The sequence below is a fragment of the Lissotriton vulgaris genome, chromosome 6, assembly GCF_964263255.1.
Source record: "Lissotriton vulgaris chromosome 6, aLisVul1.2, whole genome shotgun sequence".
NCBI classification, from domain to species: domain Eukaryota; kingdom Metazoa; phylum Chordata; class Amphibia; order Caudata; family Salamandridae; genus Lissotriton; species Lissotriton vulgaris.
The window spans coordinates 599552951-600129666 of record NC_141694.1 but is presented as its reverse complement, the minus strand read 5'-3'; the positions used below and the strand labels follow the sequence as shown (position 1 = coordinate 600129666).

General features: G+C 45.5%; 3 protein-coding genes across 3 annotated transcripts in view; 1 reads left to right on the top strand and 2 right to left on the bottom strand.

The window, feature by feature from the left end:
• USP45 (ubiquitin specific peptidase 45) overlaps positions 1–3341 on the bottom strand; it is a 2087971-nt gene extending 2084630 nt beyond the window's left edge. Inside the window, exon 1 of the mRNA XM_086926622.1 lies at positions 3281–3341. The gene's annotated coding sequence lies outside the window, so the exon portion shown is untranslated. The remainder of the gene's footprint in view (positions 1–3280) is intronic.
• A 135491-nt stretch (positions 3342–138832) lies between these two features.
• LOC147707769 (thiosulfate sulfurtransferase/rhodanese-like domain-containing protein 3) lies at positions 138833–177756 on the top strand. Its single transcript, XM_086926621.1, has 4 exons — positions 138833–139260; positions 161055–161228; positions 167664–167823; positions 176203–177756. The coding sequence occupies exons 1-4, from the start codon at positions 139110–139112 to the stop codon at positions 176264–176266; spliced, it is 549 nt and encodes a 182-aa protein (XP_086782747.1). The 5' UTR covers positions 138833–139109; the 3' UTR covers positions 176267–177756.
• Positions 177757–223999: 46243 nt separating this feature from the next.
• CCNC (cyclin C) lies at positions 224000–468463 on the bottom strand. Its single transcript, XM_086926620.1, has 13 exons — positions 468122–468463; positions 393578–393684; positions 392715–392799; positions 392513–392582; positions 344711–344762; positions 342778–342833; positions 326333–326368; positions 325571–325662; positions 311631–311698; positions 309806–309885; positions 285399–285517; positions 284897–284946; positions 224000–225508 (listed from the first exon to the last, which is right to left on the bottom strand). The coding sequence occupies exons 1-12, from the start codon at positions 468151–468153 to the stop codon at positions 284940–284942; spliced, it is 804 nt and encodes a 267-aa protein (XP_086782746.1). The 5' UTR covers positions 468154–468463; the 3' UTR covers positions 224000–225508; positions 284897–284939.
• Positions 468464–576716: the final 108253 nt, after the last annotated feature.

Below are 576716 nucleotides of genomic sequence, written 5' to 3'. Positions count from 1 at the left end.
GGGATGTGACAAGAGTTTTTATCTCTTTTATCAGGGAGGAAAGGGAGAATTTTTTTGATTAGCTTCAGCTTATAAAAAGCTGAGGAGGTAATCTGGTTGGCATGTGGATGGAACGTGAGTCGGTCATCAAAGATGACTCCCAGATTCCTTACTTTGCTGACAGGCTCAGGGGGGGGCCTTAGAGCTGCGGCGGAATAGCCGCAGCAGCGAAGGTGTTATTATGGCTGCACAGGAAGAAGAAATAGTGCTGTTTGTGATACAGCTCAGCATTTTGTATCGGAGGAGTGCACTGCAAACCAGGTTCTTTATGAGTGAAGTGGGGGTGAGGGGTGATTACTCTTAGCCTCCCCTGTGAGTACAGACCTTAAAGGCACAGTTGTTACATCGAGCCGCCAGGTCAGCCTTCAGTGGTTGCTTCCGTTCCAAGTCACGGCAAAGATGCGCCTGATCACTGCCAGAAGACACTTTGAAATGACTGTGACTAACCCATGCCTCACAAGTCATTCTTATAGCTTTGGGAGTCTATAATACTATGAATTGTCACACTTGTAAGAATGTGATGGTTAGTAGCGGTCTTTCTACTGTCATTGGCAGGTGGGAGAGGCAATGTGTGGTGCAAGCTGCAGTGGTCTCCCAACCGGCACTGCCCAAAACACAGGTACAGGCACCAACTCAATACTACGTATTTACATGAACACACACATACCTGCATAGCTGGCAAGGCTCTCAATTGTGACACGTTGACAACATTCCATATACTGGGATTATTTAAGCAAATCCTAGTAGTGATAGAATCAAAACTGTTAACCCCAGGCCACAAGGGCCGGATTGGCAACTGAGTTCTTGGATAAATTAGCACATCTCTGGATGGATGAAAAAGTAAAAATCATACAGTTTGTGTTACAGACGTGCTTTGTTTTGTGATGCCTTTCACTCAGAAAAAATCCCACAGATGGTTCTACTCACGCGATTTATAACAAGCATTGAAAATGCAATAGGTCTCGCCTTTGATTAAGTTAAAGCCATTACCTTTGCTAATTGTATTGTATAGCAAAGCAAATGGTAAGGTAATAACTTTATTGCATGATTAATTAAAACCTTCCCAAACAAGTAAAACATTAGTTCACAAAATGCAGCTTTTCCTTTAAAAGATGCTAAAAGATTACGAATATGTTGTGGTTCAATAAAATTACAAAGGAATAAAAAACTTGTAGGTAAAATAGTTCTTCATAGATAAAACGATAAATCAGCATAATGCTTGTTCTCGTGGGTGAATACACCCCAAAAAATGATGTTTGTGGAGAATACAAGTCAATGAGCTCGGAGCCAGGTCGTGCTGACTACTATGTACTTGGCAGCCAAGGAGGTGTTCATAGGATTTAGTCACAGCACTAGTAGAGACATTTGTTGACCTTGACTCATAAGCACGCAGGGGTAGGATAAAGACCAATAACTTGAGGGTCATCCCAACTTAACTTTACATTTGCTTCCCTCATAAATTGAACAAGGCTGCAAGACAGGCGGATGTTGCTGCCCTCGAAACAGGCCTTTACCGCCTCCCTATAAGATCGAACCTGACTTACAATCAGGAGCTGTTTTAGGAGCGGTCTCCTTTCCGCTCTCAAGCCGTTGCAGATGCATAGTAGATGTATTATATCTTTGTTTAAATTTCCGCACAGTCTGCAGGGATTGGAGCAGGTTGTACGTTTCCAGGGCGGAAGGTAGGGCTTTGCTGGTAAGATTCCCAGCCTCAGATAAAGGAACCGTTCTTTTGCTTTTTCTTGCAAAGCCTGTTCCTAGGTATAATTGGGGCTTTGTTGACACGTAGCTCTGAATTACGAACCAGCCGTGGGCCCTCCTATTAAGGGTAGCTTTATCTTCTGCGAGAGAAACAATCTTTACTGATTTATTTACCAGGACCTTAAAGGTTTTCTGGGGTAAGCATGAGTCCCATAGGTCCTGTAAAGCTAACAGCTTGATTGCCGATTCAAGGTAACTCATCGCTGGGCTATCAGTTCTCTTTGAGATTTCTAACCACAGATATGAGTTCAATGTGCCCGGCACGGCCCCCTTTATTTTGAACCAGCAATTGGCGTAGGCTCCTCTCCGTGAAAGTTCCTGCTTTAACAATCAATCCAAATTCTAATCTTATTTGCGCCGGCGAGGTAAATTGCGGAAGATTGAATATTATTCTTAGGGCCTTGGCAACCACAATGTCCAGGGTCACTTCGTCTCTACCTCTCATTGCTTCACTTCCGTACGCGATGGAGGGAAGGAGCCGTGCTCGAAGCACTTCTAGCAAAGGGAGAAGGCTAGGGCCAGTTATTTTTTGCTTGATGTTTTTTAAAGCCATTTGCTTTGATTTACAATACCATTAGCAAAGCAAATGGCTTTAAGTTAATGAAAGGCGAGACCTATTGTATTTTAATGCTGGTTTGTCTAGAGCTGTGCCTTAATCCCTTCGATGCTCATGACGGAACGGTTTCGTCATGAGCGTCGGTTGGCCTGTGCTCATGACGGAACCGTTCCGTCATGAGCCCGTTGGCTCATTAGAACCTTCAGCTCAGCGCGAGAACTCGCGCCGCGCTGAAGGTGTTAAAGGCAGCATTTTATGCAATTCAAAATTACTACTTTTTAACCCTCCCTAAAAAAACTTAGGACATTTATAACTTGCCCCAAAATAATCTAGGACTGGAGTTAAAGCAGTAAATAAGCCTCCTGTAAAATTTTGGGGAAAGTTACTCTTTCCCCAAATATTTCTAGTTCTAGAGTCAGAATAGTAAATTTGACGTTCCGGTATTGCCACGCCCACTGCTGTCCTGAGAGCCCAGTTCGAGCAAGAAACGAGAGCGGAATACAAAAGAAACCACTTGCGTAGGGGAGACAGCGTGATTAGAGCTAAAATTAATGAGTGCACCACAACTGTAAAACTAAGTACCTGAATTTAATGTACATACATCGCATACGGTATACGAAAACTAATTGTATACCCTATTTTTCATTTATGTGTAAATTAATAAAACAGTGCTGACGTTTTCGTACGTGAGGTGGGGATCATATAAACTGTTCCCAAGGACTGCCAATACAACTACACTGTAAACACGGAATTCGCACTACCAGAAACGCATGGTCTGGAGCCTGCCAGGCGGTGACCAAGACGCAGCTTTTCGGAGAGAGACGTATAACTTAATAAGTGCAATACCGTGGCTTCTCAGCGTAGTCCTCCACGTGGTCTAAAAAAACCTACAGCACAGTGTAAACACACGTCGCAGTTCCATACCTAATCCAGAGGAACCGCACTTCTAGATTGCTCCCAAATCGACAGCTGGCCGCACATGGGAGGCGGAAGTTGTCACAAAGCTAATCTACCAATCAGAGGACAGGGAGGGTGGGTGCTAAAACCTGACCCGTCAATCATAGGATGTTGTAATCTGTACCGCGAGCAAAAGAACGCTGTACTCTTCAATCAGTCTCAGAATCACCGTCTTTGAACAGGAATTTATAAGCAATCTTAATAACGAATACAAAATAAAAATTATTCGTATGAGTCTGTCATGTATATTACATGTAACAGCTAACTTTCATAATGTTGTCCGCTTGTATTGTAGGCAGGGCTTTAAGTGCAATGAAAAAACGGGAGGGTCTCTCAAAGGGGCGTGGCAATGTAATTAAGGGCGTGCCTTAAAACAATTTAAACTAAAAATCTGTGCCAGTAGTGTGCCAGCCGACTTGTATTTTGCTGTTTCTGTCATTGCATCCAGATAGATATATGATACAACAAGTAACATCATATCTACAGCAAGTCCGGACTTTTGTCAACGGTTGTTAGTTTTACAAGATAAATAAGCAGCAACTATGGCTTGTATATAATATTGAAAAAGCTTCCACTTAAGGCTCTGATGACACCACAACAATGTTGCTGCTCCTGAGTTTCAAAAAGAGAAGGGAAACCCAGAGAGAAAATGACTCTCGTTAAATGATTTCCTTTACCCTACAACGCTCACCTGGCATGCATCATGCCGTAACTTCACCACTAGTGAGAAGTGAGCACGCGCACATCGATGTGCCTGCTGTTACTGCATTGCGGAAAAAAAGACCGCCTGTGCCAGGGCACAAAACAGAGCCCGATAGAGACCCATTTCGAGGCACCCTTAAAACAAGCATTTACAATGCAATGGTCTCGGCAATATTATAGGTAGAGCTATTGGTATTGCTCATTATTTTTGTATCTTTTTTGTATCCCTAAATAAATGGCATTGTTATTTGTATTGGCATTAGCTTTGTTTTTTGCATATGTGATAACTATTGCATTAGCAGAGAGAGAGAGTGAGGTAGTGAGATAGAGAGAGCGAGTGAGGTATTGAAATAGAGAGTGAGGTAGTGGAGAGTGAGGTAGTGAGATAGAGAGTGAGGTAGTAAAGAGTGAGGTAGTTAGGGAGAGGGATGTTGTGAGGTAGTGAGATATAAGCATAGAGTGATGTGATGTAGTGAGATAGAGAAAGACGTGAAAGAGAGTGAAAGTGAGTTAGTGAGACAGAAAGAGTGAGGTAGTGAGATAGAGAGTGAATGAGATAGTGAGTTAGAGAAAGAGAGTGAAGTTGTGAGCTAGAGAGTGAGGTAGAGAGAGAGTGAGGTAGTGATGGTTTGAGAGAGAAATTGTGAGATAGTGAGGTAGTGAGATAGAGTGGAGTAGTGAGGTAGAGAGTTATGTAGTGAGAGATAGGTAGATAGAGAGAGAGGTAGTGAGAGAGAGAAAGTGAGGTAGTGATGAGTGATGTAGAGGGATGTTCTGAGGTAGTGAGTTACAAACAGTGAGTGAGTTTGTGAGGTAGTGAGATAGAGAGAGTGAGGTAGAGAGTGAAAGTGACTTAGTGAGATAGAAAGAGAGAGTGAGGTAGTGAGAGAGAGTGAGGTAGATAGAGTGAGGTAGTGAGACAGAGTGAGGTAGTGAAAGAGTGAGTTAGTGATGGAGAGTGATTTGTGGTGGTAGTGAGATAGAAACAATGAGTGATGTTGTGACGTAGTGAGATAGAGAAGGATTGAGGTAGTGTAAGAGAGAGTGAAAGTGACTTAGTGAGGTAGAAAGAGAGAGTTAGTGAGATAGAGAGTGACGTAGTGAGTTGGAGAGTGAGAGTGAACTTGTGAGCTAGTGAGATAGAGAGTGAGTCAGCGAGAGAGTGTTGTAGTTATTTTTTGAGTGAGTGACTTGTGTTATAGTTATTCTATAGTTTTGGTAGAGCGCGACAGCTGCCCCAGCAATGAGGTGTCCCGGCGCTAGGAACCCAGATCCTAGTCTGAGCGAGGAGACAGGACAGAGGGAGGGTTACATGCGAGGGAATAGAAACGTTTTCACAGCTTTCCGGAATGCTGGTAGGCTGTCTATCGAACGAATATGTTGTGGCAGGTCGTTCCACATCTTGGCTCCGAGGAACCTAAAGGAGCGGCCGCCCATGCGGCAGAGTTTTATGCGAGGAACGCATAAAAGATTTTGGTTGGAGGATCTTAGGTTCCGTGACGGCGCGTAGGGAGTGAGAAGGGGTCGAAGCAGAGGGGGGGTGTTGAGTTTGAGGATTTTGAAGGACATAATGAGGGTCTTGAATTTGATTCTAGAATCAACGGGTAGCCAGTGTAGTTTTTTGATGGTCGCTCTGGCTGAGCATCTGCGGGGGAGGCCGACCAGAGTTCTAGCCGCAGAGTTCTGCACACGTTGGAGTCGTGCTATCTCACATTTGTTGGCACCAAGAAGGAGCACATTGGCGTAGTCTAGACGCGAGAGGATGGTGGCTTGGATAATGAGTTGGTGGGTTTTGGCGTCGAAAAAGCCTAGTATGTGGCTGAGGCTTCTCAACAGGCCAGTGCAGATGCCGGCAACTTTCTTGGTGAGGGCCCGAAAGTTGAGTGAGTCATCCATCCAAACGCCCAGGTTTTTCACTAGGGTTTTGGGGGGGGGGATGGTGCCCAGGGAAGACGGCCACCAATGTTCATTCCAGAGGCTGGTGTTTTTGCCCAGGAGAAGTACCTCTGTCTTTCCGCCGTTAAGTTGTAGACAGTTCATTGTCATCCATTGGGCAACCGCAGAGAGTCCGTTTTTGAAATTAGAGGATAAGTTGGAAGGACCTTCTGAGAGAGCGATGGCCAGCTGTGTATCATCGGCGTATGATACTAATGTTAATCCCCACTCTTTGGCCACTGCCGCCAAAGGCTGGACGTAGAGATTAAAAAGGGATGGGCTCAGCGCAGAGCCCTGCGGAACTCCCTGTGCAATGGGGTGGGGTTTGGATAAGAAGGGGGGGGCAGAAACTCGAAAGGACCTATTTTCGAGGAAAGATCTGAACCAGTCCAAGGCATGACCAGCTACTCCAAAGGTCTCCAAACGGTTGAGAAGGATGACATGGGATACCGTGTCAAAGGCCGCGCTAAGATCCAGAAGGATTAGCGCAGCACTTTGACCGGCATCTAAGATCGCTCGGAGGTGCTCTGTGGTGGCTAAGAGAGCAGACTCAGTACTATGGCCTGGTCTAAACCCGTTTTGTGATGGGTCAAGGATGTTGTTTTTGACCATGTGCTGGGATAGAGTGCTGTTGACATGCGCTTCAGCGAGTTTAGACAACCATGGGAGCAGGGAGATTGGGTGAAAATTCTCCGGTTTAGATGGGTCTAGGGTGGGTTTCTTGATGATAGGCGAGACCCACGCTTGCTTCCAGGCAGATGGTACACACGCTGAAGTGAAGGAGAGGTTCAGGATGGCGGTAAGTGCTGGTAGGAAGAAGTTGAGTGACTCTAAGAATTGAGCCGGGCGCATAGGGTCCGCGGGGGAACCAGATTTGACCTTTTTGCATAGTCTGATGAGGATATCATCGGTGATTTCTGGGATGTAAGTCATGTTCGAGTAGCTGGGGGAAGAGGAGGGATTGCTGGTAGTGCTAGGGGCGTGCTGAGGGAAGGAGGTGTAAATTTTCCGTACCTTGTCGACGAAAAACCTGGCAAGGTCTTCGCATTGCTGCTCGGAGGAGATGGTAGGGAGGGGAGCTTTACTGCTCTGCAGTTCTTGTACGAGTTTGAAGATTTCTTTAGCAGGGGTGGGACTGGATTCGATCTTGTCGGCGTAGAAGGCGGTCCGTGCAGCACGGATGGCTTTGTGGTACGTTTTCTGTAGAAGTAGATATTTTGATTTATCTTCTTTGTTGTAATCCCTACGCCAGAGGCGTTCTGCCTTTTTGCACTCTTTGCGTAAGTTTTTGAGGGTATCGTTGTACCAGGGATTGGATGGGGAATTACGACCTTTAGCCCATTTAGCTGGAATGAGACTGTCTAGGCCGCCCGTGATCCACTCATGAAACGCGCTGTAGTTAGCGTTGATGTCAGAGTTGGTGTCAAGGTGGAAGTCCCCTAAGGTCGTATGTAGGTCGTTATGAGATAGTTTATGCCATGGTCTTTTTAAGCGGCGGGTCGATGCCGTATTGTGTTTGCTTTTATTGACCGGAATGGCCAGTTTAATAAGGGAGTGATCCGTCCATCCCATTGGTAAGGGTGACTCTGAGGTAAGTTTCTCTAGGTTTGAGAAAACTGGGTCTAGGATGTGACCAGCTAAATGAGTTGGAGTGGAAATGAAGGAGTTGAGTTGCAGTGCGGAGAGATCTGCAAGGAGCGTTTTGATCGTAGGGTCATTTAGCAGATCAAAATGAAGATTAAGATCTCCCAGAATTGTGAAGTTAGAGCTTTTAGTTATTAAGGAAGTTGTTGTCTCAAGGAGGGCCTCAATGAATTTTGAAGTGGGGCCAGGTGGGCGATAGATGTAGAGACCCGACACCGTGAAGTTAGGATTTATGATGATTTTAAAGTGGGCGCTTTCACAGTCTGGCAGTTCTTCCTTAACAAATGCACAAGAGAATATTTTTTTATAGATTATAGCGATGCCGCCTCCTCTTCCATCTCTGTTAATGGTCGACATCAGATAGTCGTCTGGTAGCGTGAGGTTGGAAATGGTGGAGGTACCATCCCGTAACCATGTTTCACAGAGGAAGAGGATGTCTGGATTTTCATCCAGGATGAGGGTATTAACCTCAAGGTGATGTTTGGCAAGCGATCTCACGTTGAGGTGAAGGATCGTAATGGAGGTGGTTTTTTCCGGAGCTAGAAGCTGTCAAATGGAGTGGGGTTTAGTAGTTATAAAATTGCAGGTTTGACATTGTAGGCAGGTAAAACCGGGCCTACCTGTAATGTTAGCACAAGACCGTCCAGGGTTCAAGCTATGTAGTAGCTCTCTGTCATAGGAAAGGGGTGGTGACGGAGTTAGGCCAGGGGGACTGGCGAGAGGCGATGACTTGGCGATGACGGGCGCAGACGGGCTTGCCTTAGGCGCGCAAACGGCGCTCCCGCTGCGCTCGTCTGCTGCGCGTCCTGTACAGGCACATATCAAGGTGAGGAAGGGGGTGTGGCCTGAAAGGGGGCGGAGTCAGCGCGCACGCCTGGGATGATGGCGGCAGCTGAGAAAGCACGAGGTAGGGCGCGGCAGCTCTAAGATCAGCTGTGCGCTGAAGGCAGAGGAAGCGCTTGGGTGAGTGTTGTTTTTAAAAGCACAAAAAACAGTGACACCACACAGAAATAGAGGAATAGCAGTTTGTTTACAGTTTTAAAATCAATCAATCGAGTACCTCCAGCTCCCGGCTTCCGCCTCAGGACTGGGTCATGGGTTATCTGTTGCCGCTAGGAGTCAGCGGTTTAAATACAGCCAGCAGGGGGCGTGGCCTGAAAGGGGGCGGAGTCAGCGCGCACGCCTGGGATGATGGCGGCAGCTGAGAAAGCGTGAGGTAGGGCGCGGCAGCTCTAAGATCAGCTGTGCGCTGAAGGCAGAGGAAGCGCTTGGGTGAGTGTTGTTTTTAAAAGCACAAAAAACAGTGACACCACACAGAAATAGAGGAATAGCAGTTTGTTTACAGTTTTAAAATCAATCAATCGAGTACCTCCAGCTCCCGGCTTCCGCCTCAGGACTGGGTCATGGGTTATCTGTTGCCGCTAGGAGTCAGCGGTTTAAATACAGCCAGCAGGGGTAGTGAGAGTGATATCGAAATAGATAGAGTGATGTTATGGAGAGAGTTAGTGAGAGAGTGAGATAGTGTTATAGATATAATTTGAGTAGTGATGTAGTTATTTTTGTTTTGTGGGAGAGTGAAGTAGATATAGAGTGAGATAGTGAGAGATAGAGAGAGTGAGGTAGTGAAAGAATGAGGTAGTGAGGGTGAGAGTTGTTGTGCTGTATTGAGATAGAAACAGAGCGATGTTGTGAAGTAGTGAGCTAGAGAGAGAGTGAGGTAGTGTATGAGAGAGTGAAAGTGAGTTAGTGTATTTGAGAGAGAGAGAGAGTGCGGTAGTGAGATAGAGAGAGAGAGTGAAGTAGTGCGTTAGAGAGAGAGTGAAGTTGTGTGGTAGTGAGAGAGTGATGTAGTGAATTTTAGAGAGTGTGTCGTGATATAGTGAGAGAGATAGTGAGATAGAAATAGAGTGAGGTAGTATATAGAGAGAGTGAGGTAGTGAGAGTGAAGCAGTGAGTTAGAGAGAGTGAAGTTGTGAGGTAGTGAGAGTGTTGTAGTGAATTTGAGAGAGTGTGTCGTGATATAGTGGGGCAGTGAGAGTGAGATAGTGAGATAGTAATAGATAGAGTGAGGTAGTGATGTAGAGAGAGTGAGGTAGTGAGATAGAGAGAGTGAAGTTGTGAAGTAGTGTGTTAGAGAGATAGTTACTGTGGTAGAGATATTGTGATGCTGTGAGAAAGAGAGTTGAGTAGTGAGGTAGAGATTGAGGTAGAGAGAGAGAGTGAATGAGAGATAGTGTAGTAGTGTGAGAGATAGTGAGGTAGTGAGAGATAGTGAGTTAGTGAAAGAGAGAGTGGGGTAGTGAGAGAAAGTGAGGTAGTGAGAGAGAGTGAGGTAGTGAGAGAGAGTTCGAAGGGACGGTATAGTGGAGCTGAGGAGAGAGTGAAGGGATGGTGCAGTGAGAGGCTGAGGAGAGTGCAGCAGTGAAGGGACGGTGCAGTGGGGATGAGGAGTGAGTGCAGCAGCGAAGTTACGGTGCAGTGAGAGGCTGAGGAGAGTGCAGCAGTGAAGGGACGGTGCAAGGAGAGGCTAAGGAGAGAGTGCAGCAATAAAGGGACGGTGCAGGGAGAGGCTGAGGAGAAAGTGCATCAGTGAAGGGCCGGTGCAGGGAGAGGCTGAGGAGAGAGTGCATCAGTGAAGGGCCAGTGCAGGGAGAGGCTGAGGAGAGAGTGCATCAGTGAAGGGATGGTGCAGGGAGAGGCTGAGGAGAGAGTGCATCAGTGAAGGGACAGTGCAGGGAGAGGCTGAGCAGAGTGCAGCAGTGAAGGGATGGTGCAGGGAGAGGCTGAGGAGAGTGCAGCAGTAAAAGGACGGTGCTGTGGGGGGCTGAGCAGAGTGCAGCAGTGAAGGGACGGTGCAGTGGGGATGAGGAGTGAGTGCAGCAGTGAAGGGACGGTGCATTGGGGATGAGGAGTGAGTGCAGCTGTGAAGTGACGGTGCAGTGAGAGGCGGAGGAGAGTACAGCAGTGAAGGGACGGTGCAAGGAGAGGCTAAGGAGAGAGTGCAGCAATAAAGGGACGATGCAGGGAGAGGCTGAGGAGAGAGTGCAGCAGTGAAAGGATGGTGCAGTGACAGACTAAGGAGAGTGCAACAGTGAAGAGACGGTATAGTGGAGCTGAGGAGAGAGTGAAGGGATGGTGCAGTAAGAGGCTGAGGAGAGTGCATCAGTGAAGCGATGGTACCGTGAGAGACTGAGGAGAGAGTGTAGCAGTGAGTGATGGTGCAGTGGAGGAGTGAGGGCTGCAGCCTGGAATGGGGGGGGGGGGCCGAGCAGCGAGTGGAGCAGTGAAGCCATGGCGCAGGGAGAGGCTGAGGAGAGAGTGCAGCAGTAAAAGGACAGTGCAGTGTAAAAATAAAAATATGCCTTACCTCTAACATAAACTAAAATCAACATACATACCTGTCTGAACAACTCCGTGCACAGCGGTGCACATGGCTGAAGGGAATCACCACGGGCTATGTTGAAGCTAGAAAAGAGAGAATAAACATAAGATTAGAAAAAAAAATGGCTTACCTCTGAACGAAAACAACAACAACATACATACCGGTCTAAAGAACTTGAAATATAAAACAAGTTACCCCGACCTGTAGTTCGCAGCACAGACAATGAAGTCTAGAGTCAACTAAAGATATCGCTACATGGAATTGAAATGTAAAATGTGCGCAGTCATATTAAATGCAAAACATTACTATCTCCTAAACACTTTTGTCCTGAGGAATCAATTAAAAATACAGCTAAACAATATCTATATATCTGAAAGAAACAAATAGCAATTATCTACTATCGATAAAATACAATGTCTAAAAAAAATACGCCATATGGCATTGTCATTTGTAATAGCTTTGTTTTTTGCATATGTGATACCTATTTCATTAGCAGAGAGAGAGTGAGGTAGTGAGATAGAGAGAGCGAGTGAAGTATTGAAATAGAGAGAGTGAGGTAGTGAGAGAGTGAGGTAGATAGAGACTGAGGTAGTAAAGAGTGAGATAGTAAAGAGTGAGGGAGAGGGATGTTGTGAGGTAGTGAGATATAAGCACAGAGTGATGTTGTGATGTAGTGAGATAGAGAAAGAGAGAGTGAAAGTGAGTTAGTGAGATAAAAAGAGTGAGGTAGTGAGATAGAGAGTGATTGAGGTAGTGAGTTAGAGAAAGAGAGTGAAGTTGTGAGGTTGTGAGCTAGAGAGTGAGGTAGTCACGCAGCTCTCACAGCCCAAGCAGCTCTCACAGCCCACGCAGCTCTCACAGCCCACGCAGCTCTCACAGCCCACGCAGCTCTCACAGCCCACGCAGCTCTCACAGCCCACGCAGCTCTCACAGCCCACGCAGCTCTCACAGCCCACACAGCTCTCACAGCCCACACAGCTCTCACAGCCTACACAGCTCTCACAGCCCACACAGCTCTCACAGCCCACGCAGCTCTCACAGCCCACGCAGCTCTCACAGCCCTCACAGAGTTCCAATCCCACCCAGGCACTCTCCCACAGTGGCCGGAAGTGAGCCCCCCCCCCCAATGGGATGCTGGCAAGGCGTTAGAGGCCAGGCTCACCGGAGGGTCCTGGGGAGCAGCGTCTGGAGACTTTTGTCTACCTTAACTCCTGCAGTTTCTTTGCATCGCACTTAAAGCATATTGCTGTAAAGCAAGACACTTCCCCCAGAGCCCTGACCCTGGCCTCCAGCGTCACTGCTCTTCTCGAGGACGAAACGCAGTATTCTACGAGACACAGGAAGAAGTATTGGGTGCCAGAGACACAATCACAATAGAAGAGTTGGTTCCTGCGGCCAAATTCTTACACCGCTAGGGCTACTTAACATCTGGACTATAGGAACGCCAACCCGGGAGGGGGAGCCACGCGGCACTCGCTGCCCTTCCAGCGGAGAATCCGGTGTTAGCCCTAATACCAATGTGGAAGAGCACTACCGTAATGCTGGCATTACCGACAGAGCACCGGGTACGCCCAAACCACAGGCCCCGCAAAATAACATTTCAACGTTACAATTACAAAAGGACATGCACCTAGCAATGACCACAGATGGACTCTTCTCTCTCGGGGTTTCCCCGGCGAATCAAAGGTAGGAAACCCAACTCTGCCTAAGTCACTGCCTCCGATGCAACCAGAAAGAAACCCACCTTTCAGCCCTATACAACTAAACCTAGGAACGAGTCCGCCTCACACGAACATGCTCATGTCCTGAGCCGACGGGAGGCTCAACCCGCCCTCCCAGCTCAAAAATCGGCAGCTCCCGCCACGCCACCACCTCATGCGCATCCTCCACATGCACAAATTACAATAGCACGGCCACCGAGCTCCTGTGGGGCAGCTATACGTTGCACCAGCCCAGAAAGGTGCACTCAAAGGGGGCACCTGAATACAGTCCAACCCACAGGAAGGGGCCATCACCGCCAATGCTTTCCACGACGGGCAGACGATCTTTCAAAGGCACCCCGGGCAACAAACAAGCAGCTCTAATTGTTACCGGCCACCTGCCGACTGCAGACACCCTCGACAAAGTGCAGCAGCACCATGCTGACCAACCCCATCGTTACTTCGATGGTGCTTGGCACCAAGGGGCCTGGAGACATGGTCGGCAGTCCCTGAAACAAGGGGGGGGGGGGGTAAGCGGGCGCCCGGAGGCCATCTATTTCCCTACCTGTGTGCATAGCAGGCCGGTTGTGCCTGTTTCCCCTCAGGCTGGTACCAGTGCAGTTTCTCCTTGAAACATACCGCGTGCATTAATACCATTAATCGAGTTGTAACTACCTCTGCCCCGTAAAACTGGCACTAAAGCTCCAACTCACCAAAGGTCATACTCGCAAGCAACAAGGGAAAGCTGACCCGATTCCAAACCCTATGCTTTGGAGCACCGCAACAGCGGGGGCTTAAAGCTTTCCCCGCTGGCGGAACCGGACCCGCGACCCCAGTCCCCCATGCCGCCCGCCAGCCCTCGACACAATGGGCCCACTAAAACTCGCTCCCCCAACCACTAACTGGCAGCCGGACGACTGATAAAATTAACACAGCGAGGATTCAATAGGGAAAAACCTTCGTACCCTTTCAGTCCGCACAAACTCACTCCACGACCCTCCCGACCATGAGCCCGCACGTAGAAAGGTCCCCGGTCCTGCTGGCGGCGAGAGAGGCTCTGGGGCCTGGTGGGAAAGAAGGCACAAAAGAACAGCAAAAATACACGGAGAGCGGGAGGGGGGCGGGAAACAGACAGGGGGAGACGCAGAGACGCCCACGAAACAGACAGGGAAAAAAAAGGCACAAACGAACAGCAAAAATACACGGAGAGCGGGAGGGGGGCGGGGAACAGCAAAAATACACGGAGAGCGGGAGGGGGGCGGGGAACAGCAAAAATACACGGAGAGCGGGAGGGGGGCGGGAAACAGACAGGGGGAAAGCAACAAGGGAAAGCTGACCCGATTCCAAACCCTATGCTTTGGAGCACCGCAACAGCGGGGGCTTAAAGCTTTCCCCCCTGGCGGAACCGGACCCGTGACCCCAGTCCCCCATGCCGCCCGCCAGCCCTCGACACAATGGGCCCACTAAAACTCGCTCCCCCAACCACTAACTGGCAGCCCGGACGACTGATAAAATTAACACAGCGAGGATTCAATGGGGAAAAACCTTCGTACCCTTTCAGGCCGCACAAACTCACTCCACGACCCTCCCGACCATGAGCCCGCACGTAGAAAGGTCCCTGGTCCTGCTGGCGGCGAGAGAGGCTCTGGGGCCTGGTGGGAAAGAAGGCACAAAAGAACAGCAAAAATACACGGAGACCGGAAGAGCGGGAGGGGGGCGGGGAACAGCAAAAATACACGGAGAGCGGGAGAGCGGGAACACAGCGAGGATTCAATGGGGAAAAACCTTCGTACCCTTTAAGGCCGCACAAACTCACTCCACGACCCTCCCGACCATGAGCCCGCACGTAGAAAGGTCCCCGGTCCTGCTGGCGGCGAGAGAGGCTCTGGGGCCTGGTGGGAAAGAAGGCAAAAAAGAACAGCAAAAATACACGGAGAGCGGGAGGGGGGCGGGAAACAGACAGGGGGAGACGCAGAGACGCCCACGAAACAGACAGGGAAAAAAAAGGCACAAACGAACAGCAAAAATACACGGAGAGCGGGAGGGGGGAGGGGAACAGCAAAAATACACAGAGAGCGGGGAACAGCAAAAATACACGGAGAGCGGGAGAGCGGGAGGGGGGGGAAACAGACAGGGGGAAGAAGGCATGGAGGGAAACAGACACGATCTTACCTTCACTGCGAAGGATCCAAAATGGCAGACACAAGCTTCCGGATTTTTCGGATTTGTGGGCGTGGTTTTGATGTTCTGAGTGACAGACAACGTCACTGTCTAAAGAACATCAAAAATTACGCCCCCAAATCCGAAAAGGACGGGGCTACATCGGAGTGACTGATCTCTCCTCCAATGGCTGGCCTCTGTTTAGGAAGCCAGCCAATGAAGGAGAGACAGGGTAGGGAGGCGGGACCTTCTGCGCTACTAAGAGTCATTAAATCTCCGGCCTAAGACTGCGCAAGCGCAGCCTTTTAGGCCTTCGACCTAAAAACAGCAGGTGATCAGCTCCAGTGAGACCCAGCCCACTTAAAGGCCTATTTGTAGGTAAAAATGGCCTGTGTAAGAGTAGATTAACTCTCTCTGTACCTTCAGGGGCCCGATATATTGTGTTGTACCATTTGTATACTGCCTACTACCTCTATGTCAATGCTGAGAAGCTTAACAACACAGTTATTTCAATACACCCCATCACTGTGAAGTTACCTTTTTTTTTTTTTAACAGATTTTATTTGGTTATTTCGGTGATATTTAGGCATAAGCCCTACAAGTACATGTAAGAGAACATGAGTGGACACACACCTACTCTGCCTGTGACTGGGTCGGATTGCCGCTTGACCCCAACAGCCGTTTTTCCTGTGGATTTCTTGTAGCTGCTAGCGGAACCCGCTTCGCGGGTCCCGCGTCGCCCTAGGACTTGGGCAGAAGCATTTTTGTGGCCGTGGACTGGGACAGAGGGCTGCGAGCGACGGGGTGTGGACTCCGTTTCCCAGGAGCCCAAGGGAAACCCCGCGCCCATTATACCTGGGCTGCTCTCCCTCATCGTCCCGCCCCCTGCCTCTTGGTTCGAGATAAAGTGCCCCGCTTGGCTTACAAACGCGGGACACACACCTACTCTGCCTGTGACTGGGTCGGATTGCCGCTTGACCCCAACAGCCGTTTTTCCTGTGGATTTCTTGTAGCTGCTAGCGGAACCCGCTTCGCGGGTCCCGCGTCGCCCTAGGACTTGGGCTGAAGCATTTTTGTGGCCGTGGACTGGGACAGAGGGCTGCGAGCGACGGGGTGTGGACTCCGTTTCCCAGGAGCCCAAGGGAAACCCCCCGCCCATTACACCTGGGCTGCTCTCCCTCATCGTCCCGCCCCTTCACCTAATTGGAGGAATCGCCCTATAAGAATTGTAGTGCCCAGCTGCGCGGGAGCGCCCGGGGCTAAGCCCGGGCAAAGGGCGGGCCCTCTGTGGCCCTCGTAGGCCAGAGGAGGCCGGGCTGGGCCATCTCTTTAACATCTGTAATTTTGTGTTCCTTGCCCTGCCACTCGCTGGACATGATGACAGAGGAGGAAACCCCAGGCAAAAAAGGTAGATTACGAAATGGGTCATTGGAGAACTATTTTCCTAAGAAGAGTGAGGGTGAAAAGGATTCTATTCTAGCAGAACGTAGGGCAGAGCGGCGTCGCTCAGTTGAGAGTATGAAGCATAGACCCCTCACGGATAGTTCCCTGCTTGTATTGACCCGGGAGGGAGGTTCTGTTGACTTGAGTGAGGATAACGCTAGTCAAGAAGGCGTTCCCCTATTGTTCCAGGACTTTGTATCCACACCCTGCCTACCTCTGGATAACATCACAATAGTTTCTTCTACCCCTAATCCAAGTTGCATTATGGTTAAATCTAAACCTAGGAAACAGAAACCCAAGCCCTTACCTGCTGCTCAGATTCACCGCCCTCCACCTAGTAAAAAAAGGAGGAAACAAAGGGTGGCTCCAGGTAAAGCCAAAACCCCGCATACTGAGTTTGGTAAAAGGGCAAAACCCCCCATTTTAACTGAGATTATCCCAGCAGAGATTCATGACTCTACACCAGCAGTAACACTACCATTGGTTTATAGTTCATCGGAAGTAGCTAAAAAGACGGTGGCTCCTGATAGTGATGGTAATAGTAGAGATACAGCAGCTGATTCTTCAGTTCCCCCCACATTGATACGGAACTTTGAGTTTTTGTTGAGATCTCTCCTTGTGCCAATCAATGAGTCCATTAAAAAGGTAGAAATCAGACTGACCATACTGGAAGCCGCCATAACCAGTATGGCCACCCTGACTAAAACCCAGGGGAGTGGGGTGGCGCATCCTACATCCGCGAGAAGGCCCCCTCCCACCTCTGTTCACAAGAACCCATCTGCCCCAGCTCAGCCGGCCAAGCAAACCTTACAGGCCCAGGGTAGAGTTGACATTCGCTCCCAAAATCCATTGCCTACACAACACGTAAAGTCATCAGCAACCGATTCAGGTGACGCCCCAAATAAATCAATCTTAAAGGCCCCGGCAAGTAATAACCAGGACGCCATAGGGGAAGGTAAAAATAATAGAATACCTCATAAAAAGGTGCCACAAGTAGAGATTCCCCCTGAAGCAGTGCCCTTTGTGGTGGTCTTGACTGGGGTCCCTCAGTTAGCAGAAAATAAGAAGGAGGGATATGCTGACCTCAAGAATAAAATTATTCATTGGTTGAGGACGCATAGGCCGATAGCGCCCAATATTGATGGAGATATAGTCCATGTTAGACGGATTAACTGGCTAGGGAGAACCACTAAAAATATGGAGGGGGATCTAGTGGTAGTCAACTTTAGAGACCCTCGGGCGGTTGATTATATCTTAAACTGGGCAACGGGGGAACTTGCATCATCCCACGGGCCCTAACATATTTTTATCCCAGGTCAGAGGATACTCCATTTAAATATCCAAACAAATCTCAATCCTATAGACCACCTCTTACCTTGCCCTACAATAACAATTATTCCCATTTTGGACAATACTTTGCCTTGATGCCTGACCAGCGTTCTGCTTGGTCTACGGTGCCCTATAGACACACAATGAACCATGGCACCAGGATGAATCATCTGAGACCATTTACCCCACTGGACACTTACAATCGGTTCTCTCAGCTTTCTGGGTTGGAAGATTGCGATTGAAGTTCAGTCCCAGGGGGGGAGGTAAGGGAATTTCAAGGGGAGGAGGCCCCAGGATGACTATGTGGGAATACAGATGCAGGGGAAGGTAGTTCTATGCCAGCTCAAATTGTTGTTACTAACAACAATACTGAGGCTTCTATCTTAGTTGAGCTTAGGACTCGCATGGTTGATTGCCCCATAACCCCTACTCCCCTGGCACAGGAGGGGGGGAGCTGTAAGCCCATGGCGGATAATGAGGGTGTGAAAGGGGGAGGTTACACCATAGTGCCTAAAGGACGGCGGGTAGTAAACCTCCTTTCTTGGAACATTGCGGGATTAAGAAAGAAGTTAGAAATCCCAGAGTGGCACACGTTCATTGAGAGGTTTGATGTTTGCCTGTTTCAGGAAACTTGGAGTCTATTACCATTATACAAATCGGGGTATGCCACCCACTTTTTGTCAGCAGTAAGCAAGGGAAAGGGTAGACCAGCGGGTGGCCTCTTGGTCTGGAGTGTAATGATCTACTCCACCTCTCCGCTAGAGGAAAGGCGGAGGGTAGAAGGGTTGACCTTTTCAATGTTTACGCTAGAGGGTCACCTGGGGACTCATCCTCTCTGACCTTAACAGCTCTGGATTCTGCCCTAGCTAATTGCCCTTCATCAGCAAAAATCATTGTGAGGGGTGATTTTAATTGTACGTTTGAACCCCTCCTCGGAGATGACCCCTTGGGTATTGAAGAGGAGGATTCAAAATGGTCCATTCCAACCTTATCCTTGCCCCCCATTAGGAAATGGTCAGCTAGGGCAATACAAATCAATGCACTGACTAGGGACCACAAGTTAAGAGCTCTTAATGGCAGAACTATATCCGACCAAGCAGGGGCACTGACCTTCAACAGACTTATTGGGCCGTCCCGAATTGACTACATCCTAATGGATGTTAGCTTTTGGGCAGACCTTATTGATATGGAAGTCCTCCCAAGTCAGGACAGTGACCACAACCCCCTGTGTTGCAAGTTTAATTGGGGTACCCCCAAAGACAGGAGGGTGAATGTCATCTTAAAAACATCTAAAGAGATAATCCCATATAACAACAACCGTAGATTGAAATGGGATAAGGCTAATCTAAAGGAGGAAGATATAGGGGCCATAAAATCATTGGTTGAGGGCTTGTCTTCTGATTTGGAGACTTGGGTTGGTGAAAAGCAGTTCAGCGGGTCCCCACAACCCTCCCTTGACTCAGCTTATAAAACCACAATAGATCTTGTTGGTCAATTCTTTACCTCGAAAGGGAAAAGCAATAGGGATACTGTTAAACCCCCCTCTTCCAATAAACCTTGGTATACAGTCCAGTGTAAGGGCAAAAGAAAAAACCTGACAAAAGCCCTGATTTCTGGGGATCCTTTACTGGTTAGAGCGGCCAGAAAGGAATACCTAAAAGCATTATCACTGGCCAAACGTGAGTGGGAGGAACAGCATTGGCAGGACCTATCCAATGCTGTGAGCAGTAGGAACCCGAACCTCTTTTGGGATCTGATCAATAGAACAAGGCAGAAGAAATCGCAACCATTGGCTGCACACATAACCTGTCAGCAATGGTTTGATCATTTCTCATCCCTATATGGAGGCAATGAGGAAACAGCCAGCCCTGCAGTAGATAGTTTGGGTGATGGAGATTTCTTAGGGGAAGTCGATCCCCCATTTACAACCGTAGAAGTAGTGACGGCGATCAGACATCTAACCCCAAAGAAAGCAGCTGGGCAAGATGGGATTCCTGGAGACCTGTTGATAGCGGAGCCGCGGGCATGGGCCAAATTAATCGCCGCCATAATGAACTTGATTACCAGGGGTCACCAGGTGCCAGACTCTTGGAAGGGGCAGAGGTAGTAACCGTGTTCAAGAAGGGTGCAAGAGATGACCCTGCGAACTACAGACCTATCAGTCTGATAGACATAATTCAGAAAGTGGTCGGCAGAGTCATCATCTCAAGAGTAGGAGACTGGATGGAGGAGGCCAGTATTCTTTCCCACCTACAAGCGGGGTTCAGAAGAAAGGTAGGCACGATGGACCAGGTCTTTCGCTTTTTTGTTATCTATTGGAAGGCAGTCACCATCATGAAAGGCAGCTTATACATGGCCTTCATAGATCTCAAAACGGCTTTCGACCTGGTCCCCCGCGCAAAATTATGGGAGATCCTAGGAGAGATGGGATTCCCCGGTGGCCTCCTGAACCTAATCGTAAAGCTCCATGAGGGGAATTACGCGAGGGTCAGATGGGGAACCCAGGGACAGTTAACAGATAGGGTCCCTGTGAGGAGAGGAGTACGCCAAGGCTGTGTTATGGCTCCGACCCTTTTCTCCCTATTCGTGAATGGAGTGGTGGACCATCTGAAGGGGGAGGAGACGGATGCCCCATCCCTGGCGGGGGAAAGAATCCCCACTTTACTCTTCGCCGACGACACCATATTAATCTCCAAATCCCCAGTAGGCCTACAAAAACTCTTGAACCGGTTTAGCTCCTTTTGTACCATTCGAGGCTTAACCATCAATACCTCAAAAACTAAACTGATGGCACTCTCCCCCTCTAAAAGATTTAAAAATAATTTTCTGCTTAATGGTGTTCCCTTGGAGTTGGTCGAGTCTTTTGACTACCTTGGTGTCCGGATAAACAGTCGAATGTCCTGGAAGGACCACCTGGCCAAAATGCTACTCAACCACCAAAGAGTTTCGGGGATGATTTTGAGGGAACTCCGTGAATCTTGCAGTAAACCTGTCTCCCCGGCTATGGCCATCTACGAGGGTCAGATCCTACCAGCGGCATTATACGGCTCTGAACTCTGGGGGTTCGAAAATGTTTTAGATCTTTCGATAGCGGAAAACAATTTCTTAAGGAAGGTGGTGGCTCTTCCTGCTTCCACCCCACTAATCCCCCTGAGATTAGATCTGGGCAGAAGAGCACTAAAGGACCTAGTACGGTTACGCCCGCTGCTCTTTTGGACTCGTCTAAGAAGGACTGAGGAGCTTGCAAAGTATGGCGAGGGGTTGGATGAGCTTCTTCAACTGGATACGGGTAAAAAAATAGGATGGTTGAATAAACTGAAAGACCTGGTTTTTAAGTTAGGTCTAAGGGACGCTTGGGAGTCACAATTGCCGCCACCCAAGGAGGTGATCAAAAAGTTATATTGGGACTGGGTCCAGAGTAATGCACTGAGGGCTACAGAGGGGGGCTCACTCACGGATCAATTTTTGTTAGTTAAATATGTGAGAAAATTGGAGCCCTTCCTCGACCTGATAACCAAACCCCTAGACCGAGCACTATATCTAAAACTGCGATATGGGACGCTTCCGGTGCATGACTTCACGGGGAGGTGGTCAAACTCTGGTGCCCCCATGCGTTCATGCCCAGGCTGTGTAGCACCTAAAGAGTCTGTGGCCCATCTATTTTTTGCCTGTCCAGCTTACAAAGGGGCGCGGAAACTCTGGCTGAAACCTGTTTGCAGAGAACTGGGGTTGAGGTGCCATAGCCAGGCACTCCGTGTACTCTCTACGGACTCTTCATCTCCCTTCATGATATGTGGGGTGGCAAAGTTCTTGGGTAGTGCATGGACGACGCGCTCCCGTTTATTGAAATTGCATTCGGGGGGGACCAACGGGTTAAGGGTATAACCGCTGGTAGCAATCTAGTGACTGTGGTGTACCTCCCTTCTTTTATTCGTATTTTAATAATTTTATGGGAGTATTGCAAATGTATTTTATATGTATTCTTTTATGGTGATCAAGTTGCCGAATAAAGATATTTCACACACATGAGTGGACAGGAATACCTTCATGTGAAGTTATCTGTTTTGAGCCTATTAGTAGGTTTTTCCATGTTATGTCAGAAATAAAATACATGCCAGCATTTTTACCCTACAACGCTCACCTGGCATGCATCATGCCGTAACTTCACCACTAGTGAAAAGTGAGCACGCGCACATCGATGTGCCTGCTGTTACTGCATTGCGGAAAAAAAGACTGCCTGTGCCAGGGCACAAAACAGAGCCCGCTAGAGACCCATTTCGAGGCACCCTTAAAAGAACAGCAGGTGATCAGCTCCAGTGAGACCCGGCCCACTTAAAGGCCTATTTGTAGGTAAAAACGGCCTGTGTAAGAGTGGATTAACTCTCTCTGTAGCTTCAGGGGGCCGATATATTGTGTTGTACCATTTGTATACTGCCTACTACCTCTATGTCAATGCTGAGAAGCTTAACAACACAGTTATTTCGATACACCAAATCACTGTGAAGTTAACTTTTTTTTTTTTACAGATTTTATTTGGTTATTTCGGTGATATTTAGGCATAAGCCCTACTAGTACCTGTAAGAGAACATGAGTGGACAGGAATACCATCATGTGAAGTTATCTGTTTTGAGCCTATTAGTAGGTTTTTCCATGTTATGTCAGAAATAAAATACATGCCAGCATTTTAAAAGTGATAGTGGGAGATAAAAAAAAAGAATCAGGAGGATAAATTTCATCTATTGATTTCTATTGAAGCACAGGCAGTTTCAGGTGGGAGGCAGCCAAAATAAAGCAATTATTGGCTTAGACAAGCATTGGTAAATGCATTAGGTTTCGCCTATGTGATTAATAATAAGCTGTTTTTTGTTGTAAATTGTAGTTTGCTGAGTAGTTGTATAATATAACTTACAGAAAGTAAAGTGTTATGACTTGTTTATGTACAAAAAGGAAATATATTGTGCTGTTATTAGTGTTTTAGTGCGGGTAAGTAATAGCAACATTTTGAAAAATTAAATGAAAGACGAAAATAATAGAATTGATGTAATAGCAATAAAATATGTTTAGAGAAGTTCTGACAACTTTTGGGCCCGGTGCCTCTGCACCTGCTGCACCATTCACACCATGCCCATCGTGCCTGCAAGATAACTGCTTTGGCAACTGTCTTTTTAGCAGTAAAATATAGCAATAGTTGATGTTTAGAGGAGTTATGACAACTTTTGGCCCCACCATCACTGCTCCTGCTGCACCATTCAAATCATGACCCTATTGCCTGTAAGGTAACTGCTCTTGTGACTGCCTGTCTAGGAGTAACATTTTGCAATATTTGCTGCTTATAGGGGTTCCTAGATCTTTTGGGCCTGGTGTCACTGCACCTGCTGCATACTGAAATCATGACCCTAGTCGCCTACAAGGTAACTGCACTTGTGATTTTTTATTCGGTAGTTAAATATAGCAATATTTGATGTTTAGAGGAATTCTGACAACTTTTTCACCTGGTAACACTGCAGCACCATCAAAATGCCCCTAGTGCCTGCTAGACTTGTAACTGCCTGTTTACTAGTACAATTCAGCAATATTCTATGTTTAGTGGAGTCTCTAGAGCTTTTGGCCCCGCACCTGTTGCAGCCCTTTTTAACTGCAAGATAACTGCAATTGGGACTGCCTGTTTAGTGGTATAGCAAAATTAGGTGTTTAGAGAAGGTCGGACAACTTTTAAGCAGGAAAAATATAGGAAGGTGCCCCTATTTATTATGCAGGGAGGGGGTCAGTAGACAAAACAAAAGGACAGACCCTGTTGGGTTCTCTTACTATATCAAAGACAACCCCAAAACACATACTTCTAGGAAAAACACACTTGTAAAGATCGGTCTCTAAATTGAGGGGGACACACAATGTTGTAGTTTGAAACGGCACAAAACTGTTGCAAGATTAAACAACAATGCGTAGATAAGGATATTAAATTAAAAAATGTATTCTTTACATAAAAAATAGCTTAAAAATGCCTCCCTGAGGGTTACAATCTAATTTCTATACAGCTTATATCTCTTTTAGGAGACAAATCTTAAAAACAGTCATTAAGAAACAATTAAAAACAGTAGACGCAGCGTTTTGGTGTACAGTTGATATTAGCACCTTCTTCAGGACCAAAATGTTTCTTTATCACAATATCTACATGTAAGAGACAAAAGAATATTTTTAGAAATCTAGCAACATTGTGTACCCCTATTTTATTTACCTAAACACTCTGTTTACGGGCTTAATCTATCGCACCGTTAATCACTAATTTATTCACCTCCTTCTGTGCATAATGCATCAAAAGAACAGCATTTATTTTGCACTTTCTTTACCTTAAAGGTATCGATGGATACTTGATAGTCTTTCATTGCTGTGCTGAGCACAATATTCTTTGGTTTCTTTAAAGAAAGAGATATAGATGAGTACTCATTCTACTAGGGAGTAACCTAAGTGGCTTGGGTAATTTTATCTTCTTTTACCTTATAGTATCATTTCCTTATATTTTCTTGTTTGTCATTAAAGCATAATAATACACTCAGATGCTCTCATGTATTGCTGGAGCCGTTGAGAATAAGGCTGTAATTTATAAAACATTTTATTACTTTTTCTACACGTCTTCAATGGGATTTCTACTACACGCTGAAAACACATGCGTCGCTTACCGTCAATTTGCAATAAACGCTGTTCTTGGGTTAATTTTAGAACTGGTCCCACATTTTCAATTTTGGGCCTCTCGAACTGTAAATCAAATGAGATACAGTGTTGCTACTGCTTATTACTTATTCTTTGATCAAATTATATGCACACAGGGCTTCTTGTACCGTAGCCTTTCATTTCAGATCTACTGCGTGAGCCAGGACTAATACCCAGGTTCATATATTTATATATATAGAAGAAAATCTCCTGTTTCTAAATACCATGCTCCCGAGTGTCAGAACATCTTGTGCATGTTTATTTGCGCAATATGCGGCATGGCCAAACACGGATACCTCTGTCGTGAATTTATCGTTTTGTATATCTATATAGAAATGTTCCTGTCTCTGAGGCCTATGCTACTGCACATTGTGTCATCTCGTGCATCTATGTGACGTATTCGTGTCAAAAAATAAATCTATCTATATTGCATTAGTATTAAAATGGCGAGGAATACCATGGGGGGCAAGATGGCGGACGCATCGCGTCCGTGTGAACAGCAGTGAGTCAGGGCTCGTGTCCGGCTCTATTCTCTTCATTACAGAAGCACGACAGACGCTGAACAGATGCAATTAGGAATCAAAAACTGAGAAAACTTACGAGGTGCTTAAAGACCGGCTTATACACGGCTGGTATGCGGCTTGATCTCTGGAAAAGTTACCAACGGTCGCTCCGCTTGGCGTGGTTACAGCCGACTCTGCCTCCTCTCTCACCCTCGCTGAGCGCACCTGACACGGATCAACTGAGCTCGCGCTCGGATTCCCGAGAGCTGCAGAAACACCCGGAGAAGTCACAGTGCAGAGTACAGCAAACGTGCTCCCGCTCGGATTCCTGAGAGCTGCAGAAACGCCCTGAGAAGCCACAGCGGAGTGTACAGCAAACGCAATTGGAATTAGATTTGCCCCGAGTTCAGAGGACGAGCTGTTTTACAGCTGTAACATCTGTCATGGGGCCAAAAAACCCGACTACTGGGGCACCACCTCGACAGACAAAACCGAAGACCAGGGCAGTCACCACCACTATTCAAGACCCAGTTCAGACCAGGGGAGTTTCAGCTGAGAGTGAAAATGTGAGTACCACAAAAACAGTAAACTTGGCAAATACTCCTGCTGCTGTGGTCGAAAATATCCCTCCAGCCTCCCCTATACCCCCTGCTACATCTCCTGCTGTGTCTAATGATTTACTTTCAGAAAGTACGAACATGCTGAATTCTGGGGAAAGTAGGCTTGGTGTTATACCTAAAATTCCAGGGATGTTTATTAAAAAGAACTCAGCACCTCCTGTAATCTCGAAAAATGTAAATGACCAAACTAATATGCAAGATAAGCAACCACAACTGTCTAACTCTCCTGTGGACGGTCAAACTGCGGTGAAATGGATTTAATAAATCCAGTCTTGGATAAATTGCAGAGGATTCCCGAGTACCCATCGACATCGACCTTAAAGGAAGAGACAGAATCTATTGACTCAGCTGGTAATTTCTATTCGATGACAGACTTGTCTCAAGCATTAGATTCTGATGGTGCTGAGCTAGATAAAGATTTGAATGATTCTGAAAAATCTCTCTCTGATCCTGGGCAAGATTATCTGAGCAATGCGGAGGACTCAGATCCTGAAGAATCTCCAAATTGACCGGACTGGGGTGAGGAGGAGACTTCAAATATTACTGTGCAAGGCAGCAATGTATACCCTGCATCTTGCACATCAATGTTACCTGAAACATCTAAACCAGCCTCAGAGGGATCAGAGACTCCTGTGATTACACCAGATGTATTACATCAGGTTATGCTCCATCACAGAGAAGAAACAAGAGCAGAAAATCTTCGTACACCGGGAGCAGTTCGAAAGCTACAAAATAATCTAAGAAAAGTGATGAAGGCATCTAATGAAACTATTGCAAGAGTAACAGAGACAGAAAGCAGGATTTCAACAATCGAAGATACTATGGTTCAGCAAAAGCACCAAATATTAGCAATGGAAGGGTTAAAGGAAGAGCTTAATTGGAAGCTCGTGGATTTGGAGAACAGATCACGTTGGAGTAATCTTTGTGTTTTGGGAATACCAGAAGGGAAGGAGGGGTCAAATCCTCGACAATTTATAACTGAATTATTCACAGAGGCTTTCCCAGATCTAGTCCACTGGAAATGGGAGAGTGAAGTACAGAGAGCCCATAGATTCCCATTTCAAAAAAATCCTCGACAAGACTTGGTCTTAAAGCCTCGTGCGATTTTGATCTCTTTAAACAATTTTCTGGCCAGGGAGGCCCTTTATGATCTAGCTAGGCCTATTAGGAAACGTAAGGGAAAAGGCGTAGAATTTTTTGTGCGTCCTGACTATTGTCATGCTACTGTTTAGCTACGTTGGCCGTTGCGTCAGTTTATACCCTTACTTCAAGCGAAGGGTGCACAAGCTTTTCTCTAAACCCTGCCAAACTCAAAATAATACATAAAGAACGTTCTTATTTTCTAACTTCAGAGGCGGCAGTTAAAGAGTTGTTAGCTTCGATCTGATATGCCTCTTGGCCAGATATTCACTAGCTCGTTTTTTTATTTTTACCTGAAGGGGAAATGAGGAAAAAAAAGAGAGAGGAAAAGTGTGCTTTTTCTATTTTTTTAAGTGTGCTTTAATCATATCAGTCCAACCAGTATTTCTAAGTAACTGAAGAGCTGATTTTCTTTTTTTTCTTCTCCCTTAATTTGCTTACTTACTTACTTACTTACCGATGAGATGGAATCTCTTTTTTTTCTCCTCTATTGTACACTGATTATTGGTATAGAATAGACAATTGAAGATTGTAGAATAGAGCCACACGACACGTGCCACCCAGTGCTTTCATAACATTAATGTTAGGGACTGGTAAGTCCCTTTGCCCTGGTTGGGTGGGGTTGCTGGGAGGGGTGGTTGGCTCGGGTTGAGCCTGGGGTGGAGTGGGTTTGGAAGGGGGGTTGCAAACAAATTCAGAAAAAGTATTATCTTGATTTCAATTATTTCTTGCTTTCTTTTATGTTCTCTCGTTATACAGCATTTCTTGTTATACATTAATCAATGTTTGAGGATAGTGATTTATCGAACTCTCAACTTTATCTCTCATATAATTTTAAAAATTCTTCTGACGGATATGCATGCTATAAGGATAATAATTGTCTAGATGGAGAAATTACGAATATGTTCTTGGAACATTTGCGGGTTAAATAATAAAAAAAAGGGGGGGATTGCTGCACAAATTATCCTGACTATGAAAATTGATATTTTATGTATTCAAGAATCACATATTACCTGGAATGATAGACATCTGTATAAGGATCTGGGACTAAATTTAGTAGTATGCACACGCCAAGGAACAACTACAAAAGGAGTGGCAATCTTAATTAGGAGAGGCTTAGGAAATTCTATTCGGAGTAAAGCGGATCATTATGGTAGATGGGCAGTTTTGAAATTAGAATTAAAAATAAAATATGGACTATATGCTCAGTATACGCCCCAAACGTAGATGATCCAAATATCCTAAACTTCCTAAACTTAGAATTAGCTGACTGGTTTTCATCTTTAATACTATGCAGAGATCGAAATTTGAATATAGAACCCAATATGAATATACGTCATGACGTTATCTATCAAGGTGGGAAAAAAAATCGTTCAAAGCTCTCCGCTCCATGATATTGGATTATGGTTTATTTGATGTTGCCTATGAAAAAAATCCTCAGGCACGTGGGTTTACATTCTTTTCTTCGCCACATAGGAAGTTTGTGCGCTTAGACTACTTTTTTATCAAAAGAACATTACTTGATGATATTAAATTTGAGTCATACCCACGTATAATTTCGGATCATAATCCAATAATGATTGAAATTAAAACTAATATGCTTTCCAAACCCCAAGTCAGAAGCTGGACATTTGATCGTAAATTATTAGTTGATCCTGACTATTTAAAATTAATGGCAGAATGGATAAAATAATTTTTTGATATTAACAGGGGAACGGCTTCTGTACAGAACGTTTGGGACGCATTTAAAGCAGGGATAAGTGGAGAATCACTATCATACGTTATTAAGAAGCAAAAAATTATTCGACAAAAAGTGGATCTCAGTTATAAAAATGTTCTGGATTGGGAGAAGAAATTGGCTACAGCAATCGCCTTAACACAACCAACGAATGACATAGAAAATAATCTAGCCATCCACAAAGCGAAGCTATATGAAACCTTTGCAATTAAATTGGCGGAACAGATGGCAACTTTTCGTTCTCAGATCTATGAGATAGGTGAGAACTCAGGAAAAATTCTTCATAAGAGAATTAGACAGAAAGAAGTTTTTAATACCATAAATTCAATACAGGATAATACTGGGCAAATACATAATAAACCTGAATCAATTTTAGCAGTTTTTCGACAATTCTATCTAAAACTCTATCAATATAACAATGTATCGTACTCCTCAGACCTCCTTATGAATTATGGAAGCTCTAATTTTTTACCGTTACTTTCTAGTGAACAGAAGTTAGCTTTAGAAGCAGAAATTACGTGGTAGGAAATTGAAAAAGCAATAATTTCATTAGCAATAGGGAAGGCTATGGGACCTGATGGTATTCCATTAGAACTTTACAGGACTTTCAGGAATTGTATAAAACTAGACATGCTCACTACCTTTCACGAGGCTCAAAAGGGTATACCACCAGCCACCTGGGCATATTCTGTGATCATGACCTTTCTTAAAAAGGATAAAGATCCCCTTAATCCTGCATCTTACAGACCAATATCATTAATAAATGCTGATAGTAAGATATACTCTAAAATACGTGCCTCTCGACTCTCAAAAATAATATCCACAACTGTTTCCCGTTGGCAGCACGGATTCATTCCAAATAGAGATACTGCAGATCACGTTCATAGAATTATTGCTTTGATGGATTGGACCGAAGGCACGAATACATCAATAGGGATCACCCTATTGGATGCCGAAAAGGCATTCGATAGGGTGGCCTGGCCTTATCTTTGGGACTTCAAGTTCAAGTTCAGTAATTTGTATAGCACACTACTCACCCAGAAGGTCTCAAGGCGCTTGGGGAGGGTGGGTGCATTACTTATCAAATAGCCAGGTTTTTAGCTGCTTTCTAAAGGAGAGGTGGTTCTGTGTACGGCGGAGGTGAGTGGGGAGGGAATTCCAGCTTTTGGCCGCTAAGTAGGAGAAAGATCTTCCTCCCGTGGTGGATCTATTGATGCGTGGAATTGCGGCGAGGGCTTGATTAGATGAGCGTAGTTGGCGGGTGGGTGTGTAGAAGGACAGTCGTTTGTTGAGGCATTCTGGTCCTAGGTCATAGAGGGCCTTGTGTGCGTGAGTGAGGAGACGGAACGTTACTCTCTTGTTGACGGGAAGCCAGCGGAGGTCTTTTAGGTGACTGGAAATGTGGGCTTGACGGGGGATGTCCAGTATGAGTCTGGCTGAGGCGTTTTGGATGCGTTGGAGTTTTTTCTGTAGTTTGGCTGTGGTTCCGGCGTAAAGGGTGTTTCCATAATCTAGTCGGCTAGTGACTAGTGCGTGGGTGACTGTTTTTCTTGTTTCGGTGGGGATCCAGCGGAAGATTTTTTTGAGCATGCGTAGGATGTTGAAGCATGATGATGAGACGGCGTTGACTTGTCTGGTCATCGAGAGGGAGGAGTCTAGGATGAAGCCCAGGTTACGGGCGTGGTCCGTTGGTATGGGTGCTGTGCCCAGGGCCGGTGGCCACCATGAGTCGTCCCATGCAGAGGGGGACGGTCCTAAGATGAGGACTTCCGTTTTGTCAGAATTTAGTTTTAAACGGCTGTTCTTCATCCATTCGGCTACTTCTTTCATTCCTTCGTGTAGATTGGTTTTGGCGGTGTTGGGGTCTTTGGTGAGGGAGAGGATTAGTTGGGTGTCGTCTGCGTAGGAGAAGATGTTGAGGTTGTGTTGTCGCGCGATGGTTGCGAGGGGACTCATGTACACGTTGAAGAGGGTGGGACTGAGTGATGATCCTTGTGGTACGCCCAGATGACTTCGGTGGCCTCTGATTTGAATGGGGGGAGTGTCATGGCTGGATTTTCTGATTAGATGGGATCAGCCCCTAGGGGCCCCTCCAACCCAGCCAGAACGTAACCACATCCCTCCTCAGGACCATCTATCCAGGCACCTGGGTACCTACCTGAGGATGGGGAACTCGCAATATACAAGCTCATATTATCAGAAACACCACTAAATCTATAGGGATACTAAGAATACTCACTAATTACCAAGGATATCCATACCCTACACCACACTCATACATCAGTTAGTCTCGCGGCCACTCAGACCCAGACTGATCTACCCCAGGGCAGACATGACACACAATCCGGTGCGTCTACACATGGGCCTGCAGAACCCAATGCTCTCTTTTCCAAACGGTTCGCAATCCGGCAAACCTACACGCCAGTCATCCCCCCTGACGCTCTCACTTACACACGGGCCGCAATCCGGCAGCCCTCCACGCTGGTAATCCTCCCCAGCGTTCTCACTAACGCCGTATATCAACGACAACCACATTCCTATGAACACCTTCAGCTCTCTGTCTATTCACTAAGGGTCTGCTACTACAATAATATTATGGGATGGCCGAATTACTTAGTGTCAACAATTCCCTAGCTCAAGGGCTCCCTGTTCTCCCTATTCATTCAGACTTACCGGATCAGGGGCAGCATCTGTTCTGGCTATAACATCTGACTAGGAGAAAAAGGTTACCTATGCTTTGGAACAGAAGACGCTGTTTACAGGATTATGGGAGGGTGTACTAACGTGGTCCCTTAGTTGCAGGTCTCCTCTCTCCCTCACTATTACTTACCTGATCAGGGGTAGCATCTGTTCAAACAGTAATACTACGAGGAAAGGATATTACCCTCACTGTATGGGGACAAAGATATACACACTATGTGATTGAGTTATTCCTTGATTTAAGCGCTCCTACTCCCTTCTGATCCATCAGTGGCTCAACGGCAACTGGCTAGAAGCTAAGATAGCTTTATCATAAAAAAACTCATGCACACTAATTCACTAATTAAATGGGGTCATTTATTGTAACAATAATAAAGTACACATACACAAAACTATGGGGTCTCTATAACTAGCAGTAACTTTAACACCCCACTGAAAGAAAAGGATTAGATATACAATTTATAACACACCGCTGAAAGGGAAAAGATTAGACATACAATAGCCTAGGGAATAAGAACAAGATTAAGATGCAAGTGTAAAGTAAACTAATGTGATGAAATGGATATCACCTGATTAGTGTGAAGTCTTGTTCTAGCTGTCATCTGGGTTCCTCTCTCGTCTGTGCCTTGGCTCATCTCAGACTCTCTCTCTCTCCTGCACTCTTGGATACACCTCTGCGCTGATCACTTTGCACTGGACTCCTCTCCCCCACGAACTGTCTCCACCTTCCAGCTTCAATCTAATGGTTCCTGCCGCTCTAATGCTTTTCATTCCACTAGCTTGTTCACTCTGTCTCTGCGCCAATGTCCAATTAACTCCATCTGCTCCCACAGGTTAGTCCACGATCTCTCCTCCGTCTCTTCTAAAAGGCATTACTTCAGACTCCAGCTATTCACACCTCCTCCTGATAAGTAACTGCTTCTGACTGCTTCTTTCAGTTCCAGCTCACTATTCAACTCAGCTCTCTCCAGCTTGAACCCTCTCTCTCTGCCAACTCCACTCGACTGCTTACCACTCCTCCACCTCAACACGACTGACTGGCTCCGCCACCTCCACTCGACTCACTAACTCCGCCTCTGCACTTCACTGATATAGAATGCTGTTTCCTCATGGAAAGTTCCAGCCAGCAGCTTCCTCCCACCAATCCCATGCACCAGGCTCCTTGCGCTAGACGCTCCCACAGTGACCAGTCTGCTTGTTTCGTCTAGAGACCTGAGCCCGGGAACAATTCCTGATTAGATTCAGCTCTGGCCGGTTCTCTCCGGTTCGCTTAGGGCGAACAACAGCTATAACTATAAACTTTACCTTTACCCTGAAAAGCCTCTCAGCTCCATCAAGATGGAGTCCCTCTAGCTCTAGGCCTGTAGGCCTGAAAGGGATGAAATGCCCCTTAGCTCTGCCAGAATACCTACATAAACCATACCAATGTGTCAAGTATGTCAAAGCCAATAGGCAATAGACAGGTTAGAGTCAAGAATAAGGGATCTATCATCATATTAAGCAGCTATCCTCTTCAGGTCTGGAAGAAAGGGCTTAAAAGGGCCAACACAGGCTAAGAATACCTATCCTAGATGTGAGCAAGACTAAGATCTATATCACTGCTAAATAGAGCCAAGAACTCTGCCATTACATTCCACCCTTAGATCCTTATCTTGCGAACATCTATAAACAACATCCATATAAACAAACATCAACACAATCTATCAACAAATCAAAAACTAAAAAACTCTCTAAAATGAATGACAACTTAAGGAAATTCCACCTGAAACTCAATTGTAGGGAATACAAATCTAACAACCAACTGAAAACAAATCAAAGCACCCTTGACTTGAATGCTGAAACATATCTGAGATTGGATCTGATAACAACAGAAACTAACCAAAGCATCCTCAAACTAAATGTGCCTCAACTTCTAGTAACAACTGGTGAAGTCTAGTGATGTAGGGACTTATGTGTTGAATGAAAACAGCAAGGGGCCTAAATGGGGCCTACTGTGAAAGTTGAAGAAATTGATGTACATAGACAGCATTCATTCCCCTTCTTCTCCCACTCCTCTCCCTGTGAGCACCATGAATACCGTAAACTATTGACCGTATCACTCTGCCAGTAAAAGCCCCTACCCCTGTGCATATGTGCAGCCAGTTTAGGCACCATGGCCTTTTTACCCATTAGGATCTCTGGTTTCCCTCCTGCGCGTATCTTAACCCCCCCCCCCCCTCTCTCATGCATAAACCATGAAGCCCTCTCCCTCTGCGCGACCCCGCTGTGAAAGGCAACTCTCCCCCTTGACTCGCACAAAACCCCCCTATTCCTTCTTGGAGAGGCATCCTTCGCCTTAGCTGACGTAGCCCTCCCCAGCTGCACCTGACTGCCCCCGCTCTCTCATATACGGGTCATAAGATCTCTCGCTCTCTGTGTGACTCTACCCTTGTGTCCACCCTGGCTACCCCTCCCTTCTCCTCACGTGGGCAAGTCATAAACCTTCTTCTTCTGCAAGACCCAGTCCTTGAGAGTCACGGCCGCGCCTGACCAACACCTCCTACCCTTCCATGAATGCCCCTCTGTTGACAAGCCTTCCCTCTGCGCTCGATTGTCCACACGGCATGAATACCACTCCTTTGATGACCCTTTTCCCCGAGTCCGGCTGACCACACATGTCCGAGGCCATCGCCTGGGCCAGGAGATACCATTTACTGCCCTTATTGTATGAAGTCACTCCTCTTCAAAGGATCCTCTATTGGTGTTAGCCACCCCACCCCCTGGGCTATGATCAGGCGTACACATCCTACGAAACACTCAGCTGCGTGATTGCCCTCCCCTCTTATCAGCAGGTCAAGGGTCCCCATTGTGAATGTATGTGGGTAGGATCACCACGAGGATTATAGGAATGTCTTTCTTTTGCGTCATACAGTCCTGATTGTGTTATCAAGTGTTCTGTAGGGTATAAAAGCAAGAGTCTCAGCTCACTTGTTAGAGCACCTCCCGAAAGACACTGTGTTTCGTGTCCGAAATGACTGGCTCTCCTCATGAGAAATAAACTCTGTTCTTGATTCCTGCTTCCAGCGCCCGTCTCTTTATTTTGGTAACTATTCAAAATGGGAACTAAGAGGCGGTTTGCGCCAGCGGCCTGGGCATCGATAGGATTATGGGCTCGTTTTCAACACTACCTACTTCGGACAACTTAAGAACTAAATGTGTTTCAACTTCTAATGAAAAAACAACAAAGGGCCTAAATGAGGCCTACCTACTATGGTCAACTTAAGCTAATGATGACTCATAAAATCTATTGGTGTAGGGGCTTGTTTGTGGGATGAAAATAACAATGGGCCTAAATGAGGCCTACCTACTATTGTCAATTTAAGGAAACATTTTGGTGAAATCTGAGAAATAGACATGACAAATTATTTTCAAGGTCTGGGCAAACATTAATACATAATCATACTAAAAGACACACCTCCCAGGACAACCTAAAGTCTAGGGTAACCACCCTTTGATCAATCAAGGTGAAAATGTAATAACAGTAAAAGACAACCCCATTTCTACAAGATAGCTGGTGTATATATATAACACCTAGTTTCTTCACACTGTGGAACACATGTGTGCACCACCATTCAAAAACAAAAGTCCTTCATTGGCAAAAACTGTTTTGAAGAAAACAGGAAAACTATAATAGGTGACATGTTTTTTTTTTTTTAAAAGTGGGGCCTGCTCGTAGTGATTGCAAAGAAAAAACATGGGAATAATGCAGGCCAAGGAATTAAAAAAAAAAAATTATAAGTCCAATGTCAATTTTGGGACATCAGTGTAGGTCACCACCCGGCATCTTCGGTATCCGGACACTTCCTCCGATGCGGCCATCCACCACCCTTCCGGTCTGGTCTGGTCTGGATCCATCTTCCAAAAATAACAAACTAACATAAAAACATGAAAGTAAAAAACTAAAATAAGAAAGGAAGTGGGGGGGGGGGGGGCCGACCCACGCACCAACACCACAACCCAGCAATCCTAGGACAAGAAAACAAGTATCATTATTCTTGCAAAATAAAATTTTCTATTAAAAAAGCACCCCGGGTGCCTTTCATTATTGAAAAGAAAATATCCTAATTAATTAAAAACATTATCAAAATCTAATTTTAAAGGACATTTAGAAGGGCCTAACATACCCTAATCCTCTGTGAGACAGCCCCTCCCTTCAGAATACGCAGGAGCCAGGCTACAGTGTGAAGCAATTTGAATCACTGCCAAGTGATGATCTCACAGCAGGAGCAGGGCGCTGCAAGCCTCCCATTCCCTGATCAGAGAAGCCCGCCCAGGCCTACTGTATCTAACTAACTCCAAGGGCCAAGAGTCTGCAAGAATCCCTTATCAGCAGGCAATGAAGCTGCCCGCGCTGACAGCCAGGAAGAGCGAGTTCACCCCACCCTTACATAAACATGCCGTCCGCGGAACAAAATTGGATTATGGCCAATCATAACAGGACAGGCTGCAGTCGAAGCCTGCAGAGGAAAAAACCCGTCTTCACAAACCAGCTGGTCTGCCAAGGTCGACAAACAAATTCCTTTGGAAACTGTTCCCAGGCTTAATTTCTCTAACTAACGAAAGCTAGCATTTAAAAAAAAAAAACAATTCTGTTACAATGTACTGCTACTTAAAAGCTCCACTTTCTAAAAAGACTTTTGTCTAACTAATTCAGCTAAAGGGCAGCATAATTGAAACACGGTCACATATTTAGAAAGGGGCAACTTAACTTCTGCACACAAGATTATACAGACTGCATTTAAAAAAAAAAACGAATTAACATGGACTATTGGGTTTAATATTTCTCTGCACATATATCTATCAAGCAGCATGTTTATCGTGTAAGGTATTAAAAACATATATTGTCAGCCGTTGAAAGAGAAATAATTTTAAAAGAACATAAAATGCAGACACATTTCACCATTGTATTTTGTTCAACCAGGGACAACATGTAAATTTTACATTACAGTGTAATTTATAGCGCAAACTTTTCAATTCAACCTAATAAAAGGGCCACATTCATATATTACCAAGCAGCCATTTATTTTCTAACTGAGTTGGTTAACTTACCAATGCCGGTTTTGCTGCATACAGTCACATTAAAAAAAAGAATTCAGTTTGCATTTGGGAAAATAATAATGAGAACACATTTTTTGTAAAAGCACACGGTTGCCTTTCACTAATTAAAAGCACATGTCGGGCAAGATTGATTATTCTCAACCTGTGATCATTGCAAAACATCGGCCAGCACATTCCTTTCTAGATGGAAAACCCTCAAAGAAATAATTAATGAAAACAGCCCCGTAGCGCGCGCACACCAACTGGGCCATCTTCTAATATTTCACACATTTAAAACCATGCATTCAAAAATAATTCTCCACACGTCTGTGGATACATATTAAGAAAGCACATTTAAAAGAACACAGCTCTCTCCGTGCAAACCCTTATCTCAATCCGACTGGTTGATTTATAACTTAGCGACCCCTAAGAGTCAGACACATGAAGTCATCAGTTCCAAGGCAAACCCACACAAATTCGTAGACGCATTTAACAGAGCCCTTCGCAAAGCACAAGATGTTACCTTTCCGTCAAGAAGCTGACAAAGCACGTAGGCAGACCCAGGAACCAGTAAAAGTCAAAATCAAACCACAAATAATCCACTGACTTTTATAGTCAGGTCAGATAACCATGCAAGGTAAAACAGCATGTTAAAAATAAAGACTGCCATCTCAATTCAAGATATTAACCCTTTGGCAGCTCAAGCACAATCAATTCCCAATGACTGCAGATACATGGGAAAATCATGAACTCATCTCTCCACGTTCACAGATAACACAAAACAATTTCTCCAAGCATTTGAAAGAGAACCAGCTCTCTCCTACCTAACGCAACAATAACATGCTCTATCCAAGTCATGACCACATGGCGCTATTCACAAGCCATATTTACAAGACAAGCTCTTCACAAACAATATATCCAAGGCGCAATGCACAAGGAACACAGCAGATCAACATGAGAACATGCACCTCACAAGCCACAATAACATGGCGCTATTCACAAGCCATATGTACAAGGAGCAATATGTAAAGAACTCCACAGATCATATAACAATGAACACATTTCACATTGCACAGCATAAGCAGATGCAGCAAGCAATTTAATGGACAATTTAAAAGCATTTTTTACACACATTTATACAATTGGACCATCACAAAGATGTAACTGGCTCCCTCATGTAATGCCATCCTTCAACCCTGACAGTTTAAACACCAAGATGAAAACCATTCCTTCCACCCTGAATAAATCAAATGCAATGATGTAATGCAATCTCCTCACGCTGCAACTGTTCAAGCCCATAGGTCACACAGGCTACATAAACTGCAACTTACGCCAGATGGAACCGGCGCTCAGGGCACTCCCTCACAACACATGGGAAACTCTCTAAGCACATGGCCAGGACACACAGTATTCGAAAGCAGTTCGTGACGCCAGATGTCATGGCTGGATTTTCTGATTAGATGGGATCAGCCCCTAGGGGCCCCTCCAACCCAGCCAGAACGTAACCACATCCCTCCTCAGGACCATCTATCCAGGCACCTGGGTACCTACCTGAGGATGGGGAACTCGCAATATACAAGCTCATATTATCAGAAACACCACTAAATCTATAGGGATACTTAGAATACTCACTAATTACCAAGGATATCCATACCCTACACCACACTCATACATCAGTTAGTCTCGCGGCCACTCAGACCCAGACTGATCTACCCCAGGGCAGACATGACACACAATCCGGTGCGTCTACACATGGGCCTGCAGAACCCAATGCTCTCTTTTCCAAACGGTTCGCAATCCGGCAAACCTACATGCCAGTCATCCCCCCTGACGATCTCACTTACACACGGGCCGCAATCCGGCAGCCCTCCACGCTGGTAATCCTCCCCAGCGTTCTCACTAACGCCGTATATCAACGACGACCACATTCCTATGAACACCTTCAGCTCTCTGTCTATTCACTAAGGGTCTGCTACTACAATAATATTATGGGATGGTCGAATTACTTAGTGTCAACAATTCCCTAGCTCAAGGGCTCCCTGTTCTCCCTATTCATTCAGACTTACCGGATCAGGGGCAGCCTCTGTTCTGGCTATAACATCTGACTAGGAGAAAAAGGTTACCTATGCTTTGGAACAGAAGACGCTGTTTACAGGATTATGGAAGGGTGTACTAACGTGGTCCTTTAGTTGCAGGTCTCCTCTCTCCCTCACTATTACTTACCTGATCAGGGGTAGCATCTGTTCAAACAGTAATACTACTAGGAAAGGGGATTACCCTCACTGTATGGGGACAAAGATATACACACTATGTGATTGAGTTATTCCTTGATTTAAGCGCTCCTACTCCCTTCTGATCCATCAGTGGCTCAACGGCAACTGGCTAGAAGCTAAGATAGCTTTATCATAAAAAAACTCATGCACACTAATTCACTAATTAAATGGGGTCATTTATTGTAACAATAATAAAGTACACATACACAAAACTATGGGGTCTCTATAACTAGCAGTAACTTTAACACCCCACTGAAAGAAAAGGATTAGATATACAATTTATAACACACCTCTGAAAGGGAAAAGATTAGACATACAATAGCCTAGGGAATAAGAACAAGATTAAGATGCAAGTGTAAAGTAAACTAATGTGATGAAATGGATATCACCTGATTAGTGTGAAGTCTTGTTCTAGCTGTCATCTGGGTTCCTCTCTCGTCTGTGCCTTGGCTCATCTCAGACTCTCTCTCTCTCCTGCACTCTTGGATACACCTCTGCGCTGATCACTTTGCACTGGACTCCTCTCCCCCACGAACTGTCTCCACCTTCCAGCTTCAATCTAATGGTTCCTGCCGCTCTAATGCTTTTCATTCCACTAGCTTGTTCACTCTGTCTCTGCGCCAATGTCCAATTAACTCCATCTGCTCCCACAGGTTAGTCCACGATCTCTCCTCCGTCTCTTCTAAAAGGCATTACTTCAGACTCCAGCTACTCACACCTCCTCCTGATAGACCTGAGAGACCTGAGCCCGGGAACAATTCCTGATTAGATTCAGCTCTGGCCGGTTCTCTCCGGTTCACTTAGGGCGAACAACAGCTATAACTATAAACTTTACCTTTACCCTGAAAAGCCTCTCAGCTCCATCAAGATGGAGTCCCTCTAGCTCTAGGCCTGTAGGCCTGAAAGGGATGAAATGCCCCTTAGCTCTGCCAGAATACCTACATAAACCATACCAATGTGTCAAGTATGTCAAAGCCAATAGGCAATAGACAGGTTAGAGTCAAGAATAAGGGATCTATCATCATATTAAGCAGCTATCCTCTTCTAGGTCTGGAAGAAAGGGCTTAAAAGGGCCAACACAGGCTAAGAATACCTATCCTAGATGTGAGCAAGACTAAGATCTATATCACTGCTAAATAGAGCCAAGAACTCTGCCATTACAGGGAGGCGGACTCTCTGAGTTCTTCCGGCGAGGAACGAGATGATCCAGTCCAACGTTTTTCCTTGTATTCCGACGTTGCTGAGGCGTTGTATGAGGGTGTTATGACAGACTGTGTCGAAGGCGGCGGAGAGGTCAAGTAGGATGAGGGCAACTGATCCTCCGCAGTCCAGTAGCGTTCGGATGTCATCCGTAGCAGCGATGAGTGCGGTCTCGTGCTGTGTTTGACTCGGAAGCCGGACTGTGAGGGGTCGAGTGAATTGTTGGATTCAAGGAAGGCGGCGAGCTGGCTATTGATGGCTTTCTCGATGACTTTGGCCGGGAAGGGGAGGAGAGAGATGGGGCGGTAGTTCTTAAGCTCAGAGGGGTCCGTTGTGGGTTTCTTCAGAAGGCGCTGAGTGCGGCATGTTTCCAGCTATCTGGGAAGGTAGCGGAATTGAGGGAGCAGTTGATGACATCGCGGAGATGGGGTGCGATGATGGAGTTTGCTTTGTTGAAGATGTGGGGGGGCAAGGGTCAGTTGGTGATCCTGAGTGTATGGAGTTCATCAGTCGGATGGTGTCTTCAGTGGTGATTGGGTTCCAGGCGCAAAGGTTGTGAGAGTGCTGTTTTAGTTCTGAGGTGGGTGGAGTGGGTTGTTCTTCGGACAGGTTTTTAAAGCTGTTATGGATGTCGGCGATTTTGTTGTGGAAGAAAGAGGATAGAGAGTCCCCGAGGTCTTGGGAGGGAGTGATGTCGTTGGTGCCGGCGGTGGGGTTGGTGAATTCTTTGACGATGTTGAATAGTTCCTTGCTGTTTTGGGCATTGTTTTCGAGACGATCTTTGAATGCTGATTTCTTGGTGGATCGGATCAATTGGTGGTGTTTGCGGGTTGCGTCTTTGAAGGTGGTCAGGTTGTCAGTGGTTGGGTTTTTTCTCCAGGTTTTCTCGAGGGTACGACATAACTTCTTGGATTTCTTAAGGTCATCGTTGAATTAGGGGGCCTTTTTTTTACCTTGTTTGATCAGGTGGTTTTTCAAGGGTGCTAATTCGTCAGCGCTGTGGGTGATCCATTGTGTGAATATGGTGGCAGCTTGGTTTGGGTTCGATGATAAGGTGGGGGGGTTTTGGTTAAGCGATGTGAAGAGCTGGTCGGTGGTGATTTTGTTCCAGTTTCTTCGAGGAATAGGTTGTGGTGGGATGTGGGTCGTGGTCTTTTTGTAGCTGAAGTGAATGCAGCTGTGGTCAGTCCAATGGAGAGCTGTGGTGTGATCAAAGGAGATGTATTTGCTGGATGTGAAGATAGGGTCGAGCGTGTGTCCGGCTAAGTGGGTGGGGGTGTCGACAAGTTGTTTGAGTCCGAGATTGGCCATGTTGTCCAGAAGGGTGGTGGTGTTGCTGTCGTTATTCTTTTCCAGGTGGAAGTTGAGGTCTCCCAGTAAAATGTAGTTCTCGGAGGTAAGGGCATGTGGGCTGACGAAGTCAGTGAAGTCTTCGTTGAATTGTGTGCGGGTACCTGGTGGTCTGTAGATGAGGAGCAGACGCAATACACATGTTCTGTTCATGTACTAAACTATCTAATATATTATCAGAAATCCAGAAATTTATCCAGACCATACTAGGGAGAACAATAAACCTCACTCCGGATCTGATTTTATTCGGACTATCAACAGACTCCATAGAAAAAGAATATATCTCTTTGATCTTTATAATGATGGCTAAAGTTTGTGCATGTATTACCCAGGAATGGATCAGTCCCGAACCACCTACCTTGTGGAGAGCTCTCCTACTAGCCAAATTTAATCTCAAACTTGCAATTTATTCAACAAAAGGACGAAAAAGGAAACAATTAGGGATGAAAATCTGGGCTCCGATACAACAATGGACTCAAGGGGAATTAAAGTGATAATGATTCTTTCTTTATTCAATAATTATGTCAAAGATTATTCTTTTCTCTTGTTTTATGATTTTCTTAAATTTCTTCATACTGACGATTCTTTTTCTATTGGAGAATTTGATTTCATGTTTCCATATTTTTTCTTGAATTTCATGATGTATAATGAAATACTCTGATTTGTTTGCAAAAAAATCAATAAAAGAAAAAAAAAAGTATTAAAACGGCGAGTAGCTCACATCATGGATCATTCGCCCAATATTAAGAACCATGATCTAGTCCATACCATTGACTACCTCTACATCTGCTAGTCCCGTTACCCAAAACATGGTGCTAAAGTATCGCATGTACCAGGTGGTTTTAAGAACATGCCGTCACATACCGTTCAGTGATATACACAGAGCCTATCTCATTAGGTGGCTAGCTGTTTAGTGTTGGGCCATGCCTAGCTACAAACATCCCAATGCAAACAGAGTATTATGAGCGTCATGTGCCGATCGACAATTTCTTACGGTTCCGCTAATTCGGTATCTCATACCTGTTAATGTCGCTCCTCGCGTGTTGGCGTGTAGATCTCCGGAAGTGCAAAGGTTATTTTGCTTCCGGGATCGTCACTTCTTTATACCGGTCCTCCTCTTTGACCCCGAAAATACTAAGGCATGCAATCTTAAATAGTCAAAACCGCGCATGATTTAAAAACGCAAAATATATATAAAGAGAATTGCTGCAGTTTATTAAATATTAAGCATTCTTCTAGCTTATATTTCATTTGTGCAACATATCGGATAGGGTATTTTGAATTTTATACCGTCCCGTGTAACCTCAAGATATTAGGCGCCATCTTGGACTAGTCATCAAGTGGATATCGGAATGGCATTTTTTATTCTAATAATCGGGCGTTTTTATCATTTTCCCATTATAAGTCCTTCACCTCATTAATTGTCTTCTGAAGTCAGACCATCACAATATAAGATCTGTAACCTGAACAAAAATGTCTGTACCTAGTACAGCGGTACTATCGATCATGGCGGCCATATTTTGGTAGTTAGTAACAAGATATTGATAGATTTGTGCCAGTTTTAACAAGTTACTATCACGTATTGTTTGCCTATGATTCATTACATTAAAACTCACGTCTAATGTGGAGTATCACATTTCTAAGTACAGTGGAATATCGTGAGAAATACGGTATGCAAGTTATCATTTAACATAATTTGATTGTCTAATAACGCAGTGTTTTTCGAATTTGTGCTCATTTTGACAAAACAATGTCACATACAATTCGCATATATTTCATTGTATTCAAACTCCCATCTCATATTACACATTACGTTTCTAAGTGCAACAAAATATCATGAACACTACGGTACTCAGGTCATCTTTTTATAGTTATTGTCTTAATTCAATAATAAAAATTGCACTTAAGCGTTTATATTAAGAACGAATCATGAAAGACATTTCTGCACACATATAACGATAATTTTGTCCATCTATATAAAAGATTGTTGTGACTTTGTCCATTTGTTTAATATGAAAACAGCTTACCAAATAGTACTTATAAAACAGTGATGATCAAACTGCTGTTAGGACGGTAATTGGGCAAAAGAGGGTGGGACATACATATAGTTATTGCTGACTACAGGGCAATCTATGATGTTAAATCTTTCATTGAATCAGTCTTTCCCACTCCTTTTTGTTATTAAGACTAGTCCTGTATGTGTTAAAGTAGGACATGAAAAATTGTTCGCGTTTTTTCCTCTTTATTACATTATTGCCACCTCTTGCACTATGTTGGATCAGCTCGAGTCCACACCACTTCAGATCCTCTATTGTGTGTTTTTGGGTGATCCAATGTTCTGCCAAGGGGGCTGTCAGTTTTTTGTTCTTATAGCTGACTTATGTTCAGTTATGCAAATTTTTATTTCACATGAAGTTTCTCCTATATACCCTTTTTCACAAGGACACTTTATCATATAGATTAGATAATTGGATTTACAATTAATAAATCTCTTTATCTTGTGTCTTTTCTCATTATACACAACTTCCTCCCCTTTCATTATACTGTCACAGTTTTTGCCCATGCAGCAAGCAAAGTTACCTACTGGGAGAGGAGCATTATTAATACTTTACTGTTTTGTTATCCTATCTTCCCTATTTGTGTGCACCAGTCTGTTTCGGATTGTGCGGTTCCGTCCAAAACTGAACATTGGTCTGGGAAGCTATACATCTCCTTTTGTGTTCAGAAACTGCCAGTTCCTGTTTATAATATTCTTTATCTTATTGCTTACGCAATTAAAATTAGTCAAAAAAATCAATTGACGTTCTGTTTTATTGCAATTATTAGGTTTCTCAGTAAATAGGGAATCTCTATCGTAATACTTTGCGCGCTTGTAGGCTTGTCTGACTAATCTCCTTGGATAGCCTCTACTGATAAGTTTATTAGTAAGTACATCAGCATGTTGATTAAAATCATTAATATCTGTACAATTGCGGCGAATTCTCAGGTATTGCCCAAATGGAATGTTGTTTTTTTGACACTCGGGATGATTACTACGGTAGTGCAGCATTGTGTTACGATCGGTTGGTTTTGTATATAATTCTACATGTAATTCACCTGCCCCGTGTTTGATTTTAATGTCTAATAAATCTACACTTTCTTTTGCAAAATTAGAGGTAAATCTTAAATTTGTGTCCCCTAAATTGAGCCAGTCTATAAATTCCTCTAAAGTCTCCGAGGTGTCTGTCCATAAGAAGAAAACGTCATCGATATACCGTGACTAGCTTGTAATGTTTTCAAAAAAGGGTGCAGCGGAATTGAAAATATGTTTATCCTTGAAAGCAGCCACGTACAGGCAGGCCAAGCTCGGTGCACAGGTGGCCCCCATGCTGGTGCCCTTGACCTGCCTGTAGTAGTCGTTCTTGAACAAGTAAATACTATTTTTAAGTATGATTTCCACGCATTCAGTTATAAAAGTTGCGTGGGTTGAAAAATCTTAGCAATTGACACTAAGGAGCCCCTCTAACATGGAGATGGTATCGTCCTGGGGGATATTGGTGTAGAGGGCCTCTATGTCCAACGTCACCAGCCACTGGGTTTTTGAATCATATGGTAGATGTTCAATTCTCTCAATCATACTGGTGGTATCCTTGATGTATGCCTTTTGGCAAATGACTAACGGTTGGAGAAATCTGTCCACGTACTTGCTCAGTGGCTCAGTTATAGAATCAATACTGGAGACAATGGGTCTTATCGGGGGATTTGTGAGGTCTTTGTGCACTTTTGGTAGGCCGTATATTGCTGGGATAATGGGGTTCAAATTTTTAAGAAATTTATATTCATCAGAACATAAAATCTCGTTTTCTTTAGCGAAGTCGAGAAGTCTGCTTACTTTCTGTATAAGATTGTTCCATTCAGATCTATTTGATTTCTGATAATGCAAAGGATTGTTAAGTAAGGTAACCATTCTTATATCATAGTCGTCAGTATCCATTATAACGATACTGCCCCCTTTACCTCCGGGTTTGATCGGAAGATCATTTTTACTTTCTAATCCTTTTAGTGCCTCCCTTTCTCCTATAATTAGATTGTTTTGCCAGTGATGTTGTTGTGCTAGCATATCTTCTATGTTCTCATCTACAACCTTTTCGAACAATTCGATGTGTTTATTGACCATATTTAAAGGAGGAGTCCACTGGGATTTTGGTTTAAGGCCTGATTTATTAGCTACATGTTTATCCTGACTGTTTTTATCCTTAAAAAAATCTTGTAGTCTAATTTTTCTAAAGAAAACTTGTAGGTCTCTTTCTAAGTTAAATTTATCTATTTGTGAGCACAGAGCATAACCTAATCCTATTTCTAAAACCATGGTCTCCTCAGTAGTCAGAGTTATGCTTGAAAGATTTATAATGGCTGCTTTTCTTTCTAATCCCACATGGCCTGACTCCTTGTTCTCATGTATGGGCGTTTTTGTTGCGGGATCTGGGAGTAAAAACCCCCTCTCCTCCATCCTCTTCCCCGGTTTTGATTGGTGTTGGTCGGACGATGATCTAAAAAAGAGAGTGATTCTCTACTAGGTCCTGGTGTGGAATCATTTGTTTTTTTGTTATTTTCTGCTGTATTCTCGCTTTCTGATTCTGTGCTCGTATAGGAGGTATCCAGAAACGTAACTCGTTTCTTAGGGAAATGCCTCCTTGGTTATTGCCAGGTGTTACGATTGTAATTATATGTCTGCTCTCTTGGACGATCACAGAAGTCTTTCTGTGTATAGGGATATACATACTCTAAATTATAACTGGCTACGTCTTTTCTAAACTTGTTAGCTTTTTTATTTAACAGATACTCTTTATACCCGGTTCTGTAATTTTGAATGTCCTTTAATTTTTTCTTAGGGTCATCTAAGGCCATACTGTCTCTTAATTTCTCTTCAAGATCTTCTATTTCTTTCCTCTCTATAATCAGGATCTCGTTAGCTGTCTCTATAATAAGCAACATCCAATCCCGACTGCAGCGGTTGGCTATTAAGGTCTAGTTTTCAATGATTTTAGCATGTCTGATGAATATCCCGGGTTCATTTTTGACTTGCAGACCCTTAGGGATAATTCCTTTCTTACAATAAGCTATTACAAAAATCTACATGGAGTTCTGTTCTTATTGCTTTTTTCTTGTTGTTCCAAAGTTCCCTCCATTTTTCTTCATAACAATTTGTGGTTGACATAGAGGAACAGCTTTTTGATGTGCCATTTATAATTTTATTAAACTGCTCTTCTGAAAAAACATATGTCTTGAGTGTGTCCATTATTAATTAGGAAAACTCGATTTTTAATTTAGGACAATGCCCAATCTTATATAGTCTAGAAAATTTCCCAGCTCACAAGCTGTACCCATACGCAGGAAAAATATAGGAAGGTGCCCCTATTTATTATGCAGGGAGGGGGTCAATAGGCAAAACAAAAGGACATACCCTGTTGGGTTGTCTTATTATATCAAAGACAACCCCAAACACATACTTCTAGGAAAAACACTTGTAAAGATCAGTCTCTAAATTGAGGGGGACACATAATGTTGTAGTTTGAAAAGGCACAAAAGTGTTGCAAGATTAATCAACAATGTGTAGATAAGGATATTAAATTAAAACAATTTATTCTTTACATAAAAAATAGTTTACGAATGCCTCCCTGAGGGTTACAATCTAATTTCTATACAGCTTATATCTCTTTTAGGAGACAAATCTTAAAAACAGTCATTAAGAAACAATTAAAACAGTTGACGTGGCGTTTCGGTGTACAGTTGATATTAGCACCTTCTTCAGGACCAAAATGTTTCTTTATCACAATATCTACATGTAAGAGACAAAAGAATATTTTTAGAAATCTAGCAACATTGTGTACCCCTATTTTATTTACCTAAACACTCTGTTTACGGGCTTAATCTATCGCACAGTTAATCACTAATTTATTCACCTCATTCTGTGCATAATGCATCAAAATTACAGCACTTTTGCACTTTCTTTACCTTAAAGGTATCGATGGATACTTGATAGTCTTTCATTGCTGTGCTGATCACAATATTCTTTGGTTTCTTTAAAGAAAGAGATATAGATAAGTGCTCATTCTACTAGGGAATGACCTAAGTGGCTTGGGTAATTTTATCTTCTTTTACCTTATATTATCATTTCCTTATATTTTCATGTTTGTCATTACAGCATAATAATACACTCAGATGCTCTCACGAGTTGCTGGAGCCGTCGAGAATAAGGCTGTAATTTATAAAACGTTTTATTACTTGTTCTACACGTCTTCAAAGGGATTTCTACTACAAGTCTGGAAAAACATGCTTCGCTTACCGTCAATTTGCAATAAACACTGTTCTTGTTTTCATTTTAGAACTGGTCCCACTTTTTCAATTTTGGGTTTTCTCGAATTGTAAAAAAACGAAATATAGTGTTGCTACTGCTTATTACTTTTACTTTGATGAAATTATATGCACATAGGGCTTCTTGTACCGTAGCCTTTCATTTCAGATCTACTGCATGAGCCAGGACTAATACCCTGTTCATATATTTATATATATATATAGAAGAAAATCTCCTGTTTCTAAATACCATGCTCCCGAGTGTCAGAACATCTTGTGCATGTTTATTTGCGCAATATGCGGCATGGCCAAACACGAATACCTCTGTTGTGTACTTATCGTTTTGTATATATATATATATATATATATATATATATATATATATATATATATATATAAATGTTCCTGTCTCTGAGGCCCATGCTACTGCGCATTGTGTCATCTCGTGCATCTATGTGGCGTATTCGCGTCAAAAAATAAATCTATCTATATTGCATTAGTATTAAAACGGCGAGTAGCTCACATCATGGATCATTCGCCTAATATTAAAAACCATGATCTAGTCCATACCATTGACTACCTTTACATCTGCTAGTCCAGTTACCCAAAACATGGTGCTAAAGTATCGCATGTACCAGGTGGTTTTAAGAACATGCCGTCACATACCGTTCAGTGATATACACAGAGCCTATCTCATTAGGTGGCTAGCTGTTTAGTGTTGGGCCATGCCTAGCTACAAACATCCCAATATAAACAGAGTGTTATGAGCGTCATGTGCCGATCGACAATTTCCTACGGTCCCGCTTATTCGATATCTCGTACCTGTTAATGGCGCTCCTCTCGGGTTGGAGTGTAGATCTCGGGAAATGCAAAGGTTATTTTGCTTCAGGGATCGTCACTTCTTTATACCGGTCCTCCTCTTTGACCCCGGAAATGCAATCTTAAATAGTCAAAACCGCGCATGATATAAAAGCGCAAAATATCTATAAAGAGATTTGCTGCAGTTTATTAAATATTAAGCATTCTTCTAGCTTATATTTAATTTGTGCAACATATTGGGTAGGTTATTTTGAATTTTATACCGTCCCGTGTAACCTCATGATATTAGGCTCCATCTTGGACTAGTCATCAAGTGGATATCAGAATGGCATTTTTTATTCTAATAATCAGGCGTTTTTATCATTTTCCCATTATAAGTCCCTCACCTCATTAATCGTCTTCTGAAGTCAGACCATCACAATATAAGATCTGAAACCTGAACAAACATATCTGTACCTAGAACTGCGGTACAATCGGTCATGGTGGCCATATTTTGGTAGATAGTAACAAGATATAGATAGATTTGTGCCAGTTTTAACAAGTTAGTAACACGTTTTGTTTGCCTATGATTCATTACATTAAAACACACGTCTAATGTTCAGTATCACATTTCTAAGTACAGTGGAATATCGTGAGAAAAACGGTATGCAAGTGATCCAGTGCTCCAACTAAAATTCTGCATAAATGATGTCACTATCTACCACCATACTTACCAATCAATACCAGGCCCATAAGAATAACAGAGCAGCTGAATCATGAGGCGAATGGATCTAATATGTTGTTGATAAAACTATACAATAAACAAGACCAGCTTGTCATTTTAAAAGTTTATTTAAACATATTCAGGAAAACTTAGGTTTGGAACTTTATTAAGCAAGCATTTTAGAAAGTCATAAGAAAGTTTAATTCAGCATTTATAAAGAGAGAGCTTAATTCAAGAAAATATTATTAATTAGCAGAAATAAGTGAAAAGAGCATTTCCAAATCCTAACTAACTCTCTGTCTCTACCCTCATCGCCTGAAAACAAAGTCTTTAAAATGTCACCTTTCCTCACGTGTAATCATCGGACAGCAGAACACGTCCTTCTGGAATCAAGAAGCGTAAGCCAAAAATCTGCTGCTAGAGCCTATTCTTATACCCTAAAACTATGGTTAAACTAACTAATTTCACATTCCAACAGCTGAATTCTGACTCCTCATTGGCTAAACCACCTCACGCCACAGTAAACTGTGACATCTTCCACCACGAGACCAGGCTTTTACACAAAGCCATTGTTCATGTACAGAGTCCTGGCAGCACTTCCTTAGGCTGCTACATTTTGTAGCAAAAGATCGTTCATGTAGTACACAAAAATGCCGCGACTCACATCCTGGCCTTGAGCCTGTCCGTTCTGAGCTTCTCGTGGCACATTAGCAAACCTCTCCACAGAGTGCCTTTTGCAGTTCTTTTCAAACCTTTTCACAATAAAAGTTCATAGGCTTTTCATCCTTTTCAAAAGAATTTTTTCTCATGTGGCTTTCAACAACAGCAGGCCTTTTTTCAGAAAGCGTCAATTTTCTGTACCACTTTTGCTTGCGTGTCTGCGCCACTTTTAGCTCACGTCACTTTCCAGAAAACTATTATTTAAACAAACACAAAACAATAATTAATTCAGGGACTGAAAGTCATTCTGTTTCCAACCTACATAGCTAATGTTAACCCATTAGTACAGAGGTCTTCAAACTTTTGGTTGCCGAGACCCCCCGGTCAACATTTTCTAGCATAAGGACCCCCTCCTGACAAAAATTTCTAAACCTCTAGGTTATGAGAAAAGTGAGGACCAAATTATGCGACAGGCTTCACTAAATTGTGTGAGTAGAAAATGTAAATAATGTTCTGTGATGCTGCGTATTTTGGGGTAGCATTGCTTTATTATTTAGAATTTTTTAACACAGTAATACTGAGGAAAGATTTCACCCCATCAGTACCAGTTTATAACCAAAATACAGCAATTAACATTAGAAAGATGTCTAGTCAACCTCTGTGAAGGGCCTCCCAATCTGCAGGAATACGCGCTGCCACATTAGAAGCTCACCAGGCCATGGCCGGGAGCAGCAAGGGTGCATTCAAACCGTGGTGGTCTTGTGCAGAGTTAAGCAATTTACCCATGCCCCTTTCCTCTCACCCCCTTCCTACCATCCCTCTCTTCTCTCCTCTCCCAACCCCGGATCCCTCTCTCACATTACAGGCAGATGGTTATTAGCCCCAGGACTCCTCTTGATAACAGAAGCGCACTACAAATGTAAATAATAGGCAGAAACAGGGCATCCACTAGACCCGAACTTCGGGTGGGGGGTGTTAACACCCCCAGCCAGGGATTGTCCAAGCACTGGTCGCACACAGTGCAACAGTCTTCCCACCTTCTCCATGAATTCCCTCACTACCACTCACCAACAATACACCTCATCTCTATAGCACCTGTCTGACAAACATTTCATTTTTTTATAGCGCTACTCATAGTTTACTCACACTCAGTTCTCTGATGTGCATGGTACATCTTCTTTGTACCAGGCACTTTAACCTTCTGCACTGTGTGGGTGACAAGAGTGCCCATGTGACTGCACGGTGAGCAATGCAACAGTGTGAGAGTATGGTAAAAGGAGTGACTGCAGGGTGAGTGAGGTGACCATATGAATTTGGGTTCGGCTGTAAGTGCAGAGTGGGACAAATTAGTGCATGGTTAGTGATGGCCTTGTTTGAGTGAGCTACAGATTGAGCAGTAAGGGGGACAGGTGAGTGGAGTGTCACATGAGTGCAGGGTGAGAAGTGTGCTTGTGTGACTGCAGGGTGAGGTACTGAGTGAACAATGCAAGCAAATGTTTAGTGCAGAGTGATCACTGTGAGAGCAGGGTGAGCGGGTAAATGTTGTGAGTGCATGGTGATCAGTGTGAGTACATGGTGATCAGTGTGAGTGCATGGTGATCAGTGTGAGTGCATGGTGATCAGTGTGAGTGCATGGTGATCAGTGTGAGTGCAGGGTGAGTGGGTGAATAGTGTGAGTGCATGGTGATCAGTGTGAGTGCATGGTGATCAGTGTGAGTGCATTGTGATCACTGTGAGTGGCGGGTGAATGGTATGAGTGCATTGTGATCAGTGTGAGTGCATTGTGATCAGTGTGAGTGCATTGTGATCAGTGTGAGTGCATGGTGATCATTATGAGTGCATGGTGATCAGTGTGAGTGCATGGTGATCAGTGTGAGTGCATGGTGATCAGTGTGAGTGCATTGTGATCGCTGTGAGTGCAGGGTGAGCAGGTGAATGTTGTGACTGCATTGTGATCAGTGTGAGTGCATTGTGATCGCTATGAGTGCATGGTGATCGCTATGAGTGCATGGTGATCAGTGTGAGTGCATGGTGATCAGTGCGAGTGCATGGTGATCAGTGGGTGTGCATTGTGATCGCTGGGAGTGCAGGGTGAACGTGAAAGTGAAGGTGAGAATGAGAAGTGAGTAGTTTGAAAGCAGGGTGCATTCCCAGAAACTTGAAGCGTAGGGTTCAACTATTGCTATAATGGCATTAACCAGGGTTCGAGGGTGGAGAAAATAAATAATGTGCTGATCCTGCAACAAACTTCCAGTCTAAGGATTAGAGTTACCAGCTCATTATCACCTACAGCTGTATTTTTGGCACTCATCTGTGAATACTTAGAACAGCAAATATAAATAGAAAGCACTTTTAATTGTGTTCTAGGGATGCCTCAATGATCCATGACTAATAATTAAAGAACATAAAGACAGAAAAGTCACATCACTAATTTATACATACTCTTTTATTTATAACTCAATTTAGTGTCAAGAGCAGGTCTCTGCAGGATCTTTAAACAACACATAGCAGTCATGTTTCTTTTTGCAACCCAACTTTATATTTCTTTACATTAAATGCATTCTCACTCTACAGCAGTAAGTGTAAAAATACAAATGTAAGGATCAGGCAGAGTGGGAGCCCAGGGGGTATTGGAACCATAAAAAACAAAGCTTTGGTAATCAGTTAACAAAGGCATGTAAATATGCTAACAGTCTTTAATGACCTGTGAAAAACTCGGCCGGAGATAAGACTCCAGACACTGTCCAGCCAAGGCCCCAGGAGCGCGAGCTGCACTGCAGCAGCCCGGGCTGAGACACAGGATGGGGGAGGAGGGGGGCTGAAGCCCTGGAGGCCAGGGCAGAGGTAACACTATGAAGGCGCGACCCCCTTTGCATCGCTCCACGGCCCCCTTGGGGGTCGCGCCCCACAGTTTGAAGACCCCTGCATTAGTATAAGTCACCTAGCAGAAGCACACAGAAAAAGCAGCACATTTAAAATCTACCATTCTTCACAATGTCCAGCAGGTTTCTTCATAAATCTGAAAGAGTAAAAAGATGATAAAATAATACACAGACAGACAATCACAACATAGGACAAACATGTAAGCACATATAATAAAGCACATGCCATGAATGATCAGCCGCATATTAATAGTGACAAAGACAATAGGACAAACATGACAAACAAAACAATATTAGTTATGTGTTACAAAACAGACCTGTAAATGCAACATAAAGCACATTAGTCCTGTATAATGATGTGGAATCTTACTCTAAATTGGTTTAATTATAACAAATCATGCAAACACTCATTAATATATTATTTCAAGTTATGAGAGTATGACATCACGAGCCAGAATAAAATCATTTCTAAAGCTCGCTCCATCACAAGTCATCATTTCACATAATTTGGATGTCTAATAATGCAGTGCTTTTCTAATTTGTGCTCATTTTGAAAAAACAATGTCACATATAATTCACATATATTTAATTGTATTCAAACTCCCACCTCATATTACACATTACGTTTCTAAGTGCAACAAAATATTGTGAACACTACGATACTCAGGTCATCTTTTTTATAGTTAATCTTATTCAATAATACAAATTGCACGTAAGCGTTTATATTACGAACGAATAGTGAAAGACATTTCTGCACACATATTACGATAATTTTGTCCATCTATATAAAAGATTGTTGCGACTTTGTCAATTTGTTTATTATGAAAACAGCTTACCAAATAGTACTTATAAAACAGTGATGATCAAACTGCTGTTAGGACGGTGATTGGGAAAAAGAGGGTGGGACATACATAGAGTTATTGCTGACTGCAGGGCAATCTATGTTTTTAAATCTTTCATTGAATTAGTCTTTCCCACTTCTCTTTGTTATTAAGACCAGTCCTGTATGTGTTAAAGTAGGAAATGAAAAATTGTTTGCGTCTTTTCCTCTTTAGTACATTATTGCCACCTCTTGCACTATGTTGGATCACCTCGAGTCCACACCACTTCAGATCCTCTATTGTGTGTTTTTGGGTGATCCAATGTTCTACCAAGGGGGCTGTCAGTTTTTTTCTTCTTATAGCTGACTTATGTTCAGTTATGCGAATTTTGATTTCACGTGAAGTTTCTCCTATATAACCTTTTTCACAAGGACACTTTATCATATAGATTAGATCTTTGGATTTACAATTAATAAATCTCTTTATCTTGTGTCTTTTCTCATTATACACAACTTCCTCCCCTTTCATTATGCTGTCACAGTTTTTGCACATGCAGCAAGCAAAGTTACCTACTGGGAGAGGAGCATTATTAATACTTGACTGTTTTGTTATCCTATCTTCCCTATATGTGTACACCAGTGTGTTTCGGATTGTGCGGTTCCGTCTAAGACTGAACATTGGTCTGGGAAGTTCTACATTTCCTTTTGTGTTCAGTAACCGCCAGTTCCTGTTTATAATATTCTTTATCTTATTGCTTGCGTAATTAAAATTAGTCACAAAAATCAATTGATGATCTGTTTTATTGCAATTCTTAGGTTTCTCAGTAAATAGGAAATCTCTATCGTAATACTTTGCGCGCTTGTAGGCTTGTCTGACTAATCTCCTTGGATAGCCTCTACTGATAAGTTTATTAGTAAGTACGTCAGCATGTTGATTAAAATCATTAATATCTGTACAATTGCGGCGAATCCTCAGGTATTGCCCAAATGGAATGTTGTTTTTTTGACACTCGGGATGATTACTACGGTAGTGCAGCATTGTGTTACAATCGGTTGGTTTTGTATATAATTCTACCTGTAATTCACCTGCCACGTGTTTGATTTTAATGACTAAAAAATCTACACTTTTTTTTGAAAAATTAGAGGTAAATCTTAAATTTGTGTCCCCTAAATTGAGCCAGTCTATAAATTCCTCTAAAGTCTCCGAGGTGCCTGTCCATAAGAAGAAAACGTCATCGATATACAGTGACCAGCTTGTAATGTTTTCAAAAAAGGGTGCAGCGGAATTGAAAATATGTTTATCCTTGAAAGCAGCCACGTACAGGCAGGCCAAGCTCTGTGCACAGGTGGCCCCCATGCTGGTGCCCTTGACCTGCCTGTAGTAGTCGCTCTTGAACAAGAAAATTTTATTCTTAAGTATGATTTCCACGCATTCAGTTATAAAAGTTGCGTGGGTTTAAAAATCTTCGCCATTGACACTAAGTAGGCCCTCTAACATGGAGATGGTACCGTCCTAACGGTTGGAGAAATCTGTCCACGTACTTGCTCAGTGGCTCAGTTATAGAATCAATACTGGAGACAATGGGTCTCATCGGGGGATTTGTGAGGTGTTTGTGCACTTTTGGTAAGCCGTATATTGCTGGGATAATGGGGTTCAAATTTGTAAGAAATTTATATTCATCAGAACATAAAATCTCGTCTTCTTTAGCGACGTCAAGAAGTCTGCTTACTTTCTGTATAAGATTGCTCCATTCAGATCTATTCGATTTTTGATAATGCAAAGGATTGTTAAGTAAGGTAAGCATTCTTTTATCATAGTCGTCAGTATCCATTATCCATTATAACGATACTGCCCCCTTTATCTCCGGGTTTGATCGTAAGATCATTATTACTTTCTAATCCTTTTAGTGCCTCCCTTTCTCCTATACTTAGATTGTTTTGCCAGTGATGTTGTTGTGCTGGCATATCTTCTATTTTCTCATCTACAACCTTTTCGAACAATTCAATGTGTTTATTGACCATATTTAAAGGAGGAGTCCACTGGGATTTTGGTTTAAGGCCTGATTTATTAGCTACATGTGTATCCTGACTGTTTTAATCCTTAAAAAAATCTTGTAGTATCATTTTTCTAAAGAAACCTTGTAGGTCTCTTTCTAAGTTAAATTTATCTATTTGTGAGCACAGAGCATAACCTAATCCTTTTTCTAAAACAATGGTCTTCTCAGTAGTCAGAGTTATGCTTGAAAGATTTATAATGGCTGCTTTTCTTTCTAATCCCACATGGCCTGACTCCTTGTTCTCATGTATGGGCGTTTTTGTTGCGGGATCTGGGAGTAAAAACCCCCTCTCCCCCGTCCTCTTCCCCGGTTTTGATTGGTGTTGGTCGGACGATGATCTTAAAAAGAGAGTGATTCTCTACTAGGTCCTGGTGTGGAATCATTTGTTTTTTTGTTATTTTCTGCTGTATTCTCGCTTTTTGATTCTGTGCTTGTATAGGAGGTATCCAGAAACGTAACTCGTTTCTTAGGGAAATTCCTCCTTGGTTGTTGCCAGGTGTTACGGTTATAATTATATGTCTGCTCTCTTGGACGATCATAGAAGTCTTTCTGTATATAGGGATATACATACTCTAAATTCTAACTGGCTACGTCTTTTCTAAACTTGTTAGCTTTGTTTTTTAACAGATACTCTTTATACCCGGTTCTGTAATTTTGAATGTCCTCTAATTTTTTCTTAGCGTCATCTAAGGCCATACTATCTCTTAATTTCTCTTCAAGATCTTCTATTTCTTTCCTCTCTATAATCAGGATCTCGTTAGCTGTCTCTATAATAAGCAACATCCAATCCCGACTGCAGCAGTTGGCTATTAAGGTCCAGTTTTCAATGATTTTAGCATGCCTGATTTTTTTTTTGTAAGACGTTTATTAGTATTTTATAGAGCAGTACATATAGCAGTGCCTACAACCCGGGGGGCCGGCTGCAACAGTACGGTGCAACGTGAGAGTAAGGGAGCATGGGGTAAGGTGTACCGTTCCATATGATTTTAGCATGCCTGATGAATATCCCGGGTTCATTTTTGACTTGCAAACCCTTAGGGATAATTCCTTTCTTACAATAAGCTATTAAAAATCTGCATGGAGTTCTGTTTTGTGGTTGACATAGAGGAATAGCTTTTTGATGTGCCATTTATAATTTTATTAAACTGCTCTTCTGAAAAACCATATGTCTTGAGTGTATCCACTATTAATTAGGACCACTCGATTTTTAATTTAGGACAATGCCCAATCTTATATAGTTTAGAAAACTTCCCAGCACACAAGCTGTACCCATACGCAGGAAAAATATAGGAAGGTGCCCCTATTTATTATGCAGGGAGGGGGTCAGTAGGCAAAACAAAAGGACAGACCCTGTTGGGTTGTCTTACTATATCAAAGACAACCCCAAACACATACTTCTAGGAAAAACACACTTGTAAAGATCGGTCTCTAAATTGAGGGGGACACACAATGTTGTAGTTTGAAAAGGCAAAAAAGTGTTGCAAGATTAATCTACAATGTGTAGATAAGGATATTAAATTAAAACAATTTATTCTTTACATAAAAAATAGCTTTAAAATGCCTTCCTGAGGGTTACAATCTAATTTCTATACAGCTTATATCTCTTTTAGGAGACAAATCTTAAAAACAGTCATTAAGAAACAATTAAAAACAGTTGACGTGGCGTTTCGGTGTACAGTTGATATTAGCACCTTCTTCAGGACCAAAATATTTCTTTATCACAATATCTACATGTAAGAGACAAAAGAATATTTTTAGAAATCTAGCAACATTGGGTATCCCTATTTTATTTACCTAAACACTCTGTTTACGGGCTTAATCTATCGCACAGTTAATCACTAATTTATTCACCTCCTTCTGTGCATAATGAATCAAAAGTACAGCACTTATTGTGCACTTTCTTTACCTTAAAGGTATCGATGGATACTTGATAGTCTTTCATTGCTGTGCTGATCACAATATTCTTTGGTTTCTTTAAAGAAAGAGATATAGATGAGTGCTCATTCTACTAGGGAATGACCTAAGTGGCTTGGGTCATTTTATCTTCTTTTACCTTATAGTATCATTTCCTTATATTTTCATGTTTGTCATTACAGCATAATAATACACTCAGATGCTCTCTCTGAGTTTCGGGAGCCGTCGAGAATAAGGCTGTAATTTATAAAACGTTTTATTAATTTTTCTACACGTCTTCAATGGGATTTCTACTACAAGTCTGGAAAAACATGCTTCGCTTACCGTCAATTTGCAATAAACGCTGTTCTTGTGTTAATTTTAGAACTGGTCCCACTTTTTCAATTTTGGGCCTCTCGAACTGTAAAAAAAACGAGTTATAGTGTTGCTACTGCTTATTACTTATACTTTGATCAAATTATATGCACACAGGGCTTCTTGTACCGTAGCCTTTCATTTCAGATCTACTGCGTGAGCCAGGACTAATACCCTGGTGCATATATTTATATATACATAGAAGAAAATCTCCTGTTTCTAAATACCATGCTCCCGAGTGTCAGAACATCTTGTGCATGTTTATTTGCGCAATATGCGGCATGGCCAAACACGAATACCTCTGTCGTGTATTTATCGTTTTGTGTATATATATATTCAATGAAAAAACCATTGGTTATAGACCATATATAGTTAGGGATTAGCCTTTTCAAAACCTTATTTTACTCGCATAAAACCATTGAAATTCCATATATAGTTAGTTGCACTAACTATATATCGCGGACCCGCAATCCACTGCTAATGATCTCACATATTACATCATTCATGACATGGTCAGTGACATCACTGATGACATCACTGATGACATCTCAAATGACATCACTGATGACCACTGATGACAACACCCAGTGACTGTATGTTTCTGTAAAGTTAAAATATGTCTTACATATTGAAGAATGAGTGGATGTATAAGTGTCTGGATGAAGGATTTAGTAGGTGCATGACTGACTGTATGAGAGAATGATTAAATGTGTCTCACTGAGTGCATGGGTTAGTGACTAAAGTGTCTTAATTTGGCAATCATTATATATGTTGTTCTGTAAATTGCTGCATGTGTAAATCAGTAGCTATATGAGTAACTATATGGGTTATTGAATGGTTGCCCAAGTATTTGTATGGGAGACTGAGTATGTGTGTGGGTGGCTGGGAGGTGTATGCCTCTGTGCATAGATGTGTGAACAGTTAATTCCCTAGGTGTATGGGTTCAAAAGTGCATGTAGAAACAGCTGTATGGACAGTTGACTGTGTGCATGAGTGTATTGGTTAGTGAATGGATATCTCAGTGCTACATGTCAAAGTAAGTACATATGTAAAACACAGTCCATGTGAGAATTGACATATATAAATAACTGAACATAAGAGCCACTTAATGTGAGAGTGGCTGTATGGATCATTGTGATCTTGTATCAGGGATTGTATAAGAGAGTAAATATGTGTTAGTATATGTTTGAATAAGTAAGGTGTGTATAACTGTATAGTTGAGGAAATGGAGGTGTGATTGATTCTTTGCATGACTGACTAGGTGTGTGAGTAACTCCATGGATGTGTGACAGTCTGTGAGTGTCTGTTTACACTGAGTGTATCTAAGGTTATATTACAGTCTGAAGATGTTCATTGTATTATCACATAAATTATATCATCAGTGATGTGATCAATAATGTCAAATGAGATGTCAGTGATGTCATCAGTGATGTCATTTGAGATGTCATCAGTGATGTCATCAGTGATGTCATTTGAGATGTCATCAGTGATGTCATCAGTGATGTCACTGACCATGTCATGAATGATGTAATATGTGACATCATTAGCAGTGGATTGCGGGTCCGCGATATATAGTTAGTGCAACTAACTATATATGGAATTTCAATGGTTTTATGCGAGTAAAATAAGGTTTTGAAAAGGCTAATCCCTAACTATATATGGTCTATAACCAATGGTTTTTTCATTGAATTTTCAAGGTTTTGTAAATGCAAATTCCTAACTATATATGGACTATAACCTATGGTTTTTTCTGTGAATTTCAACGTTTTTTTAATAGCAAATATCAAAAGCTGTCAAATGTCAAGAACGTGATAGGTAAAAACGTTTTCGTGTTTATGCACGCTGATGTGCTTTGAACGCTGCCCCCCCTCCCCTCTTTACTCTTAGTAGTACTCTCTCTTTGCAGATAGTGAAGGGTAGTTAACGCAGACCTTTAACCCCGTTGTAATCCATCGTGCCTGCTTGTCTCTCCATTTGATTGATTGTTATCCAAGCATTTACTGTTTTAGAATTGGTTCTCTTTGGTTCATTCTCTATTTACAAACAAGCACAAAGTCGCAATACTCTGTTTAGTCTTTGCAGATACTGAAAAATCGTGTAAAAAAATAAAAGTAATCGAGCAAAATCAGTAGGCCACTAATTGGATCTCTTTTTGACGTCGCTAAAATAGAAACATTAGGAACAACCCTTCATGAGAAATACGAAAATAGTGAGATGAATTGAGCTCCACACCATGAGGGCTGCAAGACAGCTCGGCTCCGTCACCCACCCCGCCCAAAATAACGACAAACCCTATGCAAATATTAAAAATATATACAACACACCAGCAAAGTAACAGGGAAAAACATTTTATTAAATAACTATTTACATAACTATTTTGTACTTTTTGTTGCCCGATCCGGCTAGCTCAATCGATCGAGCATGAAACTCATGCACTCTGATAGCAAGCGTTGCTGCTGATGCTATGCAGACCAAAACTGGTTTTCAGTTTGTACATTTTTCTAGATTTTTCCATCCGAGGTTGGTTGAGTTTGTAGAACGATGGCTTCGGATTTTCCACATACGGTGTGGTGGCGCGGACTGGGAGGGGGCGCTTCGCTCCTGCCCCCTCCCCAAGTAAGATTTTCATACGTGAAAGTACGTTAATGGTTTTGGTCCCTGAGTTGCTTCGATGTCACTGCCATTCTCAAATGGCATAAGTTCTGGATGTTGGGTGCCATAGTTCAGAGTTCTGAGGAGCGCTTGTAACACTGTCTGAAGCTGATTTCCACCTACTGCAGCTTCACTATTCTCAAAGTAAGTGAGGGTCGTTTGTGGACCTGACTGCATTTGAAAACAATGTGATATAGTACCTCCCTAAACCGCTTGACGGAGGCCCCCGAGGGGCGGTGTGATGGCACGGACTCGGAGAAGACGCTTGGCTCCGACCCCCTCCCCAAGTCTTATAGCACTGGTGTAGCCTGAGATCGCCCCCGACATAGGCGGCCGGCTCCCGGGGTCCGGCGGAACTTTTTGCCTTTTGATGACTCTTCTATTCTGGACCTTGTCCCACAATCCGTTTGACCTGAAGACACGCTGTAGTGGGGCGCCCCTTTACCGTTTTAGTTGCCATTCCGCCCGCTTTTGCTACACTGTGCCTCTTCCGCCATTCAGCTGTTTACCGCCCGCTCTTGCGACTACAGCGTCTCGCTCACCATGTAGTTGAGTTGCTCCCGCTCTTGCGATGCAACGATAAGCGGCTGCCACAGGACTCTCAAAATGGCGGCCGGCTCTTCAGATTTGGGCGTGGTCCACTAAAATGGCCCTGGGACACCTTGGAACTCGGACGCTTCCCTGATAGGGCTTGGGTCCCATTCTCGAAAGCGTCCCCTCAGCCGTGAAGATTCTACAAAAGTCTTGGGGGCCCCCGACTCCCGCAGGCTTCTGGTGGGGAGCCTCTGCCATGTTTGCTCGTGGAATGGCCACGACGGAGCTACGAGATGGTGGTGCTCTCATGCTGACGCCAGCTTTAGTCTGAAACATCCAGAAACACTGTAGACTACCAATTCGATCAGTTCCGGTAGCGCCCCAACATGACCCGGTAGAAAAGAACTTGCCCTCCCCTCTTTGACTGATGGTTCTTGTTGCCTGTCCCCTCTGTTGTCATTTAACAGAACTTTTTGGACTGCTGAAAGGGGTTGTGTTCCGAACGCTGGTTGGTGGAGACATTTTGACTATATTCTTGACCTACGTTGTCGCGTAATGCGTTATATGACACGCCGCGTTAGCGCACCCGGAAGTGATCCGGGGCGCGGCGCGCAGCGCGTAACGTAAGCATAACAGGTCATGTGACTTGTTAATAAAACTTTTCATTGGTTCATTTTACTTTTGTTATTTTAATGATGAAAAGCTTGGTCATATGACCTAAAAATTACGCTTTTTATTGGTTTCGAACATTATTTTTTTTTAAACATATATGTTGTAATGTTCCAGGCTAATGTACTTTCCCGGAAAATTTACAACTGTCCTGCAAGTAAAATATATTCCTTTTTCGAGAAAAAGGGCGTTTCTTCGTCCCATGACGGGGCCGTTGAGTAAAAGAGGCTCGGCCTGCTGTCTTACACGCCGATACGCCTGATTATCAGATTCTTATCGATCACTTTATGTTGCAGGAGTGGAAAACACAACTGCCCTTGACCATTTATCTTTACTGCGTTCCTACGTATTATACCTTTTATCCGTCATGTAATTGGACTGCTTTATTTCACTTGCCTTTTACTGATTCGAAAACAGTGACTAAAAGTAAAAACTTTACCAATGTAAATACTACTACCATGTTTTGTTTTAAAAACCTTTATTGTGAAAATGTCAGTATACAAATACGGGCCTATAACCACGTGGGCCGGCCACTGAGCAAACTGGAAACGTATATGATGAGGAGACATTTACACTGTAGAGGAACGTAACGAGCGGGCCATTAGGTTGCAAGAACTAAGGTGTCTAACAGTTGCGGAATCGGTGGACGTACATTTTGTAATTAAAATACGACAAAGCCACTTACAAAAAAATCATCTAGATATACATTTGCGGGCAAGTACCATGGGTGACGTTAATTCGAACTTTCAATAGTACAGTAATCAATAACACATCAGAACTTAATATCAATAGGGATGTCGAAATATTCAATCAATTCTCGTCCCCGCCCGCCATGACCATCAACACTACATTCATATCTCGTGATATCAAGGTTGTTCAACCAGTACACAACAAGGAGTTTATACCGGCGCCATTTTGGGCGAGGCCGGGCAGGTCCAAGATATAGTCAAAATGTCTCCACCAACCATCGGCCAGACCAGAACCCCTTTCGGCCCTTTATGCTACAAGATGGTGTCTTCCATTTAGAAAATATTGTTGGCAGCATTTTGAAAGGAAAGATAAACAGCCGTTCTCCTAGTGAGTCTCACATTGTTACATTTAGGAAGAATGTTGAAGAGTAGTATGTTGAAAATCTGAAGCCATTGTTCTACAAACTCTCAACCAGCCTTGGATGGAAAAAAAAATCCTGAAGAATGTACAAACTGAAAACCAATTTTTGTCTGTATAGCATCAACAGCAACGCTTGAGTCAGCTTTGTGTGAAGCCGCCATTTTGATTCAATCAATAGCGTCCCCCTGCACACATTCAGGGACCTGGTCGTGTCTTCAGGTCAAACGGATTGTGGGACAAGATGCAGAATGGAAAAGGGAAAAAGTTCCGCCGGACCCCGGGAGCCGGCCGCCTATGTCATGGGCGATCTTTGGCCACACCAGGACAATAGTGAAGCTGCAGCAGGTGCAAATAAGCTTCAGACAGTGTTACAAACACTGCTCAGAACTCTCAACGATGGCACTCAACATCCAGGACTTGCCATCCGGATCTTGGCGCCTTGTGCTGGTTCCGACCTATTCACACATCGGTCCACTACTGACATCACCTCATAAGCCAACGGGGCACCCCACACCGACTTTCGGCGCAGCATTGTAGGATGGCCACACCAGTGCGGCAACTTGCTGGACACAACCTCGGTGCCATCCGAATCTCGGCGCGTTCGAGTCACTGTACCGCAAGAGTGACCGGAACTCAGCTGGACACGCCGTCTTTCGGCGCAGCATTGTAGGATGGCCACACCTGTGCGGCAATTTGCTGGACACCACCTCGGGCAATAGTGAAGCTGCAGCAGGTGCAAATAAGCTTCAGATAGTCTTACAAGCACTGCTCAGAACTCTCAACTATGGCACTCAACATCCAGGACTTGCCATCCGGATCTTGGCGCCTTGTGCTGGTTCCGACCTATTCACACATCGGTCCACTACTGACATCACCTCATAAGCCAACGGGGCACCCCACGCCGACTTTCGGCGCAGCATTGTAGGATGGCCACACCAGTGTGGCAACTTGCTGGACACCACCTCGGTGCCATCCGGATCTCGGCGCGCTGTGATGCCTTCGGCCTACTGTAGCCGCAAGTGCGGACGCAACTCAGTTGGACGGCGAGTGAAAAGATAAGGGGCGCCGCACTGCAGCCGAGGAGCCTCCATCTTGGGGGAGACGCACAGCCCCCACTGACTGACGCGACCTCACAGGCCAACGGGGCGCCCCACGCCGACTTTCGGCGCAGCATTGTAGGATAGCCACACCAGTGCAGCAACTTGCTGGACACCAACACGGTGCCATCCGGATCTCGGCGCGTTGTGCTGCCTTCGGCCTATTCGCACATCGGTCCGCTACTGACGCCGCCTCACGTGCCAACGGATTTTCTACGCTTTTTGTAGCCCTATGCCGCATAACAGGTCATGTGACTTGTTTATAAAACTTTTCATTGGTTCATTTTACTTTTGGTTTCCTAAAGATGGAAGGCTTGGTCATATGACCTAAAAATAACACTTTTCATTGGTTTAGAAATTTTTTTTTCCCAAACGATGAAAGCCCCACCTTGTTTCTGGATGTTTCAGACTGAAGCTGGCGTCAGCATGAGAGCACCACCATCTCGTGGCTCCGTCGTGGTCATTCCGCGAGCAATCATGGCAGCCGCTCCCAACCGGAAGCCTGCAGGAGTCGAGGGCCCCCAAGACTTTTGTAGAATCTTCACGGCTGAGGGGACGCTTTCGAGGATGGAGCCCAAGCCCTAGCAGGCAACCGTACGAGTTCCAAGGTGTCCCAGGGCCATTTTAGTGGACCAGGCCCAAATCCGAAGAGCCGTCCGCCATTTTAAGAATCCAATGGCAGCCGCCTATCGCTGCACCGCAAGAGTGGGCGCAACTCAACTACATGGTGAGCGAGACGCTGTAGCCGCAAGAGCGGGCGATAAACAGCTGAATGGAGGACGAGGCACAGTGTAGCAAAAGCGGGCGGAATGGCAACTGAAACGGTAAAGGGGCGCCCCAGTACAGCAGATGAGCTTCCACCTGGGGACGCCCGTTCACGCCGCCTCCCCCACGCCCCCCCCCCCCGGGGCGCCCCACGCCGTTTTTCGGAGCAGCATTGTAGGATACCAAAACCAGTGCGGCAAGTTACTGGACATCACCTGGGTGCCATCCACATCTCAGCGCGTTCTGCTGCCTTGGGACTATTCGCACAACAGACCGCTACTGACGAGGCCTCCCCGTGCACCACCCGGGACGCCCCACGCCGTTTTTCAGAGCTGCATTGTAGGAAACCAAAAACCAGTGCGGCACCCAGGTAACATCACCTGGGTGCCGTCCAGAACTCAGCAGGTTGTGCTGCCTTGGGACTATTCGCACAAAAGACAGCTACTGACCATTGTTGCTTCTTTTTGCCAAAAAATGTTTAAATGTATTTACAGTTTTTGTTGCGTTCGATATATTTATAAAGTTAATAAAGTTTTATTATCCTACTTTGTTGGAGTACTATATATTTTTAAAAAATCGGGTGAATGGGGCCTTGAATCGGGTTATTGTCATGTATGGGGTAGTGAATAGGGTGAAAGGGAGGTGTCGGGCGGGCACAGGGTGTGATTCTCAGGGAAGAGCAGCGCAGATGGGGGGAAGTTTATGGCCCATGCATGAGAGGGAGAGCGGGGGTGACCAGTGCGTGGGGGAGATGCTTGCGAGGGTGGGGAGCCGTGCTGAGGATCGGCGGCGTGCAGAGAGTGGGTCTGGTCAAGGCATCTAAAATGGCTGCCGTGCACGACAAAATTGTGGCATTGGAAAAAAGGCAAGATGGCGCAGACAATGTTTATCAATAAGGATTCATTTATAACAAAATATTTTATCGCAGTGACAAATTGGCGGTCAACACTTCCTGATTTCCATCGAATCGAACGTTAACAGACGTCACGCAGCAAAAAAAAAAAAACGCTCACGCACAGCCGCTGGAAGACATGTATCAACATATATGAGCCTCCTCAGCCACCCTCAGAAAACATAAGGGATCAGGATACGTCTCCCGCACCCCCTTATACCTAGTAATTTAATTAAAACGAAACACAAAACGGCGAATTCCCGTTTCGCTACCAGTTTGCGGCCCAGTTCGCAGCCTGAGAAGCACTTCTACCGTGAAAAATCAATTTTTTTTTATTTTCCCCACGGGACCCTTTAATAACCCCAACATCATTCCTAGGGGGTCAAGAGGGGTCTACCTTGCCTCCTTTCATTAAATTCCCCGTTCGTTTTTCACCTCTTCTTCTCTCTCGATCCTACCGAGAGACAAGATGGCGGCCGCACAGCCGCTGGAAGACATATATCAACATATATGAGCCTCCTCAGCCACCCTTAGGAAACGCCAGTAGGTAATATATATATATATATATATATATATATATATATATAGAAATGTTCCTGTCTCTGAGGCCCATGCTACTGCGCATTGTGTCATCTCGTGCATCTATGTGGTGTATTTGTGTCAAAAAATAAATCTATCTATATTGCATTAGTATTAAAACGGCGAGTAGCTCACATCATGGATCATTCACCTAATATTAAAGCCCATGATATAGTCCATACCATTGACTACCTCTACATGTGCTAGTCCAGTTACCCAAAACATTGTGCTAAAGTATTGCATGTACCAGGTGGTTTTAAGAACATGCTGTCACATACCGTTCAGTGATGTACACAGAGCCTATCTCATTAGATGGCTAGCTGTTTAGTGTTGGGCCATGCCTAGGTACAAACATCCCAATGCAAACAGAGTATTATGAGCGTCATTTGCCGATCGACAATTTCCTACGGTCCCGCTAATTCGGAATCTCGTACCTGTTAATGGTGCTTCTCTCGTGTTTGCGTGTAGATCTCCGGAAGCGCAAAGGTTTTTTTGCTTCCGGGATCGTCACTTCTTTATACCAATCCTCCTCTTTGACCCCGGAAATACCAAGGCATGCAATCTTAAATAGTCAAAACCGCGCATGATTTTAAAGCGCAAAACTTATGAACTTTCTCTAGTACCCATGCAATAGATACCAACGGTACCATTTCCTAGGTACTTACAGAAGTACTAAAGGTCTTGCCAATTGGGGAACAATTGAACAGTTACCTTGTTTTAGGGAATGAGACCTGGCACAGGGACCCAATGCACTTGTCAAAATTGCATCAGATACCATGCAAAAGTGGGGGTGACCATGTCAAAAAGGGGCGCTTTCCTACAGTCAGTAAATGCTTGCAGTGGGAACGTAAAGGGGACGTGTTTTGGTAAAGGCTGCCCGTGTGAATGTAAAGGGAACAGGTTTTGGTGTTTTTGCGATGTTAACAGCAGTGGGTGATAGGTGATGTCATATGTCTGCCTGCAGAATCACCCACTGTAAGGAAATAAGTTATTGGTTGGGCAGAATGTCCAAGTTCAGGGTACTAAAATCTCAAACACACAGTTTTTATAATTTAAAGTTGGCCTGAATCCCTGGTAGTTATGGCGCAGAGAAGACATGCTTAACTTAGGAAAATGTGTACAATATTCAGCAACGCTAAAACATTCAAAAAGTCAAAAAGCAACACACTTAAAATCCCAAAACCAATTTCTACAAGTTCAGAAATACTTAATAGGAACAATGACACTACAACAACAAAAATCAAATAAGGGGGACAGAAAATGTGAGTTTTTTAAATTTTATGTCAAAAAGCACCAGGACAAAGTAAAGGGCCAATCAGAAATTACTGTTCATGCTTGACTGGTACCTGGGTGCAATTTCTGTTTGAATGTGATGGAGAGGAGGTCAGATATATCAAGCAGGTCCTCCTAGACAAAATTGTACCTTCTAACTTTGTCTTTTTGGGTCAAGCCTGTCTCTTTGAGACATGCTGTATATACTTCGAGGGATTGCAGTCCACCTACTGTTTTTCATTTGTTTATGTCAGTGTCCTTTAAAAATCCTTTCTTCTAAGTGGCTAATCTTTCCAATTTGGTTCTCCTTTTCCTCGGTTGTTCACTCCCACAGAGCAGCAACCCGTCACTTGTAGGCTTCCATTTGTGTACTTAAGGCTTGTTTCTGCACACAATGTATTTCTTTTCTTTCTGCATGGCAGCATGGGGAGTCTCTTTTCGCACAGATGCTCCACATGCCTTTCGATTTCGAGCACAATTGAAAACAGGTTTGTAAATATTGTTGCCCTTCTTTTATCAGCACACAATTTATTTATTTTCTTTCTGCATGGCAGCATGGAGATTCTCTTTTCGTACAGATGCTCGCCATGCCTTGCGATTTCGAGCACAATTGAAAACAGGTTTGGAACTATTTTTGCCCTTCTTTTATCAGCACAGTGCACGCTTTCAAGTTTCAGTTTTACACGCCTTTTATTTTATCTGCAAGGCACCCCACAGCTGGTAATCGGCACTGCAAGGACTCCAGTATGTAAAGCCCCGGCAGCCTACGCACACATGCCTCTTGTGGGTTTTTTTCCCTCTGTTGTTGGCGGCTTTGATGTTTCCCATCCTCTCCTTACGCTTTTAATGTTTTTTATGGTGTGGGTAAGTTAGTGGTAGAGGGGCTGAAGAGGTAATCTGCACATCTTTGAGAGTGCTACTGCAATTTCCTGTTATTTGGAGTAGTTGTGATCTACCTATGCTGGGGGCAGGGTGTAATTTCTCTCCTGGTGTGCCCAAATCCTGCCTCCTGGCTGCTAGATGCTGCCTCTGCCGCACGGCGGCTTGTTCTGAGGTGAGAGGCGGGCACACTTTAGGTCTCCCACCGGCTGCTGTGTCTGCCCTCAGATCGCAAGGAACACTCCCTTCCTCCATTTTGCCAAGTGAAGCTGCTATGCCAGCTGCCAGGCAAAGACAGGCCCTCCTAAAACAAACAATCTGACCATGGCATGGTGGCTTACAGCACAGAATTATTTGAAACATAAACAAATTATTGTTGTTTACCTTGAAATCCACAGTGAAAGTGAGTGTCCTTTTCAGGTAATGTTCACATCTCGTTACAATAGCACAACATCCCGTGATGAACGTTAACAGGATAGTCTTTCCTGCTGTTTTGTAAGAACCTTTTAAAGGGACAAAGGCTTTCAATACCTCCCAACTTTTCATGTGTGCTTGCCTTTTTTGAAGCAGGGGAAGGGTCTTGTGTGCTTTTGTTTGCTAAGGGTTTTGAGTTTCACTTGCAAAGTGAACCCATCCCTACCACATTTTTGATAACCCTTTCATGACCCCTTTCACCGGCTGGCTTCTATGTCGAGTGAATATCTAGTGCGCAGGCGCACCCAACTAGTGTCCTAGAAGAGCGCATGCCTTCCCGGCCCAGTTCATACAAAAAAGCGCAGGGCGTCAGTAGCGCATGCGCATTACGGACAAAACGCAACAAGCATGCGCGGAACAGAACAGTACCGCGAAACCGCGCAGGCATATTAGGTGCTTTAACGAGAACGATACGAGCCGTTTTACTCTCCGACAGCGGCGGTATCTTATTGGTTAATTGATTAATGACATCTTATTCACCAATCAGCAACAGTATAAGAGAGGACTCCTGGCCTTCCTCGGTACCTCCCACATTGCTCGCAGACCGCGACGAGGTACCGACGGATAGGTAAGTCCTAAGTTCTGTTGCTCTAAAGGAATTACAGCCTGGTGTTTTGTTTCCTTCTTTCTAGCCAGTTTTAGTAAAGGGTCAACTTTTTCTGACTGCCCTCCATTCGCCCCTTTTGGGCATGGAAGCTACATTTAGCATGACTATGTTCAGCAGAGTATACCACTCTTCTATTCAATGTATTATGACCAACACCTTTAACTAATACGATGATTTTTTAGCTGGTCATTATCATTATTATTATTTGTAATTATTTAGATAGCTTGATCTTTTTCCAGAAAGCAATACTGCATGAACTTTTCTGGTTAGGATGACAGCTATCTTTCTATGCCTACTTTTGATGGTAATCACAGAGTTTGGCACAATAATATCTTGGTCAGATTAAAAGCAACTCCTTCAGTGGGGGTCAGGTGGGTCCGCCTTTTCGATTAACACGATCTGTGGGCACACAAGATAAAGGTTTTTGTGAGTTTTCTAGGGGTATACAAGTTAGATTATGTAATCACTTGTTGTTTCCCCTGTTTTTCCTTTTACCACTAGAGCGGGGCCTCATACGCCGAGCAATTACCGGGTGAGGTGAGGCTTACCCCCACAAAAAGCTGGGTGAGTACTTTCCGTTTATTAAAATTACAATCTCCACCACCAGCACTTTATGGCTAATGGGACCAGTCGTGTACAATGTACGAACGACTATGTGACAGATAGAACCTCCCTGTTTTGGGCACTTGTTACTGTTCACCTCCTCAAGTTGAGTAGCATTATCCTAGATAATATTCTTTTTTTGTTTCAGGGATGAGGAAGTAACTTTGGAACCCCACACATATGGGATATATGTCTGGTAGGGTGGTTAATACCACTGATTCATTTCCTTTGTTGAAATATATTCTTATTTTTGTTCCCACGTATTTGCAGAAGCACACACTATTCATTAGGTCCTGAAGAAAGCCGGGTCATTAACCCTCTCGGCTGACATATGTTGACCTCACTCCTAGCCAAATGATAGTAAAAATGTTCCCAAACTATCAGGCGGTTTTTATTATATGGCATTAGGACAATCCCCAATAAACATATTTTTTGTCCTTCTAGTCATTTTTATCACACTTGCACTTATCACTTGCACTGCACTCCACCAGTACTTATATACCTTGGACAAACATGGAGGCTGAGTCATTCAGAGAGTAGGAGGTCCAGTACTTTTGTACATTTAGCCTGTATACTATCTTGGCTTTATGTGACCCTTCTCTCCTGGTTCTCCAGATGACGAAGTTCCGCCAAATGGGTGGGCTGATGTAAACCTTACTCTAGTCTGGAATTGGACAAGTTATGTACAACTTGTGAACTGTAAGTGCTCAAACATAGGTAACTTCTGTCACACTCTTCAGACCGTTGTTCTCCCTTCAGTCAGTTAGGTTCGTACTTAGGGGTATGGAGCACAACCGGTCTCTAAACATTGTCCCCTAAACCCTCCCCCACCTTTCTTGTTGTTGGCTTCTATGTCGCCTTTTGGGAATGTATGTCTAAAACGTGTGTTGATAGGGATGGAATAGCAATTTGTTGGCTCTTTAGTAGGTCTGTATGACTACTTATGTTTAGCTTTCTTGCTAGTATCTCTCCTTGTGACCCGAGTATGACCCCTTCAGAGCGCCGTGCACCCTGGAGTGGGATTGGGGACTCAGTGAAGCCAGGAACCTACTTCCACTCAAACCTCACTTCCTCCTATCGCCATTCCCTGTTCTCCCCTGGTCAGCTGTGCTACCCGGGGCTTGTTAACTTCTTCTTTCCAATGTACTTGGTATTTCTTTGTACATTCCTGCCGCCCCTCCCCACCCCCACAGGGCAACCATGATCCATTTGAGTATTTGTAAGGGGCAGGCATAGCTGATTATCAATGGGCCTCTGAGACAGACCAGCTCAACCCAGGATTATTGGACAACTTCTGCATTGAACCCCTCTACTTGTTACTACTGCCATGGAAGTGGAGACACATGGACATCTGTGCTGTGTAAACAAATACTGCTCCTGCTAATTTCCACTCATTTTGCGTCTTGGTGTCAATGCTGCCTGGCTAATGGTACACAAGACAAGGCCATCCTCTACACGGTATTGTAGTATTTGTTCACGTGTACCCTGTTAGCCAGTTTCAATGCCTTCTCTCCTCTCTCCCTCTATGGTCTGCAGGGACTATGCTTATTGTGTTGCCTGCCTCTATAGACACACCTATCCTGAGAGTTCTCTCTGTCATTTGGGTATTTTATATGTTGTGAAGGCATGTTGGACAGGTCAGGTGTTATCACTGTGCTTTCACACTCTGTGTACAGTCCCTAGCCTTTTACTGTTGGTGCTTCACCCGATACCCATTCCATGTCCTCATGCATATTAGAGGTACTGCCTGCTCCTTAAGGGCATGTATCCCAAGTTACTGCATGTCCGTATGCAGAGGATGGGGCGTAATGGCTAGCTGTGCTGACTATGAAGCTGGTGAACCAGCTTCAAGTCTTGGCATGCGCTCAACAACCGTGAGATTTTCGTGCAAATCCCTTAATTTCCATGTGCCTTTAAAAACGAGGTTTTGCCTTGTGTACTGTAACTGGTGGTCATGTAAAGCACTCCAATACCTTTGGGTCGAGTTTGCGCTACATAGAACTGCAGGGAAAAAAAATAAAACAACATTGACAAAGCCAATATATTTTACTTAGGCAAAATCTTTTTGCTTTGGCAATGCTTATTTCTTCCGAGGTAAAACCCAAGAAAAATATCTCCACTTAGCCCCTCATCAGTGGTAGTAGGTGCTACATAAATACAAGCACCTATGTGCAAGATTTTATCCCAAGGGGCAGAACTAACAGCCTTGCTCAGCGCTGACAGATTTGAATTGTCCTTATGGATGACAGTAGACGTAACGTCTGAAAATAAAGATCAGCAAACCAAAGATTATGGTGTCTGATACAAAACAAAAGACAAAAAACCTCTGCTGAAAGATAAATGATGTTCGTGTTGTTAAGGTCATGAAATGTTACAACTATTTGGCTGTCAAAATGTTGACTGGTCTTCAAATTGGGCTTTAAAGCTTGAGTGTGCATAGACTGAGGGCAGCATAAAATGATAAATGCCCCACATGGAGCAGCCTCTTGCTTTCATGTGAAGTGTTTGAGTGCAACATGGACTTAGTTCCCTTATACTGCACGGCTACTTAAGATGAACTTGTCTCATTACTTCTGTAATTGATATAATTGAAGGTCCACCTTCTTGACTTAATAGGCTTTTATCTTTTTATCCCTTCTGTAATGTATATTTACTGCTTTTTAAGATATTTTTATATCGAAATAAAGCCAATTTGACTGACTGACTGACTTAATAGGAGTTGCTTATTTTTTTTTAGGACTAATGTAATTTTCACTGTGAACCTTTTTTATTAAATAACTAATTATAACAGCAGCAATAGTTTGCAATTAGCCTCTGATGTCAGTGCTGCAGGACTTGCTTACCTGACAGGGATGGGCTTTTCCTCGCAAGGTGGTATATCTATTAATCACTGAGATGCACTTGGGAGGTCAGCTATCACATTCCTCAGCTCTCCTTGTCACCTCAGCCCTGGGAGGAGCAGTGTGCCCCAGGGAGAAAGCCTTGCTGGTACCTGACAGTAGTGATTGCCACCTGAGCAGCAGACCTTGTCTTTATGCGCCCAAGTGACAACTTTCCCCTCTTCTGTTTAAGTGTTTTTCATCCTTAAAGAGTTATTCAGGCCATCCCTGGTTAACCTCCCCTTCCCACTACACTTCCACCATGTCTGTTGTTATGCAGTTTTTTCCTCCCATATTCACGTCAATGCAAGATGTAGGTAAAGTAGATTCCCATCCACGGGAACTACTGATAGTCACTGAAATAAAAGGGCAACTTTCTATAGTTTCTAGCCCAGTGCATCTCGGCTTTTTCGTTGCCTAATCGCAGTCCTACGCCACTCTTGCACACGGCGTTAATCTTTTTAGCCAGACCGTCCAGTTGCCTTTAATTGACACCTTCTAGCACCAACCATCACTCTGTGAATTTTAATCTTTAGTTACCTAGTTTATATTTTCCTGTATTTCTTCTTTCCCCACATTACTTTTTAGGTTTTAGAGGCTTGCAACTAATTAGGCACTTATCAAATTTCCTGATGATGATCCCTTTGAATTATAAGTGGGATCGAAACGCCGTCGACAAATTCATGTGCCTTATACAGTGTGTATAATATGTACTATGTTGATGTAAAGGCGCATCTTGCAATATTTGTTCATATTATGATTTAGAGAACAATTTAAGCTTTTTGCCTAAAAGCCCTTTCCTGTTCACTTTGAGTGTACTAAAGTGTTTGTGTTTAATTGAGGTACAGGCTTGTGCCCCACAACGTGAGATTGTCAAAGTATATTCTCCAAGTATTTTTGCTAAAAGTAAACACATCTAGACTACTGTCCGGCTGGACAAGTCACTTAATACAGAATCGACTGTGTCTGTATTCATTTGTATGCTTTATTCTTTGTTGCATGGGACCATTGTTGTTTCTACAAAATTGCTCCCTGAGGTCCTGTGCTGACTAGCTTGGGGTCCCTTGTTGTTTTAAAACACACAATGCAAGATGTAGGGCCATATGTATCAAGATTACATTTTGCAAGTCTATATTAGCGAAATTTACTGATTCGCTATTATAGATTTTCAAAATGCAATGTGTGTAGGTTTTTGCAAACATTTTGCAAATCCTACATATTCTTTATTAGCGAATCACAAATTGCGATCCGCTATTAAGGAATGCCTTTACATTCCTAGAGGCTCATAGGAATGAATGGGAAGATATTCGCAATTTGTAAGTACCAAATAGGTACTCGCAAACTGCGAATGCATTTTGAATGGTGATAGGGGGGTCCAAAAAGGCCACCCTGATGCACACCCAAAAAAGGAAAGTGTGCAACTGAAGTTGGTGGTAATTTACGATTTTCTGATTTGCGATATCTACAAGAATTGCATTTAGGGAATCGCAAATTGCGATTCCCTAACTGCATTCACAATTTAGGTAATTACAAATATTTGCGATTACCCATATTTCAAATTACAAATGTTTGATACATTCCAAAACACATTTTTGCGATTGCAAACCGGCCGATTCTGGGAATCGGCCCAAAGTGTCTTCGTCAATGTCCTTTAGACATGCAGTTGCACAGCAGCAACCATGCTGCTATGCAAAGTGTCTGAAAGTAAAAAAAATACTGTCAACACTGGCCGCATCATAGTGCTATTATTTTCTTTCCTTTAAGCCATGCGGCACAGCAGCCCACGTTGCTGCGCAACATGTCAAAAAGGACATTGGCAAAGCCAGTAGTTCTCACATAGGCGAAACCTATTTGCTTTGCCAATGATTGCTAAGTGGTGTTGCGGTATATCAGGGAAATTAAAAACTGAAAATGGAGTAGTAAGCACGCTTATTTTCCCCAACAAAACATCTGCCTTTTCATTGTACCCTGTAGTTTTGGGACCTAAATCCAAACCTATGCTTTACTTGCTCAGGAATTGTTGTTAAGTGAGGTGTCAAGATTACAGCTGCACACAAAATACATTTTGTTACTTTCTGTGTTGCACACTGACACAAACATCTTAAAAGACTGGTTGCTTCACATAATTCCGTTGTGTAAACTTTTTCTTGACAGTATGATTGAAATTTAAACTCCTGGTATTTAGGTTTCTGCACATCCACGCGCATTATCAAATGTTAGCTGCTTTACCACCAGAATCTGTGCCTTTCAAACAATATTTAATGGACCTGCTAAACTAAAATGTCAAAATATTTCAGGGCAGGATGACTTATTAAATGATAACCTATCATATACAAGCAAATTGCCTAACTCTGCCCACATATTAACACCTCCAAAGGTTTTAGATTATGCCCTTACTTTGTTCATGCCACAAGACATACACTTTACATACTTCACACATAATCTCAATCATTCAAATTCAAATTCAAATTCCTTTATTCGGTTTCCAGAATTTCATAGAAAACCATAAAAGTACACCTAAAAACACATACAATCAATATATTTAAAACTTCACATTATAATGTTCCAAAAATATTTAAAATTGGCGACATTAAAATACAATAAAAAGATCTAGACAGATACGTTGTAAAACAGTGCTAGGTTGTTAAGAAAATTTGACCAGGTATGGGTTTAACCAAGGTTTGATCGATGGTTAACACAAAACATTAGGAAACAGGCAATATTTTTTGCATAAGTTTCTGCTTCCAGAAATTGGAGGACCAGAAAAGCAGGGCGACAGCTACGCAGTCCCAACATTTTTAAAATTGGTATAATCCAATATTTCCTAGGCTCTTTGTAAAATTTACAAAATAAAACTATATGAATCATAGATTGAAAAGATGCATCGTCACAGGGACAGACAGAGAGGTTCTTAGACCAATCATTTGGTTCTGGAAAAGTCACCAAACGATGGAAGATATTAAACATAAAACGGGTCAGTAGGAATTTCTCATAGGAGTTCAGCTTATAAATTAGATAGGGCTGCATCTTAAAGTGGTCTGGCTAGATAAAATATGCTGTACTGAGCATTTTCCAACCTCACTAGTTAGTCGTAGCTGCTCTAAATGTGACATACATAGCTTTTTAAATTCTTTTCTTGATATCTCCGATATAGTTAACAGGGAATAATAATATTTTTCCAGGCCTAGGTCATAAAAGAATTTTTTAACATAAGCAAGCCAACTAATCTTATGCACATTTTCAAGCGAAAGGCAATCGCTCAGAAGGCTTTGGGGTAATTCACTCTGTGCAGATGACCAGACACGGTGCCATAAGAGGATTGGTTGGAGTTTAATAGTGTCTGATATATATACCATCCCCAGTTCTAAATGGCAACAGTAGGTTGAGGAGCTCTGTGGGACAGCCAGCAGATATCTCAAAAAGCTATTCTCGACTTTCTGAAGGGTGTCCACGTTTCCGTGGCCCCAAGCCCCATCTCAATCATTCATCAAACTTTTATCATACTCAGTCAGCCGGACACTGTGACAATCATTTAAAAATGTGTCCACTACATCACACTTTCTCAAATACTTACTCAGATAACCCACTCAGATAGTCTCTTACATAGTGAATGGTTGCAACACTTATAATTAGTTACATATACCTTCACACTGGCACTATATAATCTTGTTACCGGAACTCGTATGTGCTCACTTCCCATCACACACCCACTCTCTCACTCGATGCTCACACAGTCACTTACACATTAACTCACCCACCATTTCAATAGTACATCTGTTGTACTGTTGAAATGTAAGTTTCTAAATAAACAGCTATTGATTGTAGTAACTGTGTTTTATTGGCCAGCCCCCCAAAAAAGCATTTCAAGATGGCCACCATCTCGGATTGTACTATCTAAGCAATTATTAAACCTATTTCAAGATGGCTTCCTGTTTGTGTGTGTAAGCATGGCAACTATCTGGGAAAGAAAAAACACTGGCAAAGCCACTAAGCTTAAGCTCAGGTGTGACAGGCGAGACCTATTTCCTTTGCAAATGCTTGTTTTTTTATGGGATTCAAAATTATTCCGCTGTGAAGGTTGAATGCCATATTAGAGGAGGACCTCTCAAAGCTGGATAGCTGCTGGATGTCGAGCTGAAGCCGTTGGTTTAGGCCAGAAAAGCATAAATAATGGGGATGACCAGATAAATAGGGTCAAGTTCTCACACCCACTATTTTTGGATTCAAAACTGATATAAGAGTGAAGTCTAATTGAGAAGAAGGATTTGTGACTCTGTTCACTAGGAGTTGTTTTCTATAGGATTTTAAGACTGTTTGGGAGGGTATTTTTGTGCTGGTAAGGGTTTATGACTGTGTTTCTTGGGGGACAGTACATATTTTATGTTAGCATTTTTGGATTTTGTAGTTTAGGCATCATTTGATAGACATTATGTCCACCTCTTGGGTTCTTTTCCCAGAATTTTCCATTGACATTACTGCCATTAAGGTACAAAGTTATTTTTGGATCAGATCCTGGATTATATGCCTCTTTAACAACTACACTCTTCTCCTTTGAGATTCTCCTTGGCAGTTGCGATGAAAACAAAACAAATCTTTGATTTCCTCTCATTCAAACCTGTGGTCCTGTTTTCAATAGATATCATCCTGTTGTAACTGAGACGTTTTGGTCTTCTTGTGATGATCGCTCCTCCAAGAGCTTCAAATGACAATACCCATATACTTTGATGCCTCTTTTAGTGCTCTTTTGGGTTCTGCTCCATTGGATAATGCTGAACAAGGTAAATCTTGAGTTTAAAAGGGTACAAGAAAGCTCAGTTTGGTGAGTTGATGCTACAACTGCATTGAGTGATTAGATCATGTATTTTTCAATACAGTGGTAAATCTATTTTTTTTAGAAGTTTCTTGAAGGCAGAGAATAAGGGGGCCTTTCTTATGTACTCAGGTAGGTTGGTCGGAAAGCTATGGCTTGAAAAGTATCTGTGGAGATTACTTTTCTTTTTGATACTAGGTGTTGTGCATAACTTTGTGTCTGTCTCTATGAAGTATGGAACCACCTAAATATTTTCATTTCTTTGTTACGGTGTAGCACACAGTTTAAGCGGTGTGGCCCGCCCGCTTAATTTTTTTATTTTTATTTTTAGTATTTTTTTATTGAGAGTTCAAGAAAGTACAATAATACAGTACTACAGTGTAAAGTGCATAGTGCAAAACTTTTAGAGTATAGGTACTCAAAATATCTTAAAATTAACCATGTTGCATAGAAAAAACATTCAATTTCTGAGAAGATCCATAAAGAGTAATAGATTGGCTAGATGCAAGAGGTGCACAAAATAAGAATAACAGAGTGCATAAGCACGTCACATAGAATAGCATTGGTTTCGTGGTTTAACCTGAAAAATCAATCTTTCCAGGGTTTACCTATTCTGTTAAAAAAACACAATCCCCTCTCCAATTTTATACCGTCTACTAACAGTCTTTCTCTCTAGATCCCGGACTAATTACCTATGGAGCTCTAAGGTTTCTCAAACTTCCTTGATGTCCCTGAACTTAATGCATATCTTATCTCAAATTCTTTTACTAAGTTTCACTCTTCATGCTTGCAAGGAAGGTATCTTATTACTTCACCAGTTCTGTAGGATTAAGGTTCTTGCTACTAATGCCGCTATATATAAGCACTCTTCTTGTGTATTACTTAACATCATATTAGGCGAGCAAACCAATATTGCAATAAATCTATTGATGGAAATAGAGAGATCTCGCAAATTTCTGAAAATAAGGGACTTTTTATATAAGAAAGCCGGAGGTGCTGCAGGCTTCGCATGGGTCCCTTTAATGGAACTACTAATGAAGGATGAGATTCCCTCAATCTCTCAGTTATATAGTTGTTTACTGGAAGAGTCCCCGGATAATCTGGATAAAAACAGCTTGAAGTAGCAGGTTAGGCTAGAGTGATCGGACACCTCGTTTCGTAAATCATTAGCAATGGGGGGCTCAATATTATGTTCTGCTAACTTACAGTCATAGCATTATAAAACCATGTTCGATCTGTAGATAACACCCTCAAAAATCGTAAAATGGGAGGGAGTAGAGGGGACCTGGTGCTTTAGATGCAGGGCGGAAGGAGCGGAAATGGTTCATATATTTTCCACATGCCCTTGCCTTGAATCAACAGCCAGGGAAATAATAGGCCTTCTGCAAGACATATTTAAAATAGATATTTCACTCTCTCCTCAGATTATGTTATTAGGAATAGACGAACAAGCTAGGGCTGAATCAGCTTCCACTGACCTTCCAGCAATGGAGAGGACGGTTTCTGAACATCTATAAGCTCGAGACCAGTCTGAGGCGCACACATTACGGAAAAAATGGAGGTGAACCATCTTTTCCACTATGTACTCTGCCTTCTCCAGGGGGGCCACGATATGGGTGCGATACGGTACCCCTTTCGTGGAACTGGAGAGGAGGGTGGATGAACAAGGGCGCTACATACTGCTAAAGGGCACACTAGACGGTACAATGATGGTCTTGGGTAGCATCTATGCCCCGAAGTTTGATCAGGACAGAGTCCTCACAACCGTGGGCCGGGCCTTGGCAGACTGGATAGACATCCCCTGGATCCTAGGGGGTGACTGGAACATGATACTAGATGTGGACCTGGACAGATCACACCCTCCCCTCCAGGCGACAGGGGTACATAAACTGTCTGACTCATTTGGAACATGGCTTCAGGGATGGGGAATGACAGATGTATGGCGTGCGCTACACCCAACACACAAAGAATATTCATACTACTCCCCACTGCATAACCTACATACATACCCGCCTAGACAGATTCATCTGCACCAACTCCTTAATGACAAAGTGTACGTCCTCAGACTACCTTGCCAAAACATTTTCGGACCATAGGCCACTAACACTTGACCTACACTGGAGAAAGATACCATCACCAGTACCCACCTGGAGACTCAACCCCTCACTACTTGAAGACGGCCCGTTCCGCACACACCTTGCCGACACATTAACCAATTACTTCAGGGAAAATTGGGACTCCAGGTCCTCGAACTTGGTAGTATGGGATGCAATGAAGGTTGTGATAAGGGGAGCTGCGATAGGTCGATTGGTGGGAGCCAGACAAGAAATTCACAGAAAACTCTGTGAAGTGGAGAACCGCCTGAAGGAGCTTGAGACTGAGGTAGGAATAGACCTAGAGCGCAAAGGCGACTTACAATTGTGTAACATTGAGTATGCAGAAATCCTGGAAACCTTAAGGGTTATGGACTATGGGGACTATCTGAGACGACAGCAGGCGGAGGCGGATAGATCCGGTGCACTGCTAGCTCGTTTGATCCGAGATACCCCTGAGATCCCAGTAATTACGAGCATCTGGGATGAAACAGGCAGACAGGTAAACACACAACTAGAAATTAACACTGTGTTCAAGACCCATCTAGTGAGACTCTATGCTCCTCCCCCAGCAGATACTAGGGATGACATGACAGACTTCCTAGGAGAATTGACAATTCCAACCCTGACCCAAGAGATTCACACGGCCCTAGCCAGACCCATAACGCAACAGGAAATAAAAGTAGCTATCCACACACTTAACAGGGGTAAGACTCCGGGTATGGATGGACTGCCTGGGGAGTTTTACCAAACTTACTCCGAAATACTGGCACCCGTCTTGGAAAAAATTTACAAAACTGCTTATGAGGTCGGCCATCTACCAGTCATGGCTATGCAGGCCTTGGTAATATCCATTCCGAAACCCGGCAGAGACACCCTTGACGTGAGCAACTATAGACCCCTCTCCATGCTCTCCTCGGAGTATAAAATCCTTAGCAAAGCTATCGCCTTACGAATACAAGCCCATCTCCCTGGCCTGATCCACACTGACCAATGTGGCTTTCTCCCAGAGAGGAGCACTTCTCAGAATACGCGGCGACTCCGCGCCCTCATGACGACCACCCCACAAGAACTGCCGGACGCTGGCTGCATAGCCCTGGATCTCTGACAAGCGTTTGATTCCCTGACATGGGGCTTAATGTTTGAAGCTCTAAGCCGCTTTGGCTTCCCGGATGCCCTGATAAAATGGATTTGTCTGCTATACAAAAATCCAACGGCTAGAGCACGCACAGGCAGGCACACCTCGGACAGTTATGACGTCCACAGGGGTACCCGACAGGGATGCCCGCTGTCGCCATTGCTGTTCGTACTTACACTAGAACCCTTAGCGATTGCACTCCGAACTAGGGCAGCGGAGACGGGCATCCCGGTTGGGGATATCCATAACTTGATCTCCATATATGCCGACGATATAATGGTGTTCCTCCGTAATTTGCAGGATGATCATTCACACCTAGCGACCATCTTTGACCGATTTGAGAAAATCTCTGGCCTGGCCATAAACCCAGGAAAATCCCTGGGCTTCTTTTTCCGAGACGGACAGCGGCCTACCCATATACAGTTTGGTACCTATGAGATCCAGGTAGCACCAACCACGTTCAAATACCTTGGTATTAACGTATATCGGAGTCCGGAGGACCAGATTGAGGGTAATGTACGGAGGGCAATTAATTGCCTTCGGGGTAGCGTGAACTTTTGGACGTCCCTGCCCCTATCTGTAATGGGCCGGGTGGCGATCTCAAAGATGGTCCTACTTCCCCGGATACTGTACTACTTCGTAAACTTACCAGTGCTACTTCCACAACAAATTTTTACCACACTAAACACACTATTAATCAATCTCATATGGGGGTCGGGAAGACGGCGAATAAGCCTCAAGAAATTACAACTGAATACCAGACAGGGAGGCCTAGGAGTACCAGACCTACAAAGCTACTATTACGCAAGCCAACTCCAATGGCTAACACGCTTGGTTGCGGGTAGAAAACTACATGAGATTGCTTTTACAGCAGACAAACTGGCACGCGGAGACCTACACTCCCTTCTACTGCCTGCTGCCAAGATCCCCAGAGACTGCCACCCCCTACTACTCGTAGCTCTGAGATGTTTGCGAAAAGCACTGTCGTACACGGCAGGGACCATTCCCTACGCAGACAACATCCCCCTCCTAGGAGTCCCAATGCCACAAGGGAACCTGACACAACGCAGATTATAACCCTGAACGGCGGCTGGGGTGGACAGAGTAGGAGACCTGTTTGGGGACGACACTCTACTAGATCATGCCTCCTTCGCACAATCCACAGGTGCCCCGCAATGAATGTACTTCCTGCATGCCTCGGTGACCCACTATGTAAGACGCACTTGGGCTCCACAACGCACCAAGCCAGACCAACACGCATTGGTTCATCTCCTCCACTATATGAGGACGGGTGGACATCTAGTAAAGTGGCTCTATGTGGGCATTAGAGAACATGCAGCTTTGCCCCTCACCACACTCAGGGAGATTTGGGCTACGGATACAGGGGAGGCCATAACAGACGGGGAATGGAAAATCATCCTAGGTCACCATAGGAGGGTGTCCAGAAATGTTAAATTCAAATTTATACAAGCTATGGTTTTACATAGGTCATATCTCACCCCCAAAGGCTCCACAGGATGTTCCCTGCTACCCCCCACAACTGCCCTAGATGTCAGGAGGATGAAGCAAGCATCCTCCACATGTTGTGGACATGCCAGAGAATACGCAAGTACTGGGTGACGGTCAGAAACATACTATACACTTTAACAGCCCTGCAGATCCCTGAGGGGGCACTACCCTGCCTGATAGGACACAGGAAGAGAACCAAGACCTGTAAGGCACAACTGAAAATTTTGGATTTAGCCCTCTTGTTGGCACTTAGAGTTCTCACTATGAGGTGGAAGTCGCCCAGACCCACAAATGCAGAAATATGGCGATCTGACCTGTTGAAATGGGGCAAAGCGGAAACTGCGGCGCTGCGTAGAGAGGAAGAGAAGGGCCTACGTAAATATCCTATTGCGCAAGAATGGGAACGAATGTTGATAGAGTTGGAAGACGTAGACCTAGAGATGATACAGTGACATACCATCTGACTGTATATAAGATATGTGGAATGCCAGCACATATGGTTACTTAGACAAGATGCATTGGTTAACCAAGCCTAACGACTGAAATACTCTCTGGAAAGACTAAAAGCTAATATATCCAAATTACAAAGTGTGTACAAAGAAATAGCCGGGAGACAGGGTGGGGGAGGGAAGTGGTTGAGGGACAGTTCATATACAGGCGATATTGTAATTTGAATGCTAATGATATATGTTGTAATGGAATAATACCCGGAGAAATGTAAGATGTGACGAAAAGTTGGATACGGAGATTAATACGCCAAAGTTGAGTTACAGAAAAAGGAAAAGACTGATGGAATGTACAATGATTAAATGTAACTTGTAATAACTGTCACAGTCACGAATAAAAAGTTAAAAAAATATATATATATAAGCTCGGGACAACACTGTATGATCGAAGAGGCAGGAAGGGGAAGATTAAGGGGAAAAGATCTGGGGGCCACTCACAGCCTGGATATCCCGGCAGACCTGAATTAGGTCTGCTTTAAGGCTCAGTGTCTGTGATCGGTCTTTTTAAGGGAAACGGCGTATTCCTGTATGTGGTAGCTAGGATCTGAAGATCTCCTTATCGGAATAGCTTTTTTGTTTTTGTTTTTTGTTTATGTTGGCTTATAAATTGCTATGACTGTATTTTTATTATCAAATGTGGTTTAATATCTACTATTCGTAATGTATTTATTTATGTCTATGAATTATCTTTTCTATATTGCTGTAACTTGTCTTTGCTCAGTGAAAATACAAATTATTTTAAAAAAAGGAAATAGAGAGATCTATGGTGGCTCTAAGATAGTTTTCAACTTCTTCCCATAGATTGCTGATTTTGGGACAATCCCAAACAATATGTGACCAGGTGCCACCACTCTCTCTAGCGCAGCGAAAACACCGATCTTCAATTTGTGGATAACTATTATGTAAAAAGGAAGGTGTCATATAAATTAACCATTTTGTATAAAATTGCATACGTTTAAAATGTGTGCCTCTTAATACTGTAGCATTTAGTTTGTTGATTGTATTCCAAGTTATTTTTGGGAGCTGTAACCCTTCGAGTTCTTCATTTGTGAATTCTTCTAACAGTTCTTCTCTAAATTCCCAATTTAGGTGGGGGACTGGCAGATTAGGAAGGAAGCCTGTAATAAAATCAGAGGACGTATGATGATCTAATTGGTAGATTCCCTTGTAGTGCATAAAAAAAGCTTAGCCTATATTCTCAGTTCTAGTTAGTCGTGTTTTAGCTAGCTCATCCCATATACGTTCAATTCTATTTCGAGCTAAAAGCTTCCCTGTGTATTCACTCTCTTCATACACTGTCTGAAGATAAATCTTACTTACTACATCTCCTAGTTGATAATAGTACTCTCTCATTTGTATTTTTGCCTGGAATAGCCCTTGTTTAGTGTTCGGATTGCTATCCTTAGTGTACTCCTGGTTCGCCTGGGCAAGTCTTACCTCGATCTTTAGTCTTTCCTCTTTTTTTGCCCTTTGTTGCGTGATTTCTTTCGAGGTGATTATGCCTCTTAGCGTAGCCTTAAATGCGTTCCAAATTACATTAGTTGGAGCTGAGTCTTTATTTATATAAAAAAAGGTGCTAATCTCATTGGTTATTTCTGTGCACTGGAGCTCATTTTCCAGATTACATTTATTAAAATACCATCTTCTCTGCACTTTTGCCTCACAGTTTCCAACAACAATTTCCATTTTAATTAGGGCATGGTCATAAAAGTAATTTAAATATGATCATACGTATTGACAGTAAGGTCGTATAAAGTCAGGAAGAAATCTATTCTAGATGCTAAATCATGTTTTGCCGAAAAGCATGAATAATCGCGCTTTCCTGGATTTTGAAGGCGCCATCTATCGACAATGTCTAGATCATTTTTGCAACTAGAAAGAGCAATGGAGACCTGAGGTTTATTTTGTGTTCGGTCTTTCTTTGTGGAATCAACTTAAGGATCCTGCAGGAAGTTAAAATCATCCCCCCATATAATGGGTCCAGGAATACATGATAGGGCCTGTTTAAGCTGTAAGTGAGGGAGCAGGTTATCGAAAACAGGTGCGTAGATTGTGGCCAAGGTGAGATTTAACTGATTTAGTTTTCCATGGACAAATGTCCATCTTCCCCCGGATCCGACTGCGTAGTTTTTACTTGAAATTGCACATGCTTATCTACATAAATGCCCACACCCCTCTGTGCACTTCTTGCATTAGATGAGCAATGAAAACCTGCCTAATTCTAAAAAATGTTGCTAGCATCTGGAATAATCCAAAAGTGTGTCTATTGTAAGAAGATAGCATAAGGATTATACCCTCTGAGCCAGCTTTCAATTTGGTATTGAGACCATTGGCATTAACCCCTTCGATGCTTGTGACAAGGTCAACTCGTCATGGGTGTTACCTGCGCTGTGCTTATGACGAGTTGACCTTGTCACATAACAAGGGATTTTTAAAATTGCAGCACAGCACGGGAATGTGCTGTAGCAATGATGCGGTTAACAGAAAGTATTGTTAGGTTATTCCTACTCATAATTATGCTTTCTTACCAGCTGCTCAGATGAAATCCCCCATACCCCCAACACTTCAGGGCTCTAATGCTTGTGTAAACATATTTAAATGGTCTAAATATATATCCTGATGCACAGGGTAGGTCTCTAAAATGGTAGTAGCCATGGAAACATATCAGTACCTGGGATATTTAAAGTGACTTGCGCTAGCATAAAACAAAGCCTAAAGCGTAGTGATAAATTATTCAATTGAATAAGTAGCAGCTAAAGATCTGATAAGGTCTACATTTGTAAATCCAGTACTTATGATAATAAAGGTGCCACATACAAGCATACAATCGTACTACTTCGACTCTGTAAAAAGTGCCTCGTACTTGATAACATACCATCATTAAGAACCTCCAGGAGTGCACCCTAGAAGATAGCCATCTTTTGTGCAATTTTAGCATTGAGCAGTTAGATTTCATAACAGCTAAAGTACAAAGTGCAATAGAGCATAAATACCTAAAGTGCATTATATGAATGGAGTACATAAAGTGCTTAAGAGATATATACAGTACTTATAATAACAAGCAACCATCCTATTTGACATTTCACCGTAGTACCTGTACAGACCCTGAAAAGTTAAATCTTCACAAAAGAACTCTCTTTTTTCTAAATGCTTAACCCCCTCCACCACCCACACTTTGAGGACGGAATTACCCACTATTCCCTCCTTCCCCACTCTTTACTGGATGCCATCTTGTTGCATCCCTTTGTGCCTTCAGGTTCACCCCATGCCCACCCTTAATCTAAAAAATCATACATTGGTTCGACTTTTTATCCATTGCTACCACAGCCTATTTTATATCTCAAATAGGACTTTTTCTCAGATAACACACAGTTCTTCCAAAAGAGATTGAGCTTCATGGATGTCCATAAAAATAAAAATAAATCCTTGTGCCAAAACTTTCAACTTAGACTGTTGGACAATTGTTGCTTGTGCTCCTTTTCCCTTGAAGGAATCGATCATCTTGATGAAATCTTTCCACCTACGTGCTGAAGCTGCGGATATGTCAGATACAATTTTTTTAAATGTTGAATATCTGTAGTGGAGAATGATCTTTTTGCTATTGCTGTGCTTAATATTCTCTCCTTCATTCTATAGTCTGCAAAGTTTTTTTTTTTTTTTTGTTTTTTTTTAAAACTCTTTATTCGTGACTGTTACAGGATGCCTTACATTTCTGTACATTTTCTTATCGTAACATACATCAGTCTTTTCCGTTTTCAAACCCAGAAACTTGTGGGATCAGTGCATTTCAGTTTCAAATTGCTTATCAGAGCATCCCCAGGATGATTCCCATATGTACTCCGTACCCTCCAGGATTGTGTCCGTCATAAGTAGCATACCCCAACTGTCCCTTCCTCCCCAACCGCCCGCCCACCCGCTGTCTCCTGGTCGTCCTCACTCGTACACTCCACATCCCGGGTCAAGGTGGCACTATGTATGTCTGAAGTGGTAAAAGCCGTAGGTCTGGTCTAGCCCATGTGAGTCACATTGGTGCCCTGTAGGCCTCGTCCCCCTCCCGCCATCTTTGCGAGTTCATCCCACCGGGCCTCCCGAGCAGTCCAGGTCTATCTCCTCCAGGTCTATCATCATTAAGTCCCATTCCTGAGCTATAGGATATTTGCGCAGGCCCTTGCTCTCCTCGTCTCGCAGCGCCGCGGATTCTGCCTTGCCCCACTTCAGCAAGTCGCTGCGCCACGTTTCTATCTGCGGGGCCCTGGGTGACTTCCATCTCATGGTGAGCACCCTGATCGCCAGCACCAGTGCCAGGTCCGTAAACCTCAGCTGTGCCTTGCATGTCTTGGGCCGCTTTCTATTCCCCAACAGGCATGGTAACGCTCCCTCAGGGATTCGGAGTGTTGTTATGGAGTGTAGTGTATGTTTGATCGTTCCCCAGTAAGAGTGTAACTTCGGGCATGTCCACAGCATGTGGAGAATATGTGCCTCATCCTGGTAACATCTCGGGCAGCAATGTGCGGTGGCAGGGAACATCCGATGCAGCCTCTGGGGTGTAAGGTAAGCTCTGTGGAGAACCATGGCCTGTATGAACTGAAACTTAACATTCCTAGACACCCGTCTATGATGGCCTAAAATAATTTTCCACTCCCCGTCTGTAATGTTTTCCCCTGAGTCTGCAGTCCAGGACTCCCTGAGTGTAGCAATCGGTGAAGGTACATGTTCCCTGATGCCAGTGTATAGCCATTTCACTAGGTGTCTCCCCGCTCCCATGTAGTGTAAGAGATGTACTAATTCATGCTGTTCCGGTTTCGTCCTTTGCGGGGCCCAAGCCCGTCTGACATAGTGCGTCACCGAGGCGTGTAGTAGGTAGAAGCGTGAAGGTGCTCCCGTGGCCTGCACAAATGAGTCATGGTCCAGCAAGGTGTCATCGCCGAACAGGTCTCCCACCCTGTCCACTCCTGTCTCCGCCCAGGGTCGCAATCTGCGCCGTGTTAAGGTCCCCTGCGGTGTCGGGAGTCCCAGTAGTGGTATATTGTCTGCATATGGGGGGGTCCCATTCGAGTACGACAGCGCTTTCTTCCAGCAGGTCAAGGCCACGTGCAGGAGGGGGTGGCAGTCCCCAGGAATTCTAGCATTGGGCAAGAGGAGGGAGTGCAGGTCTCCCCGCGCCAGTTTGTCCTCCGTGTAAGCGATCTCATGCAAGTCCCTGCCCCCCACCCATCGGGTCAGCCATTGGAGTTGGCTGGCATAGTAGTAACTGCGCAGGTCCGGCACTCCCAGTCCGCCCTGCCTAGTATTTAGTTGCAGGTTTTTAAGGCTGATCCGCCTCCTCCCCGAGCCCCAGATAAGGGTGATCAATAATGTATTCAGTGAGGTAAATATCTGACGCGGCAGCAGAACCGGTAGGTTCACAAAATAATACAGAATGCGGGGAAGGAGGACCATCTTCGAGACCGCCACTCGTCCCATTACCGATAGGGGCAAGGATGTCCAGAAGCCCACGCTACCTCGTATGCCAGTAATGGCCTTACGGATATTACCGTCAATCTGGGCCTCCGGGTCCCGGTAGACCTGTATTCCGAGATACTTGAACGTGGTCGGTGCCACTTGTATGTCGTAGGTCCCGAACTGTATGAGGGGAGGTCGTTGGCCATCTCGAAAGAAGAAGCCCAGGGATTTCCCTGGATTTATAGCCAGCCCAGATATGTCCTCAAATCGCCTGAAGATATCCGCCAGAGACGAGTGGTCTCCTCGCAGGTTTCGGAGGAACACCAGGATGTCGTCGGCATATATTGAAGTCATGTGGTCGGTGCCCCCCACCGGTATGCCGTCCTCCGCAGCTCTGTTGCGAAGCGCAATAGCCAGGGGCTCCAGCGTCAACACAAACAGTAGTGGCGACAATGGGCAGCCCTGACGGGTGCCCCTGTGGACTCCATAACTGTCCGAAGTGTGCCTTCCTGTGCGCGCCCTGGCCGTCGGACCCGTATATAATAAACGGATCCATTTGATCAGGGCTTCCGGGAAACCAAAGCGGTGTAAGACTTCGAACATGAAATTCCACGTCAAAGAGTCAAACGCCTGACGGAGGTCTAGGGCTATGCAGCCCGCGTGTGGCAGATTGTGGGGTGTAGTTGTCATGAGGGCGTGGAGTCGCCTCGAGTTTTGGGAGGTACTCCTCTCTGGGAGGAAGCCGCATTGATCGGTATGGATCAGGCCAGGGAGGTGATGTTGGATCCTCAAGGCAATAGCTTTACTGAGAATCTTATACTCCGTGGAGAGCATAGAGAGGGGCCTGTAGTTACCTACATCCTGAGGGTCCCTACCGGGTTTCGGGATCGAAATCACCAAGGCCTGCATGGTGGTAGCCGGGAGATGGCCAGCCTCGTACGCAGTGAGGTATATTTTCTCCAGAACAGGGGCCAACACATCAGTATATGATTGATAAAATTCCCCTGGTAGGCCATCCATACCCGGGGTTTTACCCCGGTTAAGTGAGTGGATCGCTACCTTTATTTCCTGCTGTGTTATAGGCCCGGCTAGAGCCGCCTGGACTCCCGGGGCCAGCACTGGGAGCGTCAAGTCATCCAGGAATTCCGTCATTTCGTCCCTGTCCTCGACAGAGGGGGGAGCATAGAGGGTCTCCAGGTGTGTCTTAAACACAGTATTAATACCCATTTGAGTGTGTATCAGATCACCTGCCGCGTTCCGGATAGACGTTATTGTAGGGCTCTCAGGGGCATCCCGGACCAGCCGGGCGAGCAGAGCACCGGACCTATCTGCCTCTGACTGTTGCCGTTTCAAATAGGCTCCGTAGTCCATCACCCTCAGGGTCTCCAGTAGTTCAGCATGTTCGATATTACACTGCTGCAGATCCGGTCGGCGGTCAGGGTCCTGCCCCACCGCATTTTCCAGGTCACTTAACCGCGTCTCTACCTCGCACAGTTTACTATGGATCTCCTGTCTGGCTCCCACCAGGCGGCCTATAGCAGCCCCCCGAATTACGGTTTTCATTGCGTCCCACACCACTAAGTTCGAGGACGCAGAGTCCCAGTTTGTATCGAAGTAGCCAGTTAAGGCCTCAGCTATATATGAGTGAAACGGGCCATCCGCAAGCAACGCAGGGTTAAGCCTCCAGGTAGGGACAGGCGAGGGTATTCTACCCCAGTGTAAGTCGAGTGTCAACGGCCGGTGGTCCGAGAACGTTTTAGCCAGATAATCTGCTGCGTCGCATCTGGCCGCGAGAGAGCTGGAGCATACAAATCTGTCCAGTCTGGTGTGCAGGTTGTGTACAGGGGAGTAGTATGAATATTCTTTATGTGTCGGGTGCAATGTGCGCCAGGTGTCAACCAATCCCCAGCCCCGAAGCCATGTTCCAAACAATTCAGATAGTTTATGTGTTCCCGCTGCCTGAAGGGGGGGGTGTGACCTATCAAGGGTCACATCTAAGACCATGTTCCAGTCACCTCCCAGGATCCAGGGGACGTCCGCCCAGTCCGCCAGAGCCCGGCCCATCTTAGCTAAAAACTTATCTTGGTCGAAATTCGGGGCGTAGATGCTGCCCAGCACTACCACTTCCCCGTCTAGGGTACCTCTCACTAGTACGTAGCGTCCTTGGTCGTCAGTCCGCCTCTCCAGTTCCACAAAAGGAGTACCATGACGTACCCATATCGTGGCCCCTCTGGAGAATGCAGAGTACGTGGTAGAGAATACAGTGCCTCTCCATTTCTTCCGCAGCAGGAGTGCTTCGGAGTGTGTCAAGTGTGACTCCTGTAAGAACACTATATGTGCCTTTTGTCGCAGCAGGAAAGCATGCACCCTGTGTCTCTTCTGCACTGCCCCCAGCCCTCTCACATTCCAGGTGACCAGCCTATACCTACCCTGTACGTCAGCCATAACCCCGTGTAGGTGTCGCAATGAGTGTTCCCATATGTCCCAGTGAGTGACTCGCCCGTGTCAACCAGGAGACAGTACCCACCCTATCCCAAACCCCAACTGTGGAGGCGCAGCCTCTGAACTCCGCTGTGCCGAACAATAAACTGTGTAACATAATAAAACAGATAACGTTGCATACGCTAGTGGGGGGTCGGCCAAGCTCTGGCCGTGTCCTTAGTGCCATGCCCGATCAAGCCGCCGGCTCAACGGCGCCGCTGGGAGAGTTCCATCAGAATTATTCGACAAGTGTAGCCACATCTCGTGGAAGGGGGGGGAAAGAGGAAGGGGGCAGGGGGGGGGGGGGGGGAAATACAGGGGTGGCCCCATACTGGTGCAGCCAGTGAACAGCTGCCAAGCGCCACAGGATCATAGGAGATACAGGGTTCATATCTCGCAGTCTTCACACCCGAGGCTCCCACCCCACCCAAGGGTGGGGCACGTAGTGTCCGCCATCAGAGAAGGGCCACACATATTGCCAGAGCAAACACAGTCCACCTCTCTCCCCCTCCCCCCACCGCCCCCCCCAATCTACACATAAAAGGATATTGTGGTGTACTCAAGCTTTTTAGGTCTAGTCCACAGGAGGTATTACTCTTGGGCATTGTCCATGAGGTCGTCCGCGGTTCTAGGTGTCACCGTCGGGAACAGGACCATACTATTGTCCGAGTCCGAGTGGACTGTGCTATCTTCGGTATCCGTATGAATTGCCTCCCGGTCCTCCCTGAAGGTGCCCACCGCTGCCACTGCCTCCATCTGTCCCTGCTTTTGCTGATGGGCAGTCGGTTTACGCTGTCTTGGGTGAGTGCGTCGGGCGCCGTCCCCGTTGTCTTCCTGATTCTGGCCATCTTTGGACCCAGCATCCGTAGAATCCTGTGTCGGGTCCAGCCGTTCCTCAATGTCCATCACCTCCATCCACTCTTCCACATCTGTGGGACTTTCGAAAAAGTGAGTTTTCTTGTCATGGATCACCTTCAGGCGCGCAGGGAACAGTAAGGCATACCGTAACTTCGCCTTTTGGAGTTTCTGTTTCACCTCATAGTATGATGACCGTTGTTTTTGCACTTGAGTGGTGTAGTCTGGGTATAATGATATTCTTTTATTCTCCCACGGTATGACCGATTTTATTCTGGCCTGGTTCAACAGCATGTCTCTGTCCCGGTAATTCAGGATCCGGACAATGAGCGGTCTTGGCGGTTGGCCCGGTTTAGGTTGTCCTGTTGGGATCCTATGGGCTCTCTCGACACAAAAGAACGGTGAAAGGCCTTCAGGGGCGACGTTATCTTGGAACCATTGTTCCATGAACTCCGCCGGACGGGATCCCTCGCTTCGTTCCGGCAGGCCAATAACGCGGATGTTATTGCGTCGATTACGCCCTTCCGCATCCTCCACGCGTTCCATCAGGGTCTTGACTTGACGCTGAATCAGCTGGATGGAGTCCGTGTGCTCCGCCACCGCCGGGGCAATTTCAGCCAGCGACAGACCATGATCCTCAACTTTGTCCGCTAATTTCTCATGGTCCGCCTTAAGCAAGGAGAGATTAGTGGTGAGGGTACCCATCTGCGTCTCCATCACAGCTCTGGAGTCCCTGATCTCTTTAAGTATAAGGTCCAGCTTATCACCTTGCTGACTCTCTGAAAGGGTGGAAGCCAGCGTCAGCGGCGCAGAGCTCCCGGGGTTCACATCTGGAGCAGGGCCCACGCCTGGCCCCTCCTTGCCCTCCGCGTTCTTCAAGCCTTTGCGCCCCATGTTAAGCGCCCGGTGTCCAGACGGCGGTAGGGTCGCGTCCGCAGGCGATCACCAGCCGTCCGAGGTTCGTCTGTTGCCCCCCTGCAGGTCGCCCCCAGCATCCACTACCTGGGGTAGCCGGCGAAGGCCGCCTTGGCCCTGCTAAGGGGGGGGGGGGCCGCTCAGCTAATAGGGGCGTCGGGGCCCACCGTAGCGCCGCTCACCCTGAGGCGCTATCTCTTTCTCTCTCCTGCCAGTTCACAGCAAGGGCCCAAGAACAGCAGCAGGATCTAGTGGGTGCCACCCCGTCCGAATCAGCCACACCGGTCCGGTGCCTCGTGACTAGGGCCCAGCCGGCAATGGAGTAGTTATGTCGCTCCGGGGGTAGGATCAGCTCCCCTCCAGGCGTCCCGGTCTCCAGCTCGCCCCAGGGGGAGGCCCAGACACCACCTCGCTGCAGCCGGGCTATCAGGGCGTCCCGGCCGGACCCGTTCCTCAGTCCAGGGGTCCCTGCCGAATGTAGTCCGCCCTCAGCTAGATGTGGGGCAGCAGCGCCACACCTGGCCCCTCCGCACCTCCCCGGACCTCTCACCTTCGGCCCTCGCGGGCAGGGGGTAGCTCAGCCGGCGGGAACACACGGATCACAGCACTCCGGCGCCTCAGTCCGCCGCTCAAGGCCGTCCGCAGTCTCCGTCTTTTCCCCCGGCACCCGGGGTCGCAGGGTGTCGCCTGCCCTTCTCGGCTGTCGCGGGGTCGGGGTTCCCGATCCAGGGGTGCACTTCCGGTCACGGGGCCCCCGGCGCGCCGCCACCTTCCAGCCCTCGTCCTCCGGGCACCGCTGCTACTCGAGTCCCCCGGTCCGCAGCGTGACACCAGGCCTCACCCCCGACCACGGCGTAACTCCGAGGCACCAGCCGCCAGAGCCCCAGGATTTTCAGCGAGGCAGGCGGGGTGCAGGATCTGTAGGACACAGCTGCACTCGGACGGAATCGGCCCCTCGGCGTGGGCGACAGGATCGTTTCTCCCCCAGCGGCATCGGAGCACTAGCAAACTCCGTCCGCCATGTTGGCCAGCTAGCCACGCCCCCCTAGTCTGCAAAGTTCATTAAGATTGTAAGCGGGTATTTTGCATTTTGATGTTTCTGTGCTGGGACTCTGTGTCTCTAGGTCTCCTTGAAGCTCTGGAATTACTTTCCTCAGGAGTGACCTAGTCCACTCTACCATTTCAGCACTTTCGGAGCCTTCCAGTACTCCGACGATGCGCAGATTGGATTGTCTATTGTAATACGTCCTGGAGTTTTAACTCCATCTGATTCTTGTTTTTATTTAGAACTTGTATGTCTTTCTGCATGGCTGAAATATTATCCTCTAGGTCTGAGACACGACTTTTAGCTTCTGCAAGTCTTTTTGTAATATTAAATATACTCTCCTCTTGTTTGGTTAGTCTTTCATGCATCTGTGCATTCTTGAGTGCCTGAGATACTTTAAGATCCCTGATCTCTTTTAAAATAGTTGCTAGCATTTTTTTATCGAGTCATCTCGATTTATCTCACCACTTGAGGACACTGGTTCTGGATCGGATTCAGACTCAGACTCCAACTCTTCAGAGAAGTCTTGACTGCCACTTACTACACCTTGCAAGGTCTGTATAGCTGCTTGCTCACTTTGAATAGGAGGGGGACTAACATAATCTGATCGTAGAGAGTTTGTCTCTTTTTGAGTGAGAGACTGTGGCTGAGTTGGTTGAGCTAGCTGGGCAGACTGGTCTGGTTGGGCTGGTTGGACTGGGGCTATTGTCCCCTCATGACTAGACTGCGTCGCTTCTTTTGACTTACTCTGAAGTAACAAATGCTTATCAAAGAGAGGGTATTGCTTAGAACTAAGCAAAATATCTCTGTTGAAGTCTTTGATCTCTCCACCTGTGGCTTGATCTGGGCAGCTCTGCTCTGATACCTGATCAGGTATATACTCATCATCATCTGAAATACCATTCACTGTATTTTGCTCAGTCTGCTTTTCCTTCTCGGCCAATGCCTTAGCCTTCAATTCCATTCTCTGCTGGGCATTCCTCTGGCCCCTTCGCACCCCTCTTGGGGCCGGAGAAGGTGTTGTTGTTGTTGTTTGCCCAGAAATTTCTGAAATTTCTTTCCCCTCACCTATCTTACTCTGTTTTCTGCGCATCTCCGATTTTTAGACGGATGGAGTAGAGAGACAGGCGAGTGGAAAAGTATATCAGAAATAGCACACACACTGGGATTGATACAGACTGATTATCTGAGCAGCGGTTTAAGGAGGACTCACCCTAACTCAGGCTTGTCGAGGCTGGTTAAAACTAAACACCACACTACTCAATAGCCAAATCAAATACACCAGCTTAATTAATGCTTGATGCTTGATGTTTAACACTTGAGCTGTGCTTCCATAAAGTCTTGATATCCTACAGACATTATCCAGCACTCAACTCTCAGCTCCAGTGCCAAAAAATAAACAAAACCCCCATGGATCCATCCACAGTGGAGCAGTAGAACTTCAAGTGAAAATACTGAATACGGAAGTGTTTTCCGCTGCTGCAGCCTTTGTTCGCTTCCAAATTGCTCTCTCCTCCCTTGCTCAGTCTGACCCAGCCCAGCCCAATCCAGAGTGGAAAGTAGGATATAGAAGGGCCGCCTGGGTCTTACCGGTGCCAGTATCAGTGACAGCTTTAAGCGTTGACTACAGCGCTGTAACATACTCCTCGGCCACAATGGGAGCACTACAGCCACAGCGTGTCTCAGCGCGTCTTCGCGTCCCAGCTTAGGCAGGGTTCTGCATGAGGAACATTGTTTTCACCAAGCATCCAAGGCACGTCATAATCCTCAAGTGACCTCCGGCAGGAGAGAACGTAGTTCCCGGTGCCGGCCTTCTGTCGAGAGAACATAGGGCGGTTTTTCAGTTCTGTATCCCTGTGTCTTAATCCCGCAGACAAGGTGGAGAGGCAGCCATTCTACCTCCACGAACCGCCGTAGAGAAACCGGAGCCGGCAACAGAAAGTGGGCGGAGCATCTGGTGAATCGAGCGGCGCTTAGTGGCTACGTGAGTGGGTCACGTCTGCCGCCATCTCCAGACGGTGTAGCACACTGTAAGCTACATAGGCTGGTTTGAATGAGCACACTCCCTTCATGGGCAGCCACCAGAGAACTCTGAGGGCTGGGTTAAGATGTTCGGATCTTTTTGTGTTTTTCAGGAAGAGGGTTGCTGGATGGAGGACCACATTTCACAGGGCACAGCAAGTCTTTGGAGGGCCAGTGAGTAGCACAAATCTCTAATCTAGACTAGATACGTTATGTTTGATAGCACATGCTTGAGATTTGTAAACACTTTTTTATCTAATCTTGCTAATTTTACCATGGCTGCATGTTGTCTTTAAAGAGAAGGTGCTCCTCACGTACGAAAGCCAGGAGTTTGCTGAGTTTGTAGTTTTTTATGCCTGACACCAGTATCTTTTTTTCTACCAATGTATCAAGTGTTTACAATGATTGTGAGACATGAGGAGGAATTCAGTCTTGAATGTATGTATTTTAAGGTATCCTTGTTCTATACATGGACACAGTACAGTTGGGATTTAATGTTTGTGACCAGAGTCCGGTAGGTAAATCTTTAAAATATAGCTGGGTATCTCAGACGCATCCTAATCTCAAGTTCAGCTAGAAGTTCTCTGTGGAGTTAAAAAAATGTAGCACCATTAGATTACTTGGGTTTACTACAGTGTTGTGTGAGGTTGTTAGCTAGGAGAAATGATGTAAGTTCAGAGACAGTGGTATGTTAAGTGTTTGTTTACTTGTAAGTTTTGCTAAAATCTTTAATGAAAGCTGAGTTTACAGATGACAGAAAGAGGGATGTGAGAACTTCATTGCTGTCACTTGCAAAGGGATACTTTTTCCCTGGAGAGTGATATAAAGTGAAAATATAGAGGATGGCGAGGTTGAGATTTCAATTTTGTAGAGGATAAAATGCTTAGAATGGCTTTGTGGTGATGGTAGATCATGAGGATTTTCTTCTGTAGATAATGTAGATCTCACCCACAAGTCTAACTTGGCAATCTTGGCTTAGCATGAATTAGTTTGGTGGTAGAAGAAAGTTAATGAGGGGTTTTGAGCTTTGATTCAGCCATGTCTCCACAATAACCAGAAAGTTGAAGCTATAATATACAATGGCAGCATAAATATTTGTGCGGTTTACATTATGATATTGAGTTTTTTTTCCAAACATATTTTTATAGGCTTCTGATTTATCTGCAGTTAGGAATTTGACTTATACATTACACAGATCGCATTGTAACATTCAGCATAACAGTATCACACATAAGCCTAAGTGTCCTATCAGCTATTTAGTAGTACCCAACTCCAATAGCTATTAATCATAATATTAGCAAAAATCCCGGGGCTCTTGTGTACTTCTCTTCACACACCAATATAGTAATTAAGCATTATTCTCTATGTGAAACTGGAATGTAGAACGTTGTGTTTAGTATACTACCATGTATAAAAAAGAAGAAGGGAAGGAAGCCTCTAAAGGAAAACTACTCCCATTTTATAAAACAAGAAAATCAAATGCATTCATTAACCAACCGTGTACGTAAGATCCAATTTAATCAATAGTGTCGTATGGGCATATATTGGTGGGCTGAGAGATGTGGTGTTGCCCTCTTAAAGGAGAGGGAAGGGGGGACATGGGGGGGGAGGGCAATCCGCTGACCTCCCCTACTGGCTGCCTAGTTGCCTGTTAATACAACAGCTCTCCTGGTCTGTGGGCAGGCGGAAACGTGGGTTCCACCTGGGAAGTCTTTCGGGTTGCAGGCTAGCCACTCGCATGTTAGTGCACTAATCACCTATTTAGACCTCAGTCTGTGACTATGGCATTATTCCTATCAGGGTTCTCAGCCAACAGGTTAAGTTCTCTATCAGATTGGGCTCTCTCACCACCTCCTACGCTTTCACCCCCCTTACTTGCTGGGTTTTCCCACGCTTCCAGGACCTCCCTCCAGAGCCCTGCTATAGGGCGCTGCCTCAGCCCTTTCAGTTCTTCCCTGGCCAGGCCCCTGCCCTGGCCCCTGCCCTCTGACCCATTCCAGTGTGTTACATCCCGGTTCCATGCTTCAACCATGGCCCCCGTTATGGTCTTCCTGGACATTGCGATCTTCCTTCTTGCTAGGACTAAGGCGAAGTCTAAAAATCTATTTGCCACCTTATGCTTAGGTGGCCGGGGGAAGAGACCTAGCAAGCAGACCTCAATTGTGGGTTCCAACATGTGACCCCCTGCCGCCCCCACCAAGTCCAGCACTTCCGTCCAAAACCCTTGCAGCAAGGGACAGCCGAAGTCATATGGACGAAGTCCGTGTCCTCATGATTACATCTCAGACATTCATGCATTTCGCTGCCGTAGGTGAATTTAAGCTGTGTGGTGTCATATAAATCATATGGATATAGTTGAACTGCGTATATTTTAGTCTGGTATTGCAAAAGACTTTTTGAGGAGAAGAAAGAACCCTACCCCATTCTGGGTCTAATAATTCCCTATTTAGAATGGACTCCCAGCGTTCACGGAGTTTTGATAGGGGGTCGCGAGACATCTCCGACAAGTCATAAAACCATTTTATAAGGATACAATTCAAAACTGCATGTGTTTTAGGTTCTTCCCATCTCTCGCCCCATAACTCCCTAAACGTTCGCACCACAGCTTCATAGAGCAAGAACTGACCAGTTGGGGTTGAAATTCTCAATTAGTTAATCAAAGGGGGCCAGAGTAGCTTGCTGGTAGCAGTCATCCACCGTGTCCAGTACCACCTCACTCCAGTCTTTCATTTGTTCAAGAGAGAACTTTGTCTTGGGATTACCATGTGGCAAGCCATCCAGAGGCATGACGAGGGTATACAAAGGGGCACTTGCCATTTTAACCCTATAGCGTTTCCACCATTGTAGTGCAGTAGGCTGTAATAGAGATTGTTGGGGATGACCAAGAGCAAACCTGTGTGGGCTCCGGAGTTCGTCTTATCCATTCCCTCTGGTCTCACTCCTTCCAGCCTCTGCACCAACCACTGCAGCTTGGAGGCCAGGAAATAGAGTTCAAAGTTCGGCACCCCCAAGCCGCCTTCGGTCACAGGACGTTGCAATGTTTTAAAGGACACCCTCCTTCTATCAGTTGCAGCGGCAGCATGCCTATTTTAGATAGGGAGATCTGGGCCATAATTGGTAGCCTAAGGGACCACTAGAAGGGGACACACGACCGAAGCAATCTGAGAGTCCTACCGATATTTCCCTCGTGTAAGTTATCTAAGGAGTGGAAGACGTGAATCCCCAGTTATCTAAAGGTAGGGAGGGCCCAGTTGAGACCCACAGGGGGACCCAGGGGGCAGGGCAGGTCCACTGTCCTAGGACACAAATAAGTCTCAGTCCTGTTGACTTTAAGTCCGGATAAGTGTTTGAATCGTCCCAGAAAATCTAGTGCAGTTATAGATCCTGCCACTGCGTCGCTAAGGTATATCAAGAGGTCATCTACATGTAGGGAGATAATATGAGTTTGTCCCCCCACAGTTACACCTATCCCCTGTCCTCCCTGTCTAAACAATGCCGCCAGTGGCTTGACCGGTAAGGCGAACAGGAGAGGCGACAGTGGGTATTGCTACCTCGTACCACGAAAGACCCCCTATTGTGTTGATACTGTTTTCCCGGTCTTAACACGTGCTGTAGGTTTTTCATGTAGCATTGTCACCCATTTCAACCAGCCATCCCCAAGAGCCATATGTCTAATGGTTTCAATCAGGTAGTACCATCGTACTGTATCAAAGGCCTTTCCCGGTCTGTCAAGAGAAGAGCTGCCTGTGGTTTAAGCCATACGTTTGGATGATATAACACAGAGTACAACCTCCGTAGGTTCTACAATGTATTCTGGGATGGGATAAACCCATTCTGATCTGCATGGATCAGAGTGGTCATGTTTGGGAGTAAGTGGAGGGTCAAAGCATTGCTGAAATCCATGTTAGGCATGAATAGTGGTCGAAAATCCACAACCTGTGCCCTCGCAGCTGTTGTCTTGAGAAGTGGAATCACTAAGGCATCCCGTGTAGATTCTGGGGGGTGGCCAAACCTCAGAGACTCTGAATACAGAGTCTCCAAGCGAGGGGCCAATCTTGAAGCATATAGTGAATAGAATTTTGCAGGAAGGCCATCTGGGCCTGGATTTTTTCCAGTAGCCATGCTACCTATGGCCATCTGAATATCCTGTTCCGTCACTGGACCCCCTTCCTGTTGATCTAGCGCTCGGAGTCTCATTGGGGTCAGGAATTCCTTCTGTTCCTCCGAAAAGGCGGGCAGGGGTGCCTTGTAAGAGTTACAAAGAATTCCCCAAAAGAGTTATTGATTGCTTCTTGGTCATGGACAGAGTTTCCTGCGTCAGTCCGGACATGTGTGATGGGGGAGCCCCGGGATTCTGGTCTAATCAAATCAAATCAAATAAACTTTATTCGGTTTCATAGAAATAAAACCATAATACATTAAAACAACTATTCATTAAATAGCACACCTTTTTAAATATTAAGAGAACCAATTGCAAAACCTCCCAGTACGATGTACAACAGTTAAAAACATAGTACCACAAGAGCATCTCCGTTAGTTAGATTTGCCCTGCAAAGATAAGCTGGTCCTCCTCAATCTCTAAGATCTTTAATAATTTATGAACCCAATGGCTACATATCCAAGCAGCCCCTGGTTTTCACTGTAGATTTTAGATAACCCACAATAAAAAAAAATACAATCCTCCTTCAACCTTTGAAGATACAGGAGGGCAGGACGAGCCTGGGTAAAATTAATCCTTTTTAAAATAGGGACTCAAAAATATCTCAGAGGGATGGCAAAAAATGTACAAAAAAGCATAAAGTGTAGTAGATCCTGTTGAGACTGTCCGTCACAGCCACAGGGTGCTAACACTTTACCTCTGCTGCATCCTTTAGGCCTAACTAGCAAGAGGTGAAAAAGATTCATGCGAAAACTCGTCAATAAAAAACGCTCATGTAGAGATAAAGACCCCAGGAGATAAGGCTCGGTATAAGGAGTTGTTATTAGCATTAAAAAAGTGTGAACTCTCAGTTTGAGAAGTTCCCGCTCGTCCCTTTCCATTTTATTTCCCCCAAATGCCCCACCCTGCCTCCCTGCTCGGCGGAACAAAAACCTCCCACATCCCAAACTAGCAAAGTGCCTGTCGCCCACCCTTCCAAAAACCTACGGGGTTGTGCAACTAAACCGAGCACCCTACATTTAGAAATGTTGTTGTATCACTAATAGCATTTATAGCCTAACATATTTATACTAAGTGCATCGGCAGGGGTCTAATATCCTCCCAACATCACCCACAGATTAGCAGGGGAGCAGACAAGGTTCGAGGGAATCAGTCCAACAAAGATTCCTGTGAAATTCTGACCCAAGCCCACTACAGCTTGGCACATATGTCGGAGACAATTCCATCCGCACAGCTCTCCGTCCATCTGGAATCATTCCACCACCCAAAACGAAACATACAGACCAGTTATTCGGCACCACCCGTCTCCTCAGTCAGGTCCTGCTGTGACGAGCCGCCTCCAGAAGCCCGGGTGTCACCATCGCTACTCTCACCCGAGCTTGGTTATGGCAGCGGCCCGCCGTACGCCACCCCTCCAGCCAGTCCCAGGTCTCTTCCGGGGTGTTGAAGAACCACGATTTCCCCTCTGATTCCACCCTCAGTATGGCCGGAAACATCATTGCATATTTCAAGTTCTTATCGTGGAGCACCTTCTTCACTTCCAGGAAGCTTCGTCGTTGTCGTTGAACCTTGAGGGTGAAGTCTGGGAAGAAAGTGATGTAGCTGTTCTGGAACTCCACTGGGGGGCAGATATGGCACACTGCAGGATAACATCCCTGTCGCGAAAATTGAAAATCCTGGCAAGGAGTGGTTGTGGAGGGGCCCCAAGCTGCGGCCGGCCTCCAGGCAACCCGGTGCGCCCGCTCCACCGAGAAGAAATTGGAGAGTCCCTGTGGCTTGAGGTAAGTAGTGATCAGGTCTTCTACGAAAAGGTCCACAGATGGCCCTTCCGCATGTTCCGGCACCCCAATTATATGTACGTTGTTTCGCCTGGAGCGCCCTTCATAGTCATCTAACTGCTCTTCCAGCTTTGCAGCGTGCGTTTGCAGATCTTCCACCTTTTTCTGCAACTCTTTTTTTAAAAAATGTTTTATTTAACGATCTTTATTAATTTTTTACACTATTGAAGCAACCCATCCCACCACCCCCCACCCCACCCAGATACAGGCATTACAATTAAACAAATATAGACATTCGTCAGAATAAACACATAATCGTACAGGGTTTAAGTCTGAAGGAATTAAAATATAAAACATACTTTGCGATCTTAATTAAGCAGCCTGTTCCATCCATTGCATAAAGGGATGCCAAATTTCTAATCCTTTCTTTTTCTTCTTCCGACCCTTCCGACTGTATATAGCTATTTCCAAACTATAAGTTGCTAGTATTCGTGCTTGCCATTGTTGAAATGTGGGTGGGTGTGGGTCGAGCCAAGCTGATGCTAGACATATTCTAAGTATTGCCATTGCTACAAATATCAGTCCCCTTATTTGGATCGGTCGAGTATCTCCGTCCGCCCCCAAGATTATTTCAACGGTAGTTATCTCTATGTTTGTTTTCAAAATTCTAGAAAGAAAAGTAGAAATTTCCCGTTTGATGATAAAGAGTTCCTTACAAGTGGAAAACATATTAATTATATCTACTTCAGGCAGCGCACATCTCGGACATTGCGTCCCCTTGCCTGTACTCCACTTGGCTATTCTTTTAGGAGTATAATATAATTGAAAGAAGGTCTTATAATATTGTGATTGTAATTTGGTTGATATTAGGAGTGATTGGGACTAATCAAATGCCATCTGGATAGAAGTTTCTGGTATTTCTAATTGGTTCTGCCATATTTGAATATGTTTGTCTAAGTCGTCAGGCAGCGTGGTAGTCAAATTATTGTATATTTCCCCAATTTTGATTGTATTATTTTGAGTAATCATTTCAATTAACTGTATTTTCTGAAATGCCGCGCTGGCGCCTCCCTTTTTCATTATAAAATCTCTAATTTGCAAGTATTTAAAGAAATCGCGATGATCTAAGCCAAATTTCTTTTTTAATGATTCAAATGTGCTGAACCCTTTTAAGTTGTAAAATGTGCCAAGTTTAGTGATACCCAACCTAACCCACCGTTCCATACATGAGTCAGAAAAGATCTCAGGGAGATTTAGGTTTCTATAAATGGTCGTATAATGCGAAAATCTACTAATCCCCAACATTTTGCATGCATTGCCCCAGGCAGTATATATTCCTTTTAAGGTTTTAAAACAAACCTTTTTAAAATGACAATCATAGGTCAAGCACCAGAGATGATTTCCTGTCTCTTCCCCAAGAATAAGTTCCTGTGGGGTCGGGACCCCCTCACTTGATCTTGATACGAGCGTGGAATTAAAAGTGCTCTGCCGTAGTTGAGAATGGTCGCCCACCAATAAACTTTAAAGTTTGGTAAGGTAAGTCCTCCTCTATTAGGTAGGTTGATAAATGTTATGGCTCTACGCGATCTGCTGTACCCCCAGATAAAGCGAGAAAATATACCATCAATTTCTTTAAAAAGCTGTTGGTCGAAGATTAGGCAAATAGTTCTGAAAAATATAAGAACTTGGGGAAAAATACCATTTTAATTAGATTGCATCTACCAATGATGGCTAAGTGTAGATTATGCAATCTCTTCAATGCTTGGTCCGTTTGTTTCAAGAGTGGATACAGGTTGAGCTTTTCTGCAACTCTGACGTGTCTTTGACCAGGGAGGTCGTCTTGATTTTGACATCTTTTAATCGCGAGTTCATTGAGCGCATATCCTCTCTGATAAGGGACACCTCGGTGGACACTGTGTCGATACACGACTCCAAGGAGGTGCGGATGGAGGTTATGGCTTCCAGAATATCCTGCAATGTTGGCTCCTTCTGTTTCCCACCATGCTCCGATTTATCAGGTGAAGCTAGCCCTCCTTTGGGGCTCGCGCGGGGCCTCCCTCCCATGCGTATTTTGTCAATTTGACCTGGAGGGCTGCCTTGGAGCTGTGGCCCCCACCATGACATATATAGATCTGTCAGCTCAGGCTTACGAGCGGTTAGTTTGGAGTATGGCGAGTTGCGGCCAACAGCAGGGGTCACCAATGTCTGCCCTCCAGTGCAATACCATCCGTCAATGGCTGACGTGGGGCCTCCGTTATCACCCTCCTTGGAGCCCCAGGGCGTTATCAGATGCTTGCCAAAGCCGCCCCTTGCACACGTCTTAGCTGTAACCCTGAGTCAGCGCTAGGGGAGGGAACATATGTTCCGCAGAGGGCCAGCAGCAGTGATCTGTATGCGCTTATGCAACGACTAATTCGACCAACCGATCTGTGCGGCAGTATGGTATCTCCAGGCAACCGCGGGGGGTCACCACATCATCCGGCTACTAAGTCCACCTCATAACATGCCTTGGGTCAAAAAGCAGTACAGAACCCTAATGGGCGATGGTGAAGGGACAAAGTTACAAGAATGCAGCAGTATGTGAATTTGGAAAGCTCAGCAGCACCACGGTCCTGGCCCCACACTGTCTTCAATGCATAGGGCCTCATGGAGTCCTCCCAGCAGGCCAAGCAGTTGCCCAACTCCTTTCTTCTCACTCGGCCGGCACAGGGTCTCCACACCACACCAGCCCCTCCACCAGGTCAATAAGCTGCGATGGGGGCCCACACCGGTGCGACCGCCACACCTGCGTGTCCTCCGGGTCCGGTTCACAGGATATCAGCAGCCTCGGTCTGATGGGCCAAATATAGACGACTCCACCTGTCTATTAAAAGTGCAGTCCAACTTGGCGGAAGTTACCTCTCCCATGATTGTAGGGGGGGACATTAACGTTCTCCTTGACCCGAGACAGGATCGTTCTAACCATAGTCAGTATGTTTCGGCCCCAAGATCACGTCGTGCTATGGTGAACATGATGCACGAGATAGGCCTGATTGATGCCTGGAATGCCAAGAAGGGGACAGCCCCGGGCTTTACATATTTTAGTAAAAAGCATGGGCATGTGTAAACCCTGGGTACCTCGGGATTGAGCTCTGAGGGACGAGGACCTGAAGGAAACAAGAATCCGTGGCTGTGATGCAAACGAGGTTTATTAGCAGGACACTTATTACAGGGTGAATGTCTTGCTTTGCTTGATTATTGTTAACGTCCCCTGCACAAATGCCGGTCCTGGCATTCACCAACAGAGGACACAGAAAACGTAGTGGCCGACAATACCACTTGAATAAACAAAAGAAATAAGGATTAGCTTCTTGGCTCGTCCTCCGCAATAGTGTCGGTCCTGACACTTTCCAACGGAGGGCAATAGACACAGACTAGTGTGTTCTCTCTCTCTGCGGTTAATTCCAAGGTCTCTTACACTTGCAAACGCTAACGTGAAGGTCCGCAGGTATGGCGCTCTGTAGCGCGAGTCTCTGAGCTCATGAAATCCTCGAGCGGGGATTAGGGTTATAGCGCTAAGCAGCGCGAGTCTCAATGCTCTTAAACCCTCGAACGGGGACTGGTTTCACAGCGCTATGCAGCGCTAAACGGTGTGCTCGTAAATACCCTCGAGCGGGGACTGGGTTCAACGCGCAATGCAGCGCTGGTCTTCTTGCTCGAAAACCCTCGAGCGGGGACTGGGTCCAAAGCGCTAGCAGCGCTAGACTGTTTGCTCAAAAAACCCTCGAGCGGGGACAGGGGTTGGAGAACAGTGTTTCTCCACGGAAGTTCCTCTCAGAACACTGCGTCGGCACTAACAAGCATCAAAGGCTCACCTTGCTGAATCTTCGAGTCTCCGATACGAGCGGCAATATCCGACGTCTTCTCCTGCTCCCTTTGGCGGTTTTATGCCGGTTTGAAAATGCACTGTTACCGGCTCGGCATTCTGGGAGTTGTAGTTCTGGGGCTAGCGGTTCTGGATGTTGTAGTTCCCTTGACGGTCTTGCGGCGCTGTGGTCCCGTTCTGTGTCTTAACAGTACATCCCCCCTCCCCCGCAGAAGACAACCCCGGACCGGGCTTGTCCGGATGTTTCCTATGGTAGGCCGCCACCAACCTCGGGGCGTGAATCCCAGACACCGGCTCCCACGACTCCTCCTCCGGGCCATATCCCTTCCACGCAATCAGGTACCAGAGCTTACCCCTGCTCCACTTGGAATCCCTGATGCCCGCGACTTCATAGTCTCTTTCCGCCTCCACCTCAACCCCAGAACAGGGGGCATGCCCTGCCGCATTCGCCGGTTTGAGCAGCGACACGTGGAACACCGGATGGATTCTCATGCTGCCCGGCAATGCCAACCGCATATTCACAGGGCTCACACACTCCTTGATGCGGTATGGGCCAATGAAACGCGGGTGAAACACGCTGTGTTTGCGGAAACGTAAGTTCCTTGAAGAAACCCATACATAATCACCTGTTTTGTAGAGAGGCCCCATCCGCCTTCTCCGATCCGCGTATGTCTTGTACACCACCTTGGCATCCTCTAAGCACTTCTTGGCTTGTAGAATTGTGGTTTTGATATGGGCCACTCTAGCACGTGTGGAAGGTAATCCAGCCATAGCCCTAGGACTGACCAAAGGGAGGAATCTGGGATGATGACCGCAGTTGTTATAAAATGGCGACATCTTGGTGGAACTATGCTTGGCGTTGTTGTACGCGACTTCCGCAAGCCACAACTTGTCCACCCATTCCTCCTTGCCTTGATTCACGAAACAACGGAGATACTGTTTTAAGGTTTGGTTGAGGCGTTCCGTCTGGCCATCCGTTTGCGGGTGGTAGCTGGTGGACAAGGCCGTGGTAACATGGAGAGCTGAACACCAGTTTTTCCAGAACCTGGCTGTGAATTGTGACCCCCTGTCCGACACAATCACGCTGGGCAGGCCGTGGATCCGCACCACCTCCTTGAGGAGTAGTATTGCCAACTGCCCTGCTGTGGGCATACTCTTGCAGGCGATGAAATGGCCCATCTTGGTCAGGTAATCAACCACCACAAGAATGACTGTATACCCCTGGTCCTTTGGCATGCCCACGATGAAATCCAAGGAGATGCGCTCCCATGGCTTCTCCGGCGTGGGCAGTGGACGCAGGAGTCCCTGCGGACGGCCGTGACTAGATTTCATGGATGCACATATCGAGCAGGATGTGATCCAACCATTCACATCTTTCCTCACAGACGGCCACCAGAACTGTCTTAGCACGTAGTCCACAGTTTTGTCCAACCCTAGATGACCAGCGCTTGGTGATTCATGACACCATCTGAACGCTTGCTTCCTTAGTCGCAGCGTGGGAACCAAGATGCACCCCCTATGTACAGGTATACCATCCTTCAGCTTCCATTCCTCATGTCTACGAAGCCATGACTTCCACTCGAAAGAACAAACCCCTTTTTGAATGCCACGGAGGAAAGTTCCCGGCTGAAGGGCTCCGACCACCGCACCCGGAGAAACGATGGACTGGATGGTGGGTGCAGGTTTCACCGAGTCGCTGGACTGCCTTGACAGCGCGTCAGCCTTCTGATTCTTCGATCCCGGTCTGTAGGTGATGGTGAAATTGAAACCAGAGAAGAACAGCATCCACCGCATCTGACGAGGGGAGAGCTGTCTGGCCGCTGTCATGAATTGAAGGTTGCGATGGTCAGTGAACACCGCCACCACTTGCCTGGCACCCATTAACAAATGTCTCCATTCACCGAAGGCATCCTTGATGGCCAGAAGCTCCTTTTCGGCAACATGGTAATTCCTCTCCGCCTCATTTAGCTTCCTGGACATGAAGGCCACTGGATGCAGCACTCCTGACACCGGATTTCTCTGAGACAAGATTGCCCCAACTGCCATGTCCGAGGCGTCCGCCTCCACAACGTACTGTAGATCAGGGTCTGGATGAGCCAACACCGGTGCTTCCGTGAATGATTTCTTCAAGGCCTCGAAGGCCTTCTGTGCTTCCTGTGACCATAAGAAAGAAGACGATTTTCTTAGGAGGTGTGTGATGGGAGCAACCACACCCGAGAATCCCTCAATGAACCTCCGGTAGAAATTGGCAAAGCCAAGGAAGCTCTGCACCTCCTTAACACTGGTAGGGGTTGGCCAGGCTACCACTGCTTTCACTTTTCTTTCGGCCATTGTTTGTCCTTCCGGGCTTAGCATTACTCCCAAGAATTCCACGGAGGTGACGTGGAAGTCGCACTTACTGAGCTTACAGTATAAAGAGTTCTCCCTCAGTATCCTTAAGACCGAAGACACATGCCTCACGTGTTCCTCTTCGCTGTCGGAATACACCAGTATGTCGTCGATGTAAACCACAACGTACACATCCAGTATGTCTTTGAGCACGTCGTTCAGAAAATACTGGAACGCTGCAGGAGCGTTGCACAGTCCGAAGGGCATGACTCGATATTCGTATAAACCGAATCTTGTTTTAAACGCCGTCTTCCATTCGTCACCACCCCTCATGCGAACAAGGTGGTAAGCGCCCTTTAGATCCAGCTTTGTGTATACTTTCGCGCTTTTGACTTGTTCCAATAGTACATTTATGAGTGGTAATGGGTATCCGTTCTTCACCGTGATGGCGTTAAGCGCCCTAAAGTCCACACAAGCGCGAAGTTCCCCGTTGGCTTTCGGAATAAAGAAAAGGGGGGAGGCCGCCGGTGACTTTGAGGGCCTGATGAACCCCAGCCGCAGCATCGTGTCCAGATAAGAACGTAGGTGGAGGTTCTCCGGCTCAGACAACGCATATATTCTCCCACTCGGTATGTTGGCTCCTGGAAACAAATCGATCTGGCAGTCATAAACCCGGTGGGGCGGAAGGGTCTCCGCTTGTTTGTCATCAAAGACGTCACGGTATTCGCTATAATCGAGGGGAAGGCTCACCTCCTTCTCTGCTGCCGTGGCCACCGTGTACCCAGTCGTCCTCTCTGCTGGTAGATTTTCCGGAGTGCATCCGCAGAACTGCGAACAATAGAGGGAGTTCATTCTTATGGTCATTGATTCCCAGTCTATGGAAGGGTTGTATTTTTTCAGCCACGGTAATCCCAGTATGATACCGTATTGCGGAGCACATATAACGTTGAAGTCCATCAACTCCTGATGACGGGCTCCATAGTGCACCTCCATATCACCAGTATGTTGGCTAATTGGCCCTGAAACCAGCCTGCGTCCATCCACCGCGTATACTTCTTCTGGTCTGGGACACTGCAGAAGTGTAAGCCCCATACGACAGGCTTCTTTTTTGTCCATAAACAACCCAGTGGCCCCAGAGTCTATCATGGCATCAGCTGAGACCCATTGATTCTGCACCCTTAACCGCAGCGGAATAAACATGTGGTTGGACCCATTCAATGCGCTCTGTTGAATAGAAGGGATGTATCCGTGACTCCAAGAATTCCCTTCAATGTTCCGGGAGTCCACTAGTTTTCCGCCTCCTTTTCCACCGAGGCTGTTACCATTCGGCTGGATCGAGAACGGCCTGTCTTGGGTTTCACAGGGCACTCACGGACGTAGTGCCCCTTTTTTCCACAGTACAAACAAAGGCCTTGTTTCCTGCGGGATTCCTTCTCAGTTGCTGTTAGGCTGGCTCTCACTGCCCCAATATCCATAGGCTCGTTCCGCGTGGTTGTAGGAGTGTCAGTGGACCCCTGATGACCGGTATTGGACGTGGCCTTCTTATTTCCCCCTCCCTTCCGTTCGCTCAACCTGTGTTCAAGGCGAAGGGTAAGACTGATTAGGTCTTCGCAGAGCACTGGTTGTGGGTCGATCTGTGCTATGACGTCTTTCAGCTCGTCACTTAATCCTTGATGGAAGATCGCCGTTTGTTTAGCTGGTGGCCACTTGGTTTCGGCGATGAGACGCCTGAAAGCGTTTAAGTATTTCACGAGCCCCGTAGTTCCCTGCTTCAACTCCAGGAGTTCACGGTCGGCCGTGTAAGAGTCTGCTCTCCTGTCAAACACCTTGACGAATTCCTCCTGGAATGCTTCCCAGTCATACAAGAGCGGGTCATCCCTGCTCACCAAAGGCACTGCCCACTGAGCTGCATTCCCCGCCAAATAGGATATCATAAAGGCTACTCTTGCTTGGTTTGTGGGAAAGGATTTCGGTTTGCACGAGAAATGAAGGGCCACTTGCGTGATGAAGACTTGTACCGTGGAGGGGTCACCACTATACCTTTCAGGTGTGGCCAATGGTATGGCCACCGGCATCTCTACAGTGACAGCCGTTTGTTGACCTCCGGTGTGCGCTCCAGCGTTAAAAGGGTTCCTCTGCAGGTGATCTACTCGGGTCCTCAAATCAGCTGTTTCCTGTCTGGACGCTGTTAACTCATTCCGTACATCAAGCAACGCAGCCAACACGTCCTCTATAGATGCCATGTTCTCTCTCTCAACCGGGAGGTTGTTTGGAGTTTGTAGAGGTCGGATATTATGTAAACCCTGGGTACCTCGGGATTGAGCTCTGAGGGACGAGGACCTGAAGGAAACAAGAATCCGTGGCTGTGATGCAAACGAGGTTTATTAGCAGGACACTTATTACAGGGTGAATGTCTTGCTTTGCTTGATTATTGTTAACGTCCCCTGCACAAATGCCGGTCCTGGCATTCACCAACAGAGGACACAGAAAACGTAGTGGCCGACAATACCACTTGAATAAACAAAAGAAATAAGGATTAGCTTCTTGGCTCGTCCTCCGCAATAGTGTCGGTCCTGACACTTTCCAACGGAGGGCAATAGACACAGACTAGTGTGTTCTCTCTCTCTGCGGTTAATTCCAAGGTCTCTTACACTTGCAAACGCTAACGTGAAGGTCCGCAGGTATGGCGCTCTGTAGCGCGAGTCTCTGAGCTCATGAAATCCTCGAGCGGGGATTAGGGTTATAGCGCTAAGCAGCGCGAGTCTCAATGCTCTTAAACCCTCGAACGGGGACTGGTTTCACAGCGCTATGCAGCGCTAAACGGTGTGCTCGAAAATACCCTCGAGCGGGGACTGGGTTCAACGCGCAATGCAGCGCTGGTCTTCTTGCTCGAAAACCCTCGAGCGGGGACTGGGTCCAAAGCGCTAGCAGCGCTAGACTGTTTGCTCAAAAAACCCTCGAGCGGGGACAGGGGTTGGAGAACAGTGTTTCTCCACGGAAGTTCCTCTCAGAACACTGCGTCGGCACTAACAAGCATCAAAGGCTCACCTTGCTGAATCTTCGAGTCTCCGATACGAGCGGCAATATCCGACGTCTTCTCCTGCTCCCTTTGGCGGTTTTATGCCGGTTTGAAAATGCACTGTTACCGGCTCGGCATTCTGGGAGTTGTAGTTCTGGGGCTAGCGGTTCTGGATGTTGTAGTTCCCTTGACGGTCTTGCGGCGCTGTGGTCCCGTTCTGTGTCTTAACAGCATGCTTCTAGATTAGATTACATTCTTCTAGATAGACTAGGTTTTGAGGCCCTGGTTGATATAGAGATTCTCCCAAGCATCTTGTCTGATCACGCCCCTGTTGTGTTTGCTCTTTTAGTGGGCAGGGTCAGGGGCACAACAATCCCCCGGTGGACTTTAAAAAGGGCCGTTCTAAATAATCAAGGCATAGTTTCCACTGTGGGCACTTCCATTACTAATTTGTTTCTCTGATAACATTGGTTCAGCCCCACTTGAATATGTCTGGGATGCATATAAGGCCCACGCTAGAGGCCAATTCCACAGTCTGACTAGCTCATGTAACAGGGAGGAGGCGAAGAAGTTAAAAAAATTGGAAGATAATATTTCATTATTAGAGGCCTCAAGAGTGAACAGCCAGGCAGACAATTTAGTACAGATCTCACTGGAAATAGATCGCCTCCGCTCAGAATATCGAGGTATGTTAGATCTGAAAATTAAGGCACAGTGGGCCGTTCACTCTATGGAGAATTATGAGTATGGCGAAAGAGCCGGGGCAGTATTGGCCAGTAAGATCAGAGCAGATCGAGTCAGGAACAATATAAATAAACTGATTATTGATGATCAGGGTACCATTTCCTGCCATCAGGAAGAGATGGAAAAGCGCTTACTCTCCCTTTTTTCTAAACTATATGAGGAGGAATCCTCTCCCAGCTCTGAAAATACTCTGCGCTGGCTGGAGAATAAGGCTTTGCCGAGTCTGACGGAGGAAGGTCGGGGTATGCTCAATAGCCCTTTCACGGAGGAAGAAATAAGACTTCATATAAAAAAAATAAAAAACAACAAAGCCGCAGGGCCGGATGCCCTTCCTGGTGAAGTGTACAAGGTGTTCCAAGATATTATGGCACCAAGACTTTGTGAACTATTTAACTACATCTATAGCTCAGAGGGAAGGGCCCCGCCATCTTGGAAGGAGTCCACAATTGTGCTTGTATTGAAACCAGGGAAAGATCCTCTTAAAGCAGACTCCTTCAGGCCTATCTCCCTGCTAAACGCAGACTATAAGATCTTTACTAGTATTTTGGCAGGGAGATTGGCTAAGCTGGCCCCTCTACTCATCAATCCAGATCAAAGGGGTTTTATACCTGGTAGATTCATTCAAAAGCTGACCCTGCAATTAATAGGAAGCATAGATCTGGCGGTGGCACGGTCGGAGCCCTTGGCGGTGGCAGCATATGATGCCGCCAAGGCCTTTGACCGTGTTAATTGGGGCTTCCTCTGGGATCTTTTGAGTACCATGGGGTTCGGTACAATCTTTATCCAGGCGCTGAGAGGGTGCTATGAGGGGGCTACAGCTGTGATCCTAGTGAATGGGTTTCTGACTACTCGCTTCAGTATAGGGAGGGGAACTAGGCAGGGGTGCCCTCTGTCGCCCCTCCTGTTTGACATCTATATAGAGCCTCTGGCGCAGGCATTGAGGATAGATGAACTGATTACACCTTTTACAGTTAAGGAATATAGTTGCCAGCTGGCGTTATATGCAGATGATCTGCTGGTCTACACTAGCAATCCAGCTGTGGTGTTTCCCAGAGTAGAGGAAATTATGAGTGACTATGGTCAGTATTCTGGGTATCTGATTAATGCCTCGAAAACTGAAACAATGAGCTGGGGAGTAGATAATTGGGGTGCTGCGCAAAATACCCAGTTCAGATACTTAGGCATAATAATAACGTCAGACCTAAACAAATTTAGTGCAGATAAACGTAAAAAGGGTAGATACGGACATAGATCATCTCTTTCTGCGGTGGCAGAACCTCCCTCTTACAATCTATTGCCGTGTCAACCTGGTCAAGATGGTTATTTTGCCTAAATTGACGTACCTATTCAATACGATACCCCTGATTTTCTCCGATAAAATCTTGGGGAAAATTCAGGGGAAAATAGGTAGTTTCATATGGGCAAACAAAACGTCCAGAATATCATGGAAAAACTCAAAAGGAAATTGTTAAAGGGGGGTCTTGCGCTCCCAGATGTCCTCTGGTATGCCTTTGCGTTTCAGTTAAAAAATATTCGAAGCCTCCTTACTAGTCCCGATAATTCTAATTGGGGACAGATTCTGAACACAATGGTGGATCTAGAGGGGGGTGGGCCCGGTTTCCTGTATAAATTCAGCTCACCCAGTGTGGAAGGGGTACGCCACTCACCTCAACCGGGCGACACCCGAGTGGGGATACCACGACCTCTAACCCTCCTGCGTCTCTGACGACCAGTAATCCTTCTCTCTTTTTCCCCATACAGGAACCCGACCAGGTGACTGGACAAAGACCCTACCCGGAAGCGGAGAATACAGAGCACCAAGAACCCGGAAGTGCCGAACCGGAAACAGCCTGTCGGGAAACCGGAAGTCCCGCCCCCTACCCCGGACAGAGAACAATAAAAGCCGGCGACGAAGAGAGGAGAGCGTTCCAGATAGCCGACTCGCGGCAGGAGACAGCGCGCAGTGAACCAGAGAAGGAGAGCGGACGGGGTGAGAGGACCGAAGGCGGAGAGTTGGCGGACGTCTGGACCGAGGAGTGGTGGAGTCCTCTGGAGGTGGCTGGAGAGCGGCCGTAACTCGCTGGAGAGTTACGGCGGGGCACGTGAGTACCTTGTTACCGTCTCCGTGTCCCCTTGTAAATAACTGTAAATACTTGTATAGAGATAGAAAGCACTGATAGCACACCCTTGCACTGTATATAGAGTTATTAGAGACACTGCACCTATAACGTGTACCATAGTCCTTACACCCCGGCCACTCACGAGAGCACGTCTCTTCTACCCCTTCCCACACCTCTTCCCCCTCCGTCGAAACCCCCTGTCCCTTCCCCTCCTCACGGTCATATCTGTTCCCTCACGACCCTGGTGTTGGTACTGGTACTCCGAAAGTCCGAGCTGGAAAGGACTAAACCCCTGCTTCTCTGTTTCCCTCCGAGGTTATTCCGACGCCTCCCCGGAAGACGTGAAGACCTCCGGAAGATCCATCGGCCAGCGGATACCTGGGAACAGACTACAGCTTCACACCCTGAACTCTGTACTTACTTCATTTTTGTCACTCAGAACAATAAAAACAGCTACCATAGCCAAGTATATACGGCCTCCACGCCTGTTATTCCGGTCCGCAGCAACCCCCAGTCCACACCTGGTGTCAGAAGTGGGATCCGGAAGCATGGAGGCCGCTGTGAAGCAACTCGCAGAAAGCCAGGAACTCCTCGGGAAGATGATGGAGCGCTTTCTCAAAACGGCCGAGGACGATCGAGGCCAGCTGCATGATGTCCTAAAAGACCAGGGCACCGCTCAAGACCGAGCCCTTGGAAAACTAGTCGACGTCATGGGTCAATCGAGGCCAGTGACTGCATTGCCCTCTGTGGTCTTACAGAAATATGTTCCGGGAGAAGACCCGGACTTCTTTTTTACGAACTTCGAGCGCCTGGCTCAGGCAGCTGCTTGGCCGGTTGATCGCTGGAGCCACTACCTGGGGCCTCTGCTGACGGGCGAACTCCAGGCGGCATTTCAACAGGCCAATATACAAGGGCAGACCCTGTATCAGGACATCAAAACCTGTATCCTCGAGAGGCTTGGGATTGACGACGAGACCTACAGAGTACGGCTGCGACAGGCCCGTGAAGGACCTCAAGAAACTCCCCGGGCATTGTCATTCCGCATCCAAGACCTAACCAACCTCTGGTTGAAGCCTGCCACGTCCACCAAAGATGAGATCCTGTCCAAGATCTACTTGGAACAATTCCTAGCCTCCCTACACCCCGCCACCCAGAAATGGGTCCGTCAGTACTCCCGACTCACACTAGACACTGCTGTCGAGATCGCAAGTGCCTTCAACCGTGCTCAAGACTTTCAGAAGAAGGACGAACATCCTGCACGGATAACCCATGGAAGTCATCCTCGCTCCCCGAGGCCGGTAGTTCCTCGAAAACCTGAACCTGTCCCTTTTGTTCCGTTTCCAGTGACCCCAAGACCAAGTCTTCCCGGTCCTCAGTGCTACCACTGTGGAGGATATGGACATATAGCACGGTTCTGTCCCCAGAAGGAGGAACCAATGGAGGTCGGACTGGCTCGGAACTATGTGTGTCTCACCACGGATGCCAGTCCTCCTCCCTTCCGGTGTCCGGTGAAGATCGATGGACATCCTATGATGGCCCTAGCCGATTCCGGTTGCCGACAAAGCGTATTAAGGCCGCAGGAAATGCCCAGACCGATGGGGCCTATGACTGGCACCGTGGATATCCAGTGTGTACACAGTGATACCAAGAGATATCCCACCACCCGTGTACAGGTACAACAAACCTCAGGAGAAAGAAGCCCCCTTAATGTCGGCCTAGTACCCAACCTGCCGGAACAGGTTATCCTGGGTAGCGATTATAATGGGCTGCCCCGATTGTTACATGAGGCTACTAACTCTTTGGAAAGATGGTGGTCCGAGGCTCCCTTTTCCCGAAACCCTCCTCCCGTGGAACCAACAAACAAAGTCCAGAAGACAAGAGGGCAAAAGAAGAAAGAAAAAAGGACACACACCACAGCCTATCCTGTTCAGGTGGATCCACATCCATGGGAAACTGATTGGGAGTTCCGTGCGGCCCAACAAGAGGACCCAGTACTACAAGACGCCTGGGGGCGGGCCCTGGAGAACGAGGATCCCTTGCACGTATGTCCTTATTTCTTTAAACGGAACGGTCTGTTGTATAGGAAAAGGCGGACCCCAACAAGAACCGCAGTTACTCGTTCCCGGTCCTTTTCGCGAGAAAGTACTGTTCCTGGCCCATAGTCATTTGTTAGGGGGGCATTTCGGAGATGACAAAACTGGACAAACTATACTGGATAAGTTCTATTGGCCTGGTGTATACAAATAAGTGAGCCAATACGGCAAAGAGTGTCCTATATGTCAAAAGAACAGTTGATACCGACCCCCAAGGGCACCCCTTCAGCCGCTCCCTCTTATTGATGTCCCTTTCAGTAGGGTTGGGATGGACCTGATAGGCCCCATGTTACCCTCAAAGACTGGATGTCGGTATGCTCTCGTTCTGGTGGACTACGCCACCCGGTTTCCTGAGGCCGTTCCATTAAAACACCCAACCACACAGAACATAGCGAGAGCCCTTGTAACCATCTTCACCCGGGTGGGTTTTCCCCGTGAGATATTAACGGACCAGGGTACCCCGTTTGTTTCTTCTCTTATGTGTCAGGTGTGTTCCCAACTGGGCATTAAACAAATTAGGACCTCTGCCTACCACCCCCAGACCGACGGACTTGTGGAGCGTTATAACGCTACCCTGAAGACCACCCTCAAGAAATTGTTGGGTCTAGAAAGCCGTCGCTGGGAGGAAATGCTTCCTTTGGCTCTCTTTGCTATCCGTTGTAAAGTCCAGAGCAGTACCGGGTATTCTCCCTATGAACTCCTCTACGGAAGGGCCCCTAGAACACTCCTGGATATGGCCCGTGAGGCTTGGGAAGCCCAGCCTGATCGTACACGACCTCTGCCTGAATATGTTGCCAACCTCAAGACTCACCTGGGTCAAATCAGAGAAATAGTGAGGCAAAATCTGTTGACCGCCCAGGCTACGCAAAAACGCCAATACGACCGAGGAGCCAAACCCAGAACCTTCGTTCCCGGAGACCTAGTACTGCTTCTCATACCCTCTTCTGACCACAAACTTCTAGGACAATGGCAAGGGCCGTATCCAGTAACAAGACAGGTGACCCCTGTCACATATGAAATTGAATTGGACCACACCCGTAACCAGAGAGAAATCTACCACGTAAATCTGCTAAAGAAATGGGAGGGCCCCCAACCAGTATTATCCAGCGTCACAGACCCAAAGACCCCACTCTTCGAAGATTGTGTGGACCCGGAACTATCCTCGAATAAACGACAAGACTTCAGGACAGTCCTGTCCCCCTTGCAGATGGTGTTTTCCACTTCACCTGGACACACCACGGTCATCGAACATGCAATACATACAGACCCGGGAAAGATCGTGAGACAACGCCCCTATCGGATCCCAGAAGCACGCCGTAAAGTCATTCAAGAGGAAACCAAACAAATGTTGCAAATGGGCATCATCGAGCCGTCGATCAGTTGCTGGAACTCGCCCATCGTTCTTGTCCCCAAACCCGATGGCTCCACAAGATTTTGTATCGACCTTCGTGAAGTCAATAAAGTCTCGAGTTTTGACACTTATCCGTTGCCAAGAGTTGACGAGATGATAGATCGCATAGGACGAGCTCGCTACATTAGCACGCTGGATCTCTGCAAGGGATACTGGCAGATCCCCCTGAAGAGCGAAGATAAAAAGAAAACAGCGTTTTCCACACCCGACGGACTGTTCCAATTCAGAGTCATGCCCTTCGGGCTCCACGGGGCCCCAGCGACCTTTCAACAGGCTATGAACATTGTCCTACAACCTCATGCCCAGTACGCAGGAGCATACCTTGACGATATAGTCATTTATAGCAATGACTGGCCAGAGCACCTATCCCACCTAAAACGAGTGATCACCTCTCTGGGAGAATACGGGTTCACTATTAACCCCGCTAAAACCACTCTAGCTGCACAGTCAGTAAAATACCTAGGTTACCTCCTTGGGAAGGGTGTCATCCGACCTCAAGATAACAAAATAAAGGCCATCCAGTCGATTCCCTTCCCCCAAACCAAAAAGGACCTCCGTGCCTTCCTTGGGCTCTTAGGATATTATCGGAGGTTCATCCCCAATTTTTCTCAAATTGCAGTACCCCTGACAGATCTCTTAAAGAAAAACTCTCGAACAGAGTCCCTGTTACAACATCCCTCCCCGCAGATGTGGAAGGCCTTTCAGGACCTCAAACAAGCACTAGTGTCAGAGCCAGTTCTGATCAGCCCCGATTATACGCAACCCTTTATCCTCCAAACTGACGCCTCGGAACAGGGATTGGGAGCGGTCCTCTCCCAAAAAGACCAGGCAGGCATTGAGAGGCCTATCCTATATCTCAGCAGGAAACTCTTCCCTCGTGAAATGAATTACGCGGTAGTCGAGAAGGAAGCCCTAGCCATAAAATGGGCCGTAGAGAGCCTGCGTTATTATCTAGAGGGGCAGGAATTTCTTCTATACACGGATCACGCTCCCCTAGAATGGATGGCACGCAATAGGGGTCATAATGATAGGGTACTTCGGTGGTTTCTCTCCTTGCAGCCTTACAGATTCCAAACTTTACATAGGAAGGGGGTTGAGCAGGGCAACGCAGACTATTTGTCTAGATATCCCCCACCGACCTCCCCCACAAGAAAGACAGCTAGGGAAAGGGGATGTGGAAGGGGAACGCCACTCACCTCAACCGGGCGACACCCGAGTGGGGATACCACGACCTCTAACCCTCCTGCGTCTCTGACGACCAGGAATCCTTCTCTCTTTTTCCCCCTACAGGAACCCGACCAGGTGACTGGACAAAGACCCTACCCGGAAGCGGAGAATCCAGAGCACCAAGAACCCGGAAGTGCCGAACCGGAAACAGCCTGCCGGGAAACCGGAAGTCCCGCCCCCTACCCCGGACAGAGAACTATAAAAGCCGGCGACGAAGAGAGGAGAGCGTTCCAGATAGCCGACTCGTGGCAGGAGACAGCGCGCAGTGAACCAGAGAAGGAGAGCGGACGGGGTGAGAGGATCGAAGACGGAGAGTTGGAGGACGTCTGGACCGAGGAGTGGTGGAGTCCTCTGGAGGTGGCTGGAGAGCGGCCGCAACTCGCTGGAGAGTTACGGCGGCGCACGTGAGTACCTTGTTACCGTCTCCGTGTCCCCTTGTAAATAACTGTAAATACTTGTATAGAGATAGAAAGCACTGATAGCACACCCTTGCACTGTATATAGAGTTATTAGAGACACTGCACCTATAACGTGTACCATAGTCCTTACACCCCGGCCACTCACGAGAGCACGTCTCTTCTACCCCTTCGCACACCTCTTCCCCCTCCGTCTAAACCCCCTGTCCCTTCCCCTCCTCACGGTCATATCTGTTCCCTCACGACCCTGGTGTTGGTACTGGTACTCCGAAAGTCCGAGCTGGAAAGGACTAAACCCCTGCTTCTCTGTTTCCCTCCGAGGTTATTCCGACGCCTCCCCGTAAGACGTGAAGACCTCCGGAAGATCCATCGGCCGGCGGATACCTGGGAACAGACTACAGCTTCACACCCTGAACTCTGTTCTTACTTCATTTTTGTCACTCAGAACAATAAAAACAGCTACCATAGCCAAGTATATACGGCCTCCATGCCTGTTATTCCGGTCCGCAGCAACCCCCAGTCCACACCCAGATACTACAAAAAGGTGCGCCTTAAGGTTTTAAAACTCGCCTTTTCAGTATGGAGGAGAGCAAAAGTAAAATGGGGCATAAAATACTACTCTGATTTTGCCCCAATCTGGGAGTCGCCGGGACTGCCACTCTGTCTAAGGGACGGTCTGTCCCTTCCCATCAGGAGAGCTGGAATAACAATCTGGTCGGATCTGATAACATCAGAGGGGGTTCTCCCGTGGGAGGTGTTGAGATCTAAGATGGGGGACTCCCTTTCCAAATTTAAATATATTCAACTTTGCTCATGGTACGCTGCTGAGAAGGATAACATTGGCGGTAATTGGGATATTGAGCTCGCCCTTCAAGCTCCTGGGTGTAAAAAGAAGGAAGTGGGTTTCTGGTACAAAAAAACCCTAGAGGCAGAGGAGACCCATGCCCAGCCACTCTATCTGGTTTGGAGCTTGTCATCTTTGGAGGCCGCCTCAGTCACCCTGTATGATACATCTCTCCAATATTTGTATAAATATGTTCGATCTGCCTCACTTAAGAAGAACCATTTTTTATGTAATCAATAGGCTATATTACACGCCCAAAAAATTGCGAAATTTGTTAGCCCGCCCCCGGGGTGCCCAAGATGTGGTTTAATCGAGGCAGATGACATCCATGTCTTTTATGACTGCCCAATCTTGGGCCCCTACTGGTTAAGTGTGGAGAAGGCAATGGAGAGTATTTTCAAGATAAGACTTACCTTAAATACAGTTAGAGTGATGTTCTGTTTAGACGCTGATCTTATTTGTGTACTAAGGGTGGCACAGGTGACTTTCTTTTTTAATTGTATTATAATTGCATGTAGGGAGATATGTAAGGTATGGACGGATACTAATCCTCCCCTGTATGAAATTCGGCTTCAAGCTGCACTCAGATTAGCACGATTTGAATCCGTCATGGCACTCAATGTAAATAGTATTGTTTGGGCACCCTTAATGGAATGGGGAAAAGAAATGAGGCTGATTGATATGATGTCTTAAACTGTCCTATGATTACACCATGCCTCGGAACAAAGGGGGCAGCGTTGGTCGGCCCAGGTAAAGCAAGAACTTCACCCCTGGGCGCCCAGGAAGGTATGGGGATGCTAGTGTTCATTTGCACTCACCTTGGTGAAATGAGGACAAAAACAAAAATAAAAAAAAACAATCAGGTCTGATGTCACAGAACGCGCCGCAGGCTCGCTGCAACTCCCTCAAGGCCACCTGGGACATCAATCTGTTCTGCAACCCTTCCAGCTTCAGATGACAGTATTGTGGCTCCGATGTAAGCACTTCTGACCGGATAATTTAACAGAGTTTGTGCCCGGTCGGCGGAGCCATCTTGTCACCCGCTTGGCCAGCCCCCCTTCCATATTCCTGAGTGTGAGGAAGGATTCCCAGATTAGCTCCAAGTCCTTTTTAACAATAGTTTCTGGGTTAGATTATAAATCAGCACGCCCAAGCCCTTCAAAGTCACTTCTAATATAGTTAAGTCATGGTATACGAGATGCGTTATCTAGGGACATACACTTTTAAAATGAGATGATTATGTGTTAACTCCTGATTCAACTAACAATTCAACCAAAACACAAGTGGGCATAGTACCAGGGTATCGCTTAAAAATGGGACCCCCAATTCCCTCATGGGTTACCAGATTGGACAGCCCACGCGGCACACACTACAAGCGCTTCCAAAAACTATTCTTAGTCACCTGAAACATATCCCCAAATTTCACTTCCATAACTAGCCATGGCCACACTTTTCTCTTGGTAAACCTTCAGGAAAGATGCAATTGGTCTCTTCCGTAGTTTAGATGCAAAGTTAAAAATAGCTGCATTCACCCGGGCCAAGTCCCCCCTTTTCCTAGAAATTAGAGGTCCCCATTTAATTTGTTCAGCCAAAAGGATCCCAAGATAAGAGAAACGATTCGTGCGAGGGTCTCTAGTGGGGCCAAGTCGAAATTCAAAACTTTTTTTGGGTCGCTACCCCACCTGCATTATATATGATTTCGAGTTGTTGATTGATAGATCCCGATCCGCCATAAAGTTAGAAAATGCATCTAGCAAGGATTGCAGGCCGATAGCAGTTCTTGATAGAAGGACGGCATCGTCCACATAAAGTAGGACGGGAAGGTCACGCGCCTTACAAATGGAAAGTCTACCCCGGTAGCTCTTAAGACTCTGTCCAATTTATTAATATAGAAATTAAACAAGAATGGAGCCAGGATACAGCCATGCCGTACTCCCTTCTTTATCTCAAAATCCCTAGAAACACGAAGGTCCTGTGAGAATCTAACGCTGGCCTTGGTTGACTTATGAAGGTCCCTAGAAAATTAACAATGTTATTCTCTACCCCATTACCCCCATGGACTGCCCCAGTTTAACCTATTCACCCAGTCGAATGCGGAAGACAAGTCAAGGAAGGCAAGATAGATGGTACCTGGGCGCGCAACAGTGTATTTACTCATTAACATGGTTAGATTGAGACATTGGGCCATGGTTGATCGCCCTGGGCAAAATCCAAACTGCACGTCAGACAAGATCTTTTGCTCCTCTGCCCAGGAGGATAATCTTTCTAGGAGAATACGGCCCACAACCTTGACCACTGAGTCAAGAAGGGAGATTGCCCTATAGCAATAGGTGCTATTCCGATCACCCTTCTTGAAAACAGGCACTATAGTAGAGGTGGCACAGAACTCAGGACAATCGTTCGAGGCAGCTGCATTAAACACAGCCATAGGACCGGAGCCCAAAAGAATGGATCCAACTTAAACGAGTCCGAGGGATACCATCTGGTCCAGGAGCTTTGTTACTGGTTTACCCTGCAAAACCAGCCTCGACCTCACCCTGTTCACAAATCACTACAGATGTGTTAAGATCACGTCATGGATGAACTAATTGCTCTGTAGGACTTTCAAATATTGATTTAAAATGAAGCACCCATTCCTCCTCAGTAATATGCAAATCTAGAGCCCCCCATTTATTAACAATGCTCCAAAACCTGGAGCTATTCCTTAAGGTACTTGACACGAGTAGCTCCCGCCAAGCCTCCTCTTTCAGAGCGCCCTTCCGTTTGGCCATGGTTAGTTTATATTCTTTGCGGCACACGCAAACCTGGGAATGATTTCTCTGCTTAGCTGACAGGGCTACTCTCAACCTTTTCGCAGCCTGGGAGCATGCGGAATCAAACCATCTGAGAGTTGAGGTTGCTACTATACTGGCGGGAGCACTTAAGAGATCACCAACTTTAATAGAAATAGCTTTATAGGCGCTGATAACTTCGCTAGAGGATGTGCCTACAGAGGTACACAAAGCTAACTCAAAAGCACAGGATTCTCTTACTGCATAGTAAAAATCATCTGGAGAAATCTGGGACCATTTAAGCCGACGTGTACCATCAGTTGGTCTAAGCATACCCTTAGTTGCCATGTTGCTAATTTGCGCTAAAAGCGGACCACACAGAGCGGGTTATGGTCACTGTAGACACTCTCCACAATGTTGAAACCACAGAATAAAGTATGGAAAGAAAAAGAAATTAAAATATAATCAATAAAAGACCCCCTACCTCTCCCTTTAAAGGTGGGGACGAAAAATGTACTGTGCGTGTCGGATAAAGACATTAAAGACACCATATTGAGTTCATTTAATAGATTATTTAGTAATACCCCTTGAGCAAGATGTTCAAAGTGAATCCCCCTCATCTGTGGGCAGCCTAAATCAGAAATGAAAGTTGACCGTGGGTCTCCGCAAGGGTGGATGTTAAAATCACCAAGGACCAAATGGTTATGTAAAATAGACCCATAGGACTGCTCCGGGATTCTGGTCTATTCAACCATGCCTTCCCTCCTCCTCTTGCACTTTACTAAGATACTCTTTATAATAGTGGCATTGCAACCATTCATGGGATTGGTGATAGCGTGCTTGTGACTTTTGTAGAGCATCTTGGACACCTGGACCCGTTCCCTGCGCATTATCCAGCACATGTAAGCTATTCTCCAGGTCCTTCAATGCCTGATGGAGCTCCATCATAGTTAAAGTCTCCCCCTATGATTATACCTGTCCCCGCCAACTCTGCCATAGGGGCAGAAATCTCCCGGAGGAATGACTGTTGCTTATTAGGGGCTTAGATGCTATCCAATATAACCTCACGCCCAAATAGTTTACCCTGTAACAGTACGTTTCTACCCTCTTTATCTATTAGGATTTGCAGGCTTTCAAAGGATATTCCAGCTCTTATCCACATTAACACTCCCCGGGCGTAAGCAGATTAGGAAGTCATAAATATTTGCCCTCTCCATCTTCTGCACAATTTTACCACTTCACTGGTAGTTAAATGTGTCTCCTGCAACAAGGCTACCTGAACTCCCTTCCTTTGCAAGTATCTATGGATGTTGTGTCTTTTGGCAGCGGAGCCCAGCCCCCTGATTTTCCATGTAAGGAATTTCAATGAATCACATGTGGGTTCCTTCATCAAACGTCTTGATGAACAGAACTATGTCTCTACCACTTCCTCACAGCTCACCCCTGTATAATGAACAAGGACCTCTCCTGCAATTATAACATAAACGGGTCAACAAAACCCTGACACACCAAAACTCGCTTTACCCCAGAGCTGATAACGACCAGCCACCCAAACTGCAAACAACATATCTTGGTCAACTGGAGGCTCCAACTTCTGGGGACAGGATGTAGCCTAACGGCTAGGGCAGTCAACCTCAAATCTGGGGAACCGGATTCAAGTCTTGGCAATGACACTCAACATCCTGTTATTCCGGGGAAATCACTTAATCTCCCCATGCCTAACAAAAAGGAATGTGTCCCTATGTAACGCAACTGGTGCTCATTTAAAGTGCACTGATACCCGATACCTTCGGGTCAATTTCACGCTATATAAAACTCAGAGAAAAAAAAACTATAAGGTATGGCCCTCCACAGTGGGGGTGGCTACAATACGTATATCGTCAGGTAGGAACCTGTTTGCTCAGGCCCGATTAGTAGAGCCCCCAGCCTGGCCAGGGTGAATAGTAACAAAATGTTCAGTGGCTTATCTGAGAGTACCACCGCCCAGGAGGCATCAACAGTTCATAGATCGTCCGCTGTTCTCCAAGTGATTTCAGGCAGCTGGGTGCTATCAGTGCGTGAAACATCTGAATCCAACTTGGAATCTTTGGTCTCTTTAGCGGAACATGAAGCAGTCTCCGAGGGCAGCTCAATGGTTTTCATGATTTCATTCACTGCCTGTAATGCTGCGGTTCTCTCTCTTTTTGGGTGGTCTCTGATTGGGCTTGTTTCTTGTCCTCTTTCTAAACAGTGGGCCTCTTATTGTAGAGTTAGTTTCCCACTTTCGAGGCGTTCCCCTGCCTTTGTAGGGTTCAAGCCATTCCCAGGCCGCATAAGGGTCCTTGCAGAAGTGAGCCTTCCTCTCTACAAGTATGCAGAGCTTGGCCAGGAACATTAAGAAGTATTGTAGGTTTGCTTCACGCAGGGCTTTTTTTACTTCAGGGAAAGAGGTCCTTCGCCTTTGTACTTCTGCAGTATGATCTGGGAAGGTAGAAACCTTGCTGTTGTCTATAACGAACGGGCCATCTAAGTGTGCTCTTCGTAGGAGGGCATCACAATCTTTATAACGAAGATGTCTTGGCACCACAGGCCATGGTGGGCGGCCTGGTGCAGGAGTACGAGCTGGGACTCTGTGCCCTTTCAGTGTAGAATGTCGAGAGGCCAGTGGGCGCTACAGCGGTGCGTAGCCAATGTTCTAAAAAGGCGATCATATTGCCACCATCTGTACCTTCAGGTATTCTGACCACCCTGATATTGTTCCTTTTGCTACCACCCTTCAGCTGCTTTGGTTTTGCGTTCCAGTGCGCAGATACGATCAGTAAGTTCCATAACTTGGTGCATCAGTGTTCGTTGCGCAGGGGTAAATTCTTCAATTGAGGCTTCTGTGACTGCAACCCTTTCCGCCAACTTGCGGTGTTCAGCCCTGAGCAACCCCAGACCCACTGACACAGTACGGATGTCTTAACCCCTTCCAGGCTCATGACGAGCTGGGCTCGTCATGGTGTAGCCTCCTCGCACGCTGATGACGAGCCCAGCTCGTCATGAATACGGGGCTTTTAGAAATCTCAGCATAGAAGGAGAATTCAACTAGCGCGGATGTGGTTAATGGAGGGTGGCCTTGGTGTCTCCAATAGCTTACAGAGTTTTAGTCAGCTGTTGCTGTAACGGTTCGCCAGAGTCACCAATCCTGGCGGCTCCTGTTGCTGCTCAATGGCATCCTAGTCTGAGGATATTCCCGCCGTCTTCGCCTTGGCTTTCCCTATCCTGACCAGGTAGTTATCTGCAGGGGCACAGTCTGTGGTTAGAAAAAGTCAACGATCTCAGCACAGTGCTCCTGCCAGGAGAAGGGAGAGAAGTCCAGCATTCACCCCACCTAGGTGTCCAGGCGCATCACGTTTCACCTGTTATAATCTGACCTGGCAAGTCCTCAACAGGCACAGCATAGGGCCAATTTTTTTCTCGGTGGGCCCACTCTCCTATTCAGGCCCAGGTATAGAATTACCTGCACAGTGCGAGAGCAGGAGGGCAGCCATCAGTTCATAGCCAGTATAGGGGTGCAACGTTCAGTCCCACTACATGTCCTAGCTAACTCTATCCATGCAGGGCACTCCTCCTTGGTCCTAACACATTATAATGTGTCCAGGCCTATACTAGGCCAACCGTCACCTTACTTGCCCCAGGTCCACACTGAATGTCCACTGCAGGCCTCAGGACCCAGTCTAGGCGCTGCAGTCAAAGAGGAGAGACCTCTGGCGCTCTCGCAGTGGCCCCGCCAACCAAGAGTTGCCTCTGAAAACTAGTCCGGGCTGTGCACCATAGCAAGACCCCAGGATCCTAACCAGCGGCAATCAAAGCTTCCTCCTTGTCAGGCTGGGCATATCTTCCATCCACGGCACTCACCCCACAAGTCCCACCGGGGGGTCAGCGATCATCCTGCGACCGCCGCCAGTATCGGTATGGTTTGTGCACCTCCCCCCACATGCAATTGAATCAGACCAGCAGCAGGCATTCGGGGGAGCCATGAGTTCGCCTACCCGTCCCTTCAATCTGTGCTGAGGTGCCGCGGCCGCACCCAGTTACTTTCCGCAGTCTCTCCTACATTCGCAGGCAGTAGGTACAGGCCTCGCCTTCGGGAGCTGGCCACTCTGTCTTCTGTGTCTTTGGGTTGCCTGGTGCTCTAACTCCCTCCACGGCAGATGGGGCTCCAGGTCCCTCCTTTTCAGGTCTAATTCAAGGAGCCAGCGCCCCTGGGTCTGCTCACACCGTCGCATTCGCATCCGGACCAGGTCAGCAACAGGCAGTTGTGGGGAGCCGCAAGCTCACCTACCCATCTCTTCAATCTGTGCCGGGGCACCACTGCCGGATCCAGTCCCTTCCTGCAGTCTCTGGTGTGCTCACAGGTTGTCGTTTCAGGCCTCTTCAGGCATGGGCCACACCTTTGGCTGTTTTTTCAGTGGCGGATGTTAGAACGCCCTCTGCCAACGAGGAGGTTAAAGGCCCCTCCTGATCTGTTCCAGTTCAAGGAGCTAGGGGAGCCATCTTGGAGCTCAGCCCTTATTCAGGATCGTCTACACCCAGGGTCTTCAACCAGTCGATCGAGAGCTACTGGTAGCTCGCGGAGACCCCGGGAGTAGCTCGTCTAGCCCTTCATGAGCTATTTACTTTTCCGGCTCCATTTGCCCGCCCTCACCTAAACCAGCCGCTCAGATTGGAGCTAAGTTGGGGGTGGGGGCGGGCAAAGAGGATGACGCTCCTCTCCTGGAGCTGCAGACTCTTCTCGTGAGAGTCTGACTCCTGTGACGTCATTGTTAGCTGAAAACACGCTGAAACAGAGGGCAGTACGGAGCAGAGACGTGACTTCGACCGCAGGTAAGCTCAATGGATGAGCAGATAGATAGTTTAGTGACGTTGGATTCTGTTTTTTAATGAATGTGATAGTGAATAATTCCCGGTGCTACACTGACACGCAACGCACAGGCACAAAAAACACGTGGAACAGAGGGCAGAAGGGCACAAAAAACAAGTGGAAAACGAGTGAAACAGAGGGCAGAAGGGCACAAAAAACAAGTGGAAAACGAGTGAAACAGAGGGCAGAAGGGCACAAAAAACAAGGGGAAAACAAGTGAAACAGAGGGCAGAAGGGCACAAAAAACAAGGGGAAAACAAGTGAAACAGAGGGCAGAAGGGCACAAAAACAAGGGGGAAACGAGTGAAACAGAGGGCAGAAAGGCACAAAAAACAAGGGGAAAACAAGTGAAACAGAGGGCAGAAAGGCACAAAAAACAAGGGGAAAACGAGTGGCACAGAGGGCAGAAAGGCACAAAAAACAAGGGGAAAACGAGTGGCACAGAGGGCAGAAGGCCACAAAAAGCAATTGGAAAACGGGTGAAACAGAGGGCAGAAGGCCACAAGAAATGAGGGAAACAGAGGGCAGAAGGCCACAAGAAACGAGGGAAACAGAGGGCAGAAGGGCACAAAAAACAAGGGGAAATCGAGTGAAACAGAGGGCAGAAGGGCACAAAAAACGAGTGAAACAGAGGGCAGAGGGGCGCAAAAAACAAGGGGAAAACGAGTGAAACAGAGGGCAGAAGGGCACAAAAAAAAGGGGGAAACGAGTGAAACAGAGGGCAGAAAGGCACAAAAAACAAGGGGAAAACAAGTGAAACAGAGGGCAGAAAGGCACAAAAAACAAGGGGAAAACAAGTGAAATAGAGGGCAGAAAGGTACAAAAAACAAGGGGAAAACGAGTGGCACAGAGGGCAGAAGGCCACAAAAAACAAGGGAAAAACGAGTGAAACAGAGGGCAGAAGGCTACAAGAAATGAGGGAAACAGAGGGCAGAAGGCCATAAGAAACGAGGGAAACAGAGGGCAGAAGGGCACAAAAAACAAGTGGAAAATGAGTGAAACAGAGGGCAGAAGGCCACAAAAAACAAGGGGAAAACAAGTGAAACAGAGGACAGAAGGCCACAAAAAACAAGGGGAAAACGAGTGAAACAGGGCAGAAGGCCACAAAAAACTAGGGAAACGGAGGGCAGAAGGGCACAAAAAACAAGGGGAAACCGAGCGAAACAGAGGGCAGGAGGGCACAAAAAACAAGGGGAAAACGAGTGGAACAGAGGGCAGAAAGGCACAAAAAACGAGGGAAACAGAGGGCAGAAGGGCACAATAAACCAGTGAAACAGAGGGCAGAAGGGCACAAAAACAAGGGGAAAACAAGTGAAACAGAGGGCACAAGGGCACAAAAAACAAGGGGAAAACGAGTGAAACAGAGGGCAAAATGGCACAAAAAACAAGGGGAAAATGAGTGAAACAGAGGGCAGAAGGGCACAAAAACAAGGGGAAAGCGAGTGAAACAGAGGGCACAAGGGCACAAACAACAAGGGGAAAATAAGTGAAACAGAGGGCAGAAGGCCACAAAAAACAAGGGGAAAACGAGTGAAACAGGGCAAAAGGCCACAAAAAACGAGGGAAACAGAGGGCAGAAGGGCACAAAAAACAAGGGGAAAACGAGTGAAACAGAGGGCAGGAGGGCACAAAGAACAAGGGGAAAACGAGTAGAACAGGGGGCACAAAGGCACAAAAAACAAGGAAAACAGTGGGCAGTAGGGCACAAAAAACAAGGGGAAAACGAGTGAAACATAGCAGAAGGCCACAAAAAACAAGGGGAAAACGAGTGAAACAGAGGGCAGAAAAGCACAGAAAACTAGGGGAAAACGAGTCAAACAGAGGGCAGAAAGGCACAGTATGGTCTCTGATGAGATATAGGCTTAAAGTCAATGAAACTGGGCGTTGGAGGTCTCTCGGAAAAATGCGCGAGTTGCTTCGGGTTCAGTAGCTGACGAAGATTTTCACTGGCCAGAAGTAGCTCTGACTATACAAAAGGTTGGAGACCCCTGGTCTACACCATTGTGCTTGCATTGGTGCCACACGGGCCTCCAATTAGTGGAATCTCAACACCCAGAACGTCTCTGGGGCCATGCCACCCACCCTACAGTAGATCAGGCATGTAGGGCTGTTTGTTATCAGGATTCAATTCGGGTCGGTGCGGAGCAACAGGGTCACGCATCCGACATCAGTGGCTTCCAAGCCAAGCCCCCCCATTATGATATACAGGTACAGGCATCATTGGGGCCATTTGCGATTCCTTATTTGCGAAAATTAAGGAATCGCAATTAAGGAATCGCAAACGGCAATGCATCAAGAAATCGCAAAAGTTTTAGCGATTTCTTAATATTCCTTATTTGCGATTCCTTAATTGCGAATCGCAAATAAGGAATCGCAAATAAGGCCCATAGGAATCAATAGGAAGGCATTTTCATTTTGCGAATTCGCAATTAAGGAATCGCAAAATGAGAATGCAATTTCAAGGGTGCAGGGGGGTCCAAAGGACCCCTCCCTGCACCCCTGGAATGTCACGTAAGTACATTTTACTCACACACATGTCCCAAGGGCATGTGTGTGTGTACCATGTAAGTGTCAAATATGCATTTATTTGCATTTTTTACACTTTTCGCAAAATTACCAAGAAGGTGTACTTCATGGTAATTTTTCCCTACAAAATTGCGAATTCGCAAAATAAAATTAATCATGTATGGCATTTAAGAAATCGCTAATTTTGCGATTTCTTAAATGCTATCGCAATTTGAGAAATCGCAAAATATTGCGATTTCTTAAATTGCGATACATGAAAAATAAATGATGCATCCCAATAAGTGATTTTGGAATCTTAAAGGGACGATTTTTGCGATTCGCACCGTTTGTGATTCCAAAATAGCTTGATGCATGCGCCTGATAGAGTTTTAAGGATAAGTGTAATTCTTTCTTCTGCTGGGTAGATTGGGATGTGCTTGTATTGTTCAATAAAATAAGGTTTAATTGGCAGAGTCGTCTTCTAGCTACTGTAGTGATACGTGTGAGATATGGGATATATGACTGCAATATGAAATTATACCCTTTGGGAGCGGGTGAGATTTGGAATCAGTGTTTGCTTTGGACCATGTATGTTTATGGATTGAGGATCATTGGTGGGTCTTGTTTTGTCTGTGTGTTGTTTGTGTTTGTTTATTTTCTACTTGGTGGCAACACAGAGTCTTCAGGTTGTCCGTGTGAGTTACCCATCCAGTCTTATGTTTTTCTTTGCATTTTGGTAGTTTTAATTTCACTTTTATAAAAGCAAAAATAAATGCACATATCATAAAGTTCCATGATAACCCCAGGCATGGAAAAACTACACACAATGGATCTGGGGCACCTTTTGATTTCTGTTATTTATGTGTAACCCTTGCATCACTAGCCTACTTGTATGTGATTCTATCTCTCTTTTGTGTGACATCACCTCTGCATTGTACATGTTGGGTTGCATTCTTCTCGTATTTCTGGTCATAGATTTATTCTTGCTCGAGGACCAGTTGTCTAAAGAAATATCATGGAACCATCGTATCGTCTATGTCGTGGTCTGTAACTGGGGGTTCTTTGGGCAAAAAACCCACCAGTTACAGACCACGACATAGACGATACGATGGTTCCATGATATTTCTTTAGACAACTGGTCCTCGAGCAAGAATAAATCTATGACCAGAAATACGAGAAGAATCTATAACGGAAAGGCCGCTCGCTTAATAAAGTGCCCGACTTGGCCCTTACCTAACCTCTGGAATTAAAGATAATATAAGCTTATCTCCTCACTCAGATGTTAATACACCTGTGGCAATTGGTTTCCTTTTAAAATCCCCTATGTGGTAGAACTTGGATTCATCTGGATCAATTTGAATAGAAATTGAAGAACTCCCCGTTTTTTAATCCATGTATTCATGTGTTTGTCTTATTTGTTAGCCTTATACCTTGGCCCTGAAGAAGGTGATCTAATTACCAATTATCACCGAAACGTACGTAGGCCGTACACACCAAAGACCATGACAATGTACAATAGACTGTAAAACAATGTACAGATCAGTTTAAGATTAAGTGGTAGGACCTATCTCTCTTACACCTATAGTGGTCCACCACACATACTCTTGTGTTAATCTTATGAAAGGTTTTGTCTAATTGTTTATATCTGTCCTTTTAGAAAAGGTAGTGAATGTAGTGGTATGCATGAGAGAATGAATGGTAATAGGATAAGATGATCTGTTAGGGGTGTTTTTGCTTAAATTGCACATTATGAAATCTACACTTTTTTGAAAGTTTGTTATTTATGATTATGTTTTCATGTAACAAAATAAATTGTATCTATGCATAAACAGCTAACCTGAAAAAACAAAAAACAGAAAAGAAAAATAATAAAATAATGTTTTGAAATGATTACAGTTTTTCTTCTCTTTCTATAGCATCCAGTCTTAAAATACTTTAGATAGATTCTATTGATAAAGCAATATAGGTCTTATCAGAGGTACTCTCTTCATTCAGTATAATGATTCTACCACCAGCATCATACTCATGGTCTTAAGTTTTGCAAATGCATAGCGCCCCTCCTTGTCCACCCAGGTTTTTTGGACTTTGTATTGCACTTATATTTTCTGTAGAAGAGTGACCCCATGCTTTTTAGGGAGTTTGTGTGGATCATGCGTACCAGCTGTGGCAAGTGTCTCACCCACTTAACTTGCACTGATGACCCTCCTACTAAGTCCAGTGTCAATTTGTAAGATTCCAGTTGTGAGAGGTGAGTCTCTGGTACGAAAGAAATATCAGGAGATTTTCTGGCCATATAGGCCAATACCTTTTTGCGTTCAACAAAACTGGTAAGTCTGTTCACATTAAACAACAGTAGGTAAAGTGTCTTGGGCCTAGTAGGAGCCATCTATCTTCTAAGAAAAATGACACCACTTACAGCATGAATCTGCTGTCAAGGCAACAGAAGGGGTAGGAAGACGGGATGGCTTTGTGAATGAGAGAACCAGTGGTCCTGAAGCTACAGGAGATTGACTTAAGTATGAAGGAGATAACAAGAACTGGGGAAAGAGAGTTGGAGTAGCATGGCAAGGTCTTTCTAGTCAAGTCACTCTGATGTATTATATTCTGTTCCTCAAGGAGGGGCTATGGTAGTGGGCCGCTACAGCAGCGCGTAGAAGGCTAATATATCAATATACGTCCTAAGGACACAGTAGGTCTTACCTCATTTTAGTTTCAGCCTCACCACATAGGGATGACCTCAGGGAATATTTATCTGGACTGTCAAAGAGAAGGTTCACCGAACTACTGCAAAAAAGATTCGAAAAATACAAACAAATGAAACTGAGGCTAATGCTAGAACAGAGTAAAGCGACAGTCTGTGATACCAGAGCTATCTATGTCAAGCACTCCCTCGTTACCCAACTTTGAACAGGTAGGTTTCTTTCCAACTGAGGTCCCCCCAAGCGCCCTTACACCTCGTACACATATCACACTAAGTATTCCCAAAAACATGAAAACTCCCCAGGTGACCACATGAAAAGAAGGAAAAGAGGCAGTGACGAATAGGCACAGTCAGATTGGAGACCTGGACATCCTTAAGGGACAAAAGTCCCAGTGATACTTCCCTGTGCCCTCCCTAGGTCCCTCCCACTGTGTAACATTTTGGGTCTTCACTGCAATAATGGTGGAAGGTAGGCAACAGTATCCAGTCCACCTGCAGCTCCCTCCTGGATTAAGCCACCCACATGCACTCTTAAGTCGTTAGGAGGGGCTGGATTTTTTTCTGCTTCTACCTACAGCAGCAGGAGAAACTTTGTTGTCCTCCTACTCCCATTGCTGGAGAGCTGACTCCAGTTGACAACATTCTGTCCCATATGGTTCATGCTCCCCTGTGTTGGACAAAGCATCCGAGCTTCTGGTCGATGTAGAGGCCGATGCAAAGCTGAATGTGTCCATCTCAGTAATATCCAGCTGGTCCAGAAATTGTTCAAGTTCATCCGGCTCTGTGAACTCCCTGTGAGTACTGTTGATTAATCACCATAGTAGCTGCCTCCAGAAGGCCATACCTCATGTCTAATTTACAAAGATATAGTCGCTGGACCAGGAATTATATCCACTGGAGTATATTTTTCAGTGCTTAAACTTGAATATGCCATTGTTGAGTTTTGCTGCTGTAGGAAGGTGGATACCTGACTATGGTTGCCCCCAACTTTTTGCCTGGTGTTTTGCTGGTTTTCCGACTTAGTTGACCTGGGACCCTGCTATTCAGGGCCCCAGGCCTACTGCTTTCTCTGTAAAATGGATTCCATGTACCTTAGGTACATATCTAATTGGTACTGGGCCACCTTATCAGACCCTGTAACTCAGGGCATAGGTGTACCCAGGGCCTACCAGGGGCTGCAGCATGTATTATGCCACCCCTGGCTGGCCATCTAAATCTGACACAACTGGCTGCACGACAGCTGGGGCAAAGTGGTGTAATCACCCTTTGCTGTAGATATAGTATACCTATATCTAACCCTAAAATGGTCACATGTATTTCTATCAGCCACTCCTATGGCAGGCCTTGACAATCCTGAAGGCAGAGTGCTTGGAATTATGTGAGATGGTGCTCTGGCATGAGCTGATAACGCGTACCATATACTCTTAAGTGCATTATAATCCTCGTGGTTATATGCCAACTCTGGTATCGCTTTATCAAAACATGTCGAGTAAGGTGTCATACGAATTGGAATACTAACCCCTCGCCAATTCTGGCGACGGGGTTAGCATTCCACCCTTCTAGAGGGTACACAACATGTATGTAACTGTGAACCCCGGTTAAAGTTAACTCAAGCCTCAGCATCACAAAATGGATGCTGCCACCACAGACACAAGTCTGACCTCCTGCTGCTGGGAGTCCTTCCAGCGAGGAGAGCTTGGACAAAGGGTTTCCTGTCAGGGGCGGAGCTAGCACCATCCCAGACAGGGTTTTGTGTATCCTGGGTAGGCAGGGCTTTAGAGGAAGGTGACTGCAAGTGGCACCCCGGTGCTCACTATGCATAGGCCGGCTTGAACCAGTTCCAGGGGCACACCAGCCCCTGAGATGGGGAAAGTCCGGCATGGGAGAGGGGTGTAACCACCCCCCTTCCTGGTCCCACCCATGGTCAGGACCTAGTCGCGTACCAGCCCCTTTCTTTAGAATAAAGGTAGGAGCGGGGACCCTTCCAAATTAGATCATCTTTGAATCCTGAAACTACTTTCTACGAAAGGAACTCAAGACTTCTTCTTAAGATTTCTCCCTTGTGACTAAGGAGTAGTCACCCTGCACCCGCAGGCACCATCCAAGCATCGCGGTTTGCTGTAAGTCTCTCCTCCAGATCAAGACTGCCCAGCTCGACGAGAACCGGCTTCACTGGCACCTCTGACCTCTACCTGCATCATCAGCCCAGCTGAGATTCGTGGGTGTGACGAGACCTCGAGGGACCGGCCATCTTCAAGACTGCACGACGCTTGCCCAGCACGACCGCCGAGGGATCCTCGAGTGAGTGCTTTGGGGTTTGAGAAGCCCTAACCCTGAGCAGCTCCAGCACCGAAGTCCAGCCCCCCAGCGTCCACGAGATCTGCGTGGGGCCCTTCTGCTCTTTGCTGCTCACCGCGTTGTCCGGCTACTTGCCTGCTGGCTTGTGGCCCTCCTGACGACGCACCACGACGACAACACTGCTGGTCTGGTTGCTCCAGACTAGCCCTTGCTCCCCTCCAACAGAAGAGCCCCCCGGACCCTCCTGGTCCACTCCAGATGCCATTTTGAGTCCACCGCGTGGGCTTGCATTTGGCAAGAGTTGTTGCCCCAATCCTGGGTCCAGCGACATCGACAGCAGATACCTTCGTGGGACAGCTCGCACCTCCATCTTGGTCGCCGACAACGCCTCCTGGTCCGAGAGACTGCAGAGCCCAGCGTCGCCCACTCACCTGGTCGAGGTGACTTCGTCCGGTGCCATCCTGGTGCCCATCTAATCACTGGCTAGTGATTCAGAACTTGGTCCCCTCTGCTTACAGGTATCCTTCTTCACCGATCCAGGCTTGGATCCCATCGAACTTCATCACTGGTCGCCTGCCAGCAACTTCTTCTTTCAGGCTCCATAGACTGCAACAAGGATTCCCGACGTCTTTTCAGACCTATGCAGCCGCAGCCCCTGGGCTAGGTAACCTGAGCATTTTGGTGCTCCAGCATAGCTTAACTATCTAAGTGTCCAGATCCTTTTTCGTTTCAGCTCTACCTAGTCGGATTCGTCCGATAACACTAACTTTACGAAATCTAGCATCCATAGACTTTGTCCCACATCCCGCGTGAGAGTGCACACTCTGCACCCGATCCCCCTAGGCCTCCTGCTAGTAATCTGAAGGTTCAGTAGTACAGTCCTAGCGATCCCAAAGCCTTTGAGACTAGTTACTTACCTGCTAGTATTTCACATTCCACTTTTAGAGTATATGGTTTTTCGTGCCCCTCGGGCATTTGTGTAAATTGTGCGACTTTCAGTATTTCTTTAAGAGCTTTGTATTGTGCTTAGCACCCTGTCCTCATAAAGAGTCCAGGGTTGTTGTGTTCTAAATAAATATCCTTTTATTTTCATAACAGCTTGTGTGGTGTCCTTTCACTTGGTGTTCAAGGGGTATATGTGATGGTATAACAGCTGGCTTAACACGCCCTCTAGAGTTTAGCCTAAAGACTGCTCTTGTCCATGCTACTAGGATAGCTGGTCTATAAGGTTGACTTACAACCAATCATCAGTATGGGTTGTTTGGACTGATACAAAGTGCTCACTAGAATAGTGAACATTATATATCAGGCCAACTTCTCACAGCTGCTGTTCTAAGGTGTTGAACCTCTTTGTGAGGAAGCGGACAGGCAATGATGAGCCGCGGAGTAAGAACAGGTCTGGCAACACATGAGTGGATCCTGCGGATCTTCTGATATTCCAAAGGAGGGGAGAAAGTCGGGCCAGCAACTTTTGAAAGAAAGGATACCAAAAAGCTTTCTTAGTTCTTGCTCTCTAGACCCTCCGGTATTCCCAGGACATGCACATTATTGCAGTGACAGTGATCCTCCAGGTCCATCAGCTTCTGCCATAGATGACACGATTCCTGACCCATATCCAGCTCCTTTTCCAGATCGACAAATGGTCATCCAGTGCAGGGACTTTCCAGTCCATCATCTCTTTTGCCTGAGTTTTAAATGCGCCCTTATAGTCTTGAGTTCGGTGGACGTCGACCTTGTATCATCTCTAACCAAATCCTTTGTAGTTTTTAGAGCAGGAAGTTCTCTCATTATGGTCTGTGGTGTGATTTCAGCCATGTCGACTCAGGTAGCTACCCCTTGGAAATCTATGTACAGTGCAAGTCCTAGTCCAACATTAGGAGACCGTCAGGAGAGTGAGGGTAGTGGATGGAGGCCCTAGCAGAAGATGCTGGTGAGCAGCCAATGCTGCAGCACACAAGGGATGATGAGGGAATAATCTAGTTAGCTAAACACAAGGGCAAGCCAATGCCCAGGCCAAGCCGAAGGAGTTTAAAGCAGGCCAGTCGATGGTCAGAGGTCCAAGGCCCAAGGTACATAAACTCCACCAGGATTAGCCAACTGATATCTCCGATGACAGGAACGTCTGGTTGTAGCCATTGGAGCCGCTCAGGCCTCAGTACATGCTGAGGGAGCTGGGGCAATTGGGACATTTAGCAGATGCAAGCCATTTTAATTGGGGTCAGGCAGTCCCCACCCCAACTCCTCTTCTTAAACATCTGCAGAAACAACAAATCTTGTCAGAAGGGAACTATTATTTGTTGCGCAAGCAATAATTTTAGCACTTGACTCTAACTCAGGATTTGCAATTCATGGGGTGCATTTGAGAACTGATTTAGGGAAGGTGTTTCTGACTGTGACCAGGGAATAAAAACTGGTATCCATTCTCTCTTCTCTTCTGGTTAAGAGTAGCATGCCAGCGAGGGAATGGTTGAGGGTCCAGCGGTTGATGGCCTTATCATTAGAGACCCTTCCTTGAGACAGATGACATCTATAACTTTAGTAAACGATCCTCTGAGGTTTTGGGATCCCAATTCATAACAGTACAAGCAGAAGGTACCTATAACACTAGAAATCTCTTGGCCACTACAGTGAGGACTGAATCAGGAATATTTAGCCAGAAGATTGCTTCTGGAGGTTCCCCGACCCAAGAAACTCCTGCTTTTTGCCTTTCTCCCTTCCCCTCCTCTCCCTTCAATAGTGAAGGTATTGCACAAATTGCAGTCTCATCAGCAGTTTCCCTCTTCTCCTCCAACTAGCAGAGAGGGCGCAGTGGACAATACCACTGTTTCCTTCCTCTCTGAGGGGCATTCCTCTACAGCATACACCTCTAGTCTGTCTCCAGCTACCTCTAGCACTTAACATGATGCATTTACAGGCAATGAGGTGTTCTCCTGAGGTGGTGGCATTTATTCAGCAATTCAAACGTCAATAAAAGTTAAAATCCTTTTCCCGAAACTGGCAAAGCTTTGAGGAGTGGTGTGCAGCTAGGAATGTGACCGCTACTTCTGGGGATCCTTCATTTGTGGTGGATTTTGTTGAGAGATGGCTTTCTACCGGAGCTCACAGTTGCCACAGGGCGGTTTAGTGGGCAGCGATTAGAGCTTTTAGGAGTTCACAACTGGAGTCTATAGTTCCCTTAATGGTAAAGCTATTAAGAAACTTTTTTTCCAAATAAACCAGTTATTAATTGCTCAGTTTCTTCTTTGGGCCTTCCCTGGTCTTACACACTTCAGAGAGCTCCATTTGAAGTGTTGAATTCTGCAGATCTGAAGTTGTTGTTGTACAAGGTTTCATGTTTAGTGGCAATCAGATAAAGTGGTGTTGAGGCCAAGTCCTGATTTTGTTCTGACGATTACTTCTGCTTTTCAATGTGTGAGTAATTCAGTTTTGCCAGTTTGTGTGCCCTCACTACCTCCCCCTGAAGAGAAGTCATTGCACATCCTTGATGTACAGAGGGCATTGGACATTATCTAGTCAGGACAGAACCATTTAGAAAGGTTGAATTTCTGTTTACTACATTTCGTGAGTCGGGTCAGGGGATACATCTCATAGTAGCGACTCTGAGTAGAATGCTGAAGGAAGCTATAGTGATGGTTTACAAGAAGCAATGAGAGCCCCTCTAAACTCAAGGGAGGTAGTGTAGGGGAGCTGCTGCTTACTTAGTGGAATTAAATAGAGCTTTGATGTTTAATATTTGCAATGCTTCCACATGGTCTACTCCCCAAATGTTTATGAGACACCACAGACTACAGTTTGGGGTAGTATCTCATCTGCTTTTAGTTCTTATGTTCGGGATGCAGCTTTGGACAATAATGGAGTGAATGAACTTCAAACTGGAGTACTTTTTAAGTTAGAAGTTTTTGTAAATAGTTGAGTTGAAGCCCAATGTTTTGGATTCGATATCAGCTTTCTATGTAAGGACTGGTACGAGGAAGACGGACAATGATGATTGCTGGTTTTGTAACCTGGTCAACAGTTGCAACAAGTAGAAGTAACTTATGACCATTGGCGTAGCAAGGGAGTCTCTTTTCACAAGGGTGGCCAATCAAGGAACATGCTCCCATCCTCTAGGTTTGGTAGTAAAAACACCCACAATTGGGGTGCAGTGGGACGCTTACATCATTGAGCTCTGGTGCCACTGCACCTGCTGAACGACTGATAACTGCGCCTCTGCTTTTGACATTTACCAACACCTTTGTGAATCAGTACTCCTGTCTCTGTATGCCAAATACAGTCACTGTATATCATTGTTATCACGTTGTGTACATATAGGGTTGAAACATTAACCTGACAAACTATCAAGTTTCAACTTTCAGTCCTCTAGACGCTACCCACACTGTGTCCTCTTTCATGGAAGTAGCCAATCTCCGCTCTCGAAAACATTCCTCGTTTGGTACACACGCCAATCTCTTTGATGCCCTCGAAAGGGGACAGGAGTGCTTGCACTGAAAGGACATTTTCAACTTTTCCTTATTTGTTTCACGTCCAACACGGTGTGCTCCCTCCCTCCAATAAAGTTTGACTTGGAGGCCCAGGCAGGCGCGTTGGAGGCGGGCCAGCCCACTGCTCAGGGTCAGGTTGGGGAGGAGAGCTACGTGCTTCCTGTGCCCTCCACGGAAGATGTCTGTCTTGTTGCTGCGCCTGGCTGGAGCCGCCGCCCGGTCCGGAGGGAGGCTCGGCTGGAGTCGTGGAGCGGCGGCGGTGGTGGCTGTTGCAAGCAGACCGCTATCTTCGGTCACAGGAACTTCTGAACAGCGCCGAAACTGTGCGGGTGAGAACCGTGCGTTTCCGGTTAGGAGGGGTATGGAGGAGACAGGCAGCAGGGAGAGGATTGTTGACCCCAGGCTCGACCGTGGGAACCGGTGGCTTAGACACGGCAGTAGCAGGCAAAATTGAAAAACACTGCTCTGTAACAAACAGTAATGTGAAACATGCCGTATAATCTAATTCCTTGGCTGCTTTCGAGCCTCAACGTAGGTTATCCCGTATTTTCGGTAAAAGCAAGTTATTATTTTCCTTGTAATATAAGTTCTAAGGTGTATAGGATTACCTTATAAACCTAAAACTTGGTTTTAAAACGAATGAAAAAGGCAGTTTCACAAACCGCACGCGTCTTAGCTTAACAATACGTAACTTTGCAACCTCTTATGTAAATTTTTAAACAACGTTGTCTGTTGGAAGAAAGCACTAATATTAATGTGCATCACTGCGAGTTGCGCCATACCGCTTCAGGGCTGACTCTTAAGCCGATTTCTATGGGTTGCACGGCACCTCTCTGGACTCCCAAGTCGCGGTGGTGACACACCTTCACTTTTGGGCTGCCAAAAAAGGCGAAGGATGTCTGGTACCCGGCGATAGACCCATTAGTATGTCAGGGCACAAGTCCTTAAAAAAAAGAAGTGGGGGGACGCTGTCACCGGAAGTGACTCACGAAAGGTTGCTTGCATCCTCGGGCTTATTGCCTCCCCTCGCTTATTGCATCTACGTTGGCAGCGTGTGTGCAGTGCTCTGTGAGCTCCGATCTCGTCCCAGAGAGGCCAAAGAGTGAAGTCCAGCTGTTTAGCAGGGGGACGGCGTCCACTCGGTAAAATAAGCGGGGGGATGCCGTCCACTCCCGTGGGACCCCGACTCGAGCCCTATATTTTTTAATATCTACACATACTATTGTGTAGATATTAAAAAATATATGGTTTGTGATACGTTCCCCTATGGCACTGAAGCTGTTTTCTCATCAAACTGGGGTGTAAAGCATACAAAGCTTCCATGAGTCCACTGAGGGCGCTACGGCTGTGTAGTGAGACCAGAACCTCCATGTATAAGTTTGCATGTTTTGTATTCACTCACGTAGAGGACCCAGCGGAATAAAGTTGGGGGTTAAAATTAGACATTGTGCCAGGCACAGATTCCAGGAAGCACAGCCAGGCTCCACTGACCAATCATAATGCTGCAATACCGCATTGTGATTGGTCTGAGCGCCGTGGTTCGGCGCTCAGCCAGGGACTGAGGTGCTGGGCATGTTCTCCATGAAGGCTGTAATACAGCCGGCATGGAGAACAGATGTGTATATAGAAGGATCTAGAATGTGCATTTTATGAAAAGAATAATTGATTTTATGTATGTATATTTTTTTCTAATATTTGAAATAATTTATAAGAAAAAAAGAAGTGAAATAAAAAAGAAAAATATATTTATTAAATAACAGTAGTATTGGTTTCATAATTCAATCACTGGTCTAAGGTCTAATTGCTACACAGTCTATTATTGTGCACTGTGCCTGGTGCAAATTTAATTTCCAAAAAAGAACAGGGAAAGTGCGCCAGATTGTTTTGGACAGCTCAAGAGACCCGACCAAACAGTCATTGTGAACTTAGAGGGTCTACCACTCCTCCCTGGCTGCTCTGCAGCCCCACTTGTCACGCAAAGCTACCACAGCAGGAAGACAAAATAAATACAATGATAACGTAATATAATTTTATTTCTCCCTTTTTTTATTGCTTCAAGGCAGTAGGGCGATGCTCCCTGCCAGGCACCCAACACTTAAATCTTTATGATGTGTAGATGTAAAAAATATATGATTGTGGTATGTTTCCAGGGTCGGCCTTTGCTCACATAGCTCTCCGGGCAAAAGCATACTTGCACCCTGCCTGATCATCTGCGCCTAAGTAGAATGAACATGTTCTGGAAAATGTTATGTTAAAAACGTGACAAGCATAATTTCCCTAGCAATTTTCCGACCGTAACTTTTTTTTTTATGGAATCATTACCACATTTTTTTAACAGACTTGCCCACAAACAAGTGATCAGGGTTGAGCGACATCAGGGTTGCCCTTGAGCATATAAAAGGGAGTCTGCAAGGGAGCGCTCCAAGGAAACCAGACAATGTAACAGCATCTGTCTGTGGCAAAACACGTAGATCCACTCCGTGCCTCAATTTGTCAAAGTAAAGTCAAATATGTCTGCAGGTTTTATGGACTGATAAATGCATGTGAAGTTGTGTTGTTTTAATTAGGCTGAAAGTTCCCACTCAAGAAGAGTTGCACAACAGACAGTCTGAGAGTAATCCCCTTCGTTTTTAGGTCGAGCGTAGCGATGGACCTCTTGTATACTTTAGTATACCTATTTGCTTACTTGAATATGTGGACACGAGTCGGACGCGCGCTTTTTTAGTCTCGGATTTGTCCTCGTGAGCGCGCTTTGCTGCTGGCTGTTTGCTGTGAATGTGTGCGAGCGCGACTCTGCCATGCGCCTTGGAAACCGAAACCTAAGAGCCGCGCGACGTGAGCTGTCTATGGTAGAAGCTCACGCGCGCAGCTCTTAGGTTTCGTTTTGACTTGTTTTATGTAGGTATAACTTTGGGATCGTGTATCCATTATCTGTCGGCGTTCAACCCTATTGGACAGCTCCGACGACTGCACTAAAGCACCCCCACCCCCCGAAGTACAGACGAACCTCGGAGCTGTCGCCCTCGGCGTGGGTTCGCAGAAGCTTTATCGCTTGGAGCTCGGTGCTGCTGTCATGACCCCTATCACTGCCCTGAACAGGACTTCCAGGATGAATATCATGAAAACACTGAACGGGCTCGGTTTGATTACTGAGCCTCCGCACTGACTAAAAGCACCGATGGTCGCATGTCGAGAACTATATTTGTGCTCCTTTTCACAAACTCCAGATACTGAGAGATGATCAATAAGAGCCTTTATCCTATATTCATTCCCCCGAGTCAGCTTGGCGAAAACGCACACACATCGACTCGGGGCACATTCATTAGACAGTCTTCGGTGCCGAAAGTCATTTGCATAAAGCCCCAGCTTTCTTAATTAGAACTTCATTTTTCCCTTGACGTATTTTGGAGGCTAAATTCACTATTTCTCACCTGCTCAGAAACGTTTGAGGGTCTTGTTAGCATTGCAAACCACACTTACGACTTCAAAGCGCTGCAACAAAAGATGTTACAGTCAACCAACGCAATCCCCTGCAGACCAGGTCTGCCCCGAGATTACATTTTCCAGACGGTGATACCAGAGCCTTTGACTCCACCGGCTACAGAAGGAGCCTTTAACGTAGCCAGCTGGAGAGATGCGGGGATCGCTCTATCTGATTGGACGAGAGACGGGCGCAGAACTCCAACTCAGTATTGTGGTTTGTGAAGCCGCTTAATTAACCCCAATCCCGTACAAATTGATGTAGGCCAGGTACAGAATCAAGCCCTGCGTGCCCCGTCCAGGAACAACCAGAGGGCAGGGCGGGAGTGCTCTGTGCAGCTGACGGTGCCAGAGTAAACTTACAACTGTTTCTTCTAGGGTAGTTAAAGTTGTGTCACTATGCATGTAATTTCGATTTATAAGGTATGCACCGGAGATGGACTGTTCGATTGGTAAATACGTGCATACACACATCATCATAGACCCACCGCTTCATAAATGTCCGGGTGGCAGGATAAGGTTGAACCCCATTGGTTTGGCATACTTTATTTATTATTTATTTATACTACAGCGCAGTGGTTTCACGCACTGGCTGAGATCTGCAACCCACAGTTCCGGAAGCTTCACCCCGGGAGGCTGGCGGTGAGGATAATACCCGCTGGCAGCAGGGAATAGCGCCCACCGACGCCAGTCAGCGCTAGGATGAACACTGCACGGTGCCATGGGTATCCCGCGGTATGTCCTCTCTCCAGCAGCCCGGGCAGAAAGCGCCATTACCAGACCACACTCATCACAGGCTCCCTGGAGCCGAGCCGCGGTTTATGGCTCTGAGGAGACAAAGTGCCTTCTGTGATTTTTTTACTCCGCTCCACACTTACACAATTCACTAACATGTGCGATAGTGGACAGATCACTACATTTCCTTGTGCCTCGTGTCCACTACCTGTGAAAAATCGATGCGGTTCGAAGCACTCCTACGCCACTGTTAAGCACCATATCAAATAACTGTCGGACAGGACTTGTTCTTCCTGTAGCGCTCTCTTGTTGGCTCTTAGTATGTCTCTCTCTGTCTCTTTCTTCATATTTCTCCCGTCTTGGCTCTGTCTTTCTTAGTATCTCTTTATTTTGCTTTCTCTCTTTCTATGCTTCTCTGCCTCCCTTTCTCTCCTCATCTTTCTCTAGCCATCTGTCCTTCTGACGCTCTCTCCTTGTCTCTCCGCCTCTCTTTCTCTGCTACTTCCTGTCTGTCTTCTTTTTCCCTCTCTCTGTATCTTTGTGTATCCTTGTCTCTGACTTTCTATTTTCTCCCTATCTTTGACTTTCGTCCTGCTCTGTCTGTCTCATTTATCTCTCTCTCTCTCTCTCTCTCTCTCTACATCTCCCTCCCCTCCGTTTTATTTCTCTCTCTCTCTCTCTACATCTCCCTCCCCTCCCTTTTTATTTCTCTCTCTCTCTCTCTCTCTACATCTCCCTCCCCTCCGTTTTATTTCTCTCTCTCTCTCTCTCTCTCTCTCTCTCTCTCTCTCTCTCTCTCTCTCTCTCTCTCTCTCTCTCTCTCTCTCTCTACATCTCCCTCCCCTCCGTTTTATTTCTCTCTCTTCCATGCACCGAGCTATGGGTGTTCTTATAGTCCTGGACAAACTACAAATGTTTGGTGCTAAGTGTTATTTTTATGGTGCACGTATAATGAACAAGCATTTGCAATGCAATAGGTCTCGCATTTGCGAGAGTTGAAGCTATTAGCATTGTAAATTGCAATGCCTTTTATTCATTTGTTTTGAAAACCTGCAAGCGGTGCATAAACACGCACTTTGTACCTATAATCCTTGATTACGAGAAGCAAGGCTGTAAGTAAAAGACTGCCAGCTTTGCTTCTCATAAGCAAGGACTATAAGTACAAAGTGCGTCTTTACGCACAGCTAGCAGGTTTTCAAATGCATAAATTGAAGGCATTGTCATTTACAATGCCAATAGCTCAAACTCTCGCAAATGCGAGACCTATTACATTGCAAATGCTTGTTTAAATTATGGCATCACAAACAGACTAATAAAATAGTAATTGTCCTGAATTGGATGACCGGTTTATCTTTTTGTTTGTTTTAACACTCAGGCCTCCACAATTACTTGAGTTGCCACATATCATTTTAATATATGTGTCAGATAAACCTTCTGGGATTGATTCACAAACTGCACGTTGTAGTGTTTTTGTGGTACTCCAGCAGTACTACAAAGCTTGCTACAAAGTGTTTTTCACAAACATCACTTTTGCAGTAGCTTGCACTTTTGAGTACATTTACTACTTTTCGGGATTCCCAAATTGTACTTTTGTTGTAACTTTCACTTCTGTAGTAAGTCACAACTTTGTAGAAAGTCCCTACCTCCATTATTTTCTGTAGGCAGTGTTGCAGTACAAGTCGTTGGCCATGTGTATTGCTGAACGTACTACAGAAGTAACAAGTTGCTAACCAGGAGAGGACATGAGCAGGGTAGGATGCTTTATTCTCTCATAGAGGTCAATCCACTGTCATAATTGAACATAACTGGTTACGCTAAGAGTAGACAAGGGTTGTATTTCTAAAACATAGTGCGTTTGGTTCTGCATTTATTTTCCCAAATGAGAAGGAGTTAGTTGGATGGATGTTTAATCGGTTATAGATGGAGGAGAATCCCTGTAGTGAAAGGGATACCACACCCCAGCTAGTGAGTAGGTTATATGTTGGTGATAAACCTGCAGGAAGGGGTAGTGTTTTCGGTGAGATCACGTTTACTGGACCGCACATCACAACCATACCACTCCTTCTTTCCGGACCACAGAGACTTGCAACGCTGCCTGTCTACAACTATATTAGCGAGAAGACAGGCTACGCTGATTAGGACTTTGAACGGACCGCTATAGCTATTGAGTGTTTACACCTATGTACAATGAATTTGATGACCATTGTTCTTGATTGCTTTATATATTAGCCTTGAAAAAGTCCCTGGCCCGCACACTGCTCAAGGGGCGAAACACATGTTGACTGGATTATCAATTTTGAAATCATGCTAAATAAATTTCAACCTTCCACACTATAAGTGTCATTGACCAGAGAATTACTTTAATAATTATCATTGGCCAAAACTGTCTAACCTGCATATATTTTACTGTATATATGTTGATTATAGAAAGTAGTGTAGTCTGGCTCTTTTGAGTTTTGTTTCCCACAATACTGCAGGACTCCTAACAGTGTGGAAAGAAAATAAAACACAGATTTGTTGATTAATTCTATTTTTGTATACTGCATGATTAAGTAAAAATATTTATAAATGCTTCTGCAATCTTTAATTTAGTGTGTAACTGAAGTGCACTGTACACAATTTCTGAAAAACAAAGAATTTGAGTAATACACTTAGAACTTCCTTGTCAGCTACACTGGTGTGAGGTATATTGACTGTGCCCTCAAATGGTTTACAATAGAATTGCAGTTTGTGCTGTATTTTGTTTACCCCTGTAGCTAATATATAGTCACATTCAAAGTAACAGGGGTCATTGTTTCAAGCATGTATCCCCACATGATTTTATTATGGTTAGTCTGAATTGATGGGTATTAAAGGATGCGGTCATCTATACATGAAATTGGAGGGAGGACCAATCTTCCCAGTCTCTCTCCTGTGAGTTAGTAGGGACCATAACACTTATGTGGTAGCATCCACACTTCCTGGAATCTACGCCAGTGAAATACACGTACAACTATGTTGAGAAAGCATCTAAAGGAGTTATCAGCTGGCTTTATTTTGACAACATTTATTATTTTGATTTCCACTTACAAAGATCAGGATTTAGGGCCTGATAATGATGACAGTGGGACCACCACCTCGTCGGTGGGTGTCCCACCTCCATTGTGATACTGTTTACAGCCACATTAGGATGCGGATGTCTGGCGGTCGGAGAGATTGGCTGCCACGCATCCGAGGAGCCCATTTGTGCATCGGAGAGAGTTATATCCCTGCAACAGTGGCGGTGCCTGCTCAGGCACCGCTGTAGGGATTACAATGTCCATTCCGCCGGCCGTTTCATGGCGGTTAACCTGCCATGAACAGGCTGGTGGAAAGGAAATTTGGGGGCCCGTAGCGGGACTCCCTTTCCCCCTGGACCTCCAATATGGGCCCTGGGGGGCACCTATGGTGCCCCCCTACATATCCCTGCACCATGTGGCAGGCACTATGCGGTGAAGGCCACATAGTGCAGAAATATGTACAGAGTGTATTTTTTTGTACTGCAGCATGTGCTGCAGGCTGCAGCATATGCCACAATACAAATGATACACTTTGTGACTGCCTTGAAGGCGGTTGCATCGTGATTCCGGGTGCATAACCGCCGACGGCTAGTTGGGCGGTCCCATTTCCGAAGGGATGGCGACCAGACGTAAGTCCGACCTCCATCCTAATCCGGCCTTAAATGTGGTAGAACAATAAGAAGTTGATGGAGAAATACAGAAAGGCAATCTGAGATGCTCTTAAAATAAGTTAAATGTGAAATGAAACACCTGAACCTTGATTATGGTTTGAGATGCTCTTTTGAAAATCGTAGAAATGAATCAAAATATTCAAACTGATATTTGATGGATAATAATACAGAAAAAAAGTTTAAAACAATTATGTATTACATTCTCTTTTATGTAATTCTTTAGTGAAGAAAAATAAATTAACTAAAATATATGTATTACAAAGTTAGTTGTCGCTGGACAAAATGCAGTAGACACATATCAGTAGAGAACTCTAAATTAAATTTGGATTAACAGGAGATTGAGGCTAGTTGCCAGTCTCATCCACACTAACATTTGGTATTTTGGATAATCTGAAAAGGGACTCACTTAGTTCTTAACCTTTTAACTTCTGTGAACCTTCACTTAATCATTATCGGAATCCGAGGCCTTGCACTGAATCATTACTGGAATCTGGAGACTCCCGCTGAATCATTTTTTGGAGAAAGGGCCCTCAGTTTCAGCAATTTCTAGGATTTACACCTCCAAAACAATACACAAATATAAAACAAGCATTCATTAAAAAAAATACACACATTATGAACTCTTTAAAAAAAAAAAAAATAATAATTCACACACATAAACACATTTTTTTAACTGGGAAATTAGGAGTTTATTGTAAATTGAATTGAGGCCAGCCCTCGCACACACAACATTCTGTGTGATTCACTTGCACTGCTCCCACGAATCAATCCGAGGATACCAACTTAATTTTTACCCTCCAACTTACATTTTCTTTACGTTTGCACAATGTTTTAACATTTTCAGTTTTGCTTCTTTACTTATATACACTTTACTAATCTGCTAATGTTATTTAATTTTGTGAGCAGTTGCAGACTTTCTGAGTTGGCATCCCAGACCCTAAGGGTTCCCAGACAAAATGGTAAGAACCACAGGACTATCTAGTTTAGGTGTTAGCTGGGCACCCTTGGTGGTACTCTACTTGAATGGCATAGTGGATAGGTTCCAACTTAAATTTTAGCAGCATTTAGTGAAATCCTGTAAATACCGGCCAGCTTGATAAATCCCCCGTCGCGCGCTCAAGCAAGTAGTCAGGAGGTTTGTTCAGTAGTGAATGCTGAAAAGGAGTGTGGTGCTTTAAAGACTTTGATACAGCAGGACAAAGTAGTCAGGAAGTTGGATCACTAGCCTCCATTCTTGGACACTAAAGATCATTAGTTTTTGTTTATTTTCTTCACATACCAGCCTATTGACCAACATAAAATAAAGTGTTTGAGAGCTGCATTTTGGATATTCTATTCCCCTTGTATTCAAAGCTCATAATCATGCTCTTGTATCAAGTCACTGTGCTATCAAGATCTACGACAGATGCTTAGTTAATTCCCAGTCCTTAAGGTGACTCACAGATTTCCCCACCAGGGTCGAAATATCAACACTGCACAAGTGAATAATCCAATCTCTAAGACCATTTATTGGTTTCTGTGATTGTCAAGCGTAATTGCTCTTGTATGCGCAATGTCCATTTCCCACCACTTGTAAATACTCTTACTTGTCCAGTCATGATTTTTCACGCTTCATGATTGAGCACTTTATTTTGATTTCCGTGACCCTTCTTACTACTGAAAATCCATACTTTGATTAAATTGTCTTGTAATTTTGATATTCTTAACATTCTGTGCTTTAGAATGAAGACAGCCTGTTTACTCTTACACTCTTGCCTACATTATGTGTTGAAAATATTTATATGCAAAGTTGTCTGGACTTTACTTAAATGTCAACATTTTTTCCACATTAGGTGTTCACTGGATACACATAATTATACTTAACTCTGTTAATAATTTCTGTTATTAACTGACTGAACCTCTGCATTTCCATTTTCGATATTGAAGTGAGGATCCCTTTATGGAATCCAATCAATTGTTACAGGTCTTTCGGTAGATTACTATTCCAAAGTGGTATCTACAGAGTGACAACTACAGACCACCCCAGCCTCCCCACACTAATTTCCCTTGCTCTGATCACTGTCTAGGTAATTTCAGATAGCCCTTTTGGTATTTGGCACCCACATATCTCTCATGGGCAACCCCTCTGGCCTAAAGAATGCCTATTTAGTGTTATACATGTGTTTCCCCCTGAGAGAACACCCAATTGTTTTTTTTTTATCACTGGTGAGATGCACAAAAATATTAACTCGGATCTGGTAGTTCTACTGCCACATCGTAAACACTCCTGCACAAAAGCCTACAAGTTTGAATAAATATTGTTAAAGGTCAAGATGTTACTTCATTTTGGTGTCTTCTTTTTGAGATATCTGGAGGCATCGCAAAAACACAGCCACACTACCAAGGGAGTAGCCAGAAAATTAAATAGCCCCCACTTTAAACCGTACATTTAAGGCACCCACTTTAAACCGTACATTTAAGGCATCGAGGGCCAAATGTACTTAAGAATGTTTTTATTGTAAAACCTGCCATTCGCAAAATTACTGGGTCTGCGATTGCAAAATTCCTATTTGTTATGTAAAAAAAAAACAATTGATGGGTCTGAAAAGTTTGTAAAAGGGTTTTGTAGCACATATTGAATTGCAATTTGGAGGGGCTTGTAAGGGCCATTCTTTCAAAATTGCAATTCAGTAGTCTATATATCAATGATTTGTGACCACTGACCAGTTACTGGCTCATCGAAGGAGCTGGTTAATGGTTGCAAAGCTGAAGGGGTCCTCATGGAACCCTTTCTCATTTTGGAATCTGGTTAATCCTTTCAGGGGAGCAGGTAGTGGACCAAAGGACTACTACTTGCTCCTTCTGAAGTTTTCCTAAATGAAAACATTTTTTTAAATTAAAGCAGCATCATTCTTTTTACAAACTCGGACTGCTTTAAAAATTTTTTTTAAAATATTGCCTCCCATTTGGAATCCAAACACAAGAATGGTGTTCTACTGTCCCCTGTAGGCCACCATCCCTATGTTTTCAGCCAATCGCAGGTTGTCCCAAATTGCGACCTGCCTAATCATAAATAATATTGCAAAATCAGATTCCATTAAAAAAAAAGTCCGTGTGCAGTTTGCAACCTCTTTTTATGGATGGAATCTTAGTAGATCAGGCCCTCAGTGAGCAAAGAGAGCGAGTCTGCCCATCCATATAAGTGTTTAGGATGAGGTTGTTGGAGTCGAGGAGGTGCTTTCCTAGGAATTTTTTTTTTTTTTTTACCTTCGAGACAACTTTAGGTATACATGCCAGACTATTGTTCTTGTTATATATTTTTAAACATGCATAGTACACATACATACCGGTGTTTAAATAGTACTTTTATAATTTGCCTGCACCCTTCACAGCATACAGCATGGGGCGGTTGGACAGTCTACTTCACCCATTGGCTCCCTTTACTGCAAGAGACTTCACAAAGACTGTGCACATTGTTCACGTGCACCTAATAAGATATTTTCTCTCTTCAGTGACAAATCTAGCTCAAAGATTGTTTTATTTCAATTTATTTTTCATATTAACTTTTAAGTATTGGCAAATTGTTGTGCCTAAGCTTCGGGAGTACATCTCGATGGCTATTTACTTTCTTTCTCTTTAACTGGTGTTGTCACACTGTAGCTGCCTTTAATTTTAGAGTTTGAAAGGTGATGTTTGATTTGTTTGTCCTTCACTAATAATAAGAAAATGCATGGCACAACTGAAAGGTTATATATTTAAAAAAACATTGTTAGTAAAACAGCTACATCAGTGAATGTTTTACGTTTTTACTACATGTTTGTGGCAGCCAATTACAGGTGGCTGTTCATTTTCTTTTTATTGCTGTGTCTTGTGTTGTTTTAAATTGTGGGCCAAATGGTACGTTTTATAGCACAACTGTTTGTGAATTTTTTGTGAAATGTCTTCAAGGCGCTTCTGAAAGGGCACTCATGCAAACCCTACTATGCCATCAGGCCCAGTGGCGGTCCTTATACCCTCTCCCAGCCCCGCTTTAGGAGCTGAAGTACCAGAGTGCCATACTTATCTATGCTCAATTGTTATCAAACACTCCCCTTAACAAAAGCCAGACTGTTTGCCAATGCTTGCTTTTCATTAGTGCAAGGTGAGAAATGTAGAAAACTGTACTTGCACAACATACGTACTATTTATACGTTTTCTAACTCACATAATTGTATAGCCTGTATTATTGGTTTCAAGGTTATTTATTTATGATCTTTTGTCTTGCTATAATGTCCCTTTGTGGATACTCCTGAATTCCTGTCAATACCTAGAGCACTGCTGTGCTTGATCAGCAGTAGCGGCTCTAGTCTGCAGAAGTCAAACGCAGTTATGCCGTGTGCAGTGCACACTGCTGATTGCGACAGCAAGAAATGTGACCTGAACTGTAGTGTTCAAACTGGAACTTTTTACAGCAAAGCAAGTCAGAGCGTGCTCATGGGTTCTATATTGTTAAGGTTGAAGATGAGCAGAACTCTGTGTAAGGATGCTTGATCTTTAGGTAAAGTCTAATCAACCAGACGCAGAAATCAGTGCACATCACAAGTTAGAGCTTGATGTTACCATGAGGGTCGAGAGGCCCCTTTTTGTTGTGAGAGTGAATACTGTATTGTAATTACATTTATAAAGTGCTTACAGCTCCGATGAGGCATTGAGGCTCTTTAGGTGAGTAGCATGTTACTACAGAATCTAAGGTTAGTGGTTAATCCAGTGGTATTATTGGTTGTGTAGCAGCGTTTTAAAATGATTTAGAAACGTCGTAGTTAATGTGCAAAGCTAATGAGTCTTTGTCGTAATGAAGACGGACATCAAGTAAGTTCTTAATCAGTTTATTCCATGTTAAGCTGGACTACCAAGCAGAGACACAACATCATGTCATGTCCAGGAGCAACCGCCTTCAGTAGAACCAGTAGAACCTTCCTACAGAACATAACTCCCACATAGAACACACTCACTATAAGATTCTAGTCATGTAACCTTGCAACAAGCATAGGTAAGTACAACCATAGAATACTACATAGGGTTTCCCTTTAGAAAAGTAAAAGCTGGAAGGAAATAAAACAAAAGTAAAAAGAGAAGGATGAGAAAAGCAAAAATAAAAAAATAAAACTAGAAGAGTAAAATAAGAAAGAAGAACTCTTTTAGCAACAATGATCAAAAGAATAGTATACAGTCCTAAAACACAACACTGCAGAGAAATAGGCTTTGCACAATTTGAACAAAATAGAACATATGACTAAAATAGAACATTAGTCTCTATACCGATGAGGAATTTTTCGATCTCGAACACTACGCCTCAGGACAAATTGTCCCGCACAATCTTCATCACTTTTACCCGTATTTCTGTAAATTATCAGAATGAAAACTTTTCACTAAACAGCTCTTGTTCCACTATTTCCCATTGATGAGTTTAACAGCATTTCCTCTTACATCTGTGACTTTAATTGGTAAACTGAATTTGGAAGTTCCTTTCTTCACGTGAGTAGGTTTCTTAATGGAAACCTAATCAATAGAATTTATAACCACATCGTTAACACATTTCTTGGAATCAAAATAGACTTTCTGTTTATTCTGAACACATTCTACCTGATTACTGACATCCTTATCATTCCATTGTTTACCTTTGATCCACTTACTCAAACAACCTGGACAAGACATAGTGGAAGCCCTTCAACCGCGCAATAGTTCAAAAGGTGAAATGTCTGTTGTTGAGTGAGGAGTAGTTCGGTAGAACCAAAGCATGCTCCTCACTGAATTGGTCACAACACATTTGTTCGATAGAGCCCATTGTATGCACTCTCCAAATACTCTGTGTATTCGTTCAACCAAACCATTGGTCTCAGGGTGATACAACAAGCTTCTGAGATGTTTAACATCACGCATACGTAGATATTCCTCAACTTCTGAAACAACGAACTGTGTCCCATTATCAGTCACTAAAAATTCTGGGAACCCCTCCTTCAAGAATACGTGGCTGAGGAACTCAACAACTGTTCTAGCACTCACCTCTCTCACAAAATTAATTCAGGCCATTTTGAATAGTAATACATAAGGACCAAAGCAAACTTAGACGAGGAATCAAGAGCATGGAAAGGCCCCACAATGTCTAACCCTAATTTAACCCAAGGCGCTGAAGGCAATTCTATAGGTGATAAGGGTGGAGTGTGCAACTTTGCAATCTAATCGCAGCTGGAGCAAATTACACATGATTTGATAGTCATCAATTTCTCTGTCCATTGAAGGCCACCAGAACGAAAGCCGGACTCTTTTTTTTTTTTTTTTTTTTTTTGTTTGTTAACGTGGCACCTAAATGTTCCTCGTGCATATTTTACCGAATTGGCTCTTAACACAAGAGGAGGTACCAGCCTGTCGCCTCTCAACACTACTCCATCTTCAATGGTAAGATTATCTGCCACTTGAAGGTATGTCTTAAATTCAAAATTCAAATTCCTCTCCTTAGGCCAACCTTCCTTGATACATTTCATGACATTACCTAAAGATACATCATTTAAAAGAGCTTGACGCCATTCATTTTCTGACACAGCACACAACTGAAGAAGGTCTACAGCTGCAAAAAGAAACTCTTCTTTATCTTCCTCTTCCATATTTGACTTGTGCTCAACAATATCAGAAGAACTAGATTAGAAATCTGCACACCCATTTTTGCTTCCTGGAATATACTCCGCAGAAAAATCAAACTGCAACAATTTTGAAGATAAGCGTGCATTCCTGGGTGTGAAACTTCTTACATTCTTTCCACTGAGGATGAAAACCAATGGTTTATGGTCAGTTTTGAGGCAGAATTTCCTTCCCCAAAGAAAATTCCTGAACTTCATAATAGCCCACCAGCATGCCAACAATTCCCTCTCAATGACTGAGTACTTCATCTCAGCAGGAGATAAGACTCTGGAGGCAAACCCAATGGTTTTGGACTCGCCATCTTTTTTTTGAGAGAGAACTGCACCAAGTCCAACATTGCTGGCATCTACCGTAAGGGTGTACATAAGAGCGGGATCATAATGCTTCAAAATCATTGGAGAACTGAGATGTTGTTTCATCTAGTCAAAAACATCCTGACATTCTTTGCTCCATTCAAACACAACCCCCTTCATGAGCATACATGATAAGGGTCTTAATTTACTAGCAAAGTTTTGAATAAACCTCGAGTAGAATTCACATAACCCAAGGAACAATTTGAGGGTGCTTTTTTCAGAAGGCGCTTATGCTTTAACAATGGAATCAACCAGACCAGACTTTGGAAGAATACCTTTTACCTTTTTCATTGACTAAATGGCTTAAATAGTCTACTTCTTTAGTCTCAAAAACACACTTGTCCCTGCGCAAAACAACCCCATTGGTCTGGAATCTTGATAACACTTCCTTCAGTATGACAACATGTGAAGCTCTATCAAGAGCAAAAATAAGGACATTGTCCTGAAAAACAGACAAACCATCAATCCCCTTCAACATTTTAGACATGAGGCGTTGGAAAACGGCCGCCGCCGAGGCAAGCCCAAGCGGCATATGTACGTATGGGAAAGTTTCAAATGGGGAAACAAATGCAGTAAAAGGTCTGGACTCCGGTGCCACTTCTACCTGGTGGTAGGCAGATGCTAAGTCCAGCTTATTGAACACTTTAGCATCTTTCAAACTTGTCAGTAACTCTTTTATGTTTGGAAGAGGATGTGAGTCAACCCATTATTCTTTATTAAGACAACGAAGGTCAACACAAACCCTGGGTTCCCAATTCTGTTTCCTCGCTACGTCTAAAAGGGACAACCACAGGGATGACTCCACTGGTTTAATTATACCCTTAGTGCACAAGGAATGAAGTTCTTTTTCAAGGTCTTGTCTAACACTGAAAGGAACATTCCTGAGTTTGTTTATTGGACAAGCACCATCATTTACAATAATCTTGTGTTGAAAGACTCTGATTTTCCCCAATTCACCAGTGAACATGGGTGGATAATCATTAACTGAACTTTCAAGATCAGGACTATCTCTTACAGTTAGCACCTGATCTTTGGTTCCAGGCCTGAGTACCATCCCAAATAATCCCTGGTGAAACCAGCCTAAGATGTTGAGCCCTTTATGTGCCACATAAATCTTCCCAAAATGTTTCCTTCCCTTGAATTACATGGTCTCTTCTATGTACCCTGAAAGATTTATCTCGCATCCCTCATAAGAGACAGCTTTCCTGTCTGGAGGAAGAAGAGGTCTGTTAGGCCAAGTTGTTTGATAAAGTTCCAAAGTAATCATGGAGATGCGTGCTCCAGATCCAACAAGAAGATTCGACACACGATCCCCTACTTGGATCTCTACATAAGGATCAACACACAAATTTGGATCCCCGGACGTTTGTTGCCTGGAGCGTGTGGTCTATACCCACACCTGTAACAGATGTCAGTTTTTGAAAAGAAAGAATTCTGTCTTTCAGAAAAACGTTGTCCATCAGATGTTTTCTTGGAAGTTACTTTGGTATCTTTCACTTTTACAGCAACAACAGCTTCACTTTTTTCATCTAGTTCTTTCACAGATAACTGCGATGTCTCAATACTCTTTGCCACTCTAATAGTCTCCTCTAAAGTTGGATTTCCCATTGATAATAACTTTTGTTTGATGGCTTTATCTGTGCAGTGAGATATAAATTGGTCTCAAACAAGTTGCTCTGCAAAATTTTCAAAACTGACAGTCCGACACAAGACTTCTTAAAGCAGTAATGTAACTCTCAACATCTTCACCTTTGTTCTGTGTACGGAAGAAAAACATGTGACTAAGTACTACCAAGCTGGGTTGTACGTCAAACCTTGTCTGTAATTTCTTTACTGTTTCCTGATACTCATCAAGAGGATCACCTTCAACTTGCACTAGATTGGGAAGATGTTTTAAAATGTCCCTGCTTTCGTAGCCTAAAGAGTGTAGTAAGATATACTTTTTGCGTTCTGCTCAAAATCTCATGGCACCAATTGCACCATGGTGCGTCTCAAAACCATCAAACCACTTTCTCCATTTGATGGGCGGGTCACCTGGTGTTTCCAAAAACGGTGGGGTTGGAGAAACTGCCTGCATAGCCATAATAATTTAGTTAAACAGAGTATATGAAGATTACAAGAGTAAAGTCACCCCTACAGTAACATATAATTTTCTAATAACTAATGTAAGTTACACGAAGCAAAAGTTGAAATGTTACACACAACACTTACAATGGGATAAAACAAGAGTAAACTGTAAATGCAATATAGTTGTTAGCTATTAACATTAGTACAGTCTTGATGTTTGCCTGTAAAAAGATTCTAGTTAATAAAATGTGCCTTGTAACTTCGCTAGAATAGACAAATTTGCTCTTAATAAAGTTATTTTAAAGTAAAGTAGTGTGAAACTTTATATTGCCGCTCCCTTTGTTTAACTACGACGTGCTGGCCAAGTTAATTTTTCAATGTGAGTCTTCGACAATGGTCTTTATGACGTTATAGTTATGGAAACCATGAAACTCTATATTCTTCTTTGGAGATCCTTTCACAATGGTCTCTATTGTCCTGGAAATCGTACCGAAATTCCACGTGATAAGTCTATGTGACGTAAGTGAATTGGAACTTTCTTCCGCTTTCCAATAATGAAACTCAAACGTACTTGCGTAGCGCGTGGCCAAAAGTACATCACAAGACATCCGTTTTTCAGTTGCTGGAACACACATCCATGTTGTGCGTTCCAGTGGCACTAACCTTGCCTTCCGTTGTGCTCCGCTCACCCAAAAACTGCTCATGCGCTTACTCTCACTAGACGGCGTTGAGGAGAAGCTTTGTGCAGCTTACAGCTTGATGAGGTTTCAAACTCTTAGTGTTTCATCATCCTTCCGACACACTAGTGTTGAGGCTCTCATGCACTAGTCAACGCGCAGCAGTCACTCGTTGTTTCTGGAAGCCTGCAGCTTAGCTGCATATCGCCAACACTTTTCCGTGGAGGATGACCGCTTTTGAGGAACCTCGACTTCCGACCAGCTCTTCTTTTTTAAGATCCAATTTTCTTCATAAGTGCTTCGTGGGTTCATGTGGGCAGTCCAGCACCCGTCATAATGAAGACGGACATCAAGTAAGTTCTTAATCAGTTTATTCCATGTTAAGCTGGACTACCAAGCAGAGACACTTCATGTCATGTCCAGGAGCAACCACCTTCAGTAGAACCTTCTTACAGAACAGAACTCCCACATAGAACACACTCACTATAAGATTCTAGTCTTGTAACCTTGCAACAAGCATAGGTAAGTACAACCATAGAATACTACAGTCTTAAAGCACAATTTATTTATTTTTTGGAATAAATGTTATTGATTTTATAGAGATTCCAAATGTACAAATAACAGATCAAGTCTGCAATATATGTTCAGGGTAATGACAATCTACTTTTTTTCTTTGAACCCTTCAATACAAACAAAAATAACAATATACAGTAACCCTGGTGTAAACCAATAACATGCAGTGCCTGTTTAAAATCACATTTACAATTGTATTCCACCTCACTGCTGTTGTCGTATTAAAATGTGCTATTATTCTGACTTCACATATCTCCTAGTTGTCTCACCCTTCGACATGCCATCTGCGACTTCGTATATTTTCAGAGGGATACCCCTAAAGGTGGCCCACCAACTCCAGATTTTCATGTGCTTTTGTGGACAGCCCCATGCCACGAAGACTGGAAATTCTAGGTCCATTGCGCTGCCCATAACGGCCTTCCAGTGAGACACTCGATGAGATCCCTCTGCTTTCCATTGTTGGGCAATATCACTTTTAGCCATTGTAAGGCAGAGTAAAAGACGGTGCCTTTTGTATCTGTTTTCTCCTACCCCATCTGTGCTGTGTAGCATTGTAAACTTGGGGGATCTTGGAAGTGTCCAAGCTAAAACCTCCTCCAGGCATGTCAGTACCCCTCTCCAGAAGCGATCCAAAAGGGGACATTTCGAGACCGTATGCATAAATGTGGCTACCTCTGCCTGACACCGAAGACAATGCAGTGTCGTAATCAATCCTGCCCTCTAAAGACTCTGCCTGGTAAAGAACACCCTGTGTAGATATTTGAACTGAATGTATCGTAGTCTGGTTGAGATTGCTGCTGCCCCCTGCGGGAATTTTAAAACACAAATTTATTTCCACAATTGCTCCAGACAATCATACTTAGACAAACTAGGCCTAATATCCTGAGACACTGCCATCTATCTTAACAGGGCTCGACAAATCATAAAAAATGCTCTAGACCTGCAGGTCTAGTAAACTACAAAATCTCCTCGACCTAACTTAAATGAACTTGACCTCAAACTCTGAAAACTGAGCAAATGTGACAAGTTAACAAGATTTAAAAGCATTTTTATTGCTCATTTACTTTGTGTGCAATAAAGATGCCTTTAAATCTTCCTATCTTGTCACATTTCCTCTGCTTTCAGAGGCAGAGGTCAAGTGTCAAGTTTGTATTCCCACTCGCCAGAAAGGGCGAGTAGGACCTAAAAATAGCTCGTCCTTTATCAATCTCACTCGCAAATGCGAGCGGTCGAGTGAATTTGTCGAGCCCTGCTTAAGGTTAACCAGAGCTAAGAAACTTTAAATTCAGCCTTTAAACTTGATCTTGACCTTTTTAAACTGACTTTTCTCAAGGAATGGTTGCTGTGCAAAATGTTTTCTATTCATTATATAGATGTTTCAACTTCTACATAGACCATTGTTCGCTAATAAATACACTTTCTATATTAGAAGGATAGAATTGTAGTTTATACGTGGGAAAGTAGACTTGAATGGGAGAATGTCTCGTGAAACTTAGAAATTATAAAAATGAGTTGCAAACTTCGAAATTGCTGAAAGAATACTGTGTTCCTCTGAGAAGATGGGGAGTGAATGTGTTCCCAATAGAGCATCTAAAGCTGACTCATTGCGAAAGAAAAAGTAACATGAAGATTGCAGCAATGTTTACGTTGGTCTATAATAGTGTGTGTTCCTAGAGTAAGTTACGTCACCACTACCCTTATTGCTGATTTGCAGCTGCTACTGCTGTTGTTGCTACTTATCCTATGCATATTCATTTATACCTTAAGCTACAATACTCTGAAACTCTACTGAATTTCTTGAACCTTTCTTTATGAGAAGGTCTGTTTTGATTGATGATTTTTTTAACTGATTTTAATGCTGAAGCTTTATGCTTTTACTCTCACTCTCTCGATCTAGAACTCTTGATAGGTTCTGACTGACGCCATTTTCTCTCTCCATTCCTGGAATAGTGGTTATTTCCTGATCTTGTGGCATCTCTAAGGAGACCTGGTACTGCGACCTAGAGATTTAAGACTAGACTGCTTTGCTTTTCCTTATGTTACCCAGAGGTACCCACCGAGATCATACAATTGCTTACCTCAACTCAGAGGGATTTGTATACCTCGAGGCTAGATGCAGCGGAATCCAGCAAGGTGTGATTTTTGTGCAGATCACACCCATGGGGAATTGGGAGAACATTTTTTTTCACTCGACATTTGACAGTTTAGGGCAATATTATTAAGGAGCACTTCCATAATGCACACAAGCCACAACCTTTTAGATTTTATTGGATCTCTAGTTTCCAAAAATGAGCCTCGTATTTTTTTTCTGGGTTCCAGGTAAACTTGTTCCACATGCCATATCTCAATGATAAATGGCGCACCAATGGATGCAGTTTTTACTGTTTAGCTTCAATGCAGAATTTCCACACTCAGTCGTGGATACTAGGCCACAGTTGACAACTCCAGTAAATTGCTCAGTTTCAGAAAATTCGTAATGTTCCTAGGCTCCTTTATTGTGTAGGATGGTTAAGTTTTCCCATCTGCTCTGCCTGTGGAGCTGAAATGCAAATGGCAAATAGATGTTGGGGAGAGGCACGCTTTAGGCAATGGCATAAATTTTGGGACCCCCTCTATGGTTGAATTAATGACCGGGGAAAAGAGAGGACAACATCTAAGAAAAAATACTGAAATTCCCCCGTGGTCAGTTTATACTTTCCTATGTGGCATGGCTCATACAGTCAATCAGTTAGCCTTCATATTAACACAGGTACAACAAAATTAGTTCTCTCATTTTAATTATTTTATTAGTTTTATTCTTTTTCTGTAGTGTATCAAAAATATTTTTTCTTCTTTTTAAGTCTTTTTCCTTTATGTATTCATCAATTCATAAACATAGGTTATAATCAGATCAACATTAAAATACAGTGAGAAATATATTTCTCACTGTATTTTAATGTTGATCAGGTAGAATTGACACCGGAGTCCAGACCTTTTACTGCATTTGTTTCCCCATTTGGAACTTTCCAGTATGTATAAACTGACCACGGGGGAATTTCAGTATTTTTTCTGAGAGGCACGCTTTATGCATGAAAGCCTGACGGCTCACTTTGTATTTTTTTCATTTTAAGAAAAATTATCTCTGGTATCGAGTGGAGATTTCAGTTCCTCTTAGAGAAGTCGATCGGATGGTACCACTGCCATCTTCTTCTCAGAGAGGAAAGTTTGGATAAAGAGGTGGATAGAGGCCAGACGTAGGCTCACCTTGTGCCAGGAAGCATAGCTCCTGACTATTTTCTCACTTGACAAAAAACATTATCCTGACTGTACAGGGGCCTTTTCATGTCTCTCTTAGTAGGTGAAATGCAGATGTAGGGTAGAGGGTAGGACCACAATTCCCCAAAACGTTTCCATCTTTCTTCTCCATAAAAAACGTGATCCCTGGTGTGAAGGGATCCCCCTTTCCAACACTGTCGCGCCCAACAGAATATTTCAGAGGTCTGTTTGTACCTAAAAGACTTCAGAGACTGGGGTCGAGTCCTAAAGGTTCCTTTCATGTCAATTTTTAAGGTCAAACTCTACACCTTAATTCTGGAAGTACTATTGAAAGCAATGTTCTGGCTAGGTATGACTAAGCTTTGCTGGTCATTGCTACCTACTGTAATCTATGTTACTTCTGTCGGCATGGGAGTAGTGTTTGCAAATTAGACGTATACTATAGAAAGTAAATTATAAAAAGATAAGATAATTTAGAATTTTACCATTATGTGCAACCTTTTGCTAAGGTTTGGTCATTTAGTAAATATAGCAATTACAATGATTTCTAGGGCTGCTAAGTGCAGCGTTTATAGATCGATCTTTTTACAAAAATGTTTTTTTAATTATTTTTAATACAGGTGTGGAAGTAAGAAATGCTACATTCCGAAGTTTTTGCACTGCACCTTCTCCCACTATTTCATACGAACAACTGAAGGAATTGATTGGCTCACAAAGCATTGTCTTAATTGATGTCCGTGAACCATGGGAAATTAAGGAGTATGGAAAGATTCCAAGTTCCATCAACATACCTGGTACGTAAGAATATAATGGTAAAAGGTAGAAGGTGTGCAGTTTCTATGAACATCATTTGTATTGTTTATGCCAAATGATTTTTTGTTTGTTTTCGTGGTGGGATACGTTCTGTTCCCCCACAAACGCTGGCTTGGAACTCTATTATTGGAAGCCTCCTCGTATTATTTTTGTAGGTAGGAAATCCCCTTTTCCCTTCATTCACAATATACCAAGTGGTTCTGCAGCACAAGTACATCTTCTTTCCCAACTCCTATCCTCTAAGGTAGTGGTCTTCAAACGTTTTGATGCTGGCACCCCCCCAGCAAAATATTTTAGGCATAAGGACCCTCTCTTGAAAAAAAAAAAAGGCTAGAATCTAGTACTCCTTATCATTAACAACCATAAATGTTCTCCAGAGAAACGGTCAATCTGTGGCTGCACCTCATTAGTACCAGTTTAACACCCAAATATAGCAATAAGCAACAAAAAGGTAACCAGTACAGCTTTACATAGCAGCAACACCTGTTGCTGCTTTTTAGTAATTTTTTTACCTTTTGAGTAATTAATTTTTTTGATAAATTTAGCAGATTATGCGGCAGATGATGGATTATGTGGCAAATGTGGCAAATCTATAATTATGCTAAAAGCGATGTAGCCCCACAATCACATAATTACAGTGGACCTTGGTATAATAGCTGTAATGCATGGGCTGCAACTTTATTGCACGGCATTAGAGGAAAATCATACTAGATTTCATGGGATGCTGGTAGCTTGGCATTTACAGCTGCATGTAACTGGAGGTAGCTGAACATCATTCTTTATAATTAAAACATACGTTCATTTTTCAGGTCTCTCACTGTTAGGCAGCTACATATATAATATTGGGCTGCTTTAGTGAATAATAAATACATGCACTATAATAAATTATGAAACCTCTATGCAAAAGTCTGTGTGAAACCAGAGAGACACATAATTACATTGTGGTTGGTGCAGTGGAGAATAGTGACTTGTGTATTTGCAGTGCTATGAAGCAACTGCCTGTGACAGAAAGCACTGTGAATATGTAAGTCTTTATTTTATTCTTGCATTATACACAGTATAAGATAGACCACTACAAAATTAGCAAACTGTTTTATGATAAAATGACGCTTCCAAAATATACAGGCTGCTTCCAAAACATAGGGGCTTATTTATAAGCCCCTTGCGCTGCCGGTGTGTCATTTTTTATGATGCTCTGGTTGCGCAAAGTGCAGACTCATATCTACAAGGCCACGCAAAGTCACTTTGCATGGCTTTTCAAGGCCTCCTAGATATAGCGTGAAGCAACGCAGCACAAGGTCGATGTGTTACACTGGGTAAAGAGGGTTTTCCATGGGTTTTGACACATTCCCAGATTTACAGTGAATCTGTAAACCTGCGGATGCACCAAAACTGTACGCTGCCCCAGGGGATGCGTAACAAGTAGAAATATCTTTATTTCTCCTCAATTGTTTTCAAAAGCCTCCATGGGTTGTTTATGTGCAGGAAGGCGTTCCTTCTTGCAAAAAAGACATCCTACCAATAATGAAGACACCCTGCAAGGCTGTCTGCGTTGGTGCTAGGCACCACATTGTGTGTCAGCAGAAAGGACAGGAGTGCACGGTACTTTTTAATACATTCTATTAGTGCTCTTTCGAATTGGCGTATGGCAGTGCAGCAAAAAATACTTTCCGGAACTGCCCTACACCATTTCATTGTAAATGAGGCCCATAGATTTTAATAATATTCAGGCCCTATGTAATGCAATTTTTTTACATAACTGTCGCTTCAACACATTCTCAGGGATAGTAAGCGCTATGTAAAAACGACAATCACAATCTCCCCATGCCCAACAATAAAAAAAATTATGAATGTGTCCTCATGTAATGCAACTGGTGTTATGTAAAGCGCTTTGATACCCGATTCGGGTCAAGTTTGTGCTATCTAAAACTCTATAAAATAAATAAAAATTAAAAACAAGCCCTTCACAACTCAGTTAACTCTGCACTACCACTCAAAAACGTCAAGTGATTTCATCAGTTGAATGCAACTGCACTCTCCTGAGAAATCAAAGCCAGGCAGACATCTGAACACACTTTTCTGACAGTGTGCTGCTGGCCTGAAAGAAATGCAAATGTTCACAATCAGTTAATCTGCAAATTCTTTACATTTGCAGATTAACTCATTGCACACATTTGTATTTCTTTCACAGGCCAGCAACACACTGGTAGAAAGGCGTCTTTAGCTGACTACGATGTCCCAGCACAGGAGACTCCGTCTGGGATGTTTTATTTTATCAATTGAAGAGCGCGACCCCCTTCACATGCCTCCACGGCCCCCCTGGGGGTCTCGCCCCACAGATTGAAGACCACTGCTCTAAGGTGTGCCTGACCTACCACATGACTTATTAAGACATGAGCCTAGAAGGAGCCCATAAAGATCCCATTGAACCAGTCCGGCTCCGGGATGATGCATGGTGTCACCTTGTCTGATCCAGCATTAAGGGCTGGCATGCTTCCACTGCCAGGGAACGTAATACCTCAGTTTCGGAAGCCCAATATGTTAAAAAATGCACCAAAAACATTAACAATTTTTCACATTTTTTCGGAGTTTCTTAGATACTGGTGATCACAAAAAGCTGCCTCCCCCAGCATGGACTATATTACTCATGAATGGATGTACTGCAGACGGAATATTGGAAACCACTTTCATTGTCTACTAGCGCTTGTCTCAATGTCTGTTGACCAAAGTTACAGGCAAAACTTCTAAAGGAGCTGGTGGGGCCAGGGGAGTTTACTTGCGTTAAACTGGTGACAATTGAAGATGGATGGTCTCATTCACAATTGTGTTGCGTTATTGCATTTGGATAGAGCTTCATGACCCATTTTGGGCGCCCAAGTACGCTATTGAATGTGTAGCATGCCACACCATGGGAAGTGCTTGGCTGGAAGAGTGTTATATTTGTTGTGGACCTTTGTGTGAAGTATTTTAGTGTCATGTGTGAGTGACTAGAGATGGGCTATTGACTTGTAACAAAGTGGAAAGTAGCGTGATGGGAGATGAAATGTGTGAGACATATGAAGGTTCAAAATTAAGGTGTGGCGTGGCTGGCAAGAAGATGGATAATGTGAAGTAAAGCCTGATGGCCTAAGACAGATTATCCAGATCAAAATCTAACCTTCATGAAAATGGTGATTTCAGCGGATTTGAACCTGGGAAGAAGAAACCAATAATAAAACACACCTTCTATGAATGTAGACGTCACCGGTGCTTAGAAAAGTTGGTACATAAGCAGGGCATCTTGGGCCAGAGCCAGGAGAAAATGGTGGCCGCGGGGCGGCAGACCCTAGTATAGTCTCCCAGAAGAAAAGGACAAGTTAAAGAGGCCTGGACGATGGAGCCAGCAATTGAATGGGCGTAATTCCAGTCATACTTTATAATTTGATTAAGGACTATAACATTTTCAGGACCTGTAGGGATGGACTAAACTTGAGTCCACCAACGTGGCAGCTATGCATTGAAGAGCTCTTCAGCAACCTGTCCATTTTGCTATTTAGTGAATAGTTTGAGTGGACCAATAGTGTTTCTCATTGTATAGCATATCCTACAGCATTATCAGCTGTTATGAGAACTTTATCTGGCCTGCCAGAGTGGATATTGCCAAATTTATACAGCCTGGAATGATTACAGTCAGCTGTCCATTTCGGTAGGCTGGTATTTGTGAACACGGATGTGGAGAATTTTCTGAGGCTGGACACAGTAAAGATCTATTAGAACCAGCAAAGTTTGCCTAAAAATTAGGCAGACCTATCCCAATTCCTTAACAGTCATAGAAAAACGAGTATTGTAGGAATGGCTGCTGTTGGCTGAGGTGATTGAATAGCTATATTACTGGTAAAAATGTATTACAGTCTCCTTGTTTGATAGTCGTTCCTGTGCCCACCTCCAGCTTGGCAAAAATAGGGAGAACAAAGCGGGGAGGTTTGAGATTGTGTTTTCATTGATGATCTAGGGAAGTACTTATTTGCTACTTGGTATAGGTTTCAAGGTAGATCCAGATTACTGGGATTGTCTGCTAAACTGACCAAGGAGCGACTGTCCAATGTCCGAAGAATTTGTCTGTGGACTAAACCCTTGAGCGATATTCCAACTGTGCTCCTGTAGTTTGAATGGTAGACTCCAGCCTACTGGGATTGTTTAGTGGGGTGCACCTGGACATGACTATCTAGATTGAGTATATTTTTAATCTAATTTATTTTATATGAGGCACCACATGGGTGGAGTTCCTTAACTTTCTGAAGAGTAGCTGGTGATTGAAAGTAGGGTTTCTGGTCCTAGGTCCTTTCCAGGCCTGACAGGCGCAAACATGGAAGACACCCTTATTCTGTTGCTTCGTAATTGGTTGTCCATTCTTTATACCCTAGGAAGATAGGTTGAATACAGTGGGCAAGCCAAAGGGACAGTCCACGATGTGACAAGGGGCATCACTTCATCCTCCCACGACTTCGCACTCCCAACCTAGGATTCGGAGAGGGTATGCGTTGGCAAGTACACTTGTGGCCAATTAAGGCTTGGGATTAGATGCCAGGAAGGACTACCACAAAACACTAACCTCACTCACATCAAAGAAACTGAGTTCTGCTTCTTTCCCTACTGTGGGTATTTTTTGTAATAACATTTATATAAAAAGGTACCCATTTTGGAGCCACTAACACGGATTTTCCACTTGTAAGCATTTTCAAATCTTGCTTTTGTTAAGATATCTACATAAATTAACATTTGGTACTGCCTCTGAATGTGACTTAATCTAGAAAAGGCATGTTAAAGTAAACATAGAGGTGTCTCAATTTAACTGTCAGAGAAAGGCATACGTTTTCAAGTGAAAGCCTGGGCTTTACATTTGAGGACAGAAATGCCTCTTGCTGTGAAAGGGGTACTGGAGATTTTTTTATTTCTTCTATTATGTGTCCCATACACAGAATGGGTTTTGTATACCCCAGTCCAAGTTTGCAAAGACAGTGTGGCCAAAAAGTGAACAAGAAAGAGTAATTATCCATATTCTGACTAATATCAGTAAAAACTGCACTGATGTTTTAGTTAGTGGTCATAGCTGGATTACTGTGTTTTTATTAATTTAATTTCCAAGCCAATCACAAAATCGTCCTCATTATCTGGTTTCTGTTTCTTAAAGTGCAAGGGGTAACTTGCATATACGGTTAACTTCAGTAGCTTAACCCACCCAACAGTAGAACAAAAATAAAGTAAAGACCGGTCTCTAAGCAATCCACCCTTTAGGGTCCTGTAACTGCATGCAACAGAGTGAGCAGATGCCGGTCTCCTCTCTAAGGGGCATATTATCAAGAAACGGCATTAAAATTATCGCCGCTTTAGTGGCCGGAAACTGCAGCTAAAGTGGCGATAATGGGCTTGATAATATGCCCTTGTGAATTCCCATAGAAGCCCATGTTCTGGTGTGAACCTGGCCTCTATGGGAATTCACAAGGGCATACTATCCAGATCCTTATCGCCGCTTTAGCAGCAGTTTCCTGCCACTAAAGCGGCGATAATTTTATCGCCGTCCTTGATAATATGGCCCTAAATGTCGTGCATGATGTAGATATTACACCTACCTTATCCTTCTCTCAGAAGAGCTTTCTCCTGGACCCCTGCTGCCAAGTGAAGTCATTTAAAAAGCAAAGGCTAGTCAGAAATAAGTCTATGAGAGCAATTAGCACGATATGACAATTGTGTCCTAATAATCCCACACACTTTTACATAGTCTAATTAAGGCTGCTACTGTCATGTTTTTGGGACTGCTCCTGCCGATGTGCAAGGGAGTCTTCCCTATGATCTGTTTTGTTCTTATACTTGAAAAATAGAAGGGGGGCGAGTTCTGTTTTTCGTATGGCCTAAATAATTGAATAATTACTTAATTTATTTTTGTTCACTACTGTTATTTAGACTTGCATAATAGGATAACCTCCAAATATGTGGACAAGGAATTATTTGCCTATCATTCTTGAACTATTAATGAAATCTTTGGAGTTTAGCTTGCGAGACCCATACAGCTTCCGATGACTATCTGTTAGCTGTTTCTGGATTCTCTTCAGTCCCAGTCAGCACAGTTCTTAAACTGGATTTTGTATGGTATGGTTAGTAGTGCTTGGATCCTGTAAGTCAACTCGTTATATAACTACGTACCAAACCAGTGTTGCTACTGTTCTGTAGACAGGACAGAGAGGAAATTCTGTATCATTATGGAAAGGCAATATGAAGTATAAAGTGTATATCATTTTCTTTGATCAACACCACCTGTCATGAGATGATGTCATGTTTTGGGTTGGGACTTTTAGAGAATCATTTTAATAAATGGACTTAGGTAAACTGCTCAAGCTGTGTAGTGTTTGCAAGTTTTAAAGATGTTTCTTTCATTGCAGTTGGTGAGGTAGGGGCAGCGCTCCAGATGAAGCCTGAGAAGTTTAAAGAGAAATACAACCGAAACATACCAGCCAAATCTGAAGGCCTGGTGTTCACCTGCCTGGCAGGAGTGAGGAGCCTGAAAGCTTTGGACGTTGCTGTGTCATTAGGATACATCAGGTGAGTCGGTGATTTGTATTATTGTAAGACTATGGAATACTATACATTTGGTGAACAGTTTAGTGCAATCACTTTAAAGGGCACCACAGATGCGGGGCTTCGGAAACCTAACAATTACTGCCTAAGAGTATTAATTTATGACTTCAAAACTAAATTGTCCAGTTAATGTTAATTGCATTCCACAACTGCATGTTGGGCCGCCATATGACAGAAAATAAATACACATAAACACTGGGGGTATTTGCCACTTTGCTGCTAAAGGTGAACTTTCACTGCCTTCCACCTTCGGTAAAGAGAAAGCACTTGTGTTGTGGACCTCCGTACTAGTTCAGTACAGTAATGTTAATAAAGAATTCCATGTCATCAAGGTCACCATATTCCAGTCCTGGGCTTTCATTTAGCAATCTATTCTGGGAGTTGCAGTCTTTCTTCATTCCAACTGAGCTAACATTTAATATGACATTTGTAAAAGTAATAACTGGAGCTGGATGTCTGGCAGTGTCTTTTCTGGCAAGCTTAACCTTCATGACTTGTCGAAAATTTCCTTGCATTTGTAACATTAATCCTCAGCCTCCTGGTATGAGCACGGTTCCTCCAGTGGATAAAGCACCACTCAGAAAAAGGTGTTATCTGCCTCGAGTCCCCTCTCCTCTTGCACCAAGTAGTCTGTGACTGGCTTAAAGATTTTTTAAATGCCGATGTGTGTGTACTTATGTGGCCTTTCTAAGGGACTCAATGTTGAAAAACAGCTCTCCTTTTGCTGGGTACAATATTTAGTTAAAATAGGAGGAATTCTCATCGTTTTACTAGTTCCCGATGGCAGGTCTGTTTTGCATATTTTTTTTTATTTTTTAGATTTATATCGAGTAAACATTTTGGCTTGGCATCATTTGAGGATAAGCGGATTGAAAATAGATTCTACTTATAGTCTATACGCCTCAAACCCTTCCCCATTTCAATCCTCTCAGCGTTTTAACACTACATTCAAGGGTGGCGTGGCCTAGAGTCCAACAAAGTGACATAAGTTTTCACTGCGCTGCCTCCCAACAGCCTCAAGTGAAATGAATCCTGTAGTGGACAGTGCCATCTCACGACTCTTGTTCCCCTACACTTAGAGGAAGTGGGGTGGGGCTGGACGGGATAACTTGAATTACCTGAATGTCATACAAGAGGAAGGTATAAAAAGACACAAAACGAAGCCAATCTTACAGCAGCAAGCACAAGATGGCATCCATAGTTATCGCCCAGAAGGCATCCAGCCACGAGCCTACCAGTGTGGGTTAGAAGTGACTCAGACGGTACCACAACAATGACCCCTCTCTACGGACACCTGAAGAGGTGCAGCAAAGACACCTATGCTGACTATCATCACATTGTGCCAGTTGGCCTTTCCGATGGAATCAAGCAGAGATGTAAGTAGGATGAGAAACCATGGTGAGGGAACAAAATGCCTTTCCCTTGTGCCGTTGGAACTGGAAGAGGAGGGTGTGAAATCAACATGGCTGTCCAGCAACCCAGAGGAAAACCAGAGCTGTGCTGGTAGGAGCCAAGGACCGAAGAAGCCTAGCTGATACGTGAGGAATCCCGAGACTTTGGCCCACTAGCAGTAAAGCAGCTCAGGAGATGAGTGTGGTGTGACCCTGCACTGAGAAGGGGCAATCGAGTCCTGATGAGTGACCATTGCCATTGACTGTGGCCCTAGTCAATGAACATAGCTGAGAATACTCACTCCTGGAGTGGAGTGAGCCCCCCCACCCCACCACCACCCACCTGCTGCTGGTGAGGTGTGAGTGCTGATAATCTGGATGACATGGGATGAACTACGCGAGCAAGTGGTGACTGAGTTAAACCTCCCCTTCTCTTGCAAAGGAAATTAAATCCAAGTTCTCGTCACCAAAGGCCCATGCTGGATATTCAAAGGAACTCCTCAACACCCACACCAAATCATTGAAAAGTAAGAGAAACCTCATAGTTCCACACTGGAGCACACCTCACCAGGCTATAACATCTTGGAACGTAAGGTAGGCACAGTGGTAATCGATTAAGGGCAAACAAAAATATCTGTTTACATAAAAAGAGCTCATGCAACACTGATTACTCTTGAACCAGCAGCAGAGGATCTCAAAAAAGGTGTGAATTTCACATAATAGGTCAGCTACCTAGAATATAGGGCTGAGGAGTTAGCGGGCAGCACTAGAAGAAATAACACCTGGCTGGGATTCCTGAATAAGTGGAAGGCTCAAACATGGTGATCTTCTTGGAGAAATGGTTAGTCCAGAGAGCAGTGCCTGAAAAACTGTCCATATTCTTTGCAATGGGAAGAGTATATGGAGTACTAGAGAAACCGTTCTTGCCCAGAGTGCCTCCTAGTGCACTTGTGGCACAGCTGTGAAGGTTCTGGGACGTCAACCTGATTTTGCAAAAGGTGATAAAGGAGATTCATGATGAGATTGAAAATAGGGAAAGTGATCTCCCCAAATTTCCTGGCTGAGAGCTACCTTTATCCTGGTAAAATGGAAGCTCAGGGAATTGCATGTGAGACATTCCCCCTGATTCTGGCTAAATTGAAACAGGTGGTGGACAATGTCACACAGTTTTTCACAGACCTGCAAGACGGGTGGCATTCTATATATGTGATGTGGTTGGGAAAGCACCCTCTCGAGAGACCAAAAAGGCCCCGGTAAAAGAGAGCATACTCCAAATGATCAATATGTCAACATTTGCGCCCTCAGCAGGAGAGGGCATAAGAATTAGCTGCTGAGTTGAGCCTCTGTGACAAGAATGCACGCAAGATTCCATGGACACAACTGGGGACATTTTAACCTCCAAACTGCACCAGGGCTTCCCTTCAGAGGGCGAAAATGTTATCCCTGTCATGACACCTAGATCTGTAGATGAGTTAATATAGCCAGTAAGGCTAGGAATAGACATCCCCTGTCTAGATAGTACTACAGTGATGATAATCTTTCCATTTAGGAACTATGAACTACTGACTAGTCTAATTTGTATTGAATGGGGCTAGTGAGAGGTCAGTTGGGTCATGAGAATGAGAGATCTTTAGGTTCGCCCTCATTTCACATCAGTTCCAGATAGTGCATACTGGCGTTTCCAAATAAACTATTATACATTTGTTTATAGAACGAGGGCTTCGGCGTATTCCTACCTCATGGACTCTTAAGATTACTGAATCTACTGTCCGCGATGCAATACACGTGGGTTATTTAATTGGCAGTTGCCGTCAGGATGGGCCTCATTAATCTACTATAGATACTGGTTCTCTTTGCTTTCACAGCGTCTTAATAACCATTTTTAGTATGGACTGCTTTTGATCTCCTACTACGGACTGATTGAGTGACAACTACAGCTGTAACAACAAATGTCGATTTGATGGGACTCGCTTCTCATTCTCCAACGCAGTCTGGTGCATTCTCCCTTGTGACAGCGGCACCCTTAAACCAGGAGATTACAGAAACTTATGAGCAGTCCGGAAACAGTGTCTGGTACATTGCGGCACAACGAGCGCTGGCACCTTTTAAACAAATACACAGTGACTAGGGATTGGCTTACTGTAACATTTTCGCCCTGAGGAAGCTCTCCGCATGGGAGCGAAACCCGTTGGCTGATGAATGAAATGGAATGCTCTTAAAGTGAATTGATTTCTAATAAATAAGTGACTTTTTTCATCTACTTTGGCTTACTGAACTTTGTGAGCTGCGCACCCCCATTTCTTTTAAGGCGGTTGCCTTTCAGTTCTGGAGAGGGATTTGGATAGACATGAGCTGATAATTGATGGTATGCAAAATGTTGTCATGCAATAAGCACACTCCACACCGAGGTTCTCCAACCCAGTGGCTATCTTCAGTGGACAGATTCCGACACCTTAGATGGAAAACCCACACTTATGAGCATACTGTAGACCTTTACTTTTCTAACTTGGAATTTTAGCAGGATGAATAGCATTATAAACAGTACAAAGTTCAAACGTGTTCAAAGGAGGGGGCACATATTGCACATCTACAAGAAACACACTTAACACTGAAGGAGAGGATGATGTACAAAAATGCTGGAAAAGGCAGTTCTACTTTTCAAGCTTCTCAGCTTTTGGCCAGGGACTCCTTACATATGTTCGCTCAGGAGTACTGTTCCATGTAAACAAATTGATTGTGGACAAGGAGAGATGTGATGTGGAAATCTGGATGGAAGGGATGTGCTGAAGGTGATTATTTATGCCCGTAACTTTGATCAAGTGGTCTTCCTGGAAGAAATGTCTACTCTACTGGTGGAGCTCACATAATATCCTTCGGTGATGGGAGTGATTTCAACCATGCCTCCCCACTGATAGAGGCTTACATTAGTTGCTAGTAATGATCCCCACCTTGAAGCTGCATGTCATTGCATTGGAAGACCAGGGGTTTGTACTGATATAGAACATTACTTTTGAGAGAAACCAGTTTTCTCTATTTTGATTGAATGGGGCGTCTTCAAGGAGTTTCTACCTGGGCACTGCATCAAAACAAGTCTGAGTCAGACTTAAAATGTGCTGACCACTTGGCAAAAAAGGGTCAGTTTTGAGTGGAAAAATGTGATGTATTCATGTTGTGTTTTGGGCCATTTCCTGTCACAGGCAATAGGCCTACCCATGCAAGTGAGGTACCATTTTTATTGGGAGACTCTGGTTAACAATAGGTAGAAGGAAGTTTGTTTCTTCCCACAGATTCCAGAACTTTTCACACAAGTGAGGTACCATTTTTATTAGCAGACATGTGCAAGCATGGAATAGTAAAAGATTTATTATTACCAATCGGATTTTGCTGCATTTGTGCCTTCCAAATTTAAACCAGTGTGTGAGAAAAGACATTTTGAAAAATACCCTCTAAATCATATGCTAGTACTTGTACCCACAAATTCAGAAATGTACAAATAACCAGGGCTCCTTAACTCTACACCTGGTGCCCATTTCAGAAATTCATAGGTTTCCTTGATACCCATTTTTCACTCTAGCAGTTAAGGGACTAAAAAGGCTCAATTTTGGCTTTAAAGGGCCAAACCCTGGGTTCCTTTACAACCCCAATATGTGGAAAAAGAATATGCAGATCTAGCCTAGATATGTTTTGTGGAAAAAATGTTGTAGAGCCTTAAGTGTGGACTGCCCCAATTATATGAAAAAGGGCTGTGCTGTGGTAGGGGCAAGTTGGAGAAGCTTCAGCACTTGAAGAGGAAGATAGTAAACCAAATGCAGAATTACAGAGATGACTGTTATCATTCAAATTGGAAGCTGGTTGTACTGTGTGCAGATGCTCACAAATACCAACTTTTTACTCTAAGCTGGGAGGAAAACCATCAACAAAGGTTCTGTAGATGATCAGTCTGTGCACATTATAGTAGGTGTTTAAGGGAAATCACATTTACGATGCGGTCATTACCACCAAATAACTTTACCATGCATCCATTACCACACATATGCCTTTCCTACATGTCTCTACTGTACAAAGTTTTACCAGGCATACTTCTACAATGGGTAAAATATTTTAAAGGTTTAGGGTGGGTAAAGGTATTTGGGTGGCAAGGGTATTTTTAGGGTTTAGGGCAGGCTTCTCCAGCTACCTGTAAATAGCTCTTCTGTGTGCAGCCGAGCCTCCTAAATTAGAAGCGCTTGCTCCGTTATATTGATATATGTATACCAAAACCGGAAAACTTGCATTCAGGATGGAAATATGTGTCATTTAAGGATTTATAAACTGACATTTGGAGACACTGGTTGTATTGCCAAAATACATTTCTATCTGATATTTGAGTAATAAATTGTGTGGCATTGGTGAAACTTAGTACTCACATTATTATTTTGGTGCCAGGGGCATTGCAGCTATGAGTGTCATGTAGTGACCATGTAGAGGCATTTTCCAATTGGCAAAGCTTTTGTTCTTACATTGAAATTACATTCCAGCCAACCTGAGAAGGGAGGAAGTTTGCAGGCACTTTCAGTGACTGGCCAAAAAAGGGCATATTTGGATTTTTTTTAGTATAACATTTCTGTATTCGATTTTTATGTAACTTGACAAAAGACAAATTAGTAGTTGATACATTGAAATATTGTCATGCGAAATAGTTTGAGACAGGAAAAAGAAAATATTGCATGAAGCAGCACACATGAACGTGACAAAATGGAATTTCAGGATTGTTTATGTGCAGGAAGGGCACAATATTGCAAGGCGGGGCTGCGTCAGCGTTAAGTCTTGGCGCCATCGCAGGGGGAAACGCAAGGCTGCACTACATTCTTATAAATATGGTGCAGCCTTGCGTTTCAGTAGTGGCGGAGAGAGGAGTTAAGCCAGGAAGACTAACTCCACCCTCCGCCACTTACTTGTACATATGCCCCACAGTCTGGTGTTTTTAAGATTGGTTATGCAATCCCTACTGGTGTGAAGTAGATATTTAATAAGCGCAAGTTGGTGGGAAATCCAGTAATGTATTTGGGGTAAACGCAAGCCACCATATATAGTCGCTGTGTCTAATTTTGACATACATGGGCTTAAAGTGCCTTTATTTTTTTGTTTAGTACCCGTAGTAATTCATTTGGAACTCTTAATTGTTCCATGGGGAATATGTAATTAATTCAAGGGACTACATCTGCGTAAATGATTTGCACATTACCTTATAGTGAGAATTACATTTTATTCCACATGCCAAGAGTCAAAATCCGCTTTTCAATGAGGGGGTTTCATCATATATTTAACCACATTTTCCAAGCCCTTTTTGTGGTACAGCCCTAGCTTTTAGAGGGGAGTGGGTGGGATAGTGTTAGCATAATAACAATATATAATAATATTTTTGTTCTCCTGCTAGTGTAATTATGCTTCGAATTGGGTTGTTCTTTCTAATATCTATGTCAAACAATTCTAATGTTAATAACACTAGCGGGGACAAGAAGCACCCCTGGCTCGGGCCCTGCGTATTGGGATTTTGATGTTGGAGGCCTGGTGCTTCAGGTGGAGTTAAACAGTTATTGAGCAGTGGGCTATCCATGCAGCCAACTGGTTCTAGGCAGCGATAGCTCCATGGCAGATCTCAGGACCCAATGCGATGGGAACTTTTTAAAATTAAAACCGTGTTTTATTGATAAACTCCAATAAAAACAAACACAGTAGTAAACTCCCCAGGGTAAGGTTCACAGCAGTAGGTAATGATTATGCAATACATTAACTAGCTAGTTTTCACTGACACGTTTGTACCCTCTGATAGTAGGAGGCGCAGGAGCAGCCTCATAATCCGGCAGAGTACTGCTAATAGAGAATGTAAAAGCAATGAATGTAGGCACCCAGCAGATTGGAAACTTTAGGGGGCAAAGAGGGGGGGGGCACGAAGCCTGTTAGGGGTAGGCTGTGTATTGGGTTGTCTTGCATGCAGTGTGATTGGACCTTTAACGGGAAATTGCAGGAGGATGCCTCACAGACTGGGAAATTTAAATTGTCTTAACTATTATGATACAGGGAACCTATATCTTGTGCACTGTGCAATAGGTAATTGCCATTCGTACAGCTTGCTTTCTTTTTGCCTACCACACATAAGGACAACAATAGATATCAGTTTTGGGAGGCCGTAGAGCATATACCAACATGGCATGTAGGTACCTCTGAGATGCAAGTAATACAGCCTGTCTGCCTGCACAGATTTGTTATCTGGGCCGGACTGGCCATAGCGGGCACCAGGCCGGCTGAGCAGTTAGCCAGGGATGGTTTCTTTTCCCAGTCCGGCCCTGTTTGTCATCACCATCCGTTTCCCATCAGCCTGTGGAATGTCTGAAAAAAATGACGCGTGAGCGGTTCGGACGGTCCACGGCCGCCCTCCGCACACGCCCACTGTGACGTCGGATGGCCGTCCGACACATCGAAGAGGTTAAAAGGACCAAAGTCACCCTGGTCTTCGGGTTGTGGGACACTTTGGGTATACTCCTGGTACAGCAGAGTCTAGTTAGAGATGGGGGAACAACAAAAAAATACATGTGAAATATCTCCGCGGCCCTGAGGTACAAGCCAGATTTTGATCCTAACTAACAGGTATTATTTCGACTTGCGATAATTGTTCACTCCATGTTCTCTATACACAAGAAAGCAGCCCAGGGGTTCCGGTTTCGCATGTTTTTTAACCACACTGATAGGTTTGGTTTGTTTCACTGGGGAGAAAAAAATGTGCCATATCTCTAAACAACAGATGTAAACTGTGCCATATGAAGAGACATGCACACCCTTTCGAGCACTCTTCTGCTACCTTGTCCTCCTCTGGTCCATGCACTTGTTCCGTAAATGTAATCGTTTCACCACTGCTAAGAGTAAACGGATGCAATAAACAGTGTGTCACTGACTTCATTGTGCTTTCTTTCAGAGCTCAGCACTACCTGGGTGGCTTTGATGACTTTGTTCGACATGAACCTCCTGTGAAACAATGACCGTCCGTCGACTTGAATCGTGTTGTCCCAACTTTGTGAATCTTTATTTTCATTTACAGGGTGAATTTTTTAGTTTTACGAAACAGGAATTAAAACGTGCGTTTGATCAAAGCTGCTATAATGCCGAACACTTTCGAGTAAGTTGACAAATCACCGCCTTGATCTGGTAATTAACCTACTGCCCTGTGCCTTATGTAGTGAAGTTTGATCTGGTCTCCTGTGCACTGAAATGATCTTTGGTTACTCAAGGACACCTAACTTTTGTAATCATGTGGTGACATTTTAAATTGCCAAAGATAAGGACATTTACCTTTTTAAAAAGAAAAAAAAATACACGTAACCTCTTCACATAGAGTTGCTCACTTAAAATACTTGGAAAATTGTGAATAGTTAACTTTGCTTGAGGGTGGTAAAAGGCACACAGCTTTGAAGGCTATTTTACTTGAACTTTTTTTAGCACCGTAAAGAATACCAAAAAAACTTGAAGTTTATACCACGTTGATAAGATAGTGAGTGAAAGTAATTTGTGTGTTTGTACCTTGAAGATGCAAATGTTGGTACCTGGGTCTTCTAGCAAGGACCACTGCCTGCAGGATGCACATCTAAAACTGCGCCTGCACAAAAACCATGGTACATTCTTCCTCCTGTTCTACACAGCTCCCGCTGGCTCATTGTGCAGGATGACTTGCATTAAAGTGGCTTACTTTGCTTAAAGGCTTCTTTCATTGATTACCGATCAGGTTGTTTTGTCATACTCTTACTATTCCTCAGCTTATTGCTTCTTGGAAGCATTAATAATGGCCTGATATAAAATGGGTGGTGGTTGGCAGGTTTCTGCTTAAGTACCCAAGGGTTGCACATACCACCATTGGTTCTATGTATGAAAATCATGAACTATTCGCAAAACCTTGAAAAACGAACCTAAGTGGCTTTCCTGCTTCAGAAATGAAGAGAGACCGTCTGGTGGTACTAGATTCCCTTGGAGTAATCTGCACACACCCACACTCACCTTTTCTTCCCAGAGGATCTTCAAGCAGTCTTTCTTCTTTAAGCACCATCAGTGAATGCATTTGGGGTTGGGCAGGAATTCTCTAGGTAAAACTATACTCCCTGACTTATGTTCCTTAAGGTTTACTACACAGATTGCATTTGGAGAACAATTTGTTAATGTGCAGTACATGCGATTTATTTTAAGTAGTAAAAAAGGGCATTGTTTCTGACAATAAATGAGCAACTTCAAGCAGCAGGAGCATCAAAGGCTGAATAGAATTGTAATTATTTTACAAGATGTGTTCCTTTTCCACTACAGACAGTATCATAGGAAAGCTATGTGCCATTGTAATCGTAGGAAACTCAAATACTCACGATTGAGTTTTTGACAGTACCATGTAATAAATGTGTATGTTTCAAGACCGGGTCCCGCTAAAAGTATACATGAATTTATTGTCCTAAAATGTATGGTTTCTTTCTAAATAAATTACACAAATATCTGTAATGTGCATATATATGTATATATATATATATATATTTTCCACTTCTGCCAAGGTACGTGCATACTTCATAATATAATTTACAAAAATGCATTAGACTGAGCAAACATGAAACCGTATATTCAGAGTCATGAATGACCCAAGTGCAGAGATTTCAAATATATACACATTTTCATCTCGTACGTGATTGCCACAGTCACAGTGTGCCCCGAAGTTGACAAAAAATGTTATTCACCAAAAAAAGCCATATCTGTGACTGCAGCCAAACAGAGAAACCTCTATAATTCCATAATTCTGCACAGCCAAGCATATTTTTTTTGATTTATTGCAGATCTGCAGTCCTGAGTGACAGCAGGGAAATCTAATAACTGCATCAGAACAAGCTGCGACTTCCACCTACAGAAAGTTTCAACCTTGGACTTCTCACAGTGGGGATTGTGTAGCAAACGTCTCATAAGAAATCAGGCAATAAGTGGTAGTAAGGAATGCTCTCTTCTTGAACAGGATGTTCCCACTCTGCCCAGTGGTGTAACGCGAAAATGGTCGTCCCGCCCTGCACAATTGGATGAGAAGTGCTGGAGTATCCTGTATTTTACAGATTCCATTGGCCTTCAGTTTATTAGCGCCCTCTGGGATCTGCATTACACCCCTAGCTCATTCGCCTTTGTTTTTTTGCACTTTGTAAGCCCTAGAATGTGTTGTATGCAGTGTCAGCTGCTACTTAACAGGGCGGCAGGGGGAGATGAAGAAAAAGAAAATCACTTACCTGCAGGCCGGCTGCCACCTCTCCTCCATCCTTCTTCTGGCGCTGAAGCAAAAAGCACTTAGGCTCCCAACTCCCCTAGCCAATCACAACGCTGCTGTCACCAGCATGACAGCAGCGTCGTGATTGGACTGATCGCCATGGTTCATCGCTCAGACAGGGACTGGGAGCCTGTACATGTTCTCCACGCAGGCTGTGCAATACAGCCGGGTGGAGAACATGCTAAGAGCACTTCATGTGTCTAGATTGGCCGGGACTGCAGCATGCTGCCTAATTGCGCCTTGTGAACTTGCTCTGTGTTACCTTTCTGCATGTTATCTACCTGTCGCACATATCTTTGCTGTTTTGAGAGCTTCTGTGCATTGCCTACAATAATTGCTGGCACACAGGAAAAAGTAGATGTTTTGGGGCTTGGGCAACGGGGGAGATTTCGGCCAGGGGAGCCAATAAGTGCACAAGCAGGGCAACTCACCCTTTCAGGCTTCTGTGCGGGGGATTAGTGGTCACCATGGAGAAGGCAAAGGCTAAATTGCAGGGATCCCGCTTGGTTCACCCAGATTGACAGCAGGAGTTGTATGATCCTGAGATACCACCTGATCCCGCCCCACTCACCCTGCAGTGCACTCTGTACAAGATACTACAGGCCATTGAAGCTTCAGTGTCCACCCTTCAACAGGAAATAGGGAAGGTATCAGCTAAACTATGCCTGCTTCGTGCTGACCATCAGAAGTTGACAGCTAGAGTGAAAGATAACAAAACTGCCATCGAAGACCTGTATTCCTCATGCCATACCAATGAAAATGCAAATTTCTCATCTTACGCATAGAGTACAGCAACTGGAATATCAAGCAGAAGATGAGGAGGGGCGCAGTTGGCGGAATAATGTACAAATAATAGGCCTTCCTGAGGGAACTGAAGGGTATGACATGGTAGCAGACTTGGAGCCCTGGCTAAAGTCGGTGGTGGCCCCGGCTGGGCTCACACTCTTTTTCACCCTGGAAAGAGTGCACCAAGTGCCAGCCTGATCGTTGGTCCGCGTAGACCTATAATTGCAAAGCAGTTGCATTATAGAGACAGAGATACGCTATTGCGGCTGCCCTTTCCAAGTGGGGAATGATCAGGTCACGTTGTTCCCAGACTTTACTGCAGCAGTAGTGCAAGCCAAATAAGCCTCCTTAGAATTGAAGCGGATACTCTATGAGAAAGGGATTCCGTACTCTCTCATATTCCTTGCTAAGCTGAAAATAATACTGGGTGGTCACTCAGACTTCAGTCCAAAACCGGATGAGGCTTGGTCCTGGTTGGCAACGCACTGCTTGGGTTCTGTTAAAATAAAACACGTTCCTGAAGGTGAGGGGGCCCCCCCTTACACCATCGAAAGCGTCACAGGTCTAGAGGACACTTGTGAGCATGTCCTTTAACAAAACCCACCCAGTCCCAATCAGAGTTTGGGCAAGTGGCAGCATTGTTGCCGATTGAGGTAGTGACACCGACAAAGATAACAGTAGCTCAGGCCACCAAGACGATGCCTCAGATTCTGACTCACTTCAAATCAATAATGTTGAGCGTTCAGATGTGACTTTACAAACTGCAGATGAAATGATTTGATTAGTGCAACTATGTCTCCTTGTCACGCTGGTCACGTTAAGTGGGTTTTGGTATAATTACTGCTCGGGGCTATGCAGCTACATATTAGGAGACTCCCTTTCCCTACCCCCCATTGACACTTTATAGTTCTTGAAGCGGAGATACTATTTGTCTAACTTAAAATTCTGCATAGTTTGTGTATGGCCAGCCGTTGTTGGACTGCTCTGGGGTTGTGTTGGGTAGACTGTTTTTTGTTATTGCCCTATGCTGAATCTGGTGCTTTGGTGTAATATGTGGGGGTGATTAGTGAGGGATCCTTTGTCAGATTGCCACTTAGCTGGTCACAGAGCTCAGTTCCAGGTCATCACTTTGTAGTGGTTTAGTGTGTTAGCCATAGAGCTAAACGTCCTAATATTCTGAAGTCTTAAAAGGCGTGTTTTGCATGTTGCCCTGCTTTAGTAGTCACACCTCACATTGGCTGAAGCTGATCACTTTGGCCAGCTGGGTTAGCTTCATGCTACTACATACTAGGCCTTTGCAAAGGGGCACTCTGGGTGCAGACAGGAGTTTCTTTTGAGACAAATGCAATTGCTATCGATAAAGAGGGCCAACATGTCTTGGTAGAGGGGCAACTTTACAGAAAACCCCTGGTGCTGGGCAGTGTGTATGCGTCAAATCATGATCAGACTTATTTTCTTCATATCCTGTTGGGGACACTAGCTTATCTGACCGTTCCTCATCGGAGGCGATTTTAATTCTGTTTTAAGCACGTCTTTGGACCTCTCAGCTCTGCTGAACTCAGATGCAGCAGCCCATAGAGCAGCTGCTGGTTTGGCCTCTTGGATTAGATATTGGGATATGAGGAACCCTGCCGCACACAACATCCCCCACACAGGGATGACTCCTCTTTCTCGAACCTTTACTTGAGAATTAATCACTTTGTTCGCTCCAAGTCCCTTAATAGTTGGGGAATGATCAGGTCTCATTGTTCCGAGACTTTACAGCAGCAGTGTAAGCCAATCGAGCCTCCGTCTTAGAAGTTAACGGGATAGTCCGTGCTGACTATACTTCAAGGTCACTGCGACTTCAGTCCAAACTCGGATGAGACTTGGTCCTGGTTGGAGATGCACTGCTTGGGTTCTGTCAAAACACGCGTTCCTGAAGATGAGGCCTCCCCCCACACCATCTAAAGCGTCACAGGTCTAGGGGACACTTGCGAGCAGGTCCTTTAACAATGCCCACCCAATCAGAGTATGGGCAAGTGGCAGCATTGGTACCGATTGAGGTAGTGACATCCGACAAAGATTAACAGTAGCTCAGACCACCAGGATGATGACTCCAATTCTGACTCACTTCAAATCAATAATGCTGAGCTCACAAACTGCAGATGAAAAGACTTGATTAGCGCCACTCTTTCCCCTTGTCATGCTGGTCACGTTAAGGATGGTTCGGTTCATATAATTTCATTATTTGCAGATGACCTGCTTATTTTCCTTTGGGATGAGGCGAATGATAGTCTGCAGGTCCTGCAGAAACTTACGGAATTTTGAGGGTGCTCGGGTCTCCGAGTAATCCAGAGTATACTTGGGCATCAAGCTCGTCCACAACTTAGACGATCTCAGTGAGGGAAACCGGGGGTGCAATTTGGCCTCGGAAGTCCTGTGTCAGATTTTGGCATCCGCTTAACCTAGCAACTATGGAATGGCCATGCTCAAGAGGCTTCTTAACTTTTCATTAAACCTCCTGTTTCGGAAGCTTGAGGCCCTCCTGCAGAAACTGATTTGGGATGGCAGGCGCCAGAGAGTTGCACTAGCTAGGCTCTGTAACTCCACCCTCGCCCCTCCCCCTCCATTCTCCTCCAACCCCCCCACCCCCTGCCTGGGCATCCTTTTGTCCACTGCCCTGGGGTGACATTTGCTGTGGTGTACTGGTAGGTGACTCCCTATGCCCCTGAACTCTCGTTGCTGGGGCTCTCTAACTGCAACCCATTGGCTTTCTGTACTGCAGGACAATGGGACTCCTGGACGGAGGGGAGATTGGTGACCCTGGATAATTACTTTGTTGAATGTCTTATTGCCCTTTGGAGACATGGTGGAGCAGACCTACCAGTGGGACAATTTCGTATCTACAACTCGCTTACTCATGTCCTACGGGACCTGTAGGGTGCTGCGAGAGCAGAACCGCCCATGCATGCGGTCCTTCAGCTACTCCTGATGCTGGGTACGGGCTTTTGCCTAGTCTCGTGGTGATATAAGGCTTTAAATGGGCTGCTTAAGAAACCAAGGAGGACCTTCGGGCTGGCATGACCACTGACTTGGGCCGGGACATGACTGACACTAAATGGGGCAGAGTGCTTGCATATCCACAGAAAGTCTCTCACAATACGAATCTTAAAAACATACAATTCAATTACTCCGACAGGACATACTCTACTTCTCATTGGATACAGACTGACGGGAAGGCTAGAGGTTGCCCTCGCTTTGACACTGGATGCTAATTTTGGTCACATGACTTAGGGTTGCCTTGGGCTCACAGTGTTCGGGGGGGGGGAGGTAGTTTTGCTTCGGTCTAGGACACCCGCAAATACGCCTGCAGTTTATTGGGCCTTTTATGTAGGCCTAGCCCGAGAAGGTGGGGAACAGATTTGTGGACTTAGCCCTGGCTGAGGCCAAGCGACGAGAGGCCATTGTCATGAAATCACCCAGGAGGACTAGTGTGAAAACATGGGTGACCAACATCATTTTTGTTTTTTGGAAACTTTTTATTTGCAGGATAGAATTGCATAGTATAATACAGTACAATCAGGTCATATAGGTTGTGATGTAATGAAATGTTTACAGTACTGTACATGCTTATGGAACATTTTATTTTTTTTCCTTTTTGTTGCATTCCCAACTCATTCCACCCAACTCCCCCCAACTTATTCCCTCCCCAGGCACTCGTATATAGTCATATCAGTTGTTATATCTACATGGCGGTACTTCTCGTGACTGTCTTTTATGTAGGCCGGATCGTTGTCGTGACACCTTCCGGGGACATACAAAGCACATTCCAAATATATCTCGTCTACCTCTATGTAGAGTGCACCCGCGCCAACACTTGGGCTATTCCATCCGGGATGGCTGTGTGCTCGGGGAGTCTGAACATGTATCGTCCCGTAGCAATCAGCACATCTCAGTTGGCCACAGACCAAGTCTCAGACGCCTCCTCCCCACCAGACGTTTCAAAGGACAACATCAGGGCATTCCATTCTAACGATATAGGGGTCTTTCTCAGGCCTTTACGCTCCTCTAGCTGTAGTGCCAACCCGTCTGCCTTACCCCATCTCACCACTTCCGTCCTCCATACATTAGTGTCAGGTGGCCTACTCGACTTCCACCTCATGGTAATAGTGCGCTTAGCGAGCAGTATTGCAAGGTCGACGAACCGTGTGGCTACACTTTTCTTCCTTTCCGTAGGACCTAGGCCCAGTAAGCTAAAGACTATGGTGTCATATGGCCTATTAGGGGCTATCCTGCGCAGGGTATCGTGTATAGTCTTCCGAGTGGTCGCTCCCCAGTGTCTGTGACGACACCTGGTATCGTTGTGCAGCGCTTCCTATCACTGCCTCGTTATTATTGCCTGCAATCTGCCTCGGTAGCCGCTTTTTGCTCTGCTTTCATTTGAAATCGCCGCTTTAGCTCCGTTTTCATTATAATTTGCCAGTGTAACTGTGTCTGTGTTTCGTTGTGCAGCGCTTCCTATCACTGCCTCGTTATTATTGCCTGCAATCTGCCTCGCTAGCCGCTTTTTGCTCTGCTTTCATTTGAAATCGCCGCTTTAGCTCTGTTTTCATTATAATTTGCCAGTGTAACTGTGTCTGTGTTTGCGCGTTATCCCCCAGCGCTCCGCTGCCATTTTGTTTGTTGTTGTGGTCATAGTAAACCCGCCCCGCCTCCCAGCTGAGCCGCCCTCCCACAGACTACTTCCAGCGCTCCATTACCTCGAAGCGCTGTGACTCGCTCTTCGCTCTCGAGCCGAGTGGTCGCTCCCCAGCGTCTGTGACGACACCTGGTATCGTTGTGCAGCGCTTCCTATCACTGCCTCGTTATTATTGCCTGCAATCTGCCTCGCTAGCCGCTTTTTGCTCTGCTTTCATTTGAAATCGCCGCTTTAGCTCCGTTTTCATTATAATTTGCCAGTGTAACTGTGTCTGTGTTTCGTTGTGCAGCGCTTCCTATCACTGCCTCGTTATTATTGCCTGCAATCTGCCTCGCTAGCCGCTTTTTGCTCTGCTTTCATTTGAAATCGCCGCTTTAGCTCTGTTTTCATTATAATTTGCCAGTGTAACTGTGTCTGTGTTTGCGCGTTATCCCCCAGCGCTCCGCTGCCATTTTGTTTGTTGTTGTGGTCATAGTAAACCCGCCCCGCCTCCCAGCTGAGCCGCCCTCGCCCCTCCCCCTCCACTATCCATATATGACAGCTGTTCCCGCGCGCAGCGTTTACGCGCAGCGATCGCGCCCCAGTCGCGCCAAAGGTAAGCCCGTCTACGCCCGTCCGCGCCTGTACCGCGCCCAGCGCCAGACCCCCTGGCCCCCGCACCACCCACCCCTCCCGCATCACTTACAATGCCACCACCCTCCTAGCCCTTAACCCCGGCCGCTCCCCCAACTGCATCCATGCTGCTCCTGGACAAACCCACGGTCCTTTCTCATGCAACTCCTGCAAATTCTACGACACCGTCCACAACTCAGCTACGATCACACCACAGATACCCGACCCCAACAACCTACAATGCATCTTGCTCAACACCCGTTCGGTCCATAGGCACGCCATTGACCTATGGAATCTACTAGACACCATCTCTCCGGACGTCGCCTTCCTAACAGAAACATGGATGAACGCCTCTTCTGCCCCAGACATCACCATTGCCATCCCTGAAGATTATAAGATCATACGCAAGGACCGCACCGGCCACACAGGAGGAGGAATCGCTATCGTCCATAAGAAATCAATCCGCATCTCAACCAGCTCAGACTTCAATCTCGCCAACTCCGAACACCTCCACTTCCAGATCCACATCGACCCCAAGACCACACTCAGAGGCACCCTCCTTTACAGACCTCCAGGACCCCGCGTCCAATTTAGTGAGGACATCACGGACTTCATCACTCCACACGCGCTCCCCTCCAAAGATTACATCCTTCTGGGAGACCTCAACTTTCACCTTGAAAAGCACAACGACCGCAACTCCACCACCCTTTTGGACAACCTCGCCAACCTCAGACTTAAACAACTCGTCACTTCCCCCACCCACATCGCAGGTCATACACTCGACCCTATCTTCACCTCCAGCAATCATGTCTCCTTCAGTCACACCACGAATCTCCTTTGGACTGACCACAGCTGCGTCCACTTTACCTACAACAAACCCAAACCGAACAACCACCCCCAAACAACTCTGCAAAGAAACTGGAACAAAATCACCATCGACCAGATCTCCTCATCGCTTCTTCTTAACCCCCCTGCCCACTCCTCAAATCCCGATCAAGCCGCCTCCAACCTCACCCTATGGTTATCCAACAGCGCCAACATCCTAGCACCATTGAAAAAACGACAAAACAAACTCGGCAGCAAGAAGGCCTCTTGGTTCAACGATGATCTTAAGAAATCCAAGAAACTCTGCCGCTCCCTTGAGAAGGCCTGGAAAAAAGATCCAACCACCAGCACCAAGGTAGCCTTCAAAAACGCCACCCGCTCACACCACCAACTGATCCGAAAAGCCAAGAAAGCCGCTTTCAAGGACCGACTAGATAACAACGCCCACAACAGCAAAGAACTATTCAATATCGTCAAGGAATTTACCAATCCCACGGCCAACTCCAACGACATCACCCCCTCCCAAGCCCTCTGCGACTCCCTAGCCTCATTCTTCCACAACAAAATCGCAGACATCCACAACAGCTTCGACAACCAACCCGTAGACCAACCCACCCAACCCCTTGCAGGACCCCCACCTCCCTTGAACACCCTCAACGACTGGAACCCAATCTCCACTGAGGACACCATCCGCCTGATGAACTCCATCCACTCAGGATCCCCAACTGACCCATGCCCTCACCACATCTTCAACAAAGCAGACTCCATCATAGCACCACACCTCCGAGATGTCATCAACTGCTCGTTCAACTCCGCCACCTTCCCGGAAAGCTGGAAACATGCCGAACTTAGCGCCCTCCAGAAGAAACCCACAGCTAACCCCACCGAACTCAATAACTACCGCCCCATCTCGCTCCTTCCATTCCCGGCCAAAGTCATCGAGAAATCGGTCAACAACCAGCTCGCCGCCTTCCTTGAAACAAACAAATCCCTCGACTCCTCACAATCCGGCTTCCGAGCCAAACACAGCACTGAAACCGCCCTCATCGCAGCAACAGACGACATTCGAACCCTCCTGGACAATGGAGACACAGTCGCCCTCATCCTCCTTGACCTCTCCGCAGCCTTCGACACAGTCTGCCACAGCACCCTTCTACAGCGCCTCAAAAACATCGGATTACAAGGAAAAGCATTGGAATGGATCACCTCGTTCCTCACCGGAAGAACCCAGAGAGTCCGCCTTCCACCATTCATATCAGAGGCCACTGAAGTCATCTGCGGCGTACCCCAAGGATCCTCACTCAGTCCCACCCTCTTCAACGTATACATGAGCCCCCTCGCGGCCATCGCACGCCAACACAACCTCAACATCATCTCCTACGCGGATGACACTCAACTGATCCTTTCACTCACCAACGACCCTAGCACCGCCAAAACTAACCTTCACGAAGGAATGAAAGAAGTTGCCGAATGGATGAAACACAGCTGTCTGAAACTGAACTCAGACAAAACAGAAGTCCTTATCTTAGGCACCTCCCCCTCTGCCTGGGACGACTCTTGGTGGCCAGAAGCCCTTGGAAAAGCACCCATCCCGACGGACCACGCACGGAACTTGGGCGTCATCCTGGATTCCTCACTTTCAATGAATAGACAAGTCAACGCCGTCTCTTCATCCTGCGTCAACATTCTTCGCATGCTCAAAAAAACATTTCGTTGGATCCCCACCAAAACTAGGAAAACGGTCACCCACGCTCTGGTCACGAGCCGACTGGACTACGGAAACACCCTCTACGCCGGTACTTCCGCCAAACTCCAGAAAAAACTCCAACGAATCCAGAACGCTTCAGCCAGGCTCATATTAGACATCCCGCGCAAAGAACACATCTCTGGTCACCTGAAAAATCTCCACTGGCTCCCCGTCAATAAGAGGATCACTTTCCGGCTCCTAACCCACGCACACAAAGCACTCTACGAAATCAGACCAGAATGCCTCAACACACGACTGTCCTTCTACACCCCCTCACGCCAGCTACGATCATCCAACCAAGCCCTGGCCACTGTACCTCGCATCAACAAAACCACCATGGGAGGCAGATCCTTTTCCTACCTGGCAGCTAAAACCTGGAACTCACTTCCCACTCACCTTCGCCTTACTCAGAACCACCTAGCATTCAGAAAGCAACTCAAGACGTGGATATTTGACCAATAATTCCCCACCCCTCTTCAAGCGCCTTGAGACCCTCTGGGTATGTAGCGCGCTATATAAATTTTCTGACTTGACTTGACTTGAACATGTGTACTAGCCTCGCATCTTCTAAGCCACACCGGGGGCATGAGTCAGGTGTGTCTGGGAACATTACATGTAGTCCGTGTGGTGTGAGGTATGCACGGTGTAGGATCATGAGTTGTATGAACTTAAATTTCGGGTTCCGCGATACTTTCTTGGGGAATTTAAGGATACGTTCCCATTCCTTCTCTCGAATCTCCCGTCCCACGCCCTTTTCCCATGTTTCTCTCAGCGGAAGTAGCGAAATCGCTCTCCCTGCTCGTATACCATTCGTGATCCACTTCGTTAAATGACTACCCGATCCCATCAGGTACTGCATCGTGAGTAATGTGTTTATACCCGGTTCATCACCTTCTGGCGACCAAGTCTGTGTGACGTATCGGCGCACCCCCGCATGTAGCAGGAACGATCCCCCAGGGGCACGATGTGCCCTTCGGAAATCTTCAAAGGTCATCATAACACCCTCACCGAAAAAGTCACCCACCTGCGACACACCCGCATCGGCCCACACTGCGAGTTCCCGAGTGGATGATAGTCTCGTACCCAGTAGGATCCCCAGCAATGGTAAAGTTGGAGCATAGCAGGAGGCCGAGGATGTGTATCGTACAGCCCTTCTCCAGCAGGTAATGGCGATCTTGAGTAGGGGAGGAGACTGCCCGGGGATCACAGCTTTTGGGAGCAACAGAGTATGTATGGCACCGTTCTCCCTGTCAGTTTTGGATGTGTATCGTACAGCCCTTCTCCAGCAGGTAATGGCGATCTTGAGTAGGGGAGGAGACTGCCCGGGGATCACAGCTTTTGGGAGCAACAGAGTATGTATGGCACCGTTCTCCCTGTCAGTTTTCAGTCATATCTATTTCATGCAGGTTACGAACCGCAATCCAATAAGCCAGCCACTGCAGCTGACATGCATAATAATATGCCAATAGATCCGGGACTCCCATCCCACCTTCCGCTGTAGGTAGCTGCAGCTTGGCTAGGCTAATACGGCGGCTACCCTGCCCCCACACCAGCTCCGTCAACATTATGTTCAAGGTCCGAAATATAACAGCTGGCGCCAAGAAGGGTAAATTCGTGAAATAGTAAAGGAGCCTGGGGAGTACTACCATCTTGGAGATGGCCACCCTGCCCACCACCGACAAAGGTAACGTGGTCCAAAATTACACCTGCGCTTTCAGCGCTGTTACGGCTCTGCCCAGGTTGCCGTCAAGCATGTCTTTCGCTTCTCTATAAATCTGTATCCCTAGATAACGGAAGGCCGTCTCGGCCATCTCAAAATTATAGGGGGGGAAAGGCAAGGGGTCACGCGCCTCAAGAGAGGTGAAACAGTATCCGTACGACTTAGACTCACTGATCGTAAGGCCCGAAAGTGCGCTAAAGGCTTCGAAAAAACCCGGGATGGGATCTAGGTCAATAGTAAAGGAGCCTGGGGAGTACTACCATCTTAGAGATGGCAACCCTGCCAGCCACCGACAAAGGTAACGTGGTCCAAAATTACACCTGCGCTTTCAGCGCTGTTACGGCTCTGCCCAGGTTGCCGTCAAGCATGTCTTTCGCTTCTCTATAAATCTGTATCCCTAGATAACGGAAGGTCGTCTCGGCCATCTCAAAATTATAGGGGGGGAAAGGCAAGGGGTCACGCGCCTCAAGAGAGGTGAAACAGTACCCGTACGACTTAGACTCACTGATCGTAAGGCCCGAAAGTGCGCTAAAGGCCTCGAAAATACCCGGGATGGGATCTAGGTCACCCTGTAGGTCTTTCAAGTAAAGGATAATATCATCCGCGTATGCCGATACCACATGCGTCGTTCCGCCTCTCCTGATTCCTCTGTGCTGCGCTGTTTGCCGGAGTTTGCACAACAATGGTTCTAGTGCAAGTATGAACAAAAAGGGGGATAGCTGGCAGCCTTGCCTGGTTCCCCTCGCTATGGCCAGTTGTGGTGATATACATCTGTTTGTGCGGACCCGAGCCGTAGGGCGAGTGTATAATAATCGGATCCAAGCAACAAAATCAGCTGGGATCCCAAACCTCTTAAGCGCCGCAAACATATAATCCCACCGGAGTGAGTCGAATGCCTGACGTAAATCCAGGGAGATGCAGCCCTCAGCTGCAGTGGGTGAACGGTCATGGAGCATAAGTTGGCTGAGCCTCCTCAGGTTCATCACTGTGCTCCTGCCAGGCACAAAACCACATTGGTCTGGGTGGATTAATCTCGGGATATACTGAGCTAGTCTCGTCGCTAAGACCTTGCTCAGGATCTTGTGATCGGTATTTAACAAGGACAGAGGCCTGTAGTTAGCTAGGTGTAGACTATCCCTACCCGGTTTAGGCAGTGAAACAATTCGGGCCTGTAGTGAGGTCTGTGGCAGTCCCTGTGCTTTCTTCGCTTGGTTGAGCACCACGTGCAGACATGGAGCCAACAGGTCTATATATGCCCCCATAAAACTCCGCTGGCAGACCGTCGGTGCCAGGGGTCTTATTCCTCGGCAGAGCTCGTATAGCCTGTCGTATCTCTGCGACCGTGATGGGTCGTGCTAGTCCCTCACTCTGAGCCCCCTCCAGGCGCGGCATCTCAAGCCCAGTCATGAATTCCTCGAACGCGTCTTCCGACATACGTCGGTGTGGTCCATACAATGCTCCATAGTAGTCTCGAAAGGCAGTGTTTATATCAAATTGTGTCATGGCCAGCTTCCCAGTCTGGTCCTCAATCTCTAATATGGGAGTGGGAGCAGGGGCGTCTCTTATCAATCGAGCCAATAGGGGCCCTGATTTCTCTGCGTGTGCATGTTGTTTGCAAGTGTATTCTTTGTAATCCAGGACACGTAGTTCCTCTAGCAGCTCGGCGTGTTGTATGTGGGCCTCCTGTAACGGTGTAAAGGACAGATTCGTACCCGCCACTTCCCTCTCCAACATGGCCAGTCGGCCCTCTACCTCACTAAGTCTCTCCATTACCATGCGCCTCATGCCCATTCTTATGTTCATTGCCTCCCCCCTGATGGATACCTTAAAGGCATCCCATTCAATTTGTCGCGTGCTAGCCGTGTCAGTATTTATAAGGAAATATTGTGTGATTGCGTCTGCAAGGGTTGCCTTAAAGACAGTATCCTCAAGTAAGTCCGGGGACATGCGCCATGTTGGTATAGGCGTGGGCATTCTGCCCCACTGTACCGTGGTCTGAGAAGGTCTTACCCATGTGCTCCGACGTGGTCACCCCATCCAGCAGTGTTGTGGTGCAAAACATATGGTCAATTCTTGTGTGTAAGTTATGGGAAGGGGGAAAAAAGGTATACTCTTTATCCAGTGGGTGCATACGCCTGAGAATGTCAGCCAGCCCCCATTCTATTGCCCACTGTGAGAGTGCGTCCGCCTGTCTCCTACATTCAGTAGCCTGTAAAGGAGGGTGTGACCTATCTAGAGTTATGTCTAGCACTGTATTAAAGTCCCCTCCAATTATCCATGTGCATTCCGACCAGTCTGCTATTACCCTATTAAGCATTGCTAGAAATTCCAACTGGCCTGTATTCGGCGCATACACGCATCCAAACACCACAGGGGAACCATCCAGCAATTTTCTGACTAGCACATACCTGCCCTCTGGGTCGAGCTTCTCCTCCACCAGTTTAAAAGGAACCGAGTTCCTGAACCATATAGCCGCCCCCCGGGAGAACACAGAGTAAGTAGTAGCAAACAGTTGCCCCTTCCACTTCTTTAGCAATTTCGCACTTTCATCCTTGTTCAAATGTGTTTCCTGTAAGCATGCCACAGCGACACGCCGCCTGTTGAGTTGCACCTACACCCGGTGTCTCTTATGGATCGAGCCCATGCCCCGCACATTCCAGGTGCACATTTTGTATTCGCGAACAGTCCCCATGGTAGTCCGCGACAGACATAAACAGCATTTCCCGCCCTGTTCCAAGTATGCATATGAAGCAAGCCATGAGTGCCAAAAAAACAAGTAATCCCCAAACATCAAGGTCCCCACTTAAAAAAACATGAGGTCCAAACACGTGCACCCAACCGGGGTGACAAACAGACTGAACCATTGCTGCGCCCTGGGGGTGTGGTTCCGCTCTTCCTTGCCTGATACCCGCCAAAGTCATTACAGCGCGCCCTGGCAAGTATTCATACCCCCAACCCCATCTGTCCCACCCAAGGTCTTACATATATCCAGTACATTACCAGTCGGAGTCTTCTGTTGTCCCATTCAGAGTTCATTTGCCTCCTGTGCAGTTATTTTCGGGAAAAGTTGCAAGCTATCCGCAGAGCCCGACACCTCAGTTCGGACGTCAGAGGCACTATGTAAGGCCGGCTCGCCTCTGGCGTTGTGGGCAGCCAACGCAGCCTCCGTCAGTCGGGCCCCCTCCTGGGTCCTCCGCATCTCGGGCGTGGTCTCTGGGCTGAGCGCGTTGTCCTCCTCCTCGTGTCACCTCCATCCATTCTGCCGCCTCTTCAGGCGTATCAAAGAAGAGTGATTTGTTATGAATTATTTTCAGGCGGGCTGGGAACAGCAAAGCATATTTCAGATTTCTGGCTCTCAGTCGTCTTTTTACTCCCATGAACGTTGACCTGGTCCTTTGTACTGTCGGGGTGAAGTCTGGGTATATCGACACCGTCTTATCCTCAAATCGCAATGGTGCCTTTTCCCGTGCCACTCTCAGTACTATGTCTCTATCTTTATAATTCAGCAAACGTGCAATTAGAGGTCGTGGTGTCGCCCCCGGTCTTGGTGGTCTAGCCGGTATCCTGTGCGCTCTCTCCACACTATATAGGGGTGCGAGTTCCTGTGGTCCCGCAATTTTCCTCAGCCAGTCTTCTACAAACTGCGTTGGGTTCCTCCCCTCACTGCGCTCCGGAATACCTAAGATTCGCACATTATTGCGGTGTGCCCTCCCTTCCGCATCGTCCATCCTCTCCCAAATTAGCTTCAGCTGCTTCTCCATGTTTTCCATTTTTGTGGAGTGCTCTGTCTGTTGTGGTATTAGGTCATCTAGTGCTAGCTTGTGTTCCGTGACCCTCTCCGCAAGCTTGTTGTGATCAGCACGCAGTAGCGACATACCAGTTGCCATGTTATCCATTCGTGTTTCGAGCGCCTCTCTGGAAGCCCTGATCTCATTCAGGATAAAGTCCAGCTTAGCCTCTTGGGAGTCCCTGCCCGTTGGAGGCACCATTTCTACATTCGAGGAGGCCAGCGGGTCCTCAGAGCCAGTAAACTGTAGCACCAGACCGGCACCTCTCTCGGGCATCTTGGTCCTGTTTCTGCCCATAGTTCTCGCTGCCAGGTTGGCGGTGTTTATTCACCCCGGGTGAGCCCATTCCAGCCCACCGCAAATCGTCGTAGATGCCACACGCTCCCTAGTTCCAGCTGTTAGTGGCTCGTGGTCCCGCACGTGGATGGGCACAGCGTCGCACTGGTTGTCCGTTCCGGGCCCACCCCGGGTATCTCTCAGATCCAGCCAGGGGTCCGCCACGCCAGGAGCAGGGCCCAGCCGCTCGCCACACCGGAAGGCTTAGTGTGTAGTATCCTCCCCACCTCCGATATGTTCTATGCAATCCACTCAGCCACTTCGACGTCGCCTCTGGGTCATAGACGTGAGGAGTCGCCCTCCCTTGCAGTGGAACCACCAACCGTAGCGGGCAGCGATGGTAGTACTCAGCCCAGCGCCCGTGTGAACCAGCATTAGTGTCCGGCCCCCTCCACAATGTCCCGGTCACCACCTGGGATTCTGGCAGGCACCAGACGATGCTGTGTACAGTCTAGTGGTGCGCCCGGTGGAGTCACACGCACATACACTATGCCTGGCCCACGTGGCCTGCCAACGCAGATCGGCGCATTCGCTGTGGTACCTAATGTACAATGGAGCCTGCAGCGCCTAGTGAAGCCCCGAAAGGCCGCGAACGTCGTGTCAGATGTGCAACGGAACACCAGGGGTCCGGGCTGGTGGGTGCTCCGGCGTATGTGGCTTCCTCTCCTTTCCGCCGCCCCCAGCAGTAGCCTCCCCAACAGGGCTCGCCTCGCCTTGCACGCTACTGGAGATCGCGGCTCTTTCTGTTGCTCTCTCTCCGTTGAGCCCCGGTGGCAAGTTGCAGCAGTGAATGTCTTATGGTGGTGCAAGGCTCCAGATGTCAACGTCAGGAGTGCCCCGGCATAGGCGAGTCTCCCTTCACTCCGCTGCCCTCCGTGTCACCGTCCCCGGCAGGGCTCACCCCGCTCGGCCGTTCCCGTCACCGGAGACTGCGGCTGCGTTTCCGGTGGTAGGCCTTGTAGGAGAGTAGGGTCTGCAATCCTATGATCACCCAGATTTTTTGCTTTTGTTTCACTGGTTTACGACTTTCTCTGGCTGTGGGCCTGCCAATCAGACCCACAGCCTGGCTGTTCTCTTTCTAAATTACGATATGTACCCTAGGTGCATTTACCAATTGGTACTGGGCCACCTTATCAGACCCTGTAACTCAGGGCATAGGTGTACCCAGGGCCGCCAGGGGCTGCAGCATGTATTATGCCACCCCTGGCTGGCCTCCTAAATTTGACACAACTGGCTGCATGACAGCTGGGGCGAAGTCGTGTAATCACCCTTTGCTTTAGATGTAGTAGCTCTATATCTAACCATACAATGGACACCCGAGTCCCTATCAGTCACTCCTATGGCAGGCCTTGACAATCCTGAAGGCAGAGTGCATGGGCTCGCGTGAACTGTGTTCTGGCCCGAGCCGAGCCGGTTGCAGCTTGCGGAGAAAAGACCCAATGGCTGTTCCATGATAACGCGTGCCACATCGGTAACTTCGGTGTCGCGTTATCAAGACATGTCGAGTAAGGTGTCATACGAATCGGGATGCTGCCCTCTCACCAACTCTGGCGACGAGGTTAGCATTCCGCCCTTCTAGAGGGACACGACATGTACGTAACTGTGAACCCCGGTTAAAGTTAACGAAAGCCTCAGCTCCACAAAATGGATGCTGCCACCACAGACACGAGTCTGACCTCCTGCTGCTGGGAGTCCTTCCAGCGAGGAGCGCTTGGACAAAGGGTTTCCTGTCGAGGGCGGTGTTCGCACCGTCCCAGACAGGGTTTGTGTATTCTGGGTAGGTAGGGCTTTTGCGAGAAGGTGACTGCGGAGTGGCACCCCGGTGCTCACTACGCATCTGCCGGTTAGAACCAGTTCCAGGGGCGACAGCCCTGGCCTGGGGAAAGTCCGGCAGGGGAGAGGGGTGTAACTACCCCCCTTCCTGGTCCCACCCTTAGGGCAGGACCTAGTCATGTACCCACCCCTTTCTTTAGGATAAAGGCCGGAGCGGGGACCCTTCCAAATTAGATCATCTTTGAATCAAGAATACTTTCTACGAAAGGACTTCAAGACTCTTCTCAAGATTTCTCCCTTGTGGCTAAGGAGTAGTCACCCTGCATAAGCGGGCACCATCTAAGAACTCTGCGGTTTGCTGTAAGTCCTTCCTCAAGGAATCCGACGGCCCAGCTCGACGAGAACCGGCTTCCCTGGCACCTCTGACCTCTACCCCCGTCATCAGCTCAGCTGTGATCTGTGGGTGCGACGAGACCTCGAGGGACCGGCCATCATCAGAACCTGCACGCTCTTAAAAACCAGCACGACCATCGAGGTAACTCTCTGGTGAGTGCTCTGGGGTCCGAGAGGCCCCGACCCTGAGCCGCTCCAGCTCCGAAGTGCAGTCCCCCAGCATCTCCACGATCTGCGTGGGGCCCTTCTGCTCGCTGCTCAGCACGTTGTCTGGTCACTAGCCGCTGGCTTGTGTCCTTCTGTGACGACATCCGAGAATCATCACTGCCGGTCTGGTTGCTCCAGACTGGCCCTTGCTTCCATCTTTTCGAGAAGCACCCCGGACCCTCCTGGTCCACTCAAGACGCCGACAGCGTCATCCGTCGTGGGACAGCTCGCACCTCCACCGTGGTCGCCGACAACGCCTCCTGGTCCGTGAGACTGCAGAGCCTAGCGTCGCCCACTCACCTGGTCGAGGTGACGGCCAACTGGTGCCTTCCTGGTACCCTCTGACTACTGGCTAGTAGTACGAACTTGGTCCCCTCTGCTTTCAGGTTTCATCAATCTCCGATCCAGGCTTGGATCTCTACGAACTATTCATCACTGGTCGCCGGCCAGCAACTCCTTTTCTTCCGGCTCCTGGCTCGTCAGCGAAGACCCCGACGCCTGTAAGACTTGTGCAGCCGCAGCCCTCGTGGCTAGGTAACTCGGCATTTCAGTGCCTGCATAGCCTCCTTACTCTAGGGTCCCGAGTCCCTCGCTTCCGACTTGCCTTAACCTTTCCGTGTCCTCGGACACTTGTTTTAACTGTGCACTTAAAGTATTTGCTAAAGAGATTTGGTTTGTGCTAAGTACCCTGTCCTCATAAAGAGTACAGGGCTGTTGTGATTCTTAATAAATATACTGTTTATTTTCATAACACTTGTGTGGTGTCCTTTCACTGGGTGTTCAAGGGGTACATGTGTGGTAAACAGCTGGCTTAACGCGCCCTCTCGAGTCTTTAGCCTTAGACTGCTCGTATCCACGCTACTAGGATAGCTGGTCTATAGGTTGACTTACAACCAAACACCATAAGGGTCGTTGGAACGATACATAGCGGTCGCTAGAATAGCGAACGTTGCATATCGGGCCAACTTCTCACATTGGTGAGCAGCGGTTGGGATTTGAGCTTGCTGTTGTTTTACCACACGTATCCTAAGAATATCTTGTTGAAAGATCGCGCAAGTACTGTTAGTACATATAACTAAAGCTTAGAATACTCTGAGTTCTACTGAACCAGCTGTTGTAGCTCCTCAAGGCTTAGCACACCTTGGCTACAACTCTTAGCAAGGGATCAGTAGGAAAACACATAGTGTAGGTAGGTGCATCACTTACACCACACTAGAAACAGTATGTCGGGCCAAGGAGGAAACTCTGAGTCTCCCCTTGTGTCAGTTGACCCTCCACAGGTCATCCCTTCAGGATATACTGTGCTGAGCTTCAAGGAGTTAAGACGACTGTGTCACTCCCGGAAGATTCAGCAGGGGTCTAACCCCACAACGTCCTTTCTGATTGGTCTCTTGGAGACTTATGATGCCAGGAGAGCTGAGAAACTTCGTCGCTCTTCTAATCCAGAAGGAGACATGCCTCCCCTCGAGGGAACCCGAGATGATCCTGACCTCATCCACCTCGTAACTGAGAACGAAGAGGGAGAGGAGGATGAGGATCTCTCTGGGGACGAGGCAGATAAGGGACAGGTAGAAGTCGTCAGACTAACACGGTCCAACTTAAGCAGACACGATAGTGGTACTGGGGGAACCCCGGCGCTACTGTCGGTTCCGCTTAACCTGGGGAATGGACGAGCCCGATCTCTGTCAAGAGACTCTGGCAGATCCCTTCATACCAACGGCTCTCACAACTCTTCTCAAAGAGGGATGACGTCCCCTCAGAGGAGAGTGTACGAAGCGAAGGAAAGGGCAGCTAATCTGAGGATTGAAAGGGAAGAACTTGCCCTGGCCAAGGAAAAGCTTGCTTTCGCTAGAGAGCAACAGTTAAGTGGGGCAATCCCCACTGGTGGCAGCAATGTACCTAGTAATAGGGAAAAGAGTTTCGATACGAAACACCTTGGGAAGATAGTGCCCCCCTTTAAACAAGGGGACGACATCCACAAATGGATTACTGCTTTGGAGAGGGCCTGCACTGTGCAAGGTGTTCCCCAGAGTCAGTGGGCAGCTATCTTGTGGCTCTCCTTTGAAGGAAAAGGAAGAGACAAGCTCCTCACCACAAGGGTAGAGGACGCTAATAATTACCAAGTCTTGAAGAATACACTCGTTGAAGGGTTCGGCCTAACCACTGAGCAGTACAGGGTGCTGTTCAGGGATACCCAGAAAACGCAGGCTCAAGACTGGTCTGATTTTGTCGATTGTGCCACTAAGGCTTTTGAGGGCTGGTTGCTGGGCAGTAAGGTTACTGATTACAAAGGATTGTATAATTTGATGATGAGAGAACAAATTTTAAACAATTGTCAGAACCAGTTGTTGCATCAGCATCTTGTCGACTCGGATCTGACCTCTCCCCAAGAATTGGGACAGAAGGCAGACAAATGGGTTCGTACGAGAGTTAAACAGAACCAGGGCCAGAATCAAGGTGGTCAGAAGAAAGCAGACCAGAAGGGTAAAGATTCTAAAGGGGAACAAAATGACCAGAAGTCTTCGACAGGTCCCCAACAACCCAAAGAGGGTGGGGGTCAGGCTCCCCAAAAGAAGAAAGAAGGCCAATCCAAAAGATGGTGCCAGTACTGTAAAAGTAAATCTCACTGGTTTAGTGAGTGCACCAAGAAAGGAGGAGGGCAGACTCCTGCCACTGCAGCCCCTAAGGCACCTGTGCCCCCTAGTACAGTCAGCAGTGGTAGTGCGCCTCCCAAGGGTTTAGTAGGGTTAACCCTGGGTTCTGAGGGGCGTGACAACTTAGTTGGCACACTCACTCAGGCTGTCCTTGTCAGTACAGGGGACGCGGACGTGTCCCCTGACATAAGTCCCAATACTCTGGGCAAATACCGACAGACGCCTTTCATAAATGGAAAGATGGCTCAGGCCTATAGGGACACTTGTGCCAGCGTCACCATGGTGACGCCTAACTTTGTGGACCCTGGACAGATCATGCCAGGTACAGAATTCCTGGTGACCAATGCAAGCAATGTCACTACCAATCACAGTATGGCAATTGTAGCTTTCTCCTGGGGAGGGGTAACTGGCCAAAAGAAGGTTGTAGTTAGTCCAGACCTCCCAGTGGATTGTTTGTTGGGCAATGATTTGGAGTCGTCACAATGGTCAGAAGTGGAGCACCGGACTCACATGGAAATGTTAGGTTTGCCAGCACATGTGTTCGCTGTGACTAGGTCACAGGTCAGGAAATGCCCCACTGAACAGGTGCTGGATCCTGGAACAACGGACCAGACACCTCCCAAGAAAAAGAGCAGTAGGGTTAAGGCTGCGCCTTCCCCCTTGCCCCAGGTCGAGGATCAAGTCTCAGAGGAGGCTGACCTACAGGAATTGAGGGAAACTGAGCCTAGGGAGTTCGAACTTGATCAAGTTGAATTCTTGGGCTCAGGGGGACCCTCAAGGGAAGACCTGGGGAAGGACCAGTTAGACTGCCCTTCTCTTGAACCCCTCAGACAGCAGGCTGCTGCTGAGGCTGCTGGGAACGCCACAGGTACCCACAAGGTATACTGGGAAGATGGACTCCTGTACACTGAGTCAAGAGACCCCAAGCCTGGCATGACCAGGAGGCTGGTCGTACCCTTGTCTCAGCGTGGTTTCCTACTTACCTTGGCCCACGAGATTCCCTTAGCAGGTCACTTAGGCCAGACGAAAACGTGGGACCGGCTTGTCTCGCACTTTCACTGGCCTCACATGAATGAGGATACCAAGGAGTTTTGCCGCTCCTGTGTCACTTGCCAAGCCAGTGGTAAGTCAGGTGGCACGACAAAGGCCCCCCTTATACCAATGCCTGTGGTGGGGGTGCCCTTTGAACGGGTGGGGATCGACATCGTCGGTCCCATGGAACCACCGACAGCATCAGGGCACAAGTTTATACTGGTGGTAGTGGATCATGCCACCAGGTATCCTGAAGCTATTCCCCTTAGGACCACTACAGCACCTGTTGTGGCAAGAGCCCTAGTTGGAGTATTCTCCAGAGTGGGCTTCCCTAAGGAGGTCGTCTCCGACAGAGGTGCAAACTTTATGTCGAGCTATCTAACTGCTATGTGGAAGGAATGTGGTGTCAACTACAAGTTCACTACACCCTATCATCCACAATGCAATGGGCTTGTTGAGAGGTTCAACAGGACCCTAAAAGGGATGATTCATGGACTACCGGAAAAGCTTCGGCGAAGATGGGACGTCCTGATCCCCTGCCTCTTGTTCGCCTACAGAGAAGTCCCACAGAAGGGGGTTGGCTACAGCCCTTTTGAACTTTTGTACGGGCATCCTGTAAGAGGACCCCTGTGTTTGGTGAAGGAAGGATGGGAGAGACCTCTCAAAAAGCCGGCAACCAACATAGTGGACTATGTGCTCGGCCTCCGCTCGCGGATGGCTGAGTACATGGAAAAGGCATCTGAAAACCTTAAGGCCAGCCAAGAACTCCAAAAAGCTTGGCATGACCGAAAGGCTGTCTTGACTGTTTACCAGCCCGGACAGAAGGTGTGGGTGTTGGAGCCAGTGGCCCCAGCAGCACTCAAGGACAAATGGTCCGGGCCCCACACAATCCTGGAGAAAAAGGGAGAGGTCACCTACCTGGTCGACCTGGGAACTCCCCGGAGCCCCCACAGGGTGCTTCATGTCAACAGGCTAAAAGCATATGTCGACAGGAAGGACATGAGTTTGCTCATGGCCCTAGATGAGGGACAGGAAGAGGAGAGTGACCCTCTCCCCGACCTGCTCACTCAGAATCCTGACGATGGCTCGGTAGATGGTGTTGTCTTTTGTGGCAGCCTCTCCGAACATCAACAGAGCGACTGTAAACAGGTTCTTCAGTCGTTCCGACATCTGTTTTCTCTGACACCCAGTCAGACCGATTGGTGCACCCATGAGGTCGACACTGGTGACAGCTTGCCCGTAAAGAGTAAAATCTACAGGCAGCCTGATCACGTTAGAGACTGCATCAAAGGTGAAGTGCAGAAAATGTTGGAGCTGGGAGTCATTGAACCCTCGGATAGCCCTTGGGCTAGTCCCGTAGTTCTAGTGCCGAAACCTCACACCCAGGGTGGTAAGAGAGAGATGAGGTTCTGCGTAGACTACAGGGGTCTCAATGCAGTCACTAAGACTGACGCCCACCCAATACCAAGGGCAGACGAGCTTATTGATAGGCTGGCTTCGGCCAACTACTTAAGTACGTTTGACCTGACAGCTGGGTATTGGCAAATCAGGTTAGCTGAGGACGCCAAGCCTAAAACAGCATTTTCAACCCCTGGTGGGCATTATCAGTTCGTGGTGATGCCCTTTGGTCTGAAAAATGCACCTGCCACCTTCCAACGGTTGGTGAATCACGTCCTTACTGGGCTGGATGACTTCTGTGCGGCGTATCTTGACGATATTGCTGTCTTTAGCTCCACCTGGGAGGATCACCTGGTCCACCTGCGGAAGACATTGGAGGCGCTGCAAGCAGCAGGCCTCACTATCAAGGCCACCAAGTGCCAGATAGGGCAGACACAGGTTGTATACCTGGGCCACCTTGTAGGTGGAGGTCAGGTTCAGCCACTGGAGAGCAAGATACAGTCAATCAGGGACTGGGCTCCTCCAACCACCCAGACTCAGGTTCGAGCTTTCTTGGGCCTGACTGGTTACTATAGGAAGTTTGTCAGGAACTATGGTTCCATCGTGACACCATTAAATGAACTGACAAGTAAGAAAATGCCAAAAAAGGTTCAGTGGACAGCGAGCTGTCAAAAAGCATTCGATGACCTAAAGCAGGCCATGTGCACGGCGCCTATCCTCAAGAGTCCGGACTACTCCAAACCATTCATTGTCCAAACAGATGCTTCTGAGTTGGGTGTGGGAGCTGTTCTTTCTCAACTGAATTTTGATGGTCAAGACCAGCCCATTGCTTTTATAAGCAGAAGGCTGACCCCTAGAGAGAAGAATTGGTCAGCTATCGAGAGGGAGGCCTTTGCTGTGGTTTGGGCCCTGAAGAAGCTGAGGCCATACTTGTTTGGCACTCACTTCAAGATTCAGACCGACCATAAGCCCCTCTTGTGGCTAAATCAGATGAAGGGTGAAAACCCCAAACTGCTTAGGTGGTCCATTTCCCTACAGGGGATGGACTTCACAGTGGAACATAGACCTGGTACTGATCATGGCAATGCCGATGGGCTCTCCAGATATTTCCACTTAGAACAAGAAGACTCACCTGGTCAAGGTTAGCTAGTTGTTCCGACGTTTGGGGGGGGGTCATGTAGGAGAGTAGGGTCTGCAATCCTATGATCACCCAGATTTTTTGCTTTTGTTTCACTGGTTTACGACTTTCTCTGGCTGTGGGCCTGCCAATCAGACCCACAGCCTGGCTGTTCTCTTTCTAAATTACGATATGTACCCTAGGTGCATTTACCAATTGGTACTGGGCCACCTTATCAGACCCTGTAACTCAGGGCATAGGTGTACCCAGGGCCGCCAGGGGCTGCAGCATGTATTATGCCACCCCTGGCTGGCCTCCTAAATTTGACACAACTGGCTGCATGACAGCTGGGGCGAAGTCGTGTAATCACCCTTTGCTTTAGATGTAGTAGCTCTATATCTAACCATACAATGGACACCCGAGTCCCTATCAGTCACTCCTATGGCAGGCCTTGACAATCCTGAAGGCAGAGTGCATGGGCTCGCGTGAACTGTGTTCTGGCCCGAGCCGAGCCGGTTGCAGCTTGCGGAGAAAAGACCCAATGGCTGTTCCATGATAACGCGTGCCACATCGGTAACTTCGGTGTCGCGTTATCAAGACATGTCGAGTAAGGTGTCATACGAATCGGGATGCTGCCCTCTCACCAACTCTGGCGACGAGGTTAGCATTCCGCCCTTCTAGAGGGACACGACATGTACGTAACTGTGAACCCCGGTTAAAGTTAACGAAAGCCTCAGCTCCACAAAATGGATGCTGCCACCACAGACACGAGTCTGACCTCCTGCTGCTGGGAGTCCTTCCAGCGAGGAGCGCTTGGACAAAGGGTTTCCTGTCGAGGGCGGTGTTCGCACCGTCCCAGACAGGGTTTGTGTATTCTGGGTAGGTAGGGCTTTTGCGAGAAGGTGACTGCGGAGTGGCACCCCGGTGCTCACTACGCATCTGCCGGTTAGAACCAGTTCCAGGGGCGACAGCCCTGGCCTGGGGAAAGTCCGGCAGGGGAGAGGGGTGTAACTACCCCCCTTCCTGGTCCCACCCTTAGGGCAGGACCTAGTCATGTACCCACCCCTTTCTTTAGGATAAAGGCCGGAGCGGGGACCCTTCCAAATTAGATCATCTTTGAATCAAGAATACTTTCTACGAAAGGACTTCAAGACTCTTCTCAAGATTTCTCCCTTGTGGCTAAGGAGTAGTCACCCTGCATAAGCGGGCACCATCTAAGAACTCTGCGGTTTGCTGTAAGTCCTTCCTCAAGGAATCCGACGGCCCAGCTCGACGAGAACCGGCTTCCCTGGCACCTCTGACCTCTACCCCCGTCATCAGCTCAGCTGTGATCTGTGGGTGCGACGAGACCTCGAGGGACCGGCCATCATCAGAACCTGCACGCTCTTAAAAACCAGCACGACCATCGAGGTAACTCTCTGGTGAGTGCTCTGGGGTCCGAGAAGCCCCGACCCTGAGCCGCTCCAGCTCCGAAGTGCAGTCCCCCAGCATCTCCACGATCTGCGTGGGGCCCTTCTGCTCGCTGCTCAGCACGTTGTCTGGTCACTAGCCGCTGGCTTGTGTCCTTCTGTGACGACATCCGAGAATCATCACTGCCGGTCTGGTTGCTCCAGACTGGCCCTTGCTTCCATCTTTTCGAGAAGCACCCCGGACCCTCCTGGTCCACTCAAGACGCCGACAGCGTCATCCGTCGTGGGACAGCTCGCACCTCCACCGTGGTCGCCGACAACGCCTCCTGGTCCGTGAGACTGCAGAGCCTAGCGTCGCCCACTCACCTGGTCGAGGTGACGGCCAACTGGTGCCTTCCTGGTACCCTCTGACTACTGGCTAGTAGTACGAACTTGGTCCCCTCTGCTTTCAGGTTTCATCAATCTCCGATCCAGGCTTGGATCTCTACGAACTATTCATCACTGGTCGCCGGCCAGCAACTCCTTTTCTTCCGGCTCCTGGCTCGTCAGCGAAGACCCCGACGCCTGTAAGACTTGTGCAGCCGCAGCCCTCGTGGCTAGGTAACTCGGCATTTCAGTGCCTGCATAGCCTCCTTACTCTAGGGTCCCGAGTCCCTCGCTTCCGACTTGCCTTAACCTTTCCGTGTCCTCGGACACTTGTTTTAACTGTGCACTTAAAGTATTTGCTAAAGAGATTTGGTTTGTGCTAAGTACCCTGTCCTCATAAAGAGTACAGGGCTGTTGTGATTCTTAATAAATATACTGTTTATTTTCATAACACTTGTGTGGTGTCCTTTCACTGGGTGTTCAAGGGGTACATGTGTGGTAAACAGCTGGCTTAACGCGCCCTCTCGAGTCTTTAGCCTTAGACTGCTCGTATCCACGCTACTAGGATAGCTGGTCTATAGGTTGACTTACAACCAAACACCATAAGGGTCGTTGGAACGATACATAGCGGTCGCTAGAATAGCGAACGTTGCATATCGGGCCAACTTCTCACAGGCCTCACACACCTCGGGAGCTCAGACTGCCCGTATGGAATCTTGCAGGGCTTAAGGCTCCGATTGTGCCACTCTAGGGTCCCTCCGTTGTCACCGGACCTGGGTGGGATGTAGGGGCCGTCAGGGGTACAGGATATACAGCTTGTATTACCGGGCAGAGGATGGAGCTAACTCAAGAAGCGTCCGCCATGCTCGGCTCTCGGCCACGCCCCCCGGGTGACCAACATCATGCGCTGAGAAAAGGGCAATACAAAGGGAGGAAGCAAGGGGTGTCCATCACAGACCAATTAAACTACTCTGGAGGGAAGTGGTTGACGAATGGGAATCCCCTCGGACTGCAGTAGACTCTGAGAAGGGGCAGACTATGGGGTCAAGTCCTGGCTGTGAAAATGAGCCAAACCCTCATAGGACTGAGTTTACACGGGTCCAGGTGCTGCCATAGGCAGAAAGGATTGCTCTTCCTTGACCCCCTCCTCCGCAACTCATGTTCACACATCCTGCGACAAGACATACGCACATATGGGCACAGTTATAGTTGGTTTATTATATTAGTATTATTATCTTATGGCATCTAATTCTGAAAGTGCTACCATAACCCCATCCCATGTGGGTGTTCACATCCTCTTGTCTGCACAGCATGGACTAAAAACTGAAAACCTTTCTGATTCCGTGTTAACATTGTACTTTATAGCTGTATCATTTGAAATGCTAATAAACAAAATTATTAATAACAGATAGTAGTGGGCAGATGTTGCATTATACAAAAATATATATCAAAGTATTCTCTTAATGTATGCTAATCTTTGGTGTTATGTATGGTTTTGGCAATCACCATTGTAGAGATATGTAAAATAGGGGAAAGGGTCCTAAAATGTAGACCCAAGTTTACTTGTTTAGCATGGATTCTCACTCAAACAGCAGCTCTGATCAACTGTACAACACCAAACATATCTTACACTGAAAAGCCGACCAGAGAAAAACGTTACAGTATGCTAACACCCCCTATTTTTTTTTTTTTAAATCTGTTTATTAGCATAGTTTTGAGAGCAGTAACAGCATACAACTTCCTACATACAAGCTCAGTGTAAATTCCGTTGGTACATGTATGCGGTTGCTCAAAGCATATATAGAAACATAGTGAATTCGATTTTTCATTTTGTCGATGAACAAACTAACAAACCCCGTTCACATCCGGTCCCACCCTCCACCCCTACGAAATCCCACCCGTCACTCTCTAAGTAGGCACATAAATGAAATATCGACATGTGGGTCACACTCAATGTATTGATACAAAGTGCAAGGCTAACACACAGGTATGGTGGGGTAGTGTGAGCGATGCGTCGGGGCTACCCGTACCCCATCGCAGTGCACCTTAGGCAGTGGTGGTCGTGCATGGGAGGGTGAGTCGGGGCACAGTAATACCCCAAGCGGCTATTCACTAGCATCCTCTTCATCTTCTTCATTGCCAGCCTCAAAGACCCCCAAAGTGTCAAACCATTCCAGTGAGATCGGTGTTTTTCAGAGGCCCCTGTTCTCCTCCCTTTGTAGTGCTTCGCCCTCAGCGCACTACTTCCGCCCGCCACATGTCCGGGTTGGGCGGTCTAGACGATTTCCATCGCATCGTGATGGCACGCTTCGCCAGCAACAAGGCCAGATCCGAGAAGCGCGCCGCCACGGTCCTGGTGCGGGTCGATGGCCCCAGCCCTAGCAGTGTATGTTCCAGTGTAGGTGTTCGGGGCAGTGTACCAGCTTTCGCGAGTGAGTCATGGACAGTGTTCCAGAAATACCCTAATTTAGGGCATTGCCACAGCATATGTACCAGTGATGCGTCCGCATCGCATCGGGGGCAGTTGTTCCTGGACGCAGGGAACATCACATGTAGTCGGTGCGGTGTCAGGTAGGCTCTATGGAGTAACATCAGTTGGATGAACTTGTACTTGGGGTTCCTAGCTACCTTCCTGGGGAACTGGAGTATGCGCTCCCACTCCTTGTCTCGCAGTGGCCTTCCAATATCTACTTCCCATGTCGCTCGTAGTGGTGACAGTGTAAGTGCCCTCCCCGATTTAATGCTAGATGCGAGCCACTTGGTCAGATGGCCGCCCGTTCCCATTAGGTAGAGCATTGTGACAAGAGGGTTTGTAGCGGGTTCCCGCCCATCAGGCGACCATTTGCGTGAGATATAGTGTCGGAGTCCGGCGTGTAGGAGAAAGGAGCCGCTGGGGACGCCCTGTGAGGTTCTGAAGTCTTCGAAAGATAATAGGTGTCCCTCCGCAAACAGGTCCCCCACGTGTGTCACTCCTACGTCATGCCAGGGTTCCAGTAGGGTCGCCGTGAGCGTGCCCGAGCCTAGTGGTATGCCCAATAGTGGAATCGTGGGGGCATATGGTGTCCCGAGGGACGTGTACTTCAGTGCTTTCCGCCAGTATGTGATCGCCAGCTTGAGAAGTGGCGGGGCGTTTCTAGGTAGATCCGAGCCAGGTAGGAGCAAGATGTGCACTCTCCCCTTAGCATGGTCGTCCCTTGATATATTAATCTCATGAAGATTACGGCCCGCCACCCAGTAAGCTAGCCATTGCAGCTGACATGCATAATTATAAGCCCTGAGGTCCGGTAAGCCCATGCCTCCAGAGTCGGAGGGGAGCTGCAACTTGGCCAGACCTATGCGCCTGCGGCCATGTCCCCACACAAGTTCGGTTAGTAGCGAGTCGAGGGTCTTTAATGTCGCCGCTGGGATCTGGAATGGCAGGTTGGTGAAGTAGTAGATAAGCCGGGGGAGTATCACCATCTTGGAGATTGCCACCCTTCCGGGTATTGAGAGCGGCAATGTAAGCCAAAACTGAATTTGGGACTTCAGCGCCCTAATGGCCCTCCCTAGGTTGCCGTCTATCATCATGCTCGCCTCTCTGTATATCTGGATCCCCAGGTATCGGAAAGTGGTGTCAGCCGCTAACACCCCCTATTATCTTTGCAAAGGGGGCATATTACGACTGTAACAGCATAAATACTTGTAGGGTTTCAAACATAGCTAGAGCTAAAAGAGCATGACGTAGCTTTGTGTGAAGTCTTAGCACCAAATGAATCAAAAAGGACTGTAAATGAATCCTTCTAAAACGAGGTGCTGGCAGATAGAGTGGGTGTAGGAACCCACTCAAAGTTCTCTAAACTGCCAACCTCACTGTCAACTTAACCCTAACTACCAGGCTATCTGTGCTGTGGATCAAATTGAACAGACGAATTGTTTAAAAGTGTTCCCCCCCTATCTTCTGGTCAGTGGTTTGTGGTCTCTACCTTTGTAAAAATAAAAGAATTCCAGCACGATGCAACAAGATAAAGCAGAGTTTTGCAACTATTAGATCGGATGCTGTAAAATGAACATAAAAATAAACGTTATTTACAGCATGGATCTCTTGAAGTTGAGCTCACTGAAATGGTTAATCGCCCGTCCATTCTAAACTCTATGGGATGACTATTATGTAATTTTTTCCTCTGAAGCCTGCAAACTCTTCTGCAGGGTTCATCGCTCAACCCCACGATCTTCAACGTGTACATGATCCATCTGCCCAATAACATCCACACACACATTATCATCCTCTTCTAGGCAGACGACACACTCGCGAAACAAGACTCGCAACACAAGAAACAAGTTTACATCTGCATGTCCAAAGTTGTTAACTGGAGGAAAGCCAACTATCTCAAGCTCAGCATTGACACAACAGAAGAAGGGATCTTTGGCAAGAACACCACCCTGGGACTTCAAATAGTAGCCAGCTGAACAAGGACCGACACCAATGCCAGGAACCTCAGAATAATCATCAAGAGAAAACTGGACATGACCGCACAAGTAAACAATATGACTGCATCCGACTTCTAGACCCTGAAGATGCGGAGGAACATCTTGAATTAGCACCCAAGCAACACTAGAAAAACTATCACTCATGCCCTAGTCACCAGCAAGTTGGACTATAGGAAGACCCTCTACAAAGGAATCACTAAGGAACTTAATAGAAGACTACAAACCATCCAGAACTCAGCAGCCCAACTCCTCCTCAATCTCACACACAAAACACTCATCACACCACACCTCGGGAAACTACACCAGCTCCTAATGCACACATGCGCTCATTTCTACTCCTTACACACACATTTAAGGCCCTACACAACTCTGGCCCCATCCACCTGAATAGTTGCATCTCCTATTAACCAACTGGACACACCTACTCCGCAGTTCTCCTACTCGCACACGTCCCATGCATATACAGAACCAGATCAGGACAACAGGCATTCTATTACATCACTCCTAAAGGATGGAACAACTGCCCACCCCACATCAGAGCCTCCTCCTCTCTTCTCTAATTCCACAAGAAGCTGAAGCCCAGGCTTTTCAGTTAACCAACCTACTATAGGCAGGGCTCAGCACGCACGCCGGCTCAGTGCCAAGATACCCGAGTGGTTGATAGTGCACTTTAAAAATACACAGCGAAAAATGTGTGATTTCAAATTTAGGGCATGGACTAGAAGTACAAAATTTGGGCAGGTATGAAATGAAATAGATTTATAAGTTGCAAACAAAGGGCCAGAGGCATCAAGGCGCTACAGGGGTTAGTACTACAGAAGGAAAAGTGGCAGAACTAGAGATTCAAAGATCACAATGATCGAGAACCTCCATTAAAGAGTGAAAAGACAGTTTTTTTAAACACCTTTTGGAGTGTAGTGTTAGTCTGAAGGCTGGACATGGAACCGTTTGTTTACAGGTAGCCAATGGAGCTTGGACATCCCAGCTGAGACAGACTGATTTTAGGGTTATCAAGGACCAGTCTTGCCGCAGCATTTTGAACCAGCTGCAGCTTTGCTACTGCAGTCTTGTTAACATCCAAGTATAATGTCTTACAGTAGTCCAGCCTATAAGAAATCCATGCCAGAGCCACTTGCTAGTGCGCCAGGAGGGGGATGTAAGGAAACACCTTCCTGAGAGTCCTGATCATCCAAAAACAGGTTGAAATCATTTAATTGACCTGATGGTCAAATTACAGGTTTTTATCAACCAGAACTCCAATGTTTGAGTATGTGGGAGTGGGTAATGTACCCAGCATATCTGGCCACCAGGACTTGGTCCAAATGTATGGGACGAGTACCGAAGATCAAGACCTCCATCTTGTTTCCGTTGAGTCTTAGATAGTTTTTTCCCATCCAGATAGCCACTGCCTGCATGCAGTTCTTAAAGTTGGTGACAATCGCCTCCAAATCTTTGGCGATTGACACGATTATTTGCATGTCATCCGCATAAGATAAAGCCTGTTGCCTGAAAGCCCTAATGAGCTTAGCCAGCAGGGAAACGTAAAGATTAAATAATGTAGGGCTCAAGGAGGATCCCTCAGGACTTCCACATAGCAAGCTGATGGACACAGAGCAGAATTTATCCACCATTACCACCTGTGACCTATCACAGAGAAAAGATGTTAAGAGTTTCAATGCTAACTCTGACGCCTAGTTCCTGCAGCTGGCTCGTAAGCAGAGTTCGAGAGATGATTGTTGGTACAAGCTGAGACTAAGGAGCAATGTGTTACTACGAAGCAACTCTTCTTCCCTATGTAGTTTTCCATTGTTCAAGGGCATAGATAATACTTCGCACCCAGGTAACGCCATTTCTTTGGGCCCAGTTAACAAAGTTAGAAATCTGAAAGTCCAAAACTAAGTTTACTCTTAAATATATGATTTTCTAAGTATTTCCTTTTGTTCAGGCACAGGTCCTGGAAACATACACAATGTTTAGATTTCTAGAAGAATGCCTGGATACGCTAATGCTATGCCAGGTGGATCTGCCAATACAGAAAATGCACCACTTTAGGGTTTGTTCAAAAGTACGAAGTGCTTTATTATTTTACCTGTTAAGTCTTCACAGCAAAACAATTTTGTAGAAATGCCCAACTTGGTTTTTTTCTCACAGAAATCAGTGTTTTTTAGGTTTAAATGTCTGTTTGCATTATTCAATTCAATAAAAACGGACTCTGAGCATATGCCCTTTTCTTTGACTGCTTCTATTAGAGTATCTGCTGTCCCATCAGCCGGACAAAGTTTCACATCCAACTCTCCATGAGTGGAGGTTAATCAAAACCACCAAAGCAATTTCCGTCTTTGAAAGTGATGGATGCCATTCTGACTGCTCTCCTTCCGTTCTCTATATTCAGGCTGCTGGGCTAAATGTGTCGCTTGATGTGAAGGGAAGCACGCTGAACAGCTGAAGTAACAGAGACAACACTGGTTCCATTTCGTAGCAATCCTTTATTGATCTGAGGAGCGCAGGTGGACACTTCCACCTCTCAGTTAACGTCTGACCCAGAACATACACTTGAGTGTAAACATTCTGTCACTGTCTCAAGAGTGTCAGAGAGCTACCTGATTGCCAAGCAATACAACACTTCCTACTCTTTACACACACACAAAAAAAAATAAGGAAACTTACTAAAAAAAAGAGGAGTAGGAGGAACATCAAGAAATTACATATTACTAACATCAAAATCTTTAAGCAAAGCAGGGGCTTTTCTTTCACGGGAAAACTTCTGTTTGAGAGCAGGAGGTGTGGGGAGGGGGGTCACAAGACATGATACCCGAGCACTCCACCAAAGTTGGTCCAGCCGAAGCCACCCCATTCCCTTCCTTGACAACAAAAGGCTCAGCAGTAGAATCTGTTGTTGAGTCAGGGGAAACAGACGAGTGGAAACAGGATCCTCTAACCACTCCGAATTATAAAGATTACCACTGGCTCTCCTAGAATGGCCAGGTCTATCAATGGCAACTCTTTTTAGATTCCAGACTTCACCTTTTTAAGTCTCCCAGCATTTTGTAGAACCTCAACAACTCCTTCAGCATCAAAGAAGGCACACTCACCCTTGCTCATGAACACAGGTTTCTTTGCCCTAACCCAATCACCAACTTCAATGATGACAGGTTTGGTGAAATAATCTCTGCTCTTCTCATGAATACGTTGCATTTTTTTCCACACATCATCCTTAGACCAATGGACTGTGCCAGAAGAACATAACCAGCCAGGATTAAACTTAGATCTGGGTTTGCGACCACGCATAATAACAAAAGGAGGTAAACCAGTGGCATCAGTAGCAGTTACACGATAGGCCCATATAGTTTTACCAACTTGTGTGACCCAATCTTGAGAACCACTGGTAGCAAGTTGAATTATGCCTTTTAATACTCTGTTAAATCTTTCAATCATTCCATTTCCGTTAGAGTAATAAAGAGAAGTGGTTCTGTGGTTGATTCCAAGCTTTGCAAAGTAATTCTAAGCCCTGGTACACTCAATTTGGACCCCATTATCACTAATCAATGATGCTGGAATACCTTCTGAAGAGAACACTTCATCTAAGAACTCAAGAACAGCAAGTGTATCAGCCTTATCAACAACCTTAACAGCTGGCCAACGTGATAAGAGATCCACGAGTACAATAATATACTTTTGTGAATCACAACATTGATCACTTATAGGTCCCAAAATGTCAATGGCCACAGTATCCCAGGGTTCTTTTGAAACTACAATGTCACACATAGGAGGTTTGGGAGTCCTTAAGGACTTATCGAAATTACCTCACTCAGTACAATTTCTGACAACTCTTTCTGTTTTAGTATCCAAACCAGGCCACCAGTATAGTCTCCTCTGCACAGATTTGGTTCTAGTGATGCCTGAATGACCTTCATGACATAGTTTAATAAAGAAGGAACGGAGATTCAGAGGGGGTATAATTCTCTCTCCTCTCAACAAAAATCCATCACAAAAAGAGAGTTCAGACCTAACTTCCCAGAAAGGTTTGACTATCAGGTAAACTGTCTTTACGGGGCCAAGCGTTCAAAACACAAGACACTAATTTTGTCAGAGTTTCATCACTATGGAATTCGGTCTCCCACTCAGTCTTGTTTATAGCAGAATGACCTTGATCATTCCATTTGTCATCTTCCGTTTTTTAGAACATAACAGGCATTCTAGAAAGAAAATCAGCCACAAAGTTATCTTTGCCAGGAGTATAGACAATTCAGTAAATAAAATGTTGCATCCACATAGAGATTCCAGAGAGTCTGGAGGAAACATTTGATGAACCTTCGGTAGTCATAATTTTTACTAAACGCTTGTGGTCACATCTTAAGGTGCAAATTGTTCCCCATGTGAAAGATTTAAAGTGATCGAGACCCCAAACACACGCTGACTCTTTTTCGATGATGGGATATTTTTCCTCACATGGGGAGACAGACCTAGAGGCAAAAGCGATGATGTGTTCCTTGCCTTTACTATCGAGCTGGGACAATACAGTGCCCAAGACTTTATTGCTTGCGTCAGTAGTCACAACACTTTCTGCTGCAGGATGAAAGCTACTGAGACTAGTGGCGCCAGCAATTGCAGCCTTAATAGCTTTAAAATCCCTACCACATTCAGTAGACCACAAAAAATTCTAATTTTTCTTGAGTAGTTGGCGGATGTTATAGCATTTGTCAGCGAAGTTAGGAACATATTTGGCACAGAACTCTGCCATGCCTAAAAAGGATCTGACATCGTCCTTACTAGTAGGAGTAGGTGCATTTTCAATAGATGAAATTCCGGAAGGTTTTGGTCTAACACCATTGCGATCAATTACATGGCCTAAGTACGTTACACTTTCACATGCAAATTTCCATTTAGAGAATTCGATAGTAAGCCCTTTACTTTCCAAAATGCTTAATACCTTTATAAGTCTGGAATCATATTCCTGTTTAGCCTCACCAAAGATCAGAATATCGTCTTGAAAGAATGTTACTTGACCCTTCTTAGGCAGGTTGCTCCCCACGCCGCACAGCACCACCTGTGTGCCCGTGCTCTCAGCCGAGCTGCCACTGCTACTGACGAAGTGTGAGGCCCTCCTCCACCCACAGGCTACCACCTGCGCCTCATCCCTTATGGCCAGTGGTAGGCCTTGGTCTGTTCTGTTGTATTGCATTGCCCTGTGTTAATTGTATACTTTGTCTCTTTCCCCCCCTGTACTTTGTTATTTCTGTGCCTTTTGTTTCCCTCCTGTACTTAGTTATTTCTGTGCCTTTTTGTTTCCCTCACCATTCCAGCCCCCGTTATCCCCGCCTCTGCGTCCCCGCTCGCTTCACTTTTGCCTTAGCGTATTGTGCTGCCTGTTGACACTGTTATTTTGTCTGCATTTCATTCTCCACCCCCCCCCCCCCCCCCCCTTGTGCCATTCTGTGCCCAGGCCCTTTTGGCCTTCTGTACCCCTTGCCGTTCCTCACTCCCGTTTCCCGCCGCTGCGTCCCCTGCGGCCCGCCCCTACGCTCTCCCATTCGTCTGCTCCCACCTTCCAGCTGCTCCTCCCTCCCACCTCCCCTTATTATGGTGGCTACACCGCTTGCGCACCTAAGGCAAGCTGGTCTGCGCCCGGACCGTGCCCAGCACCAGAAACCCTGACCCCCGCAAATTCCATGACGCCCGTAGTTGCTATGATTCCAGCACCCTCCACGCACTCAACGCCAGATGATCAAGCGCCTGCTGCCTGGCCACCCCGAAGGCCCCTTCTCCTGCCGGAACTGCAACTTCACCAGCATCCGACAATCCAATCCACCGACCAGGAGAGAACCAAACTACCTCAGATGCACCCTTCTCAACACCCGCTTCGCCCGCAAACACGCGTTGAACTCTGGGACCTTCTCGACTCAACTTCCCCAGATGTCGCCTTCCTGACGGAGACCTGGCTGAACCCCTCCTCTGCACCCGACATTGCCATAGCCATCCCAGAATGCTACAAGATCACCCGCAGGGACCGCACCAACAGAGTAGTAGGAGGAATCGCCATCGTCCACAGGAACACTCTCAGCGTCACGACCAACACCGACGACACCCTCAGCACCGCCGAACACCTGCACTTCCAGATACACACCGACCCAAACACCACTCTCAGAGGAACTCTCGTCTACAGACCACCCCGGACCAAGATCACAGTTCAGCAACACCTCCACAGACTACATCCTCCTCGGGTACCTGAACTTCCACCTCGAGAACAACGACGACACCAACTCCACCACCCTGATCAACAACCTCACCAACCTAGGACTCAGAAAACTCATCACAACACCCACCCACTCCTCCAGCCTTATGCTTGACCCCATCTTCTCCGCAAGCCCCCACGTCTCCTTCATCCACACCACCGAACTCCACTGGACCGATCATCGCTGCATCCACTTCACCTTCCGGAAATCCACCACGCACCACCGCACCCAACAGATCCCTCGCCTCTGCTGGAGCAAAGTCACCGAAGACCAGACAACCACCACCCTCACCCGGAGCCCACCCACCGACCCAGACCCTCCCACTCGCAACCTCAGACAGTGGATCGACGACTGCGCCATCACCCTCGCCCACAAAAGAAACCCTCCAACAGCCACTCCAGCAAGAAAGCCAGCTGGTTCACTGAAGACGTCCAGGCCTCCACGCAAACCTGCCAAAAGCTAGAGAAGAACTTGCACCGGACAGCTACGCAGCTCACAAGAACACCACCCACAGACACCATCCGATCCGCCAAAAGGGCCTCCTTCAAAGACTGCCTAGACAACAACGCACACAACAGCAAAGAGCTCTTCAACTTCGTGAAGGAACTCTCCAACCCCAGCTCTAGGTCTAGAGTGCTCAAGTAGTGAAGAAGAAAGAACAAAACCTCCCTAAAACATGTTTTTGCTGTGAGATCTAACCACAGTCTCACAGTGAAACATGGTAGTAAAAGAGTGATCAAACAACCGATCGTGAATGTGATAAAAAGATACCATAGAAATGTGAACACAAATTAAAAATAGCACGTGCTCACAGTATACAAAACACAGTGAGTCACACGTGAATGCATCCGGAATAAATAAAAAGTGCTCTAGACGCTTATATTCCTTAAAACTCTTTCCTTGTTCTCTCATCATTGATGTTCCGGTGGTAACTCTTTTTTAAAAAACAACAACCGCTGTTGTATATGTAACATATCTATGAGGTCTTTTTCAATTATACTAAAGTATGTTCACATTGTATGCCATTACAGCCCTGAAGAAGCCCATGTTTTGGGCGAAACACATTGGCTGGTCTCATCCTCTGCATACCAATAACATCTGGAAATAAAAGACCCATAACGGCACAAAACTAATGTGTATACGTATCTTGTATTTATATGTTGCCTCATCTAACTAGCTCTTACCTTGCTCCACTTCCACTAACCTAGGGTTCATAATTTATTTATTTCCTTCCACGGATAGCACCATGTCTTCATTATTGTACGAACCGGCCTGAAGATATTTTATTGCCACCATCAGCAGGGATTCCACCTGAGAAAGCAACCTAGTACCCCTCCTGTATTAGGAAACTGGGGGAAATGTACCTACCTTTCATGTAGCGTATTGCAGCAGCCACAAAATCTGCGCTGCTTAAAAAAGAGAAGAGAGAACCCTATTCACTAAAATAATGCACTCTCCTCTCACTTCAAACCTTTTCCCTTTTTGTATGCGTGCTGTACAGTGCAGCACACATGTAAAGTCAGACAAGGAGAAATAAAAGCATTTCTTCTTTGAGTCTACTTGAATAGGGCACAGTTTTCTCACATTAAACCCAATCTACTTTACTTAGTAAATTGCGTTTAGCGTGAGAAACCTTTGGTGGTTGCATGGGAGTGCCCATGCTCCACCCTTGTCACGCACCCAAGCATGTTACTTTTCCGTTATTTCCAGCGCTAAAAAAGATTTTGTGCCGATTTGCCTCACTTTTGTGATACAAACAAGGCGCCAAAACCTAGTAAACCTCACCCTTGGTCTAAAGAAGTCTTCCCTCTTCACCTTATTCTTTTTGGGGAGCTTGAATGGGAGATACATAGTATTTGTTCGACAAAAGTAGTGGCAATCTGGGATGGACAGTTTTGCCTCACTACCTAGAACCAGCCTCAGAGAGGGATGAAGCCCTCCGCATCCAAATGGCGTAGGCAACACTCTCACCTTTAACTCAACAGCCAGCTTTGCTGTGGTATCATTCATGGATATTCAAGCTTCTGCACTGCAAGGTTAGACTATATGCATCAGTACTCCACAGTGATCTTATCTAAATAGCACCTCCTTGGACCTACTTCAGAGCCCCACATCACATCTGTTTCAGTCACAATCCGTCCCAGCAGCTCAAAGGTCTGGGCAGCAGGGGAAATGCAATCAACAACAAATTTCAGGATCAATAAATATATCACAAAGGTTACAAATATGGGATCAGTGTATCCAATGCTTTTCCCTCTGCGTTGCTGGTTTCAAATTCCTCTTCATTCAGATTTCAACTGAAGCAACAGCCCACAGGTATTTCCTAGCTACAGGTTGTCTAACATGGGCATCTGCATCATATCCTTACAGATGCTCAGCAGTAAGGCGATCCAGTTCTTCCACCTATATCATGTGGTGCCTTTGATAACCCCATCTGAACCACTACCACAGTCAAGCAACAGAAGTGAATGTGCTATGCATGTAAGACCAGTAATCCTTTCCATCAGTGGCACACCCCCGCTCCTGAGCACCACACCGTTGTGTCACACAATGCTCCTCACTACAAAGGATATTATTGGGGCTGGCAATTGAGAAGAATCTGTATTCCTCAATAGGAATCAATTAATCAATAAGGCAATTGTAAAGCGTGCTACTCACCCATGAGGGTCTCAAGGCGCAGGGGGGGCAGCTCTTGTCAGTCAAAGAGCCAGGTCTTGAGGGTTTTCCTGAAGGTGTGCAGCGTGGGGGCACGTCTGATGTAGATCGGGAGCCACTTCCAGGTCTTGGCTGCGATGTAGGAGAAGGTTCTTCCACCCGTTCTAACTCTGCGGATGCGCAGTTGTTTGGCAAATCTGAGGTTAATTTTGGGTACATGGAAGGAGATTCTGTTAAGATATTGGGGTCTAGTGTTGTGGAGGCATTTGTAGGGGTGGGTGAAAGTTACGATTTCCGCGACGGGGACACAGTGAAGATTTCGCAGGTGATGTTTTCTTGTCAAAGAATGCAGAGGACAAGTCTGGCTGCGGTGTTCTGTATGGTCTTGAGTTTGCGGAGCAGAGACTTGTTGATCTCGACGTAGAGGGTGTTTTCATAGTCCAGTCTGCTGGTTATGAGTGTGTGGGTTGATGGACTTCCATGATTCAGCAGGGATCCATTTGAAGGTCTTCCGGAGGATGCGGAGGGTTTTGAAGCAAGTGGAGGCGACTGTGTTGAACTGTTGGGTCATGGAAAAGGAAGAGTCAAGCACAATGCCCAGGTTTCGGGCGTGGTCCGTGGGAGTTTGGGGGGCTGCCGAGGGCGGTGGGCCACAAGGTGTTGTACCATGCAGAGGGAGAGGGACCGAGGATGAGGACCTCTGTATTTTACAAGTTGAGCTTCAAACAGCTGCTAATCATCCAGGATGCAACGTCCTTCATTCCTTCCTGGAAGTTGAATCTGGTGGTAATGGGGTCCTTGATGAGGGAGAGGATGAGCTGGGTGTCGTCGGCGTAGGATACTATGCTGAGTCCATGGTGTCAACAAAACAGGTGATGGACCGAATGTGGATCAATGTCACACATTCATCCCAGTCCAAAGATCTGGGCCCAAATCCATCGTGTTTTTGCACTCCACACCACCCTGGGTTAGACAATGGCAATATGCAAATCAGCTCTGACCCTGTGCCCCATGGGAACAGTCCAGTCCGAACTACAAAAGCCATGTCCTTCCCAGAACGGAATCAAGCATCCGAGGACCGGACCGGTTTAGAGGTAACACCTCTCATCAGCCCGGCTAGCTTGACTCCAGTGGTGTGGAGTGTCTGGGACCCACGTCTGAGCATCCCCAGCGCACTTATGGCGGAATTTGCAAACAAAACAGGTGATGGACCGAATGTGGATCAATGTCACACATTCATCCCAGTCCCAGGGTCCCAGGCACTCCACACCACTGGAGTCAAGCTAGCCGGGCTGATGAGGTGTTACCTCGAAACCGGTCCGGTCCTCGGATGCTTGATTCCGTTCTGGGAAGGACATGGCTTTTGTAGTTCGGACTGGACTGTTCCCATGGGGCACAGGGTCAGGGCTGATTTGCATATCGCCATTGTCTAACCCAGGGTGGTGTGGAGTGCAAAAAAACGATGGATTTGGGCCCAGATCTTTGGACTGGGGTGAGTGTGTGACATTGATCCACATTCGGTCCATCACCTGTTGTGTTTGCATATTCCGCCCTAAGTGCGCTGGGGATGCCCAGATGTGGGTCCCAGGCACTCCACACCACTGGAGTCAAGCTAGCCGGGCTGATGAGAGGTGTTACCTCGAAACCGGTCCGGTCCTCGGATGCTTGATTCCGTTCTGGGAAGGACATGGCTTTTGTAGTTCGGACTGGACTGTTCCCATGGGGCACAGGGTCAGAGCTGATTTGCATATCGCCATTGTCTAACCCAGGGTGGTGTGGAGTGCAAAAAAAACAATGGATTTGGGCCCAGATCTTTGGACTGGGGTGAGTGTGTGACATTGATCCACATTCGGTCCATCACCTGTTGTGTTTGCATATTCCGCCCTAAGTGCGCTGGGGATGCCCAGACGTGGGTCCCAGGCACTCCACACCACTGGAGTCAAGCTAGCCAGGCTGATGAGGTGTTACCTCGAAACCGGTCCGGTCCTCGGATGCTTGATTCCGTTCTGGGAAGGACATGGCTTTTGTAGTTCGGACTGGACTGTTCCCATGGGGCACAGGGTCAGAGCTGATTTGCATATCGCCATTGTCTAACCCAGGGTGGTGTGGAGTGCAAAAAAACGATGGATTTGGGCCCAGATCTTTGGACTGGGGTGAGTGTGTGACATTGATCCTCATTCGGTCCATCACCTGTTGTGTTTGCATATTCCGCCCTAAGTGCGCTGGGGATGCCCAGACGTGGGTCCCAGGCACTCCACACCACTGGAGTCAAGCTAGCCGGGCTGATGAGGTGTTACCTCGAAACCGGTCCGGTCCTCGGATGCTTGATTCCGTTCTGGGAAGGACATGGCTTTTGTAGTTCGGACTGGACTGTTCCCATGGGGCACAGGGTCAGAGCTGATTTGCATATCACCATTGTCTAACCCAGGGTGGTGTGGAGTGCAAAAAAACGATGGATTTGGGCCCAGATCTTTGGACTGGGGTGAGTGTGTGACATTGATCCACATTCGGTCCATCACCTGTTGTGTTTGCAGAGTCCATGGTGTCTGCCGATGTCGGTGAGGGGGCCATGTAGACGTTGAAGAGCGTGGGGCTGAGCGATGATCCTTGGGGTGCTCCGAAGTTAATCTCTGTGGGTTTGGAGATGAAGAGTGGAAGTCTGATTCTTTGGGTTCTACCAGAGAGGAAGGAGTGAAGCAAGTCTAGGGTGGTTCCTTGTATGCTGGCGTCATGGAGTGTTGCGGTGGGAGACTGTCAAAGGCTGCAGAGGTCGAGTAGGATCAGGGACGCGGTGTGCCCTTGGTCGAGGAGGGTGTGGATGTCGTCTGTAGCGGTGAGTAGAGAGGTCTCAGTGCTATGGTTGCTCTAGATTGGGAGGGGTCGAGGATGGAGTTCTCAGATGAATTTCATTAATTGGGCATTGACGGTCTTCTCAGTGAGTTTGGCCGCAAAGGGGAGAAGGGAGCTGGGTCGGTAGTTCTTGAGGTCTGTAGGATCTGCTGAGGACTTCTTGAGTAGGGGTCTGACTTCTGCACGTTTCCAGTTGTCGGGGAAAGTGCCGGTTTTGAAGGTGGTGTGTCGTAGTTCTGGTGCGATGGCTGCGGCGGCAGCTCTGTGAAAGATGTGCGGGTTGCAGGGGTCCATGGGGGCTCCTGAGTGAATGCCTTTCATGGTCGATGTGGTGTCTTCGGTAGTGACCCGTATCAAGGAGGAGATGGTGGGCTGGCTGGCGTTGCTGGAGGAGGGAGTGGTTTCAGAGTCAGGTGTTTGGTCATTGAAGTTGTTGTAGAGGCCCTGATACAATCAGAATTCTTTTATGCAGGGCAAAATAAATTTCACAGGTGAAGCAGACATGGTAAAATGTGACAATGACTTTTGTTGCATAATATGGGGGATACTTTTAAAACCCAACCAGTCATGTGAGAATATATGTGAACGCTCAAGCATTGCAAGAAGACCATTTTCACAATAATTTTGGTGAGGTATGAAACCATGACAAGCTGCAACAAAATTGAATATTAAAGCATAAAAAATGTGGGAATATTGGAAACTGCTGAAGGTCATACATTGATGATGTAAGAAATGTAATGATTTGGGGCAGTTGACTACCCACATCAAGGAACAATCATCAGGGTGAACCCACAAAGTTACCAAATTAACCTGAGCTCAAACCCCTCATAGGGATGTCAAAGAGCAAACTGGCTTAACTAAGGGCAATGTGTACAGTATTTATGCACTAACAAACCAGTAATAGCTCGAAATGCAAAACAACAAAAATCAAAACCAAATTAGAAATATAGAGTAAAATGTAATAAACACCATGACATACATTTCACAAGGGGAAGCAGAGATATAAATGTTTAAGTAGGGATAGCCCCAAGAAGCATGAAGTGAAAATTATAGTCAATGTTCATTGTAGACTGGGACCTGCGCGCAATTTGATGCGGACCGCAACGGAGTGCAGGTCAGATACACCAACAGGGTTTGGCCTGGTAAAGAAAAAAAAGTACCTTCTGACTTTATTCCTTTATGTCCCAATCCACCAATGGAGTATCCTTCTAAAGCCCCCACAGAACCTCTGGGGAGGCACCTAGCGACTGACAGGGTGTCAGACGGGGTGGGATCTAGTCCAGGTGCCTCAGATCAGCTGAGCAGTGGCAAAAAGGCATCTTGTAGTGTCCCTGTAGAACAGGTCCGCCTTATTACCCTTAGAGTCCTATTCCTTAGCATGGGTGCAAAAAAGGCCCAGGCCTTTAGGGCTCCTCTCAGGTCAACAACAGCAAGTCCAGTCCTTTTCTATTCTTCCTCAGGTTCTGAAGTGTTCTGAGATGGTTGCCTGGCGAGATCACATTTATGACTGGCAAAAGCTTGTGAATTAGAATGACTCCTAGTCACACCCTAACCAATATGTAGTGTCTTCGAGTATCCAGATGGTTCTAGAAGCTATTTTGCTCCGACATCACTATTGGAATGTTAGTATGATTACGGTGGAACGGTTGAGACAATTGGAAACAGCTGCTGTGCGAGCTAGTTGTACAATGCTCTCCTTCCTACAAATAAAAGGAATTTACCTTCATAGGTCTCCTGCTTCGTTCATCACTACACAATAAAGTAGAGGTTTTCGATCCCAACCCTAACACATTTAGAAATTTTCAAGATAGGGAAAGTCATTGGCCATATTGAACTTGGGCTTTTAGGGCTGGGGATGTGTGTTGCAGTGTACTATGGTAATGCTAGTATCCTCCCACATCGAACACTAAAATCCAGTATGAAGCAGCCACAGCAGCCCAAATAAATACAGACAAAAGTCTGGCAGAACAAAAGTAGAGTTTTCAGCAACCAGATGGTAGATACACAAGAATTGTTTATGCATCATGTTTCACTTTCTTTCAAGTGCCCCCCGAAGTGTAATATGTAAACCCAGCAGATCTGTCAACCCAGATTTAACACCAATTTGAAAAGGGATGCTCACAGCCCCAATTCCTGCAAATTCTGGAAGGTTCAGTAGAGTTACCTCTACCCATTCAGTTCACCCTATTGTTTAATCCAGGGATGCACTTCACACCTTTTTCACACTTATTCAAAATGCTTTTTACTGGTTGGCAGAAATGGGAGAACAAATTAAGCCTCCAGGAACTTCAAGCAGGGTAAAGGTGACTTTCTAAAAGTTACCTTTCTTTAATACTTATAAAAAAAACTGACTGACATTGTATTGGATTTTTATTAACTATTAAAGATAGTTGGTAACTTTTCTAGCTAGTCCCATTCTTGAGATACAGTATTAGGAGTTTAATCTGTACTCTGGTTTTCTACATAGGACAGCTAGGCCTGCCACAGTAAAATATAGCTTTGGGGTGCAAGTCACTGTAATGGACATGCTTACATTAAATGTCTACATGTCCTACTTTTAGAAAAGCATGCACCCTGCCTTGTGGGGGATATAGCCTACATAGGGGTAACTTGTTTTTATTTAAAAGGGAGGTTTTGACCAATCAACAGGTTTAGTTTGACAAGCCGAATTGCAGTTTTTACACTGCTACAGTTAGGCTAAACTGGTAGGCCTGAAGCCATGTATTCACCGCAACTGTAGTGGATGGCACAATAGGTGGTTCAGTTCATTGGGGGCATTTAACTTTCAAGCCCCGGGTACACCTTGTATCATATACTTGGGACTTATAGGTATAAATTAAATATACCAATTTATCCATGTTTTAAAGGTGGAACACAAGTACCTTATCATTGGTTAGAGTGCACAAAAATACATGGTCCATAAAAAGGCAAACAATATGGGGTGACCATGCAGAAAAGGTGGATTTCCTACAGATAGTACCAATTCTAAGGCTCGCTATTCAATATGCTTCCCCACCTCGGTTGTTTGAGTGAAACTTGGTGTATACATAACAGGGGGGATAGGAATAACAGGGGCAATAAATCATTCTTCTATGAATCTCTTGTCTAATGGAATTCCTGCCCTGCTTGATAATCTCTGAAGTCAAAAATGTTATAATACTAGATTTCTGTTGTATACCACACCTCCACCCCACAAAAGGATTTACTTAAAAGACAGAAGAAGCAGTATTACTACCCATGTCTTCACTGAGGAAAGCTCTAGTCTTTAGTGGATGGGAAGACCCTTGCTCTGCTGGCAAAAAGTTACCCAGAGGAACATTGCCCTGAAAGCCATAAAAAAACTTCTACTACTTGAGATCTGCCACCCCAACTCACAGTAACATTGGGTTGGGGGAGAATTAGCATGAGCTTTTAGTTAACTGTTCATTCCCAACCAACAACAGTTGAAACGCTTGTTTTCTGATAATTATTTGTGGCTACACTTAAGACATATTCCCGATTAGTGATGTGCTTTCCTATTTGATACTGCTCATAAAGAGTCGAAGGCATTTTACTTGTTGGCAGAATGCTCCAGACGAATGCAAAACATGGAGCCATTCACTACCAAATGAAATATTCTGATTCTGGCGACAGAATCATTCATGGTCTCTTCCTCAGTGTACATATCGTATCTCCTGTGAAAAGGCAACTGTCTTGGCCTACCCTGAGTTAGTCTAAAATGTCCCATTTGCGACTATTTTGGCAGCAGATGTAAAGGTCCACCACAACCCAAAAAGCAAAACACTAAGCATGAGAAGGTGACAATATATTTCCTAAATAAGGCTGAAATCTACTGGTCCTTGCCATGGTGAATCTGTGGTTGCAGAATCTATGGGTGGCCCAGAATTTCAGCATGCATAATGGGCTAAAAAGTGAAGCCGGAACTATGGGCTGGTCTTGGCCAAAGTGGAATTATAGGTTGGCTCAGAGCAGTGGTTTTAGAACTACGAAGAAGCACAGGCTCTGAAAACTCCCGCCTGTGCATAAAAAAATAAACCATAAACAGACACCGGGAAAAAAAAAAGCAAGAACCAAGGTCTCTAAGAAACATGGGTTAAATCCAGAAGCTCAGTAGAAAATGATTGACTATAAATTAATCTGAGAAACATGAGTGGGTCTGCTATGTTTCTTGGCTCCCATTTTTTGTAAAAAGTTTATGCTATGCAAAAGTGACCGAATCTCCTGTTCGGCCTCAGAAAATATACCCCTTTTTGTTTGGACTGACCTAAGGATAATAGCAACAAAACAAATTAATGCCTAGCACAATACAAAATGAGCACAAGAACGTGGATAGTCTTCAAAGGCATTTTTCCAAAGCCCTGTCCAGCAAAAATTGAGATCTTGTAAACAGTTTAGTATTTCACAGTCCTTTATTTCTATTTTTAAAATAAAGAATCGAGTCTTTGAACTTACAAGCATAAAATGCTGTAAGACATTTCAAGCATTGCGGGTTCTTGCGTGCACCAAAATTAGTCAAAAGGTCCTGTGCGCATTAGAATAAGTCAAATGAAAAATACTACAATTGCCTGAACGCACAGTACACTTTTAATTTCTGTATGGGCCCAAAATTGTTTGTCACTGCTATAATGAAACCAGTGGAGAATAACGTACGTACTCTATTGATGCAACCTGACATTAGTCCAAAATATTTGACCCAGCTATGGTATACACAGAAGAAAAGCCTTCTATCACATGGGCTAGCCAAGTTCAGACCAAACCATGTAGGAAGTCCTGAAAAAGGGCACATCCATAAAACTAAGGGTACTGATAAGAAGTGGATCAGAACTCCTCTCCATGCTGCATGTGGGGGGAGGGGAGAGAATACAGTAGTAGAGCAAAGGCGGCATATTTATTTTCCTAAATTTGCCCTTGGAAACCCGTTATTACCTTTACAATACCCCCTAAGAGCTGCAACAGAGGCGTTGACCGATAGTTTAATGGATAGAGGAGCAGCAATACAGTTTGATGAAAAATCATTCAGAAGTGTACATAACGTTTTCAAGCACCTTCAGAATTATTGCGTTCACTTACCGAAAGATATGTTAGCCCAGTAATAGATGCAGCATATAATAACGGTTGGTATGAACCATTGCAGGGTAAACAAGGTTGAGCAAGTTCATTACAGCTGAATTATTACCTAAATACCAACATTTTCTTTTTATAGTCCTTGATATTATGTCACTGGATAAACTGAAACATATTTTGAACCAACTTCTTTCATACACCATTGTACAGATATTAAAAGAAAATAACACTTTTTAGTGTGCCCTCAAATTAAATATGCTTCATGTTTGGCCTACACAACAGTAAAGGTAAGGATTATTAGCAGACTTGCTATTAGAAACTGTTGAAAGCAGGCTCAAAATTCCGAAAGCAGGAAATTAAGTGTTGTCACAAATAAAAATGTGCAATTGTAACCTAACAAAAAAAACATTTACTGGTACATTTTCTTAGGCTTTAAATGAAATACTAGAACTTAATTATCCATTTGGATAGAGTAATGACCAAAATATTTTCTGCAGGATTGATAGCTTGATGAGAAATTCTTTTCCTGGTGCACTGTTCTTTCTGTTCAGGGGCACTTCATAAGCTTGTCCACATTTTAGGAAATAATTGCACAGCGATGTGAACCTGGGCACTTTACGGAACTCTGAAGGCAGAGGGTTCAAACTGAATAACTTCCATGTCTTCGGCGGTGTCTCCGTTCCCTATCACTAAAACATTCTGAGCAGGTACTTGTGGGTTTTCAGCACGGTAAACATGTTTTCCTATTTGAAAGTGGTCCATTACAAAGTCTTTTGGAATGTCTCAAGACTGGCTGTATCCGGAGCTCTGGCTTCCATTTGGACCCTGTTCTTCACTATTTGAGAAAGAAAGGAGGCTGAGGTTATATGAAAGGTTATGATAATGCTTGGAAGTACTCAAAAGTATAGATTAGGCTTTATGTCAACTTCTCTTTTAACTACAGTAAACATACATCACTAAATTACACAAAATATATCAAAACATAGAAATAGGTAATTAATGGTAAAGGTTGATTACAAAGTAACTACCCACAAGGTGTTTCCCAAAATTATTTTACAGTAACTGCACCAATTATTTTATGAGCAGGATACGCATCTTATTCATTCCAGTACTCTGCCCAGCACTGAGCTCTTCAGCTAACCCAAAGTGGTATCCATCTTCCCTGATTGTGGAGAAAGGAAAACAAATCCGCTAATACTATCAAAACCCTCTGCATGTTTTGAGGGTTTTCACTCCAAGTAGGGTCTGGCCATCCCTGTAAGATGGTCCCACTTCGTCACCTCAGTTCTGACTATTTTGTGCTCGCCTGTATGCCCTCTAAGAAACGAAGTCGCCCAGATGAAAAAGAGATGCTCCTGAACGTTGGTGCCGTGAGAGGGCTTAATGAGTAAGTAGTAGACTTAATTTAAAATTAGTGTAGCTTAATTAATTCTTACCCGTCCACCAGACTTCTCTGCATTAACAACTAACCGTAGACTAAATATAAAAGAAATAATTATTCAGATGGCGAAATCTTAGGTCTAAATCAGGTTCCAAGCCAAAAACAGCTAACATGTATAAAGTATAAGCCATTGACAGGTAAATAGCCACAGGCAACAATGCTTTAAACGTCAGACACTGCACTGGTACTGGTCGGACGCATGGAAATATTCTGAGGAAAAGAAGACCTTATACTAGGCCTTGGCCGAGCTCGGCTACGCAGAAATCCTCAAAGTGCCAGAAAAACTCCACTGTGTTTGTGGAGTTCCACAAGCGGCGGAGTAAGTTAAGTTGCGCTGATTTTAGCACCGGGAGTTTGTCCCATGCTGTGACATCAGTAAGAACAGCACCACGCGTAGCACTAGGTGGCATTGCTTCTTTCTGCTGCTGGAGTAGATCTTCTACTCGTGCGGCAGCTTCAACGCGAGTGGCAGCGACCTGGCATGACCACCAGAGTTGAGAAATATCGCCGGGCGTAGTTCAGCATACAGATTTCCTCGCTTGCAAACTTCATGTTGGCGAGCCCAGTGAGAAGAAAAACTCCTCTCTGAGTTTTTTAGATCCCCACGCTCTATGGGGAGTGGGCAAAACGCCACAAACTCAGCGAGCGGAGCAGAATTTTATGCCCAGGCCCACCTTGTACCATAATACGCCATGACAATAACGTTTCTTCCAGCAGTTGGTCAAAGCCAAGAGCAAGTTGCTTTTTCTGGGTGATTTTGGACAGCTGCGCCAATGGCAACAGTATTACTTGTAGAAGGCAGGAAGCTAATAGCTTTGCAGAGTTCAGACCGCTGTTACAGTGCCCACGTTTGCTGCAGTGGCATCTCGTGTAGGACAATCTAAAATGGAACAGACCTGTTTTGGTACTTTTTAAATACATGATTATAGGCATTGTATGGTACTTGATTATAGGCATTTTTAGCACTCATAGGAGAACCAAGAGATAACGTTATTCTGATTGGTGACTTTGTGACAATCCATGTAGTGTTAGATGGCCCGTTTAGTAAGTAGGAAAGTCAGGAACCCACTGTGATGGGTTCAGAGACCTAGTTTGTGTGTATGGTTACTGCGTAATTCTGTCAGTGTCTACCATAAAGAGAAAGAAAAATTTCTTTCTAGAGTCCCCTCACTCACCGGGGTTTCCCCACGGTGATATGCTTCATCATTGGGGCCATCCCAGTTCTCTACGAAAAGGGGCGTGCTGCGACTAGCGGACTACGCAGGAACACTATATTTGTGAAAGGCTATGTGTGGTGTAGAGTGTTGTGGTGGTGGAGTGGTTGTGTGATTAAAAATACCGTGCTAGTGGGCCTCAACAATTTATTCTGCTCCTAGTTTGGTATACTAAAATGGGGTAACACTTATCTAACCTTGAATTTGGGCTAGATCGGTGTTCTGTGGTGGACATGTTTCAAGCTCCCCAAGCTTTTCATCAGGACCATACAGGGTCCAGCCCTGTATATACCACTCCTATATTTAAATAAATAGGATTGATTTTTATATTTTTCTTTGCGCTGTTAATTATTAAACATGCGTGTTTATACATACGATTTGTATCTTAATGGCGTATCTGTAAAAGAGAATGACACTTGATTAGTGGCAAACATCCCCCCTAAAGAGCAAGGGGATCACACATGCAGCTCACATTGTCTATGGCGTGAGTGTGCCTTATGCACCTTATCGGTGCGTGCAGGCTTTCAAATCCAGTGCAAACATAAAAAATAATGTGAAAAGAAGTGGTTTTGTGAATTCACACATATAAATAACACAGGACTTGATGTGACTATAGACATGACACACAACATATATACACACACAGTTTTGTCATGGCAAAGGGCATATTTACATGTATTTGTGCTAATTTGCACTTCATGGTTTCAGGCGAGGGCGGGATCACCTCGTGGAAACATTGCTGTAAGGTTTTCAAAGCTATAGTTAAATTCACGTTTCATCAGAAATTGCGCGTTTTCAATGAAGAGTCTAAACCCTCCGTAAGATCGATATACCAGTTTTATCTCCTGATGCTTCGATTCGCTGTACTTACTTCCTATCGGCAAAACCGCTCGGTATTACCTGCTCGATCCTCACCCGACCGCATATTGACGGTAATCGGGTAAACCGGTGTATTTGTTGTTACCGCGCTTCCGGGTTCTGAACGCTGAAAGCTAGACCGTCCCGTGTATGGCGGCCATATTGAGTGGATGCTAATGTGCTGGGAGCGAGTGTGTTTGTGAAAGTCCTCGCAGATGTCGTTTTCACTGAGATTTTTTAGAAAGAAAGTTTTTTCATGGGTGTCCCAATGATTTACTTCTTTTGTGTGATATTTAGAACACTTTCTTGAAAAACGAAGAAACATTAATTAATTTAAATGCTTGATCAGTGAAATGGTCGGATTAATAAAGATAGGGTTATTGGTGCACTTGGTTCTTTGATAGTAACTTAGTTTGGTGTACTTGCTTCATTTGTCACAACATGGACTCATAACTGTTTTTTAATGTTATCATACAGCCTGATGGAGTGTGTGAAAGGTCAGAAAGAGTTGTGAATAGATAATCATAGTTTCTGAGTGGTATGTTTTTGTCTTTTGTGGACCACATTAGTCTCTGAATGCGCCCCATGGAATTTCATCGTTCAACCCAAGGGTGTCTGTGTGTAATCTGAACACCCATCTTTGCTCACGTTCATGGAGAATCCGATCCAGGTTGTCTTTGTTTTTTACTGTTTCCAACACCACCCAAGAAAAATCGTTGGGTGTGTGGTTCTGCTCGATGAAGTGGTTCGTCATCTGGGTAGTGTCTTCATGAAGCAAGTACACCAAACGAAGTTACTATGAAAGAACCAAGTGCACCAATAACCCTATCTTTATTAATCCGACCATTTCACTGATCAAGCATTTGAATTAATTAACGTTTCTTCGTTTTTCAAGAAAGTGTTCTAAATATCACACAAAAGAAGTAAATCATTGGGACACCCATGAAAAAACTTTCTTTCTAAAAAATCTCCGTGAAAACGGCATCTGCGAGGACTTTCACAAACACACTCGCTCCCAGCACATTAGCATCCACTCAATATGGCCGCCATACACGGGACGGTCTAGCTTTCAGCGTTCAGAACCCGGAATCGCGGTAACAACAAATACACCGGTTTACCCGATTACCGTCAATATGCGGTCGGGTGAGGATCGAGCAGGTAATACCGAGCGGTTTCGCAGATAGGAAGTAAGTACAGCGAATCGAAGCATCAGGAGATAAAACTGGTATATCGATCTTACGGAGGGTTTAGACTCTTCATTGAAAACGCGCAGTTTCTGATGAAACGCGAATTTAACTATTGCTTTGAAAACCTTACAGCAATGTTTCCACGAGGTGATCCCGCCCTCGCCTGAGACCATGAAGTGCTAATTAGCACCAATACATGTAAATATGCCCTTTGCCAGGACAAAACTGTGTGTATATATATGTTGTGTGTCATGTCTATAGTCACATCAAGTCCTGTGTTATTTATTTGTGTGAATTCACAAAACCACTTCTTTTCACATTATTTTTTATCTTTGCACTGGATTTGAAAGCCTGCACGCACCGATAAGGTGCATAAGGCACACTCACGCCATAGACAATGTGAGCTGCATGTGTGATCCCCTTGCTCTTTAGGGGGGATGTTTGCCACTAATCAAGTGTCATTCTCTTTTACAGATACGCCATTAAGATACAAATCGTATGTATAAACACGCATGTTTAATAATTAACAGCGCAAAGAAAAATATAAAAATCAATCCTATTTATTTAAATATAGGAGTGGTATATACAGGGCTGGACCCTGTATGGTCCTGATGAAAAGCTTGGGGAGCTTGAAACATGTCGACCACAGAACACCGATCTAGCCCAAATTCAAGGTTAGATAACAGTGTTACCCCATTTTAGTATACCAAACTAGGAGCAGAATACATTGTTGAGGCCCACTAGCACGGTATTTTTAATCACACAACCACTCCACCACCACAACACTCTACACCACACATAGCCTTTCACAAATATAGTGCTCCTGCGTAGTCCGCTAGTCGCAGCACGCCCCTTTTCGTAGAGAACTGGGATGGCCCAAATGATGAAGCATATCACCATGGGGAAACCCCAGTGAGTGAGGGGACTCTAGAAAGAAATTTTTCTTTCTCTTTATGGTAGACACTGACAGAATTACGCAGTAACCATACACACAAACTAGGTCTCTGAACCCATCACAGTGGGTTCCTGACTTTCTTATATAGACTGGAGGCCGACCTAGTTTAGTTTATCCTCCTTCTCCCCCTATTTCTTGTTTCCGTTTAGTAAGTAAACATCTGGATTCTGCTAGTTTCAGGGACACAAACATCAAAACAATTGGTTAAAAGGCATCCCCATATATTTTAAAAACAGGTTAATCTTTTGAAATAAAGGTACCCATTAACAAGAGTAAGTTGAAAAAAAAACAGGCGGATTAAGAGAGCAGCGTGCTTTTTAAACGGTATTACCTTCTAGGATTTTTTGAGCAATACAGGACATGCGCAGTCATGTTCACGAAAGATAACGACATGGAAGTGTTATTTGTCGGATACAGAGGTAGCCATAAACATATGAGCAGGAAACAAGAATGCCAGCCAATACAAAAGTGCTCCAAAAGCGTTCTGCACTGTGTGAATGTTTGTCTGAGGAAACCTAGGGAATGAGCGTCCTTCACACCAGAGGGGGACAAGGGAACGAACAGAACAAACCAACCCCTGTAAAACAGCAACCACGACCGATGGGTGGCGTGGTATCCCAGACAGGGGGGAGGATTACAGAGCGAGGGTCTGGAACGACAGTTTAGATGAGGAAGTGTGGTGGTGTGCTTTTTGATGGGGGGGCAGTCATGCTAACCACAAACTACTCATTCACGGTGTGTATGTGTCACCCCTGGATTGTGCTAGAAAGGCAGCAAGCAATGCTTCCCCAACCCCGCAAAGGGGATGCTTTCTCAGCCCCTTGATTTCCTTGTGCCCGAGTGCCCCATGCTCGGCCTGACCACCACCAATTGACAGCAAGTTTGACGAACATGTTACTTACCTTCAGTAATGCCTTATCTGGTAGAGACAGTATAGCCACAGATTCCTTACCTTAGAACTCTCCCCAGGCACCAGAGTGCATCTGGAAACTTTTTCAACAGTACCCCTGCACTTCGGTCACTCTGTACCAACGTCGTCCAAATATGCAACATCACTAAAGTCCATGGGGGACGTGGCTTGGACGCTGATGGGTTCGGCTGCGTGAGCTCCGAGCTCCGCGCATAGTCCCCACTGTTATCCTGTTTAAATTGATTCTCTGACTCTCTTAGCAACATCGAGGGTATCGCGACCGAAGCAGGGCTGGGCTGGGCTGGAGCATATCTGGCACTTGGCTGACCCCCGAACGGGAGTTCTGCCTACTAAACCGGGCCGAGGGAGCTGCCGGCCAGAGACTCCAGAGGAGGCAGACGCGAAAAGCCTACCTTCCAGCGCTGAGTTAAGTGGAGGTCGGTGCGGCCGCAGCGGAAGTCCCGCAGCGGAGGGGCGTGTGACACCGGAGTAGAGGCACCCTCCCAGGGACCTGGACCGGAGCTACATGAACGGAGTCGGGAGACCAGCAGCGCCCATCTGAACGACGACCCGCCCTGGCATTTTCCCGGTGTGGGAGGAAATCGGGAGCGGCGGTTCAGACCGGTGAAACCTGGCCACATTGCAATAACTAGGAGGGCCTGGATGCGGCGCGGTTGTGCGGGCCGCTATAAAGAGGAGCGGACAAGTGGCAGCGCATGATTGACCCTGGGTAGGGGACGATTGACTTGCTGGGGAGCCCGGTGCTGTGAGGGAGGCAGCTGGAGCTCCCTGGAAGAAGGCGGCATGCAGGTGTGACGTACTGCGCACTCGGCTACGGAGGCAGGGCGATTTGCCGCACCACAGCATGCAACTACAGAACTCTGAGGCAGGCGACCTGGGAGGTGCAGCAAGATAGACCCAGGTGTCCCTGAAACTGTGTAAGGCAGAGGTCACGGGAACAGGGGGATATCGGAGAATTCAACAGTGCCTGCCTGGAGGACAGCCCCCCTGATCTTTCTAGCAGATGGAGGAACTTTGAACGAGAGCTCCGACCTGGACGGACCCGGCCTGTTCTGGGGGGGGGGGGGGGGGAGGGGTTGCTGGGACCTGGGGGCGGCAATCTGAGAGAGGCTACTAAGGTACTGTTCGAACAAGTAGAGGCATCTGCTCAGACCCTGGTAAGTGGTGGATGGCATGCCCTGGCGCCCGATGACAGCCCGGAGGCAGCGGGACGCCCTGGGAAGCTGTGGAAGACAAGAGTGAGAGGGTGCATGTGCGGCTGGAGAAACAGGACAAATCTCCACACTGCAGCGCTTTCCTAAGAACGTGTGCAGCATATGATCTGCAGGGCGCGGCAAGAGTGGCCCGGGGGCCCCCTGAGCTTGCACACAGAAGAATACGTGAGCGTGGAAGAGCGACAGAAGGGCCAGCCGAGGTAGGGGTGACTTACGGACGCAATGATTAGATGTGGCCCTGCTGGAGAACTGATGGGCCGTGGTGAAGGAGTGCTAGGAGGTGGACCTGGCCAGCTGTAGCACGCGGAACACTGCATACTGAACCTTGGAGTGGGGCCCAAGAGAGAATTGCGAGTCAGGTGGATATAACAACGGAGTTAACGTTGAGCGGCAGTAACCCAGGGTTGCACTACTCCAATGAAGACACAGCCGAATGCCAGGGGCTCCAGGACTATCATCATCCTAGCATGGTTGGGACCCTGCCCTTTGTGTGACCGACCTGCTATTCCTGAACACTGGCAGTGCATTGTGGATGGAGTAACGCGAGCTACTGGCTATAGATTAGCTTGGGCTGGAGTGCGGCAGGCCTTGCTGCTCAGCACTTGAATCTTCTGTCAGCGATTGCAGCATGGTGGGGAGCTGGTAACTAAAGGAGGTGAGCTAGAGGATCACATGATGGGGAAACCCAGGGGGAAGAAAGATGGTGCTCCCCAGTTATCGGATTCAGAGGCACCTTCACAGATGGAACAGGGGGCCCAGGAGGAGGCCCGAGACCAGGGATGCAGCAACAGTTTGACCGCATATTAACAGCCATAGCGGACTCTCGCACTGCTTTACAACAAGACATTGCACAAGTAGCGACGGGCTTGGGTCTCTTGCGGGCGGACCACTCGAAGCTCGTCGATCGAGTAAAGCAGGTGGAGGTAGTGCTCCAGGAAGTAGCGCCGGCTCAAACCGCGCTGGAAAACAAGGTGACGGATGTATTGGAACAAGTCCAAGCCCTGGAGAGGAGAGCCGAGGATGCTGAAAGCAGGAACCGCCATAATAACATCCGCGTAGTGGGCCTGCCTGAGAAAGAAGAGGGGTCTGATATGGTACAATATCTGGAGAACTAGTTGAAGACGGTAGTGGCCCCTGAGGGACTATCCTTCTTCTACACATTAGAGAGTGCACATAGAGTACCTGCGAGGCCACCGCCCCGCCCAGTGGTGGCTAGCCTGCTCCATTACAGAGACAGAGATCTATTGCTCCAAAAGGCACGTACGGAAGGCCCATATCAAGTTGGCAACGGCAAGGTGACATTATTCCCGGACTATACTGCTGGAAGCGGTATCGGCTCTGTCGGGAGATCAGCGAACAAACTCACGAGAGGACACGGATTCGGAGAAGGAAAAGGAGAACGAGAAATCAGACACCGAGATATCTGAAATGGACAGCATCCAGGAGCCGACGGTCACGCCGCTGACAGCAGATGGACTGCTAGATGAGTAGGGGCCAGTACATTGGGGGATGGCAGCAGGGGGGCTGGAACTATCTGGCAGGCTTGACAATATTGTTATATCCACCAGGAGCCGGAAATGGGTTGTCTAAGGAAGGGGGTTCAATTGGAGATGGCTCTGTAGCGCAGAGCTAGACACGGACAAGGGATTCCTTGAAAAATGGGCAGGAGGGAAGAGAACTTAGAGCTTTCATAGGGGATCAAGCGGGATGGGACCTGGAGTTCGCGTGGTCACCTGTTGGCACCGAGCACCCCCATCTGCCCATAAGGCATGCCCGCAGTGACTGCTGTTGGGCGTAGTTGTGTGCTATTTGTTGATATGGTTTGGATGGGGACTGGCAGTTTTGTACTAGGTCCTGTTCTTGGGGGGGGGGGGGGGGAGAATGGGGGAGTTGGGGTTCTGATTGGGATATGGGGGCCACTGGGGGGAGTGAACGTGTGTGGAGCGATTGGTGGACTTTGCACCGATGCGATGGGAACGCTACCTGAACTGCGGTGCATCACTTGGAATGTGCGGGGTCTGCACACTATGACAAGGCGCCATAAAGTCCATGCATATCTAGTCAGGAGGGGGGGTCAGCATAGCGTTGCTACAGGAAACCCATCTCACCAAAACAGAAGGTCAGGCATTGCAGTGCAGATGGAGGTCAGGTTTTCAGTACATCATACTCAGCATTTGCACAAGGGGCGTTGATCTGGGTACGAGCAGGGGTCCCTTTTCAGGTCAGGAAACAGTCATTAGACCCGGAGGGCAGATATGTGGCAGTGGAGGGGAGGTTGCACGGTAGGGACATAGCGTTGTGCAGTATATATGCACCAAACATAGATCAGGCACGCTTCCTTGATTGACTTTCAGGTATATTGGCACATTATTTAACAGGCCCTGTGATGTTAGGGGGGGACTTTAACTCCATTGCAGACATAATACTGGACAGGTCACACCCTCCGTTAGCGGATTCCCCGGTCCGTAGGTTAGCAAAGAGTGGGTTAGATTGGCATAACCACCACCTGAATGAACGGGACTACTCCTTTTCGGCGATGCATGAACTCCATGTTCGGTTAGATGCTAATCTATGTTAGACAACCATGGTGCCCATCGTAGTGCGTTCGGAGTATTTGGCTAGGACGCTGTCTGACCATAACCAGTTATTGGTTATCATGAACTGGACGTCAGTGAAATCTGCCATTCCTACTTGGAGATTACGTCCGGAAACATTAGAGGACACGGTTTTCCAGAGAGACATTGGGGAAGGTATAGAGCACTACTTTATTGAAAATGAAGGGACAGCCTCCACCAGAGCAATGAAATGGGACGCCTTTAAGGTGGTGATAAGGGGGCTATGTATTAGCAAGCATGTGGGAGTACGGAAGGTATTACTGCAAGATGTAGAAGAGGCGGAACTGAAGTTGAGGGCAGTGGAACGACCTAGGCCGGAGCAGCCGGAATTGCAAGTCGATGTGGTGGAGGCGAAGGAGGCAGTTGCGAGGGAAATAGAAAGACTGCAATGCTTTGATTTTAGGACGTATGTAATGAAAGCCCATGCATAAGGGGATAAGGCAGGAACATTATTAGCGTGGTTGGCTAATCCCACTTCGAGAGCCTCATCAATTATGTCGTTAGAAACACGGAATGGTAGCGTCATCTACACCCAGCGTGAGATTCTGGCGAGATTCTTTTTTTTTTTTTTAAATTTTTGAAAACCTTTATTGAAATCGGAACACACAGCTATTCAGCCTGACATCCCGGAGGCAAGGCAGCAGGAATAACAGGAGAGAAATAGTGTCAAACAATTAAGACATAGTCGTCGAAGGTTGATTTTATATTAAGATGAATACAACAACAAGGCGCCCGCGGGCGCGAAAGTGGCAGTGTGAATAGTGTGACGCTGGGTGTCGGGGATGGGTAGGGGAAAAAGGCAGGGAAACGTGCATCAAGGATAGGTTGCAGAATGGGAAGGAGGAGGGAGGGGGAAGGTGACAGGAGAATACAGTACAATAGAGCTCAGTTGGCGTCACAGGCTAGGGAGACATATTATCATGCAGGCTGATTGATTCAGGCGGTAAGCACACATCTCCCCTGTACTCATTCCATGCTCCCCAAATTTTAGTCCAAGTTCGAGGTCTCCCTCTGGCCACATAGACTGTCTTCTCCCTGAACATGCACCAGTCCATGTTGGCCTTCCACTGTACCAGCAGGGGGGCCTTGGCCGCACCCCACCTCTGGGCTATGTCCCTCTTAGCTACCATGTTCCCAAGGGTAACCCACCTAGTCTGCGCAACGTTGTGATCGGAAGGCTCCCATACGTTCAGAAGGCATCGACGGGCCTCAGCGTGAGCAGCCACGCCAGTCACCTCCTCCATAACGCGGTGCACTCTTCTCCAGTAGGAGGCGATCACCGGGCAGTCCCAAAGGATGTGCAAGAAAGTGGCAAGAGCTCCACAGCCCCTACGACAGAGACCGTCAGGCGAGAAACCCATGTGCATCAATCGGGGTCCTGTCATATACACCCGGTGCAGGATCTTAAATTGCACGAGGCGAAGACGGGAAGAAATGGCAACCTCCTTAGGGGAGGAAACTGCGCTCTGCCAATCCTCATCGTCCAATTCAAGGCCATCCGCCACCCACTGGTCTCTCAAACTAAGGAGGAGGTCCGTGCGCACATTGATTAATTTCTTATAGGAGAGGGAGATTGCGCTGTCCGGCATGTGCCCATCCAGTATCCTGTCTTCCAGAGGGGAACTCTCGGGAATGACGCCGTCCGGCGGAGAGGCCGAGAGCAGCGCGTGTCGCAGTTGAGCGTAGCGAAAAAACTCCGTCGCGCCCAGCTGGTATTCGGTTTGTAACTGGGGGAAGGTCTTAATTGAGCCCTTGGAGAGCATATCATCAACCCTGCTGATTCCGATAAGGTCCCACCTATCAAATCCCTTGGTGTGCCATAGTCTACCCAGGATGTCCGAATCAAAAAGGGGAGTGAACCTCGTGAGTCTGCTCTGCCACCCTTGTGCCTTATTAACCGCCCGCCAAGTGCGGACCGCCGTACGGGTGGGGCCCGTCAACCGTCGGTCAAAAGACTTCGAGTATAGGGCCCGATAATAGTTACCGTCGCCCATCAGCCATCGATCCATGGCATAGCCGGGGCTCTCCACTGGGCCATAGAAGCCGTGGTTGAGGGCAGCTAGTTGCGAAGACCAATAGTAACGGAGCACATCTGGGAGGGCGATGCCACCGTCGTACCAGGGGAGTGTGAGTTTGTGAAAGGCAACGCGGGGCCGGCCCTCCCAGAGGAGGGTCCGGAGAAAGCCTTCAAGATCACGAAAGTAGCGCGCCGGGACCGGGTCCTGAGCGTTTTGGAGCGCGTATAGGAACCTGGGCAGGGCCATCATCTTGAATAGAGCGGCACGGCCAAGAAGGGAGAGCGGCAGTTTACGCCAGCTGTCCACATCACGCCGTAACCGCTGAAGAGGAGGGAGTAGATTGTTGTCATGCCTCAATTTGGGATTACCAGAAATGTAGATGCCTAGGTACTTGAAGCCGCGCGTGGCAATCTGAATCCTGCAGCCTCTGGGGAGACTTGGAGTATCCCCCTTGAGGACATATAGGGAGGACTTGGCCCAGTTGATAATCAGGCCAGAGTACCTTCCGAAAAGTCTGAGCACATCACAGGCCACAATGAGGGACCTGCAGGGGGAAGTCAGATAAAGCAGGATATCATCGGCGTACAGGGAGACCCTGTCTTCGAAGCCAGGGGCCCATGTAATGCCTCGCAGGTCAGGATGCGCACGCAGTAAAGCTGCAAGCGGTTCAAGGGCCAAGGCAAACAGAAGGGGCGACAGGGGGCAACCCTGTCTAGTACCCCGACGTAGGGGGAATGGCGCCGACAGGCGACCGTTGACCGTGACATTAGCCATCGGGTCCGCATACAGGAGCTTCACCCAGCTCACAAAGACAGGTCCGAACCCGAGTTTGGTCAGCACTGCCCAGAGGTATGGCCATTCGAGCGAGTCGAAGGCCATAGTGGCGTCGAGAGACGCCAGGACAGCCGGCTCTTCGAGAGTGTGGGCCCTGGCCATGACACCATGGAGGCGACGCAAATTGAGGGCAGTGTTTCGGTGGGGGATGAATCCCGACTGGTCGGGGTGCACGAGGTCGCTAATGACGCCAATCAAGCGGTTGGCGAGCAGCTTGGCGAGGACCTTGGGCTCCACGTTAAGGAGAGAGATAGGACGGTACGATCGACAGACGTCCCGTGGCTTACCCTCCTTGTGGATGACCACGATGGTAGCTAGTCGTTGATCCAGGGGGAGACAGCCTCTCTCAAAGGACTCCAAGAACATTTTACGGAGGTGCGGGGAGATCGCGTCCGAGCGGATTTTATACAGTTCCACCGGTATGCCGTTAGGCCCGGAGGCCTTTCCGGTCCGCAGGGAGCGGATCGCAAGGTCAATCTCGTCAGCGGTGATGTCTCTATCCAGGTCCGCCCTCTCTTCCTCGGAAAGGCAGGGTAGGTCAATATCCGAGAGGAAGGCCGATGAGTCCGCCTCCGAAAAGTCCGAGGCAGACTCATAGACCCCCTGAAAGTAGCCAGCGAATGAGTCAACGATAGCACTAGGATCCGTAAGGACCACACCGTCATCTCCGAGGAGTTCGGGTACCACACGGCTGGCCATCTCCCTTCTGTCTAACCAAGCCAGCAACTTCCCGGCCTTATCGCCCACGTCGTAGATGCGGCCTCGCTGTTCCTTGGCCAGAGCGAGGGCGGCATTAGTGGCCAAGGCATGGTACTCCGCTTGTTTCAGCGAGAGGGTATGCAGGACAGAGGGGTCCGGCTCGGGCCCCAGCTGGGCCTCGAGTCGCAGGACCTCCTGCTCAACAACCAGCATGTCAGAATCTCTAGTCCGGCGGGTCTCAGCGATGAGCGCCTGGGCCTCGCCACGGAGCACCGTCTTGAAGGCTTCCCAGAGTGTAACGGCCGACCTCACCGAGCCCACGTTCTCGGAGAAGTAAAGATCAATGGCCTTGGCCAGGAGGGAGCGGGTTTTGAAATTCCGGAAATACCACGGATTGACCGCTGCCGGTCGTTCCGACAGGACCACCCCAAAGTCAAAGGAGACCCATAACGGGGAGTGATCAGACCTGCCCCGCGCCAGAAAGCGGGCTTCGGAAACGGCCAGTGCGTCCGAAGCCAGTGTGAGGACATAGTCGATGCGAGAAAGACTCCCGTGCGCACCCGATAGGAAGGAAAATTGACGGAGCGTGGGATGCAGAAGTCGCCACCCGTCTACCAGACCCATGGACTCGAGAAAGGATGGCAGCCACATCTGCGGGCTACGTAGGTCGCGGGGCGGTTGGCGATCAAGCAGACCAGAGCAAACTGAATTAAAGTCACCCCCCACTATCAACCGGCCAGCCGGCATAGACAAGATGGCACCACCAAGGTCCCGAAAGGTACTAGATTGGAGCCCCGGGGGGACGTACACAGAAAACAACGTGAGGGAACGCCCTTCCCATCTACCAGCCACGGCGGCGTACCGCCCCCTGTCATCAATCAAGGTGGTCTCTATCTCCAGGGGAAGGGACGCGCGCACAAGGATGCCCGCCCCCCGGGAGCCGGAAGAGAACCCCGAGTGTGCCACCATTTTGTAACCCTTACGATTCAGAGCTTTACAAGCGTTGCCCACCAAGTGCGTCTCCTGAAGAAGGACAATATCTGGCATGTGCCGTTTAATCAGTTGTATCACCACCCCTCTCTTGATTCGGTCACCCAACCCGTTAACATTCCAACTGAGAATTCTTAACATCCTACCCCCCATCCCCCCACTGCCCGCCCCACCCAAAGCCCAAAGACACCCGCATCAAAAACAGTTCAGGAGCACCAATGTCCCATTGCCACACAAGAGAAAGAAAGGAAAAAACAACACACAAAATAACCGTACCCAACAAACCCCCCACCCTGCACCCCTGCAGTAGACTAAAAAGCCCCCCCAACCAGCAGTGTGCCTGTCGCCCCATTAACTACTCTACGAAAGACCCAGAGGAGTAAGGAATCCCCGTGAAATCGTCCCGCCACCCACCATGTAAATGAAGGAGAGATCATTAAGTAACAAAACACCAGTCCGGCGGTCATTCGAGGCGGGGGTAGCATCAGCTCCTAGTTCAGTCTTGCCGCTCCGCTCCGCCCGAGGCGCCTCCAACTTCATCCTCTTGCTCGTCACGAGCAGGCGAAACAGTGTCCAGCCATTCACTGACATTTTCAGGATAGTCAAAAAAGAGGGCACGTCCCTTGTGTTCAACACGGAGTTTCGCAGGGAACATCATGGAGTACTTGAGACCCAAGTCTCTGAGGGGTCTCTTCACCCCCGCGTAGCTCAGGCGCTGACGCTGCACCATCCTGGTGAAGTCCGGATAAAAGTGCACCTCCGCATTTTGGTAGTGAAGTGGTCCATACGATCTGGATGCTTGGAGGATCGCTTCTCGGTCTCTGAAGTTGAGGAGGCGCGCCACAATCGGTCTCGGCGACGCTCCCGTTTTCGGCGGGCCCCCCGGTACACGGTGGGCACGCTCCACTGAGAAAAAATTACTCAGTCCAGAGGGCGCCAAATGAGTCTTAACCAAGTCCTCCACAAATAGGTCAGCTGCGTCATTCTCGGATCCCTCCGGTACCCCTACTATGCGGACGTTCTGCCGCCTGGCTCGCCCCTCAAAGTCCTCCAGCCGCCTTGAGAATAGATCAGCGGTCGTCCGCAGGTTGCGGACCTCAGTCTGTAGCTCGGAAACATCCGAGGTTAGGCTGGCGGTCTTGATGTCGAGAGCCTTCACACGCTCGTTGGTCTTGCCCAGGTCGGCCCTAATGAGGGTGATATCAACAGCCATGGAGTCCACTTTATGAGTCAGGGTCTCGTGCTGCTGCTGCATGTCGGCACGGAGGCTAGTAATGGCACCCATGATGTCCACGAGGGTGGGGTCCGATCCATCCGGCGGGCTAGTTGATGGGGTCCCTTTAGAGACGGCCCCAGATGTAGGTGGCGACTTGAGATTCACATACCGCTCCATGCGATTGTTCTGCGTTTGCGACTTGCCCCGACCACCTTTATTCGATGCCCTGTCCGGATCACCTCTGCCCGCCATGATGGGTACGTGAGAACAAAGGCGAGGTGGCAACAGATCTGGGTCCACAGCCGAGAGGCAGACGGATCAAGAAGGCAAGACCAGGGTGCCGAAGGCTCAAGCAGGAGCGCAGTTACTTCACCAACGAAGGCGGCAGGCGGGCACTACGCAGTCCGATCGTGCAAAGTGACAAAGTCCGGAGGGACAATGGCACCGTCACGGAGCGGAGTTCAGCTCGACGTAACTTTGCTCAGGATCCACCGATTCGGAAGCCGATTGCAGTCCCCACCTCAGTAGGCCACCAGCATTACAATTCCACCAATGTGGACCAGGATTTCAGGCAGGATAGTTGCGGTGGGTCGGACGGTCCACGGAGCTCCGAGCTTACGCGGCCATCTTGGTCGCCCGCGAAGCTCCTCCTCCTGGCGAGATTCTTAGATTATTATGAGACAATATATGAAAGCGACTTGGTGGCGGGAGCGAAGGAAATTGAAACCTATCTGGAGAGTGTACCCCTTCCGCAGTTAGAGGAGGAGCAGGCAGACTCCTTAGGCCAGAGCATTACCCTTGAAGAGATCAGGAGCGTGATTAAACACATGGTTCGAAATAAGACTCCGGGGGTGGATGGCCTGCTCATAGAATTCTATGCGCGCTATGTAGATCTGCTAGCCCCGCGGTTGCTAGAAGTTTATAAGGAAGCGCAGGAGTTGGGTTGCCTTCCTTTGTCCATGAGGGAAGCGCTTATTATCCCATTATTGAAAGCAGGGTGAGAGGGTACAGATGTGACTGCCTACAGGCCGTTGTCAATGCTGACCACGGATTATAAAATCGGCGGATATTGGCGACCCGTCTCTTGCAGCATATGACAACTCTAATACATGAAGATCAAGCTGGGTTTATCCAGACTAGGAACACGTCTACGAATATATGGCGATTGCTGAGGATTATGGGGGATGATCAGCAGAGCTTGCGTATGCCCACAATTTTATCAGAGAACATAGAAAAAACCTTCGATAGTCTGGACTGGCCGTACCTTTACAAAATGTTGGGACAATTCGGTTTGGGTGATGAATTTGTAGGATGGACTAAGGTGTTCTATTCTTCTGCGGTGGCGAGTGCGCAAGTGGGGGCATTGATTTCAACACAATACCAAGTAGCACATGGCAAGGTTGCTCACTGTCTCCGCTGTTATTTGCTCTCGCTATAGAACCTATGGCAGCCAAAGCTAGACTGGGACAGAGTTTTGAGGGTTTACGATTTAGAGAGGTACCGCAGTACATATCACTCTATGCGGATGACCTACTCATGTTTTTGGTGGACACTGAGGGAGCATTGCAGGGAGCAGCCGAATTGTTATCAAACTTTGGCGACATCTCGGGACTAAGGGTGAATTGGAACAAGACGTGCTTGTTCCCGACCTGGTGGGATCCTACCTGAGCTTTCTTGGAACGTGCGTTGGGAGCCGACATGCCTGACCTACCTGGGGGTTCGTATTTATCACGAACCAATGGATATGGTGGAGGGGAACATTGGGAGATGTGTGAGGGCTTTGAAGGGTAACATGGCGTTTTGGTGACGCTTCCATTGTCAGTGATGAGCAGGGTAGCATTGCTAAAAATGGTAGCCCTACCTCGGCTGCTTAATTCTTTTAGGACACTGCCTGTTTGGGTACCGCCCTCGGTGTTTAAATTATTGAAATCCATGATAGTGGGGTTCCTCTGGGGAACTGGAAGGCGGAGAGTGGCTCTAGCGACACTGATGAGACCGAAGGCTGAGGGTGGGCTAGCAGTCCCAGACTTTGAGCTCCATTATTTAGCTGCACAGCTCCAGGTTTTGACACAGGCAAGGGGCCCGGAAACCTGAGAGGCAGGGGGATACAAAGACACATATTGTAATTTATAATCCTGCAGCAGAAACTTCACCTTCGGGATCTCCAACTAGAAGAGAAAACGTTAGACTATGCTGGAATCGCAGCCAGTGTAGGGCTGGGGCACTACACCCCTATGCTCCGGAAATCCAGCTGGGAATGATAACAGCATTACCCCATGGTGGGGATTGGATGCCTCTGATGGAATGGGAACAGGGGGGAGTTCAGGTAATGGGGGACCTATATGAAGAAGAGGAGCTTCTGCCCTATCACGCATTACAGGGGAGATATGATTTACCGGGGGGCGGATTTTTGATCTATACGGCATTAGTTGCAGCAATTAGGAAACACTGGAGAGAGGGATCTGCGGAGCCTAAAACAACGATGGCATGTCAGAATGTGGTGATGGCGGCAGGGACTTTTCAGGCGGTCACATGCCTTTACTCCAGAATGCTAAATGAGGGACTGCAACCGCTGGACACTTTGCGACTTAATTGGGAGGGGGCATAGGGAAACCCAGACCTGAAACTACATGGGGACAACTCCTTCGCAGAGCATGGAAAGGGACTAGGAATGAACGGTTCCAGCTTGTACATTTCTTCATATTACACAGAGTATACTTAACACCGGGTAAGATCCGGAAATACTTTCACACACAAGATGCAGCATGTCCTAGATGTACAAGGGAAGGGGTGGAGCTGGAACACATGTTATGGGACTGTCCAAGTTTAGGGCGTTATTGGGGGGGAAGAGGGAGACCTACTGACTGCAGTCACGGACCGACAGAGTTTGATATAGCCACGAGCCTGCTGCATTGGTTCCCCCACACACCCAAGACGAAGGTGACCAGTACATTTTTAGACTTGGGGTTAATATTAGCGAAAAGAGAAATAACAATGCACTGGAAATCGAAAGAAGGCCCTTAACAGTAAGAGATAGCAGGCGGAGCTCCGTAAATGGGCCAGTAGTGAGAGTGCGGTTAGATTCTAACAGGCGCGACGCTCAACCAATGAGAAAGAACTAGAAACGGCAACGGCCTTGGAGATACTGGTACAAGCGCTGATTGCTTAGGGGATGGAAGATGAGGAATAGAGAGCGTTGTTAATAAAGAAGACCCTGTACATGACAGACTTGATAGCGCTTGGATTGCGGATGGGCTTTGAGAAATGGCTTTTATTCTGCGCATCATGGAACACACCAGTAGAGGGGGGAGGGAATAAGGCAGGGTTAGAAGTTGATAGTGAATGGTTAGATCTACACAGTGAGAAGAATGAGAAGCGTGAGCAGTTGATAGTGCCAATATTGAATTGAAGAACTGATGCAGTGGCTAAGTACCAATATGATGACGTAAAGTAAAGTCCTAGATAGTGACTTGTGATAGAATGGCGATGTTTTGCCCTGTAATGTGTGCTATGTTACAACGCAACCAATAAAAAAAATGTTTAAAAAAATCACTGAAGTCCATATAAGCCCCTACCCAGCACGCAGACGTAAGTTTCTTCTGTGACTATTTACCGCACCACACAGAGCCATCATTGAAACGGGCTATGGAAACAGTGTCCTTAAAAAGATACATTTCTTTAAATTAACAACTGTGAAGTTGAAATGCATTGTATGCGAGTACCAAGCAAGGGATCTTTTAGGTAAGATTGAAACAGTTCACAGAACGGGGAGGAGAGGTGGGTTGGTAAGAAATCTGCGGCTAGCCTATGTCTCTACCAGATAAGGCGTTACCAAAGGTAAGGAACATATTCATCTGAAACGTCTAGCTGTAGATTACATTCCTTAGAATAGATACCCAAGCAATACCATCCCTGGAGGAGAGTCAGCACCCCGATCATACTACAAATTCCAGAATAGAACTAGAGGTCTAATAAAGGACAGACAACACCATGCGCTCTTAGGAAGTTAGGTGTGCAAGAGCATACATTTCATCTTAATACCTGTGGCAATAACCACAGGCAAGCAAAATAAAGACGGTTAAAAGCATAGGAATAGAGTTACCCTTGGCAGATAAACAGAAAAGTGTCCCTAGACAATATTCAGTATAAATACAATACTAGGTCGCTCCCAAGGTGGGATCTTACCCATGGTTGGCAGTGACTTGGGAACCCAAAGGCAACAGCCAATGCTACTCAGCTAATAGGGCTTGACTTAGAGAAAACCATTGTGTCAGTCAAACATTCCACAAACATGGAGAAAATGGGCCCAAGAACCGAACCCATGGACAGCTGGGGCTCAGAGGGCCAAAGGCATAGGGAATGCATTAGAGGCAAACCTGTCCTGAGATGCACTGAAAAAGGAACCTTAGAATAGTTCCACGATGAAGGAGCATAGATTAATGCAACCACTGAAAAATCAATGCTTGCATTAAGAAAAAGTCCCAGAGATAGAATGACACTGATGGGATCATTCAACGTGTAGAACCCATAGAGGTGGGAAGAAGAGCTAGTGCAAACAGCAACTAAATGAAGATGAGACTGCAAGATAAGAATGAAGGGTACATCCATGTAAACTATACATAGGCCCTCACTTCGAAATGTAGCATAACACATATATAAAGATATACGCAATATATATGAACTGCTTAAAGTAAGCAAACTGCAGGGAATTCCCTGCTGCAAGTAGTCATCCTAGGACGCAAGTGGAGTATCCCTTATGGGAAGTTGCTTCGCTTGAAGAGGAACTATACTAGGGAAGCAGATTATGAGTCTCCTAGACAATTTGCGTGGTAATGAAACAAAGCATGAATTCAGGTTAATTACTGGCTATTCGAATGATGCTGGAGTTTTCAACAACATCATTTGAAAACATTGGTATATTTTGAGAACAGACCCTTTAATTGGAAAAGAAATAGAAAAACAGCCTAATATCACACATAGAAAGGGTAGATCCATAAAATATCATAAAGTCCAGTCATCTACCAATGAAAGACACAAAGACAAGCTGTAGCAGGATGGCAGGATTCTTCCCTTGCAGTAACTGCAAAGCATGCACCAATAGCAAAAGGGTACTAACGTATGAAGTACCAGGATGCGAAAAACCTAGAAAAATCATTACATTTATGAATTGTAATACCACCCACACAGTTTATTGTATCCTGTGCCCATGCCAACTAAAATATATTAGCAGCAGATAAAAAAAGTGATTATTTAACCTTCAAGGGCCATCGCTAAGAAAGATCAGTCATATCCCATCTGGAGACATTTTGAGACATCACGGGAGTAAAAGATCTATTACAATTTTTCTGTATAGATCATGTACCAAAGGACTCAAGGGGGGCGGACCAAGTGTTAAAACTTAGATGTCTAGAATCTTGTTATGTATTGGATCTACAAACAAAAGAGCTTGAATACTGAAGAAGAGTTGGCAGTGCACCTAGGGGTATAATTACTCTTCACTTATTTTCTGGGATGTTTCTCTTTTCTCCCAAACTTCTTTTTCTCTTCAAATCTTGTCTTTTTTTGTTGGTGATAAGGTGAGATAGGGCTCGAATACTATGAAAGTATAAAGAATGAATAAATTAGATCTTAGGAATCTAGTGATTCTTAGACTGATGAGAAGCAATAGTTTCTTAGTCTGAACCTGGCCCATGCAGGGGTCAATTCTGGGTTAGGTCCCAAAAATACAATTATTGACATTAAATTACAAGCAATCACACTAATTATGAGATGAGAAGAGTATATACCAACATGTTAAATAATCTGATATTTATAGTAAGATAGCATAAAACCACCATCCAAAAGACCTTTGGTCTATTGTAACAATAGGTCACACAATGATGTGTACTGTTGATAATGGTATGATTTCTATTGACAAATGAATTTCTGTACTTACAAATGTATCTATTTAAATATTGTCAAAGGTATTATTTATACAAAAGTAATATGGATTTTCATTGAAATTTATGATATTTAATCCATTACAAGTACCTAGTCACTTTAATACGGCCGCCGAAAGAGTTGAGAAAGTGGAGTAAATACGCTGCCCTCTTTCTATTGTTATGAACAATATTGGAGAATATCTATATTAACTAGTACGGCATGCAACTCACTGAACAAAGAAAAAGGCAACTGCCGAAACGCGTCCGTGTTACTTGTGCCAATAAACAAGTAGTAACGTATTCTTCCCCCAGGAGTGCTTTTTTCTTGTATTGAAGATTTGGAGCCAATTGTAACGTACATCCACCTTAACAACGAGAAAAAACCCATCTGCGAGTGCAGTGGTATGTGGTGGTTTGGAGTGACAAATATATAATATAGTTTTGCAAACTAACGCTTGCATAAGAGCTGGAGGCGGTACACCAGGATCGCAAGCAGACCCTCAGTTTAGGTGTACTGGATGCCACCGGAAGCAAAACGCCAATGCCAAACGCGCAGCAAGGAGGAGGTGCAACAAGCAACGCAGGCACGACAAACAAAATAAGAAAACAACGCAACCAGTGGAATCGCAGATGAATTCCACACTCAGTGAACCTATTGAACCACCTACCGTTATAAATCTCACTGACCTATCCCTGACTGACAAAGAAACTTCCCTATTGGCGTTAGGATTGTCTTATAGTGCAAAAAGCAATTTTGACTATGCCGATACCAAGATTGAACTTTTTAAATATGTAAGGAAACTGAAGTTACGAAAATACTTCTGTTTGCATAAAAAGGATAAACCCACAACTGGTGTGGCATCATGTCCTGAATCCGCTACTGTGCCATCACCTGATGATAGCTTGTTAACTGAGCTGGTGGACATGCAAAATTAATCATCTATGAGGCAGCCTAGTCCGGGCTGGACGCACAGATCTACAGTCACAGGATTCAAACCAAAATCTAAGTGTTGACCCCTCATGATAAAGGACAACATTGACCAATTCCATGACCAGGTGCCCCAGGAATTACGCGAACTGTTCCTAAAACAAAACAGTTTTTCTAAAAAGCATAATTACCGTGATTTTGAAAACTACCAACTAATAAGAAAATTGAAAAATAACAAACATCATTGTCAGACAAAGAGACAAAGGAGGGAATGTGGTGTTGTGGCCTCGTCAGATGTATCTAAGTGTAGCAATGGGGTAACTCAATGACCACACTTGTTATCGACGGACAGATGCCAAGGAGGTCCAACTTGCCAAGAACAACATTTATTCCAAACTCATTGCCTGGAGAAGTACCGGAGTGATAACTATGGACGAATTTAAGTTCATGAAAAATGACAATCCAATCACTCCGGTAATATACTTTATACCGAAGGTCCACAAAAAAAACTTGCTGCCGCCAGGGCGCCCAATTATATCTGCCAGCAACAGCATTTTAGAAAATATAGCAAATATGTGGACTTATTCCTCCAAAACTTGGTAAAATCCCTGCCCTCTTTTGTGTTAGATACTGGTGACTTTTTGTGAGGTGGAAACCTAGTTACCTATTGATTTCCCTTGATGTAACCGCATTATATACCAGTATACATCACACTGATGGTCTGAGAGCAGTGCAACACTTTCTAGACTCCCGACCAGATGGTCTAAAACAGCATTCACGCAGGATTGTCGACATGATTAGCGTATGTTTAGACCACAATTTATTTCTTTTTGGGAATCAGCTTTTTCAGCAAATTCGAGGAGTAGCGATGGGGGCCTACTTCTCTCCCAGTTATGTCCGTTTGCATATGGGGCACTGGGAGGAGCAGTTCCTGATGCACGAATTTGCAGACATGTCTACCAAAATAGTGAAATGGTGGAGGTTTATAGACGATCTCTTTGTTATTTGGGATAGCACAGCACTAGAGGCAGTTGAGTTTATTGATAATCTGAATGAAAATAGCTTAAACCTACAGTTCACTAGTAACATCAGTGATAAATCTGTCTACTTTTTAGATGTGGAAATCTTCGTGAGAGAGGACAAACTAGAAACCAAGCTGTATTGCAAATCAACAACAGGAAACAGTGTCCTCCATGCGGGCAGCCATCATCCCGCCCACTTAATCAGGAGCATACCTTACGGGGAGATGCTCCGGATAAGACGGATCTGTAGTTCAGAAAATTACTGTAGAGCAGCCCAATCATTGTGTAGAAGCAGATTCAGACAAAGAGGTTATAATGATGAGGTCATAGTAAAAGTTATGAATAGAGCAAATGCACAAGATAGGCAGTCTCTCTAATCTGTAGCATCTAGTGACCCAGTACCCCTTTTGTCCTTACCAGCTCAGAGTAAGAAAGTTAAGGCCCACACAGCAGAATGTGAAACTAGGCTTATTTTCACATTCAATAATCAAAATCGGACTATAAGAAATATAGTCAAGCGCAATTGGTCACTGATTACAAGTGACCCAGTGCTGGGAAGCATGATTGCAGGGGCACCCAGCATAGCCTATAAACGTGCCAGGTCTTTAGGAAATTGTCTAGTATTCAGCAGTCCAGAGATCAGTACCAAGAACTCGTGGTTAGACTCAAGCAGGGTTTTTTTTTAAATGCTCATCTTGCAAAGCATGCAGGAATGGAGTAAATAAAACAGAATATTCAACACCATTCAACTCCATCCCCACAACCATCAAGCAGAAATTGACGTGTCGTACCGAGTATGCAATGTACGTGCTGGAGTGTCCCTGTGGTCTACGCTATGTTGGTAGCACGAGACCACAGGTATACAAACGTATACTCCAGCACTTACGGGCCATCACCAATGGCGATACTGCATACCCGGTAGCCAGGCACTTCGGTGAAGTACACGACAAGAGAACAACAGATTTGAGGTACTTTGTCATTGATACGGTCCCACCGCAGAGGAGAGGACGTGACCGGGAACAACTACTAAGAAGGCTGGAAACACGTCACATAATCTTACTAGATACCAAGACTCCTAATGGGCTGAATGCTGGGGAAGATTGTCACACCTATCTCTAAAGTTATATGCAAATTGTTAACATCTTTGGTATATTCAGTAACATGGTAGCTGTCTCTTCCATATATAATGACAATTTTTTTAACTGAAACTTAGTTCACTTAATTTTTTACACTGGGTATCATAAAACTTCTTTCTTTCTTTTTTAGCCATTATTTATTTGCCGATTTTGCACAAGTGTCCACTCATTCGCACGGCCTACTGGGGTGCTTTATGAAAGGATTTAGGTCCATGACTATCTGCAAGTAGGAGACGGTCCCAAAAATAACACAGTAGTAACACTAGAAGTGAAGGGGAAGGTTTAGATTGAACTTAATTTGTAATTTTTTTTAAAGACATTTATTGAGAGTAACTGCAGAGGTGATAAATACAGTGCAGGGCCTACAACCCACCGGGCCGGCCGCTTCAGACATACTCGCCATAAAAATTGTTCGCTAGTACACAGCCTTATGGCCGACAACCCTGGGGTACGGCGGCGTACCATAAAATTGTATCCTATATATCACACTCCAATCCGCGTTTAACAGTTGTTAGGTCTATTTTATTTTTTCTGTGTTATGAACCATAACGCGAAACTGTGGTCAAGATGAACATTCACACTCATTAGCTATTTCCATGTCTGCTTCTTCCCACTGGTTAATGCCATTTGCGTATAGTGATGTAACAGAGAGCTGTGTCACAAGTGTGGTGCAACACTTAGTCCATCTTTTGAGCTATTCCACCCACCCACGCCCTCTAGACACCCTCCTCTTCTTCATCTGAGCACACATTGTCATCTTCCGGCAAGGGGTCACTTAACTCTCCTCTGTACACATTCCAGGTGGACCACACTTTGTTTCCATTTACGGGGGCAGGCCCTAAGCACATACACCGCCCTCTCCGTGAACATTAATAAGTCCATGTTCCTACTCCACATGGACACCGTGGGTAGCTCTGAGGCGCCCCACTTTTGTGCAATGTCTCTTTTGGCCACCATGACAGCCAATGTGGCCCATATGAGTCCATACCTAGTCAGATCGTTCGGTTCCCAAATATTTAAAAGGCACTTGCGTGGTTCAGGTAGGAGGGAAATTTGAAGTGTTTGTGAGACAGTGCGCATAACTTTCCGCCAAAATTCCATTATGTGGGGGCAGTCCCAAAGTGTATGGAACAGCGTACCCTCTTCCCCGCAGCCGCGAAGACAAAAGGGGTGTGGCCCTCTGTGTATCTTGTGGAGCATGCACCGTGTGTAATAAATGCGATGTAGGATTTTGAGTTGTACTAATCTAAATTTCGCCGAGATGCCCACTTCTTTCGGGGATGCCAGTGCCTCATTCCACTCTGAGTCGTCAATATCGCCTACATCTCCCACCCACTTCTCTCGCAACGCCAGCGTGGGGTCTGTCAGATTATTGAGCAATTTCTTGTATGTGAGTGAGGTTGCACCCTGCTGCATGTAATCAGTAAGCAGTCTGTCATTCCAGTGGTGAGGAATCTGGTACTTCGGTGCCTAACGGTATCGCCTGCAGTAGCGCATGTCTGAATTGAATGTACCTGTAGGTTTCGTTCAGGCCTAATCCATATTGTTGCGGAAGCTGGGCGAACGCGATCACAGTGTCTTTCTCCCACAGATCTCCCACCGTGGAGATACCAATACTATCCCACTGCGCAAATCCCTTACTGTGTCTCAGGCGCCCTAGGGCTTTCGTGTCCCAAAGAGGGGTTCGTTTGGTGATCTTTCCCTTCCATCCCAGCTTCACCTGTGCTGCGTGCCATAAAGTGTTTGTGTGTTTCGCGGGCCCTACCAGTCGCGAGATTTGTTGTTTATTGTACAGCATGCAGCATGCAGTCTGTTCCTAGCTGTGCCGAATCGGCTCTATATGCAGGGTCATCTCTCGGCGCGCGTATCCACTCGTTTACAATTTTGAGTTGCGCCGCCCAATAGTATAATTGTATGTCCGGTAAGGCGATACCCCCCTCGTACCAACTTCTGGTCAATTTGTCTTGTGCAATGTGTGCCGGACCATTACTCCACAGTAAAGTGGAGACTAACGCTTTGACTTGTTTAAAATAACGCGGCGCGATCAGGTATAGTGTATTTTCCAGTGCGTACAAAAATCATGGGAGCGCCATCATCTTGTATAGGGCAGCGCGTCCAAGGGTCAACGCCAGGGTCGCCCAGTGCTTCACGTCCGCTCGGAGATGTCCCAGGGGAGGCCTCAGGTTTTTTTCGAAGAAATCTGGGGCGTTATCGGTGATGTGGATGCCCAGACACTTAAAGGAGCCCGATGTCAGCGTGAGTGGGCAGTCCGGTGCCAGCACAGGCCTCGGCCCTCTCAACACGTAAATCACTGACTTAGACCAGTTCAATTTATAACCCGACGTCTTCCCGTATGCGTCACAGAGTGCTAAAAGTGCCGGGATGCCCCTTTCGGGATACGTTAAATAAATCAGCATGTCGTCAGCATAGAGGAGCACACAGTCCTCCCAGCCCTCCGCCCATCCAATTCCTCTCAGCAATGGTGTCGTTCTGATCAAGATTGCGTGCGGTTCCAATACTAAGGCAAAGAGCAAGGGGGACAGGGGGCAGCCCTGTCGAGTTCCCCGTGCCAGCGGGAATGTCTGCGAGATGTGACCGTTGGCGGTAACCTGAGCAACAGGATTAGTGTAGAGGAGCCGGATCCAACAAATGTATTTAGGGCCAAAGCCCATACGTGCCAGGACTGCAAATAAGTACTCCCATTCCACCAAATCAAACGCCATTTTGGCATCTAGGGAAAGGATCACTGCCGCCTCCGACAGGGAGTGGGCTAGTGCTATCACCCCGTCTACCCGCCTAAGATTAAGGGCCGTGCTCCTATGGGGCATGAAGCATGATTGATCCGGGTGGATCAACAGTTGCAGGTGGTTTATCAGTCTGTTAGCCAGTAGCTTCGCTAGAATTTTTGCTTCCACGTTAAGAAGGGATATGGGGCGATATGAGGAGCATTCCGCCGGTGGATTGCCCGGTTTCGGTATAGCCACAATAGTCGCGGTACGTTGGTCTAGCGGGAGTTCCGCCCTCGCCAGGCTCTCCATTTACATTGCCAATAGGGGCTTACTAAGGGCCTCAGACATGACTTTATACCACTCTATGGGTATCCCGTTGGGGCCCAGAGCCTTTCCGGATTGAATCGCCTGGATTGCTCGTTGTATTTCGTCTCCTGTCAGATCCGCCTCAAGTTCCTGTACAGCCTCCGGCGGAAGCGTGGGGATGTCTATGTTATTAAGGGAAGCCGTCGCTGCCTGTGCCGTGACCTCCTGTTCTGGAGTATATACGTCCTGAAAATGCCTTGCCAGGGTGTTTACTATATCCTCTGGGTGTGTCTGCAGCTGTCCCTCTCGGGTATGTGAACTTAATTTTTACATATAAAATATATTTTCATATCTGCTTTTATATATGTATATATAGACAATATTTTCTGTTTTTTTATATATATATACACATATATATACATATATATATATATATATATAGGTGTATTGATGTATTTAATTATATATTTATTACATGGTTTGCACATTCTCTCCCCCTTTTTTGCAATTGCTGCTTTGTTGGAACATGGAGAAAATTACTTGCATGTGTATTCGTATTCATACCAATGTATTTATTGATTGCATTATGCAAAAATTATTGAAAGTAATTAGTATACCATGGCACAATATGGACCCAAATCACATGTTGTATTAACGGTGGACAAATTATATTAGACTGCATTATGCAGTAAGGTAGACAAAACAGTAGTATGTTGTTTATGTCTATGACAATCGGCACTTTGGAAATGGCTTGTATCACTTTAAATAGAGCACAAATGCCCCAAGACGTTGTCCTGTGATCAAGGTACTTCGAGCACCGAAACGCATCGTGGTGGAGTGGTGAAGAGCATAATAAACTGCTGAGCACTATTACCGGGTTTGCCTCGTCTTTCTTTTGCTGCCAGACCGCTGCAAGGACGTCCTTTAGCCGAATATATATATATATATATATATATATATATATATATATATATATATATATATATATATATATATATATATATATATATATATTTATAAATATAGAAGATTTGGAGCCAATTGTAATGTGAATCTACCTTCACAAAGAGAACAACCCGTCCGTGAGTGCAATATCTAGTGGTTTATAGCGATATATATATGTATATAGATATATACCTATCTAGACAGACATCTAGCTATCTAGACAGACATCTATCTATCTAGACAGACATCTATCTATCTATTTAGACTTCTATCTATTTAGACATCTAGACATATATATATATATACATACATATATATATATATATATACAAGCACAATAAACTGCATGAATATAAATATATTGATGATAGAAGAAGCTCACCTCGCTGACATTGAGAAACTTTAGCACATGGGCTGAGTAATCAGCAACAGTACTAACCAAAAAATGGTGTTAAAGAAAAACACAACTGTAACTAGGTCCAGAAGCAGGCCAAGGTGAGAAAGGCTAACCCATGGAGGCCTAGAAAAGAGTCTCAAGCCGTATCATCCAATGGTAAGGCATATCAGACAGTGCAGAAGCCGACGGAAGATAGGAAGAAAGTAGAACACAGTCTCATGGGGACTAAATACCCACAAGGGGAACAGTTCAAGAATTGAACCAAGCAATGAAAACTAAGCAAACAAAGAGATACAAAGCTAAAGAAGAACAATTGCTGATTAGTGGATAAAATGTCTCAGAGGAAGTTGGGGTGCAGGGGTACACATCCAATTTACCGGAATTATAAGGGCAACACTCCTACATCCCTGATTATACCAAGGTACATGGGGTGAAGTAAACAAAGAATTGGGTTAAAATAGTGAAACACTATAGAGGGGGGTAGTATTTATGAAGGAAAAAACAAGCAATAAAAGATAATGCATAGGTGTAATGACTAACCCCTGAGGGTAGGATATTATGCACCATACAGAACAAAATAAAAAGGATGTACCGAAGGGGACAATCAAGCCAACAAGGAAATTAAGTCAGAGAGGACAGAACCATATTGTTTTGGAAACAGTTTCAAATAACCGGGAATCCACCAAAAGGTGGATGAACCATTTTCACACATAGAGAGACCACATAGCGACTTTGTAAGGATACAAATGTAGATGCCTTGATGCCACGTGTGTGTATGAACACTGAAAAAGGAGGTGTTTGTGGCAATAAGGGAAATTAGACTGCCTGGAGACAATAAGTGAGTATGACAGATGTCCTGACAGGAAAAGTCAGAGTAAGGACAGTGAGACCGGTGGTAAGAAAAAAAAAAAGTCGGCACACAAGTATTACCACACCCATAAAAAATGTTGAGAAAACAACAAATAAGACTATCAGAATCGCTGAAGAAGAAAAGACATTATAAAAAAATAAATAAAGATAAAACACCCTTGTGGAAATCACAATAAGTGAATGAAACGTGTGCACCAGAGTAGTCCATTAACAGTGCCCCCCGCTGAAGAAGAGTTAGAAGCTCGCTAAAGAAATGAACGACCCAGAGAAAAGAATGTCCTAGCCAGAAATAAAGGCCAGGCCAGTAACGTGGACAATAGAGTAGAGACTGTGGCATGGGTCCCACTGCTCCAGTGAAAATTTAGAGCCTTTGGTGAAACAACTATATAAGAAGGGTAGCAGAAAGGGTGCTTCCTGTATAGATCAAGGAGAAACGAGGGATTCACGAGAAACAGATCTCACTGAATAAGCTATATAGAAACGAAAGGTCCCTATGTGGGATAATAAACTTTACCAGCGTGCCAGCAGTTAGGATACGAGTCAGAGCTTGTAAACTTTAGACCACAAGTGGCTTTCATAAGTACTGCAGAACCATAACCAGTCATTGACAGTGTAAGAAGGAAAAGAATAATACCTGCAGAAAGCTGGAATACCACACCAGGTGTCACCAGTAGATGGGATAGACAACCATGGACACCGCCATAAAATGCTCAATCAAGAAAGAAATGAATGACCAACATCCCCCATACAAACTGAAATGGGTGGATTTAGAGAGACAGACAGGAGCAAGCGCAGAGCCAAGTTTCTGCCCAACTCAGACTGTCACGAAAACGCCTGAAAGCAGATTTGGCATGAGTCCCGAAAAGGTGTGTGCCATCAAAAGTCATGCTAAGCAAAGAGGTCTCAACAGCCTCTGAAAAAGCAGGGGTGCATACGACGTAGCGCCATTGAAGAAACCATGGTCCGACCTACCAAATAAGTGGTTATCCATTCCACATCGAAAGATTAATTTAGTTGCCTGTTGCCCATCTAAGATCAACTGGGTAAGCTTGCTCCAGGTGTTGTTCGGAGGCGATGGCAAACAGACATGTCAAGGAATCCCACAATGTATGGGAAAAGTGTCCAAGGATGCATTAATGGAACGCAAGTAGAACTTGTGGAGAAGATATGCCTGACATAAGCGTCCTGTCGCCTGGAATCTCTGTCAGACGGAAGATAAGGAAGAGAGTCTATATCATACGAGGCCGAAGCAGCCTGTACCACCAAACATTGAGGAGTTGGGTGCAGGAGGAAACAGGCCGGGTCACCAGGGGCCAGATGGTGTCTGAGATACAGATCAATCCACTGGGTAGCGGGATTAGCCCAGCTCCTGACAAAATGTCATACAGGGCATCACTGGGTCCACCCCTGTTTGGCCTTGATAGAGAACGCCAATTAGGGGATCAGTAGATATTTCTACAGAAGGAAGAGTTAAATCCAAAATTCGCCTTAGCATATAAGCTAAAGAGGAGCACGTCTCTGTAGCAAGACCAGAAGGTGTAAGAAGGCCCGAGGCTGGGGAAGAGACTAATCCAATAGATTCATTCAGTTCATTTAACTAGCTAACCTCCTCATGAGGCTGAGCAACATCAGATATGCGGTGCAGAAATCCCGACTTGCCCCCATCAGCTCCTAAACAGTGTTCCTCAGAAGGAAAAACATTGGAGGGCTCCACAGAAAGCGCAAGAAGGGTGTCCGAGATAGGTGCATCATTTTCTCCAAACTCGGCTGGTGCCGAGTTGGCAACACCTCAAATTCGGAAAGGGGAAATGGCACAGTGTTGATCGGTGTTACAGTCAGTCATCGGAATCGGCTGATTAGGTACAAGCGCTAAAGGTGGACACCCCAAAGGGCTGTGCACCAGTGCCGAGATGTAGTCGACCATCGAACCCGAGGGCCTAGATGAAGCAGAGGGCCTAATTGAAGCCTAGGGCGAACACACTGGGGTGGACACAGTTGAGGCACCTCTCATCTCCTTGGTATCCAAAGGCGCTCCGGTGGAAGGTGAAGATCCAAAGACAGTATGCAGAGAGCAATTATATGCTCGCATGTGGTTCAGAGTCACCCTGGTAGACAGGGAGGTGCAGGGCGAACCCGTGCACAGCGACCTCAGCCGGCAGGCGGGAGGATGCATGAAAGTTGCAATGTCTGCGCGGTGAAGTCTGGGGATGTCGCAACTTTGACCTCCTGCTTCAAGACTTACAGTGGAACGATGATGGAGAGTGACATTCACAAGAAATGCTCCTGGAGCAGGCCAGCGAACAGACCGCGCAGTGACTGCGAAAGCCGTACCAACAGGAGCTACCTCAGACATTCCCACAGAGTCGCACTCCTAAGAATCATGGTGCTCTCCCCAGCATCACATACAAATGGAGTGAGCGTCCGTAGACGACATTTGCCGTCCACAAGACCCACAAAGTTTGAACAGAAAAGCACACTGTTTCAACGATGAAAACATCAAAGTAGGGTAAAAAAGGGCCAAGGTAACCGCTTCTCCAGATCCATGGCGTATAGGCGGAAAAGAGAAACAGACGTCAGCATATCAGGGAGGGGCTTATATGGACTAAGGTGACATCGCATATGTGGAAAATGTCAGTACGAAGTCACACAGTGCCCTCTACCGACACACAGGGGATCCAGTTTGGCACCTGGGGAGAATTCAAATGTAAGGAATTTGCAACTCGACGTCTCTATCAGATTTCCGGCGCTTAGTCCGCATATGCTTTCCCAGCAGCAGTGCTAGATCTAGGAAAATGGATGAAAGTCGGTTCTTCAGCATATGCCAGAAAAGCCCCAGCGCACAAATCTTCCAGCAGCGATTGGCATCGACCAAGATGCGAGGGGGCCCCCCTGCTGCTTTAATGAGGTGCCTGCCGCGGCCCTAGACATTCAGTTACTGGAGAACCGCATTTTGGGACAGTTCATCTGATTCCATGCTCCAGTCCAATCAGAGTACTCGTGTCAGAGTGTTCTAGGTTAAAAAGTGACCATCTGGGACATCATATTGTTTGGTGATCTCTTCAAGAGGGAAGTGCACAGTGTCCTGAAAAGGTTACAAGACCCCACTCAATGACACAGGATCAGCGCCGCAAGAGCACATCTGCCCCTCGAAAGGCGGAGCGATGGCAGGTGCACAGGGATGGGCCCATGCTGCGAGATGCAGCCCTCTCAAGTTTGTAGCAATACTTTGTGAGTTCTTCTCCATCGTTGCCTCATGCTGCATTCCCTTGTTTCCCCAAGCGTTGGGTGGTGTTTCATTATTTCAGACTTATTACTGTATTTTATTTTGTTTCTACTACTTTTTGTAAAAAAAAAATTCTCCACGCACAATTTTTCTCTAAAAACAAAATCTTGACGTTATGGTAGCCACAATCATCATTTTTTAAGTTTCAGCAGGAAGGAATGAAACGAAAGGTTACTTACCAGTAGGTGTAGTGTTCAGCCTGAACAGTTTTCTGGATTCCCGTGCTGTGCATTTATTCCACCATCTAATGGTTGGGTTAGGATTCATTCTTCATTCCTCTGTTTTTTGTTTGTGAGCGTCTTCAACCACCATATGATGGTTGTGTGACGCCAGATGGGGTCCCAGATGTTCCTGTGCAATATTCCTAGTGATTTGCCCATAGCTGCACCCTCAGGGCAGCACTTTCTGCCACTCCAATTACTACTTTACAAACTTTTCTAAAAATACTTGGGGAATGTACAACTTTTCACAAACAATTACAGGACTGAAGTTGGAATACTAAAAAAGCCTCCTGGAATATTTGGAGGGAAAGTTCCTCTTTCACCAAATATTCCAGGAATGCACTTAAAAGAGTAATTTTGACCTTCCAATATCTGCCACGCCGACTGCTGCTCCGAGGGAGCAGTTCAGGGCAAGAACACAAAACAGCTTCCTGTGCACGGATGCCATTGATGAACCTTTGAATTGTTCTCCTAGCCTGCTTTCATCTCCCCCCTCCCCCCCCCCCCAATTTCCAGGAAGGCGGGAGGTTTGCAGGAGAGTCCAATAAACGTTTCAGCCTGCAAACCTACTAGTACTGATAAGTAAACATTTCATTTTGCAACATGAATCTTTTTCTGGATTCATATACTGTGCTTCGGATTACGTAGCAGGGTTTGGTTCCTTATGAAGGAGAGGTTGAAATGTGGATGAAAATGTCAAACCGGTGTCGCAACACTTTCTGTCCCACTTGTGCTTCCTTGTTCAAATGGATGTCCACACAGTAGTTTTTTTGTGAAGGAGTGTGAGGATGTCCGTGTTGTGGCCATTCAGATGTTGCCAATGGGTAAGTTTGCCAGGAACACTAGGGCTGTGCCCTTCTTCCGGGTTCAGTGCACCCTGGGGGGTGTTGATAAAAATGTCTCTGCCTTTCCATAGTATGTTAGGATAGGTTCCACTATCTATCGTGCAATATTCCTTTGGTTACCAGTGTACTTCTGCTTGTCCTGGCAAAGGAGACGAGGAGCTGGTTTCCCTTCCGAATTGCTCTTGTGTCCTGTAGGTAGCAAATGAGTGCCCTTTGTATGTCCACGGTATGAAGTGTCCTCTCTGCAATGTCTTTGGGTTCTGAAAGAAGGCCAGCAATTGGATGCTATGACTGATGTGAAAAGGTTATACTACCTTTGGTAGGAACCGCTGGTTCATTTGCAGAACCACCTTGTCCTTGTGAATTTGAAGGTATGTTTCTTGTATTACGAGTACTTACATCTCACTGACGCTGTGGAGTGACGTTATGGCTATTAGGAACACTTTCTTTAGGGTTAAAACACACTCCGTCTTGTGAATTGGTTCAAAGGGTTCTGTCATGAGCTCTGCGAGTACTGTGTTCAGGAACCACATGGGCATTGGTACTGCTCTTGGTGGCGTCACTCTCGTTGATCCTTCCAGGAATCTTTTTATTACTGATAATGGAAAAAAAGGCTGCTCTCTTTTGGTTCTCTGGTGTAAGCGAACATGACCACCAGGTGGACAGTTAGTAATGCATAGGTAAGGCCGCAGTGTAGTAGGCGAGTAAGGTATGTTGGCACCATACTGTGCTCTGTCCTTGCCTCTAGTCTATTTGATCTCTGCACCGGTTGATGCATCTGATCCACTGGGCCGTGTAGCACTTTCTAGTTCTTGGTTTCCTTGCCTCCTCCAGGTTTTTAATTTACTTGGGGGACAATTTAAGGTGCCCAAATTCTAGGTATTCTGGAGCCACACTGCTAGGTTGGATTCCTTGCCTCCCTCAGGTTTTTTGTGGTCTTGGGGGACAATGAAAGGTGCCCAAATTCTAGATATTCGGGATCTACTCTGGCAGGTTGTGTGTGGCTGGTTCTGGGTGACATGCTCCCCCATTCTGCATATTTAACAAGTCCTGAATTGCTTTGGTTGGTATAATTTGTCCTATGGACATCTCTAGAATAGCCGAATACTGTCTGGCCCACTGTAGGGCAATTAGAATGAGTGACGTCTGGTCTTGTAGAGTTTCTTTGGGTTCAGGGGAATCGGTGCAGAGGTGTAGGCAAAATTTCCCTGACCAGTCTATCGACAGGGCAGTGCCCTCGGACAGGTGGTGTGGAAACATGGAGGTGAAGTTTCATCATTTTATGTTTTCTGGAGCTGCGAACAGGTCTATGCTTGGCGTTCTCCACTGTCTGAACACGCTTTCCAGTACTATTTGCTTGCTCTCCAATTCGTGGAAGGCGTTCTCTTGGCTGCTCATCCTGTCAACTTCTGCGTTCTGCTTCCCGGCATGGTGTATTATCAGGGTCATGCTCCAGTGGATTGCCCACTTCCACATTCTTGTCCGTTTTGACAGTGGGAATTAATTTGTTCTCCCCCGCTTGTTGAGATTGAACATAGTTGTTGAGATTGAACATAGTTATTGTGATGTCACTCGGTAGAAGCATGGTCTGTCCTTTCACGAGCTCCTTGAATCCCTTCAGCGCTAGGAAGACCATCTTTAGTTCCAGATAGTTTGTGTTTCATGAATTAAGTGGGACTCCAGGTACCTCTGACCTTCAGATTCCCCATGTGTGCTCCCCAGTCCTTGTGGGACACATCCATTGTTATGGTCGGTGTGCAAGCTGGAAGCTTGAAGGTCTCTCCACATTCAGATTTGTATATCTTTTTCTGAACCCTTGAGGTGACAACCACTAGATCCTCCCAGCGCCCGAAGCTTATGACCATCCATTGCTGTAAGGGTCGCATGTGGTACGAGGGGACTGTAGGATGCCATCAAGCACATTTGCTCAGGACAGTCCTTACTGTCAAAGACTGCCCCTTCCGGTAGTTGAGAGTTTGCTCTGCTATTGCTGATGCCCCCAGGAACACCATCATCCACTCTGAGAGGGAGATTCCTTTCATGGTTTATGGTAAACTCAAGGTTTTTAAGTATTTTTTCATGTCTACTTGCATGCCTCGGTGGTATTTTAGTTTCGAGCCTTCCTTTACTAACTAGTCGTCCAGGAATGGGAAGACGCCTTGTCTTCTCAGGAGCGCTGCCACCGCTGCTAGATATTTTGTGAACACTCTTGGTGATCAAAGAGCAGCACTGAACTGATAGTGTACTACGTCCATCATGAATTCGAGGCACTTGCGGCTTTGGTTCATTAGTATGTGTAGGTAGGCGCCCTTTAGGTCCAACATGGCCATGCAGTCTCCCTTCATTAGGAGCAGGAGCAGTTTTTATAAAAATTTCACTATGAAATGCTGCGTTCGTATGAACTTGTTTAGGTATCTGAGGTCTAGGATTGGTTTCAATGTCAAGTCTTGTTTTGAGACCAAGAAGTATGTAGAGTAAACACATCCTGTTTTCCTTAGAGGGATGCACTCTGTGGCTCGCTTTTTGATGAGTTCTTTGACCTTTTCTCGCAACACTGTGAGCTCCCATTCCCTTAACATTCTGGTCTTTGGGAAACATGAAGCCATGGCCCGGTGAGTTCTATACAGTGACTGTGTCTTATTATGTCGAAGGGCTAATTTTCTGAGACAACTGACCTCCATTCCAGGAGGAAACCGCTTATTCTTCCCCGCGATGGTATGTGGCAGAGTTGTTGGTTGGTTAAGTCACTTGCTTATTTTCCCCCCTTGTGAGTGGTCCTCTGCTTCTGGACTATCCGCTAAAAAGCGGCCTCACCAGGTGTTGCCACTACTGCAGCTTATTGCCTGCAGTCCTGCTGCTGATAGTGTTGCTGGGTTGGTGAGAAACTAGCTTTGCCTGCTGGTCTTCTGTTGGAGGGTCTTCCAATCCTGAAGGACCCTCTGAACTGTAAGGTCTTTCATGGACTTGGCCGTTTCATTTTGCTTCTCAATTTGCTGAAGAGCTTCTTCCACTGCAGTCCCGAAGAGAGCCTCCCCTGTGAGCAGCATGTTTATCATGGATACCTGCGCTTCGGCCTTGAAGCGGGAGACCCCGAGCTATGTGTGACTCTGGTGCACATCGGCCTGCTAGGGCTATCTACTGAGCCCACAGGTGATTTGAGGCAGGAGTTGGCAATGTTTTTGCCCCCTCCTAGATGACAGCCTTCACTGTTTTTCAACTCCTCTGGAAGGTGCTGCACAAATCCATACATTTACTCCCGTTGTTGATGGCCGTATCTGTTAAAGACTGCGATGGAATTTGCAATCCTCTGTTGTGTCACAGCCTCCCTTTCCATCTTCTTAACCACCAGATCCACTTTTTTTTCTTTTCTTCTCTGGTGGTGGCCTGGTTGACATGGGGGCGTTATTCCTTTTTCTGGCTGCGGCCAGTATAATGGAGTCTTTTCCCTTTAATATACTGGGGATCGAACAGAATGATTTCTTTGGCCACGTTTTCATCCCTGCAGCTGGCGACGTATTTTATTCGTGCTGTTTGATGCGGGGTACCAGTGCACGTATAAATATTTACCCGTAAGGGGAATGCATACGTTCGTAACATGGCCATGTTAGGAGACTCCAACATCATTTAATTAATATACTAATCATCAGCTTTAAAGCCAATTAGATTTTGAACATTTTTATCTCTGTGTACAAGTGGCCGTGTACATATATTGCTGCAGTCGGAAGTACAACGTCCAGATAACTTTTTCTAGAATTTCTCCATCCATTTGACCATTATATAATTTCTGAAGGTGGCACTTACGAATCATCCCAGACATATTTTGGACGTCAAGTATTAGATATATTGCCGCGTTTAGCTGAAATGAACATGGCGTCTTAATTCATCCTGTGTGGTCAATAAGAATCCAGTTCCAGAGGTCATATTTCAGTGCAATAGACTGTTACCTGATGAAGGCACAAATGCCGAAACGAGCGTAGTTTACATCTGCCGCACTGCCTCCATCATCTCTACGTCTATCGTATTTACTTATGGAATTAATTCATTTGTTAATTTTTGTCAAATGTATCATGTGAAATTAATGAACTCTTTTTCAAAAAGATAATTTTTCATGAAACAAAAGAAAATCTGACAATGAACTGATAAAAAATAATAAAAACAAATATATTTTTCTAGATTTGTTATTGTTTGTATATTCTTTAGGTGAGTGGTTACAGTTTTCAGAGAGACGTAGAAATGTTGTTCCTCTGAACCTAACCTAGCTATAGACCTTTATTTAATGCATAATTTTCCCTATGTATAGCTTGTAGATTAGATATCGAAGTCCCCTGTTTTCTAAAGAGTTGGCCACATCTTCCTCAGCAACAGGCACCCCCCACTGGGATCGAGAGGGCGCTCTTCTTTTCTTACTCTTCTTTGCAGATTTTTCAAGATTCTTTGGAACTCCTCCGGTGTACTTCCAGACCCAACAGCAGAAAAAAAAGAATCTGAAGATGGTGTCCACACACAGGAGCTTTTGGGGCACCTTCTGACATCACTCAAGTGAAAGACTTACCACCAAATGTTAGTCATGACGCACCTCCACACACTACAAAAACCCCCCCAAAAAACAGAAGGACATAACCCGACTCCAGACCCAACCAAGGCTTTTGATGTTGCTCTAAGTTCAAGTGGGACTCCATGTCTGATGGTCAATATTGGGTTGTGCAAAATTTCTATTCTTTTGTTTGAGATTACTACTTCTGTTTTTGTCTCCATTCAACTTCAGCTGGTTGTTACTTATACAGTTGCAGATGTAACGCATAATTTGGAACTCATTCTGTGCAGCCACTGACCAGTGCAGGCACAGGAACCTTTCGGAGTCATCTGCATATTTATATAATTTGCAGCTTCTTGCTGTTAGCATCTTTATTAAAGGTCTGATATAGCTGTTGCCCAAATCAGGGAATATGGAGGATCCCAGATGGGACTTAATCTACATAAGAACTGTTGCTATTTGTAGGGTAAGCTGAACTGCTAAGACACGGTCTTCAAGAAACTTTTTTTTACCCAATTTAATGCTGTGTCCTGGAGCCCACGGTCCACAAAGATGTCGTGGTCCGCTGTAGTGAAGGTCACAGATAAATCCAGTAACATTTAAATTGAGACCAACTCCTGATCATCCATTACAGATAGAATCACCAACCCTGTATCATGGCCAGAATGGAAACCCACATGCAGTGGTTCAAGATAGTCTGAGGTTTGGAGATGCGTATAGATTTAATTGGCAACATCTGCTTCGATCATTTTGCTCGCCACAGGAGCAATGATATCGGGCAATAGTTTTTCAGGATGGTAAGATCTTCTCCATTAGTTTTTTTTATTAGTCGTATTATCACAGCATTCTTTAAATGCTTTAGATTAACTACATTGTATTATGGATTTGATCACCAGATTTATAAGTGGGGTCTCTAATGTGGTTACTAGGTTTTCATAGCTGTTTGAGGGCAAGGACCCAATGGTGAGGCTGATTTAACTTTAATCATTAATCCCGGGGCTTGTCTAATGGTTGAAATGGATAACTGAAATAAGTAGCTGTCTTCTTCTACTGATTATGACTCATCTAACTTTTCAACCATAATCTTTTATCAGTTTTATTTATATATATACATATGTAAAAAAAAAAATCATCTAATCGCAGAAGCCTTGGGATTGACAAACAACCACCATTTGTTTAAGAAGATGAAAGCTTGCTTCATCGTCTTAAACCGTTTTTTCTGTGCATTTGATGCTTCTATAGTTTTACTGGAGAAGCAAGTCATTTTTGTTTGTAATAGATTTGTTTATTATTCGGTCATATCTGCTTTGAATTTTATCTTACTCTTTATCAATCTTTGTGCTAGTTGCACTCTATCTGAAGTACCTTCACATCCATTCTTTCAACTCCACTGTAAACCAAGGGAATGGTTTCATTTGATTGCTTAGAAGGCATCTTCTCAACAGGAGAATGTAAATCAACTTCTTTTAACTAGCTCGAAAATACAATTTCTGCATTAATAATTCTCAGAGTCCGACTAGGTGTGCCCCCAGCCCCCAAGGTTTTTGACATGTCTTCAGGCACAATACGTTGCCAATTACAAATTAATTTATATTCTATGTGGCTTCTATTTTTTGTCCCTCTACAACAAAGTTGAAATTAATTAAACATTTATCCAACCACATGCAAGGAATATTGCCCAGATTGGATACTTTAATATTTGAAGTCCGGACCAGATCCAGTATGAGCCCTTTGGAATCAGAAGGTTTAGATATATGCAGGTGGAAAGTTAAAGAAGACATTAAAAAAATTATTGATTTATTAGGGCCAGATTTAGGATCATTTGCCCTATAGTTGAAATCACCAACTATCTGCAACTAATTAATCAATAATGAATACATCTAAAAAAAAGATTGGCAAAGGTGAACATCTATTTGGGGAGCTGATATCTTAATAGCAAATAGAGTTATTAACTTCTTAAATATTTAGCAGTAGTATATTGATTTCCAAAATAGGTCCCATCTGAAGAATACTACCCTGAAAGCGTCTAAGTACTATTGCTGTTCCTTTCCTTTAAAATCAGTTAATCTGTTGATATAAAGCATATAATAAATTTTTGGTAGGGTCGTTAAAATATCTGGTGTGGATTCTTCAAATAGCCAACTTTTTTATAGTAACAGAATGTCTACATTATCTTGATTTAGCTAGTTAAAATTTTGATTTTATGTTTGAAAATGAGTTTAAATAGATCACATTGATCTTATTACATGGCAATAGGGGCTCAGGGCTGTGCAGAAGCAGTTTCACTCACAGTGCATAATCAGTGTTGCCACTCAAGAACACAAGAGCCATTAAAGAAGGACAAATCGTCCAACAAGTTGTTTCTGGTAATGTTCAAAGCGCCTGTTGTATGTGCACTGCACACGATGATTGGAATTCTCCTCTACCCCAGGCCAAGGAGCATGCCAGCTTTCAGCAAGTTGCAATATTAATAGGTAATATAAGATTGGTTGGGTGTGGTAAGTTGCTCCTAATTTAGGGTCTGTAGGTACAGTGTAAACAAACATTTTGTTTCATCTACCGTAAGTTCAGAATTACTCATCCTGGTTGCTAACAAGTATTACGCACAGTGCTAGACTCCACTGGGCAAAGGAGAAGACATCCTTTCATACATAGAAGGATGCCCCATCAGCCAGCTATTTTCAAAAGGCAACTAGTCATACATTATATCTTTGGGCTCCCGGTTTTATGGTATGTATTTATTAGACATTTCCGAACGTATTATCCAGATTTATTTTTTGTCAACTTTATCTGTATTTATCATATTTATTATGGATTTTGTGAAAAAAATAAGCTGAAACTGGTATATTTCCACATTTATTTAACCAATAAATATGCTTGAATGCCTGCCAGGTTTCAGTGATATGAGCACCCGCAGAATATAAATCAATGCACTTATATGAAATATGCACATTTCAGTATTAGCTTTGTGCAGATCTACTGCTGTTTAAGCCTCTTTACTAAAATACCTTGCTTTTTTAACCCCTTACCTATCAATACACACAGTTATTGGCTGGGCAGGCATGGTAAAGTGTATTTAGAATCAATCAAAAAAGACCCAATATCAGTTTTTATCCCCATTTAAAAATAAATACAGACAAGAAAATACATGGTTTTCTGACTGTATTTATCTGTAAAAATCAGTAAAAACAGAAAACCGAGAGCCTTACGTTATATCTTAACATCTTGTATATAGATGGTGAAAATGGCTAACAAGGCAAACAAGGTGAGTACATGGGAGTGGTCACAGCTTTGTATCCTCCAAAGGTTCATAACAAGAGCACTAACATCTAATATTTAAAAGACTAAAGATAATTATATTTAGTATACTTGGACTCTTTTTAAAATCTTACATTAACAAATGTTCAGGCAGTCAAGACAAATTGCTAAATCTAAAGCCATTACTCAAAATAAAAATAGATTTTCTTTGAATTTCTGGACTCCAAAGTTTCAGTTTAAGTTCATCAATGAGAAGCATCATTCTCTCTTCCATAAGCCTGCGTGTCCTACCACAATCAGGGATGTTTATAACCAACCAGGATTTAGAGGATAAAAATAAACTACTAGGATTTATAAATTCTCGGATATTACAGATAACCAATTCCCCACCTACTTGTTGTTTGTTTTCCTTTAATGTTCTGAAATGGACAAAGGTACGTCTGAAGGATATTAATCTTTATATCTGCAATTTATTGAGGGATTCAATATTTGTAACTATGGAGACAGCAATTTTACCTGGTCCATAATAGGAAAAACCACCGTTATAATAAATAATCAACTAAACGTCTTTAGAAACCAAAGTAATATGGTAATGTTGGCACATGACACCCAAAATTGCTCACCATCTTTCAAATACCTGTGCACACATTCGCATGTGTTAGAGGTATGGATGGCAGGTCTACAAATCACTGCTCCAATTAACAGAACCCTCTGCATTGGGATATACAGAAACTCTGGCTGACTAAGAATTCTAGATTGAGGAGGATGCTGAAAGATCTACCCTTCATCCACTCCCCAGTCTTCACTGCACAACTTCTAATAACAGAGCTGCTTGAAATTGTGGAAAATATCTTAAGGACAATCCGATTTAGATAGAAAGATCTACTATTAGACATATTTCCTTTGGGATTCCTGTAGACTATAAAGTACAGGCCAATTTAGTTCGCCAGAATTTTATCCACTGCTCTTAGAAGCAATTGTTGAGTGACTTGGATCTATTTATAGAAAGAGGTAATACAATCTTCTTCCTACTGGGGATGCTCTTCCACGATCAACAGAATGCCCTCTAACTCTAAAGAGATGTCAATGTAAATTTGCAGAAGAATCTGGAGCTTGTGCAGAAGATGTAGAAGTTGATTTTGGAATAGGAGTAGAGGTCTAATTTTTTTGGGAAGCCCATTTACTTCACCTGAAAAACTTTAAAAGCTTGGGAGCACTGAAACTAAATTTGTCTCAGGTGAGTAGACGCAAGCCAACTGAAGGCGTAACTGTTACAATAACATTTTCTCCTACTTTATGCAGCTCATACGTTGATACTGAAATCAATGTCTGGAGATCCACCACTTTATCATATCTGAGAGTGTTAAGTACATTTGCTCTTAACTGCTAATTTTTAATTGCTGTTCCTTGTTCTTAAACTGTATCTCTATCTATTTTGCACACTACAATTTTAATTTAAAAAAAAAACTGCATTTCCGTTTACTTGCACACTAAAATTTTAATTCATATAGAACTTTGTTCTATAAATACATTTTCGCTTAAACTACTTGCGGTGCTTACTTTGGTCTAAACTGTACCTGTGTTGGTCTTTTGCCTGGTTTCCTTCGATTTTGCACTCTGTTGAATGGTCGTTCCTAACTCCCAGCCACTCTAGCCGCACTAACTCCTCTCGTTGGTAGGTACGCATCACCCAGAGTGACACTCTAGCCGCTCTCCCTGGCCCCTGGCTCTATTTCAGTGGCCAGATGCAAGCGAGCAGCTTGTGAGTGTTATGTACATTTGCTCTTAACTGCTGATTTTTAATTGCTGTTCCTTGTTTTTAAACTGTATCTCGGTCTATTTTCCACATTACAGTTTTCGTTTTTTTTTTCAAAACTGCATTTCTGCTTATTACACACAAAAATTTTAACTCATATAGAACTTTGTTCTATAAATACATTTTCGCTTAAACTACTTGCGGTGCTTACTTTGGTCTAAACTGTTCCTGTGTTGGTCTTTTGCCTGGTTTCCTTTGATTTTGCACTCTGTGGTATGGCCATTCCTAACTCCCAACCACTCTAGTCGCACTAACGCCTCTCGTTGGTAGGTAGGCGTCACCCAGAGCGACACTCTAGCCGCTCTCTCTGGTCTCTGGCTCTATTTCAGTGACCAGGATGCAAGCGCGCATTGTGCGTGCAGCAGGCGCGCCGATGGCGCACCGGAGGCAAGCCCGTCTGCGCCCGTCCAGCGGCAAGAAACTATGGCCAAAACGCGAATAAATGAAAGAAGAGAATTACATACACAGCTGCGCAATTTCATAAATACAGTAAATCCACCTCTTCTGAATGCACTGTATGTATTCCCCCATACCTTGGCTTTATTTGCTCCCAATGTAATTTTACACTGGGTCCCATGCGTTCTATAAAAACTATCACCAGAACTGGTCTTCAGGTCTGTCACAGCCCTGTACCTGCCAAGACGGCCTGTAGCCAGAATTTTCTTTTTCAGAGCCTCAATTGTCGCTCTTCGGCCAAAAACAAACATCATATTTTTGATCTTCTTAGCACGGAACTTCCATACGCATTATTCCTAACTGAAACCTTGCGTCCATGCAAGCTCAGGCCCAGATATCGCCACCGCCCTTCCACCTGAATATGTCATTGTTAGGAAAGACCGGGACACAGGCAAAGGCGGGGGTATTGCTATAATTTTTAAATCTATTTATTTCTGTAAATTTGAAGTCCTTTCAATCATAGATTGTGAAGCTGCCTTGTTCAAACTTTCTGTATCTCCTCAGTTGACCCTGTCTGGTATTTTAATCCATCACCCTCCCGGGAACCCAGGTCCCTGGGTTTCCACTTTTTCTGAGTTCATTGCACCTTTCATTTTGAAGGCAGCAAACTTTACAATTCTTGGTGATTTGGACCTCCACTTAGAGCACGATCAGAATAACATCTGCCGTACCTTTTTGTCTGAATTGGAGGTTTTAAGTTTACGGCTATGTAACCTGGGCACTTCTCACATCTTCTTGAACCAATTTTGTCTAATCTCAGGTATGATTGCAGTATTCCTGCGTCTCGGTTAGACTGGTCCGACCATTTTTAATCTCATTTAATTTGCAGTGTCCTACATCTAGGGTAGTAGCTTCTGTGACTAACTCAGGTAATTTCAGACTCTGGGATAAGCTGAACATGGAGTCTCTTAACACTCTCCTGGTCACTAGCATACCTGATACCACTTTATCCATGCTCTCATTAAATGCTTCTGTTTCGGACTGGCTAACCATGGCCATTGATACCCGTTTGCCCCTTGTGTCAAAACATAGTTTCACACATCATCCTCCTGCCCCATGGTTTACAAACGTCCTCAAAATCACCAAGTCTAAGTGTAAAGCTCTAGAGAGAAGAGGAAGGAGATTGTACTCTCCTACTCGCAAAGATGCTTATAAAGCTGCTCTCAAAAGTTATCACTTAGACTGCAAAACGGCACGCACCTCCTATGTTGCAAGTACAATCACTCCGGCATCAAACTATCCCTGGGCCTTATTTTATGCAGTAAAGAAGCTAGCTGGTTCCGATACCATCCCCCCTCCCCCTGTTCTTGAAGAAAGTCAATGAAATAATATCGCTGACTTCTTTATCCAGAAGGTTGAACTCATTCACAGGTCACTTTTGGCTTCTCCCTCCTTGTACAGTACGACTTCTCCATCTGACCTGATGAATTGCAGTACTTCCAATTTGACAGCTAAACTTTACTCCTGAGATCCTTTTGATGCGACGTCCTTTCAAAACTGCTTAAATAGCATCAAGTCTGGCTCTCCACTCAACCCTTTGCCTATTAATATCCTACGCCAGCTCTCTTTAACATTTAAAGGCGTTGTTATAGAACTTCTCAATGCCTCTATACGCCCCCCCCTCCCCCCCGAGTGGAAGCGGGCCATGGTCGTCCCTTTACTGAAAAAGGCTGGAGCAGAATCTTCTGTACTATCGAATTTCAGGCCTATATCTCTGCTCCCTATATTTTCCCAAATTTTGGAAAAACATATTTATACGCAACTGACTGAACACATAGAAAAAGTGGGTTATCTCCATTACTCTCAATCCGGGGTCAGAGCCAATTTCACAACCGAAACTGTTCTGCTTGGGGTCCCTGAGAAGTTGCGCCAACATCTTGACTGAGGGGAAACAGCAGCACTCATTCTATTAGACCTGAGTGCCGCATTCGATACCGTGTCACATAACATCTTGCTTAATGGCCTCAGGTCACTTGGGCTCGATAGCATCGCCTGATCTTGGTTTGCCTCATTTCTCAGTGGTCGCACCTTTCAGGTCTTTTCTGCCAAGTCATCATCTAAGATCTGCGCATCAGTACACAGAGTCCCACAGGGGTCTATTTTAAGCCCCTTGCTTTTTAACATCTACGTTAGACCCCTGGCTAAAATCATGGAGGAGGCAGGATCATCCCTCTATTCGTATGCTGATGATACGCAGATTGTTTTTTGATTGTCCACCACCAAAGACGCTTCAACATCTGCCTTTCAGTGCGGCCTATGGCAAGTGACAGAGTGGATGCGCCTCAATTCATTGAAGTTGAATGGGGACAAGACGGAGATTGTTATCCTAGGTAAGAATAAGGACCTATGGGGCCCTCACCATTGGCCTCACAAAATGGGTCCCTTTCCCGTTCCTGTCACTCATGTCCGCAATCTGGGCTTCATCACTGATGAAAATCTTTCCATGAGACAACAGGCGGCTAACGTGGCTGCCATCTGCTTTACGATCTTGAGATGGCTTCATAAGATCATCTGGATGCTCTCTCTATAATTAAGATGTGCAACCAACTGTGTGCCTATTCATTCAAACAGAACCACTGATAATTCAGGCATCTGCATGCATTGAGTCACCTCGTGTTTTACTGTTGTAAAGCTACTTTCCTTCCTTTCAACCAGAAAACATACTCCGCTGGAGTGTTTGGAGGTAGGTGTTAAAATTCTCACTCTTGCATAAATAGTGAGTAGCCATACTGGAAATGCATTAATTTGTTTAAGGGCAAAAAAGGAATTTTATTATATGTTTTCTGCCTTGGTACTCTTGTGCCTTAGCGGACTATCAGGAACAAATGTGCAGGAGGCTGTTAAAAATCAACTTCGAACGGTAACCACAGCAAGGTCTGGTGCAGATACAGGAATCAAGTTCAGCTTAATGGTCAAATCGTAACTAATTAATCAGAAAATATATAGGGTGTGGAAGATTCCATAATGAAGCTGTTTCTGATCTAAAGGAGATCGTAGCAGACATAGGACTACACATTACCACTGCACATAAATGGTCATGGGTTACAACAGAACAAACTCAATACCATTTGTCTGAATTTCTAAACAACTGCTTATAACACAGCTAGTATTCCAAGAACCTTTAGAAGAGCTTAAGAATTTACTCTAGAAAAGGCCCAGTGTTCAGATAATTGTAAAGGCTAATTCTTCATACTTGCTACTTAGGAGTGCTAAACAACCCCTGTGAAGGTACTGTAAAGAACCAAGATTCATCAATTCTTCACTAACTGAAGAGCTTATGGCCCTTTCTAGTCAGCTCAACTGCCCCTGCTAGTCTCTATTTTATTAACAGTGATACACAAAGTGATGCCTGCTTCCAAAAAAATCGTACTAGTGACCCCTTTTCCCTTTCTTACTCTTGTACAGTTCTTTCAAGACCTAATTAAAATTTCCCAACTAGTAATGGTAGATGGCGAAAGAATGACCACTGACAAATGGAAAATGCCAGACATATTGATCAGTGCATCCTAGGGGCAAGGTAGGAAAAACATGGAATCTGTAAGGCACAGGTAAGGAGTGGAGCAGACACATAAGGAGTTAAAGATGTGTATGAAGGGCTTCAAACTCTTTTGAATGTTAATGAGACCTTAATTTTTCCAAGTATAGTGCTCAGAAGATCATTACAATTGATTTTCAAAGTTTAGAGACAGCGCAAACTTTAAAACGATACAGAATGAGATGCTATGCTGAAGGAAGGACAATATGTGATTTCCCAGACTAAAAAACATACCTGGCACTAGTACTGTTGCTTTCGGCCCTTAAAGTAAAACAGCCTTGATAAACACAAAGAACATGACAGTCATTTTTTTCATGAGGACCAATTAAGTACTTTATGGAGATTTAGGAATGCCCTTTTAATGACATCCACCCCGTGTGAGCAATTGATTGGAGGGAGATAAATTCAGGCGACTGAATGAAATCCTTGCTCAAACTGGTAGTCTCCTAGTGGCTCCTTAAGACTCCACCACAAGATGCTGCCAAGAACCTCAGGAATTACTTCTATTGGGCACATTTTTGTGGGCAGCTGTGCTGGAAAAATTCTAGATTTTTCATAAGATACTGCGGACAGCAAACAAAATTCACCATCCTTCCTCCAAATGATTTACTTTTGGACTTACTGTTGGAGCATATGATTCCCTTTGCAAGTCTTGCTTACGGACAGCTTGTTGGTTTCTGATGTTAAGGCCCATTGACTACAAAACAGTACAAAACGAGCGGACTTTGGGTGAGCCCACTGCTGAGTGGATGGCTTTCTGGTCTCTCTGCTTCTGGTTTCTTATTTGACAGCCTTGCTCGCTATTCTTAAATCCTGCCTCTGACTGGAGCATTACATCTTTACAATGTTTCTGTCTGGTTGACTTACCCTTCGACTGATAACCTCAGGGAACTATTGTTTTTGTTTCAGCACTACACATGAAGGCATCACTTTCCTCACTCTTGTCCCTATACCGATGTGGGCAGTTTTATAATGTGACCCACTGATCTAGAGCAATCTGTTCTACTTTCTACTGATTTATACAGCTGGCATGTCTTACTGTGGCCATTATAGGCATGCTCATATGCTCAATCTAGGCACCTTACATTTCAGTCACTAAAACAGGCAGACTGCACACGTTTCGTGGACACATGAGAGTTACTGGAGCCCAAACATTTGATGGCAAATACCGTGCATTTCTGGGTTTGTGACAGTCTGTTGGATGCTTTCATGTTTTACATTGATATTTTTGATTAATGGGAATGAACATTAAGAGGAAATTTAAACTTCTTAGGCATTTCAGTTACAAATATATTGAATAATTCCTCTTGCACCTGTGCTTGACATTCATTTCTTGGCAAGCATTAAACAATGTTTTAGAAATAGGTTGATTCCTTTTAGTGTGCTGAAAAATGATCCTTTGTATCAATTTCTATGGTTAATATTTGTTCCTATGATTAAAAAAACCATACTGCTGTAAATCCGATCACAGCCCAAAGCGACCAACTTTATTACTACCACAACTGCTGGAATGTAAAGACAATAGTTTGCTTCTAAATAAAAGATCTGCTCACGTCTTGCACATGTAGTCATATTCTTGAGGCTCCCCCTAGCACTTACTGCCTTTAGACACCTTTCCCAACAATGACCAATATGTTCCCTTTCAAACCTGCAACACATGCCCATTGATCTGAAGTGAAAACATGGAAATGCAATCAGTCTTCAGAAACAGAACAATGACTAAAAATATAGCATGACACATACAGACAACAGAGCGAGGTGGAGCAAGGTGTGCACATAGAAAGACAATGTGGCGCGGCTAAAAGTAAAGATGTACAGAATACATTAATATGTGTAAAGAGCTCTGCATGAGACAGGCTGAAAGCATAAAAACAGTATTCAAACAGAATAAGGCACATATAAAGTTTAGAAAAGGTATGGAGAGGACACCAAATGAGGGACCAGAAAAAAGTGTGTTATCACACAAAAAGAGTGGGTTGTACACATGCAAATTGTAGAGAAAAACAAGGCATGTGTAGAAAGTATGACATCAGCTAAAATTAAAGAAAAGTATAAAGAAGGCAGAATGGGGTGTATTCGAAATCTAGGTAAAGTACACATTCAAGAGAATTAGGTTGTACTTTCTACTGAAGAACATACATATATATATAGTGGGGCTTAGGGGAGTATTTCAGGTGTTTCTTCCAAGGTGTTTTCTTAGTTGTTGGTTTAAAAAAACGCTTTTTGCTTACTGTGGCATCCTTTCATACAGTTTGAGTACTTAGCAAGAATCGAGTACCACTTAACCTGTACTGCTTGAGATCTGCTATCATCCTGTGATTTCAGCTCCCTCGAAATAGCCCAACTCAAAACCAAGTATGGGCTTTTTGCTGTAATGTACCTGCCCGTTATGCAAGCACCTTTCATTCTCTAGGGTCCTTCAATTCTAACTGTTTTCTGGAAGTCAGTAAGGTTAAGGGGTTCAATCCAAACAGCTGGAGTTCTTTTCCCCAAAACTGGTACCAAATATGCCCAAGGTCCTTCTTACTCAATCGTTCTCTCAAGCTCTTAAACATAAATTATTACACTGACTTAATGTTGCCTGAAAGGAAACCTTCTAAAAATTGAAAGCATATTATTCAGGCTTATCATTCATTGTTATCAGTGGGGTTAATGATGCTCATACATCTTTTAAATGTGTATTTATACGCACCAAACACAAAATACTTTCAAGTGAACCAAAAGAATTACCATTAAAATAAAGTTCAATTAAAAAAAAGTCAAATTACTATTTCCTTTGTTTCGATGCAACTGAAAACATAGCTGTGCCCCCATATCTCTTTTAAAGGCGGATGGCAAAACTTATTCAAAATTGTTGGCCTCTTGTCTGGCTACGGTAATATCGCCACTTGTGTCTATTAGACAACATGGCTTCATCCCTAAGCGTAGTACTACAAATCATGTTAGTAGAGTCATAGCATTATTAGATCACACCAATAGCACTGGAGACCCCCTGAGCCTTATTTTGTTAGATGCCGAGAAGGCTTTTGACCGAGTGTCATGGTGTTTTTTATGGGAAGTAATATAGTAGCAATACAAACGTTATACTGCCCACCTCTCGCTAGGATCTGTACCCTGGGCCTCGAGTCAAAAGCAGTGGTAATAGGGCGGGGCACTAGACAGGGTTGTCCCTGCTCCCCATTATTATTTTAGTTATATATAGAGCCTTTTTTGAAAATGCTCGAGCATAGTTCACAAATACAATCAGTAACTGTTCAGCAGCAACAATACCGGGTCCTGGCCTATGCAGATGATGTTGCGGTGCTTTCTGCTAAACCTGCAGCAGCAATACAGGCAATAGAACATCTTGCAGCAGAATACGGGTCTGTCTCCGGATACAAATTAAATACAGCCAAAACGCAAGTCTTGTGTCATAATGTTAGGGGTTTTAATGACCCAAGGGTTTTACACGAAGTAACATACTTAGGAGTGTTATTAAGGACCGCGGCATCAGCGTTGGTGGCTGCTAATGGGGGGAAGCTTCTACAAGGGGTGCGTAGACAGCTTGACTGGTGCAAATGTTTGCATCTGTCATTAGTTGGCAGGTGCAATGTGTTGAAAATGATGATTCTGCCAAAAATTCTGTATTTTTTTTAGATGTGTTCCACTAGAAGCCTCACGCACTCATTTGACACACCTACAATCAATTTGTATGAATTTCATATGGGCACGCGGGAAAGCCCGCAGAGCTGCACGATTTATGGTGCTACCTAGAGCAGTTGGGGGGGTGGTCAGTACCGGACTTTACATTCTACTACTATGCATGCATGCTCCAACATACGAGTATACTTTTTACTGGAATAGGGCCAAGGGAGGCTGTTGAATCTCCTTCGATATATCAGATGCTGCTGGGGTCACATGCAAAAAATTGTTTCTTTATTCGTTTAGACAGGAGCTACTACAAGCGCACAAGATTCAAGATTGTATTAGCTGCTTGGAAAGTTTGAAAAACTATCAAGAAAATGTTCATGCTAGAGAAAGTCTCCTGGTACACCCCATTAACAGCCATTACTTGTTTTCAGAGTGTATTTTGGGATAGGACAGTGCAGAATTGGAGGTGTAAGGGTATAAAAATAGTGGAGGATTTGTATATGGAGGGGGGTCTGAAATCATGTAATCAGATCATGGCGCAATATCACATACCCCGGGCAGAGTTTTTTAAATACTTACAAATCAGAGACTACCCGCTTACCGCCCGGTGGAATATTCGGACTAATCCTCTTATTGAAGCTAGCCGAAAGGCAGTAAGAATAGGGGGGCTATATAGTTGTATGTTACAAATGAAACCCAATGATTTGGAAGAACATAATTGTTAGTGGGAAAGTAGGTTAGGATGCTCAGATATCTGTTTGGAGACCTCCATTGAATTAGCTAGCCGATTATTTATGCCCGCTAATCTGTCTGCCCAACATTACAAAACTATTTTCTATTTATATCTGACACCTCACAAGATTGCCAAATGGGGTGGTGGTCAGGAGGGGAAATGCTTCCGTTGTGACGACCCTGATGCAGATGTGATGCACATTTTCTGTACGTGTCCACCATTAAAAGAATTATTAGAGCATGTTGATAAATTCTTAACAGCTATTCTGGATCACCTATAGATTTGTCGCCTACGCAGCTTTTGTTGGGTGTAGAGATGGAGGTTAATGCGGATAGAGTACCTAGGAATGCTATATATCTGATTTTTTTAGCTACAGCAGTTTTAAGGCTATGCATAGCTTCAAGCTGGTTACAAAGGGATCCCCCATCTTTTGATGCATGGAGGGCTAGGTTTTTGGAAAAATGTAATACGGAGTATAGTTTGTATGCATTAAAAGGTAAGCGTAAGCGAAAGCTGAGCTTACAAATTTGGGGCCCAGTTCTATCTTATTTAGATATGGAATCGTAATTTTGTTTTTTGTATTTAAATTTGAAGTACTAATGTTGGGTATTGCAGAAGAAGTCTATGTATTACGGAATTGTCTGATTGAAATATATAAGTTTAAATGTGGCATAAAGATTAAGACGCATGTACTAACTATACTTTATTTTGTTTGTACTTTTGTATGTTGAAAACTCATGTATTGCTAATAAAATAAATTATAAAAAAGAATAAAAAAAAAAGAATGTGGCTGTGCTGCATGTTTCGGTCACCTGGTAGAAAAAAACTAAAGTGAGTGCAGGCATGGCAACATGCTGAAGTTTTGCTTGTGGTTAGTTGGCGCCACCTATTCTTAAAGATAAAAAACATTTATTTTATTTAGACTGCAATCCTTTGTTCACCCAGCTATAAATATAGAGAAGCTGAAATGTTTATACTGTGCAAACAAACACTGAAACACAAAACACAACATAACACTTTGTTCATAAAGGACATTCTAGATTTAACATTTGAATTTCATGAAATCTGCTCTTCCAGTACTTTCTTTAATCTAGTAGTTAATTACCATTAAGCACGAGAAAACAAATGACAGCTCTATAAAACATCACCATCTCGCCGTTCCAGTCATTACTTCATTAGGATATAGCATAACATAAATGAGACTGTATCAACATAAAGCTACCTTATTCTGTGTAGTCAATGCTAGTGAGACACTGCCATACTAGTTTAAAACATGGTTTTTTATGCTAGGTTTAGGAAAGATGTACCAAATTTGTAGCAAGAAGTACGCCATGTCTAATTGACTGATTTCTCAAAGGACTGTTAGTGACATACCATCCTTCCTCTCACGAAGCACTACACGCAGAAAACAGGGCCAACATATCCCATATATTCACTTTGAAGGACTCTTCAATAATTGACTTAAATGAAGCTGTATTCTTTTTACGTAGGTCCAAACCGAATGAGGAATAAAGTCTATTTTCTTAAGGAACGACTAGTCTATATATGGACCCTGATTTTTAAGGCATCACAAACCGCATTCTTTAGATAACAACAAAATCTAAAATCTAATATCGACCCTGTAATTAAATAGATTACCCAAAATGTACAGCAGAAAAATTGTATTCAGAGGGAGTGAATCGAAAGAATTAGACTAGATCACGCTCACTGGCATTGGTGCAATATAAAACAGCACCACACACTTAATTTCAAGAGATGAACGAGACCAGGCTCTTAGGTCCAAGATAAACATCCAAAGATACTAGAAAATACGGTTATTTCTTTATAATAGTGGAGCGTTTAAGGTTTACAATATTTCTTTATACCTTTTAGACATCTGAAAGCACTTTGAATATAATCTCAATTTCACATGAGGGTTACAGCACGAAGGATAGTCACTAACTTCTACTTTAGATAACAAATAATATAAGTCAGTCATAAACACTGAAAATGTAGAACTGTGAAATAATGTATATTTATAATGCACTTGTCTTTCTTTACTCTATAAATAGTTTGATGTGAGCATTCCTGAATGATAACCTTTGTTTTTCAAACAGCAAAGGCAAACAAAACGTGTGCTCAAATAACAAGGGATGAAAGTGGTGAGTTGAAAAAAAACTTAATTGAAAACAATCGCAAGGCTTTATTAAGGTCTTCAATACGCAAGAACAAAATCTTGTCAAGACAATAAGCAACACGATTGCAATGGCACTCACTAACCATCAGATCATTTGGAACCAATCCTTAAGTAAGTGCTATATGAGGCTACAACAACGGACGCAAGCACCTTCCAATCTGATCTGCACAACACAGAAGAGGATACTAAATTTCCTAATAAGAGTTAAAGGAAGTCAGTGTTACAAGATAGAAGTTATCCAAGATTGACTTAAATGATGGTTTACAAACGCCTAACTTAAGACTTTTGAAGATGGGATGTGCGTGCACAAGAGATCAAGTTGGCCATTTACAACCTAGGTTATCACCACATTAAAATACTATTTCACTGACAGAGGAGAAAAAATTGGATATGGATGCCTGAAATGCTCATGAGTATGAAGAAATACCAGGGTAATTACAAAATGACAAGAGATGGATGAAAACACAGAAGATTAGGTAGATAATATTCTTAATAGCAGAGAGAGAATTCAAGAATTCAATCCTTTGTAAGTGGGGCACGTAACATTTAATCGATTTCAAAAAAGTTGGAACGTGCTACATCGTTTTTGCAGCAAAGGAATTGCATACTGAAAATTTCAGACTAAACTTTCTATCAAGAACATGAAAATTAACAAGTGCAAACTACAGACTTAATTACTAGGAGGAAGTCTTAGATTATGACAAGTGAACCAAAGCAACATTCAAAGTGCACTTTTAAATCAAGCAACGTTTTATGATTGGTTTGAATAACCCAGGAAGATATTAAATTATTTAAAATCAAATGGAATTATTTAAAGAAGAAAAACATGCTCCAAATTCAACTGAGATTAAGTAATCCAAAATGGTCAGGTCTTCTTGCGATTTACCTTAGCATTTGAGAAACAAAGTAATACAAGAAGGCTATGGAACATGATGGGTTTCAAGCAATGACACTAATTTGGCAATAGATAAAACATAATATTTAGAATCAGCCTTTTTACAAAGAAGAAAGAAATGAATGCCCTTTTAAACGTTCATGTAATTTGGTTTAACAAACTACAGATATGGAAACTATCTGTTTAACTGCATTCATATAATTGGGGTTTGATTGAGTTTTGCCAGCACAGCCTTCTAGTAAACTTGCCTACGCAATTAAATACCATATTATGGCTGAGCGGATTTTCCACTGACTGGGAAAACTATCAAGCTACTGTAGTGAATTTCATTTAAAGTGATTAAACACCTTAAAGTGTATTGTTGCTTACGAGGCCATTGTTCAATTACCTGTTTAAAGTCTAAATCGAGTGAAATATAACTTAAAAAAACAAAAATACTTCCATAAACCGACATCAGATTCTTCCATTATTTGAACATGGATCCTGTTCAGTGTGTATAATTCTTAAACTGCTAACAAGAAAATTTATTTTGCAAATGTTTTCATATGAACTCAAAATACATGTTCAGGCTTTGCCAACATTAACCATACAGAATGTTTGATAACATGTTCTCAAATGCCCAAACAAGATCACATCAGGCTCCACTTGTCATCTTCAAAGCAGGCTATTAGTGACATTTTTCCAAATTGTAGAATCAATTAGAGGTACAACATTAACGTACACATTTCAGACCTTAAATCTGGAAACTAGTGCAATAGCGGAGGCCTACAGGAAGGAGCCCACTGGCCGTCAGACCTAACCTCAATTGTTAACAATAGCTCTCACTGCCGATGAATACAACTATTTCTTTGCATAGAAATTGATAGAATATATCATATTATCAAACTTCAATCAATTATTTAGTTAGCATTGTAATAACCCCATTGTCAATCTAGATGGATGCAGGATACCTTGAGGCTTTGCGGCCATGGAACATAGCACCATACTTCTGGCAAAGTTTAAAACGGTATGGACTCATGCAATAAAATTTGAGGTATCCCGATTTCATTTTGCAAAAGAAGATAAGGCATACATGAGTACCGCCTCTAAATACAGGGCCAAGAAAATCCTATTTTTATGCCTTCACTGAAGCTCCGTCATCAGATGTCAGTAAAGGATTTTGCAAATTGTACGATTCAAGTGATAGCGGATAAGGGCATTTATGAGTGAGCCATCCGCATATCAAAAGATCCACAACAAAAGCAAAAACATTTTAGTAGAAGCTCTTCTACTTACCGGGGGACCTATGTAAACACCACACACGAGTGGCGTTTCCGTAGGTAACCCGGAGTGGATTACCTTTTGACGTGTTGGCAGGTGGTATACTGGTTTAAGTCATAGACCTCAACATACCCGTCCGTGATATACCTGCTGTCCTCTTGAATAAAGGTGAGAACCTTAGAACACTGAGGAATTTTTAGTTAATCTGGATCCCCTTCCTTTGTCCAGTAGTTTTATCTAAGAACTACCTCCTTCCTTAACAGTTTGAGGAGGTAGTCAGCTCTGGTGGTATTATCCCAACAAGGTGGAGAGAGGATATTGATGATGAAACATGACACTTATGTGTGAGAGGTTTCCTATTCCATAAAGGATGACTTTCCCTAGACAGGTGACAGAAGTCCTGTGATATGCGAATTTTGGATTCTCGAACTGTTCCAGGAATAGTAGGAGACAGTATATTTCTTGCATTCTCCTTCAATTTCCTTTATGCTTCCATACACATTTTTGTGATTATATAGACTTTCTGAAAGACATAAGGCGGCCTACCCTCCCCCTCTCTCTTGGTTGTGTTAGTGGTTATTATAGGATAGGCATTAAGGAGGGCACTTGGTAGTTAAAAAGGGAGGCAAGTACAAAACATGTGGCAGTATGCAGTGGAGTAGTCCATATGTGATGGCCCCTAGTGCAAGGAAGGAAGTAGACTCTGTGGGTCCTTTGTAAAATATAAATTGGTGCGTTAATTTGGGTCGCTTCTCAGTGTCCTGGTGATGCAGCCCCTGCTGCATGGCTGGAAAGTACTGCCATGGGAGTGCAGCTGCAAAGAGCCAGGGCCAAGTGAGAGAGGCGTAGTGAGCACTGAATGGGGATGAGGGGGTTGTGGTCTTAAAAACATTTGCATAGTTTTGAGGTGATCAAGCACAGAAGCACAAACATTTTTTAAAGTGCACAGGGGTTTAATTAGTGTGTCATTATACATTGGGAGGGCTTATATGAGAGTGCAAAGCGCACCTGTGGAGTGCTAAGGGGACATTGCGTGCAGAAAGGAAGTCAATTGGTGTGCCAAGCTGGTGAGGTAGTTGTAAAATATAAGTACCACGTAAGCCACCCTCAGCCCCCTAGCAGAAGAAACACTCTTCTCTGATGAATGGCAAACAGAAGAAACATGCAGTCCTGACTCATCAAGTATTTAACTCCTAAAATATTTGAAATTTAAGTAGCCTGCATTGAAAAATGACTGAACTGCAAGTAAATCATAACTGCTTCTGCCCAAGGAGCTGCGGGGAAAGTGGCGCAACACAGGAGTGTGTGAACTACACCTGCCCTATCCTGCTCAGCCTGTCATATTCTAGAGCAAGGTGGTGAAAATACGATATCTGCAGGAAAAAGACAATAACAAACTTATAAAATAAAGTCTATTATTACACAACTTAATGTCTCTCTTTTTGTGGACCTCGTAAAGGATGAATGACAGTCGGCTCCACGAGGCTTCAAAATTGCACCTGGCAGCTATGCATAGTTGTTTCATCCCTGCCTCGCATTGAAAAGCGCCAATAATATAAAACTAAATCGCCACAAAAATCAAAATTCACTGAGGCCAGTTTCAGTGAAGGCCCCCGAGGGCGTGGGAGGGGAACCTTGTTCTGAGCTGCTCGTGCACAGCAGCTGCCAGGGTCAGCTCCAGAGAGCTTTCTGTTACTCTTCGGAGCTAGGATGGGGACATGTTACCTAGGATAGACTTCTGGGGGAATAAAACACCACACATGTCCCTCTCTTGTGTGCACTAGGGCTGCACGAGCGATAGTGTGTCAAAACACAAATAAAGACCCCTGAAAGAAGCTGGAGCAACTGCACATCCACATAACGGCCATTCCAGCAGCGCTTCTCCACTTTAAAGCAATCACCAAAACTAACCCAGCCCTTAATATCCAACATTTGATTTTATTTAAAAAATAATAAACAAGAAGATAGATGAATGTTACTTGACCTTTCGTCCTACCCTGCATTGCACTCAGAGCCGGGCTGCACTTGTCTAGCACGGGGTTGTTGGAGCTGGAGTACAAGCTCTCAAACGCCAAAGCCACAGCAGACATAGATTACAAACAAGCCCAATTAAAGCCAGAGAGCGGCATCTGAAAATTCATAAAAAATGGATCGGAACATAAACTGATATAGCGTGAAAGCAAAACATACACGCCTTGGCAAAACGGGCAGGGTGAATGAGAGGGGGCATAGAAGAAATAGTACCTGCATCGCAGTGGATGGGAACTAATCAAGTAGAATTAATCTGTGCTTGGCCGGTGCTCCTCGGCTAGTAACGGAAGTAATATATAGGCTGTGCAAACCAATTAGGAGGCAGTAAAGAAGAGCGATACAGGGGTCAACTTGTAGTAAGCAGCAGGCGGGATCACAGTCCTTTTGCTGAATACAGCATGTCTCATAGGCAGTACATGCGCTGCCTAGGCTCGACCTAAAAGGGACCTGAAACACCTTAGAGTGGTTATAGAAACATGTGGACTTTACTCCGAAGTCTTGTAAGAAGATGTTCGTGTTATCGTGCAGTTAGGTGCTCTGAAACTACAAATTATTGATCCTTAAGAAAAGCAAATACATGTTATAGTCTCATAGTTAAGGTAATATTTATAGTATTTTTGTGATTAACCTAGAATAGTAGGAGTCTACTTCCAATAAAAGCAAAGCACTCATGGACTTAAGATGCATAATCGGTTTTAAGTCTAGTAAGCCGGATTGATTACAACGGTTAGTTTTCCATGTGCTGAGTGGAAATTGCAGCAGTACTTTAATAGTTTGTATAGCTTAAATAAATATTGTATACTTAGCAAAGTCCTTAATAGTATAAGAGACTTTGAAATAGAGAGAAACGTTGCAGAAGAGACCATTGCAGTAGATACAGTTATCTACATAAACATTTGAATGTTAACTTAATCCAGAAAATATCCCAGACTGGAGCCTGGAAAGACTGGATATGGACCGAATTAAAAGAAGCTCACAACCTTCAGACAGAAGAAGAGTGAAAAAAATATGGAATATGGCTGGCTGGTGACAGCAAACTATTTCAAGAGAAATTCCCCCAATCACAAATCACCAAGTCCTAGGTGTGGTTAGGACCAATTGTGACAAAAAGTAAAAATGTTTACCCCATTGGAGGAGGGATAGGCAGAAGAACGCCAGCCAGGAACATCAGCAGCTGCAACGACAAGAACAGAGAAGAACGTGACTTTAAATCCTAAAATTATACACAAGGCTGACATCTTATGCGACCTACTGATATGAAAATAATTTAGAAATAGGATACAACCACCACCACACAAAATACTCCTGTCAGTGTAAATCAGAAAACCACAGGCAACAGCTGCAGGGGAGGCAAAATAAAAACACCAAAGAGATCATTGGCCTTGTGATGGCAAGAGAACTAACTAATTTAAGAGATTTTTTTTTAGATATCCTAGACGTTAGTCTGCCAAGTGAGCAAACTTCTCATGAAGTAATGATTGAAGCGGCAAGATTAGTGGGTAAATACATTCCAACAGAGAACATATAAATTTAATTACATGAAATAAAGACCCTTACCATAAATAACAGAAAATTTAAGCAATTGTTTCCAAACATAAAAGAGCCCCCTGAAAGTGTACACAGTACCTGTTTGGAGGTGGTTTTGGTTTAGGCATCTTACTGAGAATAGCAGCCATTTCTTTTCGCTCATCAAAATTCTTCCACTGTTCATACAGTTTTAGAATAACCCTTATAATTTCTAAAATCTGCAAGGAGATAATTGTTTAGGATATTATCATTACTGAACAGTTAATACAGCAATACAAACTATGCATCCTCATTTCCTAGTTCAGGCCAAACAGCCTGATCTTCATAAAGGAGTTGACAGTACTTTCAGGTATCATCACATGCTTCTGTATTTGTTTGATGGTTCTTGAAATTAAGGGTTACTTTCTTTCAGGCTTTCATACTACAGTCCTGCTATTCTAAGCGAGCAGAGAGGATTGTTCTTTTCCCTCAGACAGCTTTTGGTAAGCAATAACATTAAAATAAACACTTCTATGGATCAATATACATTATCGTAACCCGGACTGCTGCAAACACAAAAACTTAGGGCTGGGCGTCAAAGTTTTGACATTCATTTCAATTAAACATTTCCGGCAAATTAAATACAGAACCAAATAAATTCATAACAGCTTTTGATGAATAAAAGCAAATTAGAGCATATTTTGTTTTAATCAGCTAAGTTCTGAAAGAATAGTTAAGCAGCAGAATCAAGTCAGGACTTTTCATAGGGTGGGTGACTACTTACTGTTGTTTTGAACCTCTTTGTGCATGTTTAATTGAATACAGATTGCATATACATTTTTTTAGCTTCAGTATTGGCCCTTGTAGAATTTCTGTGTTCACTTCTAAATCCAAAGCAGTTGGTTTATCATTCATATTTAAAAAATATTAAGTCTTTTCAAACAGAATGCCTAAAAGAAAGTTGATTTAGCACTAGTAGTAAAAATGTGTTTAATAGGTGCATATACTTGGTATATACCTTAGATCCCCCTCAGTACTATCGGCTCTCCTGGACAGACATTATGAAAAAATGCATTCCTCGGATTATAATATCAATGGTGAAAATAATTATTGTTCCTATAATTTATTTTAGTAAAACTAACAAGTCTCTTAAAAATACAGGACTGCACTTACAAAGCTATATTTTGAAAAGTTGGAAATCTACTTGTTTGTTGGTTCTCATAATTTTGGAGTAGAGCTTTGACTTCTATGGAACTGCAAGAAACACCAGACGAAGTATTCATGAAATTCCAATGAGTGAAGCTGAAATTGATGAGTTATGGGAATCAGAGAGCTCACTTGTACTGAAAGACAACATTAGTTGGAGTGCATTAGGATTATGGCTCCCGGTTTTATGGTATTTACATTTTTGTCATTTCTGTCTATGTATATAGATTTTTCCTGCGGCATATAACGCTTTTCTCAGGGGCCAGTTGAGTCACAGTGGAGTGAAATTAGAGGCAGCAATATTGTTGCTGGGGTCTGAAGTGGGGTTGTGTTTATGTAAAGCAGACTCTAGCTCTGACTTAATAATTTTCCGCCACGGTTGGGTTTTAATAACAATTCTGTTAGTGGAAGATGAATCCACCGTTGGGAGGGCCAATTTATAAAATGATGGCACTATTAGCTGTCCAAATATAGATATTGTATAAGACTTTCCATCGATATTCAGGCCAATATTCTTTGGGTTGGGTATCTCTAAGTTTTTGATCACACAGTTAAGGGAAATTTTGACTTTGATGAGCAAACCTTTGGATGGTTGCACAGTTTTAAATTGCAGTGTTTCAACACTATACGTCATGAAGCGCAGCCTGTACAAGGGTTCAATGGCCCAGCGCTCCTGGAACGTACACAAATTATGTACATCAATGAAACTGCCCAACTGGGTATTACAGTTTTTTATTTTTTTTAATTTTTTATTTAAAGACCTTTATTCACAGAGCAAAGAGCAAGTAGTACATGGCACATAACAGTATATAGTAGAACAGCGCATCACATCCTGTTCTTCCAGCTTAGAGATGTTAAACACAGCCATTCAGCCGGCATCCCGGGGGCCCGGCGGCACATAGTGCAGCAGACAACAGAATCAACAGTGCTTAGACTCATTTCAATTATAAAGTGCACATAACCGTAAGTGTTGCAAGTAACAGAGTGTAACACGTGCCCCAGAGCCTCATTGACGTGTGAAAGGTCTAGGAACTATCGAACAACCCCAACCTACCCTAACCCTCCCTCGTGTGCCAGCGAATATGTACCCAATGTAGTCTACCAACCAGTGTTGCCAACGTGTTCAGTCTGCACTGCCTACAGCTATCACCCCCGGAGACTTAAAACCTGACCCAGGAGACCCAGTGGGGACCACGCAGGTGCCATTGTTAAAATCCCCCCCCCCCCCCCCCCCCCTCGTCCACAGCCCTCCCCCGAGTGACCCACATCAACTATTCTACCTGTCCCCCCGGAGAATCCAGGATGTCCAATGTGTCGTCTACGTCCGAGTGCGCTTCCTCAGTCTGTTGTGCGTGTGCCTGGAAGAGATCCCAGATGTTTTTTGGCCTGCTCCTAGGAGGGAGTAACTCGCTGTAGAGTTCCGATTGGGTACAGCAAAAGAGCAAGTCGCCTGCCCATCTCTTCTTGGTGGGGAGTGGTCCCCTCATCCAGCACTGGGCAACTACCCTTCGGGCCACTAGCAGCGCCATATCTACAGGACGGCGCTGAGTGGTCGGAAGCAGCTTAGAGTATCCCAGTAGCGCCAGTGCGTGTCCGTTGGCCAATTCCAAGCCCAGGATCGTGTGGAGCTGTGAGAAGACTTCGGCCCAAAAACTCTGAATTCCAGGGCAGTACCATGCAACATGGATGAAATCTGCTATCGCCGCATGACAACGTTCACACTCTGCGGACTGTCTGAGTCCATAATGATGCAGCCTCTCCAGAGTGTAGTACACCCGTTGAAGAAACTTAAAGTGCACCAGCCTATGCCTACCATTAAGGGAGAGCTTTCTCGTGTTTGCGCAGCAGTACCTCCACATGTCGTCATCAATCTGCATTTGCAGATCTCTTTGCCACTCCTCCCTAGCTTTGGAGTACTGGAATTGCTGATGTGCGACTCCCAGTTTGTTCATATTGGAGATCAGTTTACGTGACGACACGGATTTAATGACATAAGTGAGCTCCGGAACCTCAGGGGGTTCCTCCATGTCCGGGCCCAGCACATCCTTGAGTGCGCTTCGGACTCTGTGAAACTGGAACCGCTGCAAGAGCGTAGATCCCGTTGTAACAGGGGAGAGTTGTTCCCAGGTTTTCGCGACCCCTGTAGTGAAAAGATCTTCCATTTTCGAGATGCCCAGTGCGCGCAGCGCTTCCGTAACTCCCTTTTCCCTAAGTGGACCCAGCCACAGAGCCCAGTCGATCTGCATATGCGGTGAGTACAGGAAACTATTGCCTCGTGCTCGGGACAGAGCATGCCATGCATGATTAGTAGATTTAAGAGAGTCTAATTGGCCAACAGTACGGTCTTCCGGGAGGCAGACTGTGGCCGGTAGGGGAAGGGGTTCCGCAAACAGGCGTTCCAAAGTCATGTGAGGTATACGCGAGTCCGCGTGGATCCACGAGTGCAGGTGGGCTGCCTGAGCAATACGGTAGTATCCTTCCATATCGGGGGCCCCCAGCCCTCCCTTTTCACAAGGAAGCATCAGGGTCGTCCACTTAACTCTAGGTTGTTTACCGCCCCACGCCAACCTGATGAGCACCAGCGTGAGCTGTTTGTAGAAGGCCTTTGACAGGACCACCGGTATGTTGTTAAATAGGAAGAGAAACCTAGGCAGCACTATCATTTTCATGAGAGCTATCCTGCCCATCAGGGAGAGTGGCAGTTTACACCAAGCGTCCACATCCTCCTCTAGCCTAGCGAAGGCCACGCCATAATTTTCTCTAATTAAAACCTCGGGGTCGGTATGTAGTTGTATGCCGAGATATCTAACCGGGTCAGTAGTCCATTTCAGGGGATACTCCATGTCAAAGGGCTGAGTTACGGGTGTCAGTGGGAAGGCAGTAGACTTATCCCAGTTCACTTTCAGCCCAGAGAGAGCGCCGAAGCGCACTACCTCACGCAGGACGGGTGAGAGATTTGTCTCCGGGTTACGGACATATAAGAGAGTATCATCAGCATACGTTGATATGCCTATTTTGTACGTCGGAAAGCTAATGCCTTCCAGGCTGTGATATTCCGTAATTGCACAGGCCAGGGGCTCCGCCACCAGCGCGTATAGAAGGGGCGATAGGGGGCAGCCCTGTCTAGTATCTCTGCTAATAGCGAACAAGTCCGTTACCCTGTCTCCTATCTTCAGTCTCGCTGTGGGTTGGTAATACAAAGCCCCTAACATCTGCAAGAAGGGCTCTCCCAGACCCAGCTTCCTGAGGACTCTGATCATGAAAGGCCACTCCACAGAGTCAAAGGCCTTTTCCATATCTAGAAAAACTGTCAAGGCAGTATTTTCTTGGCGCACGTGCTGCATTGTCCCAAGCACTGTGCGTATGTTGTATGTCAAGTTTCTGTTGGGAACGAAGCCCGCCTGCTCCGGGGCTACTAGGTCCGGTACTAGGAGCGCCAACCGCGTGGCCAACACCTTGGCAAAGATTTTTGCGTCAACGTTTAATAGCGAAAGCTGCCTGTAAGAACTGCAGCATTCCGGAGGTTTCCCGGGCTTTAAAATCGTGACAAGCAGTGCCTCCCTCATCAAAGGGGGCATACTTCCCTCTTCACAGATATCAAAGAGGGAAATCAGATGCGGGACCAGCTTATCCTTAAATGATTTATAAAAGCCAACCGTCAGACCGTCCGCTCCCGGGGCACTACCCGATCTCATGCTTGCCATCGCTTCTAGAATCTCGTCTTCCTGTATGGGAGATCTCAGGAACTCCCGGTCTGTGTCTGGCAAGAACGGCATGGCTATATGTTCAAGATAGTCATCTATCTCCTCCTCGACGTGCAGTGATCTAGACTTGTACAGCTCCGCATAGTACCGCCGAAACGTTTGGAGGATCTCCTCATCCTCGGAGATTACCTCACCCTCTGGCGTAAGCAGTTCATCCACAACCAGAGGTTTCCTGGTACTACGTACCATTCTAGCTAGCAACGCACCCGGCCTTTCACCTTCCCCGTACGTACGCGCCGTAGCGTATTTGCCCATGTGCTGCACTTCCCTGTCAGCTAGCTCATGATATTCCGTCAGTAGAAGTTTAATTTGGGAGTCAGCGTTAGTGTTCGGGCCCAGCCAGCAGATGACCTTCCATCTCGGACAGTCGGGATTCAAGTAGTTTCAAATCACGTCTAATGGAATTAAGCACACTTGAGTGCTTAGACATCGCCATGCCCCTGATGTAGGCCTTAAAAGCGTCCCACACAGTCTGAAAACTGTCAACTGAACCCACATTTGCTTAAAAAAACACGTCTATATCAGCAGCCAGCTCTCCGCGGAAAGCCTCATCCAGTAGGGAGTAGGGGGAAATCTCCAGGTGAAAGGGGGAATTACTTTCTTCGGGATCACCAGGTGGATCAGTACGGGTGAGTGGTCCGACAGGGTACGGGGGAGCACCTCACATCTCCTAACACTACCCAGTAAGGCGTGAGACACTAGCCAGTGGTCAATTCTAGTGTGGGTATTATGGAAAGCAGAGTAGTGTGTAAAACCACCTTTCGTGGGGTGCTTGTGCCTCCAAACATCCCCCAAATCCAATTTAATCATTTCAGCCTTCATGTGTAGCGCTGAGGCCACTGGCCTCCGAAACGGACCCTTCGATCTATCCAGGTCAGGGTCAAATATAAAGTTGAAATCTCCCCCCATAGCATACTCGTGGGAGTGTATGTTCTGCACTGTGTCGAGAGGTTTGTGTAGAAGTCAGGGCAATCATAGTTCGGTCCGTACACATTAACCACAAGCAAATCTAGACCTCTGCTCACGCATCTAGTGACGACAAAACGACCCTCCGGGTCTGACACCAGCGGCACCAGTTTTAGTTGAGAGGTCGGGTTGGCCCAAGTAAGTACACCCCTGGAGTGTGTTGTAAACCCAGCTGCCACTATGTGTCCCCAGAGCCCCCTGGCCTGCAGCATCCTGCTATTAAGCGGGAGGTGAGTCTCCTGGAGGAGAGCTAGATCTACTCGGTGTCTATGCAAGTAACTGAGCACCTTCCGCAATTTTCGGTGGTCATTGAGCCCCCTCACATTCCATGTCAACATTTTCAGTTCCTGCAGGGCGCGCGAGGCATTCCCACCATTCGTATCAGTCATCCCAGCAGCAACAACCATAGGGCGCAGTCAGCTGTTTCACCTTTCCGAGTACTCACTCCTAACTGAGAATCAGGCAACACATTGCTTGGCATTAGGTTCAAAATCCCGCTGTTACGACAACAAAAACAACCCCCAACACAGTACCCCCTTCGCCCCAAATTGCTAGGCATTAGGTTCAGAACCCTGCTGTCACGACAGCAATTACAACCCCCAACACAGAACCCCCCTCGCCCAAAAACAGTGGGTCCACAGTTAAAGTAACCATCACAATTCCCGACACCTCCTCGCCCCCCCCCCCCTACCCACCCACAGCAGACCTCCCCCAACCTGGCCTGACAGGACTCACTCCCACCCATTGGCATTAGAACTCCCTGCCGCTCCCCAAACACCCCCGTCAACCCACGGAAGCAATTCCCAAAGCAACTCTCTCCAGAGTCCGTGAGCCAGAAGCGCAGGGGCAGACGTAGCTGGCAAAACAAGTATCGAACAAATCAAATCCGCTCCACTACTGCCCCCCCAGCACCCAGCCCCTTTCTCACTGTCCGTGCCTTAATACAAAAACAATGCACAAATAACATAGTGTGGCTCCCCCTTCATCAATGGTGCCGTTTGCCGCTGTTTTAGGGAAGGAACACACCCGGCTCCCCGCACTCCCTAAGTGAAACCAGTAAGATCTCACCCATCTGGAAATCCAGGAAGCAGCGTCCCGAAGTTTACTCCGTCTTGCTCCTCCAACAGCGAGGAGGCATCAGGGTCCCCCCGGTCTCTCCTCGGGCTGGTTCTACGTTCTTTGGACCACTCCTTCAGCGATTTCTGCAATTCCCTGGGGTCCATAAAGAAGTGCGAATGCCCTTGTCTGTTGATACAAAGCTTGGCAGGATATAGCATTGCATAGTCCAACTCTAGGTCGCGCAACTGCTTCTTGTAAGGTGCAAATTGTTTCCTCTCCTCCTGGACCTTCGCCGTAAAGTCCGGGTATAGTGAGATGTCCATCCCCTCGTACTGCAGCTTACCCTTGTCCCTAGCTAGGCGAAGCGCAGTGTCTGTCCCTGTAGTTCAGGAGCTTCGTTATGATGGGCCTCGGATTCGCCCCCGGTTTAGGTCTGGGTCCCAGCGTGCGGTGGGCTCTCTCCACTATAAACATCGGGGAGAAGGCCTCGTCCCCGAGCAGGGCTTTCAGTAGTTTCTCCACGAAGAGCTCCATCTTGCCGGTCTGTGTAGTCTCTGCAACACCAGTAATGCGAATGTTGGATCTTCGCGATCTCGCCTCCAAGTCCTCTGACTTGTCCTGGATCACCTGCAGAAGCCTGCCAAATTGCTTGCGATCCTTGTCCCACTCAGTTTGGGCCTCCTCCGCCTCGGTCAGTCGTCGCTCCGCCATGTCGAGGCGCTCAGCGTGTTTGTCCACACGTTCCGACATGCGGTCCATGCGATAGGACAGGGCGTCGATTTTTGACCCGACTGCTGCGATACTGTCTTGTATTCCCTTCTCCATTGCGACCAGCAGGTCGCGAATATCTGAGCTGATGGAGCTCTCAGCCGCTGCCCCCTTCGGGGAAGTCGCCGGGGCCGGCATTTAGGGACCCTTGGTCCGGCGCTGTTCAAAGGTAAGTTTTGGTTGTGACTTGTCGTTCTTGCCCATGGCTAGTCTGGTGGACATTTAGGTGGACCTCACCGCAGGCAGCCGCAATTCGCCGCATCGAACCTGGGGCCTGTCGGTCCCCACGTGTACCGTAAGTTCCAGGCGTTAGTACAAAGTCGTCACTCCTTGTCCGGATAGCATGAGAGGACCGTGCAGCGACCTGCACCTCAAAGTTTGAAGTGGATATTGGCACCTCTCAGGGCCCCAGCCCACTGACAGACCGCTGGTCTTAGGTGATGTGTCCCCTCAGTGCACAGCTTGGCGTGCAGAGAACCCATATGGCGTGCCAGGCGGGGAATCCACGACTTCACTCTACCTCTCTGCAACCAAGCAGTGCCCCAGGCGCCTCAAATGCAGAAGTTAAGCTTTCTCCCAACTATCCGCGGCCTCCTTGGTCTCCACACTGCACGTGTCTCAGCAACGCAATCCCAGGCGTTTCAGAGTATGGGGCAAATGGCCGCCACAGTTCCAATCCCGACTGCAAAATGGTGGCAAGCTAGTGTGTGGAGAAGTACCAGTAGGACACCTTTAGAAAGCGCCGCAGTACCGAGTCCAATACCGGGTACACGCACAATAGGGTCGTTGACGCGTGGAGCACAGCAGGAATCCTGGCCTGGTAAGAGCAGGTCCTCTCCCAGCACCGCGTGTCCGCCGGGACCCCCGGGGTCCGATCGCCGATGATCCACTGCTCAGGGTCTGGTCTCCATGTCTCTATGGCCACCAGATCCCATGAAGTGTGGCAAGCACCCAGCAGGTCGCAGCGTTTGTCTAACTTCACCTGCAGCCCAGTCAGGACCGGGGGGGGGGGGGCCGGTATGCGCTCGGTGGACGATGCGGGGCACCAGCGGGAGCGCTCCCGGGCAATTCGAATCCGCTCCGTTAGCGTCACTCACCCGGACCCTGAGCCGCCGTGCCGCAGATCTCCTCCGCCTATGCGGTGTGCAGCCCTGGTATCGGCTGGCGCAGGGGTCAGGCTCTCCACCCTCCGGCGTCTGTCCCGAGACACCGGGCCGCACGGGGCCCCCCGGGCCGCACGTAGAGTGACGTCGGCGAGCTGTACCGCCAGGCAAGCCCGCGGCTGCAGGCCTGGTCCGCTACCTCGAGCGACCTCCTCCGGGACACTTCACTCGGCAGCCGCGCAGCCCGCGTCCGGTCCGTTCAGGCGTGCCAGCAACTGCGGGGGAGCACCCCACCTCCACAGCAGTAGTTTAGGCACCAGTAGGATATATTAGACAGGATAATGCCGGGGCCTTGGCCGGGAGCTCAGAGCTCACACGTCCAGCATGGACGCCAGCTAGCTCCGCCCCTGGGTATTACAGTTTTTACACAGTCCAGCCACATTCCAGGAAAGCATCTGGAATGTTTTGCTATCCACTTTTGGGGATTTTGCCCCAGCCTAAAAAATTCCTCCCCCTCTACCAGCTATAGGATTCATAACATAAGCACTGATTGAGGAGTAGGTATAACATTCAAGCATCTATAGGGGGGCATTCAAGCCAAGAGAGTAATATACCCAGTCTACAAAAGGAGTGCTGGATATCCAGTCAGTCAACCTCGCCCAAAGTAGAGGCTGCTGGACACAAATTAGCAGTGTTACGCTGACTCATACAGGCACTGCCTTTAGAGGCCTGCTTCACTGATGTGAGCAACGATAAATCTAGGTCAAATTTGCACTGGATGTTGGAACCTGTGATATGAAATGTGGTTGCATCCTGTGCCTTCACTTGCTTGATGTCTTTAAGGACTAATTAAATATAATCACACTATTCCAAAATCTGTGAAAAGCATTGGGCTAACAGTATATCTGAACGAATGAGGGAATAACAGTGGTGATGATGTATGATCCAGTGGATCACTTTATTAACAAGTGAACCAGTTTCCTCTGTTCGATTACTTTGAAGCTCAGTCCACATGACCATTTTGCCTGTCACCCTGCCCCCATGTAGTGCTGAATTACGACTTGTATTAAAATGGCTTTTATCATACGAGACGAGGCGAGGTGAGGTGATCTGGGGTCTGGTGCTAGGCAGGCCCGAAGCTTTGGTGAGTGTCCGGCGGCGGGGTTTGGGACAGTGTTGCGAGGCCCCCCCGCGCGCTCGGACTAACTGCTGGGCTTGTGTTGTGGTTTGGCCCTGGGCGGTGCGAAGCGAGGTCCAGCCCGCTGCTCCTCCTCACCTGCCGCGATCCACTGATGCTGGTCCGGCGCTACCGGGGCCCTGGATCTGCTTTTTCACTACTGGCCTGGGACAGTGACAGTACTTCTGGCAGGAGGAAGCCCTAGGAGGGGTGGACCCGGCTGCAAACCGAGCACCATGAGGTACTTGGAGAAGGTCTCCTCCACCGCCTCCTACCCTCAACTTGCTTTTGTGACTTCTGGTGTTGTCCTCTGGCACCCCAGTGTGGAGACCCCTATTGCTGCCCTTGGAATTGGGCCTCTGTTGTGCTGCCTCCGGTGTGCTGTAGCACCCAGGGGGAGTGAATCCGGCTGCATACAACGAGCAACGCGAGGTCCTAGGTGAGTGCCTCCTTCACCACCCCATCGCCCCTGAATCACTCCTGTGGCTCCTGACGCGGACCATGGGTCTTTCAACACAGAGGCCCAGTTGTGGACTTCGAGACCGGGCCTCTATTACGTTGCCTCTGGTGTGGGGTAAAGTCCAGGGGAGGTGGAACCGGCCGCATGCAGCGAGCGGCGAGAAGTCCTGGGAGAGAGCCTTCTTCACCGCCCCCCTGCCTCAGACTTGCTCCTGTGGCACCTGGCACGGTCTGTGGGCCCTCTAGTACAGGGTCCCCTGCTGCTGACCTTGGGGCGGGGCCTCTGTGCCGTTGCTTCCGGTGTGGGGTATCACCTGGGGAGATGGTAACAGCCGCATGCACGAGTGGCATGAGGTCTTGGGAAAGATCCTCGTCCACTGCCCCCCTGTTGCTGTCTTGCTGCTGTGCATTACGGCGCGGACTGTGGGCCCCCCACTGCAGAGGCCTTTATAAGAGACGTTTGGGCCCCCTGTTGGGTGGCCGCCATGGGTCGAGACAAGCCAACCAAAACTCCGGCCACCCAGACTAAAATGGAGCGTTTCACCACCACGGAGTCCGGGGCCACTGGGGGAAGCGGCTTGCCGCAGCTCCTTCCGTCCCGAGACGGACCTGGACACCATTGTAGTGATTCCGAAATCTCAGCCTCCCTTGGCCCACTGCTCTGATTATCGCCCCATCTCCCTCATTAATTCGGAGCTCAAAATATTTACCTTGGTCCTGGCTAACAGCATACATCCCTATCTGGATAAGCTAGTCCACCCAGACCAATGCAGATTCATGCCTTCCCGGGGAACCAGGCACTGCCTCAGACGTCTCCACCTCTCTCTTGCGAATCGGCAACAACTGACCCCCTCTCTCTCTTTGCTCCTTGAGGACTTTGAGAAAGCATTTGATTCGGTTGACTGGCGATATCTGGAGGCAGTGTTGTCGGAGATGGGTTTTGGAACCCCCTTTTGTAAGTTGGTCAGGACAATATTGCATGCCACGAGCCCAGGTGATGGTTAATGGCGCACTTACACAACTTTCCCCCATCGGGAGGGGCACGAGACTGAGCTGCCCCCTTTCTTCCCTCCTTTTCGCGTTAGCGATGGAGCCCTTTGATTCTCTTATTCGCACAGACCCGTTTCTCACAGGATAGTGATGGCCCTGGCAGAGGATAAGATTGCCCTTTACGCTGACGACGTTCTGATATTTTTGTCAGATCCAGCTCGATCGGGGCCTTGGTGTCTCCGACCCCTGCACTTCTTTGAACGAGTTTCCAGCCTCCGATTGAATTCGGCCAAATCGGTCCTGGTCCCTCCTCCATCTATCGAGAGAGTGCTTTGATTGGCAATCGTCGATTCCTTATGGGGAGGTCGGAGACCGAGGCTGGCCCTCACCCAGTGCAGGATACCGCCCTTTGACGGTGGTCTGGAAATGACGAACCTATACTTATATTACTTGACGACGCGGCTCCTTACCGTGCATGACTGGTTTAATGGCGGCTGGTCAGACCCGGCGTACTGCCTGGAGCTACATAACTTGGGCTTCCCCAACATTCAGGGGATGCTATACGGGACCGCTATATCACACTGTGCCTGAGGTTACTCGCGGAGTGCTTCTGGCCTGGCGAGCCTCCCTGCGCCACAAACGCTGGTAGGGCAAATTAACCCGACATACCAGACTGTGGAGTGGAACGTGGCTCAGGGACGTTGCCGATCGCTCTGGTTGCAGAGCCTGGGATCTCTTTGGGATTTTACAGCTTGGGGATGCCTGGGGTTGGAGCCACATAGGCGATTTTCCAGATCTACAAACTCGGTTCGCCCTCCACGCCCCCCAGTTTTATCGCTACCTACAGCTGCGCCACGCCCTCCACACTCACATCTCAGAAGGGACCTCCTTAACCGAATATATACCCCGCCTGAAGCCCAGGCCCTGATTGGCAATTTGGGGAAAGGGGGGGATTTCCCGCATCTATCGCTCCCTCACAAATAACACCCCCAACTCCCTATCCCATCTCCGGGGCAAGTGGGAGGGCTGGCTTGGATCCCTGGACGATGCTGATTGGAGGGATGCGCTGATGGCTCCCCAAACGGTCACAGCCTCAGCGTGGCTCTGATTAGTTCAAATATACTATCTACATGCTGCCTACCTCACGCCATTGCGTCTTCATCGCGCTGGGCTCCGACCAGATCCTTCCCTTCTCCGCTGCGGACGCCCTCAGGCCGACTTTTATCACATGGTATGGCTCTGTCCTACAATCACGCGCTATTGGGAGTTAGTGACAGGGAACACACAGGAGGTACGAGGTTGGGAGATCCCCCTGAGCCCGATGAACATACAGGGTATTACCGAGGGATTGGATGGAACCAGAGCTGAGAAGCTTTGTTTAAACATGGCTCTGATGGTGGCTAAGAGGGATATTGCGGTTCACTGGCTTGACCCGACTGCTCCCACAATGTTGCTTTGGCGCAGAGGTGTGGATTGGTGCGCTGCGCAGGAACGACCAATGTATGTGGCCAGAGGCTGCCCCAAAAAGTTTCGAAAGGTATGGGGCGAATGGGTTAGGGTGGTAGAAGATTGAACATCCCAGACGATCACTTACGGACTTGGGTGAAGACATTGTTGCTTGCTGCTCATATGTTGAACTTTACATGCTGACGTATTAAATTTATTGTCAATGTTTTGCACTCATCAATGTTCTAAGAGTTGGTATTGTTTTTCTTTGCGGTTCTTTATAAAATCAATAAAACTTGATTATTAAAAAAAAGGCTCCATGGTGCAGGAATGGTACAGGGATTTGTGCCATATTGTACTCACCTACGTAGTTCACGAACAACATACACTGACAGAATTAAAACAAATTTGTTTAAGATATCCCAACTAGACAACTAAAACCCTTTAACAAAATATCAGAGCTTGTGGCAGCTATAATGATAGAAGAAATTAGTTGGGGCTTACCACAAATGTAGATTGGTAAAAAACATGACAGCAATAGATCAAAAGATACAGAAGCAATGAAATATGGGTGCTGTTGAGTGTCTGAATCCAGACTGATAAATTTAAAATGGACTACATAAAAAAATGTACCCTGCATGTACTAAACGGCAAGGGACTGAAATCTGGCTACAATGAATTTTCTACATACAGCTAGAGGATGAATTTAATCAAGAATGTCCAAGGTGAACTTTAGAATAGGCTGATCTAGCAATATAGGAAAACAGGTAGTTAGCTAAGGTTGTGCAGTCTGAGCTTTGCTGCTTGCCAATGAAACAGAGAGTGAGTGAGTGATATATATCTTGGACTTGCAATAACTCTGGGGATGGCCATTTGCATATCACAACATGTGTGTGTGTGTATATATATATGCATGCATGCATGTTGTGACATGCAGATGGGCCATCCCCACATGGACCACGCTACAGGAAGAAAACATTTTAGGGCACAAAGGACCAGCAAATGTATATCCTTGACAGGACACTTGTCAGTCCTGGCCCCAGTTTAGGTCTTGCACCGGTAAAGGAGAGAATGGCTAGACTATTGCAGAGTTAAAACTGAAGATGGGTGTACTGGGGCAGATACTGAAAGCGATCACATAAATTCTGCTAGGAGGAGCAGACGCTGCAGGGGATGGATTGTACAGCTTGGCAACAAGGTCAACCTTAACATAATATTTTACCTTCCTAAGCACATCATCTCGACATCACAGCTCTCTAGCAAATATCTGAAGTCAAAAATGTCCTGGTCTAACTGAAACCTCTGAGGGTATTTAGGAATATTTTAGGAAGGAGACTGAGGACAAGGCAGAATAGTGACCTAAGAATGGGGGGGAAAGCTGCACGTTGCTAGTTCCCTTGGCAAAGCTCTGACTAGGCAACATCCAGAGTAAGGGGGCCAGTGGATCTAAGGGAAAGCATCTATGTAGGACAGGCCGCAAGTACACTTTTATAGGCTTAGCATAGAAAACATGTCACATCCATTAACGCTTAAAATTTTCGAGTGAAGAACCCTAATTTCAATTTACCAACTTAGTGGTTTGTTCAGGTTTTTTTAAACGATTTACTCTGGCTTTAGCCAAAGCAAGGAACCGCTAGGCCATGCCTTACAACTAGGTCCCGTGCCATAGAGACTACTGCACATAGCCTTTTGCTGAATACAGCTCTATATGAAAGGAGTACCCTTTAACAACGCCCGCAATAAAGCGCCTGTTCTCCCAGAATAAAAAATTACTTACCATTGGTAAGCTCTTTCTGGTGGATTCTCCATCTTTTAACTATATCTAAATAACACTCTTTAAGCTGCAGATGGTATCAGGAAATGTAATCATTATTCCACAATTAGTAGAACGATTAGAAATAGCCCCCAATGTTTCCACTATTAAATGCCCAGAATGGCTCAAATTAAAAGCCGCTGCTTTGAAGGAAGCAAGCTTGATTATCATACATTTATTGGGAAACTCTGGTATGATGAAGACGACAGTTAACCACTTATGGCAAAAATGCCATATTCAGCCAGCCATTCAGATATTGAAAAAACATGAGCGCTGGACCTGTACAGTTGGTACGTCGCAAAAGCCACTCCTGGGACTGTGGTCAGACCAAACAAGTGCGCTGAAATAACCAAAAGGTAGCTTCAGTGCGTGTACAAAGTAAAGTCATCTTTAGTACATCAAGGGGTACCAGCCAATGCTGTAGGCCCAAAGTTAGCAAAAAATATCAATGGGGGGAGTGAAGAGGTGGTGCTCAGCGGCACCAGGGTGGGCCTATCCTCCTCTCCTGAAAGTATAATTAATCAACAAAGGTCCACCTCACTTAGAGTTGGTATGTATCCTGATGTTCATGGAATACACACTCTGTGTTAAAATACCCCTCACACACCAAAAGGGCCCTTGGCGTCATGCTTCATCATCGGGGTCTTCCCGCCCCGCCCCGCTGCGGGACGGGGCAGTGCTGCGACAAGCGACTACGCTGGAGCATCTTTTTATTGTGGGTGCTATGTGAGTGAATGGGAGTGAGGGTCAGTGGCGTGATATAGATAGGTGGTGTTAAAAAAATTTCAAACCAAAAAAGGAAGTGTAGAGGAAGTGATAGAATCACCCTCCTGGTAGATCCATATAAACAAAGAGATTCTATCAAAAAAAGTGCAAGTGTTATTTTTAGGGTTTTTTGATATATTGAAAGGGAAGTTGGCTCTTCATCGGACCAGTGGGATGAAGGCACTATGTGCTTTTAAAATACCCCTCACACACTAAGAATCCCTTAGTGTCATGCTTCATCATGGGGGTCTTCCCGTCCCTCTACGGGGCGGGGCGTGCTACGACCTACGAGCTACGCGGGAGCACTTTTATTTTGTGGTGAATGACTATGTGTTAGTGCAGTGACAGTGGAGGTAGTGAGGTGTAGGGACCAGGTAATGTGATTAAAAAAGGGTTTGAAAATTCCCTGGCTAGTGGAAAAAATAATTTTATTCGCTTCCCTAGATGGGAATGTTAAAAAGGGGTTGTGAGGTAGGGCTGTTGGCACCTACCAGGTCGACATGTTTCCTCTGAGCGGCACGGGGGTAGGAATAAAGCCCCGTCGATCAGCGGTTACTTGACCGCGCCGAAAAAACCCTCGTATCTGCCGGCTCATGAGGCACGCTTTCAGAACTGGGAAAAGACCAGTGCGTCTTTTTTCATTCATCTTTTAAGCTTCATATCGGGCCAACTCATGCCCTGAAGCACAAACTGGCAGCTTATTTGTGCTATCGGTTTGTAGGACTCTAGGCAAAACTACTTAGAACTGAGTACCTCCTAGTAGGGACCACCAATGGCCCTGATGATAAGACAGTAGGGGACTGTCTGTGAAACATGTCGACCTGGTAGGTGCCAACAGCCCTACCTCACAACCCCTTTTTAACATTCCCAGCTAGGGAAGCGAATAAAATTATTTTTTCCACTAGCCAGGGAATTTTTAAACCCTTTTTTAATCACATTACCTGGTCCCTACACCTCACTACCTCCACTGTCACTGCACTAACACAGTCATTCACCACAAAATAAAAGTGCTCCCGCGTAGCTCGTAGGTCGTAGCACGCCCCGCCCCGTAGAGGGACGGGAAGACCCCCATGATGAAGCATGACACTAAGGGATTCTTAGTGTGTGAGGGGTATTTTAAAAGCACCTAGTGCCTTCATCCCACTGGTCCGATGAAGAGCCAACTTCCCTTTCAATATATCAAAAAACCCTAAAAATAACACTTGCACTTTTTTTGATAGAATCTCTTTGTTTATATGGTGTTAAAAAAATACCTGGCCTAGTGGTAGAAAAAACTATTTAATAGACACTGGCTGGTATTGTTAAAAAAGTGATTCGGAGAGGTAAAGCAAGTTAATGGGCTTACTCTCCTGTTCAGGAGTATTTTAACACGGAGTGTGTATTCCATGAACATCAGGATACATACCAACTCTACGTGAGGTGGACCTTTGTTGGCCCAAAGTTAGTAACATCTCTGGCTCAAGTTTCAAATCTGAATTTTTTGCTTCTCAAAACCGTATTGCATTCCAAATTTATATCAGCCCTTCATCCTTCTATTGAGAATATAGCCCCTTCTCCTGAAGGAACACACTATTTTGCGACTTTTTTGTAACCAAGTACGCTTCTGTAATACCTCTAGCATCAAGCTGATTGTGTGCGTGAGGTGGGCTGAGAAGCAAAGAATGGAGGTGCAATCGGTGGTGTACCCGCAAATGGAAGAGCATTTCTGTCTTATAATATCTAATGGACTGATTGTTCAGAGGTTATGCTTTTCGCTTGTGCCAAAACAGCAGCTACTTGTCCTATAGGCAAATTGGTTGTGTTATTGTAGGGGTGGGAGAGACAGAAGACAGTTGCAGCTGTAGGTGCTGTCAACTTCTGACACTAATCATGTAAATGTAAATGTATTTGAGCTTATATAGCGCACAGCTACCCGCAGTGGGTTTCCCGGCGCTTGCTTAGGGAACCCGTCCTGGTATTCCCCTGTGAGGGTATCCACAAGGTGAAAGTCAGGCATCCCGCCGCGAGGGGCCGTTGTGGAGATTAAGCAAGCTATTGCCCAGAGTCGCAGAGTGTGAACCCGTGAGTCGAGAAGGCACCGGAGCGAGAATTATCGAGTCCGTGGAATTTTTAGCCCAAGACCCGCCGAGGCGGGGAATTGAACCCTGGTCCAGGACCGATCTCAGCTTCCGGGTCTGCCGCCTCTAACCCCTGAGCCACACTTCTCCACCTGCCGCCTCTAACCCCTGAGCCACACTTCTCATATAGGGAAATACATTGATGTGGAGGCAGGGAGGGTTGCAAACATTGTATTGTACTGCAATACCCAAAAATATATTGACTCTGAATGACTGCTTTGCTGAATGCCTCCCAGATACAAGTCAATTTTCTCGCAAAACAGTCTTGCTCCATCAAGGAGCATAATCTTCCAACTTGTCAGGGTGTCTCCAAAAAATCCAGGGACGCAGTTTAAATATAAAAGCAGAGTTCACTTCATAGGCTACCATACATGAGCCCAGTCTCTAATGAGCTGCAGTTTCCGAATATCTTTTATCAACTGTGGTAAAGGTCCCTTTCTATGGTAAGGAATACTAATAATCGCCAGAGGGTCAGTCTCCAGTAAGCCATTTGTTTACTGTGCAAACAAGCGATAGTGCTAATCTACTAGATTCAAAATCTTTCTGCCTTATAGCATTGGATACCTTATTTCAGTGTCAGAAGGAGAGGAAGGTCTTGGTCTATGTTGTAGAAGAAGCTTGCACAAGCTCTTACGGGAACGAGTTAAACAAATTTCGGGTCTGAAAATGTCTGACATCAGAATGTTCACTATCAGGAAAGAACATGACATCTACTAAGCTGCTAGAATATGGTCAGGTAGAACCTGGTTGACTGGCAACATATACTCTGCCAGTGACACTGGTGGTTATACAATGTAGGCGAGTAAATCAGATTTCACCTTAGCAGTAGCTTAAGGGAGATAAAACGCTTCAGATCCCTTCCTTGAGAGGATTGCACTCTTCCGCCACAGGTCCAGTCTGACAGGACAAATCACCTTTGTGAGAGTATCTAACCCATGTGTGTCTGAAGAGCAAGGTATACATATATAGTTGTCTGAATCCAGAGGGAGCAATAAATTATCCTATACCTAGTTGATAGTCCTATGTTGCACACCAGCTGCCATTTCGAGAACATTCACAATTGACCTAAAAAAGGAGATTCATATAGGCAAACTACTGGGACTTAAGAAAATTCTCTGCCAAGGGCCCTCTCTGAAAATCTGTCATCCATTTCATGTCAGAAAATATGATTTTTATTTTAGTCAATGGAAGTTTAGAAAGACCCAGTACAGATGATGGCACCAGCTTCACATATTTGTCTTACAGTTTCCACAGAACAAACGACTGAGCCACAGGGTCTCATGGTGGATCTTAGAACACCTGAGCCAGCTCTGCTGGTGTGATTGGACTCGGGCATAACTGCTCAATCTTGACTGGCTGGGTGCACTAAAGGCTGGAGGAGCAGAGTAAAAAAAATCTAATAGCCTGTCTGAAATGCTCCACTTGGAAATGTGCAGCTTTCCTTCTTTCATATATGGTCTCCAAAGAAGAACCCAATGTCTTGTTTGAAGTAAAAGCCCAGCCTAATCAACACTTGACCGGCGAGGGAAATCTCTTTGAGGAAGAGTAAGAACTTTCCTGTGCTTTTTGTGCTTTCTTTGTTGGGAGAAAAAAACTGTTTCCAGAGCATCTTCAGCGACACCCCATTAGCGAGGGAGTGGAATCTCAACCACTTTGTCCTTCAAGTCACAGCATATCTCTCACTGAGGGTCTTATTCGGCAATTTTAGCATACTAAGCATCTCCATATGTGAGATGTCAAACCACAAATGGTACAAAGATGTTTGTGAGTGGCTCAGATACTTAGAGGTGACGTTTTGGCATGTTCTTAAAAGAAATTAGATACGGAAATCTGCTGACGAATGGAGTAAGCATACGAATCTCCAGTCGCGTTAGTGTGGATAAAAAAAGAACAGGCTGTGGGTGCTTGGTAAAGCTTGTTACGGTTCCGTAACATCGAGACACAAGGTATGTGGAGCCACGGCTGAAGCCTCAACGAGGCCACACAAAATCGGGATAGATCCACTGTTGTTCATAGAGTAGGAAAAACTGTGGATAAGCAAATTGAACAAAAGTATCTACAGTTGCATACTATGAAATTAGCAGACATTGGAACAGTTATGTTTCTTTGATCCAATGGCCTAAATGCCTTTTTTTCCCTTTCCAACTGTACTCACTACAGCATGACCAATTGGCTGATCACTGGACTTTCACATTTGTAGCTTTACTATCCACTACTACATTATGATGACAATGAAAAGAACAGCTACAAAGTCAGTATTTAGCTTGTCACCATCAGGCCATTTATCAGCATGTTTCCCATACTGCAAGTAATTCTACTGTGGAAGGTAAACATTCACAAAGGTTTTAATGTTTAATTCTATTGCTATCACCTGGGTACAGAATGCTTTCATACAAAGAGGGTATACAAGGTAGACTAGTGACAGTTTATCACAGTAACTAACTTGTACCCTCACCATGCACTCTTCCGACCTTACATATTACATCACTCATGACTATGACATAATTGTTAATATGGCTCAAGAAATCTGAAAATACCATTGATGATATCGCTGTGCATGGCAGAGGCACAAGTTATATTTACTTCAGTAAACTATAACTGGTGAATTACATTTTTGATGTTTAAAATGTTGTGTTTTAACATGTAGCTTCAATTAATTATAATGTTACTTCAGCCTTTGTCTTTTTCCAATATATTTTGTCCGAGGACCATTATCTGTGGCCCAATGTATGCCCTCCTCAAAATTAACTTCGAGAGATGCTACTGAATTTCTTATCTTTAGCACTAGCCTATAAGCTTAGCAGACAAAGTACAAAAAATGACAATGTTTGGAGGGCCTGGTTTCACGTACAGATGGGACACTGTCTCGTGTTGAAGATGTGGTAAGGGCATAACGACCCCCCCTCCCCCCCAATAAAGTCCTGGTCTTGTTAGACCAATACAGTTGCAGTTTTAGACACAGAAATAACAAGCTTCCTCAGGTAGCACCATCTTTCTGGCATCACCGTCCGGATTCGTTCTCTCACAGTTCAGCCTGATGTAAAATATCTTTGAACCATAGAACTCTGAAGTATAAAGAATATGGTTTGGGTGATTGAGGCACATTGTGAGCACTTTATTGATTGGTACCAGATTTTGATTTAGTTTCAATTCAGTAGCAAGAAGTTCAATGTTACAAGGCATGTTTTAATAGTTCAGCCATTGTTTTTTCTTGAAGCAGCTTTTGTTATTCGTTTGATGGGTTAATAGATTGTTGAGGCTTCAGGTGGCTAGGTGAGTGATTAGTCTAAGTTCAGTTGTAGCCAGGTCTGCTATAACTGTCCTTTTATCAGCTCCTTGTTGAGTAAATATGGCAAACCTTTGGTAGTTATTAAACTCAGTTGTGGACAAGTTAATCAGATTATTATAGTTCTGCAGCGTCATTTCTTTATTTTAGGCGACTAGAGACGTGAAAACTTGAATGTCATAAGGAAATTGGAGCTGGGCTTTTATACAGGGATCACATGCTCCCATGCATTATACATACATATCTCCGTTGCCATCTTGGAAGCTGGCTTGTTCACATCCTCCTAGGACCCACTGTTTCTGTTTTATGTTTGGCAATAAAGGTATATCAAATCAAATTTGTGGTTACCAACATACATTTTGTACTCCATTACCTGCCATTCTGTTGACCTAAAACGTAACCTAGAGTTATACTATTAAAAGGTAGCTTGAAAAGTAAAAAGGCAAGTTAAAATCTGATCATAAAATCCCCATTATGCCTACAAGATAAGTTCTAACGATAAGACAACTAAACTTAATTGGTACAGTGATGCCTATTATTATCTGGAGAGTGATTAAAAGTGCAGTGAAGTATGAGTTTGCAACTTATCTCAGTTCTGGGTGCAAACTAATATGCAACACTCATGCCAAATATCTTTTTAGGCTGCTAAAAAGGAAAGCTTTACATTACTTTTCTACCTAAGCACATCATATTACAACAGATAAGATTTTCATATTAAAATACTATAGCTACCTACTCCCACAAAAAGAGGTTTCACACTAATAGATTCAATTTTATCATGCTCAAATTGCCAGTTAGTTCAGAAGGGGCCACTGTATTGAGTGTTTTTTCAATGCATCCTCCGGTCATGCCTCTGATTTTAGATTTCTTCACAATTGAATGAAGACCAATTGTTTGAACCTGAACACCAAGAACGAAATAGTGGTCTTCGAGCAAAGCTCTATGTCACAACTAATGTCCTCAAGATGAGGAGGAAGATTTTCAAATGGCTCCCAAACGGCACCCGGAAAACAGTCATGCACGCCCTTATCACAAGGAAGCTAGGCTATGGAAACACCCTCTACGGCAGGATCAAGTAAACACTCAGTGGATGACTACAGACCTTTCAGAACTTGGTGGCCAGAATCACACTCAATCTCCTATGCCTCACTGGTATCACACCACAACTAAAAGGAGCTCCATACACAAAGAAACACTATCCAAACTCCTAATCTTCAAGGCACCACATAACACTGGTTCAGCTTACCTCAACAATCGCATCTGCTTCCAGAAACCTTCCAGTCACCCCGGCTTGTCCAGACATCCCAGGCACATGGAAAACCAGATCCGAGGTAGACTATTAGACTGCTCCTAAATCATTAAAACGACATGCGCTATGCATAATAGCCACCTCACACTTATTGAATTCTGCAAGAAGCGAAAGAACTTACTTTGAGTAGTCCCATTAAGCCCTAGGATTGGTTTGACTGACACCTGTTCAGCTCCAGGATACCCTCCTGGATTATAGTGCACTCTACAAACCTGCATAACATAACTTTGCAACTTGATGATCCTTCGTCTTGGAATAAGATTCTATAGCCCAGAGGACCATTTTCAAGGGTAAAATTTTTCGCCAGGCCAATCGACAGTTGTCTGATTTTGCTCAACAATACAAAAACTGCTAATGCAGGCGAAACCTGGCTATAGTGCCCAAAACGTTGAAGACCTCTCTGTAACATTGTCAAGTATTACGACGTGTCACATATGTTAAGGACCATTCTGGAAGCAACGGAGGTCTCAAATTAAATTTGAATGACTCAAAAAATAGGTACCAGGTCTCAAACATTTATCACAATCCTTCACAAAACAATCTTAGTTAACTGTATTCTTTCATCAATTTCAGGCGTTTATGTACAACTTGCTTAAAACACACGCCTGTCACCTTTTCCAAGCCAAAGCAGGACCCACATTGCTCTTCCCGAACATCCAAGGCCATGTGTACACAGCATACTTTTTCGGCTGCACCATCACCACCAGAGGCTTCCTTGTGCTGAAAGACCCTAAGAGCAAAACCGTCTATTCTACCAATTAAAATATAATCATACTAGGAAAAGCAGAATCTGAAGCCACTACCTACATGACTAACGATTGTCAACATTGTAAATCCTGTTACGCTGATTATTCCAGAGCTCAGTGCCCAAGACAAATTTAGTTTTGCAAAGAGCAAGCACGATCACTACCAGACCTGACGGGCCTGTAAAGCAAATAACGGCAGACCCAACTGAGGAAGCAGAGACCCTGTCAGTTAATAACTTTAGCAGCAGCAGTCAGGGTTTTCACACTTATTCTACGTTCCACTGAATGTCAATGGAAAGACCTCTATAGAGGGGAGTTCAGTTTGTTCGTGCATGTACTGAGTCAGTTGTGCAGCCAAGCTCTGGACTTGGCACAAATAGGCAAGTTATTACTTAGGAGTCCTAGATTAGTAATCAAGGTGGGAGGCAATGAGTACAACGGTCACAAAGGGCCTGATAAAATGAGAAGGCACTTTTATACTTTCACATCAACCTATTGTTTCCACCTTAAAATGTTACTTCAAATCATGTCTTGTCTTATGTAGGAGAGCGGATGTTTAACATTTTTCTCCTGAGAAATTCAAGACTGGATTATCGCAAAGGAAACTCTGGTCCTGCGTCGGCAAGATTAGCACTTATGCCCCTACATGTCTAAGGGAACTTCAGTGGAGTACTTTGTATGACATACAAATCTTTATTTCAAAATGCACCACAGTTTTTGAGAAAGTGTTTAAATTGATATTGCGCTAATAAGACCCTACTTTCATGTGAGCAATATCTTTCTGCTGATCCTCACAACAAAAGCCACAGGACGGTAGAGAAGTTTTTCTTTGCTGGCCCCTACACTTTGGAACATCTTACCTTCATGCAAGCTGAACACCCCTGAGCTTTCTATATTCAGGCTGTTTAGTTTCAGGTCAATATTGGTATCCATGGATTAGAAGCTGATTTCACATCTCCGTGCCGTGAAATCACAAAGAGAAGAATAGTTGCTTTACAATAGCTGATTAACATTACAAAAACATATTACAGAGTCCTTTCCTTATATTTTGCTTTCACAACACACCTCTAATTTAGAGCCTATACTTTGATTTAATTTGTTAAATCTGTTAAGTTAGCTATCTGTTTGTGCTTAAAACAGGCACATACACATATGTAAAACAAAAATCTGTTCTCATGTAAAATGTTCTGCCATACTGCTCATGAATGGAGATGCTCAATGTTCATAAAGTCTGAAAAGATTTCAGAGACTGAGAATTTGGATTTCATGATATAGATCTAAGGAGAGATATGCACTGACAGTCCATTCTGTTGAGATGCAATTAAGCAATTGATATCTAGATGTACTGAGTATAGTGATTAAAGGTATAGCTAAACATCTATGAAAAAGTCATAACATTCTTATATGGTTTAAGAGGCCTGAAAAATAGCTTACCAACTATAAGATGTATGTGTGGGTTATTATTCATAAGTGCATGCATGCTTTAAGTCTACATTCAATATGCCAAGTAGAACTCTATCCATCTCCAAGCTCCAACACAGAAAAATAATTACCTTCTCCATGTCAACAGATAACTCTGCAAACCACTGCTTTGCATCCTTCTGCTGGACAACACAGGTGACATGCAAGCAAGCTGCAAGACAAACAAGAATCCACGGAACTTTTTCAAGATGCATACAATCGTAGAATTGCTACAGTTGTCAGAACACAAACATTACATTTGGTCAATCTGTTGGACTATCCGTTTATTCTCCTGCTTCTTTTTCCCACTTGTGGTTCCAGTCCCTATAAAAGAAACCCCTCTGGCAAGCATACATTTTTACAATGTATAACTATCCCTCCATAAGTCTGCTTCAGCCCGGATCATAGATTTTTCATATGGCTACTCAAAACTCATTTGCTCCTCTAATCTTGCCAAACGTCCGCTCTCTAAAAAAGGCTTGGCAACAAAACATTTCCAGTTAATGAACAAAAATCATCATTTTTGTTGTTATAATGTAAACTGCTCTGAATCCCATGGGTTTGGCAAATGTTGGTAGAAAAATAAAAATTCAGACGTTCACTCAAATTCTATTTCTGTTAACTACTTTTACAAATATCTAGTGTCCTTGCACCTCTTTGCACCAGAGACCCAGTATTTGTAACCTATACAGTGTAATCAGAGTGGCTGGAGTCTTGAGAGCAGATTTGACAGTTTGTTCAAGCCTAAACCTTGTGTGGAAGTGCATTCTATAGGCCAATACCTTGATTAAAAAAAACCTTATCAATCCAATGATAGATTGTGTGTAGGGAAAAGGATTTATCAGGACCTTGTCCTATGATGCCAAACTCTTTGTGGTAAAATAACTTCATTGAGTTAAAAGGTGCAGATTTGAACACGTTGCTTCACACAAAAGCCTCTAAATTTAATTATGTACTAGACTTTGGAATAGTTTATCCTTCTTTAAATCATCACAACTATTTTGCCTGTGAAGACCTGTTGCCAACCGGACTCCTGAATTGCGTACTAACTTCAATTTATATATGAATGTTGGGGGGCCCCCCAGAAAGAGTAACTTGTGGTAAGTGAAGCTGAAATTTACCAACAATTTGTGAAACTCTCCAATCTGATTAAATTGAGAGGCACTGTAGTGACAAACCTTGTGACTCTGTCATCTGCATGGCTTGTCACGTAAGCTATAATGGTACTTGCACAAGCCCTACTGCAATTCCGTAGAGTAATTTGTTAAAAACCCAACACAAGATCCTATTTCCTATTGAAACATTAATGCCATCCACAGGAAGTGATTTTATTGAAAAGTATTCCTGACATGTAATGTACAAGCGCAAGCTTCCATATGAAACCTACTACAGTATTGCAACGAAAAGAATTAAGAATTTCAAGCTATTCGATTTCCTCCGTACTTATACTTACAAGCCAGCCTTCTTAATTTGTTCAAGTGAGAGCATACTATTCTTGTACTCAACCTCTTACACCAGCTTTCCCTATGCCAGTGGCTTAAGATACTACACATCTTTTACCTTGCCACCTAGAGACAACCCCACTACGTCTAATGGCTACATTCATCAGTGACTGTTGTATAGCAGTCCTAGAATCATTATTTACCTCCAACTGCATTTTTGCTTCAGCACAAGACAGCTGCACGTTTACCATACAACTTAAAAACAGACCTGTTCAATAAATGGCCTATTGCCAGTCATCTGAAATTCTGATGACATAAATAAAAGTCTCATTTTGGACCAGGGAAATATCCGATTTGACTAAAGTGCCTGTGAGCCAGTGGCATTACAATATAGAACAAATAAACAGAGAATAATATACTAGAATAATATACTAGAATACTCATTAAGCAAGGTTTGGTTTTGCTTCTTACGTACCTAAGGCAATCATGAAGGGAGGATACAGCAGGCATAGATCAGTTCTATAGGTGTCATTCACTATTCGCCTGTGTAAAGAAACATAACACTATCGCTGTTTATATATATTTAATAAATGAGTGTCAAAATACCTGGTTTCAAACTATGGCCTTTTTTTAACCAGATACATATAAACACATTTTATATACACACACATAAATATATACACATACATACACACACTGATTGCAGGAAACAGGAAAGACAATGTCAAATAAGCACACTGGGTGTACATTTTCAATTTTAGACCGGTTGTAAATGTTACGTCTTTCAACTGCATAGTAAAAAAAGTGGTCAATTAATATTGCTATCAATTTCCATTTAAGAACTGACAATTGCCCATAGATTAGAGTGTAGAACATGCAATCAGGCCTCAGCAGATGGTTTATTTTAAATTTTACATCTTTCCCATCAGGAACTTAACATGCCAACGCAAAAATAGACGACATGAACTAAAAAAAGCATGCGCTGAACTCATGAGCCCAGTATCAACCACAATTTTGAATGTATTGTGGACTATGCACCTCTACACCCAAGATAGGTATGTGGATGTCAAGTAAGCAGTGTGTTCACAAGCAATCTATCACATTAAGGGAACCTTCTACACTAGAGGTGGCTGGTGCTTTCTTGCACAACTTTTTCAACTCCATTTGTTACCAACTTATGGTAAAGAGGAAGAATGCCTCAAAATGAAAAACGCACAGGACCGACAATGTCTTAAACAAAAGAAGTGGAGCACTTTCATGACATCTGGACACTTGCTCAGACCGACTATGGGGTAGCAGTGGTTTTCAGAAGATATAGACAGGAATCACCACTATACAAATATCCCTAATATGGGCATATTATAAAATGCTTGAGAAGCCAGGTTATCTTTAGCGGAGCAAAAGAATAGTAGTCAGAAGAAAGGGTTTGTTTTGGAATTTGGTATTCCGCAATACAGGAGTCTTATCCAACAATTGAGGATAAGAAAGCATGGCTAAATAGAGAACAACCAGAAAAAAAGCTGATGATGGAGTTACTGATTTGCTTGGTCAACATACAAGCGAAGGACGTACCACACCATATTGAGTCAGATTATTTTTACTATGTTCACACAAGGTCAAGGAAGGTGGTCTTATTTAAGTGAACGACTTTTAGGAAGAAACATGGGGCAACTGATACACAACTATGTTCTAATGCACAGTTCAGAAGGCAACAAACACGCTATTAAAAGCCTTGCTGACTATATAATTAGAAAGGCACAATAGGCTTCCAAACACAGAACTACAGTCTGGCTTTGCATGTTAAACACAGCTTATTAAAAAAATACCTTAAAGGCAAATGTAGTATATCACTGCATAGATGTTTTCTATCTGGAGTATGCACACTGTTGTAACGCTGAGACCCAGTGCCATCATTAGTATACCTCTTCAATCTGCCAAGACATGCTACTCTTTCAGGCCACAGTAACGGTAACGGAGCATACCCACTATAAAACTATTGTCGCCATACTTGGAGCTCCTAACTTACTGCATACGCAAAATATGTAGGAAACTGTCCAATAAAATGAATTTCTGGACTTATTGGCACCACTGCCTCTTTTCTAGATCCCTTACCAGGTCCAAGTAATAGCAATAGTCTCCAGTCTCAAACTGAAGGGAGGCAGATTGCAAGTACCGGCTTGCAAATGAGAAAAGGAAACCTCTTCAAGTCAAAAGAGGAAATGAAGGCTGTGAAATAAACGTTACTCCTGTTCCATACATAAACACCCCATCACAAATGCTTAATCCAGAGATTAAGTTGATCTATTATCATTATCCCTCTGCCGTCACAAACCGAAAACAATGGTGCGTTTTACTGTGAGAACATTTGAAAGTGTAATACTGCACAAGGACTGCATACGGATCCTTGGATATAATCTAACGTCAGTAAGAAGTGATTCTCCTCCTGAGGGGAAAAGTTATGTTTCAGAAAAACCCACAGCCCAAGATAACTTTAACATTCTACAGTACCCAGACCCATCTTTGGTTGTATTGCCATCATGTATCTTTGAAAAAAGATGATGATACATTTCCAGAGTTTTACGGAAAGGATACACATGGCACTAAAAAACAAGTTACTGATCTTCAGTAGTGCTCTTTTTGGTGGATACTTTATTTAGCCTCAGATTCCATACTTTTTAACCCTTCTCAGATGCTAAATTGGATCTGAAAACCTTCTGCGCAACGCACCGGGTGTGCCACTACGTGGCAAAGTGCAGCTCTGTGCTGGCTTCATACCTCCCTGGAAGTGATGGAGTTGAGTGGCATATAAGCACATACTTTATTTTCCTGCTCGACGCTCCATGACCTCAGACTTGGAGTATGAAACATATAAGGCTTCCAGAGGGACAATTCCTAACGCCGTTCCGTTTAGGATGTGAAAAAGAGGCCATTCAACAGAACGGGGAGATGGGAGAGTGGTGAGAATTAGAGTATCCACCAGAAAGAGCATAAGCAAAGATAAGTAACTGGTTCTTCTGATGGATTCTTCTAACCACAGATTCCTCACCTTAGAATAGATACCAAAGAAGTCCCTCGTCAATGTAGTCTCTGTGGTGTGAACCCAGACCAAAATGTCTTGCCTGACTGGACGGCGTAATGTCAAGGCAGTAATGCTTCATGAATATATGCCCCTATGCATATATTGAAGCACAGCAGATATCAAGGACAAGCACTATGCAAGCCAGTGCAGTGGAAACAGCTTTTACCCTGGTGAAATGGGCTCTCAGACCTTCTGCGTAGCCTGCTTCTGGCCAGTGCACAGTAAATATTGATGCAGAGGACTACCCTCCTCAGATTCCTTTTCTGCACCTTCCCTTCCTATGCCCCAGAGAACCATACAAAAAAATGATCATCCACCTGACTATATCTGGTAAAATCAATGTGAAAGCTTAAAGCTAACTTCCCCCCCCATATTTCTTCTATTGGTTTCAGCAGTAATGAGACATTACAACTTCATAACGTCACCTTACCTCTCTCCCCACACCTCCCTAACAAAGGAACATGCCATACCAATTAAATTTCGCCATTTGTTTGAATATAGCATCCGGACAGTATGAGTGACATTTGCATTTGACAGGTGAGCACTTTGCACCTTAGCATTTCCATTTCCGCACCATTCAATCACCCATCTTCAGTTTCTGTGTCCTGCTCTAGTGCAAGGTCATCCATTTCCAGTTGTACGAGAACCTGTACCATGTCCCATCCATTCAGCCCCTTTGGCCTGTCCCACTGAACACCGACCCATCATACTCCGCACTCAGCTCGTACCCATCTCGCAAATTCCCACAGCCATTGTTTCTGGGTGGGTAGTCCGTTTGCCATCCACCTAAAAGCTGTGCATTTCTTGGCCGCAACCAGTCTCAAGTTCCAGCACCTACTTTATGTATTTAGTGTGTTCATCAAGCCCAACAAACAAAGATAAATCTTCATCTGTCAGCAGCCCGGACAGTTACCCTAGTGCCTGGACCTTTACACCCCAAAAATCCTCCATTCATGGGCATGTCCACCACATAAGAATATAAGTCCTGCCATCCTGTACTTAGGACTTCGCTCTGGCTTGGAGGAGTCTAATCTATGTAACCATTGTGTTGTGACATAATCCCAACGAACACACTTATAATTAATCTGTTTCAGATACGCATTGCTTGGCACTTTTCTACAGTTTCCCAATATGGAAACCCATTTGCGTGCCCTCAACTCCACACCAAGATCGCCTTCCCACTGTAGCTTCAACATTTCCATGCAGGCATCTGTAGGCAGTAACAATAATGCATATATCCGTGTGATAAGTTTGCCCTCACCCCCCGCTCGGCAGTGTTTTGTTTAAGGCATGCGTTTCCAGCTCCTGTTGGAAAACTCCCCATGCCTTACGGAAAACCACTGATAGACCAGCATATGCCAGGAAGCATCCGCCAGCTACCCCCATCTGGCACAGACGTCCGCATAACCGACTAGCCAACAATCCTTAGAGAGCTCTCCTATGTTTGCAGGATATCCCCACTATCCTGACCCTTACAAATATAGGCAACGTAGGACATATCATGGTGTTCCAAGGAACCAGTTCCTGCAAGCAAATCTACTAATCGATCTTTCAGATGCCTGGTCCCATACATCCAGAAAGGTCCTCACCGGCAATGGTAAGGTTACTCATTTCTTCCAGGGAACCAGAGGGAACACTGGCAGTTCCGTGGGCCAAAATCCCAGTCAAGCTAAAAGCTAACTTAATCTCTCACTGGATCCCAAGCAATGGCAGAACATGTTCCTTTGCACTAATAAATGGGCACGCCACCCTCAAGTCAGGGAGATCCTGTATGAACTGCTTTTTCGCTGGCACCTCACCCTAGCCCCATGCCATTGACCCCTCTCATTCAGACTTCTGCTGCTGTGATTGTAGGGATTCAGGTACCCTCCTAGACATCATGTGGTCCTTCCCTCTCCTGCGGCACTTCTGGGGTAAAATATTCCTTACTATTTCTTAAATCCAAGGTAGGTTTTCAATTTGTCACCATTTATTCTGCGAGGGCAAGCACAGCCGCAAACATCATGGCACGATAATAGTAATTTCTTGTCCTTTCCGGACACGTTTATGCCCTTTGAAGAAGTGCTTTCTATGCACGAAACGCGTCAGGACCCCCGAGTCGCCCTTAACAACGCCATCACTGAATTCATCACTCCATTCGCCATTGATTCCAAACACTACGTCTTCCTGGGAGACCTCAACTTCCACCAGGAGAACTCCATCGACAAACTCGACCGACCTCCTGGAACGAATGGACAAAATTGGACTCAAGCAGCTGGTCACTGACCCCCATGCACAAACCAGGGCGAACGCTGACCCCATCTTCAAGACCAGCAACAGAGTTAGATACAGCCACACCAAATGACGTCATCTGGGCCGACCACTCCATTGTACACTTCACCATCACCGGACCTCCCCGCACCACCCACCAACTACCACATGTAAATGTGTGTGTCTTGTAAAGCGCACTGCTACCCGGAGGCGTCCTGGTGCTATAGACCGCTGGGGAACCCGTCCTGGCTTTCCCTGTGAGATGTTCCCTCCTGGGTATCTCCAAGGTGAAACCAGGCATCCCCGGCGTTTGTGGGGGGCCGTTGTGGAGATGAGACAAGATAATGCCCAAAGTTGCCGAGTGTGATCCCTGGTTAGTGTAGGTACCGAGGCGAGAATTATCGAGGCCACTGACCCTGGTTCACGACCCTCTCGCGTCGTGAATTATCGAGTCCGCTGACCCTGCTTCACGACCCTGCCACGTCGGGAATTGAAACCTGGTCCCGGGCCGTCCTCTGCTTCTGCCGCCTCTAACCAGTGAGCCACACCACTCCACTGCGACCCCTTCCGCAGCTGGACCAAGGTCACCCAGCAACAATGGACCAACCTCCCCAGCATCACCCAGCCCAACGTCACCACAAACCTGAAGCAGGCAGTAGAGAATTTCAACGCCTGGATCACTAGCACCACCAACCAAATCACTGGCTCCACCAACCAAATCACTGGCACCACCAACAAAGTAGCTCCCACCAAACCAGCCAAAATGCAAAGATCCACCAAACAGGCCAGTTGGTACACCTCAGAACTGAGTGCATTGAAACAAATCGAAAGAAGATGGAGCACCAGCAGAAACAATGCTGACAGAGCCATTTTCAAGTCTGCCCTCAAGAACTATCTAAACAGAGGCTCTGACAAAGTGAGACTAGCGCCAACCAGACTTAGGAACTCTTCACCATAATCAGAGTTCACCTGCCCATCTGCCACCGAAAACTCGAACCCCACCTCACAGGAACTCTGCAATGCCCTCGCCGACCACTTCAACAAGATAGCCACCATATATACACAGGGCTCGACAAATCCACTCGCCCACTCGCATTTGCGAGGGAGAATGGATGAGGACGAGCTATTTTCTGGCGAGTAGGAAGACAAACTAACTTTTGTCCTTTATCTTTTAAAACGGAGCAAAAGTGACAAGATAAGATTTAAAGGCATTTTTATTGCTCAAAGGGACTGATCAATAAAGATGCCTTTAAATCTTGTCACTTTCGCTCCGTTTTCAGAGACTGAGGTCAAGTAGGTTGCAATTAGGTCGAGAGGATTTTCCAAGGTACAAGACCTGCAGGACTAGTACCATTTTTCAGATTTTGTGAGCCCTGATACAGCAACTTCGTTCTCCAACCCACCGACCCCCTCAGCATTCCATTTCCCATGATCACTGCTGCTGACCACCAGCTCACCACATGGGACCTACTTAGTACACTGAACACAACTACACTAATGAACTCCATCCACGACCCATGCCCCCACCGACTTTCCAACCTCGAACAGACGAGATCAGTCACCAGCTTCTCGCCATCCACAACGCCTTCATCGCCACATCCACCTTTTCAGGCGTCTGGAAACACGCAGAATCAGACCCCTACTTAAGAAACACTCACAGACCCCAGTGAGCTCCGGAACTACTGCCCCAACTCACTGCTACCATTTCCCGCCTAAGTCCTGGAGAAGGCCATCAACCTCCAACACACTTCCCAAACACTTGGAGAGAAACAACCTGAGAGACCCCTCCCAATCCGGATTCAGAGCAAATCACAGCACTGAGACAGCCCTGATTGCCTCAACAGAAGACATCAGCATCCTACTCAACAGAGGACAATTAGCCACTCTGATCATACTCTAACTCTCCCAGCCTTCGAAACCGCCTCCAATCATACCCTTATCGATAGACTGCGCCAGACTGGAATCAGAGATGACGAGATTAGATGGATAAAATTACAAAAAACAATTTGATGGACAGAATGTAGATCAATGTCTTACATTCACCCCAGTACATGGATCTGGGCCTAAATCCATCGTTTTTTGCACTCCACACCACCCTGGGTCAGATAATGGCTTTATGCAAATCAGCTCTGACCCTGTGCCCCATGGGAACAGTCCAGTCAGAACTACAACAGCCATATCTTTCCCAGACCGGAATCAAGCATCCGAGGACCGGACGGGTTTCGCGGTAACACCTCTCATCAGCCCAGCTAGCTTGGCTCCAGTGGTGTGGAGGCTCTGGGACCCACGTCTGAGCTACCCCAGTACACTCAGGGAGAAAATTACAAAAAACAATTTGATGGACAGAATGTAGATCAATGTCTTACATTCACCCCAGTACATGGATCTGGGCCTAAATCCATCGTTTTTTGCACTCCACACCACCCTGGGTCAGATAATGGCTTAGATGGATGGCATCTTTTCTCACGTGGCGCACCCAGAGAATCAGTCCCCCTTCACCTTCCAACACACCCCCTGCAGCATCCCTCAAAGCTCATCTCTCAGCGTAACCTTCTTCAACATCTACAGGACACCACTCACAGACCTCGTCAGATTCCACATCATCAACATCTCCTACGCCAATGACACCAAACTCGTCCTCTCACTATCAGTGGACCCCACCATGACAAAGGCCAATTTCCACAACTGTATGAGGAACGTCCTGCCCTGGATGAAGAACAATTGCCTGAAGCTCAAAACTGACAAAATTGAAGGGCTGATCTTAGGCAGACACACTGCTCTCTGGAATGACTCCAGGTGGGCATCGGAACTCAAATCCCCCCCCCCCCCCCCCCCCCCCCCCGACTCCTAAAAACCATGCCCGAAACCTCAGCATCATCCTGGTCAGCTAACTCTCCAAGAAACGTCAGGTTAACGCCGTCTCCTCAGCATGCTTTCACACTCTGCGTGCTCCGCAGAATTTGCAAGTGGCTACCAATCAAGACCAGAAAAACGAGGACACATGCCCTCATCACCAGCCGGCTGGAATGAGGCAATGCACTATGCAGGGACCACTACCGAACTCATGAGGAGACTCCAGACGATCCCGAACGCAGCAGTTGGACCGATCCTCAATTGCCCCAGAGAACCCTCAGTTGCCCCAGAGAACCCACATTACCCAGCACCTGCAAGACCTCCACTGGCTCCCAATCCAGAAAAGATGCCAATTCAAACTGCTGACCCACACCTACAAAGCCCTCCACGACCAAGGACCTGCCTTCATGAACCACCGCCTGAATTTTTATCTACGAGCCAGGAACCTCCATTCACCTCGCCCTATCATAGATACGGCGCATCCGCAGCATTGGAGGACGCTCCTTCTCCCACCTCGCCGGCTAAGTTTTGCAACACCCTTCCCCTTCACACCTCACCATTGCGGACAGACTTCAGAAAGGGACTCAAGACCTGGCTCTGACGAATACCCGCAGCACAGCGCCTTGATACCCCTATGGGTGATAAGCTGCGCTACAAAACCCCTGACTGATGTATGCACTCCGCACTTGAATGAACTCACACCTTCTCACTTTCAGGGGCTTTCATTTATCACCCCCCAGGATTTTAAAACAAATTTGGAAACAACTTAGCTGAGGTAATGGCTTCACACATCCTTAAACACACCAATTTTGTGGGTGACTTGAATTATCATTGGGAGGCTAAGTCCCTTGAAGACTTGGTAACACTCTTAAACGCACTGGTTGCTTTAGAGAAATCATCTCTATTGTTAAGCCTCTGTCCCTAATTCCACTAATTAAAATGTCACAGCTTACCCTTTGCTCAGATTAGGCTACATTATGGCATATTAAAAATATGACCATTTATGCAAGTTTTCCTAAGCAATCTTGTGTGGAATTACTGAATGCAAAAACAACAATTGATGGACGGAATGTTGCACAATGGCAAAACATTCACCCCAAGTCACAGATCTGGGTTTAATCCATCGTTATTTTGCTCACCACACCACCCCAGATCAGACATGGCCATGTGCAAATCAATCTTGACCCTGTGCCTCATGGGAACAGTCCAGCCCGAACTGCCAAGCCATGTCTTCCCTGGACCGGAATCAAGCATCCTAGGACCGGGTTCTGGCTATCAGCCTTCATCAGCCAGGATAGCTTGATTCCAGTGGCATGGAGAGCACGGGACTCGTGTCTGAGAATACACGTCCCGCTCGGGGTGACAAATGCAAAAACAATTGATGGACGGAATGTTGCACAATGGCAAAACATTCACCACTAGTCATAGATCTGGGTTTAATCCATTGTTATTTTGCTCACCACACCACCCCAGATCAGATATGGCCGTATGCAAATCAGTCTTGACCCTGTGGCTCATGGGAACAGTCCAGCCCGAACTGCCAAGCTGAATGACCAAATCCATATCTTACTCTGCCTCTTCCCTAGCTGAGTTGACACTTCCATCTACGAAGTGCAAGGTTTTTCTCACTGCTATCAGTCTGGCTCTCCTTCAAGCTACTCCTCATCCCTCAACTTTGCACTAGGCACAGAGAAGATAGGAACACAAGAGCTCATCAATCTCTCCTTACAATCCTCCTCTGTTCCATCCATTTGAAAACATGCTACAGATATCCCTCTTCTAAAAAAAAAAAAAAAAAAAAAAAGAAGATATCTACCCTAGATCCTCAAGTACCCAGCAACTATTGGTCTACGACACTTACCTCTTCCTCTAAAAACAGGGAATAGAATGTCAATTCTCAGCAATCGCAGCATCTTCAATCCAACACACTTCTAGACTGGTCTCAGAGAATTAACTGTAGAACATAATAGAGGCTTCTCACCTGAAAGTTTTAGAGAATCTTTGTGCTATCAGGGTGGCACTACCGACTTGATATTATCTTTCATTATTCAACATAATCTCTCATTTAATCTTCACATTTATAATTCTGCTCATAAAGGTTTGGTTATTTTATTTGAAACCGGTCACAATAAGTCTCAAAAGCACCAAACTGTTCCTCCCAGTCTGCTTTGCCTCAAGGTGTCCCCATGGTTATACATTCAGCTCCACCCTTTTGAATATTTACATTGCTTCCTTGGCCACACTCATACTTCCACTCAGATTCAAAATAATTTCTTATGCAGACACAAAAAGTATTATGCCTGTCTTTCATAAATCAGTGAGACATTCAGAAGATATGCTGCACTGTCTTGCATGTCAGCAATTGCAGGTTGGATGAACACAAATTGCCTTAAGCTGAATGGCGACAAACCTGTGATTCTTTTATTCTGTAATAAACCCTCCTTTCAGCCACCCAGTCAGTGGCCTTCTGAATTTGATCAACCCGGAGATCCATCATCATATGTAAACAAGCATTGGAAATGCAATAGGTCTCGCACCATTAGAGTTAGTGCTTTTAGAATTGTTTATGGGTTTATTTTGTAAATGTTTAGCATTTTTGTTTCCTGTAGCCAATGCTAAAGTATTACAAATAAAAAAAGCCATGAACATTTCTAAAAGCTCTAACTGAAATGGTCTGAGAACTATTGCACTGTGTGAGGGTGAGGGTGAGGGTGAGTGAGGGTGAGTGAGGGTGAGTGAGGGTGAGTGAGGGTGAGTGAGGGTGAGTGAGGGTGAGTGAGGGTGAGTGAGGGTGAGTGAGGGTGAGTGAGGGTGAGTGAGGGTGAGTGAGGGTGAGTGAGGGTGAGTGAGGGTGAGTGAGGGTGAGTGAGGGTGAGTGAGGGTGAGTGAGGGTGAGTGAGGGTGAGTGAGGGTGAGTGAGGGTGAGGGTGAGGTGTTGAGGGTGAGTGAGGGTGAGGGTGAGTGAGGGTGAGTGAGGTGTTGAGGGTGAGTGAGGGTGAGGGTGAGTGAGGGTGAGGTGTTTTGGGTGAGTGAGGGTGAGGGGGAGTAGTTGAGGCTGAGTGAGGGTGAGTGAGAGTGAGGGGTTGAGGGTGAGGGGTTGAGGGTGAGGGGTTGAGGGTGAGGGGTTGAGGGTGAGTGAGGGTGAGTGAGGGTGAGGGGTTGAGGGTGAGTGAGGGGTTGAGGGTGAGTGAGGGTTTGAGGGTGAGGGGTTGAGGGTGAGGGAGGGTTTGAGGGTGAGGGGTTGAGGGTGAGTGAGGGTTAGGGTGAGGGGTTGAGGGGGAGGGGTCGAGGGGGAGGGGTTGAGGGTGAGTGAGGGTGAGGGGTTGAGGGTGGGTGAGGGGTTGAGGGTGGGTGAGTGAGGGTGAGGGGTTGAGGGTGAGTGAGGGTGAGGGGTTGAGGGTGAGTGAGGGTGAGGGGTTGAGGGTGAGTGAGGGTGAGGGTGAGTGAGGTTGAGGGTGGTTGAGTGAGAGTGAGGGTGAGTGAGGGGTTGAGGGTGAGGGGTTGAGGGTGAGGGGTTGAGGGTGAGTGAGGGTGAGGGGTTGAGGGTGAGTGAGGGTGAGGGTGAGTGAGGGTGAGGGGTTGAGGGTGAGTGAGGATGAGTGAGAGTGAGGGTGAGTGAGGGGTTGAGGGTGAGGGGTTGAGGGTGAGTGAGGGTGAGGGTGAGTGAGGGTGAGGGGTTGAGGGTGAGTGAGGCTGAGTGAGGGTGAGGGGTTGAGGGTGAGTGAGGATGAGTGAGAGTGAGGGTGAGCGGAGGTTGGTTCCTTTCCCTTCCTCGATTAGCAATGCCTGCCTTTAGATAACCCAGAGAAAGAGCAAGGAAAACTTGCAGTCGATTTGCAAACAGCCAGGAAGTGTGGCGTGCGTGTTTACCAACTCCAAATCAAATCTTTCGGTATAATATACATACGACACTCTAATCCAATAGGAATGAAGTCGATAATGTATTGGCCATTTTAGTCGCTAAATTGTAAAGCTCTTTGAAGCTGGAACAAGAACAGCCAAATCTGGTTGTTCCAAATGCTGTACGTGAGGATGAGGAAGTAAGTTTTCTTTTGTAATCGCCTGGGACGGAAGCAAAACATGTGTCACGTGATCGAAGGACGCGGACGCTGATTTGTGGAATTTTTGCTGTCAGGCTCTCTGCTTCTCGGCTGCTATCCACTTGGTTTTATCTACTGAGTCCCAGTAACGTTAGGGCTTCAGACTTGCTGCGAGGCTGCTGGTGCTCGAGCCGACCGGGAAACCCTCACCGAGTGAGCCGCTCCGTGTGGGAAGATAAAATCTTTTTCGGCAGCGTGGCTCCAAAACTGTACATTAAATGGCTCGTGCAATTTTAACATCACACAATGATAAATATTACGAAAACCCCTTAGAGTTGAATTGATTCCAGAACTGCCTGTTTTGTTCGCCTTGCATTTTATCCTCTTTGGCACAGATACACATTCAAAATTGTGTCTTTGATGAGAGATTAACAACAACATGGACAAAAACAAATAGTGGGGGTTTTAAAAAAAAATGCGACACGGCGGGCAGGGGAGGGGGCGGAGCGGGTAAAATAAACAAACAAGACGGAGGGAAGAGAGGGGAGGGGGAGGAGAAATGCGATACGGCGGGAAGGGGAGGGGGCGGAGCGGGTAAAATAACAAACAAGACGGAGGGAAGAGAGGGGAGGGGGGAGGAGAAATGCGACACAGCGGGAAGGGGAGGGGGCGGAGCGGGTAAACCAAGACGGACGTGCACGAGCTTTTAAGCTCAATGCGCATGTGCATTGAGCTTAAAAGTCACGGGCACTGCAAGGAATCGCCACGATTCCTTGCAAGTTGGGGAAAGAGTGGATAAGTCCCAATACTCTCGCTTGCTCGATGCGCATGCGCATCGACAGGCGAGACCTAAAAAGCCTAGGGATTTGGTTTGACCCTTGCCTTTACCCACTGAGTCTTCAAAGCAACAGCTTCTTACTCTGCCCTTTTGAGGATCTTCAAGAAAGGTTATTCCCCTACTACCTGTATCCTCCTGAAATTCAGGCTATTACATTTCGCCTGGTAATTCTTCTATCTTGGCTTGTCACGTTTTCTGCATTGTCTTTAAATAGTTGAAAATACAGCCCCTAGACTAGTTCTCAATATTCCTCAAGACCATTCGACCACAAGTCATGTTGCACAATAATACAGACTACCTCTAGCCAAAATCTTCATTTCAAATCTCTTTGTATTCAGAGCCTTTTATAAGAAAGGTCCTAATTTATTGCTTAACTCGCTATGCTACTACCGATCTACTTGTGAGCAATGCTCTTCCAATCTCAACTTGGCTTGTGTACCCCCACATTACGAATGTTGGATAGGGTGGGAGGACATTCTTTCTGTTACTTGCCTACTAAGCTCTGGTACTTAAAACTGGACTGTTAAGCCCCTAGATTAACTTCGTGGCCCACAGACCAGCTATTAGAGCCAGAATGCCCCATTGTAGTAACCGCATGCTGTAAAAAATTAATTCATTCGATCACACTTCTGCCTCATCTAAAACTTTGGTTATAAGTGGAATTGATATAGAAGACTGCATGGTGATTAAGTACATAGGTATGACGACTAACCTCAGCTGTCACCAAACATCAGAACCGATGGACACTGCTAAGATATTCACAGTTTATCTAATTTGTCATTCGTTTCATTATAAAAGACTAAAGAAACCTTTGAGGGAAAAGGAAATACTAATATTGGGGCAAATACACAAAGAAAATTGGGAAGCTAAAACTGGGCAGACAACTCAGCTTTACACTTTGATGGTTGCTCACCAGGAGAGTCGTAAAAAGTAAGATCAGTCAGTTGCAATTAAGCCAAATAGATAAAAATTTATTTCAAATGAAACTTGTCCACAAAGAACATTTTTCTTCATTAGCAAATGTTGTGGTACTATAGCAATGATAAAAGAAAATCATACAGTGAAAGTTAAAGGTGCTCGCGATCTTGAGAACAATCCACGGTAAAATCCTTTTTGCATTCTGTGAATTGATAATAGGTGAGCAAATTTTACCAAGAGAGAAAATACCAATATCTATTAAGAAAAACATTAATTTATTTTATGACAGTGGAATATTACATTAAGGACAAAATAGTTTTCTGAATGCATACCAGTTGAACGGTACATCAACTGGTAACAACAGGTTTAAACAAGGAATTTGCAAATTCCTATCTATCTCAAATTATGTATGCATAATGGATAAAAACGTAATTTACCATGCTAAAGGAAGCAACATGTCTTCTTGACCCATATCCTGAACATACTGGAGCAGTGGTCTGTAAGGATGGTACACTATCAGGCAGCAATCCTACAGCAAGTGAGAATGCAAGAAAATAAAAACACAACATTAAGAATGAAACGGACTGCATAATTAAGAAAGACATTGGGGGGTGTTCCTATGAATGGAGGTAAATCTGTTCAAATCTCAGAAGCTTCTTTTATGCAATGTGAAGCGAAGTTGTTGATCCAGAGGTTAATATACCCCATTTGTTACAACAAACACCTACGTTTTACTCATTGAACCCCAACAGGAAGTCCAGTAATCCAACACCAAGCTACACCTTTTGTTTATGACAGGAACTTAAAAAAGAGCATATACTGAAGACTGAAGAAACACTTTTTAGCAATGCCCAGGGACAAATCTGTTTCTAGTGTGCTCTTCACAAACATTTGCCACTTTTTATTTGGTAAGGCAGAATATCAATAGTTGAACAAGTAGAATTTGAGCAAGGTTAGTGAACATGTATTTGAAAGAATCTGATGCAGATTTGTATAGGGGAATAACTAATATTTTAGTTACCTTACATAGAATAGCCAGTGAAAACATATTTTGCAGGGGAATGGTAGAATAGTTTTTTTTTTTTGTTAGAAACAAAGGTTACAACCTTTTTTTACGAGGCATAATACCCCAACAATAAGTTTTTCAGCAGATAAAAGTGAGAACCAAATTCTAAATATAAAACATACAATATACATACCATTAGTTCTAAAAGGTAGAACTCACATTCGAGAATCTGAAAATGAAAACATTGGATTTTAAACGAAAGGACTGATGTGTTTCACTTGAAATGAAATAAAATAATATGCACAAAAATCAAGCAAAAGAGACTTTGAGGCATATTACGGCACCATGCAAGAACATTTAAAATAGAATGCTACATTAAAGGAAAGGGTCCGTCATTTCGGACTGGGAGGTCAAACTAATATAAAGATGCTAAAACATGCCGGATGGACTGGTATGTGGCCAAGAAGGATTACCAGTGGCAGAGATCACTGTAAGCTTTCAATCGGTCACTTTGTTTTCCCACTGTGAGCCCCAAGTGAAACAGGTACACTTTGACGAGCTTTTAACAGCTCGCTGTGCTATGTAAATTATGGGTCACCTTAAAGATGAAGGAAAACAAGGGTAAAACAGGTTTGTGCTTCCAGCACTTTTAGGCAATTTGCAGCTGACCTGTCAATATTTTCACAGCAATGTTTATTTAAAATTCAGGAGAACGTAGTTGCAATGTATTGAATGTGTCAACAAGACATACGTTATGCAAAATTAAATTAAAGTAAGTTTAGGTCTACAAATGAGTTCTCTAAACTATGCCATTTTATGCAACAAATAATGGATGCTAATAGCAATTAATTTAAAAAATCCAAAAAGGGATCGATCATGCTTTATGTCTGTTGAACTGAATGAAAAACGTTCTCATATTGCTATGAGGATAATAATGTACACACTGATATACAAAACATTTAACACCTATAATACAAATATGTGGCACTGAGAAAAGTCAATTACCATTTCCTAATCACATTTTTGTTTCTGTGAAGACCTGCTTTCTCAGCTATGTCTGAGCGCATAACTGGCATTCCACAAGCCCAGGAACCGTAAGTGGAAAGTTATACAGCTCTCATGTAACAATTGAAATCTTGGTCACTAAACTAAAACGCTGATCAATTTTAAAGGTTACAGCAGGACTGTCGCAAACGGAATTCCATATTGTAAGTATTCGAGTTTATATCAAAAAAGCTTCAGGCAGCTTATGGGTTGCAAACCAACACCAAATAGATTTCTAAAAGTAGAAACTTGAAGACTTTTACTTAAATATCAATTGTTTTAATCAAGGTGGGTGCTCTAAACAACATTATGAGGACCCTGCTACCACAATTAAGCAAGACAAATCTTTACTTAGTGGAAACATAAAAAGTAATTGAAGCAGGACTCTCTACTTCCAACTGAATGAGCAGTTCACATCACTAATTAGAACAATGTAAAGGGATCTTTGCAAACAGAGCCCATAACGGAGTGCTTAAGTAATTACACTGAGGAGTTACGAGTTCTTACTTGCAGACACAGCTACCTACACTGCCAGCGTGTCAGAAGATTACAGAGGTTGTACAATAAGTTGCACTGCTTGTACATAGCCATGTGAATGTGGAGAGAACATGCACAATAGAGTATTCTTCTGGAGTAGTTAAAGTCGTCCTTCATTATTAAGAACACTGATAAGGTGGTGTAGTGACAGTTGTGTGAAACAAACCTATTAGAATCTTTGTGAATCAGGCCCTCAGTGTTTCATTTGTAAATGAATAAGTACCGGGGCCCAAATGTGTGGTCAGAAGCCTACAGCTGGCTCTATCGAGGGTCAGGTGTGAAATCCCAAGGCTTCCTAGTCTTGATTCCACCAGATGCCTCCATCCAGCACCAGACCTGTCTTTATCTCACTTTTACAGGGTTTTTTCTCATACCTCATGAAGTCCGGCACTGGTTGCTATTTATCCCTGGAGCCTATCCGGTTTGTTTGACTTTTTTGGTACCTCCTGAAGTGCTCTCCTCCATGTCCGGTCTCCCAGACGTGATCTGTTTTTCAAACCCTTGTACTTTTCTCCCTCTACCATCCATGCCCCGTCTGACTTGTTTTCTATGTTATCTAATTTGCTCTATTAACTGATGTACTTTTGTACCACTGTTTTCTTTATTCTATGGTTTTCTCTAGTAACTCGTGTAACTTTGTAACACTGTTCTTTTGTAAAGTTATTCCTCATGTAAAGTGCTCAGATACCTCCGGGTCTAGCCAGCGCTATATAAAACTCTTCAAATAAATAAAAAAATCGGATGCCCTGGAAACCTGCCTCCTTTGAGCACTCGAACCAGTCACCCTAAAAGAGTCTGGGTGCCTGTTTAGGTTTCAGTAATTTATTACAGTTCTTCCAATTTTCAAGTTAAGTGGAGTCTAGACTACCATTAAGTTGATGGTTCTAAGGAGTACGTTGATTTTTGGGCCATCGTAGTTTGGGTACCTTTAACCTCATGCGCGCTAGCGGAATTCCGCTCGCACGCTGAGATTTTTAAAAACGCACTTTACGTGACGAGCTGGGCTCGTCATCAGCGTGCGAGGAGGCTACGCCATGACGAGCCCAGCTCGTCATCAGCGTGGAAGGGGTTAAAGCAAAATCATAGTTTATGGCCAATATCATCATGTCGGTACGTAAGGCTGTATGGCGCAGAATAAAAATGGTTGCTGCTCACTTACGATGTGACAACTTGCCAAGTAACTACATTTTAAGTGGAATGAAGATAAGGAATGTAGCCAACTTTATTTGCATTAGCATATCGTCAGAGGATAAGTCAAACAATTATGTCCTGAAGATCATATGGCTGAACATACCATGGGCATTCAGGAAGTACATGACAGATTTTTGTAACACAAGCTCACTTAGAATTTCAAAGGCAAAATGTCATACCCCTACCTGTTGGATGCATAGGTTTCCCAGACAAACATTTGCCACTTAAACCACATCATATTGTGGAAATATGAAACTATGCCAATCCCGGTTGCCCACCATCGCTCAATATTTTCTCCCCTTGTCTAGCAGTCATGCAATTAACAATATTCCATCATCAACTATGTATGGCAGCTGATATACTCGGAGGACTGTGTGCCCTTCAGAAGGTTTTGAACAGTTACTGTGTACTAACTATGGGTGTTGCGCAAGAGAAGATACAAAAACAAGAAACTAAGGACTGCCCTACACACTACAAAAGTCCCCTGAGAAACCTGGAAATTGGCTTGTGGAGGCTCCAGCCACCAACACGTGTGCATTGCAGGAAACAAATTAGCAAGGATGGAAGTCTTTGTTGGACTCCGTTTGGGAGCCACCATGTCAGAAAGGGGCTACTGGCACCCAACTATGGTAGCGGAGATTGTTTGCAACTGGTGTCCTACACTGGAGTCCCCAGCCAGGATCAACTCGGCATTTAAATGGGCAGTTGTGGCCTTCAGGCGGACTAAGTCTTCCACATAGAGGGAGATGAGGAATCTCCAGAGACGTCAACAGCACCAGTGTATGGAGCATACACCAGGATGCTAACGACACAACCACTGCATGCCACTTTAAAATCTTAATGTACTTCATAGCACTAGAGGACTCCTTCATACAAGGGTCACCCATGGCTTTGCTTCCTTTAAGTCGTCTAATTCCACTGGTTGTTCTGCATGCCAAGAACATGCTCGGCTTTTCCTTTTGGACAGTCTCCGCTCTTGCTGAGCTAAGAATACACAGCAGACAGGCAGGTGTCTGCGCTCTAGGCAGAAACTCCATTCGTTTAGCAGAATATAAAAACTTCAACCAAAGCCCCCTCCCCTACGAGACTGAATGGCATGCAGATTCTAGCCCTGGTCACACAGCAGGTCTTCGAGTCTTCTGCATAGTACTACCTGCCTAGGCCATGAACTTAGAACAAAGAGGTGTTTTTGATCAAACTTTTATACTCATTTTTACAATACGGAGATCCACTGCATAAGATTATGAATCTGTTTAGGTTGGTTTCTATTTCAAATGTGATTTCCTAGCTGTTCCTCAGACACAGCTTTGCGAAAGGTGAGGGGTAGCAATTATGATGGGCACAAACAGGAGTATTCATATACAATGGCACAAGGAAGTATACTATCTCTGCACCTAGTGGCAATCAGGGATAGGCAAAAGGGCAGGACATTAACAGAAATTTCCTCAATTTGAACAACTGTAACTGCAGTCCCACTCCTCATTTCTGCCAAATGGAAGTGCCTAGAAGGAACTAATCAGCAGCCCGTTGCTAAATAGGCCTCACTAACTGTCCAAGGGTAACCCCCTCTCCATTCTCCTTCACTTCAATATCTGGACCTTCAACCACAGGAATAGTCAATACCCTTTCACTGCGTGGGGAAGCTGTCTCCACTCCGCATTCCTGCAACATGCTAAACCCGTGCCCATCCAAAATGGATTCCACCTTTGCCAGTACTCAAGACTCTCACCACCCACTCTAGGTCTACTGCCATGCATGTGCTACAAACTCACGGCACATACAAACCTTTGACATGCACACCAAATGCCAGCACAAGGATCTGGAGTTCACATAAAAGCAGAGAAGGATCAGTAGATCACACACGCCTTGACACTGATAAAAAGGTATGATCACAAAACAACTTGGTAAGCTGCCACCACAGCTTTGTGACTTGGCCGGAGCATGGACAGTAGTCATATGCTCTCAATGAGGACACACAGCGGGTGCACTCCAGAATGCATTACAGGTTCTGAACCTGGTATTACCAAGGAAGGGTTTAGGCCTCTGCACAAACGCTTGATTCCTGTAGTGTCAAAGGCATTAAAAAGTTGGATACTAGTTTCACATGTAGTCAGAGACTCAGGGAAGGGTACAAGCCTATTCAACCTTGACTCTAAAGCCCAATACCAAGGAGATATGCACACTGGGCTGATGGGGCTACTAGCAGAGTGGGGAAGAGACCGTGATGAGACAGGAGGCTCTGAAACTCTGTTACATCACAGCTTACTTAAGGACAACCAAATAGCGATTGCCACTGGGTGGTTAAAGAGTACTAATAAGGGACCTTTTCAGAACCTAATATTGAACAGTTGCTTCATAGCAGCTAGTGGAGTTGCTGTCATTAGAAGGATCAAATATGATATTCGAAGTAAAAAAAAGATCCAAGGAAAATCACAGGCTATTCTCGGGAGAGCTCTACAGACCAGAAAGGACTACTATCACAACCAATACGCATTGGTTCTTGCAATTTCCCACTCTACAAGGTGGGGGGTGGGGGGGAGGGGGGTGTTTAAAGGAGGATCCCTAATGATAAGGGAACGTTGCTAACTCCTTGTGCCCATAGCGTAATGAAACTCAGAGTTACACAGCTAAACAGAATCACATGAGACTAAAAGTGGACATGAAGACAGTACTTTTTCAGGATATCTACACTGCCACAAGAATGAGAGGAAGAAACCTATAGAGCACTTTTGAAAACAAACCAAGATCAAAATAAAAGCAGCGTCCACCACAAGGCAGCACAAGGACAGATACATAGAGGTGGGAAAAGGCAAACACTACAATGAGCAACACAGTCAGCAGTGATTGCTGCAGAGTTTAAACCTTTCCTGAGAAAGTCTGCGAGAAGCAACACAAATGACCCACTCTGGTGATCATGAGCTTCGAAAATAAATCAAAACACAAAAGTTAGAAACAGAACTTAAGTATCAATGAAGGAAAATGCTACTTACCAGTATGCATCTGTTCTTGGCACGAGGAGCTGCAGAGTTCTACACTTGGCATTAGATGACCACCTGGTGTTGGGCTCGGATGATTGCATGTTGTTGTCGTCTTGGAAGAAGTCTTTTGTAGTCACGAGATAGGTGACTCCTCCCTTGGCTGATAGTGCACAAGGGCATTGGCTCCATCCTTAATTTTTTTTCGCCGTGATGGGAAATGATGAGTTAGTAGAAATATAGAAGGGATGTCCATGTGTATATCTAATTAGGATGAAACTGGAACAGATACAGGTCCCGGGGAGGCGGGAGGGCGTGTAGAACTTTGCAGCTGTACATGCCAAGAACAGATGAATACTGGTAAGTAGCATTTTTCGTTCGAGGCGTATGAGCTGCAGATTCTACACTTTGCATCGATTGTGCAGCAGTGTGTCCACTAGCGGTGGTCACCTGTATCCGTTACAGTAGTTTGAAAGAGTTTTTAGGCCAGCTTGGCCTACTGCAGCTTGCTGCTTGGCTTGCACATCAACACAGTAGTGTTTAGTGAAGATGTGTGTTGTAGACCAGGTTGCTGCCTTGCAGATGTCTTCTAGGGGAATGGTCCCTAAGAAAGCCATGGAGGCTCCTAGTTTGCGTGTGGAGTGCCCTCTAGAAGGAACTGTTAATGTACGTTTTGCTTTTCGATAGCATATTTGTATACATTTTACAATCCACCTTGCAATTCCAGCTTTAGAGATGGGTTGCCCTTATGTGGTGGAGAGAAAGCTACAAACAGTTGCTTTGTTTTGCGAAAGGATTTGGTCCGATCTATATAATAGAGAAGAGCTTTTTAACGTCTAGGGTGTGTAGAGCTCTTTCTGCTACAGAGTCTGGGTTTTGGAAAAACACCGGCAACTCTACAGATTGGTTTAAATGAAACTGAGTAATGACTTTTGGAAGGAATTTAGGATTTATTCTAAGCTGTTTTCCATGTGAGGAATTGCAGTTCACATTTGTGTAGAGGTTCAAAAGGTGGTCCCATGAGCCTTGTAAGAACAATGTTTAGGTTCCACACTGGAGAGGGTGGTAACCTGGGAGGAATGAATCTTTTTAATCCTTCCATAAATGCTTTAATAGCAGGCACTTTAAATAAAGACAGATGTCTATTTTGTAAATATGCTGCAATTGCTGCCAGATGTAGGCGTGCTGGATAATTTGTCTTACCCACCTGTCTGTTGTGATGGAATTCCAGACAGGTAGGAACTGTGTTAGTCTGCCCCCCACAGGAGTGGAGTGCTGTTGGGGGAGCAGAGGGAAGTCACTGTTTTGTGGTGGAAGAGATTTGATTATTGTGGTTACCTCTACCTCTTCCTTTATTGTTTGTTGCCTCTATAGCCTCCTGTAAAATATCCTTTACTGGAGGATGTCTGTGTATTGGATTTGAAGGAAGCTGTATTGTCTGCTCCAGTCTGTTTAGAGCCCCCTCTATAGAAGGAGCGACGAAAGGAGACTCTAGCTTGTGTGGATTGCAAAGCTCCCAAAGATTTGGCTGTATCAGTGTCTTTCTTCATTTTCTCAAGTGCTGTGTCTACCTCTGGTCCAAACAATTGATGTTGGTTGAATGGCTGATTCAAGATGGTAGTTTTCACTTCCTGCTTAAATCCTGAAATGCGTAGCCACGCATGATGTTGAAGTAGGACACTAGTGTTTACAGCTCTAGACGCAGTGTCTGCTACATCTAGTGCGCACTTGATTGTGGGATTTGAAATTAACTTGCCTTCTTGTAAAAGGTTGTTTGCCTGCGCCTTATATTGGTCAGGTAGATGTTGTAGTAGTGTCTCTAACTGATCATAGTGAGCCCTGTCATATATTGCAAGGAGGACTTGTGTGTTAGCTATACGCCATGTATTGCTAGCTTGTGCAGCTATCCTTTTGCCTGAAGCATCTATCACCTTAGCGTCTTTATCAGGGGGTGGCGCTTCACCTGATGTCTGAGTTTTCTCTTTTTCTAGCATTTGACACGACTAGGGAATCTAAGAGTAGCTGTCCCTTAATGTAGGCAGTATGCCCAGGAGCAGGCCTGTACTTTTTCTCATTTCTAGGGTTTAGAATTCTAGCACGTACAGGATCTTTAAATACTTCTGGAGCATGTTTGATGACCTTTAATCATAGGCAGAATTTGAACAGACTTTTGTGATTGTTCAAACGTATCTAATAAAAAGTCTTCCTCTGCCTCATCTGAATGCATGGTGACCCCATGATAGATGGCAGCCCTATTCAGTAAGTGCCCAAACCCAATATTGTCTTATGGGGGAGAAGGTTTTGATTGATATGAATGTGGGTCAGGAATATCTGGCACATCTTGTGGGTTTGGGTACTCCCAATCTGGATCATCAATAGGGTAGGGAAAAGGCTCATCTGGGTCTACCCCTCCCCCTATGTTATACTCATCATCATTTGGAGGTGTACATGGTGAAGAATGAGGAGGAGAGTTTTCATGAGAATTTTGAGGTGAAATGTTAAGAGGAACAGGAGATAAAGAAGGAAGCATAGGAGAAGATGGGTGCATAGGAGATGTGGCAGAGTCCTTCTTCTTGACATGCACTGCAGGTGTAGGTGCTGTGTCTGACTTCCTCTTCCTGTGTGGTGTAGTGGATATATGACCCGTCTTTGGGTCAAAGTAGATCTTTTGAAGAGGATCAGGTTGGAAAAGGTCTTCTCCTTGCGGAACCTTTGCCGGCGCCAATTGTTCGGTTCTGGGCTTGGTTGTTGCTTGTCTTTAGACTTAGGAGTTGTTACTGTGTCCTTTGGCGTAGATTTCGGCACCAAAGGTATTGTTTTCGGAGTTGTAGGCTGTTTCGAGGGCCTGAGCACATCGGAATCAGGCCTTGTAGGTTTCGGTACCGAAGATTTTGGCTTCGGAGTAGAAGCTGGTCTCGTCTTTAGAAGTAGACCGTTTCAGAGCCAGGACTTCTTTTGGTTTCAGTGCCGAGGGAGCTGGTGGGATCGGCACGTGCCGCTTGCTCGGTAAGGAGCTACCAGAAGGCTTGAGTATTTTCTTCGGAGATGGGCTCGATGGCGGGGCTTTCAAAGTGTTTTTTCGGTCGCGACTGGGCCCCAGAGGCGGAGTGTTGACCTTTGCCTTTGATTTGGGTGCTGGGTATGGGGCAGGGGCAGTAGTACTCATGCGGAGTCGTCTACCCCGGATACAATTTGGAGATCGCCTGAATCTTCTTCAGGGACGAGCGGAACTTCTTCGTCTAAGATATCCATCGGTTCCGGAGCCGATCTCTGCATGTCGTGTCGACGGGCCCTCCAATCTCAAATGGTCTTCTTGGATCAAAAGGATGCACAGCTGGATTCGTCTTGTTCTGGCTATAAGCACAGGTTACACGCCTCGTGATGGTCACTGTGTGGAAACTTTGCTCCACACTCTGGCATCTTTTGAATGGCGTCCTTTCCATGAGGTGTAGGCCTCACGGCGTGGATAGGCCCAACGGCCCGGGGCGACGACCGGAATCGAGCTGATGGAGTTGAGTTGACGTTTATTAATATCGAAAGTAGTATGGTGAAGTTTGAATAAGTTTTTACGCGTCTAAGTACTTGAAAAGTAGATTTCGAACCGGAGAGGAAAAGTTTCATCCGAACTCAGTGGCGGAAAAAAACACTAAGGATGGAGCTGATGCCCATGCGCACTATCGTCCAAGGGAGGAGTCACCTATCTCGTGACTACAAAAGACTTCTTCCAAGACGACAACAACATGCAATCATCCGGGCCCAATACCAGGTGACGATCTAATGCAAAGTGTAGAATCTGCAGCTCATATGCCTTGAACATTTAATTTAGGTAGGCAATCTGCCAGCTCAGAGTACAAGGACTGTATGGTTTGCTCAAAAAATCGAGATCTTATGCACCTAGAGTCATCGAAGATTAAAGAGTTTGTTGGACAACAATGGGTGGGGATGGAGCACCCGGGCATAGTGCCTAGACCCAACCCCCCAAATCAGTCCCAGCACTCTTTCTGTAGCCTGTCGGGTCAGATAGGAGGTGTTTTCCTCTAATCTGCCACCGGCAGGGAGCAGAAAGCTTACTAGACTCCCTAGGATTGTTTCGGCAAGGGAGGGGTTTTTGGCTCACTCTGGTAAAAAAACTAATAGTTATGATCTTATGTATTTGTACAATCTGCTTCCCCATTCACAGCCCTGTTTGGTATGTGCTTTGCCTTTGTTGTAAACATTCCACAGATGACTCCAGCTGACTGTAACCCGTGGTGGTGTAAAGAAATAATAAGGAAGACTCCAGTATACATCAGTGTTTCATCTTCTTTATTGTAACATGGGGACGGTTCACCATCACCCCCAATGCCTTCTCCAGTGCCAGCTGTACACCAAATTCTCAAGATCTCGTTTAAGCAAACCTGTGAGTACCTTATTCTGCTCCGACCTTACTGCTTCGGTTGCTATTTTCATACTCCTGCCCAATTGGAGCAGCCCGTAGCTGGTTTATTATTTTAAGCTGTCTTCCGTCTAGTCTGAGGGGTGACAGCGTGGGAGCATGTCTCCACTGTGAGCCACCGTGTTCTTTCCTTATGGAAGTAGCTGATCGGTCCAATTTCCTTTTCCGGATCGCTCGGTATTCTACCCGCTTCAGACTTCCTTGTGGAGAGCCTTTTCATGCCAGCATTTCTTCCTGCACTGCTGGTGTTGTTCCTTACCTGCCTATCCCAGTTTCCTTCAGAGCGAGCTCTTCTCTAAGGCGTGGCAACATCTGTTGCAGCAGCCTCTGGGGCGGTGCCATTCTGCTCATCAGCTGAGAGAGGACCTTCTTTTAGCCACCGGTCAGGTTGCACGCTGATGGGCACAGCTGTTACTTGTTATGAAATATGCAGCGTGGGAGCCCGACTCCGCTGTGAGCTGTTCCGCTCGTCTAACGAGGGTGATTTCACTCCTTGAGCTGCCCGTCTGGCCATCACGCTGATCGGCACAGCTTTTCCTTGTTGTGATATTGGCATTTTCCTCAGTAATATTTACACGCTGTGTGGCACCACCTGCACTTTCTAAACAGGAATACCTTCCCTCCTGGGAGAACAATCGTCGCCTGTCAGTTTTCACATAGGTAGGCACAGCTATCTATCAGAATATTGGGTCAGTCTGTCAGTCATTTTCTACATAGCAGAGCCCAGCCTGCAGTTTTAACTGCATTTTTCTTTCTTCCCTTTTAACACAATGCTTTCGGTTTGATCTCGCTGATGGGCACAGCTTTTCCTCATTTGAAATGTCAAGAGAAACCATCGCCTGTCAGCTAATTATGCAAATTTCAAGCTCTACCTGCAGTATTACTCACTGTCTGTCAGTTCTTATCACGCTGATTTTCCTTGTTGGGAACTCTTCAAGTACTTTCTACAGTTAGTTATTTTGTTTCACATGTAACACAAGTATTGTATCTTGGGGAGGTTCTTTGGTATTTCTAGGGTTACATATCCTGTCTCTCCTAGTGTGTAACTCTGGCCACAGCGAACATGTCGCAACCACCCCCTTTTCTGACCGAGGTGGGAGAACCTCTATTACCATGGAAACAGTGGTTTGGGTTATTGAAGTCCTATCTAATTGCCATAGGAGGGGAGAAATGTTCTCCATTACGTAAATTACACACACAACTTCCCCTAGGGGGGTCGCAAAACATAACATTTCTGTCTCCATGTATGAGGATGGTGATCGTGACGAAGATGAAAATGTCTACCAGGTCACAGTGAACAGGCTAGAAAAACATTTCAGGACGAAAAGCTATGAGGTGCAGGAAAAACACAATTTGTTTGAGGATACAAGGAAAAAATGAGAACGTAAAACCTATTGTTGCTGCATTAAAAGGCCTAGCATGTGAGGTTACGTCTTCAAAATTCCCTTATCCGGGATTAGTTAGTCAGGTGCACCAACAACCCAAAAATTCAAGAAAGTCTCCTGGTGGCTAACCCTGATGTTAAGGAAGCTACAGATCTAGCGGTAGGGTTTGAACCCACTGCTGATTGTATGGTTGCTATGAAGGGGGAGGGAGACAAACAGGCAGATGTCAATATTATAAATTAACATGATGTTGGAAAGGAGAGTAAGAACAAAATTATCAACACTCTGCTGTTCGGCACTAAACTTAAATGCTACAGAAGTGGGAGTCCAAGTCACTTGGCGAACAATGGGATTTGTCAAGCTAGGGCTGTTGTGTGTCACTTGGCGAGGGTCTGTAGGGAACAGCGTTCCAAACCTGTATTGTCAATTGAGCATGACTTACCTTCCGATACAAAATTGGTATTCCAAATACAAAATGTAAATGATGTAACAGATTTTCCTTCATGTAGTATCACTTTAGATAAAAAATGGGCGACACTGTTTGCGGACTCTTGTTCCCCTCACACTTGGGTGGATGTCAATATGCTTGCAAAACTATTTTCCTCTTGGCAAGAGGACCTCCAGCCTCCAGACATTCAAATGGGTGGTTACAATGAGGACCCCATACCTTTACAGGGGATGACTACCATGGAAATTGGGTTCAAGGGTAGGAGTACAGTAGGCAAACTTTATGTTACGTAGAAGGGATCTAATTTGTTGGGCTGGAAGCACCAAAGGGAGCTGGGAATCAAGTTGGATCCCTACAGCCCTGACCAAGTTCTTCTGGTTGATCCTTTGGTTGGGGGGATGGAAGTTTGCAACGATTTCCCCAAGGTTTTCTCTGAGGAGTTTGGTTTGCTAAAAAATTACTAACACTCCGTCAAACTCAAATCTAACGCTAAACCTGTTGCACACAAAGTTAGGCTCATTCCAACCATGAAGCAAGCCCCTCTTCAAGCTGAGCTGGACAGGCTATTGAACCGATTGAACCTGGTGGTGTTGAACCAATTGAAAGTTCCCAGTGGTTCATTCCGATTGTTCTCACTACCAAAGCATCCAGTAAGGACATTAGACTATGTGTAGACCTGAGAGATCTCAACGAGAACATGTGGGTGGACAGACATCCACTGCCAAGTATTCATGAGGTCCTTACTCTTATTAGGGGAGCGAGCAGTTTTAGTGTTCTGGGCCTTTCCTCTGCCTACCACCAAGTGGAGCTTTACCCAGAATCACGTCACCTTACATCATTTGTGACTCCCATTGGGTCATTTCAGTTCAGCGGCTGCTGCCTTCCAGAGGATTATGCAGCATGTGCCGAAAGACCTTCTAGGTAGTTTGTGATTCTAGAATGACATCCTCATCTACGGGAAAGATGTGGAAGAGCACAATGCCAGGCTGAGAAGGGTGTTGTCCAATCTTCAAAAGGCTGGGTTCACTTTGAGAAAAAAGAGAAATGTTGCATTGGGGTGGAGTACCTCGGGCACACCACCTCACAAGATGGCATCAAGCCTAAATTAGATCTGGTGGAGGCAATCCAAAATACAGCTGCCCGACTTGTGTCGAAAAGCTCAAATCGTTTCTGGGCTTATCAGAATATTACTCCAAATTTGTCTGCAATTATACCAGTATTGTGGAACCGTTCAGAGGTTACTAAAGTCCAGGGTCCCATATGTATGGAGTAATGAATGCCATGATGCCTTCGTGGCAGTGAAGGAGGGAATTGTTGCTGCCCATTCTCTGGGCAGGTTTGATCCCACCAAACCTACAGTGCTGTGTACGGATGCTAGCAATAAGGGTTTGGGGGCTACGCTTGCCAATTATGTGGAGGGCAAGGAGCAAATTGTTGTCTTTGCTCCTCGTGCGTTGAAAGATGCAGAAATAAACTACTCGGTGGATGAGAAAGAGGCACTTGCTTGCTTTTGGGGGATTAGGCATTTCCGATTTTTCTTTAGGGCATACCATTTACTGTAAAAACGGACCATAAACCTCTCATGTATGATTTTACCACGAAAGGGTCAGTCAGGACTACCCCCAGGATCGAAAGATGGATTTTGGGACTGAAAGGGTACAACTTTAGAGTCAAATACGTAACAAGGACACAAAATGTGGTGTCAGATTTTTTATCCAGCTCACCAACTGTGGTGGAGGAAGGCCCCAGTGTCTCCTGTAGAAGTCCCTGATTGCCCATGGTCCAAATTAACGCTGGACATTATTAGCCTACTCAATCTCAAAAAGTTGAATGAACGTTTTATCCTGGGATTAGTGGATTATCACAATCATTGGGTGGTTTTTCAAGTGTGTGCACCAGATCAACACGGAGGTTGATCTGGTACAGTTTTTGAAAGAAACTTTCTTTGAGGAAAGTATCCCGGATATCCTAGTTACTGACAATGGGGTACAATTCACATCCGAAAACATGAGAGTTCTTATCCAAAATGGGATTTACCCATCATAAGACTGCTTTGTATTGTCCCCGCGCCAATGGGTTAGTACAGCGGATAAACAGCATATTCAAAGAATGCCTACAAGAGCAAAGTTCCTGGGAATCCCTGCTGTATCTGCTTTGCAGGATACCATTTGGGCTTATCTTTCTACCCCCAATAGCGTCACTGGGGTTTCCCCTTTCATGTCTTTGAAGGGCAGAGCTTCGAAGGCCAGACTAACTCCTCCAGGGTTGAGGAAGAGGGGTGTGTGTGTGTGGTAGACCGCAACTAAATTTCCAGGAGAGTGGGTGAACACCAGGTCAAGTATAAGAACAGATATGATCTGACTAAACATATCAAATCCAGAGTATTTGAGGAAGGAGAGTGAGTCTGTGTTGACCTTCCCAAACCACGTAGGAGGGAAGCCTATAGATTTTCTGAACCCATCAGAATAGCCAGGGTGGGCAGGAATGTCGTTCATCTTGAAAATGGTCAAACCTGGAGTATGGACAAAATTGGCTCTCACAAGCAGGTAGAAGGGTCTCAGGTGGGTCCTGTGCAGAAAAGTGTAATGGAGAACGGTATACCTTACGTTCCACGGAGATCTCAGAGGACCAAGTCATCACCTGTGTGGGGTAGGGACTACTGTTTAAAATTATGTTTATTTTATGCCGTAATTTCCACACCTCATATGTTGCTTTTTCATTGTATTTTTATGTGCACCTTTTTGCTTCCATATCCTCCTTTTTTGCTCCTCCCCTATCTCTCTCCCTTTTTCCGTTATCCGCTTCTTCTCTCTATCACCCTATGTAAGGAGGTGTGTTATAATCTTATGTATTGGTACATTCCACTTCCCCTTTCCCCAGCCCCGTTTGGTATGTGCTGTGCCTTTTTTTTGCCAACATTTCACAGCTGACTCCAGCTGAATGGAACCTGAGGTGGTATAAAGAACTAATAAAGAAGACCCTGCATACATTAGTGTTACAATAAAGAAGATGAAACACTGATGTCCCCCCCCCTCCCCCAAAAGTCTTTATGTTTAGACCCAGGTTCAGTGGCCACAGAGGGAAAGCTACCAAACACAGACATTTTTTTGCGTGAATTCCATGACATTTTCTTACCCACAATGTTGTGCAAATCTTAAACTTAGACTAAAATCACATTTTTCTTTCATTTCTGTGACGCGACCTTTTGGACACCTCAGGTATCCACAAAATTCCTACCACCCACTGTTCCCCCACCTGTCCCGATAAAAATGCTACCCCACTTATGTGGCTGGGCCTAGTGCCTCTGTCAGACACAAATCAAATCAGGGTCAATGTGTGTTACTCTGGGAAACTCCCATTGACCTTGGATTGATATGTGTCTATCACGGGTAATCCGCCCACCCACATTAGTGGGGTAGCATTTCTTTCGGGATAAGTGGAGAAACACTGGGTGGAGGAATATGTGTGGATTCTTGCAGATTCCGAACGTTCACGTCAGAGAAATGCAAGGAAAATTAGCAATTTCGGGCAAAGTTTGCAGGGCATTATGGGTAAGAAAACCTTGTGGGATATATAGGAAGCACACTACCCTTGACTACCCTAGGTGTTTAGTTTTCAGATAGGTCTGGTTATGGTAGATTCCACTGGGTTGCAGCCGATCCCTGGCCAAAAAACGCTCCTACATCTACTGCTGAGTCAAATCAATTTTGTGACTGGAAATGTTGATGTCTCCACATTGTATTTTGGGGCCTTTCCTGTCGCAGATACTAGGCTTACTCAAATAACTGCGGTACTATTTTGAACAGGAGTCTAGGGGAAATGCTAAGTGGCAGGAAATGTATTTCTCCCTGCAGATTCCAGAACTTTCCATTACAGAAATGTGGTGAAAAATGTGTTCTTTTAGTCAAAGTTTGAGGTTTGCAAGGTATTCTGGGTTGAAAAAAAGCTGGTGTGAGCCATAAAAGTTCCTGCACCCTGGATTTCCCTAGGTGTCTAGTTTAAAAAAATGTAGCGGTATTCTAGGTTTTCCTATGTGCCCGCTGAGCTAGGGAGTAAAATTCACAGCAACCTAGATTGAACAAAGGGGTGAGTTTTTAGTGAAAACAATGATGTGTTTTTAGGTTGTGTTTTGGGACCTTTCCTGTTGCAGGAACTAGGCCTACCCACACACTTGAGGTACCATTATTATCGGGGGTAATACAGAACAGTAGAACATTTGTTCTTATCTATTGTATTTCTTTGCATTTGAGCCATCTGAAAGGATAAAGACGTTTTAAACTAACAAATTCAAAAATGTACACATAAACATTGCTCCTAAACTCTTCGGGAGCCATAAGGGTCTAGCAGACATAATGGTATACTGCTTTTGCAAATCGGCCATCCTGACAAGAAGTTACGAACCAAAACGTTGACTACTGCTCGTTTTTCCAACTCATTTTCAATATTTTTTATTTTTCAATAGTTTCTTTGAGGCCAAACCACTGTACCACAAACTTAACCCAACAGTCTAACAATTACATCTACACAATCATATAGTTGAGCAAGTGTGCAACATTGTAGGGCTTCAATGCTTTAAGAATTTGAGTGTTTTGGGCTAGGTTTAAGGATATGTTGTATACTTACATGGTTCATTCGATAAGGAAACTCCTTCGGAAAGGCATACGAAAACCTAGTTTTTACTGGCAGGGAGGATGGAAGGAAAAAAAAAAAAAGATCAGAAAATATTAACATTTAGATTTGTTCCATGGCATACGTTTGCATGAGTTTATGCTTTGTCTAAGGCTTCCATTACAGGTTACCCAAAGTGGTTTTCCCAGGAAATATCAAAGCAGTTTCCCATAGAGCTGGAGCTGTATGGTAGAGACACAGACCAGGCTCTTGCTCATCCCAAAAGGCACCATCAGAGAAGCATGCAATGTTCCCTCAAGAGATTCTACAGCCTCCCCTGGTGCCCTACTTGCCACCTGTCCTACAACCTTTAACCTCCGCCAGCTCAAACAACAAAAATTGACCACCTGGTAAATATCGATTTAAAACTCCACGGAACAGAGGATAACCTATGCAAAAGGACCCAGCAATTCGGGGTCCAGGAGATCATTCTCCTTATCAAAGACTAACTTGAGCTCAATGTTCTATCACAAAGAGATACCGCCCAGCGTCAATCTTTTATTTTCTTAATATTAAAGTGAGGGAGGGAAGGAGGGTTTGTGTTTGTCTGTTTGATAAAACATAACATTTTAGGAAGCAGGCTGGTGTACAAATGATGTTTGACAAGTGTTAAATCAAAGAGGTGTTCATAGTAGAACAAAAAGTGTGGTGGGTCGAGGAAGTGCCTCACTTAAGCAACACCCTGGGAGCAGTTGGCAGGTACTCACCAATTAGCTCAGTGTGTCATCATTGTCACTTCAACGACTAAAAAAAACGGAACAACAACTCCCAACACTTGGACACTATTCAAACATCATTGGTACACCAGCCTGCTTCCTAAAATGTGTATATGTTTATAAAACAGACACATGGGGAAATATGATTAAATATACATTTCTGTATCGCAAAGATAAAGAAGCAACGTGACATTCCTCTAGAATTTTGACGTAGCTTTGTGTTTCATAACCAGGGTTTTGGTTTTTAGATTATATTGAGTGGAGGGCGAACTGGCTTATTCTTTCCTTTTTGCTCCCCTTTTTGTATATGAAACTTGTCAACACAAACAATTTAAGACGCTTAGGCTTTGATGGCAAGGAAGTGCCAGGACCTACCATTATATCCCATCTTCTGGCCACTATGTGACGGACCATATTTAGGGCCAGATGTACGAACACATTTTCCCATAGACACAGAATGGGTAACACGGTTTGATACATCTGGCCCTTAAACTCCAGCTTTGCTGTTTAACAAAATATCTGCTTTGTTCTAGATCAGTTATTAGTCATGCACTGTTGATCTCCATAGAGCGTATGTGCTCCCTGCTCCCCATATCAACAAGACCATCCGTTTTACAGGATGCAAATATACACTGTGTTAGCAGGCTTCAATAATTTTTTTAAAGGATACCCGAAAATGGGATAAATCTACTAAACCATTCGTTAACTTTTGGCTTTTTTCCCCACTACTCTCAAGGTGAAATAGGCAGAGTTTGTAAAACATGGACTCTACTCAGCACCCATTCATATCAGAACCACAGTCCCACTTATTTTGCGCTAGCAGAAATGATGCACGGTTGGTGTACCCACCCAGAGAAAATAGTTTTGTCTTTGGAGAACTTTGAGCCCCCTAATAAAAAGGCAATTTTAAAGGTAGTTTCCACCACCTAGAGGTGGAACCTTGCCTCTCTTTATGTAAGCTACAGCCCTGTGTACCAGTCACTGTGTTTACATTTTTAAAGGAAGACACACTTTGTATCAGAACACGGACACACACAAGTTAGAAAATGAGTCAAAAAGAGACACCTGTGGTGGCGACCTGACAGCACATTTATAGACAGTAAAGAAATGTATTGCAAGATGTTACATCCCAAATGTATTCCAATTTTTACCTCCATGTATGTGACACTTACACACAGAAGTAGCAGCAGAGATTAGCCGAGTGTTTGAGACAACACCAAATTCCTAGGGAAAAAAGTAAAAAACTGTACGTTTATGCACAATTAAGTAATTATCACCAAACTGCACCTACTGTGGAAAGGCAGGGTACATTGTGTTGCATCAAGTTATAATCCCATTACCATTTCCCACCTTGCAAACAGAAATTTAGGGAGGCTGGTGTTCAAATGGAATAAATACACCAGAGATGGGCTTCAATAAACACTTTATAATTTCACAAAAAGACATGCAGTCTAGGTCAACGAGAGTAGCACAAATATTAGGTATGTACCAAAAATCTTGGATTAATGGACTGGAAAGTGATCATTCTTTAGCACTGGCTGTAAAAGCTTGCCAACACCAACTTCCCTAATGGTCTCAGCACTGCTAATAGACTGATGAATGAAGTACAGTTCAATGAGCACTAGTTTACAAAATGACGGTGGCAAACTGCAGACGTTTAAGCAATTGTGGAGACTTTTTATATTGGAAATAAGTGTAACACATTAAATCTCATTGCCACTATTGCCAAGTGCCACTTTTCAAGTTTCAACATGGATATGTCAAGAACACAAAGCCTCATTGTGGTTTTATAAAATAAAGAAAACAGAGAGGAATTGTGTTTTCGGCAGGTTCATTTTCGATCAGGTTATGTGATCTTACTACTGCCATGTGACCCTACATTAGGGGTGATGCTTTAAGTAGGAGAACACATTTCCATTAACTGCACTACGCATGCTGGAGGTAGTTCCTATTAGATGTATTGAGCTGCACGTTTCAGGACTAGTTGCAGCTGCCTAACATTACAACTTGCAGGTCTGCAAACAAGGTGTCTAATTCACAAAGATAGTTGAAATGGACTTCCTCGAGGTTACTACCATGAATGGAGCAAATGTCCAACTTTCTTGGAATTCACAAACAATTGTAAGAGTATTCCTGAAAAGCAGCTACTTTCTGCTTCCCAGGAGTACCTGCGTGTGAAAATATTTATTCATTTTGAAATATAGAAGTAGTACATTCCAAAGACATCAATGGTATCCATATGTATGCATGCACTGTCTCCACAAAATTGTTTTGCACAAGAGCGAACAGCTGCTTGTCGAGATGAAAGTTTGATTATAACTGCATGCATCCATGCACATGGGGACAAGAATAAGGGCTACGGGCCTATCCATAGCAATTATAGCAATGTTTGGATCGAGGAAGCATGAGAATAAGTTCGCAATAAGTGACTGGGAAATGTCAGAATCAATACAACCAAGGAGATGGAAAAAAATACCGAAAACAATCCTGTGATTCAGAGAGTAACACCCTTCGAGTATATGCAGGTATCCTATTGGGATACTCTATCTGCCTGCAGATTGCTCACCTTTTGAATATCCCAGGCATCAGGTCAAAAACTTTTAAATAGCACTACAGACGGGTAGGGGACGCAGTTTTTATCTCGGTCTCGGAAGCAATGATACTATTTGGTTACTGGAGCCCATTAGCGTCTCATCCATATTTTGTGCATCTTTGAGGAGGAAACAGGAACAGCAATAGATTGACACGTTGCAGTGCAAAACCTAAACCTGGAATCTTATCTTAACTGTAACAGAAAATCAGCCTTTAATAAGGGGTGGAAGGTTAATGTCAGTGAGGAATCAGCAAGTCAATCAAGTATCCACCACAAAGATCGTTACAGAAGTTAGTAACTTCCTTTGCAATAGATTCTAAAAGAAATACCCAACCATGAGGAAGGTTTTAGGGACTGGTTCAACTAAGGTAATAGAGGATAGAGTGCACGAAGAGACCCTCTAAACCACCAAATTAAAAGATTAATGCTTTGCGAAGGTGTGGACGAAAGCCCAAGTCGCTGTTCCATGGATCACTGCCATGGGTCCTCCACTTGCCAGAGCTGGACTTGAAGACTTCACCCTGGGTGCATCACCGTTACAACGCAACTTTTACATCGCACTACCACTACATCGCAACTTTTACAACGCAAAAACCATTACAATGGATGCCATTACAACGCATGGCATTACATAGCAGATACTATTACAACGCATGCCATTACATCGTAAGTATAGGTATGTATATAATTTTTATTTAATTTTATTTTACATTATTTTATTAATTTAATTAATATTAAAATTAATATAAAATATTAAAATATTATTTTAAGAAATTTAGGGGTATTTTAGGTTTTAGGGCTGGGTTTGGTTTTTGGGGTACAGGGGTATTTTTAGGTTTTAGGGCTGGGTTTGGGTTTTGAGGTACAGGGGTATTTTTAGGTTTTAGGGCTGGGTTTGGTTTTTGGGGTACAGGGGTATTTTTAGGTTTTAGGGCTGGGTTTGGTTTTTGGGGTACAGGGGTATTTTTAGGTTTTAGGGCTGGGTTTGGGTTTTGAGGTACAGGGGTATTTTTAGGTTTTAGGGCTGGGTTTGGTTTTTGGGGTACAGGGGTATTTTTAGGTTTTAGGGCTGGGTTTGGTTTTTGGGGTACAGGGGTATTTTTAGGTTTTAGGGCTGGGTTTGGTTTTTGGGTACAGGGGTATTTTTAGGTTTTAGGGCTAGGTTTGGGTTTTGGGGTACAGGGGTATTTTTAGGTTTTAGGGCTAGGTTTAGTTTTTGGGGTACAGGGGTATTTTTAGGTTTTAGGGTTGGGTTTGGTTTTTGGGTTACATGGGTATTTTTAGGTTTTTGGGCTGGGTTTGGGTTTTGGGGTACAGGGGTATTTTTAGGTTTTAGGGCTAGGTTTGGGTTTTGGGGTACAGGGGTATTTTTAGGTTTTAGGGCTAGGTTTGGGTTTTGGGGTACAGGGGTATTTTTAGGTTTTAGGGCTGGGTTTGGGTTTTGGGGTACAGGGGTATTTTTAGGTTTTAGGGCTGGGTTTGGTTTTTGGGGTACAGGGGTATTTTTAGGTTTTAGGGCTGGGTTTGGGGGTACAGGGGTATTTTTAGGTTTTAGGGCTGGGTTTGGTTTTTGGGGTACAGGGGTATTACGACTTTATATAAATTAAATTAATTAAATTAATTTTATTAAATTTAATTAAATTAATAACAATATTTACAATTATTAATTTAATTGAATTAATAAACTATTATAATTAAATTATATTATTTAAAAATGTTTAATTAATTAAATTCTTTTAATTATATTAAATATAATTATATTATGTATTATTTATAATTTAATTAAATTATATTTATTGTAATAAATTACATTATATTATTTACTATTTATAAATTTATTATATTTCATTAATTATATTACTTTAAATATATTAAATTCATATCAATTTTAATATTAATTAAATTACTATAATTAAATTAATTACGGTTTTAAATTTTTTTAATTATTTTTATTAATTTAAATTAATTTAATTAACTTTATTACATTTTTTTTAAAAAGATATACTTACCTATACTTACGATGTAATGGCATGCGTTGTAAAAGTATCTGCTATGTAATGCCATGCGTTGTAATGGCATGCATTGTAATGGTTTTTGCGTTGTAAAAACCGCGTTGTAACGGAATGCGTTGTAAAATAACGCGTTGTAACGACATAGATCCTTCACCCTGGTGCAATGAGTTCTAATGCCCTCTCAAGTTTCCCCTTGTGAACACATTTTGATTGACAAGATGATTGTTCTACCTTCACAACATCCTCTTCTGGACTGCTTTCCAACCTTAGTCTTGCCTGGATAGCCTATGACAAGCTGGTTGTCAAGTCAGAGGTTTTTGGTATGATCAATAGAATACCTAAACACCCTCATGGGATCCAGCCTATGATGCCTTTCCTCCTCTTTAATGGGTTGCAGAGGGTAAATAAGCATTTGCAATGCACTAGGTCTCGCATTAATGAAAGTCTGAGGTGTTGCCGTTGCATCATTATTCTCATTGCCAGTAGCTCAAACTTTCAGTAATGCGATACCTATTGCATTCCTTACCCCTGTTCGCCTTCTCCCCTCTACCTTTCCACCCCCCCATAAGACAGGTGTACGCATTAATAAGTAACTGATGTAACCATGTAACAATGTTTCTGATGCAATGTCCTATCTCATGTAAAGCGCTCTGATACCTTCGGGTCTAGCCAGCGCTTTATCAAACTCTTCAAACTTTCCCTCTTTCATTCTTTGTCTTCCTCCCCGGCTCCTATCCTCTCTCACCTGAATCTCCCCCTTGCCTTATTCTTAACGTATGCAACTGCGCCCCAGCTACTGGTCACTATGCTCTGAAACGGTGTATCTTGTAACTATTTTTAGCCATGTGCCCTTTACCAAAGCGCTCCCTCTCTTGTTGGGGAGGGAGCCAGCATTTATTACCTGGAGTCTCAGAGACCCCTCTGAGATAGTCCACCGTGTCAAGGGAGTTCACACACAGCAGAGTTGTGGGAATGATGCCCCTTGCCAAAGCACTCCATTTCTCCTTGTTGGGGAGGGATCCAGTATTTATGCCCTAGAGTCTGTGACCCCTCTGAGAGAGCCCACAGTGTGTAGGGAGCCACACACAGCGGAGGTGTGGGAACCACACCTTTTCCACTGGGATCACTGCACACCGGACGTTGGACACTGTCTTTCCGTGTCTCCCGGTTAAGTTGCCTTCTCCCTCCGCCACCTCTTTCCCCCTTTCATTCTTGGTCTCACTCTCCTGCACCTACCCTCTCTCACCAGAATCTCTCCCCTTGCCTACTTTTTCTCTTAAGTATTAATTTTTAACGCATGCAAATGAGCTCCAGCAACTGGTAACTATGATTTGAAACTGTGCATCTAGCAACGTTGTAACTTGTAACTATGCAGCAATGCTTGTCCTAATGTAAAGCGTTCTGATACCTCCGGGTCTCGTAAGTACTATATAAAACTTTTCAAATAAATAAAGAAAACTCTGGCAAAAATAGTTAAATCGAGCCCACTCTGTTGGAGGCCGTGAATTGCAAGTGGCCATGAGGGGTGGTGAGGTCATGGCAGCCCACCCTAGCATGCAGAATATCGGGGAAACACCAGATGGGCAGTCCGGCTCTCGCAGTGTTGGCCCATATTGTCATGTGAGATTGACCGGGAGCATTGTGGGTATGCGCTGTGACTGCAGCAACGACCAGTCAGCTCGATCCACCAATCTAAGTTAGCAGCAGCAATTCTGACGGCCATACTGATATTAGCTCCAATGCCTGGGCATGTGACAGAGTTGCAACGTCAGATTGGATCATTCTGAACCGTCAGAAATGGAGGACTGAAGGTTACCTCAAAAAAAGCCTGTCTGACGTAACCGGTGGATTCCCAGTGGTCAGGCATACCCTTCTTTTCTGTAGTCTAAAATATAGGAATTCAGTGTAGTGTAGCGGTATCAGGACTCGCAAGCAAATGAACACACAAACACAGGTACTTTAGTTACCTATGTCTTTTGTTATTATTTCTGCACTTACAATTTTTTTCTGCAGGTGATTGTCTCCAACCTTATTGTCCCAGCTCTATCCGCCACTCGAATGCCCTTCTTTTCCCACCTTACTGTCCTTTCCTAGGGAGAGGAATTGGTGGTCTGTGTCCTGGCTTTGGCACTCGGAGGGATCTGCACTGCAGTCCTAGAGTCCTCGCGACATGACCAAGCATGCTCGCTAAAACACAACTGATAGCTGTTCCTATTGTGCCCTGTGATTCCTCCAGCATTTAATCCACTGTCATTGTGTACATTAGTCTACATCCATAATCGCAGTCACATATCAGACACAAACTATTTAATGTCTGGGGGTAGGCAGCTCCGGTATAACGGTGTCAGTCAATAATATGCATTATGCACTGCTGGAAAACGAGGCAGTATCTGTGAGGCCTGCACAAATAGCATGACTACATTTGTCCTTCACTGGGAACCAAACACCCGATTGTAGCGCCTGACTCTGAGGGTGGGTAACACATCGGGAAATGATTCAGTTTAGGATCGGTCAGAGGCTGGAATCCTATTACATACAAAAAAACAAGTTGCCTCTGACACCATAGAACAAACAATCATGATTCTTCCCAAACGATTTTTTAATTATCCCTGGGTTATATTAATTTACATTGTCTTTTTTGTATTTGTTTTTAGAAAGCATTCAATCCTGTCACGGAACAAACTAGGCTAAAGCTCACTTGGCTTTTCTTAAAGCCCATGCCACATTGAGGCGTACAAGGACAAAATAATTCAACCTTTTGGGTCAAGACGTTTACATGGTACATAAGTCCTCCCTTGAAAACCTACTATCCCTAATGAAGACCTTCGTATAAAGACGTGCCACTCAGGAGGTCGAAATGCGTTGGCTCCACCTGTAGAGAGGCTCCACACAGAACCAAGTTTAAACTAGGTCCCGAAATTGGACTAAATAGAACCCATGAAATAGGGCTCTATCCCTGAGTTCTGAGTACCACGCCGGACATCTCCTCTGGCTTTAAAAGTATTTCAGTTTGAGGGCAGGAAAAGTAATAACCTGTCTCCATTTTATTCCATGGTGACAGAATTTAGTAGGACTATCCTTTACCAGATGTAATTTTTTGGATGCTATATGTACCCTAGAATCACTGTTGGACATATTCTTCATTGAATAATGCAATGTATGTTTAAGTTTTTTGCACTGTATATAATTGTCGGGCACATCGTTTTTTTGAAAATATGTCCTTTTTGTTTATTGATGTGTACATACATACAAGAGAAGGCAAGTGAGCTTTGGTCTAGTTTGTTCCGTGACAGGATTGAATGCTTTGTAAAAACAAATACAAAAAAGTAAGACATTATAAATAAATATATCCCAAGGATAATTTAAAAATCGTTTGGGAAGAATCATGGTTGTTTGATCTATGGTGTGAGAGGAAACTTGTTTTTTGTATGACTCTCAGAGGGTAGCATTGCAGAGCAGTCTGAGGCTTACTCAAGGGAGGTGCTGTGGGCTAGTAAGCGCCATTACATGTGCACAGGAATAACACTCAATAATTGATTGTCCAGTCTGTACTTTTAAAAAACACACACTACTCAATACTATGCACCAATTTACAAATATACATAAGCTGTTGGAATTATTTTGCGACATTGCATAACATCTCCACCCCTCCCGCAAGGGGTGGGGTCTAGTACCACCACTCCCATGTATGCACATCATCATCAAGGAGGGGGCATTCAGCAGGGAGCGATCTTCACTGGCTTCCTGCGCCAGCCTTTTGCCTGGCTCTCCTCCTGGGCCTCTCTTCACCCTGCGCAGAGGCCCTTGCTTCTGCGGACTGGTTTTGGTGGTCTCTTCTCCCGGCGCTGTTTAGGATCCTGGGACAGTCAGGCGATTCCACCATCCAACTGCCCATTGCGCCAGGCTCCAGCACCCTCTGTCTCATCAGACCACATCCCAGAGTGAGCTTCTCTTGCTGTGCAAACACGTTTTAAAGTTTGGGAAGGAGGCTGGCAGGTAGGAGGGAGCAGGGGCTGTGAAGTGATGTGTCGCTGTTTAATAGGACAAACCTCTGTTTGTCCTATTAAACAGCGACACATCACTTCACAGCCCCTGCTCCCTCCTTCCTGCCCAGGCCTCTGGGCTGCTTCAAGATGGCGTCGTCCAGGGCTCCTGCCACATGGTCTCTGAAAGCCCTTCCCCCGAGAGCTGCTTTCTCCCTTGTGCAGCTAGGTGCCTGGCACCAGGTGCCAGCTGCTGATGGATTAGCCTGTAGCTCCACCTATCTTCTCTGCTTGGAGGAAATGTCATCAATCAAGACTCCTGGGGTCAGCCCCCAGCCAGGCCCTGGTTATGGGTTGACTCAGAGAAATATAACATTTCTGGGTGACCCAAAAGCAGTACAAATATGACTTTGGACTCTGCCGAATACTTATTCTCACATAGGTTACAGTGGACTTTGGTGCATGTATGGAATTTGTAGGACCTAGGAAAGTAAAACTAGCCCATGTGCTCCCTATTCCCATAAGAGAATAATGGAATAAACATTGTAAAGCACACTTACTTTCCATGGCATGTTTCTTTCCACTGTATAAAGCCTATTCCATGTCAACACCCAATTCTGCTTAAGTCCTGCCACTCCATTCACTTTGTAGCAGCTCCTGGACAGCGCACACCGGGAATCTCCCCTGCGCAGCCCACACACGTGTGCACACGCACGTGTCTGCATGTAACCAGCCCGATGTCCCTTATTCCATCTGCTGCGCAGCTGCCTAGTAAAGCTAGGGGGACACCAGTAAAATCCACATGCAGTCTCTTTCATCACGAGATCACTGTGGGGGAGTCCCAACTTATTAGGCTCTCCCACAGTAAAGCTCAACAAATGGGTGCTCAAAAAGCAAAAAATCTGGGCAGTCCAGAGTGTCAGAACCACCTTTTAACATGCACGCTCTCAGCTTTGTTGTTAAATCTAATTCATTTAATCTGTTATTTGTGCTCAGCTATGCTTTTCCTGTTCCTGCGCGAATAAGAAAACAACAACTGCTCCACCACGGAGAGGAAAGTGAGAGCTGGCGCTGGAGAGAAGAGGCGGCAGGAGGGGTTGGGGATGGAAGGGAGGTGGGGGTGTGGGAGGGACAGGAAGAAGGTGCAGAGAAGGACGGGGGTCAATGCAGATCGAGAAGGGGCGAGGGAAGAGCCTGGACCGAGAGCCCTGAAATCTTGCAGAGGGGGGAGAGAGTCCTGCAGAGAGTGAGAAGTTTGAGGTATGGAGCACCAAGTGAGGTACGGGGAGTGAGCGCTGCAGCTGGGGCGGGGCCTCAAGATTGTGACCTGGAGGGACGGAGACCAAAGGCAAGGACCGGGCCCGACGTAAAAGGAACGGCTAGAAGTAACAGAACCGGGCCAAAGGTAACAGAACAGGGACAAAAACTTGATAAAAAGTGGGAACGAGCGATTGCCATTGCGGTAAGGCAGGGGGTCATCTGTTTTCAAGCAGTTGAGTGAAAACAGATGGCCCCCTAAAGATAAGAAATTGCTTTGCGACAGCTGCAAAGCAAACGAGCCAGTCCGGATAGCCCAGACTAAAAGGGAGAAAGGGCAGTTGCCTAAAAACCTTATTTCCAATGGCAGGCCACCGTTTAGCATAAACGGTGACACCAGGCAATGAAAATGAGGGGCGGGGCTTCAAGTCCCCTACTGAAATCTCCTTGCTCACAAGAGGTATCGCAGAGCGAGTAGCGCGTTCCGCTGCAACGCTACGCGAGACCTAATAAGGAGGTAGGGTGATGGACTGACCTACATGGGAGGGCGTGACCACTATGTGCAAAAAAGCAGCCTTGGTTCTGAGAAACAACTTACCAGGAAAAAGAAAGGTTTGATGCTCAGTGGCTGCTGCCCACTGGCACGTCTCGCTGACGTAAGGTCCACAAGAAAAAAAGTCTTAAATGTAAGCAGTTGCAACTGGCAACTATGAGGAGGTTCAAAAGGTGAACACATAAAAAATGTGAGAACAAGAGTAAGATCTACTTGTGGATACTTCCAGTGCACTCAAGCACTCCATGTGGCACATACCATTGCACCTGTGATGCCTGAAAACCCTAATACAAACAATATCTTATACCATAAGACCCAAGTGCTCCAGCCTGACCTGCTCACCTACTCAACCCCTCTCACTCCACTATTTACAACCCGATCTGTACGCCACTGCTTCTCCCAGGCCAGATGTACACTAATGCCACAGTCCTGAACATCCCCACTACCTCCCCCGCATTCCCCCCAGCTCCAGGTGTATGGACTCAAACCTCACCCACCTGTTCTCACACATCTCTAGTACTCATACTTAGCATGATGGCACAGGACTTACAACTACTTAAGGCAGAGCCTTCTACTCATCACCTGAGAGTTGGAAAACAGAGTGCACAATATAACTCCTGGGAGGAATAGACTCAACCACATTCTAGATATTAACTTCCGCACTAGTCTTACATCACACCCTTTAGACAACAGGATCTCAAATGTTTTGGCAACCCCTTTTCTGAGATGGTGAACGATACCTTACCCAGACGCCTATTCTAGGCGCAGCAGACTGAAGGATCCCCTTCGCAAAGGGGACATTCACTCCCTCCTCCTTTCTCCTTCCTCATAATTCTCAGTAAATAGTCGATGTAGTCCAAATCTAAACAGCTACTACAAACCCCCCACAGAGAAACAAGGTACAATCACAGAGGTGTAAACAAATCTAACCTTAAACAAGTGCCCATCACTCAGTCAACCTCTGCGGACACCAAATCACATCTGAAATACTACTCAATTGCAGATCAGAACAGATACATGCACCTGACATCGCTCACCTCATACTTGCATATTAGCTAGGCTTACTAATCCCAACTGAAACATGCCCTAATGATGCCTCCACACCCACCTTTCACCTACAAATTTTACCTAATCACGACATTTAATTCGCTAGAACAAGCAGACCTGGAAGAGATATCGCTTGCATACACCAAAACAATCTTGCAGTGAAACAGTCACATAAAATGTACATATCCTCACACGAATCCATTCATTGACATTTAGAGCAACAACAGTCTATTGTGCAAGCTGCCCACGATCTACCACCCACCCGGTGATAACATCACATTTATAAAACAAATTATGCAAACTGTTAGAGCTGGCTATTTCTGGTTGGCTAAGGCTGATGCCAGAGCTAGGCAGAAACCACCATTCTAGTCAGGGCATGGGAGTTTCACGTCAAGATAACCCCTGCTCACCCCCTGGTAGCTTGGCACGAGCAGTAAGGCTAAACTCAGAGGCAATGTGTAAAGCATTTGCGCCAGCACACAACAGCAACATCCTAGGCACAGCACAAAAGGAACTCCACACAAGGTTATTATAAAAATAACTTTTGTATTGTAAAAACACATCAGATAGTATCACACAAAATACATGATGCCAACTGGCACGGGCAATATTCACAAGGAATTGTTTACAGGAGACAGGGCCACGTGGGCCACTGTCAGAATCAGAAATAGCACTTCTAGAATAAAGAATCATAAAAAATAAAAATCATAGTAGCACAAATTAGCAACTATGGCACACAACCAGTAACCACTGGTAACAGGAACCAGGACCTCACCAGGACCACCTGTACTAAAAAGAACAACCACCTAAGTATCACACAGCACCTAGGGGTATAAACAAGAACACATTACCCATGATGCATGAAACACATTCAGAGGAGTAATAAAGGAAAAACACATGATGCCTAAAAACATTCAGAGGTGTAAGACAAGGGAAACACATGATGCATAAACCTACACATTCAGCGGTGTTCAGAACAAAGCACATGATGCAATAAAATACATTCAGAGGTGCAGCGCAAGAAGACACATGATGCCTAAAAACATTCAGAGGTGCAGCGCAGGGAAAAGGAAGACACATGATGCCTAAAAACATTCTGAGGTGCCAGAACAATACAATAGCGCAAAAATCACATGATGCCTAAAAACATTCAGAGGTGCAGGAATAACACATGATGCAAGAAAACACATTCAGAGGTGCAATAACCATACAATTGCGCAAAACTTACATAAGCCACCACCTGTGGCAGTCCCTAGGCCAACTGGCTTTGTTGGGGCTAAGACGCCCCGTGTCTCAATGTCAGGGCCTAAACGGTGCAGCTGCCCACTAATTGCTGGGCAGCTGGGACAACAAGCAAACTAGGACATGGGCTCTCACTAGCCCTTGAACAGTACTGCGCCAAACGGCAGGAGCCACCCAGGCTCTTGCACACATATGCCCCCATGAACCTCCCTGGTTCATCTGTGGCGAGGACGGGTCGAACGGCTGTCGGCTCCTCGGTGGGGGTTTTCTTCAGTCGCGGCTCTCTCGGCCCCTCCAGCTGTCCCGAGGACAGGGACCAATCCGGTCGCGGCACTTCGAGCGAGCCTCCACACACGCCCGGGAGTCAGCCAATGGTAGTGCGGCTCCCGGGACAGGTCTGCTAGGACGCTCTTGCCGCCAACCAACCGCAATACGGCAATCACTATGACGCTGCGGCACACGGGCCAATCCCGTCGCGGCGTCAGTGAGGGGGCTCGGCTCCTTCAGCCAATGGGCGCGCGGCGGCTCCGATCTTCGCCGCGGCAGCCTCCGGTCACGAACGGCAACTTCACAAGGTATTCCTGGCCCCGGGCAGCGGCTCCAAATAATTAAATAAAAACGGGGTGGCACCCGTAAATTAACCAAATAAACGGGAATAAAAGCGATCCCAGGCGCTTAGAAGAGGGATAAAGCGCTCCCAGCGCTTAACAGCAAAACAAAGCGCTCCCAGCGCTAAAGGCAGTAGTAGAGCGTCACCAGGCGCTAGGGGTGAAAGCAAAGCGCTCCCAGCGCCAGGGACAAGGCAGAGCGCTCCCAAGCGCCACAGGGAACCAAAGAAAAAGTCCAGCAAAGTCCTTCAAAAAAGGAAAGCAAAGGGGACCCAGTAAAAGGTCTCCAGAGTCCAGGACATCAGCAGTCCATCCAGGGTAAAGCAAAGTCCCCCATCCTTCCGGGACAGGCAGAGGGATCCCCCAGAAGTCCTCCAGGCACCCAGGGGCTGGGCAGGGCCCAGGGATTCCCCTGGGCCCAAGCAGCAGCACGACCCTGGCAGATTCAAGTTGGAAACAAGAACAAATTGGAAGGGGACACAGCCCCTTCTTATACAGAGAAAAGTCTTTAAAGTCTTTGTGCAGGCAGTGTGATAACCAGCTAGAACTGGTTATGGGGAACTCTCTTCAGTGTCAGGGACAGAGGTGACAGTTGCCCAGCGGGAGGTGGAGCCAGCATTGTGGTCAGGCAGGCACAGCCCTAGTCACTCCCAGGTGCCATCTCCTCCCACTTCCCTGGCAGCAGATGCAGCCTTTCATCCACGGGCTGACTCAGACAACCTCCTGGGGCTCCCCAGCCCCTGTCACCTTCAACCCAGACAGTCAATCCACAAGCAGGCCCAGGCACTCCTGGACCAGGCTCACCAGCCAATCACACGCCAGACACAAATTACACAAATATACCAACTTCTAAAAGTGGCACTACTAGACTAGACACAGTCATGCCGCATATACCATTACGCAGCATTCAATCTCACGATTTCGCACATATCAAACTCGCCCCTGCACTCCCCACACATCAGGAACTACCATGGGCATACATATTCCCCATTCATTCCTATGGGAGGGCAGGTCACTCACCACACATACACAGAGCTCAAGCACTTTACACTGTACCACAGTGAAAAAGTGCGCAGAGGCCTAAAATCACCACCACCAGGTTCCAGAAACAGGCTAGGAAAAAGCAAAAAAAGTCTTGGGGTGAACCTGCCTAAGGGCCGGGTCCAACACAAACCAACTCAACCAACGTAGGACAAGATGGCCCCCACAGTTTCCTTAGAGATTCAACCTCCACTGGAATGACCCAGCAGTCAACAGCCTTATATCTTTCCTAGTGGACCTCAGACTGACTCAATTCAATGACAGTCCTACCCATAACTTGGGTGCGACTTGGGACCTCATCACTGCCAAGAGTAATATTATCCAACTGGAATCTATCATCCCTTGTGACTGGAAAGATGATCAAAAGTCACTTTTCTTATCACAGAATCCATAAAGACAAGACAGGCTCAACTAAAGAAATCCGAATAATGAGTAGTAGTAACTGGAACAAACAGACATCCCTCAAAAATAACATCTTGACACCTCCCTTCAAAATGGCAGATGTCCATGACCCCAAAAATCACGATATCAACTCCACGATGAAAATTTCAGACTCACTAGCACCCTTCCAGCTCAAAACGTCAACCAAAGATTCCAAACCTTGGCTCAATGGCAGCCTAAATGCACAAGGACCTAAGCTTGGATCAGCTGAACGAGCAAAGAGATCCTCACCGTCCCTTGAAAACCTTAAACTCTGGAGATCACCGAGGAGCTTCTACCACCAACATATCAGAAGCTTGAAAAAAAAGTTCTTTAGAAGCAGACTAGATAAAGCTAGAAACTGGCCAAAAAACAGTTTGAACTAGTCAAGCTACAATACAATAAGCAAACCAACACGTCCCCCACAGGCTCTAATTCACAAACAAATTTGGAAGGATATTGCCTCCTTCATGGAATAGGCAACAAAGATCAACACGCATTGGCATAGCCAATAGGTATCGCCTTAGGGACCTTATAAGTGTTTAGCCATGCAGCACATTATCCTGGGTGCTGTGTCACCAGAGATTGAAGAGCTATACAATTACAACACACTGGGTCATGCAGTCTGATTCAGGAATAAATGCTTGCCTCAGGAAACATTTAAGGGAGCAGCAGGTCTGAGAGACAGAGGCGAGTAAAAGGTGGGACAGTGAGAGGGATGAGTTTGGGGAGAACAAAAGGTGAGAGGAAAATGGTTGGAGTGGTGTAACTAAGGCGCCTACAACACCTGCACGGGGGGGCCAGTGGGTGGACAACCTTCGGTCCCTAAAACAGTTTAGCCTAGGGCCTAATAGATCTCCAAGATACAGGAGCCTAGGGGGCCCTTGCCACACTCTTCAAGTAACCGATCATTTTGCATGAAACCACTGCAGAGGGGCTATAGGGAGAGGTGGGACAGAATGCTGGGGGAGGGAAGTAAGAGAAGTTTATGATGGAAATAGGAAGGTGGGCGAGATAGAAAAAAGAGAGAAAGGAGATGTGTGGGAGGGAGAAGGGTTGGAGAGCAGAAATGAGACTGAAGGAAGTTAATGAAACAAGTGGTGAGAGAAGGAGAGAGAGGGAAGAGAAGTCAGAGGGAGATGTGGGAGCGAGAGAAACAGTCGAGGCAACAGGATAATTAGAGGAAGAAAACCGCTGACTGAGGAAGAAAGCTTGGAGCGAGGGGAAGAGAAGCTTTGGAGCATGCTGCACAGCGACCAATAAAAGTAGGGGTGATAAGAGTTAGAGATTTGGTGGAGCGAAAGCTGTGAGAGAAGAGAGGCAGGTGGTGCGATCACACACATTATAACCAATGAGAGTGGCAGGTGTCTCGCTGCGCCGCTGAAAGCAAATCACTGGACTCCAACGCGGATGCTCCACGGCCTGGCCTGCGCAGGGAAGGCTCTCAGGGAGGAAGGATGACGAGCGGAGCCAGCGAGCAGAAATCGGAGAGAGGAGACCGCGCTAAGGTACCAACTGTGCCAGTGATGTTTGCCAGCAAAGGATCCAATCTTGCTTCTTCCTCAATTGCACCGGCTACACAGAGTAAAGGTAAAAGCGCGAACAATTTAAATGTCAAAATGATTAAAGACACTGGTGAAATAAAGAAGCCGAATGAGGGCAAGGAAACACAAAAGAGCCTAGCAAACAGTCCTGGGAGGCCTGAAAGCGCGTCTGCAGGGGTAGATGAGATTAATGGCCTGGCTACTGAACTGGCTAACATTTTTACTAGTGCACCCCCAAATGCAAGCATTTTGTTTAAAAGTCAAGACACAGAGGTGCTTCCAGTCGAGGTCAGGGCACATTCAGGGGCTGAGGGCTACAGGCCCCCACTTACCCCAGCAAAAGAATTACACAATTTACCTGGTCAGACTCAAGCAGAAGGGGGTGTTGCAGCGACCCCCGAGGCGGATAACTTTTACTCAATGACAGATTAATCTGACATCTCGGAGGACAGCTGGAAAAACAGCTTAGACGGGAAGCCCTTTTCTGAAACCTGACACAGAGGCGTATCCCCTTTCGTAGCAAGAAAAAAAGCTCAAGAGACTTGGGTAAAGATCCAGGCTTTACTACTGACGGCAGCCAGTCTAGCCAGCTGAGATGTGATTACTCCGCTTCACATCTAGAAGGAGCACAAGAGACAGATCCCACACAAGGGCAGGGTGTCACAAATGGTATTGATAGCGCTACAGGGGCTCAAGTGGGCCAACCATCTATGGAACTGATTTATGGCACATTAAAACAAATACAGAGGGAGGCCAGACAGGAGCACAAGAGGGCCCAGGTGGCAACCAGGAAACTTCAGGGCGCTGTCCGCAAAGTCAATAAAGCTTGCTCAGAGATTAATGAACGCACCACCGCGCTTGAGGAGAGCATAGTTCAATTGGAGGCAAGTGTGGAAATCTCTGATAAACAGTCCACGTCTAACGAGAGCAGAATGACTGATGTCCTCTGGAAGCTGGAGAACTTCGAAAATAGACAATGACGAAACAACCTGCGCTTACTAGGAATTGCGGAGAAAGAGGAAAGCAATGATATTCGTGGTTTTGTGTTGAAGCTTCTGCGAGAGGCCTTCCCGGAGCTGGCTCACTGGAACTGGGACGCTGAAGTGCAAAGGGTGCATAGATTTCCCTTAATGCTCAAGAAGAGATCTGGCCGAGAAGAAAAGCCCAGAGCCATATTAATTTTTTTCCGGCAACTTTCTCTTACGCCAAGCTATTTTCGAGAAAGCCAGGCCAGATGCAAGAACATCGGCAGCAGGACACTCCTTCGTCCACCCTGACTTTTGTCATTCTACTGTAGAGAGGAGATGGAGACTTCGCCCTCTTATCTCTCCCTTTCCGCAACAAGGGTGTAAAGCATTTTTGTTGAGTCCGGCTAGGTTAAAAGTTATATGTAAAGGCATGACCAGAGTATTCACTTCTGAATCCAGGCACAGGAGTACTTGAATGAGCTTTTGAGCAGGGAAGTTAGGAAATGAGGGCTAAGCTGGAGATAGGCAGCATCACCTAATGTTGGCTTGTTTTTTTCTTCGTTTTCTTGGGTTTGGTGAAGGGTAGTGGTTGGGAGAGGCTAGGGGCGCAACCACATGCAGGAGGCATCACAAGGGTCATTGGACCTATTTTGCCTTTTTGAAGGGAGGGGGAGGGCTGGGCAGGGGGAGGGGGATTGGGTATCCAGATCCATGGGAGAAGCAGTATGTTTATGGTTTATTGGATGTACATTTCTACATTTGGCTGACTTGTATGCTTTTGACCGTATTTTTATTTTCTAATGAAGAAGATCAGAATTGCCTCGGTTAATATTTGTGGCTTAAATGATCCCCAAAAGAGGAGGCGGGTTGGTGTGGACGTTCAATTTACAAGAGCGGATGTTCTATGCATCCAGGAAACTCATATTGAGGGAAGCAGGAAAAGGCTTCTGGAGCTGTCTGGGTACCATATTGTAGCTAACACTACACAAGAAACTCGCACAAAGGGGGTGGCTATTTTGGCTCTGAATGGGACGAGCAGCTTTCTTAGCTTTCCTTGATGTCTGGCAGATAGCTTGGGCAGATGGGTGATTCTTCAAGGGTGTATTGAAAACAAAATGTTCACCCTCTGCTCAGTATATGGATCTGTGCTAGACGACCCAGCCTTGTTTGACTGGCTTAGAACTGAATTAGTAGGCTGGACCTTACCTCTGATCTTTTGTGGAGATCTAAATAGTAATTTGAATGGCCAAGTGGTTACCGGTAAAACTCTCTATCATGGCAGGAAGCCCAAAGTGTTTAATTTATTGTCTCAATTCCAGGCACTACATGGGCTAGAGGATGTATGGGCCTCGAAAAGGGGAGCAGATTTAGGATACACGTATTTTTCCGCTGCACACAGGGTATACGCTTGGCTGGATTATTTTTTAGTCTTGCATGAGCTTGCTTCAAAAAGCACTATTGATCTATTTCCTAAGGTTATGTCAGACCACAATCCCCTGGTGATCGAGCTGGATATTCAGCTCCCTCTCTTGCAGTCACGGTGGTCCTTTAATAGGGCTTTTATAAGTGATACGGAGTACATCCGGCAGATCGGCGGGTGGATTCCCAGATTTTCTGAAGTGAATTATGGCAGTACCAACCTAAGTAACGTGTGGGACACTTTTAAAGCAGGGGTGAGAGGAGAATCAAACAGGTTTGGGTGGAAGTCACAGAGACAAGAGAGAAGGCTGATGCAAGCATTATATGAGGAGTTAGATGCGGCGGAGGCACAATTGATAGAGGTACTAGCTGCTGGAGGTGATTCAGAGGCTAGTCAGCTTAAAATTACGGTTGCCAGAGTTGCAATCATGCAAATTTCATCTAAAAAACGCCGCTGGTAAATAAGTTGCGTGGAAAACCCGTGCTTATGAGAGTAGTGAGAGAGTAGGGCAGCTTTTAGCAACACGCACCAGGGAAAAAACAGTGCACGCCAAGATAAGAGAAATCAGGGATCCCGATGTAGGTCTGGTGACGAAGGCTATTTTTTCTTCTTTTCAGAAGTTTTACCTAAATTTGTATATTGAAGATATTCAGGGTGGGAGCCGGGAAATTCAGGATTACTTATCAGGGGTGGCCCTGGGTCAGCTCTCTGAAGAAGAAAGAAAGACTAGATGAGCCGATCACGCTGGAAGAACTCTCAACTGCCATAGGTCATTTCCTCCTTAGGCAAAGCTGCAGGCCCAGATTTAATTCCAGGGGAATTTTATAAAAAATTAAAAAAACAGATTCTGGGCCTGCTGTTGGAAGTGTTCCGAAGTGCTCAACGGGGTCAGGTTACGCCAGATATGTGGAAAGGGGCTAATATCGTATTCCCCAAAAAAGGTAAGCCTATTGCGGAACTGGGATCTTACCAGCCAGTAACCCTGCTTAACAGTGATGTAAAGTTATATTAAAAAATTCTAGCAAACAGGTTATCTGCAGTCATAGGGAAGCTAATCTCTCCGTTCCAGCATGGCTTCTTACCAGGCAGGGGGGCTACAGATCACATTAGAAGGATAATCATGTTGTTTGACCTTGCAGGAGTGTCAAGAGACCCTTATCGCGGCCATTTCTCTTGACGCAGAGAAGGGTCTCATGGCCCTTTCTCTGGACTATAATGGAAAGGCTGGGTAGAAATTATATTAATGCAATAGGCTGCATGTATCAAAACCCCGAGGCTAGAATCACTTTGATAGGCGCCTCTTCGGATTCAATAAAATGTAATTGTGGGTCGCGGCAAGGGTGTCCTTGTTCTCCACTATTATTTGCATTATATATAGACCCTTTAATCAGGATAATTGTGGAGAACAACGACATTTGGGCAGTTCAAACCTTGGGGGTGGAGGGGTGGGGGGGGGGGGGGGAGAAAGTAAAAGATCTTAGCATACGCGGATGACCTTGCCATAACAACTAATCCTGTGGATGCAATGAGGGTATTGGAAAGAGAGGCCAAAAGATTTGGTATCGTTTCAGGCTACTTTTTGAACAGGGACAAGACCATGATCGTTAAAAGCACTCGCCAGATTTAGTCGATAGTAAGGTCACAGAAAAGGATAAATATCTAGGGGTGGAAATCTCTGCTAACGTAGATGACATTGTGCATGCCAACCTGGTGCCCTTGTTACTTAAGACCAAATCCGACTTCAACAGAATGAATAGTTAACACTTGACGTTGCTGGGCAGGTGTAAGGTTATTAAGATATGCAAATGCTACTTACCAGTATGCATCTGTTCTTGGCATGTAGGGCTGCTGACATTCATATCTGTGCATAGATCGCCGCCTAGTGTTGGGTCCGGATGATTGCACATTGTTGTCCTGGAAGAGTCTTCGAAGTATCACGAGATAGGTGGCTCCTCCCCTGGACTACAGTGCGCATGGGCATCGCCTCCATCCCCAGATTGTTTTTAGCCATTGGCAGAGATGGAGTGAAGTATGTGAGTGATGCCCATGCTATGAGCATATGTAAAATATATATGAATACTGCAGCTGCTACAGGCGCCGGGGAGGAGGGTGGGCGATATGAATGTCAGCAGCCCTACATGCCAAGAACAGATGCATACTGGTAAGTAGCATTTGCAGTTCGAGGCATGTGGGCTGCTGAATTCATATCTGTGCATTGAATACATAGCAGTCCTCCAATTATTGGCGGCCGCCCGTGCCAGCTGCAGCGGTCTGAAAAAGTGTTTTGAGAACAGCCTGACCAACAGCTGCCTGCTGTTTGGAGTGCACGTCTACACAGTAATGTTTAGTGAAAGTATGTGTGGTAGACCATGTGGCTGCTCTACAAATATCTTCTAAGGGAATGTTACCTAGGAAAGCCATAGAGGCCCCCAGCTTTCTGGTGGAGTGGGCTCTCTGTGGAATTGTGAGAGTGCGTTTAGCCTTAGCGTAACAGATCTGAATGCATTTCACGATCCACCTAGCGATCCCAGCTTTGGAGATAGCGTTTCCCTTGTGGTGTGAGGCAAAAGCAACGAAAAGTTGCTTGGTCTTACGAAAATCTTTTGTCCTGTCAACGTAGTACATCAAGGCTCTTTTAACGTCAAGGGTGTGGAGCATCCGCTCCGCCAGCGATGTAGGGTTTTGGAAAAACACTGGCAACTCAATTGTCTGGTTCATGTGGAATTGAGATACAACCTTGGGTAAGAATTTAGGGTTAGTGCGGAGTACCACCCTGTTGGCGTGTACTTGGAAGAAAGGTTCCTGGATGGTGAGCGCCTGCAACTCGCTAACCCTCCGTAGCGATGTAATTGCTACTAAGAAAGCAACCTTCCAAGTCAGAAACTGAAGCTCACAGGAGTGCAGTGGCTCAAAGGGAGGACCCATCAGCCTTGTAAGAACCACATTGAGGTTCCATTCCGGAGCTGGTGGTGTCCGTGGCGGAATGACTCTTTTGAGTCCTTCCAGAAAAGCCTTGATAGCAGGGACCTTAAAAAGGGATAGGTGTTGCCTATTCTGGAGGTATGCTGCCATTGCAGACAAGTGAATGCGGATGGAAGAGTAAGCCAAATTGCATTGGTACAGGTGGAACAGGTAACCAATGATGTTCTGAATGGAAGCATCCAGCAGGTCAATATTGTGGTTGACACAGTAAATGACAAACCTCTTCCATTTAGCCGCATAACAAGCTCTAGTAGTGGGCTTCCTTGCCTCCCGAATGATGTCCATGCAATCGGGGGGAAGGTTGAGGTAGCCAAACTCTAGGACTTCAGGAGCCAGATCGCCAGGTTGAGCTGTTGCGGATCTGGGTGCTGAATGTCGCCATGGCTCTGCGTCAGAAGGCTGGGTGTGAGATGTAGCCTTTGATGCGGTACCACGGACAGTTCTAGAAACGTGGTGTACCATGGTTGGCGAGCCCACGTTGGAGCAACCAGGATGAGAGTCATCGAGTGCTGCCTGAGTTTGCGCACCACCAGCGGTATCAGAGGTGCTGGGGGAAAAGCGTACGCAAATCTGCCTGACCAGTTCATCCACATCGCATTGCCCTGCGATTGCGGGTGTGGGAACCTGGCGGCGAAGCTTTGGCATTTTGCGTTCTCCTTTGTGGCGAACAGGTCTATCTCTGGATGACCCCACCTTTGGAAGTACGGTTGGAGTACTGATGGATGTATCTCCCACTCGTGCATTTGGCGGCTGTGCCTGCTGAGCAGGTCCGCCATTTGGTTGTCCTTGCCCGGGAGATGCTCTGCCATGAGGAAGATGTTCCTCTGAATGGCCCACTTCCACATGCTCTGAGCCAGATGAGAGAGCTGCGGAGAGTGTGTGCCCCCCCGCTTCTGAATGTAGTACATGGCCGTCATGTTGTCCGTCCGGATCAACACGACCTTGTTGCACAGATGTACTTTGAAGGCCTTCAAGGCCATGAAGATTGCCATCAGTTCCAAAACGTTGATGTGCATCTTCCTTTGCTGTAGTGTCCATAGTCCCTGCACTGTGTAGTGGAGTACATGTGCTCCCCATCCCTGGAGAGAAGCGTCCGTTGTCAGGATAATCTGTGGCACAGGCTCCTGGAACGGTCGGCCCTTGCAAAGGTTTTGTGGATTCCACCAATGCAGAGAGTTGTATGCCCGACCGCTCACCAACACCAGGTCTGTCAGTTGCCCATGAGCCTGAGTCCACTGACGTGCTAGGCACTCCTGAAGCGGACGCATATGTAACCTCGCGTGCGGGACGATGGAGATGCAGGAGGCCATCATGCCTATCAACTGCATGAACACTTTCGCTGGAAGCGAGTGCTGAGGTCTGAATCGTTGCATCAGCGTTTGGATACTGGCGATTCTCACTGAATTTGGCTGCGCAGTGGCTGCCAGAGTGTCTATTGTCGCGCCCAGATACTGACGTATATGGGCGGGCTGGAGATGGGATTTTGGATAGTTCAGCGAGAATCCCAGATCGTGCAGGAGGTGAATTGTGCGGGACACGTGGTCCGCGCACTGCTGTTCTGTCTTTGCCTGAATGAGCCAGTCGTCCAGATAGGGATAGACGTGGACGTTCTGGCGTCGTAGATGCGCTGCCACAGTCGCCAGGCACTTTGTAAAGACCCTTGGCGCCGTGGTGACCCCGAAAGGCAGAACCCTGACCTGGTAGTGCTGGTCTTGAATCGTGAATCTGAGGTACTTCCTGTGGGAAGGATGCAGGGGGATGTGAAAATACGCATCCTTCAGATCTAGCGTAGCCAGGAAGTCCCCTCGTCGAAGCAGGGGGAGGACCTGCTGCAACGTGAGCATATGAAAGTGCTCCGATAGAATGTACCAGTTGAGGGGCCTGAGGTCCAGGATGGGCCTTAGGGATCCGTCCTTTTTGGGGATTAGAAAGTACAGAGAGTAAACTCCTGTTCCCCTTTCTTGCAGTGGGACGAGCTCTATTGCCCCTTTTTGCAGCATGACTTGAACTTCCTGCTGCAACAAGTGCAAGTGCTCGCCGGACATAGGACGGTTTCTTGGAGGTATGTTTGGTGGAGTGGAAGTAAGTTCCAGACAGTAACCGTACTGGATAAGAGATTTGACCCACCTGTCCGTGGTGATGGATTTCCACGCGGGCAGGAACTGCTGGAGTCTCCCCCCGACCGGTGTTGTGTGGTCGGGGGGCAGTGACAAGGCGTCACTGTTTGTTGGCTGTGGAGGACCTGGAGCTGTTGTTTCCACGTCCCCTGCCTTTGATGCTGTTGCCTCTGTAACCACCTCTACTCTTGTTGGTGTATGAGGTCTGGGTGTTGGTCTTGTAATACTGTGTGGACTGTGATGCCTGACCCCTTGAGGTGCCTCTGTTATTGGAGCGGAGAAAGGAACCACCCCGAAACTGCTGAGACTTGAGGGTCCCCATAGACTTGGCAGTGTCCGTGTCTTTTTTCATTTTTTCAAGTGCCGCATCCACCTCAGGGCCAAACAGGTGGTCAGGATTAACTGTTTGGTTCAGGATGGTGGTCTGTATATCTGGTTTGAATCCTGATATCCTAAGCCATGCATGTCTCCTCAGCAACACGCTAGTGTTGATTGCCCTGGAGGCGGTATCAGCCACGTCCAGCGCACATTTGATGGAAGCGTTGGTGATCAGCTTCCCCTCCTGAATCAACATTTCCCCTGCCTCCTTGTACTGATCAGGCAAGTGCTGCAGAAGTGTTTCTAGGGTGTCATAATGCGCCCTATCGTAGCGTGCAAGTAGGGCCTGCGTGTTTGAAATGCGCCAAATATTAGCTGCCTGCGCAGCAATTCTTTTCCCTGAGGCTTCAAATATTTTCGACTCTTTGTCTGGGGGAGGAGCGTCACCCGTGGTCTGCGAGTTCGCCCGCTTACGTGCGTTGGATACCACCAAAGAATCCAGTGGCAAGTGTCCCTTGATGTAAGTTGGATCCGAGGGCGCTGCCTTGTATTTTTTATCAATACGAGGATTGACGACTCGCGCCCGAGTGGGCTCCTTGAAAACCTCTGGCGCATGTTTCAGCACTCCCTTTAGCATTGGCAATGTCTTGACTGACTTCTCAGCCACTGAGAAAGTGTCAAACAGGAAATCGACATCCACAGGATCTGAATGCAGGTCAACATCATGATTAGCTGCAGCCCTCTCAATCAGAGCGTTGAAGGCTGCAGAGTCCTCTGTTGGAGAAGTCTTTGCAGCAAAAAGCTGCGGTTCCTGACCCGACTGAGGGTCCTCAGGGTCGCCTCCGGCAGACCAAGGTTCATGTACCTCCTCTGGATCCGAGTATGCTGGATAGTTGTACTCGTCCTCTTCATCTCCGTCACCTTCCCCAGCGTTTGAATGCGTTGGTGAAAGTTCTAAATTATGTGGAGATGCAGGCTCTATAGGGGCAGAAGTACCCGCAGAGTCCTTCTTGTTTTTGAGTGGAATACGATAAGGCTCCAACACCGGCTCCGTGGTGATCTTCCGTTTGAGGAGAGAGAGCTTCCCGGTGTTGGCGTCGATGATAACCTCCCGACGTTCCTCATCTGCGAGCGGCTGGAGCCGAGGCTTCTGCACCACCAAGGAGGCCTTGGGCGTCGACACCGCCTTCAGAGGCACCCCGGCCCCATGCTTCGGAGCGAAAGCCTTTGGCGTGGTCTTCGGCGGCAGCGTGTAGCGGATAGGCGTCTGCGCCTTTGCCGGCTTTGGTGTAGGCTTCGGCACCACATCCTTCGGTTCGGGAGCCTCAGCGTCCTTCCGAATCCTCTGCAGGGACTCGACGACCTTCTTGGCTAAGGCCGGAGAGGGCTGGACCTGCTCAAGGGATTTCCCCGAGTCCGCAGTCGGGTCGGCGAAAGGCACAGTTTTCGGAGCCGACACACCACCATCCTTGGCCTTGACGGCCAGAGTTGGCGCAGCCAGAGCTTCGGCGTCGCCCTGACGCTTCTTTGGAGCCTTCTTCGGGTCATCGACCTCGACCACCTTCGGCGCCGACGCGGCCGCGTCGGTCGTCTTCGCCTTCGCCTTCGACACCGGGGTTTTTGGGTCGGCCATCTTGGCGTGGCTCTTGCTGTCGGCAATTTTGAATTCCTTTGACTGCGAGGCCTCAGGAGCTTTCACTTTCGGTTTCAAAACCGGTGGTGTGGACCCCGATGGCTTCACTTTCGTTTTCTTCAACGGGAGTGGCACATCAAAAAATGTCCGTGGCCGGGCCCGTAGGCGAGGCCGTGGGACAATTAACAAGGTCTTGGGTAAGGCCCGAAGGCGATCCCTCGACCTGGGCCGTATAATGGGGGTTGACCCCTGAGTCAGTCTGAGGATGCTCCTCCTCTGAGCTATCCTCCACGGTGGCAATGGCCCCATCGTCGTCCCCTACCTCACCGAAGACTTCATCGAACTCCTCGTCCCCCGCGTCGTAGTTTTCTTCTTCCGACGCCGGGCTAGAGTCCGAAACTTGAAAGACATTGTCGTCTCCAACGCCTTCTTCGAAGATGTTGTCTGGCGGAGGCGCTGATAACTGGGCCTGGAGTCTAGCGGCCCGACGAAGCTTGAGAGTCTTCTTACACCGGAACTTTGAACAGGCCATACACCTGGTCTCGTCATGGTCCGGCGACAGACATTTGTTGCACACTGGGTGCACGTCGAGGTGTGAATACTTGGAGGTGCACACCGGACACCTCTTGAACGGGGTTCGTTCCATGTCTGGAGCGTCGTGTAGGCCCGTCCGCGCCGACAGCACGCGGAAGGGCAGCAAGAGTTCGGAGCTGAAGAATAGTCAAACCCGAACGCAAACGATACCGACGTCAAGCCTAAAGACCTTTTGGTCTCAAGTTAGAAAAGTTAAACTATTATCGATTCCGACAGAGGGAACCGAAACACATCCGAACCCAATGGCGGAAAAAAACAATCTGGGGATGGAGGCGATGCCCATGCGCACTGTAGTCCAGGGGAGGAGCCACCTATCTCGTGATACTTCGAAGACTCTTCCAGGACAACAATGTGCAATCATCCGGACCCAACACTAGGCGGCGATCTATGCACAGATATGAATTCAGCAGCCCACATGCCTCGAACTTGCTTCTGCCTAGAATTTTATACTTTTTCAGATCCATCCCATTGGAAGTTAATAAAACTTGCCTCTCTGCTTTTAACCAAGTTATTTCTAAATTTTTATGGGCTGGGAGGCGCCCGCGTAGAGCTTTGAAGTACATGACCCTTCCCAAGGATCGGGGTGGATGGTCGGTCCCGGATATTCAGATCTTTTACTGGGCTGCAAACCTTCAGCAGATGACAGATCTGTTGGGGAAAGGACAACCCAATGCTCTAGATGAGTCTACCCCTCCATTTACATCTTACTCCTTGGGGGCGAGGCCCATGCGTGCTTGTTGCTCCATATCGATTACGCCTACTTTAAAAAAGTTTAGTTCAAGGTTATGCTTGGTGCGTTTAAAATTTGTAATTCGATCAGGAAAAAACTTAAATTGAATAGGATACACAGGTTTACGCCTCTGCATAACAATCAACTCCTTCCAGAAATCTTTCACGCTGGCTATATGGAATATTGGCGGGAGAAAGGGATCACACACATTGGGGACCTAATAAGGGATAATACTATACTAATGTTTGAGTTAATTGAGGAAAAATTTGGGGTTGGAAATAACTACTTTTTCAAATTCATACAAATTAGGGAGTTTTTCTAAAAAGATGATTCAGGGTCACAAAATCCCCCTAATGGAGGCGGCCTTGGGAATACAAGGGCCATCAATTTCCAAGTTGTACATACTCCTAAGCGATATAATGGAGGATGATCTCGCGAAACACACGGACCGGTGGCAGGACCAGGCCCAAGCGAATCCAGGGGTCTGTGAGGACTCTTTATTGTTGAGCTCAACAGCAGCCATCTCTGCTAACATACAGGTTCAATGTTTTAAGACGTGGGTAAACTTGTATATTACTCCTGCTCAAATTTTTAAGTGGGGGGGCTCAGCAGGTATTCATTACTCTCGCTGTGGCGACCTTGCCGTAGGCAATGTACATATGTTTGCAACATGCCCCCGATTAACTGGATTGATTGGTAAAATGGGGTTTTATGTTAAACATATTTTGGGTTGCGGGGGGTAAACAATCAGGCTCCTACAGTTCCTAAGAAGACCTTGCTTTTTATCATGGCCGTATTTAGGCTTTCCGTCGCCACGGTCTGGCTAGATAAAGAACCTCCCTCAGTTCATTATTGGCTGGGAAAACGGTTAGCTACATATCACTGGGAGAACTAGATATATAAACGTAGAGACCTAAGAGCTAGGAAAAAAGGGGGCGACCTCTGGTCTCCAATTAGCACGTGGATTAATGAATCTGTGTTTTAAGTTTGTGGTTGCGGGAGATTTTATATATTTTTTTGCCTTATGTGATCGAAATTAACTACCGTGTGGAAAGCATATCGGCCGCAGGATAGTTTTCGTTGAAATGTAAAAATGTAATTTAAAGATCTCCTATGGCTCCGGGAAGAGGGTGGGTGTGAAATGAGAAAAAAAAAAGAGGCAGGTGTACAATGCATCTAAGCCTACATACGGGAGATTCAGGAATCCTGGTATTTCGCCAACAGCGCATACTGGGACTTGCAGGCCACAGTAATAATGTGAAAAGTAAAACAGATGGCCTGGCCACTCGTCATGACAGTGGGCATATTGGAAACTCAAGTGGTTGTAGGGGAACAAAGTGACACACAGACTGTGGGCGAAAATCCAGTGAGAGTCAATTAACAGGAAGGTTGAAGACAGAGGAAGAGAGAAAGGTAGAGAAAAACAGAAAGGAAGAGAGAACGTTTGTGGGAGAAGGCAAGTGTCAGGTGGAAGAGATGAAATAAAAAAGGTAATAAGTGACCCATAATGTGTGTGACAACACCACCAGGCCTGACTTTCAGCAAACCCCCTTTGCATTCTGAGATTTGTAGTCCCAGAATTACACAGGGAGGCTTGCAACTACAAGCCAGTCAATATAAAATGACGGGGAATTTAAAAAAAAAAACACATGGTGTCAGGGGTAACACATGACATGAAGTCCTGAAGAAAGAGTTGGCAGGTTGTCTTACCCTTTCTGTATTTTCACTTTGATCTCTGGCTTGGCAAATTAGGCAGTGACTGCAGCTGCCCTTTGCCTGGAATCTCACGCCAATGCCACCTCAAGCTTCCGCCAGACAGCCTGTGTACAGCGAAGGGGTACAGTTACAACTGTACCAGGGTCCACTCTCACCGAGCAAAAACTAAACATAGTTAAACTTAAGCTAATACACAGAGCTCTGCTTTCAGCACATTAACCCCCTGAGCGCTCTGCTTTCAGCACATTAACCTCCGAGAGCACTGCTTTCAGCACATTAACCCACGAGAGCCCTGTTTTCAGCACATTAACCCACTGAGAGCTCTGCTTTCAGCATATTAACCCCATGGCCTGAAATACTTTACTGGAGCAGGCTCACGTGAATTGCAAGTTTCACAAAGATTCCTGCATCTGGCCCTTTAACACCCCTTAGTCATGTTACAGGGAGTGTGCCCTTAAGCAGGAAACCTACATAAAGGTACATGCCAGTGTTTTACAGCAGGAAAGGGGTATATTTAATCAAAAAAATCAGGGCCAAATATTTTCCCCCCATTGGACTTCTTTCTCTTGAAGCATTTGCGATCTCAGGCTGGGGAGAGATAAAACAAAGCCGGTTTTGCTTACGAATATCAGAAGTCATCTGCCTAAATCAGTCTAGTGGCATATATACACAAGGAAAAGACACTTGCACAGAAAATGTTCTGGAGACAATTAGCAGCAAACAAAACAAGCAATGACTAGGGAGGGGATGAGTGGTGGACACAGGGGAGGATGGGTGAAGTAGCAGCGAGACACAACATGAGTGTGTAAAACAGCATCAGTCGCTGAAATTGGCTTGGCGAGAAGCAGGCGTGTTGCAGCCCCGAGGCAGCACACTAGCTTGGGGGAGGGGGTGGGAGGGGAAGGGGGGTAGCATGAAAGGCAGCAACGGGCGGTAAGTGGTATAGGGATGGCGAGGGAGCTGAAGCAAAACTAAAAGTAGTGCGCCAAACGTGCATAGGTGGTCAAAAGTGAACCAGGGTGGAAACAAACAGCCAAAAGGTAGGACAAAGACACCAAAGGGACCATAGAGCATGAAGATTTTACTAGGGGCACTACAAGGAGCCAATTACAAGTGATTGGCTTTGCCAAAGCCAGAGAGGGACTACACCATGCCTCCGAGAGCAGCGTACGTGCTGCTAGGCTCGACCTAAAACTGACCTGTGGACAGCTCAAAGCACCTTCCTCTTACACCTCATTTTAGCACTCCCAACCCTGGATTGCCGAAGCACCATGCCTTTCAGCTCACACAAACAAAAACAAGCATTGGAAATGCAATAGGTCTCGCAGCATTAGAGTTAGTGCTTTTAGAATTGTTTATGGGTTTTTTTTTTGTAAATCTTTAGCATTTTTGTTTCCTGTAGCCAATGCTAAAGAATTTCAAATAAAAAAAGCCATAAACAATTCTAAAAGCTCTAACTCAAATGCTCCGAGACCTATTGCACTGTGTGAGGGTGAGGGGTTGAGGGTGAGTGAGGGTGAGGGTGGGTGAGGGTGGGTGAGTGAGGGTGAGTGAGGGTGAGTGAGGGTGAGTGAGGGTGGGTGAGGGTGAGTGAGGGTGAGTGAGGGTGAGTGAGGGTGAGTGAGGGTGAGTGAGGGTGAGTGAGGGTGAGGGTGAGTGAGGGTGAGTGAGGGTGAGGGTGAGGGTGAGTGAGAGTGAGGGTGAGTGAGGGTGAGTGAGAGTGAGGGTGAGTGAGAGTGAGGGTGAGTGAGAGTGAGTGAGAGTGAGGGTGAGTGAGAGTGAGGGTGAGTGAGGGTGAGGGTGAGTGAGGGTGAGAGTGAGGGTGAGTGAGGGTGGGTGAGGGTGAGTGAGAGTGAGGATGAGTGAGGATGAGTGAGGGGGTGAGGGGTTGAGGGTGAGGGGTTGAGGGTGGGTGAGGGTGAGGGGTTGAGGGTGAGTGAGGATGAGTGAGGGTGAGTGAGGGGTTGAGGGTGAGTGAGGGTGAGTGAGGGTGAGTGAGGGGTTGAGGGTGAGGGGTTGAGGGTGAGGGGTTGAGGGTGAGGGGTTGAGGGTGAGGGGTTGAGGGTGAGGGGTTGAGGGTGAGGGGTTGAGGGTGAGGGGTTGAGGGTGAGGGGTTGAGGGTGAGGGGTTGAGGGTGAGGGGTTGAGGGTGAGGGGTTGAGGGTGAGGGGTTGAGGGTGAGGGGTTGAGGGTGAGGGGTTGAGGGTGAGGGGTTGAGGGTGAGGGGTTGAGGGTGAGGGGTTGAGGGTGAGTGAGGGTGAGGGGTTGAGGGTGAGGGGTTGAGGGTGAGGGGTTGAGGGTGAGGGGTTGAGGGGTTGAGGGTGAGGGTGAGGGGTTGAGGGGTTGAGGGTGAGGGGTTGAGGGTGAGGGGTTGAGGGTGAGGGGTTGAGGGTGAGGGGTTGAGGGTGAGGGGTTGAGGGTGAGGGGTTGAGGGTGAGGGGTTGAGGGTGAGGGGTTGAGGGTGAGGGGTTGAGGGTGAGGGGTTGAGGGTGAGAGGTTGAGGGTGAGGGGTTGAGGGTGAGGGGTTGAGGGTGAGGGGTTGAGGGTGAGGGGTTGAGGGTGAGGGGTTGAGGGTGAGGGGTTGAGGGTGAGGGGTTGAGGGTGAGGGGTTGAGGGTGAGTGAGTGAGGGTGAGGGGTTGAGGGTGAGTGAGGGTGAGGGTGAGGGGTTGAGGATGAGTGAGAGTGAGGGTGAGTGAGGGGTTGAGGGTGAGGGGTTGAGGGTGAGTGAGGGGTTGAGGGTGAGTGAGGGTGAGGGATTGAGGGGGAGGGGTCGAGGGGACCGCTGTTCCCATGCAAGTGCGGTCCAACACATCAAATTCGATGTAGTAGGAAAAGTTTGCCGTCAGATTACGCCGCCTGTTGAGACTCATCAAAGTTGACTGTCAACGTGGGGGGTGCTGTCTTCCTGCCTCAGGCTCAATAGTGAGAGTGCTGTAAAGTACCCTGTTCACCAGGTTTGAAAACTTGGCTCTTTAACAATGTATTGTACACACCGTATATGTGCAGCTTTGATGGTACACTGACCTGCTGCCTGTGAGCCCCTGCTGTTTGCTGAGGGAGCCGAACAGAAACCCTCACTATGGCATTACAGGAAGAGTGCCGCGGTGTGATGCTTGCCCGAGAGTTTCTAGGAGTGGCATTTGTGTCTACTATGAGGGGGAGGGGAGAGCTGCAATATGCACAGTGGAGGTTGGCTGCCTGCAGCCGCAGGAAGAACAGTCGCCGACGCCTCCTCCCGACTTTACACCAGAGGTTGATGTAGGAAAAGTGGGTTACAGAAGGTTTAGGTCTTTCTCGGCACCAATTCCAGCTTACTACAGTGGCAGAAAGCTTAAGCAAGTAAATCAAGAATGACAGCACTGAAAGAATCTCCTGAAGAACTACCGCAAGTCAAAAACTAGCCAGGCAACCCAAATGTGCCTCTTTTTTCCAACACGGACAACACAATCTAAAAAAAACAAGCGAAAGGATCGGAGACACGGCGACACGGCTAAAATAAACAAAAAAAGAAGCCGGAGGGAAGAGAGGGGAGGGGGGAGGAGAAATGCGACACGGCGGGAAGGGGAGGGGGCCAGGAAGAGTGCCGCGGTGTGATGCTTGCCCGAGAGTTTCTAGGAGTGGCATTTGTGTCTACTATGAGGGGGAGGGGAGAGCTGCAATATGCACAGTGGAGGTTGGCTGCCTGCAGCCGCAGGAAGAACAGTCGCCGACGCCTCCTCCCGACTTTACACCAGAGGTTGATGTAGGAAAAGTGGGTTACAGAAGGTTTAGGTCTTTCTCGGCACCAATTCCAGCACAAACATTTCAAACTCAGTAAAAGCCAAATCAAAGTATACATTGTAATATTATGGTTCAACATTTTTATTCTGTATTCCTGCACCGCTTGTATAGCTGCCCTGCTCTCGATTACTGCTAGCAAGAATAACTACAATAGAAACCGATAGTCCCTCCAGTAACTACTGCCCTTCATTCAGCCTCATCGACCCACATTAACAAAAGACAGCCAGCATCTTGTCAGCCTAGATCTAAATTACTGCTGCCAACAATATACCAGCAACCCTCACTTGATTATCGCAACGCCTCCCATCCAAGACAATGATTTGTAATCGATAGCAGGACCAGACCGTGTCTGCGCATTTTACATGTTAACAACACAGACTGACAAGGATTCAGAGAGATAAAAACATCAATTGTTCTAGGCTTCCTGCCTGATCATTTACCACAAAAGCGAATGAATAAACAGCCGGACGCCGCACATACCTGCTTCAGAACTTCGATCAATACTAAGGAAAAACAAGCCTTTCACCGTAACACGGCGGGCAGGGGAGGGGGCGGAAAGGGGAGAGGTGCGACACGGCAGGCAGGCAGGCAGGGGAGGAGAGTAGGAGGAGGAGGGGGGAGGAGAGTAGGGGAGGCACGGCCTAGCGGCAGGCAGGCAGGGGAGGAGAGGAGGAGGGGGGAGGAGAGTAGGGGAGGCACGGCCTAGCGGCCGTGCAATCAAGTAGTGAGGGGGCGGAGCTGGGGGAGGCTGTGAGAGAGAGTAGGCAAGGCTAGCGGCAGGCAGGCAGGGGAGGAGAGGAGGAGGGGGGAGGAGAGTAGGGGAGGCACGGCCTAGCGGCCGTGCAATCAAGTAGTGAGGGGGCGGAGCTGGGGGAGGCTGTGGGAGAGAGTAGGAAAGGCAGGCGGCTGGGGGCATGTGCACGCGCATTTAAGCTCAATGCGCATGCGCATTGAGCTTAAATTTCTCGTGCACTGCAAGGAATCGCCACGATTCCTTGCAGTGTGGATAAAGAGCGGATAAGTGCCAATACTCTCGCCTTGCTCGATGCGCATGCGCATCGACAGGCGAGACCTAACAATGCTTTGTGGAGCATATTCAAAACCTTTGAAGAAAGCACCATTCTCAAAATTGTAACAGTACTAAAACTCTCAAACCACTTCAGCAACCCTCTACCAACTGAAGCCTTCACTGAGATCAAAATGTCCTTACTCCCTCTCGGGACCAAAATAGTTAATGCTCACTACTCACGGATCGATCTCAGACTGTCTTAACACCAGGCAAGATACCCTAATTTAAAAAGACACACAGTAGACCTCGCAAACCTAAGCAACTTCTGCCCAATCCCTAGGATTAAGATTCTAGCGAAGCTCCTTGAGAAATGAGTTCATGTACAACTGTGCAACCACATTGACCAATTCTGTCTCTCAGATCAATGACAATTCAGCTTATGCCACAGCACTGAATCAGCGCTCACACACATAGCTGATGATGCACTAAAAATGTTGGATCAGAACAAATCCTGCCTACTTATCCTCCTTGACCTCTAGTCAGCCTTCAATACTGTCAAACAGGATAGTCCCATCCTACGTTAGAGGGGGCTATCGGGCTCGGTTCTTAACTGGTTCGCTTCTTTTTTTCCACAACAAAACTCAAAGATGCAAGGTCAATATGTCTGTATATAGCGTGGCATTGACACTGTAGCATGTTGAAGCTTGAATGGGAAGAGCAGCACCCTCTGCTGTTGCCTAGGCGGATCTGTAGGCTGTCTGCAAGGAAGAGGGAGGCGGATTGCAGGTGTCTGGTCGGCTGGTAAAAGGTCATGAGTTTGTTGATGTATGCTGGTCCTTCGCTGTATAGGGTTTTATGTTTGGGTCAACATTTTGATCCTTTGGATCACAAGCCAGGGTAACTTTTTGAGGTGGGGTGTGATGTGGGTCTATCTGGGGCGGTCCAAGATGAGTCTGGTCACCGAGTTGTTTTTTTAAATTGTCTCTAGCCTCTTCAGGGGGCGTGCAGTGATTCCTACATGAAGTGTGTTCCTGTAGTCCAGCCTGCTGGTGACCACTGCCTGCGTGACGGTCCTTCTGCTGTGGAATGGGAGCCACCTGAAGACAGGTGAAGAAAAGGAGGATCACAACTCAGTTAGCAGAGACGCAAACAATTTTGCCAGCATCAGATGATTCAAGTACACCCACATATTGCATACAGTTCCTTCGTGACAGATAGAAGATCTTCAATTTTGGCCTTTGTTACCACTAGAACCTTTTCTTTTTGAACAACCTTTTAATTTCGGCAACTAGAGGCACCCTTGATGCTGGAGAAGTGTTTTTTCTGCTGTTTTGAAACAAGTAACTTCTCAATCTATATGTTCAAAGCAGGAGGGCACTTAAATACAGTTTTCAGTACCCACTTACCCATGTCATCACATGCAGTCCATTCCTGGATTTCAGCCCATGACGCAGACTCCTCTCAGATCTCTGGATTTTCGCTCAGACGAGTCAGACTTATAACAGAGAGCTTCCTGTGGTTCATTGTGGGTTTTAGCAGGTTGGTTATGAACAGTCACTTGTACTTTATCAGCATCTAGGATCCCATCTTTTAATACAACGTGGCTCCAAAAAACGAACTGAACAACAAAAGTTACTTACCTGTAAACTGCGGTTCTCCAGTATTGGTGTCTTTCGTAGATTCACATGCTTGAATAATTCCCCGTCGAAGTGGGAGTCCCACAGTACATAAAATAGTAGTAATACACATGTTATATATATATATATATATATATATATATATATATATATATATATATATATATATATATATATATAACATCATAAATATACATATAATTATAATATATGGTTGCACACACCTCCGTGATCTTTTCGAAGGTCAAAAACGGACGGCACTCCAAGTTGTTGTTGTTCCAAACAATGGTTTATTGGCAGACCCCCCTGCCCCCCTGACATACGCGTTTCACCGATTTGGCTTCTTCAGTGTCTAATTATAATATATATATAAATAGTCATAAAGAAAAATTTTAAAGTGCCATAGAACAACATAGGCCCATAAAGGCCCAAAGGGAGAATTCACTTTAGTAACATATCCATGTCATTATAATAGTCCACATTCCAGCCAATCAGGCTGCAGCACCCTCTAGACCCTTCTCCTCAGAAGCTCAAGCCCTCAGATTTTCGTAGCACTAAAGTGACCAAGAGTGCATGAGTAGAAGAGAGCCTCTGAGGAGAGGAAGCGTGTATCGCATGTGAATCTATGAAAGACGCCAATACTGGAGAACCACAGTTTACAGGTAAGTAACTTTTGTTCATCTCAGGTATTAGGGTGTCTTTCATAGATTCACATGCTTGAATAAGAATAGAAAGCAGTACGTCAACACATGAGTCATAAAAGGCAATAAGAACAAATACAAGCAAAGAAATGCACATATGAACATTGCAGATATACATCTATGAAAAAACCTTTTATGACAGGAGTCAGGAAGCAACAGAGGCTCACCTTCATCTGAAGAGATTTCGTAGCACCTCTTGACCCACAGCAGTGTCTGCAGCGTCAGCTGTCTCTAGACAGTAGTGCCTCGTGAACGTGTGCCTGCTTGACCACGTTGCCGCCCTGCAGATCTGATGTAGAGGCACTCCAGCAAATAGGGCGGTAGAGGATGCAACTGCCCTCGTTAAGTGTGCTTGCACCGGAGCAGAAAGAGGATTGCCAGCCCGTTGATGGCAGGAGATGGCAAAAGAAATCCATCTAGTAATGGATTGTTTAGTGACCGGATGTCCCTTGCGAAGTCGTCCATAGGCCACAAAGAGCTGGTTTGATTTACAAAAAGCAGCAGTGCGTTGAATATAGAATTTGAGGCAGCGCTTCAAGTCCAAAGAATGAAGAGAGCGATCGGCGGGAGACTGAGGGTCGGGAAAAAAAATCTTGAGAATGACAGGTTCATTAAGGTGAAAGTCTGAAGGAATATTAAACCTTAGGAATAAATTTAGGATTCGTACGAAGTGTAACAGCGTCCCTGGAGAATTGGAGAAAAGGAGGCTGAATGGTGAAAGCTTGGATGTCGCTCACTAGCCTGGAAAATGTAAGTGCAAGAAGGAGGGCAACTTTCCAAGTAAGGAATTTTAATTCCGCGGAATGAATGGGCTCAAAAGGAGGTCGGAGGAGCTGTGATAAGACCAGATTCAAACGCCAAACAGGTGGTGGACGCCGGATAGGTGGAAACACCCGGAACAGGCCCTTAAAGAACGGACAAATGATCCGAGAGGAGTACAGTGACGTGGAACCATCATGGCGAAAGCGGGAAATCGCGGCCAGGAAGACTTTAAGAGTGGAATGCGAAAGTCCCGACTTTGCCAAAAGGAGGAAAAAAGGCAGGATTTGCTCAGGTGTGGCGAACATAGCATTGATGTTCTCCTTGTGGCACCAGACACAAAACCGTTTCCATTTCAGTTTATAGTTCTTAATTGTGGAAGGAATGTGTGAATGAGCAAGCACCTCTCTGCACTCTGGAGCAATATTTAGATGTGCAAACTCATTGTGCTCAGGTTCCAAGCGTGAAGCTGGAGAGACGCCGGATCCGGATGGCAAATCTGGCCCTGGCTCATGGTGAGAAGATGAGGCAGAGGACGAAGAGGAATCGGATTGCACTGGGAAAACAGAAGAAGATCCGTGAACCACGGGCGCCGCGGCCACCTGGGCGTAATCAATAGGACGCGACACGGCTGAAGTCTCATCTTGTGCAGTAGGCGTGGAATCGGAGGGATCGTCGGAAAAGCGTAAACAAATTTGCTCAACCAGTCTATCGAAAACGCATTCCCGCTCGATCCGCTGTGGGGATGCCGACTTGCGAAGCGTAGGCATTTGCGGTTGAGTGGAGTCGCAAACAGATCCAGCTCCGGCTGGCCCCACAAGCAAAACACATACTCCAGAGTCGGTTGATGGAGTTCCCACTCGTGATTGTCCGTAGCCGATCTGCTGAGAGAGTCGGCAAGGGCGTTGGAGGCATCCGGTACGTTAACTGCTGTTAGCTGGACTCTGTTGAATCGCCCATTCCCAGATCTGCTGTGCCTGTCTGGATAGTAGAAGAGACCTCGCACCCCCTTGTTTGTTGAGGTAGTGCATACTGGTGATGTTGTCCATACGCACCAGCAGCGACTTCCCTTCCACCACCAGCCGGAAAGATTTCAGGGCGAGGAAGATCGCCAAGAGTTCCAGGCTATTTATGTGCCATGTGCATTGATCTGCCGTCCATTTGCCTTTGACTGACAACCCTTCGAGGTGTGCACCCCCAACCCTCCAAGGAGGAGTCCGTCGTAAGGGTAAGCGTGGGGTCTGTGTCCTGGAACGGCCACCCGGTTGCGATGTTTGGAAGGTGAGCCCACCATTCCAATGCGCCCTGAATGCGGGGAGTCAGGCAGACTGTCGTTGAACGACCCTGAGACTTGTCGCCATTGTTTGTCCAACTCCTCTTGGAGGACTCGAATGTGTAGCCTGCAATTGGGAATCAGTTGTATGCAGGATGATGCCATGCCCAGAAAAGATTTTAACATCCGGACAGAAGCAGACCTTCATGACTATGCGGTCTTGTCGCTCCTATGAAACAAACACCTTCGCCAGACGAGAGTCTATCAATGCCCCCAGAAAAATCCTTTGTTTTGCTGGACGGACATGAGATTTCTTGTGGTTGTTGGAAAGACCAAAAGGCGTGAAAGACAGATAGGCAAGTCTGAGTGTGTTGTCTTGCTGCATGAAAGGTTTGAGCCTTTATCAGGCAGTCGTCTAAGTAAGGGTAGAACTGTATGCTCTGTAGGCGAAGAAAAGCCGCAACCGGAGCCATGATCTTCGTGAAGACTCTCGGGGAGGAACGAAGGCCGAAAGGTAAAACTTTGAACTGGAAGTGTTTCCATCACACTGTGAAGCTAAGATACTTTCTGTGTCTGTGATGGATTGGCACATGAAAATATGCCTCTTGGAGGTCGATTGTGTAGAGGAACTCGCCGGGATTTAGGAACTGTAAAATTTCCAGTAAGGTCAGCATCTGAAATGATTGGGATTTGATGAACTTGTTGAGGGCTCGGAGGTCTCAGATAGGGCGCCACTCTCCTGATTTTTTCCTGATAAGGAAAAAGCCGGAATAAAAGCCCTTGCCTTGTTGTAATCGAGGAACCACTTTGACAGCCCCTTTCTGTATCATAATTGTGACAGTTCCTTCAAATGTGCTGGGGGAGGGCCAGAGGGTGGGCGGAAATTTGAGAAATTGGAGAGCGTGGCCCGATGACATCCAAGACCCAACGATCTGAAGTTATCTTTGACCAATTGCAGAAGTATTGGGAGATTCGACGTCCAATTTTCAAAGCAGGAGAACTTGACCCTGGGAAAGTCACTGTTTTTTAGAGGTAGCACCTCCTCTGTAGGTGCTCTTCCTTCGATAAGGCCTGGAATCGGATTGCTTATTTTGAGTTTGATGGGAGTAGCGCTGCTTGTTTTCACCATAGGAGCGGTACTGGGAGGAGCCACGAAAATTGGAGGTAATACCTCTGCCACGTGCTACACGAAAAAGCTGCTTCCGGTACTGGAGAGATCCCAGAGCACGAGCAGTGTCCGTGTCCTTCTTGATGGACTCTAAGGCGTCGTCCACATGCTTGCCGAAGAGGGACTCCCCATCAAAAGGCAAGTCGAGCACCCTCGCCTGTACTTCAGGCCGAAAAGCCGCAGCCTTAAGCCAACCCTGCCTCCGTAAGACTGCAGCACCTGCGAGCTGTCTGAAGCCTGTCGAGGAAATATCAATGGCACAGTCTATAATTTCAGAGGAGATCTTCTCTCTCTCCTGCACAATCTTACGGGCTTCAGCCCTGGAGGATTCCGGAAGTAGGTCAACCAAAGCTGCGATCTCTGACCACATATCGTCCGAGGATGGCCAAGGAGTTTGCGGCCCTGACCATCCTGACAGCCATAGTGGTGAATTTCTTCCCAATGGTATCCAGGTGGCGACCCTCCTGATCCGGTGGCGAAGTCAACGGAGTTGCCGGGTTACACGACCTCTTCTGGGCAGCTTGCGTAATGACCGAGTCAGCCTTAGGTTGTGACACAAGGCATGCCGGCGAATCCGCAGGCGCCTTGTACTTTGTCAAGGCGGGGAAGCACGGCCGGGATGGAGTTAGGCCGTTCCATAAGTTTAAGCCCCTCCTGCCATATGAAGACTTTTTGGGATTGTAAGTACTTGCTTCAAAGGTTGATCCTTGAAGTCATAAAGGAAGCAGTCCTGTTTGACGTTTCGCGGCTCTCACCATCAAGTTGTGGAAAACCCCAATGTCCACTGGGGGAGAAGCAGGAGACGGTGTCTGGGCCCGATAGTTGTCCCAATCTGTAAGGACAGCGTCGTCGTCCTGGTCCGTATCATGGCGGACATCATCAGGATCTGGAAGAACTGGTGATCTAGGCTGAGCAACAGAAAGTGGCTCTTGTGCAGGAGGAGGCGGAGCAGGAGAATTCTGCGCTGAAGGTGGGAATCGGCGATTATAATCATCTAACATATGCTGAAGGTTCGATATCAAAGAAACCGGTATTTGTGCCATAGGAACCTAGTGGTCAACATCCAGCTGGTCATCATGAACTTGAAAGAGTGAACCCCTGTCATCAATGTCCTCATCCTCATAGTCCTGATATTTTATATTGAGCTCCGAAGGACTTACTGCAGGACGAAAGGCGTCATCAACATAAGAACCATCTGAAGACTCTTCCTCTGCTGACGCAAAGAGTTGAGCAGGGGGGCGAGAATCACCTTGAAGAGGACTCAAAACAAGCGGAGCGGGACGCTTTACAACAGAAGCCGTCACCACAGTAAAGATTGTTGCAGTCGCCAGAGAAAATTGACCCGTCGACTGTCCCGTCGACGAACTCTTGGTCAAAACCATTGTTGAAGAATTCGGCAATGCAGAACCAGGCGTCGACGATAAAGCGGAAGCCATCGACAGAGCCAGGACTTTTCCTTTCAATGGTGCGGCTGTCGTCGACGAGGTCTTCGCCATCAACGGAGCTGTCGACGAGGAGGTGGTCGTCGACATTGAACTCTACGTCGACAAGGCTAACGTCGACGAAGGTGGTACCGTCGACATAGGTGGTACCGTCGACATAAGTGGTACCGTCGACATAAGTGGTACCGTCGACATAAGTGGTACCGTCGACATAAGTGGTACCGTCGACAAAGGTGGTATCGTCAACGAGCGACGCGTTGACGAAGCTTTCGACGACGAATGCTTCTTTGGCAAGGCCATCCACGAGATCTTCACAATGGAGGTTATGGGCCTAACCTCTTGGTTCGTCGTCGACTGGCACTCGTTTTGGACGACGAGGGCACAGCTTGGAACAGCGACGCCAGAGAACCAGGTCCCTTAGGCGTGGAGGCCGGCAGATCCCGTGGGGAGACAAACTTTGGAGCATCCACAAACTTCTTCCTTTTTAGGAAAGGAGAAGGCATCTCAGTCTCAGACCCACGCTTAAGAGAGGTCTTGGAATGGTAGGAAGACACACTCTCCACATCAGACATGGGATTATCTGTAGTCTTCAACTTCTGTAGCCACAGAAGGAGACAGGCCTCTCTATCCTTTAGGGTCTTAGAAGAAAATGTTCTGCAGAACTTGCAGTTCCTCACCTCATGGTCCGGGTACAGGCAATAGATGCACTTTTTATGAGGGTCCTCATAGAACAGGCGTAGTTTCCCACATGAACAGGGCCTGAATAAAGATTTCTTAGTTGAAGAAATTTTGTATTGTATTGTAATTGCATTTATATAGCACTTACTACCCCTGACGAGGCGTTGAAGCGCTTTTTTTCGGCAGGTAGCACGCTACTCCGCGACCCATAGAGGATTAGTGTTGAATTAGTATAGTGAAACATGCAAGTACATTTTAAGTGGTGGATAGGTTAGACAGTTATTTGGAATGATAGCAGAAGGATAGAGGAGGACAAAGGTTTGTATGTATTTATCGCTTGTTGACGCATGCTATTCAGGAAGCCTATAAAGGATTAGTGGTGAATTAATATGGTGAAATATGAGCTAATTTCAGTGGTGGATATTAGTCTGTTACTTGGAGGGAAAAGGATAGCGGGGGGATAAAAGGGGAAGAAAGATTTGCATTCATGTAGCACTTGTTACCCCTGATGGGTGTTGAAGCGCTTTTCTGGCGAGTAGCACGCCACTCCGGAACCCATAAAGGATTAGTGTTGAAAATGAGTATAGTATATAATTTGAGTAGTAGATATGTTATTCAGTTATTTGGGCAGTATATTAGTATAGTTGAATATGGAATTTGAGAAGTGAACATGTTAGTCTTAATTTTGATTGAATAGGATAGTGGAGGGATAAAAGAGTGAAGGATTTAAATAAAAAAAACAATTTTAGGTCTTAGCAGTAGGAAGAGGCTTTTGGATGAGTAAAAAGGAGTTTTGCAGGGAAGGAGTCAGAGGGGAGAGTTTAGAAAGGTTTGATTTTAGGGGATCGGTGTAGTAAAAAGGTGTCAGAAGATGCAAGGAGGGGTAGAGAAGGAGAGGGTCCAGAAAGGGTTATTTTGGCGATCATAGTAGTGGTACGGGGTTTGGGATAAATGAGAGTTGATGTAGAGGATATATTGATAGATGTATAGGATGAGAGATAGGGTAGTGCATTGGAAGGAGTAGTAGAAAGAAGTTTGAGATGAGTCAGAAGGTTGGGCTAGAAGATATATTGAGCGAAGTATAGGCTGAAAAATAGGCTAGTGCATTGGAAATGCTAAATTAGAAGAAAGTGATAAATATATAGATCCATAAGTACATTGAAAGTATAAAGATACATAAAGTAAGTATATTTAGATTAAATATATTAATAGAGGCACAGGATGATAAATAGGGTAGTGCATTGGATATGCTTTTTCAGGAGAAAAGTAACAGACACACAGATCCAAGTACATAGAAGGTACATAGATGCACAATGGAAATATGTACATGTAGACCAAAGATGATTTTTATTTATTGCTGAATATTATTATTATTTTAAAATTTTGTATTTTCTCTTAACATAATTATTTTACATGTTTTTTAAAGTAATACACAAAGATAGGTACATATCTATAGTGAAAACAAATGCTTATATACAGAGGGATATGCTGTAAATGTATGTTTCCGTATGGTGCTGCTTATGTGGGGAAGAGCCAAATCTTTAGTAGTTTTCTAAAGATAAGGTTGTTGTCGGTGGATCTTATGTTGGGGGGTAAAGAGTTCCATAGTTTAGCTGCTTGAACAGAGAAGGATGTGCCACCCATGGTTTTTTTTCTTGTATGGTGGGATTTTGAGGCGAGATGCTCCTTTAGAGCAGAGGTACCTTTGTTGAATGTGTTTGGTGATTTTATTCCTGATGAAGAGTGGTCCTATTCCATGTATTGCTTTGTGGGTAATACAAAGCAGCTTGAACGTGGATCTTCTGGCAACCGGTAACCAATGCAGGGTTTTCAAGGCAGGGGAGATGTGGTCTCGTGGTTTGATATGCAAGAGTAGTCTGGCAGCCGAGTTCTGAATCCGTTGTCTTTTCATGGTCATTAAATTTGATCCATGGTAGAGGTTATTGGCGTAATCGAGTTTGGATAGAACAAGGGAGATGGTAGCTTGGACCTTGTGTGGAAATCCCAAATGAGGGAAGATTAAATCGCAGCGTTTTTATAGTAGCAAAGCTTGATCTTGCTAGTTTATCAACTTGGAACATTCATCGACAGCTTGGAGTCCATTGTCATTCCGAGGTTTCTTACTTCCTTCGATACTTTAGACAGTGATCCCAGTTCATCAGGCCATGCGGCAAGCGGGTTGTCATGTTTCCAATCGCCACACCTGAGTATTTCAATTTTTGAAGCATTCAATTTGAGATGGCTTCAAGTCATCCACTGATCCACAGCTCTGAGACAGCTGAAAAATTGGTGATTTTCCAATGTCTTTGGGGCATTCCAGCTGAAGGACTATTTGCGTGTCATCTGCATAGTTGTAGTACGTGAGGTGAAATCAGTACTGGTAAAGACTTCATGTAGATGTTGAAAAGCATGGGCGAGATGATAGAACCTTGAGGGACCCCTGCTTTGGTGGAGTACGGTTTGGACGAGAAAGGTGGGGTGTGGATGACATTAGTTCTGTTTCAAAGGTAGGACGCGATCCAGTCTGGAACAGTTCCCTCTATGCCGGCTTCATAAAGTCCTTGTTTCAGAGTGTCATGGTCAACCGTGTCAAAGGCAGCTGAGAGGTCCAAGAGGAGTAGCGCAGCAACTCCGTTGGGGTCAAATGTATTCTTTAGGTCATCCCAGATGGCAAGGAGGGCAGATTCAGTGCCTCTTCCCGGACGGAATCCTGTTTGGAAATCTGAAAGTATGTCATTCTCTTCAATAAATTGTGACACCTGGGTGAACGCTGCTCTTTCTATCAGTTTGCCCAGGAAAGGTCCATTTGTAATGGGTCTGTAGTTGTCAGGGTTCAGCGGGTCCAAGTTTGTTTTCTTCAGTAAAGGGCGTATGTATAACTTTTTGAGTTCTTCTGGAAATATTCCAGTAGTTAAGGAATCGTTGATGATTCTTCTTACTGGAATGGCAGCAGAGGTTGTTAAAAGAATTGTCTTGAAAGTTTGTGGCGGACAGGGGTCAGAAGGGCTGCCGGCAGGCCTGCTTGCTTTGACCAGGTACATAAATTCATTGTGAGAGATGTGTTGGAAGGAACGGAGAGGTTTGATTAGAGCATTCTTGGATAGTTGTTTTGTACAAGGGTTAGTGCAGGTGCTTTGTTTCAGTTTTAAGTACGAGTCCAACGTGTCTGCTATGTCCGTGTAATGATTTGCCAGTTTGTCTGTGAAATCTTGAGTAACAGGATGAGTTCCTTCTAGGCAATTTGGAAATTTTGAAGAAACTGAGCAGAGCTCAGGAAGACTCCCTTCACACGACGTGCGGTAGAAAATCTGAGGAGAAGGTTCTAGAGGGTGCTGCAGCCTGATTGGCTGGAATGTGGACTATTACAATGACATGGATATGTTACTAAAGTGAATTCTCCCTTTGGGCCTCTATTGTTCTATGGTACTTTTAAATTTTTCTTTATGAATATATGAATATATATATATATATATATATATATATATATATATATATATATATATATATATATATATATATATATAACGAGCAAATGTCCCAAAGTAGCTGGTGCTGGCGGCAAGGTTTAGGACACCCTCACAGTTAATGTTTACAGCAAACACTCTCCAGAAGAGAAAACGCCGCACACTACTTAGATAGTTGAACTTGTGGTTTATTTTCTATAGGTTCCCCACCTACACGTTTCGGACATTAAGCTGTCCCTGATCACGGTAACAAACTGTTGTTAGGCTAGACTCTGGAAGGCAATGGTGTCTAGCAAAATTTGCTATGCTGTGAGGTTTACTAATTAAAATCCTTTTGTAAACCACCCCGCGAGTGCTGCGATCCTTTTACAGGCTAATACCTGTGGATGTTGTGTGCCGGAATATATATATATCTATATATCTATATCTATATCTATATATATCTATATCTATATCTATATATATATATATATACACACACATGAATCTATGAAAGACAACCTAATACTGGAGAATCACTTGTTCTGATTACACCTGTGTTTAGTGAAAAAGACACCATTGCCTTCCAGAGTCTAGCCGCCTCCGCAATATAGCTAGCACTGGGGAAGGATCGGCTATGTTCAAAAGCAGGCCGAGACAAAATAGCTTGCATTAAGTTGACTTTATAGTTTACGATGCATTAAGTCTGTCTTTAATTCTTCCACCAAAATAGTTTTTCCTTTTCATGTCCACCAGCGGGGGTTATGAAATTTTAGTTGAAAGGGAATTGGGGTGACGTATAAAGGAGAGACTGAATGGACAATGTATTATCTTCTGTGGGTCTCTTTGTAGGCTTAGAAGATACCAGGTAAATAAAGAAGGCTGAGTTGTGACACCTGAGGTGCCTATGTGGCGGGCCAGTCTTGGATAAAAATGCAGAAAATGCAGAAACAAATCTGTCCAGCAGGTGAGAGGCTGAATTGTACAAAACTCACTTAAAAGCTCATTGTTTATCTCATTAGGCTGTGTATCATATCAATAGAAATTCTCACTTAAGCAGAAAACTTACTTGGAATTTTTCTCATAATTCTCAACTCGGGCCTCAAGATCCCTACCTCTTCCTCCACTTCACACTTCAGTTATAGTAGGCTTCTTACAAGACTTGTGCACACTCTACATCCTATTTTCTTTATTTTGACTGCAGAAGGAGGCAACGTGACTTTCTCTGTTTTATAGGGCAGTGGATCCACGAGTCATCAGATACATAAAGCTTGTGTCCAAGTCCACCGTGATATAAACTGAGCAGCTGGTCAATAATTTCTTTGCCTGGCTCATCTGGGGACCTGGAAGTGTTTCTTGAGGGTGTACATATTGTTGTAAATATGTGGAGGTTCAAACATTTGAGCCATTCAGCATAAGGAAGGTGAATACAATTTCAAGGTTAGGCTGTACAAAATAGGTTGCACGCTTAAAAGTAAGGCAAGATGGGGAGCAAAGAAAGGAGAGGACACAGAAACGATCCTACTCTATTTTAAAGTACTAATTCCTTGATGTGAATCCACTGGGATCAAGATTCAGAACTGGCACCAGCATGTTCATGTACATTCCAAGCAGCAGCCTGGTGCAGCTTTTGTCCAGCATAGCTCCTTCCCTGTGAGCTTGAGAAACTCATATGCAGGCCATTCCCTTCCTTATTCAACAGGCTGAAATGAGCAGGATGAAATTAGGAAATGGCAATGTCTGGCACTTTTACGATATTACTAGTAAGTTACTCTCAGCCATCTCATATTTTTGCCATCTGGTACTGTTTATGTCACCTTTGGTCCACAAAACAAACCTCGTATTTCAACAATCAAAGTTGCTCACACTGCCTCCGCTATGAATTGCAGTAGACTGCAAGCTTATAAGAGTACTAAAGAGCTGCAGGGAGGTAGAGGTACAAGTATTATCAGTACCTGCATTTGGCGTAAATGTGGGGATGGTGCTACTTGCACTTAGTAAGTGTGAGGATTGCGCCTGGAGAATGGCTGCTTCAGTTTCTTACTAATCTGCCTAGGAAGACGGAATATCGGCAATAGGGAGCAAGGAGGCTAAGAAACCTTTCTGTATCTTTTCTACTCTTCCCTTTTCTTGCATTACTGTTAAATATAGTGGACGAGAAATAGTCTATCCTCTTAGCTGGCTAACACACTAATCCACGAATAACAAAAAAAGACAGGATCATTTTTTAGGAACTGAGTGGAATGATAAACCAAAATTAATTTGGAGGTACCAAGTATGCCAGGGATTGAGTTTGAATGTGGGGACGTGGCCATTCAAGGGGGCATGAAGAGAATACACTTTTTGGGCTAATACCAGTTGTAAGGACCTTGTGTTAAGCAGAGTATCCCCTACTCCAAAGAAAGAAGACTAACGTCCAACAAGATAATAAAGGGGCTGTCAAGTTCGTTCCACTTTGCAACAGTAATTGGAGAACAGGGAGTGGATGCTTATTTCTATTTTTCTCTGCCTGTTATCCCTTCCATTTCTAAAGTATACCATGCTCCCACAACTTTGTTCCTCTTCACCTCGAAGGGATGCCTGCACCTCAGACAAAGTGAGGATGAGCGTTTTCCACATACTAACAGCCTTAAATCTATTTTCATGTTCATGGTCTCAAAACTGGCCACCAAATACCCATAACAATCAGTCTAAGAAGTGAAAGAGTTTGATATTTTCGAAAGCCATGGCAATCCATTAACCCACAGCATACTCTGTTCCTCCCTGAAATATGGCTTAATTTAGCCATCAATTTTACAAAGAAATGTGTGTATCCCAAGGGTTAATTTGGACTGTAATATTTAAGGGTTACCTCTTCTTTAAATCACACAACTGCTTGTCAAGAATGCAGTTTCATTCGCACACTTAACCATCATAAATAGGTCCCTTAGAGTTATCTTTGTATACAGTAGCTGGTGGAGGCGATTTTAAACTTGCTGATAGATTTCTGGTGCAAAATGTTGCTTGATACTTCCCCTCCAGATGAATAATCATTTACTTCCTTACAAAAGGCTTTATATATGACATTTAGACAGTGACGTTTACCAGTTTTTTATTCATGCCCCAATCTGGCAGCATGGTTATGCACTCTCCTGACATAGTTAGTTGTTATATGCTTCCATTATTGGCCTCTCATGACCAATTCAGTGATGAGGTGTACTCACCACATTGAATTCAAACTTAGAGGTGGATGAACGTAACACAATGCAATCCAGTACTATAAGATCATGACCTCTTAGCCACGGAATGACAATAAGAGTGCAATTTAACAATATGCTTCAATATAGGCAGTAACACAATTATGCAATGATCAATGCAGCAATTAGAAGCTCTGGACTGTAAACAAAGCATCTTTTAGATATGCCAGTGCAAGAACAAAAAATACCATTTCAGTGGCAAAAATATTTAATCGCCATGAAGTTTGCCAAAGCAATGATCTTGAAATCTCACCTATTGTGGACGTCGTGGATTTTAACAGACTGTGCCACCACTGAGATTTTCTAACTAAAAAACATTTCTTTTAATCTCGAACTTTTTAATTGCATTAGCCTGCATCAAAGGGTTAATCTCAGTGAGCTAATCCAAAGCACAAGTCTTGATTTGGCAACTAATTTGCAGTGCTCGGTGTATGAGACTCCTAACCGTCAGGTCAGGTGAGACTAGTGACTAAACTACTCACCTTTAGGATACAGGTCTCAGCACATAGGGCTCTATTTGAGGGAAATGTATTGTTTGCGCTAGTGGTAGCCTCCACACTCAGTTCTTAATGGAGACAAGCTCCAAACATGCCAGGGCACCTCCCTCCTCTGGAAGATTTCAGGAATTTTAAGCGCGTAGTGGTTTCTCAATACCTACGCTATATTGGTCCATTTAACAGTTCCAGTCGAACCCTCTTTCTCATATTTCCTACCACTCCATCACCAGTGTCTATACCTCTTTAAAATGCAACCAGGGAACGGATCAATGACTGCTTCTGAATGTGCATCCAGTATATATGTATCCTATGTACCGGTCAAGAAACTGACTGCGGGAAATTGTTAAAGGTATGCTTCATCGACATATCTGTCCTTAAGAGTTCCATTTTTAAATGGCACTGTATTTTTATAAGGGCACGCTTGCACCACAGTTCATAATTTATGTTTTCGAGCATAGTAAGCTCCCATTCATCTAGCTAAATTGTTCATATAAACAAAAAGAGCAATGACATTATAGAGTAAAATTACCCCCGCACCCACTTACAGTTTACATTTTAAATAAACGTTCCTACCTCTACTTTGGAGGCCAAAAATACACATGTTGGAGCCATTAGGAGTGGATCTATACTTTTTAAAGAATATCTGAAAAGATAAGTATAGAAAAGAAGTGGATATTCACTATACAGTTACTAAAAATGTTTAAATGTTAAGCAACTACAGCCAAAACACGAGAAGGACGACTTAAATACATCAGCACTCAAACAGAGATCTCACCTGGCATAGAACCTCTTGAAATATACAGTAGCCGTGGCAATAACTTGTTGTCTTAATTTAAGATGCTCTCCTAAGGACTGAATGACTGTAAAATAAAAAGTCAATACACGTTAAGAAATTGTGGCCTCGCTCTGATCTCAACTTCATAACTCAAGAGAAAATTAACCGCAGCATACAAATGCACTTGCTCCTAATGTACAAACAGGCTTGCTTCTCAAAAATGACAGAAATGCAGCCAGGCCTGGATTCTTCATAAAAGGAAATACTGACTGACAAAGTAGAATAACTGTGCAAGTACTTTGCACAGCATTAAAAAATAAATAAATATAAAAAAATAAAAATTAAAACGCAAATCCTGGAAGGTAAAACTTGGCAGTGTCCTAACTGCAGGCGCTTCCAGCTAGAAAAGCAAAAGGTCAGCCTGCGAGTGTCAGCATCTTTGCATTGCCAAAGGAAAGAATAAAACAACCCAAACGGTGGTAATGCTACTATCAGGGATGTGTAGTCAAGTATGTATTTCTTTTTCACAAAAACAAATGAAAAATACACTGGAGAAACTCACTTCCAAGAATACTTCATGCTAGTTTGAAAAGCATTTATGGCACAAACTGGTATTCCACCAATTTAAAGGTATTTGTACACCACAAACAGGATTATAATTCAGTTTATCAAGAAAGCATCTCTTTGAACAGCTGACTAACTGGGCTATATGGCCAAACAGGAAATACGAAAATACATTCAATAACTATTAAAGCTTTGTGCAGCAGTGAAGAGCACTGGAATAGGGTGCTGCACGTTTGTGCTAATAGCCTGCCAAATAGTAAAATATTATGCAATGTAAAATGTGTGCTTAAAAACTTTACCGTTTGTAAAAAATATCTGTAGTTTCCAATATTCTTCTTCTGATAGATATTTAAAATCCTTTTGTCGCTCCTTCAGCAAATCTTGCTTATCCAAAATCCATTGCAAACTAAAAATACAGATAAGGTTTAGAAAAAAATATCAGCAAAAAAATAAATAAATTGGTAAATACTATCTTTTTGCTCAAAATAATTTCAATGTTTGTAGAAACGTAAAGGACTATAAATTAAAACACATTTTTAAAATGAAAAATCATAACAAGACGACTAGGTGCTGAAAGTGGTTCACCTATTTGACGGTGCATTATTGTTAAACGTAATTTTAGAGTTTAGTTGGCAAAGAAGAAAAACCGTGAGCCAACCTGATCCCTAGAAACTCCATCACCCAGCTGCACCCAGGTAGAACTTGGAAGCAGCTCCGCACAACACCACGATCAAGTGCAGATTTCAAGCCAGGCTACAGCTGAAACTGGCTAAACGAAACCTGCATTGTATTGTGTTTCCAACAAACCTCTGGAGTAAATTTATAGCTGCGGCAGAGTCCAGACGTGACCGAGAGGCCTTCCGTATGTCATGGTCAGTCCCCAAACTGCTTTGAGGGATTACATGGATGAAATCCATCACAAGGAAAAAGTGTTTTAGGACGTGTAGCCCAAGTGCTCTTCCCTGTATTTTCTCTACAACCATGCTCTTCATAAATGCAGCAACATCGTCGTTTTTATCGTGAGCGGAGCACTGCAGCTAGATGAATTTTATAATGGAGATTACAGATTAATACCTGGGGTTCTATAAAAATCGTGTATTTCACCTCTCTCTAATTTCTTTATTCCGTAGCTGCACGACTAATACTTATTTACCGTTGAATTCCGACGTCACACTACCAACTGCCAGACCGCAGCCAAGGAGAAAGGAGGGACAAACCAAACTACAGTTTAGAAATAAAACTTGGCTTTTCCAGCTTCTCTACTTTCTCCAAGAACAGTGATGAGCAGAAAGGAGATATTTATGACAGCATGGGTTATAGGGCAATTGTAGGAATGACAATCTCTCTGCATGTTTCTACACATTGCGAGGAACTGATTTTTTATTTGTCTAAATCTAGCTTGTATTAAATTAATTCTAATATCTTTTTGCAAAAAATATCTAAATGCTTTGAGTGTGTTTAGTTATGCACTACGGATTCTACTTTTAATCTTTGTTAGCAAGCACCTCATCTCTTTCATATGAAAACACACACCAAGCATTTAAAAAGTTTACGAGAATGGTGATGTGTTACCATGTATTATAAGGACTAGTCAGTCAAAAAAACAACTTTATTTGGTTTATCATAACCATAAAGCATGAAGTAAAAAGGTATAAATAGCACCACATGGAAAACATCATATTTCAGTAAAACTTCTAAACCATTACCAAATCTAAAAAATCCCTAAACGGATCCCCACTTGCATTTACTCATTATCTGCTTTCAATAAGAGGGTGTCCACTTTGGTCATAAATTTTACACCACGACAAATTAAATTATTAAAAGTGCCTCTCATCCAGCTTATTACCGCCTGCCTACAGGTACGAATTTGTAAGTCCTTAAAATGTGCCAGTAACAGCTTCCTTTGTTCCATTTTTAAATGATCACAAACGCACATCAAGTGACATATTGATTCCTTACAGTATCCACACAGCCGGCAATTTTCTATTAGTTCTTTTCCAGGTAGGGACTAAGTCCTTTGTATTGTAGTCACCCAGTCTGTATTCAGTAAACTTCTTTTTTTAAAATAGCCGAAAATGCGCCATTAAATAAGGTTGCGGTTTTAATGTGGTATACAAATTTATTAATGCCTATGCATGGCGTCGTTTGGACAGTCTTTTTTTGTCTTCCAGAAATGACAGATTTTTAACATTGGCGTTACAGGCTTTATTAAATTTAGCTTTCTCCATCTTTTGATTCCAGACTTTTTCCATGTCTAGTACCGCCAGAGCAGTTCACAAGGAATCGCCACATGTGGTTTTTTTTTTATATATTGACTTTGTATTTCCGTCCAACATAAATAATTCAGTGACCCAGGTTCAGATGCTCTAAGATTCCAGCACACTTTTACAAATGTTGCTTTTCTTTGGTATTCCTGGTTCTGGAGGCCAAATTCCAGGCGCACCTGTGCTGGTGATGCTCCCTTTGGGAGATTAAAAACTGCTTTGAATGTTTTTGTCTGAGGGTCGTTTAAAATAGTAATTTCTTGGCCGTGCCAGATTTCCAGGCCGTAGGACAAAGTCGAAAGCAATTGTACTGCCATTATTTTCAAAAGATGTCCATGTGAAGGGCATTGCAATTTCTTGTAGAGCTGTTTATAGGCAAAAATCAATGACTGGGCTTTCGATTTTGTGTCCATTTTTTGCTCCATAAAAGACATTCTTTGGCCCAATTTGATGCCTAGGTATTTATATGAGCTGGTTTCCTCGATTTGCGTCTCCTTAGCATACCATTTATATTTTGTCCCTGCTTTGGGGCCTGCTAGTCAAATCACCTTGATTTTTTTCTTATTTATTTCCAAGCCTAAAACATCAAAGTATTCAATCAATTTGTTTATGGTTCTTTGCAGTCCAATTGGGGGTTGACTCACAACCACGATGTCGTCCACATACTGCAGATAGTGATTTGGCTCATTTGCTATATTGGGTGGGTGGCCGTTTGTCATTAGCAGATAGTTGTATAAATCTGCTAAACATAAGTTAAATAGACATGGTGATAGCACACAGCCTTGTTTTAAGCCATTGTTTATTTTTATCTTAGCTGATAGTCTGCTTCCATCTCCTAGCATCACCCTAGCCCATGTTTCGCTATATAGTGCCATTATTGTATTTAACACATCCTGCGGTAATCCCCATTCTTTTAATTTCAGCCAAAGTCGGTCTTGTGGCACTCTATCGAACGCCGATTTCAAATCGATGTAACATGCCAGTAGACTGTTTTTTTTTTTTTAATTATAGCGTTTTCGATTAAGATAGCCATTGTTGCCAGATTAGTGATGGTACCCATACCCTCCCTGAAACGGGTGTGAAATTTTAAGATTATTCTTTTTTCCTCCATCCACTCCTGTACATGTTGTAAAATGCAGGATGAGAACAATTTCGCCTCAACGTCTATTAAGGCAATGAGTCTATAGTTCCTGGTTCCATTCTGCTTCCATTTTTAGGTTTTGCCTGGCGAAAGCTGCGCTCTGCGCAGCTTTTTCGCGCAGGCGAAAACCTAATGAGAACTGTAGTGTGGGTTTGGGTCGGCCCTCGTCATTCATTGGCTGGCTCCATAAATGGAGCCTAGCCATTGGACGAGGGGCCTGTCCGTCAATGCCGGAGTAGACTCGGGGGCGTTCCCGAGATTCTTTGGCTTTTGCCGACGTCACGCGACGCCGGGAACGCCCCCGATTCTGGTCCGGCATTGCCGGCACCTGCCTTCCTGCTCTGCGTGTTTGTTCCCGCCCCTGCCCCCCCCTGCCCCCCCTCCCGCTCTCCGTGCACCTGCCTTCCTGCTCTGCGTGTTTGTTCCCGCCCCTGCCCCCCCCGCCCCCCCTCCCGTTCTCCGTGTGTTCGTTCCCACCCTCCCCTCCCGCTCTCCGTGTGTTTGTTCCCACCCTCCCCTCCCCTCCCGCTCTCCGTGTGTTTTATTTATGCGTGTTCGCAGAAGGGGCATAGGAGGTGAATCTGTCCGTCAACGCGGACCCGTTTTCGTTTTTTTCAGGAATTGTCCCCATCGCCGCCCGGCCCGCGACCAGGAAGTCAGGCAGGCCGGGGGCGGTACTGCGGGACACTCGTCATTCCCCAGGCCGCGCTCTGATTGGCTGCCGGCCCGGGACCTAAGTGGAGGAAGAAGCAGCCTGCAACCTACGCCGGAGACCGAGGAGAGTCCCGAGGAGAGGGAGCTCTCCAGCCGCCGACGAGACCCGGTGAGTGCCTGAGAAGGAAGGGGGAGGCGTCGGGGCACACTGCCGGTGCCCCGTTGGCGCATCTCCGTTCTAACGTTTTTGTTGTTTGGTGGGGGGAAGGTGGGGCTAGGCCTAGGTGGGGCGCGTTGGTGTGCAGCGGGCCGGCTGTAAAAGACCGTTACGCTTCCTGAGCTACCGAAATTCCACTAAGCAGTTAGGCTTGTTGCAGGACAGAAAGTTAATAGCAAAACACAAAAGCAAAGAGATGAAAACCGGCTTAGAGAATCTGCTCGAGTATTTGTTTAAATGGGTCGATATCAGCTTCCCTTTCCAACAGATGCATATGGGGCAGATAATGGGCAGGATTTCACTGAAGGCGTGGATATGTGCAAGTCTAAAACAAAGGGGAAGGAATACAGGCGTCCTTGCCACAGTATCTACAAATCGAGTTTATTGCCATAATTCTGTATACATTTATGAATTCTTGAAACACACACGTTACATTCGTTGGTACTTCTCTGCGCTAGTTGAGTATGTACAGTACACTCGGAGTAATTGTTACAAGATGCCAAATGTTAACAATTAAAACTAAACTTAATACCAGAATTGAGAATGTGTGTTCTGAAACACTTAACTGACTTAATTTCACAATACACTACAGAACACAAAATTGTCGTTTAAAATAATACATAACAATTTCTCGCTCTGTTTACCTTGGTGGATGAAACAAAATGGCTCTTATAACAGGACCAATACGTATCTTCCTCTCTTCTGCAGAGTCCTCAGGGAGTATGCATCAGACACAAAGGATCCAACTGACCCGTATACCATTCAGCAACATAAAAAGCCCAAGTGCATCCATCTCCTGATGGAAGGTTCTGGCAAAGTGTTAAAGCAGCGCATGTAACACGTTAAAGACTATTAAATGTACTTTCTACTGAATCCCTGGCACCTAACATTTCCTTTGTGTATTTGCTGCTGTATGTGTATTCTGTTGCAGTGTCTCTATGTGCCTGTCCTTTTATTTGTATGACTGTCGGAATGTGTCTCTATGTGCCAGTTTGTGGATTGTGCCTGCTTGATTTTATATTTCTGTGTCCGTTTGTTGGCGTTTCTCTGCGCCTGTCTTTCCTTGACTTTGTGCCTTTCCCCAGTGTGTGTCTGCCTCTTCGTGTTTTTGTGTGCCTCTCCGATCGCGTGTCTCTGTGCCGTTTTCTGTCGGTACCTGACATGAAGTATTTCCTTGAGCCCAAGGTTGTGCTTGGCGATGTGCGGGTTGGCCTGTTGTCCGTTTACCAGGATACTTATTTTACCTATCTTATAATGTGCGCAAGAATTTATGTATATATTGTGTGCGGCAATTTTGGGTCTATCATGTGAACGAGTTGTGGTGTACTCGGGTCTACTGATCTTGTTTGTCGCTTCTTGTCTGGCTACATGTGTCATTTAATTTCTTCATATATTCTTGCGAGCATGTTGGCCTGCATTGTTCCTTATGCTGTGTGCACAAACCATGCTTCCAGGTGTTTGTGAGGTTGTCTTTCTGTCTGAGTGTAACTGACTCTGTTGTGGACTGTGGTATGCATGCGAGTCTGTCTCTGTATTAGTTGAAGCTTGTTGTTTTAGATTTTGATTCCTGAATGCGACACAAGTACACGGATCTCAGCGGGCTGAGTTCTGAGATTTCCCAGTTGATAACTAGTGATTGTGGAACGGTGAAACCAGCTATTACCAGCGAGTTTGGGTGAACTGTTTGGTAAGTAGCGCTCAGGACTTGAGGGATACCCGGGGAAAATGAAATAATGATTACCCCTTTAGGGAACCTGGGTTTGCCATCCTGGCTTTGACGAATGTGCGGTTCTGATTCGAGGCACATGTTTGTTTTTATCTGTCCCTCTTACAGAATTTGTCCCCATGTGACTCTCCTTCATGAGTTTGACAACTCGCCGTTGCCTTTGAGTCATGCCCTAAACCCAGGAAGCTGATACAGTGAGTGCAGTTAGTGCTTACTCTGTGAGAAGAGGTGCGGGTGTGGCAGTTATTTTGATGAGGAGAAAAGATAATGGGCCAGAAGGTGTGTGTGTGGGGGGGGCTCTGTGTGGGTGTGTGTGGGGGGCTTTGTATGGCTGTGTGTGGGGGGGCTCTGTGTGGGTGTGTGTGTTGGGGGGGCTCTCTGTGGGTGTTGGTGTGTGTCATTTGCGAGAGATAAAGCTAGTGGCATTGTAAATGACAATGCCATTTATTTATGTTAAAAAAAAACAAATAAAAACAATGTCAAGAGCAATGCCAATCGCTCTAACTTTAACAAAGGCAAAACCATTGCATTGTAAATGCTTGTTATAAACTGGGTGGAGTAAACTTCCTCTCCAGGAAGCTGGTAACGTGTTCACTGAATGCAGCTGGTTAAAAAGGTGAGCAAGATAATTAACCCAAAAATCCGGGTCTTGTTTGAAGAGGTCATTTGGAAGGCCATTTGGCCCTGCTGCACCAGAGGGCGTCAGCTTTTTTATCAACACCCTTAAGTTTGTCATTGTTATGAAGGTTATTAGATCTTGTGTAACTGTAAGCCCTTCTTTCAAAATGGGACTTCCAATTGAGGTTGGTTTCTGATTTACATCCACCGTTTCATCAGGATTTGGTGATGCACATCTGTGAGTACTTGTTTGGATGTTGTTGTACAAATTACCTATATGTTTTGTCCAAACTGGCTCGCTTATTCCGGTGTTTTGTAGAGTCTCGGTTTCCTTTGACAGTTTGTTTATTAGACCCCAAAACTCACTGCTGTTTGGTAATTTGCTTGCCCATAATAATTTCCCCCAGAGATTTTCAATATGAGCCCTCTTTGCCTCTCTACACCTTGCTTTATATATCTTTCTCATTGTTGTGATCTTACTAGAATCTATCTCATTTCCCAATCTGGCCTCTAAGGCAATTACTCTTGCTTCCTTTGCAATACTTCTCTTCTGGTCTCTCAATTTTGCATTAAACCATGGTGCCTTTCTTGATCCATACGAGGATTTTCCTGCTAGGCCTACTGGAAATTTGTCTAGCAGGAACATACTCAGGCTCTCCCAGTCCTGTCATAGTGAATGAATGACTAATTTCTCCTTATTCCCCACATATAGTTTCACTGTGTTCATTATATCTTATATATTTGTCCCAATCCAATTTAGTTTCCTTTGATTATACACATTTGGCATTACGGCTAAGGATGCTGTACTCTTTTTTTGCATTAAGTTCACGGACAATACTATTTCTTGGGGAAAATGATCACTCTCCGGTCGAGGTTTAATGGAAAAAGATTCCACTAAAATCAATTGGTCTTTACTAATTATGGTGTAATCGATCGTAGATTCTTTCCGCTTAGGTAGGTGCGCCCCGCCGGTTGGTCTCCCTTTGTGTTCCCATTCAAAACAACCAGTCCTAGGGATTCCAAGTCTTGCTGCCAGTTGAGTCCTTCAGGCCAACCTTGTCGACATTTCTTGTTTAAAAGGACCCCTATTAGTTTACAAGTAAAATTGCCGGATATTACCATACCGTAATTTTGATATATTACTTGTAAGCTGTTTATTAAGTTTGTCAGGTTTGTAAATCTTTCCAATTTTTTTTACTTTTCCGGATGGATGTAAATATTTAAAATCAGTATTTTCCATGCAGCAGTGTGGCAGGGCCTTTTACATTCCAGTTTAAACGCTTGTAACCAGTTTACTCCGGAATCCAATTCCTCTACTTCCCAGTTATATTTTACCGTTAAGTACATTGATAAGCCCTCCCTAGGATGTCCATAATTTGAAACTTTTTCTGCCATTACATGGTATTCTTCGTGTCCTGCTATGTGTCTTGGGGTTAGATTCCAGGTTTCTTGCAATAGAATTATTGCAAAGTTTCCCAAGTAGGCAATGGTGTCTTGATCCTGTTCGATTTCCCTAAACCCATGAGTATTCCAGGAGCAGATTCTTATGGATTCTTCTTTTTTTGTAGATGACTGATTTACTCCGGACTGCTACCTTCTATCCCTTTGATTTTCGTCAGGGTCGACATTGATTTAGGGTGTATGGAACCCACGACCAGTCTCGCTGTCTTTCGGTTCCCAAAATCTCTCTTCTATTTAAGTGCTTATCCTGATTAGCTTGATATGTGGAGTTCGTGCTTCTTGCCCCCTTCAACACCGAAATTGTTGCTGTTTGATTTACTTTCGGTGCCCAAGTTGTGTTTCTAGAGAGGAAGGGTGGTCCAAAGGAAAATCCAAGTACAGATCAGTTTTCACATGGTTTTTATTTAGAAAACACACTCAAAAAAACTCTGGACCTCTTGAGTTTTGAACAATAAAGTCTTAAGGGGGGTAGTGAGTGTATTAGCAACAGTTCTTTATATCCTTAGGCTGAATCCTTGCTCATATAGTTTGAGTCAAAAGTCCATTTTGTGTAGAAAAATGCTCTTTATTAATTTAGATAAAAACATGAACAGCCGACACGTGTTTCGCCCCCTGTGGCGATTTGCGCCAGGGCTTTTTCAAGGCTATTTACAATATAGTTTGTTCTTTACAGTTCTTCATCATAATTTGTGCTACTTTCCAAACACAGTCCAGTTTTTCAAAGTGAGAATCTTTTCTGGACTTTAGACTCAACTGCCCAAGTTGTCTACTCCTTTAAAAGCGGATATGGATACTTTGTGTGCTTTGGATATGTTAATAATATACCACACGTTTCAAAAACCATTTGAGCGGAATATATAAGCTCTATCATTTCTTTTGACGCCCATGTTGCACAGGTTGCTTCTTGTTTTGTCCCATTATCTGCTTCCATAAATGAAACCGCCAAGAGGTCTGCTGTTGTTATTTTATTTAATTTTGGAATTTCCTTGAACAATCTCAATAGGTTTCCCCTACTTAAAGTATCCAATCTACATTTAGATGAATATTCTGGCAGAAAAATCAATTTATACCCCTGCTCTTCTACCTTTCTTTGTTGATTTTGGTCTGGGTCTCGTTCCAAGTCTTCCCTGCTTGGTGCTTGATGCTGGTTTGATTGCCCCTTATAATCTCAACCCTGGATCTTTCTTGTATGGGTGGTGTTGGGCTTAGTAGTATTAGGTCCACCCTAATGATTATTTCTCTCTCGGTCTTTAAAGTTTTCTGACTTATTTCTGGCCAAGAATAATCTATTTTTTCCTTTTCAGTAGGCAACTTACATTTCCTTCCTTCCTTCCTTCCTTATTTAGTGTGATTTTCATTTTCTTACCGGTACTTTTCGCCTTTTCATTATGCATTTTTGTTTGTTCCCCTATTAAGATTGTTCTATTTGACTGATCTGCAGTCTCCACCTCTAATTCCTCTGTACATCTATTTTCTTGGTCTTTACTTTTTTATTACTCTGTTTGGAAAAACATTTAGGTTTAAATCATATTTATTGAAGCAGCACAACGTAACAGAACATACATTACATGTGAGATGTTGGTCTGCTATGGATAGAAGTGCGTGTGGGGCCTGCAGGTCTTCCCGATGACATTCTAAACTTAATCCAACCAGCAGAATTATAGCGGTATAGACAGTGCTGCAATGACAAAAAAATTCCCTCTGAATAGATACCCCCGATCCCCCCCCCCCCCCGGAACCCCCAACTCCCCAAACCCTCCCACCCCCCTTCTCCGTCCAGTGCTCAGGTTCATCCCACCTCGAATCTCTCCGCTACAGCCTCGGAGAGGCCTTCCATGTGGAGCCAGTTCAGGGATCTTCCCCCTCAGGTGCAGTGAGCCGTAATAGGCGGAGATATCTCGGGAAGGTGATTTTATTAAATTCAGTGGCCAACAGGGAATGGAATGGCTGCCACAGTTCAACAAACTGGTCTATGTCTCCGGCTAAGGTTAGTGACAATTTCTCCATCCCCAGCACATGCCACAGTCTATGTAACCACCCAGTATGCATAGCCTATAAAACTCTGAACAATGCAGGACCACAGTTTCTAAAAAGAGCTCTCCGCCCACTGGAACAACGCAAGACCCTTCGATCTTCCTCTGCCTACCTGCTGAACGTCCCTCGGACAAGAAAGGCCAGCTGGGGAGACAGATGTTTCACAACCGCCACAGCCAAACTGTGGAACACCCTACCACTTCATATCAAAACTGCCCCCACGCTCCTCAAATTCAGAAAGAGCCTTAAAACATGGCTGTTCTCATTGTCCTAACTCCCCCGTCACACCATCAGTGAGCTCTGTAAACACTAGCGCCGAGACACCCGTAGGGGTATTTGCGCGCTTTAAAAATTGCAAAAATAAAATAAATAAATAAAATAAGGAATCGTAGGAGTGCGCCAATGTGCCAGTATATTCTGCACCGCAGAGCCTAGGGCGATGGCAATCTGACATCCCCTACCTGAGCGCAAGGGGTATGTCAATCGGTTAGGGAGCCCCAGTAGAGTGTAAGCCGGGAAGCTGGGCAGTTCGGTCTTAAAATGGGTGTCAATGGCATCGATCACCTGTTTCCAGTAAGAATGTAAAAGCGGACAGTCCCACAGGATATGTGTTAGTGTGCCTACCTGCCCACATTCCCGCCAACAGGTTTTGGGTTTGCTGCGGTCCTGTATCTGTTCCGGGGTATAATACCAGTATGTAGATACCTTGGTCAGTGTTTCCGTTAGCCCTGTGTGGTAGGCTGAGTGTCGGGCTCTATGTGAAATCTGGTCCCATTCTTTATGACTCAACTGCCTGCCCAGTTCCCGTTCCCAACGCTCCCGGCCTGGATTATGAAAGTGTGTGGATGGTGGTTGCAGGAATTTGTAAAGATCTGATATAAGTTTAGCGTCCGAAGTGCGGGATACAAGCCACCGTTCGTAGGGTAAGAGTTTCCCGTCAGCCGAATCTCTCACTTGTGGGTGCAGCGCCCAGTGACGGACCTGCATGTAGCGTAGCCGTTCTGTCTCTGGTAATGCGTATTCTTGTTTAAAGAGTGGGAAGGGGATGATGCCATCCGGACCATAGATATGGTAGAAGGAACGACATCCTGCGGGTCGCCAGTGTGTGAAAGCTCCCTTGTCTAGCCCCGGGGTGAAATATGGGTTATCGACCAGTGGAGTAAGTGGTGAAGGGAAGGTGGTAAGCTCGTGTACGGTATTGGTGGCATACCACACCTTCAGAGAACTCTCGAGATAAATGAGGCGTATAAGTTAGCGGGTCGATGTGCTTTGCGTAGGAAGGGAATTTCTTGGAGTGGGCGCCCTGCCACCGCCTGGTCCTGGAAGAGCCAGTGTTTGTCTGACTCCCACCTACTCCACTCCACCAGGTGGCATAGCTGTGCTGCCTGAAAGTATTTGTGCAGATCCGGTATCCCCAGTCCCCCGACCTCTGGGGCCAGAGTAGACCGTGTCCTCTTTAGGCGTGGTTTCCGTCCCTGCCAGATGAAGCGCCAAAGATCTGCCTGCGTTTGTTGAATCCAGCCCAGAGGTGGCTGCAGTGGTAGCGCTCTAAATAAATAGAGAATCTGGGGGAGGATGGTCATTTTGACTGCGGCAATTCTACCCAGCCAAGAAAGGGTACTGCGTCCTCAACATCTCAACTCCTCCTGTATCTTCCCATGGAGTGTGGCATAATTGGCCTTCACCATGGCCGGCAATGTAGGGGCCAGTTGGATCCCCAGATACGGCAAGAGGTCTGGTGACCAGTGTAGGGGGAAGAGGTCCTGCAAGAAAGTTCTGGTGGCGGGGGTAAGGGACAGATCTAGGGCTATGGATTTATCCAAGTTCATTTTGAATCCCGCCACCTGTGCAAAGGTGTCTATTTCTGCGATGCAGGCCGGAAGGGATGTTTGTGGCTTCTCTAGTGACAGTATGACGTTGTCTGCATAGAGACTGATAGTGTGAGTAAAACCGCCAAACTTCACCCCTGTTGCCGCTGGGTTCTGACGGATTCTCTGGGCGAATGGCTCCATATATAAAGCGAAGAGCAGGGGCGACAATGGACACCCCTGTCTCGTGCCTCTCTCGATGGAGAAGCTCAGTGAGCTGGAACCATTCACGCGCACCACTGCCGTAGGGAATTTGTAGCAATTAAATATGAGGGAGCGAAATTTTTCTCAGATACCGACTTTCATTAGGACCCTTTCCAGGTACGGCCCGTGTACACGGTCAAATGCCTTTTCTGCATCTACCGCCAGCATCAACCTCTCCCCGGGGCTCTGGGAGGCTTTTTCTATGAGGTGGACTATTCGCTTGGTATTGTCCACCGTCTGTCGTCCGGGGATAAACCCCGCCTGGTCTGGATCTACGAGTCCCGGCAGGTGAGGTGCCAGTCTAGCCGCCAGGATCCCGGTATATAACTTAAGATCCACATTCAGGAGAGATATTGGCCTATAGGAGCCGCACTTTGTTCTATCTTTTTCTGGTTTAGGAATGACTGTAAGGGACGCCCGCAGGAGGTCAGGTGGGATCGCGCCCGGAGCTGAAAAGGAGTTGAAAAGGCGGGTGAGAATCGCCGCCAACTTCGTGCAAAATGTTTTGTAGAAAAGGGACGTGTAACCTTCCGGCCCAGGAGCCTTCCCATGTTTAAGTTTGGCAATGGCAGAGATCACTTCCTCTATGCGAATATCCCGGTCTAGGAATTCTGCCTGCGATGGAGTCAGAGAGGGGAGAGCGACCGAGTCTAGATATTCCTCCGCTGCCAGGTCGTCTAGGGGGCTACTTGTGTAAAGAGCTGCATAAAAGCTGCGGAAGGTGTCTGCAATTTGGGCATCCTCCGTGACCACGACCTCGTCGGGTCCAGAGAGTTCCTTCACCAGGTGCCGTTGGCATGCCAGCCGCAACCTGTTCGCTAGAAGACGGCCACATTTGTCCCCTCCAGTGTAGTAGACGTGCCGCAGTCTCAGTGCTGCATACTCCGCCCGGTCCATGTCCAGGGCTGCTAGGAGTTCTCGCCACTTTAAGTTGCTTCCAGAGTCTGGGGGCTCCCGTGCGTTGGTGCATGTGTTAGAGTTTGCGCACCCGTTGCGTGAGCTCATCTCGTTTGCATTGCCTGTCCTTATTTTCTGCGGAAGAAAGGGCTAGAAACTCTCCCCTAAGGACAGTCTTCATGGCAGCCCATTGTGCCGCCAAGGAAGTGTAGGTGTTGGCGTTGTGGGCCAGGTAGTCACGAATAGTGCCCTGGATGGGTGTCACCACCGCTTTCCTGTGCAATAAGGTGTCTCTGAGGTGCCAGACTCTGGGGGGTATGACATCGGTGCAGCTGAATTGTGGTAGATACCGGCGCATGGTCGGACAGGGAGATAACTCCTATCTCCGTCTCCGTGGCTAAGGCGCACACAGGCCCCGTGACCAGTAAATGGTCCAGTCTGGCGTACGTTTTATGCGCATTAGAGTAGTATGAGTATTCCCTATTCTGGGGGTGTGTACGGCGCCAGAGATCATGAAGGTCAAGGTCTACCAACCTGTCCCTACACTCGGACGAGAACATGCCAGTTTGGGGGGTGCGTTGGACGGACCTGTCCAGGACATTGTCGAAGACCATGTTGAAGTCCCTCCCGAGGTTGATGTGTCTGTCAGGTGTGCCTGTGATGTCCGCTAGGGCCGAGTGGAGGAAGTGTTCCTGGTTCTCGTTAGGGCTATATAGGGACCCAACTGTAAACGTGAAGCCCCCTATCCAGAATCGGTAAGCCAGCACCCTCCCTTTCAGTTCAGCGCATTTATGTAGAACCTCCCCTTTAAAGTGCCGTGCCACTAGAATCGCCACCCCTGCCTTCTTGTTATGACCTGAAGAGAAGAGTTGTGTCAGGAATTTGTGTGAACGGAGTCGGTGGCAGTCGCGGGGCAGCAGATGAGTTTCTTGTAATAAGCAAATGTCTGCGTGAGTGCTTTCTAAGTGGAACAATATCGCTCGCCGTTTTACTGGATTATTTAAGCCCCAAACGTTAAGGGACAGAATCTTAAAGGTGCCATTTGGGACCGTGGAGACTAGAATGCTGTTTCCCTGCCGAAGTGGCGATTGGCGTTGACTTGTACCCCCTATAACTGAAACCTGCTTTGAGCACTGGACGACCCAACACCTCCCCAAACCCCCCCACCCACCCTTCCCGGTGCCCACCCTAACCCCAACTTCAGAGTCCTCAGCCCTCTCTCCCAACTTCAACCTCCATCCCCCAGCCCCTTTCCCAACGTGAAAAGAACGAATGCAAACCATAGTCACGGGCCTGTTCGGACAAAGTCCAGGTCCGTAGCATGTCATCGTGTGAGGAAACATGGCAGTGGCAACCCCTCAGGCTCCCCGGCCCGTCCCACCCGCCAAAGTAATGCGTTAAAGGTGTCCCCTCAAATATGGGGCCTCTTAGGGCGTAGCTGTGGTGTCCTTGACCACCTCCTGGACGGCCGCTGCTTGCTCCTGGGCCATTGTCTCCGGGTCAGGTTTGAGGTGCGCCTTTGATTGGCGTTGTCGCCGAACTCGCTGCCAGCCATCGCGGTTGTGCTGTACCGGCCCATTCTGCGGCCCGTGTGGGGAAGCCCCCCAGGTTCCGCGTCGTTCGGCAAGTCGATTTTCAATAGAGCGCATGTGTCGCTGAGAGAGCGGAGTTGGTGCAAAGATCCCGGTCATTTGAAGACAAGGCGAAAAGGATGACCCCAGGAGTATGGTACCTGATTGTCGTGCAGAAATGTCGTGACCACCTTGAAAGATCGCCTCTTCTGCAGCGTGATGGCCGATAAGTCCTGGAACAGAGCGATTGATTCGCCCCGGAACTGCAGAGGCTGCTTCTGGCGAGCCACTTGTAGAATCCGCTCCTTCAGGGGGAAATCCGGGAGGTACGCCAGGATGTTTGGCGGTGGAGCCGGTGCAAGCCTCGTCGGGCCCACTCTGTGTGCACGGTCAATGCGGATGTCGAACTCAGGTGGTTCCCCTAGGATATCCCTGAAGAGGTCTTGTAGGTAGCTGGTGATGCTATTCCCCTCCGCCTTTGACGGCACAAACCGGACCCGAATGTTGGGGGGGGGGGGGGGGGGGCGGTTCCGCGCAGCTCAGTCTCTGTCAGTGCCCCAGTCCGTCTGGAGAAGGGGGCCAACCCAGGATAGGAGTCAGCCGGTGTCTTCTTCGGTGCCTGGGCCTCCTGGCTCGGGGCCGCCGCGGCGCGGACAGCAGGCAGGCCGAGAAGCAGTCCGCGGCAGGCCCGCAACCCGTGCAGTCACTATGGGGAATCCGGAGTCCCCCTTCAGCGCCGGAGGCGCCCCACTCCACCACCGCTGGATGAATGGACGTCGGAGGGTTCGTTGAGAGGGTCCGGCCCCTCGGCGCACAGGCCCAAGGCCCCTCTCTGCTGACGCCAGTCCAGGCCCGGAGCCGGGGACTAAATTTGAGAGGCCCTCCATGCAGCGCGAGCAGGCCACACCGTCTGCTGCAGTCACCCAGGGCCGCACACGCCCGGCAGGAGGTCTGCCCCGGACTGAATGGTCTTTCTCCCTCCTCTCGGAATCCGGCCTCCGGGCAACGCTGTGGGCGCATTTTTATCCGGCGCAGAGTTCAGACCTAAAGCCGGGTGCTCAATTTCAGCAGCTGCCCTCTGCTCACATCCATCGGCTGTATGATGCTCCCACACCAGCTTTGGTGCTCCGGGGACCGGCCCCTCCCATCAGGTCCACAGCCGAGGGCTCTCATCCAAGGGGGGGTGGTCGGTGGAGCGCCTCCCAACTCCGGACCGGTCCAGTGACTGCAGGCCCCACTTCGAGGTCAGGCAGGCCCGGAGAAACCAGCTCACCACCATGTACTGTGCCCGGTGAACCCCAGCGCCCCCAGGACCAACCGCCACCGCCGGGCTCCGGTCTCCGCCCCCGGGTGCACCGGCGCGTACCTCTGTTCTCTGGTTGGATGCGGGACCGTGGGCCGACACGTAGGGCGTTTCAGGCCGTCGCCGCCATGAAAGCCGCTCTTCCCCTGATGCGCCGTGGAGATCAAGAAGGGGGCTCCGGTCTTCGTTTCTTTCGCTAGGAGCACGGCAGACGCTTGCCGAGTGCTGGTAGGTGGAATCAGCGAGTGTTGAGGGGATATGCTGCTAATAATAAGGCAATACGGGGTTCAGGGCCGGGGAGCCGGTGGAAAGACGTCCGCTCAGGTCGCCATCTTGGCCACGCCCCCTGGAAAAACATTTAGATCTGCCCAATCAATTTCTTCTTCCTGATTTTTTGTTATTAATTTATGTTCCAACCCTTTGTTCTCCTGCTCCTCTATTACCTTTGTGTTGTTTACCTTTTGCTCTCCTTCCTCCGAATCAATAGATGTTTTCCTTTGAACCCTTGTATTTGCCTTGTGTTTACTTTGCATTGACGTGCTAGGACTCCTTGGTCTATCAGGTATTTTTATTCCTGGGCTATATAGTTCTCCTTTTATAAGATTTCCATCCTTGTCATTGCTTTTTTACTTGACTTTTGAGTAAATATTGCATAAGTTTGACTTCTTTCCTTAATGGCCTTTTGTCCGACGTTTTTCCTGGCTTTCCGCAGTATCTTCCGTTGTCTTTTTGTTGGAATGACCAATGAACTCTGTGTGTCTATTGTTTTATTTCCAGCTTGACCGATACTTTCTTCATTTATTATCATAGCTTCTCTTAGTTTTAAACTATCTTCATACGGTGGGTCAGGCCACGTCTTTCCTTGTCCTCCCGTTTTAATTTTTTCATCATTTTGCTTGATTAAGGGTTTTTCTCCTAACTTTCCTGAGGATTGTCCAACACGCAGAATTTCTGTCTGTATCTCTGGTAGGGACTCCAGTTTGTCTATTATTTGCCCACATCCACAACTTTGATCCAACTCTTTGTATTTAGTTTGTATAGCATTATTGTTACCATTTGTAATTTGTGCTGTGATTTTGTCCAATTTTGTATTTATTCCTGCTATGTGCACCGCGATTAGGTTCATTAGGTCTACTTGGACCTCTAATTTATCCGATTGAAGGTTGAAAACATCAATTGCTTGCTGCAGGGATTTTAACAAAGATTCGCTCCAAGTATTTGATATATTATTATTGGGTAGAGTCAAAATCCCTGAGATTGAATCAATACCACTGACTGATGAGATGGTAATTGGTGACTGTTTTTTCTCTTTCTTTTAGATGTCCGTTATTCTCCTTGTTTTGGTTTTCCCATTAATCCTTATTTTAATGGGTGTTGAAGCTACACCCCCTTTTTCCCCCGTTATCCTTTTTTGAAACGTGTCAGGTTCTGTCATATCCATCTCTCTATTTACCTGTGGCACCACTTCTGATTGTGTACTGCATTCTAGGGCTTCAATAAGTTCTTTTTCCTCAGAAATTGAAAAAGATTTTGACCATCCTAGAGATTGTGCATTTTCTTGTTTTTCTGTTTGACCTAGATATCCTTTGCCCTTTTTTACTTTCCTCATTTACTTCCTCCTCCCTTTTTTCCTGTATATTTAATGAGTGATGTACCTGCGCTGTTTTTTTTATCAGCCATTTTTTTAATTGAATTTTATTCTTGGATAGCCACTCCTGTACTTTTTTCCTGTCCACTCTTATCGATTTTTTGTTGATGTTGATTTGTTTGTAATTCAATATGTAAAGGTCTAATTTCTCCTGATTTTTTTGGAGTTACCAAGTTTATCGTTTTTATTGGGCTTTGAAGGCCAGATGTTTCTCCACAGGGCGCGTAAATTGCCGCCATTGGGTCTTTTAGGAAATTAAACTTCTGCGTCTCGTTATTCCCCCCAAACTTAAATGGTTCTGGAGTTGAAAGCGAGACCAATCTCTTTTTTTGTATAAAGTCCTCTTTTATTTTGCTTTTGTTTGCAATCCGTGTTGGGTCTTTTGTAAGCACCTTTCTCCTGCTTTTACGTATAGGTGGTTGCCGAATTTTCCCTGACCTCATACCCATAATAATTATATCAGGAGCTTTTACTGTGATGTATTTTCTTTTGAGTGCACGCACTTAAATGTCGTTGCCTGATGGTCTAATATTTAATCTATTGTAATCCCACCACTCAAAAAGTTGATGGAAAAGGCGTCTGAAGAGGGAGCCTAGTTCACCGATCCTCAATGACTTCCACGGCCCGTGTTCTACGTTTTACACTAGTATCACTTGCTCTACTAGCTCTGCAGACTCCGCAGACTCTCGGAAGTCCGCAATGCCCATGGCGTCCTCAGCACTCCCGCTGTCACAGCGTTTGCTGCTATGAATTATCTGGCCACATGCGGAAAGCTGCAAGTAGTGGTGGACTGGTTGGTGCTTTCACTAACAGAAAAGACCTGGAAGAGCTGAGAGTACTAGGAGGTTATGCCCAAGAAACAAATCCAGAAAACAGATCCACAGGGCCTCAAAACCTCAGTGCCTCTCCGTACTACACCGTGCTCCAGCCCAAACTCCTGGCTCACACCTCCACCAAATTTGCAGGCTTTTGCACCATGAGGGCCACGGGAGTCTAAGTCGCCTTACGCGCCAGGTTCGCAAACCAATGTTATGGAATAGGGAATAGCAAGGCAAAAGGAAGATTTAAACGAGGAATGACGGGGGAGGCTGGGGAGCGAGGAGCATAAAGTCTCACCCCCCGCCCCCCTCCTCCTCCTACCTGGGACACAGCTTTGCTGGCTTTTACAGCAGTTTTTCCCCCTTTCTCCAAACGATTCTGATGGCCCACTTTGCATCCCCTCCCTTCAATCACTTCGTTCTCTAGCCACTCAACCGGGTTCAAAGGTATTCCGCCATAACTCACTGCTGCCCAGAGTCCACAGCCCTGAGCCCAGAGCAGTATTATAAGGACTAAAGCACCACCTGCCAAACATTATAAAGATATTGCACAAAATCTCGGAATTCCATGAGAGTATAAAAGTAATTGGTCTTCAAGCTTTTTGCTCATATGCTTATGAAACTCCTCAGTGACTTGTATTATCCTTATAATGTACAACTAAGTTTATTTTATTCCATCTTTATCAATTCCCTGGAAATAGCCTCACCCTTCTAAACATGCAAATCACAACATCATTCAAAGCCTTAATAAAGTCTTCACTGACTCTTTCAATAAGAGGCGGCAGCTTGGTCTAAACACTTCAACCATTAAAATCAATACATCAAGTTTATTTGAACATTGATTTGACCATAAACAAATTATAAAATACGTAGTGAGGAATGAAAAATGTGGGGCACTAGGTTTTATGCTACAGCCAGAACATCCATTCAACTTTATTGTTTCTGAGAATTTCAAAGGTATTTTTTCATATTTTCACAGTCCTGCTAGGCACAAGACCTTAATCTTCCCTCAACTATTTTTTGTGGTTTTATGGGTTTGTGATGCTACAATACAACAAATAATGTAACAGTTTTAAGTCAAATTATAATGGCAATGGTCGATCTCTTCTTTTGCAGTGAGAGAAATTCTTATTGTATAACGGCCTGCATGTACTTTGTCCCCTCGCTCCCAATACTGCTATTGGGACTATCAGCCCTGCTGCCCAATAGGACCTGGAGCCACTACTGCCTCCCCAACCCCTATGAACTGCTAAGAATTCTGTCGGCATGCGAAGCCTGGGTAAATGGTGGGACATTTGGGAGGTTATCAGGAATCAGGAGGAGCTTAGCTAAGCTGGCCTGTGGGCTGGCTATACTCCTGCCACCTACTCTCCCCATCAAAAGTGTCAATGTAAGGTTCAGGCAGTATTCATCAATAGGATACAATGAAACAAGAGTTTACCTTATTCCATTGGACATGAAAACGCTAGAATGGAGGGGTACAAGGTACTTAAGAAAAAAAAAAAAGTTTGAAGATCCCAATCATTAGGGACTCTGGTTTATAGCACCTATACCAGGGGTCTCCGAACCGGTCCTGGAGGGCCGGATCCATGCCAGATTTTTTGGATATCCCCATTGAGATGCATGTAGTTATTGAAAAAATCTGGCATGGATCTGGCCCTCCAGGACCGGTTTGGAGACCCCTGACTATACCTTTCTGTTTAAGGGTGGGTGACTTACATCTGTAGCTACATTATACAGCTCTAGAAAGTAATACGTCTGGGGAAGGGAATACTGCCAAGAACCTCTTAAAAGCCAACTGCAAGCAAACAGCTGGGTAGTGCTGCTGCCTACATTTCTGCCATGAACAGTTTGCTTCACGACGTTGAATAGTTTGAAGGAATTGCCAAATTTAAAGCATGTGTGTGTGTGGGGGGGGGGGGGAGGGGGTGCGGGGGGGGGGGACATTACTAATAATAATGGTAGCAAGAAGGCACATGTGCTATTCCAAAAAAAATAAGAAAATGGTGCGGTTATCCCAGACCCAAACAAAATTACTATTCTTAAATGATACAGGGGCCATAAGGTATTAGGCCAGGTGAAAGTAAGTAAAGAATAGCCTGTCAAAATCACTGAATTTGTAAATACATTACCTAAACAGTGTTTCAAGGGAACAAGAGAATGACCATGTATTCTGCATATTGTGCGCCAAACACCATGGCATTCCTGGTAATAAATACTCATTATGAGGACAGGATACATAAAGGCAGGTTCAAAACCATAGGCGCCCAGTATTTATTGATCCTATATTAATATTCAAATATATTCCAACCAAAGAGTCAAAGTCTGCAAAATGGGAAGAGGTAGGCATTTGGCCAATTGAAGCGGGACAGCAAAATAAATGCCAAAATCTAAGAAGCCCTACTACAGGGGGAGAAAAGGGGATATTGTGGCATTACTAAACGCATAGTCAGTCATGAAGTTCCCAGAAAGTATAAAATAGCGAATTCCATGGGCATAATCCTATTAGATCACCACTGGAAAGCCCACGAATATTTGCAACGGGATTGCGCATCAGAGAGTATGGGGGGCAAGTAAAATAGCATGCCTGGGTTGGGGCAGAGGAAGGCAGACATAAAACATGCACTCTTAAGTTCTTATTAAAAAAAATATTCAAAATTCCCACATTTTGCAGTATGGATACAACTCATACAATTCGAACAATGTAAGGGCAAAACACACCTTTACTGAACAAACAAGAATAGAGAGGAAAGCCATCGAAACATAGGTAGAGTAGTGAGAAATACAACAAACATTGACAAAGAAAAACATTTTTTTGCTTTTATAATGGGAGTGCTGAGCGGTTTGCTTTGCCAATGTTTTTTCTGTTAAGTATTGTTAAAAAAAAAGAAAAAACATTTCAAAATACCTGAGGAAAACCAAACATATGGTATCTGAAAACCTGCACACTGAATTCAATGTTTTCAATCTTTAGGAATGGCATGGCTTATTTTAAAACAAACTTGAAAAGAATCAGAATGTAAAGGGAAATGGTAATTTACATTGAACAGGATTCAGCCATTTGCTCCTCTGCAGTAGCCAAGGGAGCAGATTTATTGGCCTTCCAGATAACTGTCATTTAAAAACTAGGTGTTGGCAAAATATTCTGTTCCACCGCAGAATTAAAGGAATTTTGGCGACTACGCATAACTCTTGCAATGCGGAGTTCCAGACCAAATCGGTCAATAGTCATGTGGCAGAAGTGTTTTGCGCATGACAAAACAATAAGTGAGGAGCGAGATTTGCCATCCCCATGCGCGTATTTCGATTCTAGGAGAACAGCTAGCGAGATTTTTTCCTATCAGGCAGTCTCAAGCGGTTGAGACAGTTTGCGGTCAGAAGGCATTCGCTCGAATAGAATATCTACTCTAGCGGCAGCAAAATCAACTTGAGTAGCTGCGCCCTCTGGTGCGCCATGTGGTGCCTTTTGCACACACAGGTTTTCAGCTCGGAACGCGCTCCAGGTGCTAAATCACACAGCAGAATCTCACTGAGTTTTTTTGTTACTCCGATTCCGCAGAGTCAAATTCTGCAAGTTCGGCCCACCCCTAGTAAGTACACCTTCTGCCTTGGATACCGGCCAAGTGAGTACAGGTGAAGACCCTCCCCCAAGCACCATAAAGGCCTGAGCCAAAGCTTTCATGTACATTTAAACAATACAGTGTATGCCGGAGATAAAACACAACCCTTAAAGTCGACTCATCAGAAATACCACATCAAAAATATCCCTGATGCTGTGCATTTACAGCAAAGGTTGGAGGTGTAGGGAACAACAGCACAGGAGTATTTGAGGGGTCAAGCCGCACACGGGGTAGAAAGCTAGAAAACACTAGCACTCTCTTAGAGTATTAAATGGAAAAGGAATAATAGCTCCCTAAATTTGAGAAGTGAAAGGAAACTAGTCAGTAATTCAAAAGGATCATAAGGAGGTCTATCCTCTGGGAAGGCACAAACGGAGAAAATCAAACCATCAAATAACAAGCAAAAAAATGTACGACAAAGTCAACCAGCGGTAGGCAATGAGTGGACAGTAAGCTCACAATAAATCTTTTGCAACCAGAGAGCTTGCGCGGTCCAGTAGACAAGACCTAAAAATGCTCAACCAAACCAAATATGTCTACTGGAAACATTAGGTTTGAACAGACAGTTGAAGGGGCTGCATGACCTACAAACATTGATGTAAGTTCACCTTCAAATATACACAAAGCACAAACAGGTATAGATACATTTTAATTGGATCAAGATGCTCTCATATTTTAATCTGTAGGCAAGATTCAGACTGGGGCACTGGTGTTAGGAACATAACCTCTGACAAATGCCCATACTGCGGGGACAGTGGAGCAATTTTTATTTATTTCTTTACTCTTTGTATTTAGGTTGAGGGAACTACTGTCCGAAATGACAGTGCACAAGTTGGAGTAGTACACTTCTACTGCAAAAAGCAACCTACCAATAAAGATGTGATAGTGGCAGTTCTGAACCACACACTCTACACGTAAAATATGTAAGGTTGACAAAAAATGGATGAAAAATGTATTGTGTGTCCAAGGATGAGCTTGCAGTAGAAAATGATTAGCTAATTTAGACATGGTTTAACTAGCCCGACTTGGCCTCGGACAGCTTTGCTTTGACATTTATTCATATTTGCAGAAATACATTTTTAATTTTATTTTAAATGAATGAGGCTTTCCACGTGCTTATCGGTTTTGCTTTTCCATTTTAGAAAATCAGCAAAATGGAAGACTAAAGCATGGTCTCTATATTAATAAATTGCATAAATGTGTGTTCATCTAGGGGATGCCCTGTTCAGGATGTTCCTGTCATAACTTTCAAAGTCATTTGCTAGAGCTTTTCTTTATAGCATTCATTACCTGTTGAGGTATTTCTGTTTCATATAAATGTATAGTATTTGTTTTACATAAATGTCATGTCACCTTTTTTATATCCCATGCATACCTCATTCGTTAATAGGCAGTAGAGGTAGGTCTTTTTAAAAGTATCTTCTGTATTAGAACATTCATTGGTTTATTAGAATGATACATTGCCAATTCAAACCTATTACGTCACATCTTACCACTTAATGTGTGTGGCTTTTCCGTCTAAAACCATGAGATTTTGGAGCATGGCCTAGTGGTCCAACATGGTGGACGCGCTTTAGGTGAGCTCAGACAGCCGAAACCAAAATCCTTCCTCATCCTGCCCGACTCGCAGCTGTTTTCCCTTGTCTGCACCCTGGCGGTCGGGGTGCACCTAGTGGCTGTGGAAAGGTGGCCTCGGACCGTGGACCGACGATCTAGCTAACTGAGTGGGCAGGCCGTGCTGTGGCAGGCTGGGGTGGCTCGATCGGCCTTGGTGGGGGCGGCGGCCGTGGTTCTGGTTGCAGGCCCTTTCAACATAGTCCTATATTGATGTACAGGTGGGGCCAATGGCTGGAGGACTGAGCAGTAGCGATCAGCTGAAATGTGGTTGGCTGGGGTGCGAGAGGTGTGGGGCTTGGACTTTGCCCGCAAGAGTGAAGCAGCAACCTGAGGTAGCCGGAGCCTGGGATGCTGAGGCGTGTGGAGCCCACTGACAGAAGTACAGATGGAGCCGCTGTTCTCTATGGAGGGCTGCGTGAAGTGGTGAGAACCCAGCATTCCAAGCCAGCAGAACGGCGCTGCCTGGGTGACGCCGCCTTGCCTGTTGTGGCCCCGAGGCTGTCCGGCTGGCACCAACTATCATTGTTCACATCCTGTAGTGGAAGCCCTGCATTGCAGAGATGCAGCTGTGCATTGCAGAGATGCAGCCCTGGGATATAACTGACACGTCTACGCGTGGGGAGTACCCTCATTAGGCGGTAAAGGGGTAGGTAGGCTCCAAGCTGCAGAGGCAGGCTAGGACTCTGTGAGATTTGCGGTCTGGGGCCGCCCCTTCTGGTCATCACTGGTGATTTTAGAGGGTGTCTTCATACCCACTTAGGATCGTTGGGGTACACGGTTTCTTCTGGGGCACCATAGCCCTGAACCTGCTCTGAATGCCTGCGTCATCCTCTAGACCTGGTAGCAGAGGGGTGAAGTGACTGGGCAGCCCCACGAGAGTCAAAGACTGTGGATTGCAGATTGAGTGCCGGTACTGGTCATAAGATGACAAAAGATCAGCCTTCCAGCTCCACTACAAAACAGAGCACGATGGACAGGTTTACTGGTGCTGGATCTACGGTAGCAGGCACGGGGGGGATTAGGCAGGGGTCTGTACCTGATAATGTGGCGCTTCTATCCACAATCATTCAATCCAGAGATATGCTGGATGCAAAGATCGGCGCAGTTGGCTCAAGTGTAAATCTCCTGTGACAAGATCTCGGGGAGGCAGTCAAGCGCATTATGGAGGTGGAGACTAGACTTCAAAATAGAAGACACAGTGACCTTGCCGAAACAGAAAGTTACTTCGCTCACAGATGTGACCAAAAAACACACAGCACACGTTGAAGACGCGAAGGGCCTCACCCGCCGCAACAATCTTCACTTCGTGGGTTGACAGGGAAAGAGTATGGCCAAGTTTCTTGCTCACTGGATCACTACACTACTACCATCAGGCTCTCCCCCCCACTTGCTTTGTGATTGAGCAGGCCCATAGGGTCCTGGTGAAAGAGCCACATCGAGAAGCACGACCGCGGCCGGTCATAGCTAGAATTGTAGTATGGCCGTTAGGGTCATTGTCGATATGGCTAAGCTAGCATGAGTTCTGCTGCCATGCTGCTGCTTTTGCACACGTTACTACAAGACTTTCTTTTGCAAGATTCGGCTTCTGCCTTTCACATGAGAACGGCCTGCTTTCTGCGTTCTCCGCCTGTTCCTGGAGTTTAGTCTGAATACACTGTGCAAGGTTTATAAACAATGCCCCTTGTTATTCTGTTCTGGCTAGTTCCTAGCACTTAGACAAAACATGCTACACAGCTGCAGATGCTGGAAACCCGTGCTTTGATATTATGGGAAGGCATGTTGGTTTAACACACACTTAGAGAGGGACCTTTCCATTGAGAAGGACCTTTCCAGGGAGAAGAGCTATGCTGTTCCTATGATGTAAAAGCTACCATGTAGGCACTAAGGTATGGGGTCTGCTGACAAAGCCCAGAGCTCTTCCTTTAGATAATAAAACTTATTCTTTCCAAGGGGAGGGTGGTTAAGCCTTATAGTCCTTTATTCACTGTCTGTATAATTTGATATCCCCTTTCATAGTCTATGGACTTGCTACAATGCTAACTGTTTTAGGTTTATGCGTTTTGTGCTGCTGGTAGTGGCTCGTAGACTGGATTATAGAGTTCAATAGTTAAAATAAACATTTTGAACTATAACCGGGACTCAGTCTATTCTTATTGTGGACAAGTACGAGTGAGTGAGCGAAAGGGTAAGTCTTGCTATCGCGATTCCGGAGAGCGTCGGGAGTGTGGTGTTCTAGGTTATCTAATCATTTGTATCTTTGTGATTATGTAGGAGAACGAATGACACACTACAGCTAGTCGGTTCAGGGATTTTGGGTACTGAGGCGTTAGAAAGGCTCAGCCCCTACACACCAAGGTCCTGATTTCCTGCGCATAGGTCTGCGTGTGCAGAATCCGGGTAACATGGCGCCGCCAATGTTTGGTCTGGTACTCATCTGCGAGACGCCAGAGTATTGCTTGTGCATGTCCACAAACCCCTCACTTCTGTTTCCGGAGACGGTTGGGATGGTGTAGCCTCCTATATTGTGATATTTTATAGGTTTATCAACCTTGAATATTAAAGGGTCTTTCTCTTTACCCATTATTGCGCTGATGCTGATACGTTATTCTACTATTGAATATGGCAGTTGCCATAACACCACGTAACCGCGCAAGGCGTATTTGACTCAATATGGTGTCCCTGATGCAGGTTTTGGCGCTTATTTTTGTGGTTGAAGCGGATGCAGGGCACCGCTTTGAGGTATTTTATTCTTGGGTCACCTTTCTGCCAGTCGATGGAACTGATAAATTGATTCACGAGTATACTGCCACACACCATCCCCAAAATGATCGACCTTATAAATCTCTTGAAGTTCTGCTAATGGCTTGACAACACACTAAATGGTGTAATGGCGCCCTTCATCACTCTGGGACTGTGGTCCGTTTAGACCCCTTGTCAATCGATGGGGCCACATGTCCCGTTTTGGCTGGGTATACCCACAGCCAAATGATCTTACTGTTCCAGTCGCAGGGCTACGCGTATTACATACTCCATTAATCTATACTACTATTATAAAGAGAGAACACAAACCTTTGAGCCAGGTAAACTCGGGAACCACAGCGCCAATCCACACACCCGATATATTGTTGAAAATGTCAGGGTGTGCAGATGGACATAGGCTATATAAAAGAAAAATGAAACGTAAATTAAAAAATGTTACTTAAAAAAAGTAGTCCCCTGGAAGTAGCGCCGGCCGCGACATAGCGCTGGCTGCGACGTAGCGCTGGCCACGACGTGCGTGATGACGAGGGGGAGCGGCGGACATGAGCGGCAGACAGGCGGGGAGGAGCGGCAGACAGGCGGGGAGGAGCAGTGACGAGCGGCGAGGAGCGGCGTGAAGTCAGGAGCGCCGGCTCAGGTATGGCAAAAGGACACGTAAAATGTCGGGGCGGGAGGTGGCTCCGGGACACGGACAATGTCGGGGCAGGCGGGGGCCTGGGCGGGCGGTTGGCCTTGAAGCCTCATTACCCCCGACAACGTCGGGGCGGGCTGCTAGTACATATACATAGAGCTGGTATTCAGTTTGTGTCGTGCAACTTCTAGGTGGGACCACCTGGCATTGCTGCGCAACCTCCTGGACCTGGTGGCGTAATCACCAGTCCAGTCATGATTAATTCAGTAATGGGTAAGCAACCACAAAATAAGGATGAGCTTTCTTATTGGCTTGCTGAAAAGTTTGGACAACTCGAGGCTGTTTTTCCAAATACCACACCTGTGGAGAAACATAGAATTCGGACGATGAGTTTACCTAAAGGCCTGGTTCCCGAATTGGCTGATAGTAACACTTGGGGTAAAAGGTGTGCAGCGGTTTATTCGATGTGTTTCGGCACTCCCTCAACGACCGTTCTCCCTTCCGTGATTAAACGTGTTCAAGATGAACAGGGGGCTGAGGCAGCCCTGGAGTTGGAATGAGACTGGTAGGAGTGGTCGATATTGTTTGCGATATGATCCTTGCTAATGTTAAGGGTGATGCAGTAAGCTTGCAGGTGGCGCAACGCTTGGAGGCTGTTGCAGACAAACAGAGCAAATTACCAAAGATTATTGCTAAAGCTTATACAACCTTAGGGCGCAATAGTCTGGGACATAAGCCTTTTACTCAACCTCAAAATCAATCTCAACAGAAAGCCCAACCTGAGGAGGGAGGGCGCCCGTTCTTTCCTAAAAAGAACTGGAAAAACAAAAAAAACAAGAGCAGCAACAACAAAAGCAGGGTTCGCGTTCTGGTTCGTAATACACAATAAGACCCAATCCAAATGGCGAGCTAATATATCAGTGACTCAAGGGGGGTCAAACACATCCTACTCCCCACTACTCTCTTATCCACATTATAATGAGATAATGCACTGTGCTCTGCCCTGTTTAAAATATCTGTTCTCCAAGACAACACAACAGAACAAAACACTCAGAGTGACCCAGATCGTAGTGGTTCACAACAGTCCACACCGCACATTGGACCTTACTCTGAATAGAGGAAAAATGTGCGAGAAGCAAGTGACCCCTCACGGAAACACCACCAAGCGGGGTAACTGGTATGCAATTTCCAGACAGGCCCCCGTCTCATCATCGGTGGTCACTCGCTACTCGGAGAAAAATAAGATGAAAGGAAAGAAGAAGTGTCCAAAACAAACAACATATAAAGTGCTACAGTGAAGTGCAGAAAACTCTGCTAGTGACAAACACACACAAACCTAATAATGGAGTGCCTAAAACCACACACAGTACACCAATCCCTTATCCACTTTTATTCGTAGGGTGGTGATCGCGTGCCACGCATGGAGGCGCGATCACGTGGTGTGACGCTATGGGCGTGGCTTCGCCAGCGCTGCGATTTACACTTCCCCAGATCGAGGCTACCGGCACGGCTGAGGAAAGGCGTCTTCCGAGCCTGTCACGGTGAGGCGTCGATCTTTAATCAAGCGTCAGGGAAGTATGCTGCTGACTTTTGTTATTTGGGCTAAATGCGGCATGTTCGAGTCCGTAGGCTCCATGTAGTTTTACATGCTCAGAGCGTAGTGGGTCACGATCGAGACTAGGGACGCTCTGACCGCTTGGGCTGCATTATCGATCTGTGTGGGGTCAATGTGTTTGGTGCGCTGCACAATGGTATTTACAACCAGCGCCTAATTGGTTTACCTTTACTAGGGGGCAGCAACCCCAGACATTGTATTGTGGGGTCAGCGTTGAGTGTATATGTCACTTGGTGCTTAGTTTGGAGCGCCGGCGTATTGTATACGAGGCGCGACGGGGCACAACAGCACAATGCAAACTACAATTGCTTATTTGTTTCTTCCATCCACAGATAAAATATTTTTATCACAAAATAAGGGGCACACTTACGTCAGAAGTATCTAGGGTCCCTATTTGACACCGGAGTGGCTGGTATGCAAAGCTTTGCTGCTCTCGGGTAAATATTCCTCACATTACCACTCTGTGCATTCCTTCAGAGTATGCCTCTGGCCATCCTTGAGTCTACATGTTTTTAATCACGTACCTGTTCTCCCTTGACAGCACGTTACAGAACTGAGTGTCCAAAAAGAGTGAAGTGGCAGCACTTGAGTGCAGCCCTGATGAAACTGCTCTACGCAATACAGCAGTGAAACATGTCGGCACTGTAGGTAATGGTATGCATGACTAGCTACCAGCCTTTTTAATAATCAAGAGCACGCGATCACCACCCTACGAATAAAAGTGGATAAGGGATTGGTGTACTGTGTGTGGTTTTAGGCACTCCATTATTAGGTTTGTGTGTGTTTGTCACTAGCAGAGTTTTCTGCACTTCACTGTAGCACTTTATATGTTGTTTGTTTTGGACACTTCTTCTTTCCTTTCATCTTATTTTTCTCCGAGTAGCGAGTGACCACCGATGATGAGACAGGGGCCTGTCTGGAAATTGCATACCAGTTACCCCGCTTGGTGGTGTTTCCGTGAGGGGTCACTTGCTTCTCGCACATTTTTCCACTATTCAGAGTAAGGTCCAATGTGCGGTGTGGACTGTTGTGAACCACTACGATCTGGGTCACTCTGAGTGTTTTGTTCTGTTGTGTTGTCTTGGAGAACAGATATTTTAAACAGGGCAGAGCACAGTGCATTATCTCATTATAATGTGGATAAGAGAGTAGTGGGGAGTAGGATGTGTTTGACCCCCCTTGAGTCACTGATATATTAGCTCGCCATTTGGATTGGGTCTTATTGTGTATTACTGACTGTGAGTGGAGGGCGACCCTTTCCGCATTCCCTCTGAGCTCCATTATTGTTTTCGCGTTCTGGTTCACCAACACCCAAATCTTCTGAGAGAACTTATGATTTGCGCGATCGGGTGGAAAAAAAAGTCTCCTGATAGATTTCAAGTCCCTGATCAGCGCTCTCCTCATTCTTTACAGTACTCAACGGACTCTCGAGTCAGTGGAGGGGAGCGTCAGGATCATGGCAAAGGTGCGACCACTCAACAGGGACGTGATCAACCTAGTCAGTTTGATGTGAAAGCCAAACAAGAGGGACTGCCTTATTTTGGACTCCCATATCAAAAGAAGAAAGTTGCTGCTTCAGCAGCGAAATATGCTTTTGACGATGAGGACGCTCCTCCTAGACTGTCGATGGGCAATGACTGCTGGACAGCGCAGTGGAGGTTACCATAGTGCGGGAGGCACTGCATCCCTGTCTAGAGGCGAGAGCAACTGATACATTCATTACAGTAGAAACAGAAGATACTAGAGTTGCTCCCCCGGATAGACTATGAACTCATCCTCCAAATTGAGGGTGATATACAGCTTACAATTACAGAGTTTTTTGGGGAAAATCTCACTTCCTCTTATGAAATTTTATTGGCGGAGGCGGATTGGCCTCCACCATTTGTTTTGGCCGCTTCTAGAGGGGAGGATTTGATACTTCAGAGTTTCACCATACTTCCCTGAGGAACATGCAAAGGCTTATGCAGCGGAAAGGGATTTAGCCCTTACCCCGGCAGTGTACCGCAATCAAGTGGGCTGGGATAGAGATTCACCAGTACATGAGATTCCATTAAGGTCTATGCCGTAGCCACAACCGGAATATCCAATGAGACATTCTGGATGGTTCACATCGCATTGTATTAGATTATCGAAATTTGATTAGTCATTGTTGTACATTTGTGGTACAGAACACCCACAGCTTTGCGCTAGTGAACAGACACACAAAGCAATTCACAACAATACACTCAGTTACTTGACGCTAAAGCCGGAAAAATCTGAAGTTGTAGACAACTACGAAGTGCGAGCACTTTCCTTTTGAAACCCCAATCCTTCCAGAAGAAGAGAACCTGCAGTAGAGCTCTCAGGGATTGCACCAAAGATTTGGAACTCTTTACCTCCACTAGTGCGTGGAATCACTTCCTTTACTGCTTTCAAAAAGGAAGTAAAAAGACTACTTATGAACAAATTAATGTCCTAAGTTTTAATTGTTGGATATCTCTTTTTATGGACTGATCGCATAGAAGGTACAGCTCTCCGCACCCCGGAGGAACTGTGGCAAATACAGTACAACACAATCAGCGATTCAGTTTACAGTAATATTCAAACACGGAAAGGAAAACCCCCAACCCCCAGCCCCGCACCCCCCCATCCTGACCCACCCCCTTCCCTATCCACCCCCTGCACGGAGTCTCCCTCTTACTGCAGCTAGTGTATATACATGTCTGTAAAATGTCAAGTGTTCCCCTCATGTGCCTGTCGCCTCTGCCCCTTCAACATCTCTAGTCGGTGCCGGAGGTTCCAGACACAGACCCCTGTAGTCTGCCCATCTTTTCCAGATTTTATAATGTTTTGTGGGGCAGCCTCTGGCCTCAAATATCGGCCGCTCAGACCCATACAGAAGTCCAGGCCCTTTTTCCACACAATCACTTTGGGGGCATTGGGATCCTTCCATGCGTGGGCCACATCCCTTTTCGCTACTGTAAGTCCCAACAAGAGTAGGCGTCTCTTATAGATGTTACCCCAACCCCTTCAAGGACATTAAGTAGGCCTAGCTTAGGGGTACATGGAAGGTCCCAGCCCAGTACTTCCGACAAACAGCTCCACACACCCGTCCAAAATCTCACCAGCCCCGCACAATCCCACACTGTGTGCAAGAAATCCCCTATTTCGTGGTTGCATCTCAGACACTTCGGGGACTCAATCAGACCTGCCCTCCACAGCATCTCTTTAGTATAATAAGCACGATGGAGATATTTAAATTGTATTAAGCGCAGGCGCATTGCAATAGCTGCTCCCCTGGGGGATTCAAGAGCTTCTCTCCAGTCTTCCTCCTCTATGTCCCCCACATCTCTCACCCAGCGGTCACGCAGTGTTTGTAAGTCAGAAGAGCAGTGTATAACTACGGTCTGATAGATTCTGGAGATTTTCTTCTCTCCCAGGTCGCCCATAAACAGCTTCGCCTCTATTGGGCTGAATTCGGGCAGGGTGTCTAATCCCTCCAGTGCGGGTGTGACGGCATGACTGAATTGTAGGTATCTGAAGAACTGTGTCCGAAAACATACAAAACTCCTCACTAAGCTCTCGAAACGATTTTAACGTTGTGCCCCTCAAGACATGCCCCAGTGTGGATATCCCTATTAGTTCCCATCCCTGGAAACCCCGCAGTTGTGCCAACGCCGGCAGTCGCCCATTGTGCCATAGTGGGGTCTCTCCCGTCAGTTTTCCCCACCATCCCATACGGCGCAGTGCCTGCCGCCATATCTGGAAGACCACTTGGGTCGCCCTTGGCAGCCGTTTTCGTAGCCTCGCAGAGTACAGAACTGTGTGCAATGTATCTGGGTCCATCAGGTATCTCTCTAGGGCGTACGCGGGGTCCCCTCTGTCATTATACCTCCATTCGTTCAAAACGACAAGGTGGGAAGCCTGATAGTATGACAGTATATCCGCTGTCGCCAAGCCCCCACAGTACGTGGACAAGAAAGACATGCGCAAGGCCACCCGCGCCGCTCCTCCGGCCCACAGTAATCGGCCCAGCGCCGAGTTAACCTGTCGGAACCATTGCTGCGGAATGGCATATGGATGATTCTGTAGTTGATATAATAGGCGCGGGAGGGCAACCATCTTAAAGATGGCCGACCTGCCGTATATGTTAAGGGGCAAACGAGACCAGCTCTTCATATCCTGTTGTACCCTATCCCACACTGGGGCAACATTACGTTCCCATGCAATTGTCGGTGTGACCGTCAGGAATACCCCCAAGTACTGGAGACCTCCTATAGCGATCTGCAGAGGTGATGCCCAAGACCAAACTTCCATGCGGTTATCTAGCAGCCACAGAGTGGATTTCCGGGGGTTGAGGGACAATCCCGAAACCTCTCCAAAGATTTTCATTATCTCCAGAACCCTAGGCCCGGATCTATTCACGTTGGTCAGGAAGAACAGAACGTCGTCGGCATACAACGCAATACTGTCAGACGGTCCCTCCTCCCATTCGAAGCCCCTCAGCTGCGCGTCTACCCAGACCCACGCCGCCAATGGCTCCATAGCGAGAGCAAACAGGTATGGCGAAAGCGGGCATCCCTGTCGGGTGCCTCGTCCTATTGGAAAGGCCCCTGAAGTCACTCCGACCACCCTCACAGAGGCTGTCAAATCAGTGTATAGCAATCGTACGTACGATAGAAAGCGTGGTCCTAGGTTGAGCCTCGTCAAGAGAGCGAACAAGTATGTCCAGCTCAAAGAGTCGAAAGCTTTATCGATATCGGCCAGCAACAGCGCCGCCTGGTCCCCGGTCCTACCCATCGCCTCTATTAACACGTGGGCCCGTCTGATATTGTGTCTCGTCGCTCTGTGGGGCATAAATCCCGCCTGATCCGGGTGGATCAGGTCAGTGATCTAGGGGAGGAGGCGATTCGCGAGCGCTTTGGCCAATATTTTGGCCTCCGTATTTAGAAGGGAAATCGGTCTGTATGACTCATGGCGGTCGGGGGGGGTCGCCCAGGCTTGCAGAACACCACTATCTCTGCATGACTCCAATCCGCTGGCAGTAGGCCATCCTCCCTCGCCGCCTCCAGGGCCGCCCTATAGTGTAGCCCGAGCTGGAGATGATATCGTTTGAAAAATTCGCATGGGAACCCATTAGGTCCTGGGGCTTTACCAGTGTTAAGTTCCCCCAATGCAGTAGGATTTTGGGTACTGAGGCGGTAGGAAGGCTTAGCCCCTCAAAACTGAGGTACTGTTTTCCTGCGCATAGTTCTGTGTGTGCAGATCCCGCAACAGAATCCTCAATTATCATGACAGATGTTTTCCTTACCTTTGCACTAAGCAAGAAGCACTACTTTTTGAGTCCCATGGTATCATGGTTTTTCCAGATTACACCAAGATGGTCTAACAACAACGTCAATCGTTCGTTGCAGCGAAAAGACACCTTTGTGATCTCAACATCCAGTACATGCCTCTTTTTTTCCTCCCCATGCGTATGCATGGGGTACACAATTCTCAGACTCTGTTTTTCTACACCCCGAGGAAATATTTGCATGGATTGAGGAGTGTTTCCATTAAACCACATACTCCAACGTGCCTGCTCTAGTCGTCCAGTGACCGTCGCTCTCAACAAGCCAGAGCAAGGGAGAAGCACTGTCACAGGTCCAGCTCTTCCTGGCATTCTAAGCCACAGGTCTGTGAACACAGAGATGGGTGTGGCCCAGAGGCTCGCCGTTTTGCCTACTGTGACTCTTGCGGATTTCTCCGACCCGGACAACCGGGTCATTAAACACCATACCCACTGCGATGACTGCCTATGACTTTCGGCTGCTCCTCTGGTTTTCCTCAGCTTTAGGGTCTCCGGAGAGACAATTGTGTGTTGCTGGGACATGGGAATCCATCGGACGGACCAAGTTCTAGGCCCCCGTTGGGACTGGTTCTGGGCTCCATCCGCAACAGATACTTCAATGTTACTGAAATATTGGGGTGGAGGAAAAAGGTGGAGGGAAAGGGGGAGTTCTGTTTTAACTTTTCTTGCACAGGCTTAATGCCCGCTTCACTGCTTCTCTGCCCGTAGATAACCAAGTCAAACCGCGGCCTGACCCAGACAGCTAGCTGGATTCTACTGGCCATGCTGGACGACTGAGTGCTATAACATGGAATGTACGTGGCGTCCAAGACAAGTCTCCTGGGCTGATATGGGTTTACACAGACAACAATCTGGTTTTGTGAGGGGGGTTGCGGGGAGTGGATCTTCTGATCCTTTGTAGGATGCCATTTAAAGACCTGGGTGAAAATGAACCAAGTGTTGTGCCCTGACTAATCTACTTACACAAATGGTAATTTACGTCTTATTCATTATAAATACTTACACCAAACATACCATACACCGGCTAAATTTAATAAATGCGGCCTTCGCACAGATGCGTGTTGCAAACGATGTGGTGCTTATGAGGCGGATTTTATACACTTAGCATGGCATTGCCCACATATTCGTGACTATTGGGAAACTGTAACAACAACGTTAAGCGCTGTGTTAGGAACCAAAATCGATTGTACAATCCGTATAGCTTTGCTAGGTCTGGTGTCTAATCTGAGATCCACTAACCATAAATTCTATGTGATTGCAATATTATTGGCTAAACGAAGGCTATCTATTTATTGGAATGGCAAAAAGCACCCTACATGTAAGCAATGGTTACACGACATGGTGTATTGTAAGGACACCTTAAAAACCTATGAAGAAGAGCTTCCATCAAGATCCAAACCAAAAGACTATTGGCAACCATTAAAGTTATACCTACAGTCCCTTCCAATTGATTAATGACCTCTTAGTGAATATTATGTTGTACTCTGATTATGGCTGTATCAGTAATGTATGGAACATTATACTAAACTACTGTGACACACCCACAACTTGCAAGCTGGGGTGAGTGTGTATATTAGCCTGTATTTTTTTTTCTTTCTTTACAATGTATGTTTCCAAGTTAATATACAACAAAAACCTAAAAATTTTTTAAAAAAAGACCTGGGTGAACACGCAGGGGTGTTATGTCTTTGTATCTGGCACATTATATTAGGAGTCTCAGGTGTTGCGGGTGTCACCTTCAACTTAAGGCAACCTCATCCAAAATTGTGTTATAGGAAGCGATACAACCCACTATTAGGGGCGTAGATATCAGTTCCAGTTGCTAGGGCGAGCAGAGAGAGGCTAGGTCGTGGTCCCCATTGCCTTTATCCCTATATGGCCAATCTGCCATAATGTTCTCAAAACCCAGTATTCTGTACCAACTGAAAAATCATTTGTATCCAGTTTCCCTCACATGGCTCAGACAGATTAACGTTGTGCTGAGTCAGTTCATGTGGTGTGAAGGTGCTTCTCGTGTGGCCCCCAAACCTGCTTTCAATCCACAAATTCTGGAGGTATAGTGGCTGCTGATATTCAATCATACTATGCAGCCTTTCACCTGCTGGTTGTCAATGAGTGGTGGTATGGCTTGTGTGACAATCCAGCCTACAGTGCGGAGAGGCTTTGGTACCTAACCTGCTGTACAGTGGATCAACCACATCCTCCTCTACCCCTTCATCATAATCATCAACCCCTCTACCACCATACCACCACCCCCGCCACTAACACCATCCCATCAACCCCCATCCCATCAACCCCCATCCCATCAACCCCCCAGCCACCACCATCCCATCAACCCCCCCAACCACCACTACCATACAATCTACCCCCCCACCACCACCTCATCAACCCACCCCCAATCATCGATTGATACCAGCATTTTCTCTCTTTTTTGTTTTTTTATATAAAGTATTCAGGTCATAGTAAAAAAAACGATATATGGTTGCATTTCATGCAGGATAAAACATCAAAGAGGGACAACCCAGTAGGGACAATAAAATCAATTAATGTCCATCATTAATTCATTCTTGGCACTTAGATTAATTAATAAACTAGCTGAGGACATATACTACAGGAGCTTGCTTACATAATACGTAAAACCATTTGATTATCCAGTTATTCATTAACATTGATAAAATCTCATCTAAAATTCTTCCAGATACTATCAAATTTTAGCAACGAGGAAAACCCTTTTGCTTTAGCCAAAGCAAGCTCTAATTCATATATTTGATAGGGAAGGGGGCACCATTCTGTATCTTTAGGAGCATCCTCTGAGACCATGCTTGAGCAATACAAAGTCGGGTAGATAACATGATCATAACTCATTTCTGCGAACCCCCTTCCAATTCATTTTCAGCGCCCATCATTTTCTCTTTAACCGAAAGATGTACAGGAAAGCCGATACTTAAAGTCATAAAATTTGTTATCCCTTTTCAGAATTTTTGTAGACAGGGACAGAGTACAATCATGTGGAAGACGTCGGCAGCAAGATTTTTACACTTAAGACATTTCGTTCTATCTTTCCTGTTTGTAGAGGGAGTAGCTCCCCATTTTAATAGGATATCTGGAGTATAGTATAGAAAACAAAGCGTGCGCCACTGTTGTAGCTTGACCGATCCAGCAAATCTAAAGCCATCTGAATCTCTGCGGCTGAGACCTCTGATGTGAGAAGTCCATTTTGCAGCCAAAAGCGGAGTATCATCTGTAGCAAAATGTGACAATAGCTGATACATCATGCTTATAGTAGGTTGAATACCAGACTTGTAATAATACAAGGAAATGCACTCCATTACGTCCATGACCCGTTCGCATATAGTCCCTCAGCTGCAGGTAAAGAAAGAATGATGAGGCAATTGATAACCATCTTGTAGATATGAAAAATTATCTTAAACCATTTTTATCAAATATTTGGCCCATTTTTGTAATCCCACAGTCTGCCCATACCCTACAGGTTAGATCTAGGAGATATAGGAAACAACAGGATTATCCCATTTGGGAGTCTCCTTGTTGATAAAGCAGATAGAATATTGCTCACAAATCCCCCTCCAAATATTAATGATTTCTTTGAGTACTTTAAAACGTACCCTCTCGCAATAATTAGGATCATCTAGTCAAAAAAAAAAAAGCCTAGCTTCTGCTCCCAAAGCGAGCTGATAATAAAGTGGTGTTAGATTTGGTTCACCATATGTCAGTAGACTACGCAAGCGACCAGTAAAAGCGGCCCATAAGTACAACTTGAAATCCGGGAGTGAGAGCCCTCCTATTTTATAAGAAGATATCAAAAGTCAGCTAGCACGCCTAGCCTGCCGGTAACCCCAAATGAAGGGAATAGTGCCTTCCAACTGACTAAAAAAAAAAGACTCTGGGACCTTCAACAGGATTGGCCTAAACAAATAAAGGAATTTGGCCAAGATATGTATTTTAATGATATTCACTCGTCCAATAATGGTAAATGGCAGCTTATTAAATGATTTTAGTTTTTATGACCGTTGTGGATAACAGAATTTCATAGTTTAATTTTATGATATTAAAAAACACGAAGACCAGCCTAATACCTAAATAAACTGTAGAAGTAGTAACCCCCTGAATTGGGGAATTAGGGGTAAAATGTTAAAGAACCTGTGTTTTAACCAAATATTGCTTATAGCCAGAAAATTCCCCAAAAGGTGCTAAAATTCAGCCTACCCTTTCCCCATATTCATACTGGAGCTTCCTAAGTAAGCCTGAGATAGACTGAATATACTAACTATTAGTTCATAAGTGGCGGGGAGAAAGTAAATCTAGAAATGTTAGGCTTATTCCACCCCAAATCAGGTAAAAAATTGAAATAAATGGGATTATATAGTCTGAAACTATCCTAGGGCATACAGTCATTTCCATATTATTTACTAGCATAAGTGTAGTAAAAACAGGGTCTATCCTGGAGTACTGCTTTTGTGGATGATAATATGTATAGCCAGGGTCTAGTGGGTAGAGAGTCCCCCACGCGTCACGCATACCATGTAAGGAACCAATTTTTTTACTGGCAAGGAGTAAGTGCACAAGAACACAGCCTCCTGTCTACATTTAAAGGCCGGCAGAGCGCACATCAAACAACGTTACACAGCTTTAGGCCTACAACCCAGGGGCCAGCAGCCTTATAGCAGGCATGACTTTGTGCAGTAGACAGTGACTTCTTTTGTATTTTCCAATGTAAAAGTAAGAAGAGCAAAAAGGAAGAACATTCCCAGACCCAAACCCCTCCCAACCCTCCGCCCCCCAGACTTTTTTTTTTTTTTTTTTTAGAGGAGAGCACAGCCACCCCACCAGATTGATGTAGTCTGAGACGTACAAGCAACTATGTTGGTAGGGCTCACAGTTTCATAGTATTTTTTTTTTTTTTTAACATTTCCGTCTATTTATCCATATTTATTTTTTGGCCATCTAATTGGTATTTATCCATAATTATTTTGTAGTTTGAGGATAAATGAAGCCATAAAATGGTATATTTCCACATTTAACTGTTGAATGTGCACTCGTACATGGACACTTGTCATGATTTAGCAAATTAAGCAGCGATGTACAACAGCACTACACTCACCGGTACACAATAGTGTTGTACTACAAATATTTGTGAACATTTGCATGTATTTTGGGGCGTGGCCAGCAAGATGGCCAGTTAAACGCGTTTGCCGGAGCTCCAGCAGCCCGACATTTATCCTGAGCAAAATCCTACCATCTCCGCCACCATCCACTGCCTGTTTTCGGTGCCATTCACCCCCTGCATCGCAGGAAGGTGTTCAAAATGGTTCCGTTGGTGCTGACCGCTGAATGCTAGGGTCGGCCTATCACCACTGGCCCCGTGAAATGCAGACAAGAGAGACAACATGCAGGTACTGCATAAAGGGCTGTATTATACCTTTGCAGCAGCTTCAGAAAAGGACAGACGGTGGACAGATGAGGGCAGCGACGTGCAAATCTGAGAGCTGGGGAACAGAAGAAAAGTAAAAAATAACAACCACCCCCCCCCCCCTGCTGGGGTGGCACCATTGAAAGGCACTGACGGCACACTGAAGCACCCAACCCTGGACCCTCTGACAGGAAATACGGAAATAGCTATTAACCCCTTGACAGACTTAAGTCTGCTACCTGCATAATGGCAAGAGACAAGGAACCAAAAACCCAGAAGCAGGGCAAAATGGATAAATACATGAAAGTACTTCAAACACCTACGGAAACAGAGGGTGAATCCCCGGGAATACCAGACAACACAGCCATCTTTCAGGTGATCCATGTCTCTAGAGATGCCATTGAGGGCAAAATGGCGGAAATAAGATCAGAGGTCTCCCTTCTACGCCAAGACATGCGTAATATTGTGGAAAGAGTGACCCATGCTGAAACCGGCATCTCAGAAGTGGAAGACCCGACACACAAATTACATTTGGATGTCAAAGACCTGAAGGCAACCACGAGAGAGGTCATGTGGAGAGTAAACAACGCAGAAAAAAAAGAGCACGCAGGTACAACCTATGTTTTATTGGGTTTACAGAAGGAATGGAAGGCTCTGATCCAGTGGCATTCTTGATGTTGTTGGTGTGCGACTCCTGTAGCTAAGTTCTCACCCTGTTTTGTCATCGAACATGCTCACAGGATGCCTAATGTGCGTATGCCGCCCCTCCGTGACCCTTAATTGCAAGGTTCCTAAACTACCAAGACCCTAATACAATCCTCAGACAGTCACGACGTGTGGGGGAACTCAAGCTCGCCAATGCCAAGATCATGATCTTTCCAGACTATTCCAGCGAAGGGCAGAAGATGAGGAGGTCATTTGACTAGTTGAAAGTCAAACTGAGAGCTGTGCAGATCCAATATATGCTCATCTTCCCTGCTAAAATCAAGGTTATTTTTCAAGGCACTTCGCAATTCTTCCAGTCCCCAGAAGGGGTATTTGCTTGGATAGAGGAACACCCCATGTTACGACAACAAGAAAACAGAACTAGCGAGACACAACCCAAAGGCACCACAACAAAGTGGAAGCCCAGGCCACAGAGAGCAAAAAAGCAGCGCATACTTAGGGGAAGGCACAATAAACGGACAAAGACCACACTGAGGGAACCCAGTACAGAGCAGGGACATTTATGCATTCGGAATCAGACAAAGACTCGCTTCAAGATGAACCCCGGAAAAAACATTCCAGTCAGAGACCGGTGTACCCAACCTGGATAGATCCCAACAGGACCTTTGCTGCAGTCTCGGGAAAAACGCGAAATTACACTAAGCAGCGTTTATGCCCCACCACGATTGCAAACTCAAACCCTAGAGGCCATTGCCAAGATAATACTAGAATCAGACGCACCCACACACCTTATTGAAGGCGACTTTAATGATGTGCTTAACCCAAGTATAGACCGAACACACATGGGCGCAGGAACATGGGTTCCTACCCCGCTGGCGGATTTCGTAGGTACACTGGGGCTCACCGACCTCCCTCGACAACAATATCCATAAGAACACACCTATTTCTCTGGGGCACACAAAGTCTTTTCCAGGCTGGATAATTTCTTTTCCCCAGCGGGTAATATACAAACAGTAGATAAGGTAGAATACCTGGCAAGGGGTATGTCAGAGCATTCACCACTTTCGTTGACAGTTTGGATTAAATCCAGATCTGTGATTGGGGGTGAATGTTTTGCCATTGTGCAACATTCCGTCCATCATCTTGTGTGTTTTTCACTTAAGGCAGCTGGCAGTTACGTGCAGGAAACTTCGTGAACTGACAGAGTGAGAGGTACAGAATCATATTCAGGCTACACATCATAAACTCTATGAGGCGGTGGGAGAGGGCAAGGAGACTCCTGGCCTGGCTGGGCAGAAGAGAGAGGGAGATGAGCTGGGTGTCCGAAATACAGGAGCAGGGAGAACACCACCTCACATGCTACAGCAGATGCTTTTGCACGCTTTTGTATGGAGCTATACAAAGCTAGACCTCTAGCAGATCTTGTACAGATAGGGTCATACCTTAACAACATACATACTTCCATCCTAGAAGAAGAAGATAAGGAAGACTTAGAGACAGAAATCAACCTAACTGAAGTGCAAGACGCCATAGTAGACAAAAATCGGGGAAAATCCCAGGGCCAAATGGACTTCAGGCAGAAATTTTTAAACAAATGCTGTGTTGCTGGCTCCCCACCTCCTAAAGATCTTCCAGGCAGCGAGGAAAGAGCGGACACTACCATTAGACCTCCGCCCGGCCACAGTGGTGGATATACCAAAGCCAGGCAAACTGCGGATTTTTTTACCCAATGTCACTTCTAAATATTGAAAAGAAGATACTGGATTTTATACTTGCAGCATGGCTCATAACTGTAATCACATCCTTGGTTCACCCAGACCAATCAGTCTTTATGCCTGGCCGCGCCACGCGCTTGAATCTCAGTCGACTTGCCAACAGGCTAGATACAGTTAAAGACAGGGCCACCCCACAGATGCTGCTTTCCCTAGAAGCAGAGAAGGCCTTTGAGACCGTTCAATGGCCTTTCATGAGGTGTATCCTTATGAGATTTGGGTTCGGACAACAACTTGTAACCTGGGTAGAACTATTGTACACCCAACCTAGAGCCAGGGTCATAGTCAATGGAGTAAAATCAGTCGACTTTCCCATTCAAAGAGGAACCCGTCAGGGATGCCTCCTCTGTCCCCTTGCTTTTTGCGCTGGTCTTGGAGCCGTTAGCGTGCCAAATCTATGTAAAGTGCTCCGATAACAGATATGTTTGGGTCTAGTTTGCTCTATATAAAATAAAAAATTAAAAATTAAAAAAGTCAGGACACACCCAGGATCGGATCTCCTTACACGCAGATGATATCTTGCTCTACATCACCAACCCCGACACAACACTTCCCCCGATACTCCAACTAGTCGGGGAATATGGTAAGCACTCCGGCTACAATATTAACTGGGGGAAATAGAGCTTATAAGCCACAGGAGGCCATGGTGATACAGATTTAATACCAGAACACTTACATATCACTAAAAAGGGCTTTAAGTACTTGGGACTGTTTATTTCGACGAAAGAGGTTGATTGCCTTACTCATAACATCAAACGAGTCCTGGCGGAATTACAGGACGATGCGGTTAGGTGGAGACTACTCTCCCTGACACTACTAGGAAGAGCAGCCATGTACAAAATGAGAACACTTCCCAAACTACTGTATATACTCCAAAATACATATCATAAGATTCTGGAAACTATTTTAGGACAATTAACAGCCTATTGCGTACACTCCTATGGGACGCGGTCATTCCAAAGTGGCGCTGCAAACATTAAGAAGCAGCCAATATAACGGGGAATCGCCTTGCCAGACATCCAAGCATACTATTGAACAGCAAATCTAACAGTCATTAATGAATGGTGCCATGCTCCAGGAGACCACTCCACATATGCCCACAAGAAGCTCCAGTTCCGGAAATCCTACTATCTTCATTATTAATACGGGGCACTGGGGTACGAGGCCTGTTACCCGCCACGCAGAGGGTGATCAAAGCTTGGAAGGGATCAAGAAGGCAAATGAACTGGAGCAAGAAACTAACCAGAGCAACACCGCTGTGTGAGGGACGGAGGCTGCCAGGGCTAGCGAAACTACAGAGCTTCAAGGGGTGGGATATGGTGGGGGGGGGGGGGGGTGGGGGGGGGGAATCACATTGCTAGGAGACAAAATTAACAAGCATTGGCATAGCCAATAGGTCTCGCTTTTGGGACTTAATAAATATTTATTTTTGCAGCACAATATCCTTGGTGCAACAACATCAGCTGTTGCATGGCTAAACCTTGTACCTTGTCAGAGTCAAACACAGCCAACCTTCCATGCATTCAGATCACACTCTGATATGATCTCATGGACAGAGAACCTCTTCCCTCTTGTAGAATACATACTTACACATGCAAGAGCAGTGTATGTAAGGCTTCAAAGACAACAAAAATGCAGAAAACCTTTAACAGCCTAACCAAAGTACCCAGAAAAGCGTAAGAACCTGAAATGTTACGGACAAAAAACAACATCCGGTTACACAAAACCTAAAACACTGCCCTCCAAAGGCCTACCGATATGCGTTAAACCCTCTGCAAGGATCACAGGCTTCAGCAAGCTGCATATACATTGCTGCCCTTTAAAATCTTTAAACTTAGCACCTTCCCTTACAATGAGTTTCTTTTCCACCCATATCTGAAACAGTCCCACACAACACTAATACAGGTGCTCTTCCGATCTGATCTGATCTGAGGCTCACAAGCCTCCACAAGAAGATACAAACTCTTCTTACTCCATCTCACAAGACTTTGCACATCATTATGAGGAATCAAAGGCCATCACGTGGACTGCCCATCACATGGACTGCCCATCCATGTAGAAGAACAGGAAATCCCCTATCATTCTAGGGATCTCAGACATGCAGTTTAAAGAATAGGTTTGTAACAAGCAAACAGTAGGCGGTATTTTCACCCTCGCAAACCCATGAACAGATTTATCTTGAAACAAATGATGGGCCAGTTCAGAAAGCCAGGGTAAAAGTTAACCACTCAGATAGGGAAACCAAATGCAGGCACAACTCTCAGAATCACTAGGCCTGCTATGACCACTTGCCATAGCAGATTACTTTCTCTGTCTTCCGTCAGGCAAACAAATGGTGAATTTATTTCCAAAATACAAAAAGGACAGCTGTGCTCCACTACTTACTGACAAACACTGATAAGCAACTAGGTGACCAAACAGTGTCCCGCGGAAAATAAGTAATTTTTCAAATCACTGAAAATAGTTATTGTTGATGCTGAACAACATTGGCAATTAAAAAAAGCCTTGCATGCGTCTTTACACGTGTTCATTTATGCATCACATTTCTACAGCGGTCACAGTGTTGTGTAACAGTAATTATTGGGTTTTTAAAAAACATTTTTATTATTCAAGTGCTGTAAGTTCCAATGGCGGATGTCTTATTTGATGAAAGGAGTGGCCTGGCAGGAATTTGCAACGGTCCGGTTGTCCCCCAAAAATATTTTTCTCTAAAAAAAAAAAAGTGTAAGAACTGTGGGAAAAACAGGGCAGCGAAGCACCGGAGGAGCTGGATGTGTGTAAAAATGAAAAACAGAGACATAACTGAGTGGAATCGGGGGGAAAGAAGTAATGGACGAACTGGCTCGGAGAGTGAAGCAAAAAGAAGAAGGGAAGGATGAGGATTTCAGTTGGGAAGCAGTATACGAGCGTTAGAGCAAGAAAACTCATGCACTTGCAGCGTGTGCTGAAAGAAAAAGAAAAAAAAGTAGTTCCTGAAATAAGCAGCAGAAAGATGCAAGTCGTCTAGTCAAAAGGATGACAGGTAAGCTGTGATCCAGGAGCGCGAAAAACACATGGGTAAGGAAAGCAATGGAATTAGTAGCAAACCAATAGTAAATAATGGCTGATCCAAGTATTGGCATTGTCAGTAGTAAGCCTGTGAAAACAAATAGGTAAACACGTTCTGTAGAGAGAAACAGAAGCAACAGGCCTGAAACCCCACTCGCAAAGCCATGGAACCTTACCAAGCCATGTAAAGGACCCTATGTAGGCAAAAAATAAGGCGTTGTTTCACAGGATGAAAAACTCTGAACAACAAGTAACCTGAGACGAGAATGCAGCCTGCCCTCACCGCTGCTGCGCGCTCAATTTATTTGTTAAAAACAAGCCGGTAATGACGTGCAGCCGCGAACGGGAGTTGTGTGCGTGCGCAAAAGTGGAACCCGAAAGTGAAACTGATTGCGGTCCAGATTGGCGCCTCTGAAAGGAAAGCCAGGGCGCCGAAAGCTGGCGGCTACGCGCGTGTGAATGCAAGCGCTAGGCCGTGTCGCAGCACTTTTAAAAGCACTACCTAAATGTCTCGCAGGGCAGCGCATGCGCTGGCTCAGGCGAGACCTTAAGGGGGATTTAATTTCATTTACAGACCTCCAAGCTGAATATCAACTGTCTAATAAACAATACATATATTTACAACCACAACACGCTTGGAGGGTGCAAAAACAAGACATAACGGACAGTCCCGAAAACGCACCATTAGAAGAGAGACTATTACAATCAGAAATATCCTCAAGGCAGTCTCCTGGGCATATAAAACTCTAATAAACAATATCCCCGATATATTAATAGCTCTTAGGTGTAAATGGGAGGAAGCCACAGGCACACTTGAAGACAAAGATTGGGAGGCGGCGCTGATACACCCAAGGGAAGTGGCAATTAAGCTTGGTCTAAGATTAATAAGGTTCAAAATGCTGCACAGGGTATACTATGATAGAGTGCGACTCCACACAATGGGCAGGGTAGAAACACCCAACTGCTTGCAATGCAAAACGGTACAAGGTACCTACATACCCACCCTGTGGGACTACCAACAATTACAGCGATACTGGCCTTGAATAACTAAGGAACTAAGTGATATATTGGGAACACAGATAACAATGGATCCAAAATACGTTCTCCTGGGCATTCCCACAGATATTGATATTCCCAGATACAAACTCTTATTGAGCAAATTAGGACTCATAGTTGCAAAGCGTGACATTGCCAGATACTGGGGAAAAACAGTGTTGCCTACTATGGCAAAATAGTGTGCCAGAATGGACTTGTATATGGGGGCAGAGAAAACCATATTTGCTGCCAGAGGTTGTCCCAAAAAGTTCAGGAAAGTTTGGCAGCTATCGGTAAGATATTAAAACCTAGAGATGACAGGGGTTGAAAAGGACAATGTAAGCCCCTGCATACCGGAACCATAACTTGTCGGTCAATAACCTTGTTTTCCAAGAAGATGTATCTGGTGTGAGTCATGCCTAACCTGAAAGGGGGGGTTAAGAGGGATGGCAGTCGAGAAACTATTGTAATTTAACCTCTATATTCTTGAATGTTGTACTTATCTGTAATGATGTCAAATCTGTTGCATATAAGACTCAACTGCCCCCGTGCTGGATTTTGTTTAAAAATAAAAAGTTATAAAAAAAAAAATTAAAACATATGCATGTATTTAAGGAAATCTCAACCTGTTTTCTAACTCTCCACGCTGTCTATCTCCTAAGCTGTTGTCTGGAATTCATGAGAGAGACCATGGAGAGTCTCTCACAGCAAGCACCATTTTCAGTATTTTTCTGCTTTTAAAAATAAATTCAGAGAGGAAACGCATTGTTTTCGGTCTGTATTGATCTGTAAAAATCAGTAAAAACAGAAAACTGGAAGCCTTAGTTATAATCTAGCTGTTTAAGATGATCCATATCCTTATATGCCAGGGGAGTCTCTGTCAAAGCCACCAGATGGGGTTTATAATATCCAATCACGTCTCGGATCAGTTTTCGCTTAGACCGTGCATTAATCCTGGACACATTCAAGCACATACATTTAATCTGGGTCATCCTAGCCATTAATACAGGATAAAAAAAATCTAAATTCGCCTATCTTGACATTCCAGTGCAAACTTTGCATATCGGTTATAAAGTTTGACATACTCTATGACTCATTTCCCCCACCCCTTCCCAGATGAGCAAACCTGGCAGCAAAAGACATAATTGAGATCCAACTTGGACCTGCCCCACCACCACCCAGCACCTCAAATAGACTAGCTCAGCCCCCGTACTCGAAGGAAGAAATCGCCCCTATCTGGGCAGTGGAGGAAAGAGACTCAAAAAACAGCCGGCAGCCCATCCTCCCCCAAAACCCAAACCACCACCCCATCGCTAGAGTAAAAAAAAAAAGTATTGGCCCATCAGCATAAAGAGAACACACAGAAAATCCAGGCCATTTCCATATATAGTTCTGGTATGCTTATTTGTCCCCTTTGTCCAAGGAAGATCCTGCGCTGCATCTTCTTCGGAAAAGCACTTCTGGGACCAACCAGCCTTAATAAGTTTAAGGCGAGCAGGTTCCTGTAAAAACACTTGCACACCAGCCACCTTCAATGGATCAATAAACTGCCTCAGCTTCCATCTCCGGTCCATTGTAGATCTATATAAATCTGACTGGGCAACAATTGACATGCTATCGACTGAAACCGGGGAATGTTGTCGGGCAGTAAGGGAGATGGCCGGCCTCAAAAGAAAGTTCCCGATATATCTATATATCAGCATAGGCTAAGGCTGTACCCCTTTAGAACCAGTTGCATTGCAGTTGATGGGGACCCGATGGGCACGCTGTATCTGCAAGTCTCAGTCACTCAGATCTGGAAAAGCCTTTCTGAATAATTGTACCACATACTGCCAAGGATCAGCGCCTTCTTTTCCATTGGATATCCCAAAAGCCCTCTGATTATTTCTCCTTCCTATGCCAGTTTTCAATCACCTTAATCTTGGTTTACAGGAATTTGAGCTGGCTCTCCGGACTCTCTACAGACTTAGGTATTATCACCCCGTCTCCTCATTACTGGTCACTATTTGTTGTAGATCACTTACATTCGTCACAAGATTACTCATCTGCCCAGAGACCACCTCCAACGATTTTTGCATCTGCACATTGTCTGCGCTTGCCTGAGTATAGTAGGCCTGCGCCTCAACCCGATGGGTCTGTAAGGCTAACATAATAGATCTTAAAGATAGTTCCTGCACAGCCTCCTCCAGCTCTCCCATCAACTCCTTGGTCGTAGACAAGGGGGAATGATCCAATAATGACCAAGAGGATATATCTGATGGAGAGCCGATATTAGGGGTGGACTGTATATGCGGAGTATGTTGTGCCTTTAGCTCCGAGTGTTGCGGTTCTCCAGGAGAGCCTAGTAACATGCTGATAATCGGGTAATGATTGATTTAACTTCCCCCTTAGAGGTCATCCATTTCCTAAGCAGGCTCCTCTTTCCACCCTTTTCACTAGCCTTGCCCAGCTGCCGATGCTTTGCAGGTTTAGACAGAGGGAGAGTCAAAGTCAAAGTCAAAAGTTTATTATGATTTGGCTCTCGATGAGGGCCACATAAATAACATACATGTGAACATACTTTAAAACACAAACATTAATACAACGACTAAACGACCACTTGTTATATACAAAGTTACACTCATCAACATCTCACCAGAATCACATTAATAGATATCTAAGAATTCTTTAAAATATTTAAAAATTCTAAAACAGAACATTTCATTAGGGGGGCAGAGGAGAGCATTAAAAAACATTTTTACATTCGTGATTCCCAATTGTATACAGATTGGTTTTATCCATTTTTTCCTCAATAAGTGCAGCCCTGGACAAATAAGCAGAACATGTTTAAAATCTTGAGCGGCATTATTACATAAATTACACAAGGGGGACACTCCATACCATTTTGCAAGTAATGTATTTAGTGGAAGCAAATTGTGGCGAAGAAGGTACCATACCCTACGGACACCATGCGGAATGTTCCAAGTTAGATATTGTTGGGCTTGTTTAGGTGTATAGGTTAAAACCAGGGCTTCCCTTTCTTTATCTTTCTGTTGGGCAAGTATATCCAGTTTGTAGCAGTATTCCCAGGACATACTTTTTAACTTTAGCTTTAGTTCTAATGGAGAAAGTAAAAACAACGTACTTTCATCCAATTCCAATATTGAGACAGCCAGTCGAAAGTTTTTTACTAGCTGCGAGAACTCATTAAAGTTGCCCAAGAGCTCCTTTTTTAAACTTTCTCGTAAGGTTCCTGGTTTGCCTCGGGCCAAGCATGTTATCCATTTTACTAAAGCAGCAAACCCTTGAGCCCTACAACTTCGCAGTCCGAATTCCAGCCTGCAAGATGAGGTGGAGCAGGCTGAATTAAATGAAGAAATTTTCCTTAATACCTTCCCCTCCATTTTATGCATAAACTCCCATTGATATAGATCCACCAATTCCATTCCATACAAAAGGGTAGCAGGAATCTTTGCACGGAATACATCCAAGCAACATGAGAAGTGCCTCCTCCCAGTCGCTTTGTACAAGGAACATAATCCCCTCCCATGGGCCATTGCTTTTCTAGAGTTATTTTCAATGTGGGGTTTCTCACTAAGGTTAGAACATATTATTTTGCCCAAAAACGTATAAGAGTTAACTACCTCTAGTTTTTCACCACTTAATGTCCAATTAAAACTCTTGGATCTGCATTTCTTTTTTCCAAAGATGCACATAATTTTACTTTTTGAACTATTGATTTTCATATAGTGTGCATCGGCGAATTCATTCAATGTATGGAGACGATTAGAAAGGCCTTTCGGGGTCAGATCTAGAACAAGTATATCGTCTGCATACATTAGAATGGGTATGGCAGTTCCTCCAATTTTTGGGGCTAGTCCCTCACAGTCAGCAACAGCAGTTGGCAAATCAGCCATATATAGGGAGAACAAAGTGGGTGCCAATATGCATCCTTGTTTTAGGCCATTGCGGGATGGGATGGCTTGGGAGAGACCCCTATCACCTCCTTGTAGCACCCGACACCATGTGTTCCAATGCAAGGACTTAACTAAGTCCAATAAATATCCCGGCATACCCAATGCCGACAGCTTTCTCCACAGCGTCAGTCTGTCCACCCTATCGAACGCTGCAGAGAAGTCTATAAATGCTGCATATACGCCTCCACCACGTACACGAACATATTTATCTACAATTACCTGCAGCATGGTTAAATTGTCCAGAGTTCCGTGCTCTTTTCGGAAACCTGTCTGTTCCCTGGGTATAATATTATTTTTATCTGCCCATTCTGTTATAGATATTAATAAAAGTTTAGCGAAAATTTTCCCTATAGCATCCAATAAAGCAATTAGACGATAATTAGCGGGATTAGCCCGGTCTCCTTTTTTAAAGATTGGGATCAGGATGCTTCCCCGCCAAGAGTCCGGGACTGTTCTAGTTTTAAAACACACCCGAAACACTGGAAGAAGGATCCTACTCCAAGTACTTACATCTTGCTTAATTGTGGACATAGGCACTTCATCTGGTCCCATAGCCCCCGAAGAGCGCATACTCCTGATTGCACTGGCTATGGAGTGCTCAGTGGGGAGTTCCATTATAGCGTCAGAATTGAAATCTGGAACCCAAACATCGGTCCCTACATGGTTGGACGCATATAGAGTAGTCACAAATTGGGTCCAGACATTTTCAGTAATTGCAATCGGAGTGGGCGTTGTTACAGATCCACATCCTTGCCTTATTATGGACCAGAAATCTCTGACGTTTTTACACTTAGATGCCTCTTTTAGCTTGATCCATAAAATATCTTCTTTATCTCTTTTTAATTTGGCTCTCAGTCTCACCCTCCTTCTTTTTAATAGAGCTAGTTTTAACCCAAGCTCTCCAGATCTATTTAGGTATTGCATCCTAACAAGTTTATTAATTTCTTTATTCAACCTTAATAGGGGACTAGGAGAGAAACATTTCTTTTTAAAATTTCCTGTAGTCCTAGCCATTTCGGTAATTTTTTGGATAAGGGTTTCGAGGAACATAAATTCCCTACCCTGCCAGTAGTCAAGCTCAGTTAGAAATTGGGTAAGGATGTTTTGTACATCTTTGTTATAACTAGATCTCCAATAACATCTATCTGAGTGACTATTAATGGTAAAACCTCTGTTCTTTAATGACCAGAGGTCAGCTTCAGGGGATGTTAAAGAAACAGTTAATTTAATGATTTTATGATCGCTCAAGGGCGTATATGAGATTACCAAATCTTTGAAGAAAGAGAACATTTCAAAGTCTGTAATTGCGTAATCCAAAATAGATTCTCCCCTGGATGAACCATGAGTGTAATTAGCTGGGGTATCAGAGGGCATTCTGCCGTTTATAATAATTCCCTCTATGGCATTGAGTTCCCCGAGAAGAATCTTGCCCCTTTTATTAGTTTTTATTTTATTGGGCAAAGAGGCTTGGGGGATATTATAAACCTCTTCCTTTGCTTTGTTTCTAAATAAGTCTAGGGAAGTATTAGACACTTTACAGTTTAAGTCCCCCACTAATAGTAGGTATGGAGGATCATCCACCTCCAATAGATGCTTAAGATAGGAAAACATACGTTTTAAAACTACCGTAAAATTATCTTCAGGTGGAATATAGGCGTTTACTATGATAAACGAGGTCCGTTGAACACCGGGATCCAGGTTAGAAATAGTTATAACTTGGAATAGATTACTCTCGTCCTTATAATGTGCGAAATGCCATTGTAGTGCATTAGATAATAAACAGGCAATTCCGCCTTTAGCATGGCCCTTTTTTGATGGCGTTGCAGCAGCCTCCAGGACAAAGTAATCATTTCCAACATGTGGAAAAATATTACACCATGTTTCTTGGATGCATAACACATCTGCATTTAGGGAGAAGAGATAATCAAATTTTTCAGGGCAATTAGTCAAGCCGGCAGCATTCCAAGAGACAATTTTTAAACAGTGGTTAAAGATGTGAGGGTGACCGTGGGTTTCTCGAGGTGGTGTTTGAGAGAACTCCAGGTAGCCAGTTCCACATCGCAGAGTCTTCAGTAAGTAGATTATCTGTACTGCCAGGTACAGGACAAACCTGGGAAACCATGCGTTTGCCTCTAGAGATCCAAATTTTTAGGTCGTTATTACATAACGGAAGGACATCCTGTCCCATGTTTAACTTTGTATTCCTTTCATTAAGAGAAAGACACAAATTTTTATTAACATAAGGTAGGACGTCAATTCCTCTGCATTGGAATGCTTCGGCTTGTTGAAGAACTAGGTTAGTAATTATCTTCGAATAAAATTTTACCCTTATTCGTTGGCCATTTATTGATCTTATTGGGGTAACTAAATCTATATCATTTGATAGGACCAACTTTAAACTTTCAATCTCCTTAAAGCAGCTAAGTAACAAGGATCTATTCATTTTTAGATCAGAGTCAAATAATGGAAGAAAATCCAGTACACAAGTATCCACATATGAGATTGGACTTTTTACAGATTGAGGTATTGCCTTCCTAGCTATCTCCTTCTGAGGCAGAAAAATAGGAGCAGTTGGATTATATACTCGTGTTACTATCGGGAAATATTTATCATCTGTACTTGTAAGTTGAGGAACAGGGGCATCAACTACTAAACCAGAGACCACCATATCCGTGTTTACTTCAGCCGAGGGAAGTCCCTTGGAATCCTCTAAGATATTTTCCACTTCCACCTTCTCCGGAATATCAGAGGGTAGACTATGCCCTCTTTCTATGGGAGCAGGTGTTACAGTTATTATATGTTTTGGAAAAATAATTTGTCTGGGTCTTTTCTTTTTATATTTACGTGTAGGTTTCCCCTTTTTTTCTCTTAATTTCATTTTGGTGACTTTTGGAGACCCCGAGGAGGCTTCTGGCTCCTTTTTATCCTGTGCAAAAATAGGAAAGAGATCATGGCCCCCCGTTGGAGGTACTTCACAGACACTCTCTTCCTGCTCAGGTAACAAAGGCTCAATCCTCAAATGCGGGGCGGGTGAAATAGGTTGATTAAGTGACTTAAGCATCCCCGCCTCTGTGGAAAATCCCAGATGAGCCTCTCCCCTCCCTTCAGTAATATTGTCAACCTCATTAAGAACAGAAAGACCAGTGTCAACAGGAGTAGTGGGAGGCTTAAGTACCTTTTCACCGGATTTCCCATTTTGTGCCAACAAAGCCTGCAGAATCTCAGTAACCGAAGACAAGATACAGTCAGAATTTACAGCAAATTTTCCCATTAACAATAACATAGAGGATAAAATTTGCTCCAGGGCAATGAGTGACTCTGAAATAGGTTTATCGTTTTTTGGGTAATTTGAAGATGTAAGGGGACAAATCCCTGACATGTTAAAGTGCGGGGATTGTATCTCAATCTGCGGAGAAAGACTATCTTTAGATTTGATGGAAGGCGTACTACTATATAATAGTAGACCAGATGGAGTTTCTCCACTAGGAGTTTTATTACCTACTAAGTGGGGTAAAGATGTCTTATCTATATATCGGCCGCAGAGTTCTAAATCAATGCTGTTGAGTATAGAGATATCGCCCTTATCCTCTTCCAGAATACCATTCCCTATAGGAGTTTCATGGGTCAAGGATTGCGATTTTAGCAAGGGAACAACATCAATCATATTCACAGCACATGTTGGACGGTTGGCCTCTCCAGTCTGACTCAGAGACCCTTTTTTTCCCTCCATAGGAGCTAGAAAACTAACTTCCTCCATATTTGGGCAGAGATTCAATTGCGGTGGTAGTTCAATATCATCTTTTCTAGGAACTTCAAGAGATTTACTCAAGCTTTTCTCCCAAATTTGATTTAATTGCATCTGACCTTTCATGATGCCTCTATTAGTTTTCTTTTTTCCCACATGACTTAAATTAGGAATTAAATCATAATTCTCCATTACAACTTTCCCAGATCGTAATGTCTTAGACTCCATAGTAACGTATGGGAACAGAGCCTACAAAATAACCACACTCTTAAAACAAACACTGTATAAAATACTATAAATATTCACTCAATGATCATGAGAGACGAACTAGAAGTTCATAAAGTTAGTGGCGTTCAATCGATCGATATCACTAGCAATACTGGAGGTTATAATATAATGGCACACCCGAGTATCACAGGATATGCAACTCAGTAATCAAAATACCTGGGCCCGGCCCGGCCAGCCTCGGCCACTGAGGGCCCGCCCTTTGCCCGGGCTTAGCCCGGCGTCCCGCTCGCGTCCCGCGAAGCTGGATCTACGCTTTAATTTATGCGTCTCCAGACGCGCTGCTCTCCGATGTCAGTTCCGCCCCTGGGAATGCTGGGAGTTGTGGTTCCAGCGTCTCTCTCCACTGCGGCCGCGAGGAACTGGAGACTGCGGCGGCGGGAGGGACTCGACCAGCGGGGTTTTCGATGTCAGCGGGAGAATTAGCAGGGCTCTTTGGCCACAGGCAGCTTCACAGCAACAGGGTGCTCCAAATAGCAAGGTATGCCCGCTCCACCGGAGCTACGCTTTAATTTATGCGTCTCCAGACGCGCTGCTCTCCGATGTCAGTTCCGCCCCTGGGAATGCTGGGAGTTGTGGTTCCAGCGTCTCTCTCCACTGCGGCCGCGAGGAACTGGAGACTGCGGCGGCGGGAGGGACTCGACCAGCGGGGTTTTCGATGTCAGCGGGAGAATTAGCAGGGCTCTTTGGCCACAGGCAGCTTCACAGCAACAGGGTGCTCCAAATAGCAAGGTATGCCCGCTCCACCGGAGCTACGCTTTAATTTATGCGTCTCCAGACGCGCTGCTCTCCGATGTCAGTTCCGCCCCTGGGAATGCTGGGAGTTGTGGTTCCAGCGTCTCTCTCCACTGCGGCCGCGAGGAACTGGAGACTGCGGCGGCGGGAGGGACTCGACCAGCGGGGTTTTCGATGTCAGCGGGAGAATTAGCAGGGCTCTTTGGCCACAGGCAGCTTCACAGCAACAGGGTGCTCCAAATAGCAAGGTATGCCCGCTCCACCGGAGCTACGCTTTAATTTATGCGTCTCCAGACGCGCTGCTCTCCGATGTCAGTTCCGCCCCTGGGAATGCTGGGAGTTGTGGTTCCAGCGTCTCTCTCCACTGCGGCCGCGAGGAACTGGAGACTGCGGCGGCGGGAGGGACTCGACCAGCGGGGTTTTCGATGTCAGCGGGAGAATTAGCAGGGCTCTTTGGCCACAGGCAGCTTCACAGCAACAGGGTGCTCCAAATAGCAAGGTATATCACAGACAGAGGGAGAGCCGTAGCTAGGTCTGTTGATTTTCTCTGCTTAGACTGCCCTGCTGCTATCAGTTTTTTAGGAAGCGCATCCCCTGGAGTAGGAATTACCTCTGCTTGTAAGACATGGAGCCTGCACTTCTCAGACTGCAGTATTTGGGCCTCTGAATTCACTAGGGCAGGTTAATTACTGCTTTCACTTACGGAAGTCATTTTCAAATATTCCTCTGCCTTGAAGTGACACCTCAGCGCACCCAACCTTCCTCCGAGTAATAAGCCCTCATCATCCTCCATATCTTCCCCTGGAGCACAGCATAGCTCATCATTGCCCGTATCACTCCCGGATAGCCGAAGAATACCAGAACCAGTACTTACATGTGTTGACTGTATAGTATCTGGCAAAGTCTCTGATGAGACTTCCTGCACAGCTGGTGCTCCACTGTATGCCGGTAAGAGTCCGTTTTGAAAAAGAATCAGGGAGCCAGGACTAGAAGGTTGCAGAGAGTTTGAGATTGGCTTAGCCCTGCTGAAGTCCTGCACTCGAACCTGAAACTGGTCCTGGTCCAAGCCCTGGCCCTGTTCTTGGAGCGGTGGTGGCGTACTTACCAGTGTGCTTGCTACCACTGCCGCCATAAGTGTTTCTGCCAAACAGGATACTCCTCCCGGGGCCAATTCCTTGGATGCTGCCTCAATCAGGCCTTGTGCTGCCCCTGTTATGAGCAATTTCAGGATAGGGCGCCCACTTGTAAGGGCATAGTAACCAGGGGTGCAGCTGCGGGGTTGGATCCAACAACCTCCTCTGAGTGGCAAGTTCCTCAGCTCGGTTTCTTGCTGCCCCTCGTGTCCTGCAAGCTCCCTGGGAGACACTGGATTTTGGTAGGGCCATTGCAGAGTGCTGAATGATGGCTCTAATTAAATAAAACAAAGATAAAGAAGCCAGATATACCTGGCCGTACACTTGTCGACCACTAAGCTGCAGCATCAGAAGACAACTGGCGAAATCACAGTCTAAATGCCGGCTTCAAGGCTGACCCTGCATGCGCTGGCCAGAGAATGTCGTCTCGATGGCAGTGTCTGCTGCGCTACTCCTGGAGTCACTGGCCTCGCGGTAGTGGCAGTGAGCTGGGAAACATGGAGAGGACCACTCAGCGGAGTCAAGCTGCCATCTTCCTTCCAATAACACGAGTATTTTGTCATTGAGGAACTGTTTTTTTAATTTAACAGCATTTTTTCATGAACACAATTACTTTTACGTTCTGTACTGATGCTATACCCCTGCCATTTGAGAATCCTAACTTGGGCAACACCTGCTGGAAACGAATATCTGTTTGTCAAATTATCATCAGCTTAAACTGGGGTAGGGTATTTCTAGTGACAAGGCAAAACCTGCAAAGACTAACTAAGTAAAGTTCAAGCATTCAACCTAGTTTGGACGTATTGACAACTGTCTGATCCAAGAGTTATTTCTGGGATATGTAACATGATTATTCGAATGGTGAGCCATCATAAATATCAAAAATCCCAAATCCCTGCCCATTTTGTCAAGGTATTTCCAGACATTTTTAGTCAATAATCAAAGGCAGATTGGATATCAGAGTGTGTTTCTAGCCAAGAGAACTACCACAAAATCCTTGCAATTATCCACCAAGCTTTCCTAAGGCCTACATTATCCACGGATATTACATCCTGCTCCTGTGCCCTTTCTTGTAAATGGGACAATAAATGTTAAACAAAAATCTCACTGGCTCATCTCGGATAAGCTATGAGATTATACACGGTCAGAAAACGTATTGATTCTTTGTATGCATCATTAAATGACGTCTCCAGGAATCGGGAACACAACAGCCCTCCACACAGTCTTTAATCAAAATAACTAGGAATGCAGCCCATGAATTGGAAGAAAAAAAACTTCACTAAGGTAATGGGAATCCCAGCAAGCTCACAAGAGTAAAGTTCTGTGTAATCAAATAATTTCTGCAATTTATTTCAGCTGCAGGTCTTCAGAAAACAGGGATTGCAGGTAGCTAAAATATTTACTTATATCAGAAACCAAGGCTTATTTTTCTGTAATTTGTTTTCATTTGTCGGGTCTGATGGCTCAGAGGACTAATGCGTACATTGCAGGGGCTTGCGTTCGACCTCATGATCATAGGTTCAAATCCCGGCGGGTCCACCTTTCATCCATCTGAGGTCGATAAAATGAGTACCATTGAGTTGGGTAACAATAAACATTTGTTATTCAGCGCCAAGATACCTCTGGGTGAATGTGCGCATTACAAATACACGTTATGTTATCTAATACAGCAGGAATTTTAAAAGAAGTTATAAATATTTTACATCATCTACTTCTGCTGTGGAAACCATGAGATTATTCTTCAATATTATAACTTGCTGCCTGAGATTCTAGAAAAACCTTTACAAAAGAAAATGAGACAATACAAATCTCCCTTTTTTTCCCTAAGCAGAACTATCACGTTTCTGTCAACTTCCACAAGTAGTATGTAATTGGGATAGACAATCTACCTGTCTGTTGTTCCAACGTGGTATGTATTACCCCATACAATTGCCACCTTTTAACAAGACCGCTACTATTGCTAATTTAGCAGACCCATTAATAGAATAGAGTACCGATGGGGTGCGGGGGAGATTTCTCATAAGGCTGCAAGAAAGGGTGCGGTCAGGGGCATAGCTTGGTCAATAATATGGGGGGGGGGGGGGGGAGCTTCAGATATTCCGACAATCAGGCAGGTATTTCATGTTTAAATATATTATAGGAAAAGCAGGGTGCATGAGAGGGACCTAAGTGGCAGCGGAAAGGGAGAGAAATGTGGATTGGTAAGGGTAGTATTATAAGAGAGAAAAACAATATTTTGTACAATAACCAATATTCTGAGGACTTTCAAAACAAAGAGGGAAGAGAGTGTGTGTATTTGTCTAAGTAAAAATCCTAGGTGAAATCCGACTAACATCTCAGAATACCCAATGAAGGAACCTGTACACAACTATTTTCCAGAAAACGCATATATTAGGGGAGGTGTAACACCAGAAACACATTCCCCCACCCCAAGCTACACCCCCAGGTGCGGCAATTCTTCAGGCCCATCATGTACCATTGCATAGTGCTTGTTTATTCCCATACTTGCAAGTGCTGATTTCATGGTCATTCAGTTAAAAGCTCTTATTAGATCTGGTATTTAATACAGCTTTAGCTATCTTGCCAGACTACTGCTTTTCCTAAACATTTGTAAATAGTATACCCACATAAAGAGACATTTGGCCAGAGGGCTTTACCCACCAAAGTGAACAGCACAGGGCATGGAGTCAGTCCACTTTACCTATTGGCTAACTTCACTTTGAGTCACTGTACAAAGCCTGAGCACGTTTTTCACTTCTGCCTAAAAACAGTTCTCTCTCTTCAGTGATAAAGCGTTTTTTATTTTATGCAGTTTGTATCTTATGTGGGTACAATATTAGATGGGAATTCATGTTCTGTCTCCTTTTTAAAGTTATAAAGTGTTAAAGTAACAGTCTAGCTGATGTGTTCGAAGTTTTTAGGTCTCGTAGAACCAGCGCGCATGCGTTGTTCTTCGAGAGTATTGTAGGCAAAACAACTCTTGAAACCAGCGAGGATTGTCCCCAATGCATGTGAGGTAATCAACCGTGACGCTTCGCCAGCGCGCGCCTCACTTCTCAAACTCGCTCCCACATCAAAGGCTGCTGGTAATCAACCATGATGCTTCGCCAGCCCGCGCCTCAGTTCTCAAACTCGCTCGCACATCAAAGGCTGCTGCTGCCCCGCCAATGCGCTCCCGCCCCCCCACAGTAATGCCAAGAGCTTGTTAGGCTTGCTTCCTTCCATCGGTGCTTTCCTGTCTGAATTCTCCTTCCTCCCAGTGCCTGTTTCCGTATCCTTCTTCTACCCTCCACCACATTTCCCACTCTTTCTGTTCCTTCTTTGCACTCCCTTTTCGGCCCTTCAATCTTTTGCTCCGGGTTTGATAATGACGCTTCGCCACCGCGCGCCTCACTTCTCAAACTCGCTCGCAGATCAAAGGCTGCTGCTCCCCCGCCAATGCGCTCCCGCCCCGCCCCCCCACAGCAATGCCAAGAGCTTGTTAGGCTTGTTTTATTTGCTGCTCAACACCTCAGTGTGCCTTCCTCAATGCTTTGCCCCACTACGCCTGTGTCTTGCCACATGTTCTGGCGCTCTGCCCACATCCCTAGCTGCACCTTTCAAGAACAGCGATTTCATCTTGCTCATTCCTAGTCGCTCCTTGTTCACCCTCGTAATTATTCAAATCTCCCTCTGCAGGGCTCCAAGTGCCCTCAGCAGTTATCCGGGTTCCTTCAGACTTCAGAAATGCTCTTTGCCTTGCCTTCATCTGTGTTTATCATAACCCAGAGGCGGGATGTGCGTGCGCTCTGCTGCTCTCTAGGGTGCCTCCGCCATGGGGTCCGTGCCCTCCCTTCTCGACGCTCCGTCATCCATGCCTCGCTCTCACTCACCCAACTGCCCCCTCACCCGAGCCTGGCTCTTCATTCCCTCAGCTGTACATGTAACCACGCTGTGCACTCATTTGACTTAATTCCCTCATCAGTACTCTGCATCACCTCGGGTGAGTCCTGCGCTCATTTCATGTCTGCTGCTGTCAATCACCTCAGGCGAGAGGAGGGCTGCACGTCTACAGTTCGCCCACGTAGCCACGTCCTGCGTGCATGCTCTCTGGGACCCGGGGTCACTCACCTGCGCTCTCCAAGCCCCCCCTCCTTACGGCACACGATCATCTAAGCCCTTGCATGCCCACATTTCACAGTGAGCACCCCATCTGTCCTCTCTTGCACCCATACAGTTGCACCTCACACTTCCTCCCAGGCCATTTTATACATACACACACATGAACACACCCATGATGTGTGCAGACACAAACACATGCTCTGCACTACCACAGCTGGGTTCTGTACGACCTATCGTGCATCATCAGTCGTAAAAAAAAATTTGTGAGGGCTGTGAAGGATTGTACAAAAAGAAAACAGTTGTCGGTTTTATTTTGCCACTCCCAGACTCTGCCTTTGAGCTGCTGGGCGGTTACAGGCGTCTTGACCCATCTTCCTGTGTACACAAATGCTTAAAACCTGCTACACCGTACAATCGACTACTTCTAATTTTGAATCCCTGGTTCTCGAATCAGAACTAAACTATCCTGATGGACTCTTATATTTTTAATGTTCTTGCAATATATACTTAAAATTGTTTTAAAGCTGAATATTCTGGAAACACGTGACAAGAACGTTCTTAAAATATATTCTAACAGAAAACGTACTGCTTGTTCGCCCCATTAGCATACATCTCTTAACATGAAAACATCTCACGATGTCGGCGATCATTGTACAATGAAAATGACAGGCCCACCGGGCCCAGATGCAAAATATCACACTGTAAGCCACTAGAAGGTCACAAAAGCAGTTCTCCATTATTCCTTAATTGAGCTTATTCAGGAAACTAAACAATGAATCAATCATGCAGAAGACGTTCCACCCTCCAAGTCCACCCACCTCCTTATTTAACTCCATGTTCTCTTCTCCTGTGCTGATCTTCTGCTCTCTTCCACCCACTTCCTTATTTAACTCCATGTTCTCTTCACCTGAGCTGATCTGCTGCTCTCAAACACCACGCCTCCTTCTTTAACTCTGTTATTTTCTCATGTGCTAATCTGCTGTTCTCTTCCACCCGCCTGCTTCTTTAACTCCCTGTTCTGTTATCCCATCCTGATCTGCTGCCCTCTTCCACCCCGCCCCCTTCTCCAAAACCCTGTTCTCTTCTCCCGTGCTGATCTGCTGTTCCCTTCCACCGCCTACTTCTCTAACTCCCTGTTCTCTTCTCTGCTCCTGTGCTGAACTGCTGATCTCTTCAACACGTATCCTTCTTTAACTCCCTGTTCTCTTATAATATGCTGATCTACTGCTCTACTCCGCATACATCCTTCTGCAACCGCACACTCACATACAACCATGCACGCACACACATCTATCTATCGCCCCCACTCCATCTATCTATCTATCGCCCCCACTCCATCTATCTATCTATCGCCCCCACTCCATCTCTCTATCGCCCGCACTCCATCTCTCTATCGCCCTCACTCCATCTATCTCTCTATCGCCCTCACTCCATCTATCTATCTATCGCCCTCACTCCATCTATCTATCTATCGCCCGCACTCCATCTCTCTATCGCCCGCACTCCATCTCTCTATCGCCCTCACTCCATCTATCTATCTATCTATCGCCCTCACTCCATCTCTCTATCGCCCTCACTCCATCTCTCTATCGCCCGCACTCCATCTCTCTATCGCCCGCACTCCATCTCTCTATCGCCCGCACTCCATCTCTCTATCTATCTATCGCCCGCACTCCATCTCTCTATCTATCTATCGCCCTCACTCCATCTATCTATCTATCTATCGCCCTCACTCCATCTATCTATCTATCTATCGCCCTCACTCCATCTATCTATCTATCTATCGCCCTCACTCCATCTATCTATCTATCGCCCTCACTCCATCTATCTATCTATCTATCGCCCTCACTCCATCTATCTATCTATCTATCGCCCTCACTCCATCTATCTATCTATCTATCGCCCTCACTCCATCTATCTATCTATCTATCGCCCTCACTCCATCTATCTATCTATCTATCGCCCTCACTCCATCTATCTATCTATCTATCGCCCTCACTCCATCTATCTATCTATCTATCGCCCTCACTCCATCTATCTCTCTATCTATCGCCCTCACTCCATCTATCTCTCTATCTATCGCCCGCACTCCATCTATCTCTCTATCGCCCGCACTCCATCTATCTCTCTATCGCCCGCACTCCATCTATCTCTCTATCGCCCGCACTCCATCTATCTCTCTATCGCCCGCACTCCATCTATCTCTCTATCGCCCGCACTCCATCTATCTCTCTATCGCCCGCACTCCATCTATCTCTCTATCGCCCGCACTCCATCTATCTCTCTATCGCCCGCACTCCATCTATCTCTCTATCGCCCGCACTCCATCTATCTCTCTATCGCCCGCACTCCATCTATCTCTCTATCGCCCGCACTCCATCTATCTCTCTATCGCCCGCACTCCATCTATCTCTCTATCGCCCGCACTCCATCTATCTCTCTATCGCCCGCACTCCATCTATCTCTCTATCGCCCGCACTCCATCTATCTCTCCATCGCCCGCACTCCATCTATCTCTCTATCGCCCGCACTCCATCTCTCTATCGCCCGCACTCCATCTCTCTATCGCCCGCACTCCATCTCTCTATCGCCCGCACTCCATCTCTCTATCGCCCGCACTCCATCTCTCTATCGCCCGCACTCCATCTCTCTATCGCCCTCACTCCATCTCTCTATCGCCCCCACTCCATCTCTCTATCTATCGCCCCCACTCCATCTATCTATCTATCGCCCCCACTCCATCTATCTATCTATCGCCCCCACTCCATCTATCTATCTATCGCCCCACTCCATCTATCTATCTATCGCCCCCACTCCATCTATCTATCTATCGCCCGCACTCCATCTCTCTATCGCCCGCACTCCATCTCTCTATCGCCCGCACTCCATCTCTCTATCGCCCGCACTCCATCTCTCTATCGCCCGCACTCCATCTCTCTATCGCCCGCACTCCATCTCTCTATCGCCCGCACTCCATCTCTCTATCGCCCGCACTCCATCTCTCTATCGCCCGCACTCCATCTCTCTATCGCCCGCACTCCATCTCTCTATCGCCCGCACTCCATCTCTCTATCGCCCGCACTCCATCTCTCTATCTATCGCCCGCACTCCATCTATCTATCTATCGCCCTCACTCCATCTATCTATCTATCGCCCTCACTCCATCTATCTATCTATCGCCCTCACTCCATCTATCTATCTATCTATCGCCCTCACGCACTCCATCTATCTATCGCCCTCACGCACTCCATCTATCTATCGCCCTCACTCCCTCTATCTATCTATCGCCCTCACGCACTCCATCTATCTATCGCCCTCACGCACTCCATCTATCTATCGCCCGCACTCCATCTATCTATCGCCCGCACTCCATCTATCTATCGCACGCACTCCATCTATCTATCGCCCGCACTCCATCTATCTATCGCCCGCACTCCATCTCTCTATCTATCTATCGCCCTCACTCCATCTATCTATCTATCGCCCTCACTCCATCTATCTATCTATCGCCCTCACTCCATCTATCTATCTATCGCCCTCACTCCATCTATCTATCTATCGCCCTCACTCCATCTATCTATCTATCGCCCTCACTCCATCTATCTATCTATCGCCCTCACTCCATCTATCTATCTATCGCCCTCACTCCATCTATCTATCTATCGCCCTCACTCCATCTATCTATCTATCGCCCTCACTCCATCTATCTATCTATCGCCCTCACTCCATCTATCTATCTATCGCCCTCACTCCCTCTATCTATCTATCGCCCTCACTCCCTCTATCTATCTATCGCCCTCACTCCCTCTATCTATCGCCCTCACTCCCTCTATCTATCTATCGCCCTCACTCCCTCTATCTATCTATCGCCCTCACTCCATCTATCTATCTATCGCCCTCACTCCATCTATCTATCTATCGCCCTCACTCCATCTATCTATCTATCGCCCTCACTCCCTCTATCTATCGCCCTCACTCCCTCTATCTATCGCCCTCACTCCCTCTATCTATCTATCGCCCTCACTCCCTCTATCTATCTATCGCCCTCACGCACTCCATCTATCTATCGCCCTCACGCACTCCATCTATCTATCGCCCTCACGCACTCCATCTATCTATCGCCCTCACTCCCTCTATCTATCTATCGCCCTCACGCACTCCATCTATCTATCGCCCTCACGCACTCCATCTATCTATCGCCCGCACTCCATCTATCTATCGCCCGCACTCCATCTATCTATCGCACGCACTCCATCTATCTATCGCCCGCACTCCATCTATCTATCGCCCGCACTCCATCTATCTATCGCCCGCACTCCATCTATCTATCGCCCGCACTCCATCTATCTATCGCCCGCACTCCATCTATCTATCGCCCGCACTCCATCTATCTATCGCCCGCACTCCATCTATCTATCGCCCGCACTCCATCTATCTATCGCCCGCACTCCATCTATCTATCGCCCGCACTCCATCTATCTATCGCCCTCACTCCATCTATCTATCACCCTCACTCCATCTATCCATCACCCTCACTCCATCTATCCATCACCCTCACTCCATCTATCCATCACCCTCACTCCATCTATCTATCGCCCTCACTCCATCTATCTATCGCCCTCACTCCATCTATCTATCGCCCTCACTCCATCTATCTATCGCCCTCACTCTATCTATCTATCGCACAACAATAGCATCACTCAGGGGCACCACAATATCACTATGCGCTACCACAGTATCACTGAACGCCACAGCATCACTTGTCGCCACCAGAACATCACACAGCGCCACCACAGTATCAATCTGTGCAAACATTCAACAACAACTGGTTCAAATATGTTCTCTCAATGTTTCAAGCTTTATTACAAACGTCACAATTTTTTTGGGGATATTTCACTTCTGTTCTTATATTTTATTTATTTATTTATTTTATTTATTTATTCCATTTGTATAGCGCATTATCACCGATTGGTCACTAAGCGCTTGTACTCGAAAACTGATCGTTACAGAAAACAGGCAACCAAATTATATCAAACCCCACGCTTCTCGAAAGAGCACCGTTTTTAACATTCGCCTAAAAGGCAGTAGATTCGGTTCCTTCCGTAAGCCTAGAGGTAACTTATTCCAAGCTGCCGGTAGGGTAGTTGAGAAAGCACGTCCACCGAGGGTGGTCATGCGGTAGTGCGGGCTAACCAGAAGAGTGTCCTCAGACGAGCGCCGGGTCCTTCTAGAGATATACTGCACCAGTCTGGCTTTAATGTAGCTTGGAGCATTACCATAGACAGCTTTATGTGCGATGCACAGACCTTTGAATAAAATCCTCTGCCTAATGGGGAGCCAATGTAATTGGCATAAAAGAGGAGAGGCATGCGTGCGTGCTTCTGGATTTTCCAAAGATCAGTCTAGCTGCATCGTTCATCACTATTTGCAGTCTCGAGAGTTGTTGCTGAGGGAGCCCAACATAGAGGGCGTTCCCATAGTCCAAACGTCCTAAAATCATTGTGGACACCACCGTCCTTAAAGTAGAAAAAGACAGCATTGGAGAGATTTTCCGGAGTTGCCTTAGGAGGCCAACGCATGTGCCCACCACCGACAACACTTGGTTTTTCATAGATAGGTCATCATCAATGTGGATGCCCAGGCTTTTCACCACCCTAGCTGGTGTCGGGGTCCTACCCAACTCCTGAGGCCAGAGATGATCGTTCCATGGGTTGCCCGAGATGGTAATGGGCAACACTTCGGTCTTCTCTGGGTTGATCTTCAAGGAGTTGGAGGACATCCAATTACTCGTGAACTTTAAGATGTTATGTAACCTGGCTTGGGCTCCAGGTGAATCCTCAATTTGTATGATAATCTGTGTGTCGTCGGCATAGTTGTAAATTGGACACTCCATCTGATTAAGAGCAGAGATCAGTGGCTGTAAGTATATGTTAAAAAGGAGCGGTGAAAGGGCAGATCCCTGCGGTACTCCACAGGTTATAGCCGCTGATGTAGAGACCAGATCTAACAGCTAGACCCTCTGCGATCTTCCTTGCAGGAATGAGGTTAGCCAGCCCAGCGCGGTCCCCCCGATGCCCAGATCTCTCATGCGTTTCAACAGTAGGTTGTGACTCACCGTGTCGAACGCGGCTGAGAGATCTAAGAGCACCAGGGCCCCCGGGATCTTTTTGTCAGCTCTACATCTTAATTCATCCAGGATGGAGACCATCACCAGCTCCGTGCCATGATGTTTTCGAAAGCCAGCCTGATTTCGCTCCAACAGAGCGTTGGTCTCCAGATGTTTTGAAAGGTGCATCAGAACGTGCTGCTCAATCATTTTGGCTAGAAAAGGTAATTGAGAAATGGGCCTATAGTGTTTAGATTTTTAACGTCGGCCCCAGGTTTCTTAAGAAGCGGGATCAACCGAGCCTCTTTGAAAGAAATTGGGACCTTTCCTATCTCTAGGGATCTATTAAAGAGGGTAAGCACATCCTCTTCAAATCCCGACATCGTGAGCTTGAAAACACTAGGTGGGCAGGGGTCTTAGTCACGATAAAATACACTGAACATAATCTTCACAAAAGTTATTTACAAAAGTTTAAGCTATTGCCATTATAAATTACAATAACTTTTATTTAAGTATTAATTTTTTTTATAAAAAACATTGTTATTTGTAAAATCAATACTTCTAAGTCACGTAAACACAAAACATGTTGCATTAAAAATGCTATAGGTGTCACATTTTCAAAAAATAAAAGTATTACCATTGTAAATGACAAAGCTATTAATTTCACAATTTTCAAAAATAACAAATTTGACATGTACAGGACAAATAACTCAAACTTTCCTAATGCGAGACCTATTGCATTGCAAATGCTTGTTGGTTATGTGGGGATTTATTCCATACTCCTTCACAAACAACATTAAAAAGAAACTGCATGGCACACCTGAACGGATTTTTTTTTAAATCACTGGTAAAAATGCAACATCTGTGATTTTTATTTTATTTGAACACAATTCTGTGATAGTCATGTTAATGGTTGTTTTGTGGCATATGCTTGTAATAAAAATATACATTTAAAAAAATGTAACGTTTGCACTGCTTACCAAAGGTTAGATGCACTGATTTGCCATTGCTTGCTTTTAGGTTTATCTTAACAAATACTTTTCTTTTTGCCTTAGGGTTTTTCTGTATTTAAGATTTTTCATTCCTATACAGGTAGGGGATGTGTTGCAGCTTTAATGTGAATGGAACCCACCTCCGTTGTTTCTGATGTCATAAGAAACGGTTAGGGGTTCTCCTGGAGTGAGTTAAAGTCTGGCTGGCTTGGTGAACATCACCCATAAGTAGCATCACTAAAACCAAGATTCCCTCCAGACTCTGTGCCCTCTAGTTCAAGGTGCAAAATTAGAAGGTTGCTTGTGGGTGCCGAAACTACACATTATTAACCAATGAGTCTTGTTATGGGTCTTTCATATTCAGTTTTTATCCGTTTATTCACATTTTCCATCCTTTCAACTGCTTGACTGGATACAAATCAATTCAATTATCTATGCTAAACCTGTTGCAATGCTATATTTCCAGCATAGCCTGGAAAAGCAATGGAAATGTTTAAGAGAATACAGGACAAATGCAACTATTCAAATAGACAACACAGTCCGAAGCATTCAATTCTGTCTTACACTCAAGAAAAAAAATTGCTGGTAGGGATCTTGATTATTTGTTGTAGTTTTCACAATGCTGCAAACCTAAGAGTATTAAAATCAATTAATGAATAACCTTTGATTCCTGTCACACATGTTAACAGATAAGGAGCTAGGAACTTAGGAAAACACAGAACAGTCTGGTTCTGTCCCAGTTGATAAGTGCTGAACTTCACAGTTTCATATGTTTAAACGTAGAATGAACAGATGTGCACTGAAAGTTTTACATGATAAAGCAAATTGACCTTTGAGAATGTGATCTCATTCAAAGGCAAACTACAAATTTTAATTGATCCCAAAACCTTAGTGGCATTCCTTGAGAACATAGAAGAGACTGACGTATCCAATCCAAAGAATGCTGGATAAGTTGGTAATGACTACTTACAAACAGCATGTGGTATCTCTATAGGTACTCAGGTTGTCTCTAAGCTCCCTGTAAGTAAACAGCATCACAAGCGACAGCACCACCACTATCTCAGGCGAGAACTAATATCATTCAGAGATTCACAGAATTGCAACCTCATTAATATTACTGAGAAGAGAACAGATTGCCTGCAAGAAAGTGGAAGAGTGGTGAATATGAGAAGAGTAGCAGCCAGAAGAGGCAAGTGGCATCACGTTAAAAGTGCGAGCCAAAAAGTAGTGGGTGTCTGACAGAAGCATGCGATAATTAACTGTCGGATTGCCGAAGTAAACCGCTGGCCCCGAATTACGGGCCGTACAATACCATCATGTTTGGATTGTACTAGCACCACCACCTTGAATCCCCACGAGAACTCTTTCGGGTACTGTTGGCATAAACTCTAGACCCATTCAGTGTGAAGGAAATTTACAAGGGTCACTTCACCCCTTCCACTGTCCTGAGGAAGATCCGCATGGCCGAGGCATTAATTTCCCTCTCCGGCCGATAGTCGGATCTTAAAGTCAACGCTATCCCCTTCGCGCACCTAGACCATTGCTCCCACTACCCTTGTCTATGTCAAGAACAATTTATTTTTGTTAGCAAAATATATTATTTACAAATGACTGCTTTCTAACATGGACAGGTTGCATTGAACTGTATATCTAATATTCATTTTTGTAAATTTATGTAAATATATGCTCATCTTCTGTTTGACAAACTTCGAGTCCTCTTGACTCCTCCTTATTTTTGAGCACTCCTTTACACTTGTTTCTATAATTTAATTCTCCTTTCTGACCCTCAGAGGTTTGTTTAACCTCAGTCCTTAATTTTTTCAATAAATACATGATAATAATAATCATTGTTGTGCTGCACTTCATGTTTCTGTTAAAGAATTCTACGATTTATATACGTTTATGAGCTGACACGTAGCAAGCTGTAAATAGGCTCAATGATTATCACCTTGAATAGATACATTTCCAATTGATTGGTCTAGGACCACTGTTTTTTTGTAACAATCTACACACAGATCTGTGGACTATTTTGGGCTACCCGATTGACTAGAATGGCTTCCTCGGAGGGTGGCCAGGGATCGATGAACCCCCTACTGTGCCCCGCTGAGCTTGTGACACAGGAACTTGGCCCTTAAACCCAAGAAGGTAGTATTTCAGACTACCTACATACCTGGGTCCTGACCCGGTATAACTTCGGGGACCCAGACAGAATTACGGTAGCCTGGAACGACCAGTCCATGCTGGAGTAAAAGCTGAATCTAGAGAAAAATGGGTCAAGGCATAAGAAGGCAGCCGTCCTGCTGCAGACTAGGGGCAATGCAAACTATACCTGTTACAGACTAGGAGCAATGTCCATTGTTTCTGATAAAACACCATTAACACCGCTGCAACACATTTACAGGCAGTCAGTAACAAGTGAAAATAAACACAGAAAATGTACTTCAGAAGGAAGACCTGCTCCTGGCACCTAAATGTGGCGGGCATAATTGGCTGGTCAAATTTCCACAAGCTTAGTGGTACAGTAGGACCGAAAGCAACACCAGCATGGCTCTTGCACATGCCTACCACTGAGCTGTCTGCTTGAGCTACTCGTGGGAGTTGCGTGTTCCCAGGAATTTAAGTGGGCTGGGTACTTTCATATCCAAGATCCGATGGCAATTAAAAACTGACATAAAATGGGTCCCTATTGGGCCCTGTATTCATGTCTTTAATGCGAATGGCAAAAACACAGATTTCTGAACAACGAATGTAAACACACAATAATGGATGGAGGGGGCAAGCAGGGAAGCCGGCGGGGGTGGGGGACGGAACATGGACCCTTGGAAAACAGCATCTGACATTTGATCACGGTCTTTGAGCGCACAGCAAATGTGTCAAGATAAGAACAAGGTTTGCGGAAACAGCACTCTAAGAGAGTGAAAAAACGAGCACCAAAAATCAAATGAAACGTAGTTTCTAAAACAGTTGCTAAAATGCGAGCAGTGGATGGATAGCAGTAAATGTCCATGCTCTCGCAGAGGGCTAAACACAGAATGAGATATGACGCATGTATAACATAGTAGTGTGGCTCACTGGTTAGAGGCGGCAGACCCGAGAGCAGAGGACGGCCCGGGACCAGGGTTCGATTCCCGGCGCGGCAGGTTTCTGAACCAGGGTCAGCGGACTCGATAATTCTCTCGCCTCGGTGCCCACTCTGATCAGCGATCACACTCGGCAACTCTGGGCATTAGCTTGCCTCATCTTCACTAACGGCCCCACCAGACCGCCGGGGATGCCTGGTCTCACCCTGGAGATACCCATTAAGGGACCATCTCCCAGGGAAGCCAGGAAGGGTTTCGCAGCGGTCGAAGCGCCTTGGGACCCTACAGGTAAGTAGTGCGCTATATAAATGCCTATACATTTACATTTACATACATGGACAAATGGGGAGAAAAAAGGAGAGCGACGATGGGGCCAGCAAATGGGAAGCTGATGGGCGGGTTGAAGCCCACAAAGCATATACAACATGTCTCTTCGAGACAGCGCATGCACAGACTAGCCAAGACCTAAAAAAAGGGTATTGCCTCTGTGTTTTATTCTTAGGGCTAGAATTAAGGTTGGGGGCACTACATCAGGTGCTACAAGGGTGTCCTATTTCTCCTTCTGTTTTTATTAGCCATCAACACCCTACTGGTCTCCATAAATATTATCGGAGACATTGTTGGTTCAAAAGAGTCAAAGATACAGGATTCAAAACACGAGCCTATGAGAAGGACGAGTTTGTTACGACTGCTATACTAGCCCTACTTGAAGCTATCGCAAATTACGCTAGAGTAGCTGGATGGTCCCTAAAAAAGGGATAAATCTAAATATCACCCTCTACATATTTTTGGGAGGAAAAGGTGTATTGGGAAACACTGAGCTAGCCTGCCAATTTCTTTTTTTTTGGTTTTTTAAAAACTTAGGCCTAGAATTTATTAATAACCTAACTGAATCTGTATTTCACAATGACATTATCGCAAAGATTAATCAAGTGGTTGAAACACTGAAGACAATATTCCTGACGTGGTGGGCAGAGTAAAATCAATTAAAATTATCTTAACACCGAAAATCAATTATCTAGTAAGCATCCTTCCCATCAAATTTCTGTCCAGTGAGAAAACGTGAGTTTTACTAAAAATGTTGAGGATACCAAAGGACGTGGTAGGGATTAACTTGGCAGACTGTAAAAAAATTCAGACAGCGTTCATATTTAATCAGGGACACAATGGTTTCAACCGGTTGATTATTCTTCTCCACTAGGGTCATCTGAAAGACACTCCTAATAGATAACCTGTCGTTCATATCCGTACTTACTACTGATAAACCCAATCCTACTGTACAAAACAATATTATAACATGCACCAGAGAAACTATCTTGAAAGTCGCTTCCGGGTTTTCGGAAATCACCCAAAGTCCAAGGCACCATCCATTTGAAACAACTAGGCTAGGCCCACCCATCAGTTGACAAATAGAGTAAGAAAGGTTTATTACATCTCAGAGACTTCGGTTCGGAAAAAGAGCGGAGGTCTTTTGAGAATTTAAACCTCCTCTATAGAGTGGATAATTCGGATTTCTATAATTTCCTCAAATAAAGTGTCCATCTCAACCTTAAAAATTATCCTCAAAGATCCATCTATAGTCGACTTAATAAACAAAACTGAAAAGAGAGGACACAACGTCTCCAAACTATATGCCCTATTAAGATCTTCACACGCCCCTCTTAACCCTTTCGATGCTGATGACGTGCTCAGCTCATCATCACCCACGGGTGTCGTGTGCTGATGACGAGCTGAGCTCGTCATGACAGCAGCAAAATGGCAATTTGCAGCACAGCGCAAAAATCACCGCAGCAGCGATGCGGTTAAGAAAACTAACCAGGATAAATGGTCATAAGAGTGGGCTATACATAATAAAACACCCTTCACAAAGAGCATGTGCTTTAGGACTTGGTCTTTTCCTTTTTTCATGATAATTTCATCCAATCTTGCATATGCAAGATTTCTTTTTTTGCTAAGAACTTTTTAGACACCCGAACGACTCAAAAAACTCCATCTTTCACCAGACGATACTTGCTGGAGGCGTAAATCAGATTCAGGTATCCTATTGCATACGTTCTTTGAGTGCCAGTGTAAACACCAATTTTGGAATGGAATTTTCACCTTTATTGAAGAATTTTTTAATGCAACACCGCCAAAGAATTTTACGTATACCCTATTCGCCATGCTATAAAGAAAGACGGTGCACATTGGAGAAGTTTGACACACTAGTACTAGATCTCATGCTTACCTTAGTGCCCCAAATGATCTTAAGTAACTGGAAGGATTTTAGTAACACTTAAAGTTAGGCATGGTGGAAATGGGTATGCGGGGATGATAAATCCTGCCAAAACATTGTCCCTGGATATCAGTAGACTCCCGTATTTGGAATAAACTGGATGAATATTTGGAAAAAATGAAACCCCATGAATTCATGATGTTACTTGTACTAATGTATCCTCATCGCACACCTTGGATTCTTATAGCTACCTACTGTAATGCTGACCTATCATTCACATACAAGATCGAAGTTAAAAAGGATGGCTTTGTTACCTTGTCCTTAATGGCTTATTACTTATCCTTTCTTTATTTCTTAGCGTCAATACTGTAGTCCATCATTCCAGTAGGAATGGCTTTGGCACCTAATATTTACATCAGATAGAATCTTTATTTTTGATTACATATGTCTATGTACTGAACCTGTATTAACATATAATCAAGAGTTGTACGGACAATGCTTATTGCAAATCATTCTAGAAACATTGTTCAGGCTCTTTCACAATTTCTACATTTTCCGACCATCACCTACCTGGTGGACAATGAGACCTGTACCTAGCTAGGTTATATTCTTTGTTGTCATTTGCTTGTGTACTTTGTTTTTCTATAAAACTCAATAAAGTATCCCAGGATACAATGTCTATAAAGCCAGTAATGACTTAGGGAGTCACGACTTGGGGCCACTTGGCAGCTGGGTGAATTCTTAAGTAGATGTATAGGTTAACGACGCTTAAATGGCGTAATGTAAGTATTACATGCAGTTTACACTGAATTTTGTTCTGTACAAAACATGTACTTTGATTTGGTCATTTCACAGCAATCCTGTTTAACTGTGATTCTGGCGACCACTAATACCTTAAAAAGTAAAATAACTCAGTGTTTTCCGGAAGAGCACACAAGATGTACATGGTGGCTCAAAAAGACTTATCACACTCAGTATATACCAGGGCTTTAAGTGGGATGAAAAAACTGGGGGGGGTCTCTCAAAGGGGCGTGGTCAGTATAATTAGGGGAGTGGCTTTAAATCACTGTGCTTAGCATAGTGTGCTGCCCGACTTGTATTTTGCTGTTTCTGTCATTGCATCCAGATATTTCATATAAGTAACCTCATACCTACGTTAAGTAATGAATACTGGCTTTGTCAATGGTTATTACTTGCAGAAGATAAATAAGCTGCGACTATGACTTGTATATAATATTGACAAAGCTTCCAATTAAATCCTTGGTGACCCTACCACAATGTTGCTGCTCCAGAGTTTCAGAAAGAGAAGGGAAATCCAGAAAGAAAATAACTCTTAAAGGATTTCCCTTCCCCCACAACGCTCACCTGGCATGACGTCATGCTGTAACTTCTCTACTACTGAGAAGTGAGCAGTGTGATCAGAGCACATCCATGTGCCTGCTGTCGCGAAACAGGTCTCTATCAGGCTTTGTTTTGCGCCCTGGCACTTTTCCGGACTGCAGTGACAGCAAACAGCTGTCACTGCAGTCTGGGAAAAAAAAAGGACTGCCTGTGTCAGGGCTCAAAACGGAGCCCGATAGAGACCCGTTTCGAGGCTCCCTGAAAAAAACTGCCGGTGCTCAGACCCCATGAGACCCGGCCCACTTAAAGCCCTGGTATATACCATTACCCCTTGAGGGTTGTTTGCTGAATGTGATCTATACATCTTCCTACTCAGTTTATCAGGGAAAATATAACAATGTGGAATCTGCTTTTGCCTTTCTGGGTACCTGAAGTAATTTGGCTGGGGAAATTGCGAGCATGCAGTAATTATCGCAAGTGCTAATACCACAAATGAAATTTGCCGCATAACTCAGAATAATCTGGCCAAAACGGTCACTCGACTCATCCACTCTCAACTCCTCCAACATAGGTACAAACACAAGAGACTTCCTTCCCCTTCCATTCCCTAGAACCATAAGGTCTAAGAGAACATTAATCCCACACAAGAGAACTCAATCCTCAAAACACCACTAAACTTTCGCCAAACAGAACGCATTATTTGTTACACTACCAAGCTCTGAAATGTGCGCCCCAAAAATAAAAAGAACTCAATAACGCGCATAAGCAAAACCCACTCAACATCCCCCAATGAAATTTTAAATACCTACTATTGAAGGATCTCTTAGCAGCCCCTCCAAAAAAGAACCGAAATCCCCACTCCTTGTAAAGCACAATATAATCCCCACACAAGACCAGCCGCTGCATCGTACGAGTACTTGGGCGCTCTCCCCCACCTTCCATCCTAAACAAAGCATATAACCCCAAAGAAGCACAACGCATTTTCAAAGCATTTTTAAACCTCACCCCAAAGGAGTACACACGTCCCATAACTTAACGAGCACATACATCGACTATCCCTCCCCAAGGAGAAGAGACCCACTCCCTAAACAGGGCACACAACCCGCACCCCACAGAAAGGAGCATAAGATCCACAAGTATTAAAACACACACACTAACGCCCCGCCCCCTTCCGAAGAACATAACATCATTGCCCGCCGCTGCACTCACTAGTGCGAGCTCTGCCAGAAGTTCCCGGCCATGGAAGAACCGCAGGGGCTTTGGCAGCCCGCACCGGAGCCCGAGCCTCTGGCTACCGGGGTAAGGCAGCGCTTGTACCACCCCACGGAAGTAGAACACCGGCTCCGGTGCTAACGGGAGGAAGGGACCGAAGACGTCAACGTCACGGATCGACGTCAATCCACTCTCACTGCGCATGCCCGGCCCATCGGCTATTGGTGTAAAAGTACGTTGTGCACGTTTCGGGTTATCTGTGCGTGCCTGGTGTCATAGCAGGTCAAACTGGACGCCTAGGAGCTGCTCTCGCAAGCAGTCACCTAACTTAAAATGCCTGCTTCATCAGACATTCAACAATCTATAAAGTTAAAGTAGCCGTAAATTGGTGAGTCCGACAGTATTCATTGCGGTTGTAAAAAATAACGTTGTCCTATTCCGACAGTCAACTAGCTAATTCTGTTTTGGATGGTGTCAATCTTTCACAAATAGTTATTCTTATAACACAATGCCATCTCAGGTGTAGGTGGAGTTACCCTCTACAACACAAACTTCCAAAAACCTGTAATCTCCATTTTCTGTAATTGCAAGCCATTACCATGTACATCCTTTGACTTCACCTTCATTTGCGAGTCAGTTGACTGTTTATTATTTGGAACGACCTGCTAACTAACGTCCAAGCGCCACGACGAGCAGTTTTCAGACAGCACAGCTCAGAAAACAGAAAGAGGCAAACATTTCTCTATGTTTTCACGTTTTGCTGAAAATCCTGCTCTAACTCGGAGAAATTCTAAATGTGTGCTCAGAATGTGCACATGCATGAACACTTCGACTCTGTCACTGCAACTGTTAATGATATAGGCCCAAGTCACTACTGCCACACAAAGTACATTATAACATCTGCACGGTTTAACAGACACGTTGTACTAATGCAACAAAAGACTTCTGAGCATTAGTGTTTTCATAAGGCGCATGAGAAATACACATCAAGGGTGCATCAGTGTGTGATCTGGAACACAGGGCACGAGTCGGGGGTACACGCGACTGGACAGCGTCCACCCACTTTTTTCACAGGGTGAATGCCGTCCACCGTGCTAAGAATTTGGGCCCCACTGCATAATATACTGAACTCGTGCCGGTGTAATTGCCAAAACCCGGGACACTCAGCAGCGCCTGCACATTGTCTGCTTTCCATCTGCAACAAGCAACTACATGCAGTTGGGGACTGGACTCTCTTATTTAAGACTCCAGCTGGGCCCATAACAAAGGCCGAATTTGAGGGTTCATCAGGCCTCCTTTTGTTCAAGTCTCTTGGCTGGGAGCAGTCAGGAGCCTCACACCTGATGCAAATGAAGCGGAGGTGAAACAAAGGTTCACAGCTTGTTAGCACTTCACACATACTTGAGAAAGGGAGCTTTTCACTTTGTTCAGTCCCTGTTTAGGAGATATGCATGCACTGTTATCAGATGTGTTGGTCTTTCCCAGCATTTACACAAAGCAAATTGCATTTATATAGAGCTTACTTTCCCTGAGGAGGCGTTGAAATAATTTAAGTACCACTATTTTTTTTGCATAGCCCTACTCATTCCAATGCTAGGTGTCAGAGCACTTTACATCAACACGTGCATATTGCATGTACAAAAAATTATATACGTTTGTAAATGAATGTACAGGATGTGTTACATAAAACTGGGAGATTGTAAGGTGTAGAAGTCACATATCATCTTCCATAGCTCACTGTGCTATTATCCTCGCAATGCACTCAAACGTAAACATGAAAGACCTGCTAAACATATATTTGAGGGCTGTAGATCTGATGTCACTTCTTGTGATGCCACTTCCTGTAAAGTTGTGGCTTGTGATGCCACTTTCTATGATGTCAGTTCCTGTGATGCCAAGTGTGATATTGTGCGCAGTATGTCGTGTGCTGTGATGTCGCCTGCCGCGATGTCGCGCACCGTGATGTCGCGCACCGTGATGTCACTTGCATACTGCCAAACTAGGTCAGTCCTCCCAATTCTTTTTTTAGGACTTGTGCCCTGTCGGAACGTGATGGTTGGAGAAGGGCAAAACCATGAATGCACTCCAAGTGTTCCCATGATGCAGTGTCACCTTGGCGACACAAAATATCAGATGCAGACAATCAACCTTTGGTACGTGAGCTAAAGTAATCGCAAATCGGAAGAAAGGAGATAGCATACAGGCGGAGGTAAGCCCTTCGTAGGATCCATTTTGTTCTGCAAACTAACAACGATAAAGCAGCCAGTTTGTTTTAAGTCTTCAGTTAATATAAATGTTTACAATAAAGTTGTCTACAACCCAGTGTTACATTGTACTACGACAACACACTGCAACAAGGTGTTGTATGTGCCCACGCATGTACCAATCTGTTGCTCCTCAGTGAGTTTCTTTACAAAGGTGACTGTTGTTGTGTGAATGATGTACTCATTTGATGGTTATGAATGAAGATCTGGTCTCAAGATAGGGCCTCTGTTGGCAAGGGCCACTAGTGGAGGAGGGACGAAGAAGCTAGAACTAGCATTGCCAGTCCTTTAAGATTGCCTGATACTACACCACTGGCAGTTCTGCCCTGTTTTCAACATGAGTGTTTCTGGAAGTTCGAATCCTCAGTGTGATCAGTGGATCCAGTGCGTTGACACTAGCATGACTGTAGAGCACACTCTGGGCTCTCAGTGGGCTGGAATAGCCAGTGTTTCAACATCAGCATCACTGCAGAGGTTTACTGCTGGTCTGTGCTGGCTTCAAAACAGCCTTCTCTACAACAAAACCTGGTCCTGATTGGCAGAGGTGCTCACTGTAACATCACCTGTCAATTAATGGGTGTGGATATACTTAATCCACCGATCATGTTACTTTCCTAGACAGGGTGTACCTCATTTGTATACTACTAAAAACTGTTTGTGTGCCTGTGTCTGTCTGTGTTGCTACCTCCCAAGCACTATACTTAGTGTCCTGGAAAAAATGTGCATGAGGAAGGAAGGAACCTCACAGGAGCGACCACCAGGGAACTGCTGATTGGTACTCGTCAAATTGTTCCTCTTATCATCATTGGCTCTTTCCAACCATAAACAAAAATGATGTGAAAATGTGTAAGTGATTCTACAAAACTCAATTGTGATCCTAACAACTTACAACTATGTTCACCCAACCCCCCCCCCCCACCCCCACCGGGGTAAGAGAACCACTATTCAATGCTCTACCCTGCTAGAAATGAGTTAGATGCCTCTAGCTAAATGATGCCTTTTATTCGTTGCTGGGTATCTACTCCTAGTAAAACCTATACTCTCCAGTTGAGCTTCGTTTTAACCTATGAATAGCCAACATGTTTCATTGCCTGTCTTACTTGTTCGGCATCTTCTTCAGGGCTAGGGTTTTTTTTTTTGCCACACACCGCTGTGACTATCCAGCACTTAAACCTGTAAGAACACAGACATAGACACAACAATAAAAATAATAAAAATACAGAGTGACACTGATTATTAGGTGCCCGTTACACAGCTTCTTACATTGTTTATCAATTGTTTCATGGACATTTGCGAGTTACCTCGTGGTGGCCACCAACTGGCATACCTGTCGCCACCAGTATATAGGACTTCAATGAATATCCTCTTTAGGTATTTGCAGTCGCTGTATGTTGACCTGTAACATTATATGCATTGTGTTACAAATGAATGCTTTATCGAGAATCTTTGTCTTTCCCTTCTGTCTGATATTTGGCGATTTCTGGGAAGCTATGCTGATGCCATTAATATTAGATCAGACTGACTCCTGATTCTATGCCGTTAGCTCACTAGACTGGTGAACTGCCACGTGAAGCTCCCCTGTGTAAGAGACCCGCTTCGAGTCCCCGCCCGCCCATAGGTGAGACCTCGATTTCTTCCGTTATGGTGGTCGCCACTCGTACACACATATAGCAGTATACTTATGGTGCCAGCTCAGTACTGTATGTGTTAAGAAAGACTAGGAGTCGCCAATCACCCCCTCCATCGCTTTCCCCTCTTACCGTCACCTTAGATAGGCTGCTGCTCTACCTTGCTCCCGTTCCGCTGAGCTGTTCAAAAACAGCCTCACAAAATATTTCCAGCCTCAAAGGAAGGTAGATTTTGACAAGTACGTTCCTGTTTGACTATGTTAAAGCTCTAACTAACTAATTTAGAGGGTTGAGATGTAGGATCGGACTTTCAGAGTCTTCATAAGACTTAGTGCAAAACCAAATTAAATAATTTAAGCGAGACAGGATTCCCCCAGGGTGGATACTTACACAGGTTAGACCATGTAAAGAAGTGTCTATAAAAATGCATAAAGATTAAAAGGCCAATGTTGCGAGTGAAAACAACAGAACTGGACATGGTTGCTCCTGGACTGCCCTTTAACCAGATTCTGTGCAGATAAAAGACAGCTTGGCTCCAAACGTCTTGCACCTCCTATCGCCCTATCTCTCTTCTTAATATCGATGTCAAATTATACACCAAACTCCTGGTAGATCGGTTGGAACCCTACCTTCCCAGCTTAATAGACCCAGACCAGGTGGTGTTCATATGCCATCGTCATGGGGCAGACAATATTCGGCAAGTAGCCCACCTGGTGGAAAGGGTCCAGCTGCGTAACATCTCAGCGTGTCTCCTTTCTCTCGACGCTGAGAAAGCGTTTGATAGGGTGAACTGGACCTTTCTCAGAGCGGTACTACGGAGGATTGGACTAGGTCCAGTTACATTGTCTCGTATCTTGGCATCTTATGTTGCCCCATCGGCACAATTAAGAATCAACAGACTCCTTGCCCCTCTTGGGCATATCCGCAGGTGTACCCACCAGGTATTCCCACTATCCCCTCTACTCTTTGCCCTAGCAGTAGAACCCCTAGCGACAACGATCTGCCATTCTGCTACAATCAAAGGCATACCATTCGGTGGCGATGATCACAAGATAGCGCTATTCACAGATGACCTCCTGCTCACCCTGACTAAACCTAGTAGCTACCTCCCTGCGGTACTCTCAGTACCCTCTAAGTTTGAACATGTCTCAGGACTTAAAATGAACATAACTAAATTGCAGGCGTTGAACCCAACACTTCCCACTCAGGAGGTCCTTGAACCATGTTCTCTCACCCTGTTTCAATGGGCTCCCCACTCGATTCAGTATCTCGGGATCAACATGACTGCCATGCTGTCGTTGTGGTTTGAGGTTAACTGGCCGGATTGTAGGCAATACGCCAGGGAAGACCTAAGGGGCTGGAAATCACTCCCCATATCATGGCTAGGTCGCCTCAATGCAGAGAAAATGTTGTTACTGCCAAAGATACTTTACCTCTTCCAAACACTTTCGACACCTATCTCCCAAGTGGATATTGTAAGCCTTCAGAAGGAAGTGAATGCTTTCCTTTGGGGCAAGGGTAGACCGTGATTCTCTAAAAGGATACCAATGCTGCTGACAGATCCAGGGAGGCTTGCCTGTTTCAATTTTCTTGTTTATTACTAAGCGGCACACTTGTGTTACATCTCGGAGTGGTTGGTCCGCGAAAGTGAGAAACATTGGTTTCATATGGATAGGGCAGTGACATGTCACCCCATATGGGACCTGGCCTGGCTAAAAGGAGATCACAGACATGTAGTGCCTACATCACTACCCCCATGAAAACGGTCCTCGACATATGGGATAGACTTGCAGTCAGTCTGGGACTTACTTCCTTTCCCTTCCCCAACACGCCGGTGGCCCGCCACCCTGACTTCCCCCCGGCTTTACAGCCCAATTCCTTTCTGGCCTGGGTAGAGTGGGAATGTCGCACGATTAGTGACCTCTTCGAAGGTGACACCTTTTAAGTCCTTCGACCAATGCATAAAAGATTTCTACCCCCCAGCCACGGCACACTTGCAATATTATCAAATTCAACACTGGCTCTACACACCCATTAATATACAAGGTGCAACTCACCAGCTCACTTCCTTGGAGACGCTAGTGCACTCATTTGATGGCTCACGAGGCCTGATCTCATGCACATACCAGGTCCTGCAGCACTCCAACCCTTTACCCCTTTATCCTTTCCAGCGGAAATAGCACTCCATCATATCAGACAATATCCCTCCAGAGCATTGGGAGCAGCTGTGGCAGGAAATTCCCAGGACATATAGAAGCATTGCCCAACAGGAGTCGGCTTATAAAGTTATGACCCGCTGGTATTATACACCAGTCCGTTTCCAGAAAACGTTCCCCACCTTCACATCCCTGTGTTTGCATTGCAACTCTGACACGGGCTCATATATACATATTTGGTGATCTTACTCAATATTAACTCTCTTTGGGAGGAGGTGTTGAGCCACATTAGAGACAAGGTGGGGTTCCCCACCCCTTGCATGCCACAGATAACGATCCTTGGAATCTAACCCCAAACTCTCAAAGCCATGACCCACTCTGACTGGCGTGTGATCCTTAACATGCTAGGAACAGTCAAGCAGGTTATAGCCCTACATTGGATGAATCCCATAACCCCGCCAGCTTTGGTGTGGCTCACCTGCCGTGGTACACCATGGCGATGGAGCTCTTAACCAGTTGCATCACACCCTCTGATACCCAATTTACACATGTATGGCAACCACTAATACTACACCTGTCTAAACTGGAACGCTGCCCCCCTCTCCCTCCTCGCTTGCGCGCTCTGCAGCTCTTTGAAGACGCGTTGCTACTGCGAAGGGCTGAACTCAGGAAGAAGCAAACAATGCCGGCTTAGGCATTGATGGCACCCAGTGCGACAATCTTTGTTGGCGCCCCCTATGACCTTCTTCTCCAAGCATCTCCTCCCTGCCACTCTCCACTTATAACTTCCTAGACCCTCCCACCCTTTTAGCGCTACTCACCGCAATCTAGGGTGTCAAAGCATTATATCACACATATATAAAGACACAATGAATGGCACATCCTCATTATCTTTACACTAAGAAATATAAAGAAGGAAATCTGGGAAAGTTCTCTACTCACAATGACATACACTAAACAGGATAATTACGTGTGTACACACATTAATTAGTTATTAGTTAATTAATATCGTTTATTAGTGCTAGGAGATCTCAATGCCCATTTTGAAGACCCCTTAGATACTGACGCAACTGATATTCAAGCTGAGCTACTCTCGGTACAGCTCGAATTAAAGAATAAGGAACCGTCACATCAATTAGGACATTTATTAGACCCCGTTTTTGGCAACTGGAAGGGAGTCCATACCTCAGATCCTCAACCCATACCTTGGTCAGATCATTACATCATCCTCATAACAATTCAATTAGACAGAACCGAACATTATCGACATCAATCTCTACGTTATAAACGCAGAAAATGGAAGAACTTCTCAATAGAATCTTTCACTAAAATTGTCCAGGATGAAGGCCCTCCTAAAGGGGATGATTGCGAGACAGTTAATAAGCACATACACAACTTCGTCACCAAGGCCCTTGATATCACTGCCCCTATTCGCACCACGACCAATGCCAGGAGAACTAAAAAAGCTGCTCCCTGGTTCAGTCAAGAACTGCAAACCATGAAGACGGCATGTAAAAAGCTTGAAAGAGCATGGCGCCAGAAATTTTGCCCAGAAATTAAAACCCAGTACAAAATAGCGCAAAGAGTATACAACAAAACTATACGCTTGTCTAAGGCAGCTCATTATCATACCCGCATTATGGAAGCAGAAAACTCCTCTAAGGAACTGTATCAAATATACTAAGAAATCTCCATAGTGGACGCGACTCCTTCCTCCCAAAACGATTCTGTGGAAACCTGTGACAGAATTGCCCAGTATTTTTCAGGAAAGATCACTAAAATCTATGCCAGCTTTTCCAATAATATAAAGTCGGCTACTGAATATATTGAAAATGATAATCTCATAAACACTCCAGAGTGCCTAGGCTCATTCGAAGTTCCTCCCTTTGAAGCTTTGGCTAAAATGTGCAAGAACATCAAATCAGGATCTCCTCGAGACCCTGCGCCTCCTAAAATTCTAGCTGAAGCTTTCCCTGCACTAGAGCCTCACTTCAGACATCTGCTTCAAGTCTCCTTCTCCACGGCTTGTTTGCCTGTGGAATGGAAACAGGCAGTAGTGTTACCGATTAAAAAAAAGCCGAACATAAGTCAAGACATTTTGGAAAACCTTCGCCCAATATCTTTGCTACCTTACCTTGCAAAGCTAGCTGAGAAAATTGCTAATACCCAACTTATGGAACATCTAGAAGCCCATAATGTTTTTCATAAATCTCAATCGGGTTTCAGGTCTAATTTCTCCACAGAGACAGCTCTTCTGAGGGCTACTGAAACCCTACGAGAAGGAGCGGATGAGGGTAAGACCATGGCTCTCATCATGCTGGATCTCAGTGCCGCGTTTGACACTGTAGCGCATTCCATCCTGCTACAGTGTCTAAACAGAGCGGGAGTCATCAATAAGGCACTGGGATGGCTGAAAGCCTTTCTGCTCAACAGGAGCTTTCAAGTCCAAAGAGGGACTTTTCTCTCAGACAGCGTGATGCTTGAACAGGGGGTACCTCAGGGCTCTGCCCTGAGTCCCACCCTGTTCAATTTATACATGGCTCCCCTGGCAGAAGTGGTGCAATCGTTCGGCGTAGAGCTTGTCTCTTACGCCGACGACACGCAACTTCTAATATCACTGTCTCAAGCCCCTTCTCTGGAAGCAGACAACTTCAATGCTTGCATGAGTAAGCTTGCCACTTGGATGACAGAGCACTGTCTAAAACTAAATGGCACTAAAACGGAGGTTCTTATAATTGGAGGCAATGAGGCAAAATGGACAAAAGAATGGTGGCCCAACTGCTTGGGTCCTTTGCCCCCTCCCAACCGGGAAGCAAAAAATCTAGGTGTCTGGGTAGACAATAAGTTGTCTTTTGATAGCCACATCAAGAAAACAGTAGGCAAATGTTTTGGAGTAATGAAAACGCTCAATCGCACCCTTGACTTGTTGCCTCTGAACTCCAGACGCACCATGACGCAGGCACTAATCACTTCCCGTATTGATTACGGGAATGTGCTGCTCCTGGGCACATCTGCTAAAAACATCAAGAAACTACAGGTTCTACAAAATTCTGCTGCACGCCTAGTGTTAAGGCTTCCCTGTAGAGCCCCCTCGAGACCCTCTCTGGCATCCCTCCATTGGCTACCTATTAGCAAGAGGATTGTTTTCAAAGCTCTACTATGGTGCCATAGGATAATCCACCAAAGAGCGCCGGCTTATATGTCGGATCTGGCATCCCTGTATGAACCTAACAGATCCCTCAGATCTAAAGGAATGGGTTTGCTCAGAACTTCTCGCCCCAAAAAAGCCAGAATGGGAGGCAGGTCCTTCCGCTCACTAGCGGCCATGCACTGGAATCTCCTGCCCACGGACACTAGGCTAGAGACCAATGAGGCCTCTTTTAGAAAGATGCTGAAAACCTTTTTATTTACTTCATAATGGTACTCCTCTCTCTCCTCATAAAATGCTCTCTCCACAGCGCGGGGACACGCCGGGAGGCGTCACCAGGCGCTTTATAAACCCCTTTAAACTAAACTTAAACTGTAATGAAAATCAATGGCCTATGCAAGCACTCGCACCAGCAATCTCACCCAGTACAGTCATACACAGAGGCCTATTCTGATGCACTGGTACAGTATTTAACACAGCCAGGTAATTAGTATATACTTTAGCATCAGCTGTAACCATGTATATATAGCACGGAAGCCTCCAAACGAGCATTCAAGTACTACAGATTAAAGTGTTATGTCAAATCTTATAAGGAGAGTGACGTTCTCAACGTTTTCATAAGCATCATCAACCCAGGATGAGTTTTTGTAAGCCTCTGAACAAGTGAACTGGCGGTTCACACCGATTTAAAGGAATACAGTGCACTCAGATATAACTTCTACATACAGACACATATCTCAGAAACATACATAAACACTGACTTGCATAATCATAGAGTCACACACGCAAAGAAAGATGGAATACATGTACATGAGGGCATATCATAACACTCTGAACCACACAACTTCACAAGGGATTTCCCTTGATCTAATTACACAATATAAATAAACAGATGTTCCAAGAGCTATAACAAGGTCTTCCAATGATGCACTCTTCTGCAATGACCTGCAGTAGGGACTTATTTTTATCTTCACTTCCTTTCAGTCAGGAGACCGTAATTCCCAGCACGTATTAATCAGGAAGATAGCACCACTGGAAACCCATACTAGCGCAGAGGGCGCAGACTGCTGCCCTACAGGGAAATGGGGCGGTTTATAGGTGGGCTGGGGAAGAGTCAGAAAACAAACAAAGTTGCCAATGGCAGTCAACGCAGTATTCCCTTATTATTCATCATTGCGCAACTTCTACATTCCAAAAGACCAAAATGCACGTCAGGGCATCTGTTTTTTAAGTTGCCACTCTGATCTGTTGCATATGCTGTAAGTTGCAGGGCCAAATAGGTACCGCTATACATACAGGGTTCCCCTGTGTGAATGAGTAGTGCATTTGGATCTGTGCTTGGTGGTTCTTTGGCTAATTGGCTCTGTCAGTGCCATGGTCAGAAAGACATATACAAACACTCTCATGCATTTCACATGTGCTATAAGTTCTAACAGGTAAATATCAAAGGACAGAAGACTTGTCCGAGCAGCAGTGTACTCATCACTAGTCATGATATAAACGCATGTGCTGTACCTTAGCCACAGTTTCCTCAGCTGCTCTAGTGGCAGTGCTGTGCTGTCTGCTATGATAGTGTGGGTCTGAGGCGCCCCATATATGGTCTAAAGTTGAGGGGCCAGTGGATGGAAACTGTAACCAGTGGCAGCTGCTGCCACTAAAACTTGGTTGGCAGCTTGGGACGTTGTAGGAGGGGAATAATGAAAAAAAAAGAACTTACCTGGAGCTCCCGGACACCACCTCGACGCTCCTCTGCTTCAACCACCTCAGATGCGTGAAGAGTTCCGTTTATAAGCTCCGAAAATCAGGCACTAGCACGTCGCCCAAAACAGACATGAGCTCTAATATCAATGGTTTCTGATTTGGTGAGCTTATTTTAAAATGACGCACGACGATGAGCAGGAAAGAATGTGTTTGGCACCTGTTAGGTTAACAGCATTCTTATAGTGCATTGTAAACACCCACAAGAACAACCCCTGGAAGCACAACCACCTCTACAAAAGCACTCTCCGGAAAGCCTGCTGCCTCCATGGCAAAAGTGCCCTGTATACAGGGCCGGCGCTAGGCATGGGCAGCGTGGGCAGCGGCCCAGGGCCTCGCAGCCAGGGGGCCTCGCGCTTTCAAATGCTTCAGAGTTTGGAGGCCCAAGGGGCCCAGGAGGCCCAAGGGATTTAATCAATATCTGCCTGCCTTGGTCTAATCGCTGCATCTGCATGAGGATAGCAGCGATTAGACAGGTCATTCAAGAGCCATCACCTGTGAAGTGCGCCCTGCCACTGGTTGAATAAGAAGCAGGATAACTTGCAGGGCGCTAAAGGAAAGATAGAATGACGGCGCCTCACACTGAAAGCAGCTCAGCTCATCCAGGACTAGGGAGAGGGAGCACAAGTAAATAAAAGGGGTGCGAAATACGGAATCAAGTGAGAGGGGGCGGGGGGGGGCAGATAGGTGTGATAGCAGCCAGACGAGGTGCAGGAAGAGTAGCACAATCAGAATGTAAAAATTGGCTGGACTAGGGCTTTCAGTGTGCTAGGTCCCTCGAGTCTTTACCTGGTGGTAAATTAAAATCGTCATTGAAACAGGCCCCTACCGGACCCTATATTCTTGTCCTTTACTTTACCTACAAAAACAATGATCCTGTATCAGCACAATAATTGTATAACACAGTGGCCGGGTTGGACATTAGGGCAATCAGGCAGTGTGTAATGGTCCAATCTGCCAGGTTAGTATTTGACCTGTTTTTTGGGCTGTTTGTTTGCCTGCTTTATGGTCAGATGAACATGTTTTTAATGTTGATTTTCATGATATTAAAACAAACATTGCCTGCAGCAAAATCAAATTATGCAATCTCGCATACCTTACAAAAAACGTAAACCGCATGTCTTTACAAGTTAAAAACTGCCCTAATTTTGACACTTTTCTAGCTAACTAATTCACTAATGGGGGCCACTTTTATTTTTGTGCTGGGCCTATTTCCTGACCCTATTAGGTCACTTCCTGTCAGGTTTAATCTTATGCAAATTATAGGGGCCTCGCATGTTCCTATTCTGCCCGGGGCCCCACAAATCCTAGGACCGGCCCTGCCTGTATATACATTAAACGTACATTGTATGTAGCATGAAGCTGGCCCCCTCGGCTTGGAGGAGATCTGTGCAGGAAGGAGGAAGAGTGATGCAAGCAGCACCAAGACACTCATTGCAGTGCATCATTCATATAATGTGAAGCTTGCTGGCCGAATGCTAACATAAGCCAATTTGTATCCTTTTGGGTGCCATTTGTGCCCACGTATGCAGGTGTCCGTCTTCGATTACCAGAACTGCCGACGTCATGGAAACGAAAGACAGATAACGGCACTCATTTGAGAAACCCTGCAAATGGCGCCGCCACAAACTTGGCACTCGGTGCGGTGGCACCGGTCGCACCATCCTTAAGCCGGCACTGCCCGCTACCTCAAGCATAAACAAACCCGTTCCCAAATGACACCAGTCGGAGATAAAAAATAGCCTCCTGCACTGAAACTCAATATAAATATTTCAGATCTTTCTTGATTTTTACAGAAATCTGTATGACGTAAATGAAAATGTGAACTTTCTTGGACAGCCAATCATATTTTAATAAGCTTAATCTTCCCAAACTGGATACACAACGTCCGCTTCTCCTGAATCGGGATATCACAGACTCCAAGGTACAAGGGACCATCAAATCTCTTACACAAGAGAAAGCTCCTGGTCCTAATGGACTTATTGATAGCTTCTACAACAGTTCGCAGACGAGCTGCGCTCCTGCCGTCTAAAGATTTTTCACAACTATGCTAAGTCAGAAACGAAGTCCGGAGACCACTGCTGAAGCAATAATTTCACTGATCCTTAAAGAAGAGAAGGACCACACTCATGCTAAAAATTATGGGCCAATTTTGCTCATTAATTTGGACTGCACATTATACAGGAAAATCCTAGCCTGACTAATTGAAGCAATTCTTCTATCCCTGACTGGTCCTTACCAAGACGGTTTTATTAAGGGCAGACTTTCTAACAACAGTATTAGATTGTTGGGTCACCTCTTGCAAAGAGCTAAGACCAAATTCTCCTATGTGGCGGTGTTGGAAAACGAGGCAGTATCTTTGAGGTCTGCACAAATAACATGTCACATTTGTCCTTCACTGGGAACCAAACACCCTAGTGTAGCGCCTGACTCTCAGAGGATAGCATTGCAGAGCAGTCTATGGTTTACTCAAGGGAGGTGGTGTGGGTTAGTAATTGCCATAACAGGTGCGCAGAAATAACACTCAATAATTGATTGTCCAGTCTGTAATTTTCTTTATAAAAGTAGAGTACATTTATTAAACACACACGCTATTTAATGCTATGCACCAATTTACAAATATACATAAGCTGTTGGAATTACTTTGTGACCTTGCATAACATCTCCACCCCTCCTGCAGGGGGTGTGGGGTCTAGTACCACCACTCCCATGTATGCACATCATCTTGCCCCCAAATGCAGTGGGTTGACACAACCTGGAGCAAAGCCCTGCCAACTGGCACCATCCCAGTGGCGACCCACCCCATCATCTCAACAAGCATTACAAATAGGTACACCTGCCCTGGGGACACATAACCCTGACTGAGCATCTCATACTGACCATACAGTATGTACCTCTACATCTTGTGGCTAACAGTCTGGGTTGTTTCTCCTCTAATGCAGTAGCAAGAATACATGTGTGGGCATCACTTTAAATAAGGTACTTATCATAGATGATAACCAATATAATGCATTGCAATCACAGCCTCTAAAAGGTATCACAGGTAAAATCACAGGTTTACGCAAATACAGCCAGACACCCTAGCAGGAACGTCCAGCAACATAACCCAATTTGGCTTATGACATTACCTGAACCCCGTTTGGCTCATGACATCACCTTACACCGGTACTTCACATAACACATGTGACTTTCAGTCCCTCCAAAAGAAATAACATTAATAAATGCACTACTGGTGCAATTACACCTCTTCACCTCCAGGGGATGCCCTCTTCCAGACATCCCCAGCACAGCCTTCCCCACCTCAAGGCAATTGTAAGGCACCCCCCCAGCTGCAGACCAAAAGTTCCAGCCCAGGGGAAAGTTGATTGCGCCCTTGAGGGGTTGATCCTTTTGAGTCCCCATGAGACTTAGGGAGCAACTTTCCTCTTCGTGCTGGGGGAGGCTGCATTGCTCCTGCAGCTCCCCCTGCACCTTGGCACACATCTCGTGGTGACCCCGACCTCCTGGGGCCACCACGTGCAGGAAACAATCCGCTTTTCCTTGCAGGCCAGTCCGGGCCTACAAGGCATTATGGGGCGATTCTCTCCAGCCCCTGCATATTATATTCGGGGAGAGCCGGGATGTAGCCCTCCGGCCGCGTCCTGCTTCGTTGGAGGGTCCGGTCCCACCCTGACCCCCAGGTGAGTTATTGCAGGTCCGGGATCCCTTCCCCGGCTGCTCTGTCCGTTGTTCGGGGGCCCGGTCCCATCCGGGCCCCTGGCGCCTCCTCTTCTCTTCTGCAGGGTCTCGGTCCCACCCGGGAACCCCGAGTGGCTCCCTTCATTAGAGGGCAGCCCGGGGAGCCCACCCCCGGCTGCCCCCACTGGCTCCCCGCCCGGCCAGCACCCTCGCGTGCTGCCGCTGGAGCAGGCACCTCAGTTCTGGGCTGCTTGCTCCGGAGGGCAGATGCAAAGACTCCCGCCGGCCCGGCTGGACCTCGGGGGAGTGCAGCGGCACTCCCCCGGCCTCATCCTTCTCTTCGCGGCCTGGGCCATCTTCACGAGGGGTACGACTGTGCCCCCGGGTTGGCTTACCTCCTTCTCTTTGGGGCCCAGGGATGGGGTCCCTGGCCCCTGGTGGGCAGTAAAGCAAACAAGATGATGGACGGAATGTTGTACAATGGCAAAACATTCACCCACAGTTGTTGTTTTTGCATTTGTCACCCCGAGTGGGACGGGTATGCTCAGACATGAGCCCCGTGCTCTCTATGCCACTGGAATCAAGCTATCCTGGCTGATTACGGCTGATAGCCAGAAACCGGTCCTAGGATGCTTTATTCCGGTCCAGGAAAGACATGGCTTGGCAGTTCGGGCTGGACTGTTCCCATGAGGTACAGGGTCAAGACTGATTTGCATATTGCCAAGTCTGAACTAGGGTGGTGTGGTGAGCAAAATAACGATGGATTTAACCCAGATCTGTGACTGGGGGTGAATATTTTGCCATTGTGCAACATTCCGTCCATCATTTGTTGTTTTTGCACATGTCCCTGGTCCCTGGGCCATCTTCACAGGGGGCTCAACGACGCACTCGGCTTGTCTTCCGGCCACGAGGGTAGACGCGTGATGGCATGCCCCCTCTTCCTCCCCGACACCATCGGGCTTGGAGTTGGGATCCCGGGCCCCTGAGATCTTCACGGGGAGCGCAACTGCGCTCTCTGCCCTCCGTCAACGCCGGGGGCCATGATGGGCTCCTGGCACCCGGGTTGGGGCACTTCACGGGGAGCGCAACGGAGCTCCCTGCCTTTGATTCGTGTTGGAGACAGCCCCCGGGACCTGACCCACCCCGGGGCCACATTCAAGACCAGCGGCAGAGCCCCACGCGATTCGTCATCGGTATGGCCAGAGGTCAAAGGTCGCCTACCTTCGGGGGGGGCATATCTCAGCCCCCAGAGTAACGATCTGGAAAATGTTCACCTCTGCTTGCTCCGGGTGGTGCTCCCCAGCCACTGGGAGCACTTTACTTTGCCCTCCTGGTCTCAAGGAGGGTGAACTCGACAGGGAGCTGTCTTCACTGGCTCCCTGCTCCAGCCTTTCGCCTGGCTCTCTTCCTGGGCCTCTCTTCTCCTTGCGCAGAGGCCCTGGCTTCTGGTCACTTGTCCTGGTCTCACCTTTTGGCACAAGTCAGGGTCCTGGACCATTCTGGAGGCATTGTGCCAGGCTCCATCACCAGTCGTCCTCAGCAGACCACACCCCAGAGAGAGCTCCTCTTCCTGTGCAAACTCTTTTAAAGAATTTGGAGGGGGCTGGCAGGAAGTCTCTGTTTGTCCTGTCAAACAGCAATACATCACTTCCCTGCCCCTGCTCCCTCCTTCCTGCCCAGGCCTCTGGATCTGTTCAAATGGCGTCTTCCAGGGGTCTCATGCCATGTGGTCTCTGAGAGTCCCTTCCCCCCTTGCTGCCTTCTCTCCAGAGCAGCTTGGTGCCTGGCACCAGGTATCAGCTGTTGATTGATGAACCTGTAGCTCCACCCATCTTCTCTTCTTGGAGTGGAAGCCTTCACCCTTGGAATGCATGATGTGCAGGGCTGGGCCTCTGATGCTACAGCTTGAGGAGGAAGGTCATTAATTCAGCCTGGCAGGGTCAGCCCCAGCCAGGCACTGGTTATGAGCTGACTCAGAGAAATATGAAATTTCTGAATGACCCAAAAGCAGTACAACTATGACTTTGGACTCTGCATAATACTTCTTCTCCCATAAGTTACAGTGGACTTTAGTGCATGTCTGAAATGTGTAGGCCCTAGGAAAGTAAAACTAGCCCATGTTCTCCCCATCCTCATAGGGGAATAATGGCATAAAAACAGTAAAGCACACCGACTTTCCCTAAAATGTTTCTTTGTAGAAAGCTTACTCCATGCCACCACCCAGTTCTGCATAATCCTGCCACACCATTCAATTTGTAGCTGCTCCTGGGCTGTGCACTCTAGGAATCTCCCCTGCACAGCCCTTACACTTGTGCACACGCATGTACACACGTGTCTGCAGGTAACCAGCCCAGTGCCCCCTAATCTGGCTGCAGCGCAGCGGCCTACTCGTGTCAGGGGGACACCGGTAAAATACACAAGCATTCCCTTTCATCATGAGTTCACTGTGGGTGAGTCCCAACTTATGAGGCTCTCCCACAGTAAAAGCTCAACAAATAGGTGTTCAAAAAGCAAAAAAAAATCCGGGCGGCTCAGATGGTCAGAACCACCTTCTAACAGGCGGCAATAGCACTCGATGTTGAAAAGCCATTTGATAAAGTCACCTGTTTTTTTTAAGACTACCATGTCATGCTTAAATGACGGTGATTCCTTTATAAAGCTGTTGTGTTATTATAAATGTTTTTTTCAGGGTCACAAAATAAGTCTGAATATAGCTACTCAAGCCACAACTCAAATATTGTGAAGTCTACTCTTTTGTAATTTCGAATTGTAATGTGTGGGATGCTTTATGGTCAGTAATACATGCATAACATTACATTCACCTACTCAGAACTGTATTAATGCCTAAGGAAAATCTGCTAATGCATGTGGATAATTAGTTAAGGTGTGACCATATGCATAATTGTTAACAGTACTGCAATATCTGCTTTTTTCTAAATGTTAGACTACCCAATTCCCTTATTAAAGTTTACATAAATTGAACCACATCAGTATAATGAAAGGTTTTTCTCTAAATGTGTTATATTTGGAGATTTGTAAAGGTGCAAGATAATTGAGTGGCAGTAGCTTCATTACTTTGTATTATTTCCTTATATCTTCCAATTTAGGTGAATGCTCATAACTACTGAAACACCAGTATTGTAATAATTGCATGTGTGCTTTTCATGTACGTACACAGACACTTTCAACCATAAATGGCATTGTGTAATTGGGTAATAATACCTGTCCGCTCAAGTGGGGCCTCTCAAGTTCTATATAATAATTGGTTAGCAGTTATTGTATGGTGGAGTTAGAACTCAGATCGTGGCCTTATTCCTTTCAAGGTTGCTGGACATGGTATTCCAGGCAGGGCCACCTATGGATTTTAGATGTCTGTTTCTGACCTTGTTTGTGTTAGCATAAGGACTCCACATTTTTCCTTGCTAAGCTGTGGCAAAGTGCTTGTGCTCTGTTCCTAAAACAAGGTAAGATAATTCTTGTGTGGTGTTTTCACTCTATTACAGTTTAAGCGAAACATAAATACCTTACACCTTGCCTCTAAGTAAAGTGTGATTGCTTTAGTGGCAAGGTACCAGAGGGTTAAGCACAGGGTAATTGTGTAATTTTGTGTTTCACACTGACAAGGATTATTTGCTATCTGAATGGGACTCCCACACCCACAAACAATAAGTCAATTTCTTACAAAGGTACACTAGAAGGTATTTGCTAAAATGTTTTATACATATAGTGTGAATATTATAAATATACGAAAGTGTGTTGTCGGGCACTTCTCTGCCTGACTTAAAACATATAAACGTGAGTTGGTGAAATAAGAATCTGTAGGAAGTGACTGATTAGTCACAGTAAGGTAACTTGATGGCTTAATAGAATCGTATAAGATTGTTTGCTACTTTAGTGCACATATTCAGTTAAAACAAGCATTGGCATAGCCAATAGGTCTCGCCTTTGGGACCTTCTAAGTGTTTAGCCAGAGATATTGACTTTGCCTATGTTTTTTAGCTGTGCTGAAAATTAGTTTGTTGAATGCTGTTTAAAGTGTTTAAAGAATTTTTGTTACCTTATATATGACCAAGAAAGCATTACGTACAAGTGAAAGACTATGTTAAAAAAGTATTACCTATAAATAATGTCTTGATCTAATTTTGTTCTTTAAATGCTGGCAACTTGTCTCTGCGTCTGCCAATGCTTGCTTATGTTTTTTTTGTTAGGGGGGGCATAAATAACAGGAGGCTGAAGCTCTGAAAAATAGTACCTGTGTAACAGTTAGTGAGATAGTTAGCGAGTTAATTAGTTTGTTAATGATAGAGTTGGCTAGTTAGTGAGAGAGTTAGTAAGTTAGTGAGTGAGTGATTTAGTGAGAGAGAAAGTTATTCAGTGAGAGAGAGATTTAGAGAGTTAGTTAGTGAGAGAGACCGAGTTATTTAGGGAAAGAGAGATATAGTTGGAGAGCTAGCTATTGAGAGAGAGGGTCCATGAGAGATGAAGAGAGTTAGTTTGGAGAGAGAGAGTCCTTGAGAGAGAGATAGTTAGAATTCGTGTTTTTAAAGTGAGTTAGATAGTGAGAGAGTTAGTGAGAGGGAGTGAGATAGTTAGTTAGTTAGTGAGAGAGTAAGTTAGTTAGTGAGATACTGAGAGAGAGAGTGAGAGAGTGAGAGAGCTGGTGAGTGAGTTAGTTAATTAGAGGAAGGAACATACCAAGACCACTTGTGACAAACACTAGTGTACACTACACATAAACAGTGCAGTATGCACAGATGTAATGGGTACACAATTAGAAGTGAAGATCACAGCAAAAACGTAAACTTCTAACTGTTCTACTACGTGGACTAGGGGACATTTCAACATGCCAGTAGCTAAGGGCAGTCAAACATGCACGGCAGCTCCGCGGCAGTCAACTTGATGGACGACATACTCACAATGCACCAAAAGTCATGCTTGGTACATGAACAATTGTTCTTCCCTCTTCCCATCCACCACAGAAATTATATTTTGCCACTTCCAAAAAGCCAGTCTCCCATAGTAAATAAACGCTTACCTCTGGAGGTATATCAGTGGGCTTAATGCAGCCACTGCCGGGATCTGTGTTAAACCTCAAAATCGCGGTTCAAATGCATCGGATAACACCTCCTTTTCATTCTTCAGCAGTAGATGTAATTAGTTCATTGAGTTGGCAAACACAAAACATTGGTTATCTGTGAATAGCGCCAAGAGGGTCCTCGAGGGAGAATGCACACTCCACAAATAGAGGTTTATGTTATGTCTCTTTGCCCCAAGCAACACTGCCCTCTTAAGTCTGTAGACACAAGACTATCATCTTCCCCTGCCCACATCGATTTCGGGTGAAGTTCCTGTGTTTCTGATCCTGGATTGTGGTAAAGACATTTAGCACTCCCTTCAGGCACTGTTAGTGCCAACATGTTATTATGCAGTGTAGTTTCTGGTGCCCACTGTGAAAAACATGCACTTCTAAACACCAGGATTGGCAAACTTCCAACACACAACTTACCACACCAAGAAAAGAACTCAGCAGCATAGCATATTACATGTAAAATGTAAGGAACAAGTCACTGTTGTACTATTACCACACAAAAATACATATTAATGGGTCGTATTACCTCAATATTTCAAAGGAGTATAGCAGACGGTAAGAGGCAGCATGAGGCTAATATAGGCTAACACGTGTGTATTGTTCTCAACCCAAGGCTGGGTGCAGAACACTGAACGTGCATGCACTAGTAATCTAGTTACAAACAGGATGCCCGCCATGTGGATTCTACGGATCTAGAGAAAAAATACTTGTAGCAAGTGTGAGCACCTTGAGGTTGTAAAACCACTCAGATCCCATCCAACCAAGAGTAAGTGGATGCAAAATGGCAATAGACTCAACCACACAAATGTGAGGATCACCCATCAAACCAGGGATTCAAAGCACTATACACTTTACTGACCAACTAGGAGTAATGCACGAGCCTTCACTGGCACAGTATGAGTACCATAAAGGCTGTAAAAACACAAGAACCTCAAAGACAACCTTCCACTGATACTACTGAAGGTTACATTTTTTCAAGTGAACGTTGACTATCTGCTCACCATTTACCAAGGCACAGCTCAATGCAGAACTCCTGGAAATAACTTAAAGTACCCCGGGGGTGCTAGTGAGCAACAGAGCCTGCCGGAAACCTTGAGAAAACCAAACAATAATCTTCGTAACCTCAGAGAGCTGCTCCTCTCGGGGAAAATTCATGGATTTCCTAAGTGACATTTATTATTTCCAGTGAACATTCGACGGCCCCTCAAGGAGACGGTTGCCCATAATGTGGTTTAAACCATGAGACTAAATAACAAACCGGTGACATAGAGAGATGGGCTGCCAGCCAAGATTAGGCGAAGACGCCACTGGACCGGCTAGATAGCTCTGTGGGTTGAAGCAGAATGCATAGATGTGCATGAAAATAATAAATGTAAGCAAGCCCAGGAGTGGTGCGTGCGTGCGCATGTAGTCTTCACTTTTCAGGCACTGCACTCCTGCTTGTGGCGCGCCGCTGCTCGCTCCCGCACGATGGATGCCGCCACAAGCACGAGTGCAGTGCTTGAAAAGTGAAGGCCAGTGGCTAAAGGCCCTCCTAGTGCAGCACGCAGGTGAGACCTAAAAAGGACCTACTGAAAACACTGATTTTCCCTTCTTATATACTGATATGACTCAGTAATGGAGATCCTTTGGAGATCATATAAAGTCAATTCAGGCAGCAATGCACCTTTTGAATATAGATGTATGAAATTGGGGTTATTGGTTGAGGAGAAGTGGAAGTTCCACTTAGGCAATCCTTGTCAAGGTGAACCACAGAAAGTCACTAAAGTAGCCTGTGCTTAACCCTCTGGCAGCTTGCCACAAAACAGCCAGGCTTAACGTAGAGGCAATGAGTAAAGATTTAATGCAAAATACACACATAGTAATAAAGTGAAAACACAACACAAGAAAAGATTCCAAACCAATTTCGAAAAATAGAGTACATTTTAATTAATAAGATGTAACAAAACAAAACACATTAAATCCAACCAGTAGAACTGGAGTTATGAATTATTAAAGTTTTTAATGAAAAATCGTTTCTAAAATACCACAGTGCCAATTGCAGGTATCTGGTTGCGCAAGACTAGATCAGTCTCCAGAGCAGAATCTCTTTGAAAACATTCTAAATCTCAGTTTGTAGGCTTAAGCAGGAACAGTACATCCAAACACAAGTTTCAAGGGTGCAGGACCTAGGGGGCACCACTTGGGAAGCTAGGGCTTACTCCAGCAGAGGCAAGCAACAGGGCTCTGGAGCTTGTTTTGTCCCTGTAGCTCACACACAAGGTCAGTCAACTAGCCCTTGGAGTCACTCTGGTGGCCCGGGGTTCATAGAGCAGCTCCAATCTTCCTTCGTCCGGCAGCAGGGCATTCCTTCCAGTGGCAGGGCATTTCTTCTAGCTGTAGGGCATTCTTTTCATCAGTAGGGCAACAGTGCAGTCCTTCTTCTGAGTCTTCCACAGGTCCAGAAGTGAACTGAAGAGTTTCTCTGGGGTTCCAATATTGTGTACTTGGCCCTACTCCACACATCTGGTTCTTGAATGTTCTCCCTTCCCTTGTCAAGGCTCCAGATTGTCTGGGGTGACAAAAAACTGGTGTCAGGTTCCTTTGTATGGGCTGGAGGCAAAACCCTTTTAGGAGAAAGTGGGGCAGGTTACAGATAAACCCCTAACCATCCGGGCAGGATGTCCCATCCTAACAAAGAATGATTCACTCGTGGCCTTAATTATTTTATCAGTATCATAGAATTTCTACTTTCAAGAAAGTCCTTCAAAGCATGGCAAACACATTTGTTTGTTTCATATTTGTACCTTTTTATTTATTCTTTTTTTACTTTTTTTTGCAAAATTATTTTTTATATATGTTTTTCTCTGAATTCATTATATTCATATCTCATAAAAATGAGTACATGTATTTAATTAACAGTGTATATGTGAACAATAAAAACACCATACAGAGAACACATCTAAATCACTCTCACCAATACATCATACATCCACTCTCATACACTCAACATCCACTCTTTATTCTGTGTCTAAGGAGTCACAGATCTTTCTGTGAACTGTCACGCTAGGTCGACGCGTTTCGGTGGATTAGGACCACCTTCATCAGGACCTTCGACAGAACAAAGCTCGTCTCAACAGTTTGTGGACTCTGTATGGATATCTGTAATAATAAATAGAATACAATGTATCTATACCATCATCATTTGAAAACAACAATTACATTATAGCTTGAGAAAACATAGTTTGTCCACAACAGTTATCACTTTATGAAGGACCAACACTTTTAACATGATTCGATTCATTATTCATTTATTTTTTATCGTTGCTTTGTTTGCATCATAAACCAACACTGACCTAGCTGGGCAATTGCATTGGAATAAGATGCTTTCCCACACATTTAGTTTGTGTGGACTGAGTATTGTCATATGAAAGCTGGAGAGTGCGCAGATTTAGTAGTAAGAGGAGTGAAAAGCACGAAGCAAGAATGAAGTTTAGTCAGAAAGAAAGAGACCTGAGATCATTCTAAAGGGTCATGCAATTAGATTTTTTTTAAAAAAAGGATCGTAAAACTAACTCTCCATGCCAACCAGTACAAAAAGTGTCAACTATTTATTCACAAATACTCTTACCTTAGCAACAATTCAGGGAATGGTCTCTATGTCGATTTTCAGCCATCAATTGATTGGGTAGATTGTCCTACAGTGATATAGAGAGTTTGTTTCTAATTTGAGTATGCGTACATTTTGGAATTACAGTATACACCTTCCAAGACTGCTTACCTAATATAGAGTCTCCTTAGTATTATCTTTTGTCTAACGCAATTTTTGGTTGGTTTCTCCCCATGTTAGGTATGCATCATATCCCGGGAAACTTTCTGTTGGAAATATGTAAACAAATTCTCAATGTATACCCTCTGGATTTAATAAGAGAAAATCCCATTTGCACTGTTAAACAAACTGACCTTATATGCAAATGTTGTCTCCTTGGCACTCTTAAATTCGTCGACGATATGACTTCAATTTTTCATAGTTTCCATGTTTTTCCAAGTTTGTGCATATTATATTAAAGCTGTAACGACACATTAAACCAGGATTTTAGATTCATGCTGTATCGTTTAAGGGTTCTTGAATTTAGTAACCTCTTACATTTGCGATATCTTTTACGAACAGTGCCGGAACTATTTACATGGGATTTTACATAATGGCATCATTATCCTCGACTACCGATATATATCTCTAATGCTGCATAAGATTTTAAGAGAAGTATTTGTACTTAGTTCTTATTTGTTATATAACCTCGTACAAGCACTCCTATTGCAATTATTTTTAATTAAGGGTTGACCGTTAAAGATTGGACATCCTACCTAATGCTACAACCGCTCTAATTGGGCAGAAGGCGGTATACATCCATTCGTTAAATGGCCGCCTCACAGTATTTGTAAATATCTAACAAACTGCTTACAATATCTTTTATGACCATTAACGGCACTATTTATACATATTTCTACATATTGGCATCATTCACCCCCGACTACCATTGTATTTCTCCAAAGCTACATCAAGATTTAATAAACGTATTTGTCTTTCGTCCTTATTTATTTTATGACCTCGTATAAGCACTACTGGTACGGTTATTCTCCCATGAGGGTTTACAGTTGAAAATTAAATATCCTAACTAATGTTGCAGCTGCTCAAATGAGACAAAAGGCGGTACACATCTATTAGTTAAGCGGCCGCCTCACAGTCTTTGTAAGTGTCCGATAAAGTGCTTACCAAAGTTTCAGTCTTCCGTATTTTGCAATGCCTTCGTCTCCCGATACCATGGAATTAGAGGCCCCCTTTCCCCCTATCGATTTAAATATCGTCATTAATGCGCCAATTCGACTCGCGTGTAGGAGGTTTCGCATGTTAAAGCGGGCACCATTACTGAGTGGAGTTTCAAATGGTATATGTTTTATTCTTAAAATAAAACCTGGTGTTATGTTTGCATGAATGTTTCATGATAGTACTCAAACTACAGTGTCTCACAATTTCCTTTTTAGTCGGACGCCATATTGAATGGAATTTCGTGTTCTGTATTTATCGCTACTTGCAAATGATATTATTTAATGCTTGTTGGTCTAATGAAATCTCTGAATTAATTTTTTCTGTTAAAATCTTTTATAACTCAGACTGAAGTATCTCGCACTTTCATTAATAAGTACATAAATTACAACCTTAAACATATATTTGCCCTGATTTCAACCCTTGATACCATGACTTCTGATATTGCAAAATCAAGATTACCTTAGTAAGGGGTTGAAGTGATGACTTCATTTGTTTAATTATGGTCCAATAATTAAACAAATGAAGTCATCACTTCAACCCCTTACTAAGGTATTTTTAAGAATAAAACATATACCATTATGCCCATTAAAAGACTACATGCGAGTGAAAAAACAGAGTAGGTGAAAACTCCTCTTAGTAATGGCGCCAATATTAATATTAAACTACGGAGTCAGCAATTTGAGAACCTTTTATGAATGACCTGGTTACGTTAACTTGTTCTAATCACAAAAGATGTCACCTGATAAAAACTAATCTAAAAAGATCTTATCGAATGAATAAGCATAAAATGATATCCAATGCGAGCGATAATAAATATAGATTATGAAACTCCACTTAGTAATGGCGCCCGCGTTAACATGCGAAACCTCCTACACGCGAGTCGAATTGGCGCGTTAATGACGATATTTAAATCGAGAGGGGGAAAGGGGGCCTCTAATTCCATGGTATCGGGAGACGAAGGCATTGCAAAATACGGAAGACTGAAACTCTGGTAAGCACTTTATCGGACACTTACAAAGACTGTGAGGCGGCCACTTAACTAATAGATGTATGCCGCCTTTTGTCTAATTTGAGCAGCTGCAACATTAGTTAGGATATTTAATTTTCAACTGTAAACCCTCATAGGAGAATACCCGTACCAGTAGTGCTTATACGAGGTCATAAAATAAATAAGGACGAAAGACAAATACGTTTATTAAATATTGATATAGCATTGGAGAAATACAACGGTAGTCGGGGGTGAATGATGCCAATATGTAGAAATATGTATAAATAGTGCCGTTAATGGTCATAAAAGATATTGTAAGCAGTTTGTTAGATATTTACAAATACTGTGAGGCAGCCATTTAACGAATGGATGTATACCGCCTTCTGCCCAATTAGAGCGGTTGTAGCATTAGGTAGGATTTCCAATCTTTAACGGTCAACCCTTAATTAAAAATAATTGCAATAGGAGTGCTTGTACGAGGTTATATAAAAAATAAGAACTAAGTACAAATTCTTCTCTTAAAATCTTATTCAGCATTAAAGATATATAGCGGTAGTCGAGGATAATGATGCCATTATGTAAAATCCCATATAAATAGTGCCAGCACTGTTCGTAAAAGATATCGCAAATGTAAGAGGTTACTAAATTCAAGAACCCTTAAACGATACAGCATGAATCTAACCCCCACATGCATCAAAGTATTTTGGAATCACAAACGGTGCGATTCTTTAAAATCGGCCGTTTGCGACTCCAAAATAGCTTTTTGGAATGCATCATTCAATTTTAGAATTTGCATCATTTTTGCGATTTCTAAAATTGCATTTGCTTTTAAGAAATCGCAAATATGAACCACTCGGTAAATTTGGAAAAAGGTGTAAAAATGCTTAAAAATGCTTTTTTTAAGCAGTCATGTTACGGACACACATGTCCTTAGGACATGTGTGTGTGTAACATGATGCGAAAAATACATTTCAGGGGTGCAGGGGGGGGGTCCTTTGGACCCCCCCTGCACCCATGAAATGCATTAACAAATTGCGATTTTCAAAATGAAAATCGCAATTTGTTAAAGCCTTCCCATTGATCCCTATGGGCCTTTTGGCCCATAGGAAACAATGGGAAGTGCGAATTCGCACTTTAGAATTCGCATAATATTTGAGAATCGGTAAAAATTGCGATTTTTACCGATTCTCAAATATTTTGCACAAATGTACATGCATCCCATTTTGCATTTCCTAATTTGCGATTCCCTAAAAATCGCAAATTAGGAAGTGCAAAATGAAACAATGATGCATGTGGGGGTAAAATCCTGGTTTAATGTGTCGTTACAGCTTTAATATAATATGCACAAAATTGGAAAAACATGAAAACTATGAAAAACTGAAGTCATATCGTCGCCAAATTTAAGAGTGCTAATGAGACAACATTTGCATATAAGGTCAGTTTGTTTAACTGTGCACATGGGATTTTCTCTTAATAAATCCAGAGGGTATACATTGAGAATTTGTTTACATATTTCCAACAGAGAGTTTCCCGGTATATGATGCATACCTAACATGGGGAGAAACCAACCAAAAATTGCGTTAGACAAAAGATAATACTAAGGAGACTCTATATTAGGTAAGCAGTCTTGGAAGGTGTATACTGTAATTCCAAAATGTACGCATACTCAAATTAGAAACAAACTCTCTATATCACTGTAGGACAATCTACCCAATCAATTGATGGCTGAAAATCGACATAGAGACCATTCCCTGAATTGTTGCTAGGGTAAGAGTATTTGTGAATAAATAGTTGACACTTTTTGTACTGGTTGGCATGGAGAGTTAGTTTTACGATCCTTTTTAAAAAAAAAATCTAATTGCATGACCCTTTAGACTGATCTCAGGTCTCTTTCTTTCTGACTAAACTTTATTCTTACTTCGTGCTTTTCACTCCTCTTACTACTAAATCTGCGCACTCTCCAGCTTTCATATGACAATACTCAGTCCACACAAACTAAATGTGTGGGGAAGCATCTTATTCCAATGCAATTGCCCAGCTAGGTCAGTGTTTGTTTATGACGCAAACAAAGCAACGATAAAAAATAAATGAATAATGAATCGAATCATGTTAAAATTGTTGGTCCTTCATAAAGTGATAACTGTTATGGACAAACTATGTTTTCTCAAGCTATAATGTAATTGTTGTTTTCAAATGATGATGGTATAGATACATTGTATTCTATTTATTATTACAGATATCCATACAGAGTCCACAAACTGTTGAGACGAGCTTTGTTCTGTCAAAGGTCCTGAGGAACGTGGTCCTAATCCACCGAAACGCGTCGACCTAGCGTGACAGTTCACAGAAAGATCTGTGACTCCTTAGACACAGAATAAAGAGTGGATGTTGAGTGTATGAGAGTGGATGTATGATGTATTGGTGAGAGTGATTTAGATGTGTTCTCTGTATGGTGTTTTTATTGTTCACATATGCACTGTTAATTAAATACATGTACTATTTTTTATGAGATATGAATATAATGAATTCAGAGAAAAAAATATATAAAAAATAATTTTGCAAAAAAAGTAAAAAAAGAATAAATAAAAAGGTACAAATATGAAACAAACAAATGTGTTTGCCATGCTTTGAAGGATTTTCTTGAAAGTAGAAATTATGTGATATTGGTAAAGTAATTAAGGCCACGAGGGAATCATTCTTTGTTTTAATATTGTGTTCCTCTCTTTTCCCTGCCCCAAACGTACTCTAAGAGGGGGTCCCGTATATATATTGAGGATATCCCGTCCTATCCACACCTAATATTCTTTGTGTTACTGTCTGGGGGAATACACAAACCTCAGCAGCAGAGCCATTCAGTCATGAGATCCGGTACACTAGCGGAAGGCACAAATGGTTAGGACACGAAAATGCCAACTTTCTAAAAATGCCATTTATCAGAATTGTGACTTAAAAATTCTACTTTCCATAAGAGAATAAACAGCATATCTCTATTCACTCCCAACACAAAGTTAGCACTTGTTAAATGTAATAAGGTAATTCAGTCTTAGTCAACGGGAGAGATAGGCCTCAAAACAGTGAAAAACTACTTTAGGGGTTTTTCACTGCCCGGACACGTAAAACATACACTACATATGTCCTACTATTTTTAAGTACAATGAGCCCTGCGCCATAAGCTATTAGGACCTATCCCAAGCGCGACTTATACGTTTAAAAAAGGAAGGTTTAGGCATTGAAAAAGGTTTATTTTGCCATGTTGAAATGGCAGTTCAAAACTGCACTGCAAGTGGCATTGTAATGCATGAGACATGACTTAAAGTGCTACCTTAGTGGGTGGCACAATGAGTGTTGCAAGCCCACTAGTAGCATTTAATATACAGGCCTCAGGTACAGACAGTACCATCTAATCGAGACTTAAAAGTATATTAAATGCGCCCATCAGATGTATGTCAATTTTATAATAGTTAGGTTTAGTTTAGTTTAGTTTAAAGGAGTTTGTAGAGCGCTTGGTAACACCTCCCGGCGTGTCCCCGCGCTGTGGAGAGAGAGTGCAACAGTTGAGAAAGATCCAATCACACAGTAAAGAGGCAGGTTTTCAACTTCTTCCTGAACATGATTTCATTACTCTCCATCCTGATATTCAGAGGCAGGAGGTTCCATTGCTTAGCAGCTAAGGTGCGGAATGATCTGCCTCCCATTCTAGCTTTTTTGGGGCAGGTAGTTCTGAGCAGACCCATTCCTTTGGATCTAAGAGATCTGTTAGGTTCATACACAGATGCCAAATCAGACATATATGCCGGTGCTCTGTGATGAATTATCTTATGGCACCAGAGCATAGCTTTAAAGACAATCCTCTTACTGATCGGTAGCCAGTGGAGGGCTGCTAGAGAGGGGCGTGAAGGAGCTCGGCGGGGAAGCCTTAACACCAGGCGAGCTGCCGAATTTTGTAGAACCTGTAGCTTTTTAATGTTTTTCTCTGATGTCCCCATGAGCAGCACATTTCCGTAATCAATACGGGACGTTATCAGTGCCTGCGTCATGGTACGCCTGGAGTTAATGGGTAACAGGTCGAGGGTGCGGTTGAGGGTTTTCATCACCCCAAAACATTTGTCTACAGTTTTCTTTACGTGGCTATCAAAGGACAGTTTATTGTCCACCCATACACCTAGATTCTTCGCCTCTCGTGTGGGCGAGGGCAGAGGACCCAGGCAGCTGGGCCACCACTCTGTCGTCCATTTGACCTCATTGCCTCCAATAATGAGGACCTCTGTTTTTGTCCCATTAAGTTTCAGACAGTGCTCATTCATCCACGTGGCCAGTTTGGACATGCAGGCATTGAAGTTATCAGCTTCCTTAGAAGGGGCTTGGGTCAGAGATATAAGAAGTTGCGTGTCGTCGGCGTAGGAGACAAGCTCCACGCCGAACGACTGCACCACCTCTGCCAGAGGGGCCATGTAGAGATTGAACAGGGTGGGACTCAGGGCAGAGCCCTGAGGAACCCCCTGTTCAAGCATCACCCTGTCGGAGAGGAAAGTCCCTCTTTGAACTTGGAAGCTCCTGTTAATCAAGAAGGATTTCAGCCACCCCAGTGCCTTGTTGGTAACTCCCGCTTTGTTTAGACACTGTAGCAAGATGGAGTGTGCTACAGTGTCAAAAGCGGCACTGAGATCAAGCATGATGAGGGCCATTGTCTTTCCCTCATCTGCTCCCTCATGTAAGGTTTCAGTGGCCCTCAGGAGAGCTGTCTCCGTAGAGAAACCAGATCTAAAACCCGACTGAGATTTATGGAAAACATTATGGGTCCCAAGATGTTCCATAAGTTGACTGTTAGCGATTTTCTCCGCTAACTTGGCCACATAAGGTAGCAAGGATATAGGTCGTAGGTTATCCATTATGTCCAGGCTGATGTTCGGTTTTTTCTTGATGGGTAATACTATTGCCTGTTTCCATTCCTCCGGTAGGCAAGAGTTTGTAAAGGAGGTTTGTAGTAAGTGCCTGAGATGAGGTTCCAATACAGAAAAGGCTTCAGCTAAAATTTTCGGGGGTGCCGGGTCCCGGGGAGATCCCGATTTGATTTTGTTGCACATTTTGGACAGGATTTCATAAGAGGGAACTACAAAAGATTTGAGACATACAGGTGTATTTACAAGTTTATCATTTTCAGTGAAGTCCGTGGCCGGATCTATCTGTTTAGAGAAGCTAGTATAGATCTTGTTAATTTTGCCTGCAAAGTACTGTGCAATGTTATTGCACGCTTCCACAGAATCATTTTGAGCGGGGGAGGTCATATCCACTATGGATATCTCTTTGTATATCTGAAACAGTTCCTTGGAGGAGTTGCCTGCTTCCATAATACGGGTGTGATAATGCTCTGCTTTGGCCAGACAAACTGATTTGTAATATTCTCTCTGTGCTGTTTTATATTGTATTTTAGTATCTGCACAGAAGTTCTGGCGCCAAGCTCTCTCAAGTTTCTTACATGCCGTTTTCAAGGCCTGCAGTTCTTGGCCAAACCAAGGAGCAGTTTTCTTAGGCCTCCTGGCATTGGACAGGGTGCGGCTGGGGGCTGTGATGTCCAGGGCCTTAGTGACGATATTATTTAAATTTTCATTAGCTGCCTCACAGTCGACCCCTTTAGGAGGGCCTTCGTCTTGAGCAATTAGAATGAACGAATCTAAAGAAAAATTCTTCCATTTTCTGCGTTTGTATCGCAGGGATTGATGACGAAAAGGCTCCGTTCTGTCAAGTTGGACTGTGATGGGAATAATGTAATGATCCGACCAGGGTATGGGTATAGGATCAGAGGTATGCACTCCCTGCCAGTTTCCAAAGACGGGGTCTAATAAGTGTCCTAATTGATGTGAAGGTTCTTTATTTTTTAGATCGAGCTGAACCGATTGCAGTTCCATCCGAATATCAGCAGCGTCTTTATCTAAGTGATCTTCAAAATGAGCATTGAGATCTCCTAGCACTAACAATCTGGATTTCCTTAGTGCTAGATGAGTGACCGCCTCCATTAGGGTAGATATGAACTCATATAGTCTACCCGGTGGTCGGTATATCAAAATGCCAGAAATCGAATGATTGGGACCAGTGTTAATTGTGAAGGTACCGGCTTCACTGTGATCAACCTGTATGTGTGCTAGGGAGCAGACTAGAGGAGCTTTCGTAGCTATGGCGATGCCGCCTCCTCTACCGTCCTTCCTATCCAATCTAGAGAGGGAATAGCCGTTGGGCATGGCCTGGATAATATCCGGGTCCGAGTGATCATCTAGCCAGGTTTCAGTTAGGAAAAGAATGTTAAGATTTTGGTCCTCAAGTAAATGGTAGATTTCTAGAGCGTGTTTGCGTAGAGATCTACAATTCAGTAATGCTGCTTTGATGGTAGGGCCCGTGCTAGTGTCTGGGACTTGAAGGAGAGGTTCGAAGCGGCACCTCATGCATTTTATAAGTGACTGGGCAGGCATGGTGTGTTTGCAGACGGCAGGCGTGTCAGGTTGTAAAGCAAGTAATGCATGTCTGCCATACCTTATGGTGGTTTGTGTCGATCTACCAGGGTTTGTGGCCCCGCGCCCCGTCCGGTCGCGGACGGGCGCAGACGGGCTGGACTTTGGCTCGACTTCGGCGCGCTTCCGGCGCGCCCGCTGCACGCGTCCGCTGCGCGGTCGCTGGCCCAAGCACATTTATGCTAGGGGGAGGGGTCGCTAGAGCGCTGACCTCTGCTCCCTGAGCCCGGATGTGCAAGGCTCCTCCTCGCCCTCCGCATCAAACGTCCATGATTGGACGCGGCGGACCGGGGCGGGAGTAGGAGAGAGACTAACCTGACAGGTAAATGCAGGAAATCACAATTACTGTGTCCGATTACCCCACACTGAACGTGTTAAAAATACAGTCAAATTACAGTCAAATTACAACATTTAAAAGCTTTCGCTATTAGAACAGCGCGAACAGTGCAGTAGCGCGGTTGTGAGCGCTGAGTGAATGGAGGCTGCCTCTGCCACCGGCAACACTCTTCTCCACAGCGCGTACCTGTTTCTGCTGGTTTAAATAAGCTTTCTACCTTCAGCGTCGCTAGAGCTCTGACCTCTGCTCCCTGAGCCCGGATGTGCAAGGCTCCTACTCGCCCTCCGCATCAAACGTCCATGATTGGACGCGGCGGACCGGGGCGGGAGTAGGAGAGAGACTAACCTGACAGGTAAATGCAGGAAATCACAATTACTGTGTCCGATTACCCCACACTGAACGTGTTAAAAATACAGTCAAATTACAGTCAAATTACAACATTTAAAAGCTTTCGCTATTAGAACAGCGCGAACAGTGCAGTAGCGCGGTTGTGAGCGCTGAGTGAATGGAGGCTGCCTCTGCCACCGGCAACACTCTTCTCCACAGCGCGTACCTGTTTCTGCTGGTTTAAATAAGCTTTCTACCTTCAGCGTCGCTAGAGCGCTGACCTCTGCTCCCTGAGCCCGGATGTGCAAGGCTCCTCCTCGCCCTCCGCATCAAACGTCCATGATTGGACGCGGCGGACCGGGGCGGGAGTAGGAGAGAGACTAACCTGACAGGTAAATGCAGGAAATCACAATTACTGTGTCCGATTACCCCACAATGAACGTGTTAAAAATACAGTCAAATTACAGTCAAATTACAACATTTAAAAGCTTTCGCTATTAGAACAGCGCGAACAGTGCAGTAGCGCGGTTGTGAGCGCTGAGTGAATGGAGGCTGCCTCTGCCACCGGCAACACTCTTCTCCACAGCGCGTACCTGTTTCTGCTGGTTTAAATAAGCTTTCTACCTTCAGCGTCGCTAGAGCTCTGACCTCTGCTCCCTGAGCCCGGATGTGCAAGGCTCCTACTCGCCCTCCGCATCAAACGTCCATGATTGGACGCGGCGGACCGGGGCGGGAGTAGGAGAGAGACTAACCTGACAGGTAAATGCAGGAAATCACAATTACTGTGTCCGATTACCCCACACTGAACGTGTTAAAAATACAGTCAAATTACAGTCAAATTACAACATTTAAAAGCTTTCGCTATTAGAACAGCGCGAACAGTGCAGTAGCGCGGTTGTGAGCGCTGAGTGAATGGAGGCTGCCTCTGCCACCGGCAACACTCTTCTCCACAGCGCGTACCTGTTTCTGCTGGTTTAAATAAGCTTTCTACCTTCAGCGTCGCTAGAGCGCTGACCTCTGCTCCCTGAGCCCGGATGTGCAAGGCTCCTCCTCGCCCTCCGCATCAAACGTCCATGATTGGACGCGGCGGACCGGGGCGGGAGTAGGAGAGAGACTAACCTGACAGGTAAATGCAGGAAATCACAATTACTGTGTCCGATTACCCCACACTGAACTTGTTAAAAATACAGTCAAATTACAGTCAAATTACAACATTTAAAAGCTTTCGCTATTAGAACAGCGCGAACAGTGCAGTAGCGCGGTTGTGAGCGCTGAGTGAATGGAGGCTGCCTCTGCCACCGGCAACACTCTTCTCCAGGTGGTACTTCAACTTCCTGCATTCTGGTTTGGAGGCCCCTGCTCTGTTTTTTATTGTTCCCAGCACCGCTACAACTGCCCAGTGACTCATCTATGTCCTGTGCTGGCAAACGCCACTGAGTACAACCGAGTGCAGACTGTTAGCCAAGATGGGACTAACACTTGTGGGGCTCAGCTCTTACCTGTGCCGTTGACCCTCACAGCACCTGTTCCATCATGCTAGCGGGACCCCAGACAGCCAAATCAAGGATACATCTAGCACCTGTGTGTTTAAGACCTCCTGTGTAATTAATGACTCGCAGTAGGGAATTTCTGTAGACTTTGGAATCTGTCCCTTTCACCCCTCCTCTCATCATCCCTGACCTGGGGGTGAGCTGGAGGTTAAGGCGGATATCGCTTCCAGTATCTCCATGATCGGTGCTCTCAATGGAACTTTGACGATGCCCACTGGGCGGAATCCAGGACTGTCTGTATGCTACGCAGTGCCCGAGTAACCGTGGCCGATGCCCGGTGGAGCTGTCCTATGCAGATATAGAGGAGTTTGGCTCTGGTTCACCCCTCGGCTGGCACCTACCCAGCCGGACATCGGACATTGTTCTCCTCGTCTCCCTGTTTTGTCTTCCACCTGCATTCCTTACCCATGTTACCATTCCCCCTCTACCTTTCTCTCCCCTTAAGACGTCTGCATGCGCTTATATCTCTTATTATTGTGTAATCTCATGTTTTATTTCCTCCTATGTCTATTCTTGGCTAAGTAATTATGTAACCTGTAACTCGCTGATACTCATGTAAAGCGCTCTGATACCTCCGGGTCTAGCCAGCGCTACATAAAACTTTGCAAATAAAATAAATAAAAACTATAATGTTTTAGCGGCGAGAGCACACACACTTTAGCCCATGTTAGCAATGGTAAAGTGTGCAGAGTTCTAATTCTGACAAAAACAAGGTCAGAAACATAAGGCAAAAAATCTGGGGGTGCCCCTGCCTACACAGCCAAGTCCAACAATAGATGTTTCAGCTCTGCCCCACACTCCTCTGTTTACATGCTCACATTTTAGCTATGATTAGTCTAATATTTCTCCAAGATAGACGTTGACCCATCAACTAGGGCCAGGCCGTTTAGAGGAGCTATGGGGGAGGGTGGATAATACTTTGTTGTGAAGATGCCAGAGAAGGTCTCAGTGTGTGCCCACTTTAATTTGGTCAGGAAAGTCGTATATTATAGAAAGTAAAATTGCACATCAGAGGCCTATTTTATGCTCAATGTTTGGCATAGAACAAATTTGGTTTCCTGGTAGGTTACACATGAGGTAGGTAAGATGACATGGCGTTAATGCTGGGATCCTGGAATGAAGCAAGCAGATTAACTCTTCATGTTTGTGTTCAGACTGCATGGCTGCCCTCCTTCTACTGCTCTCAGGGCCGCTACTGATGTGATTTGACATTTTGATAATGCCATACACAGTGGCAGCCTTTGGCCACAGAAAAAATATTTGTTCTGTTCCCTTGTCCTCCATAGGTGTGTGTACTGCCTGGCTAGTGAGGCCTACCTGAAGGGAGGCCTGGTGCCAGGTTACCTTGTGTGCACATTTTTAATGCCATTTGAAAGGCAAGTGGGACAAGAGCCTGATCCACAACCCCCATACTGGCAGCATACTCAACTTCTCTCGCTGACCTCGCTGTCAGACAACTGTGGCAGACAACTGCGGTGGGCAGGCTACAGGCGCGTTCCAGCGCCGCTGATACTTTTAACTACACAACCCAGCTGACTACGAGCTGTGTTGTGCACTTTGTGTGTATTTTTAAAAAACTTGTAAGGTGAATACTACTAATGCACCAGCATTTTGAATTTTGTATTTTGCTAACTGATTAGCCAGCTTACCTCTTCCATCTCGCTCTCGACCCCGGTCCGCCCAGGCAGTGTGCCGTTTGTGCGGAGGGTCATCCTTACGAGCGACACTTCCTGCCTGGCTCTGCACCACTTCCGCCCTGCCTCTACACCGTGCAGGTGAGCGGTCTAGTGGCTGCAGAAGCTTTTTCTTTATCTTGCTTCCTGCTTGACCTCGCTGTCAGACAACTGTGGCAGACAACTGCGGTGGGCAGGCTACAAGCGCCTTCCAGCGCCGCTGATACTTTTAACTACACAACCCAGCTGACTACGAGCTGTGTTGTGCACTTTGTGTGTATTTTTAAAAAACTTGTAAGGTGAATACTACTAATGCGCCAGCATTTTGAATTTTGTACTTTGCTAACTGATTAGCCAGCTTACCTCTTCCATCTCGCTCTCGACCCCGGTCCGCCCCGGCAGTGTGCCGTTTGTGCGGAGGGTCATCCTTACGAGCGACACTTCCTGCCTGGCTCTGCACCACTTCCGCCCTGCCTCTACACTGTGCAGGTGAGCGGTCTAGTGGCTGCAGAAGCTTTTTCTTTATCTTGCTTCCTGCTTGACCTCGCTGTCAGACAACTGTGGCAGACAACTGCGGTGGGCAGGCTACAAGCACGTTCCAGCGCCGCTGATACTTTTAACTACACAACCCAGCTGACTACGAGCTGTGTTGTGCACTTTGTGTGTATTTTTAAAAAAACTTGTAAGGTGAATACTACTAATGCGCCAGCATTCTGAATTTTGTACTTTGCTAACTGATTAGCCAGCTTACATCTTCCATCTCGCTCTCGACCCCCGTCCGCCCTAGCAGTGTGCCGTTTGTGCGGAGGGTCATCCTTACGAGCGACACTTCCTGCCTGGCTCTGCACCACTTCCGCCCTGCCTCTACACCGTGCAGTTGAGCGGTCTAGTGGATCACGGCAGACGGCATTAATGGCGACCTGGAGTAAGCGCAGCGGGAGCGCCGACTTCGCGCCGAAGTCGCGCATAAGTCAAGCCCGTCTGCGCCCGTCCACGGCCGACCGGGGCTAGGGGCACGTCACTCTGCCCAACTTATCACCTACACTTCCTCCCAACTCCGCAGCCTCTAGGGCACTTGGCCTTTATCCGCCTTTGCTCGCTCTCGCATATCTTCTCTTGATTTGTCCCCTGCCCCCTCTTCTTCCCCTCCTCCCCCTCCCCCCACTCCCTTTCATCTCCCCGGAGGAGTTGCCAGCCCAGTATCACTTAGGACTCTCTCGGCCTATTACCTTAACACCCGGTCAGCAGTGGCCCATTCACACGAACTGTCGGTGCTGCTGGACCTCCACGCACCGGATCTTCTCTTTTTAACAGAGACCTGCTTTAGTGATGATTCTCTCCCCGTCTTATTGGCCACTCTCCTCGCTCCATATTATGCTCTACGAGCTGACCGTTCTGCTGGTAGGGCAGGGGGCGGTGTAGCGGTCATTACCCGGGCTGACCTCCCTTTTCAACTTTTATCTCTGCCAGATATTGCCACAACAGAGTACCTGGCCATTCGTACCACATCTACCACCCCCCCTCTTACTTGTGTTCTCACTTACCGCCCCCCACAATCACCCTTACTGTTTCTTTCCGATTTTCAGGAGGTACTGGCCACACTTACGGTCAATAACTCCTCTATCTTACTATTGGGAGACTTTAATTTTTGGCCTTCAGACCCAGCGGAATGTCCGTCCTCAAGAGAGTTCTCAGATACCCTTCAATCCCTTAACTTTGTGTCCCATGTCCAGTCTCCCACTCATGTCAAAGGACATATCTTAGATCAGATCTGGTCCCTGAACTGTCCGGTAGACTCCCTATCCATCTCACCCTGCACCTGGTCTGACCATCATTTGATTTCATTTACCCTTCCCATCAACCCCACTGTTAGGCCCCCGCTCCCTAAGAATGTCTGGGTCCGCTCATGGAGCCGAGTGGATCCTGACAATCTATCCGCATTACTAACCTCTTCCTACCCCACCTTACAAGGCCTATCCACTCTCTCTCAGGCCATTGCCATTGAACAATGGCTCTCCTCAGGCTGTGACTCCATTGCCCCGCTGAAGCGGGTAACCTCAAAGTGGGAGAAGGATGCCAACTTATGGTTTAACGAGGAGCTCAAGACCATCAAACTAGCGGTACGCCGAGCCGAGCAGGCCTGGAGGAGGAATTACTGCCCCTTACTCAGATCTGAGTTTATTAGTATTCTGGCTCAATACAAGAAGGCTATCTTGGCTGCTAAAACAGCCTACTTTTCCTCAAAAATTCTTGCAGCTGAGAATCAATCGAGGGAAGTTTTCTTGATTGTTCACAATCTGGCATTCTCCGATAGGACATCTCTGAAGCCCACCCCCTCCCAGGACCTCTGTCAATCCTTAAACAATTTCTTCATTGAGAAGATTCCTATTATTAAAGCCAACATCCCCTCACCTCCCCTCACTTTTGTTGACCCTCAGTGCCCTCCTCCTAAGGGACAACTCGATGCCCTTCCTCCTTTGACCAAGGAATCCCTGATCTCGATAATTCCCCTTGTTAAATCTGGCTCCCCATTAGACACTTGCCCCGCGCACATCCTCCGCCATATCTATACTACTTGTCCAGACCCCCCCCCCTCCACTTCCTCAACAGTTCTCTTTCTCAGGGGGTTGTAACCAATTCACTGAAAACAGCAGTTATTGTCCCCATCCTAAAGAAGCCCGGCACAGACCCTCCGGTCCCCGCCAACTATCGCCCCATCTCCCTCCTGCCATTTCTGGCCAAAGTGCTCGAACGTCATGTCACCAGTTCTTTGAGCACTTTTGTGGAGGAGTATGGGGTCTTAGCCCCTCGCCAGGCTGGTTTCCGCCCCGCACACTCTACGGAGTCCGTAGTACTCTCTGTCCTTGACAACCTCAGGGAGGGAATGGATACCAATCAGACCCAGGCTTTGGTCCTCCTCGATCTCTCAGCCGCCTTTGACAGGGTTGACCATACCATCTTGCTTTCCCGTGTCAGGGCGGCGGGGATCGGGGGTACCGCCCTGGTGTGGTTATCCTCCTTCCTGAGGGACCGCACCCAGGCTGTTCGCCTGGGTGATTTTTCTGCGGACTTCCAGAAAGTCCAGTGCGGGGTCCCCCAAGGTTCCTCCCTTTCACCCCTTTTGTTTAACCTTTATATTGCCCCCCTTATTTTTTCATTGCAGCAAATGGAGGTCAGCGTATACAAATATGCGGATGACCTCCAACTTGTCTTCAATCTGTCTTCTTCCCCTGCTTCCATCTTAAATTTCCAGTCTATTATGATTTTTATCCGGGACTGGATGAACCACAACCATTTGAAACTCAACCTGGACAAGACCGAGCTGGTGTTGACGGGTGGTTCATCCAGTCCCTGGTCCTCACTTTTTTGGCCCCCTTCCCTTGGTTCTCCCCGGTCCCTTCTACCTCAGTTAAAACATTAGGTATTAAACTTAATTCTCAGCTCACTCTTCACACCCAGGTTAGTTCTGTGGTGTCCTCTTCTTTTTTGTCACTACGCACCATACGCAAGGTATCCCGTTTCTTTTCCTTTGATGCCTTGAAATTGATCATCTTGGCGATGGTTATCTCCTGCCTGGAATATGGCAAAGCTCTATATGCAGGTATACCTGCATATAGCTTAAGGCGCTTGCAGTTGATCCAGAACCAGGCGGCACGGTTGGTGTTCAATCTCCCAAAATCCCATCACGTAACACCCCTTCTCAAATCCCTTCACTGGCTCCCTGTTCGTGAACGTGTCCAGTTTAAGCTTGCTTCCATCATCTGTCAAGCACGACTGGGCACGGCTCCGGTTTTCATTACATCTGCGATCGTTCCCTATGTTCCCACTAGGGAACTACGCTCATCTACGCAATCCCTCCTGACAGTCTCTCGTTTCCGGAGGAAGAAATGGGGAGGATCGAAGTTTGCGGCCCTTGCACCAGTCCTATGGAATTCACTGCCTTTAGAGCTTAGATCCATACCTCTCTACCCTCAATTCCGAAAAAAGCTCAAAGCCTATCTATTTGCTAAATCTTTTAACTAGATCACTTGCTGTTCTTGTCTTCCTTTTTATTTAATTTCTGTTACTCCCACCCAAGGGGTCTGTCTGTTGCAGCGCCATGAAACCGCTGGTGAAAGTGCGCTATATAAATATTTTTAAACTCAAACTTAAACTCATTCTCTCAACACCCAGCACCTGTTCTACACTGTCTTTCAATCGTGACAGGAATTCACACCGCAGGTGCAGAAGGACTCTTGAAACCAAGCCACTGAACGTTTATGCTGTACATAGTAAAATTGGTATCATTTTTTTTGTTTGACTTATAAATCATATTTAAATTGTTTCCTTCCAGGGAAATTTACATTAGTACCGGACAAATGGCAGTACGCACCCTCTTGCATTTCCATACCTGATTTCATACATCCATATGAAGAATGAAGTTAACCAGTGTTAGTGTATGGGAGTGCTACATATCAGAAAATAAGTAATAGGTTATCTAAAGTAGTATAACATGTTTAGACAATACATGTTCTTGTAGTAAAGTTTCTATACCATAATATCTGGACTTGGGATTTGTAAGGCCTAGCTTACATGTGTATTATACGTTTAGAAAAGGTATGTTTAGGCTTGAAATGTTGTGTCCTAGCAAAGGAAACTGCCTCACAACCCTAAAACACGAGATTCTTTCTGCCACAATGCGAGAGTAATTGTACTAAATTTGATTTAAATATATGTAACAGAGACATAATCATGTTTGTGCCAATTTGAACCATCATCAACAATGGTTGTTAATGTGGAACAGAACATAGAAAGGAAGAAAAATAGTTTGCTAAAATAATTTAACAGTTTTCTCTTTCTTTTGTAAGAATCCTCCCGAGCTACAGAAGGAGATGTTGGCCAAGAAGGCGGAGAACAGGGTATCTGCTGGGTGTCTGAAGATGCCACCACTGAGATGGAAGGACACACCAGTACAGAGGGTGGTGGGATGTCCAGGAGTCTCCATCATCATGTGAATCCAATGCCTCCACATTACAACAGTCCTAGCTGGTGGTGGATCCTAGACCATTAGACCATCTACAGAACTTACTATTTTGTTCACCACCACCCGAGCCATCAACACCATCCCTCCTGCTACCCCCAGTGTAGGCCAACCACCCAGACCCCAAAAAGTATGCGTTCTCCTTCGCTCTAGGCACCTCAGCTCCTGCTCCTGTCCACCTAGCGGTGCTCTCTGAGGAGGACCTGTATGTGTTGTGAAGCTTCTCTGTAGTACAGACTGCACTGGTGTATGCCATCCAGGAAATAAGCCAGCAACGTACCCAGTTAGTAGCATTCCTGGATGGCATATACTGTTCAGTGTTTGCAATACAGAGAAGCTTGGTCTGGAGCAGAGTTAGACAGCACTGCCTCCCACCCATCCACACCTACCCTTTCCTCTCTGGACTCTTTCCCTTCCCAAACCCTTCTTTGAACCACCATTCCACCACCAAATCTCTCTCCACAAACAAACCCAACCCCCAGCAACCCCCCCACACAGAAAACGCAAACACACTCAACCACAGCATCACAAACCCATCAAACCAAACACACACACAAACACTAACCAACATGACACAAAGCACCACAACCACCACAGACCCATCCAACACACATACAGACTCACATACACCCATGCATCCACAAGTAAACACAACTATCACAACCACTGCCACAGATATACCCCAACCCCCACCTATTGCCAACCCTTCACCCTCTACCAAGCACCAAGCCAAAACCATTACCTCACCCAACCACACACACCAAAAATGCCCTGACTCAACCCACACCCTCAACCAAACCCACACCCAAATATCCACCCAAACCACCATCAAACCTGATGCAAGCATAAAACACGCACACGCACACTTACCCTCCCCCATTAAACACAACTATCCCAAATCACCACACCCATCCAAACACCTACAACTTCCCAAAACCCTCTTCAACCACCCAGTTTCTCCTTACTCCTTCCTCACAGACACCCACTCCTTCTTCCAAACCCCTAAAAAAAGACCTTCACACCAATAATTCTTTGAGGTGCCTGAGTGACATCAGCTCGAGGAGGAAAACTTGTATAAATAAACATGGGAACCAAGATTATTTAGTCGTGAGAAATGATTTTTGTTTTATGAGACAGAAGTATCTCTGAAAAAACATTTAATTTAAATTTCTAACCACATTTTTTCATTTATCTTTTTCACATACACTATGTAAAATATGTTGTTGATTACAGTACTACGCACAACAAACACCATTTTGACTTTGAGTTACGATGATACTTTTGTGTACATAATTTTAAATACATTTAAATATCATAGGATGTGTAAAAACAATGATGAAGAGAGACAAAAAGGAATGAAATAAAGGTAAGTTAAGAACAAAACCGAGACGGGATATGCATTTTTGATAATAGAAGTATATTGAAATTCAACATATGTTAATGTATGATATGGTAACACTAGGGGAAAAATATGACCGGGAAGTTGCACTACAATGTGCTTTAAAAATCGAATACAAATGTAAGTGTATGTATCATATAAGTTTAAAAAAGCTAACTTAAAAACATTGTATTGTAGCTGTACTTTATAGGTTTGATAAACATTGCTTATTTGATATGCGTTTCTGTCATATTGACAGAGGCGCACACCAAAATGACAGTGGGTATGCATGCGGGAAAACAACTAGGATATAGAAGGTTGTTTTAAAGTTTTGTTTCAAGTAGAACGGTCAATGGTAAAAGTTTACAATGAAAATAATTTAAAAAATAAATATGTTTAGTAAAAAATATATAAATAAATAATGACACTTAGTCAATACATCACTTTGCAGAACAGGGTATTTTAAGGGAAAAAATGAATAATACATTTGTTTATGCCAGCGACATCGTGGCGCATCACCCATATCGAACAACAGGTAAACAAATCTTTGCAGCATCAGATTCGTGGTAAAAGATCAATGTAGAAATGTAGGTAAGCTCTGTTTTCCTTTCATTGGTATGAAACCACCACGTCAGGAGTGGAGGTTTAACTGCTATAAATACCACAACAGAAAGCTAAGTCGTAACTTGGCAGGTGGAATTCCGGCTGAAATGCCTCCATCAGCCTCTTTTTGGCAAATACTCGTATTGTGTGAAAGCGATGGAGATGGTGGAGGTTTGATGGAGTTTTGTCCATCAAACCGTTAACATATAAATCGGGCGGGTGGCCAATCATGATGGCGGACAGAAGCAACATTGATTCTTGGAGGTCTGGACACATTTACCAAGATGTACATTGGCCCCAAGTCAAGAAGGTAAAATCTTTGACCAGGACAAACCTGGTTTGTATATCTGAACCATGCTCCATCACGGTCAACGTCAACTTGCTCCTAGGTCCTGGTCTAGCGCGACCATTCACTATTCTTGGCAGTTTGTGCTCCCTGTTGCTATCACTATTTAAAATTTCAAAAATTCGTACTCCGGTTTCCCGTTTTGTCATTTTGGTATCATTTTGTTTATTAAATTCTACTCTATTTTTCTAATTCTTTTTCGGATTTTTGTTGTTTTGCCTTTCAAGATCATTACTCGTTTTTTTGGTATTGCATAATATACTTTACACATTGCCCTAAGTAAAGCCTGTCTGGTCTGTGCAATGATTACTAGGGGACTGAGCTCTGATAATTTAGTGACTTTGATAGTTCACACTGACAAGGTTTGTTATCATTCCTTGAGGTAGTCACCTACCCCAAAAACAAAATCTAATTTCTTACACCATTGATATGCATTTATTGTTTTTTAATATTCAATGACAGAAAAAGTACTTTACAGGCATTACTCACTTCTGTGTGTGTATTAACATGAAGCAAAATCACAGCCTGCGGGGTAAGAGCTTGTCAAAGCTTGGCCACTCTTTGAATAGGTGTGCGTCTTCTGCTCACCCCTTTTTTTATATTTATTTATTTATTGAATTGTCATATGCAAATAGTGGCAAGTGTTACAAACATATTGCAGTAGCAATACGAAACCACAAGTGAACAGCAATGTTTTTGATTTATGCAACTCCAGTCCTCTCCCCACCCTTATCGCTACAACCCTATGGCAGAGCAGGTAAGGAGAAGAAAACAATATACCACATGTTCTCAATATAAAGCAGTGTAACTTCAGATCTTATAGCTAAAACAAGAAATAGGTTCCTTTCAGTGTTATTAAACTTTTTAGTTTTGTGACCAACTGGTCTACACACAAGTATGGTTATTCTTGTGTTCAGAGGAATGGTATAAGGTACTTATTATTGCACAACACTGTAGTTTATTCTTACTCTCAACATTTTATTTTCATTGCATTAAAATCACTTGTATAAAATTCATAACAAAACATTACATTTCTAACATATAATAAAGAGCATTACCTAATCTAATACAAAAGTAAATCCTGCTCTATTGTGATGCTCAAAACAACAAATATTAAAAACAATTAAAACAATACTTCATACATGAAAATATTGATATTAAGCCTTCAAGAAAATAATTTTTTAGGTAATGTTGTGGGCAGTCCTTTGTCGACGCGTTTCGGTGCGTTAAGATCTTTGGGCACCTTCTTCAGGACAGACTTATAGGTTACAACAGTTAATCTTCTTTTTGGAATGCTTTTGCGTCATCCGTTTCATTTATTGGGTTTCCACTATTGTTAGATTTGTCCGATTTATGCTTCCCTTTGTACAAAGGGAAGGCCTAATATCAATATTTTAATGTATGAAGAATTGTTTTAATTGTTTTTAATATTTGTTGTTTTGAGCATCACAATAGAACAGGATTTACTTTTGTATTAGATTAGGTAATGCTCTTTATTACATGTTGGAAATATAATGTTTTGTTATGAATTTTATACAAGTGATTTTAATGCAATGAAAATAAAATGTTGAGAGTAAGAATAAACTACAGTGTTGTGCAATAATAAGTACATTATACCATTCATCTGAACACAAGAATAACCATACTTGTGTGTAGATCAGTTGGTCACAAAACTAAAAAGTTTAATAACACGGAAAGGAACCTATTTCTTGTTTTAGTTTGGTACCCAGTCCTTTCTGGTTTTCCTGGGACACTCTTCTTTTGAAGAAGTTCAGATCTTATAGCAGCATTGCAACCCCAATTACTAACGTAATTACATACGCTTATGCCAGGTCAGGGTGCTCTAACAAGTATATGGTGAGTGGCGCCCAAACGTCTTTAGGACTAAAGCCCTCTGGTAGCTCCTCGGCATAAACATTCATTTATTCCTTACAGAAAGCGAGATCTCGAATCCACTTGACCAAAGTTGGTACTGCCTTAGTGTTCCAGTGCATTGCAACAGCACGCTTGGCAAACTGAGTGGCTATTGCAACTATATGTCGGTTACATTGTTTGATTCTGTTTAGAAGCCGCAACAAACAACTCCGGCGAGCATTCAATTTTTTCCAATGTCATATCTGTAAGAGCCCTCACTACCCTCCACCAGAAATTTGATATAGCAGGGCAACCCCATGCTAAGTGTATGAAGTCCACTCCGTCCTGCCGGCATCTAGGGCATCTTGCATCATCCGCAACCCAAATTAAAAAAATTGTGCAAGGGTGTAATATACCTAATGCAAATATTTTAAATGAATAATACGAAGATTACAATTGGCAGTCAGGCGCCCAGTCAGTTTACAGCAGGCCTCCCAGTTTTCCCAGGACGGGGAGACAGCCAGGACAGCATTCCATTTGTCTAACACAGAGGAACCAGATCACTCATTCTCTCGATGAGAAGCAATATATAGTCTGGTAATCAGCCCTATACTTTCACCCCCTTTTAGCACTGCTTGTAACGCCTTTAACCCACGTGGTTCCTGAGGAAACTCCGGGCACAGGGAGTGCAACCTGGAATATATGAAACCGTCCATTGTTTTATATGATTGAACGGCTTGGAATTCAGACAGAGATAAGAATGAGCCGTTTCGGTACATAACCCCTAGTTTATAATCCCTCCACTTTGAAGGACGTCAAGGGCCCCACGCTCCCGGGCTGCCAAGATTCACGGATGGGTAGCAATTAGCATATCTGGTGCATATATATAGTCTCTTACCGCACGGGCGGCAAGGCCACCCAACGCCCAGACAGTGCAGCTGACCAGGTTAACCTCTGTCTTATTACCTCCCTCGCATTGTATAGAACCATAGCAGGTAGCGGCATTGGATATGCAGTATCTGCCTCCACAGCCAAATGTTTCATATATTTCTGCAGGAAAAAACAATACTGCACAAACTGCGCCTGTGCACACAAATAATGGAGACGTAGATCTGTCGCCTCAACCCCCCTGCATTCAAAGGGTTAAGTTAACGTGTTCCAGCTACACCTCGGTTGCTTACCAGCCCACACGAGTGACAGCAGACAGGACTGCAGCATCTTAAAAAATTGTTACATTTAACTTTATTGGAATATTGACAAATAGGTAAAGGAGCTTAGGAAGCACAGTAATCTTCACCACCATGATCCAGGCTGCGAGTGACAATGGTAGGAGTGTCCAGCGGGAAATCTGTTAATTGATTGTGGTGACAGCGAGTCCATAATTCATACTGAGTACATTCTCTGTGGCTCTATGTACCCAAACCCACAGGTACCTCACCGGGTCTACAGACCAGGAGAGCGGGTAATCGGGCGCAATCTTTTGTATGTAGTCTGTTAACGGGAAAATCATAGACTTTGCCCAATTTATCCCCAACCTGGAGTGCCTCTCGAATATGACATATTCAGATAATAAAGGTGCCAGATGTGTAGCCGGATCATGGATGTATAGCAGCATATCTTCCGCATAGAGTGAGATAACTAGCGGTCACTGCCTGAGCCCCAGTGCGGCCTCTGCTTGTTTCTGACACACTTTACATGCCAGTGGTTCCAATGCCAGAGAGAAAAGCATTGGCGAAAGAGGGCAGCCCTGCCTTGTGCCCAGATTGGGAAAGTGTTAGATTTGGGGGTCTCTAGTTGGCACAGGTAGGTACTTGTGATAAATAGGGACCCTCTCCTCTAGTCAGGGTAAGGGGATTACACTCCTAAAATAACCCCTGCTCACCCCCTTAGAAGCGTGGCACGAGCATTCGAGGCTTATTTCAGAGGCGTTGTAAGTTAAACAGTTGTGACCACATACAGTAACCCAGTGACAACACTACAAATGGACACCACACAGGTTTTATATTAAAAATAAGTAGACTTTATATAGAGTTACCACAAGACCATAAACAACAACAATACACACTATGATTACTTTAAGATGGTAGATTTAAGCTTAGTTCAGTTCAAGTTCTTAGATGCGACACTCTGCGTCAATGTACCTTAAGTTGCGTTGCGTTTCCACGACAAGCAATGTCGCAGCGATGGGAAATGCGGCAAAGTTCAGATACAAAGAAATAAAGATGTTCCAGATGCGGCCCGCTTTTTGGGGATGCGAGAAGTCTTCGGTTCGATGCGTGGACTGCAGCGGCGACACCCTTACGATGTGACAACAGCTCCAGCGGCGACGCTCTTCTCCCACGATGCGTGAAGCTTCCGCTCAATGCGACAACTACAGCAGTGACATCCAAGATGCGACGGCAGCAGGTCCGACAGTGGCGCACTTCTTGGTGATTCGAAGTGCTCTTGGCCGATGCGGTGCAATGCAACAGTTCCAGCGGCGACACCCTCCTTCAGAGTTGAGACGGCAGGCACAGCGACGGCCACACGCTCCGACCTGGTTGCAAGATTCTTCTCCTGATGCATTGCAGTGCGACAACTACAGCAGCGACACCCTCTTTCAGAGTTGCGACGGCAGCAGCAGCGATGGCGACATGCTTCTTCTCGTTGAGTCGCGCTTCCTCTTCATTGCGGCACGCTTCTCTCCGATGTGGTGCAGTGCGACAATTCCAGAGGCGACACCCTCCTTCGGAGTTGCAACGGCAGGCACAGCGACGGCAACATGCTTCTTCTCGTTGAGTCGCGCTTCCAGCTCCTTGCGACACACAGTTCCTCAGAAGGCCCAAAACAGCAGCAGGCACTTCCAAAAGAACTCTGGGGAGCTGGGGGGTGAAGACTGTTGTCCCTGAGACTTCTGCAGGAGGCAAGCTCTTTTCCAAGCCCTTGGAGATCCTTCACAAGTTGAAAGCAAAGTACACAACATTCCTTTCTCCTTCCTTTGTCAGTAAGGCAACCACTGCAGGCCAATCCCTAAAGCAGCCCTTCAGCTTGAGAAAAGTCTCTCCTCAGTTTCTTCAGGTTCCTCTCCTCAGTAAAGGTTTCTTCTTGTAGTCCAAAAGTGATCTGATTTCATGGGATCAGGGTCCCAATATTTATACCCTAAAATCCTTTGTTCTCTGAGGGGAGAGGGGCCTTTACCCAGTCCAAACCATTTCTGAAGCACTCTTTTTACCAGACTTCTCCTTTCCTTTCACAGTGCAGGGCAGGCACATCAGACGCCTCACAGGAGGTGGAGCCAGCATTGTGGAAGGCAAGTACAGTCCTGGAGCACTTTGTGTACAGGACTCCTTCTCTTCTTTCAGTGTGCAGGGCAGAGACATCAGCCGCTCCCCAGGGGGTGGAGCCAGCATTGTGGAAGGCAGGCACAGCCCTATTCAAGGTTCAGGTGCAACTCCTCCCTCCCATCTAAATGCAGATCTCTCTATTCACCACTGGGTGACTCAGCCTGTCTCCTGGAATTCCCCAGCCCTGTCACTCACAAAACCAGACATAGGAATACACAACCTAGCAGAGGCAGGTTTGAATGGTTAGACAAGCAAATACCTACTTTCTAAAAGTGGTATTTGCAAACACAGAATATTAAAATAAACTTTACTAAAAGATGTATTTTATTATTCTGAGTTCAGGCATACTAACCTCGAATTTCTACCATGTCCTCTGAGACAGTTAGGATTATAAAATGCAATAACTCTAACAGCCCATTCTGGCCTACGGAGAACAGGTAGTGGAGTTCTGGACTTTTTGGTTCCGTCCAGAGGTGTCAGGGATAACACCCGAAGACCCCGGAGTTCTACCTGTCTCGGTGCACAAATAAACAGAAACACGGGCTTCTCGATGGTGGCGTCAAAGACCAAAGGTTTATTACTGCAGGGACACAGAAGTCACAGAAACTACACACGGGCAGAATCTAGGAGCCTGTTCGATTTGTACAAAAAGGGTTGCTCCTTATATACTAAAAATTGGGCTTGAGGCAAATTCTTTACATGTTAGTACATTCCCAAACCTTTGTGTCCTAAACAATAAATATTTGGCATTGCACAGGAATCGTCGACAATATCTGATGCCAAAACATTACGAACGAGGGGTTCCCACTTTTCCATCATAATCTCATGTCAACTTTTCATTCAAGACCCGGACCGCCTCATCGTAAATTTCGTTACCTCCCCCTAATAAAGGCCCAGAAGGAAAGGAGCAGAGCCAGGTGCAGAAGATAGAAAAGTAGGATAAGAGGGATAAGAGATGTTTGTGGGTCGCAAATGGGCAAGGCTACCAGCTTCGGCCGCCTAATCATGATCAGGCCAACGAACACGAGAACCAGTATAGCAGGACTAGCCTCGGGCAGAGGAGGCAGCTTCTGTCGAGTCATGCAGCCATGGCGTGTTCTGTTCTAAGGTGCACGTGTCTCTAGAGAGGTGAATCTCCGGCTAAAGCCTACGTGTCCTTAGGTGAAAGGGGTCACTGCGTGTCCATTGTCTACGTGAGGGCAAGATACACAAAATGGCTTCCGTGATCTAAGATGGATGCCATGGGTAGATCAGAAATGTGCTCGTAACAGGAGTGCTCTTGCTCGTAGCATAGCGAAAACACCAGGATATGCTAAATGGATCATTTGCGGTTCACTGATACCTAAATTATGTATTTACGACAATATTGAAAACACGGGTTCAAATCGTCACGGAACCTCAGACCCTCCTTTTGCCCTTACGTAGGCAATTACTCTATGTCCGAGTCTATCTCTATGCTCATCAGGTCAGTGACATGTTGCTGCATCATCATTCTTTCTCGCGCCTTTTCTCCAAACGCAGGTGGTTTTCTGAAACAGGTTGCAGCACAGAGACTACACAAAGCGGGACCACACTGGATAATCAGGCAGCATGAGAATAGAAATACTAAGATGACACCAATGACCATCAGAACCTTCCATCCCCACGCTGATATCAGAGTCCAAAACCACTCCATGAAGGACCAGTTTCCCTTGTCTACGTGTATAGAGTCGGAAATCTTGTGTAGCTTAGAGATCGCCTCATAGACAGTTGGAGCGTTATTGGGAATAAAGACACAGCAGCTCGATTGGATCATTCTGCATACCCCACCTCGATCTGCAAGTATTACGTCTAGAACCATACGGTTCTGCAACGTCATGAGTCGATCCGCCTGAAGCTCAGCTGTCAAGTTGCTAAGGGCACCAGCAGTTTCGGTAATAGTAGATTCAACTACCCGTGTTAGCTGACGTAGATTTCTACTATTGGGCATAGGCCCCCAGAACGGAAGGAAACCTTTGAAGAAGTCTCCAGCTTCCTGACCAGCGGTATCTTCCTTGCTGAAAACACCTTGTGCTACTCTGGTCTTGTGATAGTCTGAGGAAGCAGTGTACGTTGGAGGTAACAGTCGAGCAATATAACATGAACCTGAAAAGTCAGCAGGCAGCCATGTATACGCTCTGCCTTGACAGATGAAGTAGGTACCCCTAGCAGTAAGGAAGGCAGGGGAAGAGTTAGACGGAAACACGTAAGTCTCAACACACTCACTCCTCCCTAGCTGAGCTCTCGGATTTCTCCCATTTCCTTGCAAACAGACCTGACCTCGGTGAGGCACGACCCAAACTGGAGTGGAGCTTTTACGCTTGCTTTCTCCCAAACTAAGGCGATACTCTGTAGAATTCCAACTCAAATATACTCGTAATTCATCTCTAGGGTAAGATGGAGTATTATTGACGTCCTTAATCATGTCAATAATTCCCCGAACTAAAGCTTTGTTTGCAGAGTTGTATTTAGTGGAACGTGGTGGACGCCGAGGATAGGTCTCAAGGGCATAGGCAGAAATGGTCTGAAAGGCCTGAAATGATCCATTATAGCTAAAAGGCAAAACCAGATACGGAATGCCTTTATCCATAGTGTGGGGTATCAAGCCACACACCCAGCAGTCTGTAGTGTTAACTACCAGTTGGTGTTGGTGCAGAAGCTGTACAAATGTGTTGTTAATGAATTCTGAGCGTCGAGCTTGTTCGTGTTCAGGAAACAAGTGAAAAGAATGCATAGAAGAAACGGTAGAAGTAGCAGGATCAAGGGGAGGTACTGTAGTTACCGGCATAAAAATCAAATGCACACCAAAAACGATTCCACCCACCAATGTTATTAAAACAATTAAAAACGTAACTGCACATTGCATAAGGAAGCATTTGCTGTGAAGAATTCTGTACAGTCTATTTCTGCGAACATAAATTACATTTTCTCGTTGCAGCTCAGGAAGCTCCATCTTCTACAATCCGCTCGCGACCACTGATGATGTGTACGTAGATGAAAATGCCTCTATCAGCCCTCGGAGTTCCCAGAACTAACAGAAAGATCGACCTTGTGTCTGACCCCCGCAGATTCAACTAGGCACACAGCCACGACCCTACGACTACCCAGACAGCAAGGCAATTTTAAAACAACAAAACAATAGCAAACTTCCTGGCTGGAGGCAATGTACGGTATTCAAATGCATAAAATAGGCAGTTTCCTGCTTTATTTGTCCATATTGCGAGATCGTAAATTGTATCTCAGTTTTGCAGGAGCTGTTTGATCTGGAAACAGTGTATTTTCAGCAGACGTTGCAATGTTTAAGTTCGCAGATGGCAAAGTTTCTTCTGATGCGGAGGACAAATGTTCAGAATTCAAAGGAGTAATTTCAGGAGGAGAGCCAGAGTTCGATGTGTCAGTTATTAGTTCGGCATCGCTGAAAGGGATAAACCTGGGAATCTGTTCAAACTCAGAGGCACCGATTCCCTTCTTCACCCAGTTATCGTAAGGAAGTGGCAGGGGCACACGTTTGACGTGCGTCGTGTGAATCCAGTTCTTTCGTCCGGCCACACGAATAGCAGTTCTCGTCGCTAGCAGCACCTGGAAGGGGCCAACGAATCTGGGTTGAAGATTTTTCGTTCTTGCAAAATTCCGTACAACAACGTGGTCCCCTGGTTCCAGCTGATGACCTGGACTCTCCGGTGGCTTTGGCAATGCATCGAAAACCTGTTGGTGAATAAGACTCAATTTAGCAGTCAAGTCGTAAAGGTAATCAATCAACATTGGATATTCCAGAGAACAGAATTCTTTTGGCCTTGGCACTCCCCAAACATTAGCGGGACGACCAAAAACTATTTCATAAGGACTAAGCCCTACTCTAGAATGTACAGTCGCTCTCGTAGATAACAAAGCCAAGGGTAGTGCATCTGGCCAGGGCAAACCCGTGGATGCCTGTATTTTAGCAAGTTTTAGTTTGAGGGTGCCATTGTACCCCTCAACTAAACCAGCAGACTGGGGATGGTTCGCACTGTGAAATTTCTGCTTGATCCCTAGACCGGCACACACACTCTGCATAACTTTCCCTACAAACTCACTTCCGTTATCTGACCATACAATCCGTGGCATTCCATACCTAGGGAAGTATTCTTTGAGAAGAATTTTGGCAATGGACAAGGCAGTATTGTCCTTTAGTGGATAAGCTTCGGAGAAAGCACAAACTACCACTAGGACGTATTTTAGATTGTTGCAACGATCCATGTGAATGAAGTCTAACTGAATCACTTCAAAGGGGCAAGAAGGAGGAGCGAAGTGACCAGCAGGTGTGGGAATTCCCTTGCCAGGATTATGCATCAGGCATACCATACAATTTTTCACCACTCTCTCTGCACACTTACTAATCCCATCATTCTTCCAGACTGGAGCCAACATCTTACAAATCCCTTTAGAACTGATGTGCGCTGCTCCATGCGCCATCGTAACCACTGCAAGCACATACGCATCAGGTAACATCCAACGCTGTTGTTCCGACAAATCAATCCAACACCCACTCGAGTCCAATTTACCCGTACTCTCTTTCCATGCAAGCTTTTCCTCCTCAGTCGCCTCCTTCTGAATTTCTTTCACGCTTTCCACCATGTCCTCACACATTCCAGACTCAGAAATCCATCTTGCAGACGTAGCAACATACATTCTACTCATCATATTCCTAGCTGTCTGTTTAGCGGTCTCATCAGCAAAAGCATTCCCACGACCAACATCATCCGTGATTGCTTTATGAGCACTGCATTTCACAATCGCAACTTCAGTCGGCGAGGTTAGAGATTCCAACAAGTCGTTAACTAGTTGACCATGTTGAATCTTAGTCCCATGGGACGTAATGAAACCTCTCTCTTTCCACAAACGCCCAAAACTATGGGCCACGCCGAACGCGTACTGACTATCTGTGAACACATTCACTCTCTTTCCCTTTGCTAAAACACACGCTCTTGTTAGAGCAATTAATTCTGCAGCTTGGGCAGAATTCTGACTCACTCTTGCAGTCTCCACAATCGTACTCAGAGTTGTTACTGCGTAAGCGGCAGTCACATCGCCATTCTCCAATTTAAAGCATGACCCATCAACATACAACGTGCCATCTGGATCTGACAACGGAGTGTCTTTTAAATCAATTCGTCCTTTTGTCTCTTCCTCGGTTCTGAAACAACAATCATGGGGTTCAGAATCACTCGACTCCTGATTAGTCGGCAACAATGTTGCTGGATTCAATACATTGCATCTTTTGATCTGAATATGACTCGCTAGCAGTGTCAGCTCGTAGCCAGATAATCTAGCACTGGTAAGGTGTTGCGTCTTGGTTCGATTCATGAGTGTGTCCACAGCATGAGGAACCATGACCACTAGCATGTTATTCATCACTAAACCAGCAGATTGTCGAATGGAAGCCGCAGCTGCCGCTGTAGCTCTCAAACAACTAGGCAACGCTCTAGCTACCGGATCTAATGTTGATGAAAAATACGCACAAGGGCGTTGTTTATCACCAAATCTCTATGTCAGAACACTCAACGCACAACCTTCTCTCTCGTGAACATAGAGCGTGAATGGCTTACTGTAATCGGGTGTACCCAATACAGGAGCTGAACATAGTGCATTTCGTAACTCAGAAAAACTCTCCTGACATTCAGCAGACCATGGCACTGGACTCGGAACATTTTTCCCAGTCAAAGCTACCAATGGTTTTGCTAGAAGAGAAAAATTTGGGATCCACTGCCTACAGTAAGAGGTAATACCTAAAAAGGCACGTACTTCTCTCTGTGTGCGGGGAACATTCATCTGCGTAATTGCTTTTATTCTCTCTGGGGTCAACTTCCTTCCCTCCTTTGACAAGAGATGACCTAGGTAGGTCACTTCTTGGCAACAATATTGCATTTTCGAAGGTGACACCTTGTGATTCAGATTAGACAAATGATGCAATAACGAAATTGTAGCTGCTTTGCAAGTTTCCTTGTCATCGGCAGCCACTAGAAGATCATCTACATACTGCACTAAAGCAGAACCAGGAGGAAGTACAAAGGAATCTAACTGACTTTTTAATGCCTGGCTGTAAATGGATGGACTCTCACAATAGCCTTGTGGAGCACGTTTAAATCTGAAGCTTCGACCTCCTAGAGTGAAGCCGAAAATATCTCTGCTTTCCTCGGATATCGGAATGCTGAAAAAGGCATTCTTCAAGTCGATAACTGAAAACCATGTGGCTGTTGCAGGAATCAACGTTAACAATGCAGTGATGTCTGGAACCACAGGAAACTGTGGAATCACAATCTTGTTAACCTCCCTAAGGTCTATTACAAACCTATAGACTGGAGGCTTTGAAGGATCAGTACGTTTCAGAATTGGCAATACAGGGCTGTTACAGACATTTCCTCTAGTTTCTTCAACCACGCCTTTCTTAATCAAATCTTGCACAATCAATAAAAGTGCACGTTCACCTTCACTAGAGATTTTGTATTGAGGGATTCGTGGAAATTTTACATTTGCTTTCAAAGTGACTACATATGGTGGAATTTCTAAAAGACCTACATCGTTCGGACCAGTCGCCCAAAGAGTATCAGGGAGAGAACGCAGCTCTGGTGGGAGCTCTTCCATCGACAAGTACATTGGAGAGGTGATTTTTTTACCCAACGTAAGCTGTACTCCTTCCGGAGAACAGTACAATGTCGCATATAGTCGTTTTAACAAGTCTAAACCAAGCAGATTTTCATTACAACCTGTCGTCAAAATCAAAGGTGCTTTCAATTGACGGGGTCCAACAGAAATAGACAAAGGACCAGATACAGGGTTGTAAACAGGGGCGCCTGAAAAACCTACAGAAACATTTGTTAAGCCAGACAAAGGTGCGCCAGGGAGTTTCTCATGTATGATAGAACTTTTTGCTGCACCAGTATCCAACAGAAACGGTTCGACTACACCTGATGTTGCTACTGCGACATAAGGCCCACTCTGATCCACTGGAACTGATACTACTCCCTCTCTTTGTCTATGGCTGTCCTAGTACTCCGTTTGCTGAAATCCCTCATCAACTTCACAATAGTCTTCAACGTGATACTGTTGAGATCTATTTTGTTGGGCAGACTGTCCATTTCGCTGATCAAAATGATTAGAAGGGCGATCATTCGTCTGTGGAGGCATAGCACCTCGTCCTCGACCCCTAGAATTTTGCACAAAACCACCACAACCTCTTTGAGCTGCTGCAGCGTTATTCTGTGCTAAGACTGGACACTCATTTTTATAATGACCTTCTTTCTTACAATACGCACACTGATTCCACTGGTATTGCGGTCTCTGAGAACCATAATCTGTCCTTTGATATGACCCTTGCTGTGTTATGGTCTGATTTGTGCGAGGCGGATATGCTTGCTGCAAAAGAACTTTAGTTTTTAAATCTTTCGTTTTCTTCTCTGACTTTTCTTTCTCCTCTTTATCCCTATTTTCATAGTACTGGGCAGTCGCAAGAATTTGCGCAGTCGTAGAGACAGCCCACGCACTTTCGGAATCTTTCAATTTATTACTAAGTTCTGGCAACAAATTGTGTACAAATTTATCAACGAATAGTCTCTGTCCTCCTTCTGTGCTCATATCCTGACCACTGTGATCTACGAAAGTCTCTTCGAACCTTGTGAAAAAGTCGGAAACACTTTCGTCTTTCTTTTGCCTGCATGCGGACAACTTGTCCCAGTTAACGCGCAATGCTGGCATCAGAGTTTTCATTAAGTCAATTATCCTACCTGGCAAATTAGCAATTAGGGGTTCGGGTTTGGAACCACCTGTTTGCTGACCATCTGCCGCAATTATAGCTGCCCAATCACCACCTAGAGCAACTGGATGATTCTCTTTACGAATTTTAGCCCAAATTGGTTGCGGAACTACATTCCCAAATAACATGTCAATGTCCGCTAGATTCATCACACAAGCCTCAACTGTCTGTGCTAACTCCTTATAATATCCAGCTGGATTTTTACGCGGATCTGGCAAGGCCTGTTTCACTGCTAACACTTCGGCTCGCTTCCACGGAATGTGTATCCACACTCTCTGGAATTGCGCCGGAGCGGCTGCAATACCAAGGTTTGCATTAGCTTGCACAGCTTCACGCCAAATTGGAGGAACCTCCCTCATTGGATATTGGCGATTTTGCTTCGTACTACTCTTCTCTAACTCCCTCGATGATGGATCATTCCTATAACTTAAAATTAGTTCCATCGCTTCTTTTATATTCTGACCAACTATCGTACCAGCAGCAAACTCTTTCTGAACACTAATTAATTCTTCTAAATTTGATTCAGAGTCATCTTCTTCTAATTCATCACGTAAAAGGGAGCACATTTCGTCGAACACATATCGTTGTGTTGGTTCTTTCCATTGCATAAATGTATCTAATACATCTCTAGTACTATATCTCCTACTCTTCGAAATCCATCTAAGAGCTGTGGAATCTAATATTCCCCGTTCTTCAGTACTGGGAAGCTGACTACGTCTCTGTACAGAGTCAAAGGTAGGAGTCTTAATCAGAGTTTTATAGAAGGGAGATAGAATATTCGAGACAGAATCAGTGATTCTCCGACGAACAGAAAGTGGAGTCATAATACTAGCAGAAGCAGAAAACACAGTAGCAGTTGGAACGGATAGGACAGAAACAGTAGGAGTATCAGGCAAAGTAGCTTGTGAACTAGCAGGTGTAAGTGATACAGGTATAGGCAAAGAAGCCGGCAACCCTGGAAGAGGGGGTGCCGAAGGAACATTAACATTGACCACAGGAGGTACAGGAGCTTGATTCTGGGGAGCAGGAGCAGGAATACCAGGTTGTCCAGCAACCGGTAAAGGTGGAGCCGTAGCACCCTGTGCATACGGTGGAGGTGACCGTAACAAGTAAGACAACAGAGGATCATTTTCGGGGTCCTCTACTATCTTAGTTGCACTCGATGGCAAGGCAGGATAGCACTTGTCTATCGCTAGATTACGCTCTCTGTTGGCCACCTCTATTGCTTTCTCGGATTCGTTGACTTGCAGCTGCTTAGCAGACTGCTCTAAAGTCAACTCTTGCTCTTTCTGTTCTTTCTTCAACTTTTTAATTTCTCTCTGTTTAGATTCTTTTCGCCAATAGCGAAGAGAATCAAACATTGCCGGCCGGGCTTTCTTCTTGAACAATTTCGTTTCTAAATTGTCAATAACTTGTGGTTCAAAACTACCATGCAGTGGCCAACTAAGGACACCGTCTTTCTCTGTGTAACGGACCCATACCTCATTATACGATATAGGACCCACACCAAACTTACAATATAGATCATAAAGAGGAGTTCCGATCGGAGGAACCAGACATGAGTCTTCCAACCGGGAATCACTGTTGCAACCAAAACATGACAACATACAATTTTTCCGACTTACCATTTTATAACCCGGAACACAGAACAAACAAAAACACGAACAGAAATGTGCACTCGAACCAAGAACTTAGGCCTACCAAAGCGAACAAATGTATCGATACCCAACACTAAACCAAATGATTATCGTAACTAGAACAACCAGTGATAATCTTATGAAACCAAACCAAACCAAGAACTAAAAGGATTTTATCCAAACAGGAACAACCCTTACGAAGTAACCAATTAGCAACCACTTAATACTTAACTGAGGCACTGAAGACGTCACCAAGGAGAAACCCGTCACGTCTCGCCGTACTAAGGACTGCACCTCGGGTCCAAGACAGGGCGATGGTCAAGGCAACGGACCACTGCAGCCGCCCTGAACGGGAACCCTCGTGGAAGAGAACGTCGGGCCACTTTTGCGATATGCCGGGATCGATGAAGTGGGGCGCCTCCCTCAGGAATCTTCACACGAAGCTTCTCGAACTCTTCAGGCTTTTGGACCGGTACCGAATGACGTCGCCCCACATTGGGCGCCAATTGGAGTTCTGGACTTTTTGGTTCCGTCCAGAGGTGTCAGGGATAACACCCGAAGACCCCGGAGTTCTACCTGTCTCAGTGCACAAATAAACAGAAACACGGGCTTCTCAATGGTGGCGTCAAAGACCAAAGGTTTATTACTGCAGGGACACAGAAGTCACAGAAACTACACACGGGCAGAATCTAGGAGCCTGTTCGATTTGTACAAAAAGGGTTGCTCCTTATATACTAAAAATTGGGCTTGAGGCAAATTCTTTACATGTTAGTACATTCCCAAACCTTTGTGTCCTAAACAATAAATATTTGGCGTTGCACAGGAATCGTCGACAATATCTGATGCCAAAACATTACGAACGAGGGGTTCCCACTTTTCCATCATAATCTCATGTCAACTTTTCATTCAAGACCGGGACCGCCTCATCGTAAATTTCGTTACCTCCCCCTAATAAAGGCCCAGAAGGAAAGGAGCAGAGCCAGGTGCAGAAGATAGAAAAGTAGGATAAGAGGGATAAGAGATGTTTGTGGGTCGTAAATGGGCAAGGCTACCAGCTTCGGCCGCCTAATCATGATCAGGCCAACGAACACGAGAACCAGTATAGCAGGACTAGCCTCGGGCAGAGGAGGCAGCTTCTGTCGAGTCATGCAGCCATGGCGTGTTCTGTTCTAAGGTGCACGTGTCACTAGAGAGGTGAATCTCCGGCTAAAGCCTATGTGTCCTTAGGTGAAAGGGGTCACTGCGTGTCCATTGTCTACGTGAGGGCAAAATACACAAAATGGCTTCCGTGATCTAAGATGGATGCCATGGGTAGATCAGAAATGTGCTCGTAACAGGAGTGCTCTTGCTCGTAGCATAGCGAAAACACCAGGATATGCTAAATGGATCATTTGCGGTTCACTGATACCTAAATTATGTATTTACGACAATGTTGAAAACACGGGTTCAAATCGTCACGGAACCTCAGTAGCCTTGCAACAGTGAAAAACAAAAATGGCTGTAATTCACTATAAGGACATGCCACACACATCAGGGCTTGTCCTACCTTATACTTACAATACACCCTGCCCTTGGGCCTATCAAAGGGGTGACTGATATGAAGAAAAGGGAAGGTTTAGAGGCTGGCATGTGGGTGCACTTGCCCAGTCAGCATGACAGTACCAGACTGCACGCAGCCTCTGCAATGGCAGACCTTAGACACATTTTACAAAGCTGTGGGTGGCACAACCAGTGCTGCAAGCCTACCAGCAGCATTAGGATGTACACGCCCTGGGCACACTCAGTGCACTAGACTAGGGTCTGACAAGTAAACCAAGTAGCCAAACATGGAACCACTGATTAATACATCAATTTACAATAGGGAGCACTTGCACTGTGGCACTGGACAGCAGTGGCACAGTGCCCAAAGCATCTACCACCAGCAAAAATACATGAGACAACAGCAAAAAATGGAAAGGAGACCCACGCCAATGGTGCCAGGTCTAACAGAAAGCCTCAGACACCCAGCCATTGACTCGCACCCTGGCTTTTGCATATAATATTGTACCCACTTCCCAAAAAAATGGCAGCATTCCGATTCTTTGTAGAACTATAAACATATACCCTCATTGAAGCAAGTCAAAGGCTTTTGACGCGTCCAGCAGCACCCCCCACAGTGGGGGTCTCAGGATCTAGGTGGGGCAGCACTGTGAAAATTGTACGGCGATTGTGTACTGTAGAGCGCTTGGGAACAAATCCCTACTCATCAGGGAGAAACAAATTGGTGATCAGAGGTTGTAGTCTACATATAATCATTTTTGCTAGAATTTTGGTATCTATGTTTATATGGGATAATGGTCTATACGATTCACACTTATTAGCGCCTTTCTCTAGCTTTAAAAGTGTAACTAGCAAGGCTTCCAGGAGGGAAGGGGGTAGTGCACCAGTCTCATAAGCCTCGGCATAGACCTTCAATAGTTGTGGAGTCAGCTCTTCAACATAGGCCTTATTAAATTCACTTGGTAAACCATCATGTCCCGCCACCTTGCGGGTAGGTAGGACATTATAGCCTCTTTAACATCTTCAACATGAAATGGTTGGGTCAAATATTCATGCTGCCCATTAGAGTACCTGTCAGACTCCACGCTGCTGGATCCGGTTGATGCACATAAAACTCCACCTCCCGACCTCACCAACACACTGCAGTTCAAGACACAGTGTGTTCGAGGGATAGGGCGAGGGAAAATAAACAGAACAAGGAGGGGACGGAAGGGGACTGCAGGGAAGGGATAGCTGAAAGACAAGAAAAATGAATACACGGTTATAAATGAACACAGCTTAACCCTACACTCATTTCATTCTCGCTAAACAGATCAAATGATTCACCTTTGTGAAGAAAGTGTGCTCCACCTCTTCCCTGTTGTATTATGTATTGAATAACAGAACCTCTGGTCCCTATGGAATACAAGAACAGGTTAATCTCCGATACCATATATAATACCTATAGAATTCTCTTGTTTCTGCTTGTAACGTACCCCGCCTTGTGTTAGTTCATATCCATAAGATAAATGTGCTTCACCCCCACCAAATCCAAGTGAATCCAAACCCAATGACTGGGTACGTGAGAACTGAAAGTAATTCCTTAAATAAAAGTACAAGAAAGGTTCCTTAATAGACACGGCAAGACGTAGCTTCCTACTACAGTCCTCCACTCTACCAGATAGATCTCCACGGGATCCTCAATGAAAAAACTTGCTCCAAACACGGCAAGGTGTAGAACCCCACTACCTTCCGCTTTGGCACTTAAACCAAGAGACACTAGTGCCTTTCTTCATAGCGGTAGTGTGTAGATAAAGAATCTCCACTACACTCCGCTCTCTCTGTAGCCAAAATACACAATTACTGAACACCGCCGTGTCAGTCTCTTTCCTCAGACAGTCTCTTATAATAGCCAAGAGTACGTTTCAGTTACACCCAGGTAGCGCGTTAAGCCACGCGCTGCCTGCTACTTACAGGATTAGAATCACTGTTAAGGGTCCACTCTCCCTCCGCTCACAGTCTCCCAGCGTCTATCGTGAAGGATTCTGCCACAAGACGCCACATAAACTTAGACGCTACTCGGTGAACCTCCAGAGTCAGCAGGAAGCAATTAGGAAAGCGGCTCTTTCGCTCACCGGTAAACAGACCCAGGGACGTCTAAAGATTCACTCGCAAGAACAATGGAGAGACGAGTGTCTGTAAACAAAACGACGGGATCAAAGCACAGTTGGTCACAAAATCACGAACAGTGTGGAATGGTCCCACCCAGCCTTTTATAGGACCACGCCCACCTCCAGGACTTCTGGGAGATGTAGTTTTTTATCTTTTAGGCAGGCGCCTCGGCAGTTCCTGACAGTATGTCCCCGTCCCTAGCGCCTCCTAGGGCCAGGCTTAGCAGGGAATCTCCTGTGGAAAGATCGTACCGCACCAGGAGCATGCACATCAGAACAAAGCTCCCAAGAATCGTCTTCTGCGGTATAACCCTTCCATGACACCAAGTACTTAAGAACACCCCTGCACCACTTGGAGTCACGGATGCTCTTAACCTCGTATTCCATTCCCCCATCGCACAACACTGGCGGAGGGGCCGCCCTACGAGAAGTAAGAGCAGGCTTCAGCAATTGCACATGAAACACAGGGTGTATCCGCAGTGAACCTGGCAGCCTCAGTTTATATGTTACGGGGTTCACCTGTTTTACAATGGGGTAAGGGCCGATGTATCTTGGGTGAAACACACTGCGCAACTTAAACTTAATGTTCTTGGTTGAAAGCCATACCTTGTCACCCACCATATACTGACGGCTCTCTATCCTGCGGTGATCCTCCCACTTCTTGTACACCTCCTTGGCCTTGTTCAAATGCACCTGCACCCCCTTGTGAACCCTCCTCAGCAATAGGATCTTTTCCTTAACAGAAGGCTGATCACGGAGATCTGCAGGTATGTCAACAGGCAATGTGTTTGCGTCAAATCCGAAATTAGCTTTGAAGGGAGACATCCCAGTGGAACAATGCCAAGCATTATTATAGGCCAGCTCCGCCATCCATAACAGATCTACCCAAGACTCATGAGCTTCTTTAGAGAAACATCTCAAGTACTTCTTCAAGGTTTGGTTCAGACGTTCCGTTTGACCGTCTGTTTGAGGGTGGAAGCTGGTAGACAGATTTGAGTCGATATTCAGGGCACGACACCACATGCGCCAGAATCGGGCTATGAATTGTGTCCCCCTATCTGACACGATGACTCTTGGTATCCCATGCAAACGGACAATGTTACTGGCTAACAGCTGTGCTGTTTGGCTCGCTGTGGGAAGGTTTTTACAAGGGATAAAGTGTCCCATTTTTGTGAGACTGTCCACTACTACCAGAACAGCTGAGAAACCCTGATCAAGCGGAAGACCTGACACAAAATCCAGGCTAATGTTCTGCCACGGTTGACTGGGTGTAGGCATGGGAATGAGTTTCCCCGCTTTCTTTGTGGTTACTCCCTTGGCTCTGGCACAGATATCACAACGAGCCACCCACATAGTAACATCCTTGATCAGGGTAGCCCACCAGAAATGTCTTTGGATGGTATCGATGGTCTTACGAATACCAGGATGTCCCACTAGCTCTCCCTCATGACACCAGCTGAACGCCTTTTTCTGCAAAGGAACAGAGGGCAAGAACAACTTATCCTGAAAGAAAGGCAGCCCGTCTCTCACCTTCCTATCAACTATGCCATGCGCCCATGTCATCCAGCCTCCAGGATAGTGATGACTTCTTACGTCATCCAAAAATGTCTCAGCCCTCACTACACATACAACCTTCGCTGTAGGGATGATGGCCTGTTTCTCTTCCTCACTCTCTGCTGGCAATGTCTGACGGGATAAGGCATCAGCCTTTCTGTTTTCCGACCCAGGGCGGAAAGTGACCACAGAAATTGTATTCAGCAAAAAAGAGCATCCATCTCATTTGCCGTTGAGTTAAATGTCTGGCCGAGGACATATACTGCAAATTTCTATGGTCAGTGTATACTGTGATGGTATGAAGAGCACCCCAAAGATATTGCCTCCATTCTTGAAAAGCCCTCTTTATAGACAACAATTCCTTTTCCGCTATTGTATAGTTGAGTTCAGCCGAACTCAACTTCTTTGACAGAAAGGCCACTGGGTGCAATTGCCCTGTACCTACATCCCTCTGAGACAACACCGCCCCTATGGCTTCATCCGAAGCATCAGCCTCTATCACAAAGGGATGTTCTAGATTAGGATGGGACAGTACCGGAGCGGTAGTGAACGAAGTCTTGAGTGTTCGGAAAGCCTCTCCGGCCTCCGGGGTCCACACAAAAGGTATACCCTTCCTCAAGAGCCTTGTAATGGGCACTGCCAATTGCGAAAAATGCAAGATAAAGCGACGATAGTAATTCGCGAAGCCCAAAAAACTCTGGACCTCTCTCACATTCCTCGGAACTGGCCAGTCCCGCACTGCCTTCACCTTGCGCTCGGACATTTGCAAACCCAAAGGACTGATCATCACTCCCAAGAATTCCACACTGTACACTCCAAACTCACATTTACTGAGTTTCACAAACAGGCTATGTTCTCTTAACTTAGCCAGTACCTTGCACACCTGTTCCACATGATTGTCTTCCTCCATAGAGTACACCAAGATGTCATCAATATAGACAACTACAAACAAATCGATATATTCCTTCAGGACATCATTGATCAGGAACTGAAAAGCCGCAGGGGCATTACACAGCCCAAAGGGCATGACCAGATATTCGTATAGTCCATACACCGTCTTGAACGCTGTCTTCCACTCATCCCCCTCACGTACCCTGACCAAGTGATAGGCACCTCGCAAGTCCAAGCGAGTATAGATCACAGCCTCCCTCACTTGGTCAATCAAAACAGTGATGAGGGGGAGAGGATATCGGTTGCGAATGGTATTCTTATTCAAGACGCGGTAGTCTACACAGGCCCTCAAATCACCATTAGCTTTTGCAATAAAAAAAAGGGGAGAGGCTGCAGGGGAACGTGAAGGTCTTATAAACGCTATGCTTTCATAATGATCGATGTACTCCTTTAAATGTGTGGTTTCCGGAACAGACAAGGCGTACACTCGACATGTGGGAATCACTGCCCCATCAATCAAATCAATCCGACAGTCATATGCCCTATGAGGTGGTAATATCTCAGCTCTGCTTTCGCTAAACACATCCTGAAATGCTTCATATTGTTTCGGAAGAGCCACCTCCTTCTCTGCTGCTGTTGCCACCATAAACTGTAATGCTAGCACTGCTACAGGAGAAGACACATACGGCACTAGATGTTCCTTACAAAACCCAGATGAGAAATGCACAGTGCGTGTTTTCCAGTCAATTGAAGGGTTATGGAATGTGAACCAAGGCATCCCCAAGATGATCTCGTATTGAGGAGCATTGATTATATTTAACTCCACCTTCTCCACATGTCTCCCTTCTGACACTTCTATAGACAATACTACTTCTGCTGTTTTCTCAGTTATGAGACCTGATTTGATGGGCTGCCCATCGACTGCCAAAACCTCCTCTGGATTGTCCCTAGGTACCCTAGGTATAGACAAACGAGACACCAATCCATTGTCTATAAAATTACCCGTAGCACCTGAGTCCAGCATAACCATTACTTTATGGGTTTTCTGCTCGCACTCCAAGGTCATAGCTAGCACCAGGTGTGAATCAGTTTCCCCTATCCCCGGTGAAGATAGTGAGGTGAGTTTCCAGTCGGGGGTCCCTACCTCTCTAGGCGAAGGTACCAATAAATCGTCTGACTCTCTAGCTGTAGTGGAAACAGCCACCCTTTTGTTTTTGTTCCAACCTGTGGGAGTCTTGGGCTTGGAAGGGCACTCTCGAACATAGTGCCCCTTTTTCCCACAATACATACAAAGGCCTTGGACTCTTCTACTTTCTCTTTCCTCTTTGGATAAAGGGGGTCTAATAGTTCCTATTTCCATTGGTTCTAGACCAGCCTCAGCGGTACCCATAGTTCTAGGAGGGAAGCTCACAGTACGGGCATAACCTTTGTCCCATTTCCTCCTGTCCCCACTCCGCTCAGTTAACCTACCATCCAACCTTAGTACCAAATTCACCATGTCTATACATGTAGTGGGCTGAGGGTCTATCTGCGCCACCACATCCTTCAATTCATCCCTCAAACCTTGATAAAACAAAGACATTCTCTTTCCTTCTGGCCATTCCGTTTCAGCCACCAAACGATTAAACGTGGTTATATACGTTTCAAGATCACTTCTGCCCTGACGTAAGGTTAACAACTCTTTATCTGCGCTAAAGTTGGTGGCCCTCCTGTCAAATACTTTCTCAAATTCTTCCCTGAAAGCCGTCCAGTTTGACAATATGGCATCATCTCTCTTTATCAGGGGTACTGCCCAATTGGCCGCATCCCCCACCAAATAAGAGATAGCAAACGCAACCCTGGAGTGGTTTGTAGGAAAAGAGGCAGGTTTACAAGAGAAGTGGAGCATCACCTGTGTCAAAAACACTTGCGTTTTGCGCGGATCACCCGCATATCTTTCTGGGGTAGCCAATGGAATAGGAGGAGGAACAGTGACCTGTATCTGAGAAGGACTAGCGGAAAAAGGATTCTTAGATAACTGCTCCACCCTGTCTTTAAGCGCAGCCGCCTCGGCCTTGGAAGATGCCAATTCTTGTTGGACCAAAACCAAAGCATGTAACACATCCTCCAAGGTGGCCATATGTACCTCAACCGGACCAGGCAGAATGCAATTCGTGGGTTCGTGATTCTGTCAGACTCCACGCTGCAGGATCCGGTTGATGCACATAAAACTCCACCTCCCGACCTCACCAACACACTGCAGTTCAAGACACGGTGTGTTCGAGGGATAGGGTGAGGGAAAATAAACAGAACAAGGAGGGGACGGAAGGGGACTGCAGGGAAGGGATAGCTGAAAGACAAGAAAAATGAATACACGGTTATAAATGAACACAGCTTAACCCTACACTCATTTCATTCTCGCTAAACAGATCAAATGATTCACCTTTGTGAAGAAAGTGTGCTCCACCTCTTCCCTGTTGTATTATGTATTGAATAACAGAACCTCTGGTCCCTATGGAATACAAGAACAGGTTAATCTCCGATACCATATATAATACCTATAGAATTCTCTTGTTTCTGCTTGTAACGTACCCCGCCTTGTGTTAGTTCATATCCATAAGATAAATGTGCTTCACCCCCACCAAATCCAAGTGAATCCAAACCCAATGACTGGGTACGTGAGAACTGAAAGTAATTCCTTAAATAAAAGTACAAGAAAGGTTCCTTAATAGACACGGCAAGACGTAGCTTCCTACTACAGTCCTCCGCTCTACCAGATAGATCTCCACAGGATCCTCAATGAAAAAACTTGCTCCAAACACAGAAAGGTGTAGAACCCCACTACCTTCCGCTTTGGCACTTAAACCAAGAGACACTAGTGCCTCTCTTCGTAGCGGTAGTGTGTAGATAAAGAATCTCCACTACACTCCGCTCTCTCTGTAGCCAAAATACACAATTACTGAACACCGCCGTGTCAGTCTCTTTCCTCAGACAGTCTCTTATAATAGCCAAGAGTACGTTTCAGTTACACCCAGGTAGCGCGTTAAGCCACGCGCTGCCTGCTACTTACAGGATTAGAATCACTGTTAAGGGTCCACCCTCCCTCCGCTCACAGTCTCCCAGCGTCTATCGTGAAGGATTCTGCCACAAGACGCCACATAAACTTAGACGCTACTCGGTGAACCTCCCGAGTCAGCAGGAAGCAATTAGGAAAGCGGCTCTTTCGCTCACCGGTAAACAGACCCAGGGACGTCTAAAGATTCACTCGCAAGAACAATGGAGAGACGAGTGTCTGTAAACAAAACGACGGGATCAAAGCACAGTTGGTCACAAAATCACGAACAGTGTGGAATGGTCCCACCCAGCCTTTTATAGGACCACGCCCACCTCCAGGACTTCTGGGAGATGTAGTTTTTTATCTTTTAGGCAGGCGCCTCGGCAGGTCCTGACAGTACCACCCCAATTCAATTTCCTCTAAATAGTTATTGACTACGTCATCAGGGGCTTCCTGTCTGATCCCATATAATTTGGATACGCCTCCATATATCATTAAAGAAAGCGGGATCAACGGTGTTGGGCACATATTTATTTACGAACAAGACCATTGTGTCACCCAACTTGCCCAGCGCAAGGACCACCCTCCCCTGTTCGTCCACCTCAGACTTGATAAGAGTATATGGCGTGCCTCTCTTGACCAGAATCATAACACCCCTAGAATAGGAGGAAAATGAAGACGCAACATGCACCATGGCCCAGCGAGATCCAACATTTAAGATCAGTGTTTTTAGTGAGATGTGTCTCTTGGAGAAAATCAACCTGTACCTCCTGCCTATCCAAGAAAGCTAGCACATTGTGGATCTTTTTGGGGTTATTTAGCCCATGCACATTCCATGTTATTAACTTAATAGTGCCAGCCAGCCCAGCAATATCACATACCCTTGTACAGTACCTTTACATGCAATAACGTGATGCAACCAGAAAATTAGAAAAAACACTACATCCACTCTAATCCATGTCTGCCATGTAACCGCAGTGGTGAAATCCGGAAAGAACGCCAATGTGTTCCCATGATGCGTGATCTGTCCTTTATCCCGAGCTAGGTGGAGGATCGTGTCCCGGTCACGATAGTTTAACAGCCACGCAATGATGGGCCCCTGTGGGGTGCCAGGGCGTGCCGCTAGAGAACGGTGGGCTCGCTCCACTATTAGCATAGGAGATAGATTGTCAGAGCCAAAAATTTCTTTGAGCAGCCCCTCCACAAATAATTCCATTTTACCGACATTGGTTGACTCCGGCAGCCCCTTTATCCTTAATTTGTTCCTCCTGGTCTTCGCCTCCTGGTCCTCATTCTTGGCTTGGATAACTGCTAGCACCCTCTCCATGTTCGGCGTTTTGTCTGAGACGGTGTGCAAGTCATCTTCCACAGTAGACACTCGCTGCTCGACCTCACCCACCCAGCCTGGTGCCCTGCTTGTTAAGCTTTGCCGCCATATGATCCATGCATAGATTTAGTGCATCAATCTTTCCGTCAATTGGCTGCAAGCTGTGCTGCATCACCAGGAGTGTGGATTCCAGAGTTGGGGCAGTCTCCACTTCCGAGCCCGAGGTAAGCTTATTCTGTGATCTGCCCATTTTGCGAATTTCAATTGTGAGGTGTAATTGTGTCTTATCTGACTTGCCATGATGCACAGCCCACCGGCAAGGGTGATGATCTGCTCACATCCTGTACAAGTCAAGCACAGCAGCCACGTGCCGTTAGTCCGAATACGCACTCAGGGATTGTGCTCAGTGGGTCTTTACTATATAGAGCTGACACAGAGTCTAACATCTTGCGCATTCAGCCTGCACACCCCATGCTGCACTGTGGCTCCTAGGTAGAGCAGCCAGTCCCACAGCATGGTCCCCAGGTATGCAGGCCACAGCCTCCAACCCACACTGCAATATATCAGTCTTAGGATGCTGTACCTTCACACCCCTTGGTGGTACAATCCTGCTGCAGCTCGCGTGTCCCCGCACCTACCAGGTGCTCTGATCATGGGCAGCCACCCAGTTATCTCAGTCTGTCCTCTGGGGTATCAGCATGGTAGGCCACACGGTCGATACTCCAGGGACGCACAATAAACCAGGTGCCGGTGTCTTAATATACAGCATTGCGTTCGGAGGGGGCCACCGGGTATCTCTCGGTGTGCGGGTGATTACTGCCAAATCCATGAGGTCCACCCGCAGGCCTCAATGCTCAGCGTCACTCACCACAGCCACCACAGGGCGTCAGCAGAACCAAAATGCCCACTCCGGGCCTCTCTCCGCACTCCGATATCCCATGCAGGAGGACAGCGGCAACCCATCTCCTCCTTGCTGTAGAGAAGTTCTTTAATGCAAACAGTGAGGCCTCCCGACCTCAGGAGCACGATCTCGGGCCGCCGATCTGCAGGTGCCACGGCGTTGTCGCAGCAGCACACCGCCAACAGAGCCACCAGTCCCTGTCAACACTGCAACCCCCAGTAGTGGAGGAGCTGCAGCCGCGGTTGTAGATATCAGCGGCCTCCATCTTGATTTTACGGCCGCCACCTCAACGCAATCGATTTCTTCTCGCCGCTCAACCAACCGGGCACCTGACGGCTCCAAACAGCACCGGGGCACTTGCTAGCACCGTGCAACTTCGGATGGGGCGTGCTGCCACGTCAAATTGCAGGATTATAGGCGGATTAATAAAACAGCCAACGGAGCTGCACTAATGGGCAGCCATCCTGCCCTGCGCCCTCTAGCGCCCCTTCTGCTCAACCTTTATGCTTCTGCTGGTTCATCCTTTCTGAAGTGCAGGGGAGTAGAATATATGTGTGTTGCTGGACATAGGATTCACAATCATCCCAGCTAGAAACTAGCTCTATCAACTCCAGAGAGTGCATGAAGTAGAAGATAGGTACCTTACCAATCGAAGTGGAGGGATGTTGAACTTTAATAAAGTACTATAACTTGCAATATTTAAGTCTCAGAACGATCAGCTTCTCTTGAAGAACACAAAGAGCTGATTATGTAGATAAATTGTAAGATATATCTTTAAATTGTAAAGACTAGATACTCTGCTTTTATAAAGATTATTACAGTGATCCTATTTGTTATTAGATATCCACCTTGACCTGCAGATGGCAGGGCTAAGAAGAGTGACAGTCAGAGTACTGATCTCAAGTGTCGCTTTTTCTCTCTCATTCAATTTCCAATTTCCCTATTAGCCTACATATTTGTATTGTGTGGTATTGATGCTGGATGGGGAGAGGGGTGGAAAAGGTCATTGCTGCTACTGGATTCAGAGTACAGTGTTGGGATCCACACAACCTTTTGGGGTCTAAAACAGAGAGCTCTCCTAAGTCCCAAGAGTAATAATGCATAGTGTATCCTCTTAAGAGAAAAGGAAAACTGTCAGAGGTTTCTCTGACTCCTTGCTACAACATGTTATGCTCGTTCAAATAAGGAGTATTGAGAGTTTAAAAAACCATCAGAGTAACTTCCATATACAAGGGGCTATTTGTATAGAGATACAGATCAACACCCTGGTCTCTGGAAACAGTGGACACAAACACGCACAGTTGTTGGTATTTTACAATATACAGATATTTATTATACTCTAAATATTGCGTATCAGAATGATAGTATTTATTATGGTAATCTTAGCAGTTATAAAACAAAATGAACATTAGGAAAACCACAAACATGTTCCATCACACAACCCTACATTTTCGTTTGAATAGTCTAGTTCCTACCTAATATCAATATATGTACTCTCAGCTTCATGATTGTTATATTGACTGACTAGTTATCAGAACTCTCATTTATATCTATGCCAAAGCATGTAAGTATACTCTTATAAAGCCATCTGTTCTACAGGCGAATATTGGCACTTTGGCATGTCCCCTCAGCAATAGGTCCTGCTGTCTGCTCAGCCCAAATCCTCACATCCCTTAACATTTTCCTCTCCAATTATCCTCTGTGGGATGGAGAACTCCTGCACAGCTTCTTCTATCACTGCTCTGGAACACTAGCAGTGCCTCTGTTGTAGAAGTACATGGAAGGCAGGCAAATAAGGCCATTTTAATTTACTTCCAAGTTTGATTTGTAGGAAGCAGAATGGCCTTGTAGTTCTAATGTACATACCCCTGCAGCTTTCAGAGTGAAGATTTTCAGTTCTCTGCTATGTTAGCTTGACTAATGTTGACCAACATCTCTGAAAACAATGTCTGAAAATAATATGGTGATTGCATGCAAACTGTTAGCATTACAATACAGAACACGAGTTTTTTAGACACTAGGTCTGTCACACCCACTCTAAAGAATTAGTACTCTCATGTGGACATAAAATCAGGCATGCTTTTAAGTAAACATATGTATTATGGGGTTAAAAACCTGCCACATGACACCCATGTTTGTGTGATGATCATCAGATTGCCAATCACGTACTTTATGATTGTCTGTCTGTCTGTCTATCTCAAACATCTTTTATTTGTATTTTCTGTAATGTAATGTAATGTTATAGATGGTCTTCAGAGCTCAGCAATTTTGAACTGTTACTCAGTGGTTCAGACAATATGGATGCATTCAAGGTTTATTGAAAGGTTCAGTAGGTTAAGGCAGGGCCAAATGGTATCCTTCTCATATTATGTAGGATAACAACTCTCAGGTCAGAAATTATCAAATGCATCATCAGTTCAGTGCACCTCCAAGTAATGGGTTGAAGGCTAACCAATTTCTTTTGTGAGGTTCACAGCTGCATGTACTACACAGCATTTATATATAAGACCAGCTTCAAGTTGTTGAACATTAATAGGCATCACAATAAATCCATTAAATCTTTCGGCGGCCTTCGACACGGTCGACCACAAGATCTTAGTCGACCGTGTCGAACGACTGGGGGTCCAGAAAACTGCTCTGGACCTGCTTGTATCGTTTCTGGCCAATAGATCACAAGCAGTATCTCTAGGACCCTACCAATCATCGAAGGTGTCTCTGCCGTGTGGGGTCCCTCAAGGCTCATCCCTGAGTCCGACACTATTTAATATCTACGTGTCGGACCTTGCAAATGTCATCAAAGCTTTTGGGATGAGCCTGACCTCCTACGCCGATGACACCCAATTGGTACTGGCTATCAAAGGGGACGGGGAGGAAGTGGCCAATCGATTCACGAGAGGAATGATGGCAATAGGTGACTGGATGGCCACGAATTGTCTGAAACTCAATTCAGAAAAAACTGAAGTGGTCATCTTCGGTCACCTCTCCCCGGGCTGGTCACCTGTCTGGTGGCCACCATCTTTCGGTCCCCCGCCGAGTCCAGCTAGCAAAGTGAGAAATCTAGGCGTCATCTTCGATGCTGGCCTCAATTTTATGGCACATGCGACTAAAACTGCGGCTTCAGCTCATATGAAATTGAGAATGATTAGGAAAATACTACCTTTCCTACCGAACACGGCCGGGAAAACACTGGTCAGCTCACTAGTCCTGTCCTCCTTGCACTATTGTAACGCTCTATTCTTAAATGCCCAAGTCCGAGTGACAAATAAGATGCAGTCAATCCAAAATGCAGCCGCACGAATGCTGGCTGGGATCCCCAAGTTCGCACCAGTTACAAACATCATTAGGAATCTCCATTGGCTCCCGATACGCAGCCGTATCAAATTCAAATCGCTGTGTATTGTTTAAAAGTCACTCAATAATCAAGGTCCCCCCTTTCTCAAACAGAATCTTCTCCATCATGTCCCAACTCGATCTCTTCGTTCCTCTATTCAGAACTTCTTGGCTGTGCCTTGCACTAGAACAGTCACCTGGGGCGACAGGCGTTTCCTGGTTGCCGCCCCTAGACTCTGGAACACCCTTCCTGCACATATCCGAGCAAGTCCCTCCCTGTTCACATTCTGCAAACAGCTAAAGACGTGGTTATTTGACCAATAGCCTTGTATATCTTCTTTACCCCAGTTGCTGATCCATCCCTTAACTAGCGCCGAGACGCCCACGGGTATTCGCCGCGCTCTACAAATGTCAATAAATAAATAAATAAATAAATAAATAATTAACCATGCAATACTTGATTTTTTATTAGGAGTGTGAGAAAACTCCTGTATTGATACTAACCTATATGTTGTGCCTCGCTTAGTTAACATTTTCTGATAATTACTTAAATTGTAAGGCTTGAATATTTGAAGAAAGCCAATTAGAGTCCATCAAACTCTGAAAGACTTTAATTCCTACAAAGAAGCGTGCACTGTAAATATAGCTTTGTAGTATTCATGTTAAAGTTTATAACTTTGTGTGTTTCATGACTTTAAAGCAATCAAAATAATTTCGGAAAGTAAATACAACTTTCTCATTATCATTTCCAAACCATTATTGTTCACTTTAAATGTTCCCAGAATAATTTCAGTTTCTACTTCTCCAATTTTCTGAAGAATGTCTACTATAGTTTCATATGTTACAGCCATTACAGTGAATGCAATGAAGCCTCTCTTCATTTTTGTTCATTGCTTTGAGCCTTTTTGGGAAAACATAAACTTTTGTGTTTTCATGTAATGTATCTATGTGCTGTTCTGCAACATCTAGAGAGTTATCATTAGCCCACCTTTGATAAAATGTACCTGCACTACAAGTCTCAACATGTATTCTGTTATAGCTCGGATCCACTTTATTTGCTTGTGCCACTGCTATGCCTTTAATCTTAAAAAAATTAATTTGCTTTCAAATTCCAAACACTAATTTTTCCGTATTACGAACGCACATTTTTAAACATACCATTATCAGTTAATGCGTGCATTTCATGATTACTCAATATTCTTTCACATTTCCTATTTGAAAAATTGGAATTCTTATGTTTAGTTATTGAAGGCATTGATAATTCACCCACATTAGCAAAATCAGAACAGATTGTCTGTTGGATGATATCATTCAAGAATATGAAATACTCCACGGCCGAAATGGAAATGCACAGACAGGAGAGATTGATGGGAGATGTGTCCTGAGGGCTATTGACTGATACTGACCTGGAATTTTTTGATGATGTTATGCAATGTGCCATTCAATCATGTACTATACTACTGTGATTAATTCAATAAACAAAGTAAAAAAAAAAAGAATATGAAATACTCAGGAAATTGACAGGAAGAAAACAAGGGATCTGACCTTCGAATTTCCTATTTGAATTGGAATACTTATGTTTAGGTTTTGAAGGCATTGATAATTCACCCACATCAGCAAAATCAGAACAGGTTTTCTGTTGGATGATATCACTCAAGAATATAAAATACTCAGGAAATTGACATGAAGAAAACAAGGGATCTGACCTTCAAATTTACCAAGCTTCAGTTTCACATACATATTTTGTCGTTACTGTTTTATTCCACACCATAAACTTTTTTTAGTACATTCATCTAAAATCAAATCAATACATCACTTTGTGCCTAGATATAAAAACACATGTAAGATTTGTTGTATCCTAATTATAAAAATAAGCAGTGGAGATGTGTCTCTTCTGCTTGGAGTTGCACTGTGCAGCAGAGGAGATGTGTCGGTTCAGCGGGATCGATAGAGGCTGGCAATGACTATTAAGCTAATTTCCAAGGGTCCAGGACTGGGGAGGCACCACTTGGCATGGTAGGCTCACAGAGGGCAGATTTTAGTCTTTCTTCCTAGCAGAGTATCCACAGGTCCAGAAGTGTACTGAAGTGGTGGTGGCTATATATACCCAGTTGTGCCTTTGAAGTGGTGAGAAGTTTCTAGAGGCAGGCCTTTGAAGTGCATAGGAACCCTTCCTTCCCGGTCGTGTTTCCAGACTAACTACAGGGGGTATTCATCCCTTTGTGTGCAGATAGGACACAGTCTATTCAAGTGTAAGTGGGGCTGGGCCCAGCTCCTCTGTTCCATCCTGCCAGTGATGGCCCATCCAGTAACACATAAGCTCCACTTTGTGTGTGGCTGTTCACGAGGAATACACAAAGCCCAACTGTCACCCGAACCCAGTCATATGACCCAAAGAAAGGCTGAAGGGACCAAATGGCTAAGGCAAGAAATTGCCAGCTTCCTACAAGCTGCATTTTCAGATTTGTAACTTAAAATCCAACTTCACCATGAACTAAGATTTTAAATTAGGATTCCAGAGACACCAAACATGCACTGAATACCAGTTCCATTTAGAAATTATACTTATAAAATATAATAAGATAATTCCAATGTTATCTTATGGGTAAGGCAGGCCTTGCAGTAATGAGAAAACAATTTAAGAGGTTTTCACTGCCAGGAAATGTAAAGGTACATGTCCTACTTTATAAATACATTGCACCTTGCCCTCGGAACTGTCCAGGTCCTACCTGAGGGGTGACTTATATGTATTAAAAATGAAGGTTTGGGCCAGGTAAAAGGTTTAGTTAGGCAGATCGAAAAGGCAGTTTAAAACCTTACAAACACATGCTGTAATGGCAGGCCTGAGCCATGTTTAAGGGCTACTTAAAGTGGGTGGCACAATCAGTGCTGCAGGCTCACTAGTAGCATTTAATTTACAGGCCCTGGCACAGGTAATGACACTTTACTAGGAACTTACAAGTAAATTAAATATGCCTATTGGGTATAAGCCAATCTACCATGTTTTATGGAGAGATCATAGGCACTTTAGCTCTGGTTAGAAGTGGTGAAGTGTGCAGAGTCATAAGGCCAAAAACAAGTCAGAAGTCAGCATAACCAGGAGATCCGAAGGTAAAAAGATTGTGTGGGAAACCACGCCAAGGATGCCAGGTCGAGCACAAGCTAAGGCATTCTGGACTTCACACTATTTAAGCCAAAACAAGTTCATTCTCCACATGTTTGGGCTGGCTGGTGGTTTGCCTATAAACTGGGACGGGGCGGCATGAACCTCTGTCTAATTGGCTGGGTCCCCTCATCTTCAAGATGGAGTGGACTGAGATGTGTGCTTCACCTCGCCTCCACCACCTAAAGGGGAGGGCTCGCTAAATTGTGCACTCTTTGCGATCTAGTCTGGTGAATATTTTTGTATTTCAAGTCTGATCTGACAATACAATGTCATTGGCAATGGGTAAAGATTCTTCCCTGTGATACTTTTGACCCATAATTGATATATGTTCTCAAATCACCCCCTTTCACAAGAAAAAAACATAATGCAGAAGAAATTTGTTGCTGTGAGGGTCAAATGAACCCATTTGTTTCCATCTAAATACTGCTGAAAATATTTTGATTTAGTAATCACATACGTTGACTACAAGGTATTGGGGAACCTGTTTCCAGATCAATCTTACAATCACAACTTCTATGAGGGGGCTACACATTTGCTTTTTTCTTATCAGATACATCTAGTAACATCTTATAACAAACAATAACTGGGGATATACCAATCCATTGAAGCATCTTATTTGTGAGAGTTAGATCAGGTCCCCCCCTTGCCCAGACAACTGCCTCTACCCCCCCTTGACACACTTCCTGAGTAGCACAGGTCTCACAGAGGTGTGGTGACACTAGCATCAGAGGGAAAATGGGGGATACACCTTCTTCTCTGGTGCACATAGATCTTTCCCACAAATAGATACTTCTTTGTGCCCACAGCTCATCTCAGCCAGCTTAAACATATGGTACTCCATAAGCGGGACTCTTGGATCATCTTTTGGAGTGTTGTATGGCTGCCTACCATTCCAATCATGCACAATAACATATTTACGGGGTGAATCCCACTACTGTATATTTACGCATAGAGATAACATTAATCTAACATTTATGCAAACATTTAAACTACAGCGGCAAAAACACATACACTAGCGTATGTTAATCCTCTCCCCCTGCCCCGCCCCCCGGTGCCCTCCCCCGTGTGTAGCATTATGTGTGAGCATGCAAGCATCTCAGGCCTGCGCGCCCAAAGGCAGAAAGGCATAGCATGGCGACACGCCCAGTCAGTAAGGTAGCTTGCGGCATGCACGACCGCCCGGGCAGCTGTTTAGGTCATTCCAGCATCCAGTGTATCCGTCCCCCCCGGCAAGCGTAGGGCTCTAAGCATGTGTTCCCACCGCTCCGCCATGGATTCTTTCGGAGCCCAGTCGTCTCCTCCCTCCGTATGGCTATCCATTCCGCCTGCGCCCACGCCCTACGAGAGGATACCCACGCCTGCGCAACAGGTGGTTCGCGCGCCTTCCACCGTCTCTTAAGCAGTCGCTTAGCCACCACCAGACCCAGATCTAGAAAACGGGAAGACGCCTTATCCTGGGGCCTCCTCTTGAATTGGTGCAGATGGTACTTCAGCCAGTTCAAGGGGATGACGCGGCCCGTGCACGCCCCAAGCGCTCCACATATCGCGTGCCAGTAAGTGCCCAGCCTGGGGCAGCTCCACAGGAGGTGAACCAGCCCTGCATCTAACTCATCGCACCTAGGGCAAGACGCGCCAGAATGGTGGAAGTACCTATTGATTAGCTCAGGTGTAAGGTAGGCTCTATGGACGATGAAGAGCTGTATCTGGCGAAGGCGCATGTTTCGGGGGATACGCACCGGGCTCTTAAGGAGCCTCTCCCACTCCTTATCAGTTAGCACCCTGTCCATGTCTCGTTCCCACTTGCCTCTGAGCAAGGCTATACTGATCTCTGTGTGTGCCCGTATCGATGCGGCGAACCAGCGGACCAGATGCCTACCCCTCCCCATAACGTGCATGTACTGCATAGTTAGATGCTGTGTAGGCTCCAACGCCATGTCGCCCCAATGAGCCGCCATCGTCGCCACGAGCGAGCGGTGCAGCAGCAACCCCCCAGGAGGTAACCTTCTTCAGATATCAACATTTCATAGGCCACCAGCTCTCCATCCCGGTATAAATCTCCCAGTGTCCGGATATCAGCCTCTCCCCACTGTTCCAGCAAAGGGTGGGTGGTAGCCCCACCACTCCCTGGGGAGCCCTCCAGAGGTATAGCAGGCGCATATGGGAACACCTTTAGAGTGAGGAATAGGGCTCTACGAAAACATTTGTATGCTATCGCCAATAGCAGCGGAGTGGGCTTCACAGACGGCGCCAGCAGGTGAAAGAGAGCGACGACATGGCTTAAAGAGTACGGCAGTTCGATCGTGGCAGTGTCCTCCCTACCCTTATCTGCCAACCAGCAGGCAATCCATTGTAGGTGCGCGGCCAAGTAGTAGTGCTCAAAGCAAGGGGCAGCCAGCCCTCCCCTGTCCGTTGGTAGGAACAGTTTCTGCAGCGCTAGCCGATGCCTGGACATGCCCCAGATGAAGTCTCGAAGGACCACGTTGAGCTTAGAGAAGAAAAAGGTCGGGATGAACAGAGGCAAATTAACAAAATAGTATAGGAGTCTGGGAAGCATGATCATTTTGGCCAGCGGCACTCTGCCCGTGATTGTCAGCGGGAGCGTGGACCAAAAGCTTATCTGGGACTTGAGCGCTACCACCACTCGCCCCAGGTTCCCATCAAACAGGTCAGCTGGTTGGCGGTAGATCTGGATCCCCAAATATTTGAAGGTATCAGCCCTCCATTGGACTCTCGTTCCCCCTAGACAGTACTCTGGGTCTTCCACCCCTCTGACGAACACATATAAACAGGACTTGGCCACATTTACCCGAAGTCCCGAGATTTCAGCAAACTTGTTCAGTAGCTGGGCCAGCTGCTCCGGTATACTGTGCATGTCTCTAATGAATACCAGTAGGCCATCAGCATATAGCGAGACCTGGTGTATAGCATCTCCTAGGGGAATGCCCGCGCCCAAGGTCTGCCGCAGCGCCGCCGCCAGGGGTTCTATTGCTAGTGCGAACAGTAGGGGTGACAGGTGGTAACCCTGCCTGGTGCCCCTGCCCACCACCACCTCCTCCGAGACGTATGGGCCCAACCTCACTCGCACAACAGGTCGTTTATAGAGGAGGTCGACCATTTGCAGGAAGTCCACATCAAACCCAAAGCGCATCAGCACCTCGGCCAAGTACCCCCACTCCAGGCTATCAAAAGGCTTTTTCAGGTCAATCATTAAGCATCCCGCCCTAGGCCACCTCCCTGGCGCCTCAGCCGCTATTCTAAAGAACCTCCTGAGGTTTAAGGACGTGGACCGCGCCGGCATGAACCCATTTTGGTCAGCGTTCACGAGGTGTGGGACCACTGGCACCAGTCGTTCAGCCAGCAGCTTTGCTAGGATGTTGTAGTCAACATTAAGCATTGCCAGCGGCCTGTAGGTACTCAGATTCACTGGATCCCTATCAAGTTTGGGCAAAGAGACCAGGAAAGCCTCTCGCATGGTTGTGGGGAGCGAGCCCTCATCTATCGCCCATTATATGTGCGTAAGAGTAAGGGAGCCAGGGTGTCTTTTTAGGCTTTATAATATTCAGCCGGCAGGCCATCAGGCCCCGGCGTCTTCCCGGTTGCCAGGGTCTGGATCGTATCGCCCACCTCCTCAAATGTGAGAGGTGCATTAAGGGCGCCTTGGTCTTCCTCAGGAACCACCGGCAAGGTGACCAAGTCTAGAAAGTTTCCTAGCGCACGCCCCAGACCAGTGCCCCGAGCCCGGTATAGCTGCCTGTAGTGCCCAACCAGGGCACGGTGTATCTCGCGCTGCGTATATATCATCCCTCCCTCCGGTGTGCGGAGAGCTCCGATTGGGGTTCCCCGGCTCTCCCTTTGAATCAGCCAGGCCAGGAGTATTGTGTATATTCCATGAGGTTCCCATACATGACTGATTTGTGCGCGTCCCATTTAAGCATGAGCGAATTTTGCGGATCTCGCGTTCGCGAATTTTGCGGATTTGCGGATTCGCAATCCGCAAAATCCGCGAATTCCCGCGAATTTGCGGATTTTTTTTTTTTTTTTTTGTGTTCGCCCGTGTTTCTGCCAGTTCGCGAGGGTTTTGTACACTTTCGCAAATTGCGAACTTACCTGTCGGGTCGCAAGTTTCGCGAACTTGTTGTTTCTACGTGTCCAGCCTGTTTGGGACACTCTTCTTCATCACTGCCACTCTCTGTCACCACTGCCACTCTCTGACTACTCATGCCACCCTCTGGCCCACCCATGCCACCCTCTGTTTCATCACCACACCCTCTGGTTGTCCAGTGTACATTATTTTCGGCAAAGCAAAGCACACCTTCCCTGCCTCAAGTGACCTGAATTAATTTGGGGCTGATTCATGTGTCACAGAATATTTTTTTAGCTGGCACCTGCTTCCTTAGTGCGCCCTGATTAGTGATCTTTTGCACTTGCTAAGTGCTTTCATTGTTGCAAAATTAGTTACAACACCTGCCCTGCCCCAACTGACAATAATGAATTAGGGGCTGATTAATGGATTTTAACTTCCAGCCTGGCTCCTGCTTGTCTCCCTTAGCTGTAATTCAGGACCTTTGTGGCATATGTGTAACTATTCTGAGGTTCAGAGCAGGGTCACATACTAGTTTCAACTGGCAACTGAACTCTGGAGGGGCCCCTCAGGAAGCACTCCAGGAAATGGCTACTAATGATGAGCCTGAACTTTTGAACCTGGTAAGTAGTTACTTTCAGTTTTGCTAAGATCGTATTTCTGCAATTTTGCACTTATTCGCGGGGCGCGAACTCACGCGAACAGTGCGAGCAGTGCGAGCAAAATCCGCTGCTCGCGGATTTGCGGATTTTGCGGGAAATTCGCAAATCTCGCGGATTGCGGATTTCCCGAAAATCCGCAAAATCCGCGAGCGGAACGGATTTTCCGCCCACGCCTAGTCCCATTCCACAGTAGCGCTGCTTGCGGTCCCCTCATTATTTTCAAAGTAATCTAAAACCGCTGTGCCCAATGAGGAGCGAAACTCAGGGTCTTCAAGCGCAGCCTGTTGGACCCTCCACGTAGGCACAGGCAGGCTGTCTGCCTCCCAGTTAAGCTTAAATCATAGGGGATTGTGGTCGGAGTGTGTCCTCCCCAAGTATTCCGACTCGGTAAGCAAAGGGAGCAGCGACTGGGTGCCAATTATCCGGTCCAGCCGGACATGTAAGCCATGCACAGGGGAGTAGTATGAGTACATTTTGTCTTCAGGATGCTGCACCCGCCATAAGTCCTGTACCCCCCGTGCGCGAGCCGCTCTCTGAACGCCTGCGCGGTGGACATCGCCGTCGTAGCACGGAGCGGAGGGAAAGAGCGGTCCAGCCTGGCGTCCAGCACCATGTTGAAGTCCCCACCTAGCAACCAGGGAAGGCCAGCATATGGATGGAGGACCTGGTTCAGGGACTCTATAAAAGAGGTCTGGTTCATATTGGGGGCGTAAAGGGAGCCTAGCAGGAGTTCCTGACCATTTAACCTTCCCCGCACCAGGCAGTATCTACCCTCTGGATCTATGTGCACGTCCTTACAACTGAATGGGACACCTGCTCTTACCCATATCAAAGTGCCCGTATTTGCCCCCGCCAGCGCCTGCGTAGCCTGCCAAGTTCGACCTGCGTCATATGTGTCTCCTGAAGGAGGGCGATCCCCACACCGTGGCGTTGCAGGTAGGAGAATACTGAGTAGCGCCGTGCCGGTGTATGCATACCGCGGATGCTCCATGTCAATATATTAGTGTGTGCCATGCAGCTGCGCATGTCCTGCCCGCACCTCGCCATAGGAAGGCCTCCAGGGGGAGCAGTGGGCAGCATCTGGGGGGAAAGTCAATGTGCCGCATACTAAACAGAAACAACGAACAAAGAACCTTGTAACTAAAAGGGCGAATCCCCGGAGGGGCATACGTCCAAACGTCAATGGGATCCACCCTCAGTAGAGGTGGGAGGTCAGCTTAGTGGCTGCCCAGGTGGGTGTGCTGCCAATGATCCAAAACTTGCGAACAGCAAATACTCCCAGATAGTCCCTTATCCAGGGCCCTTAGAATGTCTGAGATGTGTTCAGTACAACTGGCCAACTGCAATGTGACGGGACGGCGCGATCTGCCCCCTAAAACCTCCCTGCGCAGCAGGCGCCCAACCGCCCCTCCCAGTCGGCACGCCGCAACATAGCTATGTTGCCCCATCAGTTCTGCGTCCTAGGCTTGCGCAAGTCACTGAGGTCGGGAGCTAGCCCCAGCAGCATGCCGCAGCCAGCATATAAAGGATATAGCAAACAGCCTGAGGAGCATAGGCATTATAGTAGTCCAACGCAGGTCTATTATCAGTCACGCAATGTAATCCGCCATCTGCGGAGTCACTGCAGGTAGAATAATGTCTTCTGATATCACAGTGGATGGTGAGGACGACCCGCTTGCGATCATTTCAGCCTGCTGTCTGTAGTCTGTGCTGTCGTTAGCGTCCACCACTCCCAGCATTGCCACCGCCTCGAGCGCCTCCTGCCGCTCTTGCCTCATCTTCTATGGGCTGGGTGCTGCCAGCCCTGGGCCCACGCTTTGCCGGGCCTCCCTCTTCCTCCTCCTTCTCCTGGAGCGCTGTTCCTGCCATCCGCCCTCTTCCGGGCCCGCCGGTCGCGTCCCCGACCATTGTCCCGTCTCCTCCAGCCAGTACCAGACATCAGATGGAGCCTCGAAGAAGCGCGTGCCCTCTTTGGTGACCACTCGTAAGCGTGAGGGGAACAACAGGGAGTAGGGTAGTTCCAGCTCCCGGAGCTGTTTCTTCACTGCCAGATAGGAGCCGCGTCGTTTCTGCACTGTTGCTGTGTAGTCCGGACACAGCATCACGCGGCTACTGCCCACTCTGAGGTCACTCATCTTCCTGGTCTCATGGAGCACTGCGTCCCGGTCGCGGTAGTTGAGCAGTTTGAAAAGAAACGGGCAAGGCCGGGCTCCTGGCCTCTGGGCCTGCGCCGGTACCCGGTGTGCCCTTTCCACCACGAAGTGCGGGGACAGCGCTCCATCTGGCATGAGCGACCGCAGCCAGCCCTCAGTGTATCTCTCAGGGTCTATCCCTTCTTCTCCTTCCGGCAGGCCTACCACCCGGACGTTGTTGCGCCGGGAGCGCCCTTCTGCATCTTCCGCGCGATCCCCTACTGCGTGCACTCTGTCGACCAGGTCCTGCAGAGCCGAGGCATGACTGCGTACCACTGGCTGCAGTTCTTGAACTGTTTGACGCTGCGCTGCAACAGAGTCCGATAGTTTGCGATGATCCGCATGGAACAGCGTGAAGTCAGATGTGACTTTGTCCAAACGTGCTTCTAGGGAGGTCCATTTTGGCCGCCAAGGTGGCTGCAGGCTCTGCAGCTGTCCGCCTCGGCTCGTGCGTGTGATCTGCGCCGCTCGCTTCTAGTTGTTTCACTGTGGTCTTGTCTCTTAGCCTGCCCATTGCTAGCTGCTGCGCTGTAGGCATCAACACACCTGTGTCCGTGCCCAGCCGTGGCCTGAGGAGAAGTCCGCCACGCTCAATCAGATATTGCCGTGCGCCAGTCGGTAGGGGGGCCCCCTCATCCGCCCCCCACCGCTGGGCACCTCGTTCGGAGTGACCCGGGTCCGGCCGCCACGCAGCCCAGCTTTGTCAGTCAGTGCTCGCCCCTTCCCAATGAGGCAGATGGGTGCAGGCTATGTTCCACTCACAGGGGTGCGCCTGCTTCAGCCACACAGGGACTCCCCTTGTCCAGCTCCCACCTCTGACTCAGCCCCAGCGTCCAGCCGTGGCAGCATGCAGAGAGCGACTAGTGTAGTTCAGGGGCAGGGGCCTAACACCGCAGCGCTGATCAAAATGGCGCCTGGGACAAAATGGCTCCTCAGCGTTTGGGACCAAGAGCCTGTCACCTCGCCTCTGTCCGTCAGCGCCCACCCTCCGCTGCTATACTGCGACTCCTGGTCCTTAGTTGAGCGTCTGTTGTCCCCACGGCCAGTAGGCGATAGTCCAAGTGTCCGGCCAGCAGTGGTCCCAGACTCCACAGCTTACAGTATGGTGGCGGATAGCGTCAGCCTCACCCCACAGGAAGTGCCAGCGCCAGGCAGCCGCCGCTCGCCAGGGCAAGTCTCAGTTCCACAGTCCACCACCAGCCCACTACAGCACGCCACATGCTTACCACCTTCGCTTGTAGTCAACAGTCCTCCAGACCATACTCTCGTCAGGAGATGCACGCCGCGGTCCGCCTCACTGTCTCTCGCTGTGCCGCCTCTGGGGCTCGGGTCTGCCAGCGGTCGAGCCTCCACCTCTCCACTGTCACCCAGATTGTGCGGGCGGCGCGCCTTAAGTGGGCCTCTGTACCTCACCACAGCACTGGCTTTCCGTGCCGCACCTCCGTCTCTTTTCGGCACCGGCCGTTTCCGTCACCCGTCCCGCAACTTCTCATGTCCTCCCCGGGCGCCGCCTGCTGCCCGGTTCTCAACTACGGGGCCTCCTCCGGCAGCCGCTGCACCGCACAGGAGTTCAATGCACCCAGCAAGTCCGGCTCCCCTTGGTTCCACCAACTCTTCAGTGCCGGACGTCTTCCGCAGCTTTCAGATCGCAGGCGGATTTTCGCGCCTTTCCAGCTCCCACACACCGCCGCCGCACAGTGGGCGCTCCTCCTCCACCAGCGTCTCGTTCCTCACCGCAAATCACTCCCGCAGACTCCACAGCCGGTCCCACGTCTACGCCGAATGGTAGTCAGGAGTTGGGAACACTTTTACAGGGAAGTTACAGGATAATTCAGGGCCCGCCGGACGGAGTTCTTGAGAGTCGCGTCCGCCATGTTGCCTGGCTGGCCACGCCCCCCTTTAGGGGGACCCTGATACTTGCTTCCCTAGATTCTTGCTCCCTACAATGAAGAAAGACAGAAGTCGCACAGCAGAGGAGACTGTGGAGAAGAACTGACTTGGTCCCAGTCCTATTGGCCGGTCTGCAGTTTCCAGAGATCCTGCACCAAAAGTCGACTTGCCCTCCAGCAGCCAGCGACCTCCAGAACCCCTGGGAGGACAGATTGCCTTAAAAAAAGACTGGATCTCCTGCATACTTTCCAGTCACAGCCTCGATCTCATTATGTAGCTTGTAATGACACTCCAAGATCAATGCCAATGAAGAGAACAATTCCATCATGAGCGGCCTCTGTCCTTGACCAAACTGCTCTTTGCATACTAGAGCCTCACTGTTTGAGAAGTCCCTATGCTGGCCCAGGGACACCAGATGTGGTTGCTGAAGGAGTGAGGTAATATCCTAAAAACAAAGTTTTGAGTTAAGCAATCAACAAAGTTTGAAAAGTACACATAGTTGATGAACGAAATGCAGGCAACTGATAAGATTAAGGCTATTTGCTGGCTCTTTTAAAAACTGCCCTCCTCCAAGCGTGAGTGGAATCTGGTGCAGTCACCAATACTGTGAAGTCCACAGTAGATATGAACTACAATCAGGCAACAAGTGAAAACTTGGCTGTGCTAGAAATCTCAATTGTGCTATGTAGGAATAGGTGGGTGCTGTAAAGAAAAACTTCTGGTCAGAGCCCAACAAATGACTGGTGCCAATATTTCATATTTCTCAAGGATAATAAGGTTCCTTGCAGTAGATATAGGAATGCTTTCTCATTTGGCAGGCCAGTGTGAAGCTTTTTGTGAGGCACATGTTTTAGGACAATGGTTCAGTCCTCTGCAAGTTGGACCTTGTCTAACAACGTGAGCTAAGGGCTGTGCATGTGACAAAGCTAAGTGCTGAAGCAGTGATAAAGGTAGGTGATTTCTGAAGTAGCAGGGCGTGAAGGGAGCCAAGGGGGCCTGTTATCCTTGGTCAGAATTCAGTTTTACAAAGCCAGCGGGCATGGAGCATAATTAGTCATAAAGCACAGGATAGCAGGTTTGAAGATCCCCTGTAAAGTTGGACAAGCAGCTAGAGTGTAACGGGGCAGAGGGCGTTGTTTAAGGAATAAGAAGAGTGGTATCCCAGTAACTTTTCTCTCAGGAAGTTGATCTGTTCGTTAAGACCCAAATGCATCTAGGGACATCTTTCTGAAGAGGAGCTACAGTAGTTTGAATTTTGCATGCTGCTGTGTTCTTGTTAGATGGTTGTCGACATGGAACTTTAGTCATTTTACATCAATTGAGATTGACTTGGAGCAAAGTGCGAACATTGGTTAGTAGGTGATCAGCTTTGCTGATATTTTTGAGACTGAAGGCTTCAAGTCGCACGGGAAGCATCTCCAAGACGGCGTGCACTTTTGAGCGATGAGTTGCAGGAGGGCGGATAGTTAGGGAAGATGAAGGTATTCCTACCTATGTTATCATGAAGCTCCTTACATAGCAGTTAGAAAGGTGGGATTTTCACTCTAGAATCAGAATAATATTTCTAGAATCCCGCCACAGGTCGACTAGACCTTTTTACCTGTCATAGAGTGTAGAAGGCAATCTAGCTTAACATCACAGTATCAATTTGAACTCTCCCCATTTCTTTCCCCGAAGAACCACTGACAAAAAGTCAAGTTTAAAGATTTATTATAAAGCCAAAAGCAGTTGTGTATATAAACACCTCAGTAAAAGGTTCAGAAGATAAACAGGCACTAATACAAACATGATCCTACGGAAAAGTCTCAATCGACTAAGAAATAATACGAGTATCAACTCCAAGACCACCAGACTAGCAAGAATTGCTATAATCTGGTTTTTAGTAGGCATCGAAGAAAAGAAGAAATACATCCAGATTAAGCTGTCCCTACACTATACTAAGTGACATCCCTACTTAGCAAATTTCCCTCCTAACAAAGGTGTCAGCCGTGGTGACTTCCAAAGAAGCACACTCACTTGGTCCGGACTTAGCCTAAAAACCCATCTCGCAAAGAAAAGCTCTCTGCCTACCCAGCATCTTTCTTCGCCCTCATGCGCATCTGCTCTGCCCTCCTACCGGGGTGCTGTCCCTAATACAAACCCCACAATATGGGCGACACGCCCTGAAGTACGCCCCTCACAAAGGTATTAACTTTCAAACAAACTTCATAACGACATCTTCATCCTTGTTTGTTGAAAAACGTCCTTGGGTCCCAGAGTCTTCTCTTCTTGAAGTTGCTTCCCTAAATTCCGCAGCCACTCCTCCATGTCTGGGACTACCATCCTAACGCTCGTACACAATGAGCCCTTCTCTACTATCTTTAGTTAACCTTGCACCTGCAAAGGAACGCACATAAATCGATTCACAGTTCCCTGCTACTTGCAATACATTTTCTAAAGCAACCCTCTAGATAAGAACATTTCCATGATTTAATGTTAAAAGAAACATTCTTCGTTTGGCCTACACAACCCTCTCTCCCCACCTGGGCCTCTGCATGTTTCCAGATATCACATTCTAACATTGGCAAACATTTTCGTTCATTAGGCCTACATCATTATAGCAAAAAGCATACATTTTCTAGCTAAACACTTCTATGTCGTTACATGAATACAATAATGAGTTTCTAAATATGCATTTAAATACATCAATGCCTATTTGAGTATCTTTTAACTGAATTAATATTACACTGCAAACACATTTCTAAGGCAATATGGCATTAGTATTCTCAAAACACCTTACGTTACAGCTATGTAAATTCTAGCACATGGTTTCATAGCCCTGTGTCACATTTAAACATGATTATAATCCTTTATATATGTGGGTGCTGATTATACATGAATATAGTGCACCCCTACAAATTTCTAACTCAGTTTTGCGCTCTCTCAGTCCCCCCTTTGATGACCTGTGTCATCACCACCAACCCACATTTCTTAGGATAGGGACCGAGCTACACAGCACTTGTTGCAAGATTCCCTCGCCTGAGCATCTCTAATGCCCTTAGACTACGATATTGATTGTCTTGCAAGTTCTCCATTCTCTGTTCCTGTACTCTCATCGACCTTGCCAATCTGGTTGACCTATACCATTTGTACGGTCTCAACAAACCCCATATTCCGATCACACATGCCACTATGATGATAAGGGGTTTCAGTACGTATCCAAGGAAACTCCTTTCCAGGTTTGCAAACCAATTTCCAACACTCCCAAATCCCTTGCCAACCTTTTCCCATGCATTCTCTTGCGTCAAATCCTCAATTTCGTAATGAATTGCAGTAATGTTACGTATATATTTCTTCAGATCCTTGGAATTATCTGGAATATACGTGCAACATTCCTGAACCTTTAAAAGTTTACAGACTCTGCCCTCTTTTGCTAAAAGAATGTCTAAGGCAAGACGGTTCTGTAAAACCATCGCCCTTATCGACAACATCTCACCCTCAATCAACACCAATGATTTTGCTGTACTCATTGACAATTCATCCACCACAGTTGCCAACCGCTGTATCTTTACGTCATTCAAGATCACTCCCAACATTGGTATTGCAGCTCCAAACACATCCCCCACTATTGCACCAGCACTCTCTCCTCGCTTCACCCTCGTCAATTGTCCACCTTCCACCAGAGCAAAGTCCTCGGTGTGGTATATCTTAGGAAAAATAATCGCCAGGTAACATGTCCCATACCACTTATCCGGCAGCCTCACGTACGCATTTTTCCCACAGACAAAGTACACCATAGGGATCACTTGCATCACACTCTTTAGGAAATCCTTGGTGTAATATTCTAATGTGAAGGTGTGTTCACAGGTTGTCTGGCCCACGTACACATTTTCATAATACGTCTTTGGCCTGTGAAGGCACAATTTCCCTTTCTGTACCTCATCCAATGCTATCGGACCATAGCTTCCCCTTGTCTTATGCAACTTCTCCTCATCCGTCCAATCTACTTTACCTTGGCCTGACGCCTGCAACTGCTTCTGTTTTTGATACCTATCCTCTACCTGTTCTATAAACTTCTTCTCTACTTCTGCCAATGAACAGGTCAAATTGTGTCGATGAGCATATGAGGTGTCTATTCCTCGCGTTGGAATGAAAAAGTATCTAAGTCTATCCTCTGACTTATAATAGTCCCACTTGTTCAAATGTTTATAGTTTGGGACTTCCGGTAGCACAGCATCATAATTCGAAAAGAAATATTCAAAATGATTCCGCCCATAAAATATGCTAAGCAGCAAACTACATGAAATTTCATACGTCAATGGCAGGTGATGGTATCTAATACCCTCGTCTACTGAACCTGGCAACTGCATACACACATAACAATCTTTCGCATCCATCGCATCAATGTACTCATACAAAGTTTCCTTTGGACAAATCTGCATGTAATCTACGGCTTTCTTCTGCTAGCAAAGCTTTCTCGGCTCCTATGTTTACCTCTTTCTGCCAAGGAGTGGTAGGTGTAGGTGTTCCCTCGACCCCCGCTTCCTGCCCATGTGGTGCTAAATAGGAAACTAAAACTACTATGAATATAAAGAAAATCACTACTCCTACAAGTGTGCCTATAATACATTTTGCCCTACGAGTCGGGTTCCCAGCCTCCATGGTCTCAGACAGTGTGATTCGTTTCTAGCAGCAACACAAAGTCTCTTGGCTTTATGAATTTCTCGAACCACACCTGGAAGCAGAGATCCCCTTTTAATTCTTCATTTTCATTTTGCAATCGAGCGAACTAACCCTTCTCCATCCTCTAAGGGATGTGCCTAATATTCTTCTTCTTCCACTCGGCTCTAAGCAATTTCAACAGCTATTTACAAAGTCTTTACTGATCAACTATGAGATTTCCTCCAACCAACTGCACAGAGTACGTAATCCAAAAGTTCCATGTGAAGGACTACAGATTCATAAGCAGGTATCTCAGGGCCAAATGTAGGGAAAACCAGTCTATTCAGGATGAAGTCATTTATCTTGCTTAGGAAAGGGGGATTGGGAATCGTGATTGTCAGTATACCTTCAATTTCCAGTCCAGGTACCAATAGTATCACTTCCAACTTAACATTGGGAGTCATATCGGTCACAAGCACCGACCTCACCCTCCCGGATCTCAGTACACCTGGCATTTGTCAAAGGGTAGGTCCACTCCGGAGTGGCGTATCTTCAGCAAGGTACTCTCACCCTCCTTGATCTCCTCGGACCCTTTTCCTCTGACTCTTTGCTTTCTCCTTCCGGGTCTGATTCTTCACATACAGGTGCAAGATCTCTTTCAGAGGTCAGCCTCACGTTCAGCCTTTTTCGCCTTTCAGGTCAACTTGCCTCTGTGCGGTTCACTCCTCTGCTTCTTGACGGCACAACTTGCTCATCACTGCCTTCAGCTTTTTCAGGGTCAAGATCACCTTCACAGCAGCTTCCCCTTTCTGAGGCGGATTCTGTGTCGCTGCCGTCGTGATCTCCCTCAGCTCGGTCAGATGTGTTACCAGCCTCTTGAGACACCCCCACAGCTTGACTTGTCCCCTCTAGTGGATCTTCCTCCACAGCTGGATTTCCTTCAACGAGAGGAGCTGTTTCTTCCAGGGGCGCTGGGACTCTTCGGGTGTGAGAAGCATGTATCCAATTCGGCAATCCACCACACTTTACAGCAGTGTTCGTCACCAGGATGACTTGGAACGGCCCAATAACTTGCAACTTCATCCGCATAACGGTTTCCCAGGGACACAAAATCAGCACCTTTGCTGTGTGCCGTACATTTTACCACAGCAATTTCTGCTGGACCCTGCAGAGCCTCCAGCAGCAACCTGACAAATTCTCCATTCCTGATAGGGGAACCTGATGATGTCATGTAACCCCCTTGAGACCACAACTGACCGAAATCATGAACCACACCAAACCCATATCGGCTGTCGATGTATATGGTGACTCGAATTTTGTTGGCTGCCAAACAAGCACGCGTCAACGCAACTATCTCAGCCACCTGAGTGGAATGTACTCCTTCTAAACAGGCAGCTTCGATTATCCCATGGATCGTGCAAACGGCAAAAGCCGCTCTTAATTGTCCAGCATTGTCCCTTATACATGAGCCGTCTACAAAGATAATTTCATCAGGGTCTTCCAATGGCTCATCAACAATGTCTGGTCTAGGTTTGGTGCACAGTTCAGTCACTTCAAGGCAGTCATGGTCTTCACAATCATCATCTAAAACATTTGGCAATGGCATCAACGTAGCAGGATTCAAAACCGAGCACCTCTTTAGGGTCACATTCTCCGCGGCAAGTCTAACCTGCTCGTAGCGTGTGAGCCTGTTGTTGGTCAAATGCTGCGTTTTGGTCCTGGTCATTACCAGTTCTACTGAATGTGGAACATGTACCACCAATGGATGTCCCATCACTATGCTCTCACATCTCTCAATGCTGACACCTGTTGCAGCAACGGATTTGAGACATCCGGGCAGCGCTGCGGCTACTGGGTATAAGGTAGCCGAGAAATATGCAACTGGTCTACGGACACCTCCATGATCTTGTGTTAAAACTGCTAACGCGCAACCCTCTCGCTCGCAGCAGAATAATGAAAACAATTTGGTGTAATCAGGCATTCCCAGAGCCGGAGCACGACATAAGTCTTCTCTCAACTCAAGGAAAGCCATCATGCAGTCTGTGTCCCATGGTACCGGATCACTCACGTCCTTGAGCGTCAGTTTCTGTAAGGGCTTCGCCTTCAGGGAAAAGTTAGCAATCCACTGGCGACAGTAGCCAACCATTCCCAAAAACATTCTAACTTCTCTCTGCGTAGAGGGCACCATCATTTTCATTATTGCCTCTACCCTGTCAGGAGACACTTTCCTTATCCCCTTCTCTATTCTGTGTCCCAAATACTGTACCTCGGGGAGACAGTATTGTAGCTTGCTGGGAGATACCTTGTGACCATTTTCTGCCAGATGGTTTAACAACACGATGGTGTCTATTCTACGGGCCTCTTCTGTCTCTGACGCAACAAGGAGGTCGTCTATGTACTGTACAAGAACCAAGTTCTGGGGCAGTACTAGACTTTCAAGATTCCTTTTCAATAATTGATTGAAGATCGATGGACTCTCTGTATACCCTTGAGGAATACGACACCAGGTTAGCACGCGATCTTCCAGCTTAAAAGCAAAAAGAAATTGGCTTTCCTCATGTAATGGTATTGAGAAGAATGCCTGACACAAATCAATCACTGTGAATCACTCAGCCTGTGCTGGAATCTGCAACAATATCACTGATGGATTCGGCACCACTGGACAGCATGGAACAACTATGTCGTTCACTTTTCGTAAATCCTGCACAATCCTGAACTTCCCGCTAGGCTTCTGCAAGCCCATGATCGGAGAGTTACATGGACTGCCCATTACTTCCTTCAGAATTCCCTGTCTAATCATGGATTCAATTACAGGTTTTATTCCCGCAATTGTTTCTGGAGTCAGTTTGTACTGGGGTGTTCTTGGAAACTCTGCATTGGGTCTCACTTGAATCTTAACGGGGTCCACACCTTTGATCAATCCAATCTCCTCTCCTGTAAAGTCCCAAACTTCCTGTCTGACTGTCTCTCTCAAATCCCACGGGAGTTCCTCCACCGTTAGTGCAGGATACAGTTCTATGCACACACGAGTGTTTGCAACCTTAAAGGCAGCATCATCATCATTCGTTTCTAGCTCCACTCACTTAGGTGTACAGTAGATGGTGCAATTGAGTTTACACAACAGATCCCTTCCCAGCAAACACACAGGACTAGAGTCGCACACCACGAACTGGTGATTGTCCCTAAAATTTCCTATTTTTACTGGGACTGGCTCAGTCAGTGGGTTTGTCATCCTTCTATTTGCAACCCCTACAACCTGGATAGTTTGTCCGGAAAGTGGCAAGTTAGGAACTACCGCAGACCGTACAGTAGAACGAGTTGCACCCGTATCCACCAGGAAGGTAGTGGGGTGTCCAGCTACATCAGCTTCTACAAAGGGTCCCCTCTGATCTATCTCTAGTACCGCTCCTAAGGTACAATCTTCCCCTTCACTCAGGCACCGCCCTGTCACTGGGTCAAAGTGATAGTACTCGTCTCCGTCTACCAGGAGAGGCATCTGATGGTATGTCTTGTTCCCTGCTGCAATCCTTGGTGGCTGGGGAACTGGAGCTCTAGGAGGGGACGTCCCCCCTTTTGCCGCCTTGAGCTTAACTACTGTAGTTCTCGGTACTTGAGGGGCCTGACTCTCCTCTTCCTCCTCTTGTACCTGATTTTCTGGGTTATGGGGACACTCGCGCCTCCAACACCCGATCTCATGACATTGATGACACCTAGTTGTCTTTTTCAGAGTTGCCAGATCTACCCTTGGCCTTGGACCATCCTCGCTGTCCCTTTTCTGACCGCCCAATCTTCTCCCTAATGTACCATTTCCAGACTGATCCTGTCCTCCCGGTTGCATCTGGACTAGCATCAGCTTATCCTTGAGCTTCTTAGTCTTCGAGTCTATTGTTGCGTGTTTATCTAGGTTCCTGATCGATACTGTGACCTTATGCCCCTATTCGGCTATAAATCCATTTATTCCCTATATTGGCATAACCGTTCAAGTGCGATATTCAGAAAGTCATCTCTGGCCTCACACGAACAGAGCCACATTCCAGAATAGTTCTCTGCCACTTCCTTTGCAACCAATTAGTGCAATGACAGAGCAGAAGTCACTATCTGATATTCCTAGATTAACACTCCGAGTTCTTCAACAAGATAAAAACTCAGCAAACCTGGAAATCCCCGCTTGCTGTGTTTTGATTAGTAATGGAACTCTAATGAGCAACTGATAGCTATCACTTCCTAGTGACATCTTTAATTGACGTCTTATGTCCAGCAAACTTGCGTCAAACCAGGCACCTGTCAGGTATAAATACTACCAACGTTGCCTTAAGCAATTGCTGGTGTCCCATTGCTGTTGTATGCTGTATGCAGTACGCTGATGCTGCTGCTGTCCCTTTGTTGGTGAAGCTACTGATACCATTATCGCTGCTAAAGCGCGAACGATGGTGTGGTGAGCTTAGGAGCTGAACAGCCGTCCCTCTGCGAAGAGCCCAGCAGATGCCAAGCTGCCCGCGGATGCTGTCCCCCCTCCTCCTCCTCGACGCGCTGAAGAGAGACGCTGCCTTTCTCCTGCAGAGAAATCCAGCTCCAGCATTTCTAGTCTGCCCTCGCGGGTGACTGGGATACCGAGTTCCCCCTGAAGGAGATACCAGACCTCCATCATTCTATTCAGAGGTATGGTGTTGACTAAACCCTTAGATGAGAATTCTTGAAGCAACCCTTGGCAAAACCAACTTAACTTAAAGCTACTTACTTACTCCCCTTCCACGTGTTAGGCTTAGGTCAGGCACACTGGGGTAGGCGTAGTTAGAAGCACCAGTTGAGTATTTTAGCCTAATGTATATATGACTGTATATATGTTTTATTACTTTTAAATCATTGTATGGCTAAGAAACCATATCAATGCTTTTACAGTATTATTTCGCAATACTTATCTTACTGTACGTACTTTTTATCATAACAAGTCTTACAATTGTGGCAATACATTTCTCTTGTACGAGAAGAAAGACTGTTCAATAAATGTTAACCCTTTATTGACAAACGCCCGTCTCTCTATTCTCTACATATTGTGAAAGTAATCTGCACTAATCTGACTGAGTGAAATACCTGTCTATTGTTTCACACGACCCTAGAGATTGACTCTTAATCTGAGGAGCAAAGTTGTCATGTTGCACGGTTGTTGGAAAACTGAATCCCTTCTTGTCTGTGCCAGGGAAGCTGATCACTTCCTATGCAGAGAAGAAAGTTTCCAGTGACCTCTGAGCTAGTTGGTAACAAACCCAATTAAGTTTAGCATAGTCAGTAGAGGCCTGGAAGATCCGCACTTCTACGTCGATACTACTGTTTATGTTATTCCAATGCGCAGGGCCTAGTGGGAAACTAGGAACTACACTACATGGCGCCCAACGTTTGGTAAGGCGATAAACTAACGCAAGACGTTAGAGTAACTCAGTCGTGCATATTTCACACAGACCCCTTTCTCCCGTAAATACTCCAATAGACGTCTGGAGTGGGTGAAACTCAGTAGGAAGAGATTCCTATGTAAAGCTCTGGTTTATTCAACGTTGAAGGATACAGTGTTCCAAAATATTGTGCACCTAATCTTTGTCTCCTTGGAGACCTACTCTGCAAAACCTGCATTTATACAATGCCAGGAGAAAACGGAACCACTGGGGCCGCAGCAGATGCGACTCAACAGGGTCCCGAACACACAGACCCGGATGCAATTATCATCCCGGTCCACTTAAGAAAATCTATAACGTTAAAACTTATAGAGAACGGACTGACACCTCAAAGTGGTACAGTAATTTTCGTGATAGAGGCTCACGAATATCGGCAGACAGAGGTATTCTATTCATGGATAAACTTCCCAGCGGCAAACGCTACAACAAAAGAGTTTCACTATTACAAAATAGAGGAACCTCCGGAAGAGTACGCTCCTTTCGAGGAGATTGAAATTCCACTTAAATTCCAAGAGCACCTGCTCTGGTTTAATGGCGCCCTAAAACACAATGATCACATTACAAGGCTCGGTCCACTAGGTAGACCAGGAGCAAAGTGGCCGGTTCTAGCCAGCTACACACCACATCCGGACATTGGAAAAATGTCAAGGGAAGACCTCTTAGTTAACATAAGAGAATTAACAAAGGCTTATAGAGAGTTAGTAAAATTACTTATTAAAAATAATTTAATCACTCCTAAAAAGAGCTGGGATGGAAATAAACAATCCACTCCCAAGAAAAAAGTTTTCCAGTCCAGAGGAAGGTCTCCTCGACGGAGGGAAAGAACTCCGACTCGAGAACACCAGTCTCCCCAGAGGGAGCCCTCTGAGAAAAGATATACCCTTAGAAATAGGGATAATTTGAAAAAACCTGATAGATATCAAAGTATTGATACACGTCCCTATCGATCTTTTCCACAGAATTCCGAAAGAAGAGGACGGTCAGACCCAGGAGAGCACACCAAGTCCAAAGACAAGGAACCTGCTCAGAGTAAAAAATCTCAATTTCAGAAAAAGAAGGAAGCCAGTATTAGAGTAATCAACCATGCCGAGAATACTGAGGACACAGTTGAAAAAGGGGGAGTGGGCATTGACAATGTTGGACAGTGCAGCAGAAATCAGTATAGCGCGCAAGATCTTGATGAGTCATCTGGAGACAGTGGACACGAATGAATACATTCAGGTTGAAACTGCCGACACCAGACTTAGCGAGTCCCATAAAATATACGAAATAACATTGCGTATAGAGGGTGATAAGACTAGGAAAATAAAGGGTCTATTTTGGGATAAACTCTCAAAAGGCTATGATATTCTGTTAGCTGAAAAAGATTGGCCCCCAGAGTTTGTCAGGGAGTGCCCTCGGGGCGAAGAAGTGATTATGCCTGCCTTCTCGACTCACATTCCGATTCACAAAAAATATACATATGCAAGGAAATGGGCAGTAGCCCAGGCACCTGCATTATATAAAAATCATGTAGGATGGGATGAGGACTCAGCTCCTCACAAAATCCAATTAAAAAGTGAACCAACTGCCCAACGGCAGTATCCCATTATGCAAGAAGCTAAAAAACAGGTCAGGGAGATTTTAGATCAACTTGATTACCAGGGGGTGATTGAAACATGCACCTCTCAAATGAACAATCCTTTATTTCCTGTCTCCAAGCCAGACAATTCATATCGTCTAGTTTTGGACTACAGACACCTTAATGCATGTTGTAAAACATTTGCAGTACAAAACTCGCATAGTGCAGCCCTAATGAATAACATAGTTAGGAAAAAATATAAAACGACATTAGACATATGTAATGGTTTCTTTTGTCAAAACATTGCACCGGAAAGCAGATATTTGACCGCTTTCTCTGCATTTGGGTCGCAGAAAAAATTCTGTCGACTCCCACAGGGGTTCAAGAACAGCCCAGGACTATTCTCAGCTAGGGTAACAGAGTTACTACAAATATATGATGATGAGGCATTATCTTACGTAGATGATATCTATCTCACAGACGACGACTTGGATACTCACTTGAAAAGAGTGAACACCATTATACTTGGGTTCGCAGCAGAGGGTTACAAATTCAACTTTAAAAAGTCTCGAATTGCCCATCTGACAGTACTATTCTTAGGGTACGAATTATCAAGTGAAGGGAAAAGCCTAGCGGACAACTTCTTAGAGAAGTGCGCTGTACTCCAAGCTCCTAAAACGCTGAAGAATTTACAATCCATTCTAGGTTTTCTGAATTTCGGAAGAACTTACATACTAAATTACGCAGAGAGGGTTAAACCTCTCTACGAACTAATTAAACATGATTTTAAACAAATCAATTGGACTCAAAAACACACAGACATTTTGAGATCACTGCAAACAGACATGTTAGCAAAAACTAAATTAGATACACGTGACAATACACGCAATCTTGTAATCCGAGTCATCCCAGGAAGATGCGGATTCACGTACCTAACCTCTAATGAGGGAGAAAAGGTACCTATTTCAATTAAATCTCACTTGTACACACAAGCAGAAGAAACATTCAGTCACACAGAAAGAACTGTGAAAGCAGTGCAAATCGCATTAGCAAATGAACGAGAACTAGCACACAGCAAACTGATTAATACCCTTACAGCGGAATCCGCCTTCGAGGCGCTATTCAGCCCAGTAAACCTGCCTACAGTGTCACTGGATCCGAAATGGATACAGTGTGTAGATTCTCTAGGAGCGGAAGATGTGAAATACTATTTCGCCCCGCAATTCGAAGAACTGAATGATTTAGAGTATGAAGAAGAATATCCTCTGCCAATCGAACTTCTGCCTCTCCCACAATACGCCTGTATAATCTATACAGATGGATTTGTACAGCATTTCAACGTAGAGAGAAAATCCTACGATGCAGCATGTGCGATTATTAAAGGTCGTTGGCTGTGCGGTAAATTCAGACCGAAAGTAACAAAAACTGAATCTGTAAGAAACTGTTCGGTTCAGAGAACTGAAATCAGATGTTTAAAGATGGCGCTCGAAAATGCAGAACGTGAATTCCCCACACTTATCGTGTGCGATTCTCATTTTTGCGTCAACTCTTACAACAATAAATTGCAGAGGTGGATTGAAAACGACTACAAAGATGACACAGGTGCCACAATAAAGCATAAATTGCTCTGGAAACAGGTACCGTATTTTCCGGCGTATAAGACGACCCAGCGTATAAGACGACCCCCTACTTTCATTGACAGACTGTAGGTTTCATGCTATATTCGCCGTATAAGACGACCCCCACTTCCTAACGTCCTACAGTCCCCTTTCTATCTCCATGGACTGAGATCATGTGGTACTGACGCTCCTCTCCTTCCGATGAGCGTAAGAATTACGGAAGGAGAGAGAGATCAGCACACGTGGAGGAGCGCCTCGTCTGCCTGGGGGATGTGCAGCTGCAGTCTAGGTAGGGCTCACGGCGCCATTTGTTTTAGTTTAAACCTTGGGGGGATGTGCAGCTGCAGTCTAGGTAGGGCTCACGGCGCCATTTGTTTTACTTTAAACCTTGCGCAGCGTTTGAGTTGCCTCTGGCTGGCGACGGGCTGTAACTGTACAAGTACGGTAATTTATTTTCAAGACCGCCGACGGGCTGATATTGTGTTGTTGCACAGTGCAACCATCGCCTACGTTCTTTGTTGTTGTGCTGGAGTTCCCTAAGCGCCACCATTTTCAACTGAGGAGCGGTCTGACACCTTCGGGTGAAGTCCGCGCTATGTGAAATAAACCGCCAATTTTTGTATCCGGCGTATAAGACGACCCCCGACTTCCCAGAAAATTTTAAGGGGTTAAAAGGTCGTCTTATACGCCGGAAAATACGGTAGCTCTTTTACACAAAGAACTACAAACGACTCACGTGATTCACGCACAGAGTCTTCAACGTGATGGCGTTCACGTTGCAGGGAATTCATTGGCTAATACAGCCACAGCGGAAGCAACTAAACCGGCTTCCGTAGCCACAAAAAAGCGTATAGAAAAATACATAGACGGGGAAACCATGCTGGCAGTAAAAACGACCGTAAAAGGCGACTGTGCAGCACTACCCGTAAACTATCCACTCAATTATGCATACGTAATCGATGCAAACTCCGTTCCTTTTGCTCGAATCCCTGGAGTGGGGGACAGAGTAATTCCAAACAGGAGCAGGAGGGGCTTCCTCTTACTGGAAGCACACATGGGGTTGGGTCTGAGACATCAAACAATTAAGGGTTCTCTGAAAGAATTACAATCAGAGTACTGGTGGCCAGGAATGAGCATAGATATTCAATGCTTTGCTCAAAATTGTGAAAACTGCAACAGAGATCGCAGTAATGAACAGGCCAGTGTAGTTTCAGGATCCCTGCTAGACAGCATAAGGCGGTCTATCTGCGCAATCAAAGAAGAGAAGCGCGTCCCATTGTACACAGTTAAGGCTAAACACACTTAAATAATGTAGCCTCCTGCGCTCGGCTGACGCTAGAACGGTTATAAAAGATCTGCGAGTCTATATCGGCACATACGCAATTACCACGTTCCGTTCTGACCAGGGTCCTGCTTTTAGCTCTCGAGCTTATAAGGAGGCCATGGCCAGCATGGGAATTGGGTTGCGGTATTCTTGTCCGTCGCACCCCGAAGGGAATAGTGTGGTTGAAAGAAAAAACCGGGACATAAAGCGATCTATAACAGCGAAGGTATTAGGTTCAGGCGCTGGGTGGGTCAAACATTTAATAAGTGTCCAGACTAGTCTTAATAACTTGCCAAGAAATTCTCTAAAAGGTTTCAGCCCATACGAACTATTGTTCGGAATTAGAATGAACATTCAGGACCTCGATAGTCAGATGTCAGTGGTACAAGAAAAAACAACGCACTTTGATGTAAAGGATCGTTTGGCTGTTTTACAGGAACTGAATGAAACAAGAAAATCCTTAAGCAACACAAAGTTAAAGCAACAGCCATCTACCACTGACGAGGCACCACAAGCAACAGCCCCAGCAAGGCCTGTCTGGATTCCAAAGATTGGGGATCTAGTCAGAGAAAAGATCGCGGTGAAGAAGGAATTTGGGCCTTCTTACAGAAAAGCAGTACCTGTCTTGGCAGTCACCGGAACAAGATCAGTTGCACTACCGCCCCTTGCTGGTAAAAAGGAGAACAGAGTCGTGTCTATCGACCTGGTAAAACCACAAGCATGTGGCCTATAATCAACAGTAGGCCCAGTGGACTCCCAAGAAACAACAGAATACCCAAACTTGCAACAATCCAAGAGGTTCAAACTGAAAGACTAATCACATTCGATCAGCCTGCAGTGCACAGAGAAGGACTATGCAATAATGCCATGGAACTCATGCCTCTTGAAACACAGATTGAAACAGTTCGTCAAGAAACAACACCAGTCTACACTAATGTGGCATCAGAAAGTGCTACGGAGAGACAGATTGAAAGAACAATCCCATCAATTGACAGAACTGCCTCTGGTTATTTCATCAACTTCGACAACTTCTCTGAAGATCAAAACGACCCCGAAGTGATGCAAGAAACAAAAAAGACTTTTAAAGAAAAAGCAACGGAACTCTTTCATCAACTAAAGGAAATCTACCTTATTTCACCTTGGTTAGAGTTCTGGTTCGGTCTAGGTGTATTTTTCCTCCTGCTTTGGCTCATCATGGTACTTTGTTTGGGAAAGTTCATTGAGGGAAGATATAGTACAATGGACACAGCAAGTCAGAACATCAACCTAGTCCTGAAACCACACAGATCATCCCATGTGAAGAAAAGAGAACTGTCAACAGTAAATGTCACAGCAATTCCAATACCTGGTGGGGTAGTATGGGAAAAAACAGACTATGAGATCTATGGTCCGGTCGAAATCCTGAAGTATCCTCATCAACTGAAGGTTTCCTTAAGTGACTTTGTAAAACCTAGTACATTCTCTGATGATTGGGACTTTACTAAATCAGACATCATGTCATTAATACTGTTAATGTCAGCTAGATTCACAGAACATGATTATTTACAAGGTTCATCTAGTTATGAGCAGTTATTCTGCTACACACATTATGGTGATCACTATTTGCATAAATCTGCACAGCCTAGAAATGTTTTTATGTATAATCAATGGGAACATTGTGCTACACCACCTAAAAGCAGTTCTAAAGCATTTTTTGAGAAATTCAAATACTTCTCAGGGTTTAACACCAGTAATGCAGAAACGTTTTATTACAAACTGTTAGATAAAACAGGAATGAAAACAATGCTGACAAATTCTAAATTGATATATTCAGAAGCATTTTATGAAAAAATGATGACATTTGGTTTTGATTATTGGAAAAATAACATTGAAACGAAAACAATTTGGGGTACAAAAGATTGGCAGGTACAAGGCCTTGAAGCACTATTCAGAACCTGCATGATACCAGAACAAATGTTGTTTTTAAATGACACAATACACCAAACATCCTGTCTTGGCCTAGCTAAGATCAAAGACCTTAAAACACTGTCTATACCAAAGCCAATGCCTGAGAATACAACTGCAGATATTGAGTTAGACGTATCACAAATTTTACATTTTAACAGAACACATCCTGATTGGAAAAAGTGGTTAATCTGGCCTACTGACACAAACAGCTGTCAAGATAGATTCCTGAATAAAACACAGGGGTTAAAAATGACCAGACTAGACCCTAGATACTCCCAGAGACAACATCCAGGGATAATAACAACATACAGTGTAGGGAAACTCTGCCTTGAATGGCTAACATCATCCACACTGGCTGAAATTAAGCAACACTTGTCTTTACTAAAAGATGGTGCTGATTTGCGCGATTTCATTCTTGGACCACGCAAACAGCGTCAAAAGCGTTTCATAGCGACCAGTATCTATGTTGCTTACAACGAGGCTTGGAAAGTCAAACAAATTGAAACAGCTGAAAAAATATGGGAAATTGATCGTATTAATTTGGAAAAATCACTTTCTGTAGTAGACAATGGGTTAATGACTCTGTCTTCCAGAATATATTTGTTGGGCAATATTGTATCCTCTGCCTTTGATGTGATAGATAGAGACTTGCTAATGTTACAACATGGCCAATCTCAATTACGTTCTATTGTACAATTGGGCTGGACGCTGCAAAATCTTCGTTCAGGCTATGTGCCTTGGCGTTTAATCAACACAACGTCATTATTTTCCATTTTTAACCTTACTGATAAACAGATCAGTTTGTCACAGAAAGGAGCAGACTATACAATCCTGAGCATCGAAAAACTTGAGAGATTACCATTGACAGTGTCAGAGAGTCCTGTCATTGAATGGATAATACACGGAATTATCACTATTCCGATAACAACTTTCCGATTGAAAAAAGTGCCTTGAATACATACCTGCTGGCCAGTATGAACAATTGGGTAAAGGATATGTAAAATCAGAATGGAAATTACCATACACACATTCTTGCTATAGTGACAGCGACAAACATTTATTTCTTAGTGGTGACAACTGTAAACATTCACTGAGCGGTACACTTTTGTGTCAGGGTATTAATTTACATGGAGCTTATGATGGAAATTCTAACAACCTTTCATGCCACCAGCTAGTCACACCTGCAACTCAGATAGAGCCCTTCTTTATGCAACTCGCAAACGGGAGTTACATTCTTAGAACGGATCACAGATGTTGTGGCCTTGTGCCAGGGAAAAGTTATCTAGTAAGCGTAACATCCATGGTCAAATGCTGTATGCAGGCATTGTTTCCAAGTGGGCCTGCAGACACAGTGACTCCCATCTGGTCTCGTCTGAATCTCTATTCTATACGAATTGATACTTTAAGCAAAATGAAGTCTGTGCTTTTACAGACAACAGTGCCTATAACGTCATCAAAAGAGACGTATGATCTTCTAGTTGCAAGGACAGCTACTGAAGTTCATGAACTTTTATCAACAAATTGCCCTGTGCATTTCGTAGAAATGCTCAGCCAACTCCTTAACATGTCTAGTGCCATAGGCATCCCAGGCATATTTAAGACGATTTTTTCGGGACTGCTAACACCTTTTCAAGCAATTTTGGGAATCGTTCCTAATTTTGTTCACTCTGTTTTTGGCGGCATACCCTTATTTTTGGGACTTGTAGCAGGGATTTTATTTTTGACCGTCCTGCTTCGTTATGGCAAGCCAAAGCTCAGACATAGCTCCCATGGGAATGGAAGAGACAATCCTAGCAATGCGCTACCGGGACAGGATAACTAACGTCCTTGGATTGGCCAGGCTGAGAGATCTAAACATGACCTGGTTCCTTTCATTCAGACCTATATGGCAGAACTGTATCTTACCGGTACTTCGATGTATGCTATGCGGAGATGAGTGCGTGTTGGACATCTGTCTTTCACTTCCATCAGCAGTACCAATGGACGTCGATACTTTGCTCAGTCCAATAACGGCTCACGCATTGTGTTGTCCCCAGCGGCTACCAATCCTGATGACGGCATTCGTTGAGACTCCTGTGCTACGACTAGGTGGTAACAGTGGAGCGAGTGACAAAAGCAACATCACCCAGGTACGACCTTCTGTGAGCATTGCTGATCCCGACTATGATGACAGCAATCATTCTCACACCTGCCAAGTTACAGCACTATCGAATTTGGTTGAACTGTCACCTGATTTTGTAGACCAATTCTTTGAGAGCCTGTCTGATACGATGTCTCACCCGTACAGAAACAATAACTTTTGAGAAGCTTTCCGACACACTGCGTTCCCATGAACTCTGAATTCGGCCTTCAGTTTTGATCAACAAAAACTGCTAAAAGCGTTGGAACTCTATTTCCCCGTTCAAGCATTAATTCTTTTGAATTGGACAATTTTTTTAATATTGACCTTTTTTGGCACGAACAATTCTTTGCTTAAGGTAAAAACTATTCTTAGAGAACAGAAGCTTCACACTTCTATTTCTAAACACATCTAGAGACATAAGAAACTTACATCAGCCTCTAGCACATGTTATTACAATGCATTTATATGTGATGATTTATCTCGCCCTTCTTCTGTTCAGAGATATTTCATGTGTAATTCTTTTTGCATAATCGTTCATTGATTTCATATGCAATAATTTTTGAATGATTTCTATGCTTCAAAAAACTTACAGTACCTAAATTTCACGTATTACATTATACGCCTATTTCGAATGCATTTATGTATTTTGGGGTGGGCAATGTTACACATGCATCCTATTGCTCTAGTTTTAGTAATTTGATGGACAAGAAAACGTGGAGTGGGTGTTGCGTGTTTATCTAGGTTCCTGATCGATACTGTGACCTTATGCCCCTATTCGGCTATAAATCCATTTATTCCCTATATTGGCATAACCGTTCAAGTGCGATATTCAGAAAGTCATCTCTTGCCTCACACGAACAGAGCCACATTCCAGAATAGTTCTCTGCCACTTCCTTTGCAACCAATTAGTGCAATGACAGAGCAGAAGTCACTATCTGATATTCCTAGATTAACACTCCGTGTTCTTCAACAAGATAAAAACTCAGCAAACCTGGAAATCCCCGCTTGCTGTGTTTTGATTAGTAATGGAACTCTAATGAGCAACTGATAGCTATCACTTCCTAGTGACATCTTTAATTGACGTCTTATGTCCAGCAAACTTGCGTCAAACCAGGCACCTGTCAGGTATAAATACTACCAACGTTGCCTTAAGCAATTGCTGGTGTCCCATTGCTGTTGTATGCTGTATGCAGTACGCTGATGCTGCTGCTGTCCCTTTGTTGGTGAAGCTACTGATACCATTATCGCTGCTAAAGCGCGAACTATGGTGTGGTGAGCTTAGGAGCTGAACAGCCATCCCTCTGCGAAGAGCCCAGCAGATGCCAAGCTGCCCGCGGACGCTGTCCCCCCTCCTCCTCCTCGACGCGCTGAAGAGAGACGCTGCCTTTCTCCTGCAGAGAAATCCAGCTCCAGCATTTCTAGTCTGCCCTCGCGGGTGACTGGGATACCGAGTTCCCCCTGAAGGAGATACCAGACCTCCATCATTCTATTCAGAGGTATGGTGTTGACTAAACCCTTAGATGAGAATTCTTGAAGCAACCCTTGGCAAAACCAACTTAACTTAAAGCTACTTACTTACTCCCCTTCCACGTGTTAGGCTTAGGTCAGGCACACTGGGGTAGGCGTAGTTAGAAGCACCAGTTGAGTATTTTAGCCTAATGTATATATGACTGTATATATGTTTTATTACTTTTAAATCATTGTATGGCTAAGAAACCATATCAATGCTTTTACAGTATTATTTCGCAATACTTATCTTACTGTACGTACTTTTTATCATAACAAGTCTTACAATTGTGGCAATACATTTCTCTTGTACGAGAAGAAAGACTGTTCAATAAATGTTAACCCTTTATTGACAAACGCCCGTCTCTCTATTCTCTACATATTGTGAAAGTAATCTGCACTAATCTGACTGAGTGAAATACCTGTCTATTGTTTCACACGACCCTAGAGATTGACTCTTAATCTGAGGAGCAAAGTTGTCATGTTGCACGGTTGTTGGAAAACTGAATCCCTTCTTGTCTGTGCCAGGGAAGCTGATCACTTCCTATGCAGAGAAGAAAGTTTCCAGTGACCTCTGAGCTAGTTGGTAACAAACCCAATTAAGTTTAGCATAGTCAGTAGAGGCCTGGAAGATCCGCACTTCTACGTCGATACTACTGTTTATGTTATTCCAATGCGCAGGGCCTAGTGGGAAACTAGGAACTACACTATCTCTTCACTGCAGTACCTTGTATACCTCAGGATCTCATCTAAAGGTTTGTTTTGCCAACAAATCAAATGTTGTTGTATCATTAGACAGATCTCAGGTCTCAGGCCCAGAACAAACTTGGACACAAACTGTCCTATGTCCTTTGGATCCATCACATCCAAGCCACTGCACTGCTTGAATATCTGCAACAGTCTCTCATAGTACTCATGAACTGTCTCCTTCGGTTCTTGCCTAGTTCGGTCTATTTTCACCCAATCTATGTCTTGCGGTGGCACCTTTGTTTTTAACCACGTGATCACCTGCTCGTATTTTATCATTACTCTTGGGGAAGGTTCATTTGTGAGTGCGTCTCGTTCTGGCTCCTCTGTGGGCCATTCAACACTGATCTTACATGCTACCCACAGATCTCCCGGAACCACAAAGTCAAACAAGGTGTTCAAATCAACCCACAGTACCTTTGAAATCTTGACAAACCTCTCTAGCTGCTTGTACCATTCTACTGGGCTTTCTCTTAATTTTGGAAATGTGTTCGTAAAAAGCAGCCAAATCTCCCCTGCTCCAGGGTACATGCACTTATCCTCCGTGAGCTACCTCCCTCAAGGGGTATGCTTCTGCGTGCATCAGCCCAGCTCCTGGCGATGTCTCTATAGTGCTCCGCCTAACACTTTTTTTTTTGGCCACTTTTCCTCCCACTTGTCCAGTTGAACCCATATTCGGATTCCCACTATTAATTCCCTGATGTGGGTTTTTAATCCGATCACTCTCTTCTCGTCTAGATCTTGGTCTGTATACTGTAACCTATGACCACCCTGAAATGCCTTTGTCCTGGTCAAGTCCACTGAGTATTTGTTCACTAGTTCGGTTAACTTCTCGTGAGCTGCCCTAGCTCTGCGAGTAACATCTTTCGCTACAAACAATAATTCATCTGGTTCGTAAAGTTCTATTCTCTCTAGGGGTATTGTTCCTTCTACTATTTCCTCCACCTCTGATTTAAGTCTTAGCACATCTATTCTCCTTGCCTTTATCACCGCTCTCAAGGTGCCTTGACTAGAGGTTTCACTAGAGTCTTTCCCTTTACATTCCTGACTCACTCGTCTGTCTTCCTCGGGGGTGTTATGGGGAACACTTCCTTGCTCCCATCTTTCGCAGTCCCAGTCTTGTCTTCTCTCTGCAGTTTCATGGGTGAACGTACCCCTATTTTCCTCACTCCCACGGTCCCCTTCCTGCCTGCTTCCATTAGACCTGCAATGGGATACCTCCCCATTCTCCTGACTCCAATGTCTACAATCGTCTCTTGACCTGTCGCTCTGGGTATCCGCGACCGTCTCCCATGTTCTCAAATCTGGCCTCAATTCTCTAGTCGACCGGGGCCGTGGTCCTCTCAGATCCATCGGTCCTCTTAAACCCCCCTGTTCCCTAGAAGAATCTGCTGATGCTGCCAAAGGGGTGCTCCTTTCTACAGGTCTGGACCATCGGTTCCACTCGTCCGCCACATTACTTCTATCTTCGCTGACGTTCCTTTCTCTATCTATTTGTGGCAGACTCTCGTTTTGTGTTTGTTCTGGGTTGTACACTGACACTATGGGACCTATGGTGACAGGTACCGTAAGAGCATCTGGTAGCCTCTGGGAACTGACTCCCTCTTCACAGTGTACCTGCTGTACAGTGAATCTTCCCACTGCTCTCGCTTCTGGGGTCCGTTGAGGTACCCCCTCACCTTCTACCGAGCCAGACCTGTCCCCTACTGGGCCCAAGTCGCTCTCTCTTAGGACTCCACCGTCCACTACCGACGTCTCTCTTCCTGTTGGTGGTGGTGACCTCCCTTCTACTTCTGGATTATATGGAGGTGGTCTCTCCGACAACAGTCTCTCTATCAGACTGTCTTCTGTTTCACTATCATCATCCTCTGTGCTCTTTTTCTGCGTTTCCCCTGCATTGACCAACAGTGGGTACAGTCTGTCTCCCTCTATGGTCTGCACTCTCCACCTCTTGGCCAGTGCACCCCACCTCGCGTCCTGTACCGCCCTGACTGACCTCTTCACTCTTTCCTGTCTTCTATCCCTGTTCTTTTCGTGGGCTGCCCTGATCCATGCATTTAATGCTTCGAACTGTGTTGGTCTAGGCAAAGGTCGCAAAGAAGACATAGTCGCTTTTAGCTGGTACAACACTTCTAGTCTGAATGTCCCGTACCTAGGAAAAGTCAATTCCTCACTTCCGTCAGTCATCTTACACCAGTTCTCAAGCCACAATATAGTATGTAACCCAACATTCGTAGCCATGTAATGAGCTGGCGTATCCTCGGGTGGAGCCTCTTCCCCACCCTGAGGTTCTAGCCTCTTTTCTCCCGAAAAACAACTTCGCAATCCTTTTAAACATTTCATGATGAAACCCACAACGATTCTTTGTTTACTACGCTCGTTTACTTCACAATGACAATCCACCAATCCCAGCGCGGCTTCTCTCTAACCGTCCTATCCCAGCGCAGCTCTCCTCTGACGTCACTCGCCTCCTGCTAACCGCCCAATCTCAGCGCGGCTCCACACTAACCGTCCTATCCCAGCGGGGTTCTTTCTGACGTCACTCGCCTCCGTTTTGCAGCAGTTCCCCTCCTTTCTCCGCTCGTCTCTCGGTCATGCATTCGTCCCAATCATACACTTTGAAATGATCACTTCCGACCAAGCAATCACTTCTCTGACTGTACGTCCACAGTCTGACTGTAATTGTCACCGACTGGCAAATGTCTGTCCGCTAAACGACCAGACAATCGCCTCTCCGATAGGTTACATACACACGGCAACTTCCGACCAGCGTCCGTTACCCACGCATTCACACATTCGTTCCCCCTATCTCGGTCCTGCCGGCGATCAATGGTACCTCATGATCCCCTTTCAATGGTCGACAATTACTGTAGGTGTTCGATACACCCGAACCACTTAAACTCTCCTTGAGCTTAAGATTTTCACCGGTTGCGCGCGCTCACAACCTGTTCTCCTTTCACACTACAGGCACACAACTCCGCTAGACAATACACTTCGACAACATAATACACACCACAATCTAACACGCATGACCCTTTTTATACTCACACTCTTACGACCTGCTGCTTTCTGCCGCACCGTCACTCT

Excerpts from the sequence above, each read along its gene's own strand:
- CCNC (XM_086926620.1), bottom strand. The coding sequence starts at position 468,153 with ATGGCCGGGAACTTCTGGCAGAGCTCGCACTA. Across the intron at positions 344,763-392,512 it reads TTTTGGCCTCCAAAGTAGAG|GAATTTGGTGTTGTCTCAAA; the intron begins GTAGGAACGTTT and ends TTTTTTCCCTAG. Across the intron at positions 326,369-342,777 it reads TTCCTTATCGAATGAACCAT|ATTCTCGAATGTGAGTTCTA; the intron begins GTAAGTATACAA and ends TTTCATTTTCAG.
- LOC147707769 (XM_086926621.1), top strand. The coding sequence starts at position 139,110 with ATGTCTGTCTTGTTGCTGCGCCTGGCTGGAGCCGCCGCCCGGTCCGGA. Across the intron at positions 139,261-161,054 it reads ACAGCGCCGAAACTGTGCGG|GTGTGGAAGTAAGAAATGCT; the intron begins GTGAGAACCGTG and ends TTTTTAATACAG. Across the intron at positions 161,229-167,663 it reads AAGTTCCATCAACATACCTG|TTGGTGAGGTAGGGGCAGCG; the intron begins GTACGTAAGAAT and ends CTTTCATTGCAG.